The sequence below is a fragment of the Orcinus orca genome, chromosome 6, assembly GCF_937001465.1.
Source record: "Orcinus orca chromosome 6, mOrcOrc1.1, whole genome shotgun sequence".
Lineage (NCBI taxonomy): Eukaryota > Metazoa > Chordata > Mammalia > Artiodactyla > Delphinidae > Orcinus > Orcinus orca.
The window spans coordinates 88,772,258-89,314,047 of NC_064564.1; the positions used below are offsets into that span (position 1 = coordinate 88,772,258).

At 39.2% G+C, this 541,790-nt stretch overlaps 6 protein-coding genes, 1 long non-coding RNA gene, 1 other non-coding gene and 2 pseudogenes across 24 annotated transcripts; 5 read left to right on the plus strand and 5 right to left on the minus strand.

Annotated features, from left to right (window-relative positions):
- Positions 1–9,556: 9,556 nt before the first annotated feature.
- NR4A3 (nuclear receptor subfamily 4 group A member 3) lies at positions 9,557–49,246 on the plus strand. The gene is made up of 8 exons (XM_004271479.3): positions 9,557–10,058; positions 13,296–13,469; positions 15,728–16,695; positions 20,297–20,426; positions 20,889–21,061; positions 30,708–30,907; positions 33,124–33,302; positions 45,977–49,246. The coding sequence occupies exons 3-8, from the start codon at positions 15,730–15,732 to the stop codon at positions 46,222–46,224; spliced, it is 1,896 nt and encodes a 631-aa protein (XP_004271527.1). The 5' UTR covers positions 9,557–10,058; positions 13,296–13,469; positions 15,728–15,729; the 3' UTR covers positions 46,225–49,246.
- A 13,008-nt stretch (positions 49,247–62,254) lies between these two features.
- On the minus strand, positions 62,255–62,596 carry LOC101288989 (cytochrome b-c1 complex subunit 7-like; annotated as a pseudogene).
- Positions 62,597–85,085: 22,489 nt separating this feature from the next.
- Positions 85,086–165,262, plus strand: STX17 (syntaxin 17). 5 transcript variants are annotated; one of them, XM_004271481.3, is made up of 8 exons: positions 85,086–85,158; positions 93,740–93,925; positions 106,099–106,164; positions 138,244–138,469; positions 145,768–145,883; positions 145,962–146,012; positions 162,676–162,762; positions 163,499–165,262. In XM_004271481.3, exons 2-8 carry the CDS (start codon positions 93,767–93,769, stop codon positions 163,736–163,738), a joined length of 945 nt encoding a protein of 314 aa, XP_004271529.1. In that variant the 5' UTR covers positions 85,086–85,158; positions 93,740–93,766; the 3' UTR covers positions 163,739–165,262. The 5 variants fall into 5 exon arrangements, with proteins under 5 accessions (XP_004271529.1, XP_033287091.1, XP_033287092.1 ...); XM_033431200.2 differs by having other exon boundaries at positions 85,152–85,272; XM_033431201.2 differs by lacking the exon at positions 85,086–85,158 and adding an exon at positions 85,159–85,269.
- LOC125964648 (60S ribosomal protein L17-like) lies at positions 125,086–125,614 on the minus strand (annotated as a pseudogene).
- A 185-nt stretch (positions 165,263–165,447) lies between the features above and the next one.
- Positions 165,448–177,249, plus strand: LOC125964653 (uncharacterized). 3 transcript variants are annotated; one of them, XR_007477881.1, is made up of 3 exons: positions 165,448–170,977; positions 172,531–172,591; positions 173,736–177,249. It is a non-coding gene; the product is annotated as an uncharacterized LOC125964653 (long non-coding RNA). The 3 variants fall into 3 exon arrangements; XR_007477879.1 differs by having other exon boundaries at positions 172,531–177,249; XR_007477880.1 differs by lacking the exon at positions 172,531–172,591.
- A 249-nt stretch (positions 177,250–177,498) lies between these two features.
- ERP44 (endoplasmic reticulum protein 44) lies at positions 177,499–266,138 on the minus strand. Of its 2 annotated transcripts, XM_004271482.4 has the most exons (12): positions 265,886–266,138; positions 233,652–233,724; positions 231,858–231,897; positions 226,888–227,003; positions 206,650–206,834; positions 205,811–205,926; positions 202,757–202,814; positions 200,263–200,379; positions 196,463–196,574; positions 195,279–195,420; positions 179,659–179,761; positions 177,499–177,734 (listed from the first exon to the last, which is right to left on the minus strand). In XM_004271482.4, exons 1-12 carry the CDS (start codon positions 265,940–265,942, stop codon positions 177,633–177,635), a joined length of 1,221 nt encoding a protein of 406 aa, XP_004271530.1. In that variant the 5' UTR covers positions 265,943–266,138; the 3' UTR covers positions 177,499–177,632. The 2 variants fall into 2 exon arrangements, with proteins under 2 accessions (XP_004271530.1, XP_033287090.1); XM_033431199.2 differs by lacking the exons at positions 231,858–231,897; positions 233,652–233,724; positions 265,886–266,138 and adding an exon at positions 228,349–228,484.
- Positions 219,525–219,597, minus strand: TRNAG-GCC (transfer RNA glycine (anticodon GCC)). Its single transcript has one exon. It is a non-coding gene; the product is annotated as a tRNA-Gly (tRNA).
- A 162-nt stretch (positions 266,139–266,300) lies between the features above and the next one.
- Positions 266,301–410,570, plus strand: INVS (inversin). Of its 4 annotated transcripts, XM_033431196.2 has the most exons (18): positions 266,303–266,494; positions 269,402–269,531; positions 279,920–280,086; positions 334,594–334,767; positions 338,831–338,998; positions 342,728–342,908; positions 345,434–345,543; positions 349,118–349,289; positions 354,319–354,474; positions 355,206–355,435; positions 359,243–359,349; positions 367,967–368,179; positions 379,512–379,798; positions 392,574–392,684; positions 393,195–393,291; positions 405,036–405,265; positions 406,034–406,105; positions 409,081–410,570. In XM_033431196.2, exons 2-18 carry the CDS (start codon positions 269,426–269,428, stop codon positions 409,227–409,229), a joined length of 2,730 nt encoding a protein of 909 aa, XP_033287087.1. In that variant the 5' UTR covers positions 266,303–266,494; positions 269,402–269,425; the 3' UTR covers positions 409,230–410,570. The 4 variants fall into 4 exon arrangements, with proteins under 4 accessions (XP_033287085.1, XP_012389088.1, XP_033287087.1 ...); XM_012533634.3 differs by having other exon boundaries at positions 266,302–266,494; positions 392,574–393,291; XM_033431194.2 differs by lacking the exon at positions 354,319–354,474 and having other exon boundaries at positions 266,301–266,494; positions 392,574–393,291.
- Positions 410,571–410,763: 193 nt separating this feature from the next.
- On the minus strand, positions 410,764–466,667 carry TEX10 (testis expressed 10). 4 transcript variants are annotated; one of them, XM_033431197.2, is made up of 16 exons: positions 466,487–466,665; positions 462,953–463,141; positions 461,261–461,500; positions 460,788–460,972; positions 460,152–460,395; positions 455,216–455,328; positions 446,103–446,341; positions 445,238–445,373; positions 443,561–443,736; positions 441,714–441,891; positions 436,265–436,353; positions 434,610–434,743; positions 419,293–419,373; positions 417,486–417,667; positions 412,243–412,453; positions 410,764–410,978 (listed from the first exon to the last, which is right to left on the minus strand). In XM_033431197.2, the coding sequence occupies exons 2-16, from the start codon at positions 463,130–463,132 to the stop codon at positions 410,865–410,867; spliced, it is 2,502 nt and encodes an 833-aa protein (XP_033287088.1). In that variant the 5' UTR covers positions 463,133–463,141; positions 466,487–466,665; the 3' UTR covers positions 410,764–410,864. The 4 variants fall into 4 exon arrangements, 3 of the variants coding, with proteins under 3 accessions (XP_033287088.1, XP_004271531.1, XP_033287089.1); XM_004271483.4 differs by having other exon boundaries at positions 460,788–461,500; XR_004484048.2 differs by lacking the exons at positions 417,486–417,667; positions 419,293–419,373 and having other exon boundaries at positions 460,788–461,500; positions 466,487–466,667.
- Positions 466,668–499,249: 32,582 nt separating this feature from the next.
- Positions 499,250–535,830, plus strand: MSANTD3 (Myb/SANT DNA binding domain containing 3). Of its 4 annotated transcripts, XM_033431207.2 has the most exons (4): positions 499,250–499,345; positions 499,434–499,639; positions 524,649–525,099; positions 533,371–535,830. In XM_033431207.2, exons 3-4 carry the CDS (start codon positions 524,682–524,684, stop codon positions 533,778–533,780), a joined length of 828 nt encoding a protein of 275 aa, XP_033287098.1. In that variant the 5' UTR covers positions 499,250–499,345; positions 499,434–499,639; positions 524,649–524,681; the 3' UTR covers positions 533,781–535,830. The 4 variants fall into 4 exon arrangements, with proteins under 4 accessions (XP_033287098.1, XP_033287097.1, XP_004271535.1 ...); XM_033431206.2 differs by having other exon boundaries at positions 499,263–499,639; XM_004271487.3 differs by lacking the exons at positions 499,250–499,345; positions 499,434–499,639 and adding an exon at positions 510,703–510,945.
- Positions 535,831–541,790: the final 5,960 nt, after the last annotated feature.

Genomic DNA, 541,790 nt, shown 5'->3' on the forward strand with positions numbered 1-541,790 from the left:
CTTGAACAGTCTTCGAAGGAACCTGATTACAGTTAAGATTTCTTTTTAGCCCATTATTGCTCCATGGAAAATCCTGGAGAGCTTTCTGAGCAGCCTGTATTCATTCAAATATTAACTGGCTGTCAGGCTGCTGGTGTTGCTGAGGTAAGCAGAGAGGTAGCAGGGTAGAAGGCAAAGACATCTGTGCCATTAAAGAAGGCATTCTATAGGAAGGAAAACAGAGAAATGCATTTATATTCAGTCACAGCAAAGAAGGTGTGAAAAAACAAGGTAGATGAATCAATTTGTTTCTACTAAAAAGCAAAACAATGTAGAGGGACTATTCACAAATGGTGTTGGGGCAACTGAGTAGCCATTTGGAAAATAATTAAATTTGGACCTATGTCTCACACCATACACTAAGAAAAATGCATCAAAAAACTTAAGTGTAAAATAGAAGCCATAAAAGTAGTAGTAAAAAAAAAAAGTAGTAGTAGAATATGAGAGAATTCTTTTATAACCTTGTAGTGGGGCAGGCTTTTCTAACTATGACACAAAACCCAGAAGTCATAAAAGAGAAGACTGACAAATTCAACTACATTTTAGGGAAAATCTACATGGCAAAACACTATAAGCAAAGACAAATGACAAACTGGGGTCGGGGGGGATGATGCAACTCATTTTACAGAGGGCAAACCTCCATATTATAAACATCAGCTACAAGTTGATTTTCAAATGACCGCCCCCCCAAAAGAAGAAAAGAATATAAGAGATACTTCACAGAAAAGGAAATACAAATGGCTTTTAAACATATGAAAATATATTCAAACTCACTGTTAAAAAGAAATAAAAATTAAAACCACACTAAGATAACAATTTTCACCCACTGGATTGGAAAAAATCCAAAAGTTCAATAACGCATTTTGTTGGCAAGAACACGGGTAGTCAGGCACTCTTATACATTTCTGATGGGGGTATAAATTATACAGCCTCTATGAAGGGTAGGACCTGTAAAATCACTATGAGATACACTCTTTGACCACAATTCCACTTTTAGGAATTTACCCTACAAATATATTTGTACAAGTGTGAAATAATCTATGTAACAAAAGTATTTACTGCAGCATTGTTTCTAATAGCAAGAGATTGAAAATTTCCCAAATGTCTATCAATATGGTACTGATTAAATAAATGATGCTATAGCCACACAATGATGTGGAAGAGATCTCCAAGACATACTGTTAAAATGAAATATACCTCATATATTTTTCCACTGTTATGGAAAGAACACCAAGATACACTGTTGAGTGAAAAAGGCAGAATGGAAGCAGAAGCTTCCATTTGTATAAAAAAGGAAAGGAAAACAGAATTTATATTTGTATTGGCTTGGGTATGCATTTTAAAACTCTAGGAGGATAGGAACTGAGTAGATGGTGGACAGGAGTGGAAGGGAAACTTTTTTGTTTCTGAACATTTTGTTGTTTGAATCATGTGAACGCATTACCTTTTCAAAAGTTAAATCTTAAGATTTAATATATTAAATGTTTAGAAAATATAATTTGAGTTCCTAGATAATATTCTACATTTATGTCCCTCAGTCTATGGGTGATAGATTGTAGACAAGTGACAAGAGGCCTTGAACTGTAAAGCAAAGTGAGGGTCACAATAGGAAATCTGATGACTAGAAGTGAAGAACTTACCAATGAACAGGTTGTACAGACCCAGGGTAGAGACAGTAAAGAAAAGAGGGAAGGACACCATCTTGTGAAAGTATCAGAGCAAAAGTGCCACATCGAAATAAAGAGATAAGCCAGAGATTAACTCTTGAGGAGGTTTAGGATCAAAAGGTGATATAATTCCTTAGGATACTTGAATTCTTTAGTTCAAACACAGATATCACAGAGTGCTGTGACTCAGGGGTACTGCCCTCAATATGGACAACTAGATGTGTCTGTAGTCTAGTCGAAATGGAGAGACAGGCGGTTCAGAAGCAGCAGCACAGTGATGTACAGCAGGTCTTCTCTGCTGCTCTCTCATGCTGAACCCCTGAGTGAAACTCTCTCAGAAAAGTTAATAAGGCCACAAGGCTGGTTATGATAAAGAAAATAGAATATTTTGAATAAAGCTTCTTGAAAACTGCTTTCATTCATTCATCAAATGTTTACAGAGCACCTATTCTGTGCCAAGAACTGCTCCATGGGCTCAGTAAATTCATCCTCCCAAATAAATATGTCCAAGATAATTTAAACAAAAAGGCATTTTAAAGGATTTTGAGATAAATAGAAGCTTCTCACACACAAAAAATTTAAATATAAAAAGTCGCTAAAAAGTTAACTGGCAACTATAAAGTGCCATGAAACTATGGTAAATGGACTTCAAATTGTATACAGGTTATCCTGTTGTTTTTAAAAAGTGAAATTAATGACTTAGCATGAATTTAAAATAAGACAATCATTTTCAGAAATTAGAAATAATGAGTAAAATTTAATAATTTTACTAAACTTAAAAAGTATCAATATAAATCTTTAAAATATGGCTTTCTATTCTCATCACTACAATTGATAAAACAGGAAAACATAACCGGAAAAGAGAACTAATTCAGAACAGATATCAGGGAAGAATTTTTCCAGTAGTGAACTATAAACATGAGTAACAAATAATGAAAAACGTATTATGGCAAAAAATTAGAATCAGTTACTAATTACATGATCTAAGTAAGAAAACAGATACCTAAATACGTAGAAGAGGCATTTAAAAAGTAGCCCTAAATTAATGGACAAACCATGTTTTTACTATCCAAACCTAACTCAGATAATACATAAATCTGCAATGTGTTACGATTCGGGTATTTCCCAATGCCTATAAAGTCAGCTCTCATTTATCCATAAAAATGTATCCAACAGCAAACCAGCAAGTTTGCAAACAGAATTTATTGTATTCTTCCTGTTTGATTTGCTAACATGTTTCCAACTTAATACCTACTTGGTACTTTCCTTTTGACCTGCCTTCTCAATATTTCACTTTCTGTATCTGTTTATACTCTAAAAGGATGTAAAGACTTACAAGCCCACCATCACCAGTCCTTTTCTAGGAAAAAGCAAAAAGGACAGTTCTGCCTCAGCTGCTACATTTAAGAAGAAATGATTCATGCTTAGCATGCAGTAAGAATCAGAAAAGAGCAGGAGGAGCAAACAACAGTATCCATTCCAATGAAAGTTTATTAATTTGTATGAAGTCAATTTGTGACTCATCCACATTCAAATGAATGAACAAAAACAAATTCCAAAGCTAAATATAAAATGACTTTTGGACTATCCAGGTTTCTGCTTGTTTCCACTTTCTGGACAAGACAAGGCTGTGATGCTGGCAATACATTAACACTCTCAGGCCACCAAGATCCCACTCAGTGGCTACAGTTATTTATCAAGTAGGCCAAAGAAGTTTAATATAATATTACTACAAATTACAAATCTGTATACTATACAAATATTTGTATAGTATACAAAAGAGCTACTGAACCTCCTGACTACAGCAATCAAGTAGTGACAGGAGACCAGGCCAGAGCTGACTCATGATTTACATTTAACCAGCCTTAAAAAGCATTCAACTTTAGAACCTGAAAGGATCCTTAAAGATCATACAGTCAGCCCAACATTATCCTTTTACAGATGATATTTAGGCCCCCCGCAAAAGATTAATTAACTTACCCAAGGTTGGGCAGCTTCATGGCAGCAAAACCAGCCCCAGGCCTCTGAGAAGCAATCTAGTGCTTTCTGTAAAATACAGCATCCCACTCCTGGAGAATATGCTGAAGGAACTGATCTTGTACATGTGAGGCAATTTTTTTTTTTCCAGAGTTGGGTGATAGGAAAGGGCTATGTAGTTATATGTGGAGAGATATTTACTTGCTCCATCAACCCTAGCTAAAATGCAGATCTTATTTCATAGGCATAAATAATATCCTGAATTTATCACACATGCGTAATAACTTTTCTCTCCCAAATCACTGTGGCCTTCCAGAGTTTACCAACGACTGGGGGAAACAGGACTAAGAAATAAACTATCTTTTTAACCAGATTGCAAGCCTGTCCTGTTATTTATTAATGGATAGAAAAATATTATTTAATGTGATTAAAAAATAATATTAGCACTTATACTATTAAGTAATCTTTCCTTCTCTGGTTTTTACTCTTTTCTAAAATTTTCTGTAACACAGAAAGTCTTTCCTGATCTATTATTTACTTTTTCCTTGTTAAATATTAATATTCTAATTCACATGAGCCTTTTTCTAAAACTTCTAAGAAATCATAATTCCAAAATCTCTTTGCCTAGTTTACTTCTGCATATACGTAGTGTTATACAAATCTATTTAAACATATCTTAGAAAAGATAAGAAACTCAAGAATTTATGTGTTGAACTGGTTATACATAGGTGCCATGGTTCTCAATTTTTTAAACCTTAAGAAATTTTCCCAAAAGAAGTTGATATTAACATTTCCTAGCCTACAGCATCCCATTCTTCATTGAGAGGAAGCAGCATAAGTGAAAGTACACATAGAGGGGGAAAGACTGTAGAAAAGTCAAACCAAAAGTCTGTCAGGGAAAAAAAAAAATCATAGCAAATCTTCCTACACGGCTATAATAGGTACAAGCCAAGCTGCAATTTCCTTGTATCACCATGTGGCTGGCTGGGCTTGTGGTGGGCACTATACTCAATCAGGAGTGTTAAAAGTTGAGGTAAAGAAAACAAACCACTCATGTCAAAAATATCCTAATCCATATAACTGGTTAACTTATATTATGCCTGTTCTCCTTCATATTCAAATTTAGATGGGAAATATTTTATGGATATTTACTATCTCTGTTAAACTTAGGTGCCACAGAAATTTCAAAGATATGTGAGACATGCTTTTGAAGCTTATAGTTCAACAGGGCAATAAGCTGTGGACACAAGAGCACAAAAAGAAGGCAGTAAAATAAGGACTTTATGAAAGACTAAAGCACAATCTGAGTTCATTTCTTGAACTAGTTTTAGAGGAAGGGTAAGATTTCAATAAGCAGAGAAGGGAATGCCATAAAAAGGAAAACTATGAACAAATGTGGAAGGGTAAAAGGATGTCTGAAGAAAAGTGAGGATAACAGTTTGACTAGGATAGGAAAATTCTGTGGAAATAAAGAGGCCAGGATGTGGAGGCTTTGGGGTTTTATTTTGGAGACATATCCAGCTGCTGAAGACTTTTGAGCCCAGGAGTGATATAACAAAAGCCGTATTTTAGGAAGAATAATCTGGCAATGATAGAATTGATAAGGAAGGGATAGCATGCAGGTAGGTCAGACAGAAAACTACTACCATTGTCCCATGTTCCTAAGCCCAGTAATTTAAGTGTATAAGTCAATGTCAGCCCAAGCTACCAAATTTTATATACATATCTTAAATGTAGTATAGAACTTCTATAGTGATTCAGGAAAACATGGACTTACACACAAGTCTTTTAATTTTCTTTCCTATCTTCACCTTAGGTAACAACTTCTGGCTTGGAATTTTCATTTCACCTTTCCTCACCCAATTTTTGTAACAGCAAGACTCATCATCATTCTTTACATATTAGCAAAATCAACAAGATTTATGTCAGTGATTAATCAGAAGAGTCTTTAAAGCAATTCTAAATCCCATTTTGTTAAAGTAACTGCTTTATATCACACACAATAAATTTCCCCCAAATTTATATTTTATTTTCCAAGAGAAAGAGCACTTTCTTTCTTGCAGACAGACTACACCTACAAAACCAAAACAAAATGAAAGATAATTATCAAGTGAATCTGTAATAGTTACTTCATAGAAAGAATTTTTAACAGATTGGCTGCCATAAGTATCATGAAAGCAGAAACTAACTGCTTTCTTTGCTTTGGGTGTAAACTAGGCCACACATGAATGTCCCTCTTCTAGAAAAAGGACCAAACCAGGTTAAGTTTTCCACATTTCACAGATTAAGATAGTCTTATTCTATTTGATTTCCCAAAAGACGAGATTTAATTATAAAGTATTGTTTCATTTGTCATCAAAAAGGTATTTTATATTACTGAAATGGTCATATTACATAAGCCTTACAGAAAATTATGCCTGACTTTTAGTAAATCAGACTTTTGAAACAGTATAGAACAATAGATATTAATTTGAAAAAGAGAACGATTCACTTGGTTTGAGGTCACCTAAAGAACTGCATACGACTACAGCCCTAGGTTTAAGCAGAGGATGGTGTCCCAGTTGTAAGAGAGCCTTGTCTCTGCTTCCATGACTTTCCATTTGAGTGCAAAAATGTTGCCACTTATCAGTGACCACTGGAACCTCTCCAACAGTCAGTCCAGCTTCCTACCCAGAGGAGTACTAAGCCAGCTGATTGGCTCAGTGCAATCAGACAACAGCCCTCAGCCTCACAGTAGTCAAGGAACAAAGATTGGTGACCCGATACTCAGGAAGAAAAGGACGTAAAAGGCAGAGGAGGGGAAAAAGAGGCGAGGGAAGCATATAATCAACATAAACGTCCAGAAAGTCACATTCACTCAAAGAGTCAAAGGGAGAAATGCTTTACCTGGAGATATTCAGACAGGGATGGAATTTTTTTTTTAATGTAACATAAATAAGGAAACCGGTTTGAAACGGTCACTGAGGAAACCCAATTCATATAAACAAACTTAGCTAGAAGCTTTATAAGTACCTTCAGTGGGCAAGGATCTTTTACATACTAACATTTAAAAATGTAGTTTACTCAACAAATTCACTGAAAGGTGTTCTGTTTCCTAAAAACTGTACCTAATAACTGTTCTTTTCAGTGATTCCAGTTCTGCACGCGATTTCAAATTGAAGGGGGAATGGGTGGGGTGCAGGACATAAGAAATTTTTACAGCATGGAAATAAAAGTATTTTTAAACCTTCTTGGGGGTGAAAAGTTAGGCAAGAAGTAATACGTGGAAACTGTCAAGTGCTTCTCTACACATCCACCCACCAGATACCATCGCAGCCGGCTAGGGGAGTCTCCCTCTTCTTGCCTGACAGCTTCACTTTCTTTGAGGTCTGGAGCTGGTGATCACACTGGCCCGTCATGGTATTTTCATTTAACAAAGCAGTTACTCAACAGGGGAAAAAGCCACAAAGGAGCAGAGCAACTGCTGCTGCACCCGTGATGCAAGTGCAAGATGAGCCCCGGGCCGCCACCGCCGCCTCGGCTCCTCCGTGACGTCCGGGAGGGGTATCCCCGGCTCTCAGGAAGTGGTGGCCGCGGGCGGCTCCGCCCCCACACGACTCGGGGCTGGCCGGGCCGCGGGGTGGCTGGACGGCCGGGCCTGCCGGCTGGCGGGGATAGCCGTCCCACACCCGCGCACGCCCCGTGGGCCGCGCGTCCCGGGCCCTCCCCCGCGCCACCACTGAGGGCAGGCGCCGCGCCCTGACTCGCCGTCCGCTCAAGTCACAGCCCGCGCGTCCCACTCTATCCCACAGCTCACACCCACTCACCCCGACCCCCTGCGCCGAGCCCGGCCCAGCGTCGCCGGTCACCAGACTGGGTCGAGCCGAGTCCAAGATGGCGACTCCGCCCCCGCCCCCTCCGCACTCCCCGCGGGGTCTGGGCGCCCCCTCACGCGGCGAGCTGGCGCCCTAGGCCCGGCTAAAAATAGCCAGGCCCGACTATATTTGGTGCGGCCGGATCCCGGCGCGGCCGCGCGCACCCCGCCCCGCCCCGCGCGCACCCCGCCCCGCCCCGCCCCGCCGGGCCCGGCCCGGCCGAGAGCTGCTCTGAATGGAGAAGGGGCGGGGGTGATCGAGGGGAACCTACTCCGCTATCTGCCGCGCGCGGCGGCGGCGGGGCCCGGCCAACCGCCGAATTTAGTAACATTGCCTGCGTCAATCACGCGCCTCGCGTGCGTCAGTGCCGCGCGGCTCCAGGTCCTGCTACCCCCACCCGCCCGCCTTTGAATGGATGCAATGTAGCAGCGCCCTCCTTCTTTGTGAGACTGGATTGGAACCCGTGGCAGTGCAGAGGCACTGTTCCTGTCCGCTAGGTCAACTTTCGTAGTACCCTTCCAGGTTTTCTCCACACCACCCTGTCTGAAGCGGAAGTGGAGGCGAAGAAATATACCCATAGCATATGTATAATTCTAGTTTTGTTTCCAAGTTTCTTGTGGTAGCTCGAACCTTCAATTCTGAGTTGTGTGCTCCGCCCCACACACACACGCAAAGATTGTAACAGGTCAAAGACATAAATGTCACGTCTGATTCAAGCGGACCACATGGGGACCATGTCTGTCTGCATTGTTTCACTCAAATACTTTCTCCTTCTCAAAACATTTTTAAAAGAGGTTGTTTTCACCCAGCTGCAACCTTTGGAACTAGGAGACTTTAATTCTGATAAAATTTTGTTTTTGTTTTCAGCAAGAAATTCACACTTAAATTCATCACTTCCAGGAAGAAATTGCTCTCCCTAACAGAATCGCCCAGGCTTTCAGCTCACCATTTCATAACAAATGTGTCCCAGGAGACCAGAGCAAATCCCGTAGCGAGGGACTGACTAATAAATCCTGTTGACTGATTTCGAAATGTTTAATTTGGGAGGTGGGAGGGTAGGCCAGTCTACAACCATCAAAAAGTGAAAGTTCGAGCTGAGAGTTACATTTCTGATGGGAGGGGGTTGATTTGCAAGTCAGACCCGCTCAGCTGTTCAACACGTGTGTTTGTTTTACACACAATAAGTAGCTTCTGCTGCAGCGCGCGCGGATGACGGATGTGCACTTAGTTGGGTTATAAAGTCCAGTTAGGAAACCCACATTTAAGTGTAAAGAAATAAAACCTTATCTTCCCAGAGCCATCGGTATCCCTGTGCAAAACACGCACCCAGCAAATGATGGGAGGAGGAGAGAGATTAGCCTAGGCGCAGGGAGCCAGAGAGACGTAAACAGCTTTAGAACTGTTGCTTGGGGAAAGAGCAGCACCTCGGGGAGTCTTCGGACTGGTGCCTGACTCCTGCACCCGCTGCCAGGTCACTCGGAGAAGCTGGCTGGCTGAGCCTTCCCTTTCGGAAGAGCTGTCCTCTCTCTTACCCCCTCGCCCTGGCTCCCTGCCTCGGGGCAGCCTCGGAGGCGCGCCAGTAGTACTCCTCCAACTCTACTCCACCCGAGTCTGACAGCTGGGCGGTCCCGCCTGACCCGCGGGCGGGCCGCTGCACCCTCTTACAGAATAGCGCCCGGGCAAGCAGCGCGGTTGCAAACGGGTTGGCAGCGCGGGTCCGAAAGGCCCCCGGGCCGGGACTGGCCGCGCGGCATAGTTTCCATTGCGCTACCCTGCAAATGGCCGGGGAACGCGCGCGCGCGCGCACACATGCACACACACCCCCTCCCTCGCACACGCGGAACCGGCTGGGCCAGGGGAGGGAGGAGGAGGGTGACGTAGCGTCCCATGGCGTCACATTGACGTCTCGCATTCCAGGCACTCTATGGAGAGGCCGCTAGGGCTCCTGTGGCATAAATGACGTGCCGAGAGAGAGAGCGAACGCGCAGCCGGGAGAGCGGAGTCTCCTGCCTCCCGCCCCCCACCCTTCCAGCTCCTGCTCCTCCTCCGCTCCCCACACACAGACAAGCTCACACCCGCTCCCTCACTCGCACACACAGACACACGCGCGCACACACGCTCCTCACACACACTCCACTCTCTCCCGCGCGCTCACACCCCTCTCACCCTGCGCCCTCGCGGGTGCAGCGCTGCGCGGCAGGCGGACGCCCCTCCCGGTCTCACTTTGCAACGCTGACAGCGCCGGCGGTGGCTGTGGAGGTGGGAACAGAAGCGGCATCCTACCCCCTGGTCGCGGCCCGAGCCAGGACGCCCGCGGAACCCCTCGGCGGCGCTCTCCCATGATTCGGGATCGCAGCATCCCCTGCCAGCAGCTCACTGCCTCTGGGAGCCGCTGGACTTCTACACCGCAGCCCTTCCGGGACAGCAACTGTGACTCCCACCCCCCCCGCCGCCCCCAGTGCAGATTTCGGGGCAGCTTTCTAGAAACTCGCTCTAAAGACGGAACCGCCACAGCACTCAAGTACGTATGAGATTCGCTCAGTTAATAGGGGGACTTGCTAAAAAGTTGGCGCGCTGGGAAGCTTAGCTTCTGAAATTGACAACTTTGAGTGTGGGGTTTTCCCCCCTCGCCTCCTCGCTCAGGCTTTGCTCGCGGAGTCGCCAGTGGGTTCTGATCTGAAACTTTTCCCCCGTAGCGGGCCTGCGGGGATCTCTGGAGCTTGTGGGATTCCTCTCCCTACCCAAAGAGGCGAAAAGCCTCTAACAAAGAGGAGGACCGGGATTTGTGCAGTAGCAGCTCCAGCGATGTAATTCAGGGTATTTCGGCTCTAGTTGTCATGGTAATGATGCTCTAGGCGGCGGCAGCGGCAGGGAGTTGCAGCTCCGGTGATGAACGGCAGTAATTTTCCTGCCTTTTAACTAGGATTGAAAATAGGGGCTCCGGTGGGTCCAAGTTAATATGCCTAATGGTGACTCCGAGACGGTTGACTGGGAGGAAGCTTGGGAGGGAAGGGGCCTGGTCAGCAGCGGCCGGAGTTTGCAGCGGCGCTCCGAGGATCTCAGGAAAGAGGGCGTAATTGTAGGAATGTGGCTTATTGTATTGAAATGAGCCTGGGGCTCCACCAGGCACGTCTGCCTGGCGTCGCCGACTTGCCCGTTTACACTTTTCCCTTCGGAGGTAATCGGGTGTAATTGCCGACCCCAGTGCCCCGACACGCGTGGGAACGGTGTCCCTCTCCTCCGGGCCTTGAGTCGGTATGGGAGAGGCGTATTTTACTCTTAACTGACAGAACTCGCGCTTTTGGAGAAGTTGCTAGTAGTGTTTTACTCTTCATAGAAATGAAAGTTCTCGGTGGTGAGAGGAGAGCGGTCAAGCGGGCGCAGCCTGTGGAGGCTGACTTCCAAAGGCACCTCTCGAACCTGTTGGAAGCTTGGGTCAGTCGTGAGGGAGAAAGCATTTGTCCCTTCGTTCCAAATAACGTTCTTGGAGATTGTCATTTATTTATTATGCCCACGGATTCTCCAGAGGGAAGAGCTGCAAGGAGTTGGGTAATCAGAAATCTCGGGCTATTATCCCAGAGCCCTAGGGTGCCAGGAGAGAGGTACAGGGCGCCCTTCAGTCATTTCATCGCGAATCCAATCCTGAATCTTCTTTTCCCACGACGGAGAAATATTTTATAGAACTGAGCTAGGGAAAGGAACAGCTGCCTAACGCGGCTGCTGAGCACAATGAATGAAGTTTGAGTTTATTCGAGTTCTCTTATCCGAGCAAGACGCTCGTAATGTGAATATCAAAGACCTCTTAGGCCACAGCAGCCTCCACACCCGCTCCCTGCCCCCGCACCCCCACCCCCCAACCCCCACCCCCGCTTCCCTGGGACCGTGCGCTCGCAGAAATTCTCCCCCGCGGTTTGTCTCCTCTCCCTCTGTCTTTCTGAGAATCTCTGTCTTTGCCTTTCTGTCGGTCTCTTCTCCACTCCTCCTGCCCCCGCCCAACCTCCGCCCCCGCTCCCCAGGGTTGGAAACTCCGTGGAGGAGCCCCGGTCACAATGGTGCGTTTCACGGTTTCCTTCACACACTTCACCACGGGGAGGGGAACACGGGGGTGTTCCTTTCGTCTGCCCACGAGAAAGAAAGGGGCTTTGACAGAGGTAGTTATTTCTTCCTAATTTACAACCCCGAGGCTCCGTGCTCCCGGCCGCGGCGGCCGCGAGCGGGAGCGGAGCAACGTGTTTCCAGGCTCTGAGGCTTTGCCTAGGTAACCGGTCGTTTCGGGGCGGGGGGGTAGGGGGGGCGGAGAGAGCCGAGGGGCGCTCGGCTCGGCGGCTGTAGGAAGTGCGGTGTGGCTCTTCCCCGTGAACGCCGGGCGCTCGAGGGGAGCCCCTTCCTTGGGAAGACGCTACCCTCGCCCACCCCAGTCAGAGGCCTATCCTTGGAGAAAGACTCCGCTTGAAAGGCCGCGGTGAAGGGCGGGAATGCGGGCACCTGGAGGAGGTGGTGGGAGGTTGCCAGAGACTCCCACTGAAGATGCGGGAGGGACGGGAAGCGCAAGCTACAGCCGTGGGAAGATCCGCCCTTGACTGCGCTAGGGCGAGCGCAGGCTTTCTGTAGTATCAGCTGGGGCTGGGGTTGGGGATGGCAAGGGAATCCCCCATTTCCTGGCCGTCGAGGGCTCCCTGGATCTGGGGGCTCCGATACCCTCTTTCCTTTCAGGCAAGCCCAGGGGCGGCGGGAGACGAAACTTATCCGACACCCGCGGCCCGCGCACCCCCGAGGTTTTTGGAATTTTGGTAGTTTGGGGTTTTTTATTTTTCGAGTCCCCGTTCCCATCCGTTAAGCTGCGAGTGGGTGCGGGCAAAGGGGGCGCTATAGGCCGGAGTTTGGGGCCGTGGGATCCTTACCCGAGGCCCGCCGAAATGAGCTTCTAGCTACAAAGTTTCGCTAAGGCTTTGCGCAGAGACGCTCACCCCAGAGCCGCTCTCGGCGCCCTCCGGAATGTGCCCCCCTCCGGGTCGCCGGATGGCCCCGAGCCTCGAAGTCGCCCACCCTCTGGGATACCGCCCGCTGGGCGCAGGGGGCCTCCCTCCCCTCTCACCACCAGCGGCAAACGCCAACCGCCTTGTGCCTCGTTTCCAGCGCCGGCCTATTTCCACTGTGTCCTTTTGTTTGCTTGACCCCTGGCCCCCGAAACTCGCGGCTAATAGAGGCGAAGCTCCATTAGCATTTAGAATGAAAAGCGCAGACTTTCTTAATTCCTCGGGGCATTCATGCATTCGTTCCGTACCCTGTGCCTTTCCTATGCAACGTGTAAAATTTGTATTTGAGGGGTGGGGGCGGGTGAAGTTGGAAAATATTTTCCGCTCGTGCACACTCACAGACTCCGATTCGGGCGGAACTCCTTCCTCAAGTGTTCTCCATTCTTCGGTTTTCATGACATCGTTAGCTTGGAACCAATTGTGGGGGCAGATAGATTAATTTCTGGGCGACGACTGGCTGCGCGTTTTTTTAGCCTCGGTTCGGGAACCACAAAACCGCGGTGAGCGCGGGCAGCCTTTCCTCGGCTCCCCCAAGGCGCTGTGATGCTTGCTGCCCGGGGACTCCGGTCACCTTAAGCACTGCTTTCTTACCCTTCTAATTCTTTTGTAATTAATGCATTTCTAGAGATCTATTCAACCCTCACCGCCGTACGCCCAGTCCAGGCCGCGGTGACCCAGCGTGGTCTCACTGTGACCTTTGTCTTCTCTCCTGGTGCCCGCAGAGCCCACTGCGGAAGAGCGCAGCCCGGCAAGCCCCAGCCCTGAGACTGGACCCTCAGCGGAGCCGGGCAGCACCTCCGCCGCTTCGCCCCGCCGGACGTCCCCGCCTCCTCCACTCTCAGCCTCCGCTGGAGAGACCCCCAGCCCCACCATTCAGCGCGCAAGATATCCTCCAGGTAGGTCTGAAGGCACGACCCCTTATTCCTCCCGGGCTGGGATTTGTGGGTGGGGGAGCCACATACCCAGCAAGCAGGCTGGTCGACTTGCCCAGCGCCAGGACAGCGAGTGACTGCTGGCCGCGAATTTCACGGCACAGGTGGCTTCCTTGCACGAATCTCCTCTGGATACCACACCCTGTTGCTACCTAGTGGAGCAGCCAAATTAAATTAATCGTATTGCTCAAAGATATTTTTCCTGAGAAAAATGCAAATACACCAACAGATTTGGATCTTTTATACATTTTAATGTCTTCATATTTGCTCTATTTTTAATGCTAATGCATTTAAGTTATGGGATCATTTCGAACAATGCAAAGCATTTTTGTTTGTATAAAACGCAAATCATTTGGGTGCAGACATTTGGATTATTGAAGCTCAAAGGGAAAGAGAGAAAGCATTTGAGCTGAAAACCAAGGAGTAAATTTGATTTGGGCAAAAGAAAGGATTGCAGGTTTGGCTTGTAATACCTCTTTATGCATTTGGTAAAGGGACACCAGGTGCCTGGCCAAAGAGATGCAGATAAATAGAACTCAGTCCCAGCAAGCTCATCTTCTATCTGGAAACCTCAGAAAGACACAAAGAAGAGCAATAGGTAGGGATTGGCAAAGAAGAATGATAGAAAAGACTCATGGAGAAATTCAAGGGAGGAGAACAAATGAAACATCAGGCAGTGTTCTTTCTTTTAAATGACTAGCCTTTCATTTTACCCCAACAACTGGACAGCAGGATAAGTGCTCTTTTAACTTCAAACTAATGAGTGTTTGTAGGGCGCTCGGAAAATAAAGGCTTGAACTGGCCTCTCCTCATCACTGCTTCTTCCACCAGGCCTTCAACACCTTTCTACAAGTCAAGATTTCATCCCATACATGTATGACTCAATCAGATTTGGAAATGTGGGTAAGAGAAAGATGTCAAAGGAGATGTTAAGTATTCACTTTTCTATTAGTCACACCTTTTACACCATAGACTCCAAAGACACGTTAAGCACGTGGTTTTCCTTTGGCTCAGAAAAACCAACCACCAGAAACTGCCCAGTTTACTATTTATATTTAGCCATAAAGAAAGGGAAATAATTAGATAAATTATCCACTAGATCCAATATTTCTTAGGGCTTTCTCATCCAGTTCAACCTCTCTGAACAATAGTAAGCACTCCAGATATCATTGCTTTGGGGGCTGAGAGAAACTAAACCTATTAAGAAACTGCTTTCTTTTCTAGGGGTGCTAATTCTTCTGTCATAAGAAAATATGTAGATAACTAACCTATTATGACAACTGTAAACTACTGTTATAAAGCAGCCACTGATATATTTTATTTCTTAGAATGGGGGGGAAAATACACACACACACACACACATATATATATATAGCATACATGGCAGAGAGCAGGTTTGGTGGGTGTTCTGTTGCAGCTGCTGATCTTTTTCTTTGCAGATGGTGCAAACTCCCCCGAGTCCATTTCCTGGACCTACGTTCCTACCTCACCACCTAGCTGGCTGAAATCATCAACAGGGGTCCAGTTTGAGCAGGCTGCTAGCCTTTCTTGGAGGAGTGGGGAGAGGGTGGGAGAAAGCAGCCACAATGTGTGTGGGTAGCCTCAGTTGGCACTGATAAAATGTTAGAATGTCACTGGGCCAGTAAGTCCCATGTAGGACACCTTTTTTTTTTTTTCTTTCTTTTACTAACTCATAGGTTTACAAATCAAAGCGTGTGACTTGGGGGATGAGTAGTCTCTTTCACCCAAAAGAAACCAACACAGCATTCACTGGATTTCTTCTTGTCCTCCCAATTTGTGGCCGAGGTCACTTCATTTAATCTCTAGGGCTCAAAACCACTTTTAAAAACACGACTGGGCTTATGAGGGAAGACATCAAAATTCACAGATATAGTGGAGGACAGGGCAAGGGAGGGAAGGTGAGCACAGAAATCCTCAGGAGGCTGGGTTTTGGCAACCTGTGGCCCCTTTGGCAGTTTGTCAGGGATTCAACTTTCTTCCCAGGGGAAGAAGGAAGGAAGGAAGGGAGGAAGGAAGGAAAGAAGGAAGGAAGGGAGGGAGGGAGGAAGGAAGGACGGACTCTAAGTCTATGATACTAGAAGGTGAAAAGAATGTCACTTCCTCTCTATTTCCCATATTGGAGAGCGACAAGTCCATTGCTACCTATTAGCTAGCAAGAGTGCCGACTTGCTTCTGAGAGACCTTTTTCCTCTCCCTTGCAGATATGCCCTGTGTGCAAGCCCAGTATAGCCCTTCACCGCCAGGTTCCAGTTATGCAGCACAGACATATGGCTCGGAATACACCACGGAGATCATGAATCCTGATTACTCCAAGCTGACCATGGACCTCGGCAGCACCGAGATCACGGCCACGGCTACCACGTCCCTGCCCAGCTTCAGTACCTTCATGGAGGGCTACTCGAGCAACTACGAACTCAAGCCCTCCTGCCTGTACCAGATGCAGCCGTCGGGGCCCCGGCCTTTGATCAAGATGGAGGAGGGCCGCGCGCACGGCTACCACCATCACCACCATGACCACCACCACCACCACCACCACCAGCAGCAGCCATCCATTCCACCCCCCTCCGGCCCAGAGGACGAGGTGCTGCCCAGCACCTCCATGTACTTTAAGCAGTCCCCGCCGTCCACCCCCACCACGCCGGGCTTCCCCCAGCAGGCAGGGGCGATGTGGGAGGACACGCTGTCCTCGGCACAGGGCTGCATCGCACCCGGCCCGTTGCTCGACCAGCCGATGAAGGCGGTGCCCACGGTGGCAGGCGCGCGCTTCCCGCTCTTCCCCTTCAAGCCCTCGCCGCCGCACCCGCCCGCGCCCAGCCCCGCAGGCGGCCACCACCTCGGATACGACCCGACGGCCGCCGCCGCGCTGAGCCTGCCGCTGGGAGCCGCCGCCGCTGCCGCCGCCGCCGCCGCGGGCAGCCAGGCAGCTGCGCTCGAGGGCCACCCGTATGGGCTGCCGCTGGCCAAGAGGGCGGCCGCGCTGGCCTTCCCGCCGCTCGGCCTCACGGCCTCCCCCACCGCATCCAACCTGCTGGGCGAGAGCCCCAGCCTGCCGTCGCCGCCCAACAGGAGCTCGGCGTCGGGCGAGGGCACGTGCGCTGTGTGCGGGGACAACGCCGCCTGCCAGCACTACGGTGTGCGCACCTGCGAGGGCTGCAAGGGCTTCTTCAAGGTGAGCACTCGCCCCTCCGGCTCCCTCTCCCCTCAGCAGCCAGCCTCCCCAGACACCCGCTCGAGTGAGCGTCTAAGCGGGCCCTTCCCGGTTTGAGAGGTGTACTGGTTATACTGTGCATTTCAGAAGCCTTTCCTAGCACCCTCACACCCACTTTCTCAGGGCTTTTTAACTTGACGTCCATTACAGGAGGCCCAGACGGGCTTGAGGGGGCTGTGAACTTCCTGACTTGGCGTTACCTCCTGCTTATTTTTCTGGAGAGAGCTTTCAGCAGATTCGCAAAGGGATCTGTGACCTCAAAAATGCAAACACCTCACTGTGTTCCTCTTCTGTCCATCCAGGATGTCTGAGGGAATAGGGTCTGTGTGCCAGGCCCTGGGTATTTGTATCTCATTTAATCCTCCTAGGAAGAGCTAGGACTCTAGACTCAAACAGAACTGACATTGAATTTTGGTCACCCACTAGCTATTTTTACTAACAGCGTCTTGAATGTTTAATTATCCTTGTTTCATAGATGAGGAAATGGAGGCTCAGGGAGGTTAACTGCCCCTGGACACACACTCAGAGAGTGAGATGGAGGCAGGATGCCAACTCATGTTTGCATGACCTCAACGTGCATGCCCTCTTCACAGCTCTGCAGCTGCAGAATAGACAGGGGCAGCTGGTGGATGCAGTTTGGGGCAGCTTGCTCTGTAGAAGATAGTAGCTGGGGTCTCATCTTCTGTACCACACAGAGTGGGGACACTCTTCATTATCTCAGAGACCCAAAGGAGAATTTTATAGTGGGAGGGTCTTCAGCCTCCCCCTTATTTTGCCCAGGAGGATACTGAAGTCTAGAGAGGTGATTTAGTTGCACATGGGGACAGTTCCAGCTGGTTTCTCCTGACTCTTGAGTTCAGTGCTCTTCTCACCACTCAGGGGGAACAGGCCTTGTTCTCTTGCAGCTCTGTTTTTGCTACTGACTCCCAGACTTCTTCAGACACTTAATTCTGTGCCACCCTCCCCACTCCTCACTCCCCTGGCTATTATGTCAGGCATTTGCAAACCCCTGAATGCTCAATAATCACTTCCTAGCCTTCAGTGCTGGGCAGGGTGGAGGGAGAGGAGAAGCTGGATGCTGATTGGATAATGAGGATTTGGGAGGCCAATAGGATGTATCTGGGAGCATGCTGGAATTGGAGTCAGAACACTCAAATAGGAGTCCTTGATCTGTCACCTACCAATTTTATGATGTTGGGCATGACACTTCCTTCCAGGCCTCAGTTTCCCTATCAGGTGAATAAATTTCAGAGAAAGGCTGTGAGTATTAAATGAGAGAAATGTTTATGAAAGCACTTTATAAGCTTTAAAGGGCCATAAAAGAATAGTTCATTATAAATGAAAATAGAAACATTTATTAAAAAAATGCACATGTGTGCATTGGTATACATACCAACAAGCAACAGTTATTTTTGATCTGGAGATAGGAATCATGTGATTAATTTCTGCAGATAAATGAGAAAATGCTTGTGGAAGGATTTTGCAGTATGTTAAATGCCATACAGGAGGTATGCAGGATTATGATGTTTTAAATGTAGAACCATCGGTTTAGCCGTTTTTTTCTGTCTTAACTACTCAAGCTTTACTTTCAAGTAACTGCATTCCTTTAGCAGATTTGCTTTTTACAGCATTTCAGCGGAAATGCTGAAAGGCAGTGAAATGGGCAGCTGAAAGGGGAAAAAGAAAGAAAAACAAGAGAAGTATAAGTAATCCACAAATATAATCACCCCTGAATTGACCAAAATACAGGAGTGGTGATACATTCCTCGTCTACAAATGTCAATTAAGTGTTCCCCAACAGCATCCTTCTTCAGCAGCAATATCTTGAAAACAAATCTATACTCGAAAGGGTAGGGGTAGGATAAGGGAGAACCACCCCACAGATCTGTTAATTAAGGGAACGGGAGCAGGTTTTACCCAGTGGCTTTCTACCATTAAATTGAATTCTTTAAAAATGTGACATGAAGTGCAGTTAATGATGGGAATTCAGTGATTGAACCATAACGATCTCTCCCTGTCCTTAAACTATTGTGCAGGCATACACAAATGTGAGGAAGGTTTGAGGTTATTGGGAAAACGTATACCTGAAGCAAAATGCCACCAGCACTGAAACTGGGATATCTTTGAGGACGATGGCAAGAAATAGAGTTTTTTTAATTACTTCATGTTCAATGAAAGAGAGCTTCATTTAGGAAACACAAGTCTCCTACCCTTACAAACTGCTGCGAATTTAAATGGTGGAAACCTCAGAAGTATGTTTGTGTTTTGGAAATTTTGCATTTTAAACTAAAATCACCTGCTAAAGCAGGGAAAATGTATCTGGCTTTAAATTTTATATAAGCAGTTTAGGAATGATCTCTTAAAATGAAATTAAAAGGTGATAGAGTGAAAACTGATACAAGGGGGTTGAGAACTGCTGAAAATTTAAAAAGATAGAAAGTAAATCTATTTAGAATTTTAGACACAAAATAGATCACCAGTCCCAAATTACCTGGATTTCTTTTTTTTATGCAGCCCAGGCTTACCAAATAAATTCCAACTTTCTGCTCTATTTGGAGTTGAATAGATTCAGGTAATTCCTGAATGAGTGGTAAATACACATCCATTTGCACAAATGTTTTTAATTTTTTTAAAAAAATCAAGCATTCTCTTATATTTGGAGCATAAAATATCCTTTATTATTTCTTCATGTTTCATTTTAAAATTATACATGATTCTGAAGAATACAACATTATTTTATAACCAGGCCCAAGTTTTATGATACGTCTTTTACAGTATGGCTATTTTGATGTCTGTGTCAATAGTCATTTATGAAATAACCAATTAATGGGAATTTTCATTGAAAGTATATGGCTCTCATATTCCTTCTTTTATCTCATTCTTTTTGTTTGTTTGGTATTTTTTTTTCTTTCTTGGATGTGATAGCGGTTTTTAGTATCCCGTTTTACGATTTTGCTTTCAAAAATGAGAAATGGACAGTTTACCATTCTTTTAAAAATAAAATACACTATACAAGCTGATTAAGTGATTTTTTTGCATTAAAACATTATTTCCTATATGTTATAACTAGACAAGTCCTCGTTTTTGCTTTTTATGATTTCATCTCTATTGGGGAACAAAGCCAGTTTCTGTGATATTTGACTTACAATAGTGATATCCAGCAAAGTACATCCCAGATCATTTTGATTTTATTTTAATAAGGTCAGCAATAATCAGGGGAGTGGAACAAGTAGAAAATTGTTCCCAAAGGGATATTAAAAGTGAAGATAATCTAATCCTCCAAGGTATGATATGTTGACCTGGTAATTTCAGATATGATTTTATCATTCAGACTTGGGTGTCTCCTGAGACTTGCTTCAGAACAATCCGAGATGATTTTCATTGTCAGCAGCTAACACTAATAAAATTGTTTTTCCTGCAGGCTAGCGTGTTAGGAAATTAAATTTATCTAATTATACAAATTGCACTGTCGCTTTTCACATTGTAATTAAAATACATCTTGTCAGGTCCTACCTCTTTCCAGAAACTATTAGTTGACTATCTCTGTATTGTATTTCCTCAGAGAACAGTGCAGAAAAATGCAAAATATGTTTGCCTGGCAAATAAAAACTGCCCTGTAGACAAGAGACGTCGAAACCGATGTCAGTACTGTCGATTTCAGAAGTGTCTCAGTGTCGGAATGGTTAAAGAAGGTATGGATATAATGCTTTTTGTCCAGCTTGCTTATAAATATTCTCAGATATCACTGAAAAAGTTAATGTTTACATTAGAATGGTGAAGTTTCCTAGTTTCCCTTTCTTTTCAACATTTTATTTTTATGGTGTGTATTTACATTCAAAAATAGCTGAGGTCTACTTATTCTAATTTCTCAAAATCAATAGAGAGCCTGTGTACATACATCTTTGTTCTATTTGAGAAGGAGACTTTTAGGGCTAATTCATTACCAAATGTAAGTATGGGGTGGCTTTTATGCTGCTTGTTTCAACTCTCATTAAATCATTGTGTGGCTATTACTCCAAACTTATTGCCACTTTTAAATGGTTGGTATCATTAATGATTTGCTCAACTGTAAAGTGTTTTGATTCCTTTTCGTGATTTATGGCTGTTCATGGATATCTTTGAAGACATTTTTTGTTTGTTTCTCTCGGTATCAGTCGTCCGTACAGATAGTCTGAAAGGGAGGAGAGGTCGGCTGCCTTCCAAACCAAAGAGCCCATTACAGCAGGAAGCCTCTCAGCCCTCTCCACCTTCTCCTCCAATCTGTATGATGAATGCCCTCGTCCGAGCTTTAACAGACTCAACGCCCAGAGATCTCGATTATTCCAGAGTAAGTTTTATGATGTCTTGCTCTTGAATGAATGATCAGGGTCTCTGTTCATGATAATAGTAATAAGAGTGGATTGAATGACTTTGTGCCTGGCACTGTGCTCAACCGTTTTCATACCTTTTCTCTATTTTTCACTTCACTTAACAATTCCAGTGCATCCATTGCACCAAATAATTTTTGCCTTATTGAATCTCTAAATGCCTTAACAAATGACCCTGACAGTGTTGCACCTGTCATACCCATTGTTGCAGGATTCCTGATGGTTGTGCCAACGAAAATTTGCACAGGTGAATTACAATTTGTACATTTTTTCATGCTTTAGACAAAGTGACTACTTTTTTTTTCCATATTGTGACCAAACCATCTGGGTAAGCTTCAAGTTATCCTTAAACATTTTACCCAATTGCACCGGCATTGACTGACCTAGTGCTTATACTGAGGGATTAAACCATTGATGGAGAGGAGCAAACACTGGCCTTGACATCGGGAGGTGTCAGGAGGACTGGGATGGAATGCTGCCTCTGCTGCTTCCTGCCTGTGTCACCTGGCTCCTGCTCTTGGCTTTCTCATCCTTACAGTGGAGATGATTACAATATTTAACCTCAGAGGGATGTTTTGAACATCAGTCACACAGGAATGACGGTTGAGAAAACATTTGAAAATTGTAAATGATTACCAGTGTTGTTATTTAAGCCAACCAAAATGTATTAACACTTTTATTTCATATGGGATATAGTAAAATATCATCAGTTTAAACCCTGCAATTTCCCAGAAATTTGGATAACACAAAGAATGATGAGGAAGGATTTTCGGAGCAAAGGTATAAACATTACTGGAAGGCAGTTTTAAAAGAGACTTAGAAAAGCAGACTTCTAGTAAGACAGGGTCTCACCCAAGAAGAAAAGAAAGGAAAAAGATCTCAATTATTGAGCAATTTCTACGTGCTAGGCATTGTGGTACTTTGTCTCATCTAACCATTGAAAGAAGCATGAACTGTACGAATGGTTAATCCCACCGTAAGACAAGAAAACTTAGAAACACAGTTTACGCACAGATAAGAGAGATACCAGTCCAGGGATCCCCAGTTGGTTGATTTGGCTTGGCAGCAGCTACCAGATTGCCCTCTCCAGGTCCAATCAGTATTTCAAACTTCTGGTTGAAGAGCTGGCCAAGAGTGTGAGAGTGTCTGCCATATGCCCTTCTTTTAGGCTGCAATGTTGACAAAAGTGAAGGGGTGATTTGTATATCTGCTGTGATCTTCCTTCCCTCATCCCCTCCCTCATTTTAGGTTGTGAAGCCTCCTCTCCACACTTGAGCACAAGACTTCATATGAGAAGCATGGTAGACCCTTAGCATCAAAGGTTGAGGACTCTTACTCTGATTACAAGTAGCATCTCTTGACTGAAGTCAAGTCTCAAATAATAGTCTAACAGAATAATGCAGTGATTAAGGGCTTAGGTTTTGGAACCATGCAGGCCTCGATTAAAATCCCAACACCATGTACTAGCTGGGTGATCTTGAGCAACTGATTAAATCTTTTAATGCATCAGTTTCCTAATCTGTGTTATGGAGTAATAATAATAATATCTACTTCCCAGGGTTTAACTTCCCAGGGAAGTTTAAATAAGATGATACTTGTCAAAGCTTTAGCACAGTGCCCTGTATGTTATCTCCTTGACCAAAACTTCTTATTCTATCCTTTGTTGAATGTTCTAATGAGTATAAACACTACACATGTCAGGTGCTATGTAGCAAAACCACTAAGGTAAGTGTTATGATCTCTCATAGATGAGATTAAAACTGAGAAAGGCTAAAGGACTGACTTGCCCAAGGTCACCTAGTAATATGTATCAGAGATAGAATTAGAAGCCAAGTGGGCCAAATTTGGCCCCCAAAGTCTGTGCTCTTAAAACCATAATTCCTTGCATCTCTGGTTTCAGTGAGAGTGGGTGAAAGAAAAGCATTTGGGAATAAAAACTTTTCCATGAGCCAACTCTGGCCTTCCCTTATGCAATTCATCTGAATTAATGAAGCTTCTTGGCACTGCCTTCACTGAGGCTACAGCACACAATCTGACATTGTTCTGGGGCATCTGAAATCACTATTGATGGCCAGTCCAGAGGTTTAGTCCACGAAGTGATTTGGTGGGTTGGGGGGGGCCCAAACTATCCAATTATTGGTCTACATGGCCTAATTAGTTATTCAGCAGCAAACCCTACCCCGTACTTTGAGTTGTCCCAGATGGGAACTGCCTCACCGTGAAAAATCAATCCACTGTGTTTGCTTGCTTCTGCACCATTCAGGGTGTTAGGCTAGAGTCATCATCCTCATCAGCAAACATTTATCCAATTTAATTGTTAGCTTTGCCCAAAATAACAGATTGACCATGCCAGAGTCTGGGTCACACTGATACTACCTTTGGGGCCTGGCTCAATTTTGTAAAGCGTATTTATTTTAATTGCATTGTTTTGGAATTGGGTTGAACCTCATAGCTTGGATTCTCCTGCTTTTAGATAGCTTTACAAAATTATCAAAAATTGGACCCAAATCAATTAAATTAAAAGTCTTTTTTTAATAAAATACAGTGAGTTTTCATCAAAAACTTGGATGAAGGCAGAGAAGGCATGCTGATCACATTTGCAGATGACAGAAAGCTGGGAGGGATTGCTAATATGATGGATGTCAGTGTCAACATTCAGAGTGATTTCGACAAGCTGGAACAGGATGGGCTGAAACCATCGTGAAGAAAGGTCACAAAAATAAGTGTGAAGCTCAGCATTTAGAATTTTTTTAAATGGGAGAGCCTTGGCCTGTCAGTGGTTCATGTTAAGAAGATCTCAGGAGTTTATTCCATACACATTCAGTAAGAACCAACCAAGTGTGCAGTGGAAGGGAGGGATGCAAAATTAGCTTAGGCCTCAGTAGTAGAAGCATGGGACTAGAACCAAGTTGATGGTGTCCCACGGACTCTGTCAGTCCACACTTCAAGGATGGAGTTCAGTTCCAAGCTGGGATTTAAGAGGATGCAGTGTATGTGGATACACTGTTTCTGGAAACTCGAAAAGGATGGTTGGAGGAAATGGAAATACGTAGACAGAAAGGGAGAAGATTCGGCAGGATTAGGTCACACTTTGGCCCTGTCGCCAAGAGGACTGTTGCTCCCTAGGGCAGAACTAGATAGTGAAGGAGGGGGCCCTTCCAGCTCACTCTGAGGACAAGGAAGAGCTCTCCTTGCTACAAGAGCTGCTGTGGAAGCGTGAGTTCATCAACACAAGAAGAAACTAAGGAGAACACATAACAGGGTTCCTCACAAGGAGAGAGGTTATTTTGACTGATAATAATTTCCTTCCAACGCTAAGATTTTATGATTCTAGGGTTTACCTTACTGTCCCTAAATGCAAGTGAATATATATACATATACATATAAGAATATGTGTTGTTAAACAACTTGTTACTTCACAAGATTGAATTTGCTTCGTTCTCTTTAAAAAAAAAAAATTAACATAAAATGAATGAAGCAAAATGAATTTATTGAATGCCTACTTTGAGCCAGGCACCATCACGTACATTCTTACATAATTTCACTTAAACCCAGTTTATGTGGTACAATTTATGGTTTCAGTGATTTTTTTAATGTCATTCATTGAAATTCAATTTTCATATTACCTTCTCCTTAAAGTTTTTTATTTATTAATTCATAGAACTGGAGGTTCTTGAGGTCATCTAATCCAAAACCCATATTTCAGAAGAGTAAATAAAGGCTTAAAAAGGCTAAGTGGCTTGCCTAAGGTCAGTGGCAGAGCTAGGGTTAGACCCAAATCTCATCACTCAAAGTAATATGTTTCTCTTTCACCATACTGCCACTTCTGTTTAATAGCGATATACTAGGTTTTTTTTAATAGAAGCTTTATTAGATTTTAAAAATTACAATAAGAGTAATTTATAAAAGGCAGACCATTTAGAAGTGAATAAAGTGAAAAATGAAAGTCTCTTCTTCATTTATTCCTGCCTAGTCTATATCATAGTGGTATACATAATTTTACCTTTTAAAGAAGAATATGCCCTGTCAGTTTTGAGTCAGACAATTGGCTTGACCAAAACAATTTATTAAAGATGCTACCTTCCCCCAGTGAATCAGAGAAATGAGAAAATGTTTTCCAGGCAGGTATGTTCTAATCTTGTACCTGCCTATGTGCCTTTAAGGTAGTAAGTGAGCATTTTCCTCGTTTGTGGGAAAGGGAGGTGAGGAGTTGTTCCAAGTCACAGAGGGAAGGGGGTTTTCAAGGCCAGAAAGAGGGCTCTTCACTCTGTGAAGCGTTCCTGGCTCTGGGAACTTTTCTTCTCCTTTGGGCCAAACTTCTCTCCTTCAAAAGTGAGCTCAGATCATTGTATATCATTGCAGTCAAAACACGTCACATTTGATTTGTTTCTCCTTGAAATGTTGCTATTCTGTACCCCACAGTTGCCTTTAATGGAGCATTACAAGTATATATAGATACTGAGCTTGTCTTCAGAGCCTGCATAATTACTAATGAGAAAATGCACTTCACATCCTCATTAGTTGGTCATTTCAAGTATTTTCCAGCAAACTAGGATGTTTTCTGGTAATGGGTGTCACTTAGTATAGTAACAGACTCCAAATACAAGAGATACTGCCCAGATAAAACCAGGCACCAGCAAGTGGCATTTAAATATGTTAACAAGATAGCCTAAGAAACAACATGGTTGACACGTGTTAAATCTACAAAGTAAACAACATGAAGATTCTGCAAAGAGGGTGCTTTCATGAAGCTACTCAGAAGACCCTCTCAAATTGCCACCAACTCACTAGATGATTTCAGGCAAGTTCTGCCCCGCTGTAGGCCTCAGTTTTCTCATCTGAAGGCCGAGGAGATTGGACTAAATGCACTGCCATGATCCCTTCCAGCTTTCTCCTTCCCTGACCCTCTGATTCCCCTATGGGTACAGGTCTGCATTTCCCAAAGTGTGGTGCGCAGACTGCATGTATCAGAAGGAGTCAGGGTGTTTGCTTCAAATGCAGATTCTCGGGGCCACAGGCAGGCCTACTGACTCAGAATTGGGGGACGGGGGAAGGCAGGCAGGAATCTGTATTCTGAAGAGGACCTTGGAGGATTCTTTGGCACACTAAGCCTTGAGAACGATCGATATGGTTTAATAAGAACAATTCCATTTTACCTCGTAGCTCCTATATCCCAACTTTCTTGGGGTTGAGAAGGAATGAGCAATAGAGATAAGTTTAACAGAAAGTCATTGATTCATTTAACAATTCTTCCAGAGCAGTGGACACGTTATTGAACAAGATGCAGCTCCTGCCCTCATGGAGCTTACAGGCAAGTGAAGGAGACAGAAAGGAAACAAATATGTAACTGCAGTGATGCCATTGACGGGAGGAGAGGAGGGTTTTTTGGTTTTGGTTTGGTTTTTTAGAGAGGGGAGGCAATTAGATCAGAAAAGAAAAAATTGGGGATAAAATATATTCATTGCCACTTTTTAAAGTGTCACTTTTTAAAGTGTAAGAACCTAAGAATATGTATACATAGTTTGGCTCATAGAATGATAACATCTAAAATATAAAGAAATATAAGGACCCAGGGAAAAGTTACATTCTAAGTGGAAACAAAGTGTTCTTAGGACATTTTACATATTTAGCCTGGACTGACACCGAGGAAGAGTAAATAGCAGATTCCACTCTGTGAAATGTGATAAAACATCACATTGCTAAATTTTAGGGCTGGTGTTCACCAAGGGTCTCACGTAATTCCCAAATAACTTATTTTAGGCCTAGGTTGTGGCTGAAATCTGACCTGTATAGCCATGGTATTGCATTTGAAATGTGCCAACTCAATTTAGTTTAAATAGTATTCATTGTTTTTTGCAGCTCTAGCTTCTCAATCTAAGTGCTTCGGAGAAATCTGCATTAGACATTAGCTATCAGTAAATGCAATATTGTGTCTTTGACTAGTGGTAAAACCTGATTATTGATTATTCATATAGGCTGGAATAAAAAGCATAAATAGGAAAAAAGATTCATTTTTAAAGTCTTTCTCTATTGGGCCTATGTCTGATGAGAATGATCAATAAACAAGTATTTCTAGATTTTTCTTTGGTGAACCCCAAAGCTGCTTATCCCAGAGACAGAGGGATGTAGGGGAGCACAGAAGCAGAGATAGGGGTCTGGTTCTTCCAACTCCACGTACGGTATTCCTTAGCGAGGTGTTTATAAATTGCTAGTCCAGGCAGAGAAAGACTCTAAAATGTTTTGTTCCGTTTCTTTAAATCTTATGTTCAGTAGAGGGGATACTTGATTTGTCTTTTCCCCCCAGCAGTTGATGCTGACCCTCCAGTCACCCCCAAGTTACTGGTGGCTCAGGCTGAATCCAGTTTGGCTCCAGAATTCTGAAACATGAACCAGAATCGCTGCAGGTGAAGCTCAGAGGGTCTGGCTGGAGTCTGGCACACAGGGCCTGCTGGCTTTCCTCCCTGCTGGACTCTATCAGAGAAAACAGCACACACAGGCAGCAACTGCATTTCCCTGTGTGCAGGATGCATGAAATGTGAGCCCAGCAGGTGTGGAGGCCTGCAGAGGACCCTGGGGGAAAGCTAAGTGCTCTGGAGGATTCTGAGCAAATATTGGAAGCAGGGAGATTATTGAGTTGTGAGCCATGGTTTCAGGGACTTCAGTGCAGGAGAGAGCTGTTAGGTCCCATTCCTTGACATTCTTTAGTCTTTTTTTCTCCATTTAACACACTATTTTAAAACAACAATGCTGAATCAGTATCAAATTCTAGGCAATACCGTCACACCTGGTGTGATTAGCAACATTTAGAATCATCAAATGCAAAAGCCATCACATGGAACATTCACCAGGATAGATGATGATCTGGGCCATAAAACACACCTTAACACATTTAAAAGAATAGAAATCATACAGTGTCTGCCGTCAATCCCACAAAGGAATTAAACTAGAAATCAGTAACAGAAAGATAGCTGAATGCAAGAGCCAGAAGGAATCAGCTAGTCACTTCCAGCTTCAGAGGCAGAAACAAACCCAGAGAAGTTAAGTGCCTTGTCTAGGGCTGCACAGCAAGTCAGTGCCAGAGTCTGGAGGAGGTCCCCATGACCTACCGCCTGATCCAACATTCTTTCCTCAACTCTGAATTACCTGGGAGTTTCACATGTAGTGCTGTCAACTTTCTAAAGGTGGTACTGCCCTGAATTTCATCCTGCCCCTGGAGAGCATATGGAATTAGATTCATATAAGAAGAGAAAGTTTAAAAATAAAATCTTTTTTTTTCCACTCTCCTCCAGTTAATAGTATGTGTGCTGGAAGGAACTGGTGGGGAGTGTCTATGACACCAGTATCATGCTGTCATCCTTGAATATCTGTGGGAAGGATGACTGCTTCCTTCTCCTGGACTTTGCTTCCATGGTCCATTACAACACAGAACATCCAGGGCTTCACAGAATCCAGGCCCTGGGTAGATTATTGGGAACAGAGGAGCCAGGGATTTGAACTGGACCTGATATTATGGGATCCTAGAAAAAGTCAGGGCTGAAAATTAGAAACCTTCCAATTCAACCCCTTCCCCCATTTTATAAATATGGAAGCTGAGGGACAGTGATAACTCCAAGTATCAAAACTGTTATCAGTATCATCACTGTCGTCATGTGTTAAACACGTTCTATGCGTCAGGTCCTCTGCATGTATTATCACATTTAATCATCACAACAAAATGTTAAGGAAGATATTATCCCCATTTTACAGAGGAGAAAACTGAGGCTCAGAAAAATGAAGTAATTTACCCCAGATAACTATAGCAGCAGAGCTACATTATTTCACAAATTAGGAGGCTAGACAAATCTAGGATCAAAGTAGCTTGGCTCCTTGTCTGATGTTTCTTTTGTTATTTCATGATGCCTCTTGGGAAAACACAAAGGAAAAAAAAAAGACCCAATTAAGACAAGTGCCTCATTTCCTCACACCTGTGTAGTTCTACAGTGAGCACTTGGCTGCTTATTGGCCGTTTGTCCTCCAGCCAGGTTAGAGTATTGTTGCAAACCTAGGCACTCCCCTGACTGTTCTTTCATGGAACAATATTCAACAACAGTTTATTGAGCCTCAATTATGTGCCAGTCACTGTGTTGACAAAATATGGGACCAAATGAATACATACATGGAGAACTCCAATTAAAGCAAAGCAAAATCCTTTTTAAAACTATCCTACAGGCCACCAGCTAGTAACATCAGACCTATTAACAGCTAGGAGGTGTAGGACTGGAAATCACAGAGCCATGTTTAAGTCTTGGCTGTACCACTGTTGGTTATGTAACTTGGGAAAGTGTATTAACCTTTCCAAGCTTCTTTGAGCCTCAGTTTCCTCATCTGTAAAATAAGGATTAAAATCCATGCCCTTTGAGGATATCAACGGAGACACAAAAGCACACTCAGCTGTTTTCGTGTGAAGGCAATGACGTGCATATTTATATGAATGTTTTTGCACATCTCCTAAGTCTCTGTGTTGTTGGTTGTCCCTTGATTATTATCTCGCTGTATCCATCTTTCCCGCCTGACTCCAGTGACTCAAGCAAAACCCAGACTCTACCAGCATATCTAAAAGCCGTGTCGAGACTTTATCCCTGTTTGTACCTTTCTTCTCCCGGGGCCCTCTAGATCAATGATGTCCAATAGGGTGTTCTGCTGTGATAGAAGTGTTCTAAACACATGTGACTATTGAGCACTTGAAATATGGCCAGTGTGACTGAAGAACTGGATTTTAAATTGCATTTAATTTTGATTAATTTTAGTAGCCGCGAGCCCTGAGTCTGATGGCACACAGCTGCCTGGGCCCTGCCAAGGACACACTCCTCCCCGACCCCTTCCTTGTCTGTTTTATCTCTCAGAAATCCACCTGCAGCAAGCATCCATCTTCTCGTATTGGTTAATTCCGTGATTCTCAAACTTCACTGTGCATGAGGATTCACCTGGAGATCTTGATAAAACAGTTTCTTGGGCCTACCCTCAGAGCTTCTGGTTCTGTAGGTCTGGGGCAGAGCTGGAGATTTTCATTTCTAACACATTCCCAGGTGTTGCTGATGCTGCTGGGCCAGGGGCCACAGTTTGAGAACCAGGGGTTAATTAAGCATCTTGTTTGGAGACAGCTGTGCCTTAGGGAATCTGTGGTTGCTGGAGGCCCATGCAGACACAAACCCCTGGGGTAATGGTTCTCAACACAGCAGCCCTTTGGAATCACCTGGGGAGCTTTTAAAATTCCTGATGACCAGTCCCGATCCCAGACCAGTTAAATTAGAATCTCTGTGGATATGACCCAGACATGAGTGTTTTTTTAAAGCTCCCCAGATGATTGCAGTCAGGATTGAAAACCACCGCACTAATGGGACTTAAGCAAATTTCATTGCCTATTAAGTGGTAACAGAATCCACTCTATCTATGTCACAGGGCTATTGTGAGAATCCGATGAGACTGTGAATGCAAAAAGGTTTTATAAACTGTGGCACCTAAAAGTAAGGATTTAGGTGTTGAAAATCTTGGAAGAGCCAAGCTGCAAATGATGCTGTTATCCCTGTTGGATTGAGATAACGCCGCTATCTGTGGTTTGCATTCTAGTACTGTCCCACTGACCAGGCCGCTGCAGGCACAGATGCCGAGCATGTACAACAGTTCTACAACCTTCTAACAGCCTCCATTGACGTATCTAGAAGCTGGGCAGAAAAGATTCCCGGATTTACTGATCTCCCCAAAGAAGATCAGACATTACTTATAGAATCAGCCTTTTTGGAGCTGTTTGTTCTCAGACTTTCCATCAGGTAATTACTTTTATTTTATCTTCCTCAGTCCACTCCTTCCTTTGAAGAAGTTTGAAACCTGCTGTGTTTGTAACTAAGTCAGCAGTGAAAAGTTTGCTCAAGGCGGACATATGAAATATTGACCAGGCATTAAAAAACTGAGCAGTGGGTGGAGCCCTGGGCTGGCAGCCGGGACTCCTGGGTTCTAGTCTCAGTTTTAATACAGACTTGCTCTAAGACCCTGAGCAGGTCACTTGCCTCACCAGAAATTTAGTTTCCTTCTTTGTAAAATGAGAATGTTGGATTTGGTGTTCTCTGAAGCCCCTTGTAGCTCACATTCTGTGATTCCAGGAAGATTCTCATGGTGCATAAAGTATTTCCTGGGAGCAAGTATTTGCTTTGAACATTGCATTTACCTCCCAAGTTTCTGTTTAACAAGTTGCTGTTCTCATACACCAGATGGGGTGCTGAAGAGTTCCCACAGCTTCTCAACCCCCAGTGTTTACTCCAAGAGAATAGCTTCTGGGTCAAAAGATTTGGTTCAACTTATGACACTCAATGACACCAAACACAAAGAGGAACTGATTTTTCTAAAAGCTAGAACCTGGGATCTAAGCTTCTCTCTTAAAGTCCACATTAGCGTTTTAAATTTCATCTTCCTTGCTTCCTTTTAGTTATATATTTATAGGAGATGGTACCAACATGTTACCAATTTTATAGGAAAAATCATCACCTTTCCCCTCTTTGTCTTCCCTACCACCCCCTCCCCAGTTTCATACCATACTACCAGAAACTCTCACTTAAAGTGCAAATTCCCATGCCTCATTCCCAGCTATTTCGGATTGGATCTACCTTGAAGGAAGTCCAGAAATCTGCATTTTTAAGTCATGCTCCAGCGATTCTCATGCCGGTGTTCTGAGGTCTGGGTTTTAAACCCTGAGGGTGAATCATTCGCTCCCGTGCATCCCTCTGTGGAGGGATCTGTGGGAGAGACTGAGGTGGAGTTACTACTAGACTGCCAGTGGTTAGCATAGTTACAGTCCTGTGTGTGCAGGAGCCACGCTGAGCCAGCAATGTGACTACCATCTATTAGGCAGGCAGCAAAGGATTAAGTGGGTGATAAGCTCCATGAGAGCAGGCACCATAGAGGCCCTATTTACCAGGTGTTCTCCAGTGTCTGGCTAAGGAACGGCACAGGCTTTGTGCTCAGGAAATACTTCCTGAGTGAATGAACGAATAAAGCTGTTCATCCAAGAAACACAATTAAAGAGACATTAACTTGTTAATGAAGAAGGCCAAGAGAGAGAAATATGTGGCAAGAGATTTGAAAATTAAAGGAATTTATGAGTAAGGTAAGGACCACCTAGAATTCAGAATTAGTTACACCTAACACTCATTGGCCTCTTGTATACCAGGCATTGTGCATGAGCTTTCAAATCCTTTATTTCATTCAATTCCCACAACATTCTTTGGAGGTAGCAATTATAATTCCTGTTTGATAGATAAGGAAACTCAGAAAGATTAAAGGAGTGCCCAAGGCCCCACAGCGAAGTGGTGCTCATTAGAAGTTCCAGGGCACCTTTCATTAGAAAAGAATGGGATGGCTATGGACATAATATAAACTATCTGGATGGGTTGAGAAACAACCCTCTACAGCCCCACTGTTTAAAGCAGAGAATGTAATACAAAATAAGGACTGTTTTTATTTTAGACCACTGTTAGTTTGTCATTGATTTCTGGCGCTTGCAGGAACTTGGTGTTTTTAGAGTCTGCACAATGGAATTTTAGTGTCTAGCCTCGGGCCTTATCAGTTTTTGACATTTAAGGAAATGAAAGGGAAGTTGAAGGAGCGAAGTGCGAAGGAGCACTGAAGGGAACAGTCTCGTGTTCACTGCAGAGAGTACTGGGCACTGGGCTTCACTCCCACCATCCATGAGTCCCAGGATGAGCCAGCAACTGCTTGTAGCAATAAGAGAGCAGACGCCCTACCCTGAGCATCCCCAGGGCTGAGGCTCCCCAGGGAAGTCAGCAGGCACCTGGTGGTGGTTGTTTATCCCAGGAGCACAGTCTTGTTCATGGAGGGCGTCTGGGCAGGTTTCACAGCACCACGCTGGGTTTTGGACGCTGCCCCAAGACTGTGTGGGTGCCTGTGTGTTATGCTGTTATCCCACTGGACAGACTGAACAGACCTATTTAATGTGTCTCTGTCCCTCACCCACCACGACTTTCTCTCGTAGGTCAAACACTGCTGAAGATAAGTTTGTGTTCTGCAATGGACTTGTCCTGCATCGACTTCAGTGCCTTCGTGGATTTGGGGAGTGGCTCGACTCCATTAAAGACTTTTCTTTAAGTTTGCAGAGCCTGAACCTTGATATCCAAGCCTTAGCCTGCCTGTCAGCACTGAGCATGATCACAGGTAAGCACCACCCTGCCGTGACTTGAAGGGACTGTGTCCCCCTCTCTCTCCTTTCCTGGCTTATGGTAGATTCTGGCTTTGGCTGTCACACACACAAGAAATTAGGAAACTGATTGCCACTTTGCTGAAATCTGCTGTTTACCCTAGTTTAAAACAAGAGACAGGGACTTCCCTGGTGGCGCAGTGGTTAAGAATCCGCCTGCTAATGCAGGGAACACGGGTTCAAGCCCTGGTCCGGGAAGATCCCACATGCCGCGGAGCAACTAAGCCCATGCGCCACAACTACTGAGCCTTGCGCTCTAGAGCCCGCGAGTCACAGCTACCGAAGCCCATGCGCCTAGAGCCTGTGCTCCGCAACAAGAGAAAGTCCGTGCACAACAATGAAGACCCAATGCAGCCAAAAATAAATTAATTAATTAATTTAAAAAAAAACAAGAGACATACACCTGCAACTTATTGTCATGAACTTCCAGGAAAGAGGATTCCCAGTCTATTTGGTTATTGTCAACAAACCCAATATATCAAAATCTAAGTTTCCACAGGACCTCTGTGGGCAGTTGGACTCTCTGCTTCAGGGTTATTTTTACAGGGAGTTTTGAAGGAAGATTACCTTAACCAGCCTGTTCCTGTGGGGCAGAGGGGCGAGTCTTCCCCTTTCCCCAGTCCTTGGCTAGTAACCCAAAGTAAAACCAAAGAACTGCACGCACATAAAATACACCTTTATTTATTTACAGCTTTATTTAGCAACTTTGATTGGCAGAGGACTGAGGAAAATGGATATTCATATAAAGCAAAAATGGTTTAACTCAACGATTTTGAAGGGTTAAAAGCAGAAGCCTAAAATATATTCAACTTCTTTGTTATGCCATTCTCCCCCTATGTGTCTCTCCCTCTCTATCCTTTGGGAGATAAAGGATTCTAAGGCAGAATGAGAGAGAAAGAGAAAGGCACAGTGGGTAAGAGAGGGGATACCATCTCCCTGTGGCTGCTGGAGGCTGCAGGCCCCAGCTCCCCTTTGCCCCTTTACCCTTTCAGAGTTTCCTGTTCGATCTCATCCTTCTTGATCAAACAGGGGCCTGGTGAGACAGTGACAGTAGATGGAGGCCCCAGAAGAGGCTAGCCAGACCAGGGGTGCACCTCCCATCCTTTTCGTCAGACCCCAGTACGGGCTAGGCCGTTGGACTGAGGATTAAATTTCAGATTCTTGCTACACTCTTGGCCGTGGAAAACATGTTTTTCAGGCAGGTGATGAGTTTCACAGAGGACCAGATGCATCCTGTGGCACAGATGGGCCCTTCTTTCTGATGCATTGTCTATATGCACCTTCTTGGGACATCTGTTAGCTAAAGTGAGATGTGTCTGAGTACCTTAAGAGGCTAAGCTGGTTCATCATTTAATGGTTTACGTGAAGGTCAAGAAGAGTAAAAGCATGTGCCGTGGGAGGAATAGGACACTAGCATGTTCCCTTAGTATTCCAAGTGGAACCTGACTCCTCCTGGTCTTTGATGCTAGATGAGAAACTCCCTTCTTTTGTGAGGGTTCCAGAGACTTCCAAGGGAGCCATTAACAAAACAAAAAGAAACTCTGTCTCCAAGAGTATGGATTTGATTAAGGGGGCTTTCAAATGGCAACGTAAGGGAGCACCTGAAGAAAATAAACCCATTTAAGGCACAGACATATTTCTCCAGCAGTACTGAAATGAAATTGGCTCAAAGGCTACCTTTCAACTAAAGCTCTTCAGTTCAATTTTAAAACCATTCACCTCTTCCTAGGACAGTTAAACCTTCAAAACTAGAAAGTATGAAACTTAGTTAATTTAGAAAAACAGACACAAAAAGTAGAGCCAACCTTTGCTTTCCGTGAATAAAGCCAGCACATTGCCATGTCTCTATGGAAATGGGTTTTGAGTCTAGTATATCAACAAGTGTCCCCTGATCTAGGTACTCTGCTGCAAGTCAGTGGGCTTTCAGAGATGATAACACACATCCCTAAAGGAGATAGAAGATGCAAAAGAATCCATGTGATACAAGGTGCTGAGTGCTATGATGGGGATGTGAGAGTGGGTACAAAGTGCTAAGAGACCCATGGTAGGGGGTGGTCTTCTCAAAAGAGGTAACATAAAAGAGTCTAAAAAAAGAGTGGATATATGTATATGTATAACCGATTTGCTTTGCTCTACACCTGAAACTAACACAACACTGTAAATCAACTATACTCCAATAAAAATTTTTTAAAAAGAAGTAAATATGTCCAAACCGGGGGAAAAAAAAAGAGGTAATGTGAGCTGGTCTTTGATAAAAGCTTAGGATGTCTCCAGGCTAAAATGAAGGAGTGAGAATTCTAGGCATAAATAAAAATGTGCTAAAGCCATTGAAAATATGGCTGTCATACATTTCAGGAAGGAAATGTGTAAAAAAATAGTGATGGGAAATGAGACTGGTGTGATAGGTTAGGGTGGGGCAGGGCATGAAGAAGCTTTTACACTTAGGTGAGAAGATTGGGGGTTATCTTGAGAGCAGTGGGGGATCCACAGAGATGAGCGTCATGGCCAGGCTTGCATTTTAGAGAGGTCTACCCTGACGGCTGGTTTTGAGCACAGATTTTAGCAGGAAAGAGACTAAGCGGGAAAAGGCCAGTCCCGGTGTGAGAGTTGTGGTTTAAGAGGAGGGCCCGAGGCCTACATCTTTTTTTGTTTTACCCTTTAAGTAGAAATTAATGGACAACAGTGAGGTCACAGCATGCGGGTGGGTGCCAGGCAATCCCAACCTGGAGAGATCGGCAGTTCAGTGCACAGAATACAAACTAGGAATTAGGAGAAGGTGGTTGCTAGTCTTGTCTCTGCCTCCAGTTTACTGTGTGTCCGGCAGTTATAGCTGCTCATCCACTGCCTATCTATGTAGAGGCATGCTCAGGGAGGAAGCAGTTTGGCATGGCAGAAATTGCAAGGATTTTGGAGACCACCATCCCCAGGTTAGAATCTGGGATCGCGTATTTAATAAGTACGTACTATTGAGAAATGCATTTCTCTGAACTTCAGTTCCCCCATCTGTAAAATGGGGGGAATAATATCTATTGCCTCTGGTGGCAGTAAGGATTACAGAAAATTAGGTTTGTGATGTAGCTAAACTGGATTCAGAATAAGCACTCTTATCCACTTATCCACTATCCACTTATCCACTTATCCACTACCCTGGAGGGATGGTAACAGGGACTCCCTCAAATGAGGCACACGCCTGCCCCTTCTGCAAACCCTAGGTGGTCCAAAATCAAACTCAGTGTCATGAGGAATCAGGTGGTGGCCTTAGAAGCAGTGTGTTTGGTGAATATCTCTTTGGATGCTTGAGAGAGGCTCAAAGAAGGACAGCGATATTAAAGGAATTCAGCTGCAGTTACTGGGCACTTACAATGGGCCCGGTCCTTGATGGGCTGTATCCAGATCCTGTGCTCAGTCCTGCAGCCTGTGCAGAGCTGGGTGTTACAGGTGCTGTGGTTATAACACACAAGAAAAAGAAGGCCTCTTTTCTCATTTCTGGATCTCGCAGAACTCTCTTTGTGATTTGCTGGTTCGGAGGGGGTTTGAAATGTGTGAAAGCATCAGGAAATGGCAGCAAAGGCAATGCCTGAGCAACAGCAGTGCACATTGTTGTGGATATTAATTTTCATTTGAATATGGGCTACCCTGAAATCTTGACTTCTAAATAAGCTCCATTGACCATAAAGGGTGCTTGTCAAATATCAGTTGGGCTATTGACAGCAGAAAATTCATCCCAAAATCTTCTGCTCCAAACCACACAGAACTCATGAAAAGGAAATGGGGTCTTAGACATTTAACCAGTCTTGCTTTCCAGGAAGGTTCTGAGAATCTGGACAATATTGGTAGTTTGTACAAACATGACTTTGTTTCCTAATTCTTTTTTTTCCTCTTCCTCCACCTCTCTTTATGTGCCCTGGTGAAAAACTAGGTGGTGAGGTGGGGCAGGAAATGGTTTCTTTCAGATCACTCTCCTTTCGCACAGTGAAAGGGAATTCCCCACAGTTGTGGTTGTCAAATGTTTTTAGGTCCCCAGTTCATCTACCCTTTTCCAGTGACATATTCCTGACATAGCAGTAATGGAAATGCTTTGCTTCTGATGGAATATCAATGAGGTGGTATCTAGTTGCAGTTAATTATGTATAACAAGTAAGAAGCCCCCCAAATAGAAAGTTAGTGTGGAATTACTATATTATAAGTATCCATTCACTGAGTAAATACCGAAGACCTACTATATGTGGGGCATGGTGGCAGTCCCTAGGGATGCAAAGATGAGTCATGTGTGAATTCTGCTGTCAGAAAGTGTATGGTCTACTAGGAAGTCATATATGATGATGATGTAGTGAACTCAGTGTGTGGTGGTGAGTGCTCAGGTCCTTAAAAGTGCAGGGGAAGTTCAGACTACTGCTAGCACTTTGCAGGTGAAGAAAAGTGGAGGTGCTGGTCATGAATAGCTTCCCAAGGAGGTGGTATCAAGAAATGAGACCATTTAGAGGAAGGACATTCCAGACGGAGGAAACAGCATAGCAAGGGCATGGCAGTGGAACACTTCAACACATTTTGGGGAAAAGCAAGTAGGGTGGAGTTGCATTATGTATCTTTTAAATCCTATATATAATCTCAGTAGAAAGAACAGAAAAATTAAAAGAGTACAAGTTATTACATTTGATGATTTTATGTCTTTGAATGAGCGTGAGAGAGAAGACATGAATCCACTGTGGGCCATGGTCTCTCTGCTTCTGGTGGTGAGAGCTGAGAGTGTGTCCTGCACTTTGGGGAAATGTAAAGAATTTTCAGGAGAAAATATTGATTCTATGTAATATTTATCTTATGGCCTAGAATTATGACCTAACCTCAGAGTAAAATGCATTTCCCATATAGTAAAAAGGGAAATAAGATTGGAAAGGCAATTTTGGACCAGATGGTGGAGGGAACTTGAGTGCCCAAATGCCATTTTGCAAAACACTACACTAAAAGAATGTTCCCCGTGGCTTTCTTTCCCTACTCATGTCTTCCGTCAGGTAGAAAATGCTCTTTTCTTTCTGTAGTCTTTTTCTTTGTCTTATTGGAACATGAATTCTGGGACTGAGGAGGAGGCAGAAAGCAATGAAACAGTGACATGGCAGACCCTGGCAGGTGGCTGACCCTGCCACACCCTCTACCACCTGTCTTCCCAGAGCTCCACTGTTCTCTCTTAAATGGTTACCTGGTTACTCTGTTTTTATATCACATATAGCCATCGGCTACATTGCAAGGAAAACTAAGTGTAAAACTTGGCAGGGCCATACTGTTTTTTTTAAAAGGTAGTGGAGAAAGGTTATCATGAGGTTTGGAGATTGGAGAGCTGAGTTCAAGTCTTCACCCTGCTTACTTCCTGACTCTGCAAGTTTGGGCAAGTTCCTTACCCTCTCTGAATCTCAGTTGTGTCGTTTTTCACAGGGATGATAATGTCTACTTGTAGGTTTCTTGTAAAGATTGAATGAGCTAATGTATACTTTGCAGAAAAAAAGATTAGACAAACCTTTACTATTATTATCCTAAATGGTAGGAGTTTTACTTCCAGGAAGAGCTAGCTGTTCTAAGAATCCATAAAAATGTTGATGCATCCCTACAATTGTTTATGCACATCACATTAAGCAATTTCTTTGTGTCTTTCTTTTCCAGCTAGACCCAGGGTTTCTTAAGGGCAGGGAGAGTCTTATTCATCTTTAAAATTACTTTAGCGTTGAAAGGTGTCTGGCACAAAGCAAATATTGGTTGAATGAATGGGTTAATTGTGAATAGCAGAAAGTTTCCCAAATTAGGAAAATCTGAATTATTTATTTTTAGCCCACCACTTTGTTAGTAGAAGATAGTTAGAATTCCTGAGAACTACCTTATTTCAATTCAGATTGACTCAGTAATATTTATTGAGCATCTTCTATGTGCCAGGCATAAAATCCCTTACCCTCCAAGAGTTTGTGGTCTCCCTGGGGAGACAGACACCTGCTCTAATAGATCAAAGACAGACAGACTGACTGACTGAAAAGCACTATTACAGCCTGAGCACAGGTTGCTGACCGACTTGTGGTTTCCTGATCAGCGTGGGCTCAGTGTCTCTGGGACTGCCTGTCAGTAAAGGATGTTATTATGACATGAGAAGTAGCAGTGAGATGACTTCCCAGAGAAAGAAGTAGAGCTCCGAGCAGGAAGTTCTGTTTGTTAGTTGGTGTTTGAGTTACACACACATCTCTCCCCAGTTGCTCGCCTCTCCTTCTCCTTTGGCTGGACCTGTATTATTGCTGTTGCTGGGTTGGCCTGTGTGGAGACCTGCTCAAAATCAGAAGTTGCTTTTCCTTATTGAGGCTCCTGATGGTATCATCACCCCTTTCCTCATCCCCTGATCCTTGCCGTGAGGAAGAGGATTTGGCATTTCTTGTGTGGGTCTAAGAGGCAGACCTGGAAACTGTAGGAAGGCAAAATTTAGCTCAACATAAGAAAAACTTTCTAAAAGACAGAACTATTTGAAATTGGAATAAGCAGCCATGGACAGTGAGTTCCTGCCTTGGGGAGTGAGGTTTACAAAACAGAGACTAAATGAACGCTAGTTGTAGACTGGGTCAAACATCTTATGGGGACTGGGGTTGACTATAACAGACCTTCTCCAGCTTTCACGTGCATGCAAATCACTGGACATCTTGTTAAATTGAGGATTCTGATTAGGTAGGTCTCTGCAAGGCCTGAGGCTCTAACAAGCTCCCAGGTGATGTTGGTGCTGCTGATCTAGGGACCACACTTGGGTAGCAAAGACAAGGGAACCTACTGGTAATTAGGAGTCCATGAAATTAACAATAACTACCATTTTATAATAATCAGTGCGAGGCACTGTGCCAAGGCCTCTGCCTGTGTTATCTGTTTAATGTTCTTTAGTAAATAGATTTGGAAGGACCTGAGATGGGTTACAGCAGAGATGGGAAGCAGAGAGACCAGTCAAAAGCTATTAAAACAACATAGGTAACAGATATTGAAAACCTGGTCCAGAGGCAGTGAGACTGAGAGAAGATAGGTGCAAGGAACATTGCAGAGATAATAATCAAAGTTCTTGCAGTGGATTAAATATGAGCTGGGGAGAAAAATTGTTAGAGATGATTGTAAGAGTGACGGGGAGGATTGTGGAATCATTAATAGGCCAACTCAGAAGTGGCTGATTTGAAGGAAAGTTGAAGGGAAAGTTGAGCTTGGGGATGTGGAAGATACTTGCTAATATTTATTAAGTACTTACTGTATGCCAGGCATTGTTCCAAATACTTCACATGTCCTAATTCATCTAATTCTCACAACAACTCATGAGGCAGGTACCATTATTAGCTCTATTTTATGAATGTGGAAACAGACCCAAAGTCACCCAGCGAATAAGTGATAGAGCAAGGCTTTACATCCAGGAAATCTGGTTCCAAAAGCTTCTGATGTGGTAGGTTTTAGAGTTTGTTAAGTTCTTTCCTGTTGTTAGCTTCTTAATAACTCCCAGCTTGTATATTTATTCTGAGCAGCCCACCTGTTTAGTATTCATTTAATATAGTTTACAGGTCCCTCCATTAACATAGTCACTTAACAGATATTTATTGGGTATCTCCTATGTAGTAGGCTTGGTGCTGGAGGTACAATGATGAGCAAGTACAGTCTATGCCCCCATGGAGCTTACATTTAATGGAGGAGGAGGCAATTGTCGCAAAAATATCTGATTTCAACCTGATATCATTCAAAGGGAAAAAATAGAGAAAATGCCATAGGAGAACATGATCTAGACTAGGAGTAAAAAGGGAAGCTTCCCTGAAGAATTATTTGATCTGCAATCTAAAGGATGAATAGATGTTAACTAGGTGAAGAGGGAAGAACATGAACACAAACCTAAATAGCTTTATTATTTCACTCAATCAGTCCCTCCCCCTCTCTCTCCATCTCTCTCTCTCTGTTTCCTCCCTTCTCCCTCCCTTCCTCCCATCTCTCCTCCTCCCCCCTGCCTGCCTTCCTCTCTCTCCTAGCAGAGATGTCTATGGCCTGGATAGCCAGAATGAACAGGAACCCAGCAGTGTCTTTAGATACTAACACCACGCAGGTTAGGAGTGCAGTCTGTTGTCTGTCTGCTTTGTTCACTGCTCTAACCCCAGTGGCTGTAACATTGCTTGGCACAGAATACATACTCAAATATTTGTGGAAAGAAGCAATTAGTCAATTAGCTAATTAGGTACACGGAAAGTAGGAGGGAGTTACAGGGAGGCTGAGTTAATCTCAGGAAGAGGAGGAACATTCTAACAGTGTTCAAGGCAACCAGGTACAGTAGAAATATCTCTGGACTTGGTGTGAAGGAAATTAGCCACTTGTTCATTTTGACCAATGGGCAAATCACTTAACTCTCTGTGCCTTAGCCTTCTTACTCATTAAATAAAGATCATCTTTGTCCTGCCTAATTCACAGGGTTATTGTGAGGGTGCAGTAAAATAATCTAAGTAAAAATGTAATGTAAAGTGCTATTAAATATATTTTTATTATCAGGGTGTAATAGTGAACTGCCAGTCCAGCTGGTGCCAGGTACTGTCTTTGTGGTATCTCATAGTGGGAATTCTTGTCTTAGGAGAAAGTTTGAACTAAATAACTCAAATTCTTTCCAATTCATGTATTCTACGGTTATGACATATAAATCCATTATGTAACCATTTCTATAAGTTGTATTTTAAAGTTTTGAATACATAAAGCTGAGTTAAAATACTGAAGTATTGGGTAAAAATGTTGTAGATCAAAATGCAAAAAATACTGAGAAGTTTGTTTTATTTAGTGGTGGACAAAGATATTAAGCTGAAATCTGTATACAATTCTCTAGGGAGGGGGAAAATCCGAATGTCTGATTTCCCCTAGAATTTATGAACTCTCTGTATGTCAGCTCTGCAGCCATGTTTACCAAGCTGCAAGATGAAAGGGGGTCCCTTAAACTAAAATGCCAGTGATTGGGGTTTTAAGGAATTTCAAATTACTCAGAAGGTCCCAGACACTTAGTGACTCCCAAGAGATTTGAAAATCTTGCTGACTGCTGGCAGTGGTTTGCCTGGAGACTGAATTTTATCTCAGCCCTTTTGAAAGAGTAAAGAAGCCACAAATCCAGTAGCTGTTCAAAACAACAAAGAAGGTGCCCTTGGCTTCTAACAGGAGTGTCTCTGAATTCCTCAAGGAATTCCAGGCCTAGGCTTGATCCAGCTGGCAGGAGGTATCGATCTCCACTTGAATTCACTGAATAAATAATGGTTGCCATAGTTATCGAGCAGTCACAACTGGTTGGAGAGCAGGGAAAACTCCGAGGCACCTTCTGTGAGTTTGGCCATGAGAAAGTCTGGTTACAAGATTCCATAATCAACCCCCTCCTGAAATCCAGCCCACACATTGCTCAGTTTCTTTATCCTGATAATGAATATGGGATCTTGAATATAGTGCAAGGCATGAGGCACAGAAAGGAAGGGAAAGCTTAAATCAATGGATCGGTATTTTATTCTGGGAAAAGCATCTCTCCCTGCATTATGAACCTAATTTGATATATTTCAGTATTTAATAGAATTTGCTATCAGCAAGATGACTGTCTGATCGTGTTACAGCAACTAGAGGGGTTCTCAGAGGACCAAATCCCAGTTTGTTCTATTTTAACATTGTTTATTATACCAATAGCATTAACCTGGATATTTAAAAGAAAGGAAAAGAGTTATCTGACAATCTCATGAATATTTTCACTTTTCTGTTTCCTTTCATCCTTCTCTACATGCAGAAATACTTTTTACATGGATGGAATCACAGCTTAGATACCATTTTATATTCTAATCTTTATTTAATGTGATATTATATATTTTGCCATGTCGCTTCACAGCCTTCATGTTTGTCCTTTTTGATGTCTACAGAATCTTCTATTATGAGAACATACCATTTTTCACTTAACAGTTCCCCTATTCTTCTTCCCTTTATCTTTTTCCATTTTTTAAAATAGGTAATGCTACCCCAAATGTCTTCATGCATATAGTCTTATTCTTCTGTTCAGTGTTTTCTTCAGATAAATTCCCAAGAATGAGATTACTTGGTCAGAGGCTACGAACATTTTATAGCTCTTGAAATTTACTGCCAAATTTGCAGCCAGCTTTTTTGCTTTTGGGGGAAAATAAAACTTTAGGCAGAGCACCATTGCAGTTGAAGTTCACTCTTGAGTGCTTCTTCTGAGACTAAAACAAGGGGACTATGTATTTAGTAAAGATAAACCATAGAGGACAGCTTTGCACCTGGGCTGATTAGTTAATAGCTTCCTAGGGGAAAGCAAAATCCTGCACTGCAAAGCTTGGGAGTCAGGGGACTTTATCTCCTTTGTTTGACCCTGCAGCTGCCAGCCATTTGCCATGTGTCAGGTATTGTCTTAGGGGCTGACTGTGCCACGCATGTAGCACTCTACAGTTGGCAGAACACTTTTATGTAGCATCTTCTTAGCTGAACCTCACAATAAACCATGGAGGCGAGCTTTATTATAATCATACTTTTTCTTTCAATTCATTGTGTAATATTTAAGAAACACAGAAAAGAATGAAGAAGACTACAACAAAGACTTGTGTACCTACCACCCTTTAATCTCCATTTTCCTAGGAGGATGTTGAGCCTTAGAGCAATTAGGTCACATGATTAGTAAGTAACAGAACCAAAAATGGAACCCAGGTCTGTCTGACTCCAAGTTCAGTCACCTTTTCTCTATATTATGTTGCATTGAGATGAGAGACCTGTAAGTTACAGCCCACTGAGATGCTGCTGGCAATTTTCATGGTTGTACTTTAATATAATTACAAATATATACAAATGTGCATCAGAGCTGGAAGGGACCTTAGAGGTCATTAAATCCAATCTCTTCCTTTTCATAGGGGCTCTAGAGAGAAAGGCGCTCCCCAAGTCATACACAACTAGCCAAGCTGGGGAAGAATGCAGATCTCCTGGTTCCTGGGCCTCCTTTTATTTAGGGCAAGAGAAAAAAAAAGTGTCTAGATAGTTGCTTCATTTTTCCGATGATTTGGGGAATTAACTTTTCTAACAAAAATATTCCCAACTAAAAAAAAAATTAATGTAGGAAAAATTAAAAACTAGTACTTGATTTCCCATTGGATGGAGATCTTTCATCTCTCAAGAATTATTATTTTACATGTAAATATACCAAGAGATGAAAACTTTGACTAAGATAACAGGGGCCAAGGTCTTCTCTCCTTCTCTTCTCTCAGAAAGAGACTCTGATATCTACATGCTGAGGGAGAGCAAATTGATTTGTACTGGATGTCATGCTTCTTTCTGTTTGCAAGGAGATGCAACATTGCTCTGGAGCAAGAGGACAGAGTCTGCCTCAGGAGACTGGGTTCAAATCCCAGCTTTTAGCAGCTGTGTGACTTTGGGAAAACCATTTAACCTTATTTACAAAATAAGAGATCATAATATTTAACATGGGGATTATTTATATATTATTTTATAAAATATAAGATACTGGTGTTCATGTCTTGCCACATTATAAAATGCTTGCACCACCTCCTCTGGGCCTCCTCTCTTCTCTTTGACTTTTCCGTCTCCACAGCAGAGGAACGTGTGTTTTGTACCAGGTGTAGGTCAGGTGTAGGTGTGTGCCAGGTGTAGGTCAATAGGAGTATGGGGCTGGGAGAACAAGGAAAAGAAAATCTGGATTCTTCTCCAGCTGGCTAGCATGAAAATACAAGAATGCGCTTTGTATCAGGTCTTGCAGGGCAGCCTTTGCATTAACAAATGGAAATTACAGCCACACTTACCAACCCAGTGTGTCAAGATGGGAACATTTTTTCATTTGCCTGGATGTGTTTCCATTTCACTCTGAAAAAGAGTTGCTTCCTGATGGGGCTTTTGTAAGACCTCAGTCAGATAATGTGTGCAAAATAGTAACCACCCTGTTACTCACTCAATGTGGCTCTGTGACGGGAACTGTGTACTTCATCTGCATTATACGGCCAAGCTGATCCTCCCAGAAACCCTGAATTGGGTATGATTATTATCTTCATTTTATAAGGAAACTGGGGCTCAGAAGTTAAGAGACTTACTCAAGGGGACACAGTGAGTAAGTGACAGGACTGGGATTCAATCCCTGTTGTTGTTTAATACCAAAGGCCATGAACTACCTCTAAGAGGGAGGGCACTTTGACTGTAAAATGCCATCCCAACTGGCAGAACAGGACGCAGGCCTCAGGGATTCAGGGTTTGTTTGTTTGGGTTTTTTTTAAATTTATTTTTGGCTGTGTTGGTCTTTGTTGCTGCACGCGGGCTTTCTTTCGTTGTGTTGAGCAGGGGCTACTCTTCGTTGCGGTGTGTGGGCTTCTCATTGCGGTGGCTTCTCTTGTTGCGGAGCACAGGCTCTAGGTGCGCGGGCTTCAGTAGTTGTGGCACACGGGCTCAGTAGTTGTGGCTCACGGGCTTAGTTACTCCACGGCATGTGGGATCTTCCTGGACCAGGGCTCGAACCTGTGTCCCCGGAATTGGCAGGCAGATTCTTAACCACTGCGCCACCAGGGAAGTCCAGGGATTCCGGGTTTTTTAAGATGTAACTGCCTCCTAAATTTTTCTATCCTTTTCTAACCCTCTGCAGAACGACATGGGTTAAAAGAACCAAAGAGAGTGGAGGAGCTATGCAACAAGATCACAAGCAGCTTAAAAGAGCATCAGAGTAAGGGACAAGCTTTGGAGCCCACTGAGCCCAAGGTCCTACGTGCCCTGGTAGAACTGCGGAAGATCTGCACCCTGGGCCTCCAGCGCATCTTCTACCTGAAGTTGGAAGACTTGGTGTCTCCACCTTCCATCATCGACAAGCTCTTCCTGGATACCCTGCCTTTCTGAACAGGAGCAGCCTGAGCAGGGAGCTGCCTCATCCGCTAGCAGCCGCTTGCTAAGCAGCGGAGGGATGGGTCTGGACACCTACCATTTTCTGTCCTTCCTTAAGAGAAAAAGCAAGCTCCTGTAGAAATGAAAGACTTTTTTTTTTTTTTTCTGGCACTTTTCCTTACAACTGAAAGCCAGAAAACTTGCAGAGTATTGTGTTGGGGTTGTGTTTTATATTTAGGCTTTGGGGTTGGGGTGTGGCGGGTTATAGTTCATGAGGGTTTTCTAAGAAATTGCTAACAAAGCACTTTTGGACAATGCTATCCCAGCAGGAAAAAAATAATAATAATAATAACTGTTTTAAAACTCTTTCTGGGGAATACAATTATAGTTGGTTTGTATTTAAAAACAAGAACAACCAAGGGTTGTTCGCCAGGGTAGGATGTGTCTTGAGATTGATCCCTTTAGAGTACACTTCTTGTATCAAGGGTACGTATGTGGTGCAAACAAAGCAGAAATTCCCTCTTCCTAATTTCTTTCTTCCTTATTTTATTTTAACAAATGGTGAAAGATGGAGGATTACCTATAAATCAGACATAGCAAAATGATAATGGCTGTTCGCTTCCATATACAAGTGCAATTTTTAAAGTGCTGTCTTACTAAGTCTTGTTTATTAACTCTCCTTTATTTTATATGGAAATTGAAAGGAGGCAGTCATGTTAGCAAATGACACATGCTAATTTTCCTAGTAGAGGCTTTGTCCACCTGCCCTTTAGAACCCTTCTGAGGTATGGTCCATCCAAGAATTTAGGCCATTCTTGATGGATACAGATCCCTGCCCTGACTGTCCAACTGTCCTAAAGGGGGCTCAGATTATAAGATGGATTGAATACAGCTTTTTTTGTCATGTTCGGTAAATCCAGCCGCAGTTCCCTAAACTTTCTTCAATTATAGAAACTGACTGACACATTCATTCAGAAGGCCCAGGAGCATTCAATGAGTTTTAAGCGTTTGAACCCTAGATGAGAACATGCAAATGAGTAGGAATGGATCATACAGGGTAAGCACCAGGGATAATAAGGTTTTTAAAATATATATAATTTAATTTTTGTTATCGGTTAAAGAGACAATTTTGGAGAACAAGCAAGTCTTATTATTAAAAAAAAAATAGTGTGAATGTAAGTACTTAGAAAGGATTAGTGGGCTGCGTTTCAACATTCCGTGTTCGTACTCCCTTTTGTATGTTTATACTGTTAATGCCATATTATTATGAGATAATTTGTTGCATAGTGTCCTTATTTGTATAAACATTTGTATGCACGTTATATTGTAATAGCTTTGCCTGTATTTATTGCAAGACCACCAGCTCCTGGAAGCTGAGTTACAGAATACTTAAATGGGGTGTTCACAGTGAACTTGGATACACCAATTAGAAATTAAATAAACAAATATATATATAAATATAGCAGGTTACATATATATATTTATAATGTGTCTTTTTATTAACCATTTGTACAATAAATGTTACTTCCCATGCGGTTATTTTATGGTTCATTTGCAGTGACTTTTAAGGCAGTACTGTTTAGCACTTTGATATTAAAATTTTGCTTATGTTTTGCTAAATTCAAATAATGTTTGAAGATTTTTAGGTCTAAAAGCCTTTATATTATATACTCTGTATCAAGTCAAAATATCTTTGGCCATTTTGCTAAGAAACAAACTTTGAATGTCAAACTGATGTCACAGTAGTTTTTGTTAGCTTTAAATCATTTTTGCTTTAGTCTTTTTAAAGGAAAAAGAACAAAACTATGCTGTTTATATTGTCATTAAATTATACAATCAAACAAATGCCAAATGAATTGCCTAATTGCTGCAAAGGATAGCCGAGATAGCAAATCATATATGTTTTTTTTCCAAGAGTCATTCTGATATTTGATCATGTATTATGTTTGTGTGAGCTTTTGTGAGAGATTATTATTTTTATATCAAGATGATAGGATCTGGAATGTTAGGATCTTGGAATGTTAGACTTAGAAGGGGCCTGACTTGTCAACTAGTCCACCCACCCTGAAATTCATAGAGGAGAAAACTGGGGCCCAGCAAAGGGCAAAGAGTTACCCAAGTCAGACAGCTGGTAACAGAATCGAGACTAGGACCTAATTCTTCTTTCCATGGTCTTTTTACTTAATTTACTGCACCTATAGGGAAACAGGCTTTTAGAAATAACCACTAATATTTATTTACATTTTACCATGAAAAAGTAGTACTTTTGCAGTAATTTTTTTAGCTTATATGCAAACATAAAAAACATTATTAAATATCAGGAAAGCTAACGTTTCATACAAGGTAGCTTCAGACCAAATTCAAAATGAATTTGGATAAATTAGAAATACTGTGCATACATATAACCCTTTTGTGCACTGTTAGTCTTGGAATGTTAATCCTTGTTTTTTTTGTCATGTCTGTAAAGGAAAAACAAAACAAAACAAAAAAACAGAGCCCTAGAGAAATGCTGTCACTTTTCATTTTTACACCCATCAGATTTAAGGAAAAGACTTTGTAGCCGATATTGATTGGTTGGAAGGAATGAAGGTTTTTAGTGATAGGTCCAGACACTAGTGCTGAAAATAAAGATTATAGCTAGTGTTCTTCTGTCTTCCATAGTTATTACAACTATGAGAGCCCTCCACCAAGTCATCTGTCAATTCAAGTCTCTTCTTTTACCTTAATGTTGACACACAAGTTCATACAGAGTGGATGACCAAACTAGCTCAGATGAGGACAGCAAGAATTAAAGCAGGTGATTCTTCCCTTGTGGGAGAGCTCTCTCAGTGCGAACATGCCTTCTGTGGGCGGAAATCAGGAATCCACCAGCTGTTAATGGAGAGTGCCTTGCTTTCATTTCAGAGAGCAGAGTCTTCCAAAGTTTCTCTGCTCCTCTAACAGCATTGCTCTTTAGTGTGTGTTAACCTGTGTTTGAAAGAAATGCTCTTGTACATTAACGATGTAAAGTTAAATGATTAAATTAAATTACATTTTATCAATGGCTGCTGGTGTGTTGAATAAGCACGCTTCATTTAACAGTATTTTCTTAACCATTTATATAATGGTATTTGCTGTGAACTCTTAAACATATCCCAAATGGATTTTTTAAAAGGCTTACTAATACTGAAAAATTAATAGGCATTCTGAACTGGAAACATATTAAACCTCACTGATTGGGAAGAAAGACATTCTAAATTCAATAACCATTTATTGACTACTTCCTGCAGGCAAAGCACAGTTGGGTGCTTTGAGGAGATACAAACATGCACAGTGTATGAAGTTTTTGCTTTCAACTGTATATAACATAAGTGGAGCTAACAATCTGTTGCCTAAACTTATCATTTAGGGGTATGAAGGATTTATTTCTATATCAAGATGACAGGATATCAGTTGTTTGTGAACCAGAATTTACAAGAATCAGTGAAAGAGTTCGCAAAGATTGATTGGTACTCTCTGCCTTTTTGCTGAAGCCATTACTACTACATTGCTTAGAAACCCCTCTGTGGGCAATGCAAATACAACTTTTATTCAGCTCTACCCCAAACACATATTCCAAGTTAGTACAAATATTTTTTTGTGTGTGCACTGATAGCTCAAAACTAGAAACGTGGGAGCTCTCATGATTTTCTTCATTAGTTCATGCATAAAGTATTTTCTAAGTGCTGTGTGTGGTCTAGGAGCCAAACCCTTCTCCCTGCTTCTTGCCAGTGCCTTCATTTCCTCAACTATAAAATACAGTAAGAAGAGAATGAGAGATACAGCGGAGCACCGTCTTGCATACAAATTCAAATATAGGTGCTTGGCCCAAAGGGAAAAAAGAAAGGGGGATTGGGGAAGCTCCTTTTTCGGGGACTCTAGGGGCAAAAGTTTGGTTTGAATGGGGAGGGAGGCAAGGAAGATCAGTTCTAGATAAGGGGCATTTATTTGCCTTCAGTTGAGTTTGCATAAGTTAAATGCACAAAGATAACGCAAGAAGCTAATTGTTGACTTTTTAAAAAATTGCAGTAAAACACACATAAAACTTATCATTTTAACCATTTTTAAGTATCCAGTGATGTTGAGTACATTCATATTGTTCAAACAATCTCCAGAACTCTTCAGCTTGCAAAACTGAAGCTCTGTTCCCATTAACAATAACTCCCCATTCCTCCCTCCCTCAGCCCTTATAACCAATAGTCTTCTTTCTGTCTCTGTGAATTTCACTACCCTAGGTACCTCGTATGAGTGGAATCACACCGTATTTGCCCTCTTGTGTCTGGCTTATTTCACCTAACATAATGTTCTCAAGAGTTATCCATGTTGGAGCATGTGTCAGAGGATTTTTGCAGCTTCTATTATGTGACACCCCTCACCATGAACAAAATTCTTCAAAAGATATTTAAGAAAATTATTCCTCAGGGTCATCGCTGAGTTGTGACACTAACAGACAATACTTTTTGTTTGTGTGTTCTGTTTGGTTAGTGTTGCAAGCACACTCATTCCTGTTTTATTTTTTTAACTCTGCTCATTTCATGGCTCCAACTGGGAGCCAAGGATCACTGGCCCCTTACCCGATTAACTGCTATGATGCTGGTCATCCTCCAGGCTGGGACTCTAAGGGCATTTGATTCAAGGAGAAGAGGAGACTCAACATTTATTAGGCATCTATTATGTGTGCCAGATACTCCAGTAGATATGCTCATACATGATCACACTTAATGCTCACTACTTCTGAGAAGGTGTCATTATTCCCTGTCTGAAAATAGGGAAAAAAGGCTAGGAGAGGGTGAGTACCTTGCCCAAGAGCCCATGGGATTTGAATACATGTCAATATGGCTCTGCAACCCCTGGCAGTCTTCCTGGTGCTTGGTCTTTAGACCCCTGCTCCTCTCTGAAGCAGAGAGAGCATTTACCCTCAGTTCCCAGCTCATCAGCAAGTGGTAAGAAACTCTACCCAAGCACCAGAGCTACTAGCCTATAGAGTGACACAACCTCATTTTCTCTTTCTGTCAAATTTATCACCTGTCCTACTAATTCTTCAGATTCCTTGACTCATGTCCCCTACCGTTTTTTCTCCAGGTACTCTAACTTTGTCCCTCACCAGCCTTAGACCCACAGAGCCTTGGAATAATGAAGCCCTGCTTCGCTTTTGGAATCCCTTTCTGGTGCTTTCCCCTCTAAACACAAATGTTCTCTATACTCAGCGTGGACTGCAATCATTCAACCCCTCACAACTCTTTCCTGCCCCAGCCAACTTCCCAATTTCCAGCTGATTTAAAACTTACACTGAGGCGCTATAGTCAACAGCTTAAAGGTTGTCCTCCTTCAGGTTCTACAACCTCCTCTCTGTTCCCTTCTGACCACGTTCAGTAAACCCACAAAGACCAGTCTCATCATCCCCATAATCTGCTTTCCTTGTCCCTGCAGAGAGTTGCTGGAGCAATGCAGAGAACCAGACAGTCCTTGACCATCTCAGGGTTGTTCTCTTCCCAGCAGCCTGGCCTTCATTTTGCCCATTGAACATGAGTCTCCTAACACACTTTCCACCTTTTATTCCTAAAATCCTAATTTCTTCCCCCTGATCATTTCATCCTTGAACATTTTTCTTGCCAGTTTCTAATCAATTGTTCAGAATTATACAAAGGTGTTTTTAAGTATATATTAAAAAAGACACATAAATATACTAAGCTAACATAGCTGCTTTCATATGTTTCATTGTCCATATGAACATACTTAGGTTTTTCTTCTTATTTAAAAAAAATAAAGAGTACATCCTTATATATTTGCATTTTTGCTTCCTACATTGCCAAGAGATTCTATGGGAAACTAAAATAATATAAAATTGGAAAAATAAAACCGATTGAAAAGAAAAAAGTAAAATAATTCATATATACAAAAAATGAAACTGACTTAAGACCAAAAAATAATTATAAAATGATTTATACATACAAAACAATACTATAACCAACATCTATGAACTTACCACCCAACTCTAGAACTGTTGGAATCTCTGTGCTTCCCTAATCGTATTGCCCTCTTCTCCCCAACAGCCTGAATTTTGGTTTATCATTGCATATGTATATATTCCTAAACATTTTACTGTTTAGAGTTACACTTTTAAAATTTTATATTAGTTGTATCATAAGGTATATATTCTTCTGCAACTTGTTTTTCTCTTTGCTCAAAATTATGTTTATCTATCGACAGATGAATGGATAAAGAAGATATGAGGTATATATATACATACACACACACACACACACACACACACACACACACACACACACTGGAATATTACTCAGCCACAAAAAAGAATGAAAGAATGCCATTTGTAGCAACATAGATGGACCTAGAGATTATCATACTAAGTGAAGTAAGTCAAACAGAGAGAGACAAATATCATATATCATTTGTATGCAGAATCTAAAAAAAAATGACACAAATGAACTTATTTACAAAACAGAAGTAGACTCACAGACATAGAAAACAAACTTATGGTTATTGAAGGGGGTAGGGGTAAATTAGGAATTTGGGATTAGCAGATACAAACTACTATATGTAAAATATATAAACAACAAGGTCCTACTGTATAGCACAGGGAACTATATCCAGTATACTGTAATAGACTATAATGGAAAATAATCTGTATATGTATAACTGAATCACTTTGCTCTACACCAGAAACTAACACAACATTGTAAATCAACTATACTTCAATTTTTAAAATATATTTATCCATGATATCATATGGCTCTAATTCATTAATTTTCACTGCTTTGTAGTACTTCTTTTAATACATTATAATTTCTTTATTCACTGTCCTTTCAATGGTTATTTAAGTTGTTGTTTTTAAGTTGTTATTTAAGTTGTTATTTAAGTTTCCATGCTCTTACTATTACAAGCTATAATATCAGGAATATTTTTGTACACATCTCCTGATAAACATAGGCAAGAATTTTTCTAGGCTAGTGGTTTTCAAAGTGTGGTCCCAGGACCAGTAGCATCAGCATCACTTGGGAACTTGCTAGCAATGTAAATTCTCAGGTCCCACCCCAGACCTACTGAATCAGAACCTCTGGGGATAGGGCTTAAGAATCTGTGCTTTAATAAGCCCTCCAGGTGATTATGATGCATGCTCAAGTTTGAGAATCACTGCTCTAGGATTACCAAGAAGTAGAATTGCTAGGTTATAAGGTATGCAAATCTTCTCCTTTACTGGGTATACCAATATTCTTCAAAAGTGGTTGTACCAATTTACACTCTGAACAACATTGTATGAGGGTTCCATCTGTTCTACAACTTCCCCGACACTTGAATTCATCAGGATTTTTTATTTTTGCTAACTCAGCGTTTATAAAATGGCACCATGCTGTGCTTTATACAATTATGAATAGAGCTGCCTATTTACCTACAGGCCTTTGTGTGAACATGCTTCATTTTTCTAGAGTAAATATCTAGGAGTGGAATTGCTGGGTAGGTTTAACTTCATAAGAAACTGTCAAACCTTTTTACATAGGAATAGAATATTTAGCCCAGCACATAGCTACTCAGGATAAACACATTTCTCAGATTTCCTTGCAGCTAGGGGTGGTCTTGGCACTGTGTTCTGGTCAATGGGATATAAGTGAAATTGTCGTCTGGGTACTATGTCCTATATGCCACTCTCTCCTTCCAGATGGGATTTGACAGTGGCCTTCTAGAGACAACATTATTATTGTCTGGCCCCAGAAAGTGGCTTTATGGGTAGAAATTTCAGCTTGGAGAAGAATCAAGAGTAGTATCATAATAGGTGATATTTTAGTACATAGGGCTGGTCCTGGAATATGTCTGATCGGTATTGTAACCCACATGTTAGCTGGGGCCTCTTCTCCTTAGGATCTAGAAGGGATTGTTTTGAACTCCCTATTCCACAAATAGTGAGGTCCAAAGACCTCCTCAAGATATCTGCCAATTCTGCCAATTTTTACATTAGCTCTGGTTTCAGGTTCCCAGTTCTGTTTGCTTAGCTCTGTTAATGGACTGTCTTGCTGTACTGCTGATGTCATCCTTATTTCTGGTGTTGCTCTAGAAGTAGAACCATCTCTCTACCCCATCAGTTAACTGTGGTTGAAGAGGAACATGCATTGACCCTTCAGAAAATATTGTGACCTGAATAGTTTAAATCTGAAGGGGCTGTAAATATAGTGGCACTGTAACTATCATGTCTAGTGTAGTAGGAAGCTTGACTTGGCTCATGAAGCCATTGTGGAGGGTAGTTTTGGTAGAATCATCCTTAGTACCTAGGACAGTGCCTGGTTCACCAGAAACCCTTAGAAATGCTTACTTAATGAATTCAAGTTAGATATTCATTGATGGAGGTGGGAGATGGAAACCACATCAAATTCCCAAGAGAAAGACTATGTCATGATTTTTGAAGTTGGTATCTAGAGCCAAAGTGTCTAGTCTCATATTTTTCTGAACTTCAATCCAAAGAGAGAGAGAGAGAGAGAGAGAGAGAGAGAAAATCAACACAACCCCAAGGAAGGTTTGTTTTTTCCCTTCCCTTTAGAAAGCAGCTGTCAGTTTAACTTATCCCAAAATACTGTCAGTGATGAGCATGACTGAAAATGTGTTTTATCTGTAATTAGAGAGATTACATTAAACACTATTATTTGCAGACACACATTGAATTAACCCTAATCGAGGCTAGCAAATAGTAGAGCCTGCCTATTTTTCACCTCAAAATTTTTAGAAAATTGTGACAGTTGACACACGAGGGACAATGCTGACAAGATTTCTTTCCATCAAATGCCAGACAGTAATTACAATTGCCTTTAAAAATGTTTTAAGCAGTTTCGTTGGTAAATCAGAAGTTGCCACAAATCATGCTGATAGTTTCTAAACATGGAGGTTGTTGACTGTGCATTCCAATATGAGTTTAATGAATTGATTTTCTAAGGAATTTAACTTTTCATGTTTTCAGGTGTAATTAATTCACTCTGATTAATGTGATTAGCATAGATATCAGTGGATTACACATGATGCCCTCTATTTATTCACTTATTTTTAATCTGCCACACTGTCCATTGGGAAATTATATATGTGTCTTTTGGGGGAAACATCTTGCTCACGGCTCTGATCACATTGGATTTCTGCAAAGCAGAATCCTGGTAGGAATTCATTGATTATTTACAGGCTATGCAGCAATGTACTTTTGTTTGAGGGACCTATTAAAGTTTACACAGTTCCGGGCTTTAAAGAGCTTATAATCCAGAGGGGAAGATGAGACAAACATTCCGATGCAAATCACTCACAAGGAAGAATGACTGTCCTCAAATTCTTCTTTTTCTGAGCACCTCTCCCCTCCTCCCCTTAAATAATGCTATTACTCAATGGCCCTCCTCTTCTCCAGTGCTTCCCACCATCCTGGGTACTCTTATTTGTGGCTTCAACTACACTCCCAAATCTATATCTCTAACTCAGTCCTTGCAGATGCCTCCAGGTAGCTTCACCTGTATATCCCACAGGTACTCCAAATTTAACATACCAAACCCCAATCTCCATCCAAACATGCCCCTCCTGTCTTCCCAATCTCTGTAAATGCCTCCTCCATCCATCCAATCAGCCAAGCTATACTATTATTGTGAGTCTCAGGACAAGAAGAAATTCATTTATTCCCCATCGTTCTCAAAATTTAACATTCATTTTAACGTTCATTAGAATCATCTGGAAAGCTAATTTAAAGCACAGCTTCCTGAGACTCGTGCCCAGAAATTCTAATTCAGCGGTCTGGAATGGGATCCATGAATTTGCATTTCTAACAAGCTCACATGTGACACCAACGCTGTTGGACCAGGGGCCACAGTTTGAGAACCATTGCCCTAGATAATGAATATAACATAGACACATTTCCATGAGCCTTCAAATCCCTACTCGGTGAGCAATCATTGCCAGAGAATGAAGGCCCAGGAAGTAAATCTCCTCTGGAGAAAGCCTCTCTGCATCAATCAGAGGCAGTATGAATTAATGAAAAGGCATGTGATTTAATTATCCCTTCATCCATTAACTATGTATGAGTGCCTACTCTCTGCGAGGCACAGTGCAAGGCACTGAGCTATTCTCTGAGATACAGTGCTGAGTAAAACCATGACACAATCCATGTTTTAACAGGTGAACTCAGGCACTCCATTGAGACTTAGATAATCTGTAAAATGGGGACTGTACAGACTTTATGAGAGATACCAAATAGAGGACTAAAGTAAATGCCTAATTCAGCACCTGGCACACTGATTCTCAAAAAGGATGCTGAATAATTGGTAATTAGTTCTTATTTTTTCATGTGAGAATTAGCCACTCTAAAGTGCTATGCAAATGCTAGTTGTAATTATTTTTAGCATTATTTCGTAGACTCCTCAATGAGTTTACCCAGGTAGTTTTTGATTTAAAAAGAGTATTGGTTTATTTACTTATGTGCATATACATATAAATAAGTTATGGAAAGATATATAACAAATTGTTAACAGTATTTATTTCTCTGTGGAATAATTATGATTAATCTCCAAAGATTAATCTATATTTTCTAGATTTTTTTACTTCTTTCTCTTTTTCTTACTTTTTAAAAATTGAAGTACAGTTGACTTACAATATTATATTAGTTTAGGTGTACAATATAGTGATTCAGTATTTTTATAGATTATACTCCATATAAAGTTATTATAAAATATTGGCTGTATTCCCTATGCTGTACATTACATCCTGGTGTCTTATTTATTTATTTCTAAATTTATTTACTTATTTATGGCTGTGTTGGCTCTTCATTGCTGCGCACGGGCTTTCTCTAGTTGCGGTAAGTGGGGGCTGCTCTTCCTTGCATCGTGCAGGCTTCTCATTTCTGTGGCTTGTCTTTGTTGTGGAGCATGGGCTCTAGGCACGCAGGCTCAGTAGTTGTAGCTCACGGGCTCTAGAGCGCAAGCTCAGTAGCTGTGGTGCGTGGGCTTAGTTGCTCTGCGGCATGTGGGATCTTCCCGGACCAGGGTTCAAACCTGTGTCCCCTGCATTGGCAGGTGGATTTTTTTTTTTTTTTTTTTTTTTTTTGCGGTACGCGGGCCTCTCACTGTTGTGGCCTCTCCCGTTGCGGAGCACAGGCTCCGGACGCGCAGGCTCAGCGGCCATGGCTCACGGGCCCAGCCGCTCCGCGGCATGTGGGATCTTCCTGGACCGGGGCACGAACCCGCGTCCCCTGAATCAGCAGGCGGACTCTCAACCACTGCGTCACCAGGGAAGCCCCTATTTTTTAACCTAGAAGTTTATACCACTTATTCCCCTTTCTCTATCTTGCCCCTTCCCCCACACCTCTCCCCACTGGTAACCACTAGTTTGTTATCTATAACTATGAGTCTGTTTCTGTATTGTTATATTCGTTCATTTGTTTTAATTTTTAGACTCCACATATGAGTGAAAACATACAGTATTTGTCTGATTTATTTCACTAAGCATAATAACCTCAGGACCATCCATGTTGCTGCAAATGGCAAAATTTCATTCTTTTTTAAGGCTAATATACCATAATATATATATTAATATATATTCCATTATAGCTTCTTTATCCACTCATTTATTGGTGAAAACTTGGCTATTGTAAGTAATGCTGCAATGAACATTGGGGTGTATATATCTTTTTGAATTTGTGTTTTAGTTTTCTTCAGATATATACCCAGTAGAGGAATTGCTGGGTCGTATGGTAGTTCTATTTTTCATTTATTGAGGATTCTCTATACTGTTTTCCATAGTAGCTATACCAATTTTCATTCTCACAAACAGTATACTAGGGTTTCCTTTCTCCACATTCTCACTGACACTTGTTATTTGTTGTCTTTTTGAGAATAGCAATTCTGACAGGTGTGAGGTGGTAGCTCATTGTGATTTTGATTTGCATTTCCCTGATGATTAGTGATGTTGAGCATCTCTTCATGTACCTGTTGGCCATCTGTACATCTTCTTTGGAAAAATGCCTGTTCAGGTCCTCTGCCCATTTTTTTAATCAGCTTGTTTGTTTTTGTGATATTGAGTTGTATGAGCTTGTTATTAATCCCTTATCAGACGTATCATTTGCAAATATCTTCTCCTGTTCAGTATGTTGTATTTTCATTTTGTCAATGGTTTCCTTTGCTGTGCAACAGCCTTTAAGTTTAATTAAGTCCCATTTATTTATTTTTGCTTTTGTTTCCATTGGAGGAGACAGATCCAAAAAGATATTGCTAAGACTGACGTCAAAGAGTGTACTGTCTATGTTTTCTTCTAAGAGTTTTATGGTTTCCAGGCTTACATTTGGGTCTTTAGTTCATGTTAGTTCCTTTTGAGTTTATTTTTGTAGATGGTATGAGAAAATGTTCTAATTTCATTCTTTTCCATGTAGCTGTACAGTTTTCCCAATACCACTCATTGAAGAGACAGTTTTTACCCCACTGCATATTCTTGTCTTCTATGTAATAGACTAATTGACCATAGGTACATGGGTTAATTTCTGGGCTCTCTCTTCTGTTCCAAGGATCTATGTGTCTGTTTTCGTGCCAGCACTATGATGTTTTGAATGTTAATGTTGGTATGCTTGATGTTGTCCCAGAGGGACTCATTTTTTTAAATTTGTTTTTCTTTTTGCTGTTACGACTGGGTGATTTCCACTATTCTATCCTCGAGATCACTTATGCATTCTTCTGTATCACCTAATCTGCTATTAATTCCTTCTAGCTTATTTTTCATTTCAGTTATTGTATTCAGCCTCTGACTGGTTCTTTTTTATATTTTCTAGTACTTTGTTGAATTTCTCACTCTGTTCATCTATTCTTTTCCCAAGTCTAGTTAGCATTCTTATTACTATTGCTTTGAACTCTTTATCAGGTAAATTATTTGTCTCTGTTTCATTAGGGTTTTTTTCAAGGACCTTATCTTGGTCTTTTATTTGAAACATCTGCCTCTGTTTTCTCATTTTGTTTACCTTTCTCTGTTTGTCTCTATGAAATTAGGTGAAACAGTTACCTATCCCGGTCTTGAAGGCATGTCCTTGTGTGGGAGGGTCCCTATGCAGTCTGCGTGTCTCCAGCGGCTTTAGTGGGAGAGCTGGATCTGAAGTGAGCATGGGCCATGTCTTCCCCCCTGCACTGGCAGCCACCACCTTGATGGGAGGTAGGGCTGGAATCAGCGGGGCTGGGTGCAGAGAGCCAGGTGCCAGCACCAGTTTCTCCTAGGCTCAAAGGCAGTCACCGCCCTATCGTGGGTGGGGCCAAGGCCAGAGGGGCTGGAGCAGGAGCCCTGAGGAAGTTGGGTTTCTCCCCAGTGGGATGGAGTCTCCACCTTGGTTGGGAGCATGGTCAGAGCCTGAGGGCTTGGGGCTGCACTTCTGAGCTGGTTCCACTTTTCCCCCAGTGTGTGGAGCTTGGTTAGAGGCTGGGCTGGGGTCAGAGGTGTTGGAACCGAAGGGGTTGGAGACACGCTGTTCATCTGGTTCTGCTCCCTCCCCGGTGTGAGCTCGTGATGGCAGTGGCGGGCTCCTGCCTGGCTAGAGGCAGGGCCACACCAAGCTGGTTCATCTCCCTCCAAGTGTGAGCACACTCACTGGCAGTGGTGGCCTCGGCCTTAGCGGGGAGCAGCGGCGGAACAGGAGCCTGGTATGGGGTGGGGGGCAGGCCCTCAGAGCACCAGGCAGTTTTCAGACAGCTGCCTCCACGCTGGGACTGGGAGCAAGCAAGTTTGTGCACGTGACCTTTCAAGAGCAGAGTCTCTGTTTCTTACAGCCCTCCGGTAAGCCCCACTTCTTTTCAAACCAGCTCATGTTCCTAGTGTTGAACCCCAGGGCTGGGGTGCCTAATATGGGGCTCGAACCCCTCACTCCTTAGGGAGGATCCCCAAACCTGTGATATCCCTGTGCTGTTCTGGGTCACCCGCGAGGGGTGCAGGTCCTCATTGGATCACTTCTCCTTCCCTCCTACCAGACTCTGTGTGGTCCTTTTGTTACAGCCTAGGTCGTAGGAGAGTCATTCTGCCAGTTTTCATGTCATTCTCAGTGAGAGTTGCTCAATATGTAGTTGTAGTTTTGATGGGTTCGTCGTGGGGAGGTGAGCTCAGGGTCCTCCTATTCCACCATCTTGATCCTGCCTCTTGCATTTTCTAGATTTTATTAAACAACCGTATATGATTGGTGTAATAAGCATTTAGCAAAGGGAGAAAGAGAGAATGAGTCCACAGGTCCTGCAAGGAACAGGTAAACACGTGGAAGCCCTCAGGCAATGTTTCCAAACTTGGCTGCATATTAGTATCAGCTGGGGAGTTTTTAAACATCTAATGGCCTGGCTGCCCCCAAGACCAATTCAATATAAGTCTCTGGGGCTAGAACCCAGGCTTCAGTAGTGTTTAAATCTCCCCAGCTGTTTTCAATGTGTAGCCAAAGGGGAGAACCCCTGCCTCAGGAGAACTCCTGCATTTTCTTGTTCTTGGCAGGTCCTGGTAGTCCTGGCTTATGGGGGGCTTCCTGGGTCCCTACAACCAAGCTCATCCCCAGGAGAGACATCAGTGTTCCTTGGCTCCCAGTATGAACATAGTTTTGTTCAGATTTCAGAATAAATGAAGGATGAAATGAAATGGATCAGGGCTAGAAATGACTTTGGCCACTGGATTAATATAGGGAGAAATAGTTGAAAGAAGATGTGAGTTAGAATATCTGGGTTCTTTGTGAGGTCTGTCATCCAACAGCTATGTGATCTTAGGTTACTTTTCACTGAACCTCAGGTTCCTCATGGCTCTGCCTTTCTGTGATCTGTTAGGATTAAATGAACTAAAACACATGAAAAGAGTTTTGTGAAATGTAAGGTACTATATAAATATTATTATTTTTATTATTTTGTAACTAATAATATGAAGAATGTGCTCAGAGAAAGATGATATCTGAGGAAGACACGAGAAAGGTTGAATTACCTTCCCATAGGAGACCCAGGCCTCTGGATGGACAGGAAGAACTAAGTTCAAAGCGAATTAAATAAGGGGCAAATCCATGGACTGAAATGAAAAGCAACTTGACATGCTAAACACGGAACACTTCTTTCTCAGAAATCCAGAGAAGAGACTCTGAGAAAGATCTTCCCTTTGCTTTTATGATGGCTTCCAGGAATTTATCCCAAAGTGGTGATGTCTCAGAATAAATAGGTTTTCTTCTCATAATTAAGCCAGAGGTTCTGGAAAAGGGCTGAGCACAAGGCTGAATTCACTACTGAGATTGCTTGCAGTTTAGCTTAGGTCCCAATGAGGTGGTCCCTATGTGTCACCAAAAAAAGAATCCTTGCATATAGCTTTTTAAATTGGTGGTGGTTTTCCAGAATCCTTGCATCTGGACGACAGCCTACTTATGCCTCTAGACTGACTTTATTTTCCTCTGAAATTAATGTATTCTTTGAAAATAATAGGCCCTGGAAGGAACTTTACTGCAGCACTCTTTGTGGGAGGAGCTCAGCATTAGAAAGGGCCATCTGAGATATCATTTGACGTGGGTCATGATGAAGAGAGCTGAGAGCCCCTTAAGCACAGGGACCATGACTTTTTCATCTTGGTATCCCCTACATGTGCAGGACCCAGAAAAAGTACACAGTGGATCAATGCCCTGGAAGCATATCCTGTAGGCACAGTCCCTAGTCCATGGTAGGAAATTAATGAATATTTGTGGAAAGAATAGCATTGTCACCAGGTCTAACACACTGACAATGTCCGCTATCGTGCAAGCATGTTTTCCTTTTGTTCATCTCAGCCCACTATCAGCTGCAACTTCTCCCATAAAATGGAGATCTATTGCCCCACATTCTCAGGGTTAAGATGCATCTATACTGAAAATAAACCATAGTGTTTGTATGGCACATTATAGTTGTGTTACTTTTTTATAATTATTATAGACATTTATTTAAAATAATACATTTACAGCCCAGATAGGTCCACATTGTATATTCCAGGTTTAACCAACTTCATAAAAATACTTTGAGAATGGTTGCATCCACAGATTTTTAAACTACATGATTATTTCTTTGCCCATTCTTCTCTCTCTTTTCTTTCCCGAATAACCTCTTTCAGATATGGTTCAAGGTAGAATTTATCCTCCTCATATTTTGTCCACTGCTCTTTAGGCAAGATCTGCTGCCTCACGGTCAGGTCCAGTGCTCTCAACGCAGAACACCCTGTTGTTATAAAGGTTCTCAGGAAGCCTTCTTATGGATTCTTTTACATCGTCATTCTCATATGTTGTATCATCTCACATTAAGCCCAGTTTATTGAACCCGGCAGCATTGTAATACCATTTTCAAATACCCTCCAGCCATTTGCTTGACGCTGCAACAGCAGGCTTGCTCTCCATTTTGACCCGAGACCTAGCTGTATTATTGAACTGGAGCTTCACAACTTGAGGAAGAATGACTGTTGCAATAATCATTGCAGGCAAAAGATAAAGGAAACCTAAGCAAAGAGAGTGACAGGTTTCTGACTTGGGCACCTGAGTGGATGACAGTGCTATTCACTGAGATATGAAGGAGGTATAGTTTTGAGGGGAAATAGGACACATTTAGTTATAGACCCACTGAGTTGTAGGTGCCTATCATCCAGGTGGCGGCGCTGGGTAGACCACTGAATATGCAGGTATGAAACTTGGGAGACACCTGGATAGATATATTCTTGAGCACTATCAGCATATAATAGTTATAGAAATCCAGGGGAAAAAATGAGTATAGAGAGAAGAACAGTGAGAGCAATTTTAAGGGGAAGGATGTGATAGGCCAGTAGCAGAGGATTGAGGAGAAAGGTGAAAATGGACACAGCATGAAAGAAGAGAAAGTAGTGTGGAAGGGGCCATGAGGTCAAGGGAGAGATTTTTAAAGATTGGAAAGACATGTTTAAATGCTAATGGGAAAAGACAAGATGGACCTGCAAGGCACCTCTGTATCTGTTCATCACCACATTTGACCACAATAACCCTCAGAAAGTGTTGACTTCAGCCTTTCAGACCTTTAGCACAAGTTCCTCTCTTAGCCACCTCTAACTCATACAAAAAATGGAATTCTAGGAAATGAAGTTCTCAGTTCATCCAGGTTGACATATCACAATCCAGCATAGTTCATCCCTTGTCAACTTGGTGTCTACACACACTCTTTAACTATATTTAATTTCCAAATAAAACCATCAACGAGACCATGCTTTCGTATAACATGATTAAACTACTCTTCACATGACTGAAAACATGTTAACCCTCTCCTAACCAAAAGATACACAAAGTCCACTTCATCTATCCTGAAGAGCAAAGTTTTGCCATCCATCAGGCACTAAACTGAACCTTCAAAAGGCTATTACATAATTCAATCAAGTGAGCTGTTTCTAGGTGATGGGAAGACTAGTATTGCCCTCATTTTCTGTAAAGTGAGTTCCCTGGTCAGCAATAATGCTCTGTGGGATACGATGACGGTGATTAGGGCTTTCTGTAAGTCCATACATAGATGGGTGTTTAGGGAAGAATCACTGAGGAGGGGAAAGCAAATCCATATGCAGAGTAAGTATCTATTCCAGTAAGAACAATACACTTTCCCTTCTATTATGGAAATGGCTCTGTATACTCAGCCTGATTCCAGGTGAACTGAGAAACAATGTCATATATTTGACTGGTGTTGGTCTTTGCTTTTGGCAGTTAGGGACTCAGTAGTGGAGGTAACCAGACTGGCTCTTTAATCAGCAGCATGGACAACCTCTATCCCTGTAGCCATGGCCACTTTATTTATGAATGCCTTGGTCAAGGACAGGAGTGACTGGGGAAAGAGGCTGACTGACATCCACAAAACAGGTCATCTTGTCTACCTGATTAAGATCTTGCTCTTTGGTTAGCATTCACCTGGGACACGAATATCATATTCTGTGCTCTTTCAAAGAGGTCTATCCTCATACCTTTTCTCCAGAACTCACTGCCTCCAATTCTCCAGTCATCTTCCTTCCAATCCAAACTCTTAGTGATTTGCTCATGAATTAATGTAGAGCAATACTTTTGTTCATCTTCCTTCCAGGCAAGTTAACCAACCAGGTGTACTGCTTGGAGTTTTGACCACCGAAGAAATTTCTCTTCAACACTGTCCTTCACAGTCACACTGAGTGGAGCTATAGTGCTGCAGGCATCCAATTTCAACTTCTGCCAGTATTTTTGGTGTTGATTTGGAATGAGAGACTGAGAGGGGTGTGAGCTTAGAGAATAATTCTGGAGGGAGGGGAAAGAATTTTGAAGAGAAAAGAGAGCTGCTGTCCACAATGGAAAACTGGGGAAAGAACAGAGATATTTAACAGATTTTATTAATGTTTAAAATATAATTTTTCAATATAGAACCTCTTCCCCTAGTCCCACGGGATTTTCGGTAAAATATTCATTTCTCATCCATGCATGAAAGAGGTGGACCTACAGTGGGAATACATCAAAATGCTGAGTGCAGTCTCAATAGTAGGCCTGGAGCAACAGCTATAGCTGCTCCCAGGAAGCCTGCTACACCCCTGTTATATTGGCGGAAACCAATGCAAAGCACTATTATTAAATTGCTGTGAGCAGTTTCTGCCCTGCAAGAATACACTTTGAGGCAGATTGTCCTTTGTCTCAGGAGGCTAAAGTCCTGAACTGGCCCTTTAGTTACCCAAAGTTTCTACCTGTTTTTCTTGGGAAGATCTGTTGTGTAACCTGAATGCAGATATTTTAGCCTAAAAAGCTAAATGACTGTGGTATAATATAAATTGTCCTGGCTAGGTTTTAGCAGCCAAAATTATGCATCTACAGATTTTGTTGCTTCTTTTTGGAGAAATGTTTATTTTCTTTGTAGACAATTAAACTGGATATTCTTCACCTAGAAGTGGTTGCTTACTCCTGTAGAGATGCATGTGCCCTTACGTGCAGAAATAGGAAGCTGTGAGGAAGAGAAAGGCAGGAGGGACATGTAAGTAAGGTCTTCACCTCACCCTGGAATAGTCCTTAAAACCTGGGCTTGGTTTGATGCATGCCAGCTGTTTAATGTCTTGTACATGGGACATGTGGTTAAGAGCATGGGCTCTGGGGTTAGATCACCTTCATCTGAATCCCCCCTCTACCATTTACAGGCCATCTTGCCTTGAGCAAATTACCTAACTTCTCTGTTCTTCATTTTCCTTATTTTAAAATTGGAGGGATAATAGTTGTTACTCTATAAGGTTGTTGAGAGGATTGAAATGAGTATGTAGAGAGTTTAGCACAATGCCTGGCATATAGTAATATCTCAATAAATTTTAAAACAATCAAGAAAATACTGATACTGGGCTATCAATGCTATGATTGTTTTGTAGGAACCAGCAGGTGAGGCCACACTCCTTTGGGTAGGCTGGAGTCTCTTCTGGAAAGGTACAATTCCTACTGGCACTCATCCCAAGAAGATATGGATTCCAGGAGTAGATGATGGAATGAGAAATCAAGGATAGGTAACATGAGAAATGGGTCAGAAATGAGTGAGGCAAAAGTATTTACAGTGAAGGCCCAGATTTGGGGGAAATGGAGAAACAGTCTCTGAAATTAATAGTGGGGCTTCTGACCAGAAGTAAGACCCCCGAAAACAAGAAATGAAGGCTGTCAAGCTCTGGTCAAGAAAGATGCTTCAAGCTGATAAGAAACTTATGTATGAGATAAAGGGGAGTTGGGATCTGCACCCATCTTGGGGTACCCGCTCACGACTTATGAGGAACACACTGAAGAGGATACTTTTTCTGTCAGTATTGCTGTATAACAAACCACCCCAAAACTCAGTGTCATAAAACAATAATTGTATTATACTCTTGGTTTCTGTGGGTCAGGAATTTTGACACAGAACAGCAGGGCTGGCTTGTTTTTGGTCTCTGATGTGTGGGGCCTCATCTAGCAAGGCTTGAATGCTGAGGTGACTTGATAGCTGGGGTTTGGGATCATCTAGAGGTGTCTTCAAAGTTGATGCTGGCTGTGGCTGGGACCTCAGGTGGGCTGATGGCTGGAAAAAATACAAGTGATCTCTCCATGTGGTGTCTCAGCGTGAGATAGTTTGGGCTTCCTCATAGCTTGGTGTTTGGGTTCTAAAAGTGAGTCTCCCAAGAGAACTGGGCAGGGAAATGATTATTTTTATAATCTAACCTTGGAAGTCACATAGTGTCGCTTCTTTCAACCACAAATCCACCGTTTCTAGGGAAGGGAACATAGATTCCACTTCTCTATGGGAGGACTGTCAAAGTCACATTGTAAATAAGAGTATGTGGAATGGGGGTTATTCTTTTTGTCACATTTAGAAAATATAATCTGCCACCGATGGATGACACTACCAAACTGCTCTCTTGCCTGGGTTTTGGGGGAATTCTTTTAACATCCCTTCACACCTGGGACTCAAAAGCTAAATGAGCAAAGCTCTATTTGACAGTCCAATAGGACAGCATTCCTTTAAAGGTTAGAATTGGAAAAGTTGGCTGCATGATATGTTATCAGCTGGAAGGAAAAACTACTTTCAACAGTGAGTGGAAAACAGGGACAAACATAATTATGGAAAAGCAGGAGCAACAGAAGCAAATCCTGCCTGGAGAAGCAATGGAGAACAATAGTAGCAGGATGAAGAATGGGGAGAAACAGCAGACCAGTGAAGACCATAAAAGGAAAGAATAGTTTCTGTGAAACAAATAAATCTTGGGCAAATTTAGCCAATCTTTTTTTTTTTTTAAGATGTTGGGGGTAGGAGTTTATTAATTAATTTATTTATTTTTGCTGTGTTAGGTCTTCGTTTCTACGCGAGGGCTTTCTCTAGTTGTGGCAAGCAGGGGCCGCTCTTCATCGCGGTGCGCAGGCCTCTCACCATCGCGGCCTCTCTTGTTGCGGAGCACAGGCTCCAGACGTGCAGGCTCAGTATTTGTGGCTCACGGCCCTAGTTGCTCCTCGGCATGTGGGATCCTCCCAGACCAGGTCTTGAACCCGTGTCCCCTGCATTAGCAGGCAGATTCTCAACCACTGCGCCACCAGGGAAGCCCCAAATTTAGCCAATCTTGACTTACAAAGAGTATAAGTTAAATGCCCCCTCCCACTTTAAATTAGGGGGGACATTAACTGAGAGAAATTATTTGTTGTTAATGTGTATTAACACTAAGTATTCTGTCATATTCAGGAGTGACAGCTCAAATGGGGACCATACTTCTAAGAGATGGTGACATCTCAGAGCTACATAGTAATTACTACTATTGCTTCTTATAAATTTGTTCTAACAGGTATACTACATTCATTTCTTAAATGATTATATGATATTGAATTATGGATTTTTCAATGTTATATCTTTTATTTATTATGTTAAGCATCCAGTATCCTAATTTGTGTTATCTCTGAGTCTAGGTTATACTTCTGGAGTTTGTCAAACTATTTAGGCATCACTACCTAGAACATTTTAGCACCAGGTGGCAGCAAAATCTGAGAGCTGAGATAAAATTCTTGGCAGGAAAGTAAACAATTAAGAATTTGCCTCAAACCTCAGGATGGTTAATAAGGAGTAACAAATGCATAACTTCCCCCCTCCCCTTGCTTCTGTTTAGAGCTCCTTCTCTCTCTCTCTCTCTCTCTCTCTCTGTCTCTCTCTCTCTCTCTCTCTGTCTCTCTCTCTCTCTCTCTCTCTCTCTCTCTCTGTCTCTCTCTCTGTCTCTCTCTCATTTTAGTGAGTGATTATCCAAATTGTGCACACACCCTCCCCCTGCCCCCCCTTACACTCACTTATACTCTCGAACACACAGAGAAAACAGCCGGTCAGCCAGCTGAGTGGACTGTGCTGGAAATTAGATTCAGAAGGGCAAGAACTAGGATAGCCCAGAGCATAGAAAGCCAGCAGAATAAACCAAATTGGAATCCGTTAGGAAAATCCAGGGTCTAAAGGAACAGAGACTAAGCTCAAACACCAATTCCAAATGGCCAGAAGCAGAACCAAAGTCAAGCAGCTGAATAAAACAAAGAGGAGATGTAAAGCAAGAGCAGGGAAGACAGATAACAGTAATTGATCTTTAGAGGTCAGTAAGGGCAAGTGCTTGGTTATTTTGAGCTAAGCTAAAGAGACAGAGAAGAAACTAGAGTCATTCTCTCTTCTTAAATGTATCCAAGTGTTAATGACATCAACTCTACAAGATTCTCCATTCTCTATGGACTGGCCAAAGAACAGAATTCTGGGATCTTTTTTCAGTTTTACCCTGTACTTGCTGGATGATCCCGACTGGCTGTTTCCAAGCTTGAGGTGACTCCTTCATCAGATGAGAGTCAGTGCTAATCTAGTCTTGCCAGAAGAGATGGTAGTGATTTGGGATGGCAGCTCAAATTTGCTCTTATTTAAGAAGCACTGCATTAGTCACTTCAGATTTTTTTCTGGCTAGGGCCTGGTACTTAAACTGCCAAACCAGGTAGAAATGCATACTTCTTTTTTTGTAAAAAAATGCATACTTCTTAAACACAAATACAAAATCATTTTAAAGTCCATTAAACAGATTTTTTAGTTGGAGAGTAACTCAAAATTGTCAAGCAACTTTCCTTTCAGGTGCTTCCTTAATTATGATAAAGTTCCAAGTTGTATTTTTCAATAGTTATATTTTGCCAGTGTTTTTTAAAAACGGGTGTTAGGGCTTTTAGGCATTTTTGATCCTTTTTCCTACTTGTTGAAAAGGCCCACAGTTCAGTCCTTGGAACATGTATCAAACTCTCATCAACATTCATCAAACTCTCATCATCGTCTGAAGAATCTCTAAAAAGTTTGGAAGGGACTCTGTTGTAATCTTTATTTCTGAAGCTTCCCACACAATTGCATGGCTGTAAAAATGGATTTTCACATCATGTGTCTAAAGAAAAAAACAAGTGTCTTTGTTCCATGGTGCATTTCAGAAGATTAACAGGTGTTAACAGATGGGAGGATTCCAGCTTTTGCTCTTAAGAGTAAAAGGTCTATCGTGGTCAGTAATTGCCTCTTAAGAAGTAGCCGTGTTCATTTCTGGCCTTGCAAACCAAGAGGTGGACTCTCTTTATAGAGCAGGTGTTTGTGGACAACTAGCAACAAGTAGGAATCAAAGTGCCCCATGGTGAAGAGTTGCTAGGTGCCTGGGGAAGCCTTAAAGTGGCAGTACCTCCATGTTCCAGGGTTATACCTCGGGAACCTGATTTTGTAGCATGGTGACAGAGGATTTCTCTCTCTCTCAGGTGAACGCTTACTAACAAAATCTGAAATATAAACCAGGAAGCTTGTTTATTAACTTATAACTAGGAACTTGGATCCTCTGATTTCTACCTGTGATCTACAGACAGATCTACACAGAAAGCCAAATTATTATCAAAAGTCTGCTGCACATAAGCATAGATTCAGCATAAGGTGAATTAGCACATGATTCAAATGTTTAATAGCATTAACTTTGATAAAGTCCAATGTACTTGTCTCCACAAGGAACAAGACACATCAAATCCTTCACTTGTTTCTTTACCTTAATTTGATCTAATAGCTTTTCTAGTTCTGACATTTTATATTCAATTTCAACTTCGTGTCCATTTTCTTCTGGTGCAAATGGAAGCATAATAGGAAATCAAAAGAGGCAAGACCAACCACAGTAGTAGAGAACTGTGGCTCGAGATATATGAGGAGGAAGAAAGAGTGCTCTAAATACTCTGTGTGACTTCAAATCTCTAGACCGAGATAAATTCTATTCCACAATGTACAAGAAACACAGACACTGTTTATCATCCTCTGAGGTGTCACAGAGATGAGAAGAGGTGCTTGAACACCAGAAATAATCATATATTTTGACTTTCTAAATAGAGAAATTATTTGAGCCTTCAAAGACAGGAAAAGTGAGTCTAACGAAAACCTCTGGAAAAATTCAGGCAGATTATTGAGCATAGAAAAGAATGCAGTGATCACCAGGAAGTAAAATGAGTTCGCTACAAATGCATCAGTCATTCAACCAGTTCATCATTTACGTTCCAGGCTGCGTTATTAGTAGATACATTTATGTATTGGTTTATCAGATTTAAGATAAACCCAAATTTAGATCATAAAGTCAACCGGATGGTACTTAATTTTCTTTCTATGTTCCAAATCAGTTCAGGTAGCAGCAGTTATTCGTTCATCAGAAGTCTGGGTAAAGCTCAGTAGTGAGTCCATCCTGACCATGGACCCAGTCTATCTCCTGCAGTCACCCTGAAGGTAATGTTTTAGTTCTAATAATATTGCCTGCATTAGGAACATCTCTAATTCCACTTTCAGAATTCTCTTCTGAAGTTTACTTTCTGTCTTTACAGGTAGAAAGGCATTGCCCTTTGGAGAATGGGTTTTTAACGTTTTCAGAAATAATCAAGTCTATTAGAAACAAAAAAGGATGAACCTTGATCACCTACTCAATTGAATGAGGGGGTAGGGAAGTGAGGAACGCAGAGATTAACGGTCTACACATAAACCAAGGAAACTGATTTAGTTAGGGGTCTTGTAAATTGCTTCTGAAAGCAATCTCTAAACAGGGTTTTTTTTTTTTTTTTGAAGGTTTTATTTTTTTAACATCTTTATTGGGGTATAATTGCTTTACAATGGTGTGTTAGTTTCTGCTTTATAACAAAGTGAATCAGTTATACATATACATATGTTCCCATATCTCTTCCCTCTTGCGTCTCCCTCCCTCCCACCCTCCCTATCCCACCCCTCCAGGCAGTCACAAAGCACCGAGCTGATCTCCCTGTGCTATGCGGGTGCTTCCCACTAGCTATCTACCTTACGTTTGGTAGTGTATATATGTCCATGCCTCTCTCGCGCTTTGTCACAGCTCACCCTTCCCCCTCCCCATATCCTCAAGTCCGTTCTCTAGTAGGTCTGTGTCTTTATTCCTGTCTTACCCCTAGGTTCTTCATTACATTTTTTTTCTTAAATTCCACATATATGTGTTAGCATACAGTATTTGTCTTTCTCTTTCTGACTTACTTCACTCTGTATGACAGACTCTAGGTAAACAGGGTTTTTTTTAATGGAGGAAAATGTCCTTAATACTCTCAAATTCTTAAAGATTGTCTTGCTTTTGAACGTTTAAAAATGCAAGTTTAGGGCTTCCCTGGTGGCGCAGTGGTTAAGAGTCCGCCTGCCAATGCAGGGGACACAGGTTCAAGCCCTGGTCCGGGAAGATCCCACATGCCACGGAGCAACAAAGCCCGTGCACCACAACTACTGAGCCTGTGCTCTAGAGCCTGTGAGCCACAACTACTGAAGCCCGCGTGCCTAGAGCCCGTGCTCCACAACAAGAGAAGCCACCACAATGAGAGGCCCGCACACCGGAACGAGGAGTGGACCCCGCTCGCTGCAACTAGAGAGAAGCCTGCGCACAGCAACAAAGACCCAATGCAGCCAAAATAAATAAATTTTTTTTAAAAAAAAGCAAGTTTAAAATGATAAGGGAGATTGAATATAGGAAGACATACAGACTTTTCTATATCTTCCTTTCTTCTGATCTAGCAATGTAATTCTAGCATTACAAATATCTTTTAGTAACAGAACAGGTTTCATTCCATTTCAAATGCATTTTTATATGTACGATTTTTTTTTAATCGGGATAACAGATTTTATCTTCTAATGCTCTGATAGGCTATAAATCTTAGCTCTTTTATTTAAACTTAAATAGAATTTTTTAAACACACAGGAACAAAGATTTAGGTAGTCTTATGTTTGTATCTTTTCTTAAATTCTTTTGAAAACAAAATTCAAACTTTAACTCTAAATGCAAAAATATTCAGCTACCAATAGATTCACATTATGTTCAAGTGCTATGTTATACAGGACTTAAACCAAATTTTAAAAGTTAGGAGATCAGCAGTAGAACCAGAAAGTAACGCCTGTAATGTTATTTTTCCAATCTGCCTGATCCATGCAAATTTCCCCAGGAGACATTTCAAATACTCTTCACCAGAAGTTAATTGAATAAGAAATTTAAAAATAAGAATGATCTTTATCTATTTATAACTTACCCTTATTCCAGAAAGGATTGAAGATGGTTTACAAAACTACATATAATTCAATTAAAATTTTTATTTTTTAATTTATTTTTTATTGAAGTGTAGTCGATTTACCATGTTGTGCCCATCTCTGCTGTGCAGCAAAGTGACTCAGTTATACACATGTAGACATGCGTTCTTTTTTATATTCTTTTCCATTATGGTCTATCCCAGGAGATTGGATATACTTTCCTGTGCTATACAGTAGGACTTTGTCGTTTATCCATTCTAAATTCAACAAAAAAATTTTTAAAGCAAGGGAAGGATTAAAAAGAAAACAAATGTGGGTAAAGTAAGAAAAGGCTGAAGTGAGTATTCACATTCATGATTTGAAGTCCAATACACTTGCTAAACTTGACTTAGGCTTTTTAACAGCCGTTGCAAAGAAGGAAACAATCAGTTCCATAATTCATAAAGTTTGGGAGGGGGGAAAGGTCTATTTAGAGGGGGACAACATTCTAGATTCTGAAGCCTGGGGGTGGAGGAGCTCAATCATCTGCTAACCTAAAATATTTCTTGATGGTTGAAAGCTAAACTGGGCATTTTGTCAGGAATACCTGAAATGCAATCACACCATGTTACTCCTCTGCTCTAAAAAGTTCAGGAGTTCTCCAAGGCCTATAAATTAACTATACATGTCTTAATCTAATATTTTAGGCCAAATATCAAAACCAAATCAAGGTGACCTCTCTGAAGGCAGACAGCATTTCTTATTCAATATGGTGTTAACCAACATTGTCACAGGCCTTTGTGACAGAGTAGGTATCAACAGACACTCAAAGATGTTATGTAGAGGAACTCTAAACCAGCCAAGAAAGTTGGCAGAAACCTCTCCAGCCCTCATTTCTGTACTTGTAGGGCCTTCCTCTGACAGCTTTCCCTGTTGAATGCTGACCGATATCTTCAAAGTCAATAATAATGATAGCATCTCCATCACCAATAACAGCTACAGTAACATCACTTTGCATTTGTATAGTGCTCTACAGTTAACAAAGTGCAGATACAAAGATTTTAAAAGTATTCTCACAACCAGTTTGCTTTTTGGTCTGAGTAGGGATCATGGACCTTCCTACAATGCAGAAACGAAGTCTTGTAGAAGGTATGTCTTTATTAAGTGGTGGATGCCATTTCCTCCTGATTTCCACAGCAGGATGTGGTCTCTTCCTCCCCTTCAAATCCTGGTGGCATTTGGTTTGCACATCTCTTATGACAATAATAACTCCATATGTTTTATATCTGGTGTTACAGTTTGCAAAATTTCTTATGCTAAGTACCTGTTTCTTTTTTCATTCTCACAACAATTTCATTTAAGGAGAAAATAATCCTTTACCTTGAGTACCCTGCTGCTCTCCCCACATTCTCTAAAAACATAAAAAGTGAAAGCCATTCTGTAGATTAACACTGCCCATTGCCACCACCATACCATCCTCCAACGGAAACTAACATTTTTTTTCAGCTCCCTATTCTCTGCCAGATGCTGGGATAATTTTTTATAAATAATAAGTCGGCCTTTGGTATCCTCAGGTTCTGCATCCAAAGATTCAACCAATCACGGATTGAAAATATTTGAAAAAAATTCCCGAAAATTCCAGAAACCAAAACTCGAATTTGCTGCACACTGGCAACTATTTACATAGCATTTACATTCTATTTTAAATTATTTCTATAGCATTTACATTTATGCCATTTTATATAAGGGACTTGAGCCTGCTTGGATTTTGGTATCTGTGGGGGTCCTGGAACCAATCCCCTTTGGATTCCACGGGAGGACTGTACAGCTTCAATTTATCTCTTCTTTGCCTTTAGATTGTTCAATTTGATTTCCTGCCTCCCAAAAAAAACCCAGCCAAAATCTAGAAATAAAATATGTACTTTCCTTCTCTGTGGATACTCTAATAAGGAAAAAGAAAAGGGGTGGCAAAGCTGAGAAGGAACTGACACCCTTTCTGAAAACTTTCCTGCAGTGGCTGATTTAGGGACCAATTCTGTGGATTTCAGCAGCATAGTGTAACACATTGGGTGGATCAAGGCTGTGTTGACAAGAGCTGCCACTTACGGGAATTTCCAATGAAGACATCATCAGGTAGGAAAAGACTCCGGCAGAAGTATTTTGGTGAGGAGGCTCTTCATTCCTCACGTTGGTTCAGAGTAACAGTTCCAAGCGAGAAGAAGGCTGGGGAGAAGAAGCAAGATGGAGGCCACCACCGGAAATCTCCTGAGAGGACAGGAAAAGCCCTGCTCCAAGATGTGGCATTACCCAATTCCAGGAGGCGCCCTTCATATGGAATACAATGTGCATTGTGCCCTTGGAGTTGTGCAACATGCGGTCCTCCCCATGGTACCTGGCTCTGTCCTCCCCATTCCACTGAGGGCTATAGGGGGTACCCATGTTGGGGACTGTCACGAGAACTGGGAACTCGCAAGCTTTCTTACTCATTTGATGGTTTGATGCCTGGCATTTTGATTTCAGTTCAACGGGATTCTCTAGACAAGTTGATCAGGACCGTGTAGGCAAGTATCATGTCCAACGTGTGATTCCTCCTACAGAAACTCAGACTCCTTGTGGCAAAGATTTCTCTGGAAAAGTCAATTTCACATAAACTGTGTGGCCCCATTCCTTTAGTTATGTTTTTTTCTGGGAAAAGCATCACCATTTGAGAAAAATGAATTAGAAATTATTCTAATCCCTATATGGGGCCTAGTAACTATTTCTCACCTGCCCTTTAAGTCTATGGTTCTCAAAACCGACCACACTTAAGAATTATCCAGAGAAGTTTAAAAAACATATTGATGCCTGGTTTCCACTTCAGCCCAATGAAATCATAATCTCTGAAGGTGGGAACCAGGCAATTACATTTTTTAAAGATCCCCAAGTGACTTTGTTGTGTGCCTCAGGTGGTTTTCTTATTCTTCCTCTGATCTCACCCTCAGTGACAAATAGCTTTAAGAAGGCTTGTGGCTGCGGGAACTCAGTTGTGAAACTGGAGAAGACTAATCAGATTGCAAAGGTGATGAGACACACATGTCATTGAAAACAGATATTATCAAATGCCACATTCCAGGGCATGTGCTGGGAACACACAATAAATGACACAAGGTGCCTGCCCTCAATAAGTTTCTGTTCTAGTTGGAAGGACAGATATATGAACAACTATACTGCAGAGTAAAATTAAATCAAGGTACTGTGGGAACAGGTAGTGGTGGGGGATAAAGGAAGGTTTCTCTGGAGAGAAGAAATTTGAGGTGTGTCTTCAGGGAGAAGTAAAATTTTGATCAATGGAAAGGAAGCAGAAAACATTCCAAAGAAAAGAACAGCTTGAGCAAAGGCATAGAAGAAAGAAAGTGGATGGGATATTAGGAAATTAGAGGAACCTTGTGGAGCTTCAGAAAATGGTGGGCTATGAAGCTGGAAATTGAAATTAAAACTTGGAGAGCCTCAGAAGCCCCCACAAGAAATCATAAGTGTGTGTAAGATTGTATGATGCGTGTCTGAGAAGGAGGGGGCCACAACAAAGGTTTAAAAGTAACTAGTGCCATGACCAGATCTGAAACAAATAGGAACATGATCAACATGAACTTTGGTAAATACATTTGAGGTAGTTACTCATCCTACCTTCAGGCAACCTTCTCTGCTTATCTGCCCCTGGGACCTGCACTCTGGGGACCTGAACACACCTTTGTTTCATTCTTTGTGCCTTTTACATATTTTCTCTCTGTTCAGAATGCTCCGTCCTCCCTTCTTTAACAATTCCTATGTATTGACCAAACTCTGAAGTCACCTTCTCTGTGCTTCTTTCTATAGCACTTGTGTAGGGATAGCTTAAAAGGGCTTGTTAACTGTATTGTATTCGTTGACATGTCTGTCTTTCCCTCCAGAAGGTGAGCTCCTAGAAGACAGAAATGAGATCTTTTTAAACTTTCAATCAGCAGGACTCAGCACAGTGGCTGGCATATTGGCTGTGCATTGATTGAATGAATGTGAAAGCACTTACCAGATGTTAGAAAGATTCAAACTTACAATTTATGTCCTGCAATGTTAAAGTACAGGGATTCAGGAACATTTTTTCCATATTTAAAACCCTTTGCTCAGGCCTGAAACATTTATCATCTGAAGCGTTCATTTATATAAGCAAAGTGAAAGTTACTGAACCTATCAGTTTATTTCCATGGAGCAAGCAATATTTCTTTCTTTAGTAATAATCTGCCAAAGGAATATTACAGTTAATGTGTCTTTGGCTAGAGGAAATACAAATACCATTCAAACAGCTTCTGTAATCCATTGAGGCCTACAAAAGGGAAAGAAATCCCCTAAAGGGTGTGACAATGACATTTGGGCACTTGCTGGGCTGAGAAGAGGGAGGGTGGAACTCTGTGAATTTTGTTGATTTCCAATCCCTTAAATGTATTTCTGCTGGTTGGAGGAGTAAAAGGTTTACTGGTGAGAGTGTCAGTTATGAAAGGATTGAGGATAGATTCTATAATCCTGTAAAAGAGAGCCTCGGCAGGTTCTCCAACAGGAATCTAGAAATATTTGGTATCTTGGAAATCATTTCGCACTATTGTTATATTCTCTTAGTTCTTATGACAATCCTGCTGCTCCTGGAAGAAATGGCAACTTCCATGAACTTCATTTTTGCCCCTGGAAGAAATGGCAACTTTCATGAACTTAATTTTTGTTGCTCTCATACTCTATTTGCAAGGCACTTTATTTTTCCCTGCAGTTCTATCAGGCTTTGCCTCATGTATTTTGGTGCTCTGTTGTTAGGTACATACACATTAAGGATTGTTACATCTTCATGGAGAATTAACCCCTTTATCATTAGGCAAAGTGTCCCTCTTTATTCTTGATAATTTTCCTTGTTCTCAAGTCTGCTTTGTCTGAAATTAATATAGCTACTCCGTTTTTTTTGAAGATTTATTTATTGTTTAGTTAGTTAGTTAATTTATTTTTGGCTGCATCTGGTCTTAGTCGCAGCACAGAGGACCTTTGTTGTTGTGCATGGGCTTCTCTCTAGCTGTGGTGTGTGGATTTTCTCTTCTCTAGTTGTGGTGTGCAGGCTCCAGAGTGCGTGGGCTCTGTAGTTTGCGGCACTCAGGCTCTAGTTGAGGCATGCAAGCTCGATAGTTGCGGCACTCAGGCTTAGTTGCCCCAGCATGTGGGATCTTAGTTCCCTGACCAGGGATCGAACCCACGTCCCCTGCATTGTAGGGCGGATTCTTTACCACTGGACCACCAAGGAAGTCTCTATATAGCTACTCTTGATTAGCATTAGCATGGTATATCTTTCTCCATTCCTTTACTTTTAACCTTTCTGTGTCTTTATATTTAAGGCGGGTTTCTTGCAGAAAACATATAGCTGGGTCATGTTTGTTTGTTCACTCAGACAGTCATGCTGACAAAAAAAATTGGTGTATTCAGAGCATTCATATTTAAAGTGGTTATTAATATAGTTGGTTTAATATTTACCATGTTTATAACTCTTTTCTGTTTGTACTTGTTTCTCTCCTGCCCCCTTTTTGCACTCTCTGGTATATCAATTATACTTCTTTTTAAACTTTTTTTTAGTAATTTCTCTAGAGTTTATAATGTATATTTCAACTAATCTAAGTCCCCTTTCATATTACACTTACCACTTTATGGGTAGTTCAGTTACCTTAAACAGAGTTTTCCCAATTCCTCCCTCCTATTCCTTAAAACATTGCTACCATTTATTTTACCCAATGTATTGTTACTATTATTACTTTGAATAGTTATCTATCAGACCAAGTAAGAAGAAGAAAAATAAAATATTTTATTTTAAATTTATTTGTTCCCCTTCTGGGCTCATCCTTTCTTTACATATCCAGATTTGTAACCTATTACATTTTCTTCCTCCCTGGAAGAATTTCTTTTAACATTTCTTGCAGAGCAGGTCTGCTGGAAATGAATTCTTTCACTTTTTTTTTTTTTTTGGTCATCTGAGAAAGTCTTTATTTGTCCTTCACTTGTAAAGGATAAATTTGCTGGATATCAAATTCTAGGTTTGTGTTTTGTTGGATTCTTTTTTTCCTAACACTTTAAATATTTCACTCCACTCTTTTCTTGCTTGCATGGTTTCTGACGAGAATTCAGATGTAATTCTTATCCTTGTTCCTCTATACATAAGATGTTCTTTCCCTCTGACTTCTTTCAAGATTTTCCCATTGTCTCTGCCTTTTTTGAGTTTGACTATGACATACTTAGGTGTAGATTTTTTTGGCATTTATCTTGCTTGGTTTTCTGTGAGCTTCCTGCATCTGTGGTTTGGTTTCTGTCATTAATTTTGGAAAATTCTCATCCATTTTTACTTCAAATATTTCTTCTGTTCCATTTTCTTTCTCCTCTCCTTCTAGTATGCCAATTATGTATACGTTCCATCTTTTGAAATTGTCCCACAGTTCTTAGGTGTTCTGTTCTTTTTTTTTTCCTTTGCATTTTAGTTTGGGCAGTTTCTATTGCTATATCTTCACACACACTCATTCTTTCCTTGGGACCATGTCCAGTCTACTGAAAAGCCCATCAAAGGTGTTCTTCATCTTCATTAGAGTGTTTCTCGTTCTCGGCATTTCCTTTTGATTCTTTCTTAGAGTTTCCATCTCTCTCCTTCCATTACCCATCTGTTCTTGTATGTTGTCAATTTTTTCCATTAGACTCCTTACCATATTAATCACAGTTATTTTAAATTCCCTGTCTAATAATTACAAAAATCTATGTCATATCTGAGTCTGACTCTGATCCATGCTTTGTTTCTTGAGACAGTGCCTTTTCTTGTCTGTTAATAGGCCTTGTAATTTTTTGTTGAAAGCCAAACATGTTGTATCAGGTAGTGGGAACTGAGGTGAACAGGCTTCTGGTGTGAGGTTTTACATTAATCTGGCTAGGAGCTGGGCTGTGTTTAATGTTGGCAGTAGGTATAAGAGGCTTCAATTTCCTCTAGCATCCTTGTGGTCTGGATTCTCCTAAAAACTCCTTATATAGAGACTGCACCTTGCAGTTCTTTCAGTTCTAATCCACTGTGATTATTCTGAAGACCTGTAGATATGGTGCTAAGGTGTAGGGGGTGCAGAAGCATTCAATAATTATGATTTACCTATGATTAATTTTCAGTCTTTCAGTGGTCTTGTGTCTTTGGACTTTGACCTTCACAAGTGTTTCTCAGCCACTTCCCTGCCTTAGGAGAGACAGGAAGTCTAGAAGGGGCTGGAGTTGGGTAATGCAACCCTCTCTCAGCACCTCCACTCTCCCCCCCCATGCGTCTCTGGCTATGTAGGCCTTTGTTATAGAGAAGGCTCCATATATTTCAACATAGTTTATTTTCTCCTCCTCTGCCAGAAACATGAGTTTTTTTTCTTGGCTCTTCACCATGAGAACCTGGTGAGCTTCCTGGAGGTAAAGCTCATGAATGTATGCAGTTCCCCGCTAAGACTGCAGGCCCCAAGGGTTTCTCACTCTCACACTAGTCCACACTCCACCTCCAAGGATTTGTCAAAGTTATCATGTAAATGTTTCCACCAGCTTAAGGCTCCAGGGACTTCTGTTTCAGATAAGCTAATGTTAGTTGCGATTCTCTGTATTTGCCTGTCTCTCCAGATTTCGGGGAGAGGGGCAGTTTGCCCTGAACCTCAATTCTTTTATGAGTCAAAGAAAGGTAATTTACTTTAAGTTTGTTCATCTTTTTTCTTGTTGTACGGATGGGGGTGATGACCTTCAAGTTCTTTACAAGTCAGAGCTGAAACTGGAAGCCCTCAGAACTCTGCAAAAACAAATTTAAATAGTGCTTTGTCATTTATCCAATTATTCATTTATTACAGGTACAAGGTATTGAACTAGAATCTATAGGTGGATACTGAGATAAGCAAACATGGAGCCGGTCCTCAGGAAGCTTATATTCTAACGTGGGATGGTACAAGACAGCTTCTCAACCCCTGTGCTTGACTGTGTCATAGGTGTGTGGAAGCGTTAACTTTCCAAGCTCCCAGTGCAACTGAGCCAGTGGCAGAAGCTGAGAACAGCTTTCTCTCTCAGTTTTGCTTATAAATATCATTTTCTATTTGTGTCATGACAAGGAAAAGGGTGAAAAACACTGGAGGTGGCAACAAAACACACACCAAATTACTGTAATAAAATGCAGACAGTGATGCGTCAAAAAAAGATCGGATTATTAAGGTGGGTGTTTAGAGGAGGGAGGCCTTAAATCTAGAAATTCTAGAAAAATTATGAGAGGTCACATTTGGAGTGAACATGGGAAGATGAGTAGGATTTGAATGTGCAGAGAGGGAGGGGCAATCGATGGAGAATATTCCAGGTGTAAGGCACAGGTAGGATTGGGAATAGGATTGGGATGAAGAACACTGAGTTCAATTTGGTTAGAGCAGAGGATGAGTGAAGAGGAATAATGGGAGCTAAAGTCAGAAAGAAAGGTTGGGTGCATGTGGAATATATCAACTTGCACATTTGTATATTTATCATGTGATATTAATTGATATTCATGACAATACTAAGGTACTACAAAATTCAAGGTGCCTTGGAAATTGCCAAAGTTTAAACAATATTTAGTAAGATTCTAATGCTAAGTAAGTTTACTGTGGTTTAGTTGCAAGCACAGTATGAAATTGCATCTTTTGTTGAAGGTGAGTTGGATGGTAAGGGGTGTCAGTATGAATTAAAGTCATTGATAAAGCAAAAATTACCATGTTAAAACTACTCTTGAAAATTGCTTAAATTGCCCATAAGGTCTTTTTTTTTTTTTTTTTTTTTTTTTGCGGTACACGGGCCTCTCACTGCTGTGGCCTCTCCCGTCGCGGAGCACAGGCTCCGGACGTGCAGGCTCAGCTGCCATGGCTCACGGGCCCAGCCGCTCCGCGGCATGTGGGATCTTCCCGGACCGGGGTACGAACCTGTGTCTCCTGCATCGGCAGGCGGACTCTCAACCACTGCGCCACCAGGGAAGCCCACCCATAAAGTCTTTTAAGCATGGTTTTATAAATACTACCTTGTGCAATAACTGTTGGGAGCACTAAGTTCTGAGAATTATTAAGATAATTAAAAGAACAAAAAGGTGGTGAAGGAGTCTTTAGAGAGATGTCTGGGCATTTAAGCTATTCTACGTGTTAAATGGTTATCAAATTCCTAAGTAGTGAATGGTTGATAAGCAGAGAATTCTAGTGTTACTGTCTGCCTGCAGAGTTCACTCCTTTTGGTTTGATGTAAGGTCTCTATAATCTTAATATATATGAACAGATTGTTTGGTAATGGTGTATGTGTGTGGTGGCAGGAGCCACTAAAGCAGAAAGTGGAAAGGTTTAAGTACTAAAGCCAGGGAACACTATGTGTAAGTTTAAAATGATATCATAAGATAATAGAAACAAATGGAATTTTGTGTTGATAACAGAACTCTCTTGATTGAAAATAGAAGTTCACCTGAGCTAGTTTAAGCAATTAAAGAAAATGCAGGGTGAGAGCTGGGGTAGGGTGGGGGATTAGTAGGCTTTGGGGTTTAACCAGACCTAAGTGGTTAATGCTAAGCCACTCTAGGTCTAAGCTAAACCTCAGGAATGAGCTGGAACAAGGAATTTAAATGTGCTGCAAACTCTGTTTCTTTTTTGTGCATCTAATCATTCTCACCTACCTCTCTTTCTATCATGGCTTTTCATTTTATATTCTAAAGGTTGAAGGTCTCTAACAAGGGTAGGGATTACTGCTGCTATTTCACCACTATTTCAGAGACAGGTAGTAGAGAGAAATGCTATTAAGGAAGTATATATTCCTTGTCTACTAAGAGGTTTTATTTGTTTTAAATCAAGAATTACTAGCTCTTTATTTTCCTTTTTTATTATGGTGTAACTCACACAAAGTATATACACAAATCTTAGGTGTACAGCTCGATGAATTTTCACATATGTAATCACAACGGTTCAATACACAGAAACTTTCCAGCACCCCAGAAAGCTACTTATGCTCTCTCCCAGTTAATCCCACATTAAAGGTAACCACTATTATCACTTTACTTTTAACCTTTCTTCATCTCAGTTCACCAGATTGTTGGAATGTTAGAATGCACAAAGATAGAATGCATTCAGAACTGCAGTAGATATTTCAATAGTTCATATGCTAGAGAAAGAACTTAGTGAAGGTAGTGGCTTTACATATTTTTTGAACATGACCTACAGTAAAAAACAAAAAACAAACCCACATTTTTTAACAACATGGCCTAGGATATACATACAATCATCTCTCCACATTTTCAAGTGGGATCATGAGCAGCATGGCTTCCTCTGATTCAAGGGTCTATGGAGTCAAAAACACAGCCACCAGGAGCTCTGCTGTGAGCACCTTCTCCATTCAAGAAACAAGCCATATTAAAGCTAGAATCCTGGTCCCAATCTCAGATTCCTGGAACAGGTATCTTATTGTTCCAGCTTGGGTCAGGGGTCTGCTCCTGGACCAATTCACTATGGTCAGGAGCATGGGTCCATGCTTGTATAAAATGGCTGCCAGAGGCTCATAACTGATAGCCTGCAGATCTGGTGGGGAGAAGCAGTTCCCAGAAGAGGAATGGACCAGGAAGACAACCTAGGAGGTCTATATTATTGCGCCAAATCTGAATTTGATTCTCAGGTTCTCCATATACTTGCTCTATAATACTGGAAAAATTATGTCTTAATTCATAGAGTGAATATATATTGTTTCCTTAGCCTGTTCCAAGAATGTGCTACTTTCTAAGCAAATGATAATATACACCTTTCCTCAAGAAACAGCCTTATTCAGGTATAACTGATATACCATAAACAACATCCATATTTAAAGTGTATAATTTGGTAAGTTTTAACATATATATACACCCATGCAACCAGTACCACAAGCAAGATAATGAACATATCCATTATCCCCAGAGTTTCCTCATGCCTCTTGGAAATCCCTCCCTTCACCCCTACTCCATTTAGCTATTATTCTTAATTCTTCAAATAGCTCCCACAATTCCTTACAGACACAAATTAGATTCTGCTGTTTGAAAGTGATCTTTTCTCCCATTACAATTTTAAATAGGTGATCGCTGTTTAGGAAAGCTATTGCTCTAGCCATTTTACTGAACGTGTTTCAATTCATTCCTTGGGTTTTCCAAGTAAGCAATCATAATATCCAAAAAGAATATTTTTCTTTTTCTCCATTTATTTATTTATTACTGTTTGTTTTGTTTGGCCTTCCTGGTTCAGTTAGGACCTCAGGAAAATGTTGGCTAGTAGCAGCAGGCCTGCTCCTAACAATTTCAGTGCCCAGGCAAGAGTACAAAAAGAGGTCCACACACCATATATCTAAATATTTAAAGATTATAAAGCTAACAAACTGTTAGATTAAAACGTTCTATTTAGCTACGTTGAACACACCTAACTTACAGCAAACATATGTATAATAACCTAGAAGGCTAGGTTCAAGTTTAGAATCCTTGAGTGTCACATCTCCCTAGTGTACTTGAGGTAGATTTTTTCAGAGCTTAACTTGAATGAGCTTTACTTCAAAAGCTCTTGTTTTTGGGGCTTCTCTGGTGGTGCAGTGGTTGAGAGTCCGCCTGCCGATGCAGGGGGCTGTGGGTTCGTGCCCCGGTCTGGGAAGATTCCACGTGCCGCGGAGCGGCTGGGCCCGTGAGCCATGGCCGCTGAGCCTGCGCATCCGGAGCCTGTTCTCCGCAATGGGAGAGGCCACAACAGTAAGCTCTTGTCTTGCATAAAAATTTTTTTCCTATGGTATTGGCTAATACTTTAATTTTTCTCCTTAGAATTAAAATCTTATAAACACCTCATTCCTAGAGTAAAAGAAATCAGCACTCATTATACTCACAAAGAAAATCCAAAACGCTTAGCAGATTTTATGCTTTATTTTAGAAATTCCCTTTCAAGGCAATTCTTACAGACCCCTAATATTCATTGGTCCACAATTTCTACCCCTACTCCCACTCCACTGGAAGACCCTAAGAGCTGAGTTTCCTTAGCTATGGCTTGAATAGCCTTATGACTTCTAAGGATAGTACCATCAGTGGATACGTTCTGAGCAAGTCATCTGAATATTCACAAACGCATATTAAAAAGGCTGGATCTGGAAGTCAGGCCATCCAGGGAGGAGGACTTGTGACCTGGACAGGGCTTCAAAGCCAACCGTTTGTTCATTGGTATCAGCTGGAAGAACTTGAAAAGGGAATTAGGAAACCCAGTTGAAGTTCCAACTGTGTCACTACATGGCTGAGCTGCTAGTGAGTCACTAGAACTCTTTGTTGAGGCTTAGCATCATTATCTATAAAATTGGGATAAGGATACTGGCACTGGGTTGACACTGGTTCAACCCGTTTTTGGGAAAAAGCACAACTTGTCTGAGTTTCAGTTTCTGTGCCTGTTACAATTAAGACTTGTGCCGTCTACCTCAGAGGGGGGTGTAGATGGAGAAGGCACAACCTCTGTGAGCTTCAGTTTCTACAGGTGTAAAGAGGTAAGAACACCCGGCCAGCCCACCAATAAAATTCCTAGAAGAACAGAGGAAAATGGACAAAAAAGTTGCAAAATGTAGTGGGCTATACAGATGTGAATTGTCTCACACTTAAAACTCAACGACACACTTAAAGAGCATTTGTGCGTCTCCTTCCTCTTGGCTCCCTTGTTACAACCCCACAACATAAATCAATACCACTTAGTAAGACGGTCCAGAGCGGCGACCGCGTCTGTACACACAGAGGCGCCAGCCACACCCCTCGAGGCCGGAACTGGGCGGGAGGGGGCGTGGCGCAGCCCAGCCCGCCTATCGCGACGCCCCGTCCTGTCGCGCCCGCGCCTGCGCCTGCGCCGTGCGTACCCACCGGCCTCGAACGTCCCGGCGGGAGGTAAGGGGATCGCGATAGGCCCCCACGGGGGCGTAAGGCCCTGGCCGGCGTCGTGGGCCGGGTGCCAGTCCCGCGCGCGGGAGGGGCGACCCGCAGGAAGCAGGGCATCAGGTTGTAAGTGCGAACGCTGTGGGAGTTCCTCTCGGCTTGAAGAAGTGGTGGTTTCGGTTTTGGAGGTGCTTTCGAAGCGGTTATAGGGAGGCGGCCTATCGGGCGAGCTTGACGGCCTCCCGGGGTCTCAGGGTGGAAAAGTTTACTTCGTCTGCCCTGAGTGTGACGCACCGTGGGTCTTACGTCATCAGGGTCGCCGGCGTCTAGGTCTGGAGAGGGTCCCGCGCACCCGTTCGGGGGCGGGGGTGGGGGGAGGTGGCGTTTGGTTTATGTGGCCCAGGTGCGCGGTGGGTGACGCTGCGAGGGATGACGCGAGGCTCGAGGGTGTTTAGGGGAGGTCCTGGGGCGCGAGGGGGGAGCCTCCTGTCAGCCATGCCAGGGAGGGTGGTTCGCAGAAGGCCCCACGTCTGTCTCCCCTTTTTTTACAATTCGGAATCGGAGGCTCAGAGAGCAGACCGTACGGTAGGTAGGTCCGAGGGCCTTGACTTTTCTTTCCAAATTCAGTACCCCTTCCCCCAGTGAGAAATACGGGGCGACGTGCCTGAGGGAATTCGGTGCCCCAGGTGTGGGGAAATGTGGAAAGGTGTTCATAACGTTTTTGGAAGGGGGCGTTGCCAGCGGTATTGGACTTTTCCTGAGAAATGGGGCTGTTCACTTATAAATAACCTTAAGTAATTTGGTTAACCTCCCAGTACTTTTTCCTTATTGGAAACGTGAGTAGTATGGTACTCAGCTGGTAATAGTTGTAAGCACTAAAGGTAGTTTGTAAAGCACCTGGCACCCGCCCCGCCCACCCCAAGTGTTAGTGCAGTGAATATGATTGCAATTCTTTGACCTCAAAATATTTGTCCTGTCTTATGGGAAACATCAGTTTACACATTATTTTAAGAGACTTTTTATTTTGAAATATTTTACAGTTACAGAAAAGTTACAAAAGTAATACAGAGTTCTCTACAATTTCCTTTAATGTTAACATCTTACATAACTATAATGCAATTATCAAAAGTAAGAAATTAACTTCAGCACAACGCTGTTAACTAAATCACCAACTTTCTTCAGATTTCATCGTTTTTTATACTAAAGTCCTTTTTCTGTTCCACGATTCAATCTAAGATCCCACGTTGCATTTAGTTGGCATGGCTCCTTGATCTTCTCCAGTCTGTGACAACTTCTAAGTCTTTTCCTGTCTTTCATGACCGTTACACTTTGGAAGAGTCCTGGTTAGTTATATTGTAGTGTCCTTCAATTGGGTTTTGTCTGATGTTTTCTCAAGATTAGATTAAGGTTGTGTACTTTTGTTGATACCACAGAAGTGTATATGCCCTTCTCAGTAGTTCATCATATGAGGGGTACATTATATGACACACTGCATTTGATATTGCTCTTGATCACTTGGTTAAGGTGGTGTCGGGTGGGATTCTCTAATGTAAAGTAACTATTTTTCCCTTTGTAATTAATCAGTATCTTGGGGGGAGAACTACTTTTAAACAATGCAAATATCTTGTTTCTCCTCAAACTTTAATTTGTTGATTTTAGCATCCATTGATGATCTTGCCTTCAGTAATTATTACTGTAATGTTCTAATGGTGGTTTTCTGTTTCCCTCATTCCTTTGTAATTTATTAATTGGAGTTTTTCTGTAAGGAAGAGCTGCATCTTCATCCCATTTATTTATTTATTGTTAATTTATTGTTTTTGTATCTGTATGGACTCATTTATTTTTCTATTGGTTATTTTCCTACACTTTGGTTATTTGTTGTATGTCTCAAATTGTTCCAGCTTCGTCCATTTCAAGTTTTTTCAGGTTGCTTCCTGTGCCCTTTTTATAGGCTCTCATCCTTTTTTGAGAACTTCCTTGCTTCTTGGATGCTCCAAGCTTCTCTTGCATTTTCCCTGCCCTGGAATCCACCATTTCTCCAAAGACCCCTGCTTTCTTTGTTTGGAGAGTAGTATTTAAACACCAAGGATCTGGGCGCTAGGTGTGCTCATTGCTACTGGGTTATCATTACTTCCAGTGCCTGGCAGAAGACATCTTAGAAGCGTGTGTGTGTGTGTGAGTGTATGTATTATTTCTAGCTGTACATACAGTCGTCCCTTGGTATCCACAGAGAATAGTTCTAGGACCTGCAGTGGATAGCAAAACCCGAAGCCACTTAGGTCCCATAGTTGGCCCTTTGTATCTGCGGTTCCATATCCACGGATTCAACTAACTGTGGATCATGTAGTATTTATTGAAAAAATAGTATTTATTGAAAAAACTTCACTGTAAGTGGACCCTCTCAGTTCAAATCCATATTGTTCAAGGGTCAACTGTAAATCCATATATTTCATGGAGATACAGGCACACATGTGTATATTCATGCATCTGCAAAGATTTATATTTATTTTTGTGTTTATCTGTATATATATATATATACACACACGTATTTTAGATATATGTCTGTATATATATATATTTTTTTTTTTTTCTAAACTAAAGTTTATCCTGATACTTCTGTTTCTAATACAGTACCACAGGGTTCATTCTAGTCTTGCCTCTTACTTGTAACTTCTTTCTTCAACAGTGAGAAATCTGGCTTTTGTGTTCTACAAAATATTTCCTTATTTGTTCAGTCCTAGTATACACATAAAGTAATTTCAGGATTTCTAACCCATAGTCCTATGAGAAACAAATTTACTAACTAGAGTACAGTATAGTTGTGTGTAATTCTTTTTGTCTTTAGCCTTATAGTTAGTATCCAGTTTAGTATCTAGGATCCCATATCTAGACACTAGTATCGAGTATCCAGCATCTGTTTTCCAAAGTTACCTAGATTAGTTATTTTCTTCCCCTACTTCTTTCATTGTGGTTATGTTGTTCATTTGTAATACAGTTAATTTTATTTTTTATAGTTTGTATTTCATTTTGGGTTCCCCCACATCTCGTTGTTTTTGTTTTTTAATATACAAAAATGCACCTTTTGTGGTGTACAGTTCTGTGAATTTTGATAAATGCATATAATTGTTTATCCACCACCATTCTCATGATACAAACAATTCTGTTGCCTCAAATATTCCATTACACTAGAAAAATAAAGTGAAAAGTAATACAACAACTTTATAGAAGTTTGAGAAATTAGGCATTTTTGTGTATTTTCTCTTGTTTTTTCATAGACATATTTTAAATACCTGTGATGTTAATGTATTTTTTAATCCTGTGTTTTAATTATATCAGAAATATTTCCCAGTTTTCTGTCTTAAAAATCAAGAAATGCTGAAATACATTTTCAACTGATTATTTAATCACACTTTTAAACCACAATTTCTATATTGAATTACGACCTTCCCTTAATAGCTTATAAACGTTATTTGAGCTATTTTATGATCAGAGGCACTGTTGGATGACTTTGTTTCAGTAACATCATACTTTAATGCAACTATTTGAATGCTGTGTTCCCTTCTTAGTTTTATATGGGTAATTTATTATAATTTTATAGAAATGGAAATGGTGGAGAGAAAAAAAAATACTCTCTAGAAGTAGACCAAGAGTTGGGAAAGTCTTGGGAGGGTCTTAGGCCAGAATGTCTTCCCCTAGAGATGGCCCTTGTGAGGCAGCAGGTTATTCCTTGAGCACAAAAAGCTGAGGGGCAGAGTCATGCACTCTGACCTGGAAATATTACTTTTTGAATTCAAAAAAGAGAGCTATCGTCATAGCATAGGGGAGCAGTGAAAACAAGCCAAATAGTCAATAATTGGGGTTTGTCAAGTACACCATAAACTGATCAGTGGAAGAGAAGGCAGAATCATTTGAGTTGTATCTCAAATGATACACAAAGTTGAGAGGCAGATGGGATATAAAAGAGCATCTAGACAGAGGGAGCACCTTGCAAGCCAAAAGCAGAGATTGGGTGATGATACTTCAGTAGGTTGGGTGGATTACTTATGAACATTTTATTTTCTTATTCAGATAATAGGGAACTCTTAGAAGTTTTTATTCAGAGGAGGAGCATGTTGCCTTTGGTGTTTTAGATATATTCTTTGGTGGTAATCTATGGGGAAAAATTGGAGAGGGGAAAGAGTCTAAACACAGGCCAAATAAGACACTTGTAATGTGCTATGCATATTGTGCTGTTTGACTAGAGTGATAGGATTAGAAATCGTGTAGAAGAGACATGTGAAGAAATGTTTTAGTTCCATTAGCATCTGTTGAATACCAGGTATGTTAAAAAACATTTTGATAGGAATAGTAATAGATATAAAGATAGCTTCTTATATAATCTGCATAGTGGAAGAAAACACAAGAGGCAATGTGACAAACTGGGAACATAGTGTTAGGGAAATATTGATAATTTATGAGACTATTATATGTTAATATAATAAAAGAAAGCCAGTCCCTGTAGCACGAGCAGGCAATTGATGAAAGAAGAAATGCAAATAGAGAATAAGTCAATCTCATTAGTAATATAAAGAATGCAAAATAAAACAATAATGAGATACCATTTTTGTCACCAGTTGAATGTCTTAAGAAGAATGATAATATCAGGTATTGGTTGGAGTATGGATAAATGGATATTTTAAAGTTTTTTTAAATTGAAGTATAGTTGACATACAATACTGTATTTATCTCCAGTATACAACATAATGATTTGACATTTTTATACATTATGAATTTATCACCATGATGTCTGGTAACCATCTATCATCCTACAAAGTCATTACAATATTATCAACTATATTCCGTATGCTGTACCTTACATCCCTGTGAGTTGTTTATTTTATAACTGGAAATGTGCACCCCTTACTCCCCTTTACGCATTTCACTCACCATGCTGCCTCCGTTCTGGTGACCACCAGATTATTCTCTGTATCTGTGGATCTGTTTCTGTTCTGTTTTGTTTTTTAAATTCCACATGTACATGAAATCATACGGCATTTGTCTTTCTTTGGCTTATTTCACTTAGCATAATACCCTCTAGGTCCATCCATGTTGTTGCAAATGGCAAGATTTCATTCTTTTTTATGGCTGAGTAACAGTCCATTGTGTGTGTGTGTGTGTGTGTATGTATGTATGTGTATCACATCTTCTTTAGCCATTCATCTATCTTTGAGCACTTAAAGGTTGCTTCCATATCTTGCTAATGTGAATAATGCTCTATGAACATAGGGGTGTATATATCTTTTCAGTTAGTGTTTTCATTTTCTTAGATAAAAACCAGAATTAGAATTGGTGGATCATATGATAGTTCTGTTTTTAAATTTTTGAGGAACCTCCGTACTGTTTTTCATAGTGGTTGCACCAGTTTACATTCCCACCACATGCATGTGGGTTCCCTTTTCTCCACATCCTTGCCAACAACCAACACTTGAAATTTCTTGTCTTTTTGATGATAGCCATTCTGACAGGTGTGAGGTGATAGCTCATTGTGGTTTTGATTTGCATTTTCCTGATGATTAGAGATGTTGATCATCTTTTCATGTGTCTGTTTCCCATCTGTCTGTCTTTCCTGGAAAAATGTTCAGATCCTCTACCCAGTTTTTGATTGGATTGTTTATTTTTTTGATATTGAGTTGTGTGAATTCTTTGTATATTTTGGATATTAATGCCTTATCAGATATATCATTTCCAAATATCTTTTCTCATTTAATAGGGTACCTTTTTGTTTTGTTGATGGGTTCCTTCACTGAGAAAGCTTTTTATTTTGATGTAGTCCTATTTCTTTGTTTGCTTTTGTTGCCCTTGCCTGAGGAGACAGACCCAAAAACATATTGCTAAGACCAGTGTCAAAGAGTATACTGCCTATGTTTTCTTCTAGGAGTTTTATGGCTTCGGGTCTCACATTTAAGTCTTTAATCCAGATAAGTGGACATTTTGATATGTTGCTAGTGGGAATGTAAATAGGCGCAGCCTTTTTTGGGACATTTAGAATCAGAAGCCTTAAAAAATGTATGTACCTATTAATTCTATTTCCAGGTATTTACTTTAAATAAATAATCATAGATGGTAGTATGGATTTGTGTAAAAGAAGAGTAATTACACTGTGGTTTAGTTTATAATAGTGGAAAATTGGAAACATCCTGAGTGGCCAACATTAGATGATTAAATTATCGAACATCTGTACAATGTGATACCATGCTGCTATAAAAAATACATTATAGAAAAATAATAATTTACATGGAAACATTTTTATTATATTTGATCAGGTTATTCACAATAAATCTTTTATTTGTTCTTCATTGCTTCCTTTATTCACCCAGTAACAGTATACTTTATTATATTTTTTTGCTCCTTGCCATTCCTTTCTTTTGGGTTTATTTTCTTTATTGTTAAAGCATGCCTTTTAAGTAGTTCTTTTAATGAAGGGCTTGGTAATAAACTCAGTCTTTGTATGTCTGAAAATGATTATTTTACCTTCACTTCTGAATAATAATTAACCTGGGTATATACCAACTCAGCACTTTGAAGATATTCCTATCTTTTGATATGTTGCTTTGATGAAAAGTTGACTGCTTTTGTTGTTTTAGTTTATCTGTCTTTTATCTCCGGTTTGCTTTTTAAGATATTTTTTCTTTGTCCCTAATGTTCTGAAATTTCCCTTCCATGTGTTTAGGTAAATTTGTTTTTTATTTATGCTATTTAGTGTTTATGTGCATTTTCAGTTTGAGGCTTTACATCTTAATTCTCAGCATATTCTCTTTGAATAGTGCCTTTTTGCCATTTTATTTATTCTTTCCTTATGGGACTCCTACTTGTTATTGAGCTTGTCATTTTATCCTTAATGTTGCTTATCTTCTTTTTATGTGTCCTTATTCCTCTGTGTTCATACTGATAGCTTCCAATCAATAATTGTCTTTTCAGCTACAAAATTTACTGTTTAACCCATCTTTGGAGGTTTTTATTTGTAGAATTTTTACTTGGTTTATTTTCAGATTGACCTGTTACTGTTTCATAATATTATCTAATTTTTTTTAAGATTCTGTTTCTTTCTTTATATTTTTATTTTGAAATGTACCTATTTTAATTTTATTTTTAGGTTACTTTATTATCTCTAGTCCCTTAGCTGTAAATTTTCCCATTTTGTTGGGTCTGTGGACCAATCTTTTGGCGGTGAACTTCCCCATCATCTCTAATTCCACTAACTACTGTAGCTGTTAGACTCTTTATTTTTGGTGTCTGGAGATTTTCCTTTTTTGCTTTCAAGCTTAGATTAACTGTAAAGACCAAGTTACTGGTAGATGAGATAATCTGTATAACCAACACTTCAAGATTTTCAACTGTGAAAGAGAGAAACAACATTATTTAGAATAATAGTTCTTAATGATTCTGGAGTGATAGAGCTTTTTGATAATTTCTTGAAAGCAAAGGACTCTGTCTTCTGAAATAATTCAAAAATATATTCATCATTTTTTGTAAACAAACATTCAGGAACTCTCAAGTCCCAAACCCCTATCTCTATGGACCCAAGTCTAAGATACCATAACCCAATGGAATTAACATAGTCAACTTATTTTTAATATGGGAGAGGTTATGGCTAATTAGATGGCATGAAAACATGATGTACAACAGTGGTTTTCAAGCTTGCTTAAGCAGTGGAGCCCTTTATTTACAGAAAATCGAATAAGTTCAAATTTATGAAATAGATATAAGTAAATTTTCTCCAACTGAAGCAGGTGTGGGGTCCTGGAGCCTGTCCACTTGATAACCTTTACCATCACCTACCCTGACCCCAAAGATATAACCCTGGACTCTCTGGAGCACTGCTCAAAAAAAAAACTGCTGGTGAATTAGAAAGAGCATTTGATTGAACTCTCAGGAATACTGGGTTCTTATTCCAGCTCTGTCACTGGTTACGTGTACTGATTGTAGACAATGCTAATCACTTTGTAAGAAAGGGAAGATGCAATTTAAAGGACATCAATGAGAAAAGTTGCATTTTATAATATATTTGAAGTATATAATTACATATGTTATGTTAGAAATGGAGTTTTTACAGCAGAAATATTAAGAATGAAAGTTTTTCTTCCAGTTTTGCCATTTGACACTTTTTTAGAAAACATTATTCACTGTCCAGGATACATTGGGAGATAAAGACTTGAACAGTATACTTCTGGTTTTTTGAAAAAAGTTAGTTAATTATATGCATACATATATATATCCTTATATTAAAAAGCCCTGGAAAGACATACATCAAAATGGAAGTACGGGGGTGGGAGGAGGAAAAATGGAAAGAGTAGTTAACTATAGGTGAGGAGATGATTGTTGATTTGATTTTATTCTCTTTTTCCTATTTTCTAATCATTCTAAAGTGAATATACATTACCTTTGTAGAGAGAAAAAGATTTTAAAATAAAAGTTTTGTTAAAAAACCAGTCACTGAAGTTCAGCATTAAGTTGAGTATGTGTTTAGAATATATTATAAAATTACCTAATTGTTGGCTTTTAAAAATAATGGAAATTGATTTTTTAAATTCTTAAATAAATATTTCCCTTTTAGGTTTTTCTACATGAGTGGAGAAGGTAGATGTTGCAAGTAGAAGAGATACAACATTTTTTTAGGATGTCTGAAGATGAAGAAAAAGTGAAATTACGCCGTCTTGAACCAGCTATTCAGAAATTTACTAAGATAGTAATCCCAACAGACCTGGAGAGGTTAAGAAAGCACCAGATAAATATTGAGAAGGTGAGTTTTTTTCTTTCTTTCTTTTTTTCCATTTTTTTCTTTTTTTACCACAAGAAACAGTTACATATTCTGATTTATATGTTGTGCATTTCACCTACATTGAGAATATTAGATAAGAGTCTTCGCTAAAACATCTAGCTCCTGTTGATTTAACAACATTATTCATTTTTTCATCTGGTTTTTCTGTTCTACAAATACCCCTCTCACATTATTCCTTTTTTAGGAAGGGATATAAGAATAGAATCAATGCCTTTTTAGTTATACACAGTGATGAATTGAGCAGTTAATAATTAAAATACAAACTGTTTGATAGTTGACTATAATGTGAAGGTGGTGGACTTTGGCTAAAGGGCTTCCCTTAATTTCATTCACCCCATGGCAAGTTTTCTGAACTGTGAGTGTGTGTTCCTGTCCTTTTCAGGTGCATGTAGATTTAAGAGGTAAAATCACTGTTTGATATGAGGGAATTTCCCAACTTCACTGCTTCCCTTTGAGGAAAGCCCAAAGTTGAGAAGTATCAGCTAGAGGTCAGTTTAAGAGATAGGTAGAAGGAAGAACCAGTCTCAGTGCCTGTGGTGGTTTCATAGAACCTGGTCTGGCTAGGATCTGATGGAGTGGTTGTGGCATTTATGGGAACATCAAGTTTACTGAATACTGAGCATTGATTTGGCAGGTTACCTTGTCTTATTTGCTGTGGGACAGGTCAGTGGTATTTGATCCTTCAGAAGAACCTCCCCCAGTATAAATTTTAAGCTGTGTGGCCCTCCATTAATTTTTTTTGGGGGGTGGGGGGAGGGTGGAAGTGGTCATTAAGCCTTTCAGTATAAATAATATTTATCACCCTCAACTGCATACCTTATACAAGTAAGAAGAGTGTCAACTTTTTCTCTCATAGATACCAGCTGTCTTCCTAGTACTTAAGTCTTTTGTTAAAGTATAGAAAATAAGTGCCAAGAAAAATAAGATGAAAATTTCAATGCAAATATGAATAGAATTAAAGATTAATATTTAGTCATCTCTTAACTTCTTTCTTCTTTATCCATAAGCAATAAGTGTGATGACTTTTAAGGATGGAGGAGTTGTCTGCTAAACTGGTTATTCTTGTCATGAGCAGAAACAAAGTGTTCCATGCTTTGATTAATAAGGAGGGCACTGTAACAATATAGAAATGGAGTTGTTTACTTCTGATTGATCATATCTGTGTTTGATAATGTGTGTGTCAAAGTCCTGAGCTTATGTTGAAGTGCTCAGTTACAAAGATGGTAAGAATTTGGCAAGTGAATTGATTCTGAAAGGAATAAATAGGTGGACTGTGGTCTATTAAGACTCTTTCTTTTATTGTCCTATTTTCCCTTTGGCAAATTTCCCTTTCCTTGTATTTATTCTATACGAATGTGCTTGCTGTCATTACCCTCAGATCCTAGCCACATGTACCACCCAGTCATCAATGGAAAGGCCAGAACCCTGGGAGAAAGTTGTGGGGATAGAAACATGTCTATTACTGATTTAATTAGCTGCGTCAGAATTCAGAAGAAAATTATTCCAGAGTTATATAGATCTTTTTCTGCTGGAACATTTTTCCTTTACCGTTTTCTGTAATTTTTACTTACTAAGAAATTTTTAAACAATATCAGAATAATTATAATTTACGGTATAGGTGATGCAGTCTGAAGCTAAGCAGTTAAACTCGTACTGAGCTATGTTTTATTCCATAATCTTGATCATTCTGTCTCTAGGTTTTCTAGTTTAGTTATGAAAGTAATTTTTTTATCTATGTAAGATTGAATAGCATATTTTAATAGATAGTTTATGGCAATGTAAAAACATTTAAAAGCCACAGTGTTCACTGTGGACAAAAGAGTTAAGAACTAAGTTTAGACTCCAGGTGTCTAACAGTGCCTCATTTTCAAAAAGGCATGTTTTTCCTGGGGGAAGGGTGTAGAAAGATAAAATATTTATTATGTTAGCCATCAGTCATCCAATATGAATTTAAAAGAAGAAAGTCAGACTGAAGGGAAATTGAAAGTAAGCCTTAGTGGAGTGATTCTGCAACATCTGAAAACAATGAGAGTAGTGTGCTGTGGACACCTGGGACTATATTCCATAGGTCCTTCAGCATTACGTTTTATTACACATGATAGACTTGATTAGAATGTAATCCTGAAATTTGAAGTGTTAGCATTCAGCTTTCTTGGCTAATATAAAATAGACTTAAGCATAGTTAATAGGAACAATATCATAAGCTTGGAACATAATTTTCTTTGTTTCATTTTATAGGGGTTTGGGGGAAAACTTACTGTGTAACATGTACTGTATTAGTATATGGTTAAAATGCAAGTGGCAGAAAACCTAAAAATAGCTTATTATATGAGATAGAGGTTTTTTGGTTTTGCTTTTATTTTTAATCTCTCATAGTTTTGGAGGTGGTCTGGGGCTCCAGTGGCAGCTCAACAGTCATTAAAGACTCAGGCTGTTTTTATCTTTCTTTCCAATCCTCAACTTGTTTCTGTCTTACATGTAAAACAGCAGCTCCAGCTGTAGCTCTCACATCCACAATCCAACTAAGATGAAAGAACCAGAATCCTATTTTTTCTGAATATGTTCTTTTTTCTCTCAATTCTTTTTTTTCTTTTAAAGAAAATCCTCCTGTTCTTGTTTTATGGATGCAGTATCATATAGTCTCTCTATGGTGGTATTATTATTATATTTTTTAAAGTTTTCTTCTTCCTTTTCTGTGTTTCCTTCCTTCCTTCCTCCCCCCTTCCTTTTTCCCCCCTTCCTTCCTTCCTCCCTCCCTCCCTCTCTTCCTTCCTTCTTTCCCCTTCTTTCCTCCTTCCTTTTCTCTTTTTCCCTTTTCTTTTCTTAAATGTATTCTTCTCTCTCTTTCTCCTTTTCTTCCTCCCTCCTCCCTCCCTTTCTTCCTCTCCTTCCTTCCTTCCTTTCTTTGTGTCAGTCTACAGTATTTTAGGCTTTCCTTGGCTAGCTGTCGATATTTAAGAGTGCTAATTGGAAGGGGTGTGTGTGTGTGTGTGTGTGTGTGTGTGAGAGAGAGAGAGAGAGAGAGAGGGAGAGAGAGAGAGAGAGAGAGAGGGAGAGAGAGAGAATGGGTAGCAGAGAGAGAGAGAGAGAGAGGGAGAATGGGTAGCAGGGCAGTAGTAGGGGCCTTATTACCTGGAGAGGTGAACAGAGGAGGATCTATTTTGATGGGGAACCACCAGATACTCTCCTGGAGTGTTGTCTTCTGTGATGATAGAGGCAGTCCAGTTGCTTGGGCCTATGGAGAGGACATCTGATAGACTACCTATTCCTTACATAAACTTTCAACTAATCCTTCTGTTTTTAGCCCCACCATACACATCCTCCTGGCTACCTGGTACCTCTGGTTACTGAATCTTTCTGCAGTAGTGCTATGCATTCACTGGTTTGCTTCTCACTGCCTTTCTCCCCCACCATCCACCCCTTCTGCAGCCCTAGGTTTCTGCTTTCTCTGATCTGCTAAGTTCAGCTGCAACACGTCCATAGTCTTTCCAGCTTCCAAAATTTTGTTAAAATTTCTTGTCCATTGATATCTTCTGTTGTATTCTCATTATTATTGTGAATTTATACCTTTTAAAGTTCTTTACTGTCATTTTAGTTGAGTTTAGGGAAAGAACAGAGATGAATGTGTTCAGTCTGCCAGGTTTAATGAGAAGGGAAATTATTACAGGATATAAATATATGTTAGCGTTTCATAAGTGTTGGTGTTTGCTGTTTCTTATATTGTTAACATTGAAAATTATGTAAAAAATTAGCTTTCTAATCTGCAAGAAGTTTACAGTCCAGTTAAGGAAATAAGATAGGATATGATGGGGCAACATATAATTAGGTGTGAAAATGAGTGTTCAGGACTGTTCAGGCAGCATGAAGCCTGAACTATGTGGTACAAAATCAGATATAAGCAGTCTTATTGATTTGTTATGTATTGATTTGGTTTCATTTATTTGTTTTTTTAACTTGTGGTTACAGCAAAAACCTTTCCCATTTCTCTTTTTAGTCTGAGAATGTTTATTTCAATCTTACAATCACATTTTCCCCCTCATTCTTTTTTTCTGATAGACTCCTGATTCAGTTTGCTTTCTCCTGTGTTATAGGATAGGAAAGCCTCAGCACAGGTGGTGAACTCCTCTCCAACTGTTTGGAATAATAGCCTTTAATAATGTAACCTAATTTAGGTTTAACATTGTGTAGCAAGCATAGAAAGTCTGACCTATTTTATTCCTTATTTTTCTTAGAATTTTATTATTTTAAGACATAAGATCATCTATTCAATCTTCATCCAAGACACTAATCTCTTCTACAACTTACTTGACAAGTGAGCAAATAATAATAATAGTAAAGATAGTAGCTGTTGTGTTTATTTGTTGAGTGCTCTGTAAGGTTTTTATATATATCATATCATTTAATCCTCAGAACATCCCTATAGGTTACCCTTATTTTTGTCTTCCTTTTTTAGGTGGGGAAGCAGACTTGGAGTGGTTAAATTACTTTCTTGAGATCACTATGCTGCTAAATATACTAATCTTCTAATGTTGTGCTTGAAACATAGTGTGTTCTAAGTTTGTTCTTACTCTTTCTTGGTTTTCATTTTCCTCTTAGTCATGTTTGTTGTGGACATTTCTATTTTATGATGATTTTCCTCAATGAAGAAGGAAGATGTAAAAAAAAAAATAGAGTTGAATACTTTGGCTTTCCTACATCTATTAGCAACATCCACTCCATTTGTTCACCTTTCAAACTTTGTGTTTTTGTTCAGATCCCAACTTAGTAATGTTCTATGGAACATGCCCTGGTTGATTCCATCCTGGGTCAGATATAAATGCACCATCCTCACACAGCACTCTGCAGTAGACCTTAAGGTTCACCACCCCATGATTGATCTTTAGAGAGTTGTAAAGGTAACATTAAAATCTTTCTCATAGAGTTATTCTGAGGATTGAGATATTATGTTAAGAACCCTTGAATGCAAGGTTGATACTTGGAAATGAGTTACTTATAAGTAAGTTATCATTCCCGGGCAGTCAACATTGGTGCTGTCAGTTAATTGTTTGTAATCATTAGGAGATTCACAGCATTCCTGAGACCCTTTGTGTTTGTTTTGGGTTTTATATTTTTTACACATGGTAGGCACAGTAAGTTGCCTTACATTAGCTACACTGTAAGGTAGGTATTATTATTTATCTTCATTACATGAGTAATCCTAAATTTATGGCTTATAATCATTGGGCCATCTATTAATATTATGTAGCTTTACTTTTAGAGTCTTTGATATTTTCTCTTTTGTTGAGTTTAATAAAATAAATTTATTTGAATTGAATACTTACACTTATTATCATCTACAATACTGATTATTATCCCACCTAATTAATCCCCCACAAAACCATCATCTTCCTTACGAAAAGTTCTGTTCATTCTGATCACTGAGATATCCTCTGATACCTGGCAAAAGAAGCCTTCATCTACTTTTTCTGCTTCTTTTCTCATCACTGTTCCCATCATACATTATACCACAAACACATTGATCTTACTTCAGTCCTTTGGATTCCACATGTGACTTTACACCTCAGAGTATTCCCAGGTCTTTTTCTCTCCAATTGAAACCTCTTTTTTCCCTACTATGCTTTGTAAATTCAAATAAATCTTTTAAGTGTCAGCATAAAGTTTAAATTAAAGTGCTTTTATACCTTAAACTCCTAAATTCTGAATATTCTCTATGTTATATCATCAACTTCCCTGAACCTCTAGTGAATAACATTATATAATTTTAGAAAATTATTTTTAATAATTATGAGTAGCTTTCATGTTTGTATACTCTAAGCAATATGAAGCAGAATTATTATTGTTATTCAATTTTGAATCAAAATATTCTGGAAGATGAAATGACATAAAATGTGAGGCTACAAGTATATAAAGTTGATTAAATAAATGGTGGGGTGTTCTAGAGAGAACTTTTAGTCCAGGAACCACTCTCAAAATATTTGTTCTCTTTGCCCAGCAGGCAAAGCAAAACTGAGACCTGGGTGTCACTGCCAAAGAGCACAAAGGGATGAATGTTGGAAGCCTGAAAACACCTGTGCAGAGGTGTTCATCACACCATGGTGTGGGTTTATAATCAGGGTTATCCAAAAAGATAAAATAGAAGAGTGGGTAAAAGGAGACAACGTATTCACCAGGATGAGAATGGTGACCACGGCTTTTGTCTCACCAGGATAAGAATGTGCTTTCGTCTCATGGGAAAGTCTAGGGGAAAGGCTGTTTCTGTGAATGTTGGATTCTCTGCTTATGCCTGTGCCAGAGGAGAACCATGGCGCCATAGACCATGGGGCCATAACATGTCAATGAAGAACAACATGAATGCATGTAGTGAGATAATACATCTTTCTGAAATGACTGAAAAACAGTATCTATGAATTTTTTCTGTAGTTGTTTTTCCTCTTTCTTGATCCTGTTTATTCATAGCAATTAAAGGTATTTATCAGAAGTTTCAGCATCCAGTGGAGGAAAGAACAGAATCCAATGCACTTTGGGGATGTCATTCTGAGTTCCACCTACCTTGAAATGTTGGGGCAGAGCTTAATGGCCTGGAAGCCACTCAAGAGCAAGTAGTGCTGAGACAAATCCTTCTGCCCACTCTGTGAAGATAAAAGAAAAGTATAAATCCAACATCATCTAGAAAATATTTCCTTGCAAAGCTGCCATTACCTTTAAAAACCCTGTAGAGAGAAGCCGGAAGGAGAAGCCCTTGGCAAAGACAAGCTATTTTACCCAATCTCTTGACAGATAATCTCCCCGTCATTGCTTTTCAGTCTCTTTGAATCTACTCTTTGTTATTTTCTTTGTAGACAATCATGTGAAGACAAACTGTTTTATTTCTTCCTTTCCAGTCTTTGCCTGTCTGCCCACTTCCTTCCTTCCTTCCTCTCCTTCTTACTTTCTTTCCTCTCTTTCTTTTGTTTCTTCTCTTTCCCTTCCCCTCCTCCCTCCTTTCCTTCCCTCCTTCCCTCCTTTCCTTTCTTCCCTCACTTCCTTTCTTACCTTATTGTGCTGACTAGGGCCTCCAGTGCAATATTGAATAGGAATGGCAAGATCAGACATCCTTACCTTGTTCCCAGTATTAGGGAATGGTCTTTCACCACTAAGCATGATGTTGACTGTAGGGTTTTTGTAGATGCCTCTAATGTTAACTTCTTTTTTAAGTTTGCTGAGAATTTTTATAATGAACAGATGTTTATCAAATGGTTGTCTTTAAATCTACCATCTTGCTCTTTTTGTCTGTTTGTCCCATCTATTCTTTGTCCCCTTTTCTCATCTTTTACTCCCTTTTGGATTAATTGCATATTTTTTAAGATTCCATTTTTTCTTTTGTTGACTTATTAATTATACCTCTTTGTATTTTTATTTTTAATGGTTTACAGTTCAGAGTATTCATCTTTAACTTATGACAGTCTACCTTCAAGTAATGTGTTTTCATATATACATATATATATATATCACTTCACGTATATTATAAGAATCTTGGACTTCCCTGGTGGCTCAGTGGTTAAGAATCCGCCTGCCAATGCAGGGGACACGGGTTTGAGCCCTGGTCTGGGAAGATCCCACATGCCGCGGAGCAGCTAAGCCCATGTGCCACAACTACTGAGCCTATGCTCTAGAGCCCGTGAGCCACAACTACTGAGCCCACGCGCCACAACTACCAAAGCCCACACGCCTGGAGCCCATGCTCTGCAACAAGAGAAGCCACCGCAATGAGAAGCCTGTGCACTGCAAAGAAGAGTAGCCCCCACTCACCTCAACTAGAGAAAGCCCGCATGCAGCAACAAAGACCTAACGCAGTCATAAATAAATAAATAGCCTTATAACAGTACACTTCGATTTCCTCTCTCAGGGTCTTTGTAGTATTATTATAATATATTTTACTTCTATGTAATGTAATTTTTGTTTTAAACAGTGTTATCTTTCAAAGAGATTTTTAAAATAATAAAAAGTATATTTTATATTTATCTATATATTTACCATTTTTCAGTGCTGTCACTTTTTTGTAGAACCAGGTTTCTGTCTGGTATCATTTTCCCATCAACCTGAAGGACTTCCTTTAACATTTCTTGTAGTACAGGTTTGCTGGTATTGGATTCTGCTTACATTTTTGTGTTTGAAAAAAAAAATGTTTATTTTGCCTTCACTTTTAAAAAATATTTTCCCTGTGTATAGAATTCTAGGTTGAGTTTTAGATTGTTTCAGTACTTTCAAGATGTTGCTCTGGTGTTTTCTGGCTTGCATTGTTTCTCATAAGAAGTCTTCTGTCATTCTTATCTGTGTTGCTCTGTACTTCACATATCTTTTTTTCCTCTTGCTGTTTTTAAGATTTTTCTATCACTTATTGTAAGTAATTTTATTATGATGTGCATTAGTTTAGTTTTGTTCATTTTTCTTATTTATGGTATTCCTTGAGTTTCTTGGATCTGTGGGTTTATAATTTTTACCAGATTTGGAAAAGCTTTGGCCACTCATTTTTCTTTTTTTTCTTGCTTACTGGGATATAACTGACAAACAGCACTGTTTAAGTTTAAGGTGTACAGTATAATGATTTGACTTACATACCTCATGAAATGATGATCACAATAAATAGTGAAGGTCCATCATCTCATATAGATACAAAATAAAAGAAAAACACTTTTTTCTTTTGTCATGAGATTTAAATTAGGATTTACTTTCTTAACAACTTTCATATATAACATACAGCAGTGTTAATTATATTATATTAATCATGGCATACATTACATCCCTAGTACTTACTTATCTTATGACTGGAAGTTTGCACCTTTTGACCATAAACTGGTTCCTTTATATCTTTAGTTGTGGAAAATCTCTTCTGCTAGTCGTTAAGTCATTCTCATCCATAATTGCTCTGAAATTAGTTGTAATTTTGGTGCACCTATGGGAAGAGGTGAGCTCACGGTCTTCCTCCTCCACCATCTCAGTCACTGTCTCATTAGTTTTTCAGAATTTTTTTCTCTCCTTCAGGGAGCCCAATTGCATACATAAAATGTTGCTTTCACTTGGCCTGTGACTCATTGATACTCTATTCATTTATTGTCCATCTTTTTTTCTCTCTCTGTGTTTCATTTTGGATTGATTCTACGTTATATCTTTAAATTTACTATTCTTTTCTTTGCATTGTCTTACCGTCAATTAACCCCATCTATTGCATTTTTCATTTCAGATACCTTTTTTAAATTTAGGAATTGAATTTTTTTTTTTTTTTTTTGCGGTACGCGGGCCTCTCACTGTTGTGGTCTCTCCCGTTGCGGAGCACAGGCTCTGGACGCGCAGGCTCAGTGGCCATGGCTCACGGGCCCAGCCGCTCCGCAGCATGTGGGATCCTCCTGGACCGGGGCACGAACCTGTGTCCCCTGCATCGGCAGGCGGACTCTCAACCACTGCTCCACCAGGGAAGCCCCTAGGAATTGAATTTTTAAAAATATCTTCCATGTCTCAATATGCTCATTTTTTTTCTTTCTTAACAACATGGAATATATCATAATAATTTTTAATATCCTTGTCTATTAATTCCATTATCTCTATCATATCCGAATCTGTTTCTATTGATTGGTTTTTCTCATTGCAGATCATATTTTCCTGCTTTTTTGCATTCATGGTAATTGTTTATTGGATGCCAGACATTCTGAACTTGTTGGATACTGAATATTTTTACATTACTTTGAGTACTTTTGAGCTTTATTTATTCTGAGACACATTTAAGTTATTTGGGAACAGTTTGATCCTTTTGAGGCTCTTTTAAGCTTGCATAGGATCAGAATAGCCTTTATTCCAGGCCTAATTTTTCCCCATGTAGGACAGTGCTTTGGAGTACTCCACCTGATGTCTAGTGTGTTGAGAGATTTTTCCAGTCTGACTTGTGGTCACATGAACTGTTTCTGGCCTTGTGTGATTTTGGGGGATTAGTCTACCTGCTCTTTTCCAGTGGTTCTTTTTCTGACTTCAGGTAGTTTGCTTATGTGCATGTACTGATCTGTACTCAGCCGAAGACTCAAAAGGAAAACCCTGCGGATCTCTGGAACTCTGTCTCAGTATAGTGCTCTCATTTCAGTTATCTCCTCACATGCAGCTTTTTCCTCTCTGATACTCTGCTCCACGATTCTTGCAACCCTGACCTCTCTGGATTTTCAACTGTTTCCTTAACATTATTTTTCTTAAAATATCATGACAGATTAGTATTAAGTAATAAATTTTAAAGTGGCTTATTTTCAGACATGTATCTTTGGCTTACATTCTTTTTGTTAATATCATAACATTAAAGGAGCATTTATACTGGGTCTGATGGCATCAATTAAATTTTTCTTAGAAGCAAAAGTAGATTGATAGTGGTTTTAAATTTATTTGATTGCATAGTGGTTTTAAGTTTATGTTTGGTAAATATATTCTCAGTATAGTCTATTTTTTAATTTTTATTGGAGTATAGTTGCTTTACAATGTTGTGTCAGTTTCTACTGTACAGCAAAGTGAATCAGCTATACGTACACATATATCTGCTCTTTTTTGATTTCCTTCCCGTTTAGGTCACCACACAGAGCACTGAGTAGAGTTCCTTGTGCTATACAGTAGGTTTTCACTAGTTATCTGTTTTATACATAGTTTCAATAGCGTATATATGTCAATGCCAATCTTCTAATTCATCCCACCCTCCTTCCCCCTTGGTGTCCATGTGTTTGTCCTGTACATCTGTGTCTCTATTTCTGCTTTGCAAATAAGATCATCTATACCATTTTTCTAGATTCCACATATATGCATTAATATACAATGTTTGTTTTTCTCTTTCTGACTTATTTCACTCTGTAGATGTAGTCTCTCGGTCCATCTACATCTCTACAAATGACCCAATTTCATTCATTTTTATGGCTGAGTAATATTCCATTGTATATATGTACCACATCTTCTTTATCCATTCATCTGTTGATGGACATTTAGGTTGCTTCCATGTCCTGGCTATTGTAAATAGTGCTGCAGTGAACATTGGGGTGCATGTGTCTTTTTGAACTATGGTTTTCTCAGGGTATATGCCCAGTAGTGGGATTGCTCGGTCATATGGTAGTTCTATTTTTAGTTTTTTAAGGAACCTCCATATTGTTCTCCATAGTCTGTTATTTTTAAGCTTAATGGCTATTGTTTAGTTCATAGATGATATAAAAAACAAAAATTCAGGAGTATCAAAAGAGTTTTTTGCTGCATTATTCACTACCAAATTTAAAGAATATGCAGAATAGGGAATATAAAAATACCCTAGAAAAAATTTTAGTGCTCTACTTTTATAATCTATTTTTCCTTCTATGTGTATATGGGGCATTTTCATGTTACTGTGCTTTCAGAGTAGTGTGTGTGTGTGGGTTATACCAAAAATGTGTTTAATGTCATTATTCACATCTGCTAACATCTTAATTATTTGGGTTTTTTATTTCAACCAAAAATAATGTGTGACATTTGGTGTTGTTTATATTTTATACAAGTATTCCGTCATAATGTTATCACATTTTCCTGTCAAATGAAAAATTTTCCATTATCACGCTCGTTAAGTTTCTTGGATGAACTCTGAAAACTAAACATTACCTTGGTAAAAATTAAGACATATATATTAAATGTTCATTCTCATTTTTATATACTTTCTAGTCTGCAGTATCCATGTTACTTTTTCTCAAATCAGATTTTAGTTTTCAATACTTGACTCTATCATTAACAGACATTTCAAAGTCTTCATATATAGTAACAATATCTGATGAATGCTGTTAATCTTTTCATTTTTCACACTCTTTTACATTCTCATTTTTTTCACCTCCAAAGAGTGTGCATTATAGACAAAATACATACTCTTTTTTCAGTAAAATAAAGAGTATTTAGTGGGTTTTGTTTGTTTTTACCATTTACCAGAATTTTGTGTGTAATGTTTTTGAAAACTTCCTGTTGTATGGACTTTGGACAGTTAATTTCCACTACTAAGGCAGTAAATATTTTAGCTGGTATGTTTAACTTTGGGTGGGTGAGTGGGGATTTTTGAGGTAAATTGGGAATAATCACTTAGTGATAAAAAAAAACTCAGTACCTTTCCCCTTTCTTTCATATAGTATCAGAGGTGCAGAATCTGGGACAAGTTGCATGAAGAGCATATCAATGCAGGACGTACAGTTCAGGTAAGGCTATTTTATTGTTTCAGGTAAATCAGTATGAAAAGACAGTCTTAAGAAAATTTTGCTAAAATATATTCCCTTGTAGCTGAATCCTTTTATATGTATTTGTAACTATTTCCTTAAGGATACATTTTTAGCAATAATTATTGAATCAGATGTCATACATATTTTTAAGATTTTGATTCATATCACCAAAATTTTCTCCAGAAATGATACATCAACTTACACTTTCACAATGAATGCATTTTACAACACTAGTATTACTCATTCCTCAAATTTTTGCTAATTAGTAGGTTAAAATAACACTGCTTTGTCGTCTTAATCTGGATTTTTTCTTTTATTGCTTTGAAGGGTGGAAGCTTTTTATATGCACCTTGGATAGTAATTTTTTTTTTTAATTCTTTATTGGAGTATAATTGCTTTACAATGGTGTGTTCGTTTCTGCTTTATAACAAAGTGAATCAGTTATACATATACATATGTTCCCATATCTCTTCCCTTTTGCATCTCCCTTGCTCCCACCCTCCCTATCCCACCCCTCTAGGTGGTCACAAAGCACCAAGCTGATCTCCCTGTGCTATGCGGCTGCTTCCCACTAGCTATCTATTTTACATTTGATAGTGTATATATGCCACTCTCTCGCTTTGTCACAGCTTACCCATCCCCCTCCCCATATCCTCAAGTCCATTCTCTAGTAGGTCTGTGTCTTTATTCCTGTCTTACCCCTAAGTTCTTCATGAAATTTTTTTTTCTTAAATTCCATATATATCTGTTATCATAAGGTATTTGTCTTTCTCTTTGTGACTTACTTCACTCTGTATGACAGACTCTAGGTCTATCCACCTCATTACAAATAGCTCAATTTCGTTTCTTTTTATGGCTGAGTAATATTCCATTGTATATATGTGCCACATCTTCTTTATCCATTCATCCGATGATGGACACTTAGGTTGTTTCCATCTCTGGGCTATTGTCAATAGAGCTACAATGAAGATTTTGGTACATGACTCTTTTTGAATTATGGTTTTCTCAGGGTATATGCCCAGTAGTGGGATTGCTGGGTCATATGGTAGTTCTATTAGTAGTTTTTGTTTGTTTGTTTGTTTGTTTTGTGGTATGTGGGCCTCTCACTGCTGTGGCCTCTCCCGTTGCGGAGCACAGGCTCCGGACGCGCAGGCTCAGCGGTCATGGCTCACGGGCCCAGCCGCTCCGCGGCATGTGGGATCTTCCGGGACTGGAGCACGAACACGTGTCCCGTGCAATGGCAGGCGGACTCTCAACAACTGTGCCACCAGGGAAGCCCCTATTTTTTTTAAGGAACCTCCATACTGTTCTCCATAGTGGCTGTACCAATTCACATTCCCACCAACAGTGCAAGAGGGTTTGCTTTTCTCCACACCCACTCCAGCATTTATTGTTTCTAGATTTTTTGATAATGGTCATTCTGACTAGTGTGAGATGATATCTCATTGTAGTTTTGATTTGCCTTTCTCTAATGATTAATGATGTTGAGCATTCTTTCATGTGTTTGTTGGCAGTCTGTATATCATTTTTGGAGAAATGTCTATTTAGGTCTTCTGCCCATTTTTGGATGGGGTTGTTTGTTTTTTTGATATTGAGCTGCATAAGCTGCTTATAAATTTTGGAGATTAATCCTTTGTCAGTTGCTTCATTTGCAAATATTTTCTCCCATTCTGAGGGTTGCCTTTTTGTCTTGTTTCCTTTGCTGTGCAAAAGCTTTTAAGTTTCATTAGGTCCCATTTGTTTATTTTTGTTTGTATTTCCATTTCTCTAGGAGGTGGGTCAAAAAGGATCTTGCTGTGATTTATGTCATAGAGTGTTCTGCCTATGTTTTTCTCTAAGAGTTTGATAGTTTCTGGCCTTACCTTTAGGTCTTTAGTCCATTTTGAGTTTATTTTTGTGTATGGTGTTAGGGAGTGAACTAATCTCATACTTTTACATGTAGCTGTCCATTTTTCCCAACACCACTTATTGAAGAGGCTGTCCTTTCTCCACTGTACATTCCTGCCACCTTTATCAAAGATAAGGTGACCATATGTGCGTGGGTTTATCTCTGGGCTTCCTATCCTGTTCCATTGATGTATATTTCTGTTTTTGTGCCAGTACCATACTGTCTTGATTACTGTAGCTTTGTAGTATAGTCTGAAGTCAGGGAGCCTGATTCCTCCAGCTCCATTTTTCGTTCTCAAGATTGCTTTGGCTGTTCGGGGCCTTTTGTGTTTCCATACAAGTTGTGAATTTTTTTGTTCTAGTTCTGTGAAAAATGCCATTGGTAGTTTGATAGGGATTGCATTGAATCTGTAGATTGCTTTGGGTAGTAGAGTCATTTTCACAATGTTGATTCTTCCAATCCAAGAACATGGTATATCTCTCTATCTGTTTGTATCATCTTTAATTTCTTTCATCAGTGTCTTATAGTTTTCTGCATGCAGATCATTTGTCTCCTTAGATACGTTTATTCCTAGGTATTTTATTCTTTTTCTTGCAGTGGTAAATGGGAGTGTTTCCTTAATTTCTCTTTCAGATTTCTCATCATTAGTGTATAGGAATGCCAGAGATTTCTGTGCATTAATTTTGTATCCTGCTACTTTACCAAATTCACCTATTAGTTCTAGTAGTTTTCTGGTAGTATCTTTAGGATTCTCTATGTGTAGTATCATGTCATCAGCAAACAGTGACAGTTTTACTTCTTCTTTTCTGATTTGGATTCCTTTTATTTCTTTTTCTTCTCTAATTTCTGTGGCTAAAACTCCCAAAACTATGTTGAATAGTAGTGGTGAGAGTGGGCAACCTTGTCTTGTTCCTGATTTTGGTGGAAATGGTTTCAGTTTTTCACCACTGAGAAGAATGTTGGCTGTGGGTTTGTCATATATGGCCTTTATTATGTTGAGGTAAGTTCCCTCTATGCCTACTTTCTGGAGGGTTTTTATCATAAATGGGTGTTGAATTTTATTGAAAGCTTTTCCTGAATCTGTTGAGATGATCATATGGTTTTTATCGTTCAGTTTGTTAATGTGGTGTATCACACTGATTGATTTGCGTATATTGAAGAATCCTTGCATTCCTGGGATAAACCCCACTTGATCATGTTGTATGATCCTTTTAATGTGCTGATGGATTCTGTTTCCTAGTATTTTGTTGAGGATTTTTGCATCTATATTCATCAGTGATATTGGCCTGTAGTTTTCTTTTTCTGTGACATCTTTGTCTGGTTTTGGTATCAGGGTGATGATGCCCTCACAGAATGAGTTTGGGAGTGTTCCTCCCTCTGATATATTTTGGAAGAGTTTGGGAAGGATAGGTGTTAGCTCTTCTCTAAATGTTTGCTAGAATTTGCCTGTGAATCCATCTGGTCCTGGGCTTTTGTTTGTTGGAAGATTTTTAATCACAGTTTCAATTCCAGTGCTTGTGATTGGTCTGTTTATATTTTCTATTTGTTCCTGGTTCAGTCTCAGAAGGTTGTGCTTTTCTAAGAATTTGTCTATTTCTTCCAGGTTGTCTGGCATAGAGTTGCTTGTAGTAATCTCTCATGATCTTTTGTATTTCGGCAGTGTCAGTTGTTACTTTTCGTTTTTCCCTTGTAATTCTGTTGATTTGTCTTCTCCCTTTTTTTCTTGATGAGTCTGGACAATGGTTTATCAGTTTTGTTTATCTTCTCAAAGAACCAGCTTTTAGTTTTATTGATTTTTGCTAATGTTTCCTTCATTTCTTTTTCATTTATTTCTGATCTGATCTTTATGATTTCTTTCCTTCTGCTAACTTTGGTGTTGTTTTTTAAATTCTTCTTTCTCTAATTGCTTTAGGTTAGTTTATTTATTTGAGATGTTTCTTGAGGTAAGATTGTATCGCTCTAAACTTCCCTCTTAGAACTGCTTTTGCTGGATTTGTTGTCGTGTTTTCATTGTCATTTGTTTCTAGGGTTTTTTTTTTTTTTTTTTTTGGCTGTGTTGGGTCTTTGTTGCTGCGTGCGGGCTTTCTCAAGTTGCGGTGAGTGGGGGCTACTCTTCGTTGCAGTGTGCAGGCTTCTCATTGCTGTGGCTTCTCTTGTTGCAGAGCACAGGCTCTAGGTGCATGGGCTTCAGTAGTTGTGCGTCGTGGGCTCTAGAGCATAGGCTCAGTCGTTGTGGTGCATGGGCTTAGTTGCTCTGCAGCATGTGGAAATCTTCCCGGACCAGGGCTCGAACCCGTGTCCCCTGCAGTGGCAGGCGGATTCTTAGCCAGTGTGCCACCTTGGAAGCCCCTCTAGGTATTTTTTGATTTCCTCCTTGATTTCTTCAGTGATCTCTTGGTTATTTAGTAGTGTATTGTTTAGCCTCCATGTATTTGTACTTTTTACAGGTTTTTTTCCTGTAATTGCTATCTAGTCTCATAGCGGTGTGGGCAGAAAAGATACTTGATACGATTTCAATTTTCTTAAATTTACCAAGGCTTGATTTGTGACCCAAGATATGATCTATCCTGGGGAGTGTTCCATGAGCACTTGAGAATGTCCTGTAAATATCAATTAAGTCCATCGTGTTTAATGTATCATTTAAAGCTTGTGTTTCCTTATTAATTTTCATTTTGGATGTTCTGTCCATTGGTGAAGGTGGGATGTTAAAGTCCCCTATTTTTATTGTGTTACTGTCGATTTCCCCTTTTATGGCTGTTAGCATTCGCTTTATGTATTGAGGTGCTCCTATGTTGGGTGCATAAATATTTACCATTGTTATATCTTCTTGGATTGATCCCTTGATCATTCTGTAGTGTCCTTCTTTGTCTCTTGTAATAGTCTTTATTTTAAAGTCCATTTTGTCTGATACGAGAATTGCTACTTCAGCTTTGTTTTGATTTCCATTTGCATGGAATATCTTTTCCATCACCTCGCTTTCAGTCTGTATGTGTCCCTAGGTCTGAAGTGGGTCTCTTTTAGACAGCATATATATGGGTCCTGTTTTTATATCCTTTCAGCCAGTGGGTGTCTTTTGGTGGGAGCATTTAATCCATTTACATTTAAGGTAATTATTGATATGTATGTTCCTATTACCATTTTCTTAATTGTTTTGGGTTTGTTATTGTAGGTCTTCTCCTTCTCTTGTGTTTCCTGCCTAGAGAAGTTCCTTTAGCATTTGTTGTAGAGCTGGTCTGGTGCTGCTGAATTCTCTTAGCTTTTGCTTGTCTGTTAACGTTTTAATTTCTCTGTCGAATCTGAATGAGATCCTTGCTTGGTAGAGTAATCTTGGTTGTAGCTTTTTCCCTTTCATCACTTTAAATATGTCTTGCCAGTCCCTTCTGGCTTGCAGAGTTTCTGCTGAAAGATCAGCTGTTAACCTTATGGGGATTCCCTTGTATGTTATTTGTTGCTTTTTGTTGCTGCTTTTAATATTTTTTATTTGTATTTAATTTTTGATAGTTTGACTAATATGTGTCTTGGTGTGTTTCTCCTTGGATTTATCCTGTATGGGACTCTCTGTGCTTCCTGGACTTGATTGACTATTCCCTTTCCCATATTAGGGTGGTTTTCAAGTATAATCTCTTGAAATATTTTCTCAGTACCTTTCTTTTTCTCTTCTTCTTTTGGGACCCCTATAATTCGAATGTTGGTGTGTTTAATGTTGTCCCAGAGGTCTCTGAGACTGTCCTCAATTCTTTTCATTCTTTTTTCTTTATTCTGCTCTGTGGTAGTTATTTCCACTGTTTTATCTTCCAGGTCACTTATCCATTCTTCTGCCTCAGTTATTCTGCTACTGATTCCTTCTGGTGAATTTTTAATTTCATTTACTGTGTTGTTCGTCATTGTTTGTTTGCTGTTTAGTTCTTCTAGGGCCTTTTAAACGTTAATCGTATTTTCTACTTCCATGATTTTGGATCAGCTTTACTCTCATTATTCTGAAATATTTTTCAGGTAGACTACCTATTTTCTCTTCATTTGTTTGGTGTGGTGGGTTTTTACTTTGCTTCTTCATCTGCTGCTTATTTCTCTGTCTTCTCGTTTTGGTTTACTTGCTGTGTTTGGGGTCTCCTTTTCGCAGGCTGCAGGTTCATAGTTCCTGTTGTTTTTAGTGTCTGCCTCCAGTGGCTAAGGTTGGTTCAGTGGGTTGTGTAGGCCTCCTGGTGGAGGGGCCTGGTGCCTGTGTTCTGGTGGATGATGCTGGATCTTGTCTTTCTAATGGGAAGGACCATGTCTGGTGGTGTGTTTTGGGGTGTCTGAACTTATTATGATTTTAGGCAGCCTCTCTGCTATTGGGTGGGGTTGTGTTCCTGCCTTGCTATTTGTTTGGCATGGGGTGTCCAGCACTGGAGCTTGCAGGTCGTTGAGTGGAGCTAGGTCTTAGCATTAAGATGGAGAGCTCTCGCCGTTTGATATTACATGGGGTTGGGAGGTCTCTGGTGGTCCAATGTCCTGAACTCGGCTCTCCCACCTCAGAGCCTCAGGCCTGACACCTGGCCAGATCACCAAGACCTGTCAGCCACATGGCCAGGTACCTGGGGAGTTTCTTGCCTTTTGGGAAATCTGAGGTCTTCTGCCAGTGTTCAGTAGGTGTTCTGTAGGAGTTGTTCCATATGTAGATGTATTTTTGATGTATTTTTGGGGAGGAAGGTGATCTCCACGTTTTACTCCTCTCTGCCATCTTGAAGGTCCTCTCTCGTGTTTGTGAATCTATAGTCTTTTTCACCGAAAAATGCATCTCTGGTCATCTTACATTTCAGAAAGGTTATTATAGCTGCAGTATAGTGAATAGACTGGGATAGAATGAAATGAATGCAAAAGATCATTTAGGAGTGGTTACCGAGATGGTGAAGATAGAGAAAAAAGATTGATTTGAGACTTAGGTGGAAATTTGACTTGCCTCTCTATATGTGTATTTTATTTCTTGCTACCTAGATTATAGCCCTAAAGATCAGGGACTATGTCTCCACTAATTGTGTATGTCACAGTACCAGGTGCTCAGCAAGATGCAGAGTTTATTGAATGGTACTCTACCTGTTAATGTCAATGAGATTATTATGACTTGCATTTCTTACCATCTTCACTGTTTAACATGTCATTAAAAATCACTTATGATTTTCTTGAGACAGTGGTATGGTCAAAGTGTTTGTTTACTGATTTAAAAAATATATATGTATTTACATTATTGATCTCCTTCTGGCATAAAAGCTTCGTGTGTGCCATTAAAATAATGAGATCGAAACTGTTGTTAGATGTGGGTATTTGCTTAGTTTTATTCATATCTTCCTTGAATTTTTTGTATAGGCTTGTTCTTTGCTAGTTTGTGTAAAACTTATTTTTAGACAATTTCATGAACGGTTACTATAAATTTTCTAGATTTATCATTATTCGATTTGTATAGTAAGGAGTAAGTATCTTTTTATTTTTGGTATAGCGTCTTTGTTGAAAAGGGGTTCTTAATTTAAATGTGTCAGTCTTTATCTAATTTATCAGTGTTTTCTCTTGTGGTTCATGCTGTTGGTATCTTGTTCAAGGAATGTTCTGTATCCTAAGATCAAGAAGATAATTTCCCTATATTTTCTATTGAATGTTTTAAATGTTTTGCTTTTAACAGTTAAGTTGTTAATCCATCTGGTATTGATGGTATGAGATAGATATAAATAAAATTTTGTTTTATTTCTTTTGGAAAACCAGTTATCTCATTATTAACTGATTTCTGCAGTGTTATTTCCATATCACAATTCCATATATGCATAAGTGTGTCTCCATTCTTTCTTCTCTGTTCCACTGGTCAATTTGTCTATTTCTCCACCAGGGTCCACACTGTGTTAATTAAGACAGTCTTGTGATAAAGCTTGATATCTAGTTGGATAATATGATTACCTTATTCTACCTTTTCAAGTGTGTTTTGGCAATTCTTGGCCATTTAGCCTTCCATATAAAATTTGGAATCTGCTTTTCAAAGTTCATACACAGTCTTGTTGGAAATTTGGGAATTGCATTAGATTTATCCATCTATTTAGAGACAAATTACATATTTACAATGTCCAGTTTTACTGCCTGTGAATATGGGATATTCTTATACTTGGTTATGTATTCTTTATTATTTGTGTATCTTTATAGTTTTCTGCATACAGATTGTGGTGCATTTTCTGCATACAGATTGTACATTTTAAAGATACCTGCAAAGTATCTTGCATCCTACATCATCTTCTACAGTATGACGTTGCTACTCACCCACAAACAGTAGCAACAGTGGCGTCTAATTCTCCTTCCTTTGAATCTGAGCTGAGGCAGAAGTAATGCCACCAGACTTCTGAGGCTAGATCAGAAAAGGCCAGATAGCTCCCACTGGTTCTCTGAGGATGCTTGCACTGGGGGAACTTAGCCATCATGTGAAATGTCCAAATATCTGAAGACTCCCACATGGGAGATAGCCACAGCCACAGCTGAGCTCAGAAATTTCCAGCCTCAGGTGCCAGCACTTGAGTGAGCCATCTTGGACATCAGTGCAGTTGAGCCTTCAGATGACTGTGGCTTCAGCCAACATCTGACTCAACCGCATGAGAGACCCCAAGTGAGAACTCCTCAGCTGACTTCCTAAATGTCTGATCTGCAAAATCATTAGCAGAATTAAGTGGCGGTTTTAGGCCTTTAAGTTTTGGAGGAATTTGTTATGCAGCAACAGATGACTGGAATACAGGGCTCACACTTAACTTTGTTTCTCTATTTCAGTCTATTTCATTAATCTGTTCTTAAGTACTTCATTGTTTCAGGGTTTGTGTGTGTGTGTGTGTGTGTGTGCGTGTGTGTGTTCTGGGGAGGTGTTAAACATGTCCTTTTAAATTATGTTTTCTAACTTTTGTTGGTGTATAGAGAAATATAGTTAGTTTTCATATATAGATCTTATGGCCAATTATCTTTAAACTTATTATTTCTAATAATTGGTCTAAATCCCTTTGCACTTTCTATTAATAGGGTTTTTGGGGGGAGGGTGATATTTTTCTTCTCTTACAATATCACCCATTTTTATTTTCTTGTTTCAATTCTTTATGGGTTTTTTTCAATCTGGCTCACTGGTTATTGAAAGAAACAGTTAATAAAGCAACTTGTTCAAATTTATCTTTTAAGGAGTTTTTTTTTTTTTTAATTTATTTTTGGCTGCGTTGGGTCTTCATTGCTGTGCTTGGGCTTTCTCTAGTTGTAGCGAGTGGAGGCTACTCTTCGTTGAGGTGCGTGAGCTTCTTATTGCGGTGGCTTCTCGTGTGGATCATGGGCTATAGGTGTGTGGGCTTCAGTAGTTGTGGTGCGTGGGCTTAGTAGTTGTGGCTAATGGGTGCTAGAGCACAGGCTCAGTAGTTGGGCATACAGGCTTAGTTGCTCTGTGGCATGTGGGATCTTCCCAGACCAGGGCTCAAACCCATGTCCTTTGCATTGGCAAGCAGATTCTTAACCACTGTGCCACCAGGAAAGCCCCAAATTTATCTTTTAAAAATGATAAATGATAACAGCTTATAAATGATAACATTTATAAATGATAACAGCTCCCTCTGCAAAAAAATTCTTACTGCTATTTATATATATTTTTTCTGAAAGTAAAATTTCATTCTGTATGACAGGATTGTTGTAAGGATTGTTGACCATTGTAAGGATTGTTGACCATGTGTGCAAAGTGCTTACACAGCTCCTCTCAGGGGAATTGGAGTAAGTTTGATTTGATACTTGCATTTTTAACTGCTAGATCAAGCTAAAAAGATTCCTGGCTTTTTGTTAGTTTAATTTGAAACACATTATAATTGCATCACTTTTTATCATTTTTTTGGCTTGTCATAGAAAAGTACAAAACATATTCTTTAAAACTCAGCTCTCCCTGTCCCTCTCCCCAAACAGTTAACATATGGTAATAATACTAGTTGATAATAGAGGATTCTGAAAAATGTGTCATGGTTTCTGCTTTGAAGAAACTTACCTAGATGAGAATTCATGAAATGTTAAATATTTAAATAATAATTTAAAGCTTTATAAAATGTTAATATAAGTCAGTATATGACTAATTGTCAAATATTTTATAGAGACCAGTAAGTGAAAGAGTGCCAGCTATCTGGATGCTAGATAAGGGCAGTGTTATCCTTATTTTTCAGATAAAAGAAGGCTGAAGAACAGAGAAACTTTGGTGTTTGTCTAAAGCACAAGGCCGTCATAAGTGGAAGGGCAGGGATCCAATCTGGAATTATTTTTACTATTAACTCAGATGGATAGACAATCCAGGAATATTCTCAGGAATACTGTGCTTAATACCTATATTGTAGGTCTTCATTAGATATTTGTTGAGTAAATGAATGGAGGCCCTTTTCTCCTTTGGTTTTCATTCCTTTTGGTGGTTCATTTAATATTTTTTAAGCTATATGTATTCTTTTTGGTGCCTTCTGATTTTGAAGTAAGTGTGAACTCATTACTATTAATACCTTAGTATAGTAGTTAGGTAATACAAGCAAGGAGAAGTCCAGATTTATTTTAATTAAATAGTTATGACTCTGGAGTCCTTAATGATAAATTATATGACATCTAGAATGTGTTTACTCTAAGTTGTTTAAATGTTTACCAGTGGACTTGTGCTCTGTGTTTGTAAAGAAATTAGATTAATTATTGATACCAAATGTTTTCTGCTGTGTACATTTGCTCTTAAAATTACATGTTGTAAAAACATATTAGAAATCCTTAAATCAATATTTAACAAAGGCAAATATATGTATAGCCTCTCTTCTTTTAATCATTAAATACATAATTGGACATTTTTCAGAATTTTAATTAACTCAGAATAATTACTTTTTACAATTATCAGTATGGATAAGTATTCATTTAAACATATCTTTTAATCTTTAGACAGAAATTTCAGGATATTTCTGGAAGAAGGGAAAAAGCCATAACTAGTTATTAAATTTAATTTCAAAACTATAAAGAGAGAGATGTCACCTTTACTGAAAGTTTGGCCATAGTTTGCTGTTTACTGCTTGCATACTGCAAAGCTTTTTAATTAGTGAGTTGGTATACTTTCTTTTTTTTTTTTAAAACTTCCTTGGTTATATACCATGTATCAAACTTGATATTTTTGCAGATTTTCAGAACTTGGCATATTATCTTCCTTTCTGACCTGATTATTAGAAGAACAGAAACATTTGAATATTTACTACATCCTAGATACTATTCTAGACACTGGAAATATAGCTGTGAGCAAAACAGAAGAAAATTCTTTTCTCATTGAACTTATATTCTGCAGGCGGGAGTGAAGAAAACAGAGACATTTTTAAAATAAATAAATATGTAATATTTAGATGGCTATAAGTACCTTGAAAGAAAAGTAAAAGCAGGTTAAAAAGAACAGAGAATCACAGAAGGTGATGAGTGTTCTTTTATATAGGGTGGTTATGGAAGGTTTCTGATGCCATTTGAGCAAAGACCTGAAGGAAGTGAAGGCATAAACCATTGGGAATAGACTTCTCCAGGTAGAAGGGAAATCAAGTGTGAAGACTCTGAGGTGAGAGGATGCGTGGCATATTCAGGGAGTAATAAGGAGGTCAGTGTGGCTGATTGTGAGCACGGGAGAGGAGGTCAGAGAGATCAGCTGGGCCTGATTACGGAAGGCCTTGCAGAATATCATAACAAAGTTGGATAGAAAACCTTTGGAAGGTTCTGAGCAGATGATAACCTGATATGATTTAAAAGATCACCTTGACTGTTATGAAAAGGTTAGATTCTAAGGGAGCAAGGATTGAAGCAAGAATACCAGGTAGGTGGCTAATATAATAATCAGGATACTATGGGTCTACTTTTTAGAAAAATGCAGAAACACCAATGTACAGACAATTTTGTGTAGAATGTCAGGGGCCTAGTATGTTATATTTTTACCTACTCTCTGTAGCCCTAGGAAATGGTTCTGAACTTAAACGCTTGAGAGAGGAATAAGGAACTACCCTGACAACAACCTTAACATTGAGGTACCTTTTTCAAAAATTACACACACACACACACACACACACACACACACACACACACACACACACATATTTCAAATGTACAAATATGTAGGAAATAATAAAAATAATATAACACTCATCACCCAACTTTGTCAACTCTTAACATTTTGCCACAGTTTCATCCCCTTTTTTGGAAGAAAACTTTAAAAATACCACTGAAGTCCCTTGTGTACCCTTTCTTGATTCCATTTACTTTGTTCCTGTCTGCATCTGAAGGAAATCTTTTCCCCTGTTTTAAGTATTTATCATTTTTGTGCACATAACTATATATAAGTAATATATGATATTGTTTTGCAGTTTTCTTTCTGCTTTTTTCCAAACAGCTTTCTTGAGGTGTAATTGACATATAATAAACTATACAATTCGATAAGTTTTGACATATGTATACACCATGACACCATCACCACAATCAAGATAATGTGAACCCATCACCAGTGAACCCAGTTAAGATAATGAATATATCCATTGCCCCAAAAAGTTTCCTTATACCCATTTGTAACCTTCCTTCTGGCTTCTCCCTCCCACATCCTCCCACATGCACATACACCCTCACTACTCAAGCAACCATTGACCCGCTTTCTGTCACTATACATTAGTTTGAATTTTCTAGAATTTTATATAAATAGAATCATATAATACACACTTCTTTTTTGTCTGGTTTCTTTCACTCTGCATGTATATTTTGAGGTTCATCCATGTTGTAATGTGTATCAGTATTTCATGGCTTTTTATTGTTGAGTAGATACTCTGTTGTATGGATATACCACAGTTTGTTTATCCATTCGTCTGTTGATGAACATTTGGGTATTTCCAGTTTTGGGCTACTACAAATAAGGCTACTATGAACATTTGAATACAAGACTTTGTATGGAAAAAGGATTTCATTTCTCTTGGATAAATACTTATGAATGGAATGACTGGGTCATATTCTTCACCTTTCTAAGAACTGCCAAGCTGTTTTCCAAAATAATTGTACCATTTTATATTCCCACCAGTTCCTTCGTATCCTTGCCAACACTTAATATGGTTAGCCTTTTTAATTATAGCCATTCTAATACGTCTGTAGTGGTATCTCATTGTCATTTTAATTTTCATTTGACTAATGATGTTTCTGATTCATATTGAATTAATTCAGTATTTTTTATTCCATTTTGTCTTCTTTCTTGTCTTGCTGGCTTTAACTCTTTGTTTTTTTAGTGGTTATTTTAGGGTTTATAGTATACCTCTTATTATAGTTTATCTTCATGTGAGATTCTACTATTTCACATATGTTTAAGAAATTTACAGTATACTTCTTCTCCCCTCCCAGTCTTTATGCCATTGTTGTCATATATTTTACTTATACATGTGTTATATACTTAATAATGTTTAAACAGTCAGTTGTCTTTTTCAAGTGATTTAGATATTAAAGGGGGAAAATCTTACCTATTTACTTCTGTCATTTCCATTTTTGGTGTGCTTAATGCCTTTGTGTAAGCCCATATTTCCATGTGGTGTAATTTTCCTTTTGCCTGAAAGACTTTAACATTTCTTAGAGTGCAGTTCTGCTGTTGATAAATTCCTTTGTGTATCTATCTAAAAAGGCTTCATCTGGCCTCTGTTTTCAAAAGGAATTTTTCTGTATATAGAATTTTATATTGAGTTTTTTCTTTCAGTACTTTACAGATGTTGTTCAGCTGTCTTTTCAGTTGCATTATTTCCGATGAGAAATCTGTTTTATTCTTATTTTTATTCCTCCGTATGTAATATGTCTTTTTCCTCTGCGTACTTCTACATTTTCGCTTTAAAACTGGTTTTGAGCACTTTGATTATTATGGGCCTTGGTGGAGTTTTCTTCATGTTTCTTGTGCTTTGAATTTATTGAGCTTCTTGGATCTCTTGTTTTATAGTTTGCATCAAATTTGGAAAATTTTGGGCCATTATTTCTTCAAATATTTTTCTGTCCCCTCCAATCTCTATTCTCCTTCAGGGACTCTAATTACACATATGCTATGCTACTTGAAGTTATCTCACAGCTCACTGATGCTCTTTTAAATTCTTTTGGATTCTGTTTTCTCTGTGTGTATCATTTTCTATAGTTTCTTTTTCTATGCCTTCATGCTCACTAGTCTTAGCAGCAGTCGTGTCTAATCTGTTATTCCATTCAGTGTATTTTTCATCTCATATTGTAATTTTCAACTCTAGAATTTTGATTTGGGTTTATTTTAATATCTTCCATGTCTCTACTTAACTTTTTGAACATATGGAATACAACTATAATAGTTTTAATATGCTCTGCTAATTCTAACGTCAATGTCAATTCTGGGTCAGTTTCAATTGATTGATTATTGTCTTCATTATAAGCCATATTTTCCTCTCTCTTTGTATGTCTGGTGGTCTTTGCTTGGGTTACCTTTCCATGGCTGGATGCTAGATATTTTCATATTCCTATAAATCTTCTTGAGCTTTGTTCTGGAATATAGTTAAGTTACTTGGAAACAGTTTGATCCTTTTGGGCCTCACTTTTATGATTTATTAAGCTTGATTGGAGCAATGCTTGTCTAGGGCTAATTATTTCACCACTACTGAAGTAAAAACCTTTCTGAGTGCTCTATCTAATGCCCTATGAATTAAGAGTTTTTCCAGTTTAGCTGGAGAGAACAGACACTCTTTCCAGCTTTGAATGAGTGATGGGCACTGTGCCCTCTAATCTTTTGGGATGATTTTTTCTCCAGCCTTGGGTAGTTTCTTCACATACATGTTCTGATCAGCTCTTTGCCAAATACTTGAGAGTTACCCTTCTGTGTATCTCCAGCATTCTCTTTCTGTACAGCTCTCTCCTCTGCGGTACTCTGTTCTACAAACTCTGCAGAAGCAAAAGTCTATCTATTATTACATTTTGAAACTGCAAGTAGAATAGGTTTAACAGTTTTATTCTCTGAGATAAGAAATCATTAGGAATAAGAAAGATTTTGTGATCACATTTTGAAGCAGTGAAAAAGTTGAAATTGTGACTACTATAATAATTGAATGAAGAACATTAACTTGGCTTTTATAGAAACTTGGTCAGCCTAGCCTCTGTAGCAGTGGTGATGCAGAGCTTGCTGAGAACACAGATTTCTGGGACTTACCTTAAAGATTCTGATTCAGTAGATGTCAGACCACATTTGGAAAGATACTGCTCTACAGAGTCTATCCTAGTTCCACAGGTAGTGTAAATACAAAGAAAGTCAGACATGGAACTGGTAGAAGTAAAATGTGACTTTCATGATTTTACTAGGAGAAATATAGAATACTTGAGCTACTTTTAAATTTTTTAAAAGAAAATTTTAAAGGGAGAATCAATAGAAAAGAGAGGGAACAAGGAGGAGAGAGGAAGTGAGGATAGTAGACAAAAGTTAGGAAAAAAGAAGAAAAGATTAGAGAGAAGCAAGGCCAGGTAGAGAACAGAAGAGAAGATAGAAGAGTAGATTCCAAAATGAATGCTGTTAGGAGGTAAATTGTTTTAGGTTATTATGACTTTAGAGGAATTTAAACTTAAATTTTGCCTTGAAATATTTGTGAGCCGATTAATCAGGATTTAGGATCCTGCCCCCCCCCCCTTTTTTTAAATAGGTATAGTACCTATGCCTCTACTCTGATTGGCAGAGTATACCTATAGTACCTATGCCTTTACTCTGGTTGGAACTATAGAACCTCAGGGAGAAAATTAAATCTAAGGTACCATCACTTGTAAGATACACCAGTATTTTGTGTACCTCTGAGAGAGAAAAGTGCTGCCAGTTAAGTATAGCACAGTGCTTTTTTTTAACCATCTGTTTTAAGATACATTCCAATTTCAGAGATGTTAAAATGTGGGAAAGATGTTGTGTCCTCAGATTGATGAAATACAGTATTTAGAAGTCTTCTACCTTTCTACTCCAGCTCTGTCTTTTCCTGATTTATTCTTTCTATTTAGTAAGTTCTATTTTTTCAATATTATTCATCAGGAGTGGCTCAAATCTCACCTCCTTCATGAAGTCCGTGTAGATCCTTACAGTAAGATGTTTCAAGTTTCCTTTGAGTATGTTTCTTATGCCCCTTTCAATTTTGAATATTTCTTCTTAATGGAAAAGCAAAATAGGAGTTAAGTAGTTCTGCTTTCTCTGTATTGTCTGCTAACATTATACCATCTGCCCCAAGCAGTAGGCCTGTACCTTCTTTCTTGTTCCTCTTGCCCTACATGCATTTTTTAAAATCTTTTTTATTGTTCTTAACATTTTTCGCCAGCCTCTGCTCATTCTGGGCTCTTACTTACGTGGTTCTCCTCGTTTCACATCACTCTTTTTTATTCATCCTTGTTTACTTACCTTTCTTTTCATTCCTTTTTTTTTTTTAAAAAAAACAAGTATCTTAAAATTCTGAACTTATAGCACACCTTACCCAATCATATTGGATTTTTTTAAGATGTCACTTTCCTTCCTTATCCGATTAACTTTTACCTTTTTTTTTTATAGTGTCAGAATTTTTACTTTTTAGAAACTCTCTTTTAAAAAAGGTTTTCCTATTACAATATAATCTCTGCTATGGCATCATACAAGTATTTTCTCTAAACTTGACTCACTTGCCTAAAGTATCACTGTTTCCAGTATTCCTTTTTGTAACTATTATGAACACCAAGATGGCAAGGTTGCTTTCTCATGGTTTTCATTTCCACTTTACTATTTTATGCTTCTGTGTCAGAATTAATTCCCCAAAAGTAGTTCCTTTCATTATTTCTTCCAACTAATGGAAGATGAAATGTTTCATATGCTAGTGACTTACATTATGCTTTCCTCGGCAAGTTCTAGCTGGTTTCTTGATAGTTGGAGATCCCTGTTGTTGGACCACCACTTTGCTACTTTGTGGAAAATATTATAATAAAAATTTCTAAAACTATTATTGTAACTTTCTATTATGAAATATAATATACATGCTATAAAAATTCATTAAGCATAAATATAAACCTGAACAAGTTATTGTACTGTGAATACTCAGGTAACCACTACTCAGATCAAGAAATAGACAATTACCAGCATCCTAGAATCCCCTCATAGCCTCTTCCCACTTATAAACACATGTCTCCCTGAAAAAGTAATCACCGTCTTGATTTGTATGGTAACTGCTACTTAGTTCTTCTGTATGGTTTTACCACCAAAATACATAATTAAGACTATAGTTTAGGGCTTCCCTGGTGGCGCAGTGGTTGGGAGTCCGCCTGCCGATGCAGGGGACACGGGTTCGTGCCCCGGTCTGGGAAGATCCCACATGCCGCGGAGCGGCTGGGCCCGTGAGCCATGGCCGCTGAGCCTGCACGTCCGGAGCCTGTGCTCCGCAACGGGAGAGGCCACAACAGTGAGAGGCCCGCGTACCGCAAAAAAATAAAATGAGTTAGAGAATGTTCTCTCTTTCTCTTGAATAATTAGTGTAATTTCCTTTAACTCTTTGGAAGATTGGCCAGTGAAGCCACCTGTGCTGGTGTTTGTTTGGTTTTGGTTTTGTTTATGTGTACAGGGAGGTGGGGGAGTTTCAAAATGCACATTTAATTTTTTAATAGTTATGACTAGTCAGATATTTTTCTTGTCAGTTTTGGTAAGTTACAGTTTTCTAGTACTTTATCCATTTCATCTAACTTTTCTAGTTTATTGACATAAATGTATTCATAATATCCTCTTGTTACCTTTTTTTTTTAATTTTAATTTTATTTTTGGCTGCATTGGATCTTCGTTGCTACGCATGGGCTTTCTCTAGTTGCGGCAAGCGGGGTCTACTCTTCGTTGCGGTACGTCGGCTTCTCATTGCGGTGGCTCCTTTTGTTGTGGAGCACAGGCTCTAGGCACGTGGGCTTCAGTAATTGTGGCACATGGGCCCAGTTGCTCCACAGCATGTGGGATCTTCCTGGACCAGGGATCGAACCCGTGTTGCCTGCACTGGCAGGCAGATTCTTAACCAGTGTGCCATCCCCTCTTCTTATCTTTTTAATATCTGAAATATCAGTAGCAATGTCCCCTTTTTTTCATTTCTGATTTTGGTTATTTGAACCGTCTTTATTTTTTTTAGCTACTTCTGAGTGAATTTTACCAACTTTATTAGTCTTCTAAAACTGAAAATTTGGCTTTTTTAACCTATTGTATGCTTGCTTTTTCTATTTAATGAAATTTATGTCCACATATTTATTATTTTCTACTTTCTTTGCATTTCTAAGTTCCTGAGATGGATGTTTAGTTTATTAATTTTCAGCCTTTCTTCTTTTCTAATATATTTGCATTTAGAGTTATAAATTTCTAACTACCGCTTCATCTGCCTATAAGTTTTAGTGTGCGTTATTTTTCTAATGCAGTTCAGAGCATTGTAATTTCCATTGTGGGGACACCCCTGGTGGCACAGTTAAGAATCCACCTGCCAACGCAGGGGACACGGGCTCGATTGCTGGTCCGGGAAGGCCCCACATGCCGCGGAGCAACTAAGCCCATGTGCCACAACTACTGAGCCTGCACTTTAGAGCCTGCGCGCCGCAATTCAACTACTGAAGCCCACAAGCTCTGGGTCCCGCGTGCCGCAACTACTGAGCCCGCGTGCCTAGAGCCCTGTGCTCTGCAACAAGATAAGCCACTGCAATGAGAAGCCTGCACACTGCAATAAAGAGTAGCCCCTGCTCGCCACAATCAGAGAAAGCCCATGCACAGCAATGAAGACCCAACACAGCCAAAAATGAAATAAATACATTTATTTAAAGAAATAATAATAATTTCCATTGTGATCTCTTCTTTGCTTTGTGGATTATGTATAAGGGTTTTTCTTTGTTTCCAGACATGTAGTGTTTATGGGTATATTTTTGTTAACTGTTTCAAGTTTAATTTTATTATGATCAGAGTACATGGTCTTGAATGAGGTCCCTTTTTTTATTCTTTTACTTTTATTTGCATTTATTTTTTGCGACATTTACTCCCCGGCCGTAAGTTTTTGTTTCGTCAGTTTCTTCTGGGATGGGATATCTTTTTCTTCTGGGCAACCTCCTCTTCTGGTTTAGGAATAATCTGTTCATTTTCAGTAAGGATCATCTCAGTGTAGCAGGGAGAGCTCACGTATGGGTTGACCTGACTATGAGCTCTGTAAGTCCTGTACCACATCGTGGGGGCTTTGTTCACCTAGATGTGGTTAATGACCAGAGAATCTACATCTAAGCCCTTAAGTTCAGCATTACTCTCTGTACTTCTGAGCATGTGCTGTAAAAGTTCAGCACTCTTCTTGGGCCACTGACCCTGCATCCAGCCCCACTGTTTGACCTGGACACACCTACCAACTCCACCATTGTAACGACAGAATGGCACACATTGCTTCTTTAACGTGACATCCTTCAGATACTTGGTGGCTTTTCGGATATGCATACCCTTAATGGCCTGGGCAGTTTAACAAGTGTTCTTAAAGTGAACATGAAGATTTCAGCCTCTTGACTTGCATGATTTTGTGGGTTTTTTTCTGGGTCAAGTGAATAGCGAACCATTTTTAGAGGTCACCTCAGACCACTTACCGGAAAAGTCAATTTTTTTTTTATTATAGTTGATTTACAGTGTCCTGTTCATTTCAGGTGTACAGCACAGTGATTCAGTTATACACATACACACACACACACACACACACATACACACACACACATATTCTTTTGCAGATTCTTTTCACTTATAGGTTATTACAAATCGTAGCGTATAGTTCCCTGTGCTATACAGTATGTCCTTGTTGGTTGTCTAGTTACATATAGTAGTGTGTGTATGTTAATCCCATCCTCCTAATTTATCCCCCTGCCCCCCGCCCTTCCCCTTTGGTAACCATAAGTTTGTTTGTTTTCAAAACAACCATAAGTTGTTTTGTTTTCCATAAGTTTGTTTTCTGTGGGTTTATTTCTGTTTTATAAAGAAGTTCATTTGTATCTTATTTTTGTTTCAGATTCCACATATAAATGATATCATATGATATTTGTCTTTCTCCAGCTTACTTCACTCATTATGACAATCTCTAGGTCCATCCATGTTGCTGCAAATGGCATTATTTCATTCTTTTTATGGCTGAGTGATATTCCATTGTATATATGTACCACATCTTCTTTATCCACTCCTCTGTTGATGGATATTAAGGTTGCTTCCAGGTCTTGGCTATTGTACACAGTGCTGCAATGAACATTGCGGTGCATGTATCGTTTCAGATCATGTTTTTCTCTGCATATATGCCCAGGAGTGGGATTGCAGGGTCATATGGTAGCTCTATTTTTAGTTGTTTTTTTTTTTTTTTTTAACATCTTTATTGGGGTATAATTGTTTTCCAGTGGTGTGTTAGTTTCTGCTTTATAACAAAGTGAATCAGTTATACATATGCATATGTTCCCATATGTCTTCCCTCTTGCGTCTCCCTCCCTCCCACCCTCCCTATCCCACCCCTCCAGGCTGTCACAAAGCACCGGGCCAATATCCCTGTGCCATGCGGCTGCTTCCCACTAGCTATCTACCTTACTACGTTTGTTAGTGTGTATATGTCCATGACTCTCTCTCGCCCTGTCACAGCTCACCCTTCCCCCTCCCCATATCCTCAAGTCCGTTCTCCAGTAGGTCTGCGTCTTTATTCCTGTCTTACCCCTAGGTTCTTCATGACATTTTTTTTTTCTTAAATTCCATATATATGTGTTAGCATACGGTATTTGTCTTTTTCTTTCTGACTTACTTCACTCTGTATGACAGACTCTAGGTCTATCCACCTCATTACAAATAGCTCAATTTCGTTTCTTTTTATGGCTGAGTAATATTCCATTGTATATATGTGCCACATCTTCTTTATCCATTCATCCGATGATGGGCACTTAGGTTGTTTCCATCTCCGGGCTATTGTAAATAGAGCTGCAATGAACATTTTGGTACATGACTCTTTTTGAATTTTGGTTTTCTCAGGGTATATGCCCAGTAGTGGGACTGCTGGGTCATATGGTAGTTCTATTTGTAGTTTTTTAAGGAACCTCCATACTCTTCTCCATAGTGGCTGAACCAATTCACATTCCCACCAGCAGTGCAAGAGTGTTCCCTTTTCTCCACACCCTCTCCAGCATTTATTGTTTCTAGATTTTTTGATGATGGCCATTCTGACTGGTGTGAGATGATATCTCATTGTAGTTTTGATTTGCATTTCTCTAATGATTAATGATGTTGAGCATTCTTTCATGTGTTTGTTGGCAGTCTGTATATCTTCTTTGGAGAAATGTGTATTTAGGTCTTCTGCCCATTTTTGGATTGGGTTGTTTGTTTTTTTGTTATTGAGCTGCATGAGCTGCTTGTAAAATTTGGAGATGAATCCTTTGTCAGTTGCTTCATTTGCAAATATTTTCTCCCATTCTGAGGGTTGTCTTTTGGTCTTGTTTATGGTTTCCTTTGCTGTGCAAAAGCTTTTAAGTTCCATTAGGTCCCGTTTGTTTATTTTTGTTTTTATTTCCATTACTCTAGGAGGTGGGTCAGAAAGGATCTTGCTGTGATTTATGTCATAGAGTGTTCTGCCTATGTTTTCCTCTAAGAGTTTGATAGTTTCTGGCCTTACATTTAGGTCTTTAATCCATTTTGAGCTTATTTTTGTGTATGTTGTTAGGGAGTGATCTAATCTCATACTTTTACATGTAGCTGTCCAGTTTTCCCAGAACCACTTATTGAAGAGGCTGTCCTTTCTCCACTGTACATTCCTGCCACCTTTATCAAAGATAAGGTGTCCATATGTGCATTGGTTTATCTCTGGGCTTTCTATCCTGTTCCATTGATCTATCTTTCTGTTTTTGTGTCAGTACCATACTGTCTTGATTACTGTAGCTTTGTAGTATAGTCTGAAGTCAGGGAGCCTGATTCCTCCAGCTCCTTTTTTCGTTCTCAGGATTGCTTTGGCTATTCGGGGTCTTTTGTGTTTCCATACAAATTGTGAAATTTTTTGTTCTAGTTCTGTGAAAAATGCCAGTGGTAGTTTGATAGGGATTGCATTGAATCTGTAGATTGCTTTGGGTAGTAGAGTCATTTTCACAATGTTGATTCTTCCAATCCAAGAACATGGTATATCTCTCTATCTATTTGTATCATCTTTAATTTCTTTCATCAGTGTCTTATAATTTTCTGCATACAGTTCTTTTGTCTCCTTAGGTAGGTTTATTCCTAGATATTTTATTCTTTTTGTTGCATTGGTAAATGGGAGTGTTTTCTTGATTTCACTTTCAGATTTTTCATCATCAGTATATAGGAATGCAAGAGATTTCTGTGCATTAATTTTGTATCCTGCCACTTTACCAAATTCATTGATTAGCTCTAGTAGTTTTCTGGTAGCATCTTTAGGATTCTCTATGTATAGGATCATGTCATCTGCAAACAGTGACAGCTTTACTTCTTCTTTTCTGATTTGGATTCCTTTTATTTCCTTTTCTTCTCTGATTGCTGTGGCTAAAACTTCCAAAACTATGTTGAATAAGAGTGGTGAGAGTGGGCAACCTTGTCTTGTTCCTGATCTTAGTGGAAATGCTTTCAGTTTTTCACCATTGAGGATGATGTTTGCTGTGGGCTTGTCATATATGGCCTTTATTATGTTGAGGAAAGTTCCCTCTATGCCTACTTTCTGCAGGGTTTTTATCATAAATGGGTGTTGAATTTTGTCAAAAGCTTTCTCTACATCTATTGAGATGATCATATGGTTTTTCTCCTTCAATTTGTTAATATGGTTTATCACATTGATAGATTTGCATATATTGAAGAATCCTTGCATTCCTGGAATAAACCCCACTTGATCATGGTGTATGATCCTTTTAATGTGCTGTTGGATTCTGTTTGCTAGTATTTTGTTGAGGATTTTTGCATCTATGTTCATCAGTGATATTGGCCTGTAGTTTTCTTTCTTTGTGACATCCTTGTCTGGTTTTGGTATCAAGGTGATGGTGGCCTCATAGACGGAATTGGGGAGTGTTCCTCCCTTTGCTATATTTTGGAAGAGTTTGAGAAGGATAGGTGTTAGCTCTTCTCTAAATGTTTGATAGAATTCGCCTGTGAAGCCATCTGGTCTTGGGCTTTTGTTTGTTGGAAGATTTTTAATCACAGTTTCAATTTGAGTGCTTGTGATTGGTCTGTTCATATTTTCTATTTCTTCCTGATTCAGTCTTGGCAGGTTGTGCATTTCTAAGAATTTGTCCATTTCTTCCAGATTGTCCATTTTATTGGCATATATTTGCTTGTAGTAATCTCTCATGATCTTTTTTATTTCTGCAGTGTCAGTTGTTACCTCTCCTTTTTCATTTCTAATTCTATTGATTTGAGTCTTCTCCCTTTTTTTCTTGATGAGTCTGGCTAGTGGTTTATCTATTTTGTTTATCTTCTCAAAGAACCAGCTTTTAGTTTTATTGATCTTTGCTATTGTTCCTTCATTTCTTTTTCATTTATTTCTGATCTGATTTTTATGATTTCTTTCCTTCTGCTAGCTTTGGGGTTTTTTTGTTCTTCTTTCTCTAATTGCTTTAGGTGCAAGGTTAGGTTGTTTATTCGAGATGTTTCCTGCTTCTTAAGGTGGGCTTGTATTGCTATAAACTTCCCCCTTAGAACTGCTTTTGCTGCATCCCATAGATTTTGGGTCGTTGTGTCTCCATTGTCATTTGTTTCTAGGTATTTTTTAATTTCCTCTTTGATTTCTTCAATGATCACTTTATTATTAAGTAGTGTATTGTTTAGCCTCCATGTGTTTGTATTTTTTCAGATCTTTTCCTGTAATTGATATCTAGTCTCATGGTGTTGTGGTCAGAAAAGATATTTGATACAATTTCAATTTTCTTAAATTTACCAAGGCTTGATTTGTGACCCAAGATATGATCTATCCTGGAGAATGTTCCATGAGCACTTGAGAAAAATGTGTATTCTGTTGTTTTTGGATGGAGTGTCCTATAAATATCAGTTAAGTCCATCTTGTTTAGTGTATCATTTAAAGCTTGTGTTTACTTATTTATTTTCATTTTGGATGATCTGTCCATTGGTGAAAGTGGGGTGTTTAAGTCCCCTACTATGAATGTGTTACTGTCAATTTCCCCTTTTATGGCTGTTAGTATTTGCCTTATGTATTGAGGTGCTCCTATGTTGGGTGCATAAATATTTACAATTGTTATATCTTCTTCTTGCATCGATCCCTTGATCATTATGTAGTGTCCTTCTTTGTCTCTTTTAATAGTTCTTATTTTAAAGTCTATTTTGTCTGATATGAGAATTGCTACTCCAGCTTTCTTTTGGTTTCCATTTGCATGGAATATCTTTTTCCATCCCCTTACTTTCAGTCTGTATGTGTCTCTAGGTCTGAAGTGGGTCTCTTGTAGACAGCATATATAAGGGTCTTGTTTTTGTATCCATTCAGCCAATCTGTGTCTTTTGGTGGGAGCATTTAGTTCATTTACATTTAAGGTAATTATCGATATGTATGTTCCTATTCCCATTTTCTAAATTGTTTTGGGTTCGTTATTATAGGTCTTTTCCTTCTCTTGTGTGTCTTGTCTAGAGAAGTTCCTTTAGCATTTGTTGTAAAGCTGGTTTGGTGGTGCTGAACTCTCTCAGCTTTTGCTTGTCTATAAAGTTTTAACTTCTCCATCAAATTTGAGATCCTTGCTGGGTAGAGTAATCTTGGTTGCAGGTTTTTGTCCTTCATCACTTTAAATATGTCCTGCCAGTCCCTTCTGGCTTGCAGAGTTTCTGCTGAAAGATCAGCTGTTAACCTTATGGGGATTCCCTTGTGTGTTATTTGTTGTTTTTCCCTTGCTGCTTTTAATATGTTTTCTTTGTATTTAGTTTTTGACAGTTTGATTAATATGTGTCTTGGTGTATTTCTCCTTGGATTTTCCTGTATGGGACTCTCTGCTCTCTGGACTTGATTAACTATTTCCTTTCCCATATTAGGGAAGTTTTCAACTATAATCTCTTTAAATATTTTCTCAGTCGCTTTCTTTTTCTCTTCTTCTTCTGGAACCCCTATAAGTCAAACGTTGGTGTGTTTAATGTTGTCCCAGAGGTCTCTGAGACTGTCCTCAGTTCTTTTCATTCTTTTTTCCTTATTCTGCTTTGCAGTAGTTATTTCCACTATTTTATCTTCCAGGTCACTTATCCGTTCTTCTGCCTCAGTTATTCTGCTATTGATCCCATCTAGAGTATTTTTAATTTCATTTATTGTGTTGTTCATCGTTGTTTGTTTCATCTTTAGTTCTTCTAGGTCCTTGTTAAATGTTTCTTGCCTTTTTCCTATTCTATTTCCAAGATTCTGGATCATCTTTACTATCATTATTCTGAATTCTTTTTCAGGTGGACTGCCTATTTCCTCTTCATTTGTTAGGTCTTGTGGGTTTTTATCTTGCTCCTTCATCTCCTGTGTGTTTTTCTGTCTTCTCATTTTGCTTATCTTACTGTGTTTGGGGTCTCCTTTTTGCAGGCTGCAGGTTCATAGTTCCTGGTGTTTTTGGTGTCTGTCCCCAGTGGCTAAAGTTGATTCAGTGGGTTGTGTAGGCTTCCTGGTGGAGGGGACTAGTGCCTGTGTTCTGGTGGATGAGGCTGGATCTTGTCTTTCTGGTGGGCAGATCCACGTCTGGTGGTGTGTTTTGGGGTGTCTGTGGACTTATTATGATTTTAGGCAGCCTCTCTGCTAATGGGTGGGGGTGTGTTCCTGTCTTGCTAGTTGTTTGCCATAGGATGTCCAGCACTGTAGTTTGCTGGTCGTTGAGTGAAGCTGGGTGCTGGTGTTGAGATGGAGTTCTCTGGGAGATTTTCGCTGTTTGATATTATGTGGAGCTGGGAGGTCTCTTGTGGACCAGTGTCCTGAAGTTGGCTCTCCCACCTCAGAGGCACAGCACTGACTCCTGGCTGCAGCACCAAGAGCCTTTCATTCACATGGCTCAGAATAAAAGGGAGATAAAGTAGAAAGAAAGAATTAGTAGAAGAAAGAAGGAAAGAAAAAGAAAAGGGAGGGAGGAAGGAAGGAAGGAGGGAAGGATAAAAAGAAGATAAAGTGAAAGAAATTAAGTAACATAAAATATAATAAAAATTTTAAAATAAAATAATTTTTAAGAGAAGAAAAAGGAAAAAAAAGTTAAAAAAAAAAAACAAAAACGGACGGGTAGAACCCTAGGATAAGTGGTGGAAGCAAAGCTATACAGACAAAATCTCACATAGAAGCATACACATACACACAAAAAGAGGAAAAGGGGAAAAAATCATAAATCCTGCTCTCGAAGTCCACCTCCTCAATTTGGGATGATTCGTTGTCTAAAGGAGGGAAGGAGGGAAAGAAAGAAAGAAAAGTAAAATAAAATAGAAGTTATTAAAATAAAAAATAATTATTAAGAAAATAATTTAAAAAAACAAACAAAAAAAACCGGACAGATAGAACCCTATTATAAATGGTGGAAGCAAAGCTATACAGACGAAATCTCACACAGAAGCATACACACATACACACTCACAAAAAGAGGAAATGGGGAAAAAATCATAAATCTTCCTTTCAGAGTCCACCTCCTTAATTTGGGATGATTCGTTGACTATTCATGTATTCCACAGATGCAGGGTACATCAAGTTGATTGTGGAGCTTTAATCCGCTGCTTCTGAGGCTGCTGGGAGAGATTTCCCTTTCTCTTGTTTGTTCTCACAGCTCCCAGCGGCTCAGCTTTGGATTTGACCCTGCCTGTGCGTGTAGGTCGGCCGGAGGGCGTCTGTTCTTCGCTCAGACAGGGCAGGGTTAAAGGAGCTGCTGATTCGGGGGCTCTGGCTCACTCAGGCCGGCGGGGAGGGAGGGGCACGGAGTGCGGGGCGAGCCTGCGGTGGCAGTCAGCTGTGACATTGCACCAGCCTGAGGCCCGCCGTGCGTTCTTCTGGGGGAGTTGTCCCTGGATCCCAGGACCCTGGCAGTGGCGGGCTGCACAGGCTCCCCGGAAGCGGGTTGTGGATAGTGACCTGTGCTCGCACACAGGCTTCTTGGTGGCGGCAGCAGCAGCCTTAGCATCCCATGCCCATCATTGGGATTCGCGCTTTTAGCCGCGGCTTGTGACCGTCTCTGGAGCTCCTTTAAGCAGCACTCTTAATCCCCTCTCCTCGCGCACTAGGAGACAAAAGAGGGAAGAAAAAGTCTCTTGCCTCTTTGGCAGGTGCAGACCTTTCTCCGGACTCCCTCCCGGCTAGCCGCGGCGCACCAACCCCCTGCAGGCTGTGCTCACGCCGCCAACCCCAGTCCTCTCCCGTCGCTCCGACCGAAGCTGAGCCTCAGCTCCCAGCCCCGCCCACCCCGGCGGGTGAGCAGACAAGCCTCTCGGGCTGGTGAGTGCTGGTCGGCACCGATCCTCTGTGCGGGAAACTGTCCGCTTTGCCCTCCGTACCCCAGTTGCTGTGCTCTCCTTCGCAGCTCCGAAGCTTTCCCCCTCCGCCACCCACAGTCTCCGCCCGGAAAGGGGCTTCCTAGTGTGTGGAAACCTTTCCTCCTTCGCAGCTCCCTCCCACTGGTGCAGGTCCCTTCCCTTTCCTTTTGTCTCTGTTTATTCCTTTTTCTTTTGCCCTACCCAGGTACGTGGGGGGAGGTTCTTGCCTTTTGGGAGGTCTGAGGTCTTCTGGCAGCGTTCAGTAGGTGTTCTGTAGGAGTTGTTCCACGTGTAGATGTATTTTTGGTGTATCTGTGGAGAGGAAGGTGATCTCCGCGTCCTACTCTTCCGCCATCTTCCCCAGTAATCTTCGCATGTATCTTTTCAAATTAATGTTTTTCGATTTTTTTGGATATATATCCAGGAATGGAATTGCTGGGTCATATGGTAGTTCTATTTTTATTTTTTTAAGAAGCTTCCATACTGTTTTTCACAGTGACTGTACCAAATTACATTACCACCAACAGTGTACAAAGATTGTGTACTGCATTTTTAAATGATATTCATTCTTTTCTACAATCTATATTTTGCCTTTTATGGTTTCCGGTTATCTCCTGAATTTTCAAGCTTGATACTTATATCTTGGAACAAAATAACCATAGTTTTATAAGTTACATTTGCTAATTCCCCTATTAGATGTCCCTTTGGATGTTTCAATTGTCTGTTGTTTCTGCTGTTTCTTCATTATGTTGTGTGTGTCCTCATGTGCTTGATTGTCTTTGATTGGTGGACATTATATTTGAAAAATTATTTATGGAAGTTATTGATAGCTAGATGTGACGTTATTTTCCTCCAGAGAGGATGTTCATTTGCTTCTTCTAAGCCTCTGGGGTACTAACTTCCAAGATTATCTTTATACTATTTCAGAGATAAAGATTTATGTTAGCTACACAAAAGACAGGAAGCCAAACTGCAGTTCCTGCAAGGGCTGATTTATTTCAGGATCACCTGTGCTCCTAGGGTGCAGTTCTTTTAAGATTCCAACCCAAGGTACCATAGTGCTTATCCGTAGCAGGTCCTGGCATTGGATATTTTACCCTGAGATTTGTGAGGCTGTCAAGGACTCTGGTAATCAGATACACTCAAGCAAATGTGACCTAAATTCAGGACTCGTCTCTGGATTTCCATCTTTGCCCAATTCTTGGCCTACAAATTTCTCGCTATCTTGTTTGCTTTTTTTTTTTAATAATAGTGTTTATTTATTTTTACTTGTTGACAGTTTGCTTTATTTATTTATTTATGGCTGTATTGGGTCTTCGTTTCCGTGCGAGGGCTTTCTCTAGTTGTGGCGAGCGGGGGCCACTCACTATCGCGGCCTCTCTTGTTGCAGAGCACAGGCTCCAGACGCGCAGGCTCAGTAATTGTGGCTCACGGGCCCAGTTGCTCCGCGGCATGTGGGATCTTCCCAGACCAGGGCTCGAACCCGTGTCCCCTGCATTGGCAGGCAGACTCTCAACCACTGCGCCACCAGGGAAGCCATTGTTTGCTTTTTTGATGTTTTTGAATTTATTTTTCTTTTGGTTTGTTTTGTGATTTATGTTGCTTTCATCTTTTTAAGTAGTCATTGATGGGAGTTATTTTAATTATCCAGCCTGCTATAGCCAGAAGCAGAAACACCTACTTTATATTCTTCACATATTAACTTTAGAGAGACTCTGTAGCTATATAGTAGCTGTCCAATATAGTAGCCCTTAGCCACATATAATTGTTGAGCACTTAAAATGTGGCTAGTTTGAATTGAGATGTGCTGTGAATGTAATATATATGCCAAATTTCTAAGACTGACTACAAATAAAATCATGTAAAATATTTCATTAATAATTTTTATATTGATTACATGTTGAAATGATAATGTTTTGGATGCATTGGGTTAAATAAAATATATTAAAACTAATTCATCTCTTCCTTTTTACTTTTTTAATGTGACTGTTAGAAAATTTAAAATTACATAGTGTATGGCTTGCATTTATGGTTTGTATTGTATTTCTTTTGGATAGTATAGCTATATAGTAAAGTTGTTGAGAGCACATGCTCTATAGCCTAAATTTGATTCCTGGCTTTACTTTTTACTAGAAGTGTAATCCTGGGATATTTTCTTAATTTGCTTTTAATTTTCTCTTCTGTAGAATGAGAATAACAGTAATATCTATTTCAAAAATAAATTGTGAAGGTAAAACAAGATAAAGAAGGTAAAGCACTTAGCATAATGGACAACTTACAGTAGTGTTGATACAAATTTAGCCATTATTTGTGTTTTTGTTATTATAGTATCAGATTTTATAGTTAAATGGGTATTTCCTTTCTCTTCCTTAACATTTTTCCCTTCACCCATAGTAATAAAGGGTTCTTAAAGCTAGACACCGTAATTTGACTGGGGATGTAACATATGTACAGATTCTATAAGAGGGGAAGAATATGTCAGAGGCAAATGCTCATTAGCTGCAGAAACTTCTTAATGCTTCTCCAAAGTAACATCGCCTAAAATACCTCTATGAACTATGTAGCAAGTACATAATCAAGTTATAACTGTAGTCCAGAAAGGAATCACACAGCCAAGAGGTGTGTAGGAGACAATATTTTTCCAGGACTTGAGAACTGGACTCTAGTCCTAATTCTGCCACTGTGTTCAGCTGGACTCTAGTTTCCATATTGTAAAATTGTGAAGTTGAATTGAATGATCACATAAGCCCCTTAGGGTTCCATGAATTTTACATCTAAAATGCTTATGTATCACATATTTTTAATCCACAGTCCAATTATCTTTAGGTTTTCCAGCTCACATGGGGATGATAAGAGTGGACATAAAGTTAAATGAAGCATAGAGTCATGATAGGATAGAGGTACAACTTTTTGATTCACCCACAATATCTTACAAGATGTTCTAGGTGGTAGCTAAACTATTTTTTTTTCAGAGTTAGCTTTAATTTTAGTAGAATACAATAGATACTTTAGATTGTATTAAGGTACCGTATAGCTAGGAATTATGGTTATAGTTTAATAGAAAGGTTGCTGGACTTGTAAGAATACCTGGGTTTTAACCTGAGTTTTGCTGCTAGATAATTAAGTAAATCCTGAACAAATTTTGTTTTGATTTCTCTATGTGTAATAATGTGGAATGTAATAATATGGACTACATCACCTCACTCAAAGTAGGCACTTGAAAAATTTAAGAAATCAGTACTTCTTGTTCTGTCTCCTGTACAGGATTTGCATTACTGTCTGTGAAAGTACATTAGGGGAAAAGAATTTAAAATATTATATGACTAGAGATCTATAATTTTAAATAAGCATCATATATAGATCATTCTTACAAGTTCTGTTTAATTGTAGAAGAAGAATTGGTTTTTATGTTTTTCAAAGTCTAGACCACTGAAAAAGATGAAAAGCTCCTCAGTTTATTTTATGAAGCTAGCACAAACTTAAACCTGTTAGAATAAGTTTAAACCTAGTGAAGATAGTATAGACACACACACTGTTCATGTGTGCATCCATGCGCACACACACACACATTCACATACTCATACAGATGTACTAAAATTCCAAATAAAATATTAGCAAATTGAATCCCACAGTATATTAAAAAATTGTATATATTGACCAAGGAGGGTCTATCTTAGAAATATTAAAATGGCCCTATACCATGAAATTTGCCCATAATTTATTATATCAACATTAGAGAAGAATTTATAAATTATGGCAATAGGTGATTTTTAACAGCAGAGAAGATCATTTCATAAAAATCTAGCAACTACAGAGAGCAATTCAAAGTAAAACAACAGTGAGATAACATGTAGTACTGGCAGTATATGGGGAAATGGGAACTCAGACTTTAGTGGTAGTGTGAGTTGTTAAGCCTTTTGAGGAAGAACTGATGATAGCTACTGAAATAAAGATACATATTATCCTTTGAGTGAGTAACTCTGGGGAATCATTCCTACAAAATGTAGTATAATAGTATATGCTAGAACACTAATATATACTGTTACCATATATTAGGGTTTATAGTCTAGTACATTTGTTTCATAGTTTGTAATAACTAAAAACTGGAAACAACATGAATGACTTTAATCACTGGAGGAGTGATCGAATAAATTATATTACATCAGTACTATGGAATATGGTACAGTCATTGACCAGGAGGGATATCCATTATGATATTGTTAAGTTGGGGTGTGGAAGTTTGTCAATTGTAGATTATTGTGCATAATGTAATTTGTTTTTTATAAAAAGAAAAGCTGTATATGCTAATGTTTGTATGAGCAATAAGTATGTGAAAGGACTGAGTTAAGAGAAGTGGTAGGATTGGTGAAGTGGGGAAAACTAACACAACATTGTTAATCAGCTATACTCCAATATAAAATAAAAAGTCATTAACTTTTTCTTGATGTGTTTCTGCAGTGTTTCATTTGTTATGAAGAGCATTTGTTACCTTTGTAATAATCACATTTAATGAAGGAAAAAATGCTAAATAAATTCAGAGTATGAGGATGTGAGTTCTAAAGAAGCTGGATTTGGCCAGAGACATGAAAAAACAGAAAAGCATTAATACATACTGTCTGTTGTAAAGAATACTTCTGATTTCCATTGAAAGCCATTATCACAAATTACCTCTGAAAATAAAGATATTTTATATTAAGAGATGGTGGCTTTAAAGATTTTTTTTCTTTTACAGCAACTCCGCTCCAATATCCGAGAAATGGAGAAGCTTTGTTTGAAAGTCCAAAAGGATGACCTTGGACTTCTGAAGAGAATGATAGATCCTGTTAAAGAAGAAGCATCAGCAGCAACAGCAGAATTTCTTCAACTCCATCTGGAATCTGTAGAAGAGCTTAAGAAACAATTTAATGATGAAGAAACTTTATTACAGCCTTCTTTGACCAGATCCATGACTGTTGGTGGTAATGTACTAAGTCTTATTCTTGATCATAGTATAGTAATGCAGTTAATTAAGTTTACCTCCTTGTATTGATATTGCAGATTATATATAAATCTCCAGGGATCACCTTCTAGTCCAGTATGCTGAATTCTTGGACCCTGAGTGTGCTTGGAATTGCATATCCTACAAGTTTTACAGGGTAAAAAAATTGAGGCTATGCTGTATAGTGAGGAACTTAAAGGCTTCAAGTACCTATTTGTGCATATATTAAAAATAAATTTTAAAATATTTCCTAAGGAGAATGTCATCCTTGTCTGCAGAGTACTCCTCCCTCATCTCCAGGTGCGGGGGTGGCCTAGGCAGGCATGCTTCTTTCTTAGGCATTCTGGTTTTCAGAGGGCATGTTAGATCTGTCTCCCAGAAAAGTCTGCATTGGGGGTCATGCCATTAACTTTTATGAAGTGGTACTCTAAGAAAGAGGCCAATGAAACTGGTCATGATAACTCTTCTAAGGATGTAATTGATAATTGTTGATTGCATTGTATAATGTCTGTGTAAGGAACCCTGAAAAAAATTCTTTGTTTAATAGGTAGTAGTACTTCAAAGCGATTAATCCTTTTTCTTTTTTTTTTTTTGCGGTACACGGGCCTCTCACAGTTGTGGCCTCTCCCGTTGCAGAGCACAGGCTCCGGACGCGCAGGCTCAGCGGCCATGGCTCATGGGCCCAGCCGCTCCGCGGCATGTGGGATCTTCCTGGACTGGGGCATGAACCCGTGTCCCCTGCATCGGCAGGTGGACTCCCAACCACTGTGCCACCAGGGAAGCCCCAATTAATCTTTTTTATTCTTCTGGGTATTGAATGGCATCACTAATAAGATTTCTCTACTTGTTTACTGGAATACTTAAATCTAAATTTTTTAATTTGCAAAAGCCCAAATTTTGAACTTTCCTGGCTTTGTTTTATAATTGCTGTCCTTGTATTTCCATTTTTGTTTTAGAGTTTCTCTTTTTAATTTATGCCATCTTATTACAGTTTATATATGTTATAAGCCACCTTAAAACTTTATGGAAAGGGTGTGGTATAAATAAATTACAAATTAGAATACAATCTGAGAGATGTTACAGCTGACCTGTTTTCCTCTTTTTATTTACCTAGGAGTTAGGAGGTTCCTGTATCACTCCCTGTCTCCAAAACCAGATTATTTTTAACGCTGTATTTTCAGTGCTAATGATCCAGTTTTACAGGGAAATTTTTTTTTAAAATAGAAGAAACATTTAGGCCATCATCCAGAGTTTCTGGGTAATCTTGCTTTTATTGCCTCCTTAGTACCTAAGCACATAATACATAGTACTTGGCACATAGTGGATTATTAATAAATGTTTTAGAAATCTGAATGAATAAACATCTTTTTAGAGACAATTTTATAATTTCAGATGTGCTCTAATCACTTCACTCTGTCGATAACCGCTACCTAGCAATACTGCCTAAAGTGTTGTTCTGGGGAGAAGGAAATGTTAGCACTCAACCTTGGTCGAAGAGTGTTTGGGAAGAATGCTTTTTGATAGTTTGTAGTTACTGTTTACATCATCTTGTTCATATGTAATTATCACCTCCATAATGATGCAGCTGAATGTTGTTCTTACCATGTAGTGCAAACCTATACTTTATGTTTGTGTATAGAGAAACTGGGCCTTATAAGTTCCCTGAGATTAAGGAGTCATCTACCAGACATTGTGACAGTTGTGATGACAGTAATAAAACTGATAATGTTGGATTTTCTTGTAAGAGTCACTGGCATCAGTCTCTTCTGCTATTTAGGGTTTTTTTTGTTGTTGTTTTGTTTTTTTGGGTTTTTTTGCGGTAAGCGGGCCTCTCACTGTTGTGGCCTCTCCCGTTGTGGAGCACAGGCTCTGGACGCACAGGCTCAGCGGCCATGGCTCACGGGTCTAGCCGCTCCGCGGCATGTGGGATCTTCCCAGACCGGGGCACGAATCCGCGTCCCCTGCATCTGTAGTCGGACTCTCAACCACTGCGCCACCAGGGAAGCCCTGCTACTTAGTTTTGAATCGCTATCACCAGCAATTCCTTAGCAAACAAAACTTTTGAGTTCTATTTAAGTATTCTAGCTTTAATTTGCATTTTAGTATTGCATTGTTTGTGTTCCTACCAGTAGGATTGTTTGGGCTCAACAAGTTTGGGTTTATATGTCATCAGAGGAATTGGGTCATTATTAGAAAAAGGTAGTTTACCCAGTTTGCTGGCAATTAACTTTCTCTGTAGGGAGCTGACTGGTGTTAAAAAAAAAATGTTGGCAAAATTTGAGGAAGCATGTGTACGGAGGAAGTGAAGAAGATTGGGGCAGAGCCAGAGGATAAGGGAGAAGAAATAGGTGAAATTTGTTTTCCAACTCTGTTGGTTCTCAAACTTCTCAATTCATGGAATACCAAATTAGCTAAAGAACTAATCACTTGCCACTGAGAGAAACTACAAAATTAACTCTCTGCATCTAGTGCTGATTTAATTGAAACAGTCATTCTATTTATAAAATCAGATACCTAAATTATACCTAAAACAGTGTGTATAGTTTCAAATTCTGAACTGTCTGCTGGTCAGATTGTGCTTTGACTTTGAATCCATTGCCAACATTAGCAGTTAAAATTAACTGTCTCACCCAATGCCTGAGTATTTCACCAAATGTGAAGTTTCTACTAGGTTGTGTTAAATCCATAAATATTATTAACAAGTAATTGAGAGGGTGGGAAAGAAGAATAACGAAAAGAGAGCAACTAATACATAAGACTTTAATAGTGGGGTAAGAACTGGGTTTGCTCCATGTGTGGTCTTCTTCTAGCTGTAGACTCTTTTCTGTCATTCTACATGTTTTTATACTGTGCTCTCTGTTTTTTTCTTATTTTTGCTTTAGGTACTCATAATAGTAATGACAGCCTATACAGAAAATATGTTTGATTTGCACAGAAATTAAGTGCCTTAAAATACTTTTTCCTTTAAAAATTCAATCTGATTATAAATAAATTGGTTGGAAACATCAAGATTCAGGAGCAATGTTGCCACATTTCCATGACTGAGATCAAAGTACAAAAATAGTTTTTCATTTACAGATAGAAATAACAAGTAGAATAGAATGTTTTATGTTCTCTGGAGAATGAAAGAAGCTTATTAAGTTTAGGGGGAAGCTGTGATGATTTTGCTGTTTCTTTTGTCCAGATTCTGAGAGTTCCTAAAGCAAATCTTCTCTGCCGATCTTGCCTGATCTGAGAAACTCCCTTCTTTCTCTCCTGTGTGTCTAGTTCATTTTTAGCATATTGCCTCCCACCAAGAGAAGTGATGAGCCTACACATTTGTTTTGTATTTAGAAAGGTGTATCAAGGCATACAGAGCAAACCAGTGCTTCTCTCTATCTTTCTTTCTTACTCCCCATCCAGCACACACACTTCATCAGTGCAATAGAAACAGAATCTTATTACATTTTAAACAAATATTCACAAAAGGAAAGAATCCAACCTTAAAACTGCTGGGAACTTCAGACCAGCATATTGAATTTAATGAAATATTAGATATTATCACAGTACATATATACACTTGTATTGAACAGTTTTGTAAATCACGTAGATGCTTTTGTATATTATTCAGAAGGTGTGTTTTGTATTGGTTTTAATATTCTTAAAAATTCTCCTCTGCAGCTTAGTTAAGCCATGACTTAGAAGTCATCTTATTTCAATGGGTAGGTTTATGTAGATGATCAGTAAAATAATGTCACTATGTTAAAGCTGTTAGAACATGAAAGAATTCAGGAAATGCTTTTGAATTAACTTAGATTTATAATGGAACTTTTTCTAATGTAGTAAAATTTAGTAGAAATTCCTTAAATATGTGTTGTAATTCTTACTAGAGTCATTGCCCTTCGTGATGTATGGAGAAAGGTAGGGGGGGCAGAGAGAGAATATGTTTAGACACAGAGAGAAAGGAGGAGTCTTATGTCCATGTTATTAAGCTTGTTTTTCACATGAATTAAAAATATCTTAATGTTTATTTGAGTTTATAGTCAATAATATTTTATAAATAGAATTTGAAAAACACTGGTGAGTGATACGTATAGTCCACGTGCCCTTAACACTTGCAGTTGTTTGCAAGTGGATGGAACTGAGATTGTTATGTCCTGTAAAACAATAGCAATTTTGACTTCTGTGGACAGGATAAGAACTCTTTAGCCATCTTTCCTGCAGCTATAATCTATCTCTGTGTTTTGCCTCATCATGTCTGTAGCAACTTGTAAAAGTTCAAAGTCAATGGATGATCACTGAGATATAGTGATTTTTAATACAAGCTGGAATAAATGAATTACGGAAGTTGTAGAAATTAAAAGATTCCTTTCTCTATTGTTAGTCACGCCTCGAATTGATTAGTGATGTTCCGAGTTGTAAGTTTACAGCAGGATTTTCCATGGAAGAGAACAGATTTCTTTGTTCTAAGACTCCATTTGAACTAAGATGCATACGCAGTTTGGTTTCAAGTGAAACATAAATGACTTAAACATTTTTTATTTTTTCACTGAGGGAAATCTTTTGTGTTTGCTTCAAATGTCAAACATTTCCCATCCCTTCATTTTTTAGGTCAAGAATTTATGTAATCACGATAATAATAATTATTTTGTTATACATCCTGGCATATTTCATTGGAATCTTCTCTAACAGAACGAAGATTATGCCTTAAAAAAAATCTTTTGAGTGTTGTTATGTTTATAAAGTTCTGCTTTACATTTGATCTGTTAATGATAACAGTTATCATTATTCATCATCCTATTAAAGAAGTTGGGAGCTCTTATTACAAAAGCAATGTTAAGTAGAAGAAAGATCTTAGAGTAATTAATTACTTTGAGAAGTATTTTTATGTGATAACTTAAGACAGGGTAAATAACTCTTTTAAGCATTTGTAAAAATCAGAGCTTTTAAAATGTTGGATATTTGCTATATGTTGTAATGTAAAACATATTTTGTATTTGAAGTTTTTGCTCTTCCTTTAAGGTAGGGAAATGTACTCATTTCAGTGAAGATTCAAAATTAAAAGAACACTGTCAATTCTAATAAGCCTACAAATTAACTTTTAATCAACTGACTGTGCCCTTCCTAAACAATTCAGATGGGTTTTTTTCCTCAAGAGGTAAAACATTCTCAAATTTTGAAAGTAAAATAGTAATGCAGTTTTATAAAATACCACTTTTATATTGTATGTCTTTTACTTTGTGCTTTGGCAAGACCAGACTGCTGATTTTATATTAAGCTATATTGGTTGTTGGTTTTTTTTTGAGGACCTTTTTCATGCTCGTCTCTCCACCTAGAATTTATATTCCTATCTTCTTAGGCTAGTAGGAAAGATCACCTTTTTTAGTTTGGTGCACACCACACCAAACTAGGTCAGATGCCACCCCCAGCTTGAAACTCCCATAAATACTATATGTATCTATATTTAGCTAGATATCAGTGCACTCTCTTATTGTTTTAGGATTGTCTCTTTGTATGTCTTCTCTGCTAGAATATAAGTTCCTTGAGAGCAGATACTTTGTATTCACTTTTTTTTATCCCTGGTACTCAACACAATACATAATGGGTGCTCAGAAAATATTAAAGTGGTAGGTGTTTTGAGCTTGCAGTAAGGAAGACAAAGGGAAGTAGACCCTCACATCTCTTCTTTCCATTTCCACCGCCACTATCCTAGAGCACACCATCATCATTTTGCACCAGACACATTGAAAAGCCTCCCAACTGGTTTTTCACTCTTTAAGTTTTCACCTTTCAACTCCATCCTTAATCTGTTGTTCACACTACAGCTGTGGTTACCTTTCTAAATCTGAAATCTGATTATGGCACCCTCAGCTTCCCGTCTCCCACTCCTTTTAAAAGTTCCAGATTGATCTTAAGAGAAAGACAAAACTCTTTAATATAGTTTACAATGCCATAAATGATGTCATCTTAGATTTCCAGCCTCAACCTTTGCTTTCTCTTGTCATAGTCTATGCTTCAGTTATACTGACTCCTTTCAGTTCCCAAACTTATGCAAATATTATTCTCCCTGGCCTGAATACTTTCTCCTTCCCCCTCTACCCTTGCCCCAGTTCAGCTATATAATTTCTGTTCATCCTCAGGCTTCAGCTTCAGAACCTTCTCAGACCACTCTTCCTCCACAAGTCTAGGTTAAATACCTTTCTTTGGTGCTCACATAGCATTCCATGCTTACCCATATCATAGTTCTTATCAGACTATAGTGAGCTTGCCTGTTAACATGTCTATATCACACATTATATAGTAAGTTCCATTAACAATAGTGGCAGTAGCAGTGACAGTAATAGTAACTATTAACCACTTGTTCTTAATAGATAAGCCAGCCACAGTGCAAAATAAATACCACCTCATTTTACAAATGAGGAAAATCAGTCAAAGAGGTGAAATACCTTCCCAAGTCAAAGAGCTAGTAAATAGCCAAACTAGGATTCTAACCCAGATCGTTCTGACTAGGCCCATACCCCTAACCACTATGACTTGGAACTGTTTTGTGATTTACCTTAGCACACTGATTGGCATATAGTAGGCATTTTATAAATATCAGTTTAATGAATGGATTGGTAAAACCAATAGAAGGAAATAAGAAAGACTTGAAAGTGGAGTTTGGAGTATAAATTAATTCATCTTTATAGCAGTGTTTAATGAGGAAAGCCTTAATGGGTTGCTGACTTTTTAAAATCCAGAAATGACATAGAAGCAGTGGAGGCATGGGCCAGAAAAATTACTCTGAGGAGAAGGGTGGCAATATGTACAAAAAGATACATATGGTAAGAGATGTTAGTTTGATGACAAATTTATTGTTACCAAAAATGACTGATTTTCATTGCTAAAAATACATCACTTCCCTACTTTTAAAATCTTGTGAATCTGATGTTTATTACTAAAATAGCCAAAGAAATGTTAATGATTTAGCAATGAAAAGTGTTAAACATATCTACTGGGTATCTCTTCATAGAACATTGGCCAAATAGAATAGTTCTACTTTGTGCTACTTCCACATCTAGCCCTAGTTATTCAGATTGGGTAAGTTGTATTTGTAGCAATTTTTTTAGATGACTTTGTAGAATAATTAAAGAAAAAATATTTGTTAAGTAACTTGCCCACAGATATATAATCAATTTACTTTTAGCCTGAATTCTGTTAGTAAGCATTTCACATGGTAGTTGTTTTATGGAATTGATTCATTCTACCGTCTTTCTAACAAAGCAGATAAACTCTAAACATGAGGCTATGTTCATCCAGGAACATTTCACACTACTGAAGATGAAGCTGATCCTCAGAGTATGACTCAGATATATGTGTTGCCTGAAATTCCTCGAGATCAAAATGCTGCAGAATCATGGGAAACCTTAGAAGCGGTATGTTAAAAATGATTTTCCTTTTGGTAGCTGTGAGGCATGGAAGTAAGTAACTTCCTCTTTCTCTTTCTTTTTAAGGACTTAATTGAACTTAGCCAACTGGTCACTGATTTCTCTCTCCTAGTGAATGTAAGTATATAACTGTTTTTGGCTCAGAGATGTTAGATTAATAGGATAAGAGACTTTTATCAATCACTAGGCTTCTGAGCAGAATTTTAATAGAATTTACAATTTTTTAAAAATTAAGGATCTTTATTCTTTTTTTAAAAATTCATTAATTTTTTATTTTTGGCTGCGTTGGTTCTTCGTTGCTGCGCGCGGGCTTTCTCTAGTTGCAGTGACCGGGGGCTACTCTTCATTGTGGTGCGCAGGCTTCTCATTGCAGTGGCTTCTCTTGTTGCAGACCACGGGCTCTAGGCACGCGGGCTTCAGCAGTTGTGGCACGTGGGCTCAGTAGTTGTGGTGCATGGGCTTAGTTGCTCTGCAGCATGTGGGATCTTCCCAGACCAGGGCTCGAACCCGTGTCCCCTGCATTGGCAGATTCTTAACCACTGTGCCACCAGGGAAGTCCCAAATTTACAATTTTTAAGACTGGTATTGAGCCATGGACAGAAGTCTAACTGTCCTCAAATCCCAGTTCAATTTAAAAAAAAAATTATTAAGCACTTTTTACACAAAAGGTACTTGGTATTGGGGTTCTGACAAGGTTGGATATAGAAATAAATGAAGCCTGCTGTCTGCCTTTAAGGATTTACAGTGGGTGGCCATAAGCTTGGACTCACCCAAAACTGAAATTTCAAGCATTATTGTTAAATGCAAAAATAAGGTGTGAAAAGAAGTATTATTGGCTCCAAGGAGAATTGTTTAATTCCAAGGGAGGGAGCCAGGGATTGTGACATAGAAGCATTAAGGATAGTGTCACAAGATAGGTAGCATTTGCTTGAGCCTTGGAAAATGAGTAAAATTTCCACAGGAGGGAATGAGGGGGTGCATTTGAAGACATCTAAACAAAAACATGGAGTGAAGAAGGGTATAGCCTTTCAGGAATGACAAGAACTACAGTGTAACCAAAGCATAAGATACCATGGGCAAACTAAGCAAGGAGATTGAGATGCCACTGAAGGCCATACCAAAGAATTTGAACTTTACTTTGTAGGTATCAAGGAGCCAGTAGATTTTTGAGCAGATTAGAGTGATGTGATAGCCTGTGCTTCAGAAAGATCACTGTTAGCAGTGTGAATAATAGCCCTAGGGAGGAGGAGATTATAGGTGGAAGGACCTTAGGAATCAATTGCAGGAATTTAACTGAGAGCATGGCAATACAAGTATAAAGATAAAAGGCAGCTGAGAGGTATTTCTGGGGTAGACTTAGTAGGAATTGGAGGAAGATGGAAGAGTCAAAGAAAATAAACATTAAGGCTTTATTCTGCATAACCGGGTAGCCAGTGATACTATTAACATAGACTAGGGAACATAAAGTAGATTTGGTGGGAAAGATAGAACAGATTTTGTCATTATTTTTATAAGTTATTCTTATTTTTCCTTCCCAGGAATTGTGGGAAGGGGTGTGTGTGTGTGTGTGTGTGTGTGTGTGTGTGTGTATACGTATGTATATACAGGTGCAAGTCTGTTTCTGCGTATGCTTCTGTCTGGGTTTAGTTCATTGTTCTTGATCAAACCATGATTTAGGGGTTGTACATCTTTGAGTTATGGTTTCCCTGACATCTGGCTTTAAATTAGAAGAAGTTCCTAGATCACACAATCTCAGAATTGTCCTTTTGGAAAGGACTTAGGAGGCCTACTAATCTAATCCTTCTACTCTTGCACCAACTTCTCAAATAGATGATCTTTTGCCTATTTTTGAACAATAACAGTGCAGGGATACAACCATTCCATTTGGAGTCTCTAACTCTTAGAAGTTTTTTCTTATGTAAAGTAAACTCTACCCTTAATAACTTTCCTCTAGTACTTTTGCCCTCTGGAGCCATATCCTGAAAAAGTTTGGTCTTTTTACCATACAAAAGTTTTTCACCACAGCCAACATAATACTCAGCGGTGAAAAGCTGAAAGCCTTCCCACTAAAATCTGGAATAAGACAAGGATGCCCAGACAAGACAAAAATAAAACATATCCAAATTGGAAGAGAAGAGGTAAAATTGTCAGTGTATGCAGATGACATGATACTATGTCGATGGGCATTTAGGTTGCTTCCATGTCTTGGCTATTGTAAATAGTGCTGCTATGAACATTGGGGTGAATGTGTCTTTTCACATTACAGTTTTCTTCAGATATATGCAGAGGTGTGGGATTGCTGGATCATATGGCAACTGTTTTCAGTTTTTTGAGGAACTTCCATGCTGTTTTCTAGAGTGGCTGTACCAATATACATTCCCACCAGCAGTATAGGAGGGTTCCCTTTTCTATACCCTCTACAGTATTTGATATTTGTAGACCTTTTAATGATGATCATTCTGACCGGTGGTAGGTGGTACCCCTTTGTAGTTTTGATTTGCATTTCTCTAATAGCGATATTGAGCATCTTTTCTTGTGCCTATTGGCCATCTGCATGTCTTCTTTGGAGAAATGTGTTTAGGTCATCTGCCCATTTTTGGATTGGATTGTTTGTTTTTTTGTTATTGAGTTGTATGAGCTGTTTTATATTTTGGAAATTAATCCCTTGTTGCATTGTTTGCAAATACTTTCTCCCAATCCATAGGTTGTATTTTCATTTTTATTTATGGTTTCCTTTGCTGTGCAAAAGCTTATAAGTTTGATTAGGTCTTGTTTGTTTATTTTTGCTTTTATTTCAATTGCCTTAGGATACTGACCTAGAAAGAAAACTTTGCCACAGTTTATGTCAGAGAATATTTTGTCTGTGTTCTCTTATAGGAGTTTTCGGGGGTCAGTCTTGCATTTAAGCCTTTAAGCCATTTTGAGTTTATTTTTGTGTATGGTGAGAGGATGTGTTCTAACTTCATTGATTTACATGCAGCTGCCCAACTTTCCCAGCACCACTTGCTGAAGAAACTGTCTTTTTCCCATTGTATATTCTTGCCTCCTTTGTCGAAGATTTGACTGTAGGTGTGTGGGTTTATTTCGGGGCTCTCTTTTCTGTTGCATTGATCCATATGTCTTTTTTTTTTGTGCCAGTACCACACTGTTTTGATTACTGTAGCTTTGTAGTATTGTCTGAAGTCTGGGAAGGTTATGCCTCCTGCTTTGTTCTTTTTCTTCAGGATTGCTTTGGCAATTCTGGGTCTTTTATGATTCCATATAAATTTCAGGATTATTTGTTGTAGGTCTGTGAAAAATGTCATGGGTAATCTGATAAGGATAATATTAAATCTGTAGATTGCCTTGGGATTATGGCCATTTTAACAATATGAATTTCTCCAATTGAAGAACATGGGATATCTTTACATTTCTTTGCATCATCTTCAGTTTCCTTTATCAGTGTTTTATAGTTCTCAGCTTTCAATTATTTCACCTCCTTGGTCAGGTTTATTCCTAAGTTTTTTTTGTTGTTGTTGATGTGATTTTAAAAGGGATTGTTTTTTTACTTTCTCTTTCTGATATTTCATTGTTAGTGTAAAGAAATGCAACAGATTTCTGTATGCTAATCTTGTATCCTGCTACGTTGGTGAATTCATTTATCATTTCTAGTAGTTTTTTTATGGAGTCATTAGGGTTTTCTCTATACTACTCAGCCATAAAAAAGAATGAAATAATGCCATTTGCAGCAACATGAATGAACCTAGAGATTATCATACTAAGTGAAGTAAGTCAGAAAGAGAAAGATACCATATGATATCACTTATATGTGGAATCTAAAATATGACACAAATGAACTTATTTACGAAACAGAACAGACTCACAGACATAGAGAACAGACTTGTGGTTGCCAAGGCGGAAGTGGGGCTAGGGAGGGATGGATTGGGAATTCGGAATTAGCAGATGCAAATTATTATATATAGAAGGGGATAAACAACAAGGTCCTATTGAATATAGTTCCCTGTATAGCACAGGGAACTATGTTCAATATCCTGTAATAAACCATAATGGAGAGGGAAAAAAAACAAAAAGTTTTTCACTTCTTTGAGATGAACATTATCCTTCCTAACCCTACCACACCTCAGCATATTTTCTTCTCTTAAGAACTCTTGATTCTCTAATGTGTTCTTTCTAGAATATGATTTCTCAGCTTTTCAGTACTAGCGACTTACTCTGCTTGTTTTCTAGTTTGTGGATTTTTTTCTTGGAATGTAATGCCTAAAATTGAGTACAGTAAATTGTTAAAAGCATTTTCCTTTTTTAAATGCTTCTAAATCAGAAGCAGCAAAATGTTTGAAATTTCTGAATTAGGTATCTGTATAGTGTGTTAATATATTTGCATATAAAAGGGAATAATACAATATAAATCCCAAAATATTTGTTGTTTTTACAATCAAGATTTATTCAATAATTGTAACTCATAATCTGATCTAATGCAGTTTGTAAAATCTGTACATAGGTTGTAAAATCTGTATGGTTACACAAATATTTACATTTGCCAAAAGTCATCGATATGTACATGATAACATGGATAAGTTACAGTGTATGTAAATTATACCTCAAAGTTGATATAAAAAACAAACTAAACATGTACAAAGTTCTTCTCATTCAAAAGGAATACATTTCTCTTCCAGTGGAATAGGCACATGGAAGGGGAATTAAGGGTTTGTGGCCATTTAACAAGTTGCATTTCTGATTACATTATGTAAGCAGCTCCTAGCCCCTAATCTGAGGAAGATTTGTGCAGGAAAACTTTGGGTATAGCCATGGCTGTAAACAAATGTCCTATTTATAATAGTCTGTGTAAGGACATGAGACAGAATGCTATTAGGCAAAAGCTCAAGGGAGAACCCCTGATTACTGTTCCCAGGGTGAGTGAGTTCTCATGACCACATTGTCAAGCACTCAACAGAAACTCCATTTAGACACCATATGATTTGGGAACGTAACAAGAGTGACCACATCCTCTCATTATCATCACATGGTCATGATAGTATCTAGGCTAATTAACCATGTATTTATGGAGTGCTTTCTATGTGCATAACACTGTGCCAAACTCAATGAAGAATAGAGAATAGTATTAAAAAAGAACCTATAGTTTAGTCAAGATAGTTACACAACATTGTGAATGTACTTAATGCCACTGAATTGTACACTTAAAAATTGTTAATTTTATATATATTTTTACCACAATAAAAAAGTACTTGCAAAGCCATTGAGAGATCCACATGTGGTCCAATACATGTTAATAAATTAATATCTACTAGGCACCCTGCTTTTTTCTTCAACCTTATTGCTCAAGTGTCCTCTTCTATTCCTGTAACTGTGGAACCAACCCTATTTCTAGTCAAGGGGAATTAGAAGAACTCTGGGCCATTCGCTCAACAGCACATCACCACTGCTACTAGTCCAGTTTTGTCTCTACCTTTTGTCTTATTCCTTATGGCTCTTATAATCAAGTTTTAGTCCCAATGCATAAAACTGGGTTGTAATAGATTAGATCAGATTCCTCCATTTATTACCAATGCGACCTTGAGGATGTTAACAACACTAGCTTTGTAAATTGGTGGGAAGACTCCATGAGATATTTTCTACTATTTCCCACTCCCTTCCCTACCACACTGACCCACTACATTCCTTCTTTTGTCCCTCCCTTATTAGATTCCCTCTTTGCTTGGTATTCTGCTTTGCCACCACTAATACCTTTAGACATTTTAGTGCTATGGTTCCTATAGTCCCTTTCCTATTACTAAAATCTCCTAATGTCAACACCATACTTACCTACTCTGTTTATTGCCTACTGTAGGACAGTATACTCTGCCTGTATCTCATAGTGTTTGTTTCTGGGCTTTTCTTTGTATATGATTGCATGTTAATTAAGGCATATAGATTATGTATCTTTGGAGTTCAGAACCAAGATAGCTCACTTGGTTGGGATCTAAGACTAAAGCTGGCCTTGAAAGCTGGCTGGAATTTAGAGAGTGAAGAATAAAGGAGCATACCTGGAATTTTGGCATTAGCTTCTTAAACCTGTAGCTTTCCAAGCACACTGATTAAACTGTACAACTACCAGCAAGGGAAAAACAATTCTTCATTAGTTTTGACTTCAAATGCCTAAATTGCATTCTACTTGACAAATATTAATAAATCACATTTTTTCAGACTCTTAGGTGCTCCTATAACTACTTATTAAGATTCTGTTATTTTTTTCAGGCAGACAAGGAAACCTAATTCAGTGTTTCTTAAAATCCATAGACATATTCTTAGAGTATTTCGAGAATTGTTTTCCTTTAAAAAGGGAAAAGTCTATACATTACTCTAGTTTGAGAAAGCTACAGAGTCTCTCGTAAATGGTTTTAACTCATTGTTAAAGGGATGTTGAGAGCATATATGAGGTGCCAAATGTTAAAAAGGAAGTTTAATGGTTGTCAGATTTGGGAGGCCTAGGAGATGAAAGCAAACATAAGCAAATCAGAAGCAAAAAGGGATGGCTGGTAGATAGTGGTGTGTAGGCTTCTGAGCTGCCACTGTTGTTAGGACCTTGGTGTGCTGTACCAGGATAAAGTTATGTATGTATGGTTTGGCCCAGCATAAAGAGCCAAGGTCATAGTGGACAAGTGGTGACCAGATTCAGCTCTGAACGGAGTCTATTTTGGCATTCTATGGACAGTGATAGACAACTCTGACACCAATTTGCTGCCTAGCTATAATTGTCTAACTATATCACTGAGTCCTCCTTACTCAAGGAATAGAATTTGAAAATATGGGCAAAATTTGAGATTCAAATCAAGCAAAATAGGGGAAGAAGAACGTATAAAAAGAAAGAGGGCCAACTGTTTGTTGATCCCAGGAGAGGGGCTGGTCTGTGCTTTGCTTTACCTCCATGCCATTATTTAAGCAAGCTTCCTGATATCAGTAAATATGTCTTTACAGGTGTGGACTACTGTCCAGGGTGAGATAGGCTTTATCAAGTACTGGTGATTGCGGTGATGGGGAATATTACAGTTCAAATAATCAGTGATCTCAGGCTTCATTTTGTTTTGTGGTCCTTTCTCCAATTATTCCAAAGGATTTTAGTGAAAAAAATTTTTTTTAATTGGAGTATAATTGCTTTACAATGTTGTGTTAGTTTCTGCTGTACAATGAAGTGAATCAGCTATATGTATACCTATATTCCCTTCCTCTTGGACCTCCCTCCAACCCACCCTCACCCCCCCACCATCCCACACGTCTAGGTCGTCACAGAGCACCAAGCTGAGCTTCCTGTGCATTATAGCATGTTCCCATTAGCTATCTATTTTATGCATAGTAGTGTATATATGTCAATCCTAATCTCCCAATTCGTCCCACCGTCTCCTTCCCCACCTGTGTCCATGTGTCCATTCTCTGTGTCTGCATCTCTATTCCTGCCTTGCATATAGGTTCATCTGTATACCATTTTTCTAGCTTTCACATATATGCGTTAATATACGATATTTGTTTTTTTGGCTTACTTCACTCTGTATGACAGACTCTAGGTCCATTCACATCTCTATAAATGACCCAATTTCGTTCCTTTTTATGGCTGAGTAATATTCCATTGTATATGTGTACCATATCTTCTTTATCCATTCATCTGTCATTGGACATTTAGGTTGTTTCCATGTTCTGGCTATTGTAAATAGTGCTACAATGAACACTGGGGCACATGTGTCCTTTTGAATTATGGTTCTCTTAGGTTATATGCCCAGTAGTGGGATTGCTGGGTCATATGGTAGTTCTAGTTTTAGTTTTTTAAGGAACCTCCATACTGTTCTCCATAGTGGCTGTATCAATTTACATTCCCACCAACAGTGCAAAAGGGTTTCCTTTTCTCCACACCCTCTCCAGCATTTATTGTTTGTAGATCTTTTGATGATGGCCATTCTGACTGCTGTGAGGTGATACTTCATTGTAGTTTTGATTTGAATTTCTCTAATAATTAGTGATGTTGAGCATCTGTATATCTTTGGTGAAAAGTCCGTTTAGGTCTTCTGCCCATTTTTTAATTGGGTTGTTTGTTTTTTTGATATTGAGCTCCATGAGCTGTTTGTATATTTTGGAGATTAATCCTTTGTCAGTTGCTTCATTTGCAAATATTTTCTCCCATTCTGAGGGTTGTCTTTTTGTCTTGTTTATGGTTTCCTTTGCTGTGCAAAAGCTTTGAAGTTTCATTAGGTCCCATTTGTTTATTTTTGTTTTTATTTTCGTTACTCTAAGAGGTGGGTCAAAAAAGATCTTGTTGTGGTTTTTGTCAGAGTGTTTCCTATGTTTTCTTCTAAGAGTTTTATAGTGTCCAGTCTTATATTTAGGTCTTTAATACATTTTGAGTTTATTTTTGTGTATGGTGTTAGGTAGTGTTCTAATTTCATTCTTTTACATGTATCTGTCCAGTTTTCCCAACACCACTTATGGAAGAGGCTGTCTTTTCTCCATTTTTTGTTCTTGTCTTCTTTGTCATAAATTAGGTGCCCATATGTGTGTGGGTTTATCTCTGGGCTTTCTATCCTGTACCATTGATCTGTATTTCTGTTTTTGTGCCAGTACCATACTAACTTGATTATTGCTGCTTCATAGTATAGTTTGAAGTCAGGGAGCCTGATTCCTCCAGCTCCATTTTTCTTTCTCAAGATTGCTTTGGCTATTTGGCATTCTCAAGAATGACATTGGTAATTTGATAGGGATTGCACTGAGTATGTAGATTGCTTTGGGTAGTATAGTCATTTTCATGATATTGATTCTTCCAATACAAGAACATGGTATATTTCTTCATCTGTTTATGTCATCTTTGATTTCTTTCATCAGTGTTTTTTGTGTGGTTTTTTTGCGGTACACGGGCCTCTCACTGTTGTGGCCTCTCCCGTTGTGGAGCACAGGCCCTGGACGCGCAGGCTCAGCGGCCATGGCTCACGGGCCCAGCTGCTCCGCAGCATGTGGGATCTTTCCGGACCAGGGCACGAACCTGTGTCCCCTGCATCGGCAGGCAGACTCTCAACCACTGTGCCACCAGGGAAGCCCCTCATCAGTGTTTTATAGTTTTCTGAATACAGGTCTTTTTCCTCCTTAGGTAGGTTTGTTCCTAGGTATTTTATTTTTTTATTGCAATGGTAAATTGGATTGTTTCCTTAATTTCTCTTTCTGATTTTTCATTGTTGGTGTATAGGAATGCAAGAGATTTCTGTGCATTAATTTTGTATCCTGCAACCTTACCAAATTCATTGATTAGTTCTGGTAGTTTTCTGGTGGCATCTTTTGGATTTTCTATGTATAGTATCATGTCATCTGCAAACAGTGACAGTTTTACTTCTTCTTTTCCACTTGGTATTCCTTTTATTTCTTTTTCTTCTCTGAGTGCCTTGGCTAGGACTTCGAAAACTATGTTGAATAAGAGTGGCGAGAGTGACATCCTTGTCTTGTTCCTGAGCTTAGTGGAAATGCTTTCAGTTTTTCACGATTGAGAATGATGTTTGCTGTGTGTTTGTCATACATGGCCTATATTATGTTGAGGTAGGTTACCTCTATGCCCATTTTGTGGAGAGTTTTTAACATAAATCAGTGTTGAGTTTTGTCAAAAGCTTTTTCTGCATCTATTGAGATGATCACATGTTTTTTTTCCCTTAATTGTTAATATGGTGTATCACATTGATTGATTTGCATATTTTGAAAAATCCTTGCATTCCTGGGATAAACCCCACTTGATCATGGTGTATGATTCTTTTAATGTGTTGTTGGATTCTGTTTGCTAGTATTTTGTTGAGGATTTTTGCATCTATGTTCATCAGTGATAGTGGTCTGTAATTTTCTTTTTTGGGGATATCTTTGTCTGGTTTTGGTATCAGGGTGATGGTGGCCTCATAGAACGAATGTGGGAGTGTTCCTCCCTCTGCAATTTTTTGGAAGAGTTTGAGAAGGATGGGTGTTAGCTCTTCTCTAAATGTTTGATAGAATTCACCTGTGAAGCCATCTGGTCCTGGGCTTTGTTTGTTGGAAGATTTAATAACAGTTTCAATTTCATTACTTGTGATTGGTCTGTTTATATTTTCTAATTCTTCCTGGTTCAGTGTTAGAAAATTGTACCTTTTCAAGAATTTGTCCATTTCTTCAAGGTTGTCCATTTTATTGGCATATAGTTGTTTGTAGTAGTCTCTTATAATCCTTTGTATTTCTGCATTGTCTGTGATTTCTCCTTTTTCATTTATAATTTTATTGATTTGCGTCCTCTCCCTTTTTTTCTTGATGAGTCTGGCTAAAGGTTTATCAATTTTGTTGATCTTCTCGAAGAACCAACTTTTAGTTTTATTGATCTTTGCTGTTGTTCTCTTTGTTTCTGTTTCATTTATTTCTGCTCTGACCTTTATGATTTCTTTCCTTCTACTGACTTTGGGTTTTCTTTGTTCTTTTTTCTCTAGTTGCTTTAGGTGTAAGTTTAGATTGTTTATTTGAGATTTTTCTTGTTTCTTGAGGTGAGATTGAATTGCTGTAAACTTCCTTCTTAGAACTGCTTTTGTTGAGTCCCGTAGGTTTTGGGTCGTTGTGTTTTCATTGTCATTTGTTTCTATGTATTTTTTTTATTTCCTCTTTGATTTCTTCAGTGATCTCTTGGTTATTCAGTAGTGCACTGTTTAGCCTCCATGTATTTGTGGAGTTTTTTTCCTGTAACATTTTTCCTGTAACTAATTTCTAATCCATAGTATTGTGGTCAGAAAAGATGCTTGGTACGATTTCAGTTTTCTTAAATTTTCCAAGGCTTGATTTGTGGCCCAAGATGTGGTCTGTCCTGGAGAATACTCCGTGTGCACTTGAGAAGAAAGTGTATTCTGCCACTTTCAGGTGGAATGCCCTATAAATATCAATTAAATCTATCTGGTCTATTGTGTCATTTAAAGCTTGTGTTTCCTTATTTATTTTCTGTCTGGATGATCTGTCCATTGGTGTAAGTGGGGTGTTGAATTCCCCTTCTCTTATTGTGTTACTGTGAATTGCCCCTTTTATGGTTGTTAGCGTTTGCCTCATGTATTGAGGTAGGTGCTCCTGTGTTGGGTGCATAAATATTTATAATTGTTATATCTTCTTCTTGGATTGATCCCTCGATCATTATGTAGTGTCCTTCCTTATCTCTTGTAACAGTCTTTATTTTAAAGTCTATTTTATCTGATACAAGTACTGCTCCTCCTGCTTTCCTTTGATTTCCATTTGCATAGAATATCTTTTTCCAACCCTTCACTTTCAGTCTGTATGTGTCCCTAGGTCTGAAGCGGGTCTCTTGTAGACAGCATATATATGGGTCTTGTTTTTGTATCCATTCAGCCAGTCTGTGTCTTTTGGTTGGAGCATTTAGTCCATTTACATTCAAGGTTATTATTGAATGTATGTTCCTATTACCACTTTCTTAATTGTTTTGGGGTTATTTTTGTGGGTCTTTTTCTTCTCTTGTGTTTCCTGCCTAGAGAAGTTCCTTTAGCATTTGTAAAGCTGGGTTCGTGGTGCTGAATTCGCTTAGCTTTTGCTTCTCTGTAAAGCTTTTGATTTCTCCATCAAATCTGAATGAGATCCTTGCTGGGTAGAGTAATCTTGGTTGTGCGTTTTTCTCTTTCATAACTTTAAGAATATCCTGCCACTCCCTTCTGGCCTGCAGAAAAATCAGCTGGTAACCTTAGGGGGATTCCTTTGTATGTTATTTTTTGCTTTTCCCTTGCTGCTTTTAATATTTTTTCTTTGAATTTAATCTTTGTTTGTTTGTTTAATATGTGTCTTGGTGTGTTTCTCCTTGGATTTATCTTGTATGGGACTCTCTGTGCTTCCTGGACTTGGGTGACTATTTCCTTTCCCATGTTAGGGAAATTTTCCACTATAATCTCTTTGAATATTTTCTCAGACCCTTTCTTTTTCTCTTCTTCTTCTGGGACCCCTATAATTCAAATGTTGGTGTGTTTAGTGCTGTCCCAGAGGTCTCTGAGATTGTCTTCAATTCTTTTCATTCTTTTTTCTTTATTCTTCTCCTCAGCAGTTATTTCTACCATTCTGTCTTCCAGCTCACTTACTCATTCTTCTGCCTTAGTTATTCTGTTACTGATTCCTTCTAGTGTATTTTTCATTTCAGTTATTTTGTTGTTCATCTCTGATGGTTTGTTCTTTAGTTCTTCTAGATCTTTGTTAAACATTTCTTGTATTTTCTCAATCCATGCCTCCATTCAATTTCAGAGATTCTGGATCATCTTTACTATCATTACTCTGAATTCTTTTTCAGGTAGGTTGCCTATTTCCTCTTCATTTATTTGGTCTTGTAGGTTTTTACCTTGTTCCTTCATCTGTGCCATATATTTTGTCATCCCTTTTTTTTTTTTTGGACAGGTGGGATTGTGTTCCTGTCTTACTGGTTGGTTGGCCTGAGGCTTCCAGCACTGGAGTTTGTAGGCTGTTGGGTAGAGCTGGGTCTTGGTGCCAAGATGAGGACCTCCAGGATACCTCACTCTGTTGAATATTCCCTGGGGTCTGAGGTTCTCTGTTAGTTGAGTGGTTCGGACTCAGAGCTCCCACCGCAGGAGCTCAGGCCTGACCCCTGACTTGTGAACCTAGATCCCACAAGCCGTGCAGGATGGCACAAAAAAAGGAGCAGAACAATAAGAAAGAGTAAAAAATAAAATAAATTAGAAAACTAACAGATATGTTAGAAAAAAATTAAAATATAGATGAGGGTGTTCCCTGGTGGTGCAGTGGTTAGGAATCTACCTGCCAGTGCAAGGGACACAGGTTCAAGCTCTGGCCCAGGAAGATCCCACAGGCCATGGAGCAACTAAGCCCATGTGCCACAACTACTGAGCCTGTGCTTTAAAGCCTACGAGGCACAACTGCTGAGCCCATGCACCACAACTACTGAAGCCAGTGTGCCTAGAGCCCCTGCTCCACAACAAGAAAAGCCACCACAATGAGAACCACGCGCACTGCAACGAACAGTAGCCCCTGCTTGCCACAGCTAGAGAAAGCCCATGTGCAGCAACAAAGACCCAACGCAGCCAAAAATAATAAAATAAATAAATTTATCAAAAAAATATATATAGATGAAACAACAACCAGAATGTAAAACAATCACAATAGCAAAAAAGAGGAGAAAAAAAGAAGCCGGAAAAGGCCTTGGCTGTGGGGCATGGGGCTTAGGCAGGGGCAGGGTTTAGGTGATGGGCGGGACCTATGTTTAGGGCCCACAGGGCTGGAAAAGGAGGGGCCCAGGAGTGCCTCTGGCCTTGGAGGGCAGAGGACCAGGTCCAGGACCCCAGCAGGATCCCTGGGCCTGAGCGGGTCGGGGATATGCTAGGCGTGTTCCCCCATCCTCCGATCCCAGAGCTTCCCTCCCTGTTAGCCTCTCTTCTTCCCCCCCACTCCTATGCCCCTAGGACCCATGTGGCCAGAGGGTGGCCCCAGAAGGCAGGGGACCAGATGTGGAAGTTCAACAGGCTTCCCAGGGCCGAGTGGGCAGGGGAAATGCCTGCAGCACTTCCCCTGATCCTCTGGTCCCAGAGGGTTCCCTGTCCACTGTCCACCTCTCCTCCTCTTCTCCCCACTGCATCCCTCCCACACCCCTAGGACCCATGCGGCCGGAGGGGGCACCAGAGGGCAGAGGACCAGGCTCAGGAGCCCAGCAGGCTTCCCGGGGCCCAAGTGGGCAGGGGAAACGCCCACCGGGCCTCCCCTGGTCTTCCGAGCCCCTGAGGGTTCCTCCAGGCGTGGGAACCCCTCCCCTCACCCAGCCACCCCTCACGGGCACCGGTCCTGTCCAGCCTCCACTTCTCCTCCCCCCTTACTCCCCCCCACATCCTATCCCGTCGCTTGGGGGTTCCTCCTCCCATCTCCTTGGGCTTCAAGGTCCCCCACCAGCGTCCGGCAGGTGCCCTAGTTGTAGGAAGATGCGAACTCCGCGTCCTCCCGTGCTGCCATCTTGACTCCATGCCCTTGGAAAAAAATATTAAAAACTTTTTTAAATTACACTTTATTGAAAAAAGGTCATAGAGCTTCAGTATCCAACCTTTTTAGAAAAAATCATTAAAAATATTTTTTCTCCTGAGGTCTTGAAATCACTCTTGGAGTATAGAAATGGCAATAATCCTGGCAGCCTGTACCATCATGGCAGAATTATTTTGGGGCTGAGAGAAAGGAGACATGTTGCCTTTTCCCTCTACTCCTCAACTAGTCAAGATATGACGGTTGATATTTTATACCTGTGACTGATCTGCTAGCATAGGCTTTCTGGCAAGAACTGAAAATGTTGGGGGTGTCCCAAATAGAAATAACGACAGAAATCAAGACAAGCTGAATGTTACAAGCACTGGCACTCGATGCCTCTTTGGGTTGGAAAAAGAAAGCCAACATAAAAGAAGTTTTATTGTCTGAGGAAAATACAAATTGAATGAATGAATGAGTGAATGCTACGAGAGATTTAATGTTGTAGTGCCCCAGAAATTTTCAAGCATCACAGGAAAAAGTTTGATATATTTTTTGATAGAAAAGATGGGAGTTAAGCTTTCTTGGGAAGACAATGACTTTTCAAATTTTTACCCTCATACTCTACAGACACTGTCTCATTTTATCCTCAGTTCAGCTGTGTGAGGTGTAAGGATCATTATCCTCAGTTGGCAGATGAGAATACTGACACCTAGAGAGCTTGAGTAATTTGTCCAAGGGCGCACAGTGATAGTGCTGGGATTTGAACACAGGACATCTGACCAAAGGTTGTGCCCTTAATCCTATGGTGTATAGATACTAGTGGTTTTTAAAGTATGAGAATCATGGAGTTGCACCATCAGCGTCACCTGGGAACTCATTAGAAATGCAAATTCTCAGGCCTCATCCCAAGCCTGCTAAATCAAACTCTGGGGATGGGGCCCAGCAACCTGTGTTTTGAGAAGTCCTCCAGGTGATTCTGGTGCACACTCATGCATGAGAACCACTGTTGTATTTGCTCTGACAGAGATGTTGGAAGGAAAACTGATAAAGAACTTTTTTAGGGATTGTGTTAGAGATGTCAAGATAGTAGTGGAGAATATGGGAATGAAGGGATACCATGTAAAGCTCCAGTAGTGAAAAGGATATGAGAAGGGAAAGAATGTCATTGATACTGGTAGAAAGCAACTGTGGAGAAAAATTAGATGTGTTGTTTGGGTTTCATGTTCTCAAATGAAATGATTGGAATTAGAACAGTGTGTTAGTTATAATTGCTTCAGTATAAATGAAGAGGTCAGTTACATAAGGGCAATCAAATACTTCAGGATTAAAGTTGAATTATTTCACAGTCATTGTAGAAGTTGAAATTTAGCTGGGATCAAAGAGGGAATCTCTTCTTTTTTCTGTGAATTAAAAAAAACAAAAACTAAATAGTGTATATGTTGATGTGATTGTGGTTACGTGGGTTTATACATTTGTCAGAACTAATCAAAGTATATGCCCTAAAAATTGGCCGCGTATTATCATATGTAAATTCCGTATGAATAAGTTGATTTAAAAATGGGAGTGTGGGACTTCCCTGTGGCACAGTGGTTAAGAATCCACCTGCCAATGCAGGGGACACAGGTTCGAGCCCTGGTCCGGGAAGATCCCACGTGCCACGGAGCAACTAAGCCCGTGCACCACAGCTACTGAGCCTGTGCTCTAGAGCCCGTGAGCCACAACTACTGAGCCCATGTGCCACAACTACTGAAGCCCGTGTGCCTAGAGCCCATGCTCCACAACAAGAAAAGCCACTGCAATGAGAAGCCCTTGCACCGCAATGAAGAGTAGCCCCCCGTCACCGCAACTGGAAAAAGCCCGCGCACAGCAGCAAAGACCCAAAACAGCCAAAAATAAATAAATAAAATTTTAAGAATTTTTAATAAATAAAAAATAAATAAAAGTGTGTTCCTGTGTCAAGTAGTGAGTTCCTGTCACTGGAGGTGTTTGAGCAGAGATTCAGTAGCCACTTGTCAGAAGTGTAGTGAGGCTTCACACAGCTGAGGGGAAAATTGCACTCAATGACCTAAACATTCCTTCTACCCAGAGATTCCATGAGTTGCTGTTGTGTCAGCACAGGTGTTGCCTTTTTATGTAGAATGCTTTATTAATATGTTGGATCTGAAACATTTTAACTTGTCACGATTTTAAAATGTATTAAAGTGTACAGGTGTAAAACATGGGCCAAAAATAAAACATGGGACAGTAAATTCATTTACTACTCCCTAGTGCATATCACAGGTGGAACAATTTCATGGCAGATCAAGCCATATTATATTCTTATTCCTAAAATATAATAATTTGTGTTTATTGGATCAAGGGCATTTAACTCCTAAGGAAGTTTGCCTGTTTTAAACTGAAGCTTCAAAGAAGGTAAGTTAGAAAAGGCTTTTTGGTTTGATTTTGTTTTTGTTTTTTTCTGTAAAACCCAACATGACACGTAAATGCTTATTTAGATATTTTTCCTCCTGGAAAGTAGATTCATTTGGAGAATAATATGTTTGTATGTTTGATTGAATTTTAGTGTGAGATGCTTTTTCCTATAAAGGTGCCACCCTCATCTAATAATTAAGTTACCCTCTTTTTTTCATATGAGTGAATTTTACTTTCGACATCGTTTATCAGATGCTATTAAGACTGCAAGGCTGCAGTACCCAGGGCTCTGATTACAGGAATTAAAATAGTGTGTATTGGCTGACTGCTGCTCCCCAGCAGGGACGCTCACTCATAATTCCTTTGCATCTAGTCTCAGCAGGAGAAGATTGACAGCGTTGAAGACCATGTCAACAGTGCTGCTGTGAACATTGAAGAGGGAACCAAAAACTTGGGGAAGGTAAGATTCTGCTCCTGCTGACAAATCAATGGTACTCTGGCTCTCAGGAATCCCTAGTATTAACCCAATTGATCTGCTCTCTTTAATGTTGAGGGAACCAGCAATTAAGAAAATAAGGAAGAAATGACACATAGGTAGTGCGAGAAATCAATGGCTCTTGTAATATTCTGCTCTAAGATTCATTCTGTTGGGAGAGAAATTTTTTCAAAGAGAATAAACTGAAGCCCTACTTTAAGGCATTTGGTGTTACAAGGGGATATTTGCAGGAGTTCAGGGAGAGGCATAGAGAGGGTTTCCAGAATCCAATAGGGGCAAAATTGTAAGGGCGTGACAGCACACATGGAGTGGGTCAATTTGTTTCCCATAGAATGTTGCTTTTAACCCCAGGTATTCGCACAAAATAATCTCTGCAATTTAAAAGCTTTGGGAGTATCTGTGGCTGGTGAAACTGTTTAAATAAGCCAGCTAGATAGTTAGTGGATTGATTGTTTTGCAAGTAAAATCAATTTATAGCAGTCTACTCTTTGTAGCTCATTTCTCTTAAGTTCTGAGGTCTGGAGCAATTGTAGTACCTGTGGAATATTTTCTCCCCTCCCCTGACCCCAGAACGATCTCTAAGGTTAATTATGTACCACGAGTTAAAGAGGCATTGCCAGGAGTAATGAGAGGAAAATGCACATCACCACAGGGAGATATTCTCAACTCAATTTCTAAATTGAATTTTTTTTTTTTACAGGCTGCAAAATACAAGCTGGCAGCTCTGCCTGTGGCAGGTGCACTCATCGGAGGAGTGGTGGGGGGTCCGATTGGCCTCCTTGCAGGCTTCAAAGTGGCAGGAATTGCAGCTGCACTTGGTGGTGGGGTGTTGGGCTTCACAGGTGGAAAATTGTTACAAAGAAAGAAACAGAAAATGATGGAGAAGCTCACTTCCAGCTGTCCAAATCTTCCCAGCCAAACTGACAAAAAATGCAGTTAAAAACCAAACTTCAGTATCACTGGCGCCAACATGTCTATCCTTTGCTGCTGTTGGACACTCAGTCAGCTTTTGGAACATGATTATATCAAAATAGTGGCTACAGATGCTCAAGTGGGATTGAACTGTGATAAGTGGATATATTTTGTTGTTTACTGGGGTGTTAATGGGGATGTTAGAGATTGAGGAGCCTGGACTGAGGGTGTACAGTGTTTGTCAGGTAAAGTTTAAGGACTGCCAGGGAGCAGATTTTTTACCTGGAAATGTGAAAACCCAACCATAACTTTGATAAGGATTTGTGATGTGTGAACATGTTGGGTTATGGAAGGATAGTTTTCAGAATAGTTTCTTCCATAACCCTGACTTGGAGACTCCAAGGCTAAGCATATTGTAAATATGCTTCTTTATCTCCTAAATATAGTTTTTTAGGCATTTTAGCAGAGAAAAGAATAGAAGTTCAGCAGCTTTTCATATCAAATAGGGAAATCAGGACCTAGCAAGGTGCATGAGTAAACTGCATAACGGAGTCCATTTGGTGAGCCCTATTGCAATTTGGTCTAACAATATTTTCAAGTGAAGGAAACAAATAGTGTAAGAAAATGGAAAGAGAGGCCCAAGTTCTCTTTCAGATATCTTAATTTATGACCCTGGCTTCTGCTCTGAACTCTTTTTTCTGCCTCTCTGTAAATAAAGAACACAGAGTCTCAAGTGGTAGACTTACAAAGCCAGTCACTAAGCTTGCTCTGTCAGCCTGTCTCTTAACACCTCAAATATCTAGTCCCCTCTGCCTTCCCTCCCTTGTAATTTTGAAAAGTTCTTTGACTTATGGGGTGAATTCTACCCATGTGTAATGCAGACTTCTCTCATAATCTGTTTTGGTTTTTTTTTTTTTAACATCTTTATTAGAGTATAATTGCTTTACAATGTTGTGTCAGTTTCTGCTTTATAACAAATGTTTGGTTTTTTTTGTTGTTGTTTTTGGTGGTTTTTTTTGGTATTGGCTGCCATCTTTGTTCATCCTCTACTGTAACCTCTAGGTAAAAAAGAAAGTGAGAGAAAGAGGAGGTGTCGATTTCCAAATACTTCCAGCACTGTTAGACTTTGAGCTAAAAAAATAAGCAAGGGGGGAACACCAGATCATTTCTTGGGGCATCTTACAATTTCAGGGGGCTCATGTACTTGCCGTGCAGGGAGTGTTTGACCCTAAGTCTCTTAAGCTGGCACTTGGAGGAGCTAAGAACTAGCTTTCTACCTCACTTCTGTTGCTACCATCCTTTTCCCCAGGCTTTGCTATCTCCTGTGATTCCTTCATTTTGCACAGCTGCTGTTTCTTCCCAAGAATGGCATTCATGCTTGCCTTTTCTCACACTCAAGGTTGATGATGGACAAAGCCTGATGCCAAAACTCAGTCCTGGTGGAGGATTTGTGGTGCTAATCTCAACACTTGACATTGACAGCAAGCATGGCTCAGCCCAACCCACTGTCTATCTCAAATAGCAGAAAAGTTTTAAATTTAGAAAAAAAGAACTTAAGATTATATAGGCAGCCTCATCCTGTACCCTCAACTGATTTGAAATAGGAAGGAACCACCTTTTGCCTTATTCTTTATTTTCTGAGGACAGAGGAAAGGGCACCTACACCACAGAAGATGTGAACTCTCTGCTCAGGAGCCAAATGGATTCATCGAGTAGTTGAATGGTTTATCACTTCTCTCTTGCTGAGTTTACTCTTAATAACTTTTATTGATTGCTACCTTTTACTTCTGTATCTAATCTAAAGAGACCTTTCTCTTTCATACTTTTTGCTTCTCACCAGTGAATTCCAATGAGGCAACCCACCATTTCTCATTGTTCTTAAATAACTGGAAAACATCAAGTATTGCTACCTGCTGACTCATATCTTTAATATAATACCAAGAAGGCAAGTACTTTGAGTAAGTGTCAGATTCTGATCCAGCATTTGATATGTGATCTTTATCCCAACCTGTAACGTTGGGATAAATACTTTTGGACTCCTTCTTTCTATATTTTCTGATCCTTGCTGTCCCTTTAACACAGGGCATTCAAACCAGAATGAGGATCGGAATTGCCCAGGGTGCTAATTTAAAACAAGATTCCTAAACTTCAGTCCCATGGGTTCTAATAATAGCCAATCTGGCCTGGTCAGCTAAAATTACAAATTTAAGATACAGTTATATCAAGATTCAGCTGTATTGTTGAATTCTGTAATTTCTAATATTCTACCCTTCAGCCAACCTAAAATTCTTATTCTGCCAACCTAAAATTGACTAGCTCACCGTCTTACAGCAGTAGGGACTCATTATACTGTCAGGCTGGTTTTACCTCAAGACGTGAAGGAGAAAAGAGGCCTGTTATTGACCCTTACAGTTTGTTTTGGGATCTCTCCTTTTTACTGAGCCAGTGTGGGACATCACTGTGGTATATGCTCATATAGGCCTTTGATTTTTACTACTCATCAGGATTTGAATATTACTCTAACAGTCTTCATGCTTAGGCAAGTTACAATCCTTTTAAAAAGTTTTATAATTTAAAATTATTTAGAAATTATATCTAATTTCCCCATAATAGAACCTAATAGCCAACTTTTTGTAGAAATTCTAGATGTGCTTAAACAACTATAAATGATATACCTATAAACTATAAAGTGTTTAGAAGTATAAATTAGTCAATATAACACAGAAACCAATCTTAAAATAGAATTTAATGCCCTATAGTATCAGATTAAATTTATCTTCTCTATGATTCATGTCTTATTTTTATTGCAACAAGTCAGAAGGTAAGGAACACTTTAAGTTCTTAAAATTTACAGGGTCTCATTTGGATAAAGGCAGCATTCCTAAAGCCTTTTTAATATAATAATCTGAGAATTTCTCTGTAGAGCAGAGACTTTGAAACTTTTTGGTTGTAATCCACAGTAAAAACTGCATTTATATCAAAACTCAGCATGTGCATTATGGAACAATACTTGCCATTATGTATAGTGTACTCTGATGTTTTTTATTGTTTCAGTTTTTTAAATATTCTAGTTGTAACCTACGAAATTGATTTCATAATCTACCAAAGAGTTTTTTGACCCTTAGTTTGGAAAAAAAAAAACAAACACCCTTATAGAGGAACTGATATTTATGGAGTAGTTTCTGTTTGCCAGGCACTTCACTAGGCATTTTACAGGTAAGGAAACTGGGTCTCAGAGGAGGTAAATAATTTGCAGAGGGTTATTCAACTACAAATGGGTGAAGCCAGGATGTAAACTAGGTCTGTTGAACTACAAAAACTTTTGTTACTCTCATACTGTGTTGCTTCTGTATATTAAAATTGAGATGGGCTATTCACTCTGCTTCACCCAAACACCCATATATTCTGTAAGGCAGGCTTGCTTTGAAATTACACATGCCATTCATTTGCACTTTTCTTAAAATCTTCTGTTGCCTCACCAAATGGCCAGCAGCCTCGAAGTTTTTAATGGTGGCCAACGCAGCAGTACGTAGTGCTGAATTTGGTCCTTAGACTATAAAATTAATAGTGTTTCCATCCCACCCACACATCCTACAGATTTCCTTATATTTGTGAGTCATAGCCATCACTTAAGCAGTGCTTTTTATATTGAATTTTAAAATAAACTTTAATATTTTTTAAAACAATCATAACTCATAGAATCAAATGATTATCCTTTAAAATGGTACCCTTGGGAGGCCATGCACTTACTGTAGTGATGCTAGTATTACTTAGAATATTTTTGAAACTCTTCTTTTGGAATTGCCTCTAAAGACATTTTACAAATCACATAAAAAAAGCCATCTCAGTGTTTATCAGTCACAGACTATGCTCCCTTGTCCTTATGACCTCTTCTCTCTTCCTTCCTCAGTTTTGCTTTTCTTCTGCTGATTTAGCTCTCCTACCCACCTAAGCTGAAGCCAATAACCTAAGAAGCCCCAGAAAAGGGGTGTGCTGGCCAAAGTTCCCGGAGCAAGAACTTTCAGGTTATACTGAAGCCGCGTGCTGTATAGGGAGAGTTCTGCGAATCCAAAAACCTTCCTCTGTGGGCTGCCTGCCTGCCCGTAAGTGCCCTAAAGTAGTTTGCACAGGAGTAAGGACTGAATACTGGCGTTGTCTATCAATCACAAGAAGCTGTACGTGAAATGTACAACATTTTTCTCCAGTGAAAGTCACAGAAGCCAAACCAAGCCATTCTTTGTGTTAACTTAGAAAAGTCATTTTCAGGGTCCCCCTTGCCCTTCGTTGCTGCCACATGACATCTTTGGGAGGAAGGATGAAGAAAAGCATGGGGAAATGGTTCTCCTGTGAAATGGGACATTTTCTTCTCATAATAAAGTATAACATGGCAGTGGCTATCAGGTACTTATGAGTGCTAGAGACTCTTTTTAAGTAGTCAGAGGCCTAATAAAAAGTAGGGAGGCTTCCCCCTAGCCTAAATTAATGTGAACAGTTCAGGTTCTGTTTGTGTTTTGATTAACATTTCATGTTGTTTCTAACAAGATGTTCTCAACTATTTATATTCATTAATTTGACACCATTTCACAGAGACACTTCTTGGGTATTGTAAACAATCAATGGTAGAAGATCCACATAGAGTCCATATTCCTGCCCTCAAAGGAATTACTTATTGTGGGAGACAAGAAAAACGTCCGTGCAATATTAACAACAGAAATAAATTCATATAGAAACGTAAAAGGTGTCAAAGGCAAATGATTTGCCCAAGATTAAAGCTAGTTAGCACAAAAGCTAGAATTATAGCCATGGTCTAAGAAAAAAAAAATCCACAAAGTAATTTAACTGAGTTTGTTACACCATATCAGGTTGCCCGCTGAAGCCTGTGGTCTTTCAGACCAGCTTTAACATTCCAAATCAGTCAACAACTATAGTGGAAAGAGAATTGGATGGGGAATCAGGAGATCATAGTTTTACTTGTGGCTTTGTCACTTTTACTCAAGCGTGGCTCCTTTCTCCCATTCTAGCCAGGGATTCTCCATTCTTTATATCTAGCCTCTTACTGGGTCTTGTTAATTGTTTGAATATTAGTTGCGTTCATTTCTTAAATATATTCATAACCATCACTCTAGTAAAAGACTTTATTACCTCACATCCCCTACCTCATCTTCCCCAACTTTAGGCCATTCCCCACATCATTGCCCCAAGAACTGTCTTTCATTTTTCTGCTGAAATATTTTCAGCAGATCCTGTTGAATACCTGATAAAGTTCAGCCTTCCATGTACTGGCCCCAGCTTTGTCTCTTCATATTCACTACTCAACCATCTGACAGTGCCACTGAAAATCAGACATTCCGTAAGAATGATTTTAAGCTTTTTCTATGGTGAAGGTACAAACTGGTAATAAACTATGTTTACGTTTTTTTCCAGACTAAAGCAATTTCTGTAATACTACATTTTACACTAGTCAACTGAGTTTTGTTTAAGCTCTTGAACAAGTCTAGAAGTTGTTTCCTAAGGAGAAGAAGTCTTTTGTCCCCTCAGAGGAAATTACATTCAATTTCTTAACCTCCAAAACAATGTCAGTCTTGTCACCTGTACATTGGATAGCCAAAGCATGAAGATTTTAATTTAGCAGCATAGATACTCCAGACTTGAATGGACCATTGTCCAGCTCCTGTGAGAAACTTGACTAATAAATATTTGAGGAAATTACTCGAGTACATACATACATGTTATCCATACATTTCTCAAGTACTTGAGATTGTCTTTTATTAAGGTTAATCACTAAAAAAGATGTTTACCAAGATTTCTTTAATTAACCCCCTAAAGATGTTTTCCATTTTATTGTTAAAACCCTTGGTGTTAGCAAGGTTTAGCACAAAAGGCCCAATGGTGAGAATTTCTACAAATTATGTAAAGCTTACTGAATTCGCTTTTTATGTTGCTGAGTGGTGCTTATATGAGGAAACATGCAATAAATTCATTCAACAAACGTTTAACTGAATGCCTGTTGTATGTTGAGTGTCAGTGCCATACGTAGAAAAATATTAGACCTGTAGGATCTACCCATGTAAACCATGCAGGCTAATGAATTCAGATACTCAAAGCAAGTAAATCACAGTAAAACATGGTAAGTACCCTAAAAGAAGAGCAAAGTAATATGAGGACACAGAGAATGGAGTGACTCTTTCTGCCTGGAAAAGACGGGAAGGCTTTGTGGAACAGGTGGTATTTGAACAGTACTCTATAAAGAAGAATCTGCCTGACTGAAGACCAGGTTTGTGAGCTTTCAAGTGGTAAAGGAATTGCTCGTACAAAGGGTTCAAAACATGAACGAATATTCATGTTTTAGTGTGCTTAGAGAAAACAAAGGAATGGGAGTGATGAAGCTGGTTAGATGAAAATACAGGCTATGGTAGTTTTCATACGTGTATGTGTATATGTATTTAATATGTATATATTTTTGTATATAATAATTCTTTGTTTAAGGGACTAATGTATTGCTTTGTGTCAGATAAGTCTGTTATAAACCTCTGAGTTCTTCCTTTTGCCTTCGTTGCCAGGGAAGTTAGTAATAAACCTCACATTTGCCTGGACTCTTGGTATATTTGGCATATTTGCTTTTCTTTCCCACATGTAAGAAATGATTTGTGCTTTCTTGCCTCTGCTGTAAGATCCCCTGCTTGACATTGAATGCCTGCTTTCTTCCTATCCTGCTATTCATTCCATAAATATTTATTGAAAACCCACTGAGAAAATAGTCATGAAATTTACTTTTGCCTTTTAGTGTCCAAGACCTTCATGGTCCAGTTTTCCATCTCTCTATGAATATTTCTTGACAACTGCAATTCAGTGGCTTCCATTTTCACTTGGGGCTAGTTCTGCAATGTTTTACAACTTCATAGGTATAAAATTCTTTCATTTGTGCTAGTGTGATCTCCATAACTAGAATGTAAGCTTCTTACAGGGAAGGGACCTATCATCTGCTTCTTAGAGTATTTTATAACACAAAGTACAGTGATGAGAAGGGGAAAAGAAACTACACCCCTATTAGTGACTCCATGATGGTGAGTGATAAGGTCATGGCATGTGTGTTCTGCTGTTTTCAGGGATACGTACTGAAATGTTAAAAAGCTTTCTAAGACGTATCAAACCTTTGCTCAGTCCTCACTTTTGTATATTAACATAGGAATGAATGAAGCAAAAGAAGAAATCTGGATAACATCTCTAAAACTTGGAAGACATGAATTGAAAATTTCAGAATTTGGAGGTAAAGATATTTCAATCTCTTTTTCCAATTAAAAGTCATGACTTGGAAGAGAGAGGATATGAATCACTGAAGAAATGATGTGGGAAAATTGTGTTATTTTCTGTCTTACCATAAGATTAGTGGGCTCAGAATATTAGGGACCCAAGAAGGCTTTATAATCTGATGGTCTAGTATTGAAACAGAATAGTGGCAGGAATTTAAATGGTTTCTCAGGCAAATAGATTGGAATTAGGCAAGGGCAAGGTTCAAGTTAAGAGGTAGGCATTTGACAGGATTTGAACCAAGTTTTCTAATACTCAGATTCATGTACTTATTCCACCAAACAGCCTCTCAGTGAGTTAATAGGAATGAAAAGGAATAAAGTGCTCGTCACTTACTAATTCTCCATAGAATTAGTCCATTGGTGTTATTTCCCTTTCTTTCCTCTCTAGGTTTTATTTTTCATAACAGATTGCTGCCTCTTATCTGGGTGAGGATGGGGGCCAACAACTCAGGGCTTCCTTAGTGTTCCCCTCCTTGCATCCCCTTCCCCATTGGTACCTTACCCATCTTACAGGGTAGTCATGAAGATTTAAAAAGTTATACATGTTAAGTGCCTAAATGGAGCCTGGCTCATAGTAACTGTACAAATGTTAGTTGCTGCTGTTACTGTTGTAACTATTACTATTATCTTTCCCCAAAGTTTAAACAAAAGGCACATTAATGAAAAATTATGTACCTACAAGAATAGTGTTAGGGAGACACCTAAAATGAGTGGAGACTTGATAAAAAAAATAGCAAGTATTCTTACATTTTTTAATAGGCTTAGTTATTAAGATGGTGGTATAATGGTGACAGATGCTTGGTGGAAAGTAAATCTTTTTTATCTCTATTAAGAATGCTACCCAAACATAAAAATGTATAAGATCTGATTAGGAACAGGGTGATGATACATCCCATCTTGTCTGGGACAGTCTTGATTTACATCTCTTGTCCTGGTCAAATTATTACTTAATGCTCCCTTTCACTCTCAGATGTCCTGGTTTGGATGAAAAAAATTACACGGTCACCCTAGTTACACAGGCAGTGGAAATAAGTGTGGGGTTACCAAAAAAAAAAAAAAGCATCTATGTTTTAAAATAATTTATAGTTTCTAGGCTCAGAGAAAAAAAAAAAAACATCCTAAGATTCGTGGGAACTTGTAGATGTGATCCTGAAGTACTACCAGTAATCTTCGAGGAACCAGGAAACAGAAGGTGCCAGAACACTGAGCTTGGGCAAAAGTCTAAAATTTAAGGGATAAAGTTGCATTCCAGAAGCCAGAGAGCAGGGACTTCACCTTCTAATCCTAGAAAATTTTTAAGTGGACTATTCAACAATATTTTAAATCAGAAAGCCATGCTCATTATGAAGGCGAAGAATTATGCAGAACTGATAAATCAGAAGAGAGGCCTTGTTTTTTTCCCTATGTGCATAGCCAGGGATGCCCTGCTCTATTCCTCTGCTTGGGCAATGGTTAGGGCAAGAAAACAATCATAGTATCAGGCTTCCAAGACTGATCTGATCTTCCCTAGGCAAGTTTACACACGGCATCATGAGAGTGGGCATACAGCTTCCTCCCTGGCATTCATCCCAGTAAGTAAAACACATGAGAGACAGCACAGATGGGCAAGTATGTGATCTTTTAGCTGAGTGGCCGAGTTGGGAAAGAAACAACAGGACAGCAAGGCCTAGCAATACTTTGCTATTAAAGTAAGATACTAATAGAGAATAAAAATAGCCTCTATTAATGTAATTCTCCTGGAGGGGAGAAATTTAGGAAAGTATAGCTCTTTCTATTCCTATGCAAGAAAACCACTTCTTGTGGGAAGGCTCCCTTGACCCCCCAGCTGCACACACACCTCCAGGCGCCTGTGGTTAACTCACAGCACGGCACCTACAACATTCTATTATAATCATCTTTTTACCCGTCTGTTTTGCTCCTTCGCTCAACTTTGAGCTCTCTGACAGTAGGGGCAGTCTTGTTCACTGTTGTATCCTTAGCCTGGCAACAGTAGATTAATGCTTGCCGAATGGTAAATGTATGGTGTTTTGTAAACCACATGTGGTATTCTGTCAACTCACTGTAGTCTGTCCTTCCACGAGGCTGAGTGACTAAGCTAGGGGTCAAATCTGCCTCACAGAAAATGTGTAGTGTTCATGGGAAAGTTTCCAGCACTTCTGCAGGACTCTGCACTGCCCAAAAGAGCACTCCAGTGTCATTCTGAAAATTATGCATCTCTGGGTTGGTGTAAGATTTTAATCTATTCTAGACTAAAACTCTTAAGACCCCATAATCAATTTAGGGTATAGGATTAAATGTGACTAGATATCAGATAATTGGCATTCACAGATGACCGAGTCCATTCCAGTTATGGTGATGCTTTCTTGTCCCTTATTCATTTGTTCATTTATTATGTAATTTGGCTTTTTTTTTTTCCATCAGAGACTTATTAATCACTCACAGTGCTCTAGGTTGCTGGAAATACAGAGATGGAGCAGTTCCTGCTTCCAGAGCATTCACATGGTGATAAGGAAAAGGGATACATATACTTCCAATTTTCTATTAGACTGGGTATTCTAAAACATATAAATAAAGGGCTGTGGGACCACAAGTGGTGATAATTCATCCTGGGCATTGAAGGATGGACAGAAGGAATTTACTAGGCAAGGTAGGGGAGAGGGAATAAAGGGAGCATTTTAGAGAAGCAATTTGTAAGCTGCACTTTTCCTCTTCCAGTGACTCCAAAATCTATTCTCTAAGGGCAGGCCAGCCCTTCCCCAGTGTGCTGTGCAAGAGGGACCTTTGACGCTTCAGCTAAAGGCTAGGTTTGAGTTATCTGCACATGGATTCATATAGCTTCCCATTCTGAGTCATGTACTATTAAATAATCTAAAAAGTAACTTTAAAACTGGAAAATCTTGCAACTCTGGTCATCTGGATTCTGAATGTTCATATTTATGACAAATTGAATTAGTAAAAAGTCTCAAATATAGAAATATTTTATAAATATAGTTTTATTACTTGGAAATACATACAAAAATTCAAACACAGCTAAAAAACAGTTGCCAAGCAGCAGTCCTATCCAACCTGTTTTAATGAACACATAAAACAGTTATAATCAGCATAAAACAATTTAAGTCCTAAAACAACTTACTGTCTTCAGGGTCTTTAAATATTGGGCTTAAAAACTGATTATTCTTTACAGTTATTTAAATCATTCCCCCAAATATAGACTACTAACATTTCAGTTTGGTTCATATTTTATTTAGAAAACAGCAAAAGCCCTTTAACGATTTTGAAAACTGGAATACTATTTGTCCATTTCTAGTCTTCTGTTACTTTATAATCTCCATGGTGTCTCAGAAATTCCCAACAGTTGCTAACAGAGCATTTGCAACATCCAGCAGCTCTCTGCGATACTGAATTTTGGGCCTAAGAATCCTAAAACTATTCAAGGTGACAAGATTTTTACTTCTCATTTTTGCAGTTTTGCTTATGTCATTTTTTTTGTCCACGCAGACTAGACCTCCTTGTCAGAGAAAAACAAAACAAAACATTGAATTATTCTGCTTTTCCAGATTGTTAATCCAATATACTCCTTTTCTATTCTTTTTGCCGATTCAGGTTTTTAATTCTTTCTTGGCAACTTCAGCATTTTCTGAATTTTTTTTTAAATTTAAGCTCATTCTGAGCTTTAACATTTCAAACACTGATTTTTATATTTCACTTTGCTCTTTTTGGGCTTTATCATGCCAGTTTTTCCTTCTTTTATATGTGATCTTGACAAATTGACTTCATCAAAGAGCTCTCCATGAGATGCTTTAGATGCCCGTTGTCTGTCTTCCTCTCTAGGTCCATTTAACTTAAAAAAGGTTCAGAATTTCATCTAAAGTAAGTTTTCATCCTTTTATGGTCCCCCTCACTACTGTAACACTTTTTGAAAAACTGGAAAAGGTAGTGGGCTGACAAGCAGTCTAATTTTGGTTTTGCAACTCGACTATGTTCTTCAGTCTAGTCTAGCATCCCTTCTCTTCACGGCTAAGGAGCCTGAGGCCTGGAGTAGATTGGATAAAATTAGAAGACTTCCACCTGTAATATTCTCTGATTCGTGCATGGTTCAGAGGGGAAGACGTCTAAATTGTGAGTTCTAGATTCCTGGAAGTTCTCTCTTTACATCCAACTGATGACAAATCCCTATGGAATCTCTTGTATTTGTTCCTCTCCATCTCTGCTGTCACTGTCTTAGTTCTGGCCGTTATCCCTCCTCTACTGGACTCAATTTAATCATAACCTAGACTTGCTGCTACAGTGTTCTTTCTCAAACTTAAATATGAACATACTTGCCTGCTTAAATTTGTTGCTGGATCTCTACTGGCTATAAGATACAGTAAAAACCCCTTCCTTAGCTTGGCATACAAGGCCCTGCACAATCAGCTCCAACTTTCTTTCTCACTGCCCTAGCCACAGGCCTTCTCCCCACCCGACCCTGCACTAGCCCTGTGGCAGAACTTATTTTATCTAGTGCATTTTGCTGTTTCGCACTTGAGCTTGTTAACTTTTTATGAAATTGGGCACCAAGTCCTCATGAGTGCTGAGCCTTTCAGGGATACAAAATTACCCAAGGTCACTGCATATCTCATTCATTCAATAAACATATGATGATGACTACTAAGTGTCCAGAAATGCTAGGCACTGGAGACATAGGCATACAATTCAGTATCCTTGTCCTCAGTGGCTTCACACTCTAGAGAAGACAGTGATGATAGTGGCAGGGCTAGAGCTTAAGTCCCCATATGCATGAATGCTAAATAAAGTTTCAGATCCACTCACTTTTTTAACAGGCACTCAGTTATATTAGATCACATTGAACATGTGCTCCTTGAGGCCTTTATCATAATAACTACTCTAAAACCAATTCTGTGCAACACAATTCTTAAGTGTTATCTTTTGTTTACTATTTTTTAAAAGCCAATTACAGGATTACAAATTTATTCCAGTCAACTGCAGGTGCTTTTGGTTTTGTGTGCTAGTTTAATGTTTGTAAATTTTCATTCTGACCACCTCACATTTGGTCCATCTTCTGACCTGAAGACTGTAGCTCTGATTTCAAAGTTAATGATTAAAAGCAATGAAGAGAACAGAACTAAGGCCCAACCTTTAGGAAGCTCTGTCCTGCTTTTCTAGCATCTTCTACTAAACATGCCCCTTACTACCTTGTTAACATTTATTATTCTAAATGAAATGATGGGTAAGTCATGCATAACTAAGAATTTTAGGCTGATTTTTAAAAATAACAATCATTAAATATTTATTATAAATATTTATTTTAAAAGAATTGGAAGATGTTACATATATTACATACTACATATAATGGCACATGTCAGCCTTTTAAGCTTAAAAATAATCTTTCCCCAAACTGGGATTGACTTAGACTCCAAGTATAAAATGACTCTTGGCCTATAGCACCAACCCAGGCCCAGAGGAAAGCCATTTTGAACCTGTCCTCTGGCATTGGGCTTCCTGATATGACACTTGAGGGTCCTCTCCCTCTGGTTTTGTTCCCTGGCAGTATTGAGGCCTGGCACAGGGACCCATTTGACTACACCGCAGGCCTAGGAGATCAGGGAATCTATAGGGCGTAGGGTCCTCTAACAATTTTACAATGGAAAAAGCAAAACAAAACAACCTATGTGCCTTATTGTCTTCATTTTTGGTCTATACAACTAGAACAAGACTACAAGATAGAAGAAGGTTAGAATTACTGAAATACATTTTCTCTGCTGGTTTTTCTCTTTGGAAATTTAAGTATCGTGATAGGAGGAGCCTTAAAAGTCATCTAGTTCAATATTGGTAATCTGTTCCACTAGTATCTCCTTTTCCCAGATTTAGGTATAATTCAAAGTTTTAAATGCCATCCATATGACACTTTGTTAGACAAACACATAGAAATTTAATAACACTTTTCATTTTCTTTTTCTTAATTCATAAGGACAATTCCTGCCAAATGTTCTGGCTTATGGCTCTCCTCCTCTTCATAGTATGTTTAAGTTACACATTAAGAATCCAAAAAAAACCCACTATGGAATTTTCATAAGCAACATCCAACCAATCAGTAAAACACAGTACACAGTGTGAAAATTTTAATTTATTCCCCCCCCAAGTATCCAGAATACGTACCCCCTTAGCTTTGAGAAATGTGATAACTAAAATAACCAACAGAGGTGATCATATATAAAGAAAAGAAAGAAAAGCACATACTACACAAGAAACATCTCTAAGTCCTCCCTAACCTAGTAGTGCAAGTTAATGGTATATTTCTGGCAATGTCACCTTTCACTTGATTTATAAAAATTTTACAAGACAGATGTAAAGCAAAGATAGACCTCAGATTTAAAGTAAAGATAGGCCTCTGATTTTTATTTATTTTTTAACCCTAGCAGATTTTTTAAAAGAGGCTGTATTAAATGACAATACATTTTGAGTCAGGGAGAAAAAAAAATTAAAAGCCCAAAACTTCTTTCAGTTTATTCAAAATAAAAATACACATAGAATTATGAAAATATAGGTTTACTATTTCCACCATGTAAGTTGATGCTGCTGTTTGAAAGGCTTGCAAATTGTTTTTCCAAGTTTTTAAAGCTCATCTCGATCCCTCAATAAAGTATACCTATATTCACTGGGTGCTAGTTTCTGGAAGGAGCTCTCAGGTGGACTGCTTGCTACATCTTGGACTTCCTACAAGGGAAAGAATAAAACATTTTTACATCAGTATATTTTATAGTTATAATATTTTAAGAGTATTAGATGAATAGTAACTGCCCTTTAATTATTTGCTTAATAATCAATAAAATATAGCTACTATGTACCAAAGACAAGAGTTAAGTTCGAAATCTTGCTTTCCCCATTTCAGATGCCCTTAACTCAGCTTCTCCAAGGCAGGGCTGCCACAGAGCCATGAACCATGAACCTGATGACAGTTCTGAGGTGTGGTGGAGAAACAAAATACCTGACGCCTGGTTGCTTTCCTAGAATATTCTGTAGAGGCAGCATAACCCTAAGTTAGCCAGAACCCTTCCCTCTTACAAATGACTGCTGAGATTATTAAAGGCACCTACTCTGAAGATAGAGACCTGGATGCCAGCAATTATCAAAACTCAGTTGACGTAAGGAAGAAAAACACTTCAATACTGCAACAAATTAATTTCTGTAGTATTTTACTTGTACACCAACAGTACATAAAAATATACAGTGGAAATATGAGTGACTTCCAATAATTTCAGAGAAAAGACAGTGTAGCCTATCTCTACACCATGAGCTCCTCAAGAACAAACATGATTATCATTGTTTTAGTATTTCCTGTAGTTTACATAGGCACATAGTACATATAATAGTACATGATATATATGTGTGTGTGTGTGTGTATATAAAAAGCACATTCCCATTATAATCGGAAGCAGTGTGTCCACAAACTTCCCTTATTAGTCATGTTCCCCTTCCCCAATATATTATTTTTTTGCTGAGATGTTTAAGCTGAAGCTATATTACTATGAAATGAACATGTATTTGGTGCCAACTATGTATTAGTATGCAAAGATGAATAAATACAACGAGTTCAGTGTCTAATGGAGACGCTGAAACAAATCAGGATAATATAATAATAGCAAGCTACATCTTTTCTTAATCTGATAAAATACTAAGCAGGCCTACTTTGGGATACTGCCAACAAAGTTTTCCTGCATCTGTAGTTGCTTAATTATCAAAGAAAATCTGACCTCAGATTTCAAGGAAAAAGCATGTCATCAGATTCCTAAAAGGAACTCTTAACACTGAACTTAATTTGACTCTTAAAGAAAAATTCACTTAGTTTTTATTTTTCTTTTACATGTGGTGGTTCTTTGGACAAAATAGTGGATTGAAGTTCTGGGCATAGGCAATAAGAGTTTTGGTATATATCATCTTCCCTCTCAGTATAATGGTAATAGACGTGATATAAATCAATAATGCATCAAAATGCAAATTTAGGAATATTTAAGCAGAACTTATACAGAAGTTTAGAAAGTTACTTGTAACAGAAATTCTCAGGTTAAAAAATATATATCTATATATCAAGCAAATATAAAGTTGTGCTGATAAAAAGTTGTCCAGCACTCTAAATCTCAAATGGAAAAGCTGCATTAAACTGTAAGTTTTGAGCATTATGAATACTGAGCATTGAGCATTGAGCATTATGAGGGCTCTTAGGATATCAAATCATTATTTTCTTTATAGTATGGTCAATCTCTCAGCCACAGAGGAAGGCTTGAACAATTAATGGAATCCACTGATTTCTTCACTAATTACCTGCCTCTAATCCCTACCTCCTACTTCTGTATGAAGCCAACTGTATTTAACCCTCTCATAGCCATTTTCCACAAAGGACTTACTCAGACAACCTTCATTTCTATGATCAAGAAACTATATTGTAATATTCTTGCAACTTCTCTGAAGGTTTAAAATTTTTTAAAGGAACATAATTTGTATATTATCTAGAGTTTGTTCAGAATTACTTTACAAAGACATTCGGGGCAGAAACTCAAGCCTATGCAAGAGCTTCAGAGTCTCCTCAAGACTAATTGAAAAAGAAAAAGAGTTCCCACTGAAAAACAAACAAGAGTCCTACCTGTCCTGGGGCTGTATCAGTTGGGTCAGGACCATGATGGAATTCTCTGTGTAGTTTTCCAGAATGTAAGTCAAATACGAACTGCTTGAGTTTTCCAGGAATTCTAAAACCAAAGTAAAATAAAAATTTAGCTTAAATTATTTAAATGGACTTACATCTATTTTACCAACTTCACAACATTAAAAACAATTTTTAAAAAAACTTACCTACAATTCCACCATCCTACCATAACTATTAACAAACAGGCCAGGTACATGTCAAACATTTTGACACAGTTGTAATCATGGTATGTAGATACTCAATTTTGCCTTCTAATGCTTGCATTTGTTTTATAGACATTTTTCTATGCTTATTGTAACAGATGCATCAGAGTCTATCAAGATGCTGTCCTAAGACTTACTCCCTTACTGTTGGGCATTAATATATTTTCCTTAATATATATAACTGCAAAACTTTATGTTCTGCAGAATTACACTAAAAATAATAGGGGCTCAAGGGAAAAATAGTGTTAGGGACTAACCACTTAAAACTATGTAGCTTTGTAACCAGAGTACTACTAAGAGCCTAGAGCAAAAATATTGGCACCCTTCAGCCTCCTCCAGCATTTGAGCCCTGTGTCAGCCAGGTGACCCTATGTAACCTTAACCTGGAGCTTAGCAGTCCTCTTCTGAGATGTATGTAGGTCCTTGAGGGCATTCACTGCCAGCACAACCAATTTTATCAAAATAATCTAAACCAGGGTGTAGCTTTTTCATGTTTTTCTTAAACAGAGGAGGAAATTTCTTCACAACTTCTTCAACCACACAGGCAGTTTCACAGTGTTCACAGCTTAACACTGAAAAGCAAAGCACTTCTCAAGGCCATGGAAGTGGCCTTTTTTTTTTTTAAATGTCTTCATATACCACTAAGGCATTGTCTTTTATGGTGAAAAAGGTTTCTTTGGTGGCTTCATACTATTCTGAGGAATATAACATGAACCAACACAACTCACTATACACTTGACATCATTCCCATAATTCCCAATCATTGTAATGAGCAAATCTGCAGTACAGAAACATGCACTGTAGCAAAACAGACCAATATAAAGCTAAGCAGATTTATGTATCAGCCGTTTTTTCTTCATAATTGTTTCCTCGAGTTGTATCTGATAAAGTAGGAGTAATAAGTTAAAGAATAAGAACTTTAAACAAAGTGTGGGCAAATTATAGGCACAAAACATTGATATTTACTGCTACTTGTCTGTTTGTTCTCTGAAGTCTTGTCAGCACATCTGTCTTTGTTTATTATTAAAATTTGTTTCACTAATTTGATAAGTAAAAGACACCAGCATTTTAATTTCCATCTCTTCAGAAATTAAGCATTTTTTCCTTTGTTTTAATTTATATTTCTGCTCATATGAATTGTCCTCTACCGAGATCAATTAAAATTCATTATATTTTTAAATAGAAACACTTTGTTTTTCATAGCCATTACAAGAATTAAAATGCAGGTCCACAAACACTTTAATTCCTTCAATAGAACTGACTTTTTAAATCACTACTTTTTTGGTAGCATACCTGGCTTGTGTTAATATTACCAGTTTCTTTTTCTTTTTATCCTCTCCTGAGGTCCTGCAAGTGCTGTTTCTTCTCTTCAATAACTCCCACTGAGATGTAACAGCCAATAACTTCATTGTACACCCATTTTGGCTCCCCACTAGCTCCAGTGCAACAGAGGCCAGCAGGTGCCAAATGCACAGTTTACAAATACAAATGACTGTCAGGTAGCTGTATTGACAGAATGCCTCTGAAAGGTTCTCTGGTACAGAAGAAATTGCATATGCACTAGAGATAAACATTGAGAGGATATCAATTTAAATTTAATCTGACATCATCTACTGTCACCCACAGGAAAGTGCTAAAATATATCCATTCAATTCAAAGAACTGCAAAGAATCTATAATGTTTAAGATAAAGCCCCTGCTAATTTGTTATTTTACAACGTTCAAAGATGATCACAACCAATACAGTGTGAATTGCTTCTGCTAGTCGAGCAATAATTTATAATTAGATCTTAAGTGTAACAAATTCATAGAGTACACTCAAAACAGATTTTTCCCCAGCTTGAGTTTTTTCCCCTTGTCAACATATGAGAGAATTGTGAGCAAAAAGCAAAGACAAGAGATAGGATGAATCTGAATTGATGTGGTAGAAAACAGATTACAAAAGAACTCTTATCTAGCTTGTGGCTAGAAATTATCCATCATTAGGTAACAATCAGTGAATAAACAATATATTGTCAAGAAAACAACATGGTTATCCGTTAAAAAAGGAGAATAAATGGACCCTTGCTGTAATAAATTCAATTATATTTTCACACTTTAAGGTATACTTTTTCTAATCAGAACACCTAAGTGTTTCTCTCCCATCCTCCACTTACTTTTTTGTTTACAGTATTTATTTTTAGGTGATGCAAAATTTATACAGTGAAATGCACAAAACATGTTAAGTGTTTCATTTAAACGAGCTTTGACAAATGCATACAAGGTGAGAAGTATTTTTATTTTTAAAAATTTACATAGAGTAGAATTCATTTGGGGGGCTTAAGTTGTATGAGTTTTAACATAGGCTTATAGCATCTTGTTACCACCTCCAAATAGGATACAGAACCAACACCCTTTTTTTTTTTAACTCATATCTTCCTCTTCCCCTTAACTCCTGCTGATCTGTTCTCTGTTCCCATAATTTGCCTTTTCCAGAATGTCACGGACATGGAATCATACAGCATATAATCACGAGACTGGCTTCTTTTACTTAACATACTACATTTGAGATTTAACCATTTTGCTGCACGCATAAAAATGTTTGTTCTTTTATTTATTGAATAGAATTCCACTGAGTGGATATACCACAACTAGTTTATCCATTCACCCACTGAAGGACTTTGGGTTCTTTCTAGATTTTGGTGATTGTGAACAATGCTACCACAAACATTTGTGCACAGGTTTTTGTGTGAACGTAAGTTTATTTCTATAGGAAAAATACTGGATTACATGGGTGGTGTATGTTTGACTTTTTAAGAAAATGACAAATTGTCTTCCAGAGTGGCTGTATCATTTTGCAGTCCCACCAGCAATGTATGAGAGTTCCATTTGCTCCATATCCTCATGAACACCTAGTATTATCAGCATTTTAATTTAGCCATTCTGAAAGATGTATAATGGGATCTCATTCTGGTTTTAATTTGCATTTCTATAATGAATAATGATGTTGAGCAATTTTTCATGTGCTTATTTGTCATTCATATATCTTCTTTATATTCTAACAGTATCTTTTGTGGAGCAAAAGTTCTTAACACCATGAAGGCCAGTTTATCAATTGTTTTCTTTTATGGATGGTGTTCTATCTAAGAACTCGTTGTCTAACACCAGGTCATGAAGAGTTTCTCCTACATTTACTTGTAAGAGTTTTACCTTTCAATTTTGGTCTGTGATCAATTCTGACTTAATTTCTTTTTTGGTATGAACGTGTTCTGGTGGTCCAGCACCATTTATTGAAAAGATTATCCTTCTCCACTGAATTGTCTTTGCACCTTTAAAAACAAATCAATAACTATATTTGTGTGTCTATTTCTAGATTCTCTTTTCTGTCCCACAGCTCTATGTACCTACTTTTTCACTGATATTACACTGCCGTGATTATTTTAGCTTACAGTGTATCTTAAAATTGGGTAGTATGAGTCTTCCAACTTTGTTTCTTTTTCAATAGTGCTTTTGGTATTCCAGTTTTACCTTGCCATATAAATTTTAGAATCAGCTTTTCTGTATCTACAATAAATCTAGCTGAGATTTTGATTTAGACTGCATTAAATCTATAGGTCAGTTTGGGGAGAACTGATATCTTAACAGTACTGAGTCTTCCAATCCATGCACACAGTATGTTTCTTCATTTCTTTTGGTCATCTTTGATTTCTTTCATCAGCATTTTGTAGTTTTCAGCATACAGATCCTGTACATATTGTGTTAGACTTATACCTAAATAGTTCTTTTTTTTTTTTTTTTTTTTTTTTTTTTTGCGGTACGCGGGCCTCTCACTGTTGTGGCCTCTCCCATTGCGGAGCACAGGCTCCGGACGCGCAGGCTCAGCGGCCATGGCTCACGGGCCCAGCCGCTCCGCGGCATGTGGGATCTTCCCGAACCGGGGCACGAACCCGTGTCCCCTGCATCGGCAGGCGGACTCTCAACCACTGCGCCACCAGGGAAGCCCCCTAAATAGTTCTTTAAAATTTTTTTCCTTTGGAGCTATTATAAATGATACTTCAAAAGTTTAATGGTTTCCAACTGTTCTCTGTTAGTGTATAGAAATAAAAGTGATTTTTTAAAAGTTGACCTTGTATTCTGCTAAAAGCACTTATCAGTTCTAGAAGCTGTTTTGTGAATTCATTGGGAGTTTTTACATACATAATCATGTCATCTACAAAGAAAGATAGTTTCTTTCCAGTCTGAACACCTTTTATTTATTTTCTTGTCTTATTGTACTTGCTAGGACTTCCAGTATGACATTAAATAGAACTAGTGGAAGTGGGCATATTTATCAAAAACAAGAAAATACTTAGGAAGAAATTTAGCCAAGGAGGTAAGATATCTGTACACTCAAAACTATAAAACACTGATGAAAAATGACATAAATAAATGGAAAGATACCCTGTGTTCATGAACTGGAAGATTTAATATTGTTAAAATGTCCATACTACCTAAAGCAATCTACAGATTCAACACAATCCCTACCAAATCCCAATGGTATTTTTCACAGAAATAGAAAAAACAATCCTGAAATTCATATGTAACCACAAAAGACCCTGAATAGCCAAATCAATCTTGAGCAAGAACAACAAAGATGGAAACATCACACTACCTGATTTCAGCATATACTACAAAGCTGTAATAATCAAAACAATATGGTACTATTATAAAAACAGACACATAGATCATTGGAACAGAATAGAGAGCCCAGAAGTAAATCCAGACATTCATAGTCAACTGATCTTCCACAAAGGTACCAAGAATACACAATGAGGAAAGGGTAGTTTTTATTTTAATTTATTTATTTATTTTATTTTTGGCTGTGTTGGGTCTTCATTGCTGCATGCAGGGTTTTCTCTGGTTGTGGCGAGTGGGGGCTACTCTTTGTTGCAGTGCGCAGGCTTCTCATTGTGGTGGCTTCTCTTGTTGCGGAGCACAGGCTCTAGGCACGCAGGCTTCAGTAGTTGTGGCTCACGGGCTCTAGAGCACAGACTCCGTAGTTGTGGTATAAGGGCTTAGTTGCTCCAAGGCATGTGGGATCTTCCCGGACCAGGGCTTGAACCCGTGTCCCCTGCATTGGCAGGTGGACTCTTTTTTTTTTTTTTTTTTTGCGGTACGCAGGCCTCTCACTGCTGTGGCTTCTCCCGTTGTGGAGCACAGGCTCCGTACGCACAGTCCCAGTGGCCATGGCCCATGGACTCAGCCGCTCTGCGGCACGTGGGATCCTCCCGGACCGGGGCATGAACCCATGTCCCCTGCATCGGCAGGCGGACTCTCAACCACTACACCACCAGGGAAGCCTGGCAGGTGGATTCTTAACCACTGTGCCACCAGGGAAGCCCAAGAAAGAGTAGTTTTTTAAATAAATGGTGCTGGGAATCACATGAAGAGGAATAAAACTGGACCCTTACCCAATTTTATTTTGTATATCTCTCTCACACCATATACAAAATCAATTCAAAATGGATTAAGGACGTAAATGTGAGACCTGAAACTGTAAAACTCCTAGAAGAAAACATAGGCATAAAGTTTCTTGACATTGGTCTGGGCAATGACTTTTTGGATATGACCCCAAAAAGCACAGGCAATAAAAGCAAAGATAGGGCTTCACTGGTGGTGCAGTGGTTGCGAGTCCGCCTGCCGATGCAGAGGACACAGGTTCGTGCCCCGGTCCGGGAAAATCCCACATGCCGTGGAGCAGCTGGGCCCGTGAGCCATGGCCGCTGAGCCTGCACGTCTGGAGCCTGTGCTCCGCAACGGGAGAGGCCACAACAGTGAGAGGCCCATGTACCGCCAAAAAAAAAAAAAAAAAAAAAAAAAGCAAAGACAATGCAATTGTATCAAACAAAAAAGCTTCTGCACAGCAAAGGAAACAACAGAGTGAACAGACAACCTACAGAATGAGAGAAAATATATGCAAATCATATACATGGTAAGGGTTTAGTATCCAAAAACATAAGGAACTAACACAACTCAATAGCAAGAAAACAAAAGCCTAATTTAAAAATGGGCAGAGAACATGAAGAGACATTTCTCAAAAGACAATATATGAAGGGCTAATGGGTACATGAAAAGGTATTCAACATCACTAGGCATCAGGGAAATGCAAATCGAAAACCACAATGATTTGCAAAATGCACAATGATTTTACAAAACTCACACCTGTTAGAATGGTTATTATCAAAAAGACAAAAGATAATAAGTGTTGGCAAGAATATGGAGAAGAGAGAGCCGTTGTATGCTGTTCATGGTAATGTAAACTGGTAAGGCCATTATGGCAAACAGTATGGTGGTTCCTCAAAAAATAAAAATATAACTACCTTATGACCCAACAATCCCACTTCTGAGTGTATACGCAAAGGAAATGAAATCAGTATCTTGAGATATCTGCACTGTCATGTTCATTTCAGCATTATTCACAACATCCAAGATAGAGAAATAACCTAGTGACCATCAATCAATGAATGGATAAGGAAAATATGGGTAAGGTTTATACACACACACACACACACACACACACACACACACACACACACACACAATGCAATGTTATTCAGCTTTAACAAAGAAGGAAATCCTGTCATTTTTGACAACATGGATGAACCTGAATGACATTATGCTAAGTGAAATATGAAAAAACAACTCACAGGAGCAGAGGACAGACTGGTGGGCACCAAGGACTGAGTGGGTGGGAGACATGGAAAAGTGTTGGTCAAAGGATACAAAGTTTCAGTTATGCAAGATGAGTAAGTTCTGGAGATCTAAGGTACAGCATGGTGACTATAGTACTAATATTGCATTGTATATTTGAAATGTGCTAAGAGAATAGACCTTAATTGTTCTCACCAAAAAAAAAAAAAACGTAACTACGGGAGGTGATAGGTTAATGAACTTGACTGTGGTAATTATTTCACAATGTATACATATATCAAAATATATCTTAAATATATGCAATTTTGTCAGTTATACCTCAATAAAGATGGAAAAAAAAGTGAGGGGACATATAATTTGGAGTGGAGAGGGAACCAATCTATGTGTGTTGAGCCAATCAGATCCTGGAGGATGTGAACTAAGAGATATAAGGAACACAGATGATTTGATTAGAGTTACAAAGTCATATAGAGTTACAAAGTCAAAGAGTTATAAAATCATATAGAGTTCATGCTAAGTCCTGTCATGATAAATCAGAACCACATCCATGGGGCCTCCCTGGTGGCACAGTAGTTAGGAATCCACCTGCCAATGCAGGGGACATGGGTTCGAGCCCTGGTCCAGGAAGATCCCACATGCTGCAGAGCAGCTAGGCCCATGCACCACAACTACTGAGCCTGCGCTCTAGAGCCCGCGCGCCTAGAGCCAGTGCTCCAAGACGAGAGAGGCCACTGCAATGAGGCCCGTGCACAGCAATGAAAAGTAGCTCCCACTCACTGCAACTAAAAAGAAAGGCCACGCACAGCAACGAAGACCCAATGCAGCCAAAACTAAATAAATAAATTAAAAAAAAAAAAAAACCACATCCATGCAGAAGTTACAGCACAGCAGCAGAAGAAGCTGCTATCCAGAGAGAAGGATGGAGCACTTGTGTGAAGACGGAAAAATATTGTGTATCTATGCTGTCAAATACAGGAACCACTACCCGCATGTCGCCACTGAGCACCTCAAATGGGTTTAGAGTGCCTGAGAAACTGACTTTTAATTTATATCATTTTAATTAATGTAAACTTAAGTATTCATATAGGGCTAGTAACTATCATATTAGACAGCACAGTACTATGATCATTATTACAAAGGGTGAAAGACAAGCACAATCAGTAAAAGACAATGAAAGCACCAAAAAACGGGAAAACGAGGGAAAATCATGATGGTGTCACAGAACTCAAAGTGTTCCACAGCACCCAAAACTATAAGAATGTTAATGAGGATGAATCAGGTAAAGTCCCATTACTAGCAGTGTTATTTATTTTTTCATGGGAAAAACCTGGATTTCAAACAACAGGGGTTATTTAGACAAATCATGAAACAATCCATTCAAAGGCAAGCTATCTGACCATTAGAAATAACAGAAAAATATTAATGACATGGGAAGATGTTTATGGGGATAAAAAAAATTCATAAAATAACATAGCTCTAATTTTATAACACATGTATAGATCTCTTGTGGATTTATGGGTGATTTTTAATTTATTCTTTGGCATTTTATCAACTTTAAGAATTATCCACAAAGAAGATAAAATTTTTATAATCAGAAATAAGGAACAAATGATATATTTAACACACACATACAAAGAGAGTAGACATCTTTGCCTGGTTCCTGATCTTAAGGGGAAAGCATTCAGTCTTTCACCATTAAATATGTATTAGCAGTAGGTTCTTTGTAAATGTCCTTTATCAGATTGAGGAAGTTTCCATATATTCCTAGTTTGTTAAGCATCTTTGTCATGATGGATATTGAATTTTGTCAAATGCTTCTTGCATATGTTGATGTAATCAGTATATGCTGAATTACTCTCATTGATTTTTGAAGGCTGAATGAGCCTTGCACACTTGGGATAAAGCCCACTTGGTTGTGATATATTATTATTCTTTCATACACTGCTGGATTCAATTTCCTAATATTGTTTTCTACTTTTTGACTCATACAATAATGTAGTTTGAACTCATTCAATGTATTACAGTGTAAAAACACTGTATCTTGCCATTTAAGTTACTTAACGTCTTTGAGCTTCAGCTTTCTGATATGTAAAATGAGAACTGCTTTATTTAACTTAACTATTGTTTTTATAGTCTAACAGACTTGGATTTGAATCCAAATATATTATTGCCTATAATAATCATAGCTAGCCTTCTAATAGCACTGACCATGTATCACTGTTCTAAGAGCCATAGATATATACATTCATTTAATGCTCACAACAACCCTATTAAGTAGATGCTATTATTATTCCTATTTTACCAATGAGCAAACAGAGGCATAGAGGTGGTAAGAAATTGCCCAGGATGATATAACTAATAGGTAACAGACTGGGATTTAAATCTAAGCAGTCCGGATCTAGAGTCTTGTGCACCTAACCACTATGCTATATCGCCTCTATAGTGACTCCACTTCAGTAAAGTTTATAAATCTCTCAGAGCTTAACTTCTTTATTGTAAAAGTGGAAATAATACCTATCTTCTAAGCTTGTTATAGATTAACTGAAAACACATACAAAAGTATAAAGTAAGGCTGGTACAGTGCCTGGCTCTGTCAGTGTTTGATGTCTATTTTGCTGGCAGGACCAAATAAGGTAAAATATACTGGAATGATTTGTAAAATAAAAAGTACTTATAAATACTACGTATCAATATCAGTTGTACGATAAGTACGGTATATGAAAATAAAAATGGTGTTTAGGGACCTGGACCACTGTGTATATTGCCCAGTGGTTGACAGGAGAGACACATTCAGAGAATCAAAAGTATACAGATAAATAGGAGAGGTGGGGAATAGGGCAGATGGGTAGTTGATAAATATTAGGATATATTCCAGATATATACATTCAAAGTAGTCAAACTCTTAATCTTGTAATAAGCAGATGAAACTAAAAGCAAAGCACTGGATGAACATCTACTAATGCCATTACAAAGCAGTTAGTATAACAAGAGATAATAAAAACTAAATAAGGTTTGCCTTTTAAAAAGATTTCTCATGAACTGGTTTGCAGGGCAGAAGTTGAGACACAGATGTAGAGAACAAATGCATGGACACCAAGGGGGGAAAGCGGCGGCGTGGGTGTGTGTGTGTGTGTGATGAATTGGGCGATTGGGATTGACATGTATACACTGATGTGTATAAAACTGATGACTAATAAGAACCTGCTGTATAAAAAATAAAATTAAAAAATTAAAAAAAAGAACATAATAAAGATTTCTCGGCACCATTTTTTTTTCAATCAAGAAAAGCCTGATTTGGGTAAAAAAAAAAGAACCCCCTAGACAATGAAGAACAAAACCAGATTCTCAGGGTTAAAGGGGAACTTAACGGTGACCTGATTCTAAACATTTCTCTTACCTGTCCCTCCAAGTTCTTTACCATTTCATTCAGTTCCTGGTTGGTTCCCTCTAAGTTCAACGAGACAGGCTAGAGTTCATCGTGGCAGACAAGCAAATTGCTGAATTAGGGAGATACCCCACCCCTGTAGTTTCAGTCTCGTCTCAGCTCACCACAACCACCCTCACCTGAGTACTTCAAGGAATTACGATCATAATTCTCAGTGATTTAGTGATTTGGAAGAAATGACCTAGAGCCCAGAGTTGGGGAACTCATTAGCATTAGAGTAGCCTGTTAATTTTCCTAGGAGTGACCTGAAGTCTGTCCTGCTGCTTTTTCCCATCACTGGGGCTCCAGTGGCAGCTTACATAAGAACCCTTAAGCAAAGGAACAGATGGTAGGGTATTTGCAGGCCACAGTTTTTTAGAAGGTAAGATTCTCTAGAAAGCCCTTCCACAGTCTTATACCAGACCCCATCATTTATTCTCTTCTCTCGGGACTGGAGAACATTTCCTAGACCTACCCTCATGTGCTCTTGGGCTTCAAAACTTCCCCCCATTCCCATCTCCATATAAAAGTTTTTCCTTTACATTTGGCAAGAGACCAATCTGGTCAATCTATAGAAAAAAACTAAGGATTTAGAGATCTGTGATTTAGTTTCCGGTACTAGCAATACTGTCTCTTCAAACATCTTTCACATTCACACTTACACTGCTTTTATATATACTGAAAATGTAACTGCTTTGGTATCAAGTGTTATGAGCTTGGGATTTGGGGGTTCAGTATACTCTGAAATGATTCCTAGCCCTGCCACTAATTAGTTGTGCGGCCTTACTGGTTACCTTACCTCCCTAACCCTCATTTTCTCTGCAAGAAGAGATGAATACAACACTGGTTAGCACCTCGCCCTGCCCCCACCATGCTACAGTGCCTGCCTCTAGCTTGGGAGGAAACTGCAGCATAAATCTGCTTTGTCTCTCCTTACCACAACCATACGTCCCCCACTTAACCCCAGAAATGCCGTGCTACTAAGCAGAAGTAATAGTAATTACACCAATTTATGGAAACTGTTGATCATTTAAGCCTTAATTACCATGCAGCACAATGACAATTACACAAGCCATTAAATGTGTCTGATTCACTTTGCTGCATGTTTTGATTTTTAACACTTTTCTATTCACATAGGCTCAGTTTGTAGCTCACACAGCATATGCCTCTTTACAATTAAAAAAATATTAGAGGAAATAGTGCCTAGGAGGGGAAATCAGGCACCTAAGGGAGAAATTAAAGAAGTAATTTGTTTCAGAGCTTCAAATACAGTCACTTCTCTTATCTCCGTCCCTGCTCACAGGACTAACCACTTGCAGGATGGGAGAGGATCATTTCCCATTTCCATATTTCTTTGGGGAATCTTATTGACTCAGTGTCTTTTGGCACCAGGGCACAAGCAGAATGCTGCCAGCTGATAAATTAGCTTTTCTTGGTCAAGTGCCCATCTCTTGGTCCAGTGAACTATGGTTGGAGGATAGGGGGACTGGGTCATGTGATAAAGAATATGACCATTTACCTTAGTTTGGATAGTCTAAGACACCAAGATGGGATTGGAAGTGCTAGAGTGTTTTAAACCCGACTTCAGAACTGGAGGAAAAAACTTAAGATAGCCAAGACAGAATTCGTCACAGGTTTCCCTTCACGTGTAACAACATTCCTAGGAATAAAAGCCAAAGTTGGGCATAGTTTGGTTGCTGATTGGTAAACCTAACCTGAGTCAACATCCTATTGACTTCCGCTAATTTGAGACTTCATAATTAGGGCTGTAAATTTCCAGTGAAAGGAAGAAGTAAATAATCAACCCAAGATTTATCCACTACCAAAGGTAGGGAAATGGCCTGATAAGACTTTATGCAAATGACCCATGAATAGGGCAGCATTTTAATGCCAAGCACAGTCACTGCCTGGAAGCTCTTGCAGCGAACTCAACCACTAGAACAGCTGCCCCCTCTCCTAAAAAGTTTGTTCTTTTATCTTGAGCTTGCAGCCTCTGGAGGCAAGCCAATGAAGTAAGAGGAAAAGGACATGCAATCAGCTAAGACATTTCTGTCTAGCACAACAGTCACCGCTCACACAGTTGCTAAGCGGACTGTATGAGTTCCAATTTTTATCCAAATAAATGCCGGATTTTAGGGAGATCTGGATCTTTATGGTGGATTTCTGGGAACAACTACTCTTCCTTTTTAAATCCAGCACAGTCCTGCCCTCTCAAACTATCCCCCAGCTCCTCACTCAGCAAATGATCTTGCTTCCTTAGCCATAGTTAAAAACAAGAATCAGACAGGATCCTCAGCAGTTTTCTGCTGCTGTCGCTAACACCATAATCCCCAAAAAACCCAAAGAAATGCTGCACCCTTCCTTCTCTTTCTCACTAGGGAGGGTAGGTTATTTCCTTTCCTTTGCCCCTCATTCCCTCTGTGCTCCTTACGACTTTGCTTTATCAGTGAACCCCTCTTTTCCCTATCTCTTCAATAAATCCATTTGATTCTGTCCCAACAAGCATTTAATCATATTTAGTTTCTTGTTACCCTAAGGGGAGTGGGGGGAAGAAAAGCTAAAACTTTACTTCACCCTATGTCTCTCTGGAGCTATCTCCCTATTTTTCTTTCCCTTTAGAGGCTAGCTTCTTGCAAGAATCTTCATGTCAAATCTTCATTTCCTTACCAAACACTCTTCAATTCATTGCAATACAGCCTTTTGAGGGTCAAATCTAACAGATGCTCCATCCTTATCTTCTGGTTGAGCATTCCTTCCTGCTAGAAGTGCTCCTCCCGCAATTACCATATTACTCTTTTCTGTTTTTTCTTTCACTTCTTTGATTCCTCCCCCTCTTCGGTCTTCTGCACATGTTCCTTCTTCTATCCTCTCCTTAAATGTTGGTATTCATCAGGGTTCCACTTTCAACCCCGTTCTAGGTCATCTCATCTGTTTCAGTAACTTCAACTACATCCCCATGTGTTCAAGACCCAGCCCTTATCTCACTGTTGAATCCCAGAGCCATATAAACTCCTTTCTGGACACTCTTCTCCTTTGTAGCCCACAAGCACCTCAAATTCAATATGCCAAGAAAAGGAACTCGTCATCTTTACCACAAGGCTGCTCCTCCACTAAGTTCCCAGCTCAGTTAGTGGCATCACAACCCAGTTAGTTGTCCAAATCAGAGTCCTGGCCATCAGGCTAGCCTCGCCCCTCCCCCACAAGTCCTCCTATTCCACCTAAAAAAAAGTCTCAAGAATCCTGCTTCTCTCTAGCTTTACTTAGTGCTACTGCCAGAATTTTGGAAATTCATTCATTTAAGTATCTATCATCAACTCTTGCCTGGATTACTGAACAGCCTCCTAGATCCTATTTTGACTCCGTCTAATCTATTCTCCAGTTTGCATTCAGAGTGATCTTTAAAAAAACAATCCCCTGATTAAAATCCTTCATTGGCTCTTCATAGTTTTCAGGATCAAACTTCCTTAACACAGCATGTAGGGGCTTTCATGAACAAGCTCCTATTTACTTCTCTTGACCGCATCCCTCAGCGACACCCCTGCTGTTCACTCATATTCAGCCAAGAGACTCTGTACTTGTTTCTACCAACATCACCTTTCTCCAAGCCCTGTCTCCTTCTCACTTCCATGAAAAACTTCTAGAGAACTTTAGGTCCTACCTTAGGCATTAACATCTCCAGAAATCTTGAATCAGGTGCCCCTTCTGCTGAACTCTGTCAGAGCACTTATCACATTATAAAACAACTGCCTGTTACCCAGCTTGTCTTCTTTTTCTACCTGGTTGTGAGTTCTTTGAGGGCAGGGATCCAGTCTTAGTAAACTTTAAACCGTTGGGGTTTTTTTGTTTTTTGTTTTTTGTTTTTTTGCGGTACGTGGGCCTCTCACTGTCGCGGCCCCTCCCGCCACAGAGCACAGGCTCCAGACGTGCAGGCTCAGCGACCATGGCTCACGGGCCCAGCCGCTCCGCGGCACACGGGATCCTCCTGGACCGGGGCACGAACCCGTGTCCCCTGCATCGGCAGGCAGACTCCCAACCACTGCACCACCAGGGAAGCCCTAAACCATTAGTTTTTATATGACTTGGTTTATGTTATACAACTGTCGTATAGAAGACCCGGATAAATTTTCAATGAGTTAATATACTAAGTGGTATTCTTTTGAGTACAGGTAAAATAAAAACAGTATCTGTAAGTACTTTAAGGTTCATAACACAGCCATCATCTTGTTAATTTCTGTAACAATCCCATTAGGGAGGCTGTACCACCAACCATATTTTAAGTGTAAAGAAACAAGAACAGAGAAGTTAAGTGATTTGACCGAGGTAGGACTCAAATGTAGGCCTCCTCTATATGAGGACTGAGAATCTTCTATCAAAGAACCACATCTCTATTAAAATATTTAGAAATGAATGAGGTAATTCATCTTGCAATAGGACTTCAAATCACCCTCTAACTGTGAAATTTAATCTTTGGACATTAAAAAAGAGGTTATTTAAATGAATTTTGAAAAGAAAAGGTCTAGTGTGAATTAATACCTGTATTGCTTAAATTTTTCATATATGAAGAAACATTTCCATTTTTAATCACTGTATTTAACATCTCAGAAAGCTGATAAAAATTTAATATCTGTGGTAGTTACAAGGTTTATATGTTTATTAATACTGTGGAAAGGTGAGAATAGAGTCAGGAAGCATATCCGTTCTTGGAAAGGTCCCTAGCTGTATGCCCTTACAAATGCCTTGTCACAGCCATCTTCTGGGTCTTAAACACCACTAATGTTCTCGGTAGACACAGTCACAAATAAGCAGCAATATTACCCATTTCCTTTAACCTACCTAGGATTAACCCACTTTCCTTGATGTGCTGACAAAGACCAAACTCAATTCAAAACGAATTTCTCATAGGTCAAAAATTTTCTTTCAGAGATTAATTCCCAAGGCATTTAGGATCATCTAATGCTGGCATTTCTATAGGGATATATCATAATTCTCATAGTCAGTTAACATTTTCTTTTTTTTTTTTTTTTACCACACTGCTCAGCTTGCAGGATCTTAGTTCCCCGACCAGTGAAAGCGCCAAGTCCTAACTGCTGGACCATCAGGGAATTCCCCACAGTCAATTATACTATAATCTGGAGTGAAAAAAAAAAACTCTTCCTTTTGAATAACAAAGCATTTCAACATAGGGTTATTTAAAATATTCAATTATTTTAAGTTCATTTTTGAGACATATATCAGTAATTTTAAAAAACCAAAATGAATACTTACAATACATCCCTGAAGTCTCCAAACACATACATATGCCTAAAGCTGTCAATAGCTATTACAGGGCAATCTGCTGGAGTCTTCTGTATATGCAGAAGAGGATGTCTAAATTTGTCACAGTCAGCATGTAAAAAGTTTATGGTACCTTTAAAAGAAATAGAATTTGGAGAGGTAGATTAGAATATTCTTTTGAGGGTCAAAAGAGGAAGAGGACATGCAATCAGCTAAGACATTTCTGTCTAGCATAACAGTCAGCGCTCACACAGCGTATTCTCATAAGTTTGCAAGTTCATAAAAAGTGACATACTAAAAAAACCCAACATGCTTTAGAGTAATGTAGACCACAAAAACTAAAGCCTAAATATTACAACACTTTAAAAAGGTAGGATCTTAATTCTTAGGGCAGAGAGTATAATTTCCTTAAAAATTATAGGAACTCAACCCAAATTCAAATGCTATAGTGAATTTTTAAATTTTCTTTAAGTGGGTAATCATTTGCTCTGCAGATTACCCAGGTCTGGGGAACAAGTTCCAGAAACTGACATATGATCTGTTCTCATAGGATCATCTTCATTTCATCAAGGATGCCCTTCCAGTCCCTACTGGTCGATTTTTAATCCAATTCAACCCCAAAAATATTTAGAGTGACTAATATGGGCATGGCTCTATACAAAGCCTTCAGTTTATTTTGTTTGACTTTCTTCTCTAACTACAGAGGGAAAGCTGGTGATACCTCAAATTCCTTTTTGATGCTTTGGAGAAGTCTGCAGAGAACTACTCAACTTTCTTTCACTTGGAAATATAGTAAATGTTAATCTGACTGTGTAAGTTCTCTCAGCAGTATTTTTGGGACTATTAGAAAAGGACCAGAGAGGTATCAAGGTGCTGGAAGAAAGTGCCTAAAACTAACACTGTCCACCCATGACCCCACTTTTCATGCTGTTTGATTTTAGAGAGCTAAAAGAGTCAGGGTTTGTTTGTTTTCTTTTTTAAAGCTATTGCCTCATATTATCTCTACTGACGCCTCCCATCCCCATGTTTTCAATGTAAATTCAGGAGTTGAGCAGAGTTAAAATAATTTGTTAAGTTTTTAACCCAAATATGTTTCTGTATTAATGTAATGGAAAAGGGAGAAGGTACAAAAATAGAGAAAGGAAGGATATAAACAAACACCTTAATCTGTCTACCTTTTTCACTTATTAATTGTCGGGCTACTTCATTCTGGAATATTTCTAAACTCTCTGTATCTTCTTTCATGTGGAAGAGTATGAGAAAAGGCAGTCCTTCTTCTGTCAATTCCTGTATAGAGAAGTATTCAGTGAGAATTATCAGGCCTCTCCATTCAGCTCTAGCTATTTTCTAGGTAGGAACAATTTTAAACCCAGCCCACATAACATGCAACAGCTGCAACATCCCAGGAAAGAGATCCAATGGTGTCAATAAATGCCTTAATGGAAGAAGGAACGCATGCCCTCCACCTTAAGTATCCAAGCACTCAGAGGACTCACATGTCCTGCTGTACTGTAGATGCTGACCTGCCTTAAAGTAACCACCAGGCTGACCTGTTAGCTAGTATTGGATGAAGCCATGACATTTAAAACGTGAGTTGACCAAAGGAGGAACTATGCTGATTCTTTTTCAAGATGTTGATTTTACGAGAGGATAAACAGTCTTCACGGATAACACTGAAAAACTGAGTGTACCAGCAATAAATAAATCTAACTGATTTGCAAACTTATGCTTATTCTAAGGTTTATTGCAAAACCCACTCCACTTACATGAGACCTACCAAAAGCTGAAAAGTGTGATTCAGAACAAAAGACAAAAACCCCATAACATAGCCAGTTTTCAACCAATACACAATTTATCAACATTATTAACAAATACTTGCCACTATATATGTGTATGTTTAGATACCTTGTATGTATACATACACAAAAACATCTTGAAATTTTTGTTACTTAAAAAATTTTTATTATTGTTATTGGAGAATACAAGAGAAATGTGATAAGTAGACAGCATATTTTGATCATTTATTCTCTCTGACAAATGCTAAGTTCTGACTCATAAAAAAAGTCCAGAAAGGGCCCCATAATAAAATCATTTCCATTAACAATTCTTTTGCTTATCTCTCTATAACTTAGGAACTGCCTCAGGAGAAAGCACACATGTCCTTACCCTAAAAAAGCTGAAACTGGAACCTATTTTATAGGATAAGAGTTTTCTTCTGGTTCCTGTCTCCATGTTTAAGACTGTTGCACTCACACATAGGATAAATGATTAAGCTTTTCATCAAGTTCACCTTTTTTTGTTAATTGAGATATATAGTCGGCCTTCCATATCCACAGGATCCACGAGTTGGTTGAATCCATAGATGTGGAACCCAAAAATACTGGAGGGCCAACTGTAAGGGACTTGAGCATCCGAGGATTTTGATATCCGTGGGGGTCTGGGAATCAATTCCCGGCAGAAAGCAAGAGATGACTGTAATTCAAATACCATAAAATGCAGCATTTTGAAGTGTACAATTTGGTGGGTTTTATTATATTCACAAGGTTGCAAGCATCAACACTATCTAATTCCAGAACATTTCATCACTCCTAAAAGAAATCCAGAGTCATTAGCAGTCACTTCCCATCTCTCTTACCCCCAGCTCCTGGCATCACAATGATGTTTTAGCAAACTGATTTAGAATTTCTTCTTCCTCACTTTTTATCTCTTGTGCTCACATTTTTTCTTTCCCAACACATTAATTGCAACTACTCTTCCATGGTTCTGTCTTTGGACTTCTCTGCTCTAGCCTGGCAACTTCAACTAGGTCAACAATCTCAGTCACCAACTCAAATTGGTCCCTTATCTCCAAGTCCAGTTCCAGTACCTTCAATGCTCAACATAAATGCACTGTCCCCTCCTCTTAATTCCCTATTTCCATTAGTACTTCTCTTTCTCTTTTATCCCTTTTCAGGACTGAAATGCCTCTTTTAGAAAGCCATTCCTGATTCTATCCCATTTCTGCCAAAGGTAGAACTGAGTTCTCTCTGAACTCTCAGAACATTTTCTCAGTGCCCCTCATGTGGCATGTGGCATGGGGCATGTCTTTATATTGTCTGTACATGTGAACTACTGGATTGAAAACCCCTTAAAGACAGAGAATCTTATTTCACTTCTCCTTTGCTCACAGATTTTTGTACACAATATGGAATCAACCTATGACTGAATAAATGAAGACACAAATGTTGCTGAATAAATACTAATTGGGAAAGAAGACTCAGCAGTTACCTTTTAGAAAATTTAAGAGCTAAGAAGTTAAAAGTAGAAACAAATATATTACTTTATTAGTAATAAACAAAATTACTACTTTTGGAGGTAAACAAAAAATTTTTTGTTTAAACAAAAAAACACAAATATGGATGAAATAACAGCTGTTAAGAGGCAAGTAATAGATTAATAATTCGAAACTATGTGAATTAGTTTGCTAAACTAATTTATCAGTACATATGTTAACATAGTAGCTGGTAGTTTATGCTGCTAGAGCTTCCAAGTGTACCCATGTCCACATCCATACCAACATATTCTTTACCCAGCAGGTATTAAAGGATTCAGGAGAGGGAGAGCAAGACAACCAGATTCAGAGGTTAACAAATCTTTCCCCATAGTTTAAAGGATTTATGGGTAGTTGGTTACAACATGTAATAAATCTAAAGAATTATTAAATGTGCCAACTACCGTAGGGCGGGAGGTAGGGCTGGGGGAGGACGGACAGACCCTGTTTAATTGTTTAAGATTTTCCAAATCCATAACTTTCAATTGTTTTGAAAGTATCCCTGTAAGAACTGTCAAAGCAGGTGAATAATCGTGACAGGTTACTAGATCTTTCTAAGCCTCTAAGGACTAAATGATACAATAAAAATGTAAGTTAATTCAGCTAAACATACCTGAAACCCTGAGAACTGAGAAAAGTAGAAGGGCTGTTCATTTGATAGAAACTAAGACAATAAGCGTGCAAGCAAGCTTTACTGGAATACAACCATACTTATTTATGTACTATCTAGGGCTGCTTTTGTGCCACAACTGCCAAGTTGAGAAGTTGCAACAGAGACTATATGAACTGCAAAACCTAAAATATTTACTGTCTGACTTCTTACAGAATTGCCAACCTCTGACTTGGTGGGGCTTATATGAGTGTGTTTACTCTGTGATAATTTCTTGAGTTGTGTATTCAATACCTGAGCTATGCACTTATAATTCTTTGAAGTAAGTATGCATATAGAAAGGTTTTTTTTAAACTTTTTTTAATGCTTTTTAAAAATTACATTCTTAGACTGAGGGTTTTGAAAATGAAGGAACAAAATGAAATGAAAGATGTTTCAAATACAGTAAAGAACAGAGAGAGGCACCTCACAGACACAGCTCTTTGTACTTGCTCCTCCAACTTCTTAGGTTTTTGTGTTTTGTTTTTGTGGGAGTTGTTCAGAGTTTGGGATGGGCCTTTTTTCAGCCGCATGGGATCACTGAGGACAGTTACATGACAACTGATAATTGCCTTCATTATTTACGATGGAAAGAGAACACAGTTTCATTCTTTTAGGATAGACAGGAATCAGAAAAACCTTTTTATACCAAATGATTATTCACTGTATGTAATTAATTGTAACTAAAATCTGCAGAGCATTGCTTCTAAAGCAATCCCCTTAAACAAGGATCTTCAACCAAGGGTGGGATCAGAATCACCTGAGAGGCACTTTCAAACTCATTTTCAAGGCTGTCATGAACCACTGCTATTGCAGGAAATACAACAGTGGGGTTCTGGGATAGCAGAGGTGGAGAACCATTGGCCTGTATTATGGAAATAGCTATATGTACTTATGTTCACTGTATGATTTTTATAACTGATAAGTTCTGTGGTAAAATAGTAAGATGGGTGGAGGAAGCTTGCTCTTTCGGAAATCTTAATTAAAACTAACAACACACATTAGAAAGTCTGTACCTCTCCATTTTCAAATGTTATTTCTCGGACAAGAGGAACACATTTATCTTGAATCCAATTGTAAGTCCCATCAAAATTTGTCATAGATCCCAAGTACACCATATCTGGAGCAGAATGCTGTTATAAAAACAAAGAAAAAAAATTAAACAAATCTAACCTGCGCTAGCAAAAATGCATTATTAAAGCCATCTATGAACCCAGAAAATCTATACAGGATACAAAAGAAACAAAAAACATGGAACTTCTGAGAAAGAGGGCTATAGATGGTAATAAGCTGATAACTCTGTGATTATCGGGGACCTGATTATCCAACCTGTGATGTGTAAGCCTTCTGCTTTCCCTTGGATTTGCGTCAATTAAATGTTTACCAGTATCTTCATCAATAGCAGGCAGACATTGTAAAAAGAAGAATTATCCTAATGATTTAATTTAGCTATCTCTCCCTTCAAAAATGTTAGAAGAAAATTTGGAGACTTCCAGTGAAAAAGCCTTGAAAAATACATGATACTATATAAATCTAAGGCATGGCTATCTCTAAAATTAATTAACTGCAGTATCCGTTTCCACATTCACTCAAAATTGTATCTATGAAGTGCCTAAAGTGATGGTAAATAGCTAACATTACCTAAGCCAACTTACTGTGACCAAGCACTGTTTTACCACTGTAAACACCTTGTATGTGTTGACTCAATTAATCCTCAAAACATCCCCATAAAGCAGGTACCAGTATTATCATGGCTGTTTTTACTAATGAACAAACTAAAGCGCAGAGAAGCTAATAAACTTTCCCAGAGTTATACACCTAGGAAGGTAGCAGATTCTTTTTTTTATTTTATTGAAATATAATTGATTTACAATGTTATTTTTTTCTATAGAGCAAAGCGACTCAGTTATACATATGTATGTATAAGAATCTATATATATTCTTTTTCATATTCTTTTCCATTATGGATATTGAATATAGTTCCCTGTGCTATACAGTAGGACCTTGTTTATCCATCCTATATACAGTAATAGTTTGCCTCTGCTAATCCAAAACTCCCATTCCTTCCCTCCCCTACCCACTCTCCCCCTTGGCAACCACAAGTCTGTTCTCTATGTCTGTGAGTCTGTTTCTAGATATGTTGATTTGTACTGTATGTTAGATTCCACATATAAGTGATATGATATTTGTCCTTCTCTTTCTGACTTAACTTCCCTTAGTATGATAATCTCTAGATCCATCCATGTTGCTACAAATGCCATTATTTTATTCTTTTTTATGGCTGAGTAATATTCCATTGTATATATGTACCACATCTTTATCCATTCATCTGTTGATGGACATTTAGGTTGTTTCCATATCTTGGCTATTGTAAATAGTGCTGCTATGAACACAGGGGTGTGTGTATCTTCTTGAATTATGGTTTTGTCTGGGTATATGCCCAGGAGTGGGAGTGCTGGATCATACGGCAACTCAATTTTTTGTTTTTTAAGGAACCTCCGTATTGTTTTCCATAGTGGCTGCACCAATTTACATTCCCACCAACAGTGTAGGACGGTTCTCTTTTCTCCACACCCTCTCCAGCATTTGTTACTTGCAGACTTTTTAATGATGGCTATTCTGACCAGTGTGAAGTGGTAAGGAAGGTGGCAGATTTGACATTAAAACAGTCTCATTCCAGAGCCTGTGCTCTTAACAAGAAAGCTACACTGAGAGACACATAGATTCTGATAATCCAGAGATGGTCACACTATGTAAGCTATTATTAAAGAAATACAATTGCAGAGAATAAAGGCAAATACCTATATGAATTCAAAATAGGAAATGAGCTTTCTAAGCAAGAAATTCATTCATATGGCTATAGAAAAGTTAACAACTTCAGTGTGTCAAAACACCGCAAAAAAAAATTAAAGTGAAAACTATGAATTAAAAAAAAATCCATAGATTTCTATTTGTGTGTGTGTGTGAAAATTGCAATGACAGACAGTTACGTCAATTTGGGGTGACAATACTGTGATTTCTGTCTTTTTTGTGGCTACCACCACCTGGGCCTAAACAGCTACTTCTAAGTTTAGACACACCTAACTTCTTAGCCAAGGGTTAAAAACAACTTAGCACTCCTTAGTATCTGGCAAGTACCAGGTGGACTTATACCCCAGGAGATTTGGGAGCTTGGCTAGTCTCACTCAAGTTGGAGTGATGATCACAGACCACTGAAGCCTTTTTTTTTAATTTGAGTCCCAGGCCAAAGGCAAAACAGAGAGGTGAAAAAGGCCTGGGGATCAGGGGATCTCTAGTCCCAGCTCTGCCACTAAATGCCCGAGTGACTTTAGGCTTGTGTCCTCATCGTTACTTTGAAAGGTTTAGATTAGCACAAAATGATGCCTTAAGGTTCCTTTGTATATTAAAACTTTATGATTCTATGAACATTAACATGTACAAAACTACAGATTATACTATATATGTATTTAAATTATATTAAAAATTATACACTAAGAAATAGCAACTTACCCCTGGTGGTTTGTAGATTATGTTGTCTCCACTGTATCTTTCTGGTTTTGAAACAGCTCTAATGGAAAGAGAGAAGCAGTAATAATATTTTTTGAGAAAACTAATAGCAGCAATATACCTGAATGAAGCAGAATTCCCTAGCTGTTTTGCAACATATGAACTGTAACAACTTGAAACATATACTTGTCCATCTTCTTTTCTACTTATAAGATTATGCAATACCGGGCTTCCTTGGTGGCACAATGGTTAAGAATCCACTGGACAATGCAGGAGACACAGGTTCGAGCCCTGGTCCAGGAAGATCCCACATGCCACGGAGCAACTGAGCCTGTACGCCACAAGTACTGAGTCTGTGCTCTAGAGCCCACGAGCCACAACTACTGAGCCCGTGCGCCACAACTATTGAAGCCCGCACGCCTAGAGCCTGTGCTCCACAAGAGAAGCCACCTCAATGAGAAGCCCGCGCATCACAACGAAGAGTAGTCCCCACTCACCGCAACTACAGAAAGTCCACGCACTACAATGAAGACCCAACACAGCCATAAATAAATAAATAAATAAAGATTATGCAATACCAACAAAAGCATACATTTAAAGGAAAAATTTAATATGAGGCAGATTTTTTTAAAGGGAAATTTTAGTTAGCTGTTTTTGTGACTCAGTATTTTATCTGTGGATTGGCAGTTTGGGCACTAAATAGCTGTTTTTGACCCCAGATTGTTTCTAGTAACTGAGGATCAAGGTCATTGATGTAGTCACATAAACCAGTCACACAAACATATTATCTGCTTGTTAAGTCAGACTCAACCATGAATTCTCTTTTAATTTTTTAAACCAAAACTTCTAAAAAAAAATAGATGAAATGAAATAACCTACACATCATTAGAATATAGTTCCATAAATAACTAATTTTTTGTTTATTTGTTTACTATTTCCCATGCCTGGTACAGGCACATAATGGGTGAATAAATATTTGGTGAGTGAATTCTACAACAAATTATAAGTCAAAATGGGTAACTTTTTCCTCTCTCTAAATTATATTTGGATTAATTGAACCCTGATTTATCTCCAGGTTCTGACTACAGCAGTCAGGAGACAGGGGCAAGCAGTACTAAGCTAGATTGATGACACTGGAACAGAAAGGAAGAACATGCTCCATTCATTCATTCACTGTTTGCTATGTGCTTCCTTTGTACCAGCTATGTTCTTGGCACTTGGTACACAGCAGTGAACAAAACTGACAACATCCTCTCATGGAGCTTCCATTTTTGTGGGGAAAAACAAACAACTAGATATTTTTATCTTGGGTGGTTAAAAACAAACAAAAAAAGGTGCTATGAAGAAAAATAAGTGAATAAAGAATGACAAGTTGGATGATGATAGTGCTATTTTATATATAGCTATCAGGAAAGATCTTTCTGATGAGATGATATCTGGACAAAGCACTCTGGATAGAGACAGTAAGGGCAAAGGCTCTGCTGCAGAAGTGTGCTTGCAGTGTTTGAGGAATAGCAAGGGGCCTGCATGGCTGGAAACAGTATTACAAAAAGCATGGGGGAGAAGTTCTTCCGTTATTTACTCTCTACAACAATCTTCAAAAAACACTGATAATGTTTACAATAAAACACACATAAAAAACCTATAGAAGCATTTAAAACAAGGAGAAAGGTCACAAAATGAAGAGGACATACTATGCCAGAAATCTGGGCTCTACTCAAGATAGGTACCACAATAGAGTCTACCAGTTATAGGCCAAAGAAAAGAGAAAAATAATATTGTATAACATCAAAGGATGGGGGAAGATAACCTCCAATGAGAAGAAAGAGTCAAACACAGAACCATAAGAATGATTCCATTTTGAAAGAGAAAGAAAAAAAAAAAACAAGATAAAGCCAGAGAAGTCAGAAAGGTAAGGATCAACCAGGGAGTTCAACATAAAGTGTAGACACAGCAGAAAAAGGACAGGGCAGGGGCTTCCCTGGTGGCGCAGCGGTTGAATCCGCCTGCCGGTGCAGGGGACGCGGGTTCGTGCCCCGGTCCGGGAGGATCCCACGTGCCGTGGAGCGGCTGGGTCCGTGAGCCATGGCCGCTAAGCCTGCGCGTCCAGAGCCTGTGCTCTGCGGCAGGAGAGGCCACAACAGTGAGAGGCCCGCGTACCGCAAAAAAAAAAAAAAAAAAAAGAAAAAGGACAGGGTAGTTGAGGGTCACATCCTTCAGAGATATTGAAGTGGATTAAGATTGAAAAAAGGCCACTGGATTTGTTAATTAAGAAGTCACTTCGTGACTGTGTAGACAGAAGTTTCTTTAGGGTAATGGAGGTAAAAGTTAGCTTCCAGGAGGTTAAGGTATTTTAACTGGTTAAAATATGAGAAATTCAAGGTAGCCAAGCAAAACTAATCTCTGAAAAAAAATTGAGAATGAAAAGAAAGAAATGAGATTATAGCTCAAGAGACAGAAGGGACAGATCAGGAAAGAGAATCATGTTTTTGGAAAAGGAAAGAGTTCATGAAAAGGGTCAGGTTGAAAACATGAGAAAGCAAGGACAACTGATGGATCAAAGCCCCAGAGGATTTTGAAGGGACAATTACAAGGAAACAAGTAAAGAGGTTAGCCGTGGAAAGGAGCATTGTTCCTCTGAGACAGGGAAGGCAGAAGAAAAGGTGGTGGAGAGCCAGAGATGAGTAAAGATGATGAAGTTCATGGTCATTAATGAGAAACACTGTGTTGTTTCAGTTTGGAAACCCCACAGGTTAATAAGCATTTTTTGTGACACAGGATAGTGTTAGTAAATGAGCTGAACAAAAGTATGAGAGTTAACCTGTCCAACCTTTTCCTCTTACCCACATTTTGAAATAGAATATAGTACAGAAAGAATAATTAACAGACTTAAACTCTTAGAAAGAGTCAGAGATAGGTGTAAAAATTGGTTGGTGACTTTAAGAGGACTGAGATAATCTTTGGAGAGGTCATCTTCAGAAAACGACCACACACAACAAGAATTTAACACGACAGCTGAGCTGACCCGACCCACTAACACACTCTCAGCCTACTTACCCAAATGCAGCTAGAAAGGCACAATCATCATGCAAAATATTTGCTACTCTTTCAAAAACTCTATAGTTTTCTGAATCCTTCTGCTCAAAATATCCAATGATATTTCTTTTGCTGCGCTGTAAAATAAAGTATGTAATTACTTTATAAACATATATAGTTCTTTAAGAATAATGTTATTGCATTTACCCAGCTGCTGTTCAATTATCTCCAAATGAAGTATGACTATAAATGCATAATTGGCTTTTAACACCTAGTCCAAAACTATTAAAGATTACATTAGGTTGAAAACAGTCTTAACTATCATCTAATCTAATAATTTCCTTCCAACATTTTATTTTAAAATTTCAAGAAATACATAACTGTTTAATCAGTGACAGTCCTTCCTAAATAAGATGACTAATTCTAAGATGTGTTAAAATAATACATCAATTCGTAATGTGTGACTGTTGGTAGAGACTCCACCGTGGGTCTCTCACACTTCTACATAAGGGTCTCCACTAAGCAAACTATGGAAACTTTGTGTATGCCTGACATTAACTTCTATTTCTTCATAATTCAGGCTACCCTTTACCCTCAATTAATTCAAATTAGTACAACTTTACTGTATTGCTATATACATTTTATCCAAAGGTTCAGTAAAATATTAGCATTTCCCTTGAGAATTAATTCAAGAAAAATTCAACTTGTTAAGTATGTGTGTGTGTGTGTGTATATATATATATATATATAAAATCCACTGCAATGAAGTATAAGAAAATGCCAGATTCTTTGATTGCATAAGAATTTGTTTACATTAATCAGGCAGGCTTCATTTGATACAGCAAAAGTTAATGACTTACGTCAAGAGTGGTGACTTCTGCTAAGTCATGAAGTTCTTGAATGGGGTCACTTTTTTGTTGCCTGATGTAATCTGCAAGTGCTTTCACTGATCGCTGACCCCTGTATTCTCTCTTCATCATCATCCCATTACGAAACAATTTGAGGGTTGGGTATTTGCTTATCCTATATCTCTGGGCTATATCAGCTAAAAGAATGAAAAAAAAAAAGTAACGTCACCCTCAAACTTAGTCTGAGTGGGCCCATTAGCCCAACAGTCAAAAATCTTACAGTTATTTAGGGAGAACATTTTGGTTCATATAATTCTTTTCCAGTATTAGAGAAAAAAAGAGTTTATACTGGTTAAGAGGCCAGGCTCCAGACATATATTACCTGGTTTAAATCCCAAAGCTATTTACTGTATGTGTGAACTTGTAAGGTGCATCAACTCTCCAGGCCTTAGTTTCTCATCTGTAGGGATAATAATTTCTACTACATAGAGTTGTTTTAAGGACTAAATGAGACAATACAAATGCATGACAGAGTAAACTCTAAATAAATGTCAGTATTATTATAGATACAGTCTAGAAAAAAATTGGAATGTACAAAATTCCAATTTTGAAAACAGTCATTCAAATCACTTTATGTTGTGAGGATCTCTTACAGTATTTAATAAAAGGGAATTAAATGTAAATTAAAATCACTCTTAAAGGCTAAAATCTAATATTAGATTCTTTGCTAGTAGAAGAATTTATAATCCCACATATGCAAATTTTGTGTAAGCTAATACAATTAAGAGCAAAACTCAGCAGTATACACTAAAAAAAAATCCCTTTATTATGACCTATGGGTATACTCTCACACAAATCATTAAAATTAGGATTTATAGCCTCAAAATAAGAAACTAAGTAAAAATGTATGCTGATCTCACTTTTAGGAATGACAATTACTAAGATACTGACTCAATCAGAATGGAAAAGCCTTTAAATTTTTCTGCTGTTATTTCCAAGAGGTAGCAAATAGGAGAAATCAATGGTTTCTAGACATTGGTAAAGCTCGTATGGCATGCTAGTCACATGTATGAGAATGATAAAAGATACACTACATTTTTAGAGTGAAGGGGACCTGAGAGAGCACAAGTAGCTTAAAACAGATGAAAAAAAGAATTTTTTAAACTGAGTTTTAAAATGAGGGCAGAATTCTAAAACGGTGGCAAAAAAAAAACAAACACACACACATGAAAATTCTCTAGCCCTACCTCCATTCCTAGTAGTTACAAAACAAAAACAAAACAAACAGAACTGCAATAAACTCTGTTAACCATCTTAATTTTCTAGGAGATTAGATGGTAGAAACAACTGTACCAGAGGGTATATATATATATGTGTGCTGACAGTTTCACAGGTGTATACATAGGTCAAACTTAATTTGTACATTTTACAGTTAATTCTAGGTTAGCTATACCTCAAAAAAGATTTTTAAAAATCTAAATGAATACTGACTATACAAAACAACAACAATAATTATGCCTTATGGAGTTTGACACAAATTAAAATACATAATAACAACAACAACATATAAACTGGGGGAGGGGATGTAAGCAGAAGGTTAATGATTCTAAGTATTCTAAGGTCTACACACTGCCTAGGAAGAGCTAAAAATACTTATACTATTTCGATAAGTCAAGGTTGCATTTTTTCCTAAGATAAGAAATCAAAGAATACTAAAACGGTGTATTAGAAGTTAAGGATGGAATATGGGTTCTCAGAAGGGGGTTTGGAGAAAAGACTATGTAATTAAGATCACATAACACTTTGTTGAACTCCATGGAGGATTTATAAAGGGGAAATATACTTGACTATTAAAATTCTTTAAACAGAAGACAGATATGAGCAAAGAGACAGAACCACTGGTCATACATGAGATCGAGGAGAATATTTTATTCACCAAATCACAGAAATCTGAAATAATATTAAGATACCTTGATATACAAGTATTTAAATAGACATTAATCTGTTTGGTTTAGGAGTTAATACTTTTTGAAGCAGAACACTAGTGGATATATCAGCCATAAGCCCTTTTTCAACCTGATAAATTAATGAGAAAACGTGTCTTTGAGTTGTCGTAAAAATGGTGGTTCTATTACCTGATCAAGGAATTAATTAGATTAAACTGGTACTAGAAATTCAGGGGTAAGAGTGGTTGTATAAGCAAGTAGAAGTCTTTTAAGATAAACAGAGGCACCTCTTATAAGGCAAAGGCCACAAAGGCTTAGGCTTAAACTACTTAGTAGAAAATCAGCCCAAAGAAATAGTAAGAAGTACGGAACTTTACCTTCCTAACTAAAAAACTCATTCAGTCACCAGAACACTACACACTGAAACCTAGCATACTGTAAAATGAATTTTTGCAGTGATATATAAATGGAAAAGGTTTTAATAAAAATGCTGTTAAAATTAGGTTAAATAGTTCTATAATACTAGCCAATGCTACAATGCTGTGGTCTGGAATGTGGAAAATGTCTTTTTAGAGAAGTTCCTATTTCCCCCAAATATCCATCAGTAGGAGACTGGTTAAATGAAGTACGGTACACCCATACAATGAAGTACTAGGCTGTTATATAAAGGAAAGAAAACGATCTCTTTGTGCTGCTAAGGAGCAATCTCCAAGATACACTGTGTTAAGTGGAAAAAGCCAGGTGCAGAGAATGTGAAAGAAATATGGAGAAGAAACTTGGAAGATAAGTAGGAATATATATATGTATATATACATGTGTGTGTGTGTGTATCTATCTATCTATCTATCTATATATATATCTTTACGATGCTACCTCCTCCAAAAAACAACATCAATGGAAGAGAATGGAAGGAGAAGTCAGGAATGGAATTCATATCTCCCTGACTATACCTTGGTTTTACAGTTTTGACTTGGGACCAAGGAAATGTTTAATAGTAAAACAAAATTAGATTAAAAAATTTTAATACTGTAATTGTTATTTTTAACTAAACACGCACAAATTATAGATAAAGCACACGAGTAATCACGCTAGTGCTATTAAGAATCAAGATTTCAGCATAAGGAAAAAAGATACAAATATAAAATTGAGGGAATTAAGTAAAAACCCTGTAATATTTAGTTTGAATTGAAACTACTAGCAAAAATTCATGATCTGTTTTTCTCTTTCAAAAATACATATTTCTAAGCTCTTTCCACTGAGAGCTTCATTGGCTAATTCTACCAAATATTTAAGGAAGAAATAATTCCATTTCCACACAAACTTTTCTTGAAAATTGAAGAGAAGGAATTACATCCCAACTCATTCTGTGAGGCCAGCATTACCCTTATACAAAAACCAGACAAAGACATTATAAACAAATTACAGACCAATATACCCAATAAACAAAATTAGAGGACCTACACTAGTGGACTTCAACACTTACTGTAAACCTACAGGAATCTAGACAGTGTGATAATGGCATAAACACAGACGATAGACAAATAGATCAATGGAAGAGAGTCCAGAAACAGACCCACATATACATGTAGAAGTGATTTTTGACAAAGGTGCAAAAGTAAAATCTAACTATATACTACTTATAAAATATACATCTAAACATAAGGATGCAAAAACTTTAAAATTAAAAGGATGGGAAAAAATATTCTATATAAAACTAATCAAACAAAATCTCATATAGCTATATTAATAGTAAATATGTACACATTAAGGCAAAAAGCATTACTACAGATCAAGAAGGTCCCTTCATACTAATAAAAAGTTCAATTCCCCACGCAGATGTAACAATTTTGAATTTCTATGTGTCAAATAAAAACCTAAAAACACATAAAGTAAAAAATGACAGAACTACAAGGAATATCTATAATCATGGTGGGAGATTATTATCACACCTCTTATAGCAACTGATATAACAAATAAAATCAATAAAATATAGAGAATTTGGACAACACAACTAAGAAACCAGAATTATTTGACAGATATATTATTCACTACCCCAAAGCTGCAACATACACATTTTTTGCAGGTATATATATCATATAAAAAACAAACATATGATGAATCACAAAAAAAGTCTCAACAACTTTCAAACGATTCAACTCATAATGAGAATAAAGTAACTTCTACACGCCATGGATCAAAGATGAAATTACAAAGGGAAACCGGAAAATATTTTGAACTGAATGATAATGAAAAATACATATCAGAACTTGCAGCGTGCAGCCAAAGCAATGCTTAGAATGAAATTTATAACATTAAAATGTATATGTTAGGGGGAAAAGGCTAAAAAACAAAAAAGTATTAATCTAAAAAAAATCATAAAAGAAAAACAAAGAAGAAAGGAGTGAATGAAAAAGATAAAAGTGGAAATTAATGAAGTGGAAAATAAATATACAATACAAAAAAAGCCAAAATCTGGTTCTTTGCAAAGACTAATATAATAAAATCAATAAAGCCCTGGAGAGACCAACCCAGAAAAAAAAAAAGAGAAAAAACACAATTTCAGGAATATAGCGGGAGTCTGCAACTCAGATAATAAGAGAATATTATCAATAACTTAATGATGGTATGGAGATTTTGATAAAATGCAAAAATTGTCACAAAACCACAACTCACCAAACCAACACTAGAAAATATAACTGGTCCTAAAATTAAGGAAACTGAACCCATAATCCAAAGCCTTCTCACAAAGAAAACTCCATTCCTAGAAAACTTTACCAGCAAATTCTACCAAACATTTAAGGAGCCAATAATGCTATTTATACAACCATTCAGAGAAAACAAAAAGAGGGGACATTTCCCAAATATGAGGTCAACATAATCTTTCTGTCAAATCTGACAAGGAAATGATGAGAAAAGAAAAATACATGTTAGTCTCAATCAAGAACATAAGATGCAAAACTTAAAAAGAAAGTATTAAAGTGAATTTAGCACTGTGTACAGAAGATAATATATCACAAGCTGGATTTAGCCTAGCACTTCAGTTTAATGCTTGAAAATCAATCAGTGTAATTCATGACATTAACAGAATGAAAGAGAAAGGTTCTACTACTTCTCAAAAGAAACAGAAAAACATCTGGTAAAATCAACATCTACTCACACTTTAAAATTTTGTCAAACTAGGAATAGAAGGGAACTTCCTTAATTTAATAAAGGGTATCTAAATAAACAAATACCAAACAACTTGACAGTAAAACACTAAAAGCTATCCTGCTGATATCAAGAAAGAAATTAAAATGCTTGCCATCACTTCTACATAACACTGTACTGGAGTTCTTAGTGTAATAAGAAAAAGAAATAAATACACACACACACACACACACACTGGTAAAGAATTAAAATGTCATTATTTGCAGACAATCTTACTGCGTTCACAGAAAACCCAAAAGAGGATCTACGAAAAGATTTCCACTTCCAAGCAGGATATAGTAGGTAGCAGAAATCTACTGCTTCTGCTGTGATGACTAGGAAAAAAAATGACTTTTTTTTAAAGTCACATTAATTCCAGAAAGGAAAGGACCATTCCTAAGTAAGCAAAAGCTCACTCACTGGCATTTATTTTTCCGCTAGGTTTCCTATGCAATATTCCTTTTAGAAATTATATCTGTAACTTGTGCAGATTTAGGGCCAAGGATTACACCTGCATAGGCAGAGGGAAAGAGAAATCAGTGAAGCTATTTATAGTACCTGGGCTGGAATGGTGGACTGAAAGGGACCCTGAAACACACAGGAAGTTTTCCCCAGAGGATATTTACTGAGTACAGGGGTGGCATAGGAAGCTGGGGATTGAGCTAAAAAGAGTAAAATCTCCCATGGCCTTGTAGTGCTTAGGAGATACTGTCTAATTGTATAAAGGCCTGCATCAGCATCAAACATACAACCAAGACATTTGCCAGATTTTGAAGCTGCCTAGGCAAGGAAGCATCTAGATGTTGAAAACACCATTAATTTTTAAGGCAAAGAGGAAGAAAGATATTGGTGACATATATGAGACAAATTATTAATATTCAGAATATATAAAGAACAGTTACAAAAGGACCATCAAAAAGATAAATGGGCTAAGATTATCAGTCAATTTATGAAAGAAACACAAATGGCCAATAAACATGTAAAAACACGCTCAGTTGTAATTAAGAAGTAACAAATTAAAATTACCAGAGAACACATTTGGCCCATCCTATCAGCAAAATAACAATAACTTTTTAAGAATTTTTTAAATCAATATTATCAAGCCCTACAAAGGGGAAATATATCCTACTAGGTCCAATTTAGGTGCACATTCAATGTTAATAAAGCTAAACCAGGGACTTCCCTGTTGGTGCAGTGGTTAAGAATCCACCTGCTAATGTAGGGCACACAGGTTCGATCCCTGGTCTGGGAAGATCCCACATGCTGCGAAGCAACTAAGCCCATGCGCCACAACTACTGAGGCTGCGCGTCACAAATACTGAGCCCATGCACCACAACTACTGAAGCCCACGTGCCGCAAATACTGAAGCCAGCACACTCTAGGGCCTGTGTGCCACAACTACTGAGGCCGCATGCTGCAACTACTGAAGACCGCACATCTAGAGCCTGTGCTCCAGAACAAGAGAAGCCACCAGAATGAGAAGCCCGCGCACAGCAACAAAGAGTAGCCCCTGCTCGCTGCAACTAGAGAAAGCCTGCGTGCAGCAATGAAGACCCAATGCATCCAAGAAAAAGAAAAAAAGCTAAACTAGACTAGCTGGTGCCTGATTTGCCAAGGAATTTAATCCCCAAAGGATCTGGCAGAAAAAATATGCAATAGACCCAGAAAGAAATGAACTAGTGTAAGACGAAACATCCATTTTCTATTTGTGGCCTAAGGATCAGTATGAAATTGGACAGCAAGAGGCACTGCTAGAGATAATATAATGCTTTCAACTTCCTTAACTTGGTGAATTAGTGGGCATAATCAGAAAACAGTGTGCTAATAGCAAATACGCATAAACTGGAAGTGAAATAAATAAAGCTACAGATGGACTCCAGCGAGTCTTAAGTGCTAAATTAATGGTATTTGAATTTTATCCTACATGTGATAAGAAGACACTGAGCAGCAAAGCTGGGCTTTAAAAATATTCACCTAACAGTGGTAGAGAACCAGGGAAACTAGTAAGGAAGTCACTATAATAGTCCTGGAGAAATAAGAGTCTGTTTACCAACTTAAAAGTACAACCTTTAGGTTGCCTTAAAATTCTAGTTATGGACAGAAAAAGATTTAACACTTAAAGACTATTAGAGGAATAGATACTTGCTTGCTTAATTCTCAAATAACATCATGACAGCAAGAATACTGCACAATGAAGTGGCTTTTAATTATTAAGAAGCAAAAACCTGGGACTTCCCAGGTGGCACAGTGGTTAAGAGTCTGCCTACCAATGCAGGGGACATGGGTTCAAGCCCTGGTCCAGGAAGATCCCACAAGCCGTGGAGCAACTGAGCCCATGTGCCACAACTACTGAGCCTGCGCTCTAGAGCCTGCGAGCCACAACTGCTGAAGCCCGCACACCTAGAGCCCATGCTCTGCAACAAGAGAAGCCACCGCAATGAGAAGCCCATGCACCACAATGAAGAGTAGCCCCAGCTCGCTGCAACTAGAGAAAGCCCGCGCATAGCAACGAAGACCCAACGCAGCCAAAAATACATAAAAATTAAAAAAAAAAAAGAAGCAAAAACCTTAAAATTGGGCTTTCCTGGTGGTGCAGTGGTTAAGAGTCTGCCTACCAATGCAGGGGACATGGGTTCATGCCCCGGTCCAGGAAGATCCCACATACCGCGGAGCGGCTAGGCCCATGAGCCATGGCCGCTGAGCCTGCACGTCCGGAGCCTGTGCTCCGCAATGGGAGAGGCCACAACAGTGAGAGGCCCGCGTACCGGAAAAAAAAAAAAAAAAACACCTTAAAATTACATTGATCAATAATCTCAGACATAAAGGTGACTTTTTACAAGCTTTGGTCAAAAGTGATTTTAAGATAATTACAATGTGACATTTTGACAGTATAACAAAGAATGACTTAAGGGGTATAATAAATGGAGGGGTTTTTTATTATTATTAACTGGATGGATCAAATGTTAAAATGGATGTCAAAGAATTATAAATTTAAGAAGGTTAACATCTCGCTGACTGGAAAATTAGCACGTACTTTTGCTTCAGTGGTCACTTACTTTGCCTTGATGGGTTCTGCCTGCCAGCCTGCCTGCCTAATGCCCAGCAGGGTTCCAAATGGGAAAATGCCTCTCCTCTTGTCTCAGCAATGTCCCTCCCTGCTATGATTATCCATGTCAGATAGTAAAAGAGGCAGATGATTTCAACAGGAAGGTCTTACTGCTCTGGTTCCAGGATAAAGACCACTGCCGCCTATGTACCTTTTCCATTCCCAAACCATGCCCTTCCACAATGTGGTAAAAAAAAAAAAACAAAAACACAACAGCAAAATAAAACCCTAAACAGAAAAATTACAAACAAAGCCTATAAGCTTACTCAGGATTCAGACTAAACCTGCTCATCCAAGTTCTATTTTATGCACATGAACTCTTCACTGTATATTTTCTCTTTTTTTTTTTTACTGAAATATAGTTGACATATAACATTGTATATAAATTTAAGGTGTACAACATGTTGATTTGCTACATTTCTATATTGCAATATTACAATATGATCCTCACTGTAGTGTTAGCACTCCTATCACTTTACATAATTATGATTTTTTTTTGTGGTGGGAATAATTAAGATCCAGTCTCTTAGTAAGTTTGATGTTAATACAATATTGTTGTCTATAATTATTTTCCTATTCTTAATGTCTCATTTGTGTATAGCTCTTATAAAAACTTCTCAATTTCTAATGTGGAAGGTTCAAGTTGCATTGGAAGGCAGACAAGTGTGAGTAACTCTGGTATTTGGGAGCAAGTGCTGCCTAATTCAAGGACAATTACAAAGTACATTCCTAAAAATGTTAGTGGGAGCCAATGTTCTGCACTGGCCAGCAAATAATGTAAGAACGTCACTTGCTCAGTGCTATACAGCCTATAGCCACTGGAGGGCAGCACAGAACCTGGTCCCACCAGGGGCAGATGGATGGGACTTTCTACATCTAAGGCAGCATGACCACCAAGAGAGAGTGATGAATTCTACTCTCAAACTCTCCAAAAGAGGCTGCATAAGATTAGATAAAGTGATATCATGATCCATAGCTGAAGCAAAGGCAAGTTTTAATTGTGTGTGTGTGTGTGTGTGTAGAAATTTTGGGAAACAAAGACAATTACAAAAAACGGAAACAACCATTTGTAATCCAACTACCACTGGGGAAAACCACTATTAACATTTTGGTTATATCTTGCTGACTTTGAATAAAAGCTGCTTAACTAGCAGTTGACATGTTTCAATTGAGAAAAAATGAACTCTAAGGTTAGTCAAACAGTAAAGTCTCAGCATCAATACTTGCAGAATGGGTATGAGCAGCTTGGAAGAAAATTCTAGAAAAAGTAGAGTAACATTCTTTAATCAAGAGTGTTACCAACACTCTTAATGGCACAGAAGTCAATAAATATTGTGTGGAAAACCACAGAAATCAATGACTCAGAAATGGTAAATGATTGCACAAGAGTCAGATTCTGAAAGTGAAACTGTTTCAGGATTACTTGAATAAATTCCTTTTAGGTACACAAATGAATGATATGACAAAAAATCTGTATCCTAAGTAATTCTAAAATAGTTCTTATGATAGACATAAAAATCCTAAGTGATAAGAAAACATTGTGCTAGGGCTTCCCTGGTGGCGCAGTGGTTGAGAATTTGCCTGCTAATGTAGGGGACATGGGTTCGAGCCCTGGTCTGGGAGGATCCCACATGCCGTGGAGCAACTAGGCCTGTGAGCCACAACTACTGAGCCTGCGCGTCTGGAGCCTGTGCTCCGCAACAAGAGGGGCCGCCATAGTGAGAGGCCCACGCACTGTGAGGAAGAGTGGCCCCCGCTTGCCACAACTAGAGAAAGCCCTCGCACAGAAACGAAGACAAAACACAGCAAAAATAAATTAATTAATTAATAAACTCCTACCCCCAACATCTTCTTTAAAAAAAAAAAAGAAAACATAGTTCAATTTTTCTCAGTTTTTTTTTCAGTTACAGATAAAAGTGTGCCTTATAATCAGTGACAAGTCAACTTGACAAAATACTGCAAAAAATACTTTACCGTATGTTGAGAGATAATGATATAACCTATTTAAAGTATTTAACAAAGCACCTATAAAACTAATAGTTCATAAATGCTGGCTACTACTTATCCATCCATCTATTCAATAACTATAAATAAACACAGATAATGTGCTAGACACCCCAATCCAGTGCTAGGGATAGAGGGGTAAAAAGATAAGGTTCTTGTTCTTATAAAGCTTACATTTTATCATTATTGTTATTATCATTAATATTACTACTGCTGCTGCTGCTACTTCTAATTGTTTCCACAGACTAGAATCTTAAATGAAATTCTTAAAACTCTTAAATGTATAATACATGTAACAAAAAGATATACCAGTTTGGATTCCCTAAGATCAGTATAAAAGAAATCCTCTAATAAGTCCATAATAAATATGTCTTCACCAGAGATGTAGAGATTCCTTTCATGGGACCCCCAGCTGGGAGAAACTAAAAGGGCAATTGTCAGATCTGTGACAAATATGAAACACAGTACCCGTCCTCTGCAGGATAAGTGGGGACACAGCGGCAAATGCTCTCTGGGCTGTAGGAGGGAGCTGCTCCTCTATGTGTAACTTGAGTCTGTCTCTTCAATTGCCCTGACTTCCTTTTCCTTTTTCTCTTCCTCTACTTCTCTTCTACTTTGTCTGTTCCCTACCTTAAATACAACAGATGGAGAACTTAGGGGCTTAGGAGGTGAACTAAATTTTACCACTAGATGAGGGTTTTTCAAGCTACAAGATTTACACTGGGATTTCAAAAAAATATAGCTAAGCTTAAATAGTTGGAAGCTTCCTGATGTCATTCCAGCAACAGTCTAAGTTTAAAATTCTCTTACAGTTTCCAACCTTTTTGGAGGAAGGCGGTAGAGTGGGGAAGGGAAATCAAAGCTGCTGCAAGCAGCTCATACACAGAAACAAAAGGGCTGACTGAGTGAAATGAGCCTGTTATATCCACTCTTGCCTTCTCTCCTTCTCCAGTTCCAAATTCTCAGCCTATTTACCTGAACCTTTCATCAAATAAAGTCCTAGGAAGGGCATATAACGAAGTGAGATAAAGGTAGGGCAGAAAGCACTCCATGGGATGCTGCTAAGTGGAAGAGACAGAGATAGAAAGAAATGCGGGTAGCAAACATAGAATTATGTACTGAGATAACTTTTCCTGATCAACTAGTAAACTGGTGTAGAGGACAACTCCAAAAGGAGGCCCAGCAGGTTCTAAGGGATGAGTAAATGCATTGCCTCCCACAGGGGCTGCTTTGAAAATACTCGGCATGTTTTATGAAAATTAGTGCCATTACATTTTTATATTGTTATGTAATTATGTTGTTTGTTTCTTCACTTTATGGTCTCACCTCATCCTCAATTCTTAAGTAGTGCTGATAAAGAAAAAAACTATAACACCACACTGGCAGAAATTCCCAAACGCACGACAATATACCAGATTTGTGGCTAAGATAGACAGACTCACAACTAAATTCAGACATGTGTCACACCTCAGTTCGAGCTTGCAAAATGTTAAGAAGCAATACATAGTCATTAAAGATTTTAAAAATTCAATGCAAGCAAAGGATGGCTCATTCATTTTGCCACATTAATTTCTTCCAGGAACCTTGTTGGGTTTTATCAAGTCTTTCAGCATTTATTGATAGGATAAGCTGGTTTTCCCCATTTTAGATACTGATGGGATTTATTCTATTTCCTAACATTAAGCCATCTTTGTGTTACTGGCATTCTACTTGGTAATGGGAGAATATTCACAAAAGGTACATCTACCTTCCATAGTACCCAGTGGTAATGCAGACGTGCTGCTGTCCAGGAGATGGCAACTTATGAGAGAAGGCAGTTCATGACCAACAAAATGCCTTCAACTGCCATGCCTGCACACAGGAGGTTTTCACTAAGAAATCGAGACAGCCACAGAGAGAACCAGGGCTCAGTTTCCAAAAGCCATCAAGTGGCTCTAAGTATTCCTCAAAATGCCAGTAAAAGTCTATCCAAGGAAATTCTCTTTAAATTCAATAATCATGTTGAAGGTTACTTATCATAGTGAAAGTAACAGAAATTACAATTAACAGTATCACAGTACACCTGTATAGTGCAGATTTCAAGCTTCTTTCACACATATTCTCTCAAAAACTCTAAAGCAACAAGGCGCTCTTCCCTCTTTTCCAAACCAGACAAATTACAGGTTCAGTGACTTTTTATAACAGCTTTCTATTTTGAAAATTTTCAAACTTAAAAAAAGATGAAAAAGTAATATAATGAGCACCTGTATGCCCTCACCTGGATTTAACATTTTACCACATTTGGTTACCATATCCCTCTTTCTCACCACACACACACACACACACACACACACACACACACACACACACACACTTTTTATGGTGAGTCCTAAATCAAGTTTAGCAATTTTTTTGTTTTTTTAGATAACTTGCCCAACTGTATATGACTTAGTAAGTAGTAGGCCTCTGGTACCAGAACAAAGGATTCTACCTTAGTAGAGGGTTGGGCCACACAGTATAGAAACAATAATACCACATATAAGTAACTACATTTTTGTTTATATACTGACCCAGTAGGGATAACTTAAACAGACTATTACATTATTCATAACAAACATTTTGTCTTTTTTTTTTTGGCCATGCAGCGCAGCATGCTGCATCTCAGTTCCCTGAACAGGGATCGAACCAGCACCCCCTGCAGTGGCAGTGCAGAGTCTTAACCACTGGACTACCAGGGAAGCCCCCTTGAGTCATTTTTATGCAGGAACTGGATGAGTTCTCAGTTTCTATGAGAAATCTCAATTTAAATTACTTTACTTTGACCTTCAAAATAGTATAGTTACCTGATAAAAGCTGTATACTGCTGGTGACAAGTCTGGCTCCCCCCATTTACTATGTAACCTTGGTAAATCACTCAGCCTCTCTAAGTCTTTCAGTGTCTTCATCTATAAGATGATAATATACTCCAGCTCTCTGAAAGTCCAATGTTCATTACCACCTCAGAAACTTCACACCTACTCCTCCATTTGTCTGAAACACTCTTCTTCCCTTTTTTCCCTTAAAAACTCCTACTCTTGGGCTTCCCTGGTGACGCAGTGGTTGAGAGTCCACCTGCCGATGCAGGGGACACGGGTTCGTGCCCCAGTCTGGGAAGATCCCACATGCCGCTGAGCGGCTGGGCCCGTGAGCCATGGCCGCTGAGCCTGCGCTTCCGGAGCCTATGCTCTGCAACGGGAGAGGCCACAACAGTGAGAGGCCCGCGTACCGCCAAAAAAAAAAAAAAAACAACTCCTACTCTTCCTTCAGGTCTTGTATCATTGCCTCAAGAGAGGACCTTCCTATGCCCCTAGACTAAGTCAGACTTATTATCTCATAGCACCCAAAACCTTCCCTTCAAAACAGTTATCCCAATAAGCAATTGTGTATTTATTGCTCTTGCCTTTCTGGGTGTGTTTGGCTCACTGCTATATCTCTAGAACCGCCCACACTGCATTCTAAAGGGCAGGCATATTAAAAAAAAATGTTGTGGAATAAATGCATAACAGTATCTCAGTGAAGATAACTGAAATAATACATTCAAAAAGCATGCCTAACTCCAAGTAAGCACTACATCAACAATAGTTTTTCCCAGCAATTTGACTAGAAACTTTTTACAAGACCTTTTCCAAGAAATAACACTATTACTATGAATGGAAGTTCTGGGTGACACACTGAGCCGGAAACAAGAGAGACAGACTTAAGTATCAGAAGGCAGGACAGAGTGGGTTGCCACAATGCCAGACAGGTGATTAATAAGAACACATATGTGAGCAGGATGATATCTTGATTCTGAGGTCACCTTCTGGTTCTGCTAGGAAGCTTCATAGAGAACTTCTGCCTGACAGAAACTAATCCTGAAGCAGCAAGTAGGTACACTTGGCTGGAAAGAATACTGTAAGGAAATAAAGACCGTAAGTAGTAAAACTTTTTATTTGCAAACAGTATAATTGCCTAAGTAGAAAATCCTATGGGATCTACATAAAACTTATTAGAACTAATAAGTACCAGTGTACAAGATCATTATACAAAAATCAATTGTATTTCTATATACTAGCAACAAACAACAGAAATAAAAATTTGAGTTTTAACAAATGTACCATGGTAATGTAAAATGTCAACATTAGGGTAAAGTGAGTAAGGAGTATAAGGGAACTCACCGTATTATCTTTGCAACTTCTCTGTATCTCTACATTTGTTCCAAAAATAAAAAGTTTATTTTAAAAATATCATTTACAACAGCATCAAAAAATAAATAGTGATAAATATGACAAAGATGTGAAAGACATGTAGACTAAAACATTGCTGAAAACTGCAAAACATTGCTAAGAGAAATTGAAAAGACCTAAATAAATGGGGAGATACACAATGTTCATGAATTAGAAGATTCAATAGTGTCAAAATGACAGTTCTCCACAAAGTGGTCTAAGGATTCAAAGTAATCCCAATTAAAATCCCAGCAGTCTTCCCCCCCAACACCCCCTTTGGCTAAAAATTAACAAGCTGATTCTAAAAGTCATACAGAAATCCAAAGCAACTACAGTAACCAAACCACTTTGAAAAAAATTGCAAAGTTGGAAGATTTACACTAATGACTTCAAGACTTATTTATAAAGCTACAGTAATCTAGAAAGTGTGGTATTGGTGTAAACATAGACAAATAAACAAATAAATCATAGACAAATATATCCAGTACAGAATAGAGACTAGAAATAGATCCATATATATATGGTCAGTTGATTTTAACAAAGATGCAAAGTTAGTTATTGAAGAAAGGATAGTCTTTTCAATAAATTATGTCAGAACAACTTGATAACTATTTGCAAAAAATGCATTCCAATCCATACATTGTGCCACATGTAAAAATTAACTCCAAATGCATAATAGACCTAAATGTAAAACTTCACACTATAAAATGTATGAAAGAAAACATAGCAGAAAATCTTTGTGATCTTGGGTGAGGCAAAGATTTCTGAGATACAGAATTTAAAAATATAATCCATTTTGTAAAAGGACAAATTGTACTCCATCAAAATTAAGAATATATGCCCTTCAGAAGATACTCTCAAACAAAACTGGAGATCTCACACTTCCTGATTTCAAAACTTATTACAAAGCTACAGTAATAAAAGCAGTGTGGTACTGGCATAAAGATAGACATATTGACCAATGGAACACAACAGAGAGCCCAGAAATAAACCCTCACATATATGGTCAAATGAATTTTGACAAGGGTGTCAAGTCATTCAATAGGAAAAGGACAGTCCATCAACAAATGGTGTTAGAAAAGCTGAATGTACACAAGCAAAAGAACGAAACTGGATCCTTACCTTGCACCATATACAAAAATTAATTTGAAATGCGTAAAGACCTAAACATACCACCTAAATGATTAATACTTTAAAAAGAAAATAGGGGAGAAAAGATTCATGACATTGGAGTCGCAATAATTTCGTGGATATGACACCAAAAGTAAAGGCAACAAATGTAAAAACAGATTAACTGGACGTCAAAATTTAAAACTTCTGTGCAAAGGACATAATCAACAGAGTGAAAAGGCACCCTATGGAATGGAAGAAAATATTTATAAATCCTATTATCTGATAAAGGGTTAATGTCTAGAATATACAAAGAACACCTACAACTCAAAAACAAAAAATAAACGGATTAAAAAATGAGCAAAGGACTCAAACAGATTTTTCACCAAAGAAGGTATACAAATGGCCAAGAAGGACATGAAAAGATGCTCAACATTACTAATCACTAGGGAAATGCAAATCAAAACCAGGATGAAATATCACTTCACACCGTTTAGGATGGCTGTTATCTCAAAAACAGAAAATAAGCGTTGGCAAGGATGTGGAGAAATTAGAACCCTTGTGCACTGCTGGCAGGAACATAAAAGTTGGTACAGCTGCTTTGGAAAGCAGTATTGTGATTCCTCAAAAATTAAAAAATAGAACTATCATATGATCCAGCAATTCCACTTCTGGGTATACATCTGAAGGAAATGAAAACAGTATGTTGAAGAGATATCTGCACCCCTATGTTCACAGCAGCATTATTTACAATAGCTAGGACATGGAAACAACCTAAGTGTCCATCGATGGATAAATGGATAAAGAAGTTGTAGGATAGCCATACAACAGAATATCATTCAGCCATCACATGGAAGGAAATTCTGACACACGCGACAACATGCAAGTACCTTCAGGACATTATGCTAAGTGAAATAAGCCTGCCACAAAAAGACAAATGCTGTATGATTCCACTTTTACCACGTATCTAGAATAGTCAAACTCATAGAAAAATAAAGAGGAATGGTGGTTACCAGGAACTACGGGGAGGGGGAAATAGGGAGTTGTTTAATGAGTATAGCATTTAAGTTTCACAAGATGAAGTTCTGGGGACTGGTTGTACAGCAGTGTGAATATATTTAATGTTACTGAACTGTACAATTAAAAATGGTAAAGATGGTAAATTTTATGCTCTGTGTATTTTAGCACAATTAAAGACACTCTTAAGAGAGTAAAATGGGAGAAAAAGATCTGCAAATTACACATGTAAAAGAGAACTTGTATAAAGAGTTCTCAAAACCCAGTAAGAATTTATTATAAGAAATTATTACACCTGTTAATAATTTAACAGATCTGATAAATTAAAAAGATTGACCATACCAAATGTTGGCAAGAATATGGAACAACTTGAACACTCATACACTGCTAGTAGATGTGTAAAATAATACAAGTACTTTGGAAAACAGTTTGGCAGTTTCTTAAAAAGTTAAATATACACCTACCATAAGACCCATATATTTCACACCTAGGTATTTGCCCAGGATAAATGAAAACATGTGTATAGAGGGTTGTATCTGAATGTTCATAGCAGCTTTATTTATAATAGCCCGAAAATGGAAACAACCCAAATGTCTGTCAACAGGTGAACAGTTAAACAAATTATAGTATATAGCCATACAATGGAATGCCACTCAATAATAAAAATGAATAATACATGTAACCATCTCAAAATAACCATGCTGAGTCAACAACAACACACACACACACACACACACAAAGAACACATGATGTATGATTTCACTTATATAAAATCCTAGAAAATACAAACTAGTCTATAGTAACAGAAAGCAGTTCCATGGCCCCCTGAGGATTGACAGGGGAAGAGAGGGACCACAAAGGAGCACAAGCAAAATCTGGGGGATGACAGATATGTTGACATCTTGACTGTGATCATGGTTTCACAGCTGCATACATGTGTCAAAACATTAAATTGTATAATTTAAGCTTGTACAGTTTATTATATGTCAATTATACTTCAATAAATCTTTTCTTTTTTTTTAAAAGCAAATCCTACCAAAGAACAATGTGCCTAACAGGCATTTCTCTCCAGACCACAGGACTCTTACGGTCCTTCCAGTTCAAAACCTCTATAATTCAACTGGCACATGAGGGGTTACCCAAAGTACAGTCTGTCATACAATCTCAAAGAAAGAGTGGAAAACATGAACAAATCATCAGTAAGGATTTCATAATGTCACTTTAAAAAGTGAAGAATTACACAGAAGGGAAAAAATATTTAGGGAAAATACACAATGTCTCAGATATAACTTTCATTAGTAAAAAACTAATTTTGTAGATATCTCTGGTGGATCAAAAAAACATCTTAACTATGGCTATTTACTCCCATAAAAAGAGAACTTAATTACTAGCAATGATGTCAGATTTATCTCATATGTTAATATGTCTAGAAGTAGAATAAATGATATGTATTGTTCAACAATAGTTAATTTTTCTTTCTAATAACTGTAAGCTTGAGAGCATAATTTCAGATCTTATACTCCAAATTCAGTGGAAAGTAGGCACTGTTGTCTGTACTTTAATGTCTAATTAAATACATAAAGAATAGAAAAATCTGAAATGAGAGTCCAAACCAAAAACATCATGTTCTCTGTCAGTGAAAGGTGGGAGGAAAGATGCAGAAAGCAGTGTGGAAATGCAGGCCATGCTTGCACTGACAACCTTTTATTGCTCCCTTCATCGTATCTAGTTATGAACCACAGCAGATAGAAATGTGGGGTATGGCTTAGAAGATTTTGAAATGCTCTGCTGTTAGCCGTTTCTGGGATTTTTTTACCAGAAAATCCCCAAAACATTTGTCGAATTGAACAGAAAAGAAGCAAATAGGTCTAGGAAGGCATTTGGTCAGGAGTTCTGGATTCTCAGCCTGCCATGACTAGACAGTAGGCTGTATGACATTGGTTAAGCCACTTTATTTCCATTTCCTCATCAGCAAAGTGAAAAGTTAGTGTACACACACACACACACACACACACACACACACAGAGAAATTCTACTTGTCAGGTGAAATGTAAAGGATAGGAAATTTGCACAATGGGAGTTTTCCATAATTCAGGACAACTTATCAATAACTCAATGCAACAAGCTTTCACTTTTTTATTATTTTTTTTAATTGGAGTAAAATTGCTTTACAATGTTGTGTTGGTTTCTGCTGTACAGTGAAGTGAATCAGCTATATGTATACCTATATCCCCTCCCTCTCAGACCTCCCTCCCACTGCCCTCCATCCCACCCATCTAGGTCGTCACAGAGCACCAAGCTGAACTCCCTGTGTTATACAGCGGGTTCCCAGTAGCTATCTATTTTACACATGGTAGTGTATTTATGTAAAACCTAATCTCCCAATTTGTTCCACCCTCCCCTTCCCACCCTGTGTCCACATGTCAATTTTCTACATCTACATCTCTATTCCTGCCCTACAAATAGGTTCATCTGTACCATTTTCCTAGATTCCACATATATGCGTTAATATATGATATTTGTTTTTCTTCACTCTGTATGACAGACTCTAGGTCCATCCACATCTCTATAAATGACCCAATTTTGTTCCTTTTTATGGCTGAGTAATATTCCATTGTATATATGTTACCACATCTTCTTTATCCATTCATCTATCGTTTGACATTTAGGTTGTTTCCATGTCCTGGCTATTGTAAATAGTGCTGCAATGAACACTGGGGTACATGTGTCCTTTTGAATTCTGGTTTTCTCAGGGTATATGCCCAGTAGTGGGATTACTGGGTCAAATGGTAGTTCTATTTTTAGTTTCTTAAGGAATTTCCATACGGTTCTCCACAGTGGCTGTATCAATTTACATTCCCACCAACAGTGCAAAAGGGTTCCCTTTTCTCCACACCCTCTCCAGCATTTATTGTTTGTAGATTTTTTGATGATGGCCATTCTGACTGGTGTGAGGTAATACCTCATTGTAGTTTTGATTTGCATTTCTCTAATAATTAGTGATGCTGAACGTCTTTTCATGTGCCTCTTGGCCATCTGTATGTCACACACACACACACACACACACACACACACAGAAATTCTACTTGTCAGGTGATACATAAAGGATAGGAAATTTGCACAATGGGAGTGTTCTGTAATTCAGGGCAACTTACCAATAACTCATTGCAACAAACTTTTAATCGTAACTACAGCAAATTACACCTCAAAGACAGTCTAAGACAATCTTAGTATAATCTTTTAAACAACAGAAACCACCCCAAAGTCTGAGATCGTTTTATCTGAAATTACTACAAATAGTATTTTTGCATGATTCTAAAACTAACAGAAATCCTTTTCTTTCCTAAAACTATATTTCAATTTTATTTATTGATTTTGGTATTTGCTTTGGTAGAAAACCAAAATGATTTACTACCTCTATGCTTGCACTACTATATTTTAATGAAAAAAAATTTTTTAATCCCTCACACAGGCAGAATGGAAAGTAGTGTTTTAAGTACAAAAAGATTAAATATTAACATTTTAACCAAGGTCACTAGAACATTTTGGCTTGTTCTCTACTTAAAACAGAGCATTAAAAAAAAAAAAAGTGTGTGTGTGTGTGTAGGAGAGGTGGGGACAGGACAGTTTCTTCCAGACTTCCTATAAGGTACTTACAGTGCTGATCACAATCAACTCTGGCAAACACTACTTGATTTTCATTTGGATATTCTTCCTTAATGACATTGGAAGCTTCCTCAAAAATTGGGTGCAACATCTGGCTGAAACGACACCTATGCACAGAGGAGGATACCAATTAAAACTGAAAATCAGAAGCAATAAAATTTTATTGATATTTCTGTTGTTATCCATTCATATTTAGCATATAACAATAAACAGAATTAACAGTCACACTGTTAATTCAGGAATCCTGATGTCATTCATTGGAGAGGAAAACAATTTTGAATTCAAAGACTATTCCATTTCAAAGACTGGACAAATAATTTAAAGATTCTGGTTTTTTCCACTGGAAGAAAATGGCCAATATTATGGAGCACAAAGCTAAGGACCTCTCACAGCGGCAATGAAAGAAGTCTGAAATAAGCCCTCTAAGATGTATCTACTTGGACGTGTAACTACTAAGACTCAGGCATTTATGAAGGAAATTCGTTTTCTCCAAATAACATATTTTTAGACTACAAAATCTTTAAAATGGTAAGTTTATTGCAAATATTAGACTGATTCACCTGACAAGTTCCGTCAAATCTCATAGGCAAGTTAGCATACTAAATAAATAAGTTTTACAAAAATGATATATGGGGGCTTCCCTGGTGGCGCAGTAGTTGAGAGTCTGCCTGCCGATGCAGGGGATGCGGGTTCATGCCCCGGTCCGGGAGGATCCCACATGCCGCAGAGCGGCTGGGCCCGTGAGCCATGGCCACTGAGCCTGCGCGTCCGGAGCCTGTGCTCCGCAACGGGAGAGGCCACAACAGTGAGAGACCCGTGTACCGCAAAAAAAAAAAAAAAAAAAAAAAAAAAAGATATATGGTATAGAGTGAATTTCCCCCTCAAAATTTACCTCTGGTTAAAATGGGCTTTTGTATCTATAAACTCTTAAATATACTAAATTCAGGAGCAAAATTTTTTAATCCCCAAATGAGACTTTCCTGTCCATGTTTCCTTTGTCTGTAGTTTTTGTTTTGCTTTTACTTTTAAAAGGGGGCACAAACCCCATAATATTCAGGAAACTTGACACCTCTAATTCTGACTGCCCCTTAATCAGGCCAACCACTTCACAAATATATTCTATGGGTCATTAAAGGGACCTGATAAGAAAGAGAAGAATAAGAATCAGCACACAAGCAGCTGGGCTAGAATGGTCATTCTCATATGAAAAAGGTATGCAGTATTTGTTAACAACAACAACAACAAAACTATAATTGCTACTATTGCTTCCTGAGCCCTTTGCCATCAAGAAATTTACTTAAATGAAGCCAGTGAGCTCTTTAATCCACATGTGATTAGGTCATACATATTAACTATAATTCAACAAAAATATTATTAAAGCCTGTGGAAGGAAAACAAACTTTATACTTCTTCCCTATTTCTTTCTGTATGTAACTCTTCTAGCCCACTCACCTGACTTCCTAAGGAGATGTCCTAGAATATACCAGGGAGACACAATCTGTATCTTCAATCTCTCGCTTTCAAGTGGCTCTTTCCTCTTTTAGCATTCTTAAATCTCTCCCATCTGGGATAGGTGGGTGGGGTCTGCGGATATCAGGGACCGTGTCTTATTTGACTACATATTCTAATAAGCATTTCAGTAGATGTCTGTTAAATGAATAAACTGATAGACTGGAGGAACTGGAGAGGCTAGGACCACAGCTTTGTGGGTTCTTACAGTTTGCTGAAGATAGCGTTCTAGAGGGCCAGGGAGGCAAGGGGTAAGGACTGATTAATGGTTTCTTGAAGAATTAGGATATGGCCTAGTAAAGAATCAGTGGACAGGCTCCTGGCTTATGGGCAAGGTAAAGACAGATATTAATGGCTCCTTTCTGGATTGTCCAGTTTGCTGCCCAGCAAGCACTTAAGCACAGATTCATGTTTAAAATAGGATCGGTTTTAATACCAAAATGTGAAAGGGGAAGATGAAATAAAAATTCAATTGCAATATTACTGTACCTGCATACATATGGAAAGTTACATTTATAAAAGTAACACAACCAAAGCAAATAGATCTATTAACAGGGCCTTAAGGGTCATCAGAATCCAATCTCCAATCTAGTACTTGAATCGACCCTTTACAAATCAACCAAATGGGTAAAAGTCTCTGCAGGGACAATTTAGGGGCACCTGCTAATAGTATAACCTAGTGGGGAAAAAAATAAGCTTTGGAGTCAGACATACCTGAGTTTAAATCCCAGTTCCACCACTTACTAGCCGTCTGACCTTTCTGAGCCTCAATTTCCTCAACCTAAAACGGAAATTATAATACCTACCTGCAGGGTAGTTCTGAGCATTAAAAGCAATATATGTAAAGAGTCTGGCACATAACAGCATTATTAAGTTCCTACTATGGTTTACTGTCCTCTCAGGTATATTTTTAGGCAGATCTATTAGAGAATTCTTCCTTAAACTGTACCACATCCATAACTTCCAGAGGGAACTCAGAATCCAGCCTTTGAGGCCACACAGTGTAAGTCTATGTCCTATAGCCAGTTACCCAAGTTTTTTCAGTTGAATAAAAGAGTATTACTTTACGAACAATTCCAGGTATTCTTTGGTAATATGTTTCTCAAATAACTGCAGTTATTCCACATTTCCAATTCACTTTTTGCAACAAGGTTGGTGGCATGTTCTATTTCGTTTTCTTATAACACACAAAATCCCTCCATCAAAATAACTGCATTCTAGTTTTAACCCTGCCATAATCTAGTCAGGTGATTGTGGGGAAATACTTTACTCCTCTGGATCTCAGTTTTTTCTTTAAAAAGGACTGAATTAAATAATCTTCTACCAAATGTTGTGGCTAATGTTACATCTGGATAATCTTAATTTACCTCGGAAAATGCTTCCTTTTGTTGTACATTTTATAAATGGTATTTTCTCTGTGTATCTTCAACATTTTACTGAAGTTCTTCAAGTACAGATACTATACATCATTCATCCAGTAAATATTTATTGTTAATAAATATAATAAATAAATAATATAATAATAATATAAATAAATGATATAATAAATAAAATAAATATTTATTTATTATGTTAATACTTATCTGCCAAGTATTATGCAAAGTGCTTGGGGATTCATGTTGAAAAAAGATAGATATGGTAACTTTTCACAAAGCTACTAATATAGTAAGGAAGTACCAACTAAACCACAGCATACAAGTGTTATGACTGGGTAAGTATGTGGTGTTATGAGAAGATATAAAAAGGGTTCCTAACCTGACTTAAGAGTAGGGGTAGGGGTACTGATGTAGGAAGGTGACCTGGAGAAAGTGGCATCTAATCTAAGACTTGAAAGATGATTCAGACTTAAGGAAGTAAACAAGTGGGTAAGAGAAGAGAGATCCATTCAGACAGAGAAAATACCATGACTAAAGGTCCAAAGATGAAAGAATACAGAATATTACATAAACTGAAAGACATTCAGTAAAACAGAACAGAATGTGGGAGTGGAGAGAGGCAAGAGACATAGCTACAGAGGAAGGAAGGGACCAGGTCATCAGGGGCCTCCTAGGCAAAGGTAATAGAAAACATTTAAGGGTTTTAAGATGAGGTGTAAACTAGTCCAATTTGCACTTTAGGAAACATACTCCGGCTTACTTTGTAGTGAACAGAATGGAGACACATAGGACTAGAAGCACAGGAAATAAACTAGGAGACTGTCACAGGAATCTAGGTAAATTGCAGGACTGTGGCCTGAAGTAGGGTAGTGGCATCTACTAGGTAGTAAGCCAAAAAGGGTCATATAAGATACAGATTGTCTAGGAATAAGGATCATGTGAGTGTTTCAAACTTCTCTCCAGCTGAAGCTCCCTTCTTCCGATCCCCATGCCACATTCTTTAACATCTGCTACATATTATGCCCTTGTAGATGCTGGGAATACTAAGTAAGACATCTCTGCTCTCAAACTCTGTTTGCTAGAGCACAAAGATGAAAGACAAGACAAAACAAACAAACAAAAAAAATGGTTCTAATGAACCTAGGGGTAAGGACAGGAATAAAGACCCAGACGTACAGAATGGACTTGAGGACACGGGGATGGGGAGGGGTAAGCTGTGACAAAGTGAGAGAGTAGCATGGACATATATACACTACCAAATGTAAAATAGATAGCTAGTGGGAAGCAGCCGCATAGCACAGGGAGATCAGCTCCATCAGCTCGGTGCTTTGTGACCACCTAGAGGGGTGGGATAGGGAGGGTGGGAGGGAGACGCAAGAGGGAGGAGATATGGGGATATATGTATATGTATAGCTGATTCACTTTGTTATAAAGCAGAAACTAACACAACATTGTAAAGCAATTATACTCCAATAAAGATGTTAAAAAAAAAACAATGTAGCAAGAAAAGAATGTGGTACATAGGGAACTATATGAACACATAAGACAGAATCCAATTCAGACAGGGAAAGGAGTAAAGGCTTCCTAGAAGTAGTAAGTAGTAGTAGATGGTATATGTTATAAAATGTCAACATTATTTTTCCTTCTAAACTTGCCACACCCACATCCTCACCTCCAAACACTGCCTTACTCCTCAGTCAGGAAAAATAGAGAATTGCAATACGTAATTGTGTGTGTGTGTGTGTGTGCGTGTGTGTGTATGTGAGAGAGAGAGAGAGAGAGAGAGAGAGAAAGAGGGAGAGACAGAGAGATCTGAGTTTTTATGTTACCTGCTTTTATTTTAAAATGTGGGATAATGGAATCAGGTATATTTTCTCTCAAAACAAATGCTCACCAAATTGAGCTGCTTCATCTTTGAATGAACCTTAATTTATTTTTATATATGGAATATTGTCTCACAAAAAAAAGAGGCTTCCCCACTTACTCCTTTCTAGCAAAGAAAGATCACCTCTAGAAAGTTTAAAAAAAACTTAATGATGCACTCCCCCCCCGCCAAAAAAATAAGATATTACTTACCAATCAGCATAAAAATTTACTAAAGCAACATCAGCATTGTCTGAAATTGAAAAACAAAACCAAATAACCTAAGTTACTCATGCCTACATAATTATGACATAATTAAAGATATGGTTTTCATCATGGTCTTTTTCCATTCTTAAAGGCTCACTAAAAATACACAGTAACTTATCTCTCACTCAGAAACCCATACAGAGAGTCATGGACAGCTTATATAATTTGTGGGAGTCCCTATTCCTTTTTTCTATATCGTCCTCCATCTTAATACCTCCACTGAATGAATATAAAATAAACAGAGAATCAAACCCAGATCAAGCAAGTAAGCTTCTAAATAGCTTACTCTCATAAAAAGTGAAGTGGAGTGATTAGGATTTTAATAATCCATTTTTTGACCTTCCATATTCATGAATAACCGAGCTTTGCAAATAAAATCCTATTTCAGAGAACAGACTTGTATAACTAATCTATTTCTAAAATTCAGATGCCACCTAGTTGCAACAAGTAATCTACAAATAACAGTGTTGCATAAGATGTACCTTTTCTGGTTCCTACCCATTTAACAGTTATTCTCTGTTGTAAAATATAACAGTATTATTTGCATATCCGGATGTGAAGACATGAGAAAGATATATCTGTTCCTTTTGCCTAAACCTAACAAAGAGAAACTTAAATAAACTCAAGTACTCAGTACTCTCACACACACACACACAGACACACACACACAGAAACCATACCCACAAAGATACTCTAGAATTTGAAAGATAAAAGGAGTGAAGATGATTTGCAAGTTTCAATTCTCTTTTTCCTTTGTTTACCTTCAAAACACTTTTTCTTTACTTGCTACTTACTCTAAAGCAGTGTGGTTCACAAACTGTGATCCCTGGGACCAGAAGCACCTGCATCATGCTGGAACTTGTAGAAATGCAAATTCTTAGGTGGGGTCTAGCAATTTCTATCAGAAACTGGGGGCAGGCCTAGCAATACTGACAATAAGTCCTCCAGGTGACACTGATACAGGCTAAAGTTTATAGCACCCTTTCTCTAAAGAGATACCATAATATGGGAACAGACTTTCTAGCATTTAAAACCAGTTCCAAGAACACGAAACAATATATGATGGTCAATGAATAACTCCTTTTAACTCTCACTATTTTTAGTTTTGCTCAAACCAGTGGGTGAAATGGAATGCTTAAAAAAAAAAAAAAGACATCATTTATCCACAGTACATTTTCTTAAAACTCCTAAGTTGTGATTTTTCTATCACCCACATCTTCACCTTCCCTCTACTACTTTTAAAAACAAGAAACGTTTTCCCCCAAGTTAACTGTATCTACAATCACATTGTCAGCAAACAAGCAAAACAATTATTGAACTTAATTGGACCAATGACAAAAGAGATCAGAGTAGGTGATTTAGTTAAAAGCTAAAAAAAAGACAAAAAAAAAATTGTAGGCTGGGTCCTAAGGTCATTGACATGTAATACTGCACAGTGGAAACTGCTGGCCTCTAAGCAACAAAATACTCTGAATTGTTAAGAGTGGTATTCATGACAAGGCAAAGAAACAAAACAAGACTAAAAGTTTACTTGTAACACAGGAAAGTAGACTTACGCATTTTAAGAAACTTTACTAAAAACTAAAACCAAAAGTGCTTAGTTAATTCCCTATACCATGGAATTAATCAGAATGCTGGCTCCTCAATTGTTCTAGATACATGAGATTTTATTTTGTTTTTGTATATAAACTAACTCTTTAGAGAGAAGAAAGTATACTTTAAAAATATCAAGGTACTTACTTAAAATGTCATCTATATTCTCTGTATCAAGACTTGTTATTTCAGTTGTTACAGGGGTAAGAACCCAAGTTACCTAGAAATTTAAAAAATGTGAAATTAATAAATGTTTCCACAAAAGGCAAATAATGCTGAAAGTCTAAAAAGAAAAAGAAAATTTATGAATTAAGTTGGTTCCACTATTTAAAAAATTATCCATCAGTTGGTTTTAATCTTTATTATCTATTCTAACCCTTCACAAGATCAGTGAAGTAGAAGTATAATTTCTCAAGCCTAGAAACTGGTTCAATAGATTTCCTATACTTCTAAATACATAAAAGAGATTGTTTCCAAACAATTTTCAAAATTAAAAATGTACTCACTGTTTTAAATTAATATTCTCAACAACTTTACCTCTGGTGCCACAAGAAAAATTTTGCCAGATAATTAACAGTTTTGAAAGAATATAAAACCAAAGCTAAGTTTGCTGATTCTATCCCACTATGCCTCTAAGACAGAACAAAATAATAAAAAGAACAGTTCAAGAAAGACTTTTCAAATTGTTATCCAAAAGCCCTTCTTGCCTGGTCTTCACTTACAGGTGGTTACAATGTGTTAGGTGAGAGGTTATTAAAAAGAGAGTTAAGAGCAGTAAAGTGCATCCACTTTAACGTGTCTAAAACACTAAGTTCAAGTTTACCAAAATCTTAGTTTTTCTTAGTGTTCAAAGAAAATCTCAGCTTGCCATCTGCAAAACAAAGAAAAGGCACGATTTTAAACTAAACTAACAACTGCTTACTTATTTTAAAAATATTTAGTGTATTTTATTTTTAGGTTCCATCTTTAATACATTATGTGTTTTTTTGTGGGTTTTTGTTTTTTCTGCACTCAGAAAGTTTATTGTCTAATGGAGAAACAAGCATTAAGTTACAAAAACAAAATCAAATAAATCGTGTATTGTCTCTAATACAGTAAGTAGTTTGATAATATCTAATACAATGAGTGAAAGAGAGATGTTTCAGCATCGTATTTGGTGGGACTGGTGAACAAGGCCATGAAAAATAAAATCAAGCAAGGAATGAGTACATACAAAATCAGCATAGAGGATAAAGGTAGAAACTAAGTATTTAATTTCAAAAAGAGACACACATCTGCTTTGGCAGCAAGCTATAAGGAAAGATTTGAAACTTACATTTGGCCCAAAAGTATAAACAGGATTACCCATGTTGATGTTGCTATTTGTTTTTATAAATTCTTATTGGACTATAGTTGATTTACAATGTTGTGTTAGTTTCAGGTGTACAGCAAAGTGAATCAGTTATACATATACATATATTCACTCTTTTTTAGATTCTTTTTCCATATAGGTCATTTCAGAGTACTGACTAGAGTTATGCAGTAGGTCCTTATTAGTTATCTATTTTTTCTTTTCTCCCTCTTTTTTTTTGGCTGTAGCACACAGGATCTTAGTTCCCCCACCAGGGATAGAACCCATGCCCCCTGCAGTGGAAGTGCGGCATCCTAACCACTGAACCACAAGGAAATTCCCTAGGTTTCTATTTTGTATATAGTAGTGTGTATATGTCAATCCCAATCTCCCAATTTATCCCCCACTACCCGGTAACCATAAGTTTGTTTTCTACATCTGTGACTCTATTTCTGTTTTGTAAATAAGTTCATTTGTACCATTTTTTTTGTTCCACATATAAGCAATATCACATGATATTTGTCTTTCTCTGTCTGACTTACTTCACTCAGTATGACAATCTCTAGGTCCATCCATGTTGCCACAAATGGCATTATTTTGTTCTTTTTATGGCTGAGTAATATTCCATTGTATGTATGTACCACATCTTCTTTATTCATTCCTCTGTTGATGGACATTTAGGTTGCACCCATTTGATGCCTGGACAGTTTTTTGTTCAATCCCGTTTATATATGGAAATCCATTTGCTGAACCACTGCTCTTTATCAAGTGACAATTAACATTAGGCCCTGATCAAGGTACTGAAGACACTCCTCTGCCCACTCATTTCATGGACACTTTTGGTACTCAAAACAGTTACAACTCAAAATTTTATAATTCACCAACAATTCAATTTCTGAATAGTATAAAGAGACATGTTGATGCTGGTAGGTAAATAAGCCCAGCTAATTATTTGAAATATTTCTATAAATTCATTCTTTTCTTAGAAAAAACCTAAGAATAATACCAGTCTTATTTTCAAGTTACCATAATAGTGTAGCCAATAGCTGACATTATTTCTGTTAGCAACCAGTAAATTATACTCTCCTAAAAGTAAGCTAGATAACTTAAAATCCCTGAATATTTTACTTCTATAACTAATTTCATTATTTTCAATACCTCAAAAATCAACTGGAAAGATCAGACTTCCCTCACTAGTCATTACTTACTACCCATACCTCAATTAACAGATCCTTCCCACATCAGTGTATGACCAGCTCTAGACAACTATATAAACTTTCAGAAGATAAACTGAAGCGTATTAAAATGTTTAAGGGTTTATATGAGCAGAAATCGATTTGAAGCACACAGCATCCAATCTAGCAGATAAAAAGGAGCTCCAAGGAGCTGTACAAAATATCAGACTTTTATAGGCAGAGGGGAGCAGGAACAAGGACGTTATACTAGGCAAAAAAATTGGATTGGTTATTGCAAAGTTAATTTCCTTTAGAGGATGGCAGGGGTCTATCTGGCAGATTACCTAACACGTGCTGATCAGGAGACTCCTGACTGACTGCTTTAGATTCCATTTCTGGAAGAGCCTAAACTGTAAGTTAAGCCTCAGTTTGGTGATGTGGGGCTTAGCATAAGCAACTCCATTTGGGGCCTGTTGTCTTGTTTCTAACAATTATATTGATAAAGGAAGATTTTAGAGTGGATCATATGCTGAAGTAAAATTCAAGAAGACCACGTAAAAATAAAGCAACGTCATTATCAAACTCAAGTCATTAAATAACTTGACAGTCATTTACAGTGTCTGCTAGGTACTGAGGGCACAAATGCATAAGGCATAGCATGCATACTCTATCTCAAGGAGTAGTGGTGGTGGTGGTAAGGAGGGGAGAAAAAAGTGATAAATACAGATATGATCGTGGCCTTCAGCTGTATAATCCAAGGAAGCCCATTTTTGAAGAGTTACTTACTGCCTATCAAAATACATGTTTCCAGAGAAGTATATTCTAAATTTAATTGCTTTTTACATATTAGATAATGACAAAAATGAGGCACAATCAATTTGGCTGTATTAAACATAACCATTATGTAAGAAACATTGTCCTAATAAGCATGCAACTGGTAAGAAGGATTCTGTTAACAGCTGTGTTTAAGAGGGCCCAAAGCAAGAAAACTGTCTCTGACCCAATAATCTCTCCTCCCTGTAGGGTGTAAAAGAGGCAGTTTATCATTAACATTTCTATTAATATGCAGTATGAAGGGAAAGACAGGTTGTTTATTTGAATTGTTAGCAAGCTCCACTAGTCTGACAAATCGTTTCTTTTCATGTCAGCCCCGGGCAGAAACAATATTCTCCTGGGGAAACACCTTTATGTGTCAAATGCTATAGTGCTTAAGTAAAATAAAGACAAGTAGCTCTAAACCAGGAAGGGAGGAGGGAAATCATTTAATTTTTAAATTTAAACTTGAAGTAAACTTTTAATTTTTTTTTTAAAGAAACAACAAAAACCTACACAGAAATTTTCCGTAGATCCTAATAGTCATGGAGAATTTAGCCTTTAATGACGGAATATTACAACATATGTAAATATACAGACATAAACTTATGAAATATTTTACAAACTGGTCACTCGCTTCAGTTCATTAGCTCATTTTTTTGCCAAGAAAACCGAGAAGCATCTCCAATAATCTTCTATAATTAATTAGATAATTCCTTCCACATGCATTTACTGTACAAAATATTAAACATTTCAGTCTGAGATATGTCTACATATGATCTTATATAAAAGGCACATAGTAAATGGTAAACACTGCACCCAAATTCATTAAAAAATAAATAAATAAAGTGAAAGGCTAGCTTTAAATAGGAGCTTCTTCAGACTCAGCAGATATAGAGAACAAACTAGTGGTTACCAGTGGTGGGGCTGGGGGGTAGGCAGGGCAATATAGGGGTCGGGGAGTGGGAGGTACAAGCTATTGGGTGTAAGATAGGCTCAAGTATGTACTGTACAACACAGGGAATATACCCAGTATTTTGTAGTAACTGTAAATGGAAAGTAACCTTTAAAATTGTATAAATTTTTTTTTAATTTAATAAATAAATAGGAGCTTCTTTAGCAAGTAAGTATATTTTCTTCCATTAGATGGTTTTTAAACATTGAGATATCTTTGGGAACTAAAAAGCTTTCCTTTCCTTTAATTTCCCTGTATCCTTCATGACCACCTAACTGGCTGGTGATGCCAGTGCACTAGCTGTATTTCCACAGCATTTTTTAAGCCACCCAGTAGCCAGTTGCTTTTCCCAAAATATGCCCCACAATTTTTCTCCTTCCTTCTCTTTGCATAAATGGTCTCCTCTATGTGGAATGTCCTCTTCTCCACTACTGCATAATCAGTCCTTCAAGGATTGATCCCCTCTTCCATGATGCTTTATCTGGTTTTCCTGGTAGAAAATGCCTTTTCTTTCCCAAAAGCCCACCTACTCCATGAGGATAGAAAAAGGAAAAATGTAGGTTAGGGAAGTGGGAGTTACTGCAAAATCAAAATTCTCTCTAAATTAGACATCAGTTTGAAACAAGATACAATGAAAAGTCGGTTACATGATTTTAAAAAAAAGTATTTTAGAAATAAATCTTGGGAAGATTTTTTACTATGCACTCTCTCTCAATGTTAGGTCGAACTTTAATTGTTACAATATTAACACATAAACATGCTATAATACGAACACATACAAAATGCTCTGGCATTCACTGCTAAGTCCCAGTGCTATTCCTCTTTCGGAAAAAACATCAGTTGAACAAAACACCAACCTAACAGGATCTTTAGAAGTACGAACTAAAATCAATAATAACACATATTGGAAGCGAGTTGTTAAAGCTCTCAGCATAATTTTTAAAATAAATAAATACATTTTCCTAGTACATTAAGACCATTTGAGTAGTTACCATTTGAATATACCCTTAAAGGGGAGTACTATGACACTCTCTGATCGATATCTCCCTTCAATCCAACCTGCCCACAGAGTCCAGACTAGTCTTTTCCAATGCTGCTTTGCATATATCGATTCCTCTGCCCCTAAAAAAACTCCAAGTGTTTTTCACTGTCTACAGTATAAAAGCCTAGCTCCTTAGCCTGCATTTAGGACCACTCACAAACTAGCCCGCACTTGCCTTCCTAAATCACATGGTACTGCTCCCCATCCATAGTCTATACTCCAACTAACAAGAACTATAGTTAGAGTAACCATACTTTCTAGTTGGCCATATACTCTAGCTTGCTTGAGACAAACCCAGGATATGCCTGCTGCCCTGGAATATTACTAATAGCGCCACTCTCTTTCAAAAGGGTCCCAGTTTGGGCAGTAAATTATATATATGGTCACCCTATTTGCAGTAGACTCTTGGCAACTGAGAGGAACCATAACAATCTCTTCACAAATTCTAACTTATTAATAAGCATATAGTGTCCTCCCATATAACATGCGGTAAAATGAGAATGGGATGAGAATGAATAGAGAAAAATAAAGATGGACCAAGATATGAATGCTAAGTTAAACCAATCACTAGCCTCAGTCATTGACTTGAAACATTAGGCTCTTAGGAAGGGAATAAAATCAGTAACTCAGAAAAATTACTACATGACCCTTCAAGGGTCACTCACAAACGGTCCAAATCCTCTAAGTTACAAATCCAAGAATGCAAGGGGTCTTAGTACTTGCAATTCCTAAAATGTATCATCTTAGTCTCGTGCCTCCATACTTGGCTCATGTAGTTTCCTCTGCTTGAAACAGCTAGGAAAGCTTATCTAGTTTTCAAGACCCAATTCAAATGCTATCTTTTCTATGAAGCCTTTCCTGATGGTCCCAGACAAGAGTGATTAATTTCTCTCTCCTCTGAACCTGCAGAGCACTTTCTTAGGGTGTTAACATATTATTTTTCACACAGATTATTTGTGCCATCTTACCTCCTCTAGGAGACTCTGAGTACCTTGAAAGTAGAGACTGTTCCTTATTCAATTTTGTACCCCGCATATCACCTACTACAGTACCCTACCGGTACACAATGAGCACTCAAAGATGTACTAAGTGAATGAATGGGTGGATTATGGTAATACACTAAGAATTTAGAGGGAGGGTGTTAGAAGTAAGAAATAGGGGAAAGGGGTTCAGAAATGGGAATAGTCCTCCCATATAAATAAAAATAAATATAAATAGTCCTCCCATATAAATATAAATAAAAATAAATATTTTTAACATGTTTGAGGAAAATAAGGTTATCAAATAGGAATAAAGTCTGCATTAAAATTTGTTTTTAATAATGTAATGATGAAAAGCGCAATACTAGGTGATGATTCATAGACTCAGATTTAGAGGGAATCTCAGAAGTGATCTTCCCACCCACTGCATAAACCCCTCTATATTGCTGTCTAAGAGCCGTCACGAATCCCCAGCAATACCTTCTTCCAGTTCCCCAAGCTATTCCTTGGTATGACTTCCAGACACTTCAGCACATAGAACACCCTCACTTAAAAATAGCCATGCTACGTTAGTGGATAAAAATCCAATACGTCTTGTATTGTTCCATTGTAAGGTTGTTAATTCAGTCATGAAAATAAATGATTTCCGACTTTCAGGACCAGAAGCTAATAAAGTACCAGGAAGAAGAGGTTATTAAATATTATTTGATAGCAAGATTTACAGTCACAAAAGCATTTGCTAGGCCTTACTTTAAGTGTTTTATTAGAATATCTTAGTATAAATAAGTTTAGAAAACAGAAAGTCGGTGAGTTTGTTTTAAAACTGAATACTTAAAACCTTGCATTCAAATGGTGATCCCTGAACCAGCAGCACTGGCATCACCTAGGAGTCTGTGAGAAATGCAGGCCCCACCCCAGACCTACTGAAACGGAATCTCCATTTTTATAAGATCCCCAAGTGATTCCTATGCATATTAAGTACCACTGCCTTAGAGAACAAAACTCTTGACTCTACAAGCATGTAAATTCATTTTAAACCTTGTACAATGTTTTTGGTCCTCAAATATTAATACAGTAATACTCATTCGTGAGAATTCTGTATTGAGATGCGTAATACTGTGATTTTAGAAAAATGTGGAATCTAAAATCTCATTAGAATCTACATTGATGTTAATTTTTCAAAGTATACTGCCTTCTGCTTGAATAGATATTTCTACACGAAAATTATTGGCAAAAAATAGAAGCTTCAATAGAGGATGTTTCCTTCCCTACAGCATTACTGTTCTCAACTGCCATTACGTCTGCTAGGAGTTCTGCAGTAACAGCTTAGTGTATTTTTGCTAAATCTATCATTTACCTGCCTTTCTGCTGGGAGATTCTCAAAGCCCTTTACAAACTATGTCTCTTCTATAGCAACAAATAAGTAATGTACCAGGCAACAGCTCCCTTCTATTTCTAATCCAGATTGACAAATCAGCCTCCCACCTGAAGTCCCAATGCCATGGGACCCAGGCAGCTTCTCCTCCCTGGGGCCACTACTATCACTCTCAGTTTTGCATTAAGCTGGCAGGCAGCAGAAACATAGAGGTCTGCAGTTAGCTGCAAGGAGCTAAGAGATATGAAAGGTCCCCAGAGAAAGGCTGACAGGCACTGTATTGAAGCTGAGTATCAATCAAGGCACATCTCACTGTTAGTATTCCCAGAAGCATTATAATGAACCAGAAGTTCAAAGAGAGGGGAAAAATAGGACTAAGTATAGAATAGCACTGGAAAGCCACTTTAACCCTTAAATTGCTCAGTGATACAACCTTCCTATAATATCAGGGCAACCCATTTTGGACAAGTCAGAACCAATCTGCTTTTATAAAGAAACATTAAAACAGTCACAACCTTCTTCATTAAATAACTCAAAATGTGGTGGGCACAGACATGTTTGGGAAAACAAATTCTATGCAAAAACAAATAATTCAAATATGAATAATATAACCCCTAAAATCAAATTCTGCCAGTAAAAACAACCATAGAAAATAAAAAGAAAAAAATTGTTGCAATTCATTCTTTTTCTTGCATATTAGTTATTAATCATGCATGGATTTCCATTAAAAATTGACGTCATCTGTGTTTTGTTCTTCACTGTATTCTAAAAATGGGATGAATTAATTTACCTGGAATAGACAGTGCACTTCTCCGACCTTCAGGAAAGAACACTCTTATTACAAAAAGTTCTTCACAACTGGGAATGAGCTTCTCAATGTGTGGAAAGGATTTTTCTGTTAAAATGACCATCTCACTAAAACCCAGACCTAGCAATGAAAGTACTAACAAAGCATAGGAACTGGGAGAAAATTCAAGATGAGAATTGTTTTCTTCTTTTTCTGAACACCCTCTGGGACCCAGGGCTACGGGGGGGGCGGAGGGGGGAGTATGTGTGAGACAATGTTCCATTCATCACTGTCTCCCGATTAGTACCCAGCACTGGATCTTGTGAGTAACAGTCCAGAACAAACATTCATACATATATGCCAAGAGAAAATTATGACTGCCCGCCTTGTGCTACACTGTAATTCTTCCCCAGGGTGCCTGATGAAAGAAAGTTCCCTTAAGAGAGTCTACAAACATGTTGATACATGCATTCTTTTGTTAGGTCATTCCACAAATCTTTCACTGAGTCATTTATTACATGCTAGGCACTGTCCTAGGCACTGGGGAAAGGGGTGTGAATAACATTATATAGATATTTATATTACACCTGGCAAGATCATCAAACTTAACAATTTCAGTTTCATATTAAAAAAGAGAAAGAGAAGATTCTCTCTCAAGTATTTTAATTTAAGAGTCACCATAATTCCTGCAAAGTCATGATCTATTCCCAAAACATAACTGCTGGGCACTGAACAATGAGAATTACACAGTATGTCATACTCCCTTTTTGCGTAGGTTTCAAGACTCCTTGAGTTAATCTTAATGTGGAACAACTGCATCAACACTGTCACTGAACAATCTTAACACCACTGAAAGTGGGACAACTACATATTATCGCTTCTTTTTTCTTTCTTCCTGTTTTCTTGGGATATGATTGACATACAGCACTGTGTAAGTGTTAGGCATACAGCATAATCACTGGATGTATACACTCATGAAATGATTACCACAGTAAGTTTTGTAAACATCCATCATCTCATGTAGAAACAAAATAAAAGAAAAATATATATTTTCCTGTGATGAGAACGCTTAGGATTTACTTTCATTACAACTTTCATATAGCATTCAGCAGTGTTAATTATATACTAATGCTTCTTGATAGGATGCAATAGGAAATAAAAAGCACCACTTATTAAGTAACCTTAACCCCCCAAAACTGAACCTGACCACAATCTAATCAAGCCCAAGAACTAGTGTATAGGAAACAATGAATACAGAGGAACATGTAAAATGCCACCATGAAGATGCAAGAAGCTATGCCAAAATAAAGGGAATTTTATAGGAAAAATGACAGCCTATCTTCATTTGGGCTCCCGTCAGAAGTGGATCCCTGAGACAAGTGGTAAAGTACAAGCAGTTTATTTGGGAGAAAAAGGAAGGACCCATAGAAAAATGGGGAAGTAGGATGGGAAAGACAGCGAGTATATAATATAACATAGTGAAATAAATACCAATGTTTTCACTTATGTAATTTAAATTCTTGAACTCTCTTATTTACCAGATTCTGCTGGTAGCATATGCATTTCTACAATGCAGAATATGAATATGAAGGAAATATCTCCTACATATGTCAAAGAATGCTTTTATTTCACTATTAAACATGTGAACTTGACTTTTTTTTGGTGAGTCAACAGCCTTCAATGAAAAACTGTTCTTCAGTGAAACCTCTGGTTTCCTACTTTCTACATTTATTTAGTTCTGGAATGAACTCGGGCTTTCTAGTTTCTTATTCTTCAGTACTATGTTCTAGGGTAAAAATATTTTTATTACCAAATCCAAGGATGATTCCATTATTATACAGGCCTAATGTATTAATCCACCGCTTACTTTAAAAACATGTTTCCTTAATAATTGTCCTGTTACTTCTAACCAAACCAATTCTAAACGTCAATCAGAAGTAGTCCTCGAAAGGCCATATACTTTTTTTTTTTAATTTTTTATTTATTTATTTTTGGTTGCATTGGGTCTTCATTGCTGTGCGCGGGCTTCCTCTAGTTGCATCGAGTGGGGGACTACTCTTTGTTGCGGTGTGCGGGCTTCTCATTGCAGTGACTTCTCTTGTTGTGGAGCACGGGCTCTAGGCATGCGGGCTTCAGTAGTTGTGGCACGCAGGCTCAGTAGTTTGGGCTCGAGGGCTCAAGAGTACAGGCTCAGTAGTTGTAGCACACAGGCTTAGTTGCTCCATGGCATGTGGGATCCTGGACCAGGGAATTGAACCCATGTCCCCTGCATTGGCAGGCAGATTCTTAACCACTGTACCACCAGGGAAGCCCTGAAAGGGCATATACTGCTGAGACATCTAAACTAATTAAATAACCATTAGAAGAGAGACTCTTTAATGCTGCCTCATATGCCACATACTGTTTTAATTAACTTTGTAAAGCAAATGGGTTTGTCTTTCCCTCATTTGGTCTAAAACTCCTCCAGAGATGATCGCAAAGCTTTCATATATATTAAGGGTCATTATCTCATGACCTCCATCACTACCATGTACTATGTGTCTACCAAAATATTAATCAGGAAATGACCATGGTTTGCTAAAAGGAAATCTGAATTTAGGAATCTATCTCCTTTGTGCATTTTTGTCTCCCTTTTCTTAACTGCCATGAGATAGAGGTAAAGAAAGAAGGAAAAAGCATTGGCATAATTAGGAATTACAAACATTAGAAATGAATGAGGGGACATCACTACAGATCTCATGGACATTAAAAGGATAATCAAGGAATATTAACAACAACTCTATGCCCACAAATATGATAACCTAGATGAAATGGACCAATTCCTCAAATGACACAACCTACCAAAACTCACACAAGAAGAAACAGACTATCTAAATAGACCTATGCCTATTAAAGAAATTGAATCAATAATTAATAACCTTCCAAAACAGAAAGCACCAGGCACAGATGGGTTCACTGGTGAATTTTACCAAACATTTAAGGAAGAAATACCTATTCTCTACAATCTCTTTCAGAAGACAGAAGCAGAGGGAATATTTCCTAACACATTCTATGAAGCCAGTATTACCTTAATACCAAAACCAGACAAAAACATTGCAAGAAAATAAAACTACAAACCAATATCTCTCATGAACATAGATGCAAAAATCCTCCAAAAGATATCAGTAAATCGAATCTAACAGCGAACAGAAACAATTATATACCATGACCAAGTGGGATTTACTCCAGGTATGCAAGGCCAGTTCAACATTTGAAAATCATTTAATGTAATCCATCACATCAATGAGCTAAAGAAGAAAAGTCATATGATCATATCAATACATGCAGAAAATGCATTTGACAAAATCCAACACCTACTCATGATAAAAACTCTCAGTAAACTAGGAATAGAGGGGAACTTCTACAACTTGTTAGTGAACATACAAAAAGCTTACAGCTAACATCATACTTAATGGTGAAAAACTTGAAGCATTTCCACTGAGATCAGTTATAAGGCAAGGATGTCTCCTCACACCATTGTTTTTCAAGATCATACTGGATATCCTACCTAATATGATAAGATAAGAAAGGGAAATAAAACATGCAGACTGGGAAGGAAAAAATAAAACTGTCTTTGTTTGCAGATGACATGATAATCTATGTAGAAATTCAAAACAAATGACAAAAAAACTGCTGGAACAAATAAACGATTATAGCAAGGCTGCAGAATACAATGTTGATATACAAAAGTTAGTTGCTTTCCTAAATCAATAAACAAGATAAATATGAAATTCAAGATACAGCATCACATTGGCACCCCCCATAATGAAACACTTAGTATAAATCTAACAAAATATGTACAAGATCTATATGAGGAAAATTTCAAAATTCTGATGAACAAAATCAAGGAAGAACCAAATACATGGAGAGTTATTCCATGTTCATGTACAGGAAAACTCAAAATTGTCGAGAGGTCAATTCTTCCCAACTTGATCTACAGAGTTAATGCAAACCCAATCAAATTCCCAGCAAGTTATTTTATGGATATTGAGAAAATAATTCTAAAGTTTATACACAAAGGCAAAAGATCCAGAATAGCCAACATAACATTGAAGGACAAGAACAAAATCGGAGGACTGACACCACAGATTCACGACTAACTATAATGCCACAGTAATCAAGACAGTGTGGTATTGGCAAAAGATCAATGGAAATACACAAATAGATCAATGGAAAAGAATAGACAGCCCAGAGATAGACCCAGATAAATAGAACCAACTGATCTTTGATGAAGGAACAAAGTCAATACAATGGCGAAAAGACAGCCTTTTCAACAATGGTGCTGAAACAAACTGGACATGCAAAAAAATGAATGTAGACACAGACCATACACCTTTCACAAAAAATAACTCAAAATAGATCACTAACCTAAATGTAAAACACAAAACTATAAAACTCCTAGAAGATAACATAGGAGAAAATCTAGATGACCTTAGGTTTGGTGATGACTTTTTAGATACAACAGCAAAGGCATGATCCATGAAAGAATGAATTGATAAGCTGGACATCATTAAAATTAAAATTTTCTGCTCTGCAAATATTTTATTTTACTTTACTATTTTTTAGTAAAATTTTATTTTGCCAATGAAGTGTAGTTTTTATAATGTTTTATTCATTTACTTGGTAGAGACTCCACAATGTTTAATGAACAAAGGGATTAAACAAGTAACTTTAAAATTCTTCCATGTTTAGACATTCTACAATTCTTTGAGACCTCAAGAGAAGCCCAACTACTTAAAGTTGGGAGAGGACATGAATGACATTTACTTTGCTGTTAGAAGGCATTTTCTGAAATCTTTGCTTGGGGACTAGAACTCAAATTATGACAGTGAAAAGGATCACTTTTAAATAGAAAAAACATATAATTCATCAAACAGCAATAATTCTAGAGACCTCCCACCCCCAAAAAGACTTGAGAAGAACACTTGGCCTGCCTTAGGACAAACTAGCAAGTAAAAAAGTGACAAATCAATTCACAATCAGATTAAGAGAATGAATCACCATTGGACTCATTTAAAAAGAGAGAAAAAGGCAAGTTTCAATCAACCGAAGTTCACATTCTCTATCCTTGCAGGAAGGAGTATAATTTTCCTATTTATCGTAATTAAAATGAACACAGCAGTTCCGATGAACATTTTGTTTTCAGTAATTCAAAACAATAAAGCTTTCGGATAAAGCATCTATGTAGGCTAGATAGTCTTCTAAATAGAACTCTCTCAGTAGTCAAAGAAATAACCAAATGTGAAGGCCACAAAAATATATTTTGTAATTTTGAATTTTGTTTTCAACATCACGAGATGTAGAGAGCTCTGAAAAACGGGTCTATAAACTACAAAGATTACTCAGCTATAAATTGTAAGTATTATTTTTTAACTTCTTACCATTACCTTTGTCAATTCCTCAATTCCCATCAGCCTCTCTGGCCTCTACTTTATTAGGTCAAAATAGTACTTATTTAGAATTACAAAGTGAAGGGGGCACTATTTTATCTGATTGAATAATACCCTCCCCCCCTACCTCATGCAGGACTCTCCTTGACAGCATCCTTGGCAGAATGACCATTCAGCCTTCAACTGAACACTAGCTATTATATAGAGAACTCACAGGACGAACCAATACACTTTAAAGTGGAAAGTTTTACCTTGCTGGGCTGAACATCTACTCACCTTTACCTTCTACACATTCATCACAACTCTATCATGTACAGCTCACCAGGAACACATCCACGTGCTCTCCCACAAGCTCACCGAAGTCCTTCGATGAGAACCTATGGGGATGGAAGCACTGAACCAGGTAGGGCCTGCAGGGAATAAAAGGCATATTCTGTCCTTCAAGAGATTCATGACCATGCATGAAAAGTTAGCCTACCAAGATGTATGACACAAGTACTGTAAGGCTTACAGAAAAATTTAGAGAGAGGGCAGAAAAAAGGCAGAGAATGCTGTATCGGTTAAATGAGCAGAGTAGTTTCTATAGATGAAGTAAGTGAAGAGAAAGCCTGGCTAAAGAAGTTCATGTAGTGCAGTACTGGGAGATGAAGCTGGAAGGTTAGGTTGAGGCCAGAATGTTAAGGAAAAAACCAAGGTGTTAGCAGAGTTAAGTATAATACCCTTGAAAGCCAGATAGAAGAACTGATATTTGCTGTAGCAGAAAGTAAGAAGCCATGGGAGATTCTCAGTAAGGGGGGAGCACTAATCTTTAAGTCTTGAAATTACTGTGCTCCTCCCTTTACTGGGGAGAAGTAAGACTATACAGCTAAGAGTGAAATGGTAATACAAGGAAGGAAGGGAAACAAGGCCCTGGACCGAGGTGGGGAGATTTGGAGAAACTTTCAAAAGAAAGACAAATGGGTCATGGTGAAAAACTAAAGGGCTGCAAAAGTCAATGAGCCAAAGCTATAAACCTAGGTGACTAGAGGAACTGAAAGGAGAGTAAGACTATTTTAGAGAAAGAATTACTATGCAATCATTGATCTACTTCAATTTCACTAGTTATATGCCTTGCCCAGTCAATGAGAAAACAGCTGACAGAAGATGAATTGCCTTCTACCAACCAGCAGAAAGTCTGGAAACTGTATTTGACTACTTTTCACACCAAGGACTAAAACACCAAGAAAGCAACTGCGCCCAAGGCACTAACAAAACACTAAAAGACTCCCAAGCTACTCCAGTCTTTAGAGGCGATAGGTAAGGCTATGAGTTAAAATGACTGGATGACAAGATGTGATGGGAAGGGAGAAAAGAAGCTCTTAGACAGTACATTTACCTCCTTACTGTCCTTTTGTCACTTAAATGTAGGCCATTTCCCTTTCTCCAGCCAGTGAGGGGGAGGGGGGACAGAAAGAGGAACGGAGAAAGAGAGAAACAGAGTGAACCACCAGAGCATAAAAGAAGCAGGGGAAACACTATTTCAAGAAGAAACAGGGTACTTAGAGTGAAATTTTATAAGGGTATAAGTGAGAGACTTACCAAAGGGTAGTCTAGTTCACAATTAGGAGGCTACTCTGACCTAGGGAACACATCACAATCACCATTTTTAAACAGTTAAATCATGTCTGGTAGCCACCAGTAAGGCAGACACCAGCTCCTCTACTTAAAACACTTTCAATCTACAAATTTAAAATTTGCTTTCACAAGATTCAAATCAAACAAAATCACATAGGCTCTGCCTGCCACCAACAGATGAAATTAGCGATTCCTTGTATGATGTGTCACTCTGGACTTAAGAACTAGGCATAACAAACATCATTTCAGAAGCTAAACAGAAAGAGAAATGCTTCTTTATATTTTTTAATGATTTCCAGCAAAAAAAAAAAGGGACACATTCACATATATTTGGCTTGTATGAATGAAACTGACTTTAATTACCTAAAACAACTTACTGATAGGAATTACCCCAGTCCTGACAATGGGATAATAAACTTTGATAGTAATACAAGTGTCCTGTATTTCTCTTAGAAGAAAATGTGCCCAGAAGACACCCTCGTTCCTTAAACTAAAAATCATTTAAACAACCTGAATAAAAGTGCATTTTAAGCCATTAAGAAAATATTTTCTACCCCATCTTTAGACTATTCAGGGATATTTATTAACTTAGTACTTCAAAGTAATATTCCAAAATAGTATACTCTTGGAAAATCAACTCATATAGGAATAGAGACAAACTCTCTGCTAATTTCCTCATATATCACAATCTATTTTGCATTAGAAATAACAGCTAAAGGTGATCAAGGGAAGTTAGTACCACTGTACATGTAAGTATTCCCCAAATAATGTAAGCTAAGAAAGACTTACATTAAGGCATCAAACACTACACTTTAAGTACAATTAACTACTTCAGTGATGGTTTCTCTTGCCTCATGGGCCAAATGAGAAAAAGAAGACTGAAAATCTGATTATTTTGCTACAGAATATTGGATACTTCTCAGAATTAAAAGCTATTTCTTGAGGGCTCATCTTATCATGTATTTACCTTAACCACTCTTTTGTGCCAGACAATAACCAGTGTATATGAAGGAGGTCCTTATAACAGTGTTGTGGACTGGAAAACACAATTTACCCTCCTCTTCTAACCAAGTACCCATCTTCCCAATGGAAGGGGTTTGTAGATGTATTCATGAGATTAGAAAAGGAAAACCGTACGATGAGCTTTTCTTGATCCAAGCTGAAATTCTCATTATAAACTACCTTATATGCCAATAGGTTCTTACCAAATACCTTCATCACAGTATCTAAATTCAAGAAGATCTGTTATATCCTCAGTTGTCATCAAATCTATAAGCAGATTTAGATTAATGGCCAAAACTTATTAAAGTAGTAGATATCATACATGCTTATGTGTAATTAACCTCACACCTCACTGGAAGCAATATTTAAGGGATAACTATGGTATATGTAAGTTAAGCTTATAGGAACATATGAAACTATATAACCAGCAATTTGAAATCTTCCACACTTACACAAATAGGATTTTTACATTTGCATCTTTTCAGTGACCAAAATACGCTATAATTCATCTTCTCTTCCCTAACTAAATTCTACTAGAGAAAGATTATATATTTCTAAAGAATCATCATCATTTTCCAAATATCTAGTCAACTACAACAGTCAGGGATGTATTTTTTGAATGTACAAAGTAAAAGAAATGATGCCTTTCTATGTAGAACAAATGATATCTTTCAAATAGCAAAGCATAAAGCATGTTTCCCACTTTCATTTATACCACTTACAAGAATTTATTTGCTTTTGTATTAAAGGCAGAAATGCATATCAAGTTAGATTTTTATTTTTATCAATCACAGTTACATTTGTCACTATTTTGATAAGACTATGCCATAACTTACCAGGGGAAAGAGACAAGTTGATAAGCACTTTAAGAAACCACTAATATTTAGAATCAGACTTTTAAAATTAAAAGCCTCATCCATTTACTCATTTCAGAAGGTCGAAAAGGCACTAGAAGCACAGAGAGATTGTCAGAACAAGCGCAATCCTCCTCCAAGGTACTTCTTCCATCTTATAATGACAACTCTATCCACTTGGCAAACTTTCCTTCTCTATTCATTACCTTACAAAACAAAAATCTCTTCTATACGCCAGACATGATGCAAAGTACTTAATATACATTATATTTTAATCTTACAACCTTGCAAAATAATTATCCCCACTTGCAAAATAGGAAATTGGAGGGTCAGAAAGATAAAGAAATTTGCTTAATACCACACAGCTACAAAGAGGTAGAACCAAGAATGAACTAGGTCTTTCCAGCTTCAAAGTCACTCTACTTCTACTATTGTCAGTTATCCCGGAAACTCAGACCCTAGAACTATTTCCATAATGCATCAACTCTCCCTGAAAGGGATGAACTACATTACATACCTAGGCTTCTGGGGGGAAAAAAAAATCTGAGTAACAAACATATGTTTGAAGCACACAAGAATATTTCAATGTAACAACATATATATTTACTATTTACAAACACATATCTCTTTTACGTCATCACATCAACTCTTGAAGCTGAAGTAGGAATTATATTATCCCTATTTTATAAATGAGGAAAATGAAAGTACGCAGTATGTGACATATAGTATATGCAAATATTTGCTAAAGGATTAAGACTCAAATAGGCTAAGTCACTTGTGCAAACTAGTGGCAGAACAGGGTTCAAAACCAGGTCTCTTTTAATTCTAAAACCAGTGGTCTGTACAACAAAATACAACTGTTTCCATAAACTATTTTCATCATTATATACTGAGTTTAAGTACAAAACTAAGTACAGTTATAAAACAGAACTAGACAGATAATTTATTCACTTCATGGTCACATTTTTAAGCTGTTTTTGTTAGTATAATACTGACAGTGCAATTATCATCAGAAGACCACAGGGGGATGGAAGCTAGTCACGCCAGCTCATTACTTCAGTGTACACAATTTTAATACCACAGGGTGGACAATTTGAAAGTTACCCAAAACAGCAAATGTATTCAATCATTCATTCACTCACTGATTCCTTCATCTAAACAATATTTATTGAACACCTATGATGTGACAGAAGTCGGAAAAGTTTAAGTGCCTACAACGTACCATGGACACGTTCATAAACAGTCTCATTTTGTCTTCCCAGAATTCTTCAAAAGAGGGCTGTATCCTCATTTGAAAGGTGAGAAAAAAGAAGCTCAGAAAGGTTAAGTAACTTTCTAAAGTTAAGTGGTCAAGCTCAGTGCCATTTCCAAGTTCTATGAGTACAAGCACAGGTATACACACAGGCATCATCTTCTGTTCCCACGTAGCTGGCAGTCTACCACTCTACACCACGACCAAACAAGAGTGAGAGCCCAACCCTACATTGTTCAAAACGTACATTTTACTGTTAAAAGTCCTTTCAATATGCACACAAAAGAACTGGAAGGATATTCATTAAAATGTTATCAGTGGTAGGGGTATGTACTTTTTTTCTTCATTATGCTTTTCTGTACCATGAAAGTATACTGCTTTCAGGAATCAAAAAATATGTCAGGAAATCTTTTGTTTTCACAGTTTAAGTTATTACGACTGCAGGTTGTGACCCATCCTGTCACACATAGGGAATATTCTGAAAACAGCAAACTGGGGGAACACTGGGGTAAACAGCCAAGGCAACTCCCAGCAGAGCCAACTGGGCCAGGGCTGAGGAGATCAATATTGCCAGCAACCCTGTTATGGAGTTCTACCTTATTGGGTCAGATCACCCGATTTTTTAAAAAAACAAAGCACAGAATAGAAAACAAGAAAAAAGAAAACATCAGCAAACAACATACATAGTAAGTACAGTTTTGGAAACTGTGTTTTAGCTACATGACTTAATTTTTTTCTTTTGTGGCCCAGCCACGTGGCATGCAGGATCTTAGTGGAAGTGCGAAGTCCTAACCACTGGACCACCGGGGAATTCCCGACTTAATCTTCTATTACGCTGCACCTTCTTCACAGCATGACAGCTATACTGCCCTCCTTGCTGCTCCTTGAATATGCCTGTGACACTTAGGAACTTTGCACTGGCTAATGCCCTTGCCTGGAAGGCTCTTCCCCCCAAGAAATCCAAATGACTAACTTCCTCACCTAGTTCAAGGCTCACCTTCTTGGTGATGCTTACAAACTCCCACTCCCCTGGACATTCCTGATCCTCCTTACCCTAGCTGTACCTTTTCTTTTTTCCATACACACAATAAATTATTATTAAGCACTTAACCTGTGTAATTGTACTAGAAACTAAGATCTAAGAATAAGAAAGTGTGATACCTTTTTAACACTTTTTGTTCCACAAAATCATAGAAGCACGCAAATAACATCTCCTATAAGTCAGACACAAAACCTGTATTATTCCTCAGAGGTTAACAGGCAAGATAACAAAGGTGAAAAGCAGCAGATCCAAGATTTGAGCCCACATCTCTGACTCCTAAATTAAATATTCTCCTAAAAGTCTTCTCTTTAGTTGATATATTTTCAAGTTATTATTAATGGAAAATATTGGGTGGGCCAAAAGGTTCATTGGTTTTTTCCATAAGATGGCCCTAGTAGCACTTAGTTGTCTTCAACTTCATTCAAAGCAATTTTGTTAGATTGTATTGTGACAGCTATCATATCAGCGTGCATTTAAAAAAAGACATCAAAATTGGTAAGTTTTTGTGTAGCCATTTTAATACTGAAGATGCAAGAAAAAAAGCAACATTTTTGGCATATTATGCTTTATTATTTCAAGAAAGGTAAAAACGCAACTGAATTGCACAAAAACATTTGTGCAGTGTATGGAGAAGGTGCTGTGACTGATTAAACGTGTCAGAGTGGTTTGCAAAGTTTTCTGCTGGAGATTTCTCGCTGGACGAGCTCCATGGTTGGGTAGACCAGTTGAAGTTGATAGCGATCAAATCGAAACAATAATTGATAACAATCTTCTTATACCACACAAGAGATAGCCGACATACTCAAAATGTCCAAATCAAGCGTTAAAAATCATTTACACCAGCTTGGTTATGTTCATCGCTTTGATGTTTGGGTTCCACGTAAGTTAAGCGGAAAAAACCTTCTTGACCGTATCTCCACATGTGATTCTCTACTGAAACATAATGTAAATGTTCCGTTTTTAAAACAAATTGTGACGGGTGATGAAAAGCGGATACCGTACAACAATGTGGAACGGAAGAGATCTTGGGGCAGATGAAATGAACCACCACCAACCACACCAAAGGCTGGTCTTCACCCAAATAAGGTGATGTTGTGTATATGGTGGGACTGGAAGGGAGTCCTCTATTATGAGCTCCTTCCGGAAAGCCAAACGATTCATTCTAACAAGTAGTGCTCCCAATCAAACCAACTGAAAGCGGCACTCGAGGAAAAGCATCCAGGATGAGTCAACAGAAAACGCATAATCTTCCATCAGGATAACGCAAGACCACGTTTCTTTGATAACCAGGCAAAAACAGTTACGACTTGGCTGGAAAATTCTGATTCATCCACTGTATTCACCAGACATTGCACCTTCAGATTTCCATTTATTTCAGTCTTTACAAAATTCTATTAATGGGAAAAATTTCAATTCCCTGGAAGACTGTAAAAGGCACCTCTAACAGTTCTTTGCTCAAAGAGATAAAAAGTTTTGGGAAGATGGAATTATGAAGTTGCCTGAAAAATGGCAGAAGGTAGTGGAACAAAAGGGTGAACACGTTGTTCTATAAGTTCCTGGTGAAAATGAAAAAATGTGTCTTTTATTTTTACTTAAAAACCCCAAGGCACTTTTTGGCCCAGCCAATACTTCACTTTACCTCTGGAAGATACGCTATAAGACCAGAGTACAGGCACAATTAAATAATAAACAAACTGGACAATTTCTAAAACAAATAAATAGAACATGCTTTAAAATGTAGCACAGTTTTTATAGTTCTAAAGCAAAATTAGGGTATATGAAACTGTTCATTCAAAGATTAAATAAAGAACCAAGTATTTTGCAACACTGGTACTTGTGTTAATTGTGAACAGATCACAAGACTTCCTATGAGAATCAGTAACCATTCTTTTTTTTTAATAACTTTTTAAAAATTTTATTTATTTAATTTATTTTTTTTGGCTGCGTTGGGTCTTTGTTGCTGTGCGTGGGCTTTTTCTAGTTGCGGTGAGCGGGGGCTACTCTTCATTGCAGTGCATGGGTTTCTCGTTGCGATGGCTTCTCTTGTTGCAGAGCACAGGCTCTAGGCGCCTGGGCTTCAGGAGTTGTGGCTCGAGGGCTCAGGAGCACAGGCTCAGTAGTTGTGGCGCACGGGCTTAGTTGCTCCGCGGCATCTGGGATCTTCCCAGACCAGGGCTCGAACCCGTGTTCCCTGCATTGGCAGGAGGATTCTTTTTTTTTTTTTTTTTTTTTTTGCGGCACGCGGGCCTCTCAATGTTGTGGCCTCTCCCGTTGCGGAGCACAGGCTCCGAACGCGCAGGCTCACGGACCCCCAGCCGCTCCACGGCATGTGGGATGTTCCCGGACCGGGGCACGAACCCGTGTCCCCTGCATCGGCAGGCGGACTCTCAACCACTGCGCCACCAGGGAAGCCCCGGCAGGAGGATTCTTAACCACTGCACCACCAGGGAAGCCCAGTATCCATTCTTAAATACTGGTGCTAGAAACTGAGGAATGAGTCAATTTGAGTAGCTGTTTTCAAAGAATTATTTTGACTACAAAAAAAAAAAAAATGTAGCTCTTTCAGAATGTGAAGTCATTACAGAAACGTGAGCTTTTACCAGCTAGCTGGAATTTTACTGCAATTGAGCCAGAACCATAGTAATAAAATGAAAGGAATTGAGAAATATCCAAATTTCTCTCTCAGATCAGATTCACAACTGAAACTGTTCTTTACTCACAGATAGACTTTAATGTTGTGGCAGTAATATTTTAAGAGTTGGCATTTCCCCCTACATTTTACAAAACTTCAAATACAACAAAACACCTAAACAGCAGGCATGTAAATATGAGTATTTTGTCCAAAGGGCCAAGAAATTTTAACTCCATTTAATATTTTACCTTATAAACTTATTCACCATCTCTACTCCATCACTAAATCATACTTTCTTCACATTTTGGAATTGGCTCAAATTTAGAAAACTGCTATATGTATTAAAGATTAGCCTGTCTTCATGAGCTCATACAACTTCTGGCCTTTTTAAAGTATGCAGGAAGAGAGATGCACAGTAATTTCTGAGTTTATCAAATTAGAAGATTAAGTTCCTGGCAAAGGTACCCTTCTGATACCTGAGGCAAACAAAATGTTATCAACAGGCCATCTTTTTACAGGTAATTTTACTAACTAAAAATGTAGGTACGTACTTAATAAAATTTTCTCTATATCATTTCTAAAAATGAAGACTTCAAAAGGGACTTTATCACAGAGACAAACTGTAGGCCATCAAGTCCCAACGTCCCAGTCACATTCCACTTGGAAGGTCTGCTAGACTCCTCCAAACAGTCTATGCAATCCTACTCAATTTTCAGTTGAAAAACTAAGCCCTCAAGAAGGAAAGAGATTTGCCCTAAATGACCTTGTGAACTAGTAAAAGAAAAATACTAACACTCCAACTCTTATTTTCAAGTTTTAACTAGTATTCTCTGGTGCCTCCCTAAATTTGCCATTAGGCAACAACCAAAAGCCAAATCTGTGCTAATAAGATTATTGACGCTTTTTTCCAGGTTATTGCTATTCCTTGGACAGGTAAAATATGTGTCCCTCACAAGCCGTGAAACACTATTCGAGGCATTTTCCTCATTCTTTACCTCACCTTTGTCTTGGTTTCTGAGACAGACAGCAAGAGCAAAGCTCTAGACCAGCCCTATCCAATGGCACTTTCTGCAACAATGGAAATGTTTCAGCACCTGGATTGTTCAATACAGTAGCCACTAGTTGCATGTGACTACTGTGCCCTTGAAATATGGCTACTGTGACTGAGAAACGGAATTTTTTATTTTATTCCATTTTAATGAATTTAAGTTTACAGTACAATTCTAGATAACTATAACTTCCGTCATTATACTGCCTGTGACCCAGTAATGGTTCTTATATCCCTTCCCGCCTACTGAACTGAGCAAAACATTAACGATAGAGTCCCATAGAAATAAAAAGTCCTCCAGTTCCTTTTTTCCAGGGTCAAAAATTTTTCTGATTCCTAAAGACCTTTTTCTAAAATCTCTTAAATCCAGTTACCAAAGCTTCCACCACTAGACCCTTATAATCTTGAGGAAGAAATGGGTGAAGTATTGGCACTCTACTATTCACCCTGCAGTTTTCTTTAGCTCCAATACTAGAATGTTTTTCTGAGATGATTTCTTCCTTCATTTTCATTGTTTTTCTCTATTATTTTAGTAATGTTCATGTCTACAAACTCAGGTGCCTAAAATTAGATACATTAAAATATAATGTTGGGGCTTCCCTGGTGGCGCAGTGGTTGAGAGTCCGCCTGCCGATGCAGGGGACACGGGTTCGTGCCCCAGTCTGGGAAGATCCCACATGCCGTGGAGCGGCTGGGCCCGTGAGCCATGGTCGCTGAGCCTGCGCGTCCAGAGCCTGTGCTCTGCAACGGGAGAGGCCACAACAATGAGAGGCCCGCGTACCGCAAAAAAATAATAATAATAATAAAATATATGTATATCTATATATATAATGTTCAAGGTTCTACATAACAAGAAAATCACAGAGCTAGAGGAATCAGAGATCTTGACCACAATATTACCGTGGGAATCAAAGCAGTTAGAATTTGACTGCAATCTTTACAAGAATAGAACCAAGACCTAAGATCCATGGCATTACATAAGAAACTTCTCCAAAGTCCCTTTTTTGTCCCTCTCCTCTTGAGTGGAGTAATCGGAAAGCTGGTGAGAATCCACTAAAGACCATGATTTTTATTTTGGCTAAGATAATAATGAGCTGTTCTAATGGAAACTGGCCGAAGGGTTTGCCAGCTTCTTTAGGGCCAAGTCTGACATCTGGCCATGTCAGTAAGTCACACAGCAAGACTCCTTAAAAAAAAAAATGAAACCAAAAAAGCAGGTATCCAATTCACGTTAAAAGATTTATTAAGTTATTGAAGGATACAAGCCTTCTTATTCATTCCACTCAAGCCTGAAAATTAACCCATCAATTTAACCTTTCAAGGCTCTACTCTTATCTTCCTTCAAGAAGATTTCTCTGATTCTGCCAATGAGAATAAATTTGCTTCTTTTCAAACATCTACAGCTGTACTTCTCATACTTTAATGGGCATATACGAATCAGCTAGGTACACTGTTAAAGTGCAGATTCTGAATCAGTAGGCCTGGGGTGAGGACACTGGAAGAAGATCCCAGGTGATGCCCAGGCTCACTGCCACATTTCTGTATAGCAAGATCTACAACCCACTTCTACAAATACCTTAAGGGCACCTATCACTTTCATTTTGGAATTCTAATTATTTACATACACATCTTATCTCCCCACTGAATTATAAATTCCTTGGAAGCATGATGTGAATCTCAATTATATTTTTCTTTTCCACAGCAGACAGCAAACAGGCATTCAAACGCTAGGAGTAAAGGAAAGAAAAATACCAAAGAAATAAAGTTCCTGCAGCCTGGGCCATAGGTAGTTCCTCTCTATGGAATCAAAGGTAGGTTAAAGAGCACTGAATTCTGTGAAAAGTCAAACTGTTTTTCATTTACTTGGTTAAATGAAATACAGTGCAGTAATATCAGAAAAGCTGTGGCCAAAGCATGCCACTCCTTACACTGGATAGCAGAGTGATGGGGCACAGACCTGCAAAGCTAGCAGATTTTTTGGGGAAATACCCAATCAAATAATAAATTTATTAATTAAGGGAGATACAGGAATATCCTTTTTAAAAAACATAATAGACTACACAAAGAATCACTGAATCATCAAATCCAGTAAGTTTAACTTATAGACTAAAAAATTTAGTTAGGTGATTTATCCAAAGATACAAGTATATGGAAGAGGTGGAACTTGTACATAGATGCCCTGACAGCTAGTCCAGTATTCTTTGCACTATGCTACCTCATGAATGGACACTACATGAAGAAATAACACTTTCCATCATTCTTAAACTGTATCTTGTGAGCACATCTATTCTGAATTACTGGAAGAAGAATGAGTAAACAATTTTTTGAAAAGGGGGCAACTAACATAAACACATACATACTCAAGCAGGAATATAAATGGTTAATAAATATGAAAAAAATCAACTTTGGTTGTAATCACAGAAATGTAAATTTAAATCAGATAATATTTTTGGTCTACTAAATTGGCACAGACTACAAAAACACCCACTGTAACTAGAGTGTAAGGAAGTGGGCATACTCATACAGTTTTGTTTTGGGGTTTTTTTCCAGAAAAATTGCTTTAATTTGTTTGCATAATACCAAAGTGTTTCTCCCTTTTTTAAAAAAATACATCTTTATTGGAGTATAATTGCTTCACAATACCGTGTTAGTTTCTGTTGCACAACAAAGCGAATCAGCCATATGCATACACATGTCCCGATATCCCCTCCTTCTTGAGCCTCCCTCCCATCCTCCCTATCCCACCCAGGTGGTCACAAAGCACCAAGATGATCTCCCTGTGTTAGCTGCTGCTTCCCACTAGCCATCCATTTTACATTTGGTGTGTATATATGTCAATGCTACTCTCACTTCGCCCCAGCTTCCCCCTCCCCGCCATGTCCTCAAGTCCATTCTCTATGTCTATGTCTTTATTCCTGCCCTGCCACTCATACACTGTTGACAGAAATAAATGTCTGTACAACTTTTCAGCAGGGCAAATTTGTACAATGTATCAGAAATCCTAAATAAAAGATATACCATAGGATCTAAGAAATACAATTCTGGAAAATTAACCTGAGGATATATTTGGAGATCTCCAGTAAACATCATTGTATATGTATCATTTGTACATTTTTTTTTTACAATTGTGAAAAGCTGGAGATGACCAATAACCATATTTTATATTAAAAATACCATAATTTATATTAAAATAATAGTATTTTAACAAACGATGAAGTAAGATATAGTGCATCTAAAAGTTGAACTACTATAGTGTGGAAAATGTTTTCAATTAACTGACAATCAGACATCTTTTCCAAGGCTTTTACAAGTTTTAACCCAACAGAAATATTACTGAATAGAGTAATATATTCCAGTGCTTCTCAATCTGGCTGCATCCTTGGATCAACTAAGGAGATAAAGGGTTAAGAACTCTGTGTCAAAGAATGCAAATGGCCTTTACACAGAAAAAAGCTCATATGAAAAGAGAATCAAGTTAAAATGCACTGAGATAGGGCTTCCCTGGTGGCACAGTGGTTGAGAATCTGCCTGCTAATGCAGGGGACACAGGTTCGAGCCCTGGTCTGGGAGGATCCCACATGCCGCGGAGCAACTAGGCCCGTGAGCCACAACTACTGAGCCTGTGCGTCTGGAGCCTGTGCTCCGCAACAAGAGAGGCCGCCACAGTGAGAGGCCCGCACACCACGATGAAGAGTGGCCCCCCTTGCCACAACTAGAGAAAGCCCTCTCACAGAAACGAAGACCCAACACAGCAAAAATTAATTAATTAATTAATAAACTCCTACCCCCAACAGCTAAAAAAAAAAAATGCACTGAGATACCATTTCTCACCTATCAGATTGACAAACACCCAATCATTTGACATCAACCTTATTAGCAAGGATATGAGAAAAGTCTGTTACATTGTTGGTGAGAACTCAAAACGGCACAATTCCTTCCACTATCTAGCAACATCTACAAAGTTACAAATACATTTACCATTTGCCTGAGCAACGTCAATTACAGGAATCTATCTCAAAGATACACTAGCAAAAATAGTTTTGCAAAGTAGTTTAACACATTTGTTAAAGCAAAAGAATGGAAACAATAGTAGCACATCTACCCAGAGGAGCAATAAGCAGTTTAAAAGAAATAGGGAATATTTCTATTCTGATCTCTAGGATACACTTTATACAGTTTAAAAGGGGACAGAAAGAGGTGGAGAGAGAAAGTATGAATAATATGCTAGAGTTTATCAAGGGGAGGGAGAAACAAATATACACAAATATATAAGTGCAAGTAGATTGCTTACATTTTCTTTTTAAAAGGAAGAATTTTTAAAAAAATTTTTAATTTTAAACGTCTCTTATATTAGGAGGAAGTTAAGGCAGTAGAATAGACAGGGATAGAAGTTGGCCTGCTGTAAACATAGTTTGCTTTAAAGATTTGCTTTGGAAGCAGTAAATTTTACATAATTATATATTAGAAGATATTTTTTAAAAAACTGAAAGCTAAATGAAACAAATGAACCTAACCATATATTGAGTTGATGGTTAAGCCCACATAAATTTAATTACAAATTTATAGGGAACAAAAGGAACAGAGAAACATGAAACTACACTATGAGGATCCAATCAGCAATATTCAGAATGTAGCAAATTCTACAGGACAGAGGACCCAGTTTCCCCAACAATAAATTACAAGGGAAAAAAATGAGATGGAGAGTGAGCCTATAGATTTGTAAAGTTTTATAAGACACATATAAGCCTATTGGGATGTATGAACCTTATATAGCTCCTGGTTTGAACGTTCAATTTGTTTAAAAAAAATTTTTTTTTTCTTTGAAACAGTCAGGAAAATCTGAACATTGACTAGATATTTGATGACATAAAGAAATTTCAGTGACTTTTTCTAGATGTGATAATGGCATTCTGGTTTTTGCTTTGTTGTTTAATTCTTATCTTTTAGAGAGACATACTAAAGAAAAAACAAATGACCTGGGAATTAAAAACAAACAAACAAAGAACAGTGTTTGGATCCCACAGATATAACTAGCCTGATGTAGGGCCTACACATCATTGTATTAAAACTGCCCCAGGCAGTTCCAATGAGCCACCAAGTTTTGTAAACCACTGATCTGGGGCAAGTCATGTCAATAGGATAAATAACTCACTGAGTTATGAATGGAACTACATGTCTCCAAAAGTACTCTTGAAGGTAGGAATCAGTATTTATCATTGGCACTAATGGCTAAAACTGACATCTCTGAATTCTACTGTACTTATTTTTAAGGTACTTATAAAGTTAAATAAATGTTTACTTAGCTCTCTGATTTACTTAGTTTCCTAAGCAAACTTTTCTTGGCTTCTTATACATATTGAACAAACCAGGAGCAATAATGGTAAAAGCCTTAAGGTCCAGGCACAAGGCAATTAGAGCTAGTAACAACTTATGATCTATAAACATAAACCATTAAGTGATTAACAAGAAAGCATTCTCAATAAAACAACTGGAGCAGGTTACAAACCTCTGAAGCACAGAAGGTCATTTAGGCTATATCAGACAACTTCATTCCAATTTAGTCTTATTTCTCTTATCTCACCTTTTCAAAACTTTTGTATACAACCAATGCAGGAAGAACAACTGCTAAGAAATAATTAATTTAAGGGGAAAATGATCACTTTTAATCCTGAATAAACCCATCTCAGGTAGAAAGATAAGCAGAAAAGGGCTAATTAGTAAGTAACTGATCCTTTGGTTAGTGATAAATGAAATGTCCATTTAACTTATCCTATAAGCTGCCAAGTAATGACTGTCACAAAGCAAAATGAAAAGATAATGCCGAGGGCTTCCCTGGTGGCGCAGTGGTTGAGAGTCCGCCTGCCGATGCAGGGGACACGAGTTCGTGCCCCGGTCCGGGAAGATCCCACATGCCGCGGAGCGGCTGGGCCCGTGAGCCACGGCCGCTGAGCCTGTGCGTCCGGAGCCTGTGCTCCGCAACGGGAGAGGCCACAACAGTGAGAGGCCCTCGTACAGCAAAAAAAAAAGATAATGCCAAGATACATCTGGCCGGGTGCTTTCCTCAGATTCAGGCAGCTCAGTTCTCCTTAAAAGAGCACACAATTGGGAAGGAATTTCCCAATCCAGACATTATATACATGGGGTTTTAGCAGAGAAACCTTGCTGTCTCCAGCATTCCAATCATCCACAAAATATGATGAACAGTTATGGAGGCAGAGATTATACAGTTCAGAAACTAAAGTTGTAATCACATACCTAATGGATCAATTCAAACCTTTACAGAAACAATAAATATTCGTGAGGTACAGAAAAGGTATCAGGAGAATTATGCCTCTTTGCATTTGCCAGGTGACTCAAATTTTTCTTCAGATTTATCCAAAATCAGTGGACCCCTATACTACCACACTTTGTCCAAGACATGCTGCAAATTCAGTGGAGTTTAAAAATAATTTAAAGGCAATGGGGGTGTTTCAAAAAGCAAGCCTGAAATAAAAGAACTCATTCTCTAAGACCCTGACTTTAAAGATATCTATACATAAAAGCTCAGGGAGAAAAAAGTTATCACACTGAACTTCTGTGTTTAGTTACCCATCCAAGAAAGGCTTTTTAGGCATAGAATGATATGTCCCAACATGCTTTTGACATCAGGGGGAAAAAAAACCACTACCTGCCTGCAGAAGTTTAGGATTTTATGTTCCTGCTGTTATCTTATGAACACCACTAACTCTCAATAGATCTAGTTCTTTAGGGCTGAGGTAGTTTACCTGAAAAAAAAAAAAATATTGTGGTAAGAGAATATACGGCTTCTTATAGCAGGCCATTTAAGGAAAAAAATGACCTCAGCTAGGGGGAAACTTGGATATTCAATGGCTGTATGTGGGAGGGAATAAACTTGAAGTCTGAGAGGGGAAGTTGGAGGGAGGAGGAAGAAAGCACATTGGAGAAGATAAAGGGTATATTTTTAGACAGGTGGGATACTGAGTAAGCAGTTTCCATCAATAGAACAGAACTGCCAGTTAGATAAGTATTTCAAACTGTGATCAGACAGATGTTCTATAAATATTTGCTAACTGGTATATGACTATTAAAACTACTTTGGTAAATACTATGTTCAAACTGAATCTAGCTCGACTTGTAACTCTGGCTTACTAAACCTTTTCTTGGGCTTTATTTTCCAGCCTACTAACCTTTACAGGTATTCTCGAAAATGTCTTCTATTCCTCTACATTTACTCAGAGAGATAAGTATACAAAATGTTAACTAGATTTTAAAAGTATTAGAAAAAACTCTTTTCTATGCTTAACAGGGTTTGTAGGTTTTCTATAAAAAGTATGAGTTATTTCAAAATAAATTCTTTTCTCCTTCTTAAACTTAGCTCTACAACCAAACAGTGCATCTGATGTAGTTTTCCTATTCAGTATTTCAACTTTTCTTTCCAATCTCTTAAGATTTTTTGCCCTTCATATTTTTTGTAACCTAAAAGTAATTTCTGGCAAACAACTCATAATTCAGGCCATGTTTATGGATATGGAAAGATTAGTATCTATTATCCTTAAAGAGAAAGTGGTCTCTGATAACAATGAGTATTATTCCAGTACTGCTAGAAGGAAGAGAGCCACAGAGTATAATGCAATTACCAAGAAACAGCTCTCTACAGAGTATGTTCCTCTATACAGAAGCCATTCATTACCATATAATTATAAGAATTCCCAATAAGACACTTCATCATTTAACATCACCATGTTTATATGCAACTTTTAGTTCTCAAAAGTACTTTGATATTCCCCTTAGTTTTCATAGCACTTATCCTCTGAAAAGGTCCAAATACTGTGTATGGCCTTTGAATATGACTTGAAAATCACAAAGAAAAGAGAGGGGAGAGAGGAAGGAGAGGGGAGAGAAGGGAAAATGGGGAGAGAGGGAAAAGGGAGAGGGAGAGAGAAACTATTTCAAACACAAATATTAAAAATGTAACGTGATATGGCAGAATAAGCACTGCGAGTCAAGAGATCTGCTTCAAATCCCAGTTCTGCTGGTAACCAGCTATACGCCTTCCTGAGTCATTTAATTATATTTTTTTACATTGTCAAGACTGATTTTGACTTAGTGTTCACCTTAAATTTAGCTTTTTAAAAACCTACTACAATTAAAGTACTTCAAATATCGTATTATAACACTAGCTCAGTTAAAGGTCCATCATTTTACCACCTGGAGTTAGTCCTTCACTTTTGTCTCAATTTGACCTGCAGCCTGGATTACTTAGGCTGCACCCTCAAGATGTATTTGGAGGAAGAGGGACTGTAGGAAGATTCCTTTACAAGATGGGATGGTGCTGAGCCGGTGAGGAAGTTAAGGAATAAGTGCACATGCATGCAGAAAACCTGGTCATTCACAAATCAGGAGCACTGAAGAACAACTCTGTTTAAATTTCGGGAGGTATAACCAGATTTGAGGGCGGCTCTGAGCTGAGGCTTTCTGGTAATCACAGCCTCCACCCTTCAAACCTTTACTCCCCCAGTGGACACCAAACCAATTTCCAGTTCCGGGTTCCCAACCAATCGTATCAAGCCACAACAGAGGGCTCCGCCGACCCGGGCACCGTTTTAGGGCTCCAGAGCGAGATGCACAAGACCCCAGCACCTGTCGGCCTCACATTCTTCCCAAAAAGAGGGGGTGGGAGGGAACAGTAGGTCTATGCCCCGACCTTCTGTACTCAGTCTACCGCAAAGTCCGTGAGCCCTCTGGACTGAAACAACCTCCGAACTCCAGGGGAAGGGGCGCTGCTCGCCGTGACCCTCCCACAGATCCTTCTCCCAGGGCTAATCTCCGGTTTATAGGTCCCACCTCCGACCGTGGTTTCTCAGGCCTCGGGAACCCCGGGCCTGGGAAGCTGACAGACGGATGCCGAGAATGAAGGCAGCGGGGGAGGGTGCACTCCTCGCCACCAGGGGAAAAGATAGGAAAGCAGGGGTAGCGGCAACTGTGTCCCCCTCGGCGAGGGCGGCAGGCCATCCGAATATCTGCCGAAGGGTCTGTCATTCCTTTACTCACCAGGAGCAGCAGGGAGCATCTGAGGTCGGGTAAGGATAGGAAGACGGCAGGACTCATGGTAACGCCGGGGTCCACGGCAGGGACTGGCGTTGGCGGCTGGGACTGGACAGGGTTGGGTTGGGTTAGGAAAGGGCTGGGCTCCGGGAGCCGGCGGCAGTGGAGGATTCTCCCGGCAGCTGCACCTCGTCCTCTCGACCCGGAGCTCCAGCGGCGAACACCCGGGACAACTTCCGGAGAGGCCTTGCACACCCTCACTTCCGGGTCCTGCCTACCTCGGAGCACATCGGAATATGTAGTCCTGCCCCATTCTCAAAGAGCACGTCATTGGGAACCAAGAACTCTTTTCCCATCAGGCTCTCGGCCCTGGTCCACCGAGCCCGCCGCGCGCGGGGCTCTGTGGGATAGAAAGGGTGGAGGGCGGGAACTACAATTCCCAGAAGGCTGTGCGGTCGAGCGTCTCGGGCGGCCTTCCGAGGGGCTCCGCCAGTTTCAGCGTGGTGGGCTCTGTCCCAGCCGGATGTAGTGGCCTGACCTGGCAGGAGGGGCGGCCCAGCGGGGGTCGTGCCTCCTGGAGCCGCCCCCAGGACGTGAGTCCTGGAGGAGGCGAGGGTGAGTAAGAGGGGGCCTGGCTGGGGAGGCTCCTATCGATCTGCACTGCTTGGCCCCTGCCTCAAACTCACGACCCTCCTGTCCTGGGCTGTGGCCTGAACCTCCCATCACTGGCCTCCTCGCCTGCTGCCTCTTCTCTCTGCGCTAATTCTTGCATTATAAAGCCCGAGCCACCCCTCTGGGTTTCAGTGGAATGTGTCAATGACTTACCCCTAATTGTCTCTTTGGGCTCCTGTAAGGAATAGATGTGGGATGGACTGGGAAAGCACGTTGTAAACTGAAAAGCTCAGCGCGAGAGTGATTGCTACTAATGCATGGATCACACCTGCAGCATAATTTAAAAATTCGTTAGCCAAGCAGTTGAGGAACAACCTGGCTGCCCCCGTTAGCTCTCCAGCCTCATCTACGAACACCCAGCCAGGTCCACGTGCCCCCAATCGTAGCCACACAATTCACAACTAAGTAGCCGTGAGGCATTTAACTCTTCTGTGGTTCTCCCTACTCCTTGCCTTTGCTTCAGCTTCCCTGCTGCCCGGAATGGCCCTAACCCCTTCTCTACCTGGATAGCCATCTCAAATGTCGCCATCCCTGAGAACGTCCCAAACAACCAACCATTTGGTCCTAATCAAAATTACTCTTCCTTTGCTTATGACTACAGCACCACTAGTTTTCTATGGTTTTAATTATTAGAGCATTTATTACACTGGCTTGTTCTATAGTTAGTTAATGATGATTATACCTTTGCATTGTATAGCATTTCATAATTAACAAAGTGGTTTTGATTTTCATCTGTAAAAAATTTACGAATAGCATTAGCGCTAAAAAAAAAAATACGTATGCGTTTGAGCTTAAAAAAAAGGAGGGGGGACCTTAAAGAATGGATTTCTCAGGCTGACAAAATTAAACAGTGATGGAGCCAAGATTTTTATTTAGGTCTCCTCTCTCCTAGTCCAGTGTTCTTATATCTATACCACTCAGCGACCTCTCTGACAGAGAGATAGAAATGAGGAATTAAAAAAGAGCAGAGACTCATGAGTATGAACTCACTACTCCAAGAAACTAAACTTTGACCCTGCTCACCCTCTGGACTCAGCACTCAGCCTATGACTTTTCATTCAACAAACATTCACTGAACACTAGCACCTGTTACTGTGCTAAATGCTAAGAATTATGAGATGAAGTATATATAAATATATTGGGCTGGCCAAAAATTTCATTCGGTTAGTGAATACGTTTTTCAATAAAGTTCTTCGTGAAAATGAAAAATGCCTTTTATTTGTACTTAAAACCGAACGAACTTTTTGGCCAACCCAATATATAACAGGTACAATTTTTAGTTTATTTTCAAAAGTTTTTTGTGATTCTGATGTGCCTAAAACTCTGATTACCTAGAGTCTAAAGTGATAGGCATTAGAGTTCAGTACAGTGCCTAGCACATAGTTGGCACTCAACTTGTTGAATGATCAACTTGGTCTACCAATTTCATGTTTCATATTTTACAGAAAAGCAGAGCTGAGGCAGCCCAAGTGTTCACTCCATATTATTAACAGAACTGGATCTTGATCCCAAGTGCAATTACTCCTCTACCGTGTTTCCACCTCCACCCCTGTTTTGTAGCTTCTTTCAAGTCACTTTAATATAATCCTGCATATGACTGGTTTTTCTGACATGACAGACATGCTCAGACATGACAGAGTCTCTCAAAACGCCCATTTCTGCCAAGACGTTAACTCAGATTGTCAGCAAAATAAAGCCATGAAGAGCTGACTTTACCAAAATTAAGAAAATGCTTTCACTCTAAGGCAGAACTTGAACCAAAAATCTTCATCAGTGACAGCCAAGTACTAGCTCATGAGTTGTGATAAATTTATTTTACAAAGCTCTCAGATCCTTGGGAGTCACAGAGATTGGAGTGTCAGTTTCTGGTAAAATCAGAAGAGGGCTTGCTTACCCTTATTGCAGATACTAACTGTAGCTAATTAACAGCTGCTCCCTTTAGATAGGTACGTATGCTCCACTTTGCCATGTTCCCCATGACTCCCCATGTTTCTTGCCCTTGTTACCTCCCTGATCCTTGTAGGCATTCAACTTTGGAACTTTGATATAGCATCTTTGCTTTAGGATGGAAGTTTAAGATCATTGATGAAACTACCCCTCTTTCCTTCCCATCAGATGCTTGAATTCTTCCTGCTGCATTTCTGACATAATCCAGCCTCTGCTTAAACACTCTTATGATAAGGAACTCACTATTTTCCTATGCAGCTAATGCATTTCTAGAAGGTTCTATCAAACCATATGAGACTACCAGTCAAAGCAAAATTTTTCCTTAATGAAAAATGGTTTATCCTAATGATGTGGTTTCCAAGTTAAGTTCCTAAGGTCAAGATCTCTAACTAGGTATATTTCCCTGGTGGACACAAGGGGAGAACAAATATAAATTCCTCCTTTTGTGGGCATGAGAGAAAGAATGAAGTACCTTCTAATTTAGTGCTTAAATCTAGGTAATTCTAACCTGACAATTAAGTTCACATCATACCTATTTTGTGGCTTGGTCATCACCTTTATTCCCAATATCAAGTCTAATATTTAGTATTATGTGGAATCAAGTCACCTGTATTAACTTAGCAAGTCACTGTGACTTTTGGACCCTGTGTCTAATGTTAAATATTCAGCCTTTTTTTTTTTCTCAGCCCCTGAGAAGGGTCTTGAAGCATCTAATCCTTTCATTTTACAGATGAGCAACTTGTACAAGGGGTCACCTAATTTACTCCATTATGGCAATTCTAAGACTAGGACTGTAGACTTTTTGAATCCTGGTGAAATATTTCTAGTAAACCATAACGTACACATTTAGAACTGATGAGATGGATTTCCTACAGATACTTATTGGTTGCATCATCATTTCAGGTTGTTCCAGTTGTTGAGAAGACTATGAACAGGTCAGAGAACTTGTTCTTTCCTGGTTCCTCGTTAGCATCCCAAGTTCATGCTGCTGCTATTAATGGAGATAAGGGTGCTCTTCACAAGCTTATCATAGGTAAGCTCCAAGCTTCCCCTAAGTACAGAAACTTTAAAAAGAACTCTTTGTCCTAAGGAAGTTTGTTAATCTTAGTCTTAATTTGCAATTTACTTACACATTTTAATGGAAATACATTATTGTTTATATTTGGTTTCAGGACTTGGACAAGAAAGAAATTAAGTCCTGAAACTTAAAAATACAGGTTAAGATTAGATGAAAAGTACTTGAGAAATATCTGTGTGTTTGGCATTGAATCTGGATGTGTACTTTAAGGTGCTAAGAGAATTAATTCATCTTTGTAACAGCAGAGATCTGGAATGAGATATTGGCTAGTGAGCTATAACATTTAATATATACCCAAAGTATTAATGTTTACAAATAATTTAAATTTTAACGATTTAAAAAAATTTTTAACATCTTTATTGGAGTGTAATTGCTTTACAATGGTGTGTTAGTTTCTGCTAATGATTTAAAATTGATTCAGTGTTCTCCTTATCATTGATTCAATTGATTGATTGTGTTCAATTAAATTGATTGTGTTCACCCTATCTTATAGTGAGAGAAAGGTCCAATATGGAGGCTCTAGAAGAACTTTCTAGAGAAGTTCTAGAGAATAAAGTGAATAGGAGAAAGACAGTGGGTAAGAATATTCCAGAATTGTAAAAATCACAAATCCACATGTTTACAAGTCATTAGTCCCAAAGAAAAGAAATAAAATAAAAATTTCTGTTATTTGTAATCTCTGTACATACCAGTGTCTAGTGACATTATGATTGACAACCTGGGCTTTAAAATCAAGTCAACACTACTTGAACTTCCATACCTATTCTTTCAGAATTTATTTTCGCCCTACATTTCCAGTTTCTCCAGGAACTACCCATGCACCCTAACTGCTGGCTAGGCTTTCTATTCCTCAGTATGCCATGAATTTTGTCTTTAGTTTTCTCTATACATCTGTTCCTTCTCCCCTTTTCTACCTTCTACCCCCTTACCTTCTTCTCTACTAAACAAACTCCAATTCATCTTCAAAGACAAAATTCTTTTACTACATTCTCTGTAAAGATTTCTCTTCTCTATCAGAGGTGTGATCCTCACATTACCTCAGCTACCTACATTCAGTTACTGCTTGGAATTTGACATCTTCAGCCACCTCTGAATCACTCATTCAAACATCCACCATTCAACTAAAACTCTGTTAGTTCCAGCTCATTTGCTAATGAGAACAATAGTTTTTCAATGTCACTGAGACCCCCTATCCATTATCTTCTCCACTTTCGACCATCAGTCTCCTTCTGTCTTTACTTTCGTCCCTATTCAGTCCTGATTCCATGGTCTATTACTAAAATCCTTCCCTTGGAAAAAACTCCCTTTTCTTCTCACCTGTTACACCTGGCTGTTGCAAGCCCAGCTCTGGATGGACCTAATCCATCTACCTCTGCCAAGCCCTGAACAATTTAACCTGTCTGGAAGATTTGTAACACCCTAAATTTAAGACTACCCATTTCATAAAGGCACTCAACAGTCTCTGCTCATCATACTACATTTCTCCATAATTACTGTTCCATACCTTCTCACTCTACCAAAACTCTGACTGCTGCTTCTCCCTCCGTCCCTTCTCTGCTAATGCTTTATGCTTCTTACCAAAAATGAAAACACTAAATAGGAACTCCCTCATCTTTCAGCCTGATATCTACAAATCAACCTACAGCTACACCCGTCGTCTTCTCTCTCCCTGCTAAAACAGAGCAAATATCCCTTTCTGTCAAAGATCAGTTTTTCCACACATACTCTGTATTATATTGCTTCCTATCTTCTCAGGGATCTTGTTCCTTTTTTTTTAAACCTCTGATTACTATATCATCAACCTTTTCTTCTATTCTATATTCTTTTATCAACATTTAAACATGCTCTATTGTCTCCATTATTTAAAAATCCCTTCTCTGTTCCTTCATCCCCCTCAAGGTATTACCATATCTCTCAACTTTCCTTTGTGTAAGTGTATCAGTACATGGGCTAAACTGCTATAACAGTGACTTAAATAAGATAGAGGTATGTTTCATTCTCATAACAGTACAAAGGTAAGTGGGCAGCCTAGGGTGGATAAACATCTCTGCTTCATAAAATCGTCCAGGGATGCTGCTAGGGCTTAGCTTTGCCATTCTCAACATGTGGCTTCCATCTCTGGGTCAAAGGCAGATTCTTCCACTGTAGTCACAGCCCAGCCAGCAGGAAGCGGGAAGGAGAGAGTGCAGAATAGCAATTTGTCATTCTGGAAATGGGTGGACTTAGAGCCACACCTAGGACAAAAGAGGCTAAAAAAAAATCTCTCTCCCTGGATGGCATCATGCCCAGCTAAAACGCAGGGTGTTCAGTTCCCAAAAAGAAGAATGAGAGAATGGATATGGGGACAATTATCACCCTCTGTCACCAAAACCAAGCTTCTTGAGCCACCTGCACCTATTATCCCCACTTATTTATCTCAATCCATATTTTTCTGAAAGAAAATAAAACATGCTTTCTTATTTTGAAATATACATATAGTGAAGTCCATAGAACATAAATGTTCAGTTTAAGAAATAAATATAAATCAAACATCCATGTAATCATCACTAGGTCAAAGAACAGAACACTGTTCCCCCAGAAACCCCACTGCATCCTTCCCTCCCCCTTGGACTAATATGCTGTCTTGAGGTTTACGGTAATAATTATATTGTAGTTTTACCACCTAGTTATATATCTTAAACACTATAGTGTAGCTTTGCCTTTTCTGGACTTTTTTGGCTAAATGTTCCATGTTTACTTGTACTAAAAATTGTGTACTCAGTTATGTCACTTTCATGCTCAAAACTCTTTAATTGCTTCCCATTGTACCTGGAATAAAATTTGAAAGTGTACCTGTACCTCTTTCCCTCTCCAACCTCACATTTCACCACTCTCTTCCTAGAAAAACCTGCTTTATTTTCATTTCCCAAATCTGTAAGCCCTTTTCCATCTCAGGGCTTTTGCCTGAAATACTATTCTCCCCATTCTCTGTCTGACTGACCCTTACTCATTCTTCATATCTCAGCATTAAGGTCACTTATTCAAAGAGGCCTGCTCTGCCCATCCATTCTCAGTGAAATCTGTTCATCGTGTCCTGTCTTGGAACTCTGCAGTTTTCCTTCACAGAATTTATCTCAAGATTGTAATTCTGTGTGTATATGTATGACTATTTTAATGTCTCTCTCCTCTGTAAGCTAAGAGCCTCCATGAGTATAGACTAGGTCTGTTTAGTTCATCATTATATACACAAAATCCAGCACAGTGCTTGGCACATAGTAGCCACATGAGAAATATTTGTTGAAGGAGTAAATAAATATTATAATCATTCTTTAAGTATCTTTCCTCCCAAGAAGTCTATAATCATCTAGAGGGCTGAGATTAAATCTGAATTGAGTTGAATTGAACTGAGAGACAAGTTAGGACTAAATTCCATTGGAAAAAAAATTTATTTAAGTCAGAATTCCTCAAGAAAACATATCTTAAATAAATCTTTTATTATTTTAACATGAAATATAATCTTCAAAGGGAACAAAGTGTGTAGTATGTTGTAAATTCAAAACACTTATATAGGCTCAATCATATAAATTAATGTGTTACATAATAAAACTTGAAATATTCCTATAATTTTATATCCCCAAAGAAAAAATTCCTTAGAAACAAAGAAGCAATCATGATGTGAAACAAGTACAGAGCTGATAAATGTATTTATAAATTGGTCCCCTATGTTTTCTGTCATCTTGTCTAAGGAACCCCTTATTCATTAACTGACTTTGAGCTGTAACATTGTTCACCTTTTAAGAATTCTGCCATTTTTGTCTTCCGTGCAAAGACAATAATACCTTTGCTCTGTGGTATTTCCTAACATTTGTATATTCCTATCAAATAATGTGTTTTTTTTTAGTATTAAGGTACATCTTAAATTTCAATGCATCTTGTACCTTCTTTTATATAGCACGAGAGTGACTATCTCTAAACATATGCTATTTCTCTTTTCTAAACTAGTCACATAGTACTACAAATGAGATATATTTTTTCTTCAATCTTTGCTCACCAATTGCTCAGTGAATTCATTCACTTGAGCATTTTCTGTTTTCCCTTCTCCGTTTCCATGGAGAAGGATGTCGTGATGTGTTTGACTCCATGGAAACAGATGAGCATCTCTTTCTACATACACAACTAATTAAATCGAACACTTTCTGTGCTGCCCATTGTTCAGGAGGAGGAGTGAAGAGGCTTTCCCTGAATGAGACATCATTTTAGTAGCAATTCTTAGTGTTTAGTGTAATACGATGGATTAATGTTTTAACATAACTCATTACATCCTAGATTCAGATGAATTAGGGCTCAGTCCTGGGCCCTAAAAACATAAACATACATAGTAAAATCCTTACATGCTATGACTATCATTTATATATAAGTAGATTTTTCTTGTAATATCCATCTCAAGTAATTTAAATGAATACCAGAGACATTGTTGATAATATATTCTAGTAGATTCATTTTAATACTAATGTAGTAGAAAGGTTATAGATTTAGAGTCAGATAAACCTGAGTCTTGAATTCTGGCTTTGTCATTTATCAATTATATTACCTTGGCTTGAACCACTTAATCTTTTTGAGCCCTCAGTTTCCTCATCTGTAAACTATAGATTATAACACTTTGCCTGTGGGACAGTTAAATTAGATAATGACTGTAAAACATCTAGCATCGCACCTGACACATTGTAGACAATAAATAGACCTTATTACTATTATTATATCAGGTTGGATTTCCTGTAAAAGAATCCAATCTTACATAGTTTCAGAAATGTCTCAAAATGAAAAAGCTCTAAATGCTAAGAAAAAAAATGATGCTGCTTTCTTTGTGAAAACCAAACAAAATAACTTGTAAATATTCACTGTGTAATGATGGTTCCTGGCATTACTGCTAACAGTGTTTGGGGCATTTGCAGTGGTGAAGTGACCAAGCAGCACCATTTCTGATTCTACTACAACTTTTGTTGGCCTGTCCATGTTCTACACTAATATAAATCTCTCTGAATCATTGTCTCTCTTTGTTTATAACATCTCCCAACACAGTAGTTGGGTGTGGCAAGGAGCCTCATAAGTGGTAGAGCAGTGACATTATTTCAGGTTCCTTCTTCCTTTACTTCAACCCTGTCACTGAGGGTTAGGGTCATTGAATGTTTTATAAATGCTTGCTTATATACATGTATTTACAAATATACTTACATGCATATGCATCCATACTAATAATAGCAATAAAATGAGCCAAGATTCATAAAGTTATGTTATATAAGCACTGTGTTAAGCATTTTGTAACTTATGAACTCATTTAATAGCAAGACACCACAAAGAGTTTGGGGTACTCTCATTTCCCTCATTTCATAGGTCAGGAAACTGAGATGCAGACAGATTAAGTAACTTGTCTAATAAGTAACAGAACTGAGATTGAAGCCTGCAAGACTGATTGTAAAGCCCGTGCTTTTAACTACTAACATATGGGACCTCCATGTGTGGGTGGATATGTCTAGTATACATGCACGTTCGTATGTATGAGTACATAGAGAATGAGAAAGACAAGAAAGATGATTAGGTCTAAACCTTGACAGATGAAATTCATGGTTATCTAGTTGGAATTTTTCTGAATTTTTTTTGTGCTATGAGCCCTTTTGGCAATCTGCTGAACTTCATGGACCCCTTCTCAGAAATATATATTTTAAGACCTTAAATATAATATAATAAGAATCCAAAGAAAATCAGCTGTATTGAAATACAGTTATCAAAGTATTTTCAAATTATGATGTAGCAATATACTTGCAATCATTTTTTTAACGCAGTAAATAGCAAGATCTAGTGGCAGATCTAACAACTATGATAATTTCAAAGTAGCAATGAGTGTAAATGATATTTAAGATACCTCAACAATGATAATGAGATGTGTAAAAATATTTTCTAAAATCTCAAGTACCCTCAAAATATAATATGTCCCATGTTATTATTATTATTCTCATTTTAAATTAGGACACTGAGACTCAGAAGTTAAGCAGTTTAGTTGCATAGTTAATAACTGCAAGGTTGAAACTCAAACCAAGTCATTGGATTATGAATCCTATCTTCTTTCCATTGTTCACGTGTTGCCTCTATTACAATAAGCAGATATTTTTAAATGACCACAGATGATGGTGACAATATGAAAGGTGTGAAGTAAGAAGTAGATGAAAACAGATAAATGCATCTTTGATGCCACACAAAGGTAACATTTTAGAACAGACAAATAAGATATCAGTAGAGAATGCTGGATTTACTTGTGTTGGACAGTATGACACCATAGCTATTGTGTAGAGTGTCACAACTGTCACTACAAGTGACAGTTATTTCCTCTAACTGCTAGAGCTGGAGCTCTGGTTTCTACACATACATACGGAGACTCTTCTGCTTCAACTAGCCTTAAAATAACGGAATGCAGCAGAGCAATCATGGTTCCACCTCAGCTTTCTGATCTATGTTCAGACTGAGCACAAGCAGAATGCCAACCCCCGTTGGTCATGGATTAGAGGCTACCTCCACAGTTGCCAGAATAATTAAAACAACACAGCACACTAGCCAGCTGCATCCTATATTAGCTGTTCCTGACAGGAATGCAAATTTAAATGCACTGCCATCCAGTGAATATTAGTTTACATCATAAGCCCCACATGTGTATAACATGTTGCAGTTACCAGACACAAACGATAAATCATTTAATTCATTCATCAAAATAAGCTATGGTGGAGACTGGACAGGTATTGGCTGAATGTTGTTAACTGAAGAAATGAAGGAAGGGAGTAGGGTAGCTAGATAAAGAAGCAGGCCTTTCTCAGTTACTCTCGTTCAGGAAGCTCAGAACTTAATGGGACACTCACCACTCAGAAACTAGCCATAGAACCACTATCCCCCTAAAAGCAACTCAAAACAGGACCCAGGTGAGAGTAAGTGCTGCTTTTTCTAATTATGACTAGGGGATACATGCTTTCAGCTACCTCAGATGCAGAAATTTTCCTTATAGGCACAACATATTGGATGGTGGTGACATAACCCAATTAAATCTGTTGGGAAGTATAAATACCCGTTACACAAAAGCAAAGTATGTCAGGGATTGAAGAGAAGGCTTGAAGTTTCCCTGTATCTTACAGCCGACTTGGTAAGAGTGGAGCAACCAGTGTCTTGGGAGGTAGAGTGACCTATTATCCCTGTGGTTCTGACTCCACTTTGGCCCTGAGAAACCTAATCAGTTAGGATTGTCCCAATGTGTGATGATTGCCTCCATTTATCACATTTGTTCTTGTGACCACAGGTCCTAAATCCTCTCCTTTACTCAAGCTTCCAAGGAAGAATCTCACTGGATTTAACATTTCTTAAATGTTTTTAATAGTCCATTTTAATGTGTATGTAGCAGAGTGTTTTGTAACAGCTTTATTGAGATTCACCATACCAACATACCATACAATTCACCAATTTAAAGTGTGCAATTTAGTAGTTTTTGTATATTCACAGAGTTGTGTTGTACAAACATCACCATAATTGATTTTATTTCATTAGCCCCCAAAAAAACCCTGTACCCTTTAGCTATGACCCCTCAAACACTCCTCTTTCCTCCCTACCCCTGACCCTATGCAAGCACTAGATATAAAATTCTGGGTTGACAGTTCTTCCCCCTCCCAGCAACACTTGAAAAATGTTGTGCTATTGCCTTATGGCCTCCATAGTTTCTTATGAGAAATACACTGTAATTTGAATTTAGTTTCTAGAAATTTGATTTTGATTGACTCAGTATGGATTTCTTTGGGTTTATTTTGTTTGAGCTTTGTTCAACTTCTTAAATTTGTAGGTTTGTGTCTTTCACCGAATGTGGGACATTTCTAACCATTATTCCTTCAAATATGTTTTCAGCCCTTCATTCTTTTTCCTCTCTTTCTGGGACTCTGATGATATAAATGGTAGAAACTTTGTTATTATCCCACAGAGCCCTGAGACTCTGTTGATTCTTTTTGTTTCTATCTTTTCTATCAGTTATTCAGACTGAATAATTTCTATTGGTCTGTCATCAAGTTCAGTGATTCTTTCCTCTGTCATTTCCATTACGCTATTGTGCCTATTAGGTGAGATTTTTATTTTGGTTATTTTATTTGGTTTCTTCCTTTTTTTTTTGGCTGCATTGGGTCTTTTGCCGTGTGCAGGCTTAGTTACAGCAAGTGGGGGCTACTCTTCATTGCGGTGCATGGGCTTCTTATTGCAGTGGCTTCTCTTGTTGTGGAGCACGGGCTCTGGGCATGTGGGTTTCAGTAGTTGTGGTGCACAGGCTCAGTAGTTGCGGTGTTCAGGTTCCGTAGTTGTGGCTCACGGGCTCTAGAGCACAGGCTCAGTAGTTGTGGCATATGGGCTTAGTTGTTCCGCATTATGTGGGATCTTCCCGGACCAGGGCTTGAACCTGTGTCTCCTGCGTTGGCAGGCAGATTCTTAACCACTGTGCTACCAGGGAAGTCTGGTTTTTTACTTATTTTTAAACATTTATTATTCTAAATTTTTCACTGGGTTCATCTTTATATTTTCTGTCTTTGCTGAGACTTTGGATTTTTCCATTTGTTTCAAGAGCATTCATAGTTGCTCGTCAGAGCATTTTTATGGCCATTGCTTTAAAATCTTTGTCAGATAATTCTAATATCTGTATCATCACAGTTTTGGTGCCTGCTGATTGTGTTTTCTTGTTTAATATTTTCCTGGTGTTTGGTTTGTCTAGTAATTTTGGATTATATCTTGGACATTTTGTGTATTATCTTATGAGACTCTGGATCCTACTTTAAATCTCCTATTTTAGTACACTGACAATCTGTTTAGGTTTAGAATGAACATTTTGGTCCAATTTTGTAGACTGTGGTTCAAATGTCAAGTTAGCTTTGAGAGCTCTTGTGAGTTATTTTCTGGTCTGCCCCATTTTTGTGCTACCCAGGCCAATTTAGAACCTAGGAAGTATCCCACCAAGAGTACCATTCTCAAAGCTTTTGCTATTTTGACTCTGGTCAGTTTCACATATGGGCTGCTCAGTTATCCATGGCATCATGCACTGATTTAAAGAATTGCTTTCTCTAGCTTCCTCCTCTCCATAACCTTTCCCCACTCTCTAGTTGGGAAGGGGTAAGATACCACCTTGTTGCCATCCTTTGCCTAATTCAGGGCACAATGCTTCATAGGGCTCCTCCCCACAGTCTCTGCAATATCCATTGGAGAGGAAAAGAGGTACAATTTGTTTGGTTGTATGTGCTTTTTTTTTTTTTTTGGCAGTACGTGGGCCTCTCACTGTTGTGGCCTCTCCCGTTTGTGGAGCACAGGCTCCAGACGCGCAGGCTCAACGGCCATGGCTCACGGGCCCAGCCGCTCCGTGGCATGTGGGATCTTCCCGGACTGGGGCACAAACCCGTGTCCCCTGCATCGTCAGGCAGACTCTCAACCACTGCACCACCAGGGAAGCCCTGTCGTATGTGCTTTGAGTAGCAGAAGTATAGTCAAAAGAGTTCACTCCTGCAGAGCTACTCCCTTCCCAATATTTTGACTGGAGAGAGCAGGCTTCTTGGGGAATTTTGTGTATGTGCCCACTGGTATTTCTGATGAGCTACTTTAGCACCCAGGCTGGCTTTATATAGGAGGCAAAAAATAAATAAATAAATAAATAAATAAATAAATCAGGGAACTCAATAGCAGGTTGTTCCTGAAGTTTCATAGTTCCCTAACCAATTTGCCTTCTTTTCGCCACCTTTCATTTATTTTGCCTGGGGTGTTTAGTTTTAAGTAGCAGGAGGATCATGATAGTATGCATTTGCTCCATATTGTCTAAAACAGGAAGCCAACCATGATTCATTTTTGTAGATCTCAAAAACATACCACAATGCCTAGTGTATGATCTACACTAAGTATTTTTTCACAAAAGGAGTAAGGGAGGAAAAAAGTAACCTCACATCTCAAAATGTTAATTTAGTATGACAGAGTTGTTAAGAACAGAGTTGTTAAGTTGTTAAGAAAAGTAACCTCACATCTCAAAATGTTAATTTAGTATGACAGAGTTGTTAAGTCAACAATCAGTTTGAATTTTAGCTTCACCACCTACTGTTATTGTAATGTGTACAAGTTACCTAACTTCTCTAAGTCTCAGTTTCCTATACTATAAGGACAGTAATATCTATCTCATAGGGTGAGTAAAAATGAGATAATATATTTAATGCATTTACCACAGTACTTGATAAGAAACAGCTAGTAAATATAGTTCATAGTTATATTAGTAATAAAAACAATAATTATCAAATATCACTATCTGTTTCTTATCCTCCTAGGAAATTCTGCCGTTAAAGACAAAGAAGATCAATTTGGGAGAACACCACTTATGTATTGTGTGTTGGCTGACAGACTGGATTGTGCAGATACTCTCCTGAAGGCAGGAGCAGATGTTAATAAAACTGACCATAGCCAGAGAACAGCCCTCCATCTTGCAGCTCAAAAGGTGAGAAGTAAAACTACCGTGAAGAGTAAACCTTTTCTGTGGTATTTGTTAATTGATTAATGGAACTGTGAGATGGACAGATGGTAAAGAAATCACAGGCATATAACTCGTAGTTTCATATGTTTTCTCTAAAAGCTGTAATCTTTAAACTGCAGAGAGTAAGCACAGATAACCATGAGTGGCTGCTTTCACTTATCCAAGTTCCTCCAGCGATGAAATTTATTTTCTGATCTAAAGTTAAGTTGGGAAAAAGGAAATAAAACTATATGTATTGATATGATTAAACTATATTACAAATCAATTTATGCATGAGAAAAGGCAAAGAAAAAAAGAAAACCACCACACACTAAATTGTCAATAGTGGTTGGATTTGGGAATTTGCTGGCGATCCAGTGGCTGGACTCCACGCTTCCATTGCAGGGGGCATGGGTTCGATCCCTGGTTGGGGAACTAAGGTCCTGCAAGCTGTGCGGTACGGCCAAAATATATATATATATGAAATGTATATATATCTCAATAGTGGTTGAGTTTAAATATTGGGAAGATATATGAATTTTGGTACTTTTCATTGTTTAAAATGTTTTCCTTAATGCATGTTACTTTTACAATAAAAAGTTGTAGTTGCCCATAAACTATGTGGCATTAGGGAGCATAAAAGAAATGTAATTTCTGAAATGTATTTTCAAATTTTTAAAAATCTAAATCTATTGCTAGTATAAATGATTTCAAGTTTTTAAAGGCTTGTTAAGAGCTCAGTTTTTTAGGATTAAACATATCAAAAAACAATAAAATGGGAAGCTTCTAAATTTATTTGAACTTATTTATCTGAAAATGATTTTTCTCACCATAAAATTTTGGTCTATAAAATATAGTTCCAGTGCCTGATATTTTTCTCTTTGTTATTTTAGACTTACGTATTTTGAGAATTAAAAAGCAATGAAAATTAGTTAGATCCAGCAGAAACTATTAGAGTTATTTCCCATTAAAAAATGTGAACCAGATATAGCTGATTAATTGAGGGGTTAGAAAAATACCTTTTCATTAGTTGAAAGCATAAAAAGAGACTGACATTAAGATATACTTCTGAATATGCTAGTTATATGCTCTTATCAGTTAGGTCTGTCAGGTTATTTCCAAAGTTATTGCTCTTGAATTTGCTTTTCATTACAGTAATTTTTTTAAAAATCTCTCATTTTCAATCTCAGTTTTAACTACTGCTCAGGTATTTAAACCTTTCACCTAGGCTTGTCAGCTGTTAAAATTATTTACTAAGGAAGTGTAACTCTATTTAACTTGTTATCATAAAAAAGTAAACATTTCAGATTGGGAATAGCCCCACTACTAAGAATTTGACACACTTTAGATTTTTTCATTGTGATTCACTTAGGTTTAAAACTCAACTTTAAAAATGTAAGTTGGGGGAAACTAACTGCACATCAAGTGGATCATGTGAGGAAAGAAAAAGAATTTAAGTTGATGATCCAACAGTATGACATTTTTGTAGAGGTATAATGTGGAAAAGGTTGAGAGAAGGGGAGAGCACAACCAGACATGTGAGCTGCTAAGTCTCTCTGTGAGATGCAGTGCATTGCTTCTGTTTGCTTTTTGTTTCTCCTTTATTTTTTTAAGCAGTGATTTCTTTAGTGTCAAAGAATAAATAGAACTGTGATTTACATGTCACAGTTTACATAGCTGATTTCATAAGTAACAAGTTTCATGTTCTTTCAACTATCTGATAATTATGAGTTTCCCCATCTCTGTGTTCCTGTTTGTATTTGCATGTTTGCCAAAAGCCGTAATATACCTTTAAGCTATACTAGCAGTAGAATTTCTAGAACAAGGGTGATAATCATTCTTTAATACTCCGCTCTGTCCAGATCAAACCTGGGTATTGTGTTTGGTTTTGTGCTTCATGCAAAAGCACCATGATTAAGAAATCAGAGGTAGCATACTTCAGGCAGGGATAAGATGGTGGACGACCTAGAAATAATTTTCAAAAATAGTTGGAGATGATATGTCCCAGCTCTGTAGCCCACCCTGCCTCTAAGCAGACACAAACACAAATTCTCTTAGAAAAAATATCTTCACCTTTAACTTCCAGGATTCCCCCATATTAAAACAGACCAAACATGATCTCACAGTGAAAGATCACCAAACACATGAGCAATCAATCTACCATGAAGGAGAGTCAGCTGAAACAATAAACAGATTTCTATCAAAAACATCAGATATTGGCACCATTAGAAACACAATATAAATTAACCATTGATGGAACATTTAAAGATATAAAAGAAGAAATCACAAAAAGGAGCAGCCAACCCGAGACTTTCATGACTAGGCATAAGTTCTCACCATGACCACCTATTTTAGAACAGCTCATCTGCCAAACACATCTGAAAACTGAACAAAACATATTGTTTGAAGGCGCTGGGAGCAGTCAGCATAGGCAGGATGATTCAGAGAAGGGAAGCACATGAAATTAGCTCTGCATTTATCCTGGCTTTTTCCTTCAAGGCATTTTCTAAATTGGAAAGCAAAAGAATACAACCCTAGCAGGAAGCAGGATTCTTAGTCAGCTGGGGAAACCCAGGTGTAGTTTGGTGTTAGCAGTAGCTGGAACTTGAAGGGCAAACTCCTGAAGAGAAGGAAGCCAAAAACCTGAGTACAGATTCCTCGCAAGTCATTAGCAGTTGCCTAAACTCTGCTTGTATAGGGTGAGGCTCTAAGAAACCTAGCAGTAAACAACAGCTGGTAGACTAAACAGAGCTAAGCAGAGATTGTTTTTACGTTATCCTATATTTTCTTTTCTACTTAAATCTTTTAATACATAACAAATTGATTTTTGTGTAGGGATCCATTCTCATTTTAAAACATATGAATAACTAATTTTCCCAGGACAACCTAGCTCATTAATGTTTAGCTGTTTAGTATCTGCTGTGTGCCAGTGCCAGACTTTTGTACTATGCACTTCCTATGTCTTTTTTTTAATTACATTTTTTAAATGAAGGGTCCTGAATTCTAGGGAGCTGCTTAGGAAATTTAAGAATGGAAGTTACATGATCAAATTATTTTAGGGAGACAAATATGGCAACTAAAGCTACTTTGGAAGAGGACAAGAATGGAGGTACATAGAAATCTATTACAGTTCAGGCCAATGGAGAGGAACAGTTGGATCCAATAGATACATTGTGGAGGTAGAACTGTTCATTCAATAAGTAGTTGCCAAGTGTCTATTGTGTATCATGATTATACATCTAGAGAGAATATTAAAAAATGAATCACATGTCTGCTATGAATAAGTACTGTCAGTACCGATCCCTATTAAACTTCACATCCCTTTGTTTAGTGAACCTCTCTGATATTTTGGATATCAAATATTCTTGTAAAGTATTGTCTATCGCACTTAATTCTGTTGTCTGTGAACTCAGAAGTGTGCTATTTATGTAACATCAATATTCATATATACGTGCATGCATGCATTCATTCAACATATGTTAAAACTGTTACTGTGCAACAGGCACTGTGCTAGGTCTTGGAATGCAAAGATGAAAGACATGATTCCTACTCTTAAGTTGCTTACAAAGACCATAGATAAAGATATTAAGTGATAATTAAAGTTGGTCTATCTACTGTAAGGTATGTATCCCTATGTGTGATATTAATATACCTAAGTGTTTTATAAAATATCAACAGCCATAACATGTAAATAGCATTGTTATTATTACTGACCCAAAGATCAACCATTCTCATATATTATTTATTATGGTTTTGTGTTTTTTGTGATAGTGAACTATATTATGCCATCTTAGATTGATTAGTAAGAAAAATTCACGTTCGCGTAGCATTTTGTCTGTGTTTCTACTAGAGCCCCACTATCTTGTATGTACTTGCCTCTTTCCCACTACATTGGAGCTCCAGGAGGACACTTGTTTTATTTATTTTTGAATCCCCCAGAATCTAACACAGTGTCTGATATGTCTTCGTTGAACAAATGAATACATTTTATGTTACTTATATAGAAAGTCATTATGAATACAAATGCTAGACATTTTGTTTATTAGAAACATTTATCCAGTTTCAAAATACATATATAGGAAAAACTTACTGAACTGTGTTGATTGACTTAGTTATTTTGACACATATTCACTTTTCTGGAAACAAATTGCTGTTAGTCCAAGCAGCTAAGGAAATGATACCCATGAGATTAAAATTAATCTCAATATACTGAACATCTGTACCTAATTTGTTTTTCATTTAGTACCCTCAGTTTAATCTAAGAAAGCAATCAGTCATGCCTTTTCTGGGTTTCTCACAAAAGATATCTAATTGTTAGAAATGTTTTGCTCCTGGGAAGCTACTATTTCTCTGACTTCCACAGATACATTTATTTGTTGATAAGGATAAAAAAAAAAAAAAAAGCTTTAGCAATCTCACTAAATTTTAATAGTTACGCATTTTTAATCTTCCAGGAAGTTATTAATTTGGCTTCAAGAAGATTGACTACCCACTTTGAAAAAATATATCATGTTAAACACAAAAATTAAAGAAGCTTCAGGTTGTGGTTGGGTTGTTTTTTCTTTTTTGGTTTACAGAGAGAATTCTCATTCATCTATGAAAATTAAATATTAATTTTCAGTTTTAAAAATATGTTGTTTCCATGTTAATGACTTATAAAAAGTAAAGGAGAAGAGTAGAATACCTCCGAAACTTTTCTGGAAAACTTAATACCACGTAACAGTATTTGGTTTCCTTATCTTACACGTACTCAACACTTAAACACCAAACAACCCCTACCCGGTCCCCTTCAACTCTGTATTCCATTATTCCTCCTCAGTACATATACCTAACAATTAACCATGGATTTCACTTATGTATATTTCACCCCCTCTAATGCTGTTTGAAGGCAGAGGTCATGTCTTACTTGATTTTTTTTTTAACTAACTTATTTATTTATTTTTATTTTTGGCTGAATTGCATCTTCATTGCTGCGCGCGGGCTTTCTCTAGGTGTGGTAAGCGTGGGTAACTCTTTGTTGTGGTACGTGGGCTTCTCATTGCGGTGGCTTCTCTTGTTGTGGAGCATGGGCTCTAGGCGCACAGGCTTCAGTAGTTGTGGCACACAGGCTCAGTAGTTGTGGCACACGGGCTTAGTTGCTCCGTGGCATGTAGGATCTTCCCGGACCAGGGCTCGAACCCCTGTCCCCTGATTGGCAGGTGGATTCTTAACCACTGTGCCACCAGGGAAGTCCCTTATTTGATTTTATAGTTCCAGTCTTAACACAGCTCCTGCCATTTAATAAAGACTCAGTTAATGTTTGTTTAATGAATACATAAATGAAGGAATCAATCAATCAATGTGAACATCAGATAAATTTATCATGAATGGTATAGTCTTCAAAACTGTTGGAGTTTAAATTATATATTATTTATTCCTGTTCATAATCCACCCCAACACATAATTTTGTAAGTAGGATTTTATAACACTCTGTGAGCTTAATTTCTCAACAAATATAATTTTTGTATGCCTCAATTTCTTTATTATAAAATGGGACAATACCTCTCCCTGCCCACCATATAGGAATGATGAGTTCTTAGATATAAAGCATTCTGCTTGGTGGAGAAAATACCCTCTAGAAGTGTAAGTTATCAGTGTTATTGCTGTTAGTCATGCTGTAATACACATGTAAACATCAAATTAGTCTTTAGGAATCAGTAGACATCAGAAACAGAAAGATCCTTTAGGATCTTCTAGTCCAATTAGCCATTGGATGAGGAAATGGAGTGAATTCTCCTTTCAGTTCTCGTCTCTTAATAAATTATTCATCATTCACTTTGCCTTTGCATATGCCTAAATATTCTCTGTCTTTTTTTTTTTTTTTTTTTTTTTGCGGTACACGAGCCTCTCACTGTTGTGGCCTCTCCCGTTGCGGAGCACAGGCTCCGGACGTGCAGGCTCAGCGGCCATGGCTCACGGGCCTAGCCGCTCCGCCGCGGCATGTGGGATCCTCCCGGACTGGGGCACGAACCCGTGTCCCCTGCATTGGCAAGCGGACTCTCAACCACTGCGCCACCAGGGAAGCCCTCTGTCTTATTTTTGAATTAATTATTTTAAACTTATAGGTAAGAATAGAAAATAATATAAAAACACTCAGGTACCTAATATCCAGAAGAGATGAACCTGAATTTTTTTAAGTTTTTAGTTTTGATTTTTTAAAATGAAATAAAACTTGAAGTTTTTTATCTTCTAAATCCCATTCCCCTCTTTTTCTGCCACCTTAATCTATCTTAATTTTTGTGGTTTCAATTCCCATGTGTATTTTTCTACTTTTACTTTATATATATTTACATGCCCAGAAACAATAATATTATTTTGCATGTTTAAAATCTTTATGTAAATGGTATTATACAGTGTGTTACTCTCCAACTTGCTTTTCTTTTGACTTAACATTATGTTTGTGAGATTTATTCATGTTGAAACATGTAACCCTAGTTTACAAAGGTATAGCCAAATGCCCAAAAGACAAATGAAAAGGTGCTCAACATCATTATTAATTAGGGAAATGCAAATTAAAGCCACAATGAAATACCGCCACACAACCATTTGAATGTCTAAAATGAAAAAGTCTGACAGTAGCAACTGATGGTGAGGGTATGGAACAAATGGAACTCTCAAATATTTTTGGTAAGAATGTAAATTGGTAACATCCACTCTGAAAAATCAGATATATCTACTAAAGTTAAAAATATATGTGCGCACACGCACACACACACACGATCACTGCAATTCATGCCCCTACGCCAGTCATATCTAAGAGAGATAAGTGCTTTTTCCCACCAAAAGACATGTATGAGAACATACATGACAGCTTTGTTTGAAATAGCAAATGTTCTAATAACACAAACAGTCCAAATGCCTATCAACAGGCAAATGAGTAAATTAATTGTGGTATATTCCTGCAATGGAATACTATTGAGAGAAGTCAGATATATATGCTATTTATATGAATTTTAAAAACAGGCAAAACGATATGGTGACCCAAATCAGATTTGTGGTTACCCAAGAGATAGGTAGTGACTGAAGAGTGGCATGAGGAATCTTTCAGGGATGCTGGAAATGTTCTATGTCTTGATCTGTGTGTTACTTACATAAAAATTTATCAAACTGTTTACTTGAGACTTATGTAGTTTATTTTTTTTTTTATTTTTTTTTATTTTTTTGCTGTACGCGGGCCTCTCACTGTTGTGGCCTCTCCCGTTGCGGAGCACAGGCTCTGGACGCGCAGGCTCTGTGGCCATGGCTCACGGGCCCAGCCACTCCGCGGCATGTGGGATCTTCCCAGACCGGGGCACGAACCCGTGTCCCCTGCATCGGCAGGCGGACTCTAAACCACTGCACCACCAGGGAAGCCCTGTAGTTTATTATATATAGGTTATGCCTCAATAAAAGTCTATTATAAAAAATGATAAAATGTCCAGAACTTGGTGACCATTATTTGTAGGTAGGCAAAAGGAGAATGGAAGCAAGAATGGTTCCTGGCCTAGGCCTTTTTGTTGTTGTTATTCATTATTATACTTTAAAAAAATTTTTATTTTATATTGGAGTATAGCTGATTAACAATGTTGTGTTAGTTTCAGGTGTACAGCAAAGTGACTCACTTATACATATACATGTACCTGTTCTTTTTCAAATTCTTTTCCCATTTAGGTTATTACAGTGTACTGAGAAGAGTTTCCTGTGCTATGTAGTAGGTCCTTGTTGGTTATCTGTTTTAAATATAGCAGTGTGTACATGTCAATCCCAAACTCCCAAATCTATCCCTCCTCCTCACCCTTCCCTCCGGTAACCATAAGTTTGTTCTCTAAGTCTGTGAGTCTGTTTCTGTTTTGTAAATAAGTTCATTTGTATCATTTTTTTTTAGATTCTGCATATAAGTGATATCATATGATATTTATCTTTCTTTGTCTGACTCACTTCACTTAGTAGGATAATCTCTAGGTCCATCCATGTTGCTACAAATGGCATTATTTCATTCTTTTTAATGGCTGAGTAATATTCCATTGTATATATGCACCACATCTTCTTTATCCATCCACCTGTCAATGGACATTTAGGTTGCTTCCATGTCTTGGCTATTGTAAATAGTGCTACAATGAACACTGGAGTGCATGGATCCTTTCCAACCATGTTCTTCCCCGGATATATGCCCAGGAGTGACATTGCTGGATCATATGGTAGTTCTATTTTTCATTTCTTAAGGAACCTCCATACTGTTCTCCATAGTGGCTGTACCAATTTACATTCCCACCAACAGTGTAAGGGGGTTCCCTTTTCTCCACATCCTCTCCAGCATTTATTGTTTGTAGACTTTTTTAAATTTTATTTATTTATTTATTTTTGGCTGCATTGGGTCGTCGTTGCTGCGTGCAGGCTTTTCTCTAGTTGCGGCGAGCGGGGGCTACTCTTCATTGCGGTGTGCGGGCTTCTCACTGAGGTGGCTTCTCTTGTTGCAGAGCACGGGCTCTAGACACATGGGCTTCAGTAGTTGTGGCACATGGGCTCAGTAGTTGTGGTTTGCAGGCTCTAGAGCACAGGCTCAGTAGTAGTGGCACACGGGCTTAGTCGCTTCGCGGCATATGGGATCTTCCCAGACCAGGGCTCGATCCCGTGTCTCCTGCATTGGCAGGCGGATTCTTAACCACTGTGCCACCAGGGAAGCTCCTTTAAACTTTTTAATGATGGCCATTCTGACTGGTATGAGGTGATATCTCATTGTAGTTTTGATTTGCATTTCTCCAGTAATTAGCAGTGTTGAGCATGTTTTCATGTGCCTCTTGGCCATCTGTATGTCTTCTTTGGAGAAATGTCTGTTTAGTTGTTCTGCCCATTTTTGATTGGGTTGTTTGTTTCTGGCTTAGGCTTTTAAGCACTCAGGTCACATTTCCCCAGCCTTCACCTCAGGAGCCATCTGGAAGCCTTGTGTCTGTGCTCTAATCCAGTGGTTCTTAAACTTGAGCAAGCAGCAAGATGGCCTGGGGTATTTAGTGGGTACTTCCAGGCTTCTCTGTGGCTGTATTCACTCAGTCTGTTTAAAACCAATTTAATAGCTGCTCACTCTGCCACAAACTGTGTTGCCAGAGGATATCTGAAGAGTGAGCAAGTGGGGTTTTAGATTTTGGTGTGCTTCTAAAAGAACGCACCAAAAGACGTTTGCAGTGCCCACATTACCTAGAAATGTAGGAAAGTCTGAGCATATGAAACCCTTATATTCTGGAATTTTAATGATCTCTCAAGACATCTCTGGACTGAGAGGGGCTATGTTAGACAACCCTTGCAGTTTACCCCATTTGACTTCAACCTTAGCTAAGCTACCTTTTCCAGGCAGACAGAGTCTTAGTCTGAAGAATCTTTGCTTCATTACATTCTAACTTCTGAGGCTTTCAAACTAGCATCAGTTTTGTCCTCTTCTGAGTATTTAGAAACTATATCTAAACCTGCCCTCTGGCTTTCCAGTTTAGACCCTGGTTTCAAATAATTAGGGTCTTATATTCAAATGAGTGTTCCAACCAAAACCCAGATTGGTCTATTTTTAAACAAATCTGAGAATTGAAATAAAAACCTGTCCATTCTTTAATACTTTGATTATAGTTAATGTACTTCCACCTGCATAGATGAAATTTATAGTCACAAGAAACAGCATGTCAGCAAATCTTCACTGAAATCACTGCTTTGAGTTGTAACATAGTTCTAGTAAGAAAAAAATTATTCAATTTCATAGTAGCTTCTTAGCAGTTAGAATAGTAGAATGTTAACTGTTTTCTATAGAAGTAAACTGAGGTCTGGTTTGAGTTCTTCAAGGCCACTTCGTCATTTGCAGAGTCAGGAATTATCTCGGTTTTTTTGGATTCCCCGCTCAGTGCTCCTGATAATGCTCCACGGAAAGAGAAGTTACTCTTCTGCAGCTTCCTTCCTCAGGCCTCGGGTTCTTCTGTCTTAGAGCAATTCTCAGATCCAGTCAGTTTCCCTGTCAGCTCCCCAAAGAAATACCTAAAGGTTTTTTTTTCCTTTCTTCCTCCCTCCCTCCTTCCTTCCCTCCCTCCTTCCTTCCCTCCCTCCCTCCCTCCCTCCCTCCCTTCCTTCCTCTCCTTTCTTGACAAAGTGAAAGACTTTATTGGAAAGGGGCGCTCAAGCAGAGAGCAGCAGGGTAAGGGAACCCAGGAGAACTGCTCTCCTAAGGGCTTCTTCCTTATGGGCCAGATTCAGAATTTGAACCCAGAGCTAATGCCTTTAAGTCCAGTGTTTTCTTTCTTTATGATATAATACCTCTCAAACACAGTAGAACTGCCTTGCAAGATTGTTTTTAAATCTACGTGGCTTGCAGCATTTTGTTTTGAACATGATCATGTTACCTACAACCATATTCATTTTCTAATCATCTTTATCTCTTCACTGACCCCCACTTTTACTGTCATGAAAATTCGAGCATCTGCTTTCCATGAATAGATTAGAGATCCCCACATGCCTAGATTCCCATGGAAACCAATCAAAAACTAAATGGAAAAGAAAGAGTATATATTGAATTTCCCTGAGTCCTACAGCTTGTTTTTCATTAGACTCATGCTGATTTCTTTTAAACTCTGGGCACAGGACCAGTGAATATTTTTACAGCTGATAAAAAGGAACTTCAGATCCATTTACTTTCATTTAAATGTCTAAAACTTAATTTTGTATATAACATCAATTCCAAAGAAAATTTGAGCATTAATTTGCTAATTACCTTCTTATGTCATAGAACTGTATTTGTTCATATAATTTCCTCTTCTTGTCTTTTTCCTACCTATATTTTACTATTCAGAGTTGAATGAGAGGAAATCAGGGGGCTTATTATTCCTATAGTATGAATATTGTCAGCCCCTGGGCACAATATTTTCCCTGTGACCAATCATAGGATTCTTTCTACCTCTTTTGACCATTAAGATTTTACAAAGCCCAGATGATCCCTTACTAATATAATAACAGAAATACAACAAAAATGCCAAAGTAAGGGTGATCAAGAAAGCCAGGGAGAAGGCACCTGCGGAGGGCAAGTTAGAATTTTAAATAAGGTAATCAAGATAGTCTTCATTGAGATGGTGACATTTGAAGCAAGACTTGCAGAAGGTGGGAAAGTTAACCGTGTGAATGGCTGAGGGAAGAACCTTCTTTCATTCCAGGCTGGAGGAACAGTCAAAGCAAAGGCCTTAAAGTGGGAGCATGCCTGGAATGTGTGAGGAGTAACAAGGAGGCTAGTGTGGTTATAATGAGTGAGCAAGGGGAGAGCAGTAGGTGTTGAGGACAAGGAAGAAATGGGGGCCAGACTCAGCAGGGCCTTTTGGCCATTGTCAGGAATATGTTTTTACTCCGAATGATAAAGGAGGCATTGGAGGGTTTTGAGGAAAGGAATGACATGATCTGACATGTCTTAATAAAAAATAATCATTTTGGCCAAGTAAAGAAATTTTTCTCCAGTTTTACCATTATCTATTCCTTCATTCCTTCTTCATATGTTTTCAAGTTTCTGTTCCATCCTGATCCCTTTCACTGTATATATACACAGTTGCCTAAATCCCCCTTAAAATAAGACACCTAGAATGGAATGCAGTGCCAGTTTGATGAGCACAGAGTATAGCATGACCTTCATCTTTGGCATTTTGGCAACCAAATATAGCTGATTCATGTTGAAAGTTTTTCAAACAAAACCTCTAAAGTCTACTTTATACTTCCTACTGCTTAAATTCATCCTGTATTCATATTGTTGTGGTTTTGGACTCAAGTATAGCATCTTATCATACCTATATTTAATCATTTCTTTGAACTTCCCAGACTGACTTAGGTAGAGTTTACCATTCCCTCCTTTGTTCCTCCAGTACCTGTGTACTCAACTACTGTTATATCACCTATCACACCAAAAGATATTTATTTGTTTACCCATTTGATTTCCCCATGGACAGTAAGCATCTTAATATCAGGAAGAGGACCATAGTCATCTTTTTTATTTCCAGTGCCTAGTACTTAACATATACTCAGTTAATGCTTGGTGAATTGAATTGGGTTCATCGTGCAACCTGTCAAGGTCCTCTTGGTTCTTGAGTCTCTCATCCAGTATAGTTGTCATCTCTCCCACACATGAGTCACCAGATTCTCGTCCTAATCTTTAATATCAAAATAGAACCTGCCTGCAGAAAAGCTTAATCATTGAAACACTACTACTAAAATTAACTTCACCACTTTAAAAGATTATTTTATTCTTTCCTTATACTTGTCTAAACTATGTCATCAGTGGTAACCAGGCTTCTTGAAAATTTTTATATAGTCTATCAGAGTGTACTTGTTTGCCATTCCAATTCTGATGCGTATGTAATTCATTCATTTTGTTCAACAAATAAATTTTTGTTATTTAATATGTTTGAGGCATTGCGCTATATATCTTGAAGTATTTAAATTCAACCTGTCTAAATATTTAAATCATCATAAAGTTAACATCATAGAGCTAAAATAAAACTACTCATTTTAAGGAAATTTACTGAGTATACTCAGTCTATCCCAAACAATTTTGGATATCAGAAGATATAGTTTGTATTCTTTCAATTTTTTATTCAAATCCTTTCTATCTCTTTGTCATTCATCCGACTGACTCTTTGCAAACAATTTGTTAGGAATTTGGGCTAAAATATCAGACTACACTTTGAAGTAATGACTATAAATTTCTAACCATGTATGTAACTGGTCATTTCAATGCTGTACTGATTGTAAACTAGTAAAATCTGTGTGAGTTTGTGAGTGTGCAAATATTTGCACCAGGTGTATGCTTTAAATTGTTATTTAATTGAATGGTAATCTGTATACATATTATAAAACGTTAACAATACCATGAAGGTTTACAGTGCATAATCTGGGAATAGGGGAAACCTATCTCTGAATCAAAATAAAGAAGTGATAGGAAAAAGATTAATAAATATAGCTACATAGAAGTAAGAAAGACTTTTCCCCCTAGAAAACATCATAAGCAAAGAAAAAGAAAGACAAACTGAGAAATAATATTTGCAAGCTATGTCATTAACAATAGGTTAACATCCTGACTTCCCTGGTGGTACAGTGGTTAAGAATCCACCTGCCAATGCAGGGGACACGGGTTCGAGCCCTGGTCCGGGAAGATCCCACATGCCATGGAACAACTAAGCCCGTGTGCCACAACTACTGAGCCTGCACTCTAGAGCCTGTGAGCCACAACTGCTGAGCCCATGTGCCACAACTACTGAAGCCTGTGTGCCTAGAGTCCATGCTCCGCAACAAGAGAAGCCACCGCAATAAGAAGCCCGCGCACCACAACGAAGAGTAGCCCCCGCTTGCCGCAACTAGAGAAAGCCTGCGTGCAGCAACGAAGACCCAATGCAGCCATAAATAAATAAATAAATAAATAAAATTAAAAACAAAAAAATATAGGTTAATATCCCTAATGTATAAAATGGAGAAGAAAAAGACCAATGATTCTATAAAAAATGAACAAGAGATATGAATAGATAGTTCACAGAAAAGGAAATGCAAGTGACCCTTAAATATGGGAAAATGTGCTCAGCATTGTTCATCAAAAGACAAATGCATGTTAAAATTACAATAACATGTTTTTCGTATGTCACAGTGGCAAAAGTCAAAAAGTTTGACAGTGTGCTCTGATGGCAAAATTGTTGCTAGAGGGAATGAAAAAAAGTACAATCCCTATGGAGGAAAACTAAACAATATCCAGCAAAATTAACAAGAATATGCATTTACCTTTGACCCAACATTTCCACTCCTAGAAATCTATCCCAAACATACACTGGTAAAAATAAGAAATGGTGTATGCACAAGACTATTCAATTGCAGCAGTATTTGTAATAAAAAAAGCATGAAGGGAAATGTCCTTTTAAAGGACTGATTGAATGAACAAATGTATGTCCACACAATGGAATGTTACGTAGCTGTAACAAATAATGAGAAGTATTTTTATATAATATTTTTAAATGATCTCCTGGAGTTAAAAAAAAATGTGAAATGTTATGTGTGGTCTATCAGAAGTGGAACTTGTAATTCAATTGACAGTGGACAAGCTAGACTTGGAGTACCTGGGACTGAGGACATCACTGGGATGGGCAGAAAATGACGGAAAGTCTAGCCAGAAATTATGGGTGGTATTCTAGAGTACAAAAACACACTGAGATGTGGAGACAGGAAAGTGGGTAATTTGTTAGCGACACCTCAGCCACAAAATTGGAAGAGGGGGGTGAGCCATGACAGTACACCATGCCCTGGGAGAACTCACAAAGGACAAGGCTTGAAGAAATATGGATACTAGGCAGGTTTGTAAGTTAGTATATAAAGAACATAAACTAGAGCCCCAATACCTAAGACCATAATACTGTTGAGTGGATAGATGGATAGATAGGCATCCCTTTGCTAGACCTGGAGGTACCAGATGGGACTAGATCACAGCAACAAGACAGAAAACTGAGTTATGATATCTGGATCACAACATTAAGGCATCCAGGCTGACCTGACTCTCACTGATCTCACCAATGAGCTAAGCTTAAATTTTTCCTGGGGGAAGGGTAGCACACGGACCACAATATCTAGAATCAGAAAAATTGAACATTCTTGTCTTTTTCACCTTTTCAACATCAAGAAAAACCTTTCCAGAAGCCCTGTGGCAGACTTTCCTTCTATCTCTTTGATTCTCTAGGCAAGGAGAATAAAACTGCCATGATTGTTTAAATCAATCAAAGCCACTGTCTGGATTTGGTCAGGGCCCAGCCTCCTCTGAAGGACAAAACCACTTAAAGGAGGATCAACGAAAATCAGGATTCTGTTAGCCTGGAAGAAGATGGGTGTAGATGTTAGGCAGGCACTCTACCGTGTCGGCCACAATGTTGTTTGGACACTTAACAGAGCTTTGTGGACCTATAACTACTATGTAAAGCAATGACCGTAGTCCGCCTTTGTGGACTTCCAACCCATGGCACCGCCCTCCAGCTTTAGGTTGTATTCTGCTTACAACAGGAGTGGCTTAACACTTACCCTACTTTTTTTTTTATGATAAAGAATATCTTTTTATTTTATTTTATTTTATTGGAGTATAGTTGATTTACAATGTTGTGTTAGTTTCAGGTGTACAGAAAAGTGGTTCAGTTACACATACACATATATTCATTCTTTTTCAGATTCTTTACCCATTTAGGTTATTACAGAATATTGAGTAGAGTTCCCTGTGCTGTACAGTAGGTCCTTGTTGGTTATCTATTTTATATATAGTAGTGTGTATATGTTAATCCCAAGCTCCTAATTTATCCCTCCCTGCTACATTTCCCCTTTGGTAACCATAAATTTGTTTTTGAAATCTGTGAGTCTGTTTCTGTTTTATAAATAACTTCATTTGTATCGTTTTTTTAGAATTATGTTCCACATATGAGTGATATCATATGATATTTGTCTTTCTCTGTCTGACTTACTTCACTTAGAATGATAATCTCTAGGTCCATCCATGTTGCTGCAAAAGCATTATTTTATTCTTTTTTATGGCTGAGTAATATTCCATTGTGTATATGTATATTTGTACCACATCTTCTTTATCCATTCATCTGTCAAGGGACATTGAGGTTGTTTCCATGTCTTGGCTATTGTAAATAGTGCTGCAATGAACAGTTGGGGTGCATGTATCTTTTCAAAGTATGGTTTTCTCTGGATATATGCCCAGGAGTGGATCATATTGCTGGATCATAAGGTAGTTCTATCTTTAGTTTTTGTTTTTGTTTTTTTGTGGTACACGGGCCTCTCACTGCCGTGGCCTCTCCCGCCGCGGAGCACAGGCTCCGGATGCACAGGCTCAGCGGCCATGGCTCATGGCTCATGCCGCTCCGCGGCATGTGGGATCCTCCCGGACCGGGGCACGAGCCCGCGTCCCCTGCATCGGCAGGCAGACTTCCAACCACTGCGCCACCAGGGAAGCCCTATTTTTAGTTTTTTTAAGGAACTTCCATACTGTTCTCCATAATGGTTGTACCAATTTACATTCCCACCAACAGTGTAGGAGGGTTCCCTTTTCTCCACACCCTCTCCAGCATTTATTGTTTGTAGACTTTTTGATGATGCCCATTCTGACTGATGTGAGGTGATACCTCATTGTAGTTTTGATTTGCATTTCTCGGATAATTAGTGATGTTGAACATCTTTTCATGTGCTTTTTGACCATCTGTATGTCTTCTTTGGAGAAATGTCTATTTAGATTTTCTTCCCATTTTTTATTAGGTTGTTTGTTTTTTTTGACTTAGAGCTGCATGAGCTGTTTGTATATCTTGGAGATTAATCCCTTGTCGGTCACTTCATTTGCAAATATTTTCTCCCACTCTGTGGGTTGTCTTTTGTTTATGGTTTCCTTTGCTGTGCAAAAGCTTTTAAGTTTAATTAGGTCCCATTTGTTTATTTTTGTTTTTATTTTCATTATTCTAGGAGATGGATCCAAAAAGATATTGCTGAGATTTATGTGAAAGCGTGTTCTGCCTATGTTTTCCTCTAAGAATTTTATTGTGTCCAGCCTTATATTTAGGTCTTCGATCCATTTTGAGTTTAACACTTAGCCTACCTTGATGTCCTTCCTGTTTTTTAGCAAATATGGTTATCTCCTCCCAAATGCTCCCAAATAAGAGAATAATCAGATCACTTAGCTTTGTCAGTAACAAATATAAGCACCACCTATCGTGTTAGCCCACCCTTCACCCCACAAGCTTAATTGAGAAGTGTAGTTGTAAAGAGCACTGGTCTGAAAATCAAAGGATTCATTTAGTGAACAGATATTTATGAAATATCTACTAATCATAAGGTACTCTTTTATATGTTTGGGCTATAGCGGTGAACAAAACAAAACAAAACCCCTGCATTCAAGGGGCTTATATTTTGTTGGTGGAAGACAAATTAATAAATATTATAAAATAAGTTATGTCAGATGGGGGTACATGCTATGGAAAAAAAATAAGGCAGGTGAAGGAGATAGGCAGCCTAGGGATTGCAAATATAAAGAGAGCGATGGGGATAAACCTCACGTAAAAAAGTAACATTAAGCAAACATTTGACATTTAAGTGACCTAAAGGCAATGAGAGAATAAACCTTTCAGGGAGAGAGAATGCCATGTGCAAAGATCCTGAGATGGGAGCATGCTTGGTATTTACCAGGATCCATCAGCAAGGAGGCCACTGTGGGTGCTAGTGATGTGAGGAGGAAGTCAGAGGTCAGGTAGGGCCAGTAGGATATTTAAGAATTCTGCTTTTCCTCTGCATGAGAGAGGACGGTTATGGAAGGGTATGAGCACAGAAAATATAATCTAGGTTGTATGTTGAAAGTCTTATTCTAACTGCTGTGCTGAGGATAGATTGTCAAAAGGATGAGGGCGGAAAAAGGGAAACTAACAGGAAGCTGAGAGATGATGTTGATTTGGACCAGAGTGGAAGTGGTGAAAATGGTAAGAAGTGGTTCAATTTTAAATATTTTTTGAATTTACTGATGGATTACAGATATGAGAGGAGAAGTCAGTGAATTTGACACTAAGGTTTTTTTAAGCCTCATATCTTTTTAAATGTTTTATTAGGGAGAACTTCTCCCCTTCCGATGTTGAAGCAAATCCCAGGAATTATATCATTATATTCAATACTTATTTATATAACAATGATTTTTAATATAATCATTGTGAAACTTATTAAAATTTAGCAAGAATTATGTAGCGTAGTATCATAAAATAGCCCATCGATATTCAAATTATGAATTGTCTAATAAATGTTTTTGTTTGTTGATTTACATTTGTTTGAATTAAGATCCAAAAAGGGCAATATACTGTGATTTGTTTATGTCTTTTAAGTCTTTTTTAATCTATAGGTTCTCCCTCCATCTTTCTTTCTTTTTTTTCTTACAGTTTTTTGTAATTGTGGTTTAACTCCTACCCTAACTTGATATCTTGGTCAGGACTGATTCTCTCAGTCTAGACTATGTTGATTCTCTCCCTGGGTATAGTTAACTTATTCCTCTGTCTTCTGTATTCCCTATAAATTAGTTACTTTATCTATAGGCTTCATCTGATTCAGGTTCAATTTTTTTGGCTAAACCACTTCATGGTTATGATACATTTCTCATCAAGAAGACACATAATGTTTCGTTGTCTCTATTTTTGTGATGTTAGCAGTTATTGATGTTCAGTGCCCAAAGCCAGTTGTTTATTAGGTGTTGCAAAATGGTGATATTCTAATTCTACCATCCCTTCTGCAGTTATTAGCTGGAATAATTCATCAAAGAGAAACTAACCCTTATCTGCTATTAGATTACTCAATGGTATATATAGTTCATGTAGAAAAGGAAGAATAAATCCCTAATTCTTTCTATTTACTAGTTTTCAAAATGAGTTGGTTTCCTGAGTCTCCCCATGATGACCAATTAATCTTTTTCTTTTTTCCTTTTTAATATCATTATGAACAAGGCATAGGATTCGATAGTATCATTTTTTTAATATAATTTTTATCTTCCTTATTCCTGCTGGTTATGCAGGCTGTAACACTGGTACAGGCGTGAGAGCTCTCCTTCAGGCCTTCCTGATTCCATTTTATTTATTTATTTTTTAAATTAAAAAATTTTTTGGCTTCACAACACGGCATGTGGGATCTTAGTTCCCCGACCAGGGATTGAACCCGCACCCCCTGTAGTAGAAGCGCAGAGTCTTAACCACTGGACCGCTAGGAAAGTCCCTTTAGTATCATTTTAACATATTTGCTATATCAATCCAGTGACGTTATTATCCTTAACTGATATTCGAATTACTCCATCTTTGGTTGAGAGAGGTCCTTCAAGTTGGTTCCTAGATCCTTTTGGCATGATCCTATGAGTTGATAGCTCCCTTGCTATCTGCTACGACCAAATTTTCCAAATATTTTTTGCTCCACATCTGGAATCAGCCATTTCTCCAAGGAACTGCGGTTCCTTATAGCAGGAAAAAGTATTTGGAGACTATAATCTAAAGTCTAGAGGTGCTCAACAACCCGTTGTTGCTGGGTTGGTGATTGTTTCTAAGCCTTTACAGTGGACACTGCTTGGAAATACTTTTCAATAAAAATACAGTTTTATCACTTCCTATTCTAATTCAGGACTAAGATTGTTTTTCTGTTGTGGTTGTCTTTTGCTTTTTTAGACTTACCCTCTTTTATCTTACATCCCTACTCCTTTTTCTCACTTGGCTGAGAATGATAGAGTACCACATGGCATAGATGAAGAAACTGAGACTCAAAGAGCTTGAGTAATTTTTCACTAAGTGGCAGAGCCAGGATTCAAACATAGATCTATGTGACTACACAGTCTTTGCTTAAATTTGTCTTTTAGAAAATTTGACTTGACACTTTTCCCTTGCTTCAAAGAAGAGCATTTTTTTTTAACATCTTTACTGGAGTATAATTGCTTTACAATGGTGTGTTAGTTTCTGCTTTATAACAGAGTGAATCAGCTATATGTATACATATATCCCCATATCTCCTCCCTCTTGCGTCTCCCTCCCACCCTCCCTATCCCACCCCTCTAGGTGGACACAAAGCATCGAGCTGATCTCCGTGTGCTATGCGGCTGCTTCGCACTAGCTATCTGTTTTACATTTGGTAGTGTATATATGTCCATGCCACTGTCTCACTAGAAGAGCATTTTTCTTTTTTTTTTTTTTTTTTTTTGCGGTACGCGGGCCTGTCACTGCTGTGGCCTCCCCAGCCGCGGAGCACAGGCTCCGGACGCGCAGGCTCAGCGGCCATGGCCTACAGGCCCAGCCGCTCCGCGGCATGTGGGACCTTCCTGGACCGGGGCAGGAACCCGTGTCCCCTGCATCGGCAGGCAGACTCTCAACCACTGCGCCACCAGGGAGGCCCAAGAAGAGCATTTTTAATAGAACTTCCAGGTATAGAATTTAATTCAACTAACATGTATTGAGCATCCATTACCGTGCAGAGTCCTGTTCTCTTGTGTAAGACTGATGTCAATCAGCAAATCTTGTCAGCTCCACATTCCAAAATGTTTCCAGAATTCAACCACTTCTGAACACCCCATCTGCTGCCACCCTGGTAGTAACCACCAGCATCTTGGATTGGATTAATGATGTAGTAGCCTTGCTTGGATTATTGTAGCAGCCTCCTAACTGGCCTCCTGGCTTGTGCTCTTGCCCCTACAGTCTATGGTCATCACATCAGCCAGAATGACCCTTTAAAACCTAAGTCAAGGACTTCCCTGGTGGTCCAGTGGTTAAGACTCTGCACTTGCACAGCAGGGGGCACGTGTTTGATCCCTGGTCGGGGAGCTGAGATCCCACATGCTATGCAGCACAGCCAAAAAACAAGAAAAAAATCATGTCACTCTTCTGCTCCAGACCCTCCAAGCATCTTCCACCTCAGAGTAAAAGCCCAAGTACTTCCTATGGATTATAAATCCTTATATGTTTTGAATCCCCTGTTACCTATATGACCTCATTTCTAATCTTCCTCTGTTTTCTCTGCATAAGCCACTCTGGCTTCAGCACTGTTCCTCTAAGAAGCAGAGAATGCTCTTGCCTCAAGGTTTTTGCATTTGCTCATTCCTCTTCTAGGAGTGATATCCCAATAAGTGTCTCTGTGTTCAACTCTCTCACTTTCATCAGTTCTTTACTCAAATATCACTGTTTCAGTAAGCCGCCCCTGGCTCTCCTATCTAATACCTCCTCACTTCACACATTTTATTCCACCTACTTTGCTTTCTTTTTTTCCTTAGCACTTAACACCATCTAAAATACTATATGTTTTACTTGTTTACCTTGTTCATTGTCTTATACTCCACTGGAATGTAAACTCCATAAAGTCAGGGATTCTTTTGGTCTGTTTTCTCCCTATTGCCTAGAACAGTGCCTGGTACATGGTTCGTGCTCAGAAAATGTTCATTAAATGAATGAGTATACTTCTAAAGTTACAGCTTCATTAACTTTCCCACGTGGCCCAGCATTTCCTGCATTGTGCATGTATTCTCAACTAAAAACGTATGATGCCATTCCGGTTGTCTTATATTAGAATACTTTTTTAAAGGAAGAATAGCTCTGCTTTGCTATCTCTCTTTTTCTCACACAACCCTTTACCCCCACCCCAATGCCTCCTGCTTGTTCTTCACAGAATACTTCCTCTCTTGGGACTGTATATTTCTTTTTCTTTTCTTTTTTTTTCTTCTGGTTAAATAGCCACAGACTGTCTATTTGAGCTGACTCTGGTTAGAAAGTGAGTCAGTGCAGCCTAGTGGAGAGCAGAGGCCTGAGCATTTGCGTCTCCAGAATGTTTGTATTGACAAATGGCAGTCAGTTATTGGCATTTATGTCCCTTGGTGATACTTCAATTGGCTTATCTTTGCTGGTCAAATGCCTTAATTGTTCTGGCCTTTAATTCAGTCAAAGTTGGAGCTAGAGCAGAGGGGAAAGAGAAGGAGCAAGCCTAACAGAACATCAAGCTTGAGCTGGGAGGCTGCTGGCAACGATCAGCCTGTCATAATGTTATGATTTGTTCATTTTTATACCATTTATTAGCCTTTACTTGTTGTGCCATTTGGCCTCCAGGGCAGATAAAGTGCTGTCTAATTTGGTAGGTTTGCCTCTGTCAGAGCAGCCTCAACAGGGAAGGTGTTAGCTGCAGTGACAAATAATCAATAGCTGTCGTTGTCATGAAGAACGTGAGCAGTTGGGCCTTTCATCTGGAGGATTAGAGGTCTAATTGGATTGAGAATAGGGAGGGTGGGCTGTTGGGTAACCCTGTCAGCCTTGTGAAGCTGTCAGATGTCAGCCTTATTCATGGTGAAGGGAATAGGAACCGTGTGCTTTCAGAATTGAGGAGGAAGGCATGTTAAAGCCCTTTATACAAAGGAACAGATCCTGAAGTCGGCTCAGCCAACATATGCTCCCTTTTTTATTTAATTAGAGATCCCTTAGGATAATAAATCTATGTAACTGTAAATGATATCTTCAAGCCTAGATGTGCAAAACACACACACGTACACACAATACAAATCTAGATTCGTTCTTTTTGTCTTTGGTCATGCTACAAGTTAAACCACTTAAATGGAGATTAAGAATGAAACTATAGGGGAGAAATTGCATAAATTGTCATCTCATTGTCAGAACTAACAACTGATAATCATTTTTAACTATTATTAAAAGAAAATAACTGAGACATTAAATTAAAAGGATAGATGAGTTAATAATGAAGTATGGATATTTGACAGTATTTTTCTCCCATACTCATTTAGAAATGGGGTTGCTTATAAAACAAAATCTTTCTTTTACCCCAACATGAACTAACCCAAAGAATGAAGAATTATGCATTGGCTAAATTGTTTCTTCAAAAGGATGCACAATTCTTTATTTCTTAAAGAATTAGAACAAGTGACAGGATTGGATTTAAATGATACCAATGCTATCATATAAATTCAGGCTCAAAACCTCTTCTCTTCTATATCCCTACATACTTATGCTAGTCCCCTATACTCCTGTATCCTTATGCTATCATATTTATAGTATGAATGGAGAAGTTGTTTGGAAAAAATGAGTTGACTTATTCTCTAGTACAGAAATCTTAATACTGCCTCTTCAAGACCAAGTGAATGATTTTAAATTTCAGTAAATTCTATGGAACAAACTTAATGATGAATGCTAAACACAATGTGTAAACAAAATTTATGTTTCCTTATGTATACACTCTCTATGTACAAATTAAATTCAATGCATTTTTGTCATCCAAAAGCATACATAATGTTTTAAATACTTTTACAGTACACTAGGTACTGTAAGCATCATTTATGCAGTATATCTTGATGAAAGCCATGAATAAAGGTGAATTGACAGTAATGTCAAGAGTGTGTGAATAAGCATTCCTAGGTAATGGATTATGTATTCAGCCAATCTCTATAACCCCGTGGTCTCTTTTCGATAGTCATTCAAAGCTTTGCTAACTAATTTGAAATGACTCTGAAAAGAATGCCAAAAGAACTGAATGATATACAAGCTAGACACTGGATGGATGAACCCAGTGACCTCATTGGGTCCTTGAAACTCTGAGATTCATTATCATTACAAGTATTTCATTAAGTTCTTTCTATGTAAGTGCTAGCTTGAAGATTCTATTATAGTCCATAAAGATTCTATTCTTTTTTTGTTTGTTTGTTTGTTGCGGTACGCGGGCCTCTCACTGTTGTGGCCTCTCCCATTGCGGAGCACAGGCTCCGGACGTGCAGGCTCAGCGGCCATGGCTCACGGGCCCAGCCGCTCCGCAGCATGTGGGATCTTCCCGGACCAGGGCACGAACCCGTGTCCCCTGCATCGGCAGGCGGACTGTCAACCACTGCGCCACCAGGGAAGCCCAGGTTCTATTCTTTATAGTCCATAATGAAGATTAGGAAAATTCTCAATACTGCTGACTAAGCATTTATTAGAATTGTTATCTAAAGTACTTGTTTTGCTTGATCTAAGCTAGGAAAATTTAAAGTTTCAAAACAACTCTTCAAGGTTGCAGAAATCTCTCAGATTTTATGCAATTCTTCTACAATTACATCTGTGAAAGTATAATTTCTTCTACAGTTACATCTGTGAAAGTATAATTGTGACCACATTTTCTTAAGCAAAATTGCTCACAGGAAATGCTAGAGGGAAACTTGATGTCCTTGTAAAAGAATTTCAATGTTTAGGTAGCTAGATTCACATTAGGGTGTTTGATCAGAACATACTGTCTGTGACCTATAAGTAGAGTCTTTGCTCTTGAAGTCACATTAGAATATTTTGTTGCTTTGTTGCTTTGTAACTCCTCATAATCTTTTTCATTCATTCATTTAACAAATGTTTATGCAAAAGCACTATGCTAAGTTTCAGAAATACACCCATGAACAAGGCGTAATCCTGCCCTCAATGACTTCATAGTTTAATGGGGAAAAAAGACAAGGCAAATGGTAATTAGACTATAGTATTCTTGTGTTAAATCCTAGAAAAGGAGTAAGCTTAGGGATATCATGGAGAAAAGTAGGAGGGGCACCTAAGCCACCCTGGAGTGCTGTAGTCTGGAATGACTTCCTTAAACAAATAGCATCTATGCCAAGTGGAGAGGGAAAAGAGGTGGGAAGGTCACTCCAAGAATACCTTGGAGTGTTCTTGTAGTACTCTCAAGGAGAGAAAGAATATGTAGTTTAATATGTATGGATCATTGAATATGAGGTATACAATATGGAGAGATGATATTGGGCAAGTAAAATGGGGTCAAACCTTGAAGGGTCCTACATGGAGAACAGTGAAAGGATTTGAAATTTTATTGAAGGGTTATATTTAAAACTTGAAAATTGATTATACTGGGCTGAAGGAAAGGGATTTGTAGCTAACTCACCAATGCCTTTCTGATCACCAAATTCAAATACCTTTCCTAAGTCCTAGTCTTCCTTGACTTCATTGGTACATTTGACCTTCCTTATAACCCTCTCCATGAATTTCTTTCTTTTCCCTGAGGTATATTACCTGTAACAGTGGCCAAAATATTGAACTAGATTTGGAAGTCAGAAGACCTAGATTCATGACTTAGGTTCTGCTTCTTTCTAACTAAGTGATTTGGGACAAGTTTTAAGCATAAATGTTCTGGGCTTCTGTTTCATGGTCTTTAAATCTGTGATAATACTGATCTCGAAAGGTTCTAATGGGGGTTAAATAAATTCCTGGATTTGAAAGGACCCTTTGTTTCTGTTAAGGGACATATAGTCTGAAGAGCCCTGACTTGGGTCCCAAAATGATAAGCCTGTTGAGTAAGGAAAAAAGTATATTCAGGCAGATTAAATGAGTCACTTTGAAGCTAAAATTAAGAAGCAACAACTAAGATAATCAAGTAACAGTTCTGAGAATATTTTATTAGATCTTCTCTTATGGACCGTAGTACTTTTTATCCTGTATTATGATTATTCATGAATAAATCCACTCCTAGTGTTCTGTAAGCTCATGAAGTACAGAGTCCTATCAAATTTATCTTTGTATCCCCTTGCAATTCATTGCACAAAATAGGTGTTAAATAAATATCTGTGTGTTGGGAGGAATGAAACAATGAATTATTGTCCTAGTATTGTCAGAATTCATTCTGGATACAGTTTCATATCCAACATCCTTGAATCTATTTGTTCTTTCATTTTCAGTTTTGAAGAGATGTTAAAAATAGCATTTGCTCTATTATTATCCAAAATTTGGGATTTATTAACAAAATATAGCATGCTCACCTTGGCAGCACATATACTAAACAAAATATAGCATTTGACTTATAGTGAGAAAGGACAGAAGTGTGATACTGACCTCACCTGCTTGGACAAGGACAAATCTGAGAGAAGTTGTGTTACCCAGCTTGTTGTAGGGGTTCAGCAGGAGGGGATGTTGAATTGTGTAAAGATTATAGTTTATCTTTAATCAGGTATTGCTATTGTCAGCACGAGATCCAAAATAAAATAGTTAAGTGATACTTATGAGGATGGTTGAGTACCTAAATACTTCTTCTATCATCAGGTTATTGTGAGATTTTTAAACATAACAATGCCTTTACCATTTACAGCAACATGATGGACCTAGAGATGATCTTACTAAGCAAAGTAAGTCAGAAAGAGAAAGACAAATACCATATGATGTCACTTATATGTGGAATCTGTAATACGACACAAGTGAACATATCTACAAAACAGAAACAGACTCACAGATATAAAGAACAGACCTGTGGTTGCCAAGGGGGAGGTGGAGTGGGGGAGGGATGGAGTGGGAGTTTGGGACTAGCAGATGCAAACTATTACATATAGGATGGATAAACAACAAAGTCCTACTGTATAGCACAGGAAACTATATTCAATATCCTGTGATAAACCATAATGGAAAAGAATATGAAAAAGAATATGTATGTATAACTGAATCACTTTACTATACAGCAGAAATTAACACATTGTAAATCAATTATACTTCAATAAAAAAATTTTTTTTGAAAGGAATGAAAAATTACAACACCTTCTGTTAATGATGGTGTAGCTCATTTTGGATCATCCCTCCCACAAATTTTATTTTAAAACTATGGGCAAAATTTAAAAACAACTACCTGGAGCAACTGAAGAGTAAACAGATGCAGGCAGAAATTGGAGAGGAATAAATTCTTGGAATAAGAGAAGATAAGGATGACATTGCATGGGTTTCCACTTTTATCACAGGGCCTAGTCAGTTCTTCAAGGAGAAGGAAAATTGAATAGAAGTCTGCACTGTTACTTGTGAGGAATCAGAGGATAACATTTGGGGCAATGGCTCCAAGTCAAGAAAGATATTGCAGAATAAAAATACCCCAAATTCTACATATAAACTCCCGAAATCTCTGGCTGACCCCTTACCAAAACGTACATGGGGAAAACTTCAGGTACCCAAGCTAAGGCTAAAATAACTCATCAGAGATTTTAGCTGCTGCCTGCCTATGCAGGAGAAACCGTTTGGAGTTTGAGTTCAGTCAAGTTAACTGCCTACTTAAAAAGAAAAAAAAAAAAATCAGTACAGGCATACCTTGAAGATAATGCAGGTTCAATATCAGACCACTGCAATAAAGTGAATATCATAATAAAGCAAGTCACATGAATTATTTGGTTTTCCAGTGCATATAAAAGTTATGTTTACCCTATACTGTAGTCTAAGTGTGCAATAGCATTATATCTTAAAAATGTACATACCTTAATTAAAAAATAATTTAGTGCTGAAAAATGCTAACCATCATCTGACAACACAGGATTGCCACAAACCTTCGATTTTTAAAAAAATGCAACATCTGCTAAGCACAATAAAGTGAAGTGCAATAAAATAAGTTATGTCTATAATCTTTAATGTAACATACAGAATCCAAAGTCTTATTTACAAAGTTGAAAATATTATCCAAAATTACTAGATATGTGAACAAATGAGGAACTGTGATCCATAATCAAGAGAAAAGGAAATCTTGGAAAACAACCCAAGATGATCGAGATGTTGTAATTAGCAGACGAGGATTTTAAAGCAGCTATTTTAACTCTGCTCAAGGATGCAAAGAAAAATATGCTTATAATGAATAAACACACAGAAAGTATCACAGAAAGGGCTTCCCTGGTGGCGCAGTGGTTGGGAGTCCGCCTGCCGATGCGGGGGGCGTGGGTTTGTGCCCCGGTCCGGGAGGATCCCGCGTGCCGTGGAGCGGCTGGGCCCGTGGGCCGTGGCCGCTGGACCTGCGCGTCCGGAGCCTGTGCTCCGCAGCGGGAGAGACCGCGGCAGTGAGAGTCCCGCGTACCGCAAAAAAAAAAAAAAAAAGAAAGTATCACAGAAAGTAGAAGCTGTAAAAAAATAACTAAACGGAAATTCTAGAACTGAAAAATGTAATATATAAATATTTTACTGGAAGAACTTATCAGTAGATTGGAGATAACAAGAGTCAGAGGATTTGAAGATAGATCTATATAAATTGTGCAACCATAAACATGAGAGGGATGTATTAAGAAAAAAAATGGTGTCTCGCTGCCTTGTGGGACAATATTGAAAGATCTAACATACTCGTAATGAGATTATCAGAAGGTGAGGAGAGAAGAAATGGGGCAGAAAAATAATTGAGAAAACGGTGACCAAAACTTGCCCAAACTTGGTGAAAAACATATATGTAAAGATTCAAGAGGCAAGTGAACCCCAAAAAGATAAATACACAGAAAACCTTACCTAGAAATACCATAGTCAAACTACTGAAAACCAAAGATAAAGAGAAAATCTTGAAAGCAGCCAGAGAAAAGACACAACCCAATATGGTAAACCATGAATACCAATGACAGCATATTTCCCAGAAACAACAGACACAAGAAGACAATAGAATGATAGCCTTAAAATGCTTGGGGAAAGAAAACTATCAACCTAGAACTCTTATGTAATAAAACTGTCTTTCCATATTAAAATTAAAATAAGGACAAACAAAAAATAAGAGAATTTATCTCAAACAAACCTGCATTTTAAGAAATACTAAAGGAGGTTCTTCAGGCTGAAAGGAAATGACACCAGATGGAAACTTACACTATTCCTGCTGTACCATCTACTGTTAAAGCCAAATTTTATGGCAGCTGGCACAGGAGAAAATGGTTATAAGGTCTGGTTCCAGTATCATAAAACAAGGTAAAGAAGAGTTGATTTGGAGTTGTAAGGCAGATAATTGATAACTGCTACACTGATTGAGGAAATTTATTTTGATTCTAGTTTGCTGAGAATGTATACCAAGAATAAGTGTTGAATATTATCAAATGCCTTTCCCTCATATTTTTGTTCATTATGACCATTTTTTTCTGGTAAGCTGTTATAATAGCCTCTATTATTTTTTATTGAAATATATATTTGATTTACAATGTTGTATTAATTTCTGCTGTATAGCAAAGTGATTCAGTTTTACATACATATACATTGTGTTTTTATATTCTTTTCCATTATGGTTTATCATAGGATATTGAACATAGTTCTCTGTGCTATCCAGTAAGACCTTGTTTATCCATTCTTTATATAATAGCTTACATCTGCTAACCATAACCTCCCACTCCATCTCTCCCCCAACACTCTCCCCCTTGGCAACCACAAGTCTGTTCTCTATGTCTGTGAGTCTGTTTCTATTTTGTAGATAGGTTCGTGTGATATTTTAGATTTCACATATGAGTGATATCATATGATATTTGCCTTTCTCTTTCTGACTTACTTCACTTAGTATGATAATCTCTAGTTGTATCCATGTTGCTGTAAATGGCATTATTTAGTTCTTTTTATGGCTGAGTAGTATTCCATTGTATATATTTACCACATCCTCTTTATCTGTTCATCTGTTGATGGACATTTACGTTGTTTCCATGTCTTGGCTATTGTGAATAGTGCTGCTATGAACATAAGGGTGCATGTATCTTTTTAAATTAGAGTTTTGTCTGGGTATTAGCCCAGTAGTGGGATTGCTGGGTCATATGGTAATTCTATTTTTAGTTTTCTGAGGAACCTCTGTACTGTTCTCCATAGTGGCTGTACCAACTTACATTCCCACCAACAGTGTAAGAGAGTTCCCTTTTCTTCAGATCCTCTCCAGCATTTGTTATTTGTAGAGTTTTTAAAGATGGCCATTCTGACCGGTGTGAGGTGTATACCTCACTGTAGTTTTGATTTGCATTTCTGTAATAATTAGAGATGTTGAGCATCTTTTCATGTGCCTGTTGCCCATTTGTGTTTCTTCTTTAGAGAAATGTCTATTTAGGTCTTCTGCCTAAATAGAAATGTCTATTTAGGTCTTTTTTGATTGAGTTGTTTGTTTTTTGTTGTGGAGTTGTATGAGCTGTTTGTATGTTTTGGAAATTAAGCCCTTGTTGGTCGTGTCATTTGCAAATGTTTTCTCCCATTCTGTAGGTTGTCTTTTTGTTTTGTTTATGCTTTTCTTTGCTGTGCAAAAGCTTGTAAGTTTGATTAGGTCCCATTTGTTTATTTTTGTTTTTCTTTCTATTGCCTTGGGAGACTGACCTAAGAAAACATTGGTACAATTTATGTCAGAGAATGTTTTGCCTATGATCTCTTCTAGGAGGTTTATGGTGTCATGTCTTATGTTCAAGTCCTTAAGCCATTTTGAGTTTATCTTTGTGTATGGTGAGAGTGTGTATTCTAACTTCACTGATTTACATGCGGCTATCCAACTTTCCCAACACCGCTTGCTGAAGAGACTTTTTCCCATTGTGTATTCTTGCCTCCTTTGTGAAGATTAATTGACCATAGGTGTGTGGGTTTATTTCTGGGCTTTCTATTCTGTTCCATTGATCCACATGTCTGTTTTTGCACCATTACCACACTGTTTTGTACAGTAGCTGCTCTAAAGTCCTTGTGTGTTAATTCCAACATCTTGGTCATCTTGAGGCCTATTTATATTTGTTTTTTTTTCCCCCTATTTTTCTGTTTCTTTGCATCTGTAGTCATTTTTTATTGCATACTCAGAATTTCAGTTGGTACAGTATGGGGACTCTTCATTCTGTTGTCTTCCACTTAAGAGTGTTGATTTTTTATTTTATCAGGTAGTTAAAACTGGCTAATTACACTGAGCTTATTGAGTGTTTTAGTTTTTTCTCATAGTCTTTAGTTGAATCTCTTAGACCTGACCCATAGTCCTGGTATATAATCTATGCTTTTAAGGCATGGCTCTTCTGAGATTTCAGTGAAAAGCCTGAGATGTGTACCAAACCCTCTAACTAGGTGAGACTAAAACTCCAAATTCTGTCTCCTCTCTGTTGGATAGTAGCTGAAATCTCTGATCAACTTTTTCAACCTTTAGTTTCTTAGTTTCTGCAGACTTCTTGGAGTTTCTACATGCATTTGCAATTCAGGGGTCAGCCAAGGATTTTCAGAGAGTGCATATGCATATCTGAGGTTTTCCCACTTTGGCTCTTTTCCATCTCTGTTATTCCATCATTCTAATCCAGTCCACCATAATTTAATGTCTAAAAAATCTAAAGTAGCCTATCAGTATTCCTGATTCAATTCTTCCTCTTCAAACCGTTCTCCATGCTGCAGACAGCTTTTATTCATTCATTTACTCATTTGTGAAATAGTTGATGAGCACACACTCAAAAGACAATATAGGGCTTCCCTGGTGGCGCAGTGGTTGAGAGTCCACCTGCCGATGCAGGGGACACGGGTTCGTGCCCCAGTCCAGGAAGATCCCACATGCCACGGAGCGGCTGGGCCCGTGAGCCATGGCCGCTGAGCCTGCATGTCCGGAGCCTGTGCTCCGCAACGGGAGAGGCCACAACAGTGAGAGGCCCGCGTACCGGAAAAAAAAAAAAAAAAAAGACAATATAGTCAAGCAGTCACCCTATTACAGCTGTTAGGTTGGCTTGCCACATAGATTCATCAGGTAAAGAGACCATAAGACCAAATTTATTTAGGTAGTTTGTTATTCATGATACAGCAGGCAGCATTGATTCTCCTTGCCCTCAAGTCCTATAGTGGTAATGCAGAAGGAAGTCCAGGTAGATGCTGCACAGACAGTGGGACTGTGTCACATTTGAGGAAACTTGAGCTTAGAAGTCTTACCTCAGGAACATGGGCACACCTGCCCAACCAAGAACAAACCAAACTTACCTTAGGTTGAGCTTTGAGAGTGATTTCAGAGATAACAGAAATGTGTCTGTCTGTTCCCCTAAGCCCTTTTATCCTTCTCCTTTCCATCTGCAAAGGAAAAAAGAAATCTCAACCACATGCTAATTATAGGCTTAAATTTCCACAATAGATTTTAAATCTTTTACCCCACAACAAGATATAAGGCTGAAAATTAGAATTATCTTGGAAGTTTGGGACTTATACTCTTTTACACTAAATTGGAAAGGTGTGGTCTGCAAAGGCAGTATGTTTACAATTAGCAACTTATTACTACTTTGAACAACTATCCAAAGGAATTGGGTTAGTTTTGATTGGAGAAGGAAGAAATTAGAGATATATGTCATGATGCTAGCTACAAGGGCCTTATACCCAAGATAAGGAGAATGGGCTTATACTTGAAGAGGGTATTTTTTTACAAGACAGTGTCGGTATACCAAGTGTCCCCCATAAGAAAGTCAGCCTGTAAGGGCTTCTCAGGTGGGAAGCTTTTCTGCAGCGTTCCGGTTTCTGGTGTTCTTCCTCCTAGGTACTGAGAGACAGTTATTACAGCAGCTTTTTTCCCCTGACTTCCTGATGCAGCTACAGACTTGCATTGCACTTAATACTGTAGTCACAATGGTAGCTTTGCATTGTTCAAGGAGTCAGTCCTTGAAGCCTAGTTAGAATCCTTCTGATTATTTTATAAGCATATAAAATCCCTGTATTAAAAATTCTTCCTGCGTAAAATGGCAAAAATAGCTGTTTCCTGTACTGAATATCCCTAATACATGGAGGGATTGAAATTTCAGGTGGGCCTTAATGAAATGGTTAAACTTAGACAAGGATTGGGAATGGGGGATAGAACTTCAGGTAGAGGGAATAGAGTGAGCAAAGATTGAACCACAGAAATGGCCATAACATTTTTTTTTTTTTTGTAACATTGAGGAAGTTGATTATAGAAGAAAATGAGATATGAATTAGTTTTCTATTATACAAATTTCTTTCTTTCCTGTCTAATCCTAATTCTTTTCTTTCTCTTTTCCTATTCCACTTTCTTTCTTTCTTTTTTCCCCATCTTTTCCTTCCCTGTTTTACTTGTCTATAGCGTAAACTTTTCAGTTTCATACAGTAGCATCCACAGACATTGCTTACTTATTTTGGTGGCCTTCAGAATTAAAGTTGCTGCATGTCCAAAGTTTGTCCTTTCCATTGAATATTCCACTATTAGGTCAGCAGAGTCATTCTTGAGCTTGGGTGTATTACTGAGCAGACTTCTTAATAAATTTAGTCTCCTTGGACTAACTAGATTTATTATGGGCTACCAGAAATCCTCTTCAGATGTGCATGACTGCCCTTGGAAGCTCTGAGCTTTACAGCCCTGTTTACTGCCATCTCTTCTAACCAAAGCAGTATCTCTTATCCATTGGCAGAGTAGAGTTAAGGATGTGATTGGGAGTTTGAGCATGAAAGTAATGTGATGGGCTTGAAGAGGGTGAATGCAAGGCATGCTGGAGGTAATAAGATAGGTATTTCACCATAGCTCTAGGCAAATTCTATCTCCTAAGGTACAAAACATAAAGTCCAATATACACTTGATGTTTAGCATCTGTAGCATTTGGTGAGCCATTGTGAAGGACATATTCCTTATTTCTGATAAAGTAGGTTGAAAGGAGACTTAATTGGGAATGATCTCTGCTTCAAGTATTTTGGGGGTTTGGGGGTGATTTTTTTGAATTTTGTTTCCTGCCACGTTCCTGGCATTTATTCTCGATGTTTTATATTACCCATTACCCAGTAGCTTGATTTTTATTGTTGATAACTATAGTCTCAAGTAACTTTCTCCTTGGCTTTGTGAGAGTTTTTTTTCCTCCAAGCATATTTCCCAAGTTTATTCTATCCAAGAAAAATGAGGGTAGTTATTAAGCTGCTGTATGTTTCTTATTTTAAAAAACAATAAAAATTATGAAAGCTTAAAAGAACCTTGAAAATCATTATCTACAGCATTTCACAAAGCTTCTTCCTTAGGACAGTAGTCTCATGAAATGTTGTGTGAAAAATGGGTCCCATGGTCAAATAAGTTTGGGAAATACTGCATGCTCTTTCTTGGAAATTCACAATGCATATTAGCATCTTAAAGGCTCTGAAAAGTCATACAGTAAAGAAACCTGTGTATTTTTTTTAATCCAGGATTTTTTCATAATCGTTTGATTTCAGCACTATTTTTTTTTTTTTTTTTTTTTTTTTTTTTGGTACGCGGGCCTCTCACTGTTGTGGCCTCTCCCGTTGCGGAGCACAGGCTCCGGACATGCAGGCTCAGCGGCCATGGCTCACGGGCCCAGCCGCTCCACGGCATGTGGGATCTTCCCGGACCGGGGCACGAACCCGTGTACCCTGCATCGGCAGGCGGACTCTCAACCACTGCGCCACCAGGGAAGCCCTCAGCACTTTTTGTTTTGTTTTGTTTTGTTTTTTGTTTTTTGTTTTTTTCGGTACGTGGGCCTCTCACTCTTGTGGCCTCTCCCGTTGCGGAGCACAGGCTCCGGACGCGCAGGCTCAGCGGCCATGGCTCACGTGCCTAGCCGCTCTGCGGCATGTGCGATCTTCCCGGACCGGGGCACGAACCCGTGTCCCCTGCATCGGCAGGCGGACTCTCAACCACTGCGCCACCAGAGAAGCCCCAGCACTTTTTTTTTTAAAGCATAAACTAATAGCATCTTAAGGAACTGGTCAAACACTTTGGTAAATACTAGTTTATAACTTAATCGAATATCTTTATTTCACAGTTGAAGAAACTGGGGCCCAGAAAATTGTCTTACCCATCACATCTAAAAACAATGCCTTACATCCACAAAGTAGATAATAAATAATGATATGCTCATGTTTAGGTAACTAGTTAGAGCCAGGACCAAAACCCAGATGTCCTGACTTATATCTCATAGCATTTAATAATGATAATGCATTTAAACTTATATTTGCTACTATTTAAGCTGGTGATAAATAAAAAAGATTTTACATTGCTGTAAAATATGACATGCTAGCTAAGAAGGAAAACTAAAGAGTGAAGTAGTTTACTGATGTTTTAAATAGTTTTCCTGTCTCTTTAGTCTATAACAATGTCAAATGTTGGTCCCTTGAAATTGGTTAGAACACTCTGGGTTTTGAAAAAAACAGTTCAAGTCTGTCTAAAGGCATCTGAAAGGGGAATTTTCTGAAGCATTTTCTATCCCCATGATTCTCACAAAATTCTCCAATTCATTCTAGTCTAGAAAATAATAGATCTTCCCTTAAAGAAGTGCTAATCCCATATATGTGGAATCTAGAAAAATGGTACAGATGAACCGGCTTGCAAGGCAGAAATAGAGACACAGATGTAGAGAACAAACGTACGGACACCAAGGGGGGAAAGCGGGGGTGGGGGTGGGGGTGGGATGAACTGGGAGATTGGGATTGACATGTATATACTAATATGTATAAAATAGATAATAAGAACCTGCTGTATAAAAAAGAAATAAATGAACTTTTTAAAAAAAGTGCTAATCCCATGGTGATCACAAAAGATAGATTTTCCCACCTCTGATCATGTTTCTTCTTTTATTTTGCTGTATATTTTTAGCATGCTTGATAGTTTATCCCCAGGATGTTTCTTTTTTCATAAAATATTGTACAATATATAAGAAATGCTCTTGGAATTTTTATTTTTCAGGACTCCATTTTGGCATAATATTTTTTGGTCATTACCATACTTAGCTAAGTCATATCTCACTATCACCAAAGAAGATATCTTAGAATTAAATTCTTGAATTGCACTTGACCTTACTGATTGGCAGTCAATTTAAATTAGATATTATCTCCCATCATCTTAAAACAGATTATCTCTTAGGAATGCTTCCATTTGTGGAGAAAGAAACTGTAACAATAGGAAAGGGATGTGGGGTAAAGAAAAATGCCTGTATCGTTTGTTTTAGCATCAAAAAAATCTGTGAATAGCTTTTATTGCTGGAAATAAATGGATATGATGAATGGTATGGGGGTTCACATTAGTATCAGAAGTTTTTATGGGCGCTCTGCTAGTTACTTGATGCAGACCTGTATATTGTGCTGTGTTTTCTCAACTGCCTTTGTAAACACCATAGCCTTAATAGATCATTTTGAAAGAAGCTACCATCCTGCCACATCCGTTGGTAGCCTTCTTTCAGGTTTCTGACATATCCTTAATCTGATGCTCAGCCTTGTCATTTGGATCAATAGTAAACCAGATAAGATGTCTTCTACTTGCAAGGCTATGACTATAAAAGGTATTTGAAAAATAAATTCACTTTTTATGTCCATGCCACAAACCTGGGGAGTACTAGTTTGTCATTTGTCTCTCCATCTGTCTGTAAACAGTCAGTTAAATTGGTTATTGATGAGAATAAGGTGAATTATACTTGAAACAAGAGTAATATAGAAATAAACTTCATAGTAAATTTCTTAGATTCCTACAAAAAGGTGACATCTCTTTTTTTTAAGAGGTGGCATATCTTAACTTTAATCTCTATTTCAGAATGAGCAATTTGTTCTATATTGTTTTCTATTCCAAATCAATATAATAATAATCAATTATAATTACGTTATACTTTACAAAGCACTTTTATATACATTATCTTATCTTCATAACCTCTATAACATAATACTCACTTTATAATTTGTAATGCATTTGTTATTCATTCAAAAATATTTATCTAGTACCTACTACATATAAGGCACTATGCTAGGCACTGCAGATTCTGCATACAAAAAAAAAATGTTGGTGATAATAGAAGAGGTTAGAATTGTAACATTGTAGTGTTAGAAGGAATCCCAAGAATCATCTCCCAACTTATCATTTTTCAGGAAACTAAATCGCGGCCAGTTTGTGAATCATGGTCAACCAACTATTTAGGGGCATTATTTTTTTTTCTGTTATATGATATAAACTGATAATCTTTCTAATGTCAACCCATAATTTAATCTTTTTGAATCTGTGTTTCTTAATCCATGAAGTGACAATAATTCTGGCTTTCACAACAGGGATATTGTGAATATTGATGAAGGCATGATTATGGAACATTTCAAAATTTAAATGCCCATCTGAGGGTAAGAAACATTCCCCATAAATAAGAGACAGAGAGTAATCCAAATGTAAACCATGGTTTCCCGAGGTTTGTGAGATGCAGGCTGCTCATTGTTTTCTTCTTTATATTTTTCTTTATTCTTGAAATTTCTTTAATGAATATCTTATTACTTTTATAATAAAATTTTTTTCCTCTTTCTCCTCTAACTTTATATTTTGGCATAATTTCAGATTTACAGAAAAGTTGTGAGAATACTGTAAAGAATTCTCATATACCCTTCACCCAAATTCCCCAGATGTGCACATTTAACCAGATATGCTTTATCCTTCTCTCTCAGTATATGTGAGTGTGAGACATTGTCTTCTGAGCCATCTGGAGTAAGCTGTAGACATGATACTCCTTTGCCCTCAAATCTTTAGTGCATATTTCCGATGAACAAGGACATTCTCTTAAATAACCATAGTTCAATTACCAAAATCAGGCAATTAACATAAATACTATTATCTAATCCACAAATCTTATTTAGATTTTGCCAATTGTCCCAATAATGGTATCTACGTAAAAGAAAATCCAGGATCAGGCATTTTATTCAATTATTATGTCTTTTTAGTTTTCATTGATCTGCAACAGTTCCTCAGTCTTGTGCGTGTGTGTGTGTGTGTGTGCACATGTGACATTACATTCTAAGTGTACAGACCAATTATATTGTCTTTCATTTTGGATTTGTCTGATGTTTCCTCATAATCTAGGTTATGCATTTTTGGTACGAATACCACAGGAATGATGTTGTGTTCTTCTTAGTGCATCATATCAGAAAGCACATGATGTTATTTGTCCCATGATTGGTGATGTTAACTTTGATCATTTGGATAAAGTGGTATCTACCAGGTTGCTCCACTGCAACCTTACTTTTTTTCCTTTGTGATTAATAAGTATTTTGTGGAGAGCTAATTTGAAACTATGTAAATATCCTACTATTCCTCAAGCTTTCACCCACAAGTATTAGCATCCTCCGGCCACTCCACCTGAGTCAGTTAATATTATGATGGCTGCCAATGGTAAAGGTTATTTTTAATCAATCACTGCTTATTCTAGATATGAAATTAGATGAATGGTCTGATGGAAATTGTAAAAATCATCTCTCACATTAAATAAAAAAGCTAAAAAAGAATGGAAGAGATTGTACCAAAAGCTTGTGGTAGACTTAGGATAATGGAATTATAGGTGATCTTTTTCCTTATTTTCCCAATTTTCAATAATTTTCCAAATTTTTCAATACATATGAAATATATAATTCATAATTTTTGAATCCCTTTCTAAGTATATTTGTTTATATCTAATTGGTCCACAAAGAACTTGAGGGAGACACTAAAATGTTGATTTAAGAGTTGTGATGTGCGTGAACTTAGAAGAACTGTTAAACTAGAATTAAAGCATAGCTGTGGCAAACAGACACCTACCTACCCTGGGATAAGTTACCAAACGGCACAACTAAAATAACCTTTGATCTGCAACTCTTTCTTCCCCACTCTAACCACTCCTAGCGTTATTTTTTACTGACTCAGTTGCCTCTTTCTTAGTTTCAAAGAGAAAAGGTCCCAGAACAGTGAAGGAAAGGTGAGGAACAGTACAGAGTTCAGGGATGGATTTGTAGATGGAGGTGGTTTGTGATATGATTTTTTGAAGATGGCCAGATTTGAGACTAGAAGATACGTGTTTGAATTCAAGCATCACTATCCATTGTGAGGACTTCGGCTACCGTTTTGAAAATGGGTAATGGTTACCAAGTCAGATAACTACTTAGTGCTCAGCATTTAATGAAAACCTTTAATGCATACCCTGAATGAGGTTCACTAAGGATTTCTGAGTTTAACTGAACTTATTTACACATTTATCTGTCATTTGTCTTTTTCACTATCTAAGAAATCACATCCATAGTGTGGAACTGAAGTAGAGAAGGTAACAGATGGATTCAATCAGTTGTTTGCAACAGTTTCCCCAAAGGCACATATCTAAGCCAAGTAGATGAATTGATTTTTTTTAAACTGCATGTTAGGATCAATAAAACTGAGGTACACTGTTGAAAAGCTAAAGATGGAGCCTACTGCAAGACTTGAGGTGCTTCAAAGGAACCGGGTGTTAAACAAGATTTGTTTGGATTTAGTTTCTGAACTTAATGTTGAAACATGATTTTTTAAAGTAACTACTTGCAGTGCAACTCAGAAGACTGGTCAGGGTCAGTGAGGAGAACAGACCAGGCAGATTATGATGTTCATCAAGCAATGAGAACACTAGGAGCAAATTCTTTCTTTCTTTCTTTTTTTTTGTATCTGAAACAACAAATATGGTCAAATAAAAAATGTTTTGTTTACAAGGACTACTTTTATGATGAGAGGAGGACCATAATGGTATCTGAGAAAGAAACCAATATTTATTAAGCCCTTGCTGTGAACTGGTCTCTATGGGTTTTGGGGTGTTGTTTTTTTTTTTCTTTTTTACCAGTGGGAAATCTGGGGCTTTGAGAAATAACATGCTCACAGTTAATACAGCCAATGAAGTACCCAGATCTGACTGGTTCCAAAATACATTCTCATTTAATTACACCATGCTGCCTCCCCATGGGTAGCATTTCTGGCTCCCCTAAAGCTTGAACTTCATTATGCTAGGAAAAGGAATTTTTGTATCTGGAAAAAGGAAATAGACTCAAAAACTATTACGCTGTGCTTAGGAAAAATGAAAATTATTAGAAATTTACATTATTATTGAGGCAGCTAGAATAAAAAACACTTAGTTTTGAAGTAGCTATAAAAACTGGGTCATCTGCTTCTTAGAATCATAAAGTCAAAGAACATTAAGCTGGGTAAGCCTTTAGATCATAATCCAACCTCCTTTTTTTTTTCATGTGGGAAGAAACTGAGGCTGGGAGAAAATCAATAATTTGCCTTTATATGTGAGGTTGAGCTGGCTGAGACCCTCTCATGTCACTGCCTTACTTAAATTCTTCAGTACTGCTTCAGAAACCTTAAGGAAAAAGTGCAGACTCCTTAGTCTGGCACATTTCATCCTCTAGTCCTTGCTTACCTTTTTGGCTTCAGCTTCATGTGTCTCCCTTTCTACTCTATTTAAAGCTTTTATTCTAATCACCTCTTCCTCACCCTCATTCTCCATGCACAGTGCCCTTGCACACTCACTTCCCACTTAAGTTGGCTTTAAATACAGCTCAGGCACTGTTTTCTTCAAGAAACCTTTACTGACCCCTCAAGGCTGGGTGAGGTACCCCTCTTTAGAGTTCTTACCACTGTCCTTACATAGGGCTGATCTCATTCGTTGTATTACAACAGTGAGCAACACTTGCAAATGGCTTCACCATGTGTTACGGCCAGAGTGAGTGATAGTGTGGGATTAACTGCACCATGTAATAAGTGAATATGAGAGACTTGCTACATACAACTTAACTAATGTTGGCTTCAGAATTTCTCCATAGGAGGAGCTTATGGGGACAAATTGATCGGAAGGGGTGGGAATAAGACTCAAAGCTATCTTTGTATAGCACTTTGCATAAAATTCGGAAAATATCTATTGTCCCTATCAAAGAAATGGGGAGGAGAGAAAATATGGAGACATGGAGAGATGCTAAAGTATTGGTGATCCCAAATCAAGATCCAGCTCAACTGCCATGTCCTTCATGGGGTCTTTCCTGTTCTAACATTTCCCCTCCCCATAAAGGGCTGAAAGTACATCCTCATCCAACCTGCCTGGTCCATTTTGTATTTTTTATGCACTTGCCCCTCCTTGCTTGTACTACGTCATAGTGTATAATGAGCATACATCTCTATTTTAATTATTTTTAAAGCTTCCAAAACCCTTAGCGTAGTGTCTGATTCAGGGTAATTACATAGTAAGTAACTGTTGAATCTGGAATGAATTATTGAATTAGCTCAGCACATCTCAATCTTAATACCATTTTCGAATGACCTACAGAGCATTTAGGAAATATTAATTCCAAAGCCTCAGAAATTCTTCTTTTTTTGAATTATTATTTTTTTAATGCAGCAGGTTCTTATTAGTTATCTATTTTATACATATCTGTGTGTATATGTCAATCCCAATCTCCCAAATCATCACACCACCACCAGCACCACCCCCCGCCCCTGCTTTCCCCCCTTGGTGTCCTTACATTTGTTCTCTACATCTGTGTCTCTATTTCTGCCTTGCAAACCGGTTCATCTGTACCATTTTTCTAGATTCCACATATATGCATTAATATATGATATTTGTTTTTCTCCTGATTTACTTCATTCTGTATGACAGTCTCTGGGTCCATCCACGTCTATGCAAATGACCCAATTTTGTTCCTTTTTATGGCTCAGTAATATTCCATTGTATATATATACACACCACATCTTCTTTATCCATTTGTCTGTCAGTGGGCATTTAGGTTGCTTCCATGACCTGGCTATTGCAAATAGTGCTGCAATGAACATTGGAGTGCATGTGGCTTTTTGAATTATGGTCTTCTCTGGATATATGCCCAGTAGTGGGATTGCTGGGTCATATGGTAATTCTATTTTTAGTTTTTTAAGGAAGCTCCATACTGTTCTTCTTAGTGGCTGTATCAATTTACATTCCCACCAACAGTGCAGGAGGATTCCCTTTTCTCCACACCCTCTCCAGCATTTGTTGTTTGTATATTTTCTGATGATGCCCATTCTAACTGCTGTGAGTTGATACCTCATTGTAGTTTTGATTTGCATTTCTCTAATAATTAGTGATGTTGAGCAGCTTTTCATGTGCCTCTTGGCCATCTGTATGTCTTCTTTGGAGAAATATCTATTTAAGTCTTCTGCCCATTTTTGGAGTGGGTTGTTTGTTCTTTTTAATATTGAGGTGCATGAGCTGTTTACATATTTTGGAGCTTAATCCTTTGTCAGTTGCCTCATTTGCAAATATTTTCTCCCATTCTGAGGGTTGTCTTTTTGTCTTGTTTATAGTTTCCTTTGCTGTGCAAAAGATTTTAAGTTTCATTAGGCCCCATTTGTTTATTTTTGTTTTTATTTCCATTACTCTAGGAGGTGGGTCAAAAAAGATCTTGGGGCCTCCCTGGTGGCGCAGTGGTTGAGAGTCTGCCTGCCGATGCAGGGGACGCGGGTTCGTGCCCTGGTCCGGGAGGATCCCACGTGCCGCGGAGCGGCTGGGCCCGTGGGCCATGGCCGCTGAGCCTGCGCGTCCGGAGCCTGCGCGTCCGGAGCCTGTGCTCCGCAATGGGAGAGGCCACGGCAGTGAGAGGCCCGCGTACCGTAAAAAAAAAAAAAAAAAAAAGATCTTGCTGCAATTTATGTCAAATATTGTTCTTCCTATGTTTTCCTCTAAGAGCTTTATAGTGTCTGGCCTTACATTTAGGTCTTTAATTCATTTTGAGTTTATTTTTGTGTATGGTGTTAGGGAGTGTTCTAATATCAGTTTTTTTACATGTAGCTGTCCAGTTGACCCAGCACCACTTATTGAAGAGGCTGTCTTTTCTCCATTGTATATCCTTGCCTCCTTTGTCATAGATTAGTTGACCATAGGTGCATGGGTTTATCTCTGGGCTTTCTCTCCTGTTCCATTTATCTGTATTTCTGTTTTTGTGTCAGTACCATATTGTCTTGATTACTGTAGCTTTGTAGTATAGTCTGAAGTCAGGGAGTCTGACTCCTCCAGCTCCATTTTTTTCCCTCAAGATTGCTTTGGCTATTCAGGGTCTTTTGTGTTTCCATACAAGTTGTGAATTTTTTTGTTCTAGTTCTGTGAAAAATGCCATTGGTAGTTTGATAGGGATTGCATTGAATCTGTAGATTGCTTTGGGTATTATAGTCATTTTCACAATATTGATTCTTCCAATCCAAGAAGATGGTATATCTCTCCATCTGTTTGTGTCATCTTTGATTTCTTTCATCCGTGTCTTATAGTTTTCTGAGTACAGGTCTTTTACCTCCTTAGGTAGGTTTATCCCTAGGTATTTTATTCTTTTTGTTGCAGCAGTGAATGGGATTGTTTCCGTAATTTATTTTTCTGATCTTTCACTGTTAGTGTATAGGAATACAAGAGATTTCTCTGCATTAATTTTGTATCCTGCAACTTTACCAAATTCATTTATTAGCTCTAGTAGTTTTCTGGTGCCAAAGCCTCAGAAATTCTGACTTCATTGATCTAGGATGAAACAGGCATTCTTTTTTTGGTGGTTTTTGTTGTTTGTTTTTTTTAAGTTCTTCAGGGTTGAGAACTCTGTTATTAGATTCTTTGTTTAAACAATGATTCTCAAAGTGTGAACTCCTGGACCTATCAGCACCAGTGTCTCCCAGAAACTTGTTTGAAATGTAGATTCTGGGACCCCACACCAGAGTTAGTGAATGAAAAACTCTGAGGGAAGTCCTCAGCAGACTGTGTTTTCCAGCTCTCCAGAGATCCTGATGCATGCTAGAGTTTGAGAACTACTGATTTAAGATGAAATAAATGTTTTCCTATAAATAAAATGTCAAACTATGAGAAACAAAATACATTTTATAATCAGCCCAAAAGGTTTTGCCAACTCAAAGCACCACTCTGAATAAATGAGGGTAGCTCACAAGCACAAGAGAATTGTACTTGTGGAAATAAGCATCACGGCGTTTTATAACTTTTAATATTTTTTGTATGAAATCCTCTCCACTGAAGGGACTAATTTTCATAATAATCTTTAAAAAAAATAGTCTATGTCAGGCAGGAAAAGCACATGAAAAATCCAGCACTGGGTAAGGAAGCCTCAGAGTCAAGGATATATTTTCATAGTTTCTTTTCTTAGAGAAAAGTCTATCTACTTTTTTTTGACAGTAACATTTTCTCGTTCTGTTGTGCTGTTTGACTATGTGCCACTTGATAGTTCTGTCTATTCCTATGGAAACCAAGTTAGTAGATGGAGCCAAGGCTTGGAGGAGGCATTGAGGAGAAATATTAGAAGAGTTCAGCCACAGAGCAAATAAAGATGTTGCCTTTCCTTCAGTCAAATCCTCTCTGAGAGCCAGAATCTGTTTCAAGCCAGAGGGATGTTCTTGGCTGATGTATTGTCTAGCTGCTCTGCCAGATGGATGAACATCTTAAACTTGAAAAGCAACAAATAGAGCTCCATTCTGCCTTTGAAGTACCATTCTTAACCTTTGCTTAGAGAATTGTCAAATAGCTTTTTAAAAACATTTTTTTCAGATTTGCATAAGATGACAGGTTAGTGATGTGGTTACCATCATAATTGTTAAGTAATTAGAAATTTTAGCTGTAAAACACAGTATTTAGGCTTGAAATCAGAAATTTAAGAAAAGAAAGAGAATGTCTGTGATTGGGAAACGCAATGCAGATTTGATTTCATTTCTATAGCTCAGTAATTCATGTCATTCAAAAACGGTTTTTGTAACTGTTTTCTGTAAAGATTCACATTAAATTTTAAAAAAGAAGAAGAAGAAGGAAAAAAAAAGCAGGAAACCAGAGTACAATGAGACACCTAAATCAACCGGGATCAAAGAATGATCCAAGCAGACAAGAATGATGAGGAAAGGCCCATCCTTTTTCCAATCCACTTATACTCTATATTTGATACGGTAGTAGTATCTCATGGTCTAGGTAAAAAAACAGTATGGATTGCATTGTACTGAGCTATTTATGTGGATATTTAAATCATGTTTTTATTTCAGCTAAGATGTATAGATTCATTTTTCCAGTTTCATGTACCTTAATTTATGCCAGAAATTATGTCTTTAGATAAAATAGTTGAAACAGCTATTAATATAGATGATTCCTAACCCTATATCTTGAATCTAGCTGTCTCTTCCAATCTTCAGTTCCATATAGATTCTTTTCTTTTCTTTCTTTCTTTTTTTTTTTTTTGCTAGATATCTCTATATAGATTTCCCTCAGACACCCCAAACTCCACATGTTAGAAAAACAGAACTCAAAATCTTTATCCTTAATCCTATTTCTCCTTCTGTCCTTTCAGTTGTTGACACCACTCTCCATTTTGTACCCATTCAGGAGGCCTCTTACATATTTCACAGTCTGTCCTCCTATTTCCACTTAGCTCCCATCATTTCTATTCTGGATTGCTGTAGTAACCCCTAACCAGTCTCACTACCAAAGATTTGTTTCCCTCAAATCAGTACTTCACCCAGCCTCCAGGATATTTCTTAAAAACATAAATCCACTCGTGTCATTTCCTCCTTCAACTCTTCACTGGCACCCCATTACCTACACGATAAATTTTAGACTCTTCGTCATACTGTATTAGACTCTCCATTTTCTAGCCCCTACTCACCTCTATAATCAATTTTTCACTTCTTATATTCAATACTTCATTTCATATTACAATAATATAGAACTATCTTCGAGGCTTGAGATTTTGTCTCACCATATATGCAAGATAAGAAGTTAGTCTGTTACTGCTTCATGGATGTTGACAATAGACACAAGCCTCTAGGGTCAGGGACAAAGAAGTTTATTATTCACAGCATAGCAAAAAGCATCAGCACCTATATGTTTGTATTGATTTCCCTTTCCCCCAAGAACCATGGGAGAGTCACAGAAGGCCCAGATGGATGCTGTACACACAGCAGTTTTCCATCATAGCACAGAGGAACACTGAACTTCAGGAATCTGCGCTTTTGTAGTGAGCAGCTAGTAAACCCAGAAGAGATGACCTCACCCCTCAAATTGATTGCAGCAAACACAACCCAGAGAAGTTGCCTAGGCCAGGAGTGGTCAAGTCTCTGCATTTTTGGCATAAGAACATGCAGTGATGATTAGGGCCCATGGTAAATTGCTTCTCCCAGCAACCCATCACTTAGCCCTACATGTTCTTGACATGAGCATGCCATTCTGTCAGCTACTCTGATTAATCTGACCAACAGAGGCTGGGAACAAATCTGTTTAATATGTCTCATACAGCATTTAAATAATAGAACTCCAAGCCGCAGGATGAGAACAACCTGCAGTATTGACTTCAGTGTCCTGGATTAAGTCCACTGTGAATAAGTACCAGGGGAGACAGTAGGTCTTACTTTATACAGCAAAGATATACTCTAAGGCTATTCTGTTATCTATTACGACCCATGCAAGGGAGTTTGACTGACCTGCTGATCTTTGGTGTTATTACCAATAATTACGTGAGGCACTGGGGGCTGAAAAGCAACCCCTAAGCCCAATGGAGAACTATTTCATGGCCCTCTCTCCCCCAGATACAAACATATAACCTGAAGAGGCACAAGTCACTTTAGTTCGGGATTTGTTGTTAAACGTGGATCACCGTTTCATTGTTTGGCTAAGCCACATGGGCAGTATCACCAAGTAGTTACAGCTTTGATTGTCATACATGGCATAACCCAAGGCTTCTCATACTGCCATTGATGGCATCAAGCATGGCGGAAGAGTTCATGTCCATCCATGTCCACATGAATTTTTCTGTTTCATAGCACATGGATGGGGATGACAAACACAAAAGCAGATCAGATTGCAAGCCTCAGCTGCTATTTGATTCAGGTAGTGAAAAGTAATTTTGTTTTTTTCTGGGATACAGTACTGGATCCAGAGGACAAAGAGAGCATCAGTTGTCCTCTTCCTCCCTGTACCTCCCAAGGTGTCCTCTTCCAAGGTGCTGAAGTTGTTGCATTCCCTCCTCAACCACAAAATCAGTGTGTCCCACCCTAATAGCTAGAACTCCTCACCTTTTCTCTCCTCATCTCCTACTTGCACCCATACCTTTCACCTAGAAGGGTAGATACATATAGGACAAATTTACAGAGACCCGTTATGTCCCCCACTTTAGCCCACGTGGGCATTTAGGAGGACTTTGTGAGTAGGGTACTCAAGCAAGTGGTCATTGTGGATGTGTATGATGTAGGACCATGTCGATCAACAAACAAATTCAGGTGGCTGAACCAGAGTTAAGTTTGAATCTCTAAGCTCCCTTTTGGTTGGGCTGCCACCAAGAGGGTGTACCAGTGAGGCCAGCCTGGGATTACTCTTAGGGGAAAGAGAAGCATCATAATCAGGGATGGACAGGGCGGAACCCCAAATTTTCAACATAGGTGTATATGATTCCCCACTCCTTTTGTCCTGATTACTTCCCAGGAGGCTGCCATGAGGAGATGAGCTCTTCCTGCGGGTGGCCACATACAGTAACCAAACTGCCCTACCTCTCTCAGGTGTGTGGATCAGGAAGAGGTAACTGAGGTGGAACCAGAAATCTTTCTGAGTTTATTTTCAAGGAAACCATGGCTGCTCTTGATCATTTCAGATTCCTCAGGACAGCATGGGGCATAGAATGCCCATAGAATGTAAAGGGCTGACCTGCCCTGTACACAGTCGGTCTTCCAGAGTTGTCATGGACGTTGGACTGCCTCCCAGTGGTTGCCATCAGGTTTTAACTTAGCCAAATCATCATTAAACCAGGACAAGGCATTCAGGGGAACCCCTGAGCATCAAGGGCACCATTAAACCAGCAGTTTGCCTCAGACAGTGGCCATCTCCACGCCCAGTTCTTTGTCCTCATTGCCAGACAAAGCAGACTATAGCAGGGATCAGGTACGTGGCACCGTTGGCTCTGTGTTATCAGGCAAGGCTTTGCATTCACTTTCACTTTTGAGCAGCTGCCCACTCATGTCTCCGCCAAGGGAACCTCTGCTGTTTTCAGTCCACCCAAAATTCTGTATCAAGTAGCAGGGTCTCACTGCTTTCTCCGTTGGTTTCCACTTTGGAGATTCCTTGACTCAGCGGCCACAACTACATTGCCTTTCAGCTTGCTGCCCCATTGTCATGCTTTCTTCCCTTCCTCTGCTTGCCCAGGGGAAGGTGAGCCAAGACCAAGGCATCATTTGGGTGGCTTGTTTCAATCCTGCTCTTCCTCAGAGTCATTAACAGGACAGTGGGTTCCCTTATCTCCCCAACCTTGCCCACCGCTTGGGTATGATCACATGGAATCTTCTCATCCCTGAACCTGACCTGCAGGGCCCTGGTCCTTACTCTTCAAGAAAACTGTGTCTCCGTCAGTATCCCCTCCTCATTTCCTGTACTGTCAGGTCTTGGATTTAATTTGCCCTACTTTTTTCTTTGTTTATGCCAACTTATTACAAGGTAATAAATTGGTTCTGAGTACTGGCAGAAGACATAAGACTACCATCAGAGACAAAAAAAGCTTTATCACTGATGGCAAAAGCATGAGCACTTGCATTTTTGCATCCCTTACCCCCAAGAACCAGGAGGCAACGCAGAGGCCCCAGATGGACACTGGGGTTCACATGGCATCTGAGGAATGCTGAATTTGGGGTAGCTCCAGACTTTACTACTTACTTTAGTAAGTAGTAAGCAAGACTCTCTATCTAATGTCCTGGGAGACATTAATGTCCCTTAAGACTGCTTGATACAAACCCAACTCTGAGAAATGGCCCAGGTAGAGGAGTCGAGGCTTTGCATTCTTGGCATATTTAGTAAGAACATGCAGGGACACTCAGGGCCCACGGCAGATTGCCTCTCCCAACACTATTGTGGTATTTCTAAGACTCATTTGTGTCTGCAACCATTACAGGAAAGATTGAGATAAAGAGGTTATTGATATTTGTGACCTATATACTTCCTGGAGTTAGTGATTCTTTTTAAAAATTAACATGGTAAATGCCTTGAGAGTTTATAAATATGTAATTACATAGATAGCATTAGACTTTATAGTAACAGATCATGTTTCTATTATTTCCATTTCAGTTTTAAATAATGTATCTTTTGGTATGTAGTATGATTAGGATTTAGAATAAAATATGGCAGAATGCCTACCTTACATTTATTTGTGCTATTATACATATAATTATAATACTTCCAGGACAAAATTATATACAAACCTATAAATGAACAAAAAAATAAATTAACATTTGGTGGACAATTGTTTTCTCCCCAGCTACAGTGAGAGTAAATTAAGTGCTGAGGACACAGAGAGAACAAGAATGCAAAGAGATTCATCAGAAAATATGTAGGTTTTGAGAAAATATCTAGTCTCTTCAGTGTCCCAGTGAGGGAAAGGACTGCTACAGGCAGTCCTATATTCACACTAAAGCCAAGAAAATACTTAGAATTTGGGAGTATTCTTTGCCTTGATATGAGGCTATAGCTTTAGAGGAAGCTGTTTTAGAGAAGTGGCAGGAGCAGGACAAAGATAAGCCCAGGACCAGGAAGCTCCCCACTAGCTCAGTGACAGTAACTGTGATACCCCTAGTATCACTAGACATGGGGCTGCGAAACATCATTATAAGTTCAGATTCTTATAATGGACCAGGAGCTGGATGTTAGCAGCTATAAGGGTGAGCAAAGAGAAAAAAAGAAAAAAAACAAAAAATAACAGCAAACAATCTTCTCTTTAAAATGAGCCCTCAAACAAAATATATGAAGAAATCTCATGCTAAGAAAGCTACCAGTATCATCATTCAGATCATGAATTCATTCCTAGCGGAAGAACATAAACAAAGCAAAAAGAAAAGCCACACAAAGAGAGAAGATATTTGCAAAACAAGCTAAGAATTAGTATCCAGAATATGTAAATAACTTCTATAGATCAGTAAGAAAAAGACAAATAGCTCAGTTGCAAAATGAGTAAACAATGCAAAAAAGCTCTTCACAGAAGAAGAAACAAATAGCTAACAAAGACGTTCCACTTCAAGAAGGGAAATGAAAATTAAATCCATGGTAAAATACAATTGTATACCCATCATATTGGCAAAAGTTAGCAAGTCTGACAAAACCAAGTGTGGAGAGGATGTGGCGAAACAAGCATTCTCAAACATTAGTGGTGGGAGTGTAAATTGGAGTAACTACTTGAGAGAACAGTTTCAGCCCAGCAGCTTCAGAAATTCTGGCACGTGTACCAGGAGCTACAAGAAAATTCATTACAGTATTGTTTGTAATAGTGAAAAGTGAGAAACATGCTAAGTATTCCCTTAGAGAATAAATAAATATAATATTATTTTCATATGACAGAAAGCTTTCTTCAGTGAAAATGTATGAACCAAAGCAATTTGGATACATCTCAAAAATATTGCTTTGAGTTAAAGGTGGCAAGTGATTCATGTAGGGCTACTTATATAAAGATTGAAAACATGTAAAATAATGCTATGTAGTTTATGAATACATGTATTTGTAAGAAATAAAATGTATCAAAACATTCACTGGAATGATAACCACCAAGTTCTCCAAAGAGAGAAAAGGTAATAGAATTGGGGAAGGACACAAAGGGAGTATTAACCATATATGTTATGTTTTATTTCTTAAAAATGAAAAATCTAAAACAAAATATCAAAGTATTTCACTCAGAACTTCCATATCATTGTTATTAAGATTAAATGACTTTTCCTAAAAAAAGGAGTTCCTCTTAGCAAGTTGGACAGACAAAAATATGAGCTTAAGTGGCATTTTGAGTTGATTTGTTCCCAGATTCATTTCAAGAGCTGTTCTCCAGGTCAGAGAGCTTTTTCATTCTCTTTTACCCTTTCAGATATTATACTCCTTTTCATGTATTTGGGGAAAATCCAAATGTCATAATCACTTACATTACAGACAAAAGAAGCTCATGGTGTTAATAATTACAGGAAGATTAAGATGAGGATTATTAGTACCTAACAACAACGGCAACAACAAAAAACCAGAAACTGAGAAACGACGTCTTATTCAATGTTTCAGAGACATTAGGAAATATTTTCACATTTCGCTGGCATAATAGACCTCATCATATCAGAGTTAATGTCCTTTTAGTGATGAAATCAGGACTTTTTTGTAACTTTAGCTCTCATTTCTGCTCACTTACCACCGGAATTTTCTTAAGAATATACACTCTTTTGATCTATTATCTCTTTTGATCTTATACTATTTCCTACCCAGTCAGAAATTATAAAAGCAAATTCCAAAACAGTCTTCACCTCAGGATCATGTTCTGTGTGGCCCTAAGATATGATACTAAATTGTTAACTTCCAAATCATCCCCAAAGTATTTGTGTTATAATAAACTTGAAAACTTAAGAAGTCCAAATTTCAAGCAATAGTGAGGAAATGTTTAGACATTTTGTCTGTTTGCTTTTGTATTGAGGAGGCTTTACGGGAAACAAAGTAGCCTATAACATGTGTCCCCAGGGTCATACAGTCTTCAGGGGGTTATCAAAATAGCTTGCTGCCTCAAACTAGTGTTGTCCTCTTTTCCACTGATATTACAAATACTCTCCTGATTTTAGCTCAAAGGTTGTCTGTCCCCTCTGTTCAGTCTCAGAATTGAGTTTGCATACACTGGGCATTTAATAAATGCTTGTTCATGAGACCAAGGAGGTTGACCTTGGTCCAAATGGATTATATTGTTTCTAGTCCCAGCATTCGTCAGTAATATCTGATGTGTCTCTGTCCTTTGGAATAGAAGAAGCTGGCCTGATCATATAGCTGACCCCTCCTCAGGGTACCAGCTAAATTCCTATTGGGTATGTTCTTGTTGGTACTATATCACCTTTATCCGTAAGTAGAGTATAGACATCTTTCTCAATGTAAAAAAAAATCAGAAAAGCCATTATTTATAACATTCCAACTATTTTTACTTTTACCTGTTCCTAACCTTGGTTCTCTCCTTAATCAGTAGCTGAACTATGTATACCATGTTCAGTTAGATCTTTCTATCTACATGCCCTCTGTCATGGGCCATTCTTGGTTCCACTTGACCATTTATGTTTTATTGCTTCCTCCACATTGGAAAACTGTCCATAATAAAGTTAGCAAACATTCCTGAGCATTTGCTTTGTGTACTGTTCTAAGTACAGAGATTACCTTTATCATTTCATATGCATGATAATCTCAGGTACTATTATTATTCCTGTTTTACAGATGAGGAAATTAGAGTCACAGGAAGATACTTTAATTGATATGTAAAAATTTTCCACGATACTTCTGTGAGGAGCAAAGATGAAATCTATGTCAAAGAGCTTTGTAATAAGTAAAGTACAAACATTTTACTCCTTCCTGCTTTGTAACAAGGTTCAATGGATGTTTGTTGAATGAATGAGTGATTATTACTGAGGTGTATGATGTTTTCTGTAGGTAGAATCTGCAGAATAATGTGAAATGTAAATATACCAAGCACTGTCTATAAGTCAGTAGCCACCCCCTAACACATTCTAGTTTCCTCCTTCTCCTTCCCATTTCCTCTAAATTTCAAATTCACAATGACTGTCTGATTGAATATCTTTAAAAGTCATGATGAATTATTCTGTAATATTTGAAATGTTATGCTCAGAAAGGTCAAACCTTATTTTTTTGGTATGAAGTACCACATATGTTTATTTTTCCTGGGCATTTTTCTCTTTTTCTGAAAGAAAAGATGGCAAGAGATTTAGAGCAGGGTGCCCTCTTGAGGAAATTTTAGTACCTTCTCAAAAACTTGCATTGGGTGAAATCAGAAAATCCAGATAAATGATGTCCGCTATGAATGAAGCTCAGATAAATAAAACATTAAAAAGTAATAGTAACCAAATTCCAGATATTTGAGAGTTAATATTCTTTTTTTTTAATATGTTAGGGGTAGGAGTTTATTAATTTATTTTATTTATTTTTGCTGTGTTGGGTCTTCGTTTCTGTGCGAGGGCCTTCTCCAGTCGCGGCAAGCAGGGGCCACCCTTCATCGCGGTGCGCGGGCCTCTCACTGTCGCGGCCTCTCTTGTTGCGGAGCACAAGCTCCAGACGCGCAGGCTCAGCAGCTGTGGCTCACGGGCCTAGCCGCTCTGCGGCACACGGGATCCCCCCAGACCAGGGCTCGAACCCGTGTCCCCTGCATCAGCAGGCAGACTCTCAACCACTGCGCCACCAGGGAAGCCCTGAGAGTTAATATTCTTAACTGTTATGATCTAATTTAGCAACTGTAAATAAGAATTTTTAAATAAAAACAAAAACCTCTATATTTCATTTCCTCTTATTCACTCAGTCCTTCAAGTAATATTTATTAAGCACCTATTATGTGCTAGGAACCATGCCGAGCCCAGTGGTCAACAAAACATAGTCTCTGCCTTCATGATGCTTACTGCTTATGAGGGAAATCTCAGTGAAGGGAAATAAAAACATATGTAACTACAAACTGGGGAAAGTACTATGAAGGAAATGAAAGGGTACTGCAATAAAGAAGAATAAAATAAGTTCTGCTTAGGGTGGTCAAGGAAAGCCTCTCTGAAAGGAAATAAATAAGCTGCATTCATTTGTTTTTCAGTCCATTCCAAGTTTGTCCATCTAGTATAGACAGCCTTATGACCCTTTTCCTAGCCTTGTTCTCCCTTATCTCTGCCCCAGCCCTGGAGCTGAGTTGAATCCTGTCTTTGCCCCTGTAGGCAAGCAGGCAAGTCTCATTCTTCCTTCTGCACCTCACTGTTGCTCTAGCTAGTTCCCTTTGCCTTACTTAGAGCCTCACATGCATCACAGTGGGGAACCTGCTCAATCAATAAATGTCTTCCTTACTAATACCAATAGCTCCTGATAGTAGAACATTAATGCATTGTAATTATAATACTTAAAGGTCACATTTCCAACAATGTTAAGGATGTAGAGGGTCTCAGAAGATGAAAAAGACAGGTAGCCCTGCCTGCCACTATGCTTTGAATAGGGAAAGAGAAAATACACATGAAGTAGACAGAGAACTTGATCATGCAATGCAGTTTGTTCATGTTGACTTTGAAATATCTGTGATACCAAGCATATTGAAGTCTCCAATCAGAATTGGAAATATGGAGCTAGATCTCAGGAAAGAGCTTAAAAGAACTATGGAATTTTTTTTTATTTTTATTATTTTTTGTGTGTGTATGGTACTTGGGCCTCTCACTGTTGTGGCCTCTCCCGTTGCGGAAGACAGGCTCCGGACGCACAGGCTAAGCGGCCATGGCTCATGGGCCCAGCCGCTCCGCAGCGTGTGGGATCTTCCCGGACCGGGGCACGAACCTGTGTCCCCTGCATCAGCAGGCGGACTCTCAACCACTGCGCCACCAGGGAAACCCAGAACTATGGAATATTTTTGTTGTTGTTGTTTTGTTTTTGTTTTTTTTTTTGCGGTACGCGGGCCTCTCACTGCTGTGACCTCTCCTGTTGCGGAGCACAGGCTCCGGACGCGCAGGGTCAGCGGCCATGGCTCACAGGCCCAGCTGCTCCGCGGCATGTGGGATCTTCCCGGACCGGGGCACGAACCCGTGTCCTCCGCATCGGCAGGCGGACTCTCAACCACTGCACCACCAGGGAAGCCCCTGGAATATTTTTCAAGGGTTTCAAAGCTCACATAGACATACTATAAAATGGTCGACCTGAGTCCCCACCAGTGTATTACTCTAGCCCTTGTAACTAAACTTCTTTCTCCAGATGGGTTGGTTCTGCCAGATTGGAGGGTTTAACTGGTGTGGAGAGCACTGCCTGCAAGTGGGCGGCCTACAGTGACTTCTGGGTTGGTGTTTGTGTGAACAGATGAGTCTGGGACCTGAACTTTGAGGAAGCTGCTTCTACCTTAGCTGTACCTGTAAATAGCTCTCGTCAAGAAAGCTAACCACCTTTTCCTTATTAACCAAATGACTGTGAACAAAATATTTAACCCCTTTGAATCTCAATTCCCTCACCTGTAAATTGGGGTTTAAAATCTCTACTTATTTCACAAAGTTACTATACTTTGAATATAAATAATATGTGCTGTGCTGGTCAGATTGTGCTGAAACTAATACATTCACACATTGTTGCAACTAGATAGCAATTTGGAAAATACACCAAAAACCATAAAATGCACAAACTCCTTTGACCCAGTTATTTGGTTCCTGATAAGTTATTCTATGGAAAAAAAATATGTGAAAAATCATGTACATTGTAGCATTTTCTATTAAAAAATATTACAAGCAATAATAGAATGATTAAATAAAATGTCTTGCCTTAACACAATGAAATATTGACCAGCCACTGAGTAAACTAAATGCATATAGAAAGTGGTTGGAAAGAAACGTGAAAAAATAAAACAATTGCTAGAGTAGTAGAATTATAAGTATTTTCCTTTTATTAATTTATCTGAATGTTATTATTCTAGCAGAATAATTAAAATGCTTAAAACATTTTAAAATTTTAAAAAAAATTTGGCTCCAAACTAAATTTCTTCTTACTGTCTCTTATTTTTTATTTAGGGAAATTATCGTTTCATGAAACTCTTACTTACACGCAGAGCAAACTGGATGCAGAAGGATCTAGAAGAAATGACTCCTTTACACTTGACTACCCGGCACAAGAGCCCTAAGTGTTTGGCGCTTCTGCTGAAGTTTATGGCACCAGGAGAAGTGGATACACAGGATAAAAACAAGGTAACGGACTGTCAAAATCGAAGACAAATAGAGCAGAAAGCAAATGCTTTATTTTATGATGTGAAATCTCACGGAAGAAGGCCTAATTTACCACTCATGCATGGTAGAACAATTCCAAGTCTCCACACACCCCAGTAAAGTATTTCACTTAAATTCTGTCATTTTATCCTCCCAGCAACCAGGTGTGGTGGGTAGTATCATCTTTTTACATATGGGAAAACTGAAGCTCAAGAAGATTAAAATTCTGCCCGAGATCCAATTGGCAGGACTAGAATTCAAACCAGGCCTGTCTAACTCCAACTCAGTATTTGACTGCTAGTCAAGATAGTTGCTAAAGGTAGTTAGATTTGTGGTGGCCAAATGCCCTGGGTAATGAACTAAGTGCATAGTGCTTTAATGGCCTGGGCTTAGGCATCATTCTTCTTGGGTTTCAGTGTAAAAGCCACCACTTGTTCTATGTCCATTGAATTACTTAACTCCTCTATTCCTCAATTTTCTCATATGCAAAAAGGGGATAAAGGGTTGTTGAAGATAAAATGAGATGATATATATGAAGTGTTTAGCACAATGCCCGGTGCATAGTATTCTCTCAATAAATATTAGCTTAAAATTATTATTATTAGTTCATTTTGATTCTAACATCTGCTCTGGCATTCTTACTAGGGTCCATTATCTTCCCTGCTCTTGAGTTTTAACATAGTGTACCCATTGGTCATTGTTTTGGTCAACACTCTGATCATTCCTTACAGGAAAAAAATGTGGTCTTTAGTTAGACAACTGCAATCATCCTCTTCCTTTTCATCAGGCACTTAATCATAGAGTCTTGCTAACTCCAGCACTCTCATGTAATTAAAACTCTTATAAGTCATTCACTGGGTTTATATTCAATAATATTTTCACTCCCATTGTGTTCTTTATGTGACTTTTAGATTTTGTTTAGTAGTCATTCACATAACCCAGAGTTCTGAAATCAACTTTAACTTTATTTTACAACTTGTAAATTAATATTATTCTTAACTCACAGCATTTATAGTGCTAATATTTCACTGAGAATTCCCTGGTGGTCCAGTGGTTGGGACTCTGTCTTTTCACTGCTGAGGGCCTGGGTTCAATCCCTGGTCAGGGAACTAGGATTCCACAAGCCAAGTGGCTAAATAAATAAATAAATAAATATTTCACTGAAAAAAGCACAAGACCCATTAATCACTTGAGAAGCTACAACTGTCTTTGGGCTTCATGTCTTCCCCAATATATTCTGTGAACTTCCTGCTGTCTTCCAGTCCCTGTATGTTCTTCTGTTATTGAACAGGGATGGGAGGTTATTCAGTCAGAGAGATGGAAAATGGATCTGCATAGTCCAGGCAGCCACAGAGAAGAAAGAAGGACAAAAGCATAGAGCACTGAGTCTCAAACCATCTGAGGTGAAGGATCGTTTTTTTTTTTAATTTCTTATCTGTCACAGACCAATCATATTATAAAATACATTAAAAGTGAGCAACAAAAAACCAAACAACTCAATTAAAAAACTGGCAAAGGACTTGAATAGACATTTCTCCAAAGAAGATATACAAATGGCCAATAAGCACATGAAAAGATGCTTAATATAACTAATCACAAAAGAAACACAAATCAAAAACCACAGCGAGATAGCACTTCACACCCTTTAGGATAGCTATTATCACAAAAAAACAAAAATAACAAGTGTTGGTGAGGATGTGGAGAGATTTGAACCCTTGTGCACTGTTGGTAGGAATGTAAAATGGTACAGCCACTGTGGAAAACAATATGGCAGTTCCTCAAAAAATTAAACATAGAACTACTATATGATCCAGTAACTCTACTTCTGGTTGTATACCCAAAAGAATTGAAATCAGGAATGCGAACAGATATTTGTACATCCATGTTCATAGCAGCGTTACTCAAAATAGCCCAAAGATGTTACTCACAAACCTCCCAAATGTCTTTTGATGGACAGCTGGATTAAAAAAATGCAGTATATACATACAGTAGAATATTATTCAGCCTTAAAGAGGAATGGAATTCTGACACATGCTACAATGTGGATGAACTTTGAGGACATTATGCCAAGTGACAAGTCAGACACAAAAAGACAAGTACTGTAAGATTCCACTTACAAGGTACCTGGAGGAGTCAAATTCATACAGACAGAAAGTAGAATGGTGGTTGCCAGGTGACGGGGAGGAGGTGGGAATTAGGAGTTATTGTTAAATGGGTATGGAGTTTCAGTTTGGGAAGATGAAAAAATTCTGGAGATAAATAGTACTGATGGTTACACAACAATGTGAACGTACTTAATACCTCTGAACACTACACTTAGAAACAGTTAAAATGGTAAATTTTATGTTATGTACATTTTACCACAGTCCAAAAAAAAAGAATTACTAGAAAAATAAAAAACAAAGATGTAAAAAAATGCAACCCCAAACTTTTTACTGTTAGGTTCAACAGCATAATATATTTCAGTAAATATATTCAGAACAGGGACTTCCCTGGTGGTGCAGTGGTTAAGAATCTGCCTGCCAATGCAGGGACAGGACACGGGTTCAATCACTGGTCCAGGAAGATCCCACATGCTGTGGAGCAACTAAGCCCGTGTGCCACAACTACTGAGCCCACGTGCTGCAGCTACTGAAGCCCACGTGTCTAAAGCCCATGCTCCACAACAAGAGAAGCCACCACAATGAGAAGCCCGCGCACCACAACGAAGAGTAGCCCCGGCTCGCCGCAACTCGAGAAAGCCCACGCACAGCAGTGAAGACCCAACGCAGCCAAAAATTAATTAATTCTTTAAAAAAGAACAAATATAGGAAAAGAAACTACAGAAACTGTACATGTTGTTTACTGAAAATGTGGTTTTAGGCGATTAACTGCTTTGATATTTGTGACTTTTTTATTCTGCAGTTATCACTAAACAAAAAGTAATGAGTTAATAACTCTACATGTTAGACGCCTGTAGGTTCATTTTGAATGAATACCACATATGCCAACATTTAAAGTTTTTAATGTGACAGTTGAGCTTGGTTCTTGCTGTTAAATGATTTCGTTCTAGATTGGATTCATGACAATGCTACTCTCAAGGTATAAAGTATATCTAAACAGTTTCTCTGTGGTTTCATTAATAGTTCTCCTAATAGAGAAACCAGTATGTTGATGAGAATGGCAGAAGAGATTTTTAAAGCAACATTGGCAAATTCAGCATGTTCATTTTTAACTTTATCTAAAAATAAAGCAAGTGTTGCTGTATTTTTATATCTTTAACAATTTATCCTGTAAAATTATAGTTAAATTTAAATTTATCCTTTGATATAAAAAATGGATTCTAGATCCGTGATTTCCTATGCATGGATCTTTTCTGATAGATATTAAAATATAAACCTTCTATCAGATTCTTAAGGTGCTTAGTACAATATCAAGATGATCACTTGGGGCTTCCCTGGTGGTGCAGTGGTTTAGAGTCCGCCTGCCAATGCAGGGGACACAGGTTTGTGCCCCGGTCCAGGAGGATCCCACGTGCCGCGGAGCAGCTAGGCCTGTGAGCCATGGCCGCTGAGCCTGCGCGTCCAGAACCTGTGCTCCGCAATGGGAGAGGCCACAACAGTGAGAGGCCCGCGTACCGCAAAAAAAAAAAAAAAAACAAAAGATGATCACTTGCTTTGTTGATAATTATTCATAAAATATTTCGCTGGGTTTTTCTTTCTCAGTATTATCAGGTATTAGTACTTGATGACCTAAATCCCTGCCATGGTTAAGATGTCAGATTCTGGAGTCAGACTGCCTGGGTTTAAACTCTCTATTCAGCCACTTGCCACCTTCACACCCTTGAGCAGATTACTTACCCTCTTCGTACTTAACTTTCCTCACCAGTCGCATGCAAATTCAAGAGTACTCATTTCCCAGAGTTGTCATGATATAGACTACATGAGATAAAATATATAAAACTCTTACGACAGTGCCTGTCACACACTGAAAGTTTGGGAAGAGTTTGTTGTGTTTTCACTGTTACTGTAGTTATTGTTATTTTGAGAATCTCTCAATTTTGCAGCAAACAGCTCTGCATTGGAGTGCCTACTACAATAACCCTGAGCATGTGAAGCTGCTCATCAAGCATGATTCCAACATTGGAATTCCTGATGTCGAAGGCAAGATCCCACTTCACTGGGCAGCCAACCACAAAGATCCGAGTGCTGTTCATACAGTGCGATGCATTCTGGTGGGTATAATGGATGGCCTTTCCAAATATATATATACATATATACACACACACACACACACACACACACACACACTATATATATATATAATGAAATATCCAATATATGCAAAAGCATTTATATGACACACAACCAAATTATGAAGCAAAAGAGCATAACAAACATGTGAGCTCATCACCAAGAAATAAAACATTTTAATACTGTTATTTAAGACCAAACAGAACTTTCCTATGTGCCAGTTTCCAAATACATTCTCTCTCCCTGTGCCATTCCTGTCCCCTATCAACTACTTTTCTGAGTTTATATTTATCATCCCTGTCTTTGTTTTATACTTGTTCTTATTAAATAGTAAATAGATGTAAGTGAATATTTATATAATACATTTAAGATATATAAGGAAACAACAAATACTCCTGTACTCATCACTGAGTTGAGGAGCCAAGTACATTACCATTGAAGTTCCCTGGATACCTCCCAGTACCGTTCTTTTCTCTCCTTTCTCAGAGTCAGCCACTATCCTCAGTTTTGTGATTATCATTCCACTGGTTTTCATTATAGTTTTGACATGTGTTTGTATCCCTAAAAAATATATTGTTTAGTTTTTAACATTTTTGAATTTTATATTCATAGAATCATACTGTATGTATTCTTCCGCAACATACTTTTCTCTTGCTCAGTGTTAAGCTGGTGATTTTATCTATGTTGCTGTGTGTAGCTGTAATATATTACTTTTTACTGCTGTATAGTATTCCATTTTATGAAGATTAAATGACACACATTATTCAGTCTGTTATTGACTGACATTTGGAACTGTTTCCAGTTTTTTGCTATTTACAACAGTGCTGCTCTGAACCTTTTGTAAAAGCATATCTAGGGTATCTAGGGTATGTATTTAACTGGTTGTTGCAGGTATATAGAAATGCAATTGATAGTTTGGGCCATTAATTATATATTTAACCAACTTGGTATACTTTCTTATTAATTTTGAATATTTATCAGTATATTCTTTGAGGTTTTCTAATCACTCCTTCCCAAATTCGAACTTACAGGCTATGGTAGTCTAATATTTAGTCCTATTTGCTTATAACACACAAATTAGACTTTAAAAGATATTGTTTTATTTGTACAATGAAAATTTAGTTCTACTTGTGTGTTAACTAATTTCTTTGCTCTGCATTTCTTCTTGAGTCTCAAATTTTCCTTCTAGAGTTATTATTATCTTACTTCCTGAAATATAATTCTTAGAACTTCCTTTAGTGTAGATCTATGGTGGTAAACTCCCTGATTTTTTTTTTTATAAACTTATTTATTTGTTTGTGTTTTGTTTTGTTTTTTTGGCTGTGTTGGGTCTTTGTTGCTGTGCATGGGCTTTCTCTAGTTGCGGTGAGTAGGGGCTACTCTTCATTGCAGTGTGTGGGCTTCTTTTGTTGTGGAGCACAGGCTCTAGGCGCACAGGCTTCAGTAGCTGTGGCACGTGGGCTCTAGAGCTCAGGCTCAGTAGTTGTGCATGGGCTTTGTTGCTCCATGGCATGTAGGATCTTCCCAGCCCAGGGATTGAACCCATGTCCCCTGCATTGGCAGGTGGATTCTTAACCACTGCACCACCAGGGAAGCCCTCCCTGATTTTATTTGTTAAGAATGTCTACATTTCTACTGTGCTCTTGAATATATAGTTTTCCTGTATACACAGTTCTAAGTAGTTACTTTTCTCAACTCTTTGAGACTGTCATTTTGCTGCTTTCTGCCTTTCATTAATTCCTCTTGAAGAGCCTGTTATTGGTCTATGTCACCCCTTTATAGATATCTTTTCTCTCAGGCTGCTTTTTAAAATTTTTCTATATGGCATACTACAGTTTTACTATGGTTTGTCTAGGTGTGCCTTTTTTTTTTTTTTCCTGTTTGGTATACATTCTGATTATTGCATCTCATTTCTGGAAAATATAGAACCATTATCTCTTTAAATATTGCATCTCTTTTATTCTCTCTACTCCTGCCTATGGGGTCTCCAGGAATACATATTTTAGACTTCCATTTTACTTTCCATGTCTCTTAACTTCTCTTTTACATTTCTATCATCTTGTCTCTTTCTACTACATTCTGGGTACTTACATCAGATCTGCCTTCCAGTTTGCCAGGTCTTTCTTCAGCTGCATCCAATCTCTTGTTTACCCTATTCATTTAGTCTTCAATCTTAGTGATTACATTTTCACTTCTAAAAGTTCTACTTGGTTCTTTTTCAGATCTGCCTGATCATTTTGAGAATTTTTGTTCCTTGCTCACCTTTTATTTCATTTTTTATTTTCTTACATGTTTCATAGATAGTTATTTTATATTCTTTATGTGTTAATTCCAAGATCTGAAGTCTTTGGAGGATGATTCTCACTCATAATATCTTATTTCCTCACAGATTTGGCTTTTTTTTTCTCCCTTATAAATGCATCTAAGTCCTTGGGAGACTCAAGGCCCTAGAATACCATTGTGGTAATATACTACTTCTTTTTTTGAAGTGTTTATAATACCTTTAATACTCTTTTTTGTAAAATAGCCTGACTGTATAGACAGCTCTAAATCTGGGATGGCCCTTCAGAGAGTTCTTAAATTTGGACAAGAGAGCTTGGCTTTGGAAATGACCTAATCTGAGAAGGGACCTGACCGTGGGTGAGGTAACTCTCTTTAGCTGAAGCAATTCCAAAAGGATGACAGTAGAAAGTCATTTGCTGGCAACACTTGCAGCAGCTGGGGAAGTAGGTCCTTTAGTCTTGAAGGAGGACCTAAGCAATGCATCATATCTGCTACAAAGATCCAGTAGAAAAATAAATGTTGTGAACTATCAATTTAAACCGAATATCCGATAAACATATGATTTTTAAAAAACTGCACCTCATTCATAAAAGAAATACAAATTAAAACATCAGTGAAATCCTTTTCATACCTATAAGGGGAAAAATGCTGTAAGTTTGATAATACTAAGTGGTTAATATGTACCAGCATGTGGGGAAATAAAAGCTTTTACACATCGTCATGGATGTGTTAATTAGTACAGCCATTTAGAGAGCAGTTTGACAATACTAGCTGAAGATACAAATATCCTTCAACCCAGCAATTTCCCATCTAGGTGTCTGGGCTAGAGAAAAATCACATGTGCCACAAAGGGACATGTAAAGGAAGCGTGTTCATTGCAGCATTATTGTTAATAGTGGGAAAAAATGTAACTATCCCTCAGTAGGAGAATGGTTAACTAAATTGTGGTTTAACAAATGGACTAGTATCATCATAGATACCCAAATGTATTGTGTTGGAATTAAAAATTCAAAAGTATAATTTTGAAAGAAAAAATTCAGGGATATGTATGGTATAATACATAAGTATAAATATTGAAAACACACATACAAAATTTAACTGTTGTTTATGGATGTATATATATGAAGCAAAAATACAAAACATATGCCTTTAGCTGAAGCTGTAAGAGATTAAAAAAAGCACATTAGGCAAAATGTTGATCCCTATTTAATCTATTGATAGATGGTACATGTTTATTGTATCTTTTCTGTACTTTTTATAGTTAAATATGAAATTTAATTTTTAAAGATTTAGACTGTATACTTTTTTTCTGAATGTATCACTTCTGCTGAGAGAGAATATGTAGGTTTCAAAAATTTCTCAGTTAATACTATGTCAAATGTGATTTAGTAAGGATTCCATGTATGTCTCTGGTTCCTTAAAAATAGGATGCTGCTCCAACAGAGTCTTTACTGAACTGGCAAGACTATGAGGGTCGAACACCTCTTCACTTTGCAGTTGCTGATGGGAACGTGACAGTGGTTGATGTCCTGACCTCATACGAAAGCTGCAATATAACATCTTATGATAACTTATTTCGAACGCCTCTTCACTGGGCAGCTTTACTAGGTGAGTTGAATGTGAAACCAAGGATCAACAGCAGGAGGAACTGCATGAGTATAGGAAATTTTCCATGGCTTCTCTCCCCCTGTCAGCTCCCACCTCCTATTTAATTGTTTTAGTTTTTAGTTGATATGTGGCACTTTATACCTAAATTCCTCTGTTGTATGCTTAAATTTTAGCAATATAAAATGTATTCTCTGTTATATATTAATTTCAACATCGTGTCTTTTCATTTTTATTATAAAAGTAATGCACATTTGTTGACAAATGTAAATATAAAATAATCATCACATTCAATGCCTTTGCTTTTTTGGAGAAGGGCTTTAATTTTATGTGTGAGCTAATACTATGATATTTGATTTCCTTTTCATCATATTTCCTGATATGCCTTTGACCTAATCTTTTTGGGGATCACTTTTTTAGATGAGAGAGTATATATGTGTATGTGTCTGATTTTGGGCAATCTGAGAGTCTTTCTCTTTTAGTGAAGGAGTTTTACCCACTGATAATCATTGTTATAAATTGTATAATTTGATCTTTTTTCTGTTATTCTGCTCTTTGAGTATTATTAGTGTTTTGGTTTTTTTCCTGATTCCTTTGTTTTCTGCCTTGTGGTATGTGCATTACATTCGTTGTTGTTTGGTTTTGAATTGCCTAATGTTTTAGGAGGATTTTTAGGTTCTACTAGTAGTTACTTTTAAATTTTTAAGCCTAAGTCAGAGTCCAGAGCAAAACTGTGTCTATTGATTCCCATCTATTTAAAATGAGGAATTTAGCACACTTTCACTTATCATTCTTTCGGTATTTGTAAATATAATCTGATAGTAATTATTAATTAATATTAATAATTATAATAAACCATTATTATTATGGACTTAGTTTTTAAATTACACATAATCTCTTTTTTAAATGATTGCATTCAGTTTTATAGTCAGATTTATAATTATTATTTAGACTTCATTTCAAGGTGCAGTTTCATCCCTTTTCCTCTGCATTCTAGGAGGACTTTGCAAATTTGTCTCCACAGCACTAAATTGACTTGTGTTTCACAAGTTCAGCTTTCTTTCTGCCTCTTATAGATTGTATTTTAGGTTATATTTTGATTTCCTTCTCTCATCCATATTTCTTTTTATCTCAGCTTTTTTCCTTTTTATCTCCTTCCATTACCTTTTCATTTTAGATTATTCTCTTCTTAGGATATTCTGTTTCATTGCATAGAGGCCATCTCTTTGCAAAAGTCAAGGATGCCAAACAGTTGCCTGAAATTTTCCTCTGGATCCTTCTCTAGATCATTTTCTGAGGTATGCTCTTCTTCTTTCTGATGGTGTTCCTTTCTCCCTGTCCTAGAGTATGTTTTCGTATAGCCTTTTCTGAATTTTTCTCTTTATCTTTCAAACAAGAGATATTTAGGGCTTCCCTGGTGGCACAGTGGTTAGGAGTCCACCTGCCGATGCAGGGGACACGGGTTCGTGCCCCGGTCCGGGAAGATCCCACATGCCGCAGAGCGGCTGGGCCCGTGAGCCATGGCTGCTGAGCCTGTGCGTCCGGAGCCTGTGCTCCGCAACGGGAGAGGCCACAACAGTGAGAGGCCCACGTACCAGAAAAAAAAAAAAAAGAGAGAGAGATATTTAGATTGACTATGTGCATAGATTGCCTTTGATCCTGTTTTTGCCCATTCATGTTATGGAGAGCTCCATCTCAAACCATAGCTGGAGAGCAGGTAGACGAGCACAACTCCCACTCAAATTCCTTTTTTTCTGCCTGGCTTTCATGCAGTGTATTCTTGCTCTGCTAATGTGGCATCTTCTTCATTGCCTCATTCCCTATACGCTGAAGCAATGGCATGTATGAAATTCAGGTTTCCTAAATATACTATTACCAGGCTTATTTATTCTTTGATCCTTTCTACAGTTCTTCACTTGTGGAGACCACATCCACATCCTCCAAAGTGTACTGCAGAGCATGTTTCTCTACTACCACCTCATCATTCCTGCCCACTTGTTTTCTGGGATTTGAAATCACTGCCTAGATATTAAAAAATTGGGGGAGGGAGGTTAGAGGGGACGGATAGAAGGCCTCAGAGGTCACAAGAGTTTGTATTATAGGTTGTCCTCCTGAATAGCAGAAGAGGACAACTGTGCAGTTCTGATTGATGGTGCAATGGAACCTGGAGACTAGGGACACTGATGGCTGAGATGGGCTGGCTTCTAACGTGCTGCCTTCTGTTTTTATGAGCAGTTTTATAAGGTGAAGCCAGGGGATGCAGTGAGCTGATACCTAATACAGTTTTTTCTCAATCTGGCTATTATAATTAGTCGTTTCCTTCCTGGTGGAAGCATTAAGTTTTTAGTGTTGTAAGTTTTTGCCTTTATGCTACATAATCATGTATTTTCGTGAGAAGTTAGAAGAGGCTGCACTGGGCATTGTGAATGCTGGTTTATGTGCTAATGATTTTTCTTACCCGTTTCCTTTAAATAGATTATAAATGAATCAGTTCTTTTATGTGATAACTACCTTGTGTCTGCTTTCAGGCCACGCACAGATTGTCCATCTCCTTTTAGAAAGAAATAAGTCTGGAACCATCCCATCTGACAGCCAAGGAGCAACACCCTTGCACTATGCAGCTCAGAGTAACTTTGCTGTAAGTAAACCATGACAATTATCTTTTTTTTTAATTAAATTTTTATTTTGATATAATTGTAAATTCACATGCAGTTGTAAGAAATAAGACAGCAAGATCCCGTGTACCCTTCATTCAGTTCACTCCAGTGGTAACATCTTGCAAAAGTATAATATAATGTCATAAACTGGAAATTGATATTGATATAATCCACTGACCTTATTCAGGTTTCACACTGTTACATGTACTCATTTGTGTGTTTGTGTAGCAATTATTGTTTAACAATTGCTCATACTGTTCACTCTCTGATTCAGGTGATAGTCTGAATTTTTATAAAGTTGTTAGTCACATGGGAAGTTTTAAAGAATTTTTTTTTTTTTTTTTTTGCGGTACACGGGCCTCTCACTGTTGTGGCCTCTCCCATTGTGGAGCACAGGCTCCGGACATGCAGGCTCAGCAGCCATGGCTCACGGGCCCAGCAGCTCCGCGGCATGTGGGATCTTCCCGGACCGGGGCACGAACCCGCGTCCCCTGCATCGGCAGGCGGACTCCCAACCACTGCGCCACCAGGGAAGCCCAAGAATTTTTATTTTAACTGTTCAGTGTAGCATTTTGCTTTACTGTAAGTGTACTTAATCTTTTTTGTTAATTGTAAGGCACTAAAGACAATCTAGTGTTTGGCAATCTATAATTGTCCTGAAGGCAGTGAGCAAGGCTTTAGAACTAGATAGACCTTGGCTAGAATCCTGACTGTGCTATTTGCTAGCTGTATGACCTTGCATAAGTTCTTAACCTCTCTGAATCTTAGTTTCTTCATATGTAAAATGAGAATAATTATACCTTTTCTTTTAGGATTATTGTAAGGATTAGAGAAAGTTTATGACCAGTGCCTAGTGTAATACTTGGCATAGAGTAGGTATTCAAGAAATAGCATTCATTGTTATTATTATTTGTGCTAATAATTTTGTATATTGTACATCTGAGAAAGCAAAAATATGAATTATTGATATATCCAAAAATATTAACTATTATTAATAGTTCCTTCCTGCCACCCTTTACAGTTTACAAAGTACTTTCTCATCCATTATGTCACTCAGTCCAGCCAGCAACATGATAATGTCTAGGCTGCTTCAGCCTCCTGAGTATGAGTGGCCACTAAGAACTAGAGACACATCCAAAGAGGCACACATTAACGCAGTCACAGTGGATTTTGCTGCCTTTTACATGAGAGTGCATAGTGAAACACCTGGTTTCATTAAATTATGAGAATGTTATCATCAGCATAGTATAATTCCATCTTCCTGACCTCCCCAAATGCACTATTGAATACACTGAATTCTTGGATTGAGAAAACATCTTATTTTCCCACTTTTCTTTCTCTCTGATACCCAGAGCAACTATAGCAATCATCCCCCTTCTTGGCATTCCTAAAAGTCTATTCTATATATCACCTAAAGTTTTGGTAAACCATTATCTTCTATTATCTCCCAAGATCTCAGAAAAATACAGAGTTTTTGAGGAGGAGTTCATTCTTATTACACATAGATAAGAAATCCAATTGGCCCAGTCTAGTCAACCTATAGAAATCAGAATTCAATCCATATTTCAACATAGGCCTATGAAAGGATATGTTATCCCTACTTACAGATGAAGAAACCAAGGTTCCAAGAGATTAAATGATTTGCTCAAGATCTTGAACCCAAGCCTTAGACTCCAAATTTAACCTATGTACAGAAACCAGTAATTAAGTAACTGTGCTAATGCAAGTAAGAAAGAACGCTAGAACATTATAGATGTTTATTCAAAGAAACACTTGCTTTAGACAATCTGCCAATTACAGAAATAGTTTTTTAAGTTTTTAAATAATTATGCAAATTTTATAGGCTCAGTTTCAAGTCCCTTGATCTCCTGGGACTCTACTAATTCACAAAAGGTTGAAATTCTCTTTTTAAAAAACATCATCAACCACAACAGTCCCATAAAACCCTTGCAAACATTCATCATTAAGAAAACATACTCAACAAAGAAATGTTTGCAAATTATTAAAAGAAACCCCCCAAATCACCAACATTTTAAAATCTTATTTCTTTTTTTTTAATAAATTTATTTATTTACTTATTTTTGGCTGCATCACGTCTTCATTGCTGCACATGGGCTTTCTCTAGTTGTGGCGAGCGGGGGCTACTCTTCGTTGCAGTGTGCAGGCTTCTCATTGCAGTGGCTTGTTGCGGACATGGGCTCTAGTGCGCGGACTTCAGTAGTTGTGGCACATGGGCTCAGTAGTTCTGGCTCGCAAGCTCTAGAGTGCAGGCTCAGTAGCTGTGGCACACGGGCTTAGTTGTTCCGCAGCATGTGCGATCTTCCTGGACCAGGGATTGAACCCGTGTCCCCTGCACTGGATTCTTAACCACCAGGGAAGTCCCAAAATTTTATTTCTTTATTCAAATCTACTTAATAAGGACATACACTAGATCCTAAGGAGCACTAAGCTGTAATACCTCAGTAGCTCAACATCTAGTTTTAAGACGAGGAAGCAGTGTGTGTTACAGTGGAAAGAGTGAAGTGATTTAACCCTGCATTCTACTCCTGTTAACTGCTACCAATGCTTATATGACCTTGAGTCTAAATGTCATCTGTAAAATGAGGAGCTGGACGAGATGAGCCCTTAAATTTTTTCTTGCTCTGAAATATTGATCATCAACATTTTGTACATTTTTGACCAACTCACAGCCTCCAGAAGTTGTTCTCTTCTGAAACTATTTTATTTCCATTCAAGCAAAAGTTTCTATGATCTTCCTAAAAGCTTGTAAGCATCTGAGTTTTGAGGAAAGATGCAATTTTAAATGCTATGAATATTAACCCCCGTTAAAATTGTTAAACACTATTAGAATTACTAAGGGTCCTAATTTTTGTATGATTCTATAGAGGAAGGACCTTGAATGTAGGAAATGCTGAATAAATATTTGTTTAGATGAATTGAACACTGCATTTCTCAGTAACCACCCATAATTATTTGATAAATGCACTATTTTTAAAAATAGCAACAAAACATATAGTGAGAGAATGTATTAGGCTTCTCTGCAGTTGAGTTTTTAAACTTAATTGAGGATGATCATTCTCAATTATTAGAATGTTGAATGAGGGAGTTAGGTTATATTTTTGAAGTGCTATGAAAACTAAAACCAATGTATAAGGACAGAAGATTGTTACTTTCAATGGAAATTGTAATTTCGTTATTCATAAAAAGATAATTTCATTTGATTCAAAAGTAGAGGAAGGGGCTTCCCTGGTGGCGCAGTGGTTGAGAGTCCGCCTGCTGATGCAGGGGACACGGGTTCGTGCCCCGGTCCAGGAGGATCCCACGTGCCGCAGAGCGCCTGGGCCCGTGGGCCATGGCCGCTGAGCCTGCGCGTCCGGAGCCTGTGCTCCGCAACGGGAGAGGCCGCGACAGTGAGAGGCCCGTGTACTGCAAAAAAAAAAAAAATAGAGGAAAAAATACTTTGCTTCTTAGTGGAAGTCACATATAACACTGGCTTTCTTACCAAAGAAAATGCTACTCTCTTGTCTCAAATTTTTAAATGAAGTTTTCTTACAGGAAACAGTTAAAGTGTTTCTAAAACATCCTTCAGTAAAAGATGATTCAGACCTTGAAGGAAGAACATCCTTTATGTGGGCTGCTGGGAAAGGCAGTGATGACGTCCTTAGGACTATGCTGAGTTTAAAATCTGACATTGACATTAACATGGCAGACAAGTATGGAGGTACAGGTAAGAACTGGCAGACATATTCAGTTTGCTTTCATTCAAGCTTCAAGGTGTAGATGGTGCTATTTTGCAAAATAGTAAGTTGAAACCATTGTTCCTAATCTAATATTGTTTGACTTTCATCTTAACTTTTTAAGTTTAGGTTGCCAGGACATCACTGCAGCAGCTTTATTTCTTCCGAGTATTATGGCTAAAATTAGCCTGTGTTTCTACCAAGTGAATCTTGGCATTTTATTTACAGGCCTTGTTGCTCCTTAGACATGATTGCGGGAACTCTTCCGGTCATATATCTTTGTGTAAAAAAGAATGAACCTGCATTTTAAAACTATACATACCTAGCAATTATTAACTATATTTTCAACCATTTAGAATTACATTTTAGAGAACACACACATCTAAGTATGTTCTCACCAGGCTCATTTAATATGCTCTTTTCTCAGTTTTGAACAGCGTTGCTGCATCCTGAATCTCCCATTTCAGAGTTAACCTCCCATGGCTCTAGAAGCTTCAAAGCTTCAAAATCTCTTACTAGGTGCTTCCTTTAATCTCTTTTTCTAAAAAGAGAGCCCTCTAACTATGTGTTGATTAGTAAGAGAAGTATAAGCTTTTTAACACTCATTGTCACCTTAGAGGTCTCTTCCTTATATACTGCAGTCAGCCCTCCATATCTGAGGGTTTTGCATCTGCGGATATGGAAGCCTGACTTGTATTCACTGTACTATACCATCTTATATAAAGGTCCTGAGCATCTTCAGATTTTGGTATCTATAGAGGCTCCTGGAACCAATCCCCCACAGATATCAAGGGACACCTGTATATCCAAATTGCAAGTCAGAAAGAGAAAGAAAAATCACACAACAGCACAATAATACTGAACAGAAGAAAACCTCAGCTATGAGCTTCTCAATGTTATGTTTTTTTATTTGTAGAAACATACTAGAGCTGTTTGCACCTACCTGTTATCCTGGATAAGATCTTTCTTGACCACCGACACTATTGATGTAGCACTTGGGGGACAGAGGGGAATGGAGTTGCTACACCTCGTATCTCCCTCCCTATACCGAGACCATCTCACCTTCTAATTTTTTAAAAAGAGTTTTTAGGTAATATCAATTTTGATAAAGGCTTTAACTTTTTAAAGTATTGAATATTTCTATACCAAAGCTTCATAATAGACCTTAAGCTTCTTAAGGAGTATTGTAAAGACGCATAGGACACTGAGCTTATAAATGATTTGAATATTTAATTTTTTTGTCAGACTTGTAATAGTATGCAGTCTTTATCACTAGCATCACTCTTTGTTTAACTTTTCATGTATTTTAATAAAGTATGGGCTAGGATACTTGCATTCTGTCGACCAAAGTTGCCTTTCTAATGTGCATCATGGTTGGGGTTGAGACATAAATTCCTCTCAAATTCATTCATTCCCTGGGCTCTTTATCCTAAGGAGATTTTATTATATGTCAGAGATACCTTCCTGACATTTCTATTCTATGCAGGTGAGTTCCTTTCCATCATCCCTCTACAGAGTTGTTTTGCCTTAATTAAAAAAGAGTTCTTATCAATAGCAATATATGGGTATTATTTGGATCTTGATTCAAATAAATAAATTACAAAAAAATTATAAAGCTCTCAGGAAAATGTGAACACTATCTGGATATTTGATATTACAAAGCTTTTGTTAATATTTTTTAGATATGAAAATGGGCCTATCTTTTCTTTGCTTGACTGGGGCTGGGGCTCTGCAAACCACATTCCCTCTTTGCCAGCAGGGGAGTCAGCCCATAGGGGGCAGTACAGGGAGACTGGAAAGCTGGAAGAGGAGCAGGGGAGTGCATCTTCCTGTTTGCTTCCTATTCTTGTTTTTGTTTCCCGTTCCTGTCAGCAATACCCTAGTAAGTCTCACACAACAGAGTACTGAGAGCTTGTTCCAGTGGCAACAGTTAATTTCACTTTGCAGCTTTTCCAGCACTTACGGTAGCCGCCAAAGAGCACCCTCCTCAGAGATACCCGCAACAGCCAAGCAAAGCCCCTCCTCTGAGGTCTGAGCTTCGGCTCTGCCGGGTGCCTCTTCTGAGCATTTAAAGTTGTAATAATTCCATCCTCTTCTTTTTGTTTCCTCAGTCTTAGAATTGCTCGCCGTTTTCTGCATTTACTGCCTCTGTGATACCTTACTGTTCCCTTTTTGCTTTTTCAGTTCTTCAGTACAAAGGTAGCAATTCTTCATATTGAATTCTATCTGTTAGAGTTATATGAGAGATACTCTGACTGATACAGTGGTTGTGTTTAAAAAAAGAATCCTTGTCTTTCAGACATACTAAAATATTCACAAACGGAAGCATATGACTCTAGAATTTTCTTCAAAAAATCAGAAGTGGGGGAATGGATAGCAGTTAGATGGAACAAGGTTAGCCAACACATAATTGTTGAATCTGGGTGATGACAATATTGAGTTCATTGGACTATTATTGCCTTTACTTTTGAATATGTTTGAAATTTTCCATAACAGAAAGTTATTGAAAATAATTTTTAAAGCTCCTAGGTAAACTTGTGGTACTTTTTCAAAGAGGGAGCAGCAATAGTAGTCTAAGATTGTTTTAAAATAAATGAAAAAAGTCAGAAATGGGGAATTTCCTTTAATATCATTAATTCTATCTTATGCTTAATGGAAATTTTGTCTGTTTTTTAAAAATTTGACATTGATATTTGTCTGAAGAGTATCTGTTGCATACTTGAAGCCACATTACATAATTGTAGAATTTCAGAAGTAAAAAGTACCTTAAAATTAAATCTAGTCCAGGGTTTTCCAAACCATGTTCTTCAGAGCAACACGTTCCTATAGAGGTACCTGAAATGTTGCTGAGGGGTAAATGCTTAAGTGAGTAACCCTCTACCCCTACTTTAGTCAGAACCACTCAACTCTTAACTATTTTATATGTTGGATGTTGTATAAAATTTCATATGGGAGGAAAAAAAAGCATTCTTATGCTCTTAAATGTGAAAATCACAGAACTCTCACAGATATATCATGCCTTAATTTGCCTTATAACATTCTCACCAGTGTTTTTCACCAAAGACATCTCCCCAGTGTCTTTCAGCCTCTGGTTGAACAGCTCCAATATACAGAACCCATTACTTCCATCTTAATCTCACTCTATCAGGGTGCGCTTCCTTATACTGAGCCAAAATTTGTCAAACTGAATGTTCCACTCTACATTGTCTTCCATATGACACACTTCAGATTTTTGAAGTCTCTCACACCCATCTGAATCTTGTCTAGGCCAAACTAACATTCAGCCATTTAGGTCAGGCTTTTCAAACTCTCTAGTATGCATTAGAATTACTAAAGTATGCATTAGAATTACTAGGGCTGTTCCCAGACTATATAGAGATCCTACATCAAATCCTGTCAAGAAGTCCTGTTGACTCCACCTCCAAAATATAATCTAAATCTTTCTGCTTCTCTCCATCTCCATTCCTGTCACCCTAGTTCAAGCCACCACTGTTTTCACCCAGTCAACTGCGCTAGCATTAACTGGTCTCCCTGCTTACACTCTAATTTACTATAATGCATTCTCAAAACAGCTAGAGTGATCTGTTGAAAGCATAAATCGAATATCACTCAGCTACGTAAAGCCCTTCAGTGTCTTCCATCACTCTGACCTGTATGGCCATTTATGGTCTGGCCTTTTCTACCTTTCTGACTTACCTCATTCTCACTCATTGTGCTGCAGCTTCTTTGCCTTCCTTAAACACATAGATTCATTCCTACCCCTGTACTCATTGTTCTCTTTGCCCAGACTACTCTCCCTTGAGATCTCTGCTTTGCTGTCTCTTTTTTATGATTTACTCTCAACTTAAATGTCAGCACCTTAGCAAGGCTTTCCCTAACCACCAATCAAAAGTAATCCCCCAGTCACTCTATATATCAAAATACTTTTTACTTCTTTAATTATACCATCCATCACCATCTAATACTTAAATGTTATTACTTCAGTGTTCTTGTCTTGTTTTGTTTTGCTTCCTCTATGAGAATATAACCTTAGCTATTTTGTTCCCTGCTGAATTCCCAGCATTATATTAGTACCCAGTCCGCAATAGCTTCTCAACAAATCCCCAGGAATCTGCATTTCATAGGCATCCCAGGTTTGGTCCATGGATCACACTTTATGAAAGAAACATTATCCTAGACAGTATAGAGCCATAACCCTTAGAAAGAATTGACCCAGGCCTCTAGACAGTTATCCTGAAAAATTCAGAATTTAGAGTGATGAATTAAATAGAATTTCAAGAGTAATCTAAAGAGTGATGACATAAGCACTAGAGTGGAATAATGTAGGCAGGGATCAGAGTAATGTGAAACTCACACATAGTCAAAATTACTCTTTCAAACCCCTTACCAGAGAGGAGACTACATTCCATCTCACTTTTTTCTCCAATCTTGAAAGGAATTGCTGTTTTTGAAATTGCGCCCTGAGGAAATAGCTGACTTGCATTTGGAGTCATGTTGTATGAAAAATGCACTCAGTGCAGTAAGATACACATACTCTCAGTACCATGTGGGTACACAGACCAACTGCAGGAATAGCACAGGTAACCAACTGAAGGAACAGTAGATTGACGGTCCCGTCACACAACCCGTCAGGGACATATACTAATTGAGTGGGTTTGTGGGCAGAATTGCCTGCATCATTTAAATCATTTCTCTTTGTCATTTTTTTGTTCTCTTACTCTCTTAGAAAGAGGAAAAGATAATAAACTAGTAACTGAGGAGACCATTTCAGAACAACAGGATGGAAAGGAAGAAAACAGTGAAATGAGAAAGGTAGAAGGAAAGGGGAAAAGTGTGAGTAATACATATGAATAGAAAGGAAGATAGAAATCTGTTAAAGTTAAAAAATAGAGAATCCTGAAGATTAAATTGCATTTAGCCAAAATGATGAGAAAATCAAAAGTGAAGAAGACACATAGTATAATAAAAAGGTAAAGCTGTTATTTGGAAGCTCTTCACTTTCTTTCGCTCCCTTTTTAGCTTTACATGCTGCTGCCCTTTCTGGCCATGTCAGCACCGTGAAGTTATTATTGGAAAATAATGCTCAAGTAGATGCTACTGATGTCATGAAACATACTCCACTTTTCCGAGCCTGTGAGATGGGACACAAAGATGTGATTCAGACACTCATCAAAGGTTAGTTATTAAGAGTGCTCCTAACAAGTCACTCTCAAAAGGTAGGATTTCTTGCATTCACCTTATTTTTTAATAGATTTATTTTATTTATTTATTTACTTACTTATTTTTGGCTGTGTTGGGTCTTCATTGCTGCATGCGGGCTTTCTCTAGTTGCAGCGAGTGGGTTACTCTTCGTTGCGGTGTGCAGGCTTCTCATTGTGGTGGCTTCTCTTGTTGCGGAGCACGGGCTCTAGGTGCGCAGGCTTCAGTAGTTGTGGCTCACGGGCTTAGTTGCTCCATGGCATGTGGGATCTTCCTGGACCAGGGCTCGAACCCGAGTCCCCTATGTTGGCAGGCGGATTCTCAACCACTGTGCCACCAGGGAAGCCCCTCCATTCGCCTTTGAAATATAGCTTTACATGGCAGAGAGCTGCCTGGGTAGAAGGATGGAGGGAAGAGCCTGGCATCAGGAAACTCAAGGTTCACTGCTAGCTCCACCTGTTAGTAGCTGTTTGATTTGCAAAAAGTCACTGCACCTGCCTGATCCTCAGTTTCACTTTATGTAAAAGGGGAAGGAGTCCTACCCTGACCAGTTCACAGGCTTATTGTAAAAATCTGAAGTAGATGATATACATGAAAGCTTTTTGCTGAGAGTAAAGCGTTTAAAGGACTGTTGTTATATTTTTTAAACTTCTTTTTGATAAATGTTCTCTGTATTAGACATTTTCATTATATTTTTGCTTTTTCAGGTGGAGCAAGGGTAGATCTAGTCGACCAAGATGGACATTCTCTTCTACACTGGGCAGCGCTGGGAGGAAATGCTGATGTCTGCCAGATATTGATAGAAAATAAGATCAACCCAAATGTGCAGGATTATGCAGGAAGAACCCCACTGCAGTGCGCTGCATATGGGGGATATATCAACTGCATGGCCGTGCTCATGGAAAATAACGCAGACCCTAACATTCAAGACAAAGAGGTAGAAATTCTACGTCTTTTTTATATTGTCTGCTCCAAAGTGTTTGGAGCATTGCCTCTTTGTTAACTAAAATTAAGGAAGACAACAATTTACCAAGTGAAGAGATCACTCACAAATCTGTTAATTAAAAGTGATTTGTATTTGTCCATGTTCTCTTCTAGTCCTTGCCTATATATGCATATATAATTTAACAAAGTCATCATATAGAACGGGAACGGTTTGATAACTTTTATAAAATATATATATGGCATATGATTATAGGTATATAAATATATATATCATATGATTTTACAAACCACATTTTGTTTTGCTCCCTCAGAATTATCACCAGTACTTTTTCAATTGGTATATAATTTTTTTCATAATCATGGATGCTTAATATTCCAAAGTTCTGAGAGCTTTCTGTAAAATAACTAATTCACTCCTCACAGCAAGTCTATAAAGTAGTTACTATTATCATCCCTGTTTTACAGAGGAGGAAATTGAAGCTCATGGAGCTTAAATAATTACCCTAAGGTGACAACAGTGGTGGGAGTATTGCGGGGGAGTCAGGTCCAAGCTATGCCTGTAACCTAGACTTTAGAATTAAATCAGTAACTTCCTATTGCTGGATACTTTTTCATTATTTATAGAACATGTTGCATTAATCATCTTTGTTCATTTAACTTTTTCCTTTTGGGTTATTCTCTTAGAATAATTTCATGTAAGTGAGATTTTTGAATCAAAGTAATGAATGGTATATGAATGTGACTAGGCTCTGATATATACTTTCACACCAATTATTAAAACACACAGGTTAATCTATGCTTCCCTCAGCTATGTAGCAGTGTATTGATTTCTCTCAGTTTAGCCAATATTGACATATTTTGTTAGTTTACTTACTTTAACTCTTTAAAAATACTAGCATATTATGTTTTCCAAGTCAGAAAATATATTCCCTATTAATTCACTGAATAAGTATTTATCAAGATTGTTACTATATGTGAAAGTAACATAATGAAAAATGTGTAAAATATGGTCCCTATACCAATGTTATTACAAGTGCATCTTTTATACTTTGTTGTACCTTTTACATTTTTTTTTTTACAAGTTCATACATAAGTAGTATATTACTTATGTAAGCTACTTCCCACTTCTGTTAGTTTTCATGTGTATTGTTTTGGACTATCCAAATAAACAATCATGCTGTCTGTGAACAATAACATTTTTATTTCTTTCTTTCCAATTCTTATGACTTTCATTTCTTTGTCTTGCCTTATTGAACTAGCTAGGACCGCCAATGCAATAGAACTGGTGATAGCTGACATCCTTAAGTCATTGTGGCTTCTCAGGGGAAGCTTTAAATATTTCACCATTGAATGTGATGTTTGCTATAGATTCTCTTATATTTTTGGTTGCTAAGAGTTCTTCTAAATCACAATTAGCTGTTTAATTTTCATCAGATACTGTGTCTGCATCTATCAACATGATTATGTTATTTTTTCTATTCTTTGCTATTAATGTGGTGAATTACATTGATTACATTGTCCTACTTATGATATATTTTTGAAATATATGTATTGATGGATTTTTGTTTGCTAATATTTTTGCATTTCTGTTCATGAGAGAGATTGACCTATAATTTTCCTTTCTTACATTGTCATGTTTTGGTAGCAAGGTTACATTGACCTTATGAAAAGAGTTAGGGAGTAGTCCCTCTTTTCTTATTCTCCTAAAGAATTTGTGTAAGATTGTGTTAAATTCTTCTTTAAATGTTTGGAAGAATTCCCTGCTGAAGTCATCCGGTCTAGGGGTTTTCTTTGTGCAAAGGTTGTTAATAACTGATTCAGCTTCATTAATAATTAAAAAGACAATTCAGATTTTCTAATCATTTTCTGTTCAGCTTTGGTAAGTTGCATTTTTTTTGAGAAATTTATTCATTTTATTAAAAATGTCAAATGTATTCACATAAAGTTCATCATACATTCTGTTTTCTATTTTATGTCTGTAAGACCTGTAATGATTTCCTCTTATTCATTCCATACATTGGTAATACATGTTGTCTCTTTTCCTTTTTTTAAAAAATTTCAGTCTTGCTTATTCATCTCTTCAAAGGACTCCAGTCTTTTTTAATTTTCTATATTTTAAGTTTTTCACTATTTCATTGGCATTTACTCTTATCTTTATTATTTCCTGCCATCTGCTTCCATCAGATTTGATTTAATATTTTTTAAAAGATTCCTTTGATGAAAGTTTAAATCATTGATTTTTTTCAATATTTTTTTCAGTATATGTATTTAAGCATGTTTCTTATTCTAAGCATGCTTTAGCGCCATCTTACAAATTTGGATAAATTGTACGATCACTATCATTCAACTCAAACACTGTCTGATTTCCATTTTGATTTATTATTTGACCCATAGATTATTTAGAAGTGTATTATTTAATTTCCAGGCAGTTGGGCATTTTCTCATTATCTTTTTGTTTTTGATTATATTGGTTTCCTATTGCTGCTATAAAAAATTACCAGAAACTTAGTGTCTTAGAACAACACAAATTTATTATCTTACTGTTCTGGAAGTCAGAGTCCAAAATGTCCTAAAAACCAAGGTGTTGGCAGGACTTCATTCTCTTTGAAGGCTCTAGGAGAGAATCTGCTTCCTTGACTTTTCCAACTTCTAGATGCTGCCCACATTCTGTGGCTTGTGGCTGCATTCCTCACAGCTAGCAGTGACTGGCTGAGTCTCGCTCACGCTACATCACTCTGGCATTCACCTTCTGCCTCTCTCTGTCACTTACTTATAAGGACACTTGTGGTTATATTGGGCCCACCTGGATAATCCAGGATAATCTCCCCAACTCAGAGTGAGCTGATTAGTAACCTTAATACCATCTACAACCTTAATTCCCCCTTTCCATTTAATATGACATAGTTATAGATTCCAGAGATTAGGATGTAGACATCTTTGCAAGGGAGTTCCTTATTCTACCTACCGCACTGATTTGTAGCTTAAATTTTACTGTAGTTAAATAACATACTCTGAACTATTTTAATCTTTCAAAAGCTTTTGAGGCTTTCTTCATATCCCCACACTTGGTTGATTTTGGTAAATGTTCTATGTATACTTGAAAAGGGTACTAATTTTGTCATTGTTCAATGCAATGTTTTATATACATATCACTTAGTTCAAATTTTACATTGTATTGTTCATGCCTTCTGTATCTTTACTGCTTTTTTATCTATTTGTTCTATCAACTATTGTAAAGATGGGTTAAAAATCTCCCACTGTGATTATGGATATGACTATCTCCCCTTTCAATTTTGTCAATTTTAATCCTGTATATTTAGAAGCTGTGCTATTATGTGCATACAGATTTAGAATTGTGATATCTTCCTCTTTGACGCCTTTAACACTATGAAGTATTCCTTTTTATCTCTAGCAATGCTTCAAGCCTTTTTTATCTTTCATGACATTGAAATGTTTTAAGAATACAGGCCATTTATTTTATAGAATTTCACTCAATTTGAGTTTGCCTAATGATTCATCATAATTAGATTCAAGTTTTACATTTTGGGTTGGAATATTACATCAGTGATATTGAATTCTCAGGGTATCACTTCTGGAGACATTTGATGCCTCTTAACATAGTATTAATTTTGATCATTTGGTTAAGATACAGTCCATTTTTTCCACTGTATACTTAATATTTTCTCTTTTTGTAATTAAGCAGTTTGAGAGAAGTGTTTATATATTTGAGTCATCATAAATAACTATGTGTCCAAAAATACTGACACCAGATGTACTTGATTCTTCTTTATGTTTGTAGGGAAGGACAGCTTTGCACTGGTCCTGTAACAATGGATACCTTGATGCCATTAAATTACTACTAGACTTTGCTGCTTTCCCTAATCAGATGGAAAACAATGAAGAGAGGTAAGCCATTGATAAAAGGAATATATTGTTGTTCATCTCACATCCTTTCTGCCATATTTTAAAAATCTCAAGTTTAGATATTGGTTCAGAAATAAGTATGTTCATAAGGAAACACTACACTAAGAAATCCTGAACCAGAAGAAAAGAACAAAAGTTCTATGCAGTGTTGATTTAGAATCGTGGGATTTTTTTTTTTTTTACATCTTTATTGGAGTATAATTGCTTTACAATGGTGTGTTAGTTTCTGCTTTATAACAAAGTAAATCAGTTATACATATACATATGTTCTAGAATCATGGGATTTTAAAGCTACTCAGAACTTTAGATATTGCCTAGGGCAAGCTCACATTTTCCAGATGAAGAAATTAGGGCTTCTGGCTTTTGGCTGGTAGCATCAAGTCAGGGGAGTCCTGACTGACCAGGACTACGAATTCGGTTAGGCCAGTGGAATGTGTTATATATTCAAGAAGTTTCTCTTGATGAAGAGGATATTATCAGTTAGTGGACAGAGGTGCCACCATGCAGCATGAAAAAATAAGGAAAAACTAAGATGAAAGTTTGGGATTTTAATTTAAATACAGATTTCTTGAATAATACGAGATCCACAGATTTAGGCTGGAGTTGTTGTCCAAGAACCCAGGCCCAATAAAAAGGACTAGACATAGTGTGAAGTCTAAGCAAGAGAGATTCTTGATGGTCTTGGATCTAGTAGATCCAAGATTCTAGTAACTTGTAGGTAACGAATAAGATGGTAATCAGATTTCCATACCCGAGTCCCCCCAGCCCAGGTCTGTGCTTTAGTTTTCATTGTTCATGGATGCTGTCACTAAAATGGCCCTGCAGTGACACCATCCCCACACTCTTGGTCACCACCAGCTCTTTCTGTCAGGAGATGGGAGACTCTGTAGGAAAGAGGGTTTCTCTAGTCCTGCTGTCTTGGAGGAAACATGGGGCCTTCACCTTTCCCACTTCTTTCAGAACCTTTCCCCATTAGTTATACCTCCATCTGTTATTCTCCAGTTCTCTTTCTTCTGAAGTTTGTCTTCTTTGCCTTCTCTCACACTGTCTTCCCTGCCTGCATTTCTTTATCATCACATTTAGACTGAAATCTGTGTCTGAATGGTCACTGACAAATTCCTAGTTGATAAATCACATGATGTCTTCATGATGTCTTCTCTGCCCACCCTCATTGGCCTTTCTTTATCTCCTTTCTGTTGCGTCCTCTTCTTTACCTTATTGAGCCTATATCTTCTCTAAGCTTCTGTGACAGTATATTTTCTTCTATTTTATTTTTTTATTTTTTTATTTTGGCCGTGCCTCGCAGTTTGCGGGATCCCCAACCAGGGATCAAACCCTGCAGTAGAAGCACAGAGTCCTAATCACTGGAACGCCCGGGAATTTCCCCAGTTCTCTGCTTTTATTATTATTTATTTATTTATTTATTTATTTATTTTTGGCTGCTTTGGGTCTTCGTTGCTGTGCGTGGGCTTTTCTCTAGTTGTGGCGAATGGGGGCTACTCTTCGTTGTGGTGCGCGGGCTTCTCATTGCGGTGGCTTCTCTTGTTGCAGAGCACGGGCTCTAGGTACGTGGGCTTCAGTAGTTGCAGCACATGGGCCCCAGAGCACAGGGGCTTCAGTAGTTGTGGCACACGGGCTCAGTAGTTGTGGCTCTCAGGCTCTAGAGCGCAGGCTCAGTAGTTGTGGCGCATGGGCTTAGTTGCTCCACAGCATGTGGGATCTTCCCGGACCAGGGCTTGAACCTGTGTCCCCTGCATTGGCAGGTGGATTCTTAACCACTGCACGACCAGGGAAGTCCCCCAGTTCTCTTCTAATCATGCGCCTTCTCCATTTCTTTGGCTTCTGTTCCATTTTTAATTTTTTAAATATAAACAGTCTTCAAGGACTGGATCTCTTCTCTCAGCCTATCTCCTTTGGGGACCTGACCAAACACCGAGGCTTCCGCACTCACTTGGGTGCTGGTAAGTTCTCAATCTCTGTTTCAGACTCAGCACCCCTCCTTGGTTCACACTGTCATCTCCACTTCATTACCAGCACCCTGTCTAGATCTTGCCCTCTTTGACTCTTTCTGGGATTATCGCAATGCCTTACTTGTTTTCCTTCCTTTGATCTTTCCCTCCTTCAATTCGTCACCTTCCAAAGTAGCCTTTCTAAATCATATCGCTAATATAATTGTTAATCATGTCATTCCCCTGTTCAAATACAGTCTCATCTAAGATTGTTCTGCCCCACAGTCATGTGTCCCAAACTGTGTTCTCCCTACACCGTGCATCTTTGCAGCACTTGGCACATTTCACATTATGTTATGATTGTATGTAATCTGTCTTCCCTATTAATGGAGAGCTCCTGAAGATCATGGTCATCTCTATTGCTCACAGTGCCTTTCATGAAGTAGATGCTCAGTAAATAACTGTTGAGTTGTCAAATCGGTGTTTTCAGGCTCCTGGGAGCATCACCCTGCTTCATACCAGCCTTAGAAACTTATGTGGAATTCTTAGACCGTGTGCAGACTTAGATAAAGCAGATTAGTGTGCCTTACTTTGGGAGTGATAAGTAACAGGGAAGAGCTAAATTGGACTCCACATTGGATCTGTTTCTTTGACTTTAACCTTTGCTTTTCGTTCCTTTTGTTACTATAATCATACATAATGGCCTGCCTCGGGGAACGCTGCCCACCTGTGAATGGCTGCAAGAAAAAGGAAACCAACACATCCCCTCACTGAGGCTGGCCATTCCAGATGTTTTGCAAGACTGGTTGCCCTTTTATTTTACTTCCTCACTGCCTCTTCCTCTCTGATTCTGTAAAAGAAACTGGCATCCAGACCCAGATAAGATGGTTTTTCAGAGACACTAGTCTGCTATCTTGGTCTGCCAGCTTTCCAAATAAAGTATTCCTTGCCTCAACACCTCATCTCCGATTCATTGGCCTGTCGTGCGGTGAGCAGAGCAAGCTTGGACTTGGTAACGATTATATAAAGAACTCACTGTCTCTATTATAGTCAACTGACAATTGCAAAACAAAAAAAGACTTGAAGATTTAGGTATTTGAACACTTAAGGAAACTGGAAAGCCAAGTGAAGTCCTCAAGGCTGAGGTTTTGACATTAAAACAGATATGTGGGGCTTCCCTGGTGGCGCAGTGGTTGAGAGTCCGCCTGACGATGCAGGGGACACGGGTTCGTGCCCGGTCCGGGAAGATCCCACATGCCGCGGAGCGGCTGGGCCCGTGAGCCATGGCCGTTGAGCCTGCGCATCCACAGCCTGTGCTCCTCAACGGGAGAGGCCACAACAGTGAGAGGCGCGCGTACCGGGGTGGGGGTGGGGGGGACGGGACGGGACTACAATGAGGTGTAACCTCACGCTGGTCAGAATGGCCATCGTTAAAAAGTTAATAAATGCTGGAGAGGGTGTGGAGAAAAGGGAACCCTCCTTCACTGTTGGTGGGAATGTAAATTGGTGCAGCCACTAGGGAGAACTGTGTGGAGATTCCTTTAAAAACTAAAAAAAACAAAAACAGATATGTGAAGGTGCTGAAGGTTTCTCCCTTTGAAACCCTGAAAAAACAAAAGGGAAAGATAAGGATGTATTCTATAACAGTGTTTGCTGCCTGACTGCTATTTTTTTAGGAAACAATAATAAAAGTAATATTTTGTAATTCAATTTCCATTTATATGCTAACCCTTAAATTTCAGACCTAAGTAAGCATGTGAATTAAGGTGCTTACTGCCTGCTGGAGTAAGCATATGTTTAATTACAGACCAAAAGACCAAAAGAAAGAGTCTCCTAAGTGTACTTGCCAGTCTACAGGTAAAAAGAGACAGTGGCAATATCCCAATCTCCTTTAATGTTTCATCAGCCATGCACCTTGATGTACACATGTCGGGACTTGGCACTGCCTTTTATATTTATTGACATTCCAGTGTAGGCATTCTACTTATTCCATCAGACCATTCCCACATGGCAAGTCCAGTTGAGTCTTGTCGCTTGTCTTTATCTACATTGTTTCTTGACTGGTTACCATCAATGTAGTGCTAATTTTTACTTCACGTGCATTGACACAAACCACTTGATGTGCACTGTATAGACATAATTTTTGCCAATCACTGCTGATTTTCAGTCAATAACTATCTGACAGCCATACTCTGACATAGATGGGAGTATTCACAACACTAGAATGTTTCTAAATTGAGTTTGGGATGAAGAAAAATTCAATAGTAATAATCACAATATGGTCAGTTGCTTAAACACTAGGTATAGATGTCAATCTTAAACCTTGCTAGATATTTGGATTGTGTCTCCCTGAATCAAAAATTGACTGAGAATTGTAATTTGAATAAACCAATTGTTAAAAAAAAAAAAGACATTTTTGAGAAAATCAGGAGAACATGTATTTAGAGTGGGCATTAGATCTTACTAAGGAATTCCTGTTAATTTTGTTAATACAAGGACATTGTGGTTATGTTCACATTATTTATAGATGAATCTAAAATGCAGAGAGATTAAATGATAGGAGCTCTGGGATTTGCTTTATTTGTTTGTTTATTTATTTATTTGCCGTGCGCTGCTCGGCTTGCAGGATGTGGCAGTGAAACCGCCATATCCGCCAGGGAATTCCCCTGGAATTTGCTTTAAAATACTTGAGCAAAAATAAAATGAAGGGGATAGATGAAGCAAATACGGCAAAAGTTTTGCTAATTATTAAATTTGGGTAATGAGAATATAAAGCATTATTATGCTATTCTCTTTTGTTTATGCTTGAATTTTCTCATAATAAAAATATAATTTTTTTGTAATAAAAATATTTTAACATATTTGAAATGCAACTTTCTATCCACAAGCAGCCTGAGAGTTCTTCTTCTCCCCTTCATTTCACCTTTTACAGATGAGGAAATAGAAGCTCAGAGAAGTGAAGAGAATGCCCAGGGGTCTGCTGACTTCCAGTTCAGCATTCTTTAGGGTATATTATGCCCATGTCATTTCTTTTTGTCATATTTGTAAGTAAATGCATAATTTGGGCCTCATTTTCATAAGCCATATTTTGATAATACTATTTGTATACTATGTGAAAGACACTATATATTAGTAATTATAGAAAAAATGATCAAGCTTACTAAAAATACATATGTTATTTGCATGTTGATTTAGAAGCAGTTTCATTCTATAGGAGACATATATATTCAATAATTGATAGATGAATTATGGAAGGATTACTGAACAGGGAGTCATATGATTTTAGTCCTCATCTAGATTTTGCAGGTAACTAGTAACTTGACCTTCAGTAAGTTGCTTAATCTTTCTGAGTCTGTTTATTCATTTATGAAATGAAGGTGTTAAACTAAACCTCTAAAATTCAGTTCAGCTCTACTCTTGTGTGGTACTATGACTCTGATGATTTTTTCTGTTGGGGAAAGTACAGTCATGAAAGGCATTTTTTTTGGCTGTGTGGGGTCTTTGTTGCCGCACACCGGCTTTCTCTAGTTGCAGCGAGCGGGGGCTACTCCTCATTACGGTGAGTGGGCTTCTCACTGCAGTGTCTTCTCTTGTTGCGGAGCATGGGCTGTAGGCACGTGGGCTTCAGTAGTTGTGGCGCACAGGCTCACTAGTTGTGGCGCACAGGCTTAGTTGCTCCGCGGCATGTGGGAACTTCCCAGACCAGGGATCGTACCTGTGTCCCCTGCATCGGCAGGCAGATTCTTATCCACCGCCGCCACCAGGGAAGCCCCTGAAAGGCATTTTATTAATAGAATATATAGTGAAATTTGTGAAAGTTTTTCTGAATTTACAAAATGCTATTTACGTATAAATAATGTTTTAAAGTTTATATAGGCACCTCTACTTTATGGCCTTCTGGTTTCTGAACAGTAGTGGCAGATCAAGCTGTCCTAAAATGGGGGTTCCTTAATTTTAGCATTTAGGACTTCCTTCTGATCTTATATTTTCCTTACTAAAGTGATCAAATCACCCTTTGCTTTTACTGAAAACCTCTCCCTTTTATATCTTCCTGTGACTGTTAGGTGAGTTTTGAAGAGCAAGTTTCTTTTCTATAATCATTGGATGATTTTCTGTGTCTAATCATGCATCCATATAATCATCATTTTTCCATCTCATCAATCAACTGATTATTTCCTCCCAACACCTCTGACCCACTAACTCAGCAACAGTCACACAGAGGGATCCGATCAGGTGGTTTTTCAGTAGTCATAAGTTCTGGTTTCAGTCCTATGCAAATAATATTGGTGATAAGTGACTGTGCTATCACCAACTGTGCTGCAGTGTATGTCCTGTAATATCAACAATCACAGCTGACTTTTATGAACTGCTTCCTTCTTGCCAGGCGCACTGCTATCTTCCTCACATTGATTATTTCATTCTCTCTTCATGCCAAGTCTGTGATTAGGAAAAGCGGGGCTTAGAAGCACCAAGTAAGTTGGTTAGGAAGTGACAACCATCATTACCATTGTTGGATGGTAGAATTTGGGGTGTTTACTTCAAATTTTTGTACATCCTGCATTGTTTGAATTCTTAAACTATGTGTCATTTTTACAAAGTAATCATTTTTCTTTAAAAAAGGAAAGCATACTTGCAAAGATATTAACAGTGGCTAATTCTGAGTGTGGGAGTATAGATGACTTATTTTCTTCTGTGTATTTATCCAATTTGGTTTATATTTCCAAAAGTAGAGAAGATTTTTTTTTTCTTTTTTTGCTGCATTGGGTCTTCATTGCTGCACGTGGGCTTTCTCTAGTTGCAGTGATCAGGGGCTACTCTTTGTTGCAGTAAGCGGGCTTCTCATTGCAGTTGCTTCTCTTGTTGCGAAGCATGGGCTCTAGGTGCACGGGCTTCAGTAGTTGTGGCACGCGGGCTCAGTAGTTGTGGCTCGTGGCTCTAGAGCATGGGCTCAGTAGTTGTGGCTCATGGGCTTAGTTGCTCCGCAGCATGTGGGGCCTTCCCAGACCAGGGCTCGAATCCATGTCCCCTGCATTGACAGACAGATTCTTAACCACTGCACCACTAGAGAAGTCCCAAGAGAAGATATATTTTTTAAAGGAATCTTCCTAAAATCACACATCTAGAAAGTAGTCAGCTGAGATTCAAATACATAACTATATGACACTAATACCCATCTTTTCTAAATAATATATTTATCAAAAAGGTATGCACATTGTACAAAATTTAAGGGCATTTAGTAAAACTAAGTGTCCCACTTACCCCTATCTCTGAGGCAACTAGCTTCCTTCCCAGAGGCATCACTGTCACCAGTTTCTTGGGAAACTTCTAGAGATATATTTTACATAGATGAGCACACAGGGATGTGTTCTTTTTATATCAGTGGAGCACACCATAATACTGCTCTGTCTCTTACTTTTTTCTCTTTTCCTTCCTTGAACAAGTCATCCTGGAAATTGTTCCTTATATATGCATATACCACAATAATGGCCGCGTTATGCAGATGACTTTATTACATGGATGGCCTGTACTTTATTTAACCAGTCCTCTGTTGATGGAATTGAGGTTGTTTCTGTGCTTCTATGAATATCCTCGTACATACAGCATTCCACACAGGAGAGCATATCTATAGGATGAATGCATGTCAGTGAAATGGCTACGTCAAGGGCAGATCATGAATAATTCCTGTATATCGTGCCAAAGTGTCTCCCCAAAGATTAAGGTAGCATACGGAAAGCCTGTCTCCCTCCACCCTCGCCAGCAGAGTGTGTTATTAAACTTTCTGATCTTTGCTAAGCTGATCATTAGATTAAAGTGCTCACTCATATTAGTCTTAATTTGTATTTCTCTTAAATGAGTGAGGTTGAATATATTTTTATATGTTAGGAGCCACTAGTATCTCCTGTTTGAAGAACTTTTATCTTTGTTTGGTATTTTTGCCTTATAAATATTTGTTATTTTTATGTAGTTGGATTTATCAATCTTAAGGTTTCTGAATTTTTGTATCTTTTTTTGGAAAAAACTTTTCACTCCAATATTTTAAAAAATCTTGCATGATTTCTTCTAGTACTTTCATGGTTTCTTTTTTTTTTTTAATATTTAGGTCTTTGCTTCATCCATTTTGGAGTGAAATGTGATGTAAGAATCTTTTTTTTTCCAGATGGTTGCCCAGTTGTCCCAACTCTATTTAATAACCCATCCTTACTGTGGTGATTTAAAGGGCCATCTTTATCATAGACTAAATCTCTCCATTTGGAGGTATAGTTTTCATTTCATAAGCATTAACTATCAGTGATCATGGGCTCAAACTTATGAATCTCACAGAATATTATTTGCAGTGCTTTCTTCAGATAGGAGCAAGGAATTACTTGAAACATGGGGAAGAAGAAAAGTGATCATGGGTTCTGATTTGTGAGCAAGTTAGCAAAACTGAGGAATAGACATGGTCAGCAGCACAAGCACCTGACCCCAGCTTCACCCTTGTTTTGTGTGCATCAGAGAAGAAAGGAACAGTCCTGGAGTACAGAAGATACCTTTGCCTGAGGAACTTTTCCACATCTTAGAATGAGTTTTCCTTCTGTTGCGTAATGTTGCCAGTTTAACTGTGCCCTGAACTACATTCTGACACTTAAAAAAAAATCTCCCTGCTTCAGGTACACTCCCCTCGATTACGCTTTGCTTGGTGAGCGCCATGAAGTGATCCAGTTCATGTTGGAGCACGGCGCCCTGTCCATCGCAGCCATACAGGACATCGCTGCCTTCAAAATCCAGGCTGTCTACAAAGGGTACAAGGTCAGAAAAGCTTTCCGAGACCGGAAAAATCTCCTCATGAAGCATGAACAGTTGAGAAAAGATGCTGCTGCCAAGTAAGTATGAGATCTAGAGACTGTGTTCTCACAACTCAGAGTCAACGTGGAATGGGGCACGGTGGTGGGAGTGGCCAGGAGAGAGAATCAGGAGGGAATCTGAGATCACTGTGATCCTTGTACCCATGTCACCTTCACACTTCTGCTCACCAGCCCTTCAGAGAAGGCTAACAGGAAGGATAACGGCCTAATCTCTACTTGGTGGCTGTTTCTCTAGGTTAGTCCTTGACCTTCTAACTCTGGAACAAATCACCCACCCATGGCAAGGAGTTGGGGGATGGGGGTGCTACCTGCAGTAAGCTACGAAGGGATAACTGTCCTCTCACCTTTCCTACCTTTCCACAAGAGACTTATGCCAATATCTAGCCTACTTTTGCTAGACTAAGTCTAGTTTTGATTTGATTGAAGCAACCAACTTGCATAAATAACTTGCTTTCCCCCACCTATTCCTTAACAAATCTGTACTAGGTAATGTAATTTATTCAAGAAATATTGATTGAATTCTTACTACACATACAAAACTCTTGGCTTGAGCCTAAGGAGAAAATAGTACTTGCTTCGAGGACCTCACACTTTTTTGGATAATGATATATAATATGCAAAATAGTCATCTTTGCCTATTATACATTGTGATTATTTTGCCATAAGTAATTGATTCTAGATTATGCCTTGGTTTGCCGTTTCTTTGATACTTGTTTTGGGTATTTTAAATAGCAAGAGAGCATTGCGTTAGCAGGTGTAATACCGAAACCTCTGATGAGAAAGATACAGATGACAGGCAGATTCTTGAGGGATAACTTCCTGGCTGTATCTTGAATGTTTCCAAATCTTAAGTCCTTCCAATTCTTGAATCCTACCATATCTTGCCCACAAGGAGGAAGCATAAGTGTAATAAATAACAGTTAAAAATAATAATAAAAGGCAAGATAAACTATGTTAATAAGAAGTTGAATACCACTATGAGCTGGAATGCTAACCATCTTGTCAATCTTCAAGACAAGATTGACAGGAACACATCATTTTCTGCGACTCTGAAGCTACTGAACTAGTTGATATCTTGGGAAGTATTATTTTGCACTCTTCTCATAGCAAGGCTCTTTTCACTTTTACCAAAGAATCCAGCATTAACCTAAAGCCTCTACGTGCCTCTTTTGCAGCCTTCTCATAAAAGTTCTCTGCATGTGAGTGACAACTGTAAATGGGTAATGCATGTGACAGATTATCCTGAGTTGCAAGTAGACATTCTCTGCAAGGGAAGGAATATTGTATTTCCGACTACCGATGTGTCTATAATCTCAAGTTTAATGTGTGAGGATCCACTTTCCGAATTTGAAGTCATATCTACCTGAATATGAGGTGGGGCTCTACAAAGCCACCATAGCTGACTTTCTATGTTCCCAAAAAGGAGTGTATTGATCCAGACACATTCCACTTTGTTACTGGAGAGAGGGGCCCCAGAGTTCTCCCCCACCCCAAACTCCCTTTCCAGTGGAATAGAAGGATTGTGGTTGAGTGAAAAGGAGACCTGCGTTCAAATCCAGCATCTGATATTTACTTAAGATGAACTGAACATAGCATTTCTCTCTCTGGTCCTCAGTTTCTCTATCTGTAAAACATGACAAATTAGACTAGCTGATTTTAGGCACCCTCCAGCTCAGTGGAAACCCCTGTCTTCGTTGTTAGTGACCTAAGCCTCCTCTTCCTCTCCTTTTCCAGTGATGCTGCCCAGAGGCTGTATGCCTGGGGCCAAGAGTTCCAAGTCAGTGTACGCTGGGAACTGAAAATACATTTATCAGGAGAGCTGTATGGGGGAAGGGGTTTCAAATAATGCCATGCTTAAAAAGAGTACTGGCTTGCAGTATTTTTTCCCTAACATGGCCTTTTGTAACTCCAAGCCCAGAGGGTTTGAACCGACAAGGAGATTTAGGAGACATCTTTGTAGTCTAACCCCCACCTTCTACCCTTTTAGTTGTTATCCTGATTCGTTTCAGTCTTGTGAAAGATAGGCCCTCTTCGTTCTTAATTCTTAGTTTCTGAAATTGATTTTTAAAAACACTTTTAAATGGTAGCTGTGCTTACTGTGATAATCATTGAAATTACCGAAACTGAAAATCTCCTGTACTTTTTCTCAGTCACAGTCTTTCCTTTACTGGTCCTCATTATTGGGAGTGAACAAGTTTCTTACACTTCCTAACCATCACCTCCTACAGACATTGTAGCATAGATCTCCAAGAGAAATATTTAAATGGAGAAGTAACTGATTTAAGTTGTATTAATTTTATTTCTCAGAAGTTATTTATGAAAATCTGAGTCAGTGTTTAATTTTGGTTTTAGATTTGGTTTTAAGAAACAGAAATCAGAATGTTAAATTCAGTCTTTGCTGCTGCTGCCTCATTGGCTCAGGCACATCATGTTGCCTCAACGTACCTTTCCCTATTTCTCACGTTACGATGGCAGAAATCACCTTCCTTAAAGTAAGGATGTCGAAGAAACTGATTAAACTTAAAGGGATTACTATTTTACTGGTAGAGAAATTGGGAGAGAGAGAAGTTTTAGTCATATTTTCTAAGTCATTTTTTTTTAGAAAATACTATTTAGGACATACCTATAATCCATTTAAAAGCACTTTACAACTCATACTGCACCTCCTATGAGGTTGCCAAAATGCACATTACTGTAGTTTCCCTGCCAAAGCACAGCTGAATGCACATGAAAATAAGACTGTGTTTATGTTGATCACTCTTATTCCTTGAAGCTTCCTTTTTCCCAGGTTTTTATTTCACTGTCTAGTCTCAGATCTCCTCTAAGTCCCTGAACTCTCCCTTCTCACATCTTCTTAATCATTACCATTTCCACACTGAGGTCAGCACTGCAGGCTAACTCCTCAGACTTCTATTCATGCTGTACTTTTTTCATTGAAAATATATCTACTCTGAAAACTTAAATTACTTCATCTCTGTAGATAACCCCTTCATCTCTCTCACATCTTGAGCTCCTGGAACTCTAATCCCAAATCATCCGTTGCCTACCAGGCATTTCCACTTGTTACTTGCCAGTATGTCAGATCATTGGACATTTCCATTTGCATGTCCTGTTGTCACTGTCACTTCAGGCTCACTGTGTGAAACCTACAACTCATCACAACCTGTCTCCCCTGGCCTCCTGATTTCCCTACCAGTGCTGCTGCCACTGATTCTGCTAATTCCTCTTTCTGAAATGTCCTTTGCTTCAGTTCTTCTGTCCCACTGCTCTATAGAGGCCGTCATTCTTGAATACCATCCGTGATACTACATCAGACCCTTCAACATTTGACTTCCACTTATATCTCCGAGTCTCATTTCTCTCCATTAGTTCCACCCTCCCACTCCTCACATTCGAGGCCTCAGCCATCCTGAACTTCCACCACTTCCTCACTTACCACCACGCTCTCGGGAGACCTGAGCTTCCTTCTGACTAGTGCATGAGACTGAGTATGACTCTTAGAGTTAGTTACAGAATCAAGTCCGGTTTGGGTCACCCACTTCAAACTCTTGTAATGCCAAAGTCCCTTGCATGGGAAGTTGCGCTGTGTCCTCAGAAAGTCAAGTGACAAGTTCTGTGCCCCTCAGGCAGCACATTTCATTAGTGGGCAGTTCTGTCTGGCAGAAGTTCTTTTCTACCTTTTGATCCTGAGCTACCCTTTGAAGCAAACGAGAAAAGTCTAAATCCTTTTCTATAAACCAACTTCCAGATAATTAAAGAAGGTGCTCATGATACTCACACTCGTACCCCAGCTCTCCTTCTCACTTTGTAATAGATCCCCTTGCAGCCAGCTCCCCAGACATGTTCAGTTTGTCAATGGCTTTCTTCAGGGTTGACCCATAGGTCTGAATCTTCTGCTCATCCAGTGGTCTGATCCATGGGGAATCACTTCCATGATTCTACTCCATACCATTCCACTTCTCTGAGCCTCAGTTTCTCATCAGTAAAATGAAAAGATTTCTTAGTCCAGGACAAGCTTTGGGGCTCCATGAGTGCCCTGAAACTGTAGGCAGTATTTTGTGTGTCATAAGCATATGTGCATTTGGTGGGGGGGGGGGGATCTTTGGATTTTTATTACGTTCTCTAAGAGGGTTCGTGAATCATAGAAAGAATTTTTTTTTAAATCGCACTAAATGATATCTGAGGTTCCTCCCAGCTCTAACATTCTGTAAGTCAAAGGTCCTAAAATGCATGACATTTTCTCATTCCCTCGAGAGGAAGTCAAAGACCAAGTATTACTAAGCCTGTTATTCAGCGACAATGAAGAGATAGAATCTGACAGACCCCCACATACAATGCAATACCACCTGAAAAGGTTAGAGCTAAACCTTTTCTGCCTGATGAGGTAATCAGTTTTCTCTCACTGGAAATGTTCCAGCAGAAACTGAATTGTCATCTCTCCAGGATAATATATAGGGAATTTTAAAAAGTATATGAAGAGCTGGTCTCTCAGATCTCTTCAGAGTCAAAGATTCTATGAGAGCTGTGCCCTCCCATCTGCCTGAAATAACCTATTCTCACATCCCTCCTTTCTCATTTTGACATTATTTCTATGTAGCCTTTTTTTCTCTTCTAGTTTAATTAGTCTCCCATATCGTCCCTTAGCTCTGGATAGATATCTCTATTTCAGCATGCATCACATCTAGAACTCACTATCTGCAGGAGGTATGGGTCTGATTCCCTATTAGATTGTCAATTCCTGGAGAGCAGGGATTATATTATGTACCTCCATACTTCTAGTGCCTTAGAGCCCTTGATATATAGCAAGCATTTAATAATATGTGTTCAGTAACTGCTCCTACAGTGGGTCTAAGACCTTACCTAAGTCGTTCATCATTCTGGGCCTTAGTTTCCCCCTCTGTCAAATGGAAGGGTTGGACCAGGTCCTCTCTGAGGTCTCCTTCAATCTCTGTAAGTGGACCAATCACTGTAACTTGTTTGCCTTACTCAGGCACATTTATGTACCATTTATCCTCATAACACACACTGGCACTTGTATTTGTGCATTTGGTTTTCCAGCTCCCTCCATACTTATCATGAGCAAATTACCATTTGACACGTTTATGATTTTAAAAAGAAACCTAAGAGCAATAAGGTTTATCACTGCATATACTTGAACATTAGACCCCACTATGTGGCTTCCCCAGAGAGTTGTATTTGCCCAGTTTTGCCAAGAAATTAATTCTATCAGACATTGTAGTAATAAGCAGGCTCTTTCCCATTCCATGAGCATTCAAGTTGCTATTTGCCGTGAATACAAGACCTAAGAGAGGCTTGAGAGATGTGGTTAAAATAGCTTCTACAGAAAAAGGATTTGTGTGGTTTCAACAATGAGCATTTTCTGAAAATATCAATAGGCCCAGCCCTGTAACTCTTAGATGGCAAGGCACTCGTGCCACACCCAGGTTTCTTCACTTCTAACCAGATGCCTTTGCAGCTTAACAGCTTTACCTGTTAATAAAAGTAATAATGATTACTTATATTAATATAGTGCTTTATAGCTTACAGAATTCTTGTACATTAAATTTGTACAAAACCCAATGAAGTAGACAGGGCAACTATCCTTAAACCCATTTCATGCAGGGGAAAATAACACAGAGAGATTAACTTGTCTGAAATCACACAGCTAGTAAGGGAGAGTTGGCACATGAATCTCAGTCTTACCCAAAGCCAGGGCTCCTACCATTGCTTGGTTCAGGGGAATCAGCCCTCCAGCCATGCTTATGCTAGAGGCTCTCTCCAGATGCCAGCACCATCTGATAGGCCAGCATGGAACAACCTTGCTTCTTTTTCCTGACTCATATGCAACATGTAATTGTTGGTGGCAAAAGTCTCCAGGCCCCCAAGTCAGCTTTTGTCCTAACTCAATGCTTTTTCAGTTGTGCCGTGTCATTTCCGGTGATTGTTAAGAGAGTGGTACCAAGCCACCAGAATCAGTTCTGCAACATAGTTCAGGAAGAATCTTCTTGTTATTCTCCAAGCTAACATAGCAGAGCATACCAGTATCCTCCTAAATCCTTGAGAAAGTTAAGAAAATTAGTTGGCCCCAAGCCTACACCAGGACGATGAACAAGAATGGCACTAGGGCAAAGCTGGGATAAGTCGGTACAACAGCAGGACACACTAACTTAACCTCCCTTTTCTGTGGAAACCATTTTAATCACATCTCTCAAACCCCTCTTAGTCCTGTATTCATGGCAATGGCAACTTGAATACTCATGAATGAGAATGAGCCTGCTTTATTTCTGCAGTGTCTGAAAGAATTAATTTCTTCCTGTTAAAAATTGACAACTAAAACTCTCTGTGGAAGCCACATAGTGGGGTAGGGAAAAAATCCATCAGCTTCCAGGACTTAAACTTTCCAGGCCCAGAGGCAGGTCTGTGCCGTATTGCGCAAACGGACGGACGCATTCAGTGCTGAGATGCTAAAGCCATGGAACATTCAAGTCTTTGAAGTTACTGCCCTTGATCTGGTTCTCTGCACATCAAGCAAACTTTTGATCACTTGGTTTCTTACTGGCCTTTTTTTTTTTTTTGCAGTGGTTATCTAGGCTTCTCATTTGCAGAAGTCTCCATTCTTGGGTCTTAGATCTGGCTTGGGAGGGCTTCAGGGTATATCTCTGACCCACAACAGCCCTTCAGAGATTTGCACCAGCAATGTATGCCTTGGGTCTTTTCTTCCCTGGGTGAAACAGCCCCGTTTCTCCAGCCCATCCTTTGGAGACCCTCTTTACCCTGTGGTCCATAGGACCCAAAGCAGAGGTTGTCAAAGATCTGATCCCCAGTTGGCTTTCTTACATTTTTATACTGTGAGCCTCTGGGGAGCTGCAAAAATTGCTCTAGAAGAGACAGTACAAACCAGACTAATTGGTAGCCCATCAAAAGCTGTTGTCTGGCTGATTTCCCTTGAGATAATAGAAAACAAAAAAAAGAGGGAGGAAAATGCGGGACTAGTTTATACATTAAGATTCTGCTATCTTAATAAATTTCCTGCTAAAATATTACTTGCTGTGTCATGGACAGGATTTTTTTCTCTTTAAATTTTCATGTAAAGTAGAATCACATTGGTTCTTTTTCTTGTATTTGTTTCCTAAACTTTACAAAAATAGGTCAAGTGTATAGCATGGCCTACCATGAAGATTAAAGATCTTTGACATTCTGTAATAAATTAGTTGGAGAAAAAACACTTAAATTTTAGGACAGTTATTGAGTCTAAGGGTTCAGGACTAAAAGCTATGCTAGAAGCTAGCTTGAAATGCTGTTAATGTTTACTTTAATGTAGTCTTACCACTTTTTTCATATGACCCAATTCACTTTTTTAAATGATGGAAGAAGACTGAGTAAAATTTTTAAAAATGATTTGTGAGATGAATTTTACAGGAAGAAGTAAAGCTGCTGAATTCCAGCTCAGCCCTGTGTATAGAAAGCTGTTAGCACGTAACCTCGGATAAGTCACTAAGCTCTCTGCCTCAGTTTCCTTATCTACCAAATAAGTGCATTGCCCTCATTAAAGTGAGTTTCCTTCAAGTTCTTAGATTATGAGCAGTGGTTCTGGACCTTTTCCCCCCAGGGAAACACACAAACACACACAGGATCATATTCTATTCTGAGGAGCTGTATCCTCTGTGTGTGTGGGGGGGGGGGTTGCTTTTTGTTTCAAGGCAGCAGTACAGATAAAATAAGATGCAGCTTATGCATAATTCCCAGTTCTAATCCCTCTTCCTCAGTGATCACTGCTTTTACATTCAAGAACCACAGCTCTGGAGATCTGCACATTTGTGGGCTGTGTGCCACCTGGAAGATTTTTTTAATGCAAAATGCATCCATTTTTTAAAAACATTAATTTACTTCTGTTCATCAGCTGAGTGTGTAATTATATATTCTCATGATTACATTCTTTCTCCCGAATCTGCTTACTGAGTTCCACCAGAATGAAAAAAATAACCCCTTGCAAACCTCCCCCCTCCAGAAAAGTCTTCAGAAGGCAGAGCTCCCTTACCTGCTGGCCATCTTGATCACTCTAAAAGGCTAGATCCCCTGTTTGTCCTGTGACCGCCTTTGTGGGAGGCCCAGAAAGGTCTTCAGTGACAAGGTTTGCCCAGGGGCTGATTGCACAGTGGCTTCTTGGAACTGAAAAGGAAAGGGGTTTAGTGTCCTAAAAGAAGGAGAAATGACTGCTCAAATAACAAAGTCTAGGCTATCACCTCAAAGCCTCTTTTGATGGCAATGATATCCATGCAAATGCCAAGCCAGGCGACCCCACACGCCTGTCTGTCTGAAGGACCAATATATTCTCTTAAAGCACTTCTGTTCATCAGTGCCAGTAAAAAGAGCAGCTCTCCCTCTGCCTGCCAGAAGCACCTCTATTAGATCAATTAGCAGCACCTCAGCCACCCAGATGCTTCCACCTTCTTCTGAAAAGCAGCCTTCCCACAGACAGGTCACACTGAAATGGCACTTGCTAGCATCCGTGTGAATCCCAGGCACTGATGATGACAGGCTGTCCAGCTCGCCTGTCGACTGCAACGCAGTGCACACAAGTGTCAGCATTTGGCAAAGCCTGTAACAAGGCCAGAGTCAAATGAGAACATTCGAGCTGTACAGGAGTCAGCACGAGCCATCTGACCACTTTCTCTGGGATTGCACTCAGTAGGAACCTATCAGAGAGGCAAGCTTGGATCCCAGATCAGGGGCTTCACCACACAGGACGAAAGACCTTCAGAAGGGGAGTTAAGGGACTTCTCTGGTGGTCCAGTGGTTAAGACTCTGTACTCCCAATGCAGGGGGCCAGGGTTCGATCCCTGGTTGGGGAACTAGATCCCGCAGGCATGCCGCAACTCAGAGCCTGCATGCTGCAGCTAAGAAGTCCACATTGCCACAACTAAGAAGCCCGCATGCTGCAATGAAGATCCCGTGTGCCACGACTAAGACCCGGCACAGCCAAAATAAATAAATAATTAATTTTTTTTTTTTAAAAAAGGTAGGGGGGGGAGTTAAGTTGACAAGGCTTTATATTAAAGTGTGACTCGGATATCTGTCATCTGGGACTTTCCTCTCCCTTGAGATATAAATAAGTTTTGCTTCAGATTGCACAGTCTGTGGAAATCTGAATCCTATGACTTCTTGGGGGCTTGGGGTCTCTGCCTCAGCTCTTGGTTCCATTCCTGGGACCGTAGCCCTACAACTTGTCAGGTTGCCTATAAAAAAGCATGTATGAGCATGGGAGGCCTTCCGAAAAGCTGGTGTCAGTGAGGAGACTCACACTGCATATCCTCTAATGGCATAGTTAACAGGCCACACGAGACTTCCCTATTCTCTTAAGCTTTGCTACTCAGGGTGTGGCCAGAGGACCAGTAGCACCTGTAGGACCTGGGTGCTTGGTAGAAATGCAGACTCTTGAGCCCCACCCCAGCCCCAGTAAATCAGAATCTAGGTTTTAGTAAGATCTCAGGAGATTCCATTCATTAAAGTGTGTGGATCACAGATCTAAAGTCCTTTTCTGTCCCCTCACCCTGGACGATTCTCTACCCTGCCCTTGCTCCACGCAGTACCCAATCTTTCGCCTTCTCTTTCTTCCCCCTCCCTTCTCTCCTGTTCTTTCATCTCTTCCCTCCCTGTCAGGAGATACAAACAAATTCTTTGTGTCCTGACAGAGCAGGCCTCTTTTCTGGAGCCTCAAAGCCAGTCACCACCTAGGCCCTGAGGGTCTCACCTTCTACCAGCCCTCAATCCTGTCCCCAAGCTTACTGAGGTATTTGTCTAAACAAGGTCCCCCACTAAGAGGGACCCTGATACCAGCTACTCCAATAAAAGAAATCTCTCCATCCCATTACATAACACAGCCCCGATTCTATAAAGACATTCCAAACAGACCCTTAAATCAATTCAGGATTATTAGCCATCATGTAAGTGTTAGACCTGGGGAAACTGAGCCTTCGGCAGGAAAGTGACTTATTCAAGGTCTTTTTGTGGTTACTGGCAGAGGCAGGACCAGAAGAATTCTTAGACTTCCCAGTACAGTGTTCTCTTCACTATACCTCTAATTATTCTACTTTAAACTGCACCTTTAAATGGCAACCAAATTCTCTTCCTGAGCAGCAAATATGTATTGGGTGCCTGCCGTTTATAGCAAGTGTTGTTTAAAGGTCAAAAGAAGCAAAACAGACCCAGTTTTTCCATACTCGCTCCTTTGCCCAGACTTCTCCCTCAGACTAACATCCTCATTCCCACCTATCTGCCTGGCAAACTCCTACACATCTTTGAGAATCAACAGTTGGGACCTTCTTCCAGGTTCCTCCACAAAATTAATCACTACTTCCTCTGTGCAAGCACGTTATTATAACATTTCTTCCATCATATGTTAAGCCTTTGTTGTCCTAGCTGTTCCGCTCTGGGTAGAAGGTTCTTCAAGGGAGGGCCGAACTCTGTGGTCCTCATCACTGTATCATCAGTGCCCGGCACAGGAGAGGCGCAGAAAATGTTCGTTTTCGTCCTCTTTTTTTTCCCTTGGATATCCCTACAAATTAATGACATCAGTCAAACAAATCCTGTCCTTAACTCAGCCACTTCGTCCTTAAGCACCTGACCCCTTTCTGGACCTGCGCTACCTCGGCCCATCTGCCTCACCCGGCCACTCATTTCTAGTCTTGGCCTCCCCTGTCTATTCTGTTGCTACCCAAAGGTTCCAGCTTAGCCACCAGCTACTTGTGTATGACTTCTTGAAAATCACCTGTTATTGTAACAGGTGATTCTGGACCTCATCTGCAAGTTGAGTGGGTTTGACCCATAAGCTAAGAGCTCTCGATGGCAGTGTTACAAGATTATAACACACCTCACAGGTGTGTTATAATCAGTTGTGAGGTGCTTTGTAATTTTTTCATGTAATCGTTAAGGTTTACCAGTGGGCTTTTTAACAAATAGAGAAGATTAAGGGTTATCCCTCTGACTGTCATTCTCAGTTGCATTCTGATGTGCTTTCTGGAATAGGAGAAAAGGGGTGTAGTTCCAGGGATCACACACACTTGGGGCACACACACCTTGGGATCCTCTTATGTCTCACCAAAAAGTTCCATATCATGTGTGTCTCAACTGGGCACAGGTTGATCTATAAGATTCTTTCTGCCTCCATCATCCTTTGAGCTATAAGACCTGGATAAAAGACAGGAAATTGTGAAATTGTGAAAATTCTGAATTTCCAAATCCCCCCTGTGTTGTGGTAGCTCCTTTTAAAGTTCAAATCTCACTCAGGAACACCTGAACAGGTAATGAACGCTCTTAATTTTTTCCTCTTCCCCTTTGGCTTTGCTCCCAGGAAGCGAGAAGAAGAAAATAGGCGAAGAGAGGCAGAACAGCAGAAGGGAAGGCTGAGCCCAGATTCCTGCAGACCCCAGGCTCCTCCCTGTCTGCCCAGCACCCAGGCTGAGCCCCGCAGGCAGAGCTGGGCGCCCAGCAAACAGCCTCCCTGCAGCAACAAGGCGCAGGGCCCTGAGCGGAAAGCCTGCAGACGGTCTCCAGGCAGAGGGTCTCCAAGCAGAGCCCCCCAGAAGGAGCAGCATCTCTCCCCAGACTTGCAGAGAACAGATCCCAGAAAACCAAATGGTAGGTGTATTGCCTTGTTATTCAGTGCTAACCTATGGACTGCGGGCTCTTTTGATTCATGTATTTAGACCATTTACATTTAAGGTAATTATGTCAGCACTTAAGTCGGCCATTTTATTATTTATTTGCTCTTTATTTCCTCTGTTTCTGTTTTCTTCCCTTCATTAACCAGACTCTCATGATGTGATAGCCCTGTTGTATTTCCTCAAGTTCTTTCTTAGCTTGGGACCTTTGCATATAACAATCCTTTTATCTGTATGGACAAAAAGTACCTTTTATTTTTCAGCTCTCAGAGTGAATGCTCCTTCCTCTGTACAGCCATGCCTTCCCACTAAACAAGGCTTTGTTTTCCTGCTATACGCTCCCATAGCTTTCCTGTACTTCCCTATTATAAGGATCAACACCTTTCACTGTTATTACTGGCTTACTTGTCTGTTTTTTCCACTAGACTATAAGATCTGTAAAATCAGGGTTGCTTCAGTTATCTACTGCTGTGTAACAAACTACAGTAAAACTAAGCGGCTTACAATAACAGTTCATTATTTCTTATGATTTTGTGGGTTGGTTGGGCAGTTCCTCTGCAGGCTTCTCCTGCTCTCACTCACGTGGCTACATTCAGTTCAAGGTCAGTGAATTGGATGGTCTACGATGGACTGACTTGAATGTCTGGCAGTTGACGCTGGCTATCAGCTGGGATTCCTCGACTCTGTTTTACCTGGCCTTTCATCCTCCCATAGGCTAAACTGGCTTTCTTACACAGTGGTCTCAGGACATTATTCTAAGAAAGCACAGGAAAAAGCTATAGGACCTCTTGAGGAATAGGCTCTAGAATGTGCACGCTACATTCTGTTGATCAAAGCCAAGTTATATGACCATCCCAGACTAAATAGTATGGAGAAATAGTTTCCATCTTTATGCGTACTAGGATGGGAGTCATTTGGGGCTATTAAACAATCTATCACAGTTCCTTCTGGTCACAGATTATTCACATTTCTCCCACATGCAAAATATTCTCACCCTTATCTTAGGACCCCAAAATCTCATGCCAATTATCACATCAAGTTTTAAGTCTGGGATCTTGAGACCAATGTCGTGTCCTGATGTTGTTGAAGTTCCCCAGGTGTGAATCTTTCTGATTCAGAGACCAATGGACAAAACACACATCAACCACACACACATCCAGCAAGCAGTGGTGAGACAGGCACAGAATAAACCACAGGAGACATTCCTGTTCCAAAAGGAGAGAAATAGGAGGTACCTAGCAGTCACTAGTCCATAGCAATCCTGAAAGCCAACTGGTTATACATTAGCAGGCCCCCTACTCTGAGGTATGGAATGTGCCTTGATTAGGGTCTGGTTTTACTCCTATGTGTGTTTTCTATTCCATTGTTCCCCTTGGCTCTGGGCTCTGCCACCTGGGTTCTTGGCTCTACTCTCTGAGAAGTCTTCCTTTTCCTTGAGACGTAGCCCATGTTTGCAGCTGAGTAGACCTCTTAGCCTGTTTCCTGCATATAGGAAACTGGGGCCCCAGAGGCTCCTTTTCATTTGGGACCGCCTCAGTAGTTCAAGCTGGTGGCACTCTCAGTGATACAATTATCTCCAACACTTCATGGGTCTTCCATGAATCTGACTGGGTTCACTCCATGTTCCAAAACCACATCCATAATTATCTTTCAAACAGGCCTGTCTCTACTTCGGGTGGCGCAGGCTGCTGTGGAACAATGCCCTTGAGATCCTTACAAGTTCTTTTGTCTAGCTGAGAGGGCTACAATGTACCATCTTTAATATTTTTGAGGTCTTAATAAAGGGTTGCACAGCCATACTCTTGATTTGATCTTCATCTCTAGGTCATATCTTACTATATGAGACTCTTTTGTTGGCAAGAAAAAATGAAAATTTAAAACCGTTTTCTAACCCAGCACACTCTGTGCTCTTTATATTTACTCTCAATTCTGCCTGCAAGCTGAGTAGTTCTTTGTTCTTTCTCCCCATACCTTAATCATATGCAGCTTAAAAAAGCCCGTTGATATTTTCTTCAACATTCCACCTAGAAAGCTCCTAAGCCATATCTACAAGTTCATTAGGTATATTTTCTATCTTCCAAGTTACTGCAGATGACAATTTTGCCAATTATCCTGCCACTGACTTACACAGTTCACTTTTCTCCAGACTCCAATAGCAACTTCTTCTCTGCTCCTCCAGACTTCACTAATAGTTTCTTCATTGCCTTTCTATCTTCTGCTCACCAGCCAGTTCCAAAGTCAATGCTCTGGTTTTTTGTTAGGCCAGCGTGTCTCTTTTTTAGGTATCAGTTTCTGTGTTATCTCTAGCGGCATAACACACCCCCCCCAAAACTAAGTGGCTTAAAACAATGGTTTATTATTTTTCACAGTTCTATGGGTTGGTTAGGCAGCTCCTCTACTGGATCAGCTGGGCTTATTCCTGTGGCTGCTAGAAGTTTGGCCAGACTAGAAAGTCCAAATGGCTTCCTTCACATGTCTGGTAATTGGTGCTGGCTGTTGGCCAAGGTGTCTCAGTTCTCTTCTGTATGACCTTTCATTGTCCAGCAAATTAGACCATCTTCCTTGCATGTTTTTCTCAGGGCAGTGCTCTGAGGGAGAGAAGGTGGAAGCTACAGGTCCTCTTGAGGCCTGGGCTCCAGAACTGTCACACCACTTATACCAGATTCTGTTGCTCAGAGTAATTCGCAAGGCCAGCCCAGCTCAAGAGAGTGGAGACGTAGACATACTGCAAAATCACATTTGAAAGGTGATCAAATGTGGATCCTAGGGTAGGAAGAATCTTTAACCTTCAAACAATCTCTCAGAAGGAGCAATATGTCTCTTACTTCTTTATCCCAGCAGGGTGTCTGGCACATAAGAGATATTATAAACATTTGTTGAATGTATACTAGCTAAGTGCTTGAGATTTGGAGATTGTTAAACATGACACAAAAAGTATTCATTGGGTAAACACATTTTCTGGAACAGAGTCCCATTTTTATGGCAAAGGTTTGCTTCTACCTAGTTCACCAAATCAACTTATGCATGCATTTATTCAACAGATGTGTTTTTGAGCCCATACTATGTGCCAGCCACACTGAATTATAAATAAGACGAAGGACCATACCATCAGCATTTTCTTTCAGCAGTGAGCACAGTATTGGTTACATAGGTAAATATTTCTTGACCTGACTCGTCACTTAGAAAGCACCTGTTGAAAGTTTGATTGGTTTGGGGTTTACTCTGTACCCCAAGAATTATACTTAATTCCTGCAACTTCAAATAGACAATGGCTTTCCCCCAATCCAGTGCTCTGCAGAGCAGAGAGAAGGGGGAGCACAGTTATTTCAGGCTACTTACAACTACACAGGGTAATCGTGGCTTGTATTCACCTTACTATAAAATATCTTGAGACAGTTATGCTGCAAAGCTAGTCACATCTACTGTGGACCTGGTCACATTCAGGTAGTTATCTCATATCCTGAGAAGTCCATGAAGATTGTTTTTTTCATAACCAATCCTTTTGTCCTTAATTTGCTGATACTACTGATAGTTAGACTTCCTCTCCTCACTATTGGTTTAAAGGTGAACTAGTGCATGGTTGTATAATGATTTTCAAGCCATGTAGGGCTCATGAAATGAATTCAGTGGATTGGACTAGGATAATTTTCACGAAACAGACTTCAATAGAACCTATTAAAGTTCATTGCACATTATAAAGGTAATAAGTTCAGTTGCAGTTATATGTCTTTGTACATAGGGGTGTGTGTGTGCATGTGTGTGTGTTTGTATACATGCAGATGAGTATACTGGGCCACAATTTAAGATTTATTTCTTGGTATGGGTTATTGTCAAAAAGTTTTGAAAATTAGTGTTCTAGAACAGTTGAGAGGCAGGAGAGCTCCTCATTCATTTGAGGGCAGGAAGTGGTGTCCTGAATAAGAGACCTCTGGGAAAAGCCAGATTCAGATATGCAAACAGGCTCAGAGAAGCCCAGCATCCAGACTTTGGGGAGGGTTGGAGGAAGGGAGGCCCGTGAGCCTGATTCAGGTGTAAGGAGAGGCAGCTCCAGTTTCACGGGCAGCCTTTGCCCTTGCTGACCTGCCCAAGAGGCCAGAGTACAGAGGAAAATAGGGAGATACTTCTAAGAATCAAGACTGGACATCGACCAGGGCTTCTCCAGTATAGTGTTCCCAGGAAACCCAACATAATTGGGCAAAGGACATCCCAAGCCACATTATGTTTGGCCACATAAAGAAGGGTCACAGCTGCCTCAGCTGATCAGTGATCAGGCAGTATAGCCTTTGCAGCATGGGCATCCTAGCAGGAAGCCAGAGAGGGGAAACGTTGGCCACTTCTTCTTCTCCATTATCCTATTTCATAAATTAGAGCCTGAGGGTTGTTAGAGAGCATCTAGTTCAGCCTCCTCAAAACAAGTCAGCACCCTGAGGCCCTGAGAGAAGGGCTTGCCTAAGGTGTCTTAACAGGTGATTGCTTTCTTCTTCCTTATTCTTCCCTTTTTGTTGTTTCCAATGTGTATAGAGCATAATGGCTAAGTGTGTAAGCTTTAGACCCTACCACTTACTAGCTATACAATCTTAAGCAGGTTACATAGCCTCTCCAAGCCTCCTTTTCTTTATTTGTAAAAAATAAAAATAAAAAAAAAGAGAGAGAGATAATAATGCCTGTCTTAGAAAATTGTGACCATTAATGAGATAACCCATGTAAAGACTTAAACACAGTGCCTAAAGTACTCTATAAGTATGAGCTGTTACTATAATTAACCTCATTACTATTTCAAAGGGGGGAAGGAAAGAGAGGAAGGAGACACTATTTAGAAAGACCGCTGTGACTGGGTGGAGGATGGATTTGGAGGGCCACATAGGGCCTATACTAAGGCACAGTAGCAGCAGGGTGATGAGAAGGGGATGGACTTGAGAGGTAGAATTGCAATGACTTGGCAGCAGAGTGCTTGTGGGAGGTGGTGGAATAAAGCTGTCTTTGAGTCAGTGTGGTTCTCAGGAGAGTCTAGTGGAGGAGAAACTCACTATTTTAAAGGCCATCCCTGATGTTTTCTTATTCTCACCATATGGGCTGCCAGGGCTAGTGGGTATGATTGGTGGGAGTATCAGGGGGCCCTTACATTTGGCACATGTGCAGTGTCTAAGGCAGCAAACTCTATTACCGTCTAGATACCAGAGACTCCTTGACGTCTTTTCCTTACTCCAATTATGTATATTCAGCTATTTACTATGTCCTCATTTAGGTGTCCCAAAGGCATCTCAAACTCAACCTGTCCAAGACAGAACTGATCATGATTTCATGTAAAACTACTCCTCAATATTGGTTAATATCCAATACTTGTCCATCTGTATGTCCATCCCAGGAGTAAAAATCTGATCATTATCTTCTTTTCCTTTACCACTCAAAATCCAATCTGTCACCGGGCCTTGTCACCTTTACTTCCTAAATAGCTTTCAAATCATTCTTTGTATCTCATCCACCACCACCACATAGTCTACCTAACATTTGCTTACCTTCATCTCTAACTTGGACTGTTGCAGTAGCTTCCTAACTGGTCTTACTTATCTACTCTGACTCCCCTAATCCATTTTCCTCTCTGTGAGCATATCGGTCCCTTCAATATGAAATCTCATTATATTCCTCCCCTACCCAAGGCCCTGGAATCAACCACGTCTCCAAGGAACCTGGTTCCTTTTGTTGGAGATGGTATTAGAATCCAAGATCTGAGTGCTAGGTGTGTATACTACTCTTGGACTGTCATTGCTCCTAAACCCTTTCAGCAGAGAGAACTGAGAAATATTTATATCTATTTGTGCACCTATCAGTGTATATGTGTATTACACACACACACACACACACACACATACACACATACACACACACACTGATTTCAAACTGTTACCTCCAATTCCATCCAACACCACAGGGTTTATTCTAGCTTTTATCTTTTTATTTGAAATTTTTTTCTCCAACAGTGAAAGACCTGGCTCCCATTATCTATGATATATATGCTTATTTGTTCAATCCTAGTATACACGTAAAGTAGATTCAGAATTGCCAACCCATACCCCTTTGAGAAGTAAATTTACTAAATAGAGCATAGTATTTACATACATTTCTTTTTGTCCTTAGTCTTACAGTACTCAGCCAAAATATGATTTTATAAAGTTACTTGGGTGAGTTCCCTTCTTCTCCACCTTTTTAGTGTGGTTACCTGATCTGATCTTGTAATAGTGTTAGGTTTATTTGTTATTGTTTTTATTCCATTTTGGGTTCTTTCCCACATCCTAGCTGATTCTAATTGCTGTTCATTTTTTTTTGTTGTTAGTTGGGTACCTTTTATTTAAACAGAAAATGACATTTTCTCATAATTATAAAATTACTTAATGTACATTACCAAAAAATTAAAATCAGAGAAAAGAACAAAGAAGAAAAAATTAAAATCCTCCTTAATCTTAAACTATACAAACCCTTCTACTATAACTTTTTTTTAATTCAGAAAATTGTGGGCATCCTGTTTTGAGATGTTCTTACATAATTTCTTTGTTTTCAACAAAAATGTTACTAGCTGCTTAGCATTATATCAGATTATGAATACAGCATGCTTTGTTTAATCATAACTGTGTTGGACATATAAACTAAACAGCCTTTCATATAAGTTTTTGTATATACCTCTAATTTTTATGGCTCTTTAAACATGCTGCCAGGGACTTCCCCGGTGGCTCAGTTGTTAAGAATCTGCCTGCCAATGCAGGGGACACGGGTTCAAGCCCTGGTCCAGGAAGATCCCACATGCCGTGGAGCAACTAAGCCCATGCGCCGTGACTACTGAGCCTGCGCTCTACAGCCTGCGAGCCACAACTACTGAGCCCACGTGCCACAACTACTGAAGCCTGCGCGCCTAAAGCCCGTGCTCCACAACAAGAGAAGCCACCGCAATGAGAAACCCGCGCACCGCAATGAAGAGTAGCCCCTGGTCGCCGCAACTAGAGAAAGCCCATGCACAGCAACAAAGATGCAAAGCAGCCAAATAAATAAATAGATAGATAGAAAATTTAGAAAATAAATAAAAGATAAATAGAAAATAAATAAAAGAAAATTTAAAAACAAAAAGCCAAAAAAAAACATGCTGCCAGACTTCTTGGAATCCAGGAAGGTTTCAGATGTTTGTTTCACGCTTGCAAAAGCAAAAACCAAAAATCTCTCCAAACACTTAGGCAAATAATGGTTTTACTAAATCCTAGTTAGTAAGATGGAATTTTGTCATATTTTTATTGGCTTTGTGTATCTATTTTCTGGATTATTCACTGATGTCTGCTGTCAATTTTTTTTTTTTTTTTTTTTTTTGCTGTATGCGGGCCTCTCACTGTTGTGGCCTCTCACGTTGCAGAGCACAGGCTCCGGACGCGCAGGCTCAGCGGCCATGGCTCATGGGCCCAGCCGCTCCACGGCACGTGGGATCTTCCCAGACTGGGGCACAAACCCTTCTCCCCTGCATCGGCAGGCGGACTCTCAACCACTGCGCCATGAGGGAAGCCCTCCACTGTCAATTTTTAAATTGGTTTTTCATTTTCTTAGTATTTCTAAAAGGTCTTTATGTAATAAGGATAGTAACCTTTCTCTGTCATATATAATGAACTTTTTTTGTTTACCTTTTAATTCTGTTTCATTTTTTTCTTCTGAGATTTTTTTCTTTGTGGTTTTATGCCAAGAAAAGCTTTTTCCCACTTTAAGATCTAATAAATACATATATTTTCTAATTTTTACTATCTATATTTCGTTATATAGTGAGGTTGGAATTGAATGATTTCTTTTTAGAGAATAAGCAGTTGTTCTAGCCATAAACATGGAATAATCCTGAGCTGCAGTGCTGGCAGTAGGCTTGTGAATAATGGCTTCTGAAGGAGTATAGCATCACTCTCTGGGGTCATACCCAGGGCCTGTGAGCACCTCATCTCCTGGGTCCACAAATTCAAAATGCTATCTTTATTGTTTATTTTCATATATGGGAATAATTTTAGCATTCTATTCTTTCTCACTGATCTATCTCTACTAATACCTAAATCACATTATCTTTATCATTACTAGCTATTAGTATCTAAGGATATCTAGCCGTCTCTATTATTTTTCTTTTTTCTCTTCTTTTTAATAAAGTTTGCTTTTTAGAGCAGTTTTAAGTTCACAGCAAAACTGAGCAGAAAGTACAGAGAGTTCCCACATACTCCTACTCCCACGCATGTACATACTCCCTAACATCAACACCCAGCTTAGCACGTTTGCTACAATTGATGACCTACACTGACACATCATTATCACCCAAGTCCAATTTACATCAGGATTCACACCTGGTGTTCTACACTCTGTGGGTTTTCACAAATGTATAATGACTTGTATCCTGCATTGTGTCATACAGAATAGTTTCACTGCCCGTATTAGGGGTCTCCAGAGAAACAGAACCAGTTAGATAGATAGATAGATAGACAGACAGACAGACAGACAGACATATCGGGAGATTTGGTGTAGAAATTTGCTCACTTGATTATGGAGGCTGAGAAGACCCACAGTCTGCCATCTGTAAGCTGGAGACCCAGGAAAGTTGGTGGTGTGATTCAGTGAGTCCAAAGGCTTAAGAACAGGAGAGCAGATGCTATGAGTCTGAGTCCAAAGGTTTAGAAATTGAGGGGCTAAGGGTACAAATCCTGGTCCAAGTCTAAAAGCCTGATAAACAGGAACACCTGTGTCCAAGGGCAGGCAAAAATGGATGTCCCAGCTCAAGCAAAGAGCACAAAATCACACTTCCTCCACGGTTTTGTTCTATTTAGGCCCTGAACAGACTGGACAGTGCCCACCTGCCTTAGCGAGGGTGATCTTCTTTACTCAGACTACCAACTCAAATGCTAATCTCTTCTGGGGACACCCTCACAGACACACCCAGAAATGTTTTATCAGCTATATGGGCATCCCTTATGCTAGTCAAGTTGACACATAAAATTAACCATCACACTGCCCTAAAACTCCACTGTGCTCTGCCTATGCGTCACCCTCTTCCCCAAACCCCTGGTAACCACTAAGCCATTTAGGATCTCCATAGTTTTGCCTTTTTCCAGAAGGTGATATAGTTGGAATTATATAGTATATGGCCTTTTCAGAGCGGCCTCCTTCACTTAATAATATGTACTAGTAATATTCATGCAAGTAAAGTAATATTTCACTTAATATTCTGCATGGCTTGGTAGCTTATTTCTTTTTGGTACACATTTCACTTTTAGCTCATTTTCTTTTAGTTTATTTCTTTTTATTGCTGAATAATATTCCATTGTCTGGGGACTTCTCTGGTGGTCCAGTGGTTCCACTGCAGGGGGCTGGGGTTCAATCCTTGGTGGGGGAACTAAGATCCCGCATGCCATACGATGCAGCCAAAAAAAATAAAATTCCATTGTCTGATGTACCACAGTTTATCTGTTCACCTACTGAAGGACATCTTGGTTGCTCCAAGGTTGGACAGTTATGAATAAAGCTACTATAAACATCCATATGCAGGATGTTGGGTGGACATAAGGTTTTAATTCGTTTGGGGAAATACCAAAGAGCAAGATTGCTGGATTGTATGGTAAGAACATGCTCAGTTTCATAAGACACTGCCAAACAGTCTTCCAAAGTGGCTGCACCATTCTGCATTCCACCAGCAATGAATGAGAGTTCCTGTTGCTTGTCACCCACATCAGCATTTGGTGTTGTCAGTGTTTTTGATTTTCACCATTCTAGTAGATGTGTAGTGGTATCTTGTTTTAATTAATTGGTTTTTAATTTTGTTTTGTTTTGTTTTGGTGTGTGTGAAACGTTATAACGGTTATAAGAGTCAGAGCTACACAGAAAGGTTTACTCAGAGAAGTGTTGCTCCCTCCTCATCCTACTACTCAGTTTCCATTTCCCTCTTCTTTCTTTCCCTTTCCCACTCCATCTGCATAAGGATCCAATCTCTTCAGTTGCTAGATTATCCTTTCTATATTTCTTTTGTACAAATGAGAAGATACAAATACATTCTTTCTTTTTTTTTAAACCATACCAGTTTTGTTTGTTTGTTTGATTTTTTTTTTTTTTTAATTTGGTTGAGTCAGGTCTTAGTTGCAGCAGGCAGGCTCCTTAGTTGTGGCATGTGGGCTTCTTAGTTGTGGCATGCATGTGGGATCTAGTTCCTGGACCAGGGATGGAACCCAGGCCCCCTGCATTGGGAGCACAGAGCCTTAACCACTGCGCAACCAGGGAAGTCCCAGGTACAAGTATATTTTCTTATATCCTCTTGTTTCTTACATGAAGAGTAGTATAGTTTATATACTCTTTTGCACTTAAGAATACTTATTTTAAAGTCTGTTTCTGAAAACACAATGTGTGTCTGTTTCATTGTCTATTCTCTCTCCCTCCCCCCCTCTCTCAATTTTGTCTTGTCTCATCTCCCTGTATATTTTTCACTAAGGACTGGATCACTGAATATAAAAAATTAGAGAAATAACTAGAAGCCTAGCATGATATTAATTCCTCCAGGGAGGATTTACATTGGCTTCTCTCAGGCATTCAGGAGCAAGAACAATCCAAGTTCACCTTAATCCAGTTTCCAAAACTGAGATGATATAGAGCTGGGCTTCAGTCCCTGCAACGTCAATCCATGGCCAGTGGACCCTTTTTCCTAAGACATAGCCTTCCAGAGTCCCAGTCCAAAACAACGCTTCTTGGCAGGATCTGGACTCCAAGTTTTGTCCTCCAAACCTCAAGGAGCCTCATTTCCCTAGGGATGTGTGGCCCCAAATTCCCTGCTCATCTCCTGGTTGCCTGATTCGCTTGGATCTTGGCCCCATATTTATTTCTGCCTTGTTAGCTCTTTGATGCCTTCAAACAGGTAGTTTGTAATATTTTGTTTAACTTTTCTATTGTCCTTTTGGGTGAATATGCTTCAATTCTGCCATTATGAAAGCCGAAGTTCCTTCACTGTTTTTCACATTGAGACTAAAATTTTTATTTTATATGTTGTATTTAGTTATTTTAAATATATATAATATATTCTTTTCTCAAATTCTAAATTTCTTTTATGTGTTTAATGAGTGCATGTGTGTGAGTGTGCATACACACTGTCCTATTAGCTAAAATTCTTGTTGATCTAATCTTCCTATTTTCTCTATTAACTGTTCCTCATGGTAGATTGTTTCCTTGTGTATTTTGTAATTTGGGATTATGAAGTTATTTTCAGGAGGTCCCCTCTGTGCAGCCTGAGTTGAGGTCATGCTATCCTAAAGCAATAATGTGTTTGCTTCTAAGAGGCACCCTGCGATACCGCCATCCCGAGACTAGTATTTTTTTGGGTTTTTTTTTTTGCGGTACATGGGCCTCTCACTGTTGTGGCCTCTCTCGTTGCAGAGCACAGGCTCCGGATGCACAGGCTCAGCGGCCATGGCTCATGGGCCCAGCTGCTCCGCGGTATGTGGGATCCTCCCGGACCGGGGCACAAACCCGCGTCCCCTGCATCGGCAGGCGGACTCTCAACCACTGCGCCACCAGGGAAGCCCCTGAGACTAGTTTTTATATTAATTTTTCCTATGGGTTGAGATTAAATGAATACCAAACCCATGTGAGGCACAGCACTTTGGTTTCAAATTCTCATGCATGACTCTTTACCCCATCCTGAACCTAAGCTGAGACAAATTTCCTTGTCATCTTCCAGTGCTGGGAAGATACTTTATCGGGACCATCATTTCCCAAGGGTCTACCACCTCAAGAGTCCTGGCTTCATGCAGGGTCCTGTTTCCAGTTAACTTTCTGCCTGCAAGGCTCATTTTCTGTTCTTATCTGGATGTTAAAACAACCAGTTATTTAATAAGACCAGCCGTTGCCCCACTTCACCGCTACCGCTTGCCCGACAATCGCTGGATCAGCTCACAAGCTTATCACTTGGGTTCTCAGTTTTCCCTTTGTTTTTGGCCCCCAGGAATTTCCTTTATTTTCTTGAAGGCACTGTGGTGCTTTTAAAGTAATGTTTATTATAAATATTTTAGTCTGCATTTCTAGGTACTTTTTTATAATATCTTTTTTTTAATTTTATTTTATTTTTGGCTGCATTGGGTCTTCCTTGCTGCGCATGGGCTTTCTCTAGTTGCGGTGAGCAGGGGCTACTCTTACTTGCGGTGCATGGGCTTTTCATTGCAGTGGCTTCTCTTGTTGCAGAGCATGGACTCTAGGCGTGCAGACTCAGTAGTTGTGGCGCACGGGCTTAGTTGCTCCGTGGCATATGGGATCTTCCTGGACAAGGGATCGAACCTGTGTCCCTTGCATTGGCAGGTGGATTCTAAACTGCTGCGCCACCAGGGAATAGGTCTTTTTTTTTTTTAATATTTATTTGGCTGAACCGGGTCTTAGTGGCGGCATGCGGGATCTTTTAGTTGCGGCATGTGGGATCTAGTTCCCTGACCACGGATTGAACTCGGGCCCCCTGCATTGGGAACGCAGGGTCTTAACCACTGGACCACCGGGGAAGTCCCATTTCTAGGTATTGTAGGGGAAGGCTTTCAGGTTATCTAACCTACTGTTGCTAGAAATAGAAGTTAAACAATTTTTTCCTAATCGTAATCAGCACTATCACGGTGATACAAGAGGACAAGTCTGAATTTTTTTTTTTTTTTTTGTGAACAGTGAGCAGAACTGCCCTACTATGCAAGTTTTGGACAATAAAGATTCTTCCCCTTCTTCCTTGTCTCCCCAAGAAACATCCAGAGAACATTCTAAAGGCCGATCTGCCTGTGTCCACTTCAGCCCCAGCGAAGGCAGTGATGGAAACAGGCGTCCAGGAGCCTCCTCTGTCGAGAAGTCCAGAGGTGAGACAGTTGGCGAGAAGCAGTGTGACAAGGGGAAAGGCTCCTTGAAGCAGCCCTCCTGTGTCAGGGCGTCTGGGCCTGCTGAGGAAGGAGAGGACCCCAGTTGGGCAGCTGCAAGCCTTCCACAGCAGGACGGCCACTGGAAGCCCAGCCGGCGGCAGGATGCAGCACCCAAGGCCAAATGTGCCTCCCAGAAAAGGCGCAGCCAGGAGCTCAGAGGAGGGAGGCGCTCCCCGGCTGGGTCCAGCCGGCCTGGCAGTGCCAAGGGGGAGGCCGTCCATGCTGGGCAGAGTCCTCTCCACCACCGGATGCCAAGAAACACAGTGACGCAGGACAAGCTCGCAGGAGGGACCCACTCAGATTTGCCATCGAGCACAGAGGTGTTGAGGTCAGGAGTCAGGAAGCTGGGTACATCCGCCCTGTTGGAGGACACTCAGCTATCTAAGGAGACTGATCCAGCACCTGGTCCCCTCTCTGGGCAGAGTGTGAATATTGACCTTCTCCCCGTAGAGCTGCGGCTGCAGATAATCCAGAGAGAAAGAAGCAGGAAAGAGCTGTTTCGCAAAAAGAACAAGGCAGCAGCGGTCATCCAGCGGGCCTGGAGAAGGTAGGAAGATGGGATGCCACCGCATCTTTTTGGCTCTGTGTCTGTCCTAATCCCCCTGATGTGATACCCGCTGTGCTCTGTGATACTTTCTAGTGAATTCCATGTGCTGGCATGACAAGGCCAATTTTATTGAGCCAACCCATGAGAGTCACACATGGGTATATCTTAGTAATTTATATTGGGTAAGCTATTTGGAAGGTGTTTTTACCCAGAAAGATAGGAAAGTACCCAGGATAGCCTGGTGTAAATGAAAAACCATGAAGCCTAAGTTTCAGGTGAAGCTCGAAGAGGTTATCTGACCTTGAGCAAATCACTCAGCCTCCCTGACCCTCAGTTTCCTCCTCTGTAAAATGGGATTTAACAATTGCCACACCCGTCCTGTTCACGTGACAGGTTGCTAGAATGAGATAACGTGTGCTTTGTAAATTCTAAAGCACTACACATTTAAGGTATTTTATCTTCCTTCTTTACTACACAGGAATTAGATACAGTGGATTAAGTGACTGAAATTTATCACAAAAACCTGTGTGAGCCTCAGTCAAGCTCAGAATGTGGGGTAGGAGCTGGGAGTGGTGGAGGAGGCTTACCGAAACCCTGAGGTGAACACCCTCAGGGGGTAATTCTGGGAGGACTGGAAGAGTGCTGTGGTACAAGTTTTCACATATCTCACAGTCTCCTTCACACTGCAGGCCCCAGGAGGGCCTCCATCCAGATTAGGCCTTTCAGTGATGACCACGCCCAGGGGAGGGCCGGACCGTCGGCCCCAGGTGGGGGTCATGTGGTCTCCATCTCCAGAGAGAGGGAGTTTTACGGGGGAACAAAGCAAGCAGATCACTACGAGTGCAGGTGTGCCTCTGTCAGGAGATAAAAGGGCCGAAGAAACCCTGCTGTTGGCAGAGGGAGAGCTGAGCGGCTTGTGAGGTCCAGGGAGAGGCCTCAGGGACTGTCATGCCAAAGCCTCCTAACCCAGAGCCGGGCGACCTGCACGGCCTTCGCTATAGTGCGTCTTCACATCTGTTCAGGCTCGTGGCTGTTTACAAAGTCGTCTCACGCCTGACCCCTTTGCTCTCCCAACCATCGCCAGGAAGCCGTCACGATAGGGATCAGCGTCCCTGTTTTTCAGACAAGCAATGGTCTCAGGAAAAAAGACCTGTCCTGATGGTCAGACCCAGCACTCGAAGTTCTTTCTGACTTGAGTCCAGGGGCCTTTCCCTTACATTCTCAGTAAAGGTAGTGTCTGCTGTGGTCAAAATAATGGAGGCGGAGGCCGACCTTGCACTCTGCACCTCAGGACAGGCTGGAGGACAGGCTGCCTGGATGGTCTCTCATGCATCAAGGTAATGTTGTTATGGGGGATGTTGTTGTTAGCACTGTTACTAATACTGGTAGTTGAATTCATCAGGCACTTGGGCCGGACACTGTTCTAAGCAGTTTTACGTGTATTAACTCATTTAAAATCCTCAGTCACCCTGTGAGGGATACTGGGATTACTGTTCTTCTCCCCATTCCATGAGTGAGGAAACTGAAGCACAGATAGGTGCATCAACCTCAGGCTCCAGAGCCAGCGCTGGCCTGCAGCTGAGACCGTCGGCCTCTGAAGCCACAGATGGGAAGGGTCCCTGCTCCCCCTCCTTGGGGCGTCCTGCCAGGATGTGCACTGGCTACCATCCCAGAGGAACTTTTTGTGAAGTATTTCAGCTGACACCTGGGGTCCAAACAAGCCCACAAGGTTTGCCATGTCAGGCCCCACAGCTGCTCCCCAGCTGCAGTGCCTCCCCATCACACTGTCCTTTGACTCCTTTGAAGAGTCAGCAGCTGACAGGTCCTGTCAGTAAGTGTCCATAGCAGCAAATGAGCCTTCAGTCATTCCCCCCAAGAACAGTGGACTCATAGTCTGTGCACCTATCTGGGGAGGCAATTACACAGGCCCCCTCTGGCTGCACCACTGTGCAATTTCGAGTCCCGGGACATCGACTCCCAAAGGGTTTCTGGGAAGCTGCACACCGTGGCAAGTCCTGTGTCTGGTGACAGTAAATATCCTTTTATTGATTCCACTATGGCCATATATGTCTTCCATTTGAAGCACAGGAGCCCTAAGTGCTGTCCGGGGACAGTGTGTGGTGTCCGACAGCAAACCTCAGGGGCACCGAGGGCTGGAGTTGGGAACGGGGCTTGGCACACGACCTCCCATAAATGCAGGCCGCCATCACAGGAGACGTGCCCGGGGGCGGCGGGGAGGCAGGCTGACTGGAAAACGCACAGGATGGGGTGAGCAGATTGAACCTGGGGCCCAGAGAAAATGAAGCTTTGTCTAAGCGTCTGAGTTTTATTACCAGTCAAGACTTGACTATTTTAAAGGTTGAAACTGGATACTGGACAAGCTAGGCTGGGCTGGAAAGTTGCTGTGGTGAAGAGGAGTTGCTGTGTAAGGCTGTTCCCATCGGGTCCTCCAGCATGTTCTGAGGTGAATAAACAAGGTTAGGCTAGACCATAACAAGCGCCCTGCGCCCTGGGCTGAAAGGGATGATTGGGTGTGCTCGGATTCTCAGCAAACCAGGCGCGCACATTCTCCCTGAGAAGGGGAGAACAGAGGCTGTGACTGACCACTAGGACCATGAGACACAGCCTCGGTCTCCATACCAGAGTCGATGAGGTGGCAGCTGTGCCCCCCCGAAAGCCGGAGCTGTTAGAGCTTCAGCCAACACCCAGGCTTCCTGACAAGTCCTCTGCCCACAGAGCGGGGGTGTGGAAGAACTGACTGCAGAGCGGTATTGTCCTGTTAACTCTCGCTTCTCTCTACACTTGGCTTTTTGGAAATGTGGTACATGTTCTAGTAAAGGGGTGCCACGGTTTGTCACGCTCCAGGAAAAGAAAGGAAGAAGGATGTAGTTCGACTGAAATCAGCCTTTAGGGCAGGAGGGAGGGGCTGCCCCAAGCACTGCAAGGAGCTTCGAGCATTTGGGAAGAAGCTTATGTCCCAGTTGGTGTATTGTAACATCAGGCACAGGGCCTGCTGCTCTCTGCACCCTGTAGGCTCACCAGTAGTTAATCAGCCATGGATCATGAACACTGGTGCAGCCTTCCTTAGGAGGCTCCGAAACATCTGTGCTCAAGAAGAGGTTTGGGAGTGCACATGGGATAAACACCATGCGAAAAGCACTAGAGGTAAATATAGCCATCATCCTGGCGCCCCTCCCCTCTCTCCCGCCCCAGGCTTTGCCCTCCAACACACTGATCTTAGTAAAATTCAGCTCTTACATTTGTCACTATTTTAAAACCCCCTGATCATCCCCACCAAGTCCTCAGCAGTATTTGGCTGTTGGACCAGACAGCACTGATTTGGAATGTTGGCCTCTCCTAACTCTAGCTGTTCGCTTTTCCCCCCGATTTTTATTGTGATAGAATTGACATATGGCGCTGTATAAGTTTAAGGTGACAGCATGGATTTACATATACTGTGAAATGATTACCACAATAAGTTCAGTTAACATCCGTCATCTCACACAGATAAAAAGGATTTTCTTCTTGTGATGAGAACTCTTAAGATTTACTCTTTAACAGCTTTCATATATACCATAAAGCAGTGTTAGCTACAGTCATCATGCTGTACGTTACATCCCCGGTACTTATTTGTCTTACAACTGGAAATTTGCACCTTTTGATCACTTTCATCCAATTCCCCTCCTCTAATAACCACAAATCTGATTTCCTTTTCTATGAGTTTGGGTTTTTTTGTTTTTGTTTTTGAAGACTTCACGTGTAAGTGAAATAATACAGTAGTCTTTCTCTGATTTATTTCACTTAGCATAATGCCCTCAAGGTCCATCCATGTTGTTGCAAATGGCAGGATTTCCTTCTTATTTTAGGCTGAATAATATTCTACTGTGTGTATATATAATATATATAATAATCTAATGTGTGTGTATATATATATATATTCCACAACTTCTTTATTTGTTCATCCATCAGTGGACACTTAGGTTGTTTCCATGTTCTGGCTATTGTAAATACTACTACTATGAACATAGGGGTGCAGATGTCTCTTCATTTCCTTCAGATATACACCCTGTAGTGGGATTGCTGGATCATATGGTAGCTCTATTTTTAATTTTTTGAGGAACCTCCATAGTGGCTGCACCAATTTACATTCTCACTAACAGTGCAGGAGGGTCCCGTTTTCTCCACATTCTCACCAGCACTTTTCTCTTGTCTTTTTGATGACAACTGTTCTAATGGATGTGATATCTCATTGTGGGTTTTTTTATAGATTTATTTTTATTTTTGGCTGCGTTGGGTCTTCATGCTGCACAGAGGCTTTCTCTAGTTGCAGTAAGCAGGGGCTACTCTTCGTTGTGGTGTGCGGGCTCCTCAGTGCTGTGGCTTCTCTTGTGGAACCCGGGCTCTAGGCACACGGGCTTCAGAAGCTGTGGCGTGCGTGCTCAGCAGTTGTGGCGCACAGGCTTAGTTGCTCCACAGCATGTGGGATTTTCCTGGACCAGGGATCAAACCTGTGTCCCCTGCATTGGCAAGCAGATTCTTAACCACTGCGCCACCAGGGAAGTCCCTCTCACTGTGATTTTGATTTGCATTTCCTTGACGATTAGTGATGTTGAACACCTTTTTATATACCTGTTAGCCATCTTTATATCTTGGGAAAATTTCTATTCAGGTTCCTTGCACATTGGATTATTATTATTATTTGCTATCTAGTTGTATGACTTCTTTATATACTTTGGATATTAACCTCTTATCATATACATGGTTTGCAAATTTTTTTTTTGCATTTGTAGGTTGCCTTTTTTATTCTGTTGATCATTTCTTTTGCTGTGCAGAAGCTTTTTAGTTTGATGTAGTCCCACTTATTTTTTATTTTGTTGCTTATGCTTTAAGTGTTGTATCTAGGAAATCACTGCAAAGACCCACGTTACGGAACTTTTTCCTGTGTTTTCTTCGAGGAGTTTTGTGGTTTCTGGTCTTTTATTTAAGTCTTTAATCCACTTTGAGTTAATTTCTGTGAGTGGTGTAAAATAGGGTTCTAGTTTTATCCTTTCACATGTGAATATTTAATTTTCCCAGTACCATTTACTGAAGAGACTCTCTTTTCTCCATTGAGTATTCTTGGCTCCCTTGTCAAATATTAGTTGACTCTTTATATATGGGTTTATTTCTGGGCTCTAAATTCTGTTCTGTTGGTCTATGTGTCTATTTTTATTCCATTTATACTGTTTTGATTACTATAGGTTTATAGTGTAGCTTGAAATCAGGAAGTGTGATGCTTTATTCTTTCTCAGGATTGCTTTGGCTATTCAAGGTCTTTTGTGTTTCTATATAAATTTTGGTATTATTCTACTTCTGGTTTTTTCCCCATATTATTTATTTATTTATTTGACTGGGCCGCGTCTTGGTTGCGGCGTGCAGGATCTTTAGTTGCAGCATGCGGGATCTTTAGTTGCGGCATGCGGTATCTTTTAGTTGCGGAATGCAAACTCTTAGTTGCGGCATGTGGGATCTAGTTCCCTGATCAGGGATCAAACCCGGGCCTCCTGCATTAGGAGCGTGGAGTCTTAAGCACTGGAACACCAGGGAAGTCCCTCTAATTCTGTTTATTTTTTTAAAAGCCATTGGAATCTTGATAGGGATTGAATCTATAAATGGCTTTGGGTAGCATAGATATTTTAACAATATTAATTTTTGCAATCCATGAACACGGAATACCCTTCCATTTATTTGCATTTTCTTTTTTTTTTTTTTTTTTTTGCGGTACACGGGCCTCTCACTGTTGTGGCCTCTCCTGTTGTGGAGCACAGGCTCCGGACGCGCAGGCTCAGCGACCATGGCTCACGGGCCTAACCGCTCCGCAGCATGTGGGATCTTCCCAGACTGAGGCACGAACCCGTGTCCCCTGCATTGGCAGGCGGACTCTCAACCACTGCGCCACCAGGGAAGCCCTATTTGTATTTTCTTCAGTTTCTTTCATCAATGTCTTGTAGTTTTCAGGGTAGAGATTTTTTCACCTCCTTGGTTAAACTTACTCCTAAGTATTTTATTGTTTTTGATGCTACTGTAAATGGAATTCTTTTATTTATTTTTCACATCACTCTTAATGTATAGAAACACTACTGATTTTGCATATTAATTTTGTATCCTGCACCTGTACTGAAGTTGTTGATTAGATCTAACAGTTTTGTGAACTATTTAGGATTTTCTATATATAAAATCATGTCATCTGCAAATGAAGACAATTTTAATTCTTCATTTCCCATTCTGATTCCTTTTTTGTTTTTCTTGCTTGATTGCTCTGGCTAGGACTCGTAGTATTTTGTTGAAAAGGAGTGGTGAGTGTAGGCACCCTTGCCTTATTCCTGATCTTAGAGGAAACACTTTCAACCTTACCCCATTGAGTATGATGTTAGCTGTGGGCTTGTCATGTATGCCTTTTATTATGTTGAGGTATGTTCCTTCTATACTGAATTTGTTAAGGGTTTTTATCATGAACAGATGTTGGATTTTGTCAAATGCTTTTTCTGTGTCTTTTGAGATGATCATATGATTTCTTTCTATTAATATGATATATCACATCGATTTATGTGCGTATGTTGAACCATCCTTGCATTCCAGGAATAAATCCTGCTTGACCATGGGGAATGATCCTTTTAATTTGCTGCTGAATTTGGTTTGCTAGTATTTTATTGAGAAATTTTGCATCTGTATTCATCAGGGATATTGGCCTATACTTTTCTTGTAGTGGAATTTTTTTCTAGCTTTGGTGTCAGGGTAATGTGGGCTCATGAAGTGAGTTTGGGATTGTTCCCTACTCTTCAAATTTTTTGAAGAATTTGAAGTATTGACATTCTTCTTTGAATGTTTAGTAAAATTCATCAGTGAAGCCATCTGGTCCTGGACTTTTCTTCATTAGGAGATTTTTGATTACAAATTCAATCTTCTTACTCTTTATTGGTCTGTTCAGATTTTTTATTTCTTCCTGATTCAGTCATGGTAGGTTGGTTGTTTCTAAGAATTTCTCCATTTCTTTTAGGTTGTCTAGTTTGTTGGTATATAGTTGTTTACAGTAGCCTCTTATGATCCTTTGTATTTCTGTGGTATCAGTTGTAGTGTTTCCTTTTCCATTTATGACCTTGTTGCTTTGAATCCTTTTTTTCCCTTCTTGGTTTGTATAGCTAATTGCCAATTTGGTTTACCTTTTCAAAGGACCAACTTAGGGCTTCCCTGGTGGTGCAGTGGTTGAGAGTCTGCCTGCCGATGCAGGGGACACGGGGTTGTGCCCCAGTCCGGGAAGATCCCACATGCCGCAGAGCGGCTGGGCCCGTGAGCCATGGCCACTGAGCCTGCGCGTCTGGAGCCTGTGCTCCGCAACGGGAGAGGCCACAACAGTGAGAGGCCCGTGTACCGCAAAAAAAAAAAAAAAGAAGAACCAACTTAGCTTTTTAAATCCTTTCTATTGTTTTCCTGTTCTCTATGTCATTTATTTCTGCTCTAATCTTTATTATTTCCTTCCTTCTAACTCTGGGCTCAGTTTGTTCTTGTTCTAGTTCCTTAAGGCATACAGTTAGACTGTTTATTTGAGATCTTTCTTATTTCTTAATGTAGGCATTTATTGCTATGAACTTCCCTCTTAAAATTACATTTGCTGCATCTCATAAGTTTTAGTATGTAGAGTTTCTATTTGCAATTTGTCTCAAGATACCTTTTAAGTTTCCCTTTCAGTTTCTTCTTTGATCCATTGGTTGTTCAGCAGAGTGTTTAATTTCCATGTATTTATGAGTCTTCCAATTTCCCTCCTATTATTGATTTCTAATTTCATACCATTATGATCACAGAAAATATTTGGTATGATTTCAATCTTCTTGAATTTGCTAAGACTTGTTTTGTGGCCTAACACATGATTTATCCTAGAAAATATTCCATGTGCACTTGAAGAATGTTTTTTCTGATTGTTGGATAACTATTCTCTATATGTCTGTTATGTCCATTTGGTCTATAGTGTTCAAATCCAGTTTCCTCTTTGACCCTTTGAGTGATTTATCCATTGCTGAGTGTAGGGTATTAAAGTCCCTAGCTATTACTGTTTATTTCTTCTGTTAGCTTTGGTAGTTTTGCTTTGTATATTTAGGTGCTCTGATGTTGGGTGCATAAATATTTACAATTGTTGTATCTTCCGGATGGATTGACCCCCTTTATCATTATGTAATGACCTTCTTTGTTTCTTCATAACATTTTTTTTTTTTAATGCGGTACGTGGGTCTCTCACTGTTGTGGCCTCTCCCGTTGCGGAGCACAGGCTCTGGACGCGCAGGCTCAGCAGCCATGGCTCACGGGCCCAGCCGCTCCACGGCATGTGGGATCTTCCCGGACCGGGGCACGAACCCATGTCCCCTGCATCGGCAGGCGGACTCTCAACCACTGCGCCACCAAGGAAGCCCTCTTTATAACATTTTTAAAGTCTGTTTTGTCTGATATAATTATAGTTACCCCTGCTTTTTTTGTTTTTGGGTGTGTTTTTTGGTTACCATTTGCTTGAAATATCCTCATTTCTTCACTGTGTGTGTGGGTGTTTAAAGCTAAAATGAGTCTCTTGAATATAATGTATCATTGGATCTTTTTTTTTTTTAATCCATTCAGCCATTCTATCTTAATTGGAGGAATTAATCCATTTATGTTTAAAGTAATTATTGGTAGGTAAGGACTTACTATTGCAATTTGTTAATTGTCTTCTGGCTGTTCTGTTGATCCATTGTTCCTCATTTCTTATCCTGCTATCTTTTCTGTGTGTTTTGATGCCTTTTGGTATCAGTCTGCTTTGACTTCTTTATCATGTTCTTTGGTGTAATTAGTACAGGTTTTTCCCTTGTGGTTACCATGAAGCTTACATAAAGTATCTTAAAATATCTTAAAATAACACCCTATTTTAAACTGTTAACTTATCTTCAATAGCACTGCTAAATATTATACTTCTCCCTCTTCACATTTTAGATTATTTTACAGTTTACATAAATATTTCTTATATTTCATATCCAATAAAGCTTACTGTCGTTATGGTTATTTTTACTACTTTTTTTTTTTACTTTTAAACTAGAGTTGTATGTTAATTATGCACCACGATTACCATATTACAGAATCTAACTTTGACTATATGTTTACTGTTACCTGTGAGTTTTACACTGCCTTAAGATGATTAATGTCCTTTTACTTTACTCCCTTTAGCATTTTTTGTAAGGCAGGTGTGGTGGTGATGAACTCCCTCAGCTCTTATTTGGGAAAGTATTTATCTCTCCTTAATTTCTGAAAGATAACTTTGTTGGGTATAGTATTCTCGGTTGATAGTCTTTTTCTTTCAGTGTTTTGTTTTGTTTTTGCGGTACGCGGGCCTCTCACTGTTGTGGCCTCTCCCGTTGCGGAGCACAGGCTCCGGACGCACAGGCTCAGTGGCCATGGCTCATGGGCCCAGCTGCTCTGCGGCATGTGGGATCTTCCCGGACCAGGGCATGAACCCACGTCCCCTGCATTGGCGGGTGGAGTCTCAACCACTGCGCCACCAGGGAAGCCCTCTTTCAATGTTTTGAACCTGTCATCCCATTCTTTCCTGAAAAGTTCCTGACAAGAAATCTGTTTATAGTCTTATGGGAGTTCACTTGTATGTAACTTCTCTATTTTCTGTTTGCAAAATTATTTTTGTCTTTGACTTTTAATAATTATAATGTGTCTCAGTGTAGCCCTACTCTGGTTCAACCTATTTGAGGTCCTTTGAGCCTCATGGGTCTATTTCTCTTCTCAGGTTTGGGATGTTTGCAGCCATTATTGCTTTAAATATACTTTCTGTCCCTTTCTCTTCTCCTTCTGGAATTTCCATAATGCAGATACTGTTTCTTTTGTGTCCCATATGTCTCCCATAGGCTTTTTTCACTTTTTTCTTATTGCCTTCTCTGACTGGATAATTTCATATGTCCTGTCTTCTAGGTCACTGATTCTTTCTTCTGCATGGTTAAGTGTGCCTTTGAAGCTATTGATTTCTTCAGTTCAGGCATTTTATTTTTCAGCTCCAGGATTTGGCTTTTTTTTTGATAGTTTTTATTTTTTAGAACTTTTTCTCATTTTGTTTATGCATTGTTTGTCTAATTTTGTTTAGTGAACTATAAGATCACACAGACAACTAAACTTGTTTAAGAGAATTCTGAATTCTTTGTCTGACAGTTCACAGATCTCCATTTCTGTAAGGTCAGTTTTCAGAGCTTTTTAAAGTTTCCTTTGGTGTCATGTTTACCTGTTTTGTTTTTTCATTTTTTTGTATCCTTGATTCCTTATGTTGGCATCTGTGCATTTGAATAAGCAGGCTCCTCTTCCAGGTTTGCTTTGGCAGAGAGCAAACTGAACTCTTCAACAGTCAGCTCAGTTTGGGTTTCTGGATGTGTCTGCTGGTAATGTTATTTGAGCAGGTGGGGCTTGCTGTCTCTTTGAGGGCAGGGCCACTGCCCAAACTCTGAGGTTGTGGAGCAGGGGGTGGGAGGAGGAGGGTGCTGCCACTGCTGACTGCGAACAGTTGGACAGGACTGTTGGTTTGGTTCCCTCCTCAAGTGAGGCTACAGGATGGGCTCCGCAGTTGCCCAGGCTCTCTGATCAGGCTTACTTAGACAGACAGGACTGGGCACTACACTCAGCAGTAGGCAGGGGTATGATTTAGTTTCCTTGCCCTGGTGGGACAGTAGGACAGGCCCAGGGCCTGCATAGCTCATTGTTCAGGGACCCAAATTGGGTAAAAGACTGTGCACTGAATTCCCTGGCCAGACACAGCCACTAGCTCTATTCTGGGGTGGAGTTGGGGAGCCACGGGCTGTGCTCTCTTCAAGTGCTACGGTAAGAAAGGTTGATGGGTGGGCTACAAAGCTTCTTGTGTGCTCTGGTGAGCTTCCCTGGTTGGACAGGCTGAAGGCTGTATTCAACAATGGCTGGGGCTATGCATTACTTTTCCTGCCCAGGCCGAGTGGGGGCAACTGGTTCCAAAGGTGGCGAGCCTCTTTGTTTGTGGTCTTGATTCAAACTGGCCTGCTCCCCAAGTTTCCTGGCTGAACAGTGCTATTGGCTTTATTCTGTGGATGATCGGCTCTGCCTACTGTACACCCTTCCTGAGCACTGCTGGACGGGCTACGCAGCTTCCAGGTGGTCTGGCCAGCCTTCCTGATCAGGTAGGGGCCAGGTAGGAGCTACACTCAGCCATGGGCTGGGCTATGACTCAACTCCCCTGACACAGCTTCCACAATGTAGCCCAGCCTCCCATCCTCCTTCCCTTACCAAATACATAATGCTTCACACACATCTCACTTTAACATTCCTGCACAAATGCATCTACCTCTGCTCATGCCAGTTCTGCTACTTAAAATGCCCTTCCCTACCTAGCAAGCTCCTAGTCATCCCTTAAAACCCAGCACAAATATCAGCCATCTAGCTCTTTGCTCTCACATAGTACTTCTCATACTGCATTTGTTTACACATTGGCCTGTCCCACTTTGAGGGCAAGGACCCATCTGATTGATTCCTAGTTCAGGAAGTACTGATGGACAAAGACAGAATTCAATATTCAACATACTGCCAGTGAAATTAGGAACGGGAGCTTGACTGAATCTCCCAAGAGTTCAGCAACTACTCTTCCTATAGCTTCTAGGAGCTTTAAGGAACATTGGTTTTCTCAATATTGTGATCTTAAAGTCTCTCCCCTCCTCTGACCCCACCAGCTACCAGCTCAGGAAGCACCTGTCCCACCTTCTGCACATAAAGCAGCTTGGAACCAGAGATATGGACAGATGGAACCGAGAGTACATGGCTTTGATCCTCCAGGTCTGGAGGAAGGAACTGGAACTGAAACCCCCGAAGGCCATGGCAGTAAGCAGGACCACCAAGAGTCCACCCAAGGGCAGCTCAGGCACCAAGCCCACCAGGCACTCAGTGCTCAAGCAGATCTACGGTAACTGTCCTTCTGGGTACTTTGTAGTTTACAACAAGCACCCCCAGAGTGTGTCACATCAGAATTTGAAAACAGGATTTAGTTACATTGGGCAAACCTCCATTCAGGTAGGAACTTTATTAAACTTCCAGGCACCAACAGAATTCTCATCATAATTAGTGCCTCCCTTCCAGCAATTCTGGGTCAGAATTGGTTTCATGAGGTATTCTGGTATCTCACCCGAGAAAGCCTTACAGCCAAGAGATTGTCTGCTGGGCTTCATGACTGAACACCTCACCACAGCAACCGCTCTAGGCTGCTGCCTGTTTTTCCTAAAATTCTCCATTTAGAGGACTCCAGGCCCAGGCAGACCCTGCTTGCCTCACACTGACCTTCCCTATGCTTAGATAGTACAGAGTTGCCTATCTGTGGGAATACCCCAGATCCAAGCCCTACAGTACATACTTGTTTAGCAGATGAACTGCTGCATACTGAAACACTTTCAGCTCTGCAAAGTGCCCATCCAAATAAACTCAGAGAACAGGACTGGCTAGCTCCCCAGTGGGAAAAAAGTTAAGTCAGGGCACCCTTACAACCAGATCTGCGGCCCTGGCAGCAAAATCTGCAGACTTGACCCGGGCAGGCCTATGTAGTTTTTCCACACCATGCCTAATCTATCTTGGCAGACACCTGCAAGCTCAAGCCTTCACCTCAATAAAGAATTCAGAACTTGGTCAGGCCACAGTTGTCATTGGTCAGAAATAGATGATCATTGTTGGTTGATTTCAGGTTCTCCAGAAGGAAAAGTACATCAGCCCACAAGATCTTCAAAAGCCCATTCTGTGCTGGGTCTCAACTCAGGTAAGGCAGCCACTGCATGGGCAAAGCAGAGTGGGGAGACCATGTGGGGAAACAGTTCCCTTTTTTGTTTCATCCCCAAAGGTGGAAGACATTAGAACAGACTGCCAGGGGTTCCAAGAGTCATTTGATTTCAGGATTACATGTGTTCTTCATCCCCCTTTCATGGAATTACCACTATAATAAACATCTCTTCTCCGTAAGAGGCAAGTTATTTTTGCAAGCAAAAGCGTAATAACATTACCTCCAGCAGAAGCAATAAGTGGCACCTATTACTGATCACTTTTACATACTTGTTCACATACAGGAGGGGGAAACACAAATACTGTCATTCTTCAAAGTAATACCTTGGGAGTTCTTGCTCTGTTTTGGTTTCACATTAAGATCCTCCAGCTCCTTCCCAAAGATGGGAAGAAGTCCCTTGACCATAGATTCTGACTTTTGCCTTTTAGGGCCCCCTAAGGAGGCATTTAATATTTTAATATTTAATAGCATGTCCAGCTCAGGCTCAACTGTGCACACTTCCACTCATAGAGGAGCAGCTCAGGGAACTTTCTTTTTAGCCACAAGACAAGACTGTTTTACTCAGGGCCCCTTCATTCATGCCAGAATTAAATTTGGGTGATAAGTTCAGTGCTGTCAGCAGTTAATGCCAGGTCCAGTGTTTCTCATGGGTGGCTATGGCAACACACTCCCCCCAGTCCCTGATCCAGTCATCCTGCAGGAACAGAGCACAGCTGGGAAGGTGAACAATGACTGTCAGCGTGAACTTTAACATTCATTTATTTTTGATGGGGGGAAAACCAAGAGGTGGGGGGACAGTAATTACTGCCAAAGCTTTAATAAGAGTTGGGCAACTCATGTAATATAGACAGGCTAATCAGGGGCAATTAGAGACTTTCAAAGGAATCAGGTCCATGGTTCTAGGTTTAAAACAAAACAAAACAAACCTCTAGTTACACCTGAGTGAATTAAAGAATAGTTTCAAAAACACACTGTCAGATAAAACCACTTAAGTAGTAGCATTTAGATAATCAGATATTAAAATGAGATAATCAGAGCATTTTTTACTTTGTCTCAAAAGTCCAGGACTATCAAATCTTTAAAAATGAAGGTGATTAGTGGCATAAAGGTTTTTAGTTAAAGGACTCACAGTTAAAGGACAGAATGAATAAAAGAAATAATGGTGTCTTAGGACGTCATATAAACTATCAGCTTGTTTGTCCTACACTGGCTTGAAAACAGATGAGGACCAAAGAGAATCTTTTCCTAAACCTAAGCTTGGGGGACAAAGGTTTTATGAGGCCCACCTACCCACATTAACCATTAACCTGTGAATAAGGCTGATGGTCACCAGAGCTCCTAGCTAGTTAGCTGCAGCCTGTGTTTTATACAGAATACAGTCTATAAATTTCCATGAAATGGGCATGACTTGGACATACATATAAGTAGGTTTCTGCAATGTAGAATCACAGATGGCAAATGGAACCAAGAAGGACAAACCACTCATTTTAGTCTTTACCGTGAATAGAAATGTTTGCTTTGAGAATTCCATGAGGTTAAGGATCTTTGGATTTTGCTCACTGTTCTACTTAGCTTTAGTACATTGTTTGGCACATTGTAGGTGCTCAAATATTTGAGTGAAGACTGTGGCTCCTAACCCCTTCAATTTGGGGAGAGACTTTACTAGTGCCTTTACCTCTTAAAACAAGGAGCAGAAAGTGAGCTGGTTAGAGCACAGTAACAAACTCCTTGGACTGTTTCTCTACCTGCATCCAGGAGGCAAACAATCACATTCTCCTCGGTCTTCTACACCCACCTGCAAACCACCCACAACACCCACAGAGAACACCAGCACAGTCATGACCAGAGAGCATATATGTATCAATGTCCTAAATCTGGGGGCCCTTCTTGTTAAAAATAGAAGAATTTCCTCTAAAAAAAAAAATTCCATTCCAACGAATGGAATAACCATGGCTTAAGTGATTACTAAAAACGGTAACCCCTGTATGAACGCAGAATATTCCTGCCCACCTGCAGAGGGGTATGCAGATGACAGCTCAAGACTTGATACAACAAAGGCAGCCACAAACACACCAGAGTTCCCAAACAGTTCACTTTAACTTTATTGAAGTAACAGTAATAAAACCAGATGAGAGAAAGACATATTTTTGTAACTTTTTAAAAACTACTCACCTTTCATGTTTGCTTCTTTGCTCCACTTAGGAGCGACATCCAGCAGTACGGCTTCAGCAAGTTCTCTTAACTGGTCGAGGGCTCAGTATCCTCATTTGTTAAGTGAGAGAGAGGGTTGAGCTCACCACTAAAATTTTTCAACTGTAGCATCCTGTAACTCTGTGATTTCAAAGTCATAAAAAGGCCTAAAAAAAAAATCCACTTTGTTTGATATGCCTATTATTCTATCACCTGAATAGTTTTCAAAGGAGCCTATTTTCTAGAATGGACTATAGCCAAGTATGTGGCACAGGGAAAGTTAAATGATAGATATGTTTGTGTTATGTTACAGAGATGCACAGAGAAAGCAATATCATACCAGTTATTCCAGGCAGACTGAAGACCTAAGTTCCAGTCCTACCTCCTCAAGCAGCTGCCCCCTCATAGTCAGGGTTATTCCTTAAAGATGTCAGGTATCTTTGAGAGGATGGAAAATGGAGGGCTGACGTCCTCCTGTCTCTACAATAAACTAGCCATCACCTTATTCAGCCCCATAGATAATCCAACCTAAACCCTTCTTCCTCCCCACCAATCAACTCTGTCCTTCAGCATTAAAATTAATAATCTGAATATCAGGACTTCCCTGGCGGTCCAGTGGTTAAGACTCCACACTCCCAATGCAGGGGGCGCAGGTTCGATCCCTGGTCGGGGAACTAAATCCTGCATGCCGCACAGCGTGGCCAAAAATAATAATAATAGTAGCAATAATAATAATCTGAATATCTGGTATTTGTTTTTAACAGTGAGCAACTTGCAGTGTATACACCTCCTTGAGAACAGTGGAAGATCAAAGAATTTTTCTTATAACCTGCAATCAGCTAACCCATCAAGAAACAAAACAAAGCTTCGACTGCCTACGGAGGAAGACTGTGCCCGGAGGGGGCGGTTCTAGTAGCTAGTGCAGAATTCTCTGATTAGCGTTTACACTTTGGGAAAACTTTAATATCCACGCCTGAAGCCTGAAAATGTGGTAACAACCGAGAGAAATGTGTTTTCTTTCTGCTCTTACACAGCACTGTTTTGTAAATTCTTAGCCAGTGCTGCAAGGACCAGGGTAGACTATACCTGTGCAAAACTGCCCGTGTGCCTACATGTCCGTGAGGACGGCCGGAAAAGAGTATTTCTAATAAGTTAAGTCTAAGTAAAACTAAGGAAGTGAGCACTAAAGACGCTGCTGGGTTGGGATTTCTCCTCAACTGGGGCAAGCCTGGTTTGTTGGCTCCAGTGAAGAACCTAAATGAGATGGGGAAGAGCCTGTCCCACAGCAGATGCCTTCAGTTCACTACTTTTCTGGAAGCTAACGCAACGGACTTCATTACAGACACCACATCCTGTTATTCCAACATCATCAGTTTTAATTTTTAGACCAGAGTCATGACCCAGTGTTTTGCTGTTAGACACTGTAAGACTGTAATAGGTATACTGTTGATTGCTTACATTTTACAGTTGCCGCGTCAGCCTCTGAAGGCCACAGGCTGCTGCCACGTCCTGTGAATGGCGTTCCTTCTGCTGAGCACCAGCAGTATCACAGCACCAAGGCCTCAGTCGGGAAGGTCTACAGACCAGGCACTCATGCACGGGGTGCCAATTCAGGCCTTAACCTTTCACGTGTATTTTCTGCTTGACCTGCAGAGGTGAGCAACCTTGTCAAAATGCTGTTCCTTTGGCATGGGAAACTTTGCTAACTATGCATTCTAGCTCTCTAAGAACACATGGTTTAAATAAAATCCAGTGATTGTGGGCTTTTTCACATTTTTTAAGGGCAAAGCTACTAGGAATGTAGACAGGCAGAAACAATGGCATATTAAGCTCACAAATATTTCTAGAACTGCTTGCATTTTAAGATTACTGCCACCCCTGTCCTGACAGTAAGAGATGGGAAGCAATGAAGTGTTATTACCTGGATTTTTTACAGTTGGCTCACTAAATTACTTCATTTTTATGAAAATGATTATAACATAAATTAAGAACTCTTACAATGGATCACTAGTAGAAAACCATTTTGTAAGAGTTACCCAGCTCAGACCAAGGACCATTTAGGTACAGGAAAATCCACAACAAATGGGAGCACTGTTTTGAAATCTTGCTAGAAATCCTCTGGAAACACAACTCCAGAGTGAGAAGCAACCACTCCCAAACAAAACCAAACCAAAAACTAGTTTAGTTTGTTGCTGTCTGAATGAACTGGGGCTGAGAACAAAAAGAATAAAGTTTGCCTAGATGGGACAACAAAGACTGAGCTTATTTCTTACTATACAATAGAAGGTACCATATTATCGCTTTGTATTTTATATATACTTAGCTATGAAATACAGAATACCTGTTACCACATATCACATGCTAGTCCAGGAAGCCAGCCTGTGCATCAATGGGAACTCCCAAGCATTATTTTCCTATTTCAGTGCAAAGGAAGGTTCATGAACAACTTCTTTAAAAGTTCAGCTTTAATGACAAACATTTATTACATCAGTCTCTTCAAAATTAGATGTGAATAAACAATTTCAAACAGAGGTGCCACAGTGCCTTTTCAATACACTGTACTCAACATGCTGGGTCCCTGGGGATGCCCAGTGATGTACACATTGAAGCAATAATGTAAGTCTGTAAGCCACTGCTCCTGAACACCTCCACTCTTCAATGTCTGCAGAGAAAAACAAGAGTAATATGAGAGTTGTACCAAAACTGCTTCCTGATGGTTTTTTCCCCCACCCAAACAAGATCTCAAACAGTCCTTGCGATAGTATCCTCATCTATAAATTATCAAATGAAATCTCACTGAAAAAAGGAACCTATTAATCAGGTATTATTACCACAGGTAGTTAAAATTCCTAGTTTCATCCTCAAGTATTAAGTGCTACCAGTTTCTTGTTGGGTCTCTTCCCTCCCGCATTTGCTAGGGACTAATGAAATTTCACCATTAACCACCCCTACACTCTGTACTTCCGCCCCTTCGCATTGTAGAATCTCATAACATTCACTGAGAATAATGATTCAACAGGTCTCAATTTGTCATTCTTATAGAGACTGGCTGATTCTCCAACCTCGGAATGATCCAAGTTCTTAACTTTTCTTCCCTTCTACATCCTCTTCCATTACTGAGAAAATTCAGAATACCTCTTTTGTTATATGTAGGTATAAGCTCTATTACTCTGAAGTATTATTACATATACCAATTAATAACCCCCTCCAATCAAAGGCCTATACAAAAAACCTCACTTTAACTCTCCCAAACCAAAAACACCAAGGAAATCCTTAATAAACAGAACTGCCTGCCCCAGGTGAACACAGAGAACCAACCATTAGACAAAGCTGAAGCCTGCAACTTCCAACTTCTTCCGCCTCTCCAGTGAACTAAGTGACTAGAAATAGGCCTTAGTTTATTCCTGCTCAATTTCCTTAATGACAGGTAACATTTGTTGGGTGCTTAGTAACTATCAGTTACAGTATAAACCTTACTTGGAGGATCTCATTTAATGGTCAACAAAACCCAACAATGTTGCTATTATTCCCATTTCTACAGCTAGGAAAACAAAGCTCAGATAGGTTAAAAAAAAAAAAAAAACAACCCCACACAACTTGCCAAATTATCACAGTTAAGCAATAGAATCTGTATCACAAAACAGGTAGGAGTGACTCTGATGCCTGTACTTTTTCCAACTAAGCTGCCTGCCACCTTAATTCAGTTTGACTTTTTTACGGTTTTTAGTACTGATTCTGCAATCAAAGTCACCCCGCTGGTTAAGTGACAGTCAGTTACTAGTCGGCAGGGGAAGCCCTAAGAAATCACCACACTGGGCTTAATTCCAGGAGTCCGTCAACACACAGAAACGCTGGCCTCCCAAGAGCACCTCCATGCCCATGAATCTAGTATGAACAGTACACAGCCCTTGTTTCATGCTTCTTACTGTGATATTCTTGATGATCTGCTGCACCAAGATGGCATTGGTCAACATGTGAGTCCTGAGGGGTGCGTGCTGCAGCAGCAGGCGAAGCAGCTGGCCCACAACAGGCAGCTCCTCAGGTCCAGCTCTGCTCACCCGCAGGCTCTGCAGCATCAACCTGAGCACTCGAGGCAGGAGTGCCAGGATGGAGACACAGACACCCCACAGCTTGTCCCTACAAAACAGAAATGAGTCAGTGAACCAACGCATACAGGAAAAGTGCCCTTTCCATACTTCCCAAGACTGAAAATGTCCTTTTAAGAAACACAGTGTTTTCTGATAAAACCCCAGAAACCAAAACTAATAAGAACTGGGTTTCATCAGAGCTAAAAAAGCAAATGCAGTGAAGAATCAGCTGCTTCCCCTACTTTACAGGTTTCAGGAAGCCTAGCAACCAGCGTTTCCCTGGGCTTAACAAGACATTCTTGAAGCCCTAGTGATCAGATTTAACACAGAATTCACCACAGAATGATCTATACATGCGTACTATTCTCTACCAGTGGACATTATTCAACTGTCTATTACACAACACCAAATGTCAAAAGAGTAAGAATGTCCCAATGGCAAAAAGGGAAGAAAAGAACTTCATGAAACTCTAAGCCTCTGACCTGGATTATGAGTCTCTTCAATGTGTTAGAACAGGGCAGCTTTCCAGAGAAAGATGTGCTCACAAGGAACCAAAGGGATTTGAGAAAACAGCCAGTAAGGGAACTATTACAGGCCAGAGATGGTAAATAAATCCAAATTTCAGTGAGCATCATTCTTTCGGTATCTTTATAGAACAGGAACAAAAATGTTTTTATGATAGAGGTAAGTGGCCTAACCACATTCTAGAAGTGTGTCAATTAAATGGAGCAATATCCTTTTGGAGGAAAAGTTCACTGGCTGCTAAAGGCTCTGACCTTAGCCTGTTACAATTCCTCTACCAAGAGTGCATAATCCTCCCAGTCCCAAGTCTTTCTAAGAAAGCCTACCTCCAGACCTTTCACCATCTGACCCCCCTCCCAACTCCACATACAGCAATTGCATCAAACGTAGATACCAAATCCATTAGGCCAAACAGATCCTCTTATTTGAAGAGACTTTATTCAGCCTGTGGACTCATGCACAGCCAGGTTAGGACAGCCATGTGCAAGGAGAAAAGAGAAAGCCAGACTGTAGACATAGCTAATGAGGAGGCAAAGGCACAGAGATTAAAGACTACAAAACTTAGAAGAAAAAAGAATAGAGGAAGCTGCTTTGGTTCCCGCTGGGTTTCAAATTCCTACCTCCACAATTCCTACCCCTTGGGTTTTCTTTTTAATAAGTTACTACTGTACTGATCCAATATATTCACTTTCTACTTGAACTTCAGTGGATTTCAAATGTGGATCAAAACTGCTAAAAGAGCTTATGGATTCTACATTACACCAAATACAAGTATACTGAATGGATGAGTAAAATTTAGAATTCCACCTTCACACACCACAATTAAAGAAAACTGTCAGGCCAAACAGAAGAGAGACCTGGGTACCATGAATGATGTAAGTAATACCATTTGAAGAGCCATTCTTAGGGTTTTCTAAGAGTTGTCATGCACAGAAATAACTGTACCAACTCTATATAAATTGTTATGAAGTTGAGATTTTAGGTCAACATAAAGCAATGGTTCTAAACCACTCTAAAGGAACTGATGAAAGGCCAATATTTCACAGGTAAGTTTCAGGAGTTCCACTAACTGCAAACTTCTGATGTATTCTGGTCAGATAATACCAACCAACCCCCCTCCACTCCCCAAACACAGGGAAATACAGATAATATACTTTAAAAAACAAAACAAAAATACAGCCAAGCTCAAAAGCCAGAATGGGTGATATCTCTAGGTGCCAGAAACTATGCCAGAACTCATGAAGATACACAGGAGCACAGAACTGGATATGGGATTTGGGGGCTGAGTATTCAACAGCCAACAAACAATGTTGAAAGCTGAGGCTTCAGCCCCAGGTATGGAAAGCAGGGAGCTAGAACTGGGCTCCCTGCATAGAGCTGGAAGCCAGGAAAATGCAAATGTGAAACTGCCCCATGGGGAGGTGTCCACAACCTCCACAAACTCTCACAAAAGATGCATTCAGAGAAAGTTATACAATCCAAAACATGAGCTTGTTTGTTCAGTCCCACTAGAGACAACCTCCAGAGCCCCACCTGCTCCCCAAAATGAGAGAATTCCCACACCAGAGAGAAATAGAGCAAACAGAACAAACTGACAAGACCTTTAACACCAATAAAGCAAGAATGACAAAGAGCCGAGTAAAAACTCAAAATAGATGAAAGAGAAAACAATAGCTGATACAATAAAAACTCAATAGAAGGATTAAACAAAAGAATCAGAATGAGAAACTCCCTATGTTTAAAAGGAGCTTTTAGGGGAGAATAGAAACAGTGGGGAAGATAACAGAAATAAAAACACAGCTGAAGAAAAAACATTAAGTCTTTAGATTAAAGGAGTACACTAAGTCTCAAGCAGGATAAATAACAACAAACCTACACTAGGATACACCCTGATTTGCAATGCAACAAAGAGAAAACAGTGAAACCATAGAAAAGAATAGATTACTAACCTAGGGGCAGGACGGAAATAAAGACGCAGACCTACTAGAGAATGGACTTGAGGACGCGGGGAGGGGGAAGGGTAAGCTGTGACAAAGTGAGAGTGGCATGGACATACATACACTACACCAAATGTAAAATAGCTAGTGGGAAGCAGCCGCATAGCACAGGGAGATCAGCTCGGTGCTTTGGGACCGCCTAGAGGGGTGGGATAGGGAGGGTGGGAGGGAGGGAGGCGCAAGAGGGAAGAGATATGGGGATATATGTACACATATAGCTGATTCACTTTGTTATAAAGCAGAAACTAACACACCATTGTAAAGCAATTATACTCCAATAAAGATGTTAAAAAAAAAAGAATAGATTACTACCTAGGAACCAAAAGGGCTAAGTTGAACAGCAGATCTTTCATTACTAACAATGAATCCAGAAGACAACAGAATAGTTTCTTCAAAGTACAGTGGCCACTCAAATTTGAATACCTCAAATTGGTCAAGCCCGATTTTTTGGTCAGCACTTGTGAAATCAAAAGCTCCCAGTAGTTTGACTGGCACTCTCATTATTTGTAATCTCACAAACACCTTCTCTAGGAGGGTAGGAGCAGCCCAAAAGGGAAACTTAAGCACCTAAGACTCTGACTGCCAACACTTCTTTGTGACTAATGTCATCCTGAGAGATGCATATCAAACTCAATACACAGTACAAAACACTTTTAAAAACAGAATTTTACAGAGGCAAAATATTAAATACAGTGAATTTTGTTCAGTCCAACCATGTAAAATCAAAGGATGTTTTTCTATAAGAAACTAAAAAAGATCTTTGAAACTTCTTATCAGAGTATATCACAAATGGGCTACATTTCAAGTGACAGGAAATGACAGACAGCAATATACATAGTTCATAAATGGGGATGCTCATTATAAAATTTTTAGAACCCTGAGAAGTTCCTTGCTATTTACAAAGCCTTTTCTTGAACTATCAGGCCCGAAAGTTTGATGATGGTAAGAAAAGTACCATCAAATCTACGCTTGTTTATGTGTAAATTTTACAGGATATTAACAGTGAAATGTACAAAGTTTTAAATACACACACTTAATGGAAAAAATCCAAATGTCTGTTGACAGTAAAATGGGTAAGTTATAGTACATGCATATAACAGAATATTACAGAGCAGGGGTGCTAGACCACAGCCAATCCAGCTCACAGCCTGTATTTGTAAACAGAATTTTATTGGAACACAGCTACACCCATTCATTTATGTATCATCTAATGCTGCTTTCACATGACCAGGGCAGTGCTGAGTAGTTCTGACAAGAGACGTTATGGTTTGAAAAACCTAAAATATTCACTGACTCCTTACAGAAAGAAGTTTGCTGACTCCTGGTGTAGAGAAACAAAAATGAATGAAATACATCTTCGAATCAACATGAGTACTCTCACAAATGATGATGAAAATCAAGTCACAAAAAATACATATAGTATAATTCCTCTTATATATCAAATTCTTAAAATATGCAAAACAAAAATGAAACTGCTTATAAATGCACATAAAATTTTTAAATAAAAAGGTAAGGAAGTGACTAACACAGAAGTGATCTCTGGGGATGTAGAAGAGAAATGTAACTGTGGAGAAAGTGTGCTGATGATGTTCTATTTCTGAACCGGGAGGTTGGTTAAACCGGTGTTCAGTTTATACTCTTTAAACTACAAATGTTTTATACAATCATATGTATATTTTGGTGACATTTAAAAGCTCAAAAAAGGCAAATGTCAAAATGTGATAGAATGATTTTTATTTTCTTGTATTTGCTCATCTGTTAGATTTTTAAAAAACCTTCTGCAATGAATTGTTAACAGCATACCAATGAGAACATAAGCATGAGAACACTCTTTGAAAATTAAAGTGAAATCTTCTATACTATCCTAGAAGCTTTAGTCTAAAAATTATATAGGAGCAAAAGTACTAATAAAAAACACTAGCATCTTAGAACAATTTCCTTAAACCCAAGAATTTAAAAATCCATGCTGGCGGGCTTCCCTGGTGGCGCAGTGGTTGAAAGTCTGCCTGCCGATGCAGGGGATACGGGTTCGTGCCCCGGTCCGGGAGGATCCCACATGCCGCGGAGCAGCTGGGCCCGTGAGCCATGGCCGCTGAGCCTGCGCGTCCGGAGCCTGTGCTCCGCGACGGGAGAGGCCACAACAGTGAGAGCCCCGCGTACCGCAAAAAAAAAAAAAATCCATGCTGGCTAGTTCTAATGAAGCCCAAAACAAAATACAAAGGCTTGTACTAATAGTAAGCTCATCTTTCTAAAAGTAGAATTTTTTTTCTTGCCAGATCTATAGCAAAGTTAATAAGGAAAGCTCTCAGGAAACTTTCTAATGCCATCTAACTTTTCAAATTTGTAGCTTAAAGGAAAAAAAAAAACTAAGACTGCTCACCGTCACAAAGGGGATTCATAAAAGAACAAAGAAAAGCTAGCTAGGTTTATACAAACTCTAAAAGAGAATTAGATTTTGGAAATATCTCTTACAGATTGAATGACTGACCAACTGCCTGACCGATTGAGGGGAGTTGAACAAGTAGGAAAAAAATTAAAGTTTAAGAATACAAAAACTATTACCTCTTTCTTAGATGTTCTGCTTCTCCTTTCTCTAAAGTGAGCAGAAAATAAAGAAGACTGTAGCAACAAGAAGCCAGAAATGGCAGCAGCGTCTCACTAAGTACACACGTATGATCCAGGAGCTTACAGATAACACCCAAAACACAGCCCACCGTGCTGTCAGGAATTACAGTCAACCCAACCTAGGCAGAGAAAAATGAGATTAATGACCTCTTCACAACAGCCCCTCTCCCCAGAATAAAACCAAACACCACTATCTGGAGAGTTAACCTTCCATCACTACTGGTGGAAACTTGTGTATACATAATACATGCCATGCCACCAACCACACCTTAAGATCCTGTTTTCCTTTGAGAATTTAGTTGCTACGTTAAATGACTCTGAAAATACGCAAACTCAAGAAATACTAATAACCCAATCCACTGCCTCCCCTTCATGACAAAGTCTCCTAAAATTTTCTAGATGTTACAATTTCTACTGATGGACAGAAATACTATTATTTAAAAGGATTATTTCATACATCCAAAGAAGATCATGATACCAGCAATCACATTTACATGACCTTCAGATTATTCAGACCGGAAAACTCTAATATCTGGCACCACCCCCACCCCAGGTAATTAAATGTACAAACCACAGTTCCTTTTACAATTATCCTTCCGCTGCCCTTTGATTTAACCAGTCATTCAGACATAACTAAGGAAAATACCTATAATGGAGTAAGATAATACTATACTCACACTTGACTGCTTCACTGTCCCAAAACCCAGATAAGGGACATCATGGTATGCTAACTCACCTGGACTCTACTGTATAAATTGTCATTAAGGTGGACTCTAACTTGTAACTGCATGTATACATGGCTTAAATCTCCTGCAAACTACTGCTGAGTTATCATAAACTCTGTAGGTTCTGAGGTCTTAACCTTTACTCAGGCTGTCTGAAAGAAGTGGCCAGATCAACACTGGAATGTTGATCTTTTACTAGAATAGTGAAAGTAGTCAAAGGGCATAAATTTCTGGAGTGGAAGTAAAAAAAAAGAAAAAAGAAAAGAAAAAAGATGGGGATCTTTGGAGACACAGTGTATAAGGATTAGAAGTTTGATAGCAGGGAGAAAAGAGAGTACTGAGGAGTCAACGTAGTAGTCTTCCAACTCGAGGGAAGTAAAGAAAAGGCGGTGTAGACATGCCTGTAAAATTATCCAAACAAGTGAGAATCCCCGGAAGATAAAAGTTTTGGACTCGCCCCTCACATCATTATAGTAAAAGCCAAAGGGCAAAGTGTAAATGTTGGAGGAAGTTAAAAGCAAAACCCAGGCATACCTAATGAGAATTTAATGCCAATGGGAACGAGAGACACCCACTGGCCAAAAGACAAGTCAGTTTCATGGCTGAGCTCACTGCTTCCAGTGACCAGGCCTTGAGCCTGTGAGGTGACATCCCTACTTTACACCCCAAACCTTCTGGGTGGAAACTGAACCCCAGTACGGATGCTGGATTCCCAACACAATGACACCTGGCACGTGTTAATTAAAGCATTTTAAGTCAGAAGGACCTGAGGTATAAGAGGTCTTTCATTGCTCAGATGTAGAAAGTAAGGTCCTGGCAAAAGAGGAGATTTTCCCAAGGTCACAGAATTAATTAGTAACAGCCAGGAAAAACACCAAGATTTCTCAGTTCTCACCTCAGCATAATGAAATTATTAAGCTTAGACTTCTGGACACTCACTCTCTCCTTGGTTATGGCAAACTCAATCTTAACCAATGCTATGCTTTCGTGTAACAGAAAAAAATTTTAAGTATATTTACCAAATGCTTACTGATGGCACTTTGCAGGATGTCAAAGCTTTGGCTTCGGGCAGGGATAACCAATAAATTGTGACAAACTGTCTGTCAGAAAAGGAGAAAACCAATACCAAATCAGAACATTTTAAGTCAGAAACAAGTTCAATAGTTTTTTTAAAAAATCTACTTGCTCTATATATTAAAAGGAAACTTAACAAAAAGTGACTTAAAGATGCAGATGTCAAACAGTCAAGCCTCATATAAATGGTCCAGTTTTCCAAATAATTCATTTATTAAACATTTACTGAACACTGAGCTAGGCCTATTAGGTGCTTTGCATAGGAATGAAAGAAAGAGAAACTCTTCTGTCTCACAGCCCTCAAGGAGCTTACAATCTACCAAGGCAGAGACTACATTTCTATTAAGTAAGTGCTACAATAGGAGATCTCAGTGACATGAACAAAGGGCAGACAAAAGCCGTTCTCCCATTTGGTGGAAAAATATAACACTGAAAAAACTTATAATTCAGAAAATACCAATACCATGTTCAAATTAATTATAATGCTGCCTCTTATTCCCTAAAGGTAAAAGGAAAATAGTCTATAGGAAAAGAAGAAAAATATGAATGAGGTGGGAATCAAATCTCTAGTATTTTTCATTTTCTAAGTTCTCAAGAAAACAAGAAGAGGGAAGGACAGCATCAAGTCCTTCAAAGAATCACAACACAACTCCAGAAGTTGATGGAATTCAGTACCAAAAATCAAGTATGCAGAAAAATCCCACGGAAAGACAAAGATAAGACTGGTGGAAAGAATATCACTCTAGGAAGAGAATGAATAGTCAAGATAAATTCAAGAGGACTGTCCTCAAAAAATCAACAGCTCCATGCATTATGTCTCTATAAAACCTCTTGTAGAGTGACCACCCAGAGTTTTCACATGGCAATTGTCTTATCTTTTTTTTTTTTTTTTTTTTTTTTGCGGTACGCGGGCCTCTCACTGTTGGGGCCTCTCCCGTTGTGGAGCACAGGCTCCAGACGCGCAGGCCGAGCGGCCATGGCTCACGGGTCCAGCCGCTCCATGGCATGTGGGATCCTCCCAGACCGGGGCTGTCCCCTGCATCGGCAGGCAGACTCTCAACCACTGCGCCACCAGGGGAGCCCACAATTGTCTTATCTTTTAAACCTATAGGTAACAACGGAAACAACATATTTCCAATGCCATCTTTCTACTTCGAAATGAGTGTAATGAATATTTCACTCATAAATGATAAATCATATTTAAAAGGTCCATTCAATAATAAATGATCATTCAATCCCTTCCCTTCTGCCTCCCCTCCCCTTCCTGAACAGTTCAGTTCTAAAGACACTGCATGAGGCGAAGCTAGACATCACCACTAGAGTGGGTGGGAGAGCTTCAGTGGCCCAGAGCAGGCTACCCATTAACAAATGGAGGCACACTGTCCCCAAGAGTTGGAGTTCAAATGCGATAAGGAAGATGCCTGCATGGGAAAGGGGTGGCACCAAAAGGAGACTGATTACAGGCAAAGTAACTGATGAAGTAGGTAAATATATTAAGCAAAATGGAAGTCAGGTTTCCCACCATCAGAAAAGGCAGGTACAAGAGAAAAGGAGACAGCTAGAATGAACCCAGGGGTGTTGTGTTCCTGATTTCTGTTCACTGATAGGGCATGGGAACAGCAACAGCTAATAGCAATGACCACACTTAAGAGTCCAGAAGTTGGTTTCTAAAATCCATTCTCCACTTAAAGGAAAACTGGGCTTCTTAAAGAAATACCTGATTGCAGGGCGGGGACAGGGAAAATACAACATGAATCTGTAACAATTTGTGGTACAAGAAAGTAAGGAAGTAAGTTGACCCTTGAACAATGTAGGGGGGAGTGGGTAGGGGTGCCGACACTCCATGCCATCGAAAGTCTGCATATATCACTTCATAGTCGGCCCTCCATATCTGAGGTTCCTCGTATCTGCAGATTCAACCAACCATGCGTCATGTAGTACTGTAGTATTTACTACTGAAATAAATCTCCAAATAAGTGGGCCTGCAGAGTTCAAACCTATGTTGTTCAAGGGTCAACTGTACTCAGAGAAAAATAAGGATGTATCAAAAGAACAAAAAAGCCAGCTTTCAGGAGGTAACCATGGCAAACATGAGAGTATCAAAATTAATAAGGATAGTAAGGAATTTTAACCCACTGGAAAATACAGGAAACCATACTAACAAAAATAAATAAGTTCGAAGACCAAAAAGGAATGGGATATCTACATTGTTTCAAAGTATCTCCTCATAAAATATTATTAATAACAAAGGGGAAGAAGTAAAAAGTGGAGAACATGGACAGATACCACTTACTCAAGTGATCAAAGTGAACATCTAATGGGACAAATCAAAACCACACACCACCTGACAGGATGCAATCAGAAAACCACAGCATCACTCATGTCATATTCCTGCCAAATTTGTATAACCTGATCTAACCATGAGAAAATAAATTAAACCTGAATTGAGAGAAATTTTACAAAATAACCGTCCTGTGTTCTTCAAAAGTGTCAACGTCAACGAAAGACAAGGAAAGACTGAGGAACTATTCCAGATTTTGAAAAAGCCTAAACAGACATTACAACTAAATGCAATGAATCATTTCAGATGGATCCTTTAAAGTACATTATTGGGACAACCGGCAAAACACGAGTAAAGTCTGAGGATTAGATGACAGTAATATACCAATGTTAATTTCCTGATTCTGATGACTATATTGTGTTTACGTAATGGAATGGTCTTGTTTAAGACAAATACAGGCATACCCCAGATATTGTGGGTTTGGTTCCAGACCACTGCGATAACATAAATATAGCAATAAAGCAAATATCACAATAAAGCAAGTCACAAATTTTTTTGGTTTCCCAGTGCATATAAAAGATATGTGTATACTATACTGTAGTCCATTTCATGTACAAGAGCATTGTCTATAAAAACAATGTACATATCTTAATTTTACAATATTCCATTGCTAAAAAACGCTAACCATCATCTGAGCCTTCAGTGAGTCATAATCTTTGTGACAGTGCAGGGTCCTGCTTTGACGGTGATGGCTGCTGACTGACCAGGGTGGTGACTATTGAAGGCTGAGGTGGCTGTGGACATTTCTTTTAAAATAAGACAACAATAAAATTTGCCACATAGATTGACTCTTCCTTCCAACAGCACTTTACCCAAAATGGAACTTCTTTCAAAATTGGAGTCAATCTTCTCAAATCCTGTCACTGCTCTATCAACTAAGTTTATGTAATATTCTAAATCCTTTGCTGTCATTTCAACAATCTTCACATCTTCACCAGGAGTAGATTCCATCTCAAGAAACTACTTTCTCTGCTTATCCATTAGAAGCAACTCCTCATCCATTAAAAGTTTTATCATGAGATATCTACAATAAAAGTCACATCTTCAGGCTCCACTTCTAATTCTAGTTCTCCTGCTATTTCCACCACAGCTGCAGTTATTTCCTCCACTGAAGTCTTGAATACCCCTCAAAATCATGAGGGTTGGGATCAACTTCTTCCAAACTCCTCTTAATGCTGATATTTTGACCTCTTGCCATGAATCACAAATGATCTTAATGGCATCTAGAATGATGAATCCTTTCCAGAAAGTTTCCAATTTACTTTGCTCAGATACGTCAGAGGAATCACTATCTATGGCAGCTATAGCTTTATGAAACGTGCTTCTTATATAATACGACTTGAAGGTCTAAAAGACTCCTTGATCCATGGACTGCAGAATGGATGTGTGTGAGCAGGCATGAAAAAAACAATAATCTCATTGTACATCTCCATGAGAGTTCTAGGGTGACCAGGTGCATTGTCAATGAGTAGTAATATTTTGAAAGTAATCTTTTTTTCTGTGCAGAAGATATCAAGAGTGGGCTTAAAATCATCAGTAAACCATGTTGTAAACAGATGTGCTGTCATCCAGGCTTTGTTGTTTCATTTACAGAACACAAGCAGAGAAGATTTAGCATAATTCCTTTTTTTTTAACTGTTTTTTTTTCTGCTCACTTCTTTTTTAAAATAATTTATTTATTTATATTTTATTTTTGGCTGCGTTGGGTCTTCGTTGCTGCGCACAGGCTTTCTCTAATTGCAGCGAACAGGGGCTACTCTTCACTGTGGTGTGCGGGCTTCTCATTGCGGTGGCTTCTCTTGTCGCAGAGCACAGGCTCTAGAATGCAGGCTCAGTAGTTGTGGCATATGGGCTTCGTTGCTCTGCGGCATGCGGGATCTTCCTGGACCAGGGCTCGAACCCATGTCCCCTGCATTGGCAGGCGATTCTTAACCACTGCACCACCAGAGAAGTCCATAATTCTTAAGGGCGCTAGGATTTTCAGAACGGTAAATGAGGGTTGGCTTCAATTTAAAGTTACCAGCTGCATTAGCCCCTAACACGTCAGCATGACCTTTGAAGCTTCGAAACCAGGCACTGACTTCTCCTCTCTAGCTATGAAAGTCCTAGATGGCAACTTCTTCCAATATAAAGCTGTTTTGTCTACACTGAAAACCTGCTGTTTAGTGTAGCCACCTTCAATAATATTTTAGCTAGATCTTCTGGATAATTGGCTGCAACTTCTCCATTAGCTGCTTCATCTTGCACTTTTAATGTTATGCAGACAGCTCTTTTCCTTAAACCTTATGAACCAACCTCGGCTACCTTCAAACTTTTCTTCTGCAGCTTCCTCACCTCTCTCACCCTTCACAGAATCAAAGAGAGTTAGGGCTTTGCTCTAGATTTGGCTTAAGGGAATGTTGTAGGTGGTCTGATATTCTATCCAAACCACTCAAACTTTCTCCATGTCATCAATAAGGCTGTTTCACTTTCTTATCATTCCTGTGTTCACTGAAATAGCACTTTTAATTTCAAGAACTTTTCTTTTGCATTCACAATTTGGCTAACTGGCAGAAAGGTCTAGTTTTCAGCCTATCTTGGCTTTAAACATGCCTTCCTCACTAAGCTTATAATCATTTCTAGCTTCTGATTTAAAGTAAGAGTCGTGCAACTCTTCCTTTCACTCGAACACACCTATAGGCCATTGTAGGGTTATTAATTGGCCTAATGGCAGTATTGTTGTGTCTCAGGGAACAGGGAGAGAGATGAGGGACGGCTGGTTGGTGCAGCAGTCAGAAGACACACATTTATTAAGTTCACCATCTCATGTGGGCATGGTTCGTGATGCCCCAAAACAATTACAATAGTAATGTCAAAGATCACTGATCACAGATCACCATAAAAAATATAGTAACAATGAAAATGTTTGAAATATTGCAAAAATTACCAAAATGTGACACAGAGACATGAAGTGTACAAATACCGTTGGAAAAATGAATACCAACAGACATCCTCGATGCAGGGTTGCCATAAATCTTCAGTTTGTAAAAAACAGAGTATCTGCAAAGTGCTTTAAAACAAAGTATGCCTGTATGCCGAAGTATGAGGTATGGGCACTCTGTCAAATAGTCTAAGAAAACAGTTCTTTGTCCTGCAGTTATAATTTTTCTCTAAGTTTGAAAATGCTTCAAAATAAAAGTAAATAAAAATATAAACACACAGATGTATACACACACATAAACATACACAAATACAGGCAATCCTCACTTCTGCAATTACAGTGTTAACAAAAACTTGCATACTTCAGAACCCTGACCTCACACTGCACAATTCCAGAACAGGCATGCTAATTTAGTACAATGTGGAAATTAAGGGTTTTTTAAAAATATAAAACTTCATTTTTCTTAAGAAGGTTCTGTACATTTAATTTCTACATTGAAGTATTTTCTACCTAATTTTATCAGGAAATAAACAGAAATGTCATGCACCTAACACTTTTTATAAAATCATTTTATTGCTATATTAAAATGTTAAAAAGAGCAAGTAAAAGAAAGAAATTGTAATTATTAAAATACTAAAATTCAGATTTAGAGATTCTTTCACTTCCCAATAAAATCACATCACGGAATATATTTACAGAATGAAAATTTCCATATACTCACACTACAAAACAGGGCTCAACTGTTCTAAGAAAGTGTCGTCAAATTTACCTTTGGCAGATTACATTTTACCTTTCCCCTGTTGGCCATGTCTCAACTATTATCAATGAATAATAAAAAGGGTAAGAAAGAGATAGACAACCTGCCTCTATTCTGGGGCTCTTTCCTTACCCCAGTATTTCTTTACATACATGCTTTGTGGGGGGAACAAACTCACTTCAACCAAGCTGCCTCTGAAGACCACCCAAGAGTTCCCTAGTATTGGAAGCATGTTTGTGTTCAGAGTCCTTTTGTGCCCCACTTGCTTTTTCCTATTATCCCAACTGCTTAATTACCATGGCTTTGTAATAGATATTTGATAATACAAGCCCTCTGGCTTTATTTTTATTCAACACTTTGTTATTCTTGTTCATCTGTATTTCAATATAAATTTTAGAATCACCTTTTCAATTTCCACAAAAACATTAGCTCTAATTTTGATCTGGATTACACTGAATCTGTACTATAGATTAATTTAGAGAGAGCTATTATTTGTACAATATTGGAGTCTCCCAATCCACGAACATTATATATCCCTGCATGTATTTAGGTCATCTTTAATATCTCTCAGTAATGTTTTATGGTTTCCAATGTTTTCAGAGGTCCTCAGCAATTGTTTCGTGAAATTCTCCTTTAATCTATATTCATGTTATGTATGTGTGTGTCCCCATTACTAAGGTACAGCCTTTAAGAGTCTGCAGTGAGGGGCTCCCCTGGTGGCGCAGTGGTTAAGAATCCGCCTGCCAATGCAGGGGACCCGGGTCCAATCCCTGGTCCAGGAAGATCCCATATGCCACAGAGCAACTAAGCCCGTGTGCCATGACTACTTAGTCTACTCTCTAGAGCCACAACTACTGAAGCCCGAGTGCCTAGAGCCCGTGCTCCACAACAAGAGGAGCCACCGCAATGAGAAGCCCGTGCACCGCAATAAAGAGTAGCCCCCACTCGCTGCAACTAGAGAAAGCCCACACACAGCAACGAAGACCCAATGCAGCCAAAAATAAATAAATAAAATTAAAAGAAAAAAAAGAGTCTGCAATGAGAGCTTATGTGTACACTGAAGACCCAACCCACTTCCAGGCCAGCAACTTAAACTAATCATTGTTTCCTTAGGACCATGAGTCACAGAGGTTACTGGCTTAGATTTTAAGCCCCTCTGCTTTTGCAGCTTAAGAATCTGGGAAATGCTGGAGGGGATCAGGCCCCTCACAGGCCTCTTGAGTCTCCTATTTTCTCAATTCAGCTCAGCAAGATGGTCAAAAGGTTGAATGGATTCTCTGTCCTCCAAGAGGGGCCATTTGACAAAGCCAAATTCTTATCCTCTTTGCCTGAGAGACAGCTCCAGTCTCCTCAGATATGTTGATGAATAAAAGCTGTACACGCACAAGGTGATGAAATTCCACATGGCCAAAGAAGCAGCAGAGTTGTGAGCAAAAGAATTCCCAAAGCTCAAACAGGGAAGAGAGATGTTTGAGTTCTAACCAGCCAGCATGGAGTGTCTTCATAGAACAACCAGGTCATTCAGATGATACTCAGAAAGAGAACCTATTAATAGTAGGGCTAAAGTAGCACTAGGGCAGGAGTTAGCAAACTTTTTCTATAAAAGGCCAAGGAGTAAATATTTTAGGCTTTGCAGGTCACATACAGATTCTGCCACATATTCTTGGGTTTTTTTCTGTTTTAACAACTGTCAAAAAAATGTAAACAGGGACTTCCCTGGTGGTCCAGTGGGTAAGACTCCGCACTCCTAATGCAAGAGGCCTGGGTTCAATCCCTGGTCAGGGAACTAGATCCTGCATGCACGCCACAACTAAGAGTTCGCCTGCCACAACTAGGAAGTCCACATGCCGCAACTAAAAAAGATCCTGCATGCCACAACTAAGACCTGGCACAGCCTAAATAAATAAATAAATATTAAAAAAAAAAAAAGTAAACCCTGCTCTTAGCTCAAGGATGGCACAAAAATAGGGCCATCAAGATTTGTCCTACAGGGCTGTAGTTTGCTGATCCTTGCCTTAGTAAAGGTTACTGGCTCTAATAAACCACCCCAACAAAATGTAAAAACAAGACACTAAAGGATAAAGGTGATAACTCAAGTAACTTGACTGCCTGCCAGAACAAAGCAAAACACTCTTTAGAAAACAACAAAATCCACCACATAAAATTTCCATTGTCCAATATACACTCAAAAACTACTAGACATGCTAAAAACATGAAAATGTGCCACATAACCAGGGGAAAAAGCAATCAAAAGAGATGACGGAATTAGCAGGCAAGAACTTTAAAACAACTATTATAAATATATTCAAGTAGTTAAAGAAAAATTAATGTAAGAGAAACAGAAGATGAACCAAAAAAGTTGAGATTAAAAAACCCATTATCAGATACAGACCTACTAGAGAATGGACTTGAGGATATGGAGAGGGGGAAGGGTAAGTTGGGACAAAGTGAGAGAGTGGCATGGACATATATACACTACCAAATGTAAAACAGATAGCTAGTGGGAAGCAGCCGCATAGCACAGGGAGATCAGCTCCGGTGCTTTGTGACCACCTAGAGGGGTGGGATGGGGAGGGTGGGAGGGAGACGCAAGAGGGAAGAGATATGGGGATATATGTATATATATAACTGATTCACTTTGTTATAAAGCAGAAACACACCATTATAAAGCAGTTATACTCCAATAAATATGTTAAAAAAACCCATTATCTAAAATTTAAAATTCATTGGGTGGTCTTTGTTCACAGATCACATGGTCATCTCTGTAGAAAATCTGAAACAATCAATTATAGCAAGGTTGCAGGACACAGCATTAATATATAAAAGTCAAACTGCTTCCCTAAATATCAGCAATGAACAAACGGAATTTGAAATTAAAAACATAATACGATTTACATTAGCACCCCCAAAAATGAAATATTTAGGTATAAATCTAATAAAATATATATGGTCTATATGAAGAAAACTAAAAAACTCTGATGAACAAAATCAAAGAACTAAATAAATGGAGGATATTCCATGTTCATGGATAGGAAGACTCAATATTGTCAAGATGTCAGTTCTTCCCAACATGATCTATACATTCAACATAAATCCAACCAAAATCTTACCAAGTCATCTTGTGGAGATCCATGAACTGATTCTGAAGTTTATACAAAGGGGCAAAAGACCCAGAATAGCCAATATATATTGAAGGAGAAGAACAATTTGAAGGACTGACACTCACCAATTTCAAAAATTACTATAAAGCTACAGTAATCAAAATAGTGTGCTACTGGCAAAAGGATAAATAAATACATGGAACAGAAAGAGACCCACATAGTCAACTGATCTTTGACAATGGCGCAAAAGATTGTCTTTTCAACAAATGGTGCTGTAATAACTGGACATCCATATGAAAAAAAAATGAATCTAGACACAGACCTTCAACCCTTCACAAAAATTGACTCAAAATGCATCCCAACAGACCTAAATGTAAAACACAAAACTATAAAACTCTTAGAAGATAACACAGGAGGAAAAATGTAGATGACCCTGAGTATGATGACTTTTTAGATACAACACTAAAGGCACAATGCATGAATGAAATAACCGATAAGTTGAAGTTGGATGTCATTAAAATTAAAAACTTTTGTTTTGTGAAAGACAATGTCAAGAGCCTGAAAGGATAAGCCACAGAGTAGGAAAAAATCCAAAATATTCAAAGAACTCTTAAAATCCAACAATAAGAAAATAACCTAATTTTAACATCAGCCAAAGACCATAACAGACACCTCACCAAAGAAGACACATGGCAAATAAGCATATGAAAAAACATTCCACATCATATGTTATCAGGGAAACGCAAATTAAAACAATTATGAGATACCACTACACACCTATTAGAATGACCAAAATCTGGAAGACTGACAATACCAAATACTAGCAAGGATGTGGGGCAACAGAAACTCTCATTTACTGCTGGTGGAAATACAAAATGGTACAGCACTTTGGAAATATGTTTGGTGGTTTTTTACAATATTAAATACACTCTTACCATATGATCCAGCAACTGCTCTCCTTAGTATTTAACTAAAGGAGTTGAAACCTCATGTCTACACAAAAACCTACACACAGATATTTATAGCAGCTTTATTCACAACTGCCAAAATCTGAAAGTAATCAAGATGTCCTTCAGTAGGTAAATGGATAAACTGATATAACCAGACAATGGAATATTATTCAGTGCTAAAAGGAAATAAGCTATGAAGTCATGAAAACACATGGAGGAACCTTAAATAAATATTACTAAGTGAAAGAAATTATTTGACTAAGCAAATAATTCCTCCTGCTATCTTCCTAACATCATTCAAATGTATTTTGTAAATTATACTCTTCCTGGAATTATTAAAATAATCTAATTCTGATTCTAGTTACAGCTGTCACTTAATCTATTCCTGATAAATTGTCACACTTGTAACTTTGTTCTTTTTCTGAGTTTAAAATTGCACAATGTTAGTGAAATGTTTAGACAAGTAACCTTATGAAGGAAGAAGTGTAGGTTAAAATAAATGTAACATTATATAATTTTGTGTTGTCTCTGCAAATAGTTTAAAAATAAAAGAGAACAAAATTACTCATTTGACATTTCAAAGCATTGAAAAAAGGTATTAATATAATCAAACTGCTGGAAAAAATGTGATAAAAGGAAAAATCTCTAAAACTTGTAAAAAAAGCATGTAGAGAAAAAAACACATTACATACAGAGAAACAAAAATAAGAATAACCTCACGTCATTACACACTACGTTATGGCATGAAGCGGTACAGTATAGAAGGCAGGTTGTATTAACTTGAAGAGCAAATGGTTAAAAACATAAGAGGCAAAGCTAACATGACAAAAGTGGAGATAAAAATGGAATGATTAAAAATACTGAAACTATGAAAAACAATCAATCATGATATCTGATTACAATGGAATGCTACATAGCAATGAAAAAGAATGAACAACTGCTTACACATTAACATGGGTATCTTAGTATACTGAATGAAAAAAAAGGAAATTACTAAAAAGTATTTCACTTTTAAAAAGTTCAATGACATGTAAAACTAAACAATATGGTTTGGAATTACATGCTAATATGATAAAACTATAAAGGAGCAAGAGTATGATAAAATTTAAGACAGTGTTACTCTAAAGGGAGAGGGGAAAAGCACATAGGAGTTTCAAAAATAATGAAAAACATTCTATTTCTTAAACTAGATTAATGTTTTATTATTATCCTTCAGAACTTAGTTAAAAAATAACTTTTAAAACCATTCAAAATTTTATAAATCACAAATAAAATTAACCTTAAAACCTTTCATTGGCTCTGGAATAGACATCTCCATTTGGAAACAGTATCTCTGTCTAGAGATTCCTTTTCCCTTTGTGATCTTTCCCTGTTAATTACTATTTCCATCAGTAACGGCAATGTCATACAATTCTTTCAGAAGAAATGATCGCAAATATACTAAGTGTGGGACTTCCCTGGTGGCACAGTGGTTAAGAATCCGCCTGCCAATGCAGGGGACAGGGGTTCGAGCCCTGGTCCAGGAAGATCCCACGTGCCGCAGAGCAACTAAGCCTGTGCGCCACAACTACTGAGCCTGCGCTCTAGAGCCCGCGAGCCACTACTGAGCCTGTGTGCCACAACTACTGAAGCCCGTGTGCCTTGAGCCCATGCTCCGCAACAAGAGAAGCCACTGCAGTGAGAAGCCTGTGCACTGCAGCAAAGAGCAGCCCCCGCTCGCCACAACCAGAGAAAGCCCATGCACAGCAACAAAGACCCGATGCAGCCAAAAGTAAGTAAATAAGTAAATAAATAAAATATTAAGAAATTTAAAAAAATATATATATATATACTAAGTGAAAACTGCGTGATCCAAATCAGTGTACAGAGTTATGTTATTTCTATAAAAGGAGAAAACCAAAAGAATACATGTAATCATTTGTGACGACACAGAAGTTACCTAAAAGAATACATTTAGATGAGGTATCACCTAACACCAGTCAGAATGGCCATCATCAAAAGACCTAGAAACGATAAATGCTGGAGAGGATGTGAAGGAAACCCTTCACACTGTTGGTGGGAATGTAAATTGGTACAGCCACTATGGAGAACAATATGGGGGTTCCTCAAAAAACTAAAAACAGAACTACCATATGACCCAGCAATACCACTCCTGGGCACATAGCTGGAGAAAGCCATAATTCAAAAAGATACATGCACCCCAATGTTCACTGCAGCACTATTTACAATAGCCAGGACACGGAAGCAACCTAAATGTCCATCAACAGAGGAATGGATAAAGAAGATGTGGTACACGTATACAATGGAATATTACTTAACCATAAAAAGGAACAAAATAGTGCCACTTACACAGACATGCATAGACCTAGAGACTGTCATACAGAGTGAAGTAAGTCAGAAAAACAAATATATAATATTGCTTTATGTGGAATCTAGAAAAATGGTACAGATGAACTTATTGGCAAAGCAGAAACAAAGACATGGATGTAGAGAACAAACTTAGGGATACCAAGGTGGGGAGGGAGGGTGGGATGAATTGGGAGATTGGGATTGACATATATACACTACTGTGTATAAACTAGATAACTAATGAGAACCTACTGTATAGCACAGGGAACTCTACTCAATGCTCTGTGGTGACCTAAACAGGAAGGAAATCTAAAAAAGAGGGGATATATGTATACGTATAACTGATTCACTTTACTGTACAGCAGAAACTAACACAACAGTGTAAAGCAACTATACTCCAATAAAAATTAAGGAAAAAAAAAGACTACATTTAGAAACTAGGGAGGGAAAACAGATGGCTGGGAGATAGGGAATGGAGGAACACTTTTTACTATTATCCTTCTATTCTTCTAAATTGTACTTTGTGATAATACTCCAAAAAAAAAATTAGAAAAATAAATTTTTATACTAAGGCTGTCAAAAACTATATATTTCAAGTAATTTCACATGAAGAGGCCAACTTAAATATGGCAAATTTTATCCAAAATAAAACTGAAATCTTCACTTAAGAACTTCAAAAACTAAAACCAAAACTTTCAGATTTTTCCTAATGTATGTCTTAACATTTCAAAGACAGCAACCTTGAAGTTTAATACATGTTCTTGCCAAATGTACACTCAGAAATATAACTGATCACATTTTCATGACAATTGTGTCTTGGCTTTACACAGATAATTTAATTGTCAGAGAAAGATTAATGGAGTTGTCCAAGTTACCAAACTAGACACTAACAAATCTATGCCGGGAATCTGGGGCCCACTTATCCCCATACAATGGTTTTTCCAATACAGCATGATACAGTTTAAAAACATTAGAAACAGTCTGTCCTACAAAACAACTACCAATACTACTGTTGGCAAAACTAAACTTCCCAATGTAGTATTTTTTTTTTTTTTTTTTGCGGTACGTGGGCCTCTCAGTGTTGTGGCCTCTCCCATTGCGGAGCACAGGCTCCGGACGCACAGGCTCAGCGGCCATGGCTCACGGGCCTAGCCGCTCCGCGGCATGTGAGATCTTCCCAGACCGGGGCACAAACCCGTGTCCCCTGCATCGGCAGGCGGACTCTCAACCACTGCGCCACCAAGGGAAGCCCCCCCACTGTAGTATTCAAGGCCTCAATCTCAGTCTTTCTTAGCTCTCTTCACTTACTATGGATTAATATAAAATTTCAGATATTAAATAATTAGGTTGGTTACCCAATTCATTATTTTTCACTTTTTAAAATCCACTAATTTTTGAGAGCCTATATATGTTCATATATATAGGCACCAGGGTAATAAAAAGAACAAAGTGTCATTGGCATGACTTAAGTATTGTGATCAGAGTCAAACAAAACCATGAGAGAAATGTGTTAAACATCTACAAAAGGTACAACCCTAAGGGACAGGAAGAAAATGAAGAGTATTCAGGAACAGAATGAAAGAAGTAGTAAATAGATCAGTTGATTTTAATAAAATCAATTGGTATCGCAACAAAATAGATGTAGGTTCTAGAGACTACCTAGTTGAGAACACTGACAAAGCAGTTTAAAAAAAAAAAAAAAAAAGGCTTATGGCCTAGCAATTAGGAGTTACAAGAAAAGAATATAGTCAGTGTCCTAACCAAAAACCTTCTGAATCATTAAAAAAAAACTGGCCAGCAGAGAACATAACCTCAGAATTTGCAAGGTTCAAACCACAATTATTTGGGATGACACAATGACATTCCTACTGGGCAAGTACCTTTCCAATGCAAAAAAACAAACTGAAGAAATAAACAGAAATTAACTAATAGATACATGTTTTTAGAGACTCAAATCCTTAGTATTAACAAGATGTTTTTACATATTTGTAACACAGAAGACAATTTTGACTATTAGGGTAAAAGATCAGCCCTGTAATTCCAATTTAAAACATATCAATAATTAATTTAGACTTGTGGTTTTAATTTGAATTTCACTACAAACAATACCGAAACTTAAGGATATTAAGATTTATCATACTTATATAAATTTATTAGATATTTAAGATTTACTGTAACATTTGTGAAGGTTTGTCAAAAAACTGAACTACTTGACGAATAGTGAATATATTAAGTTATTTAAACAGTTTTAAAGTTTTAAATAGTTTGTAAAAGGAATAAAATATAATCAAAGTCTCCCTTTAAATTTACTATATTTATCTAAAAAATAAGATTTGTAAGTTGAACTTAAAAATTTAAGGAGAAATTAGGGTTTAAAATTTAACTCTGCTAAACTATATACTAATTCTTAAAACCAAAGGAAATGCCAAATAATCTTTTCTGATTAGAAAAACCCACTTTCAGGATACCAAATCCTACCCTAACTCTTATTCATCCTTCAATACCTAAGTCAAATTCTTCCTTTTCTATGAAGCCTTTCCTCTTTTCCATAGATGGATCCATCCTTTCTTCCCTATGCTAGACAAGAGAAAATAAATTTGTCTCTATCGTTCAAACTGCTAATTTATTCTATTGTATTGGCATAACTTATAATGAAAATACTCTTTTAGAAACATAAATCTTCTATCCAAGGATCACAAGCACTTTCAGAACATGGATTGTGTTTTATACTACTCTGAATCTCTGAAAGTATCTTACACAAGGCAACCCTAACATACAGCAACTGTTGGTGGTTGATTAACTGAATTCTAATAATTATGAGTTTCTTTTAAAATGGACAATTACCTCTGTTACGTCCCAATGGTGTAAAAATTGATCCAAGTCAGTAAGGTAAAGCAGCACAGGGGAAAGCTGTGTCTGGATGACATGAGGAACTCCTCGAAGGCTCTGAAGCCAAGTCAGCTCCTCTTTTGAAAACCCTAATGTGGGTATAAAGAAAGCCAATAAATAAATAAATCACAAGGCAAGTGACTTTTTTTTTTTTTTTTTGCGGTACGCGGGCCTCTCACTGTTGTGGCCTCTCCCGTTGTGGAGCACAGGCTCCGGACGCACAGGCTCAGCAGCCATGGCTCACGGGCCTAGCCGCTCCGCGGCATGTGGGATCTTCCCGGACCGGGGCACAAACCCGTGTCCCCTGCATCGGCAGGCAGACTCTCAACCACTGCGCCACCAGGGAAGCCTGTGACATTCTTTATTAATTTTTTAAAAACAGATGACATGTATCTTCAAGTTAAATTCTTCTTTAAGCTACCTTGTCTCCTCTGAATTTCTGTATTTCATGTGTAGTATTTTTAAAATAAAATGCTAGCAATGTAATGTAATGTAGTAAAATTCATATAATTATGTTCACAAAGGATGTAACCTGACTCAATCTGTAATATAGCAAGAAACAGGTTTTACCCCTAATATTGGGGGCATTACCACCTTTACTTAAATAAAGGTGCCTGTGAAAGGCATCATCGTTCTAATTAATGGTAGGTTTAAAAAAGCTATTGAACAAGTAAAATAATATACTCATTCATACATATACCAAACTCTATATTCTCTTACATAATAGCCCTTCAAATGTTTTAAAACTACTCCATCCCTCCTAAGTCTTTTTTTTCGATAATGCAGTTCCTTCAACCATACCTTACATGATAAAATTTCTGATTCTCTTACCACCTCTATTACACTTGGCCTGACCTATACAGACAACGTGCCAAAGTCCCTCCTGAAAGATAACTCTTGGAATGATCAGAATACTTGCAATGTGGTCTGACCCTAGCTACCTGCTTTGATGTTTTCAGATAACTATATTTCCGTGAACACGCCCTAGAGAGTCATCATCTAGTTTGGAAGCCACACAGCACTACTGATTCCTAATGAGTTTCCTAAAACCACTAAACCTTTTGACTAGTACTACTATTAAAACATAAAGCCTTCACCTCCATCGCAAATGTGTACATCCAAAACTATCAAATAAACGTGTAGGAGTCTACTTTTATCTTTTACATAATATTTATCTTGCTTATCAGAACCTGTCAAGATTTTTTTGGATTCTGACTTAACATATTAAGTCTCCAAATTTCAAGTCTTCAGAAAATTTCAAAGATTCTCATCTTCATCACCCAAGTACAAAACAAAAATACTGAGACAGTACATCATTTAAAACAATAGTAATAATACTTAGAAATCGAACTTATAACATTTCTAGACTCATTTTACTAATTTTGCTTTGAGGTCAATGGAATGCAAAAAATGGCTAATTGAAATCTGATATCCTTCCTATCATGTTAAACATTTCAAACATGTTTAAAATGGATATTCTGTTCATCAACTTTTTCAAGTATGCAATGGGGTTCAAAACTTAGAGCCAAACAGGTATGAGAGTAAATCTCAGAAGAATCTTCATACTAGGCTTTTTTCCTTTCCTTAACTCGGCAGATCAATGTGGTTACCTGTAAGTGTTGAAAATAAGAAGCTGAAATAGTCCACATCACTCATCAACCAGTCTTTAACTGAAGACTTCCATCCAGAAAATGATGATCTATAATAAACAATGGGAGAACTATTACGAGAAGTGACCACTTGAAGACTCAAGAATAAAGCACAGTATATATAACCATTTTTCTTTATTGAAAACAAGTCTAATTTAATATTTTAAACAAAATCCACAGTACGTATTAACTTTATATATAAGGGTTCAAGTACCACAATATGGAAAATGTAACTTCTAACTTATTTATATTTATGTAAAGTTTCACTGAAAAGCATAATTGGTCCACAAATATCATACAAACTTAAAAAATTTTCCACACCACTTGAAAACCAGACTCAAGGAGCCAAGATAAAGTTTTCCTTTTCAGTAGTACGTTCAGCTGCTATGTATTTACTGCTTGATTTTTATAAAGTCTTACCTTGCTTACATAAATGAGTTAAGTTTAAACAAGTTCCTGCTTCCTACTTAAGCAAAAGTATCTTAATTAGGCAAAGAATACTTCAATTTAAAGCCACTCTAAGATAACTATGTGTTCCTATTCTTTTCAAAGTTGTAACTAGGTCTACTTCACAATATTGTGGCTGAAGTACTGGTAGGGGACTCCAGGGAAGAGCTAAATGTACAGCAGCTTCTCATTAAATGAGGATTAGTTGGTTCCTGCTATAAGATCAGTTTCCAGTGACTCCTTTAAAAACTCTCTTCAAGGTAAGTCTAAGAAGGAATAGAGCAAATGTCAACCATGGATATAGCAAAAAAAAAAAAAAAAAAAAAAAAAGCTGAGAATGATCAGATCCAACAAGCTGAGATTACTAATTTTTATCACAGAAATCTGAATAAATGTCACACAAAATTAGGAATTTCTAATTCAACTAAAAGCACTAAAAATTTTTTACCTATGAAATAATTGTATTTATTAACATTCTTAAAAGTTGGGGAGTTAAAAATAATGGAAACACTCTTCTGATTATCATTCTCACAATAAGCAAAGGGCTATGGAGGGGAATATCACAAGCTAAGAGTCTATATCAGAGATGCTCAGTGGAAAGGAGTACAAAATGATGATTAGAAAACAAACTAATATCCTCTTGAACCCAGTGAAAAATGTGCCATCCAGTGGCTAAAGGGGGTAGGAAATCCATTTAAGAGTCTAGTTTGGACAAAAGACAAGCAAATATATCACGCTGTCCTTAAAACTATGATGAATATATATACTATCCAAGCCAGAACACTTCTGAGAGTAAAAGGGGATGCTATTACTAAACATGCTGGGACAAAAGAAGTAAACTAGAACTGTTCCTGGCAGTCCAGCTCACATATTCACCCTACTTAAAAACCAAGCCAGGGGCTTCCCTGGTGGCGCAGTGGTTCAGAGTCCGCCTGCCGATGCAGGGGACACGGGTTCGTGCCCCGGTCTGGGAAGATCCCACATGCCGCAGAGCGGCTAGGCCCGTGAGCCATGGCCGCTGAGCCTGCATGTCTGGAGCCTGTGCTCCGTAACGGGAGAGGCCCGCGTACCGCAAAAAAAAAAAAAAAAAAAAACCAAGCCAAATTTCTCAATCTAAGAACTTCTCCCTTCTCTGATATTTTTATCTAACAGTGTACATTACCTTTCCACATTTACGTCTTATGTTCCCCAACCCAGCTGTAAATAAACTAGGAGCAGAGAGGATAAGGAATGAGTAAAGGCCAGTAGAACAACACAGATGGGGGAAAAAAATCAAACTCAAAAAGCTCTAAGTAGATGGTAAAAAAGGTAGGAGCAGGAATTCTAAGTACACTTTTTAAAAGATAAAATGAAGACCAATGGTTTTTTAGCTGATGAGTTTTTCACACATGGAACACACGGATATTCTTTGCTGGTAACCTGCTCTTAAAGTCTCTCAGATAGAGACAGCAGAGCAACAGAACAGTACCTGAAGTGAACTAGATCTCACAGTCCAATTAATGTAACATGAAAAACAGAAATTAAAGGAACATTTCAGGAAAATTAATCTGGCAACAATGCACAAAACAGATGGGACTAAGAAGCAAGACTACTTGCTGTAATAGTACAGGTGGGAGATAATGAAAAAGCTGGCTAGTTTATAGTCACGATCAGGGACAGAAAGGGATATTTTGAAGAGAAAACTAAACATATGGAATAACCCAGGTTATTTCTAAGGAAATATTCTTAAATTCTAAATCTAGGAAAAGTGATACAATAATAATGCCACTGGCCTGAGAAAGTTGAAAAGTTCCAATTTTGTTTTATTTTTTAAGAGAGATTAATTTGAATAGGAACAATACATCTATAGAAAGAGAAGTCTACTAACAGACTCTGTGCAAATACTAAAAAGCAAAATTTAACTTAGTGGACTTTTAACTACAATGACATTCTGCTCTTAATAATTATAAACCCCTATGACCAGTATTTGTAAATTAATAGATTTTCTCAACACTCACCACAAATCCACAAAAAGTAAAAATACTTTTGAAAAAATCCTTGACAAAAGTTACTAAGCATAAGTCAATCATAACTGATAAAGATATTAAATATAGCTTCCAAAGAGAATCAATTTCAAGAAGTGTTCAAAAGGTGCTTTTAAATGAATGTTAAAACAGAGCCTCCAATAGTTATATCAAAGGAACAGTGCCCTCCACTGGAAGTTTTATTAACTTGAAACCACTTAAGTTATAAGAAATAATATTTCTTTAAAGGCCTAGCATTAAGTGCTGCACTAGACAAAGAGCAGGGCTTTGTTTTTTTTGTTTTGTTTTTTAATTTCTAAGAAAGGAAAACATGGGAAACTTGTTTAGAGTACTTCAAATTAAGACCAAGTCTTTCTTTAATGCACATGAACACAGAAATAAACCTTGAATTTTCACACACAAACAACACATTGCAAACAGCTCTCTTTTGCTAAAAGGAAATGTTATCAGTTATGAAGCACATTCTAGGTGACAACACTCAAACATATGTCCTATACTGGTATGAAGAGACTGGCAAACAAAGCTAAAGAAAATCTACTAATAACGTGAGCTACTCCTACTGAACTGGGATGGCGATCTGTACAAGAAGCCACAAGGAAGCTAGTCTTTAAATTTTCAGTTCTGCCTAAAACCGTATCAGACCCTGTCCATAGGCCACAATCATTAACAAATATTGCTGAATACTAAAGTACCATACCTGATACAGACATGGAATTTTTAAGAATATTCTGAACACTCGCAATACGAAACACTATTAGTTGTAAGACCTTTCAGAGTAAAATGGTACAGTCACTATGGAAAACAGTATGGCAGTTCCTTGAAAAATTAAACAGATTACCATATGATCTGGCAATTCCACTTCTGGGTATATAGCCAAAAGAATTAAAAGGAGTCAAACAGGTATCTGTACACCAGTGTTCACAGCAGCATTATTCACCATAGCCAAAGGGTAGAAACAACCAAGAGTCCATCAACAGATGAATAAACAAAATGTGGTATAATGGAATACAATGGAATATTGAATACTCAGACTTAAAAAAGGAAACCGTGAAACATGCTACAATATGGATGAACCCTGAAAAGTTACACTGAGTGAAATAAGCAAAACACAAAAGGAAAATATTGTATGATTCCATTTATATGAGGTCACCTAAAATAATCAAAATCATGAAGATAAAATAGTGGTAAACGGGGGCTGGGGGAAGGGGAAATGATTAGTACAGAGTTTCAGTTTGGGACGATGAAAAGTTCTGGAGATGAATAGTGGTGCTGGTTGCACAACAATATGAATGTACTTAATGCCACTGAACAGTTTTAACTGTATACCTAAAACTGGTTAAAATGGTAAGTTTTATGTTATGTATATTTTGCCACACACACACACACACACACACACACACAGAGATATTTCAAGTGATTCCTTGTCTGAGTCTACAAACTTATTTCGTCAGCTCCATTAAATTCTGAGCTCCCTTCCAGAAAGGAAGGTCTGTACTGCCATTTCGTAACACCAAAGGTTTTAAGCACAGTACTCTCACCTGCCACTGAACCCCTTACTGCATACTTTTTTTTTTTAACATCTTTATTGGGGTATAATTGCTTTACAATGGTGTGTTAGTTTCTGCTTTATAACAAAGTGAATCAGTTATACATATACATATGTTCCCATATCTCTCCCCTCTTGCGTCTCCCTCCCTCCCCCCTCCCTATCCCACCCCTCTAGGCGGTCCCAAAGCACCGAGCTGATATCCCTGTGCTATGCGGCTGCTTCCCACTAGCTATCTACCTTACGTTTGGTAGTGTATATATGTCCATGCCTCTCTCTCGCTTTGTCACAGCTCACCCTTCCCCCTCCCCATATCCTCAAGTCCGTTCTCCAGTAGGTCTGTGTCTTTATTCCTGTCTTACCCCTAGGTTCTTCATGACATTTTTTTTTTCTTAAATTCCATATATATGTGTTAGCATACGGTATTTGTCTTTCTCTTTCTGACTTACTTCACTCTGTATGACAGACTCTAGGTCTATCCACCTCATTACAAATAGCTCAATTTTGTTTCTTTTTATGGCTGAGTAATATTCCATTGTATATATGTGCCACATCTTCTTTATCCATTCATCCGATGATGGACACTTAGGTTGTTTCCATCTCCGGGCTATTGTAAATAGAGCTGCAATGAACATTTTGGTACATGACTCTTTCTGAATTATGGTTTTCTCAGGGTACATGCCCAGTAGTGGGATTGCTGGGTCATATGGTAGTTCTATTTGTAGTTTTTTAAGGAACCTCCATACTGTTCTCCATAGTGGCTGTACCAATTCACATTCCCACCAGCAGTGCAGGAGTGTTCCCTTTTCTCCACACCCTCTCCAGCATTTATTGTTTCTAGATTTTTTGATGATGGCCATTCTGACTGGTGTGAGATGATATCTCACTGTAGTTTTGATTTGCATTTCTCTAATGATTAATGATGTTGAGCATTCTTTCATGTGTTTGTTGGCAGTCTGTATATCTTCTTTGGAGAAATGTCTATTTAGGTCTTCTGACCATTTTTGGATTGGGTTGTTTGTTTTTTTGTTATTGAGCTGCATGAGCTGCTTGTAAATTAATCCTTTGTCAGTTGCTTCATTTGCAAATATTTTCTCCCATTCTGAGGGTAGTCTTTTGGTCTTGTTTATGGTTTCTTACTGCATACTTTTGATAATTTTAACCCTTGTTCCAATCCTCCTACACAAGTCACTAAACAAATAATGTGAAATAGTCTTACTCTAGTGAACTTCCTCTAATAATAGTATCGACAGTTTTAACTGTTGCATTAAGAGCAAATGAAGGGAGGAGCAGTATTTTAAAAAACCTCTATAGTTCATGAATTGCCAGTAAAAGGACAGAGGGTGGGGGGGAAGATTATACACTTAAAATACAGCTCACTTGAGCATGCTACCTCATGTGCAGTATCCCGATAAGCATGGCAGCCAAACTTGAACTGAGTCTTCCCATAATACAGCAACGACTTAACCGAGAAAGCAAATCAGCAGGCAGACTGGGTAGAAAATATACAAGCTGGACCAAAAGCTGTTGAGACTCTGCTGGGAGAACCACCACAGTGCCTTCTTGTGGATCTAGTGGGGTAAGAAGATAAGTTAAACTAAAAAAGATATACAAACCAGAGTTAATAAAGCAGATTAAGTGATTATTTTCACTGTGTTATGTTGAATTCTAATACATCAATTACATGGAAAAAAGTTTTTTCACAAAGCATGTATGTATGGCTTAAGGTACTGTCTAGAGTAAAACACTGAATACATCATTATTTAAAGATATGTTGAACACTCTATTAATTTCATAACATTCAAATGTGTTATCTGAAATAAAAACTATGATGTGGTTAACGGGATTGGAGACAAAGCGAAACGGTAAAAAACAAGCACTTCTGCCAAACAGTGATAATTATATATCGACTTAAAGCCAAAGACCTATCTGTGTACACACATACACACGACCCCACATATGAGCAATACCGAAAAATACAGATTTTAAAATATTACCCACAAAAGGTGGAAACAAACCAATGTCTATCACCTAATGAATGGATAAATATAAGTGGTATATCCACACAATGGAGTACTACTCAACATTAAAAAGAAATAAAGTACTGATATATGCTATAACATAGGTGAATCCTAAAAACAGTATATTAAGTGAAAGAAGCCAGACTCAAAGGACCCATATTGTATAATTCCATCTATAAAAAATGTCCAGAATAAGCAAATACACAGAGACAGAAAAGAAGATTAGTGGTTGCCAGGAGGTGGGGAAGGATAAAGTAGGGAGGGACTTACTAATGGTACAGTTTCTTTTTGGGGTGATAAAAATATTCTGGAATTAGATAATGAACACTATTGCACAATCATGGGACTATGTTAAAACATCAAAGAATTGTACATTGTAAAATGGCAAATTTTACGGTATATGAATTATATCCCAATAATAAATATAAATTATATATATGTATATATCCTAGTATGCTTTATTGATATTTTTGCTTAAAAAAATGAAAGTTTCAGTGATGAATAAAAAAAGTTATTAATAGATGAAAGTCATACAAGATATCCATTATGGTTAAGTAAGTAAAATTTGCCACCAAAGCTTCAAAGGAATTTTATAAAAATACCTGATCAGTTTTGAATTTGTGAATAACATGTGGCTTAAAAGACAATTTAAGGGGCTTCGCTGGTGGCGCAGTGGTTAAGAATCCGCCTGCCAATGCAGGGGACACGGGTTCAATCCCTGGTCTGGGAAGATCCCACATGCTGCGGAGCAACTAAGCCCGTGCGCCACAACTACTGAGCCTGCACTCTAGAGCCCACGAGCCACAACTACTGAGCCCGAGTGCCACAACTACTAAAGCCTGCATGCCTACAGCCCACGCTCTGCAACAAGAGAAGCCACCACAATGAGAAGCCCGCGCACCACAACGAAGAGTAACCCCTACTCGCTGCAACTAGAGAAAGCCCGCACACAGCAACAGAGATCCAAAGCAGACAAAAATACATAAATTTTAAAAAAAGAATGCAAGACGCATCTATAACCATTAATTTCTAGAACTATTCTAATAGATAATACTACTGAAAATGAATTTACTGTTTGATGTTTTGTTAATTTTCCCATGGTATAATTAATTTATAATAATTTAAAGGAAAAGCAAACCTAAAGAGCTCCCCCTTTGAAACGTCTTTCCTAAATTGGGGTAGACCAATTATTACTTACATAGTTAAACAAAACTCTTACCATAGATTCGGAGAGCAGTAACTTGTAAACTTTTTAGTAATTCTTTATTTGCTCGTGCTGCAGCGGTATGGATAATGTCAATAAGCTGTGTTGAGAGCTCAGGGTTTCGGGAGCCAAGATGAGCAAGTTGCAATGGTAAACCAGCCAACCAACGGGATAACACTTTACTACGATACCTAAGGTCAAGGAAAAACGAAATAAAGTGTAATTTTCAAAGACAATGGAAATTAATTTAAACAAAGAATATTTTTAACTTAAAACACCAAAGTGACAAATCATCTACCAATAACACCACATTTACTTATTTAAACATGTGAGAGCCTACAAGATGGCCAGCATCATTTATTTAGCTATAGCAGTTTCTAAAGTTTTACCCACTATATTAAAAGTTCATGTGATTTGCGGCAATATGTAAACTGTATTTTTATCTTAAAGGACACAGACACTACTTAACTCTTCGTGAACTATTTATACTAGTTAGCGTTAATTATTACACTACATTAAGTCATTGATGCATTCAGTGTAGGGTGCCCCCACATTAAATGACTTCAAACTTGTGTTATTTCATATTTCATTTCTTTTATATACTTGCTAATGCTCTAATGTCTCCTTACTCAGGTAACAGCAATCACTTTCGCTGTCCCCCTTAGTGACTTAACTAAGCATGACCTTCGTAGTCAGACAGACCTGAACTTAAGTCTCGGTTCCACTGCCCTTAGTTGCATGACACTCACCAGATTATTTAACCTAAGAATCCGTTTCCTTCTGTTAAGACAGAAGCCAATAGTACCTACACTTCAAATATGAGTATTGAGAGATTAAGAAAAGCACCTGACTTACAGTAAAGACTCAAATACGTTCTAACAACCACCTATGTATCCCGAATCTCTACGTTCCACCCAAACACCTCTTCCTGACTATCCCAAATAAACCTCAAACTCACCATATCAAAAACCTGATTCCTTAGTTCTATTCTTTGTGTTGTCTATTTCAGCTGGTAGCACCAAACTAAGCCAGAAACCTTCTCATCTTTTACTGCCCTCATTTTTTAAAAATCTACTGAAATATTTTTAGCATACAGTATTATATGTTAGTTTCAGGTATATACTACATAATAATTTGACATATGCATACATTACAAATGATCACCATGATAAGTCACCATTTGTCCCCATACGAAGTTATTACAGTATTATTATTCCTTTTGCTATATATTACATCCCCATGGCTTATTTACTTTATAACTAAGTCTGTAGCTCTTAATCCCCTTCACCCATTTCACACCTCCTCTTCTACTGCCCTCATTCTTATACCGTATGTCTCAAATATGTCACTAAGGACCAGCGGTTAAACCTCCATAATTTTTATGGGAGGCAAAAGAAAAGGCTGAGGCTGCTACAGGTTGTTCCAACTGCCCTTTAGCTGTTAAGTGGACAAGTGGAAATATATGCTCAAAGAGACTTTTATCTGCTCAGTTATGCATACAAAGATTACTGGCACTATTATGTATGCTTCTTTATAAAATTAAATTTCTTCTCTTTTCTTAAATGCAACCAAATAGGATATAAAGAGTGAATTTCTCCAAAGATTTAATCACCCCATCTAGTCTATTATTTAAAAAGACTACAAAATAACTTGGTGAGAAAAAGAAAGGTAAAATAACAAAGGAAACTTTACCTGACTCTGTAAGATCTCAGTTCTTCTTTTTGATAGATTTTACTGAAAAACTTCAGTAACAGAGTCCGAACTGGAAGGAGAAGGCCTCTCTGCTGATACAGTGTATAAACTGCCTTAATAAGAGACTCCGTAGCCTCTAAAAAAAAGAAAAAAACTGCATATGATTCAAAAATGTTTCTTCAACAGCCCCCTAATTCTAAAAAGCACAAAAGTACTTTACTTTGCTCCTATGACAAAGCAGACCTTAGACACAAACTGATGACTACTGTCAAAATCCTACAGTAATAGCCTGACTAATACGAAAGTCAAACCAACCAGAGACTACAGAGTAAATTTTCCTAAGAGACAACAAACCTAGGCAGGGATGACAAAAACCAGACTAGAAAGGTGGATAAGCTGGAAACCAAACAGGAAAGCTCTGTTTCTGAATGAAAAGAATTAGTAAGTCACACTAAAAACTGACTTAATGCAACATAACTTCAAGCTACAAGAAAGGTAAAAAGATAAGCAGGATTCATCAATTTCTAGTCAAATTACATCAGAAGAGAGTATTTCTTCATCATTAGACTCACTGTCATTTCATCTTAATAACACCTACCTCCTTTCACTCCAACTCTGTAATCTAGTAGAAATCCTACCAATTAACTTCAGAGTGGACCTACTCACTGAGAAAGGGATGCTCTGAGCCATAAACGATTTCAGTGTTCAAGTAGATATTCCTTTATAATTATGCTAGCTACCTTTCGTGGCTTGAATGTAAATAACTTGACTACGTGAAATGTTTGAAAGTCATTAACTCAAAGCTAGACTCTAAATAGCATGCATAAGAGCTCCTCTTATATAACGACAAAGCAGTAACACCTACCTCTGTTTGGTTGTATCTGCATTAACCTCCATGAGACCCCAAGCAATCTGTTCAGCTGCTTACTATTTAGCCTAAAGCCATCTTCAAGGGTCTCTGTTACAAATTTCCTTATCATTTCTATCCAATTGGAATCCTTCTGCAAAGTTGAGGCATTTGCCAGGGAGACCATGATATCAGACAGTGTTAAATTCAGTAAGAGATGATCTACATTATTGGAGAGAATCGTGCAATGCTTGATGCTAAAAACAAACAAAGACACACACATCTCTAAGTGTTATATCTACCATGCCTGCTTCACTTAGAATACTTAAAATAATCAGTGGGTCAAAAAATGTTCCTCCTAGGATAAACTGCCAAGAAGTCGGGAATATAAAGCCACTGTTTTGTAAATAAACCATTCATTATGAAATCAGGCTTGTTAAGACACAAAGAATGCATATTGTTCCGTTCATTACCCAAGCTGCTATTCACACAAAAAGTAACATTGCCTGGTAATCCTAGATGTAACTTGGAGGTAAGAAGACTTGCAAACCTCAACACACTTGGAAGATTTTCTTTAAGCAGATACTTATATTAGGATGGAGGTCACAGTAGACCTTGATTTTGCTTCTAACTCAGTTTGACTTAACAGAAACACTAATTTCTCCCAGCCACAATTTCCTTATGTGTCAAATAGGAGACTGGTCCAGATAAGCACTATTCTGAAACGACTTTATTTTATGACTCACATATTAAAATCACTTTTTTCTAGCCAAATAAAACACATTTCTTTCAAAGCTTCAAAGAAATTTCAAAAAAAAAACTTTAAATAGAATATCTTAACAAAATTTGCAACTTAGGATATAAATACTTATTTCAGGCTACAATGTATTCAACAGCAGAGTCTACTTATTTTCATGTTCAGAAACATGTACAGTTGATTAAAGTTTTTAAAAACCTCAAACTAACTTATTTTAAAAGAAAAAGTTAATCCTGGATTAGGCATGCAAGGACATAGTAGTAAGGAACCACAAATACATGGGAAGGAAAATTTTAAAAATCTGGTGCTATCAGGGGATCAAATGTAGGGCTAGGAATGACAAATGAGCCTAAAAAGGTAAAATGGGACCAGATAACAAAGAGTTGAAGGCTAAGGACACTGAAATCAACTCTGCAGGCACAGGAGTAACATGGTTGAAAAGTTGTTTCAGGTGGATAATTCTGCAGATGGAAAAGAAAAAATCAGAGTTACAAGACTCTAAACAAAGAAGCAGTTGTATGTCTATTTGAGCAATACAGGCAAGACACGACAAGTGCAAGAACCAATGTTGGTACAGATTGGGAGAAAGGGGGACATTTAGGAAGAATAAAAATTAGCTGGATTTGAAGTCTGCTTAAATGTATACATGTATGTGAGTTTTGGGATGATGAGGATTGGAAGAATCGAGGGTTCTAGCACTGCTGACTGGGAAATGGAGATGAAGTAGCAGAGAGGAGCAAATATCCAGAAAATAAATTCTACCTTTAACATGTTGAGCTTAAAGTGTCTCTGGTATAAATCCAGGCAGAGATGGCCATCAAACAACTCAATGTATAAGTCTGACACTGGAGGGAAGAGTCTGAGCTATTCAAATAGAAATTACCCACATGACCACTCCTAACTACAAAAGAAGTTGGGAAATCTAGTTTTTATTTTGTGTAGTCATATGCCCAGCTAAAACCTGGAAATTCCATCACTAAGAGAGGGGAGAATGAATGAAAGCTGAGACAGACAACTAGCAATCTATACCACAAACCCAAAATTACTAGTAGGTTCTCTTTGGCAAACTGCTCAGCGCCCAAAACCAAGGCACATTTTACACTAACTAGACCACACAAAAACTCAATTGCGACATTTCTTCAACAAAGGTAGAGCTTTCCAAGATCTACCTAAGTTTATCTCAAGCAACATAATCTATTACTGTCTGGAAGGTCTCAGTCAACACTGCAAACTTGGGAGAATTCATCCTGCTCCTCCAATAATTTATACCAAATTTTAAAGTCTAAAAATAAGCCGACCACCAATTCTATAAGGGAGGCAGGCCACTGGGGAAACTCTCATTTTCAATGACACAGCAGGTAATTAGAACTAATCCCCTTCCTGAAAATAACTTTTAAAAGCTGGATGAAATAGTTTTTAACAACTCAAAAGCATTCAAGAGCTAACAAGATAATGAACACTTACTGGGTCCCCAAATCTAAAATAAAGCAAGACCTGAGGGCAACTGCCAATTCCAAAGAAAAGGCTGGAAAAATGAAGTAACCTTTTAGAGGCCTCACAGGGAAAAGTCAAACAAAGCCCAGGGCCTGCCAAACATGGGGACTTTCATATATTACCCCTACTTCAAGCTGGACCCTTAAGGGTCTCCCTTCCAGGGTAAAGGTGAACTGGAAGTAAAAACAGCTCTTACATAAAACTTAATCCCAGTTTTGCATCATCTCAGCAGCCAAAGTAACAATTTTTCCCCAACTAGATCTGTAGAGTCAACGCAATTCCAATCAAAATCCCAGCAAGTTATTTTGTAGTTACCGACAAAGTGATTCTAAAGTTTATACAGAAACGCAAAAACCTAGACTACCCAAGACTGAAGCAGAACAAAGTTGGAGGACTCATACTACTCAATTTCAAGACTTACTATACAACTACAGTAATCAAGACAGCATGGTATTGGTGAAAGAACAGATAAATATAGGTTAATGGAAGAGCTCTAAAATAGGCCTACAAAGTATAGTCAACTGATGATCTTAGACAAAGGAGCAGAAGCAACCCAATGGAGAAAGGATAGTCTTTTCAACAAATGATGCTGGAATAACTGCACAGAAAGTCTAAAACTGAAAAATAAAAACAGAAAATAAATTCAACAAATATATGTTTGAATACAACTGAACAAAACTAAAAAATTAAAACCTGGAAGATATGAGATAAAGACAAGAGAAATAGGTAAAAAATTCAGCAATCAGGTCTAACGTACATTCAGTTAGAGTCTTTAAAGGAAAGGAGAAAAATGGCACTACAGCAATTTCTCACCTGTGGTCTATTAAATGTGCAATAGCATCACGCTTTAAAAAAATGTACATACCTTAATTTAAAAATACTTTATTGGTAAAAAATGCTAACCACCATCTGAGGCTTCAGTGAGTCACAGTAGTAACATCAAAGATCAGTGATCACAGATCACTATAACAAATATAATAATGAAGAAGTTAAAAATATTCCAAGAATTACCAAAATGTGACAGAGAGACATGAATGAAGTGTGCAAATGCTGTTAGAAAAATGACGCCAACATACTTGCTCAATGCAGGGTTGCCGCAAACCTTCAATTTATAAAAAATTATGCACTATCTGCCAAGGGCAAAGAAGCAAAACAAGCTTGTACAATACATTCAACAAATTTCTTTTTACTAAGTAACCTTTTATACTGTTCCAGATGATCTTTCCTCTTAGCCTTAACAAACATTTCTGTTCAATTACAGGAAGCCCAGATTTCTTCTATAGATGAAACTGCAAGTCAATTTCCTTTTGATTTCTGCTTAAGTACAGTTAACCCTTGAACAACATGGATCTGAACTGTGTGGGACCACCTATACACAGATTTTTTTCAATAAATACGAACTACAGTTACTACACAATCCCCAGTTGGTTGAATATGAGGATGTGGAACCAAGGATATGAAGGGCTGACTGTAAAGTTCTCTGCAGATTTTCCACTGCACAGAGGGGTCAGCACCCCAACCCCAGAGCTGTTCAAGGGTCGACTGTACTCAATTCCTACTGCACTGTCTTTCTCTGGGTCTTATTCTATCCTGGGGTTCCCACGAAGAATCTATCTGTTAGTACATTTTCCTAAAATGTAATCATTCACATACTGTATGAACTATTATTTACCCACTATGTTTAATATAGCTCACTTTTCAAAAACAAGTATTTCGGGCTTCCCTGTGGCGCAGTGGTTGAGGATCTGCCTGCCAATGCAGGGGACACGGGTTCGAGCCCTGGTCTGGGAAGATCCCACATGCCACAGACCAACTAGGCCCATGAGCCACAACTACTGAGCCTGCATGTCTGGAGCCTGGGCTCCGCAACAAGAGAGGCCGCAACAGTGAGAGGCCCGCGCACCGCGATGAAGAGTGGTCCCCGCTCGCCGCAACTAGAGAAAGCCCTCGCACAGAAACAAAGACCCAACACAGCCAAAAATTAATTAATTTTTTAAAAAATAATAAAAAAGTATTTCTAAAAGAAACTTTCTATCACTACCATAAAGAGAAAATCAGCCTCTCCCAATACACTTTGCAATAGATCCCAACCACCCAACCACCACTTAGTTAATCTCAACTTGCTAAATCAAAGCAATCCCTCTGAAAAAATAAATTTATTTTCCCAGCACACTGGAAAATCTTCCCAACTATTAGGCTACTCTAGTCAGCAGTGAACTTTTCCCTCTCACAAGCTGATTCATAAGGCAAAGGCAAGACTTAGCTGTTATCTGTTCCCAGCACATATGCGAATTACCTGATTAGAATAATCACCGTATAAATTAATAAAGGATGAGTACAAGAAGAAAGCTTTCTTAAAGACCACTCAACTACAATGAATTTTAAAAATGTCACTATTTTCAGTAACGCCAAAGTTATAACCTTTGATACACACAAAAGAACTGAAAGCAGGGATTGGAACAGCTATTTGGAGACCAATATTCATAGCAGCATAATTCACAACAGCCAAAAGGTAGAAACCACCCACATGTCCATTGACAGATGAATAGATAATATATGATATATACATACAATGGAAGATGATTTAGCCTTAAAATGTAATGAAAACGTGGAAGCAACCAAGAGGTTCTTCAATAAGTGAATGGATAAACACATCCATATAACGGAATATTATTTAGCACTAAAAAGAAATGAGCTATCAAACCATGAAAAAAACATGGGGGAAGGTAGGATGAATAGGCAAAGCACAGAGGATTTTTAGGACAGTGAAAATATCATGTACGATACTATAATGGCAGGTACGTGTCATTACACATTTGTCAAAACTCACAGCATGTACAATACCAATAGTGAACCCTAACATAAACTATGGACTTTGAGTGTTAATGTGTCAACACAGGTTCATAGATTACAACACATATGTAACTGTGGGGTGGGATGCCAACAATGAGGGAGGCTATGCAACTGTGGGGGCAGGAGTAGTACAGTATATGAGAACTTTATTCTTTCTGTTCAATTTTACTATGAATCTAAAACTGCTCTAAAAAATAAACTCCATTTAAAAAAAAAAAGGAATGAAATGCTAGTAGTGCTACAACATGAATAAACCTTGAGATATCATGGTAAGAGAAATTAAGCCAGACACAAAACAATATTGTATGCTTCTACTGATATGAGGCACCTAAAAAAGTCAAATTAATAGAAGCAAAAAAGTAGAAGAGTGGTTCCCAGGAGCTGGGGGAAGGGGAGCATGGGGAGTTACTGCTTAACGTGTACTGAGTTTCAGTTTGGGAACATGAAAAAGTTCTAGAGATGGATGGTGGTGGTGGTTGTACAACAATGGGAATGTATTTAATGCCACTCAACTATACAATTAAAAATGGTTAAAATGCTAAATTTTACGTTATATATATTTTACCACAATAATAATAAACAACATCCTTTGTAACGCTGCATTTCAACCTAAGATTTAAAAAATTTAGACATGTCAAATATTAACTGGGAGTACATGAGTAAGTATGAAGACCACTGGCCTAGACCATTGTTGGCTCCCCTAACTTTAACTCATGTTGCCCTCCACAGGCTATCTGCTAAATATTCAATGCACTACCTTATGGAAGTATTTTGGCCAACTCAATACAGTAGCAGCCTGTGCTCCCTAAAAACAAATCACTGGGGAAATTTACGAAGAATAAATTATACTGCCAATTCACTTTTGTTAAAAATTCCACAATTTCACCACCTCAGCCTCTTCATACCTTTTTTTCACCTTTTATATCTTGGCACAAACCACTTCATCAGGACAGCGTTCCCTAGGACTCTATTCCCCCACCCCCCACCCCCCATGAAAGACCAGCTTCTTATCATATACTCTTATATTACCCTACATTCTTTTTCACTGATCTTATCACAGTCACTGAAAAGAATCATAGAAATAAAGTCTCCCTCACTAGACTGTACTCCATGAGAACTGGCCTACCTATCTCCTTTTCCACTAAATGCTCAGCACCTGGTATAGTAACTGCCTTAAACATTTTAAGTGTCCAGTAAAGTGAATGACAGTATACCAATATACTCTTGAATAATTTACTTACATTTAATGGTCTACCAAATTCCAAACATTCTAACCATTATTCAATCTCATTTTGATGAAAATTATATCTGAAACCTCTTACTGGACAAAATATATACACACACAATTCAAGAGTTCAAGGATATTCTAAAGCTTATCCACACACCTGATTAAAAACTTTGCTTTAGTAAGAAAATTGTAACTGGAGGAAACAAACCCTAACAACCTACTTGCTCAAGAAAGTATCTCCCTATTTGATTCTCTGTCCCCTCCAACTCCAGAAACTCTAAATTAATATTCCTAAAACATGGTTTTGATCCAACCAATAGTCTTCAATGCCAAAAGGATCAAGGATGAAAGATAAAGGAAGTTCAGAGATAAGAAATGACTTTCAGCATCAAGGCTAGTCAAGAGCAGAAACCAGATTTGACCCAGATGGGTCCCATGTTCATTACCTAACCCTACAGCTTTCTCATATGCTATCTCCTCCAGTTAGTGTAATCTCTCCTCCCTTGCTTCACTTCTGCCTGCTAAAATCATATCCATGCTCAAATACTACCCTCTAACACAGCTTTGTCTGTTTATCCTAACAAGGATGTTTCTTCCTATGAATTCCTACAGCACTTAATTGTCAAGTTCTAATGACACTTACATATGCCTTGTGTTAAATATGTAAATTCACTTATTCTCCTGCAAGTTACTGAGCTATTGTTTCTCAGCTTCAAAACCACCCTTCTACACTCTGCTTTGTGATCCTGGAACTGAGCCACATTTTTTCCTTTACAGCTGGCTTCTTGTTAGGCTCTGCCAATAAGGGAGTACTAGAGACTGGAAAGCTGTAAGAGGAAAATGGGACACTTTCCTTTCTGTTTGCTTCCTAGTCCTACTTTTGCTTCTCTTTGCCACCAGTGCAACCCAACAACTCTTCTAGAAGCCAGCAGCAGTTCATTCTAGTAGCCACAGTTGGTTCCACTTTGTGGTTTTTCTGACACAGAACCAGCATCATCATGCCCCTAGAAACACCAGCACCAGCCAGCCAGAACCCCTGTTGCCAAATCCTGGACCCCTGCCCCACAGGGCCGCTCTTGTGATCTCAAAGACATTAGCACCAGCTGAGCACCAACCCCTTCCTAGAGGTCTGAGCTTTGGCTCCAGACAGGCTTTCCTCCAAACTTCTTCCCCTCTTCTCTTTGTTCTCCCAGTCTAGAGGCAGTAGCCGCTTCCTGTAGGCGCTACCTCCACAATACCTGACTGTTCCCTTTCGTCTTTCCACTTCTTTAATACCTAGTTAAAAACTGTTTGTAGGGCTTCCCTGGTGGCGCAGTGGTTGAGAGTCCGCCTGTGGATGCAGGGGACACGGGTTCGTGCCCCGGTCCGGGAAGATCCCACATGCCGCGGAGCCTGCGCATCCGGAGCCTGTGCTCTGCAACGGGAGAGGCCACAACAGTGAGAGGCCCGCATACCGCAAAAAAAAAAACTGTTTGTATTAAATTCTCTGTTAAAATCACTGGTGTGATTTCCATCTTCTGACTAGACCATGACACACTCTTTTATCAATTTTAAGACTTTGTACCGATTTTAGCAATTTATGAAATCACTTAAAAGAGAACAAGGAGTATACCTTAAGACATCTGATAATCTGTCATAATACTTTGCAACCAAAATAATTAGTGAATGAATGAAAAGTTCATCTGCCTACAATAGACTTATCTCTAGACTTATCACTTCTGAGCATATCCTCTGAACTCTGCTCCATGAGCCTGATTCTCCACATAGTTTCTTTCTTTTGATAAATTTAAGAACCTTCTGACAGACTTCAAGATCCCTTCAAGTGTTTGCTCATGGTGGGGAACTGCACCTTTTGTGTTCTAGCTTGTATCTGTTTGTCAATTTTTTTTTTTAAAAACCTGTAGATTTTTTTTTAAATTTCTTTATCTTATTTTTGGCTGTGTTGGCTCTTCGTTGCTGTGCGCAGGCTTTCTCTAGATGCAGCGAGCAGGAACTACTCTTCATTGCGGTGCGCGGGCTTTTTATTACAGTGGCTTCTCTTGTTGCAGAGCATGGGCTCTAGGTGCGCGCGCTTCAGTAGTTGCGGCTCGCAGGCTCTAGAGCGCAGGCTCAGTGGTTGTGGCGCACGGGCTTAGTTGCTCTGCGGCATGTGGGACCTTCCCAGAGCAGGGCTCAAACCCCTGTCCCCTGCATTGGCACGCAGATTCTTAACCACTGCGCCACCAGGGAAGCCCTGCTTGTCAAATTTTATTAGACAATTTGTTTTTACATTTATCTGCTCTCACTTGAGGTAAACATTTTAAATAACTTCCAGGCTTACATTTTTTTTTAAACTCCATCTTCTAATCCATAAATTTTTTTTAGAAAAGAGATATATTCTTCTCCAATCATCCCTCTTCCTTCTGGATACTGATATTAGTTTCATTACCAGTTTCCTCATGTACAAATGAACTAATGACCTTTAAGATACTCTCTCACCTACAGATTCAATAATTACACAGTGCCTCTCACAAATAAACCACCCACCTTGGCAAATTTTATTAAATTCATATCTGCACAATTTGATACCTGACACTCATTTAGCACAAAACATTCACTTTAAAGATTAAAAAAATAAAAGTAAGTAAAATTGGAAGTCCCAGGGCTTAAAGTGACTTGTTCAAGATCAGCCATACTACTGTTTTTATCTCTATTTGATAAAATCTAGATTAAAAACACCTCACAGTATAGAAAGTTCCAGTTTAAAGCTAATTATTTTCTGATAATTTTAAGTTAACCAGTGAAAAAGAATGGCAGTACCTTTTGTTTGTCTCTTTCCTTCTGTGCTTGGTTATTTCTTTTAAGGCATATGGAAAATTACTCATGAAATGGTGTCTGAAATCAGTAAGATAATTCTTTCGAAGCCATGACTCCTAGTAAAATAAGCAAAGATTAGAAAATCTATAAGAAACAATAACTTAAAATGACAAATAAGACTTTAAGCAGAAATCTAACAACTTGCCAATATTCAACTATAAATTTACCATTATAATACACCTTCTGCTAATGATACAATATGTAAATAAATCTTAAAGTCAGAATAAACTGTTAGGCCATCCAATTTTCATCTTTTTGGTGCTTTTATTTAATTATATTTACTTGCATTTTATCTGTTTAAAAAGGAGAAAAAAGGGAGGAAGTAAGATTTAAGAAAATTCTGAATCTGAACTAATACAATATTTACAAAATATACAAGAAAATCTTCAACCTAGTGTTCCACTTAACTGTAACTCCATTCCCTAGCAATTCTGTTGCCCATTAAAGGTATTTAACACTTTCACAAAGCAACGCACTTCTCTAAAATTCCTCAGCAGTATTCGTCAATGTATCATTTTCTCCTACTTGAAACACTGTCTTAATTTCAGATTACAACACTCTTATTTCCTGCTATCCACAGAACCAATCACTCCATTTTGCCAGGGACTGAGGGGCTGCTTGGCTTGTGGGATTTGAGGTGCTAAAATAGCTAGTCACCCTACATCTCCTTAGTTACCTTCACTGGATTCTTCTCTTCTCCCCAACCTAAAAATGTGTACTTGACAACTTGTCTTGGACTTCTAACAGGCATCTTAAATTTAAAATGAATAAACTGAACTCTCCTCACAGGTAGTCACACTGTCATTTGAACAATAACATAGGGATCACCCTTGCTCCTCTTTTCTTCACTATGCACACCATCTGTCCTGTTGGCTTTATCAGAATCCAGCTGTTTCTCATCACTTCAACCACTAGCTACCATTCTACTCCAAGCCACCATTACCTCTTACCTAGATTACTGTAACAGCCTCCCAATGGTCTCCTTTCTTTTCGTCTTGCTCCCCCTAAACACAATAATCTACATAGCAGCCAGGGTGATCTTTTAAAACATAAATCACACTTCAAAATAATATAGGGAAGGATAAAGGAAATAGGTGTGTATGTAGGACACGACTAGTCATCCATGGGATCAATGGTCTGCGTTTAGCCTCCAGTTTTGCTAGAGCTGGATAGTGAGCACATGGGAGTTCATTAGTGTTTTATTTAACTTTAATATGTCAAATTTACAAATAAACATAATTTAGATCATGCCACTCCTCTGCTCAAACCCTCCAGTGTCTTTTCACCACACTCAGGTTAAAATCCAAACTCTTTACCACAAGGTACCATATGATCTGGCTACTGTCACTTTTTCTCCCTCATCATCTACCATTTTTCAAGTACCTCACTTGCACAGGACTTCCTGCCATTCCTCAAATATGTCAAATTTGTTCTCACTTCAGGGATTTTCACTTGCTGTTCCCTGTGCCTAGAAGGTCCTTCCCACAGGTCTTCACAAAACTTGGTCCTGCACTTCATTCAGTGACATTTAAATATCAAGAAAGCATTTCCTGACCTATTTAAAACAGCTCCCCCCCACTGTTCCATCATACGTTCTCCCTTTACCCCACTTTCATCTTTATTCCTAATAACAACATCATCTATTTGTTTACCATCCATCAACCCCACCAAGAGCTAAGTACTCACCTTGTCAGTCATGTTCATCTCTGTATTCCCAGAGCCTAGAACAGAACCTGGCACACTGCAGAGCAGTGCTATTCAAAAGACCTTTCTGCAATGATGGAGTTGTTCTATATCTATGCTGTCCAGTACAGTAGCCACTGCCACCTGAAGCTATTGAGCACCTGAAATGTGGCTAGTGTTTACTGAGGAACTGAATTTTAATTAATTTAAGGACCCACATTTATACATGCTCAATAAATCTTTGATGCATGATTGCATCTAACTTTTCTTCACAAATTCTAATTTTCATGGTAAAAAGACAATAATGAAACATTTGGGCAAAAAGTAGCAAGCATTAAAATACAAAGCTAAGGGGCTTCCCTGGTGGCGCAGTGGTTGAGAGTCCACTTGCCGATGCAAGGGACACGGGTTCGTGCCCCGGTCCAGGAAGATCCCACATGCTGCAGAGCGGCTGGGCCCGTAAGCCATGGCAGCTGAGCCTGCGCGTCCGGAGCCTGTGCTCCGCAACGGGAGAGGCCACAACAGTGAGAGGCCCGCATACCGAAGAAAAAAAAAAAAAAAAATACAAAGCTAAGACACAACAAAATTTCTATAGTGTAAAATTATAATACTGACCTGAAGCTATTAATACAGGACTCCAAAAACCAAAGTTAATTAAAAAGTTAATGTTAAATTGTATTTCATTTTTAAAACTAGCTATATATTAAGGATGCACACAGTATATCAGAAATAAGCAACCTCAGTAAGGATCTGAGTACTCAACCACTGCAAATAGATTTAATGTAACTTGAGATTTGTTTTCAAAGCAAAGATGAAAGATTTCAGATTCCTAAAAAGGTTTAAAATACTACTACTTGGATAAAAATGAAATTCCTCAACTTTGCAGCAAAATACGAACACACTACATGCATTTAGCAAAACCTAAAAGTAAGTGGTCAGTGACCCTAAGGTTGCACCTAATACAGACGCCAATTTATCAACAGAAAACCTACACATTTTCTGAGAGAAAAGAGCTACAATTCAGCCTGTGGTACATAATTAGAATTTAAGATCTAGGAATGCCATTTCATTCCTCCTAAAGTCTGAGCTGTTACAGGTCACCCAATACCTTAACTACTAAGCTATAACTGAAGGTGAATGAGAGAGAGGAACTAACAGTGGGAATGGTAACAAAAAATAAACTAATGTGCATTTTAATGTCACCTGATATAACTAATATACATACTTATACTTTGACTCTAAGATAATAGGTCTTACCTTATGTAGTTATTATCGTTCGAAAATAACAAATTTGCCAGGGTAAATTAGCAAATTCTACCTGTGGATGCTTTTAAATGCTATTCCTATTTGAATTAACCACCTCAGTTTATTTCAATTTTATACAGTATCCCAATTCAATATTCTATATAACCTTCAACAGTCTAGGCAAACCAGTCTTCTGAACTTAGTATCCTATGTTAATGGACTGCTAATAAATACAGTCATAATACCACAGAATAGCTCTGAATATAGCTACTTTAAACATCCATAAAATTAAGGCAGTGTTTAGATCCTTTGTCAGTATCATCTGAATGACAGCAGATGATCCAAAACTAGCACAATTAATGAATTTGCATTTAGTGCTACCATTCTAATTACAAATACTATTACTAAAGCAATAATAAACACTAACCAGTGCCCAGGAAAAAACAAACACCAAAATGCCTGGAATTTTATTTTTCAGCTTTCCGAAAATGAAAAAAAGCCTAGTACTTAAGATCACACTGAATATCATTAGTTTTACTTCTTATCTTAGCCTTTCAAATGAAAATACAGCCATTCAAGACTCCAAATAATGTATATATTTTCTAAGAAGCTGCATGCATTATTACTGTGACTAGCCTAGAATCACAAATTAATTGCCATAAAGGAGAACAAGCTTCACTTTCATAAAATCATATACAATACCCCAATCATGATCATTTTCTTGCCAATTTATGCAATAAATCATAAAACAGGCTCAAAATTATAATCAACAAAATGCCATCCTATTTGAGAAAGCAATTCATAAAACATCCCTACAGAATGATGGGTAATGGGTTAATAGCGATACAGTAAGCTATTAAAAGAAACACACACCTTAGTACGATTCTGTAACGCTCTTCAAGATTACGAAATACTATTATAATTTACCCCAGTCTTATTTTATGTGTCTTACTAACTCGTGAGCTTGAATGAAATAAAAAGAGCTAAATAAAACTAAAAAACTGCCTTGCCAGTTTTGGACGTATGTAGGCAACTTCAAGGATTCACACCTGCCTTGTCAAGTCCTTACAGAAATTCTTCTGTAAAACAGATGCTTCAAGCTTTAGTATTGTTCCTGCAGCTACCCTTTTTAAGGTTAACCACATTAATCCAGCACCAATTAATCTTAGAGCTTGTTCTTCCTTACTTGCTCCATGCACTATATATTATATTCACTACAACATAACACTTTAAAAAAGCCAACACTCAATTCTCCCCAAATAGGAGGTAAATTTACTCATCAAGAAACATGTCTTTGCTATCAGCTTTCTAGCAAGAAACTGTCCTATGACTTGGAACTAGTTAGGTTAACTTCACTCACACCATATCTACAACTACAGCTTACCTACAGTAAAGGTAACTTTAAGAAATGTTTTCAGATCTTACATCCTTTATCAAGAGAAAACAAAAAAGCATACACTAAGCAAATCTGTGTGTAGCTTCTTCCCTAAAATGTAGTAGTTTAAAAACTTCTCTGGGTTGATTATGAGATCTTCAGTTTGGTCCATTTCTTGCCATTTGGTCAATTTCTTGGTAACATGGCACAAACTGGAAGAGACTATTTAATAAGCCACTTTTTAAATCCTGTAAGAGGTCTCCAGAAACTAGAATGTTCCTACATAATCAATCTGCCATAAACAATACATTGTAACTCTATTGTGAATTACAGCTAATAAAAACAAATGAAATCAAGCACACTGTTATGCATTTCGCTTAAAAATTTAAACATACAGATAATAAACTCACAAAACTGTTTTAATTTGTAGTTTTGAGCAAATGTAAGAAATAAGTTTACAGTTAAACCCTGGGAATTTTTTGGAAAATGCATAACCAATTAATAGTAATATGCTGATTTCTAATTTGTCATGATAAAAGGCATTACTGAGAAAACAAGGAACCTATTAGTTCTCACCAATTTATGGGTCTCATCCTGTTGTTTAGAGAGTTTCCACAGAAGGGAAATAATGTTAAGAACTTGCTGCATAATCTGCAGAGATTCTCGTTCTATACCATTTCCAACAGAAGCAGCTAGTTGTGGAGGCACAGCTTCAATCCAGCACTCAATTAGCAATGGAATTATTATCTCAATAAATCCTTTCAGGTTTTCAGTAGATGACAGGCCTTCATCCACACTGCCTAGTCCTCCAACCAGGTACCTAACAAGGAAAGGTAAGAATAAAAAAAATTTTTAATTTAATTAAAAAATATTATTCCTTGCTTAATTTAAACCTTAAAATATAAAGTACCAGCAAAATGAAGCACCATGAATTGATAATTACATTGATCAACACTAGGAAGAAAAGCAGAATTCTAAGATGACAAAGCCAAAAGACTATAATTTTTTACTTTTCATTAGGCTTTGCTACAAATGAGTAAATTAATAAACTTTGAAATGACTCCTCCCATCAGTAAATAAAATCAAATTATGAGTAACTATATGAAACTACAGAAGACAACTGCATGTCTTCCCACCATTAGCCATCAACGGTCAGCAGTTATAATTCAATATAGGAAAACTGAGTGTGGACATAACTGAAATCCTTCTTACCGTAGCCTGAACTGTGAACTGACATTTGGCTGTGAACCCCCATTTTCATAAACCTGGATGTGTTGCTGGTCGTTGGCATGTTCCTTCCAGTTGATAAAAATGGAGTTGCTAGTGGCATGGGGATTTTCTTTTTGTTCCTGAAGTCCTTCACTTTCTCTCACCCTACTGGATCCATCTGCCAAGGCCTGAAGGAATTTACTGAGTCTCACTAAGACTTTCAGCCTCCACTGCTGAGAAGTGAGTCTCCGATTAGGATTTACAGAAAGCATCCAGGACTGGGATCTGTCTCTATTTACCAGTCCTTTGGACAGCTGCTGATGAGAAATAAGTTCTACAAAATTCTTAAGCAATATACTGCTACGGCCAGTAATTAGAGCTGGGTACTGTTCCAGCAGAATGTCCAAAACTTTTAAAGAGTCCTCCTGAATTCCTTCAGTAATGTGAGTCATGGCACTAGAGAGATGGGCACTTACCAAAGGAAAAAATGGAGAAATTTGTTCAGCTCGTATTTTGGGGGCCAGGAATTGAAGAAGTTGAACTGCTGCTAATCGTACATTAGCATCTTTATCTGTAAACACAGCAGTCACTTCACTTAATATGTTTGAAAGGTGTGCATCAATTATAAATGGGTATTGAGACAAAAGGTCTTTAAGTCCAAGAAGAGCACTTTGTTTAACCCCAGCGTTGTAGTGATGCATCTGTGACAGCAAATCCTATAAATAAAAATAAAAACACAAGCTTTAGGCATATACATATACATACACATTATATCATTTTCAAATAAGCATGCTAACTAAAACTATGCTAATAAACTGACACTCCAGTGGGGGTGGGGGGTTGGAGACTGCTTTGGTAAGTATTTCTAAATGTTACTTTTAGAAAAATGAAGCTTTTGTTAAGATCAGGAAGTTTTATCTTAGCATAGCTTTAGCTGAATAAAAGCATAACATAACTTTCAGTCAGAATTTTCTTTTTGAAACTACGCAGGATTAGGCACACTATCATTTAAAATGACAGCAATCATTACCACCACTTAAAGACCTACTATATACCAAATATGTATTTATACCTATATTCTACCTATTTTAAGTGGTCTTTCAGAGTGTCTGTGTATTTTATTCAGAGTACAACACTTGGCAATTTTATTTGTGGAATAATTTATATAATTTGTAAAGAAACAATAACTTCAAATACCTTTTGACGTTATTTAACCTTCAGAGATTAAAAAGCAAAACTAGAAAATGTATATCTTCACAAAGATTTGTTCACAAATGTTCATAACAGCATTATTCATAAGAGTCAAAAAGTGGGAACAACCAAAAGCCCATCAACTGATGAGTGAAAAAATACGACATAGCCCTGCAGTGGAATACTATTTGACAATACAAAGGAATGAAGTACTGTTCTGATACGTGCTACAACATGGATGAACCTCAAAAACATGCTAAGTGAAAGACCAGTAATAACAGACCACATTTCATGATTCCATTTATATGAATTGTCTAGAATAAGCAAATCTTTACAGATAGATCAGTGTCTGTCTCGTGAGGGGAAGGAATGGAGAGTGACTTCTAATAGGTGTAAGGTTTCTTTCTGCAGTGACAAAAATGTTCTGAAATTAGATTATTGTGATAGTAGCATAACAATGTAAATACATTAAAAACCACTGAATTGTCCACTCTAAAATGATAAATTTTATTATGTGTAAATTACATTTCAATAAAACTGTTAAATTTTTAAGCAAAACCACTGCTCAAATTTCAATTAACTTCACACATTCACTATGAATCTGGAATAAACTACATACTATAACGGTTCAAAAATGGATAAGACAGGATCCTATCTTAATGTGCTATAAAAACAGCTAAAAAACTGTCACATCAAAAACTTGATGCATCAAAAAGTGAAATACAGAAATTATTTCCAGATGACATATTAAATCATCAAATAAATATACAAGGGAGAAATCACTTTGACTTTAGCTGAGCAAGTCTTTCTGGAGGAAGTGGGAAAGCTGCAGTGGCAACATCAGATCTGGGTAACAGATAAACTCCAACCTTTAGCCAGTAATAAACCCTGAGTTAAAACAACTTTTCACAAAAATATAACATTCTAGATGATTTCAAGGAAAATCCTACTTTATCAAAATAATATTTACGATTTACCTTAATGTTAAGTTTTCTGTTGTTTGTTGGAAGTGTTCCATCCTCTTTCAGTTGGTCAGGCAGATGTATAGTCTTCGTTTTAAAGTTTGTAACTGTAGCATTTTCTAACCTGGGCTTCTTTTTACCAACTTTTAGTTTTACTTTTTGAAAATCATCTTGGCGTTTTCTTTTTTTAGTCATTCTTGAGTGCTACGATAAAAGAATTAATTTAAAAACAATCAACAAAGATAAATCACCTTTATGAAGTAAAAAAAAAAAATCAGTTTAGTCAAGAGATATTTTGGCCATGGAACATTTTGTCAAGCAACGTTCTAAACAGGACCTTTGGTTGGGCAATGTGCTAAATAGAAAACTTTTGTATACTTCAATTAATATATATACTTCAATTAAAAAAAAAACTTCTGAAAAATTTTTTGTGCCCATAGGATGAGGGGGAGGCAGCACAGAGTTGCTATAGATACACCTTGCACGTGCGGGGAAGCTCCTGGCCCCCAGAAGCCCCCAAGAAACCCTAGCAAAACAAAGTCTGAAAACCAGTGTTATTATTTAATGCAGCCTGTAATAGTTAGGAAGTTTCATGAACCTAAGCTGGGTGCTTGAAAATGGGTAAGATTCAGATATGCATCAAGGACAGTTAATGAGCATTTCATGAGCAAGGAAAACAGAGTATGGATCAGGAGTAGGGATAAGCCTGGTATAGGCAAAAATGAAAAGTACCAGCACTGTGAACACCAGGAAAAGTTCAGACTAGATATAAACAGTAAACAAAAATGCAGGAGAAAAATCAGTATAAAAGGAAATACAGTATAACAGAGGAATAAGGAACAAAGACCAGCTAGGCCACTATTATAATAAATAACTCAGGTATAACCCCGTCATCCTGCACTTCCCCCTCTTCACCACATTCTTTGAACTTACATCCAAATCACCCAAATTACACAAAAAATCTTTGATCTGTGCCTCCTACCCATTCCCAGGCCCCTTCTTAAGTCCTTTATCTCTACCCAAGACTGTTAACAGTTCCCCCGCCAGAATTCTTGTCTTGTCTCTAGTGTCTACCCCATGGTCCACTTGGTAGAGAATCACCAGGGGGCTCTTTCTAAACACAGATCTGACCAAAGCTCAGGAGATTTCAGCTGCTCCTTTTACTCGCTTACAGTAAAAACACCTTGTCTTGACATATTCGGTCCTTCCTAACTTCCTCTCCAGCTTTATTTTTCCACAAACTAACCTCTATCTAAAAAAGAGCCTCCTATACCTGGAGCTAGCTCAGCGCTTTTTGAAGCCTTTTCCACACACTACAAAAATACTGAATTCTGCCTTGCACTGTACACCCACTGCAGTAGGTATCTCTGGAATAAATAAAACTTCTCCTGGTCTGTCATAATTATCCTATCCCTAGCTATTTTTTTTTAAGTTACAATGCTACACATGGGAGTCCAAAAAATTTGACTAAAATGAAGGCTTGCATTATTGTGCGATTAATAAAATGGCTGGTGTAAGACCAGACAGCTCAAATTCTAGGAATCCAGAAGCCAATCACCTATGACATTATATCCAAATTCACATGATTGCAAGGTTTTACTACATTAGAGCCCCATGATCTAGGGTTTGGCTACACAGGTTAAGAGCAGATTCAAGACTCAGAGTGACTAGGTTCTTAGCCAGACTCTCCCACCTTCTAGCCATAGTTAACCACCGTGCCTCAGTTTTTATCTATAATAAAATAATAATAATTTTGCTTATCTCATACAGTTGTTATGAGATAGGATGAATGAGGAGCAAATGAGCTCGTATCTGTAAAACACTCTGAACTGTGCCTGGCACACTTACAGATATGCTATAAGCACAAACATGTATATTTTCTTAGTCTCAGGACCGGTAAATACCAAGCATAATATTAGATGCACCAATAGCTTTCAATTCTCACAAGACCATGTGAAGAAGGTGGTACTAAAACCATTTTAAAGACATAGCTCAGAAAGGTTTGTCAGTCCCTTATTAAGGAGTTGAAGAGGGATTCATAAACAAGACTAAACTCTGCAAAACCAACTTTATGTTATATATACTGGAACTCAGGTGAGGATTGGAAAAAAGTGGCAAAATGGCTTGCCTTATTTATCCCAATGCTAAATTTTCATCCCACCCACACCTCTAGTTATTCTAGTCTAAAAAATGAGTAAGTGAAAACTAAGGCCCTAATACTCACCTGGTCTCTGTTAATTAAGCAAGCACATTTTGCGAGTTTTCCCTACAATTTTATTACTAGCTAGTACCAGAGATGAAAATAAATGGAACAAGACATTCAGAAAAATCGATGAATTAACCCTCCACCCCCCAATTCTCTGTGCTATCTTTAGCCACTATCTATCTAATCAGTGTCCAACATACAGTCTACTGTCAAGCTTATGCCATATTACCCACCACTTTGTATTAATCACTCGACCGTTCTCCGTTAGGAAAAGTGGGCTTATTAATCACTCTACCGTTTTCGTTAGGAAAAGTGGGCTTATCGCCCCTTCGTGACTTTTCAAGCTAGTAGGATTATTTTCATGGTACACAGGGAACATCTTTATATTAGGAACTAAAAGTTCTATTTTCGCTTAAAATAAAGATTTTTCTTAGTACAGCAAATCAAACAGTCCGACTAAGCCACTTTTATAGTAGCTGGTATCGAATAAGAAGGTAGGAGGTCCAGCCTCAGAGGCTGAGCTCTCACATCACTGGACCAGGTGAGCCTCAAAAGCTCTAAACCTGAATTTCATAAACTCCAGCTGCAGGCCTTCTAATTTCAACACAAGGGAGATTCTAGCCTATCAGGATTTCGACCGAACCGAATCCCAGCTAGTTTGTCTGCCACCTCATTACCTTCCCCTGATTTCCAACTTCTTTCCCCTGCCAAAAAAAGAATCAAGAAAGCACACTGTACTCGGCCTTTGGTACTTTCCTCTCCAACCCTTTACGCTCACGAGTTCCTCCAAACTCTACCTAGGGGGCCAATCGGAGGCACCGGACTTCCCAAAAAACAAATACCACAGACTGGGGCGACTCGAGAGGACCGATGGACGGAACCGGCTTCATACAGAGCGCTTAACCGCCCACACCAGGGCAGCGAGAGGGCCGATTAGGAGACGGCTGCGCATCCCCACCCCCAGACTTTGGTCCCGCAACCCAGAAGTGAACACCCCGCGGTTTTAAGAAACTATCTTTCCTGCTCCTTCCGGAGACGGCGGTCAGGACCACAGTCGGGGAAGCGGGGCCCTATCAACGTACCCCGGCCTAAAAGTCTCCTAGACCCGAAACCGCGCGAACCCGCCCCGCCCAGTCACTTGAGGCGCTTCAAAAGCCCGCGGGGCGCCCCGCACCCGCACAGCCCCTCTCCGCACCGAGGCCCGGCTCTGCAGGGGCGCAGACTGGCCCCAGCCGGCCCTGCCCGCCTGGGCCGCGGACCGGGGGGCGACGGCCCCACGAGCCGTTCCGCTCGCCGTCCCGCGCCCCGGAGAAGGCCCGGCCAGACCGGCGGCGGCAGCTCACCTGAGGGCCCGGCCGGGACCGGGACACGGAGGCAGGTGGAGAGAGCGTCCGAGAAGGAGCCCACGGGGCGACGGCGTGCGCCACCGGCCTCAGGCTCTCGGTCCCGGAGCGTGTTTTCAAATCTCCTCGTCTTCACGCGGCCGCGTCTCCTTCCGCCGCCCGGAAACCAGGGCCCCTCCCCCGCCGCGCCGCGCTCACGTGACCGCGGCCCGCAGCCGCGCGCAGCCGGGGAGGCGGGAGCGGGAGCGGTAGGCCCGGCCCCCGGAGGAGGGGGCCGGCGCCGGAAGCCCCCTGCGCTCCGGGAAGCCAAGAGAGGAGAGCGCCCGGTCCAAGGACAAAGCTTGGATCCAGGTCCAGCCCTGAGCTTCCCGGGCTGCATGCGTTTCTGGGGGTTGTCGCCCTGGTTACAGATAGTTGGGAGCATGCCTTTTCTCTCCTCGCTAGACCACTGTTATTCAGACCTGGAGACATTCAAAGAAGAGTATAAATTGAACTGAATTGAGAAAGAGAAAAGTTTAGGACTGCAAGGACCTTAGAATTCCTGGGAACTTTAACCTGGATGGAGCAATTAAGAACTAGTTGACGACAGAGGGCAAAATACACCTAGTAGCTGGAGCCAGAAAGTCTTAGGTGAGGATTTTCCCTAATATTTCAATTTCTCAGCACTGAGGCTCCTGCTACTGAAGTCAGGTGGGCCCAGGGAAGCTAGAGAGAAATTTAAATGCCTAGAAAGGGGATGAGAAAGCAAAGAGAATGCGTCCTTGGAAGATAGCCTTGTCAAAGACTGGCAGGTGGCATGGAGGGAAGAGCCCCAGGTATGGATTTTAGAACTTGATTCAAATTTGTTTCTGTAGTTTACCAGATTATAAGGCTCAGTAAAGCTGACAAGGAATGAGCCTCAGTTTGCTGGGTAGGGATTCAGAGCAAGGATGTCTGAGGTGGGGAGAGACCCAAGCACTGGGACTAAGATCATGCATATTCTATGCTCAGAGACAAAGAGGCAGTCCCAGGCACCCTGGCAATACAGCCATACTACCACAATCTGCCCGTTTTTTGTTTTTGTTTTTGTTTTTTTGCGGTATGTGGGCCTCTCACTGTTGTGGCCTCTCCCGTTGCAGAGCACAGGCTCTGGACGCGCAGGCTCAACGGCCATGGCTCACGGGCCCAGCCGCTCCACGGCATGTAGGATCTTCCCGGACCGGGGCACGAACCCGTGTCCCCTGCATCGGCAGGCGGACTCTCAACCACTGCGTCACCAGGGAAGCTCTGCCTGTTTCTTTAATAAATTTATTTATTTACTTTCTGTGTTGGGTCTTTGTTGCTGCGCGAGGGCTTTCTCTAATTGCGGGGGCGAGCGGGGGCTACTCTCTGTTACGGTGGCTTCTCTTCTGGAGCACAGGATCAGTCGTGACGCACGGGCTTTGTTGCTCCACGGCATGTGGGATCTTCCCAGACCAGGAGGGATCGAACCTGTGTCCCTTGCATTGGCAGGCAGATTCTTAACCACTGCGCCATCAGGGAAGGCCCAACAGTCTGCCTTGATTCCAACATAAACATACGTACTTGGTAGTCATCAGCATTATGTGGCATTATATGTTATTAAAAGTTATGAGACCAAGTCAGAAGAGGAAAGGTTGATTGCCAGCCAGACATGTCCTCTGAACTCCAGACTCATATCTGACAGCTCTCTCAACATTTTCTTTGGACATCTGCTCTACATCTCAAGGTCAATGTGTCCAAAATGGAATTCCTGATTTTCCCCCTGAAATCTAATCTTCCTACAGCTTCATCTCAAATGGCAACTCCAACCTTCCAGTTACTGAAGCCAAGACCTTTGGAGTTTGGACCTGGCTTCTTTCCTCCCTTCACATCTCACATCTAAGCCATCAGGAGAATCTGTTGACTCTACAAACACATCCTGACTTTCACCACTTAACACACCTCCCTTGCTACCATGATATTAGAAGCCATCCCATGATCACTGTAAAAAGCCTCTGAACAGGTCTCCCTGCTTCCACCACTACAGTCTAGTGTCTTCCCCCTACAGTCTAATCCTAGCAGGGCAGTTGTGTGATTATTTAAAAATCTAAGTCAGATCTTTTTCTCAAAACCTCCCAATAGCTCCCCATTTCTTTTGGAGTAAAAACCAGAGTCATTGATGGCCTCAAACTGTGCCATGTTCTGACACATCCTCTTAACCTCTGGGCATTCCTCCTACCACTCTCTCCTTTTTTGCTCTGCTCCAACCACTCTTGCTTCTTTGCCTGTGGCAAATTGAGCCTGGTGATAATGCAGCTGACAGAAGTGTGGCCTGGCTAAAGGAAGCAGGTTTTCAGCAATAGCCAGCTGTTGCCATGAGGGAACGCATATCTCATTTTCAAGAAAAAATCAGAAATCCAGAAGTGTTTATAAGAAATCTGATCTTTAAATACTGGTAAGCAAGTACATCTTTTTCCTGTTTTAAAACACTGGGTGGGGGGCTTCCCTGGTGGTGCAGTGGTTGAGAGTCCGCCTGTCGATGCAGGGGACACGGGTTCATGCCTCGGTCCGGGAAGATCCCACATGCCACAGAGCGGCTGGGCCCGTGAGCCATGGCCGCTGAGCCTGCGCGTCCGGAGCCTGTGCTCTGCAATGGGAGAGGCCACAGCAGTGAGAGGCCCTCGTACCGCAAAAAAAAAAAACAAAGAAAAAAACAAAAAACACTGGGTGGGCCAAATGAAATACTTACAAGCAGGTTGCCAGTTTACAACCTCTGGGGGTTTTTGGGGGGTTTTTTTTGGTTTTTTTGGCCATACGCGGGCCTCTCACTGTTGTGGCCTCTCCCGTTGCGGAGCACAGGCTCCGGACGCGCAGGCCCAGCGGCCATGGCTCACAGGTCTAGCCACTCTGCGGCATGTGGGATCTTCCCGGACCGGGGCATGAACCCATGTCCCCTGCATCGGCAGGCGGACTCTCAACCACTGCGCCACCAGGGAAGCCCCAACCTCTGGTTTAAATCATGAAAAGTATGTACGTAAAAATAGATTTCCAACTCCAAGGGATGAACAGAATAATTACAAGAATTGTCTGCTTAGCTGAGCCAGAATAGATCTTTGATAAATAACAAGCATATAACTAATCAAGGGTCCCTGACCCATGCCAGAAAAACATGTATAGTGAACATGCATTCCAGAATCTGTAGGATATTCCACCTCCGAAACTCTGTCCAGTTGGCCACTTAAACCTCTCTATCAGTTTCCTCGGGCTACTATAACAAAGTATCACAAACTAGGTGACTTAAACAAAAGAAATTTATTGGCTCTCTGTTTTGGAGACCAGAACTCTGAAATCAAGGTGTTGGCAGGGTTGATTCCTTCCGGGAGCTCTGAGGAAAAATCTGGTCCATGCCTCTCTCCAAGCTTCTGGTAGCCTTAGATGTTCCTTGGCTTGTAGATGGCATTCTCTTTGTCTTCACATTGTCTGCCTTTTGTGTGTGTCTGTGTCCAAATTTCCTCTTTTTATAAGGACACCAGTCATTTAGGGCCCACCCTAATGATCTCATTTTAACTTGACTACCTCTGTAAAGACCCTATTTGCAAATAAGGTCACCTTCTGAGGTACTAGTGGTTAGGACTTCAACATATCTTTTCAGAAGGACACAATTCAACCCATAACAGTCACCAAGATCTATGTCCCGGGAATTCCCTGGTGGTCCAGTGGTTAGGATTCCACACTTCAACTGCAGGGGGCACAGGTTTGATCCCTGGTCGGGGAACAAAAATTCCACAAGCTGTGTGGGGTGGCCAAAACAAAAACAGATTTGTGTCTAGAAATGTCCATATTTCACCATTTGAACATCTCTTTTTTTGTCTATGCTGAGAAGCATCACAAAATTCTAACTTAAGTAACTTATTACCACACCGTCTACCTAAACTTTGCAGCTTCTCTGTTCTTTATACTGGGCTTCCAGTTAATATTTGCTTTGGAAATAGGATACCACTGCTAAAAAAAAAAAAAAAAAAAAAAAAAAAAAAATTGAAACCTCTGTTAATCTAATAAACTTGATTTTATAATGTCAAGACAAATAATAAAAGCATAAACATATTATACTGGCTTTTACATTTCAGAGCTACTACTGACACGGAAAGCAGAGACTCTTTGAAGAGAGGTAAAAAGATGAGTTCAAATTTGGCACTATAATCAGGGACAAGAATTCAAAATGCATTCTCCAGAAATCTCTTGCATTCTTCCTATGTACTAACAAAGAAAGATCAGGAAGAGAAATTAAGGAAACAATCCCATTAACCATCTCAACAAAAAGAATAAAATACCTAGGAATAAACCTCCCTAAGAAGGTAAAAGACCTGTACTCAGAAAACTATAAAACACTGATGAAAGAAATCAAAGATAACAGAAACAGATAGAGAGATATACCATGCTCCTGGATTGGAAGAATCAATATTGTGAAACTGACTATACTACCCAAAGCAATCTACAGGTTCAGTGCAATCCCTGTCAAATTACCAATGGCATTATTCACAGAATTAGAACAAAAAATTTCATAATTTGTATGGAAACACAAAAGACCCCAAATAGCTAAAGCAATCTTGAGAAAGAAAAACGGAGCTGCAGGAATCAGGCTCCCTGACTTCAGACTATACTACAAAGCTACACTAATCAAGACACTATGGTACTGGCACAAAAACAGAAATACAGATCAATGGACCAGGATAGAAAGCCCAGAGATAAACCCATGCACATATGGTCACCTTATCTTTGATGAAGGGGTCAAGAATATACAATGGAGAAAAGACAGCCTCTTCAATAAATGGTGCTGGAAAAACTGGATAGATACATGTAAAAGAATGAAATTAGAACACACCCTAACACCATACACAAAAATAAGCCCAAAGTGGATTAAAGACCTAAATGTAAGGCCAGAAACTATCAAACTCTTAGAGGAAAACATAGGCAGAACACTCTATGACATAAATCACAGCAAGATCCTTTTTGACCCACCTCCTAGAGAAATGGAAATAAAAACAAAAATAAACAAATGGGACCTAATGAAACTTAAAAGCTTTTGCACAGCAAAGGAAACCATAAACAAGACGAAAAGACAACCCTCAGAATGGGAGAAAATATTTGCAAATGAAGCAACTGACAAAGGAGTAATCTCCAAAATATACAAGCAGCTCATGCAGCTCAATATCACAAAAACAAACAACCCAATCCAAAAATGGGCAGAAGACCTAAATAGACGTTTCTCCAAAGAAGACATACAGATGGCCAACAAATACATGAAAAGGTGCTCAACATCACTAATCATTAGAGAAATGCAAATCAAAACCACAATGAGGTATCACCTCACACCAGTCAGAATGGCCATCATCAAAAAATCTAGAAACAATAAATGCTGGAAAGGGTGTGGAGAAAAGGGAACGCTCCTGCACTGTTGGTGGGAATGTAAACTGATACAGCCTCTAAGGAGAACAGTATGGAGGTATGCTGGGAAGCCTGGCAACAGATATTTTTATTGATGAGGTATCATTGGACCCTATTTGTGCAAAATGAAATTTTTAGTCAAGTTTCTTAGATAAAGGAACCAGTTCTGGCTTTAAATTAAAAGGGATTTATTCAGAGAATATTGAGTAACACAGAAAGGCGAGGAAGGATGCTGACCCAGGCTTGTAAAAAAGACGGGAAGGAGGGAGACCAGCCAGGAACTAGGAGTACAACATCTGTTATACCACAAACTCATTCCAAGACGTAAGAATTGAAAATGAAGAAATAAAATTGTCTACGTTTCCAGGTATAATTATATGCCTAAAAAATCAACTGGAAAGCTACTAAAAACAATAAGAGAATTCAAAAAGGGTGAGGCAATATAAAATTAACATTCAGGGCTTCCCTGGTGGCTCAGTGGTTGAGAGTCCGCCTGCTGATGCAGGGGACACGCGTTCGTGCCCCGATCCGGGAAGATTCCACATGCTGCGGAGCGGCTAGGCCCGTGAGCCATGGCCGCTGAGCCTGCGCGTCCGGAGCCTGTGCTCCGCAACGGGAGAGGCCACAACAGTGAGAGGCCCGCGTATAGCAAAAAAAAAAAAAAAAGTTTTAAATTCATATTCTTTCAATCTAGTAATCCCATCCCCCCAGAATTTATCCCATAGATATAAAAGTATCAGTCCAAAGTACATATTTATAAGATATTTATTACAACAATATTTGAGTAACAATACACTAGGGAAAACAATGAATATCAATCAAAAGGGGAATAATTAAATAAACTGTGATACATTGACGCTTACAGTGCCATTAAAAAGATTCAGTTTCATCTATACCAGTTAATTTGAAGAGGTTTTTTTCGCAATGTATTTTCAGGTAAGGAAACGTATATATAGTCTAATTACATTGTTATGAAATAAACCAAAAATGTAAACATCAATATATGTCTGTACTTCTGTGTGATCACATAAACATGGAGAAAGCTATGAAAAATAACGTCAGAATGTTATTAGTTACCTGGGAGGAACAGAAGGAAAGAGGGGTGTGTAAACAGCAGAAAGAGAAGATTGAAAGGATGGCTATCAAAAAGTAAAATCAAATAATATTTAACACCCTAATATCAAGCATTGTTTTTTATTTTAACATAGTACATTGTTGAAACCAGGAAACTGAAGTTAGTACAATACTATTAACTCATGTGTAGATCATGTTTGGATTTCACCAGTTTTTACTACAAGCATTGATTTTTATTTTTTACAGCTTTATTAAGGTGTAATTGACATACAAAACCCTACACTTATTTAACGTATACAATATGATGAGTTTGCATATATACATGTACCCGTGATACAATCACCACAAGCAAGGTAATAGACATATTCATCACTTCCAAAAGTTTCCTTGTGTCCCTTTGCTTTTTTTTTTCAAATTAAAAAGCAATTTCATGGTGAGGACAATTAACATGAGATCTGCCCTCTTAACAGCTTTTAAAATGCAAAACACCAAATTGCTAACTATAGGCACGATATTGAACAGCAGATCTCTAGGACTCATCTTGCATAACTATAACTTTATACCCACTGGCATCACTCCCCATCTCCTATTCCCCCCATTCCCTGGCAACCACCATTCGATTTTCTGCTTTTCTAAGTTTGACTATTTTCGATACCTCATGTACGTGGAATAACGCATTATTTGTCCAAGCATTGATTTTTAAATGCTTACTTAACCATATACCAAAACTTGAGACATTAACACACCCTGTAATAACATACCTGTAAGTCCCATCACAAAGTTCTGAAGAAGGTTCACCTTAAGCAGTGAACTTCAATATTTTGTCTCCTAAAAGCTAAAAAGCGTTTACAAACAACTTATATAAGGAAGTACGTCCTTTAACAAATCTTTATGAAAAAGTCATGTGATCATCGCAGACGTTAAATTGCCAACTTGCAGATCCTACACATATTCATAGTCTCTGTAAATATTTTCCCACATCTCAATGTCGCTTTACCCCTCTCATCAATTCTGCTAAACAGGAAGACTGACAATTTCCACAGCTAGAGAGTGAATAAAGGGCTCTGTAGGGATTCAGATAGGCATCCTTGATCCCACTATGAGAGTCAGAATGTATAACTACCAGACTGATATCCTTATTCCCAAGGATGATAGGATGATCGCTCAAAAGTTTTAACAAATGATACAGCTCAGCACCAAACAATCAGCACAGAGGCCAGCTTTAAAATACCAACACAGCCATCTTAGTGCCTCCCAGTTGGACACCAGCCCTGAGGAAACTAAGGTGCAAGGATGCGCATGTCTAGGAAACTATAAACTCTGAATGCAGATATCAAAACCCCTACATTTACAGGGAAAGAAGTAAGACAGTCTTCCTATTATAGCCAACTAAAGAAAACTTTAAAATTAGAAAATGGCCATTGCAGAGCCTGGGGCATTATTTCTAAAATACCATCCTTAAAACAGCATTTTGGGGTTTTCATGATGGCACAGTGGTTGAGAATCCTCCTGACAATGCAGGGGACATGGGCTCGGGCCCTGGTCCAGGAAGATCCCAGATGCCGCGGAGCAACAAAGCCCGTGCGCCACAACTACTGAGCCTGCGCTCTAGAGCTTGCAAGCCACAACTACTGAGTGCACGTGCCACAACTACTGAAGCCCACATGCCTAGAGCCCATGCTCTGCAACAAGAGAAGCCACCACACTGAGAAGCCCGCACACCACAACGAAGAGCAGCCTCCGCTCAATGCATCTAGAGAAAGCCTGTGCGCAGCAACGAAGACCCTACACAGCCAAAAAAAAAGGGCAGAGATCTGAATTTTACTGAGATAGTATTGTCTTGTGCTTTATTAATAATGAATTTCTGTTTAGTAAATGTCCCGTAATTATGTCCCAGACTTGCTTTCCTATAACCTAGTAGTGAGGTTAAGAAGGCATAGTTAATCTTCATCCACTCTAACTAATAGATACTTCACTAATCTACCAAAAAGGACCTTATAACTGTGCCTGAAAAATTGGCTTAGGGCAGCTCTTAGTAGGGTGTTTGGGGGAAAACTAAACCCCAAGAGGCTCATTTGAAGAAAGAAGACTTGCATGATTAAATAAACGTAGGAAATGTTGCATAGCTCATTCCCCTCTTAGGAGTGTATATTACCAATTTAAAGGCTCTGAGAAATTGTGGATAAAGAAATATATTTTATTTTCATTTAGTCCAGCATTTCCCAAACTTATTTGATTAAAGATTTTAACATTTCATGAGAATAATATTTTGTGGAATACATATTTAGAACAGAATTTCCCAGTGCTCTGGTGAAAATCTTAGCTGTGAAGGGGAACTTTAGGATAAGTAGGCAAATCAGTTTGGCATTTCTGACTTCAAACTTACTTTAACCATATTTATTTGTACTATTAAATGTAAAGAATTTGAATGGATTTACCAACAGTCATCAAGGATTGTCAGAAGGTATTCAAGTTCCTACCTGAAATTTTAGCCGCATTTGACAGCTCAGTCAGCAATTCTTTTTTTAATATTTATGTATTTATTATGGCTGCACTGGGTCTTATTTGTGGAATGTGGACTTCTTAGTTGCGGCATGCATGTGGGATCTCGTTCCCCCACCAGGGATCGAACCCAGGCCCCCTGCATTGGGAGCTCGGAGTCTCACCCACTGAACCACCAGGGAAGTCCCTCAGTCAACAATTCTTTTTTTTTAAAATTTATTTATTTTTGGCTGCGTTGGGTCTTCGTTGCTGCGCGTGGGCTTTCTCTAGTTGTGGCGAGCGGGGGCTACTCTTCGTTGCAGTGCACCGGGCTTCTCATTGCAGTGGCTTCTCTTGTTGCGGAGCACGGGCTCCAGGCACATGGGCTCAGTAGTTGTGGCTCATGGGCTCTAGAGCGCAGGCTCAGTAGTTGTGGCACACGGGCTTAGTTGCTCCGCGGCATGTGGGATCTTCCCGGGCCAGGGCTTGAACCCGTGTTCCCTGCATTGTTAGGTGGATTCTTAACTACTGTGTCACCAGGGAAGCCCTCAGTCAACAATTCTTTACCTAGAATTCTCTTAACATAATTCTTAGTGAATGAAATGTAGGTTCAAACATCTGCATGTTAATGTTAAGCATCAATTCTCTGGGACATACCGCAGTAAATGGAAAGATTAAGCTCTAGAGTTAAGCTCTCTGGGTGGGAATCCCAGTCCACAACTTTTTGGCATTATGACTCTGGGTAACTTAACCTCTCCAGGTCCTTGGTGTAAGTGAATACTGTTTGAAAGGCCAAATTTCTGAGACAAAAAAGAAAGGGGGCATTAATTTTAAATGTTAATTCACACTATTATTACATTTTTCATTTTACCTAAAATTACCATTGCACTTCCAAGTAGCTTCGACAAATTTATTTTTTCTCCAATGAACAAACCGATTATTCTTACACAGAGTATGATTTATTATAAAAGATTCAGATATTAATATTATCCTTTGGGATATATACATATAACATATATTTTAAAAATAAAATTTCTATATAATGATTGTAAAATAAATTTTGCTATTTCTCATCTTTTCATTTCAAAACACTTAAATGATTTTCAAAAACTTGCCTCTCAAATAATTGATTTCTCTGTGGGGTTTTTCATAGTTTTCAAGACTTTGAATATTTCATCAATTTTATCTTCAGCTAATTTTTAAAACCATTTTAGAGATATGGTTTCTCTTTTCATCATCAGAGGCCATTCCAACTGCAGGATAGAAAGATATTTTAAAAGAGCAGAAGAAAATTATTTGAATTCCTATTATTTTGATTCTGTGAAGTAACAACTGGCAACCTTTTTTCTTTTCTAGGAGAGAAAAGCTCTCTATAAATATTATTTCACTCTATTTCAATGGATTCATGAGATGAGCAACAACTGCATTGATGTTTTGAAAGGAAACTGTGATTCAGAGGTCTTTGGAGGGAAAAATGCTGGTAATTTGTACCAGTACCTTGGTAACTTTACTAACGTGCCTACAGGGTCTGACTCTTATCCCCTGAAGGCTTAAAGGTTAGCTTAGGCAGGCTTAGAGTAAGCTTACATTAACCAAGCTCAAAGGAGCTAGTGCCCAAAGGCTGAGTGTCAATGTTTGGATTTATAATAAAAATACACCTGCTACAGAGACCAGAACACTCAGGGCAATAAGCCTAGCACATTTGCCTCTAACAGGCACACTTCCATGGGACAAAAGAAAAATTATGACCACAGGCCTGAATTGTGGACATGGAAATGAAACAAAAGGAATAAGTTAACTTGAATGATTACTAGTAAGAGACCTAATATAGCCACTTTCAAAATTGGGTTAGATTTGCCACTGGGAAAGTGATTTCTGAAATTTTCCAAGTAAGTTTCTTCCTCTGAGCCATGTTAAATGAGTACAGCCAAAATTTTCTTTAGGAATTCCCCTTTTCTTTTTCTTTTGTTAAAAGACCCATCGGGCTTCCCTTGTGGCACAGTGGTTGAGAGTCCACCTGCCGATGCAGGGGACACGGGTTCGTGCCCCGGTCCGAGAAGATCCCACATGCCACGGAGCGGCTGGGCTCGTGAGCCATGGCCACTGAGCCTGCACATCCGGAGCCTGTGCTCTGCAATGGGAGAGGCCACAACAGTGAGAGGCCCACCTACCGCAAAAAAATAAAATAAAATAAAAGACCCATCAATTCCTCTTCTGACTGACACATTCTTTCTTTAGCTATAAAAATAAATTCAATTTAGCTTCAGTCTTGCAATGCAGAAGCCTGTCTTTCTTTTTAAGCGTCACATCCCTAACTCAAAACCAGTAGATGGTTTTTGTACTTTTAAAAATGGAATGTTGGGCTTCCCTGGTGGCGCGGCGATTGAGAGTCCGCCTGCCGATGCAGGGCACGCGGGTTCGTGCCCCGGTCCAGGAGGATCCCACATGCCGCGGAGCGGCTGGGCCCGTGAGCCATGGCCGCTGAGCCTGTGCGTCCGGAGCCTGTGCTCTGCAACGGGAGAGGCCGCAACAGTGAGAGGCCCGCATACCGCAAAAAAAAAAAAAGGTGGATCTGGAGAAAGGGTTTAAATCCCTTGTCTTTTGCCTGCAACTTGCCTGAGGCTTGATTGAAACAAGTGTCTGCATCTCTTACTCTACAGTTCACTTCCTCTCCTTTCTCAGCCATCAAATTGTGTTCCTTTCAACTTGGGTCATCCAGGAGGGTTGGATGACTGGGTGATAATCATATGTGTGCTTAATGCTCGCTGAAATTTTACTTCTTTAAATAAACTAAAAAATACCATATGCAATAAGAAAAAATCAATATAATATAGAGGAGAGAAGAAGGAAGGAAGGAAACTGACATTTGCCAAGAGTGTAGTTTGTGCCAAATTCCATATGAGAGTCTGCTTTATTTATTTTTTAAATATTTATTTGGCTGTGCAGGGTCTTAGTTGTGGCACATGGGATCTTCGTTGCCACGTGCGGGATCTTTAGTTGCGTCATGCGAACTCTTAGTTGTGGTATGCGTGTGGGATCTGTTCCCTGACCAGGGATTGAACCTGGGGCCCCTGCATTGGGCGCGCAGAGTCTTAGCCACTGGACCACCAGGAAAATCCTGAGAGTCTACTTTAATATGGAGTTATTGTCATGTAACTCTTAACTTTAAGATTAGAATGCTTGTTACCTCGTTTGGTGTAGAAATTTTTATCTATTCATTCTAAATGTATTAAGGGAAATCAAACAAATTTATTCATAAATCTTGAAATATTTAACTAGCTACTATGACTTTACAGACCCTGGTTATAATTAACACAATCAATATAAAAGACTATAAGGAGGAAAGCACCATATTTCTTTTAAAATCAATTATGGTGCACATAGGGACTTCCCTGGTAGCTCAGTGTATAGGACTCTGCATTCCCACTGCGGGGGGGCCCAGGGTTCGATCCCTGGTCAAGTAACTAGATCCCACATGCATGCTGCAACTAAGAGTTCGCATGCCACAACTAAGGAGCCTGCCTCCTTCAACTAAGACCCAGTGCAACCAAATAAATTAAAAAAAAAAAAATGATGGTGCATGTAAAAATAAATGATGATTATAAGAGAAATATTTTCTTTTTTTAAATTTATTTATTTATTGTTTATTTTTGGCTGTGTTGGGTCTTCATTGCGGCACATGGGCTTTCTCTAGTTGCAGGGAGTGGGGGCTACTCTTCGTTGTGGTGCGCGGGCTTCTCTTGTTGCAGAGCACGGGCTCTAGGCATGCAGGCTCAGTAGTTGTGGCACATGGGCTCAGTAGTTGTGGCTCGTGGACTCTAGAGCACAGTCAGTAGTTGTGGCGCACGGGGTTAGTGGCTCCGCAGCATGTGGGATATTCCCAGAGCAGGGCTTGAACCTGTGTCCCCTGCATTGGCAGGCAGACTCTTAACCACTGTGCCACCAGGGAAGCCCTAAGAGAAATACTTTAAAACACATTATAGAACTAGACTTCTGTGACTGTTTCCTGAACCCACAACACTCCCCAGCACAATAAACTTATCTACTAACCCTTATTTGAAATTTGTTTAATTATTTCATCACAGAATTCTTGTAGCAAGTATTTTAATGAAGTAGGAATATTGCCTTTCAATGAAATTTATGTGACAATTAGGTGTTATCTGGGGTATGCTAATGCAAATACAACCTATTTTTTTGTTACAATTAAATATTCACCATAATGGAATTTAAAATGTAGCTTGAAAAAAAAAACTCCTAAGTGTAAACTATTTGTGCAATAATTTTCTAGTACCTCCCTCCTCAGACTGATAATGGCCACATTAGCATGTCTAAAACAGCAGCCTCCCAAGTTCTTTTTGGGCCTCTTGGGAATCACACAGTTGTATTTTTCACTTAGAAATCCCATTAACCCAACTATATTATAGGATTTTTACACTGTCCCATTTCAACTCCCTTGCACATTGTACAAACATTCACAAAATGAACAGAGTATATCTATCTTAAATTTTAAGCTTTTGACTTTTACAAAGCAATCGTATGTGATATATTTACTAATACCTGATATTAAGCATTTTTAAAAAAGTATTTATTTATTTGGCTGCACTGGGTCTTAGTTGCAGCACGCAGGATCTAGCTCCTTGACCAGGGGTCAAACCCAGGTCCCCTGCATTGGGAACATGGAGTCTTATCCGCGGGACCACAAGGGAAGTCCCTGATATTGAGCATTTAAAAAATATTTTTTGATGACTAGATATTGTAGAGAATCTCTCGTGGAACATAGTTATGGGCCAGGCCTGCAGGAAGTACACATTACTTCTGAAAACCTAAGAGTAAATACGAATCTAAAATTTTTAAAAATTGATTTAATTTAAAAATTTCGCTGGTACCAAAAAGGAAAAAGAAATTTCCCCATCTTCCTTCATTTTAGAATTTCCTTTAGAAAACTTGAAGCTGTAAATGCTTTCTCTGTCTCCTAGAGATGTATGTAAATCTTTTTATAAGCTTCTTGCCAGTTTTGCATCTCAGGAACCTCTTTCTTGGAGCCAACTTTTTGAAATGTGAACCTCAAAGAGCATGATTTCCTAGCTGCCTGTTCTAGCCCAGCTGCTTGGCTACAAGATGTGACTCCCCACTTGTTGAAAAGATTTGAGAAGTTTTATTTTCCCCTTTGATAAGGATAATTAACATGTGTATATAAAAAGACAAGAATTCTTTCTGATTTTGCAATCTATTTGGCCATTTACTGTGACAAGCATGGTTTAATGCTTATTCAATAATAAAACTTTTTTCTTTCTGAAGTACCTTTGTGAGATGTTTCCTGGATTGACAGTAAATTTAATTTTAATTATTTCCTCAACACTCATGTTCCATTGGCTAGTACCCAGTCACAGGGCCACAGCTACAGGAGGAATATAAATATAGCTAAACTGTATGCCCAGGTAAATAAGCGCCTGGGTTTTGCGGGGGAGGAAAACTTCTCTACCAATTAAGGTCTGACTGGTTACTGGTTGGGGTGGGACTTCAAATTAAATTAACTAACAATGGACAGATTAACAAAGAAAAGTTTATGTTGCCGCAAGAGTACTCAGCAGTGAGTAATTCCCTGAATAGTCAGAGATAAATGTTTACATACCAGCTTTAAAAAGGAGGCTGTTTTAGGGCTTCAGTGAGAAAGTATGTTTCCCACTAAACGGAAGGTTCTACTGGATTTTTTGATATTAATGACAGCTGAGTTTATGCTTCCTAATGCTAAGGGTCAGTCTTTTTCCAAGAAGGAAACTTTCTCAGAGGAGGGTCAATGGCAGCTGTATTTTCTAGAGGTTCTGCTTAAGTTCAGATAATATTTCTTTCTGTGGCCGCTGATTGTTCAGATGTTTCCAGTTTAAAATAATTTTCAGACCATTTTCATACTACTTTGGTGAGCTGTTAATTCCTCTAGTTTGATAAACAACTAGCTAGCTTCTGCATCTGCTGAATATGAGATTCACGTGTTCCCCAACACAGAACACTCTCAACCCTTGTCCAATGAAGAAATCCTAAAGTTCTATCCAGTCACGGCATTCAGGAACAGAGTAACTTGGGGCATAGTCCCTGTTGAAGATCTTGTCTTCTCTCGGCAACAGATAACCCAGCACAGGTGTTAGATTTGTATTTATCCTAGTTAGCAGAAGTAATGTACACCTCCTTTCAGGCCCGGCCCACAAAAATGTTCCATGAGTGATTCTCCATACCCTTTCTCCTTCTAACATCTTGATACAGAGGAGCTGGATGCCATATTTATATGGCTTTTCCGATTGTTTGTTGCTAATATATGGAACACATGATGGTTCCAATAGGTTAATATGCACATGGGCAAAATTTTACACACTCTTATACCCAGAGTAGAAACATTAATTTGAAAGGGGCCATCTGCTGTTCTTGGAGAGCCTCCCAGAAATGAGAGAGGCAACTGGGACTCCCCTGGCCACACAGACTCTGGAGGCAACTATTCTGGGGGCTTGTTCCACCGTGAGGATACTGATGCCATTAAGAGCCATTTTGGAATCCTCCCTCTACTAGTGCCGGCCTGGCATAGCCCATTGGGCAGTTAGCACCAGTCCTGGGACACCCCAGGCCAAGCAGCTAACCAGGCAGGGATATAGCCTCACCTACCAGCAGACAAGCTGCCACTGAGGCCCCAGCCACCCAGGGAAGAAGCCCCGCCCACCAGCGGGCCAACACCAACTCCAGGAACCCCAGAACCCTGCAGCAAGAGACCCCAGGACCCGGTTCCACCCACCACCGGGGAAACACCAGTCCTGGGACTATCCCAACCCCTCAGCCAGCCATCTCAAGACCAGGCTCACCCACCAGCAGGCCAACGCCAGCCTCAGGACACCTTCGGCCCCTCAGTCAACTGCCTCAGTGTCTGGCCCCACCTACCAGCGGCCTGACACCAGTTTGGGGACACCTCAGAGTCCACAGCCAGCTGTGTCAGGAACCACCCCCACCTACCAGCAGGCCGACACCAGCCCCAGGACACCTGTGGGCCATGGCCTCACCCACCAACAGGCTGACACTAGCTCTGAAACACCCTACCTTGCAGCCAGCCATACTGGGATCTGGCTCTGCCCACCAGGGGACCAGCAATAGCCCGGGGACCACCCCCAGGGCATTGCAGCTGGCTGCCTTGCGACCCAACCCCACCCAACAACAGGCAAATATTTTATAAGTTTCAGGTGTATAACATAGTGGTGGGTGGGGTGGGTACTGACACATAGATCAATGGAATAGAATAGAGAGCCCAGAAATGAACCCACACTTACATGGTCAATTCATCTATGACAAAGGAGGCAAGAATATACAAGGGGGAAAAGATAGCCTCTTCAGTAAATGGTGTTGGGAAAACTAGACAGCTACATACAAAAGAAACAAACTAGACTACTTTCTCACACCATATACAAAAACAAACTGAAAATGGATTAAAAACCTAAATGTAAGACACCATAAAACTCCTAGAAGAAAACACAGGCAGTACATTCTTTGACATAAGTCACAGCAATATTGTTTTGGATCTATCTCCACAGGCAAGGGAAACAAAAGCAAAACAAACAAATGGAACTACATCAAACTAAAAAGCTTTTGCACAGCAGACAAAATGATCAACAAATGAAAAGGCTGCCTACTGAATAGAAGATATTTGTAAATGATATATCTGATAAGGGGTTAATATCCAAAATATACAAAGAACTCATGCAACTCAACATCAAAAAAACAAAAAACTGGGCTTCCCTGGTGGCGCAGTGGTTGAGAGTCCGCCTGCCAACGCAGGGGACACGGGTTCGTGCCCCGGTCCGGGAAGATCTCACATGCCGTGGAGCGGCTGGGGGTCCGTGAGCCATGGCCACCGAGCCTGCGCGTCCGGAGCCTGTGCTGCACAACGGGAGAGGCCACAACAGTGAAAGGCCCGTGTACTGCAAAAAAAAAACAAAAAAAAAAACTATCAACCCAATTAAAAAAAACGTGCAGAGGATCTGAATAGACATTTTTCCAAAGAAGACACACAAATGGCCAACGGGCACATGAGAAATGCTCAATATCACTAATCATCAGGGAAATGCAAATCAAAACCATAATGAAATATCACCTCACCAGCATGGCTATTATCAAGAAGACCACAAATAACAAGTGTTGGCAAGGATGTGGAGAAAAGGGAACGATCGTGAACTGTGGATGGGAATGTAAATTGGTACAGCCACTATGGAAAACAGCATGGAGGTTCCTCAAAAAATTAAAAATAAAACTACCATATGATCCAGGATTGCCAATCCTGGGTATTTATTCTAAGAAAGCAAAAACACTAATAGAAAAGATACATACACCTCTATGTTCCTTGCAGCGTTACTCACAATAGGCAAGATACAGAATCCAGCTAAGTACGTACTCATTGGATAGATGAATGGACAAAAAAGATGTGAGATATATATATTTATTTATTTATATTTTTTCAATGGAATTTTACTCAGCCATAAAAAAAGAATGAAATTTTGCAATTTGTGACAACACGGATGGACCTTGAGGTTATTATGCTAAGTGAAATAAGTAAAAGAGAGAAAGATAAATACTGTATGATTTCACTTATATGTTGAATCTAAAAGAGCAAAACAAATGAACAAAATAACAAAACAGAAGCAGAGTCATAGATACAGAGAACAGACAGGTGGTTGCAAGAGGGGAAAGGTGAGGGGATGAGTGAAATAAGTGAGGGAAATTAAGAGGCACAAACTTCCAGTTACAAAATATATGAGTCACAGGTATGAAATGTACAAGATGGGGATTATAGTCAATAATTATGTAATATCTCTGTATGATGACAGATGGTAACTAGACTTATTGCGGTGATCACTCTGAAATGTATAGACATATCAAATCACTATATTGTGCACCAGGAAATAACATGGTGTTGCAGGTCAATTATACTTCAAAAAGTAAACAAACAAATCCATAGAAAAGGAGATCGGATTTGTGGTTACCAGAGGCAAGGGGGAGGGGGAGGGGGAATTGGATAAAGGTGGTCAAAAGGTACAAACTTCCAGTTACAAGGTAAATAAATACCAGGGGAGTAATGTACAACATGGTTAATATAATTCACACTAAGGTGTGTTACACATGAAAGTTGTTAAAAGAGTAAATCCTTGTCAAATAGAGAAAGACGAATACTGTATGTTATCATTTATTTGTGGAATCTAAAAAATAAAACAAACAAATGAATATAACAAAAGAAGAACAGACTCACAGATATAGAGAACAAACTAGTGGTTACCAACGAGGAGGAGGAAGGGGGAGGGGCAAATTAGGGGTAGGGTATTAGGAAGTATAAGCTACTATGTATAAAATAAATAAGCTACAAGAATATATTGTACAGCACAGGGAATATAGCCAATATTTTATAATAACTTTAAATGGAGTATAATCTATAAAAAATTTGAACCACTATGGTATACACCTGAAACAAATAAAATATTGTAAATCAACTGTACCTCAATAAAAATTAAAAAACTTTTTAAAAAGAGTAAATCCTGGGGCTCCCCTGGTGGGGCAGTTGTTGAGAGTCCCCCTGCCGATGCAGGGGACACAGGTTTGTGCCCCGGTCCGGGAAGATCCCACATGCCGTGGAGCGGCTGGGCCCGTGAGCCATGGTTGCTGGGCCTGCATGTCCGGAGCCTGTGCCCCACAATGGGAGAGGCCACAACAGTGAGAGGCCCACGTACCACAAAAAAAGAGAAAAAAACAGAGTAAATCCTAAGAGTCCTTATTACAAAGAAAAAACATTTTTTTCTTTTATTTTGTATCTGTATGATATGATGGATGTTCACTAAAATTATTGTGGTAATCATTAAAAACAACAAGCAAAGAAAATAAAAACTCAGGAAGAAATCTAAACAAAAGGGCAAGAACCTATATTTACAAAAACTATAAAAGTTGGCCAAAGGATGTAAATTTTTTTCCTTCTAACTAAATGGAGAGAAAGACATTCTACATGACCTTCTTTGGAAGACCCAAATATAGTGATGTTTCTTTTGCCCAAATTAAATCTATAAATTTCAAGGCAACTCTCCTTAAAATCCTGGTTGGATTTTTACAGAATAGAACTTGACAAGATGATTCTAAAGTTCCTTTGAGGGACTTCCCTGGTGGCACAATAGTTAAGAATCCACCTGCCAATGCAGGAGACACGGGTTCGACACCTGGTCTGGGAAGATCCCACATGCCGCAGACCAACTAAGCCCATGCGCCACAACTACTGAGCCTGTGTTCTAGGGCCAGCGTACCGCAACTACTGAGCCCATGTGCTGCAACTACTGAAGCCTGCGTGCCTAGAGCCCATGCTCCACAACAAGAGAAGCCATTGCAGTGAGAAGCCCGTGCGCTACAATGAAGAGTAGCCCCCGCTCGCCACAACTAGAGAAAGCCCACACACAGTAATGAAGACCAATGCCGCCAAAATAATAATAATTATTATTATTATAAAATAAAATAATGTTCCTTTGATTCACTGTAGCATTGTTCATTATAGCAAGGGGCTCGGAACTACTTAAATGTGCATTGGGAGGGAACAATAGGATGCTAAGTAGTTATTAAAAAGAATGAGGCAGAACTATAAATATTGACATTGAAAGCTTTCCAAGATCTATTGTTAAATGAAAAAAGCAAAGTACAGAACAGAGTGCATACTACGCTACAATATGGACCAAGAACGAAGGGATATGTATAGGAATTGATACCTATTTATATGTATACACACACACACACACACACACACACACACATATACACACACATGCTTGTGTATATCTAGGATGTTTCTGGAATGATATAGAAGAATCTAGTAAAGATAGTTTCCTCTAAGAAGGGAATTTCTGGAAGTGAGGGTCAGAGATGGGAGGGGAAACTTACTTTTTACGTAGCCTTTTGTCATCATGTGCATGCTTTAATTAAAAAGAAAATAATCTTGGGTTTCCCTGGTGGCGCAGTGGTTGGGAGTCCGCCTGCCGATGCAGGGGACACGGGTTCATGCCCCGGTCCGGGAAGATCCCACATGGGCCCGTGAGCCATGGCCGCTGAGCCTGCACATCCGGAGCCTGTGCTCCGCAACGGGAGAAGCCACAACAGTGAGAGGCCCGCGTACCGCAAAAAAAAAAAAGAAGAAGAAGAAAAAGAAAAGAAAATAATCTTTATGAAACAAGTTCAGTTGGAAGTATATGCACAAGAATAGACAAAAGTATTCTGACAAAGAAGACAATGTAGGGGATTTATTCAACTGAATTTCAAAATATACCATAAAGCTGTAATTATGGTAATTACAGCTTTACGGTATATTTGTAATTAAAACTCTGTGAGGGACTTCCCTGGTGGCGCAGTGGTTAAGAATCCGCCTGCCAATGCAGGCGACACGGGTTCGAGCCCTGTTCTGGGAAGATCCCACATGCTACGGAGCAACTAAGCCCGTGCACCACAACTACTGAGCCTGTGCTCTAGGGCCCACGAGCCACAACTATTGAGTCCACATGCCACAACTACTGAAGCCCATGCGCCTAGAGACCCTGCTCCGCAACAAGAGAAGCCACCACAATGAGAAGCCCGCGCACCGCAACTAAGAGTAGCCCCCCCTTGTCGCAACTAGAGAAAGCCTGCGTGCAGCAACGAAGACCCAAAGCAGCTAAAAATAAATAAAATAAAATAAATTTAAAAAAAAACTGTGATAACAGACCTAGAACAGAGAAATAGATCAATGAAACAAAGAGACCCATGTATACAGTGTTAGTCCAGATCCTCTGAAAACCAAAATATGAGCTGTCTACCATCTACTGTGGAAAATATCTGCGAGGAAAAATTAAGAGTGAGGGAAGAGGACCGGGAATGCACAGTCAGACAACAATGCAGACCACTCCCATCCCCCCACCCTGGGAAAGAGAGAAGGAAGGGAGGAAGGTCTTAGCCTGCAATGCAGTTCTAAGAAAGCTTCAGAGAGTGGAATTGTGGATTACCAGGGGCTGACGGGGGTGGGGGAAATAGGGAGAAGTTGATAAAAGAGTATAAACTTTCAGTTATAAGATGAATAAGGTCTGAGGATCTAATGTAGAAAATGGTATCTGTAGTTGATTATACTGTACTGTATAACTGAAATTTGCTAAAAGAGTAGAACTTAAGTGTTCCAGTCAAAAAAAAAAGTAAATATGTAAGTGATGAATGTGTTAACTCAATGGTGGGAATTCTTTCCATATATACATATATATAATACATATTTTTTATGAAACAAGTTCAGCTGGAGGTATATGCACAAGATATTTATTATATAAATTATTTTTATTTATTAATTAATATATAAATTAATAATTTATATAAAATTATTATTATTTATATAATAATCTTATTGTACACTTTAAACATATTACAATTTTGTCAATTACACTTCTATAAAGCTGAAGAAAAAGAAAAAGTTTTGACAGGCCGACAGGGAGTCTTCCAGCCAAAGTGATTTGTCAGAGGCATCTTATCTCCCAGAAAGAGACCTACCTTAGTAGATACTCAGTCACTAGGAGCAACCCATGGGAAGTGAGGCCTCAGAGCAAAAAAGATGATGGATTTCAGAGTGTAAGAGGTGGAGATGATTCCAGCTGTAAGAAGCTGGAAGAAGGACCTCGGTTCTTGTCTTTTTTGAAGAAAGAATTCAGGAGAGAGACTAAGATTGTGAGAAAAGCAAAAGTGTTTATTAGAAGCAAAATACTTGTAGAAGAAGAAAAGTATGTGTGGAAGAGCACACAGATGAGCTCAGAGTTGCCTGCAATAGGAGCAGCTTAAGTTGCTTATATAGGGGCCATTTTCCAGGTTTTTTTCTGGCCAATTATCTCCACATTTGGTACTGGGCGTCTCTCAGCCAAGATGGATTCCAATTGGCATCTTCTCCCTCCTTCTGTCCTTCCCCTAGAGCTAGGGCCTTCTCTGCACATGTGTTGGACTGGAAACCCACAAGAATGCACCCAATCAGGGCCCAATGCCCCCACTGGTATCCCACCTGGAAGCATCAGCGTGAGACCAGCTGCAGCTGCTCAGTCTGGGGCCTATCTCCTACCTCAGAGCTGCTGGTAATTACTCTCCTGCAGTAAGAGATCTGAGATCTCTACACTCACACACACACACAGATATATATACACACATATATGTATATATATGCATACTTGTATATATACACAAATATGTGTGTATATATATCAGAATTTAGTACATGATGAATGTGACATTTCAAGTCAATGAAGGAAAAGATGATTCAATACATAATGTTGGGATCATTGGCTATGGATTTGAAAATCAAAATTTTATTTATATCCCAACCTAACATCTAAATTTTTTTTAAAACACCTTAGAAAGAAAATATAAAACAATATTTTCTTGGCCACGTAATGTTTAAGAAAATCACTAAACCCTAAATCCATAATAAAAAGATTGATCATTAGATTTTATAAAAATTTAAAGCTTTGGTGTAGTGAAAAGATATCATGACAGATTAAAAAAAAAGACAATTATCAGATTATACACACACATACACACACACACACACACACACACATACACAAAGTAACCAAAAAATAGTCTTGAAAAAGACAACTGAAATGATCATTAAGCTATGAAATATTGTCCTTCTTACTAGTAATTAGGAAAATGCATTTAAAATAATGGGATCTCATTTTTAGTTATCCATGCAGGCGAAGTTTTTTTTTTTCATTGATAATACCCAGTATTTATGGGAAGTGAAGAAAAAAAGCACTCAGATTCTTTGTTAAAGGAAGTGTAAATTGGTGCAGCTTTTTGGGAGGGAAATTGGACAGTGGTCATCAAAATTTTAAGTGCCTATATACCTTAGCTCAATTCAAAATCTAGAAATCTGTCCAAGAAAAGTATTCGCACATATGCACAAAGATATATTAACAAGGATGTTTAGTGTGGGCAAAGCTTGTAGAAGCAAAACGCTGGAAAGCACCTAAAAGTTGTCATTAGAAGAATATTAACGGAACGTTAGAGGATGTAAGTGATTTTATATACAAGGTATTCCATGTAGAGTAAATGGTTGTACTTATTATGTACGATACATTACGTTTTATGGAATATTATAAATCCATTAAAAAGAAAAGAATACTGGGACTTCCCTGGTGGTCCAGCGGTTAAGACTCCATGCTGCCAATGCAGAGGGCCCAGGTTCGATCCCTTGTCAGGAAGCTAGATCCCGTGTGCTGCAACTAAGAGCCTGCATGCCACAACTGAAAAAAAAGATCCTGCACGCCGCAGCTAAGACCTGGCACAGCCAAATAAATAAATAAATATATTTTTTAAAAAAGAAATGAATACTATAGCTTTACATATACTAATATGTAAAGATCTCCAAGGTATACTATTAAGTAAAAAATCGATGTGTGGAACAATGTTATAATGACTCCTTTTCTGTTAACTTTTAATTTATTTATTTTATTTTTATTTATTTTTGGCTGCACTGGAACTTCGTTGCTGAGCATGGGCTTTCTGTAGTTGTGGCGAGTGGGGGCTACTCTTCGTTGTGGTGCGTGGGCTTCCCATTGCGGTGGCTTCTCTTGTTGCGGAGCACGGGCTCTAGGCGTGCGGGGTTCGGTAGTTGTGGCACGTGGGCTCCAGAGCGCAGGCTCAGTAGTCGTGGCTCATGGGCTTGGTTGCTCCGCGGCATGTGGGATCTTCCCGGACCAGGGATTGAACCCGTGTCCCCTGCATTGGCAGGAGGATTCTTAACCACTGCGCCACCAGGGAAGCCCCCTACCCAAGTTTTTACTCCGTTGTACTCATTTCAGTGCACTGTTAATGCTTGTCCCTTCTACACCTACAGACGGGGACAGGGAATGCAGCCTTCTTGCTTCCTGGGGGCTTGCATATGGTAGACACTAATGCATCTTTTTTTTTTTTTTTTTTTTTTTGCGGTATGCGGGGCTCTCACTGTTGTGGCCTCTCCTGTTGCGGAGCACAGGCTCCGGACGCACAGGCTCAGCGGCCATGTCTCACGGGCCTAGCCGCTCCGCGGCATGTGGGATCTTCCCGGACCGGGGCACGAACCCGTGTCCCCTGCATCGGCAGGCGGACTCTCAACCACTGCGCCACCAGGGAAGCCCATAATGCATATTTCTTGAATGATTAAATAAAAAGAAATATTTTGAACTGAAGCTTTATGTCATTTCTTCCACATGGAAGCTTGTCCCCACCATTCCTCAAACCCGAAGTCACCCTGTAATTTCAGCCAGTCTCTGCCCACTTTCCAGCACTCCCCCGTGTTCCCCAGAGAGCTCCCTCTAGCACTAGTGGGTATGGAAGCATTTTACTTTAGATTGTGGTGATGGTTGCTCAGCAGTATAAAATTACTAAAGTTTATCGAACCATACACTTACAATGGATGGATTACATGGTCTGTAAATTGTATCTCAATAAAACTCTTAGAAGTTGAAAAGAAGAGAGAATTATGAATAGATCTGGGGGCCAATCTATAGTGTCCACCACAGGCTTTTTTCCATAAATGGAATTATATTTTATGTATTTTTTGTAAATTGTTCTTTTCATATAATAGGTACCAGAACAGATCTTGCTGAATAACACACATATTTCATCAATTTTAAACATACAATTTTTCACATTTTAATGTGAACACCTCTTACAACTGACTCTACATGGGTGTCAAAACCTTAGAATGGGTGTCAGTGGCTTGGTAGAAAATCCTAGAAAGTATAATAGAGGAACACTTTTTTTTTTTTTTTTGTGGTACATGGGCCTCTCACTGTTGTGGCCTCTCCCTTTGCGGAGCACAGGCTCCAGACGCACAGGCTCAGCAGCCGTGGCCCACGGGCCCAGCTGCTCCGCAGCACGTGGGATCCTCCCGGACCAGGGCACGAACCCGTGACCCTGCATCGGCAGGCGGACCCTCAACTACTGCGCCACCAGGGAAGCCCTAGAGGAACACTTTTTAAAGAAATGCTGATCAAAACTACAATGAGCTATTACCTCACATTGGTCAGAATGGCCAATGTCAAAAAGTCTACATTTAATAAATGCTGGAGAGGGTGTGGAGAAAAGGGAACTCTCCTATACTATTCGTGGGAATGTAAATTGGTGCAGCCACTATGGAAAACAGTCGGGAAGTTTCTTAAAAAACTAAAAATAGGGTTACCATATGATCCAGCAATCCCGCTCCTGGGCATATATCTGGAAACGTCAAAAACTCTAATTTGAAAAGATACATGCATCCCAATGTTCATAGTAGCACTATTTACAATAGACAAGATATAGAAGCAAACTAAATGTCCATAAACAGATGAATGGATAAAGAAGATGTGGGATATATATACACACAAAGGAATACTACTCAGCCATAAAAAATGAAATATTGCCATTTACAGCAACATGGATGGACATAGAGATGATCATACTAAGTGAAGTAAGTCAGACTGAGAAAGATAAATATCATACGATATCACTTATATGTGGAATCTAAAAAAAATCATACTAATGAACTTATTAATGAAACAGAAATAGACTCACACACTTAGAAAACAAACTTATGATTACCAAAGGGGAAAGGAGGGAAGGGTAAATTAGGAGTTTGGGATTAACTGATACACACTACTATGTGTAAAATAGATAGCCAACAAGGACCTACTGTATAGAACAAGGAATTATATTCAATATCCTATGATAAACCATAATGGAAAAGAATATGAAAAAGAATATGTATATATATATATGTATAACTCAATCATGTTGCTGTATAGCGGAAATTAACACAGTATTGTAAGTCAACTATACTTCAATAAAATAAATTTTTAAAAAAGGTGGTCTTACGATTTTTTTTTTAGAAGGACAATACCATTTATAACAGCTCCAAGAAAGTAAATACTTAGCTATAAATCTAACAAAACTTATATAGGATCTGTATGCTGAAACTACAAAATGTGATAAAAGAAACCAAGATGTAAATAAATGGAGAGATGTCATGTTCATGGATTAGTAGACTCACTATCATAAACATGTGAATTCTCCCCTGGGTCTTACAATTGATGTTATAGTAGATTTAATGTAATACATTATTACTTAGTATGGTTACTTTATAGCTTTTTAAACACCACTTATCAACATGAATGTTCCAGTTACTCCCTCATATGTGCCTTTTGGTGCACAAGTGTAAGTATTACTCTAGAATAGATACATAGGAGTGGAACTTCTAGATTGAAAGGATTGCATAGTTAAAATTCTAACTCTTAAGTACTGGTCTCCAAAAAGGTTATATCAATATAAACGTGCACTAAGAATGTACTGAGGTATCCATTTTGTCACACGATGGGTGTTTTTGATTAATACATTTTTGCTAATCTGGTCCTGAAAAATGGTATCTCATTGTTTTAATTTGTTTGTCCTTTAACTTTGCTTATGATCTCATGCAGAAGACAATTTTTACATAGTTAATTGTCAGTCTTTTGCATTTGCATAAAGTATTAATCAAGATTATAAACAAATTTCTTATATTTGCTTTTAGTACTTGTATAAATCCTTATTGTTAAGCTCTATAATCCACACAGAATTCATTTTTGTCTTAGTGTATGGTAAGAATTTTATTTCTATTCTAAATGGATAGATAGCTGTTTCAATACCATTTATGGACTTGTAAAGCCTTTCCCCCCGGTGCTTAATATTTCTATTTATGCTTGAACTCTATTTTGTTCCTTTGTTAAAATTGTCCATTTCTTCACAGAAATGTACATTTTAAATTATATATCTTTAACGTCTTGTAGAGCAAACTCCACCAATCTGTTCTTTGCAAAAGTCTTTGGACTATTCTTGAGCAAGTCTCCTTTCAGACAAACATTAGAATCAGCTAGTCAAATTGCATGTAAAACGCTGTTGGAAATTCAACTGGTGTATATTGATTCCTCCTCTCCTATCTCTCTACACTCTCTCTGTGTGATTTTATCCATTCCCAAGGCTTTAAATACTATCTGAAGATTATGATTACATGTACAGAATTCTAGGAAAGGCAAGTTTAATAGAGGCATAAACGTGAAAATAAGCCTATAACGTTTCTAGGAGAAAACATAGGGAAATGCCTCTTCATGACCCTGGGGTAGGCAAATAAATATTTCTTACAATGCAATTAACTAACTGGACAAGAAATCATTGATGACTTGGACTTCATAAAAATTAAAAATTTCTTCATGCTAAATGGTACTTTAAAGAAGTGAGACAGCAAGCTACAGACTAGAAGAATATGTTCACAATAAATACATCAAAGGACAGGTTAGCAGAATACATAAAGAACTTTCACAAATCAGTTATAAAAATGCAACACAATTTTTTAAATGGGCAAGAGATTTGAATAGAGACTTTCCAAAATAAGATATCTGAATGACTACTAAACTTATAAAAACATGCTCAACAAGTTGAGATCATAATGAGATACCACCCCATACACACCAAAATGGCTAAAATTTGAGTGGTAATTCTAAGTACTTGTGAGGACGTGGGGTAGTGGAAGAGAGCCTAAAATATAACAACCACTTTGAAAAATTGCTTGGTAGTTTCCTACAATGTGAAATGTGCAGCATAATAGAGAAATTCCTATGATAAAGCATTTCCTCTGCTAGGCATATCTCTGAAAGAAATGAGTGCAAAAAAGGACTTGTACAGGAATGTTCATAACAGTTTTATTCATAATAGCCCAAACTGGAAACAACCCAACTGTCTATCAAAAATTGTGGTATATTCATACAGTAGAATACTACACAGCAATATAAAGGAATGAAAAATGGATATACATAACAGTATAAACTATATGATTCCGTTTATGGGAAATTCAAGAACAGACAAAACCAAGCTATGAAATCAGAAGAGTGGTTGTGTTGTGCCATGGCAGGGGGTCAGGGGAGGGAGGTTGCAGGGCATGGAAAGACAGGAAGGCTCATGAGTGAATTTTCTGAGGTAAAGGACTATTGACTGAAAGAAAATTGTACAACGTAAGAGTTGTGAGCTACATTTCATTTAGGTTCTTACTGAAAACATTAGCCTGGGAGACAGTCTTTCAGTAGCTCTGAAAAACTGCTCTGAAGAGATAGCTGGCAGGCCAGTTTATATATGATTTTTGGCTGGGGAATTCATGCAGTCTACTATACATCTTGGTAACAGATTACTGCTAGTCACCCAGAACAGATATATACCGAGTTAATGATTTTGGTGCTTTTCTATGTATGGGAAGATGCAAGAAGCCTCATTCACTAAAATTCTTTCTGAGATACATCTAACTATCTAAGGGCCTGTTTGTCCAGAGCATAGAGCATCCTGTTATCATTTTAATTTCCTCTGTCTGAAGCACAGAGTGCACTGTCAGACTGCAGCGGGTTAATCTTTGCAGAACTGGGTGATAAGCAACGCTGTCTTTCTTTGTTTATAGGACATTTCTTTATCTTGATCTAGACAATAGTTGCACAAGTATATATGCTTGTCAAAATTCATTAAACTTTACACTTAAACCTGTTCATTTTTTCATATATAAAGTATGCTTCACCAAAGCACTGTTAGGATAAAGAGTTGGAGAAAGGTGACAATGGATGTTTGTGTGATTTCTGAAGGGGAGTACAAGACATGTTAATGGGCTCTAAAAGTTGATAGCATTCATTCTTTTTTAAATTTAATTTTACTCTGAAACTTTTTGATTTCCTTTTACTGTGTTCTAGCACTAGGACTCATTTCACCCGATTAGTTCCACTTCCAGAACAAAAATAGAACTCAGACAAGGAAAGAGAAGAAAAAATTGTACATGATGTACTATGATAAAGATAGAAATAGACTTAATTACTTAACACAAAGCCTGTAATAGAATTAACTAAGTCGTGAGTAGTGACAAATACAGGAAAAGAAGTATTTCTCCAGAGGGAAGGAAGGATGTCTTGGAGGAAGTCTTTAGAGAGAGGGTGAGCTGAGAGCACTAATTAGCTGTATATGACCTCAGGGAAGTCACTTAATCTCTCTGGGGATGATTCTATTTTATACATTTTCTTATATACTAAATGAATTATTAATATTTGAGTCACTCAGAAAAGGCTAATTTCTATTCTCTGTATTTAGTTTCATAAGGTAGAGAAATACGTAAAACATGATTTGTAATAATAAGTTATAATTGACATATTGAATACGTACTCTGTGCCAAGTAATAGGCACGTATCCTAGGCAATATACTTTCTGTCTTATTTAACTTTCATTTTAATTAATTAGTAATTTTATAATTTGTATTGGATCAAGTAAGATGTTTTAAAATAACATATATATTTCATCATCATAATAATGTAGCATTATTACAGACAATGGGAAAAAATAGAAAATCATAAAGAAAAAATCCTGTCACTCTGAAAGCAACTATTACCATTTTGGAACATATCTGTTGAATCTTTTATATACACACATTTGTTTTAGTTTGTTTTCTTTGGTTTTATAAAAGTGAGATCAAATTCAGTATATGCTTTGCATCATGTTTCTATTTTTTAAAAACATGATTTTTCAATAACCAATAGCATTTCATTTTGTAACTATAATAGATTAGATAATCCCTTACTGTTGACCAGAGGAAAAGTTTTGACACCAATAATGTAAATTTTAGTTACTTGAAAAATCCCCAGGGGCAATGTCTCTAACAGGATCCCTGGGGGAAACAGATGGCACACTTTGCGAGAGTAATTTGAGGAGTGCTTAACACAAGATCTGTTTACAAAAGAGTGGGCAGGAATTAAAGAAGCCACAAGTAATAATGTAGTATGTGACCACACTGCTGATGGTACCCATTGGCCTGAAGTGGCAAGAGGAGGGAGGAGGGGCAGTTAAGGGAACCTAGAAACCAAGATAGCTCAGAGGAAACCCCTGCCTGACAGAAGCTTAGTAAGTACATGGTCAAGGGAGCAGCCAGTCTGCAGGGACCCCAAAGGAAGAGGCAAGGGGATAAAAGCAAAGACACCCCCTGGCTCTGAGCTCCTGCCTATGCGCCCCACTCAGACTGTCAGAAGCCATAGGGCCAGGGGGACTTTGGTGTGGCCCACACAGGTTGGCCCCCTTGGGTATAACGCAAGGTAAAGAAAAGTGAAGAGTGCATCTGGAAGAGCAAATGGAATTCCAAACACATGCACTTTCTTGATTTAATCATGCTTACTTGCCAGAATTTATCCTTGTAATGACCTGGTCTGGGAATCAGAGAAATTTTCTCTTGAGAAGTGATGTTGAATCTGAGATCTAAAGGATGTGCAGGTGTTTAGAATGTGATGAGTTCAAAGAAGACACTCAAATGGCTAATAGGTATCTGAAAAGGTGCTCAACATCACTAATCATCAGGGAAATGAAAATCAAAAGCACAATGAGATATCACCTCACACATGTTAGGATGGCTATAATCAAAAAGACAAGAGATAACAAATGTTGGTGTGGATGTGGACGTAATATAAGCTGTTGGTGGGAATGTAAATTGGTATAGCCATTATGGAAAACAGTATGGAATTTCCTCAAAAAGTTAAAAATAAAAGTACCATATGATCCAGCAATCCCACTCCTTTGGTATATATATCTGAAGGAAACAAAATCGGTATCTCAGAAAGATATATGTATACCCATCTTCATTGCAGCGTCATTCACAAGAGCCAAGATATGGAAACAACCTAAGTGTCATTGATGGATGAATGGGTAAAGAAAATGTGGTCTATGTAGACAATGAAATAATATTCAGGTATGAAACAGAAGAAAATTTTGTCATTTGTGACAACATGGATGAAGCTGGAGGTCATTATGCTAAATGAAATAAGCCAGAGAAAGACAAATACTGTATGGTATCATTTATAGGTAGAATCTTAAAAAAAAAAAGCCAATTTCATAGAAACAGAGAAGAGAATGGTGGTTGCTAGGGGTTGGGGTGAGGAGGAAATGAGGAGATATAGATCAAAGAGCACAAACTTTTGGTTATAAGAAGATTAAGTTCTGAGAATGTAATGTGGAGCATGTTCACTATAGTTAATAATATGGTATTATATACTCGAAAATTGCTGAGAGAGTACGCCTTAAGCATTCTTACCAGAAAAAAAAGTTAATTGTGTGAGGTGATGGATGTGTTAATTATCTTGATCTTGGTAATCATTCCAATCATTTGATACAATGTATCAAATCATCTCATTGTACACTGTAAGTATATACAAATATATTTGTCAATTGTTCCTTGATAATACTGGGAAACATTTTTAACTAAAAAATAATGTTATAAGTAAGGAAAAGAACACTGTAAGCAGAGGGAATAGCATGTGCAAAGTCCCTGAGGTGAAAGCATATTCAAGGAACTAAAAGAAGGCCAGTGGGTGTAACAGAAAGACAAAGGAGAGAACAGAGTCAAAGAGAGTAAAGATTTCGACAGGGTCACATTGTAGGTCGCACTAAGGATTTTGGTTTTTATCCTTAAAACAAAGGTAAGCCAGTGCTCAGAATCCAATGACAGACTAGATTTTGTGTCTCAAGCAAATCACTCTACTCTGGGGAGAATGGATTAGCAGGAAGGGAAAAATGAAAGGGAGGTGGGTATACCAGTAATTCATATGAAAGCTTGAACTAAGGTAGTGGGTGGACATGGTGAGACAGAGAAAAGTCTGAGAAATTTTAGGGTCATGAAACTGACAAGACATATATATGGGATATAACAGTGTAGAGGTGATGGCAGTGACAAGGAATGTACTAGATTACTTGTAAGACTGAATGGAAGAAAAGCGTTTTTGGAACTGGGAAATTACAAAATGACTAATAATAATTAATCACATGTTAATTATTAGAGGAAGGTGGAAGGCATAGAAAGGAAAACCTGGGAGGGAGGGATCTTTATTTTATTCCACTGTCCGCTCCGCCCCGCCCCCCCATATACTTTTTCTTTCTTTAAACATTGTGAGCTTCCTGAGGGAGGGCCCACACTTTCCCAAGTATTATGAACACTGGGTCTATCATTACCTAGTTCCTTTGAACCACAGTGATAATCCTGAAGATCGTCTGCCTTCTACAGACCCATCCCTAGCTACTTGCTCCTCTTTTGAGTGCCCCCTTTCTTCATCTTACATTATGGTGGAGTGTTCTAACCCCGCTACAGTGTAAGCAGGGCTGACGGAACCTTGACATAAGGGCGGGTGGGGTAAGTACAAGTGTCTGGGAGAACAGACAAGCATGGAATGACAAGCCTAGAGACAACCTGGGGGCCATTTCCCAGGTAGGTGCAGACCTGAACCCTGATCTGGGCCGGCTTTTCCTCCTACAGTATTAGGAATTCTCCTGTGTGGATGTTGGAGTGTGGGGGTGAGGTTCAAGGAACCCCGCTCTCTCACTTTCTCTAGTATCTATCAAGTGGGGGAGCCCCGGGGGGACAGTAGCCAAGTGGGTACCCGCACTCAGTAGCCACTAACACATATTTCTGGAATAAATGGATGGGTAGATGAAATACTTGTGCAATGGAAACTTCTTGTGGCTCCTGCCTGGCGAGAAGTATAATCCGTATAAACCCCGCCATCATTCGCAAATCCAAGGCTCGCGTAACTCTGCCCATTCCACGGAGGCCCCACCCACCTCCGGGCGCGGCCCCGCTCGGCGCGCTCCCTCGGCTCGGCTCGGCTCCGTAGCACTCGGGGACAGGCGGGGCCTTAGTCAAGTTCCGGGCCACAGTGCGCTTGCGCAGAAGGTGCTATGGGCTAGTGGAGGGGCGGAGCCTGCGGAGCTCAGGCGGCGGTGATAAGGGAAACAAGGAAAAGCTCGGAATGGCAGTCAACTCTGGCTAAGTGGGGCAGCTTAGTGAGTGTTTGAAGTGTACGCAAAGAGAACATTTTGGGGACTGACCTGAGTTTACACTTTTACTGATTTTGCCTTTTTTTCAATTAAGCTTGGTGGTCAAGAGCTGGTGCTTTGCAGGTCGCAGTCTGTTCTGACACCGCGTGCCTCTGTGTGGCTTTGGGCAAGTTACCTGCCCGAGCTTCAGGGTCTATCTCTGTGAAATGGAGCTCACGGGACTTTTGTGAAGATGACATTAGACAGTGTGTGTAAAGTGCTTAGCACAGTGCCTTGCACAAAGGAAATGCCCAGTAACTGGTAAGTGCCGTTACTATCATGAACGTTAATAGCATAAGAATCATCATAACGTGTTTTTTTTGTGTGTGCCAGGATCTTTTGTATGCAACTGTTATGCTGGTAGTCTTTGGGAAATATCAGAGAACATGAGCAGTAACAGGAAATTAAAGACTGGAAAATGTGCTGATTTTAGAAGTGAGAAAAAAGTAGATCTTGAAAAATGGACTCTGGTAATCTTGACTTTTACTGAGCACCAATCAAACCCAGGATGGATCATATCAAAGGTAGTTTATGAGGGGAATTCCCTGGCGGTCCAGTGCTTAGGGCGCCGCGCTTTCACTGCAGAGGACACAGGTTCGATTCCTGGTTGGGGAAATAAGATCCCCACAAGACACGCGGCCAAAAACAAGCAAAAAAAGGTAGTTTGAGAGCCTTTAGAAAAGGAACTAGTATGCATTATGAAGCAGTCTAAACTCTCTAAGAACAAATAAAGCAAGCCAGCTTAACCTTTTTGAATGGATAGTAAACTGATAGCTCAGTGGAAAAACTTTTTGTCTTTTCTGGTCCTAAGTCATTTGAACAAAGGTCTCAGCCTGAGATGCTACCGCATTGTAAGCGCCTTTCTTGTCAGCGAGTCTCTTTCCATTTCTGACATAAATCTTACAAAAATAATTCTTTTAGCTACATAGGTAATATGTGAATACCTTTACGTTGTAAAAAATTAAAAAACTAAAAATGAAGGGAAATTCCCCCAACATCTCCTCCCAATTCTATTCCCAACTCCACACATCAGTTTACTGTGCATTTTGTTCAGATACTTCAAAATCTAGCCCTACCCTGACTTGTAGCAGTTAGGACCTTATTCTGCCAACTGAATACCCAACCAAAGGAAGCAGTTTATTAGTCTCATTCGAAAGGAAGCCCAGGGGTAGGAGTGCAGAGCCAGCAGGCTCTTTCTGTCTTGGTTTCACCATCCACAGGTTTGTCCTCATGGTCTCAAGGTGATTGCTGCTTCTCTAAAGGTGAGTCCACATATTAGCAGGAAAGGACAAAAGCCATCTTGTGAAGTTTTATATTTTAATTCAAGAAAGGAAGCCTACTGGGCTTCCCTGGTGGTGCAGTGGTTGAGAGTCCGCCTGCCGATGCAGGGGACACGGGTTCGTGCCCCGGTCCGGGAAGATCCCACATGCCGCGGAGCGGCTAGGCCTGTGAGCCATGGCCGCTGAGTCTGTGTGTCCGGAGCCTGTGCTCCGCAACAGGAGAGGCCACAACAGTGAGAGGCCCGCTTACCGCAAAAAAAAAAAAAAAAAAAAAAGAAAGGAAGCCTACCAGAACGTCGTCTGCCTACAAGTCACTGGCCATACTGTATCACATGACCCCTCTATCAACAAGGGAGTCTAGGGAAGTAATTTACTTTTCAAGTATCTAAACTATAGAATGGCACAGTAAAAGCAAGTTGTAAATATCTTTTGGGTAACCGAATTTTCAGTGTCTGCCACAGAAATATAGAGTTTCCATAAATGAACTCACACTATATATTTTTTGCAACTTGCTAGTTTTCCTTGGCGATATGAATGAATTAGAACTTTCCATGGTGGTCTGTGTGAAACTTCCTTGGTTGCTTTAGCTGCTGCACAATACCCTCGTTTCATTATTCTAAGGCTCACTTTTTCATTCACATGTTATTATCTCTAAAATTAGTATGCATCTTACAATTGCTGTCAGCTAGGCAGCAGTAGTGATGTAGCTGTCATCACCTGCTGGAGATACTTCAAAACTTGCAGAATGGATGTTAGCAGCCTGGAATATTGATGATCCTGAGTCTAAACATGATTCAGATGGTTCAGACTCTGAGAAGAAGATTTATATATACTTTAATCAATTTATTTGATTAATACTTTCATTTTAATGTATGCATGAGGATGATATGGAGTTAAAAATCCATGTCTTAAGTTTCACGTGGCCTTCTGAATAAGTATAAAATAAAAATTATAAATGATAAGAAAGCTTTATTTGTTTATTTTTAAAAATTTATTTTATTTATTTATTTTTGGCTGCATTGGGGCTTCGTTGCTGTGCGCGGGCTTTCTCTAGTTGCAGCGAGCGGGAGCTACTCTTCGTCGCAGTGTGCGGGCTTCTCATTATGGTGGCTACTCTGCTGTGGAGCACGGGCTCTAGGCGTGCGGTCTTCAGTAGTTGTGGCATTTGGGCTCAGTAGTTGTGTCTCGCGGGCTCTAGAGCGCAGGCTCAGTAGTTGTGGCACACGGGCTTAGTTGCTATGCGGGCTGTGGGATCTTCGAGGACCAAGGCTTGAACCTGTGTCCCCTGCATTGGCAGGTGGATTCTTAACCACTGTGCCACCAGGGAAGTCCCTGTGTCATAGTTTTATTAGGAGCATTTTTCTTTTTCAATGATACATAAAATAATGATGTCTATAATTATGACATCCTGAAGTCAATGAAATATGATGTACTACACTATGACTATTCCGTAGTTTAATCATTTTCTTATCAATAGGTGTTAAGTTTTCACTTTTTTTTTCCAATAATGCTTCAGTAAACCGCTTTTCATGCCTTTTTTTCCATATGTGCAAATAGTATTTCTCAAGATTCCTAGAATTTCATATTTAAAAATTCTAATAGCTACTGTCCTCCCCCCAAATCCATAACTCCAGTCTAATACTGGGAAAAACTGAGGAGCATCCTATAAGATACCTGACTGATACTCCTCAAAATTGTCAAGGTTGGGACTTCCCTGGTGACGCAGTGGTTGAGAATCCGCCTGCCAATGCAGGGGAGACAGGTTCGATCCCTGGTCCGGGAAGATCCCACATGCCACGGAGCAGCTAAGCCTGTGCACCACAACCACTGAGCCTGTGCACTAGAGCCCGTGAGCCACAGCTACTGAGCCTGCGTGCCACAACTACTGAAGCCCATGCACCTAGAGCCTGTGCTCCACAACAAGAGAAGACACCGCAATGAGAAGCCAGCGCACCACAACGAAGAGTAGCCCCTGCTTGCTGCAACTAGAGAAAGCCCATGTTCAACAATGAAGACCCAACACAGCCAAATAAATTTATTAAAAAAACATTTGTCAAGGTCACAGTGAACTAAAGATAGTACAGCGTTGCTATATACCTCCACACTCTGTTTCTCGTATTGTTAACATCTCACTTAAGTATGGAACCTTTGTCACAATTAATGAACCAACACTGATACATTATTATTAACTAAAGCTTATACTGTATTCAGATTTCTTTAGTTTTTGCCTAATGTCCTTTTTCTATTGCAGGGTCCCATCCACAATAGCACATTATTATATTTAGTCGTCATGTCCCCTTATGATCCTCTTGGCTGTAAAGGTTTCCAGACTTTCCTTGTTTTTGATGTCCTTGTCATTTTAAGGAGTACTAGTTAGGTATTCTGTCCCCCAGTTGGGATTTACCTGGTGTTTTTCTCATCATTAGACTGGAGTTTTGGGTTTGGGGGAGGAAAACCACAGAGGTAAAGTGCCCTTCTTATCACCTCATTTCAAACCTATCAACATGACTTATCACTATTGATATTAATCTTGATCAGCTGGCTGAGGTAGTGTTTGTTTGGTTTATTCAGTATAAAGTTGCTCTTCCTTTTCTCCCTTTACATACTGTACTCATTGGAAGAGTCACTATGCATAGCCCACACTTAAGGAATGGGGAGTTATGCTGGAATTCTTTGGCGTGGCAGATTTATCTATTCTCCCTCATTTACTTATTTATTCAATCATATATGTATGGACTTATGATATTTATTTTATACTTTGGGTTCTAATTCAATACTACTTTATTTATATTATTGCTCAAATTGTTACAACTATGGCCAATGGTGATTTTTCAATTGGCTCCTGTGTCTCTTTGACACATCCCCATAACTGTGTGTGAATGTGTATGTGTGTGTGTGTGTGTGTGTGTGTGTGTGTGTGTGTGTGTGTGAGTGCGTATGTATGTAGTTTAGCTCTTCTTTATCTTCTGGCACTACAAAATTTTCCAGACTCATCTTGTATATTTCCTACCCTATTAATAGAACCAACCATTTCTCCAAGGAACCCTGGTTCCTTTTATTGGAGAATGGTATTAGAATCTAAGATCTGGGCATTCTGAGTGTAGAATTCTCTAGTTAAATGTATCAATCGTGCCTTGTATAGCTTTGCTTTTTGTATCTTATATAGGAAAGTATTATCGTTTTTGACGAAACGAACAAGATCTGTATATTATTATTATTTTTTAAAATTTATTTTTGGCTGTGTTGGATCTTCATTGCTGCATGCGGGCTTTCTCTAGTTGCAGTGAGTGGGGGCTACTCTTCATTGCGGTGCACGGGCTTCTTATTTCGGTGGCTTCTCTTGTTGCCAAGCATGGGCTCTTAGCACGGGGGCTCTAGAGCACAGGCTCAGTAGTTGTGGCACATGGGCTTAGTTGCTCCGCGGCATGTGGGATCTTCCAGGACCAGGGCTTGAACCCGTGTCCCCTGCATTGGCAGGCGGATTCTTAACCACTGCGCCACCAGGGAAGCCCTCTATATATTATTTTAATACTTGTACAATTTTCTTTTACATGTAGCTTTAAAATTCATCTGGAATTTTAAAAATATGATGTAGAGTAGAAATGTTATTTCTTTGTAAATGGATAGCTAAGTATCTCAACCCCATTTGTGGACTAATCAATCCTTTCCATATAGTTTATACCTATGATATTCCCACATGTCCAAGAATATGTTTGAGCTTTATTTTAGTCGTTGGATTTAGTTATCTATTCCTGTATAGCAACATGCAGGTTTAATTTATATGAGTTTATAGAATATTTTGTTATCTGGTAAGACAAGTCCCATTTCTGATCAAAAAAGTAAAATAAAACTTTCTTCACTATTCTTGAACATTTTCTCTTGCAGATGAATTTTAGAATCAACTTGTCAAATTCCATGAAAATGCTTTGGGGATTTTAATTGGTATGCACTGGACCCTCCTTTCTTATCTGGCTACAGAAGTGGTTCTCAAACCACTGGCTGTAAGAATTAACTCTAAGAACTAAGAAGAAATGTGAGAGCATAGAGCCTGTAGAGAGAAACAGGACTTTTTTAACACCAGGATTTTGACTCTGCTATTTTTGACTCAAGGACATTTTGAACACAAGTTTAAGAACATAAGAATATCAGTCGGAATTATACAATCATTCACAAATTTTTGTTGAGAATATATATTCTGGAGTCAATTCTATTACACTCATTTAATTCCTTGGCCAGTGAGCACAGTTAAATGATTTCCAAATTTTTACATTTCTATTTTACTGAAATTATAATTAATAGAATTAATAGGATCAATTCTTTTCTATGAAAATTTTCTATTTTAAATTTAATTGATTAGCTTTTCTGCCATTTTGAGTGCTAGTTTGTGAACAGTGTTTCTAGCAAGTCCTGTTTTCCCAAGTCAAGGTTAGCAGATCTGACATTTGCCACATGCAGTTTTAGCCTTTGTCAATTTTATTTTGCATTAATTATTTCTGCCAGAAATATTTATTATGAATTGGACAAAATACTGACATCTTATACTTAATTACTGATTAATTTATGAGAATGCTGTAAGCAAATCCTTTCAGATACTCCAGAAGAATAATATTTCCTTGTCATCTTTCATTGACTTATTGCTTTTTTAGCTTTGCCCATAGTAATACTAACTACTCATACTTACAGTAGAGTTAAGAGCAAGCTAACTCTTTGTTGGATCAAAATGTCCTTGGTGAGAATATGCCCAGGACTAAAATGTTGACCAGGTCTAAAACTGTGGAGTCAAAATGGCTGCGTAAAATAAAACAAAAGAAAAATAAGCAAACAAACACATCATACACTGCTTTGTCAGTCCTATGAAGTACCATAGTTTATTGAATTATTCCCTATTGATGGACTTTTGGGTTGCTTCCAGTGATTTTTCCCTTCTCTCCCTGCCCCTCCTCCTCTTTTTTTTTTTTTTTGGATTTTTGGCCGCACCGCGGAGCATGTGGGATCACAGTTCCCCGAGCCCCAACCCCCTGCAGTAGAAGCGCAGTCTTAACCACTGGACCACTGGGGAAGTCCCCTCCCTCCCTCCCTTCCTCCCCTCCCTCCCTCCCTTCCTCCCCTCCCTCCCTCCCTTCCTCCCCTCCCTCCCTCCCTTCCTTTCCTCCCTCCTTTCTTTCTTTCTTTCCCTCCCCCTCTCCCTCTCCCTCTCCCTCTTCCTCTCCATCTCTCTTCCTTCGTCTCCTCCCTATACCTTACTTTGTTTTCCATTATCAAAGCTGCAATGAACATGCATGCCTCTTTGTAATCACAGGCAAATGTTTTTCTAGGAGAGGACCTAGAAGTGGAATTGTTGAGATAGAAATTTGATAGTGAAAAAAAGAGAGTAGTAGCATCTAATATTGAAGCTACAATTAGGGATCTAAACCAGACTCTTCATTTTTCAGACACTAAACCTCTTCCCCAAGATTTCACAGCCTATTAGTAGTAGCAAAGTAGGTCTAGAAATGTAGAACAAGGACTTCCCTCGTGGTCCAGTGGTAAAGAATACGCCTTACAATGCAGGGGACACGGGTTTGATCCCTGGTCAGGGAATTAAGATCCCACATGCTACGGGGCAACTAAGCCCCTGCACCACAACTACTGAGCCCATGTGCCTCAACTAGAGAGGCTGCATGCCGCAAACTACAGAGCCCATGTGCTCTGGAACCCACGTGCTGCAACTACAGAGCTCACGCACCCTGGAGCTTGCGCGCCACAACTAGAGAAGAGAAAACCCGCCCGCCACAACTAGAGAGAAGGCTGCGCGCTGCCACGAAAGAGCCCACATGGCACAACTAAGACCCAACACAGCCAAAGAATAAATAAATAAATAATAAATAAATAAATCTTAAAAAAAAAAAGAAATGTAGAACAGTTTCAAGCAGCTCTATGAAAAGTAACACAGGCTTGTAGCAGTGTCTTCAGACATTTAAAAGGGGTTAGACCTCATGCAACTGTCGCAGCTGGTGGAACAGTCTATGTAGGCTGCTGTTGCCTCGAGTTTAGTGTTAGCCTGAAGTTGCTGTAGGTCAGCCAGATTGGCAGTTGGGAAGGAAAGCTGGATGGGGACAAGATCAAGGACAAACTAGAACCTTCCAGGGCAAATTTGGGCCCACAAAGAACACTGGGACACTCGAGGACAAACTGGAACCTGCCTCTTGCCCCAGCTGACATCGTGACTGTGACCTTGTAAGAGACCCCAAGGCAGAACTGTTTAGATAAGCTGCTTCCTGACCCACAGAAACTGTGAGATAATACATGTTCATTGGTTTAAGCCTCTCAATTCTGGTAACTGGTTACACCACAGCGAGTAACTAATAAACCTAGATACTGATAGCGTGTTCACCAAAACCGCCTCAACATCAAATTGCCGTGGCACCAGCAGTACCAGTGGCCAGTAGCTTGCAAATCTAGCCACTTTAAAATAGACAGGGTGGGTCTCATGGAAAGGTAGAGTATAGGCATTTGAAACCCATGAGTTCTGGAATTTTCAAGCAGCCTGGATTTCATTCTGGCCCTGATAGCCCATCACTTTCTGACCTGGCACTCTTCTAGGTTGCTCCCTCAGCAGTAGCTTTTGGTCTCCTAATGACTCCACCTGTACACTCTTGTTCAGCACTCCCAGCTCCTCACCCCTCATTCCTTCCCTGGACAGCTGGATCCTGTAAGTTGAGGCATTTTTGTTTTTCTCCATGCCCATGTCTTACAAAAGATATTTGGATCTATCTAGCCATGTGAATAATAGTCTGCCCTTCTCCAATTTAGGGAAGGGGATGTTCAGATAAAAAAATCAACTCTAGGGCTTCCCGGGCGGCGCAGTGGTTGAGAGTCCGCCTGCCGATGCAGGGGACACGGGTTCATGCCCCGGTCCGGGAAGATCCCATATGCCGCGGAGCGGCTGGGCCCATGAGCCATGGCTGCTGAGCCTGCGCGTCCGGAGCCTGTGCTCCGCAACGGGAGAGGTCACAACAGTGAGAGGCCCGTGTACCGCAAAAAAAAAAAAAAAAAAGGTTGTAAAGAATGAATCTCTTACTTGCCACTAAGAAAGCCTGATGAAAGTTGTCTCTAATGTCCATACTTAATTCAATTTTAGGGATTCTGGATCTGAGCAGTCAAAATGGTTGGATAAACTAAACCTCAATGTATTAAGAGAACTGTACTTTCTCAAAACTGTGGAGTATTCAGGTTGGATGATCAGTGCATTTTCTCTCCCTCAAGAAAACTTATGTAACAACCAACTCCTATGTCAAGTCTGCTTGGTGAGACTGGATCTGAACAAAGGAGAAACTGTTTTCAGAGTTATTCTCAACAAGCTATCAGGGTGCAATGCATCACTCACCTCCATCACTGGAATGGCCCTCCTGCTCTTGAGGAAGGGACAAGTCACACAGATGGGTTCTCTTGAAAGGCTTCCTTTTATTAGACTCTGTGTAGGGTCCACCCTTCTATTGACTCTTTCTACAGAGAAGTTATAGCAACTTTATTATTAATAATAATAGATAACATTTATTGAGTGTTTTCTATGTAACTTGCACTGTACTAAGCCTTTTATAAATACCTTACTGAATCCTCAAACAACCCTGTTAAGTACGTATTGTTACGTCACTTTACAGATAAGACTCAGGAGGGTTAAGAAGCTTGTCCAAGGGCAGGGAACAAGGAGGGAAATAAGGGAACAAGGAGAGAGCTGGGAGGGCAGTGACCACATTACACACATTACGAGATGCCCTTGTCACATTAGTTTTGGAGATAGTTTACTCTCTTTTATTTATTTATTTATTTATTTATGGCTGTGTTGGGTCTTCGTTTCTGTGCGAGGGCTTTCTCTAGTTGCAGCAAGTGGGGGCCACTCTTCATCGCGGTGCACGGGCCTCTCACTAGTGTACTCTCTTGATTTGAGGAGGAGACACGTGATTAGATAGGAGTTTCTGTTTCCTTAGCAGGATTTCTGCATGTGGCTCATGTCAACCATCATTATTTTAAATATTATTATTTTAAACAATAATAACAATACTCACAACATGCAGTAATAATAATGATGTTAATCATGTATTAAAGTCAAGACTAGAAGCTTTCATCACCCTGCCAGGTAAGTATCATTATTCTCACCTTAGAAATGAAAAACCTAAGATTCTAAGTGGTTAACTTAGTTCACAAACTATAATCAGTAAAGTCAGGATTCAGGCCCCTGTCTGTCTGTTAAATTCATTGCTTTCTTTTCCCTCACTGTACCACCTGTCAATCAAATTTCCAATCTGAATTGACTATTTTCACACCCCAGTAGTTTTCCCTTGGCTGTATCCTCATTTTAGAAGGAAATCTTCATAGACATCTAACATGGGACTAGGGTGGAAGACTCAAAGTGGAAATGGTGTACTGCCTTGGGTTCCAGTGAGATGAGTGTCATAAAGTTTGCCAATAGTAACTCTCTCGGGATGGTCTTAGTTTCCGAGTTCTCTGGACAATTTCAAAGCTTCTTGGACACCAGACAAATTATTGTTAAAATAATGAACAAGGAGTAGTATAACTCTAGGTTATAGTAAGGGTCTTTATTTTTATTGGTGCTTCTGACCCCTAGAAGTGTTTGGGTGTTTCTTTGTAGTCAAAAGACCTGGCTCAGCCTCTCAGCCTCTGAGCCAAGTGGGTCTGTGGGTCATGGGAGCTGGGAGGGTGGCAGTAGCCTCACATATAATCAAGACATTTTTACAAAATGAAAAAATAGCGAGTGTTGGTGAGGTGGTGGAGAATTTGGAACCCTCATACATTGCTGATGGGAATGTAAAATCATTCATTTAGCCACTATGGAAAATCTTTTTGGCAGTTCCTCGAAAAGTTAAACATAGAATTACCATATGACCCAGCAAGCCCACTCCTAGGTATATACCCCAAAGAACTGAAAACAGATACACAAATACGTTTACAGGCATGTTCAGCGCAGCACTATTCACAGTAGTCAAAGGGTGGAAATAACACAAATATCCATCAATGGATACATGTACAAACGCACTGTGGTATACATACAATTATTTAGCCATGAAAAGGAATGAGGTACTGACATGCTACAACCTGGATGAACCTTGAAAACATCATGCTAAGTGAAAGAAGCCAGACACAAAAGACCACATATTGTATGATTCCATTGATATGAAATGTCTAGAATGGCCAAATCCAGAGAGACGGAAAATAAATTAGTGGGTACCCCTGGTTGGGGAGGGGCGGGGATAGAGAGTGACTGCTTAATCGGGAGGGGGTTTCCTTTTGGGGTGATAAATGTTTCACAAGTAGAGATGATGTGGTTGCTTAACATTGTGAATGTAATAAACGCCACTGGGTTGTTGACTTTAAAGTGGTTATTTTTATGTTATGTGAATTTCACTTCGATTAGAACAACAGAAAGTTCAGCAGCCCTCTGTGCCCTTCTGAGCTTGGAATCTTCCCAATGGATACAGGGCAAAAGAAACACCTAGCCCCCATCCTTGTGGAGGCACTATAAAAGGTGCCTTGTCCTAGAGTGGCATCTGTCGTGCATTCATTCATCCGCGCACAAATTCCCACGTACTCAGCGCACAGTGTCTGAACCAGGTCCTGGGGTGCTGACGGTAGTCTCTGCCCTCGAGGTGCGCAGCCTAGGGGGAGACATCCCGCAAATTAAAAAAAACAAAACACAACTCCGTGATGAACCCAGCCAAGGAGCGTTGTCTACTCAAGTAGCAGGGTGTCCCGAAGGAAAAGGGGCCTTTCTCAGATAGGGGGTTTGGACTGGGCTATTTCGCGTCCATGGCCGCCAAATACCTTGCGACAAATACATTCTTTTGTTGTTCATGGAAATGAAACAGTTTTTCAAGTCCTTCAGGAGCTCGTCCGCAAAGGTGGGAAATGGGAACTCACCACAAGAATGTCAGCCAGGAGGGAGAGGGGTGGGTAGGCGGAGGACCCCCTGCGCCCCGCCCCGAACCTCGGGGGAGGCCGGCCACCAGGGCTTGGGGAGGTGGGGACTGCGCGGGGCCGCGCTCCCGCCCTCCTCGGCGCCTGCGGACCCGCAGGCGGCGGGCGGCCCGCGAGGGGGCGGCGGCTCCCGGGCTTTGTGGCCGCTGCGCGCGTGGTGGGGCCTGACCGGCCGGGGGCGCGCCGCCGCCGCCCGGCGCTCCGGAGCCCGCGGCCCTCCCGGCCGCCCAGCCTGCGAGAGGAGCCGAGGCCGCCCGCGCTCGCATCCCGCCGGCCCCTCCCCCGATCGCCGTGGCCGCTGCGCCGCCGCTGCAGGTAGGACGCTGGCCCGCCGGGCGGGCCGCAGCGACGCGGGGGCGCGGGCGAGGGTCAGGCGGGAGGCTCGGGCCAGACGTGCGGGGGCCGCGCGGCCGGCAGGGCGGGCTTCCGGCCCAGGCGCCACGACCCCTGCCCCGCAGGCCCGGCTGCCACCTCCGCGCGCCGCGATGGGACTCGGTGAGTGGGGCCGGCCTGCGGCGTACAAAGCCCCACGGCGCGGACCTCGGGGAGATTCAGCGTCGCACCCGGGGTCGGGGGACTCTGGACTCCGGGAGTGGAGGAGCCGCTTGGGAGGAATCCAGATGACTCGCAGTGCCGGGGTCTCCCCATCCCGGGGTCCCCACTGTATGCCGGGCACTGTGCTCGCGCTTTTCCATACTCGTCTCCTTTAAGACCCCTTGTGTCCCTTACAGGGGTGTAATGGGAGGGGTCTCTCACCCAGAGGCTGAGGGCTGAACATCACATCGGTGCCCTCCTGACCTTGGGAAATCTCCTTTGCTCTGAGCCTTGGCTCCTGCTTCTGTAAATGGGGGTGAGATGGGGGGAGGGATGGTGGCAGGGGAGTGCGTCGTTTAATGCCTATCCCCAGGTGCTATTGTGAGAGATAATGTACGTAAATGATCATAGCTAAATATTGAGCACTTTCTATATACCAGGCCCTAGGTACCAAACAGTTGGCATGAGTTATCTAATTAAGTCATCACACTGGCGCTGTGATGTAGCTACTATAAATTGCACGAGTAATTTTTATTTAGGAGTAGGAAATAGAGAAGATTATTTAGTCTCCTTATTCTGATTCAGGAGATTGGGTGACTCTTAGGTATGGTAACATTTAAGATCACAGATGTTCCTGCAGTGTCAGGAGAGTGGTTATAGGATATATTTGTTACACATTTAAAACCGGGAGGTAGGATAATATCAGGGCCAGGCGTGTGCATTTTAGTATGTCAGATAAGTCAATTGTGTTACCAAGGAAATTGTTGAATTCAAAAACATAGTTCCTGAGTTAGGACTGAGGACTGCTAGGGGAGTTTGGGGCCAGAGAGACAAGGGGTGGACGGGGAGGAGAAGGGAGGATTCTGAAGCTCTGGAAGAGGATATGGAGGAAGGGACCAGCGTCTACCACCCCAGCAGTTTTCTGGACCAGGATTCCATCCTGCCCTTAGAGACCAGGCATCCTGTCTGGGAGGAGAGAGGGGGAGGGATCCTGGGGTGAGATCAGTGAATTGTCTCTTATTATTCCCAGGACACCCCAAAAGTATTCAGATGGGTTGAGAGCCAGGGTGAGATCAGTGAATTGTCTCTTATTATTCCCAGGACACCCCAAAAGTATTCAGATGGGTTGAGAGCCAGGCCTCCTAAAATGTCATGGTCGCTTCTCATGATTCTTGAAATTCTTTTACTATGTTTGAGGCGATTGGGATGCTCAACAACCCTGAAGATTGGTAAGGTGCTTCAAATATCAGTACAAAGACAGAACTGATGTAATGAAGGAGTGTGTTTGAATACAGTTCCCTTGGTTAGAGAAGCAATGGGCCTGAGGAGATTATTTTGGGGTTCAGTTTGAAATGGGGAGAACTGGAAGGCTTTGGACCCTGAACAAGGAAGAGAAAGGCAGGAAGGGCCAGGCATTGCACCCAGGGGCAGGGGGTAGAAGGAGAGCTGAGGACCCACAACACCATCTGAAGAACACCCACCCGGCCCGCTAGTGCTTGGCTACCCAGAAGGCACCCCTTCCTCTCCCGACTGTGACCGTGTCTTACTTGAGTGTTGTTTAAGGTCGGGGCTGAACTCGGGCTGACTTTTCTCCTGAGTGAGCAGGAAAGGCTTCTTAGAGAAGGGTTGTTTTAAAACCAGGACTTGAAGGAGGGGGTGTTTGGGCACATAGTGATGGTGAAAGTAGGGAGCCGTGTGCCTAGTAAAGAAGAGTAGCTGCTTTGGAGAGACAGACAGTGGGAGGTTCGAATCCTAGGTCTGCTATTTCTCCGCCATGTAATTTTTTGGTGAGGATTAAAGAATGTTTTTTCAAATGCCTGGTAGGGAGCTCAACAAGCACTAGGACCTTTTTCCCTGTCCATGGTGACAGTTGTTTAATTCTTGTCTGCTGAGCACCAGTCTTATGCTGAGTCATATGCTTCATGCCTGGGAGAGAGATGAGTCAGAAATTATGTGTTTCCCTTAGGAATTTCCCAGCCTAGTGAGGGAGATGGACACAATGAGCAAATCACAGAAAATATGGGAAGTACAATCATATACAACTGGCAGTGAGCTCAGAGAAGAGTAACTCGTTCATTCTGGATAGAATACTCAGGGCTAATCTACCTCTTTAACGAGATTTAACAAGATGAGACGTTATCATAGAGGTTTTGAATGCTACACAAATTCCTAACTTCTATCTTTTTTACCTCTGTCTTGTCTTTGCCCTGATACCCTCTCTCTTAAAAAAAAATCTAGTTGCAGTGTGTACGTAGTTTGTAAACTGCCTCAAACTCATTTTAGGAGGAAGCTGTTATAAATAAAATAAACATAATAGCCTGGGTATTAGTTGAGGAAGGCTTCACAAAAATTTCATGAGAGTTGGACTTAAGGGTTAAAGATGAGCCCTTGGTGGATCTTGGGGTAAAGAATTCCAGCCAGAGGAGGCCCCATGTCTAGAGGCATGAGAACACAGTAGGTTTAAGGGCACGAAGGTGAGTTTGGTCTGGCCGGGTTGAAACATACATGGAAAGGGTGGTTTGGGGTGGGGTAGAGGGGGCACTGTAATTGGGGCCAAATCTGGAAAGGCCTTGAATGCCTTGTGAGCAGTTTGGACTTTATTGCTTAGGCAGTGGGGGAAATGTCAGAGGTTTACACGCAGGACTGTGGCATCATCACTGTGTTTAAGGAAGATCCCTCTGGTGGCTGTGTGGAAGAGGAGCTGGAAGTTTGGGAGATCATTTTGGGAGACTAGGGCTTACCTTGGACATAGGCAATGAGGATGGGAGCAGAGAGAAGAGATATTGAGGTAAAATATGTAGTAGTGGTAAATGTGATGAGTGGTACCATGTGATTGAAGAGCACGCTGAGGTTTCTGCTTTGAGCCAAGTTAGTGTGGCTGAAATTATCAGAAATCAGGAGGTCTGGGGGTAGAGGAATAATTCGTTTGCTTTTGGAGGTTTCTGAGGTACCCATAATGGACAGCTAGATAGAGGTGGCTAGGAGACAATTGGAAATGTGTGTGGTGCTGAGGAGAGAAGATGGGGCTGGAGAGAGGTTCTCCCTGACACCCCTACTTTCTTTTGAACAAACACCGAGAGTCAACTGTGTGCTCAAGATACAAGTAAAATGTAGTTCCGTGCCTCAGGAGCTCAGATAGAGGAGCCCCTCAAGGGTATGGATAGATTGCAGTACAGAGTAATTCTGAGGGCTGCAGGAAAAGGTAAATGCTTGAGACCCTGGGCCCAGAGATTTTTTTGGTTTTTTTAATAAATTATTTTTTATTTGTGGCGTGCAGGCTCAGTAGTTGTGGCTCGCGGGCTTAGTTGCTTTGCGGCATGTGGAATCTTCTCAGACCAGGGCTTGAACTTGTGTCCCCCGCATTGGCAGGCGGATTCTTAACCACTGTGCCACAAGTCCGGGCCCAGAGATTTGAGAGCCGTTGATGCTGAAGTGGTGGGCCTAGAGGAGAGAGTCCTCACAGACAAGAAGCAGGCTGGAGCAGGAACACCTACATAAGGGGACTTTCTGTATTGTAAAAGCACTTTCTGTGGAGGGTACTTTAATAATGACTCCAAGGGGGCTTCCCTGGTGGCACAGTGGTTGAGAGTCCGCCTGCCGATGCAGGGGACGTGGGTTCGTGCCCCGGTCCGGGAAGATCCCACATGCCGCGGAGCGGCTAGGCCCGTGAGCCATGGCCGCTGAGCCTGCGCGTCCGGAGCCTGTGCTCCTCAATGGGAGAGGCCACAACAGTGAGAGGCCCGTGTATCGCAAAAAATAAAAATAATAATAATAATAATGACTCCAAGGGAATTTTAGGGAGACTGGGATGGGAGTGGGGAGATGGATTAGGAAGGAGCAGTGGGGGAGGGGAAGGAAGGGGTCAGGACCTTTAGGAACCTGCCTCTGGTTCACAGAGGGAACTGTGAGGGAGGGGGGACGGGAGGGGGGACGGGAGGGATGAGCTCTTGCCTTAAACACAAGGCTGGTTCTGCTCACAGTCACCCTCAGACGCAGATGGTAAAAATAAACACTTCCCAGTTACTTGGCTGCCTCAAGTGGGTGGCGAAGGGAAAGGGGAGGGAGAGCACCGGAGGAAGCAAATTTAGTGCTAGGTTTAGACTGGAAGCTCCCCTAAAGGAAAGATAGAAGACAGAGAGGGCGCAGGTGAGTGGCCATCCTGAGTAGACAGGTCTGAACATGTGAGAGCAGGTACACAGCCAGGTGTGCACGGGGACAGTAATGTTTGACTGTTCCTACCTCTGCGTCAAATGAAATCATGAAGGCATCATAGCTGTAGAAATTTGTTGTATCATGTCGTAAAAAATTTGGCATACAACAGTATTTACAAGAAGAAGCCAGGAAATGATTTTTGTTATGAGAAATCCTTTATAGAAGAAGAAATTTAAGATAGTAGAACATCTAGATATAATTAGTAAAAAATGCGAATGGCGAGCAGGTTAGTTTCAACGTATATTCCACAAATATTTATGGAGTACCTTCTGTGTACCAGGTGGTCTTCAAGGAGCTGGGGCTACAGTAGTGAAAGAGAGATCCCATCACCTGCTTTAGATGTTTCACTTGGAACTACTTAACCTATAGAGTTAAACCTGGGCGTGGGCCTTAAATCCTCTGAAGTGCTGAGATCACTTTATTCTGTGGCAATGTTCTCTTACTTTGGCTAGTAGCTCTACTAGCCTCATAAATAATCAGAAAATACCATCTATGCGTCTTTGGCAGAGAACTGTGGAAATTAGGTTGCAGAAAAACCATTGTAGCAGCAGTGCTAGTAATGGACTGCCAGCACCGGATGGGGCTTTAGAGAACACCCATTGCAGCTTTATTTTTTAGAGATGAGGAATCAACAGTCAGGGAGGAAAGGGGACTTGCCTGATGTCACAGAGTGAGTGTCAGTGTTGAGAGCAGTGCCCTCGAGTTTTCCATTGGGAGAGTGGGGAAGGCTTGATGGTACCTAGCAAAAGGGCATCTTGATGACGGGAGGGTTCCAGAGAAGAGATGTGGGGGGAGGGGTTGAAAAGAAATAATGAAGCTTCGCTTTTAGGCCCTCCTCTGTTACTGGGACCCCAGGAACCCCCGTAGTTTGCTCTAAGCCTAAGTTTCCTCATCTGTAAAATGAGAGGATTGGACTGAAGCCCTGTTTTAGTTATAACATGTTAGGATCTATGTTGTTTCCAAAAGAAGTTGTTTGGGGGATGTGGAGTCAGGAGACAGAGTCAACAGACCAGGATAGGAAATAGGCTTTCATCTCTTTAGAGCAAACTGATCACCCGTAGCCTGTGGCCAGGCCTCCCTTCAGGGATTGGCTGCCACATTTCCTGCAGCTTACTCACCAATTCTGTATTTGTCCCTTCTTTCAGTCTTTCCAAAGTGGCCCTGCTTTGTTCTAATGCTAATTCTATTTCCAGTCTATTCTGATAGGAATTAAGGTCCTTATTCTAAATCCCACCCAATCCTGGAGTAACATCCCTGGGCACATCTCTGTGACTGTGCTTATCACACTGCCTTGTCACCAGCCCATCCACAGTACACTGTGTTGTGATATGTCTTCACTGGACTGTGGTCTCCTGGATCTTAAGGAATACCCCTCCCTCCAGTACCTGCGCATGTAGGTGCTCTAGGTGCTTGTTTAATCCTCCTGTATCCTCTTTGCCTCTACTTTCTCTTGATCCCCCACCGTAGTGTGGACACACACACGTCCTGGTCATTTCTCACTTTGAAACAGTCCCTGGCATGCACCGCCTCCTTTCCATTAACATCACCACCACTCAGAATCCAGGTCCTTTCTTATCAATTATTTATCTGAATGATCTCCTTCAGCCCTCTCTGTTCATATCCTATACATTCTTAAAGATCTAGCTCAAATGTCCTCTTGTTCATGAAGAGTGCAAATTAACCTCTTTTCTCCTCTGAGCACCCAGGGTGCTTTGTCCTCTGTTATGGTGTCCATTCATTGTACCTCTCCTTTTGGTTGTCAGTTTCTGCATGCCAATGCTCCTTCAGCTTGTCTTTGTATCTCCCACATACTCTAGGACAGTACTGAGCCTTTGGCAGGAGTCCATTACATATTTGTTGAATTGTATGTCTATGAATAAAAGAGCCAATAAGTATTTGAGTATATGCTGTATTTAGACCACTGTTCTACTTTTGGAAGCAGTTCAGTATGGGTGAGAGGGGTGCAAAGAACTAAAATTTATTGAAGATCTAGTCTGTGCTTCTTTACTCCCATTGCAGGATAGTTGTGTAGAGGGAATAAAGCAGAGTAGGGAGTATTAACCCTGTTTTACAGAGGAAGCATTAGAGGTTAATTGACTCGCCCAAAGTCACACAGCTAGGTGAGTGCTGAATTCAGGATCTGAGCCCAGGTTCTCTGCATCCACTGTCTTGGTTATTTCACTTCACTTTAAGAGCAGTAGTGCATTAATATCCTAATATCTGTCTGAGATCTCAGTGTCACAGATTTTTAGTCATGGTTCCCATCCTGAGTGTTGACTTCAAAGAACTCCCTTTTCTACAAATAGCAGTAGAAGTAAAATCTGGCCAACTTTCTCTGGTCTTTGCTCAGATTTTAGGACTTAGTTTGACCCTTGGTGGACTTAAAATATCATTAGGTGATGTGTTAGTCAGCTTGGCCTGCCATAATAAAAGACCACAGACTGGGAGGCTTAAACAACAGAAATTTATTTCTCACAGTTCTGGAAGCTAAGAAGTCCAGATCAAGGTGCCGGCAAGGTAGGTTTCATTCTGAGGGCTCTTCTCTTGGCTTGTAGGTGGCTGCCATCTCTCTGTGTGCTCACATGGCCTCTTTGTAAGCCCTGGGGTTAGTGCGGGGAGGGGCAAGCTCTCTGTTGTCTTTTCTTCTAAGGGCACTAATCCTCTTGAACCAGGGCCCCATCCTTAGGACCACATTTAATCTTACTTCCTTCCTTAAAAGCCTAATCTCCAAATACAGTCACCCTGGGAGTTAGGGTTGCAGCAAATGAATTTTTTTGGGGGGGAGGATACAAACATTCAGTCCCCTAACTGATGGATTTTTAAGGTGCATATTAAATGTACTTATTACAATCTTCCAGTGGTTTAGTCAATGTTAGTGTTTTGGGAATTGTGCTGATTATTTCCTCTTTGTTCTTTTATGGTATTGGAATCCTGCTATTTTATTTAGTCTTGTCTATGGGTCTTTGCTTAGCCCAAGAGGAACTTCCATTGCATTTGGATTTTGCTATTTTATTTGACCATTTTTACTTTAATGCAGCTTTTTGGTGTACTGATTGTTTTACCATGTATGATACTCATTCTGTGCATGGTAGACAGTTTTATGACTAAATCAAAATACATTCATTCATTAAATCTTGCTGAGGCTCACTGTGGGGTCTCTGGGCTGCTTGTTGTTCTACAACCACGCATAAGAACAGGTAGCACTCTGTCTAGCAGAACAGCAGCCAAAAAAGAGGGGTACAGAGGGGAGTTGGAGTTCCCTACAAGGGAAGGGCAGTTTCTAATAAAGGCTAATGTAGCAGAGAAGGCTTGTTGTGTTGTCATCTATAACCAGTTATGGACGTTCCTAAGCAGTTTTAAGCTATAATGTGCTTTCTAGCCTCGAAGTTTCTATTAGCAAGCTTCTCTTGGAGATCTCTTTCTTTGGGAAGTGTTTGTTTACTTAGGACTGTCAGTCAGGTGCTCAAGCAGAATGTCAGCATCCAGTTCCCCTTGAGGTGTGGACCATTTTAAAGCTCCATGTTATTGCTACAGTTACTTTTCAAACATACATTCTTAGCAGATCAACAGTGGAAATTATTTCAGAACCCTAGTTAGAGTGAGAGGGGTGCATCTGGGTTGGGGTGGGGAGCTGTGGACCCTAGGTTTGAGACCTAGAAGAGTGGAGGTGATGGGAGTGGGGAAGGGAGGGGAGGAGCCAACAAATGGAGATGACGAAGCAGGCACAGCTCTTCCTAGGTTGTCCCTGCTGACAATCAGATTGCTAATTGATATGTAATTTGAGCTGGGGCCCTAGAGGCTGTCACTAGGTCTGAAAGAAGAGGGCTAAGCAGATCAGAGAGCAGCCTGGGCTTGGAGTCAGACCTGGGTTTGAATCCTAGCACTGCTACTATTTGTGTGATCACCGGCAAGTTATGGAGCCTCACTTTTCTGATCCAGGAAATAGGAAAAATAATTGGTTTAGTGGGGATAAACAACCTGCTCAGGAGGCTGTTGGGGATCCATAGGGGACCTTTGGGGTACACTGTCTCACACCAGAATCCCTTTATAGCCCGGAAGGATGCAACCACATGGCCGAGGGAGGCCTGCTGTTCTACAGAATTAAGCAAAGTAAATTGGTAACTTGGATTTACTTAGCTAGTGATTAAATAATAGTTTAAATAATAGGCTATTAATGGTCCCCAGGTGTTGGTAATTCTGAGTATTTGCTTTTGAGAGCAGTTGTATAATTTCTTCTGGTATTTCTGATACTTTCATAAAGCTTTGTGGGGTTTTTTTTGTTGTTGGTTTTTGTTTTTTTTAACAGTGTAACAAATGATGCTCTCAGGGGCTATTTTTGGGAAGATTAAATGATATAGTGCATATTAAGCAGTTAGTATTGTGTCAAACTCACAGTAAAGGCTCAATAAAAATTATCTGCTGAGGCTTCCCTGGTGGCACAGTGGTTGAGAGTCTGCCTGCCGATGCAGGGGCCACGGGTTTGTGCCCCGGTCCGGGAAGATCCCACATGCCGCGGAGCCACTGGGCCCGTGAGCCATGGCCGCGGAGCCTGCGCTCCACAACGGGAGAGGCCACAACAGTGAGGGGCCTGCGTACCGCAAAAAAAAAAAAAAAAAAAAAAAAAATCTGCTATTGTAATTATTGCTCTTATTAGAGACTTAACTGGCCACACTTAGGTTAAGATCCTTATGAATTTAGACAACCCCCAGCCCACCACCACCTGGTGGCAGTTAGTGGTACTGCACACATTGTGAGGAAGAATTATTAAATTGCTTGGGACTAATTCCATGTAGTTTTATTTCCACTAAGTATCAAAGGGACTTTGTTCAGGCAGAGTATGGCTTATTTGCCGAGAGCTGCAATTCATATATCACTAAACAATGAAGGGACATTTTTTTACTTCCACAGTTGGCATAGATTTAAAAAATGTTAACAACAGAAGTCAATGAAGTGGGCATGTCAATTAGTACACCATTTGTGGAGGGCAGATGGTGATGGAACAAAAGTCTTGAGTGTTTTTATGTTTTGTGGCAACCATTCCTCTTCTGGGAATTTATCTTGAAATAATCAAGGATATAAAAAATATTTATTTAAAAAGAAAAAATATATAATGTATAAAATAGCATTACCTTTAATGGAATGAAACAGGGAACAATCCCTTTTTCATTTGTGAATCAGATTCCCAATCCTTATAACAGTGATTTTTTTTTTTTTTTTTTTTTGCGGTACGCGGGCCTCTCACTGTTGTGGCTTCTCCCGCTGCGGAGCACAGGCTCCGGACGCGCAGGCTCAGCTGCCATGGCTCACGGGCCTAGCCGCTCCGCGGCATATGGGATCTTCCCGGACTGGGGCACGAACCCGTGTCCCCTGCATCGACAGGAGGACTCTCAACCACTGCGCCACCAGGGAAGCCCCAGCAGTGATTCCTAAAAAGAGTGGGTAGACATCTTCTGGGGGCAGAAGAATTGGGATGGGCTTCAGATCAGAATCTGCTCTGGGGGCTGTGTAGTTTAAGAACATTCAGTATACCTATTGATTTCATAATAAAAACTATAGAATATAAAGTTGAACGTAGTCATCTTGGCAGATAGAGATCATATAGAAGAGATATATTATAGGGAGGGTGTGTTAATAAATTTCAGTTTGGGAACGCTGATTTATAGGAAATAGGAGTATTGATGAAGGCAAAAATTAATTTTGGACTTTTGGGGAAGAAGGGGCCTGGATTGGATCATTGTAGGAACATTAGAGCAACATGACTGAAGCGTAGGCCTGATAATTTAGGGGTACAGGGACACATCTCCAAAGATAAATTCCCCCTCATTTCTCTTTGCCCAAGACCTGAGGGCCAAACCACCTTTGACTTGTCGAAATCTCTCGATTTCTGATACTGATATGTCCATGATGAATGTGAGGTACCTTGTATCTGGAGACACTGATCACACTAACTTTAACTTTTGGGAGGAGGTTGTACATAGTGGGGGACCCTGAACAGGCTCTGTTGCCCCCATGTAAAGCCTACATTCCTTGGCCTCTATTTCAAGGCTCTCTGATCTGGCTGGGTCCCCTCCAGCCTCAGATCTAACAGATTTCAGTTATTTACAACAATAGTAACCCCTCCCCAGGCATAGTAGGTGAAGAGCTGACTTGTAATGGTGTGATTTTAAATCAGTGTACCATAAATTTAAAAGTCACAGCCTCCCCCCATCCCCCAGCTTTGTATTGTGGATTTTCAAGTGTGCACAAAGATCAAGAGAATAATTTAATGAATCTTTGTGTACCCATCACCCTTGTTCAAATGTCCCATTTTTGGCCAGTGGGACTCCTTTCAAGTTAGTTTCTAATTCTTTCAATACAGGTTGGTCAGGTTTTTTTTGTTTTCTTTTGTTTTAATTAATTAATTTATTTACTTTTGGCTGTGTTGGGTCTTCGTTGCTGTGTGTGGGCCTTCTCCAGTTGCGGTAAGCAGGGGCTACTCTTCGTTGCGGTGCGGTGGCCTCTCCCATTGCAGAGCACAGGCTCCAGGCACATGGGCCTCAGTAGTTGTGGCTCGCGGGCTCTAGAGTGCGGGCCTAGCAGTTGTGGCGCATGGGCCCAATTGCTCCGCAGTATGTGGGATCCTCCCAGACCAGGGCTCAAACCTGTGTCCGTGCATTGGCAGGCGGATTCCCAACCACTGCGCCACCAGAAAAGCCCGGTTGGTCAGTTTTAAATGGACTATATCATCAGTATCTTGATGCTTGCCTGTTATTCTGAAAAATCAGAGGCTTAGAGAATGTAAGGAGGACTGGGCATGTCGGCCCTTTCCACGAAGGGGACATGCAACGCTTGCTTTATTGCTGCATTCTCTGTTGCTTAGCAACTTTCTTGCCATAATGTAAACTGAGAGATTAATTTGTAGGAAGTTTCCTGTGATTAAAAGATGTGGAAAACTGTGCAGTCATAAAACACACATAGGTTCAGTGGAATAAGACATTTATTAAGCATTTATTGTGTGAAAGATGCTGGCTCAGCACTGGGGAGGATGGCAAGTTGACCTAGGGAGTCATGGTTGAGTAATTTGGAGTCACCCAAGGTGAGAGCTCAAGAGATAGTTGTGAAATGATACTAAGAATACCAGGCTATTCAAACTCACAGAAGCAGAGGGTAGAACAGTGCTTACTGGGGGCTGGAGATGGGGGGGTGGGGGAAACGGGGAGATGTTGGTCAAATGGTACAAAGTGCAGTTATGTACGATGAATAAGTCTAGAGATCTAGTGTACAGGAGTGATGACTGTAGCTGATAATATTGTATTGAATACTGGAAATATGATGAGACTAGATTTTAGGCGCTCTCGTGAAGCATATAAAAGGTAACTGTGTGAGGAGATATGTAATTGTAGTACTAGCTTATTTTTAGTGATTATTTCACTATGTATGTTAAATATATACAATTTTTATTAAAAATATAAAAAGGTACGTAGACTGTAATAATGATAAGGGAGAAAATGTAATGTCATTTCAAAATTTTAAAATAATATAAAATTGGTAACTTTTACTATAATATGTGAACAAAGACTTTAAACGAATATGTGTTAAAAAATGGCTATTATTTGGTGTGTTTAAAGAAAAGATTACCAAACTATCAGGGCAGTCCAGGTTCTTGACTTCTGAAGTCACCATCTTTGTGATCTTGTACAATCCATTTCACCTTACTGGCCCTCAGTTTAGTTCCCTCAGTTGAAAAGAGGGATAAGGAAAATGTGGTATATAGGTACACAAAGGAATATTATTAAACCACAAAAAAGAAGGATAGCCTGCCATATACGACAGCAGGGATGGACCTTAGGGTGTTATGCTAAGTGAAATAAGTCAGACAGAGAAAGACAAACACTGTGTGATCTCACATGTATGTGGAATCTAAAACAAAAAAAAAAGAAGAAGAAGGAAAAAGAAAAAGAACTCATAGATACAGAACAGATCGGTAGTTGCAAGAGATGGGGAGTTGGGGGGGGCAAAATGGGTGAAGGTGGTTAAAAGGTACAAATTTCCAGTTATAATGTAAGTCAGTCCTGGGATGTAATATACAGCATGGCGACTATAGTTAATAGTATTATATTGTATATTTGAAAGTTGCTAAGAGAATAGATCTTAAAAGAAAAAAATTTTAACTGTGTGGTGATGGATGTTAACTACATTTATTGTGGTGATCATTTCCATATGTCTGTATATATATATATAAATAAATAAAATCGTTATGTTGTATACCTGAAACTAATGTAATGTTATGTGTCAACTATATCTCAATTTTTAAAATCCATTAATTGGTAAATGGATATAGACTGTGCTACATCTATAAAATGGAATACCATTTGGTAATAACAAGGAATGAAGCATTGATACATGCTACAACATAGACAGACCTTGAAAACTTTATGCTAAGTGAAAGAAACAAGTCACAAAAGACCTCATATTGAATCATTCCATTTATATGAAATGTCCAGGAGAAAAAAAAAAGAAAAGAGAGGCACTGGACTCAAGCTCTAAAGTGTCCAGGCCCTTGCACTTCTGAAATTATATTAATTATTTACACAGAACTGTACACTTTTAAAAGTGGCCTGCCATTGTAAAGCAATTATACTCCAATAAAGATGTTTAAAAAACAGAAAAATAAATAAAATAAAATAAAAGTGGCCCTTAGACCTTAAGGATCACAGACTCCAAGCCCTCATTTTTAAGATAAAGAAACTGAGGTTCTTCTAAGAGCATGGACCTAACGAAGGTCACAGACATAGTGATGGAAATGTCAGATCTTCTGGGGTGATTTCTGGATGATTCTGAAATTTTGGTAGGATTTACTTTATCTGTTGTATTAGATCCCACAGTGGCTTCTCTTGTCTTAAGCTGTGACAAAACTTTGAGAGACCTGTTTAGTTTAAAAGCTGCCTAACATTATGAATTTGGGGAATTATCTGTTCCTTAATATTAAGCAGAAATAAATGAACACAGAGTTCCACATAGATGTTCAACATTTTTTTGCTGTCCTGTACCAGATAATCACAAAATGGTCAAGACCTACAGCAAAGGTCCTACCTGAAAATCTACTTTTAAGTAAAAACCCCATTCCTTGTAATCTTCTGAATGTTTTCTTGAGAATACCACAATTCAACATGAGTGGAAAAGAAAGTACCGTATTTCAGACCAGGGAATCAAGTCAGGGATAGAGCGTGAGTGATTCGCTGACTTGTTTATTGCTGGAGTTGGTACTGATTGTTTCAAACTTCCTGTTCCAGGATAGCTAACAGCCAGGAGAAACGTAGTGGAAAATGCAAAACAACGAAATCATAAAACCTGCCAAATACTTCTCAGAATTGGAAAAGAGCATCCTGCTGGCTTTAGTAGAAAAGTACAAGTATGTGCTGGAGTGTAAGAAAAGCGACGCGCGAACTATTGCCCTCAAGCAGCGTACCTGGCAGGCGCTCGCCCATGAATACAACTCGCAGCCTAGCGTGTCGCTGCGGGATTTCAAACAGCTGAAGAAGTGCTGGGAGAACATCAAGGCTCGGACCAAAAAGATTATGGCCCATGAAAGGAGAGAGAAAGTGAAACGGAGCGTCAGCCCTCTTCTGAGCACCCACGTCCTGGGGAAGGAGAAGATCGCCAACATGCTGCCCGAGCAGCTGTACTTCCTGCAGAGCCCTCCCGAGGAGGAGCCCGAGTACCATGCTGATGCCGCCACCCAAGGTATAGGTGCCTGACACCCGCTTGCATGTTCTCCTTGGGTACCTGTTTGACATTGCGATTTTCAAGTCCTTCATTTTGAGGGAATTTATAAAAAAGAAACTTTCATATCAAACGACTTTCTCAATACAAAATTTCCCAATTAGATAGGACATTCAAGTCGTACATAAAAACAGAAGCTCTTATCTCATGTCTCTCTTAGAGAGATCTCAGTTATCTCTGTTATTACTTAAGAAGGAAAAATAAGGGGCTACATTAATATAGTTATTAATGAAATATCTTAGTTGCTTATCTCAATCTATCTCAAATACATTAAAGAGAACTGGAGGATTTATATTCATTCACACTATCGTATTTTTTTTTCAAAAGATAGTTTTTGAGGACCTATTATGTGCAAAGCTCTGCATTAAGTTACTCAAAATGCCACATTAAGAAAGTGAACTATTTCAAACTTAGGAAAAGTACAGAGACTAATATAGCAAACACCTATTTAGCAGTCACCCAGATTAAAAACCAGCATTTCTACCCATTATAAAATTGTGATCTGTAGTTTTGGTTTGTGCACTCTAGGAAACTTGAGAATAATGGGAAAAAATCATTTTAGTTTTTATATACTTCCACCGAAAAGAGAAAAATGTCATACATAATTCTTGGGGAAGGAAAAGAATGTCATATAATCAAGGCTGTAGCGATAGTGTGTCATGGCTTTAAAAAGTTGGAATTTAAGGGGCTTATTGAAATGTCTCCAGGCAAGGGCAGGGTGAGGATGCATATAGATAAATTGCCAGTAATTCCTGCCTCTTTTAAGGTAGGAATGACCAGTTTATATAAAGATTGCAGTTTGCAGAAAATATACTTGAAGCAGAGGAAGATTTCTGGGAAGGCCAGAGGGCTGTTCATAACGTGCTCCAAGGACCCAGGAAGCAAGCATTTGCCTAGGAAAATCCGATTCTTGGCTTGCAGGATGAGAAATTCACTTATTAGTGTCCCCAGAGTAAATTGAGCTCTGAGGGACTGGTTAATTAAAAGTCATAAGAAATTGTCTAAAACCAAGAATGTTATCCATATAGAGTGGAAAATATAATAACCAAGTGAACAGAATACATGTTTTTGATTAGCACTTTTTTTTTTCCTGTCGGCAGATCATCCTGGGAAGCTAAATTATGATCAAATGTTTGTTTTCTGATCATTTGGCCAAGGTTAAGTCTAGGGAGCCAGTTGGGCAACCATAGTGGTGACTGTCAAGAAACTCATGTACTGTTTCTCAGGGTAGGAACCCTGTGTCTGAGTTTTGATGCTTGAGCTCCCTAGCCAGGGCAGCTCCCAGAAGAGGGTGTTGATATGGACACTGCCAGCTCTCTCTCACCCCTCCTTGTTGCTGCTTCTGTGGTGGAGGGGGCCCGCTGCTAATTGAGTGTCCTTGCTTTGGAGATGTTTATAGCTTCAGGCTGTTCCTCTCCATTATGCTGGCCTTGGAGCGATTGCGTGTCTGTGAGGCAGTGAAAGGAATGGTGCTAGGGGAGGGAGGGAGGTGAATCAGCAAGGGCTGCTTTTCAAATTGCTCATATTCCCTGGGAGATGTTGCTGAGGAAGATGCTGGTGTGGACTGCATGCAGTTTACTTTGCAAATCTGTGATCTGGATGATTGTGTATTGATTTCATAGACTTATTTTAACGGGACAGTCTTATTTCCCCATTTTTAAATTCTAGGGTAGGATCTAGAAAGTCCATTCCACAGATTTTTTTCTCTTGCTTTTTAGAGGAAAGAGTGTAGTTCATTTACTCATAAAAACAATTTCTAAATTTCTCTTGCTTTTTAGAGGAAAGAATGTAGTTCATTTACTCAAAAACAATTTCTAAATTTCCAAGAAAGCAATAAATATGGATTCTCAGTGTCCTTGCTGTAGTGACATTTGCTAGAGACTCACTTGTAAAAGAGATTTATTTTAAATTGGATGTTTGTACATATATGACACATGAGACTTCTCTTTGTTGGTGATAATTAAAGTACAGCCATATGCTGCCTGGTTCCTGTTTCCAGGTCAAATGTGGAGGGCAGTGGAGAACATGCTGTTTTGTCAGTTGGGAACTGTGTCCAAAGTATCTGTAAACTCTAGTAGTTAAGGTACTGGAACGCTTTCCATACATTTAAACAGCTTTGAGGTAACCTCACTCATTTTGCATTTCAACTTAGTTTTAAGAAAGAAAAAGAAAGCTGGAATTGTTAATCATCCCTTCTGGGTCTTTCTGGGGAAGAGGTTGAAAACCTGCTGTAGGGTTATGGCTCACATTCCACTGTGTGTATTTTGACACATGGACTCTGTGTGTGTGTGTGTGTGTGTGTGTGTGTGTGTGTGTGTGTGTGTTCAGTTACTATCTCTACTAACTTTGTCTCTACTATCTCTCTGTCTCTACTGTGCTGTCCAGTACAGTAGCTACAAGCCACATGAGGCTGGTAAGCACTTGAAATGTGGGGAGACTGAATTGAGATGTGCTATAAATGTACACACTGTATTTCAAAGATTTAGTACCAAAAAAGAGTGTATCAATAAAATATCTTACTAATAATGTTTATTTTGATTAAATGTTGAAATGATAATACTTTAGATATATTGGATCAAAAATATATTACTAAAATTAATTTTACCTCTTTTTACTTCTTTAATGTGCCTATGAGAAAAATTTTTAATTACATATGTATCTCATATTATATTTCTATTGGCCAGCTCTGTCCAAACACCTTACAGAATGCCTGTGACAGAATTAGGTGCTGAAAGATTTGTTGGAACTTGTTAAACAGGAAGGAGCCTGACAGATTCCACTAGAGGCCTCCCTCCAACTGTTTCTTGTGTGAGATGGCTTCAGCTGTGTCATCTTTTTTTTTTTTTTTTTTCCAGATTCTTCAATAATCTAATGTTCTATGCCCTTCAGGCTGTTAGACCTTAAGGTATCCGGGTCTGGTTATGTCCCAGTGATAACAGAGGGCCTGTTGCGTGATGTATGCCAAATACACAGTAAAATCCAGAAATTCCAAGTGCTTCTTCATTTGAACCTATTTGGCTTCTCTCCTTTGTAACAGGGGTTTGATTTTCCCAATAATGAATGACTTAAAATAAGGTGCTTAAAAATTCCACATTGAGTCTCAAGATAGTGAACAAACACTATTTTAAAATGCCCTCTGAGCCTCAGTTTCCCCTTCTGTAAAACGAAGGAGTTGGGTTTGAGTTAGTTTTGCAGACCATGCCACGGATGGGTGAACTAAATTTGCTGTCACAATCCCCAGCAGTGAGGAAGTGAGGGGAACCCAGCTGCAAATGTGGATTTGAGAGTGGGGTGGAGGGTTGAGCCAGGGCAGCAAATGGTTGGAAAACTGGCCTTCAAGAGGTCAATGTCAGCTTTGAACTTTCAAGCCTGAAAAGTATGTCTTTGTCTTTTGATCTGATGATTTGGTCTAATATGATTGTCTCTCATTCCAGTGTATGTACTCACTGTAGATTTATGTACAGAACTAAATATCCCATTTATTCATGTATAAACCATAATAAAACCAGTCAGATATTTCCCCTCACCAGCAGATTTTTGCACTGGAAAAGGAAAACAAATATACAAATTTCAGCAACCTCAGAAATTTCATTAAACCTGCATAGAGGCATAGTTCATTTTAGAGTTCAATTATACGTTCAAGGAATCAGTTCCTATCATAAAGACAGCTACCGTAATGTCTGTGCCATGCAAAATTATCCCCATTTATTGTGGTTCACCTGCAGACTCTACTGCCTCTGGTGAAGGCACTCAGCAAGTTCTTTTCACAAATAACACCCTTCAGGACGGCCCCTTCCTGTTTTACACAGCATTGTCTCAGAACTTGTGGCCAAAGTAATTCAAAAGCAAGCTAACGACTAACAGGGACTCCTGAGGCCAGTGGTATTGAATTAACAGGCCAGAAGGGGACCCTGTGACCTCTCCAAGAGCTGCCCATTCATAAGCTGACAAAATGTAACCTCTAAATACAAAATTCCAATTATCAAAAACAGCTGTGTCATCTTGATCACCAGCCCCTGCATGCATATTCTTAGCTTTGTCAATGACTTGCTCGAAATGTACATCTGTAGTTGAACACAGTAGTCTTAAAATTTAACACTTAGGAATGTATTTGTAAAAAAACCAGTATTTTCCCTTTAAATATATTAAAACAATTTATACCCTGTAGATTTATGATCTGTGATAATTTGCCTTTGACACTTATCTTCCATTATCGTTGGGGAAGAGGTTTGCAGAACAAACTAAGGGAGCCAACAAAATTTGCTAGGGGTGGTCGGGAGGGAAGGATGGCCAAATGTCAAATACACTTAGGAAAACTAAGCTTTCAGTAGTACTCAAATATCTTGAGAGAACTTACACTTAATTCATATGCTATTATTTCTCTACTATAAAGCTATAATCCAGTAACACAGACATAGGTATGCAAAGCTATATTAAATAATGCAGACATTTCTTAATAATTTCCATTATTATCACTGTTTAGACCAATCCTATTCTTTTGGGGTGGGAACTCCAGTAGAGGGGACTGACATATTTCCAGTCAGGCACACTAGCATCATTGGTCTGGAAAAGCCCCTTTTTTGTGTGTTACTTACACATTTATTACTTTTCTATCCCCATTCACCACTTTCATTCTTTTCTTCTGCACCTTAATCATTCTAAGGTGCTTGTGTATTCTCTCACATGTTCTTGAAAGCATGCGTTGGCGTCGTGTGTGCCTATATTTTAAATTTACATGGATTAAAAATTGTGCAGTAGATACCTTCCTTTTCCTTTTGCTGCTTTTCACTTAGAATGTTTTAAATATCTATTCCCATTGCAGTGTGTAAGTCTAATTTGTTTCTTTTCGTTGATGGATAATATTCCGTAGTATGCATCCCCCACATCTTATTTATCCGTGTTCCCAGTCCGTCCTGTTTACTTTGTTCTGCTAAGAAGAGCTGAGCTTTGGCCTGTACACAGTTTCCTTCCCATCCTTTTACTGCCTTAGTAGGTTTTCCCGATGAGCTTAAACGTACTCAAATTGCCCAAGTGGAAGAATACCCCCTTGACTGTGTTCTCTGCTCCCAGGAAAGCTTTCAGGCCTTCCTATCCATTTTGCACAAGATTGAATTGTTTTCTACTTCAGGTGGCTTTGTTTTACCTGGGAGAGAGATTACCTGGTGTGTGTTTGCAGCAGGTTGCCATGCCCAGGATAGTCTTTCTCTAATTAAGAGGAGATTCTCCCCATCTGAACACTAGCTTCCATTCTTTGGAGCTACTATGTGTGTGAAAGTTAATTACTCCATTGAGCTTCTCTAGTTTTAAGCCCCAGCTTCTGCCAGAGTCTTAAGAGGCCTGGCTTTTTAAATTTAAAATGCATTTGTTAGCACACATTTAAACTAAAAAAATTAGTTTTAAAGTAGAGTCATTTCTCTGCTCCTGGACATAAACATGCTGTCTTCACGTTCACAACTCGAGAGAGAAATTTGGAGATCAGAATTTAGGATATACACCCATATTCTTAATAATAGATGGTTTTGTAGTTGATAAAACTTGGAGATTGCCTTTTAAGACACACAAGTGATCAGCTGAGCAAGTGACACAGTGAGAGGCTAGGTGCTGTAGTAGCTGAGCTTGGATTTTGGAGTTGTGCAGACCTGGACTGGAGTCCTGGTTCTTTGAACTAGCCAAATGACTTTAGATGTTGTGTTTGGTTTTCTATACTAATACCTCCCTCAGAGGGTTGCTGTAAGGATTAAATGAAGTAATGCTGCAAAGCACTAGCCTAATGCCTAGCTAGCTACTCAGAAAATGGTAGCTGCTGTCGTCATCGTCATCACCATCACCATCACCATCATCAAAAGGCTCCTAAAGCCAAGAATTACTGAGATAAAAATGAGCGTTTGGCAATTGGGAGAGATGAGTAGCATCATCAGGGCATGAACTTTAAAGGCTCAGAGGAGTATTCAGAACTATCCTCTGGAATGAAATCAAAGAGAAAAGAGGCTAAAGGTACCAAAAAACGTCTAATGTGTCCAGTCTTCTTTGAAGAAGTTTCAGATCTGAGACTAGAAAGGAAACGGATGAGGTAATCCTCTTTGCATCTGATCCCATCTGAGGGATCCTATTCTCAGTGCCAAGCCTTTCCTGTTCCTTTGTCCTGTGCCTCAGCTCTCCACTCAGAACACTGTTCTTTCTACACAGTTGTGCTGTGTTGAGAGGGATGTGACCTACTGCAGCCAATTCATCCTGCACACGTTTCTTATATGCCTAGCAGTGTGTCAGGCCCTGTTCTGGGTCCTCCAGGAGGATGAACTAGAGGCAGTCTCTGTCTTCAAAGTAATCAGAGACCTGAAGGGGAGGTAGTTAAGCCGCCAGTTTTAACAAGTGCTCTGCCAGAGGTAGGCTTAGGAACCAGTGGGAGCATGAAGGAAGGACATCTAATTGAGGCTATAGCCGCTGGATTTGGGAAAGATTCCTAGGGAGACATTTTCATTATCTCTGGATGACAGAGAAGTCCTTTTAACCTCCTCTTTCAAAAGTAAGGTTTTTACCTTTTCTTTTATCTTAATTAGGGACTAGTTATGGTTGTTACCTAACCCCTTGGAGTGAAATAATCTAAATAAACAGTAGCCATTTTCCTTTTATTAACAGACATTATGAGTTAGGTTTCCCCCAGTAGCCATTAACATTCCCAGCATCCCATCTTCTGCAATAATGGAGTGGATGTAATAATGTAATCAACTCTGTTAATAAATTGATATTATTTTTCTCCAAGGAGAGGATTCTCATCATTGGAAATATAAAGCTTCCCAAGAAGGCATTGGAGTCACAGCTAGAAGACTCCATGGGTTAGTAGGGTTAGTGGTTTCCTTATTGAAACTTCCTAATTGATACTTGTATCATTGCCCAATAAAAATACTAGTGCAAACATGGCGCCACCAAATGTGGCATCCTTTTATATCCAGAAGCTCTTTTCCCCTTTTGTTCAAAGCTTCAGCCCATAAATATTCACTAGGCATCCACTAGGTACCAAGCAAAATAATTGGTGCCCAAGGATAAAAGAAATGATTAAGGCATGGTCCCCAAATAATACTAGAATGTGTTAAGTGCTGTAACAGAAGAGTATGTACAGAGAAAGAAGAGGGCTGAGGTTTCACAGCAAGTGGCATTGATCCTGCATGCAGTAGGGGTTAGGAGGGAGGTTGAAAGGGGAAACTGGAGTAAGAGTGTGTGTTTGCGTAAGGGAGTCGGGACAAATAGCCCAACTTTAGCTGAAGGAGCAGTGAGACAGAATTATGGGAGAAAATAAAGATTGTGGTAGGATTGGAGGGTACACAGGGTATTTTGAAGAGTAAGACAAGGAAGATAAAGGAAGGTCGGAACCAGATTAAGAGGGTTACTTAGGGTGGATTGGAAACAGAGCCGAAGATAGGAACCCCAGGGGAACATTTAAGTGTGAGTCCTGACAGGAGACTTAAAGAGCAATCAGAGAGGAGGCTGTAGAAAACTTAGGAGAGACCAATGGTTCAGAAGCTAATAGAGGAAAGAAATGTCAAGAAGGATTGTCAAGTGCTAGGGAGAAGTTACCTACGAGGGACGTTGGAAAGTGTCTTTGGGATCTGAATATTGACCCCCAGATGGCAGTGCTTGAGGCAACAGCCAGATGTAGGAGACTGAAGAGAAGTCTGGGGAAGTTAAACCAGGGAGTGTAGGCTCATCTTTCAAGGAAGAACCTTTGTTAAGATGCCTATCCTGGGTAAGGGTTAAGACCTGTGACCAGGACCCACAGCAAAGGTGCCCTTGTGGAGACTGAAGTTCAGTGTTCGTGGCTGAATGAGAGTCAGAGAGGGAGAGAGACTGAGGGAGAACTTAATCTGAAAACCCACTGCTGGCCTCACACTGTGGTCTTCTGCTCACTGGGAGTCATGCACATGTCATGTTAGGATTTATATCCACATAACCAGGTCTCCAATTCTTGATAAGCACAATCTCTGACCACTGTTCCCGTAGTTTGAAGTGCCAGAAATGACATAATGAAACCCTTTATCGTTACTTCTTCAGGGAAAATTGCTCTCGATTTATGGGTTTTTGAGAAGTCAGGTGGGGCAGGGGTACCTGTGAACATGCAGACCAGAGCAGATGCTACTTCAGATCATCCTGTCGTGGGGGACCCTGTCATTTGAAATAGGATTGATTTACTCTCTGCCTGTAAAATCTTTGAACATGTTTTCTGCTACTGTTTTTCAGAATCATTTGCTGTTTCAAATAGAGAACTGTGCGATGATGAGAAAGAGTTCATACATTTCCCAGTATGTGAGGGGACCTCCCAACCTGAACCCTCGTGTTCAGCTGTCAGAATAACAGCCAATAAAAACTACAGGAGCAAAACCTCTCAGGAAGGTGCTTTAAAAAAGATGCATGAGGAAGAACACCATCAACAAATGTCCATCTTACAACTGCAGCTGATACAGATGAATGAGGTGCATGTGGCCAAAATCCAGCAGCTAGAGCGAGAGTGTGAGATGGCAGAGGAGGAACACAGGATAAGAATGGAAGTTCTCAATAAAAAGAAGATGTATTGGGAAAGAAAACTGCAAACTTTTACCAAGGAATGGCCTGTTTCCTCATTTAACCGGCCCTTTCCCAATTCACCCTAAGACGGTGGGGTGTGGCTCCCTTGTAATTAATCTGTGTTGGCAAAGAAGGCCTGGAACACGAACTTGCGGTCGGTAGCCTGTCACAGAGCTACAACTAGGAAGATGAGAGTGGTAGTAGTCACTTATTTAAGAATACATTCAGGTAAACAGCTGCACCCTATGTACCCCTGAAGTGGCAAAGAAGCTGTTCGAGTCTTCTGAAAATTATCACTATGAGTGCTATCATTCTGAATGTAATGTCTCTTAATTAGAATTCATACAAGAACCATGTGTGAGTGGTGTTGTTGTATTTTTTTAATCAAATGCAAGTGTGACTATAAAGTAGTGTGGCTGGGTTTTGTGGGTTGTTTTTTTTTTTTTTTTTTTTAAATAGACGTCAGACCTTGTCTATCCAAATGAATGCCCTCCCATTGAAAGTGGCTGTCCTGGGAGGACACACGTTTCTCCAGTGGTGATGCTGTCGCTGAGAATTTGCTAGAGGTCTTTCGGAGCCTCCACAAGAGCTACAGCACACTTTTCATTTTGTCAATGTCATCTTTGGAGTGTGGATTTTCTGTTTTTAAACAGCCGAACATAATGGAAGGCTCTTTTCTAATGTGGCTCATAGGCTGCCTTTTAAGTCCTTCCTTTCCCCAAAGAGGAGTTCCAAATAATGTCTCCAGCAGGTGTAGCTTTGTTGGAACTAAGGATGTGACTACCTTGAGGGAGAAACGTTCGTTTAGAGCTCTACATTCTGTCATGCTTGTTTTATTAAAAGACAAGACTTGTGATTTTATAGTCACACTGTGTATGTTTTTGAAAGGTGCTGCCCGCCCCCACTGTGCTACAGTTTTTGCCTTCCTGCTGTAGTTTCCTACCGACTTTGTACTACTGAGTAAATGGTTGCCCTTGTTTTTAATCTTTAGCCACCTAAGGCAAGGCCCTTCCCTCGCCATGCTCCTGGTGCTAGCTAATAGTGATGCTACGTAGTCTGCAGAGTATGCAGTTAGTATTGAGCTTTTGCAGAATCCATTACCAATATATTTGGAAACGTGGATTGATAAATGGATATTTTGACTGAGCTGTGATATAACTTCTCCTGTAGCCTAGTGTGAAAAACAGCCTTGGGAGTTGGGCATAACAGTAGCTGGAAGAAGCAAAGTGACAGTTAAGTGCCAAGGCAGGTCAGCAATTTCTGAGAATGAAAGTTCAAGGCCATGTGGTGGGGAAGGAGGAGTGTGTGTGACAGAGGCTATATAGGGAGTGTAGGACGAGGAGTCAGGGCTTGAATTCTGAGCCTGGCTCTGTCTCAAGTGCTGTGTGACCTTAAGTTACTCCATTTAGTCTTTGGCCCTGGTGTTTCCCGTCTATAGAACAGGAGAGTTGGTCTAGATGATGGTTAGAATCTGCTACAGCTCCTTGACTGTGATTTGATCTGCACAGTCTTGGATGAGTACTGCTAACATCATAATTGTCCGGAGGACGTGGGTCAACAGGGAGAGTTTACTGCAGTGGCTAAGCTTCCTTCCTTTCATAATTTTGGAATTTGGGTCCTGGGGTCTGTATATACTAATATACTAATATATGCACTGCATAAAACTTAAGTGGATATCAATTTATTTTATACACTGATCATATTTTAAATATCTTAGAGGAACTGGTTATTTGAAGGAACCCTGTGAAGACTAGTCTTCTTTCAAAGGAAGGATGCTTTTGTAAGGATTTGCGTTCTTAATTTAGTTTTTACCAAATGGACCCTTTAGAGAAGCAGCATCTGGAAAAAGTCCCAAGTGTAACCGATTTATGGGAGACATTAGGGCAGAGAGTGGCAGGTCCTCAACACAGATGATGTGGACTGAGAAAAGTTTGCCTTTGCTTCACCTATTGAGCCATCTGGAAATCTCCTTAATATGCAGATTCTGGTGGGGGGGCCTGAGATTGTGCATTTCTCACAAGCTCCCAGGTTATGCCAGTTCTGCTTGTCTGGTCACCACAATTCTGTGTAGCAAAGTTTTAGAGGACCCTGTGAACCTTTTACCTGTTCTCAAAAAAAAAAAACAAAAAACAAAAACCCATTAGGTTAGGTACACTTTTGTGTACAGCATTGTGCCAGATATTATTCCTCTCTCAGAATTTACCACCTAATCACACAAATAACAATGTAGAACAGCACAAAAAATGCTCACACACATGATGGAACTATAAAAGCATCGAACTAATTCCTAACTGAACAAATAAAGGATAATTAAACCAGCAGGCTAAAGCACCTTGTTCTACTGTTAATGGTATTTACGAGTTTATAACAGTTTTCAACCTTGAGTATGCATTAGAAACAGTATTTTATAAAAAATTAGTCCCGCTGGGTCCCACTCCCAGGGGATTCTCATTCAGTTTACCTGGATTGGGGCCTGGTCCTCTATATTTTTTGGAAGCTTTACAGGGAGTGATGATGCCCAATTGGGATTGAGAACCACTGGTGTAGAGTTCACAAATGTGTCTCATTTGGTCCTTAGTCCTGTGAAGTCCTGCAGAAGTGAGGAGATGATGCTCAGAGAAGAACCGCCTGCACCAGGCTGAAACCTAGTGAACAGCAAAGCAGAACCTCAGTCCTAGGTCTCTCGACTCAAAAACAAATAGGCCCACCTGCCTTCCCTCACCCCATCCCTCAAAGCTATATCGTGGATTTGCTTTACCCCGAGAGTCAGATCACATCTACAGGATACTTGTAATGCCTCCACTCATGAACAGGTACATCCCAATTCATTCCACTTTTGAGTAGTTCCTTACCTGAGGTGGAAATGCAATAATCATTTCTTGGTAGATGCTGTAGAGAATTGACCGATAAATACTAAGACACAGTTCATCATCCCCTGACCTGCCAAATAATGGACACAGCCCAGTAGGGGACATAAGACTTGTATACAGCTATCATGTACTTGATCAGGCACGTCTTCTAAAGGATTTGAAGCCCAGCAGAGAGTGAAGAAGCTTGAAGGAAAGCCTGGAAGAGATGGCATTTGAGCTAAATCTTTAGAGTTGGTATTTTGGTAGGTGCAGATTCAGAAAGGAGAGGAACTTCACTAGATGCAAGGTCCTGTTGAAGGTTCAAGATGGTGAGACACATAATTGGGAGGACATGGGAGAATATCCAAATTAGGCAGTAACATGATCAAAACTGTGCTCCAGGAGGAAGATTAGAAGATGGAATTGAGTTTAGAGAAGACTGGAGTTCAGGAGATGAGGTAGGAGGGTTTGGTTAGGATGAGATGATAGGAGCACCTAGTAAAAAACGAGGGAGACCAACGTGAAGGGCGTTGCCGAAGTGGAATCAGTCAGGCTTGGCAGCACGTTGCTTTTGTTGGAGGGGATGGGTAAAGTTTTAAAGCTAGATGCCGGAAAGAATGATGCTGATTTAAATAAAGAACGGATGCATTTCTGGCTGACGTGTCCTAGGAGAGGCCTAGACGTGAACTAGTGCAGTTGTTCCCACCCACTCAGCCTCAAACACCAGCACCTCCTCCCGTCTCCTCTTTGGCTGTCACCTCTTTGCTCTGGCTTCTGCCTCTTGAGCCTCCTGTGCTGCCTCTTGCACCTGTTCATCTGACGTTTTAACCCCTCCCTGCTGGGTCCTTGTCCCCCGACTCAATTTGGTGCTCCCTCTGCCATCAGTACCTCCAGTGCAGCTGGTGGTGCATCAGTCACCATCTCTTATAATGGCTTCACACTTGAAAGAGCAGGAAAGACTATAGTTGATGCTTAACAACCAGGGGGCTAGGGGTGCCCACCACCCCCAGCTGTGGAAAATCCGCTTATAACTTTACATTCAGGCCTCTGTATCTGCAGTTCTGCATCTGGGGATTCAATCAACTGCGGATGGTGTGCTGTAGTACCCATTTATTGAAAAAAAAAATCTGAGTATAAGTGGACCAGCACAGTTGAAACACATGTTGTTCAAGGGTCAACGGGATTTCTTTTTTTATTTTTTTAAATATTTATTTATTTAATTTATTTTGGCTGCGCTGTGCCAGGTCTTAATTGCAAATTGCAACATGTGGGATCTTATTTTTTATTTTTATTTTTTTTTACTTGTGGCACGCGGGCTTCTTGGTTGCGGCATGCATGTGGGATCTAGTTCCCCGACGAGGGATCGAACCCAGGCCCCTGCGTTGGGAGCGTGGAATCTTACCTACTGGACCACCAGGAAAGTCCCTCAACTGGATTTCTTTATCTCGAGCTTCAATTCTTTTCTAGCTGGCATCCACAAATTTCAGGGTATTTTTTAAGTGTCCCATGTTGTGTAAAGGTACACTGGCTGAGAGGGGATGTTAATTCCCATGTATCCCTATTACAGTCTGTTTCCAAAAATCAAACATAGAATCCTACCTTATTAATGCATTAAAAATTAGCAAATATTTTAGGAACTTTTCAGGGAGAATCTTAAAATGCATTGGCTTTTTTTTTTTTTTTTTTTTTTAAGAAGAAAGAGAACAAGAAGAGAGGTATGGTGGGGCAGTGCATTTGAGTTGTCAGCAGCTTCTGCAGTGTCAGGTCAATTACATCAACACTTGGTCTGGACCAGGGGAAAGGAATGGTTCTGCCTCCTGGGAATGTCAGAAGGACCTGATAATTATATTTGGCAAAGCCAAGAAGAGTGGCTCTGTAATGTCATTGCTAAGAATTACCCTTTTAATAGTATCTCTGGATGTCTGAGCTGTTCAAATGGAATGACACTTCTTTTCTGCTGTGGCTTTCATTTCTGTTGGGCTGCTTCCCAGCTGGTCCTTTTGTTCTTCCTTGCCCTTTTCTATCTTCTGCCTTCCCAGCCCTGTTTCTCCAACCCCTCCTTCTGCACCCACAGCAGTTTTCACTGTCCCCCCTTTTACAGTTGGAGTCATGTGAGAATGTGTGTAAGGGAGATACTTGCCCAAAACCAGCATATTCAACATGTGGTATCAATAAGGTGAAGTGTAGCCTTGGACTAGACAAAATATCGACCATCTGCTTCCTTGCTGCATCCGCTACTTTTGTGTTGGTGGGACTCAGAAGTCACGGAAAAGGTCACCAGTGATTCATGTCTGCAACAAATTCTTTTCTAATTGTGCCGTATATTATGCCCTTCAATACAACTTACTAATCTCTGCCTCAGTTTTTCCATCTGTGAAAGTGGTGTAATACTTATCTACCTCCCTTGAATGTTGTAAAGATTAGTCTATGTTAGTAAAGCACTTTTGAAATAAAGAGTGATGTAAAGCATTTTAATATTATTGTTGTCATTGTGATGTGGGTGCCCCCCTGTAGAGATGCTGCTCTGTAGGGGAAGTACCCCATGGATACCACGGTTTAGGAACACCCAGTACAGAAAACTTCCGTAACAGACACAAGAGTGATTTCTTGGTGTGTGTGAAAGTTTTCAACATAGTATTTCCTTAAACAGCCCTTTGGTTCATTTAGAATGAGATTTGATTATAGAAGAGTGATTTATGTAAGATTTTTAAAGAACATATCTATTGAACCTTTATTACCCAGTATAATAGGGTTTGCAAGCCGATTATTAACCTAACAGTGCAGTTTGTCAACATTAGGTGGAAAACTTCCATTTCTACATTATCCAGATGCCCAGATTGTGCGTGAAGGTTTTTTCACTGTTGACACTGATTAGAGTGGACAGAATGGGGATCCTGCTACTTCTGAGTGAGGGGATCGCAGCTCCAGTTCCACTTGCAAAATATTCTCACAGCACCTCTAGTGTGGGGGGAAAAGACTCACCATGTGTGTTCATCAGAGTAGGGGGTTCTCTAGGCATAAACTTGGGCTCCCTTTCTTAACTCCCGATAACTGCTAAGAGATTTAATTAGGTTCTGGTCTGAATTTTCTCTTTTGTGGGTTTGTTGGGGGGAAAAAATTCCAAACCCTGTTATTTAAGAAATCGGTTATTTTTAATGAAAAGGACACCTGTTACAGTGGAACTACTGTAAATAGTAGCAGAAGTTAAGGTTCCGGTTCCTTTTTTTTTTTTTTTTTTTGCGGTACGCGGACCTCTCACTGTTGTGGCCTCTTCTGTTGCGGAGCACAGGCTCCCGACGCACAGGCTCAGCGGCCATGGCTCACAGGCCCAGCTGCTCCGCGGCATGTGGGATCTTCCCAGACCGGGGCACGAACCCGTGTCCCCTGCATCGGCAGGCGGACTCTCAACCACTGCGCCACCAGGGAAGCCCCCGGTTCCTTTTTGTCTCATCATCTGGTTTAGCTTCCAGAGTAACCAAGAAGGAAACTCACACTGGTGCTCTGCTGATGAGGTGCATGTGGTTCTAGATTTTTATCCTTGAGTCTCAAAGAGTTTTTGGATGGGCTGGTGTTACACTTTCTGCAGGAATGGAAGATGGTCACTCTAGTCACTCAGCCTTTGGGAAATCTGGGAGGCTGCTGGGGCCCATCTGCTCTCATGTGGTCACACTGAGCCCAAGGCTGCAGGGGCAGGAACTGCCCAGGGGAACCCCTTCTCATGGTGACGGCTGAAGTACAAGAGGGCAAGCCCACCTGTGGAAGCACATTTCAAGTTTCAGTGTCATATCTGCTAATATCTTCTTGGCCAAGGCAAGTCACGTGGCTGAGCCAAAGGTCAAGGGGAGGGAAGTAGACTCCTCTTAAGAAGGTGAGGGGAGGGTGTGAAAAATTTGAACAATAATCTCATTTACCACAGTGTCACAAGTGGGGAGGCAATGAGTGGAATACCAAGGAGTTGAGATTATATTATTAATTGAGGAACAGAGAATCTAGGGGGGAACTGCATCCCTGTTCCTTCCTCCCTTTCTTTTTTTGGAGGGGGAGGCTTTAAAATAGTGATAATAATAGAATATATGTCATAGGGATGTTGGATTAAATGAGCAATATGTATTTAGTTATATGTATTTAGAACAGAGCCTGGCACACAAACACTGTAAGTTTTAGCCACTATTTTTTTCTCTTAAGGTCATATGGCTTCTAAATGGGCCAGGGATATTTGAACCCAAGTGGCCTGGCTCTGGAGCTCATGCTTTTAAGAATCAGAATGCACAGTGTTTCTATTCAGAGCCTGAGTTCACATCTTTGCTTTGCAAAGAATGTGGCCTCCTGAATATTAGATCATCATCTGTAAAATACTTTCCAAGACTGCTATAACGATTACATGAGAATATACATATGAAAGGGCCACATAAACTATAAAATCACCCCCCCCCCAAAATCCCTAAACCTTTCTTCTGATATTCTGTGTTACAGGACAGTCCAAGACGCTCTTCTCCCGTTACAAAACTTCACCTTAATCTCTTCCTCCAGCCTCCCCACTCTGTGACAATCCCTGAACTCACTTATCATCTTGGTTTCAGAACCAGGCTCTGTGAAATTACTTCTGTTGATCCCTCTAACTGAAGTGCTCTCAGCATCTCTACAACCCCTTCCCATCACCTGTGCTGCTGAAGTGTCACCCATCCTTCAAGGTCAAGTGACACCAGGACACGCTCCTGTAACCTGGGCTCTGGTCCCAGCTTTGCTGGTAACTCATCACTCTCTGGATTAATATTATTTCCTTGTTTATAAATTAAGGGTGTTGGAGGAGAGGATGTCTACATTCCCTTCCCCTGTTCTAATTAGTCTAATTCTGAAGTTAAACTAATCTTTTCAATTTACTGTATGCAACACAAGTTTTCAATGTAGCATTCTCCTTAAAAGATAATGTGTACATAAATGGAATTCTAATCATGCATCCAAGTGGATCAGCCCCAAGGTTGAAAGTGCTATTTGTGAAAGTTATTGATATTAGCATAATGATTGTACTTAAACTGTTTCTAAAACAATCTAAATATAGGCAACACAAGAATTTCTATATAATGGGCACAGAAAGGTTGTTGCTTCCCAAAATGTAATTTTCCCAACAAGTTGTAACTGGCTGCTAGTTACTTTAGCTCTTTTAAATTGCCCATTTCTATAGATTATAGAATAATTCTATTTTACAGATTGCCCTATTCTAAGGCAATACTGTGCCCAGAATATGTA

Bases quoted from the DNA above. Each gene is read 5' to 3' on its own strand.
- TEX10 (XM_004271483.4), bottom strand. From the start codon at position 463,132: ATGACTAAAAAAAGAAAACGCCAAGATGATTTTCAAAAAGTAAAACTA. The intron at 445,374-446,102 runs GTAGGTGTTACT...TCTTTTTTTTAG, and splicing joins GCAGATACAACCAAACAGAG to AGGCTACGGAGTCTCTTATT. The intron at 419,374-434,609 runs GTAATTGTCCAT...CTTTTCTGACAG, and splicing joins ACCATTGGGACGTAACAGAG to ACAGTTTGTCACAATTTATT.
- INVS (XM_012533634.3), top strand. From the start codon at position 269,426: ATGAACAGGTCAGAGAACTTGTTCTTTCCTGGTTCCTCGTTAGCATCC. The intron at 345,544-349,117 runs GTAAGTAAACCA...GTTTTCTTACAG, and splicing joins CAGCTCAGAGTAACTTTGCT to GAAACAGTTAAAGTGTTTCT. The intron at 405,266-406,033 runs GTAACTGTCCTT...GGTTGATTTCAG, and splicing joins AGTGCTCAAGCAGATCTACG to GTTCTCCAGAAGGAAAAGTA.
- ERP44 (XM_004271482.4), bottom strand. From the start codon at position 265,942: ATGAGTCCTGCCGTCTTCCTATCCTTACCCGACCTCAGATGCTCCCTG. The intron at 227,004-231,857 runs GTAAGTAATATC...CTCTGTGCATAG, and splicing joins GTAAATTTTTATGCTGATTG to GTGTCGTTTCAGCCAGATGT. The intron at 205,927-206,649 runs GTAAGTCATTAA...TTTATTTTACAG, and splicing joins CAGAAGTCACCACTCTTGAC to CGCAGCAAAAGAAATATCAT.
- NR4A3 (XM_004271479.3), top strand. From the start codon at position 15,730: ATGCCCTGTGTGCAAGCCCAGTATAGCCCTTCACCGCCAGGTTCCAGT. The intron at 21,062-30,707 runs GTAAGTTTTATG...TTTGCATTCTAG, and splicing joins GAGATCTCGATTATTCCAGA to TACTGTCCCACTGACCAGGC. The intron at 33,303-45,976 runs GTAAGCACCACC...AACCCTCTGCAG, and splicing joins AGCACTGAGCATGATCACAG to AACGACATGGGTTAAAAGAA.
- MSANTD3 (XM_033431207.2), top strand. From the start codon at position 524,682: ATGCAAAACAACGAAATCATAAAACCTGCCAAATACTTCTCAGAATTG. The intron at 525,100-533,370 runs GTATAGGTGCCT...ACTGTTTTTCAG, and splicing joins TGCTGATGCCGCCACCCAAG to AATCATTTGCTGTTTCAAAT.
- STX17 (XM_004271481.3), top strand. From the start codon at position 93,767: ATGTTGCAAGTAGAAGAGATACAACATTTTTTTAGGATGTCTGAAGAT. The intron at 93,926-106,098 runs GTGAGTTTTTTT...TCTTTCATATAG, and splicing joins ACCAGATAAATATTGAGAAG to TATCAGAGGTGCAGAATCTG. The intron at 162,763-163,498 runs GTAAGATTCTGC...TTTTTTTTACAG, and splicing joins GAACCAAAAACTTGGGGAAG to GCTGCAAAATACAAGCTGGC.